Source organism: Cynocephalus volans, chromosome 2, assembly GCF_027409185.1.
Source record: "Cynocephalus volans isolate mCynVol1 chromosome 2, mCynVol1.pri, whole genome shotgun sequence".
NCBI classification, from domain to species: Eukaryota; Metazoa; Chordata; class Mammalia; order Dermoptera; family Cynocephalidae; genus Cynocephalus; species Cynocephalus volans.
The window spans coordinates 177,723,070-178,296,576 of record NC_084461.1 but is presented as its reverse complement, the minus strand read 5'-3'; the positions used below and the strand labels follow the sequence as shown (position 1 = coordinate 178,296,576).

General features: G+C 46.2%; 8 protein-coding genes, 1 non-coding gene and 1 pseudogene across 29 annotated transcripts; 9 read left to right on the top strand and 1 right to left on the bottom strand.

Moving 5' to 3' along the window:
• Positions 1-81,254: 81,254 nt before the first annotated feature.
• On the top strand, positions 81,255-162,494 carry SFSWAP (splicing factor SWAP). Of its 7 annotated transcripts, XM_063086820.1 has the most exons (21): positions 81,540-81,594; positions 82,067-82,232; positions 83,664-83,800; positions 84,216-84,338; positions 84,965-85,096; positions 89,393-89,478; positions 95,922-96,147; positions 96,986-97,098; positions 97,955-98,090; positions 118,708-118,936; positions 119,965-120,096; positions 120,873-120,966; positions 122,200-122,371; positions 129,156-129,386; positions 130,572-130,762; positions 142,170-142,435; positions 146,902-147,057; positions 148,416-148,541; positions 160,578-160,751; positions 161,608-161,680; positions 162,110-162,494. In XM_063086820.1, the coding sequence occupies exons 4-21, from the start codon at positions 84,317-84,319 to the stop codon at positions 162,173-162,175; spliced, it is 2,625 nt and encodes an 874-aa protein (XP_062942890.1). In that variant the 5' UTR covers positions 81,540-81,594; positions 82,067-82,232; positions 83,664-83,800; positions 84,216-84,316; the 3' UTR covers positions 162,176-162,494. The 7 variants fall into 7 exon arrangements, with proteins under 7 accessions (XP_062942886.1, XP_062942888.1, XP_062942887.1 ...); XM_063086821.1 differs by lacking the exon at positions 82,067-82,232 and having other exon boundaries at positions 81,544-81,594; XM_063086816.1 differs by lacking the exons at positions 82,067-82,232; positions 83,664-83,800 and having other exon boundaries at positions 81,255-81,594; positions 84,216-84,385.
• A 33,402-nt stretch (positions 162,495-195,896) lies between these two features.
• Positions 195,897-207,509, top strand: MMP17 (matrix metallopeptidase 17). The gene is made up of 9 exons (XM_063087722.1): positions 195,897-195,951; positions 196,355-196,484; positions 197,470-197,753; positions 198,785-198,961; positions 200,241-200,340; positions 202,383-202,465; positions 202,563-202,715; positions 206,295-206,552; positions 207,181-207,509. Exons 1-9 carry the CDS (start codon positions 195,912-195,914, stop codon positions 207,507-207,509), a joined length of 1,554 nt encoding a protein of 517 aa, XP_062943792.1. The 5' UTR covers positions 195,897-195,911.
• A 25,930-nt stretch (positions 207,510-233,439) lies between these two features.
• ULK1 (unc-51 like autophagy activating kinase 1) lies at positions 233,440-259,204 on the top strand. 3 transcript variants are annotated; one of them, XM_063083558.1, is made up of 28 exons: positions 233,440-233,914; positions 234,363-234,455; positions 234,544-234,585; positions 243,235-243,267; positions 243,504-243,540; positions 245,876-245,968; positions 246,196-246,369; positions 246,452-246,525; positions 246,656-246,757; positions 247,530-247,588; positions 247,673-247,755; positions 248,270-248,320; positions 248,738-248,826; positions 249,820-249,970; positions 250,911-250,971; positions 251,197-251,286; positions 251,659-251,784; positions 252,342-252,490; positions 252,630-252,716; positions 253,105-253,373; positions 253,653-253,846; positions 254,151-254,260; positions 254,342-254,485; positions 255,081-255,277; positions 255,558-255,730; positions 255,814-255,932; positions 256,374-256,531; positions 257,271-259,204. In XM_063083558.1, the coding sequence occupies exons 1-28, from the start codon at positions 233,804-233,806 to the stop codon at positions 257,460-257,462; spliced, it is 3,261 nt and encodes a 1,086-aa protein (XP_062939628.1). In that variant the 5' UTR covers positions 233,440-233,803; the 3' UTR covers positions 257,463-259,204. The 3 variants fall into 3 exon arrangements, with proteins under 3 accessions (XP_062939628.1, XP_062939643.1, XP_062939635.1); XM_063083565.1 differs by lacking the exon at positions 245,876-245,968 and having other exon boundaries at positions 233,441-233,914; XM_063083573.1 differs by lacking the exons at positions 255,814-255,932; positions 256,374-256,531; positions 257,271-259,204 and having other exon boundaries at positions 255,562-255,720.
• An 8,123-nt stretch (positions 259,205-267,327) lies between these two features.
• Positions 267,328-281,269, top strand: PUS1 (pseudouridine synthase 1). Of its 3 annotated transcripts, none has more exons than XM_063086426.1 (6): positions 267,328-267,375; positions 268,254-268,485; positions 270,768-270,905; positions 275,162-275,264; positions 278,509-279,200; positions 280,923-281,269. In XM_063086426.1, exons 2-6 carry the CDS (start codon positions 268,264-268,266, stop codon positions 280,968-280,970), a joined length of 1,203 nt encoding a protein of 400 aa, XP_062942496.1. In that variant the 5' UTR covers positions 267,328-267,375; positions 268,254-268,263; the 3' UTR covers positions 280,971-281,269. The 3 variants fall into 3 exon arrangements, with proteins under 3 accessions (XP_062942496.1, XP_062942495.1, XP_062942494.1); XM_063086425.1 differs by having other exon boundaries at positions 267,360-267,531; XM_063086424.1 differs by lacking the exon at positions 267,328-267,375 and adding an exon at positions 267,719-268,073.
• Positions 281,270-288,337: 7,068 nt separating this feature from the next.
• On the top strand, positions 288,338-406,485 carry EP400 (E1A binding protein p400). Of its 10 annotated transcripts, none has more exons than XM_063084923.1 (56): positions 288,338-288,416; positions 294,081-294,169; positions 295,024-295,076; positions 297,774-299,118; positions 300,711-300,821; positions 314,776-314,866; positions 316,663-316,770; positions 317,296-317,681; positions 320,379-320,675; positions 321,564-321,749; positions 323,557-323,697; positions 324,253-324,331; positions 325,166-325,215; positions 325,619-325,676; positions 328,803-328,892; positions 336,927-337,034; positions 337,979-338,169; positions 338,454-338,631; positions 341,157-341,293; positions 342,882-343,051; positions 343,560-343,734; positions 343,853-343,980; positions 347,417-347,603; positions 350,125-350,291; positions 351,936-352,105; positions 355,157-355,321; positions 356,712-356,939; positions 358,526-358,620; positions 359,112-359,383; positions 360,932-361,134; positions 361,223-361,392; positions 363,191-363,387; positions 367,160-367,271; positions 367,450-367,593; positions 370,066-370,224; positions 370,408-370,491; positions 370,931-371,065; positions 377,290-377,334; positions 377,420-377,573; positions 377,882-378,123; positions 378,290-378,463; positions 379,696-379,743; positions 381,148-381,284; positions 381,429-381,485; positions 383,735-383,813; positions 383,937-384,209; positions 385,402-385,447; positions 385,527-385,636; positions 390,893-391,100; positions 391,223-391,413; positions 393,250-393,468; positions 395,256-395,451; positions 395,842-395,966; positions 396,703-396,849; positions 402,242-402,319; positions 403,146-406,485. In XM_063084923.1, exons 4-56 carry the CDS (start codon positions 297,808-297,810, stop codon positions 403,416-403,418), a joined length of 9,285 nt encoding a protein of 3,094 aa, XP_062940993.1. In that variant the 5' UTR covers positions 288,338-288,416; positions 294,081-294,169; positions 295,024-295,076; positions 297,774-297,807; the 3' UTR covers positions 403,419-406,485. The 10 variants fall into 10 exon arrangements, with proteins under 10 accessions (XP_062940993.1, XP_062940991.1, XP_062940997.1 ...); XM_063084921.1 differs by having other exon boundaries at positions 343,844-343,980; positions 391,229-391,413; XM_063084927.1 differs by having other exon boundaries at positions 343,844-343,980; positions 395,277-395,451.
• LOC134371367 (small nucleolar RNA SNORA70) lies at positions 308,162-308,284 on the top strand (annotated as a pseudogene).
• On the top strand, positions 362,770-362,903 carry LOC134371401 (small nucleolar RNA SNORA49). Its single transcript, XR_010022825.1, has one exon. It is a non-coding gene; the product is annotated as a small nucleolar RNA SNORA49 (small nucleolar RNA).
• Positions 406,486-409,686: 3,201 nt separating the features above from the next.
• Positions 409,687-543,780, top strand: LOC134370707 (E1A-binding protein p400-like). Its single transcript, XM_063087720.1, is given in 53 exon segments — positions 409,687-409,774; positions 421,219-421,602; positions 421,604-422,234; positions 422,237-422,652; positions 443,421-443,471; positions 447,622-447,652; positions 448,521-448,711; positions 449,253-449,417; positions 453,460-453,645; positions 455,180-455,195; positions 455,198-455,310; positions 455,394-455,472; positions 455,663-455,676; positions 455,679-455,717; positions 457,564-457,618; positions 459,335-459,428; positions 466,183-466,289; positions 467,430-467,614; positions 467,892-468,069; positions 468,449-468,585; positions 472,470-472,560; positions 472,563-472,638; positions 474,243-474,404; positions 475,226-475,393; positions 481,154-481,343; positions 489,368-489,534; positions 496,519-496,556; positions 501,421-501,476; positions 502,966-503,246; positions 505,383-505,585; positions 505,682-505,851; positions 511,669-511,865; positions 512,250-512,361; positions 514,061-514,204; positions 514,853-514,987; positions 516,075-516,129; positions 517,988-518,070; positions 518,331-518,523; positions 519,187-519,425; positions 519,595-519,768; positions 525,879-526,015; positions 527,648-527,704; positions 527,790-527,891; positions 528,121-528,245; positions 529,815-529,924; positions 531,697-531,904; positions 532,514-532,695; positions 536,201-536,386; positions 536,505-536,521; positions 536,523-536,698; positions 537,101-537,219; positions 543,321-543,479; positions 543,646-543,780. Coding segments are annotated over 52 exon segments (7,695 nt in total). The 5' UTR covers positions 409,687-409,774; positions 421,219-421,242.
• Positions 543,781-545,518: 1,738 nt separating this feature from the next.
• On the bottom strand, positions 545,519-551,154 carry DDX51 (DEAD-box helicase 51). Its single transcript, XM_063086749.1, has 14 exons — positions 550,774-551,154; positions 549,693-549,843; positions 549,225-549,370; positions 549,064-549,135; positions 548,796-548,902; positions 548,493-548,601; positions 548,253-548,398; positions 547,776-547,974; positions 547,566-547,681; positions 547,369-547,485; positions 547,062-547,163; positions 546,839-546,902; positions 546,597-546,731; positions 545,519-546,316 (listed from the first exon to the last, which is right to left on the bottom strand). Exons 1-14 carry the CDS (start codon positions 551,143-551,145, stop codon positions 546,290-546,292), a joined length of 1,863 nt encoding a protein of 620 aa, XP_062942819.1. The 5' UTR covers positions 551,146-551,154; the 3' UTR covers positions 545,519-546,289.
• Positions 551,155-551,229: 75 nt separating this feature from the next.
• On the top strand, positions 551,230-558,340 carry NOC4L (nucleolar complex associated 4 homolog). Of its 2 annotated transcripts, none has more exons than XM_063086239.1 (15): positions 551,230-551,369; positions 551,638-551,758; positions 552,353-552,459; positions 554,249-554,356; positions 554,615-554,764; positions 554,866-554,965; positions 555,110-555,144; positions 555,744-555,794; positions 555,994-556,105; positions 556,486-556,546; positions 556,759-556,869; positions 557,018-557,178; positions 557,313-557,395; positions 557,675-557,788; positions 557,870-558,340. In XM_063086239.1, exons 1-15 carry the CDS (start codon positions 551,253-551,255, stop codon positions 557,987-557,989), a joined length of 1,551 nt encoding a protein of 516 aa, XP_062942309.1. In that variant the 5' UTR covers positions 551,230-551,252; the 3' UTR covers positions 557,990-558,340. The 2 variants fall into 2 exon arrangements, with proteins under 2 accessions (XP_062942309.1, XP_062942307.1); XM_063086237.1 differs by having other exon boundaries at positions 554,863-554,965.
• Positions 558,341-573,507: the final 15,167 nt, after the last annotated feature.

Sequence of the window (573,507 nt, the reverse complement as noted above, 5' to 3'; positions counted from 1 at the left end):
ATTTTATATAATATACATTGCAGAATGCAAATTTATATTTATAAATTTAATATATTAAATTTTTATAATTTTAAAATTTTAAAAGGAAAACTGCACTCAAGGAAATGAATTGGGGAATTTCCTGAAGTCTTATTGGGAAGACTCTCCTGCCACCTGGGGACACCCTGGGGTCTTTGTGCTCCCCCACCCGGGACAATGCACCTGAAGAGAGGCCTTCTCCACCCTCAGCTTCTCTCCCAGTGGGCCCCCCACTCTCCCACCCGCTGCCCGCCCTCCTGTACCCTTGGGGCGGGTCCTCAGCCCCCTCCCTGCCCTCCTCTGCTCTTTCTTGTGCAGATCAGCTGGCCCCAGGCCCTTTCACCTTTCTCCTCCATCCTCCACACCCTCAGGGACTTTGCACACAGGTCCTTAGCGGTGCCCGAGGGGGAGGGGAGGGGCTGCAGGTGGGTCCTTCACCCTGCTCACTCACGCTGTGGAGAGACTGAGGGAGGGGCGAGGCAGCCCCCCCCCCCCCCCCCCCCCCCCCCCCCCCGAGCCTGCGCCCACCCTGTGTGGTCAGAGAGACCCGGCCAGTCCTTTTTCCTCATTTTTTATAAATTGGGTCTTTTGCTTTGTGATTGTTGAGTCTTAAGACATTTATATGTTCTGGATACAAGTCCTTGGTCAGATATACGAATTGCAAATATTTTCTGCCAGTCTGTGGCTGGTCTTATTCTCTAAACACTGTCTTGTGCAGAGCAAACCTTCTTAATTTTGATGAAGTCAAATTTTTATGGATTGTGCTTTTGGCAGTGCCTAACCCAAGGGCACAAAATTTTCTCCACTGTTTGCTTCTAAAATTTCTGTAATTTTATGTTTTATATTTAGGTCCATGATACATTTTGAGTTAATTTTTATATAAGGTCTGAGGTATACGTTGGGGTCATTTTTTTGCATATGGATATCCATATAAGTACCGCGCGCTAACCGATTGCGCCACTGGAGCACACATATGGATATCCAATTGCTACAACACCATCTGTTGGAAAGACTATCCTGTCTCCATTTTATTGTCTTTGTGGATAATTACATTTAGAATTTTAATAAATAATACAAAAATGATCTCTGGTCAATACGTATGTATTCCATGGACAGATGAATGAATACTATGGATTGGGTGGAGCTTTGTCATCATGACAGTCATTACCCAGGGGAGGATCCTGTGTGTCTGCATGCAGGTGTTGACATCTGTGTTTCCCTCACCTCTAGGACAGCAGTCATTGACCCTGCTGTACCTCATTATCACCTGGGAGCCTGTGATATCCCAGGGCTCAACCCCATCGCTCGGGGTGGTATCCAGGTGTGAGCATTTCTGGTACTACGCAGGGTTCCAGAGTGCACCGGGATTGAGAACCCTGCTCCTCAGGAAACTAGCTGACAAGTCTGCTGGTCGGGCCACTGGCTCAGCCACAGCTCCTCCTTGCTAGGCAGCCCAGCATCCCACCCAAGCCCAGCAAGCCTGGTGGCTGCATCCCATCCACTCCTGCTTCGCTGCCTGAGCTCCAGCTGTCTCTGTGGGTCTGAGTCACACTGGTGCTCCCGCAGGTGCTATAATTAAGCTTCATGTGCATGGAATTGATGAAAATGGCATTTCACAATACTAATGAACTTTTTCTTTCTTTCCAGAGGGACTTAGTTTATTTAAAATGCAAGTTGAAATCAATAGAACATGCTCTATCTGTGTTCAATCCAGGGATGTGGCTAGTTTGTTTGCAGAGAAAGACAATGACTGTCAGACCTGTCCCTGCTGAGAGCGAGGTGAGGGACATCTCACCTGCAGAAGGACATCTCACCCAGTCCAGCACCTGCGTGGGGATAGGGGGCAGGTGGGGAGTGATCAGAGGCACACGTCCAGCCAGAGTGCACATGGCCTGAGTCATCCAGGCTCTTGAGAGGGGCTGTTTCTCATCCCAGTTTTCCAGGTTACTCATTTCTCCCCCTCTGGCCTGTGCAGGTTTGAGGGCACTGCCCACATTAGAGCTGCCTGAGCATCCACACCCTGGCCCCGGTCAGCTGACCACCTGGCTGACTTGCACTGTGATACATTCATTCTGGCTGTTTGAACAGATCAGTGCAAGTGATTGGGCTGGGAAGTGAAGAGCCACTGGGACCAGCAAGTGAAAGTAACACATCTCCATGGGCATCCCACGTGAACCTGACTGCCCTAACATTACAAGTAAGGGTTGGCTCTCAGTGATGCCATCTATGTACGTGGCCGTCTTTCTCCAAGAGCAGCTGGTCTGGGAGAGCCATGTGCTTGGTCACTGTTTCTGGCGAGCAGTCACTGTGTTCTGCTGTTGACTAAAACAACAGGTGACTAGAGCAGGTGCCATTACCAGAAATGAACCCTATGATGAGCGCCACCATCAGGGCTCCCCCTGATGCCCCATGTGATCAGTCAGGAAGTGCACGCCCCACAGCAGCTTGTAGGGCTGGAGCAACCCTCAGCCCCACTTTACACAGGAAGGAAATGAGGCACAGAGAGGTACATGACTGATCGGATATCACACAGAGCAGAGCAGGCTACACTTCCCATCCGGGCAGTCTAGAGCCTCTAGCATGCTGTGCTGCCCCTCTAAGAAAGCAGCATGACTCAGTCAACAGGGCTTCTCGCCCATCAGAGGGCTAGCAATAGGTGCAGAGCCCCAGTGTGGAGCAGGTAGATGGATAGGTGGCAAAAGGAAGGCATGGCTACTCAGGAATCAGGAAGGGGGTTGTGGGGACCTAACCCCTCCCATGGGGGAACCCAGAGAGGCAGCCAGACCCTCCTCCAGACAGCCCTGCAGCCACCATGGGGGAGTCCCTGACAGCGGACATGGGGACGGGCTGGAGAGGCTGCCTCCCTGCATGGATACCTGCCCCAAAGAATCCATCAGCAGGTGAAACCAACAGCCATAGATTTAATTTGGCTTGAACTTTTAGAGGATCAGAAATATGCATTTTGCTCAGTTTAATAGTTGGCCTATAGCCAGTGCAGCAGTTAAGCATGTAGACTCTGGATAATAGGTGTGAGAACTTACAACAAGAAAAAGATCATGAAAAGTCTCCTAAAAATGTTCTGTTTATCTTAAAGAAATATGTAGCCAGTTAAATACAAAATAATAATAGTTTAAAACAATAGTCAGTAGTGATTTAGAGTCACAGGATGCTTCTCGCCTTGAGGATAACAGCACTGATGCGCAGATTCAAGTTGTTTCGCAGATTCTTGAGGTTGGAGGTGGAACTGAACACCTAATCACAGTCACAGAGACCACCCAACTTCCAGACAGGATGACACCAAGGACAGAATTAATCAGATTTAGAGCAAACTGCTGGAGCTTGCACAAGAGTCAACCAATCAGAGATGTTCATGAGCTGTTCACAAGGCCTAGCCCCTTACCCTTAATTTTGCCTTTAAAAACCATGACTGAACGCCAGCAGGGAGGTCGGGTTTTAAGCAATAGCTTCCTGTTCCCCACGTCCCTTGTTCGGTTACACAGGCAGGGCTGTCCAGGGATGGGAGGAGATATCATGGCCCAAAACAGTGACAGTCACAGGACAAGGAAGAGCTCTGCGAATCAAAACCATGGCAGACAGAATCAAAACAAATAAACACAGTATCATAGAAGAGAAGAAATAAATCTCCCAGAAAGTAGACCATGGAGAGAAAGATGGGCCATGGGAGAAAAAAATGAAGAACAGGAGAATCAATGCAGGGTGTCAAACGTTAGAATAATAGGAGATCCACAGAGAACAGATCAAAGACAAGAGAGGAAATTACCAGGGAAATACTGTGGAAATAATTTCCTAAATCAAAGACTGAATTTCCAGATGAAACTGCACTAGCGCCCCCAAGACAACATTATTCTCAAAATTTAGGCTTAAGAAAAGATCCTAAAAAGTATCCAAAGAGAAAACACATCACATTAAAGCGAATAAGCACAAAGACAAAGAATGACATTAACCTTCTCAACAGCTACCTTGGAAGCTAGGTGAAAATGGCAACCCTTCAAAATTGTGTGGGAAAGGGATTTTCCCTGAAATTCTGGATACAGCCAAACGATCAACCCAGCGTGAGGAGAGAATAGAGACAGTTCAGCCACACTTGGTCTCCGCCACTGTGTCTCCCAACCAAGGATGTGACCCAGGATACAGACAGATCCGGAATCCAGGGAACAGGATCCTGCCTCAGGGAGAGTGGAAGGGGATCCCCTGGACCACACGGGAGCACAGATGATCACCACACGGCAGCCTGGAGAGCAGGGGACCCAGGGCTTCAGGAGAAGGAAAGGGGAATCTGCTGACTGATCGTGTCTGGTCGCTGTGCCAGGTGGGAGTGTGCATTCAGGAGCTGTTGGACCCTTTTAAAATATTTAATGATAAATACAAAGAAAACTGTAGGGGGGAAATCAGAAAACAGGAAAAACAACAAAGCAAACAAAAAGGTGGTCAACCAGGGAAAACACGCTGCAGGTCATGGAGGTGTCTCACTGAACACAAGCCCGGCTGCCTGCCCCAAATGACAACAAATGACCCCAAAGTCAAATTGTGCCAATTGGCTTTTATTCAGGAATTCCAGTGACCTGAGGAGAGATGTTGCACTAACCCATCTCTCTATAAACCTGAAGAAGTGGCCAGACTAAAGCCATGTCAAAGACTCAGATTGGCTGAGGGGTTTTTAAGCAGGAGACTGAGGGAATGGAAGGTGGGAAATGAGGGAGGGGACATGTAGGGGCCAGATGCAAATTCTCATCAAGGCTCCATCTGGCTTCTATTTCTGTCCTTGGTGCTACCTTGGGTCCTGCAGGAGGGTGGAGTCAGCACAGCTCTACTGACATCTTCCTTGGTTTCTCAGGGTCTGGACAGCACGTTTCTTGTGGCAAGTTTGCAGCTGCAGGCTGACTGGAAAATAGCTTTACATTTATGTAAATAATGTCATCTTGCCCTGTAACCAAGCTTTAAAATATCAAATAACTATGGGAAAACAGGGAATTCAGTGAAATGCTTGCCAAGAAAAAAACTGTCTTTTTTTTTTTTTTTTCCCTAAAGCCCATGTGGTTTTGGGTCCCAACATGGCTTCAGTCCTGCTCACTCCAACAACTGGGCTCAGCAGGGGGCATGTCCTAGGCTGTTGCCTCTGCTGTCCACCTGGTCCATGTCCCCAAGTCCCTCCTTCTGCATGTGGTTGGCCTCTGTCAGAGGAAGTCTGTCCTCAAATATCTGCTGCTCACGGGCTGTTGATTCGCATCTGGAGTAAAGCTCGCTGAGGCCTCCTGAAGCTCTGGGTGCACACTTGGGGCTGACCACAGGGACTTGGTGTTCCACAACCAGGCAGTGAGACACTGTCTCAGAGGGATCCCAAATGCAATTGTTGGGGGTCGTGGGGGTGCTGTTCAGTCTCTCTGCAGGGGGCCCTCGACATCTTGCTGGGGAGGGAGTGTTTCCCTGGCTGCATGATTTGGGGCTCTGCGTGGTGGGCGGGGCAGCTCATGGTCCTCGCTCCCACAGACTCTCCAGGTCTGCATCTCCCCGTCCCCCACTGGGCCTTGTTCCCAAGTCCAAACCTTGCTTCAGTCCCCCAGAGAACCCCAATTCTTGCTTCTTGGGGCTGGGGAGGTGCTCACATCTGGTTCTGTCTTGGGGGAAGGGAACTGGGCATCTGCCTTCTCCATACACAGCCCCGTTCCCAGCCCCCACCTCACCCCTTCCACAGTAGCAGCACATGCAGCTCCTGCGCCTTCCCGGGTCCACCCTCTCTGCTCAGGGGGTCCCTCTGCTGGCTCCCGGGCCCTCCTCCCCACCCGCCCTGGGCTCTGCTCCTCCATCCTTTCTATCTTCAGCCCTCAGGGCTCAGGCTGCAGATTCTCCTCATTCCCCTGAAGGCAGAATTTCTGCTTCCCTTTATCTTTATTGTTTATTCTTTGAAAAAGTAATACCTGAAAATACTAAAATTAAAAAAGAACAAAATGATATAAAATGAAATTTATTCAAACTCCTACGTCTTCCCCCAGTCCCATAACATCTATTTCCAGAAACAAAAACTATTGCCAAATTCTCATGTATCCTTCCAGGGATATAGCCTGTGCTACACACAGTATGTGCCACCTGACACCCACCCCATTAAAAATGGAGGCGTGCCTCACATCCTGTTCTGCAGGCTGCAGTTTACACCAAATTCGTACTGGACACCGTTCCACAGCAGTACATAAAGATTTTCTATTTTTCTAACTGTTGTTTAGTTTTCTTTGGTATGGACAATAGGTAATCAATCACCTATTGATAGATGTTTAGTAGTATCTAGACTTTGATAACACAAACAATATGTTAAAGAAGTTTCAGTTATGCAAGATGAGTACATTCTAAAGATCTGCTGTACAACATAGCACCTGTAGTTAGCAATACTGCACTGTGCAATTAAAAATTTGTTAAGAGTGCAAGTCACATTAAGCATTCTTACCACACACAGAAAAGGACAAAAGAAACTTTTGGAGGTGATGGATATGTCTATTACCTTGATTGTGGCCATGGTTTCACAGGAATATGCATATGTCCAAATTCATCAAATTGTATACATTTAATATGTATAATTTTTTGTGTATTATTATACATTAATAAAGCTGTTTAAAAAAGAATCAACAAAGTTTAAAAAAAGATTACATCTTTTACATAATTCTTTGAGTACATTTTGGAATATATCTGTAGAATAAATTACTAGAAGTAGATTTCCAAGGTCAAAGATTTCAAAGATGAAGAACTGTGAAATTATTTGGATATCAAATTTATTGAAAACTGACAAAATCAGGAATTTTGATTCCCTAGTTTGAGACATTTTTCAAAAATTACTGAAAATATGGGAAGCAAAGGCTTCTTTGAGTGGTCATTGAATATTTATTTAGTAATTGATCTCTTCTTTACAGGATAGATGGAAGGACAGATGGATGGATGGATGGACCATTCATTCATCTGTCCTACCGACCTTCCTTCAATATATCCCCCTTCCATCCATCATCCATAGATCTACCCCCTCACCATTCATTCCATATCCAAACATCCGTCCATCCACCCATCCATCCATCCATCCATGCTTCCCTCCATACATCCACCCGCTTATGCAATCATCCATCTATATGTCTTCCTACCCATTCATGTGTCCATTCACCCACCTTCCCAACCATCCACCCACCCACCTACTCACTAATCCATCCACCCATCAATCCATCTGTCCATCTGTCTGCCCATCCATTCACCTGAACATATACCCATCTTCCCATCCATTTTTGTTTCTTCCATTCATCCGTCCATCATCCATCCACCCACTCATCCATTTATACCCCTATCTCCAGTTTAACTAATTATCCATTTATTTGTCTGCCCCTTTGTTCCTCTGTTCAATAATTCCCCTCTCATCCATCTCTCAGTTTATCTACACATCACCTGACAGCACCAGCACTTTCCAGTGGCTTTCCTTGGAGACTTTATCAAACATTGGAAGATGATTGCTGGTCAGCAATTAGAGAGAGCTCAATGAATATATTGGTATTGGGAGCATCTGTCTGTGTGTGTCTCTGGCCCATTTCTAACCTTGACATTTCCACCAGGGGGGAAGTGAGAACCTCTTGTCCAGAACCTACTGTCCTTCAGGTTAAGAGAGTCTGAGGTGTTCATTTTATCAGATGCCACTTTGTTTAACTGTCACATTATCCCACCAGAAATACAGTTCCCACCTGGACACAACATCTGCTAACCAGGGGAGGCAATTAACCATCCAGGCAACTGATCAAAGCATGACATGCAGAGAAGAGCAGATGTGGAGCAATTTTTTTCTATATCAGAGCTGTTCATCCTGTGAAATCTGACTCTGGAGGCTTATGTCCACTAATGAGGGACTTTTCACACAACAGATGTGGCTCTTGTCCTGTCTCTGGGGCCTGTTGGTCTTTCCTGAGAGTTCTTCTGCCTCTCTCTCACATACATGTCACCTTCCCCCTGCACGTTATGTTCCTGACAGCCTGGCTGGTCTCAGATCAAGGACAACTAGGCGGTCACATGGTGGATGGCATGGCAGTCATTAGACAGTCTCTTCTCTGGAAAAATAAGCAATCTCTCCCACCTGCAGCAAAGTGCTTTGAGTTTTGCTGCTCCAGATGCCTTCCTGTGTGTCATCCAGGAGCCTCTGATGGGATGATACATTAACTCTCTGTTGGAATAGGTGCTATGGGGCTGTGCTCTGATGAGAAAGGAACACCAGAGGGCTGGGAGCGTGTCCAGGACCTTAGCGGCAGGTCTGGAATATCCAGCAGCAGCTACTCCCCTGGCAGGAGGGAGAGACTAGGGCTGGAGACCTGGGTGAGGGGCACATTTGTGGGGAGGGGCTGAGCGTGGGGCTGGGGTCCTCTTCTATTCTCCACTCTTCCCTCCAGACCCCTCAGGCCATTTCTAAGGCTCTGAACCTAGGCTGATGGGAGGATGATGGTGCCACTAGCTGAAAGAACTGAAAGGAGGTGCCTGAGCAGGAGCTGGCGGGTGGAAGATAAATGTTCCATTCAGGGTAGATGCACTTACTTGAGAAGCAGGTGCACTGGCCTCAGCTCCTGTCCTCCTGACAGCCACACTGTCCTACCAAAGCTAAGCATAAAGCATCTTTCTCTTTGCAATAAGGGGTGGGGTGTGACTTTTCTTGTAATTGTAATAACTGGCCCCCATGCACACACATACAACACACACACTAGGCTTGAGAAGAGATGGAGAATGGCCTGTGACCATCAGCACCTTCTCTCCAAGCCTCATGAGGATGGGACCAGTCAGGGAGGAGACAGTCAGGGGCTATTTGGCTGTGGGGGAGTGCAATGCTCCTGGTGAGAGGTTCCTGACACATCTGAGAACAGTGAGGGGCACCTGGGGGGGTCTTCTGAGGATATCAAGGGTCCCTACAGGAAGGAGAGACCAGCATCTTGCTCCCTGGATATGTGATGAGCAGTAGAAGCTACTGGGCTACCTGTGGCATCACACAAGGGAAGACAGTGCGGGGAACTCTGCAGAGCTAGACACTAGTCATCTGAGCTGGGGACAACTTGAGTCTTGAGCTGGGGCCGCTTCTTGTCTGCAGACTTATCAAGGAAGAGCCTGGTGCAGAAGCACACATGGCAGGACCAGAAAGGACACTCGTGTGGGTGCTGGGGAGAAAATGATGAGAGCACCCTCACCCTTGGCCTTTGGAAGGCAAAGAAGAGGATCCAGTGGTTCTTATGGGACCACTTAAAGGAGCATGGGGGAAAAGATGGGCAGGGTCATAGGGAAACTCAAGGGTCACCATGCAGCATGTATACCACTGGTGGTGACAGAGTGAGGACATCATGGGTACCTCTGAATGCAGAGGTCTGGGTGCAGTGAACACAGCCCAATGACCTCCTTCCCCCAACTAATCCTTAACAGAAGATTGAACTTGGCTCTAAGGACCTCACTCCTCCCCATCCCCCATGTCAGGGGAGATATCAGCAGATTGAGCCAGACTGAGCCAGAGGCAGAAGGGGAGGCTCCCCTCCACTGGGTGACCAGTTGTCTCTCCTGCCCTGTCCTGTGCCATCTTGCCCCAGTTTTAGGGCAGCTGGACCCTGGGGAAATAGGGCGAGGAGACTCCCTAGAATTGCTGCCTTTCCTAGGTGCTGAAATGGGAGAGAGAGTGGAAAAGCAGACACACACACACACACACACACACACACACACACACACACCCCAGGGAATGTGAAAGCTCCAAATCTGATGTGAAAAGGAGACTTTAAACTGGCCAAACCTGGGCTGGCTGGTTAGCTCTGTTGGTTAGAGGACAGCCTTGTGACACCGAGGTCTAAAGTTTCAAATCCCTGTACCAGCCAGTTAGTGTGGTACTGATAACACCAAGGTTCAGGGTTCAATCTCTGTACCAGCCAGCTGCCAAAAAATAAATAAACTGGCTGAACCAAGTTTTTCAAGTAATTGGAAATAACTGGAAAATCATGGGATCTGCCTAGGATGCTGTTACAGAATCTGCAACCCAGTAAAGCAGGAATAATTGGCAGAGGACAGTTCAAAGGAGTGACTGAAATGAAGTTCAATTAGAAGTAACAGGAAACCCCACCTAGTAGGGTCTTGGCCATATAAAGGTTTATCTCTGATGGGCAGCCAAAAAGTTGCCAGATACAGAGGATCCTCCGTACTTCTGCCCATCATCCCCACTGTGATACCTCATGGTCTGAGGAGGCTGTTGGAGCTCCAGCCCTCACACCCACATTCCTGGCAGCAGAGAGGAGGATACTGGGGAAAGACAGAAGAGCAGTTCTTCCCAGCTGAGTCACCCCTGGAACAGCCCTGCAGGAATCTCCACACTTGACCACGTCCAGCTGCAAGGGAGGTAGAGGAAGACAGACTCATCTGGGTGCACTTTTGCTGGATTAAAATGGTCTGGTACTAAGGACATTGGGGAGATGAGATGCTGAGCAGCAGCCAACAGCCCCGCCCATGTCCCAGCAGGTCCACGCCCCCAGGAAGCAGGTGGTAGTTTCCCCACTGTTCTATCCTTTCTATCTCAATGGCCAGCTTCTGGTGAATCCCTCAAATCGTCCAGCCAGCTGGGACCACCCTGTCCTTGAAGACTGAAATGTAGTCGGCTCAAGCCCCATCATAAATGTCTTCAAGGGTTCCTGGAGGGATCTTATTTCTCCTGGTGGGCTCCAGCTTGACTTCCCACCCCTGTGGAATCCCACCCCACCCTGCACCTTGGTCTCACCCCACCTGTCAGATACCGCCCTGAGTCCCATGCCACCCAAGGAACCGGTGTCACACAGGAGGCGTGTGGTGGATGAGGGGGGCGACACTTGGGGCTGCAAGGAGTCACAGGAACCACCAGCCCCTGGAGCTGCTGAGCTGTGCTCTGGACACCACGTTCTCCAGGTGCCTGGCCACACTTCGGGGCCATCCATGGTTCTTTTCCTCACCCCCACATCCAACCCCACCTCATGTCCTGCCATTTTCATCCCTGGCACGTACCCCAAATCTGTCCATCTCTGTCCCCTCCCCCACTCCTGCCTGGTCCCAGCCCTCCTTCCCTGAGTGCCCTAGAATACACAATAAAATACTACTTAGCTATCAAAAAGAATGAAATCCTGTGTTTTGCTGCACCACGAATAATCCTGGAAGTAAAATACAGTACCAGGCACCGAAAGATGGATACCATGTGATTTCACTCACTTGCAGAATCTAAAAAAGCTGATCTCATAAAAGTACAGAGTAGAATAGTCGTCACCAGAGGCTGGGGAGGGAAGAAGACATAGGGGGAGGGGAAGAGACTGGTCAACGGGTACAAAACCATGGTTGGGAAGAATAAGTTCTAGTGTTCTGTTACACAGCAGAGTAACTACAGTTCACAATGTTGTATTATAAATTTCAAAATAACTAGAAAAGAGGATTTTGAATGTTCTTATCACAAAGGAATGACAAATGTTTGAGGTGATGGATATGCTAATTACCCTGATTTGATCATCACACAATGTATACATGTGTTGAAACATCACACTGTACCTCATAAATATGTACAATTATTATGCTTCAATTAAAAATAAAACAAAAATACAAAAAGCCCCTGTGCCATTTGCTGTAATGTGGGGAAAGAGGTCTGGGTCTCTGTGGGCTGGGACATAAATTATATCAGGAGAGCATCCCCGCAGGAAGCTGGGGGACCCTGGTGCTGTCTGTCCTAGGAGGAGGCACACATGGAGCTAATAACAGAACTGAGGGGGTCAGCCAGATGCAGGGGGTGGTCTGAAAGGAGAACGGTGGTCCTAATTGCAGCAGAGGGTCTCCCCCTGGAGATGGGCCTTGCTCTACCCCAGATGCTGTACCGTGGTTGGAACAGACAGGGTTAGGGACCCTGTGTGCTCTGATGGTGAAGAATGCCAAGGTCCAAAACCCCATCTGGGAGCTGGGCTCAGCCCATCGACCACCCGTCTACAAGCCCTGCCCAGACTCTGGGGCCGGGTTCCACCCGCCATGGCACCAACCCCAGCAATGCTAAGGGGGCACAGGCCAGAGAAATCCTTCTTACTGCAATAACCCTGAGTCCTGGGCAGGTCTCACCCCGAGGGAGTGTGGGGGAGGAGAGGGTCTCTCTGGGCTCAGGTGATCCCACAAACAGGTAAGGGGTGGAGTGGGCGGAGGTCAGGCAGAAGGAAGATCTGAAGGATCTTGGCCCTGTGCCGGCCAGGCCGGGGACATCAGTCTGCCCTCCACCCCTGGGTCTCTAAGGGCTGTCAAGGCCTATGTCCACTTCTCCTGGGCCACCTTCAGTCTCTGACCTTCGTCCCTGCTGTCCTCCCCTCACCTGTGGGAGCTTCTCCACTCCCGAGCCCATCCAGGGGGAGGACTTGGGACATCTGTGCTGAGAGGATGAGCTGAGGAGCCTGAGGGTGGCGCTTCCTGGGAGAATGTTCTGGAAGCATCCCTCAGCTTGAGACTGCAGGGACATCCTGCCCTGGCACCACATACCTCCATGGGTGGGTGCCAGGAGACACTGGGGAGGAGTCTCCAGTCTGAGATGCTCCTCCATCAGCTGGAGGTTTGTCAAATTACCCCACCTCCCCCTTTGCATTTTTTTCTCCATATTTAGGATGTGTTTGGTCAAGAGTGACAGAAAACCCAACTCAAACTGTCTTACGTAAATATCGGCTCCCACAAGAGAGTCCAGGGTAGTTGCATCTTCAGGCTTGATAAAGGGCCCAGGTGCACCACCAGGACTGGCCTCTCTCTGTCTCTGACTCTGCCCCCATCTGGCTCCACACCTGGGCACACTCGCCCGTGTGGGGCCTGCACCTCTTCCTGCAGTGCCAGGCCCACCCCCTCCTGAACAGACCCGCCTCTTTCCCAACCCTCCCACCAAAGCCTGGATTTGGGTCTCTCTGGCTTCGGCTGGCTAGAGCATGTGTCCCCCAGAACCAGGTGTCCTGGCCAGTGAGGAGAAGCTCTGACTGGCCAGGCCTAGTCCATGCCCATCCCCAGAGCTAGGACAAACTGCATGATCTGAGGGGGGTCGTTTCCATGAAATATCAGTGCACTGCTTACAGAATAAGAAGGAAAGGACATTGGGGTGCCATAAAAAGTAGATGAGGTGGCTCAGTGTGTCAAGGGCTGGGGCTGACTGTAAACCCCTTCCCTGGTGGGTTTTAATTGCACACCGAGAGCCCAGGGGCAATGCTTAGCCTACAGGAGGAGCTGCAACTCTGTGCCAGGCTGCATAGGAAATATTTAGGGAGGGGCATAGGGAAGCCCCGATGCTCTCCTACAGAGCACATGGGCAGCTGACCTGCTGGGGTCTGTGGAGGGAGAGGGCCCAGGAGGTTGAGCCAGGCTGGGGAGGGCTGAGGTTCCCAGCTGCAGAGCACAGTCCAGACACATGTGCACGTCATGATTGGAAAGAAGCTTGGAAAATGAGATTGCAGAACAGGCAGCCTTCTCTCTCTGGATGCCAGCAGCCAGGGGGATTCTTCTGAAGATGGTGTGGCCCCTACTATAATAAAGAATGGGGCCACTTGGGAGGCAGGGGATTCATTTCCAGGAGCCAACACTCTATACAGATGGCTAAGCATCTGGCCCTGCAGAACCCACAAGTGCAGGAAAACTTCAGGATTTAACAGAAACATGCAATCATTCCCTCCCCTCACCTTTCCCAGCCTTTCCCTGGCTTTTTCTCCCATAGAGACAACTGAACAGGCTGGAAAGGACCGAAGGGCGCAGAATCAGTGGCTGGAATCTGACCTCTGGGGGGTGCGCTGTGGAGAGGTGATGGGGCGGAAAGATCTCCCAGCTATTCCCAACCAGTGGGATATTTCATCAGGGTAATATTCAGCAGGGCACTGGACCTTCAAAATGGGTTACCTATCAATCGGAATTGTGCATGGGCCAATCAGAATGGCTCATTGACCAAACAGAATGGAGCGTGGGCCCACCAGGATGGAGCATTTTTCAATCAGGATGAGGCATGAACCAATCAGAATGGAGCATGGACCATACAGAATGGAAGTCAGGCCAATCAAGATGGAACATGAGACATCAGAATGGAGCATGGGCCGATCACAATGTCCAAAGACCCAGTGCAGATGCATCTGTGCATCCAGCTGAGTATCTGTACTCGTGCTGCACTCCCCAGGCCACTTTCTTTTCCCTCTGCTCCAGGAGGTGGCTCAGGAGACAGAGGTACATGTTGGAGCCAAGAGCAAGCCCCATTTCTGCCTGTACGATGGAACACCACCCTGAGAGAGGACTGTGGTGGGCAGAGGGGCAGGAGCACAGGGACATGCTGTCTGTCTGTCTGTTCAGAAGCCCAGAGATCTCAGGCTGCAAACCCAGCATCTGTTCCCCTCACATCCAGGGTGGCCTCCAGGACTAGCTGATACTTGCAGACACAGAAGTGATTTAGACATCTTTCCAGGAGCTGAAAATATAACTTGGGGTGAATTTTTAATAGTCAGTTGACACTTATTGTAAAAGATGAGTACTCCTCCATGGTCCTTGTATGCCTCATCCTTGAGACTGAGAGGGAGAGCATCATTTTCATTGCAATACAATTTGTGTTTCCTGAAGACTTTACAGCTCTGTTTTTCATCTTATCATCCAGTGATAGATTTGCAGCACTGTCTGCTAGTCCTTGGATGGACTTGGCTCCTTGTCAAGCTCTGGATAAAATGGATGGGAGTGTTCCTGGGGAGCATCCTTCATGCCCCACACATCTCCTAAGCTGATTTGTGGCTCAGGGCCTGAGGCGTGCCTGGGACAGTCCAGCCAGTGGTCAGAGCCCAGGCCTGACAGGTGAGTCCAAACCCTGGTGCTGACATAAAAGCTGCATGATCCTGGGGGTTCTCCTCACTACTTGGAGCTGTGGTTTCCCCCTCTGTAAAGCAGATGGATTGTCCCTTATGGAGGGGTACCACTCAGCAGCCTTCACCCCAATTCTTGTGTCAGCTCCTTGAAGACCTGCCCTTCATCCTTGTGGTTCGGGGATGTCCCTCAGTCCAGGGCAGATCCCGTGACCAGGTCAGAGCCAACCAGCACACTGCCCTCACCTGACACGTGACTGGCTCAGGCACAGGGGTGTTTCCAACAGGACCAATCAGATATGAGATGTTGGCTGAGAGGCTCTGGCCTTTCCCACTGAGCATGGCCTAGGATGGGGTGTGGCCTGGGATGGGGCATGGACATGGGACGGTCATGTGGGAACCACAGAGGACAGACAGTCTACCTGAGCCTGGAGCCAGCCTGGAGGAGGCAGAGCCAGGGAGGGGCAAGACCCTGGTGATGAGTGGCCTGAGCCCTGGATCCAGCCAGACCTGAGGCCAGCCGCCCTCTGCTCCTCCTTAGATGTGCCAGTGTGGGTTGGGTTTTCTGTCACTGACACAAAGGAGGACAGAATAGTGCGACTTTCAGAGAATAATCAGGAATAATGGAGGGCGCTGTTGGCATCATGGTGCGCTCCTGCTTCAGGTGCCTCTTCTCTCCCCAAGACACAGCAGGTAGCATTAGATACTGTGACACACGGAAAGTACTCATTGAAGTGTGAGTCTCATCACATTGGGGCCATCATCTTCCTCACCGTTGTGAGTGCACTGTCCCGACACCAGCCTAGCATTGTCCCCAGGGGGGCGCCTCCTCCTCTGGCTCCTCGTCAAGCCCCTCTTCTTCCCTCACGTGTTGACCAGGCCCAGCCCCTGGGCCACATCATCTCCAGCCATCAGCCCTCACTGCCTAGGGGGTCATCACTGACCAGACATCTGAAGGGTCCCAGCCACAGGCCCCATCAGACCACCTCCTCCTGCTTCACTTTTCTTCACTTGTCACCACCTGACACTCGAATGTGGGCTATTTTGGTTCCTCTTTGCCTGCAGCACAAGGAAGCTCAGTGAGGGACTCTGTCTTGTTCTTGGAGCTGTTCCCCAGCTCCAGACAGTGAGTAAGTATCTGTGGAAAGGATGAACACGTGAGTGAATGAATGGGTGAATGAATGAATGAACAAGTATGAGTCTATAGAGCTCATGTTGTCCTCTCAAGTGACAGTTCTGGGTCCTTCCCTCATTCAGTAGCTCTCAGTCACCTGCCCAGTGTCCTGTCTGGTCTGTCCCCCAACCCTGTGAGGGCCCTGTGGCATGCACTGGTCAGGGAAGTCTTCATGGAAGAGAGGGCTTAGGCAGGGCCTTGGAGGAGGGGGAGCACGTGGGCTGGGGGGCACAGCCTGCAGGTCAGGGTGAAGCGTGTGCACTCCATCCCCAGGAGACGGGGGCATGGGAGTTGTCTCACAGCCTTATTCTGTTGGAACTGAGACAGCGCTGGCAGCAAACGATGCTTTTTCCCAAAAAAGTCTATAAATGGGTGATAGAAATTAGTTCAGCTTCACAGCCTGATGGGAACGAGGCCAGAAATAAAATGCAATCCAGACTAGAGCATGTGCTGCTCATTTGCATATAATTTACATGTCATTCTTATTGCTCCATTCTCACCCCGCCTCCATCACTGCCCAACCTCTCTAAGGCTTCAAGGTGGGGCTTGTCCTCACATCCTCAGATGGAGTGCAGGCTTTGCCAGGGTGGGGAGAACCTGCACTCCGAAAACTGCATAAACACGAATGGATCCCCAGTGAGGCTGGCATTGAGGAAAGGGCCGGGGAGTCCTCCCAGGGCTGTCCCTGCCTTAGGGCTGTCCCCTGATGGGCTCAGAGATGGGGAGAAGGCTCCTGGCTGGAGACAACCGGCAAGCCCCTACTGGGACCTGCCCCTGTTGGGATCTGCCTGCTGAGTCCATTGTTAGACCCATTGGAATCCTGCCTGTGAGCTGAGCTGAAGGACTCAGAGGGCCTCAGCCCTTTCAGGGCCTGTGAGAACCACTGGGGAGCTCTCAGACACCCCAGTGCCCAGGCTACACAGAGACAAGTTACATCAGAGTCTCTGGGGCAGGACCCAGACCTCAGAGTTTTAGAAACCTCCTAGGGGTTTCCAGTGTTTAGCTGAGTTTGGGAACCCATGTTGTAGACACTCACTACTCAGTCTGGTGCAGGGACCAGCAGCATCCCAGGGAAGCTTGTTAAAAACAAGGACTCCCCCTGATCACCTGACCTGCATGTCAACAATATCTCAGGGGTGCCTGTGAATTGTCCTGGAAGCTGCTGCAGAGCACGTCTGAGGCTTAGCCTGGCCCCCCTTCCCCTCTCTGATCCTTGGTGACCTTCTGGGCCTTCCCACAGGCCTCTGGTGGCCATAGGTCTGGGCCAGCCTCCCTTCCTGCCTGAGGTGCAGCAAAGTTTCTTCCTCCTGGAATCTGAGTCTGGAAGAAGAGCCAGGGACAGAGTGAGGAGGAGACAAATATCCTAGTCATAGGCCTGAGGAGGCCTCATCAGAGTCTCCCTGAGACCCCGGCTCCTACTTGCTGTGTTATGTGCTCTGGTCTGTAGATTCCTCCCTCAATTATCAGAGTTCCTCAGGAGCTTTCTGTTAAATCCACAAAGACTGAGGTGCCTCCCACGGCCTGCTGGTCAGCCCAGCCTCACCCAGACCTCAGATCAACACGCCCACAGCTAAAAGTCACCTCTCCCCAGCCCCACAGCCCCCAGTTCCCATCTCCTTCCTTCCTCTCCTCTCCCTCCCTCCTTCAGCCTCTCCCTCATGTCAATGAATGTCATTATCACCCCACAGTGTCTGAGGGCTTCAATTATCCCCACTTCCTTGTAATTAATCACTTCCATGCAGCCAATTAACCGGGAACCCCCTGGACACTTCCTCTCATCAATCCTCTAACTCAGACCACACACCTGTATGCTGTGCGCAGGCACAGGCCATGCATGTGGGGAGGTCTGAGGACAGCAGCAGGACTGGGGGGTCTGGGCCCTTCTCTTCCCTCTTCATGTTTGCTTGGTTGTGTGCAAGGGAAGACACAGGCTACCCAAGCCCTCAGCCATATAACCATGAGGCCATAACTATGTAAAGCTACTGCATGTATGAATATGTTGTGCAGAGACAGAGCCTGGCCCAGCCTCTGGGAGAGAAGACAGGGAGCCCCAGGGGCCCCTTCCTGTCCCTGAGGCTCACAGCCATTGGCCAGAACTGGTCACATGACACAATCCCCCCAGAGGATGCTGGGAACTAGGGAGGCACAGCCCTGGTGAGGACCAAGGCCTCTGCCACAGCAGTTGGGACTGCACAGGGTACATGGAGCAGGGGAGCCCTGTGGGGATGGAGCAGAGGGTGCCATGGTCTGATGTGCCAGGGACAGAACCCAGGCTGCTGCATGGGGAGCTGCCTGCAGGGCCCAGGTGGAAGCACCAGAGGGACATCCCACAGAATCCAGAGGAGACATGATGCGTCCTGATGCAGATCCGTGCAGGGCAAAGGCAATGGCTGGTGCTAAAGAGTTTCTAAAGGTAGAACCATTCAGATTTTCTGAAAGACCACATGTGGAGTGTGAGGTCAAGGTTTCGGCCTAACCAACTGGAAGGAAAGAGATGTCCTTCCCTCAGATGGCAAAGAATGTGGGTGAGGCAGGTTTTAGGTGAAATCACATCTCAGCCCATGAGCGTCGGGCAGGGCCTGGTGGTGGGAGCTCAGGGCTGGGGTGGGAGCAGAGCCCCTTCTAGAAGAGCCCTCCTGGTGCTGGGCAGCTGCTCGCATGGCTCCAGGGTGGTCTGGGAAGGACACGAAAACATCGCTGAGTCTCAGCTGCAAAGTGGGCAGAGTAGTTCCTGACCTTCCTTCCCCAGAAGGAAATGGAGATAAATGAGGAAAGAATGTAGACTGAGATGGGGGCTTCACCAATGCAGGGCAGGACATAACCCCAAGGTAAGACGATTATTATTTTAACTGAGTGTAATCACATTTAAAGTCTTATTTTTGTGATTTGGATTTGGGAATGAAATATTAATTTATGAATTGCCTGTGCAACTGTAAATAGGCCTCCCTGATGGGGACTGCCCTAATTACCTGCGACCATCTGTGGCTGATGAGTCCACAGCAGGGATGGCATCATTTAGTCACATCTTGTTAAATTATTCAGGAACTGGGGCCATGTCTCAGGGCTGGGCAGATTTACTTTGCCCAGCCTGGTGTGGGGCCCATTTGCTATCTCTGTGAGAGGCCGGAAGGAAGCTGAAAAGCAGAGCAGGACGAGCTGTGCCAGTGCCCCTGCAGCCCTGCCTGCACCCCCCCACCATCCCAGCAGGAGACTGTGTTCCTAAACAGCTAAGCCCATAGAAAGTGGGGAGCTTCCTCTCCTGCCCCCTTTTGCTGAGCTGCATGGTCATCCCAGGTAACTTCACTGTCTCCATCATTATACAATTCCCATCAGACTCAAGAGCCAGGAGATTGTAGATGGGTTTTGCTTTCAAAAGTAGTCAAAACAAGTTTATATGATGCTTGGACCAAGCCTAGCTTTCTAATTAGGAAAGACTGCAGTTGGATCTCAAACAAAACTAAATGAATAGATTGACACACTTGTGCACTCACGTGTCCAGAGAGGACAAGCAGGTAGTGAAAGGAGACATGACACAGCCGTGCTAGCCATGAGATGTGTGTGGGGCCAGGGGCACAGGCCGGAGCAGTGGACAGGCCCAAGTGGAGCTGGGCTAGCATCACTGCAGTGGCCCCGAGAAAGAGGGGATTGAAGGGGAGTGGGTCTAGAGCCATCTGGGAAGCAGATTTTTGTTTGTTGGTGTCTGGGATCCTTTGTACCCTTCAATTTGGGAGCTAATGTTTTCTCCTCCTTTTTCCCCTCCTTCCTCTAATAAAGAGTTGACCTACATCAGAGCAAACGTAGCTGACCGTGGCTCAGGACTCACTCTGGTCCAGTGCCCTGGGCCCTGCAGGACTTATCTGTGAGTGGCCACCAGGACAAGAGGACAGGAGAAAATCTGCCTGGATGTGGGTGGATCCAGGACCTCAGCCAAGTTGTCCCTCAGGGTAATCAAAGATGAGCCATCCTACATGCACATGACAGCAAGATTTTCCCCCAGTGGTGGCCTCTTCAACAATCCTCCCCCAGCCCCTTTCCACGCTCCTCCTTCACATTCCTCTCGCTCACCTGTGACTTCGTCCCTCTGTGTCCCCTCATCTTTCCAGGTGGACTGTCCCTTAGCAGCTCCCTCTAAGACTGAGCAGCAGAACAGGCCATTTGGGAACTGGCCCTGTCCAGGGTGCTGAAACCTGCTGTGATTCCTGGTAGGGGTGGTATTTCTGTCCTGGGGTGAACAGATGTGGGGATACAGCGCTGAACTCAACATTGTTTTAATACTTTCATCATTTCTTAAATCCAGCAAAACAGCTTGAACATACCTGATGCAGAATGCTCTGCCTATAGGATGCTCCTGAGCAGAAGACTGGGGAGAGAGCATCTCAAACCTGAATGTGCTCAGAGTCTTCAGAGTCCAACACACACATCTCCAGAATCGACTCAGATGTCTGCAGACTGTAAGACTGATGGCAGTGGAAATGATGCTAATGTGATTATCAGTCAACTCAGCAAATGCTTATCAAACCCTTTCTGACCCTGACACTGCTGGGCATCAGAGGCTTTAAGGAGATGTCAAGTGTCTTTCAAACTGGAGAGCTACAGCATCAGTGTGGAGATACACTCAAGTCCTCAAAAGAGAAATAATGAGTCAACATTAAGTATCAGAGTATCAAAGATGAAATAAAATGTATTAAAATAGTGCCACCATCTAGAGCCATCTCTTGCAACAGCTGATGAAGTTGGGAGTGTGGCTAAGCCAGGAACTGACTTTCTGGGCTCTCTCTGTCACTTCCTGTCTAGGCACAGCTTGCAGTTGAGACATGTTAGCAGGAGACCTTCGTGTTGGGCACAGTTTCCTATCTTGATCCAGAAACTCTGTGAAGCTTAATCTAAGATTTTCTTTTGTTGCAAGAGCTTCCTGGGGCTTTGGAAGGAGGTTATCATGAGTGGTGTGGCACCAGAAAATGAGAAAATTGTGTTAGTCAGGCTCAGTTTCAGTCTAAAGTGGCAGCAATCCAGCTTGCGCTAGCTTGGGTCAGGAACATCCAGTGAACAGAGGGAAGGATGGGGTGTAGCTGGGTCTTGATGGTGCCTGGAGCAAGGACCTGGAATCCAACCATGACAATCTTTCTTTGTTTCTAGGTGTAAACTCCATCCTCTTCTACCTCACCCCAGTTTCCCCTGGGACTGACCATGGTAAAAACTCACACCTCTTACACAGTAGATAAATAGATGGTAGATAAGGTCCTCCTGCTCCCCAACTCTGGTTCACAGGTCTCTGGGAAAGTATGTATGGGTAATGCAGCCCAGACCTCTCCCTGTGTCCAGGAAAGAGGGTCATTTGAGAATGTCACAATTTGAGGGAAGTCACAGGTTAGGAGAAGACACATTTTCCAGAACAGGATGGTCTGGTGTCTTACTATTCTGGGAAGACTGTGATGATAACGTCTGCTGTGTGGATAAACCTTCACCAAGCACCTCCATCTGTCCTGTCCCAGGAGGTTTACTTATGACATCTTCTTTGATTCTGAAAGCATCAGTGCAAAGTGCCTCGCTTTTATAGGTGAGGGAGTTGGGATTCTGAGAGGAAAGGCCAACCTCTCAACCTGATTTTTCCACTAGGTGTTGGGGCTGGGGTTTTATTTGAGGTCTGATCCCAAATGCCATCTGCCTCCTATGTCACCGATGGCCCTGGTAACAACGGTGCACTTCCTCAGCCTCTGCTGTTAACAGTCATCTTAGGACACTTGAAAGTGACTCATCATGGAACTGTTTCCTGGTTGAACTCAAAGTTCACCTTTGAGACCTGTCATCTTCCTTTAGCATGCACACCAATGGCTTGTTTAACATCATTACACATATATTTGTAAACTTCAAAGGAGTAAACACAGTGTCAACCAGCTCTAGTGAATGACAACTGCTCACCAACTGTTTCTGTCACATGAAGACACAGAGTGTGTGATTTCTTCACTTTTGAGAGGAAGGGTGATCATGCACACACACTCACACATGCACAATCATGTGCATGCACACACTCACACACAACAACCCACGCACACTTACACATGTACACATGCACACACTCACATGAGTGCATACTCACATGCATGCACACACTCACACATGCACGCACACTCACTCTCACGCACATGCAGTCAACTCTGAGAAGTCACTTCTCCATCCCTGGGTCCCCTTCCTCTGAACGTGTGTTGTCCTCTCCCCATGTCTCCTCATGGAGCCTGGGCTCAGGCACTAGCCCACCCTTTCTGCTGGAGTAAAGAAGCCATTGTGCTCTTGCACATGGAGCTGAGCCTGGCTGACTCCTTCATGTTATGAAGGAACCTGAATGGGTCAGTATTTAACTCAAAGGAATAACATTCTCAGAGTGGAAGGGCAACAACCAGGTTAGATGGAAAGGAGAAGACAACTTTAATCAGGAGAGAGGTCTTCCTTCTGCACAACATCCCACCATTTGGGTTATGACTTACTTGCTCTTCCCAAGTTTGTCCTTACATATATGACAGTAACACCTTTGGGCAACATGACATCCATGTGTGTGATCTGAGTGAAGAGGAAATTTCATATTTCAGTCAGTGCCCAGCTTTCCAGGACAATGAAGCGGCCATGGCCAAGTCTCTGGAGGGCTTTGGCACCATTCTGTTGTCTGTCCATCCATCCATTTATACTAATTGAGGTCCTACTATGTGCAAGGAAATGCTAGATTATCAGCTCTCCAATAAGAGGAGAAGGATTAGAGGTGCAATAGTCACACAAGGCTGAGCTATGCCACAGTAGCAACAGCACAATCTCAGTTGCTTAAAAGCATGAAGGTTTACTCCCAACTGTCCTGCATGTCCACCATTGGTCAGCAGGGACCTTCTCATCACAGTGGAGCAGCCGCCATCTCGGATGCTACCAGCTGCTGTGCCTGAAGGAATGGGAGTCCCAGAGGTCTCCACTGGCAATTAAGCGCTTTGACATGGATGCAGCAGGGGTCACTTCCACTCAACACTCATTGGCCAGAACAACCACAAGGGACCAGGAAGTGAAGTCCTTCTTTGGGCCTGTGAAGGCAAGAAGCAGACACATCAGGCGAACATTAGGGCTGACCCCACATCTACACAGTGACTTTATACCAGGCTGTGGTAGGTTAGAGAGGACAACAGTTGATCAACGGTGTGTGGACTCCCATTTGTCTTCCCCTTGGCTCTGGCCAGGTCTCCCCTCAGAGGCAGGTCTGAGAGCCACAGAGGCTATGGGAGCTCAAAGATCCTCCAGGGACTCTTTCAGTTCATTTGCCCAGGAGAAAAGTTCACCTCTGCCTGCCCAGAGTCAGGAATCCAGCTGGGACCCTTGGGCAGCAGCTCTGGTTGGTTTTATTCCAGCACCGTTCCCACCTGTCAGGAATTAGGTGTATGGTTTTTAAAACCTTTCTAGACACTAAGCAGGGCTATAGTCCTGGGCATGTAAATATGCAGCATTCAGAGGACTCAGAGAATCTGGTTTCCTCGTGGTAAATTATCAGAAGCATTCCCACTGAACTCAGAAACACAGTGAGGAAGCCTGATGTCACAGCCACCAACACCGTTTGAATGGAGATTCTGAATAACACAAAGGGACAAGAGAAAAAGAGATGTAAATACCAAAAAGGAAGAGACATAATCATCGGTGTTTGCAGAATATGTAATTGTCTACATAGGAAATCCAAATAAATTGGTATCACAAACCACAAAGACTTGAAGGAAAATTCAAAATACAGATCAAAATTGTCTTAATTACCAGCAATGACCAATTAGAAGATGCAATAGTAGAAGAACAATCCCATTTACAAATAGCAGCAAGATCTTTAAGACATTTGTGAGTAAGGCTAACAATGGAGATCTTCACGAGAAGACCGTAAAATTCCCCAGAAGGTGTTAACGTGCCTCAACAGAGGAGAAGACAGATTGGCTACATTCCAAAACAGGCAGTCTCACAATCGTATAGGTGTTGATTCTTCCCATTCTAATCTAAGCATTCAGTGCAACATTAATTATAATCTCAACACACATTTTTAGGGACATTGACAGATGGATTCAAAAATCCATCATGAAGACCAAGTGCAATAGTGAAGACAAGAAAGCAAGAGGAAGAGGAGGAAGAGTGTAGGTCCCCCAGTCCCCCACATTCTCTCTCTGTCCTGGTGAAGAACCAGAGTCCTGGCCACACTGTGACAGCCAAGTGCAGGCTTCTCACAGGCTTGGACCTCAGCTGGGGCCATGAACATTCCCAGGCACTGGTGAAGCTGTTTAGTTTGTTGCTGGAAACACTAAAAGATCAAATATGCTGATAAAAGTGTAGAAAATAACCCTGTGCCTGAGCTAAATTCCTTAAACACTCATATAAACTCCCTATCATGACCCCCTCATCACAGACATACCTGGGTAGAACACCTGCATTCTCACTGTCTGCCATGAGGACGCTGCAGCCCTCTGTGTGTGAGCTCCCCTCACATGCTCTGTGCTGATCAGCTGGTATTTAGAGCATCTTTCTTTGGAATCCCAGCTGGGCCCATCTCGAGATGGTTTGGAGCACTCACTTGTGGGAACCCAATGATGTCACTTTCAGGGCAACTCCAGCCGTGGGTTCACCTGGACAGAACACAGAGTAAGTGCTGATTCTCTCCCAGTTTTCAACATATAATAAACATATAGCATATAAAACAGACTGGAGGTGACGTAAGTAGAGTGAGCAGATCAATAGGACATAACAGAAAGTCCAGAAGCAGATACATTTGCATGTGTGAACTTAATCCACGACAAAGGAACTGTTTCAAATCCATTAGGAATCAGTGGCAATAAATGGTGTCCAGACAGTTGTCTATTCCTGTGGAAGAAAAAATAAAATTAAACTCCAACTTCACACTATTCCCCAAAATAATGTCGATAGATTTAAAAACTAAATATAAAATAAAACTATTAAAAACTTGGATGAAAATGTAAGAAAATGTAACCTGCAGAGACAAAAGACCTTAAACAAGACAAAAAAATGCAGAAGGCTAAAATAAGGGATAATTAAGTTTGACTACATCAAAACTTAAAATTTCTACATGACTAAAGATACTGTTAAGAGATTCTCCACAGTCTTGGAGAAAACATTCATGCAATATGTAACAAAGGATTCACACATAGAATACATAAACACTTTCATACAGTGATATGAAAAAGATAAACAACCCAATAGAAATTCAGGCAAAGGACATAAACAAGCAATTTACTGGAGAGAAATGACAAACAGCCAAGGAACATGAAAAATACCCAACTCAGTAGGAATGAATGAGGGGAAAACAAGTTAAAACAAGATGCAATTTCTCACCTACCTGATTGGCACAAAATGGGAACAATGATAATATCAGGTATTAGCAAAGATGTGTGGGAGCAGGATTCTTAGATCTTGTTCGTGAGAACATAGGTTCAGACAGCTTTTGTGGAGAACAATCTGGGTGCATCTATTAGAGCAAAGTGCACACACCCTGTGGCTCGCCAGATCCATCTCTCAGAAGCTAACTGGAGAAAATCCCACACATGGGCACAGGCGGCGAGAACTGGAATATCTATGGCAATGTGGACAGCAGCACTGAGAACTTGGAGGAAAACATAAAACTCTAAAGTCTTCCCATGGAAATTTGGTTAAATAAAGACCACGGCATATTTATACTGTGGAATTTTATTCAGCAGTTGACAAGACTTTGTAGACTTGTATTTGTGGACTTGGAAAGATTTCTAAGGCTTCTTATCCTACAAAATAAACAAGTACAAGACATTGCCCACAGTGTGATAAGGTAGGTGTAAGAGCCAGAGTAAATGAGGCAATTATTTCTATCTATCTGTAGGCATGTGTGTAAAAGCTCAGAATAGTACCTGGAAGAAGAGATGCCCGTGCTGTAGCAGGTTTCCCTGCAGGGAGGGACAGGAATGTGCTGATAAATCTGATGGGGTCAGCAAAGACTTTCACTTTAACCCTCGCACACACAAACTGATGTTTGCAATGACCTTGAATCCGTGTACTGAGAAAAAACAGTAAAAATAGTGAATGAAAACTTGTTTGCTCTAGGGGGTGGTGGACATCTGGGAAATTAAGGCAGGATCTGTGTGAGAAGAGAGGCAGGGGCAGGATCAGCCAGGGTCTGAAGGATCAGGCAGGACTGCTCACCACCTCCTTTTCAGCAGTTACTTGAGGTATAACTTACATTCAGTAAAATAACAAATCTTACAAATGCAGGTCGATGGCACTATATGTATGTATATGCCCATGAGACCTCCTCCAGATAGAGACATATAACAGCACAGTCCCCAGGAAAGTCCCTCATGCCCCTGTTCAGCCAACACGCCCCAGAGGTAACCTCTCTTATGATTTATTTCAACACAGATTAGTCTTTCCTGTTCTGAAAATTAAGTAATAGCAACCTGATAGAATTGGAATCATATGACATGTAGAATTCTGTGCCTGACATTTTTTTCTCAACAATCTCAATTTTTTGAGATTGATCCATAAAGTTGTCATTCCCAGTGCATGAATCCACTGCTATTTGTTTATCCATCCACCTAGGTTGTTTCCAGTTTTTCACTACTATGAGCAAAGCTGTTGTGACATTCTTGTGTGATCATTTTTCATGGATATATTCCCTTATTTCTCCTGAGTCTACAGCAAGGAGTGGCTTTGCTGGGCCATAGAGTAGGTATATGTGTAACTTTATTAGAAGACATTAAAGAGTTTATCAGGTGGGATGGCCCATTGTACACTCCCCTCGCCGAGCGGAGAGTTCCAGCAGCCACACGCCCTCCTGTGCTGGGCAGGACCTTTGTCCCAATCCCAGCCACTCTCGTGGGTGTGCACTGGAGTCTCATGTGTTTCAAATTCTCACCTCCCTGGTGTCCACTAATGCTGTACAACCACGCCGAGGCTTACGGGACGTCTGGAAATCCTCTTTTATGAACTGGTTAATCCAGCTCTTGCCCAATTATAGTTACCTTGTTAAGGCATCTGATAAGGTTTCAGGTCACACATTGATGATCCTAAAAGCTCAATGAATAAGAATGTGGAAAACACTTACTCCCATCTACGAGGTTATCTTTGCATAGAGCTGTGTCTGCTTAAGTCTGTGTAGGTCCCTGCCCTCTCCAAGGCCCAGGTTCCTCTCATGTAAAACAGTGCAGGTGCCTGGTGAGGTGCTGTTCCATAGAGTCTGGGGTCATGGCTCAGCTGGCTGGACCTTGGAAGCCTCTGGAGGTTCTTGGTTGATCCTGTTGCCTGTAAGACAGCACTGTGAGAGGGGTGACTGGGGGTGGGGAGGGGGCATATGCCCTTGGGGCGTGAAGGGAAGCTGCCCAACCTTATTATGATGCTGTGAGGCTGGGCCAGGGGACTCTGTGTGTCCTTCAAGGTGATGACCACAGTGTAGACTATAGAATTCCAGGAAAGCATCGCCTTTCCTTCCCTGGCTCAGCCAGAGAGCAGCCCAGGGGCAGTGACCTGAGATTTCAGTGCGTTTGCAGAGCGCTCCAACTCCATGGGATTAGGTTATGGTGGCTCTCTAGCCTTCACAGGGGGTCAGCTGACATCTGATTGCAGGTGTGAGTGGAGGGTCACGGGGCTGGAGGCTGTGCCACTGCTGCTTCTGGGACCCTTCTGAGAGAGGAGTCCTGCCCATGGGTGCTGGGACCCCGTTCATTGTGGCCCATCCCCCCCATTACTACCGTGCACTGAAGACATGCACTTCTCTGCCCAGGATGCCACATGGCCCTCTCCCCTCATTTTGGGATCCAGTGTCTTCTCATGCCCTAAGAAAGAGGAGAACTGAGATTCACTCCTTACCAACATTCAAGGCAAAGAGGAACTGGTGAGGATTACAGCCTTTTAGGTTCCCATCTCTGCACACATTTAAAATTGTAATGAGGCAGGTTTTGCAATGCACTGGGTGTGTTTGATATCAAAAGGAGAAATGTTCCCTCTTCTAAGCCAGCACTGTGCTTTCATTATGTGTATCAGCCAGGAAAACACACAGGCACCAGTCATCCCGGTGATGCGTTCTGGGGCCGAATCCACCACAGGAAATGCTGCAGCAATTAGGTGAGAAACTTCATAGGTCTGTTCTCGGGGTCAGCCAGGGGCCTCTACAGAGAGGAGCCTGAGTGAGGATGAGTTATGGGAATGAACGGGAAGCCTTGTAAGCTCATGGTGGATGGAAGTGGGGAGTGAGTCCCCTGAGCTTTGTGCTCCTGGACCAGCAGCAGCAGCCTCACTAGGAGCTTGCTAGAAATACAGACTTGCAGGCGTCCTCCCCCACATCTGCCCCTTCTGTGGATCAGAACCCTGAGTGGGATCAGGGCACATGGGCACCCAGAGCAAAGACAATGTCGCCAGCCTCTGCCGTGGCCTCGTGTGACCAAGTGACCCAGTCCTAGCCAATGCATTATTAGCAGAGGTCATGGGGACCATGTCCTGGTCTTGCCCTGTCAGGGGTGAGCCCATCCCTTCCCCTGCTCTCCTCCACTGGCTGAAAGTGGCCCATCCAGCTTGGGGGGTCTCTGCTGTTTGTCTCAGACCAGGAGGACCCGGAAGATAAAAGTGAATGTTGTGAGCTTTGAAGTCAGACACACCAGGGTTGATTGTTTGCCCTAGTAATTTAATTGACACATCACATGGGTGAGAGGTCACTTGGATTCATGACGCTTCACTTCCTCATCTGTGAAATAGGATGATGATAATGGTGATGGTGATGGTGATGGTGGTGGTGAAGATGATGATGATGGTGGTGAAGATGGTGATGAGGGAGAGGAGAGAATGTGGTAAGATCGTGGCAGGGCTCAGAAAATGGCTGGGTCCATTGCAAATGCTATATAAAATGTACCTATTATTGTTATTATTATCATCTTACCATTTGGAGATGTGGAGCTAACCCCCTCTCAATGGCCATCTCTCCTATTTGGGGCTCCCTCTTGATAAGGCAGGAGCTGAGCTCCCCTCTAGAAAAACTCCCTCCTGGGCTTCTCCTCAGTAGCAACCTATCCACAGGGCACATCAATGTCCCCCTCTGAAGGAGGCCCTGTACTGAGGGGGACACTCTGCCTAGAATCCTGAGAAAGATCATTAATGTAAGGAACATTGTTTCCCTGCAATAGGGCATGGTAAATGGCACTCACATTATGCTAGGTTAAAAGAGTAGGGAATAAACTATAGTGTCAGGCATTAGGTAGCTTTATTAAGGAAGCCACTGCCTGCACCCACATTGTGGGAAGTTTTCCACAGGAAGCTTTGGACCTACTGCTGCAAGGGAGGTGGATCTGACCTCCCTGGGCTGTTGTCTACACTCCAAAGCACATTAGTGTGATTGGGAGGACAGAAATGCCACAGACCTGCTGCATTCGATGGCTGGCTCATTATTAGTGAGGGGGAGCCTATTTTTTTATGCTTAAATGCTTTTAACATTCCTTTTCTGTGAATTTGTCTATTCATGATATCTGCCCATTTTCCTATCGAGTCTTCTCTGTGTTTATTATTGATTTGTGGAAACTCCTTAGATACTGCATATAGCAAACCTTTGCCCATTAAACATGAGGCAAACACCATTCCCCAATCTGTACTTCCTCTTTTCACTTGTTTTTGGTATTGTTTTCACAGAGAGGTCTTCAGTTAATTGCAAAGCTCTGAAGGGGATCGGGATATGCCAACAAAATATGCCACTTTGGCATAAGAACTATTTTGAGCTGAAGGCATTTGAGTTCCCCAAATCCCTTAACTGCCTGAAATCAGAGCCCCCCATCACAACCCAATTGTCTTAAATCTCTCCCAGGAGCAGCTCTAATCTTCTCTTCCAGGAGGTGAGAACTCAGTACTATACCCAGACAGACATTTTTGCAAACTGCCACATCTTCCATCTGTTCTCCTAATGCCTATTTAGCTTTAAAAAAAAAAGTCATTTGTGTTTCCATAAGCCTCCCTTTGCCCCTCCCCATCCCCTATTAAGATGAAACATAGATGCTCAAATTTCACTGCTCCTTTGGGGATTTGCTCATTTCTATGAGGCCCTCATGCACATAAAATTAAAAATTAATAAATTGGTATACCTTTTGTACTCTTAATCTGCCTTTTGTCAGTTTAATTCACAGGCGCCCAGTTACTGAACAGAAGAGGGTAAAGGAAAAGATTTTACTCCCCTACGGTTCTATGAAATTAGTTTTCTCACCTAAATCTCCACTCTGCACTCACCCAGAACCAGTGGAGATTTCTCGACTAAATTTAGTTCAGGGCAAAACTCTGTGGAAGCAAAAACCCAGAAGGTGAAAACAAGTCTAAGCAAAGTCATCTTCCCAGCAGAGCTTCTACTTAATACCTTCCGCAGGAGACTGACTTAAGCTGGAGGTGTTTGTAATCAAGTGGACTTTTGCCCAGAGGTTAGGGAGGAATCTGTCCCTGCCGGGATTCTTTGGAGTGCTTCCCAGTGTGGATCAAAGGATGGGAGGTGAAGCTTGGGGAAAAAAGTCTCCTGAGGAATCCATAGAGCACTCCAGGCTGCTTTGAAGGTCTGGGATGTGGCATTTAGAGGGGAGCGCCGTAGAAAGGAGCTGTTCCGGGCAGGGGCCTCGCAGCTCTGAGCTGCCCTCCCCGCTGAGCCCACTGCAGCGTGGTCCTGGACTGGGTAGAGCAGCTGCTGGATGCGTATGGACCTCAGGAACACTCCCCTGCTTGGGCTCCTGCAGAGCAGAGGCAACAATGCCCTTTCCTTCTCCTGCCCGGACTGCCTGCCATCTTCATCAGTTGAGTGACACATCCCTCTAAAGCCTGCCGTGAATAATAATGGCAGAGCATTTGTACTGACTGGAGAGGAGGGATTTACTCTGCCTACCTGCTTATTAGCAGCCTGGACTGAGCAGCTGTGAGGGGGCTCCCTGTGGGGCAGGGGAGGTGCATGAGGGTGAGGGGCCTCCAAGGGATCGTGGTCAGGAGGTGACTCCGTCCACTCAGTGGGCACTGTTGGATCAAGCCCCATTGTAAGACAAGCCCAGTCCTGGGCACTGTGAGGCGAGGAGGTGCAGGAGTGTGAGAGGCTTCCAGGGGTTCACGGTCAGAGAGGAGGCAGGAGGCTGTGGACACCAGAGACCTTGTGAAGCCCCTAAGAGTGTCCCTGTGCCCTGAAAGCTCCTCTATCCATGTCTGGGTCTCATGGCCAGCTCCAGGCACCCACCAGGTGGGCCACAAAATATAAACTTGTCATTTCATGATTTTCCATATGAGTTAAATGCTCTTATATTTGCTCTTACAAATGCTCTTATATTTTACAATATTAAGACAAATGATAAAATTCGTGCAAATAAGTTAAAATTTTAATTTTTATATACTCAGAATGACATTAAATAGCAAATAAAAAAAGAGCACAACCGGTTGGGAGAGATCACGGAAGAAAGAGGCTGTATATTTTAGCAACTTTAACAGCACGTTCTTCCTTATTTGTGAACAGAGCTCCGCATTTTCATTTTGCACTAGGTCCTGCCAGTCGTGCCCCGGGCTCCCAGCCTGAGAGCCTAAGGGGGGCTTGTGGCCCTGTCCCTGAGCTGGCCTCATCCCTAGACCTGTCCCAGGCTCCTGTGGGGGTCAGCCAGTCCCTACTGGAATGTGTCCTGGAGACCCAACTCTGAGGCATGCTCTGCTGGCTGTGCACAGGGGCTCCTCCAGGTTGCTGGAAAAAAGCTGTGCTGCTCAGGGCTGGGTGTGACCCTCAGGGAGGCTGACATGCCTAAGGACGAGGGTGGGGAGGTTCATGGCACTGGGGCTAGGGCACATCTCGGGGCCCTCCAGCTTCCCTCTTTCTGCTATAGGCCCCTGGGAGAGAATTTCTGCAAGTGTCAGGGTGAGGACCTTGGGGGCCCCTGACAGGCTGCCCCCTCCCCATGCCTAGGACATGCCCTCAGGGAGCCAAGGGCAGGGCTGAGCCCAGCTTGCAGACACAGGTGAGCAGAGAAGCCAGAACTCTCTGCTGCCCGGGATGGTACCTCCCTGCCCTGTTCCCATGCTGGGGCTGGGGTGCCCCTATCTGCATGGCAGTGGCAGCAGACACTCAAGGACACACTGGAATAATCCCAAATGTGACTCTCTGGAGGGGGCACTGGCCCCCACTTCCTGCCAATCATACGCTTTTTAAAAACAAATTCACAGATTAAAACATTTGACAGGCTGAGGAATGGTGCTGTGATGCCCCATGAATTAAAGAAAAAGCTTGAAAAATGTAGCCTTTATTTCATTCTGTGTCACAAAAATGAACGTGTTGCTCAGGCTTATAAATTTTTAGAAGAAGATTTTTGCTAAAAAATTTGCAAGCTTCAGAAATGTTCTCTGTTCCCACAGCTGGGAAAGAAAACACACTCTGATCAAACCCAGAGAGAGCCCCTCTCTGCCACCAGGAAACCAGGGAGTTTCACCCCAGGGGACCCTCAGCACGGGGCCATCAGGCAGTTGGTGCTGGGCCTGACTGGATTTAAGAGATTTGCTCGAATTCCATCATTAACAGGCAAACTTGCTCATTCACATAGGTGCCGTCCTGCAGGAGAATATCAGAAAGAAGTCGCTCAGGGTGGAGACAAAGGACTGAGTGGCACTCCCTCTGAGAAGCCCTCTCATGAAACCAGAAGGGGGTGGCCTGGTCCTCCTGGTGTGGGTCCCTCTCCAGCACCTCCCTGGGGGCAGGGCAGCACAGGATGGAAAGGTAGGCCTGGTCAGGTAGGAGTCAGCCTCCTTTTCCCCCAGGGCCTCCCCCTGGGCAGAAAGGCGGCACCCCCCCCCCCCCATGGATTGTAGGCTCCATGCTGGACACTGCATCAGGGTGGGCAAAAGGCCTCCACTACCTGCTCCAAATGCACCCTGGCACTGCCAACCTGGGCAAGGGTGCCCTGGTCCCCCAAGACACTGCAGGGTGATCCCAACCCTTACCCTCCCCAGCTCATGCACAGGGCCCGCTGGCAGGAGGATAAAGGTAGAATGCAACCTCCCCTGGTTCTCAGGAGCAGGTGACAGCAGGAAAGGGTAGGCAGGTGGGTCCTGGCTGGGTGTGGGAGCAGAGCAGGAAGCCAGGCTGGGGAGGGCAGGCAGCAGAAAGCAGGATCATGCAGGGTGGAGGCTCCAGGTCCCTGCACCTGCTCCTCTGCCTGTCAGACATCACTCGCAGAGCACATATTCAAAGAAAAACTATTAATAGTTTCGAGATAGCGACCGTGGAGCAGGGATCTCCAAGTTCAGGGCCTTTCTGAGTGCTGGGGCCCTGGGACCACATTTGTCACTCACCCATGAAGCTGGTCCTGCCTGGGGCCTCTCTACACCCATCCCAGGTCATCCTGAGAGTCAGCCCCAACAGAGAGCTCCCAGACATCTCACCGTACCTCTTGTGTTGGCCCCTTGGGTGTAACCTTCTCTGCTGCAGCTTCAGGACTGATGTGGACAGTTCCAGGAGGTTGGGGTGGATGGTGGGGGGCAGGACTTCCCCTTGGGGAGAGTGTGGGGGGCATGAAGATATGGCAGAGCAAAGCCCACCAAGGCATCTGGGAAGGGTAGAGGTGGACAGCGGGAGTAAGAGGAAGACAGGGCCGGGAGCACGGACGTGGGTGGAGGCCTCAGATCACAAACTCTATGGGGCATCAGTGGTTTGTGCCCAACACCATACACCTACTCCCTCCACCCTCTCTCAGTTCATCAGGTTGTGTCCACTCAACCCCCAGGTCAGGAGCAGATGTATGACTCAGATCTGGCCCATCGGAAGATCTCACCCTCTTGGACACAAGGATGGCTTCTCAAATAGGAACATGACAAATCTGAGCCCATCAGAGTCAGCCAGGACTAAATCTGACCCTGTGGAGACACCCCTGAGCTCTCTTTACCACTGAATGTGCACCTGGAGGCAGGAGCTGACGTCCTGTCATCTGTGGAGCTGACATGAACCCAACAGGGAGAGCGAGGCTGGGGATGGGGAGGGGGCTGTCTTTCAGGATCCTGTTGGTCCCTGAACCAAGCCAGGCAGAAGCCAGACTTACATCCTGGGAAGGCGAGATGTGAGAGCCAATAAATATAGCTTTGAGCTCACTCCAGTTTAGCCTGGGCTTTCTGTTCCTTTTAACTTGGAGTCTGAGCTGATAGAATGGAGTCGTCCTGGAGAGATTCCCTGACACCTCAAAGATGAAATGAAGGGATCTGAATGGAGAAATATAAGTGGAGGGATGGAGGGATGGAGGGATCTGAGCAGAGGGATCCCATTAGTGTGGTCTTCTTGGACCTTAAGTTTTCATTCTCAGGAATAGACACTCTTAGGTCCTGGTTTTAGGGGAATATTGGTCACCTGGGATACATGTTCTGAGATCTCACAGAGTGCCTGTTTCCATGCGGACCTTCCAAGGCCTCCTCTGGCCTGTCAGTTCCAAGGCAAATGTCTCAGGTGAGCAGGTCCCAGGGGCACTGACCCTCCAGTTTCCCAACATCACTCAGCATCAGGCCAGCATGAGTAGATGGCAGACTCTTTTTCTACTTGTCATTGCTTTGGCCATAAACTTACAGAAAAGGCTGCTAAAGGAGGCTGATTACATGTATTTTCACCCAAATGAAGAAGGGCCCTCATATAGACCAGAGGCCAGAAATTTGGCCCCATCCTTGTAAGCTCACAATGTCTAGGAGCTCCTGGGGGAAGGGATTTGTATTAGTCAGGATGGGCTGGGTTATGCTGCAGTAACAAATAGACCCTGAAATCTCAGGGACTTAACACAGAAAATGTTTGTTTGCCACTCAAAGTCCACTGATGGTCTGGGAGGCTCAAGGGCAGCTATGCTCCATGCTGTGACTCAGTAGTCCATGCCGTGACCCCTGTGGCTCAGCTATTTCAACATGGGCCTTCACCATCACCCTCCAGGGAGAGAGGAGGTTGAAGGCTTTACACTGGCTATCAAACTTGTGACCCCAAAAGTGATGCCCATTCTACTCATAGCCCTTTGGCCAGAACCAGCCGCAGGGCCCTCCCTAACTGCAGTGGGGGCAGGACATTTGGGGGCATGTGCACATGCCATGGGCAGAGGAAATCTCAGCAACCATATGAGGAGGCCATGGAGAGCCTGGTCTGTTGGCTTCTGCAGGATGGGGTGGATAGGACATTCTAGGACAGCAGCTGGGACCTTGGTCCTCCTGGCTCAAGAAGGAGCTTCTCTGACAAGGCAGCATTCTCAGCTCCTATCCCCAGATGGCAGGACCTGAGCAGGGACAGCTGTGGGGCAACAGGAAGCCAAGGTCCCCCAAGCCCAGCGCCACAATGAAAGATTCATCCTAGAACTCCAGTCCCTAGGCAACCAACTGTGCAGCCTTATTACAGGGCAGGGAAGCTGGAGTCGGGAGGCGTCCCCACTGCAAGCAGACTGGAGACTCCTTGGTGCTGCCCAGGCATGTTTTCCTGCCCAGGACTGACAGAGGTCAGCTCCTGTGGGGCCAAGTGGGGGTGTCTGGGCCCTGGTGGCCGCATCTGCTGAGCTCTGCTGTGGCCCCTCCAGACCTGGCTTGCTCCGTGTATTAATCTGTTTCTGCTGCTTATAACAGAAATACCTGAAGTTGGGTAATTTATAAAGAAATACAATTTATTTTTCACAATTTCGGAGGCTGAGAAGTCCAGGCCTTGTTCTTGGTGGTGGCAACAGTGATGTAGGGTCTCACGTAACCAATATGGCAGGAGCAGAGAGAGACTAACCTCCTCACTGGTTCTCCTTTTAAAGCCATCAGAACCATGCTCACGACCACCATTAAACTGTCAGTGGATTAATCCATTCACTAGGGCATGGTCCTCATAACCTAATCACCTCCTCATGGCCCCACCTTTCAATTACCACAATACAATTTCCCACCCTCTTACTGTCACAGTAGGGGCTAAGTTTCTAACACATTGAACTTTGGGAGACAGAACTCAAACCATACCATTCTGTCCCTGGCCCCCAAAGTTCATGTCCTTCTCACAGACAAATATATTCAATTCCATCCCCAAAGTCTTAACTTCTCCCAGCACCAGCTCAAAAAGTCAAAAGTCTTTGTAAAATCAAAACAGGTTATCTACTTCCAAAATACAATAGTGAGACAAACATAGGGTACATATTCCCTTCCAAAAGGGAGAAATAGACCTAAAGAAAGGTATAACAGGTCCCAAACAGGTTTGAAACCCAGCAGGGCAGACATCAAATCTTAAAGCTGGAGAATCAGGTACCTTGCCTCCATGTTTGGAATCCTCTCCACACTGGTTTGGAGGTTCAGCCTCCAAGCCTCTGGGCAGCTCCACTCTCATGGCTTTCCTGGTTTCATCCCATGCCTCAGCTCTTGCAGGCTGGCATTGCACGCTGGTAGCTCTACAATTCTGTGGTCTCCATGGTGGTTCCACTCTCATGGCTCCACCAGATATGGCCCTGGTAGGGATTATCTTCTTCATCTCTGACCCCACATTTCTATTAGGCATTGCTCTAGTGAAGACTGTATGCGGTGACTCTGCCCCTGTGATAGATCTCTTCCACGGTCCTCAGGATTTTCATACATCCTTTGCAATCAAGCTGGAAGGCTCCCAAGCCTCCACAGCTCTGGCAGTCTGTGAGCCTGCAAACTTAACATCACGTGGACATTGCCAAGATTTCCAGCTTGTATCTGTCAAAGGAGCAGGTCCAGCCACACCTGGATCCAATTTAGCCATAGCTGGAGCAGCCAGAATAGTTAGCACTTAGGGAGCAGCTTCCCAAGGTGGCCCTGGGCAGCAAGCCTGAGGAGGGTGCCTTGGACCTGTTCCCCAAATCCATTCTATCTACCTAGATCTCTGGGCCTGTGATGGAAGAGGCAGCCTCAAAGACATTTGAAATGCCTTCAAGGTCTGTTGTCCATTCTCATGGTAATCCCTTTCTTCTGCACTAATGTTCTCAGCAAATGATCGCTGGGCTACACCCTTGCTTTCTTCTCCCAAAGACACCTTTTCATGTGGCCAGGCTGAAAGTTTTCCAATATTTTGCCCTCTGCTTCTTTTGAAATATAAATTCTGCATCACACCTTTTCTCCCATAACAGCATAAGCTGTTGCAAGTAGTGTTTTAGTCTGCTTTGTGTTCCTATAAAAGAAATACCTGAGACTGGGTAATTTATAAAGGAAAGAGGTTTATTTGGCTTACGATTCTGGAACAGCTGCATCTGGCATGGGCCTCCAGCTGCTTCTACTCATGGCGGAAAGTGGCAGGCAGCCGGCAGGTACAAACAGATCACATGGCGAGAGGAAGCAAGAGAGAGAGAGAGAAGGTGCCAGGGTCTTTTTAAGCAATAAGCTCTCACGGGAACTAATAGAGTGAGAACTTACTCATTAATCCCCCCTCCCCCAGGGAGAGCATTAACCCATTCATGAGGGATCTGCCCCCATGACTCAATCAGTTTCCAACACTGCCACATTGGAGATCAAATTTCCACATGAGTTTTGGAGGGGACAACACATCCAAACTCCATCAAGTAGCCATGCAGCTTCCTGAATGCTTTGCTGCTTAGAAATTTCTTCCACCAAATACCCTGGTTCACAACTCCTAAGTTCTGCATTCCATAAAACTCTTGGGTGTGAATAGAATGCAGCCAAGTTCTTTGCCAGTTCATAACAAGGATGATCTTTGACCCAGTTTCCAAAAAGCCCTTTCTTATTTACATCTAAGACCTTCTCAGAATGGCCTTTACTGTCCATATTCCTATCACATTCTGGTCACCACCATTTAACCAGTCTCTCAGATGTTCCAAACCTTCCTTGATTTTCTTGTCTTCTAAACCAGGCTTTTTCTAGCCTGCTCCTCCAAATCGTTCCAGCCTCTGTCTAATACCCAGTTCCAAAGCTGCTTCCACATTTTCAAGTACTTGTTACTAGCAACACCTCACTTCTCTCGTGCCCATTTTCTGTATTAGTCCATTTTTGCTGCTTATAACATAAATACCTGAAACTGGGTAATTTTTAAAGAAACAATATTTTTTTCTAACAGTCTTTGAGTCTGTTAAGTCCAAAGTCTGGTGAGGGCCTTGTTGGTATGGGACCCTTGATATAGGGTCTCACATTGTGCATATGGTAGGAGCAGAGAGAGAACGAACACCTCTCACTCTCCTTTTAAAGCCACCAGAAACATGCCCATGACCTCCATTAAACCATCAATGGATTGATCCATTAGTGAATGGATGGAGAGCACAGTCCTCACAATCTAATCACCTCTTCAAGGCCCCACCCTTCAATTACCACAGTAAGATTTCCTACCCTCTTAACACTATTACAGTGGAGGTCAAACTTCTGATACATGGACTTGGGGACACAATTCCATCCATAGCATTCCATATTCATCTACACGTTTGTGTTCAGTACAGCCCATCCACCAGCACCTCCAGGCTCTGGGCCAAGGGCCAGGCTGTACACAGCAGTCCCTTCAGGGACTATTGGACAGGACTCAGGACAGAGAATGGCCCAGGGAGGAGAAAGGCAGTGGGGGACAGAGTGACCTACTGACATGCACAAATGCTTGCAGCTCAGCTGTAGAATCTGGTCCCAAGCCCCGCACTGTATGCGGATAGAGTGATGTCACACACAGATGCATGACCTCAGGGAAGGGGCACAGGGTTGAAGGACACAGGAGACCAGGTGTGGATCCAACTCTGACTCTCACCACCTATGTGAGCAGGGGCAAGTTACTTTACCTGACTGTACCTCAGTTTCCTCAACTGTAAAATAGGGTAGATAGACCTACTCAAAGAGCTGTTTGCTGATTAAATAACAGAGTGGATGTAAAGGGCTCCGTTTTTACCCAGGCCTTGGTGCTGGTCAGCTCAGAAAGCTCACTCTGATGCCTACAGATATATGCTTCAAGTTGCCTTTGTACCCGAGATATCCTTTTCCATGACACAACAACCACACAGCCACCTGTGCAAACAACCTCACGACCCCAATGACCCCCATAAAAATGAACAGGGATGTGTCCTCTGTCCTGAATAGTTCCAGCAACAGTCCTAGACTCTGTTTGGATGGGGTCACTTCAGTCCCATGTCCACCCAGAATGGTCAAGTGGATGAAGCCACCACTGGGCCCACCCCTGATCATGTAACATGGGCACATGCCTCCATCTCTCAGAGACATGTTCCCAGGTGGGACATGGAGGCGTGGTTCCCCCTACCCCCCACCCCACATGTCATGGTCTGCATGGATAAATCACGGCTTGATACATACAGATTTTATTTTACAAAACATAAATTCTCGCAGTTTTTGCCCCCACAAATGGCCCATCCTGGTGTTCATGATGCCTCCCACCTCATCACTTTTGGGCAAGTCAATGACATTTTATTTTTATAATACCATAAGGCTGAGCAATTTAAAGCCCATTGACAGATGTGGAAATAGAGATAATATCCCACCATGAGGGAGGAGGAAGGTGGCAATTTAGAATTGTGTACAATAACAAGCGTGTAAACAGACGTAATGATTTCTAACTGCAATACTGTAAGAGCACTGCTTCGTTTCTTTGCTGCGGTCTAGGCTGCACAGAAAATACCATCGAGCTGGCTGCAGCAGCGGCCCTCACAGGAGAACTGCTCCACCTGAGAACGCTCAGTCGTTCCCACAAGCTGCTGATCTGCTGCACGGCGCACGATCTGCGAGCATGAAAGCCTCTGTGCTGCCCTCGCGTTGAAGTGCAATGTACCCATCGGATACAGTCAGCCAGCTCTGTGTCACCTGCCTTGGAGGGGGGCTAATAACTTGCTGCTAAGCAGGTAAAACAGGTGTAAAAATGAGATGCCCTTTCCCCTACCCCCCCCCCCAAATCTATTGCCTCCTAAGCAGCCACTGAAGTCTTAAAATTTAAATCTGTAGCTTCAAATACACGTAGGACAAAGTCCAAACTCCTCCCCTGGACTGGAAGTCAGGGCAGCTGCCCCTCCCTCCCCAACACCTCCTTCTACTTCCCCCAACCCCCTTCCAGCCACACTGGACTCCTGTCCCTGAAGGCACCAGGTCCCTGCCTCAGGGCCTTTGCACATGCTGCTCCCTCTCCTGGAGTCCCTTCCCATCCATTGTCAGGGACTCCTCCTCACCATGCAGGTCAGCAGACCCCCCCGAGGCCACCTGGATAAAGATGCCCTCCCTGCCCCTCCCATTACTCCCTAGCACAGTGACCTGCTTTCTTCTCTTCCCAGCCCCTGACACTGTCTGGATTCACCTCATTTCTTTGTATGTTCACTTATTTATTGTCTCCCTGCCTGTCCCAGAATGGGAGTCCAAGAAGGCAGGATTTTGTCTATTTTGTTCACTGGAGGATCTGCAGAGCCTAGAACAGCACCTGACACTTAGTAGGTGCTGCAACAAGCATTTGTTGAATGAATGAATGAACAAACGAACAAACATGGGCCACACACTCAAGGAGATCATGGTTTGTGGAGATGATGGTCAGTTTTGAAGACAATGCCCAACTCAGAATCAGGGCAAGCACAGGGGGATGGTGGGAGGCTAATGACTTGCACTATGAATACAGAAAGATGATTTCAATTGACTTCTTTAACATGCCACAAATAGAGCAAGGAGATTAACTTTCAAAGTGCTTTGAGCTGAATTTACCTTTAGGCAAAGCCAGAGAAAGCAGACTTTGTAGCCACCTGTCCTTTTGTAAATTGCATTTTCATGACCATTGCAGAAGAATTAAAAGAAAGATCAGTTCATCCCACATCACAATTACAGTCACTCTGTTTCCTCCACTCCCCAAGTTTGTGAGTTTAACTCACCTGCTACCGAGCACAACACAGAGGATTGGTGAGACACGAGACTGGCTTTCTGAGACACAAGCTTAATGTACACGACTTTACTCATGAAAACTCTTCTTTATTTTATCATCGCCTCCATTCTGAGCTCTGGTGTGGAAATCCCTGCATGCACTAGCACAACCCAGTTGGGGTCACACTGACCTGTCCCTCTATGACCTGTCAGTCTCGTCATGAAGCCCCTGTGGCCTGGGTTCACCCATAGAAGCTGGACAGGCCCTTCCTGCTGGGGTGTGGTTTTGGCCTCAGCATCAGGCTTGACTTTCTGCTGGGGGTCGGGTGGAGGTTGTTCTAATGGGCCCTTCGGCGCCCAGCTGCCAGGAGAGGTGCTGCTCCTTCAGACGAATGCCGTGTGCCTGAAACCTCCTGTGTACACTCACTTTTTTCAGCAGGACATTGTTAAGGCCGAGACTCCCCCCAGTCCAGAGCAAACATCCAGGCTCTGGTGGTCGCTGAACTCTCTGAGGTCTGGCCTTTGCCAGGGGCTGCTCACAGGGCTGGGGCCAAAGCATCCCGGAGGGGTGAGTTTGGCGTCACAGTTTTCTTTAGCAAAACTGCACAGCCAACACACAGACAGTGTTTGCCCTGCACCTGGAGCATGATACCTCCTTTAACTGTCCCAACAGTCTGTGAGGCCACAGCTAGGAACTTCCCAGGACCACACAGCCAGTACCTGGCAGGGCTGAGGTCAGCTGCAAGCTGGCACAGGGGCTGGACTGCTGACAAGGAGCAGTGACTGCAATGGTGGCAGCAGGGGACAGTGACCACACATGAGTTTGGAGCCAGCACTGCACTGACCTCAAAGGAAAGCTCTGTCCATCCCCTCGCCACAGATGCAGGGGTGAGGGCCAGGGGTCAACTGCGGGGTTTAGTCCTGGATGTGCCCTTAGGGCTCACAGGGTCCTGCCTGACCCACTCCCATCCAGAGCCCCTCCCCCACCTCGTCTCCTCCCACTGCCCCCTTTGCTCACAGTGGTCCAGCCTCAGTGCCTTTCTTGGCTGTGCAACACCTGGTGGAAGGAAGCAAGGGTCCCGCACTCTGTGTCATCCTGCCAGGACCCACTCCTCTCACAGCTGCAAGCCCATGAAATGGCTTTGGACAAATTAGCAAGGGGTCCTTCCTCAGACACAGTACTGTCATCTGCTGGAAACTAGAACTGATGACTGTGATGTGAACCCTGCAGCTGGAATTGGGCAGTGCACAACCTGGACGACTGCACCTAGCAGCCCTGCCTCCTCCTCTGCCCCTTCCTGCATCTTCATGCTCCCCTAGAGTTCTAATCACCAGCCAAGGTTGTATGTTTTATTTTTAAAATATCTGTCTCTCCTACTTGAATATAACCTCCATGAAATTGAGGAGGTTTGTCTGTTTTGCCCAAGGTTGTGTTACTAGCACATAAAAGTGCCTGGAATAAAGTAGGGACTCAATACATATCTATTGAATGAAAGAATGAATAATTTCATGAATGGATGAGTGAATGAATGAACAATTTCCCCTTCCTACCATCCCCTCTGCACTGTCCGGTGTCACTAGGAGAGACCATGGGCAGAGGTCGCTGATTTATGTCCTGCCCCAACTAGACTCTGGAGTCTCGGGCTTGGTCCAGGTGGAGACCTGCACACAAGCTTTGGGTTTGATTCTTCTATCTCAAAGAAGCTGCATCTGGGCACAGCCATCAGATGCTCGATTACGCTGTTAAATGAAACCCTAAGAAAATGAGCAGAGTCATGTTATCGCACGTGCCGAGGAGCCTCTGGTTAAAACTCAAGATGAAAGCATTCTGGCTTCTGTAAAATTAAACATTTTGAGCTGGATGTTACATTTCTGAGCAGCATGGCAGGTTAGGAGCAGTGATGTCTGAGGCAGAGAGACCGGTCCTTAATTAGACGGAGGCAGGGAGCGCCTCCTCGACTTTATCCCACGGGATCGAGTCTTGATAACTTAATTTCTTTCCACGTGACCTGGGTGGATCTAAACCTCCTGAAGCAGCAGCAGCTGATCTTTCCTGATTTAAAGATCACAAAACTGAGAATGCCTCATGTAGTTGGCCGGGGGCTGCTCTGACTGCGGCATGGGTCTCCTTGTGAGGTCACTGTGGTGGGAAGTCCCTGGGGATGGAGCCGCTCACGAGCCTTCCCAGGTCAATCAGATCATCCAGCCACACAGGCTCTCCACTGGGAGTTCAGCCACATCTCCTGCATGGTGACCCGGCCCCAGGTGCTCCTGGGCTCCGACTCATGGGACCATGTGCCTCAGGGTCAGGGACCCTGCCTGCTTCACAGCTTCACTCTCCACTGTGACTGGGGTCCTACAGGGATGCCTGGGGGGACACATTTCACCCTCTGATCTGGGATTTTTATCTCAGGATGGCAACATCCTGGAAGGCAGGAAGTGGGGAACACATACTCAGGGTCTCCCTTCTGCTAGCCTGACTTGCTTTCTCTATGGGTGGGAGACCCCTGCACTCTGCCCTCCTCCCCAGCAAAGGGTCACCAGGCTCAGGGGCTGCCACCTCACGTCCAGGTTATTCCAGGTGTTCTTCACACATAATGGGGTGGTACTAGCCCCACATCCTCACGGCTTGGTCAGCTGTGAGTGTTGGAAAATCTCACCCAAACCAGCCCAGCCCTGAAGGAACCTGCTGGTCACAGGACAGAGAGCCTCAGGGGAAGGTGGAGGTCCAAACCCGGAAGCTGCAGGGCCAGAATCCAGAGACATTGTCATGACCCATCCCTCTCTGTCTCCCAGTCCCTCGTCTCCTCTCTCTCTCTCTCTCTGTCTTTATTTTAGGCAGATGCTCCCATTAACCCCTTAGGGCAGAATGTCCACCCACAGCTCGGGGCTCACCTGCTTTCTGCTGAGCACATTTCTGATTGTCCCAGATGGCCTGGAATTCCATCTCCTGAGCCCATCCCTGTTGCCTGGAGATGGAGCCAGGGACTGACCAGGCCTGGGCCCTGAGAATGCCCTTGGAGGTTGCATTTGGGGCAGGGTGTTGTGTGCACCACTGGTCCGCACATCCTGAGAGGAGAGAGGGGACTTCCCCAGGGGAAGGTGGGAGTGGACAGTGGTCACCAAGTCAGGAGATGCCAGCTCTACCCACCGCATCAGTAAGCAGAGAAGGTCCCAAGCAGGTGATAGAGCTGCTCAGGGCCGCGCAGCTGCTGGGAAGAGGAGCCAGATTCTAAGCAGGTCTCTCTGTCTATGTATCCATCAGTGTGTGTGTGTCTGTGTGTCTGTCTGTGTCTATGTGTCTGTCTGTGTCTGTGTGTGTGTCTGTGTTTGTGTCTATATGTCTGTGTCTATGTGTTTGTGTTTATGTGTGTCTGTCTGTCTTTATGTCTGCAGAGCAACTCCATCCACTGCAGGAGTGAGCAGAGAGGGTCCCAAGCAGGTGACTGAGCTATTCAGGGCCACACAGCTGCTGGGAAGAGGAGCCAGCTTCTATCTAGGACTGTCTGTCAGTGTGTCTGTCTGTATGTGTCTGTCAGTGTGTCTGTGTCTATCTGTATGTCTGTGTGTCTGCCGGTGTCTATCTGTGTGTCTATGTTCTGTCTGTGTGTATGTGTGTGTCTGTCTGTATGTATGTGTGTCTGTGTCTGTGCCTGTGTGTGTCTGTGCCTGTGTGTGTCTGTGTGTATCTGTGTTTGTTTGTGTCTGTGTGTCAGTCTGTCTGTGTGTGTCTGTGTGTCAGTCTGTCTGTGTGTGTCTGTGTGTCATCCACGTTTGTGTCTGTGTATCAGTCTGTGTCTGCTTGCCTGTGTGTATCTGTGTGTCCATCTGTGTCTATCTATCTGTGTGTCTGTGTGTGTCTGTCTGTCTGTGTGTCTGCAGAGCCCTGTCCTCACACCCAGGCTGCATTTCCAGTGGCTGCTTCCCTTCAGAGCGTCTGTGTTCCATTTACTGAGTTGGAGGTAAAAAGTCACATTGGTATTCTGTGTGCTTGTGAAGGTAAATAAAATTATAGAGACACAGGAGGAGCTGGACAGTCTGCTTCTCAGAGATAATGAGTTGATTCTGGCCACGAGTGAAGTGGATACACAGCCTCCTGGGTCAGCACAGGGACCTGCCAGGCCCCAGCTAGGCCCACGTCCCCTCCACATTTTGGGGTGCCAGGCTCTAAAGAGGACGTGGTCAAGCAGAGCCCTGGAATTGGGGGGAGCAGACAGGAGCCAGAACCACCCCGGGGGTTCCATGTAGGGAACTTAACTAGGGAAAATTGCTGCAGAGTTGCTGGGTGAGCTGCAGGGGTAACCTGGAGGGGGAAGGCAGCCCTGAGTTTGGGACCAGCAGAAAGCTGCTGCCACCCATGGTCAGAGGGACCAGGGAGGGGTTAGGCAGAGCCTCAGGGCCAGGGATGCCTAGCAGAGCCAGAAGCGGGAGCAGAGCCAGGGCTGGGCTGCAGAAGCAGGAGGGGCTGGGGAGGAGCCTGCCCGTCTCTCACCGCAGCTGACTGAGCACAGGCCCCTGAGCATGGAGCCTAGGCCCTGCCATGGTCACTGGACTTTCGTTAGGTTGCGCTGCAGCTGCTAGTGAAAGAGGAGCAGCAGGAGGCTGAGGGGTGTGGATGGAGCTTCTGCAAGGCACTCGTGACACTGCCCCACACTCATCTTCCAGTGCCCATGCCCCGTGTCTCTTGGAGCCCACCACAGGATGCAGGTCTGGCTGTCAGGTGACCCCATTCCCCTAGCCACCATGGCTGCTCCAGAGATGGTCATGTGGCTTGGCTCTAGCATGACCACCTGGAAACAGGGGGCTCCCTCTTGGGTGGCTCAGGCAAAAGGTAGAAAACTAGAAGGCGCTGTCTAGGAGTGAAATGCAAACCACACAGTGAAAAAGTGAAATGAAACAAAATCAATTTTATTAATATATTTTATTTAACCCAGTATGCCCACAATATTACTGTTTCAATGTGTAATCAATATAACTATTACTCTTCAGCTTGTCTGCATTCTTTCTTTCATTCTGTGAGCCCATGAGTTCCTCCCTCCTCTCCAGGCCACTTTGTCCCGGGCTTCCCTCACCCTCAGTCAAGGGTCCGTGGAATGCACTCAGCCTCTGCAGACCCCTAAGCAGGAGACCCAGCCCAGATCTTCCACTGGGAGCCCCTAGTGCCCTGTTGCCTCCAGCCCTCGCCTCGCAGGACCCCTAGGGCCCCTCCTGTTTGGAACACGAGGCCAGCTCTGAGGCCGGTCGAGGTGACCTCGCTGCTGCCAGGACTGATGAGGCTGATGAGGGCGGAGGGGAGCCCACCCCTCCTGCTCGTTAGCAGGCCTCATGAACCTGCACACCGTGGGATGCCATGTCTGTGAATTATCAGTAACTAATCAAAGGGAATAATTGCCAAGCCCACCCTAAACACAGCCCTGGAGGGAGAGAGGTGGGAGCCCCCCCCCCTGCACAGCTAATGGAGAGTCTCAGATGTGATTAAACACTCTCAGAGATGGGACAAATATAACTCTCCCCCTCCAGCCCAGCCTCCCAGAGACACACGCAATCAGAAATGACTGAAACTACATGGAAAATGCTGCTTTTTATTCTGCTGGAACCCATCTCATGAACCGGGGTGGGCTGGGGGAGTGATTGCTTGAAAGACAGATCTTGTCCCTTCCCAGCTCAAAGCCCTCCGGTGGTTTCCTAACGTCCTCAGAACAAAACCCGGGTTTGGGCCTGGTCTGTAAAGGTCTGCAAAGGCCCTCTCCCCTCCAGCCACACTCCCAGCTGCTCCCGTCTCCCAGGACCTGCCTACCCTGGGGCCTTGGCACCTGGCGGCCATCCTCCTGGATGCCTCCCCCACCCACCCACACACTCACCTCCCCACCTCCTTCTGGTCTGTGCTCACGTGCCACCTTCTCAGTGAGGGCTTCCCTGTTCAGAATGTAGCCCCCTCCCCAGCAGGATCCCCTTTACCCAGCTCCACCCTCTCCCATCCCATACATTTATCGATTTGCTGCTTCTATCACTCAAGAACTGTCTCTCCTGATTTAGAATCCCTGACTGATCCCCTAAGCTTCTCCTTTAACTGTTTCCTTCCAACTTTACCTTAGGGAACAGTAAGTCAGGCAGCCTAAGGACTTCCTTACCTCCAGCACTAAAAGAGGGTCATGTCCAGGTGACGATCCATCCCTGAGCATCACAGACAGGGGCCACAGCTTTGTGGGGCATGAGCTTTTCCCTGAGAGTCCACCAAGGACATCCAGCAACTTCCTCCTGCGGGAAGCAGAACGACCCTGGGCTGGTTTACTCCTTCCCATCTGTGGCTCTCAGAGACACCCCAGACTGCAGTCTCCACCTGTCCCCCTCTGTGTGAGACCATTTCTCTCATTACCAGCTCCAACACCCACCCTCATCCCACATGCATCCTTTCAGCCATCCATTGGGATTCCGGTGCCTCTCCTTCTCTGAGGATGCCACAGCATTGTGATCAACTCGTGTCCATATGGGTGCAGTGTGGCCACAGGATCCCTGGGCATCAGGGGAGAGCTTCTCTTTATCCTCTGCCGCCTCCCTCTCCTGCAGCAGTTTGAGCATCTACACAGTGGACTTAGGAACACTAAAGGGGAGCATCATTGTCATCAGGTTGGCAGACAGGCTGTATATGGGTGCGTGTCTTTGTGTGCAGGTATGTGCGTGTGTGCACACACATGCATGTGAGCACACATGGGTGCATGCTTGTGTTCGGGCATATGTGGGTGTGAGTGGGCATGTGTATGTGCCCATGTGTACATGTGTTATGTCTTATGTGTTTGAGAGGGGACCAGGTGTCTTTTCTTTATAGTCCAGGCTCAGCCAGGCTGCCGGAGGAGCCGTTTCTGGTAATTAAAATTCCCATGGAGTCCACCGGGGCCTCTTCAAGGATGGTTCCAGTGCAAGGGCCTCCCTGAGCCCCTCTGCTCAGCTGTCACCTGTTTCCTCCCCCAGGTAGACTGTGATGTCTGTATATCCTCACAGGGCCTGACTCCCAGCTAGGCTCCTAGCAGGCAATGGGCCGTTGTAGGGGGCCTGGACTCCAAATTGCTCCTGGATGCTGCGGCCTCTCTGACCCAGAGCTGTGCTGACTCCCCATGTTCCTCAGATGTCCCCCTCCCCCCACCCCTGCACACTGGAGTCTAGCCAGTGGGACACATGCAGTGGACACCTGTCACATTCCCCCATGGCGCCCTGTAGGAACCACTATCTCCTCATTCTGGTCCACAGGTCTCAGGCTCTGGCCCCACCCACTCTCAGGGGTAGGTGGGCTCACAACCCACCCGGAACATGAGACCTGGCCTGGGACTTTTGCTGGAACTTATGTGGCATGGAGGCTCCACTCCCTGCTGGACTGGAAGCTGCCAGGACGCTGGCCCAGAGCCATGGTGGCCAGTTCACCCTCACAGAAGGACTCTACAGGGGTCTCTTCATCAAATCCTCCTTTGCTGATTGCATGTGAAGAAGGTTATTCCCAGAAAACCTGCTGTTTAGATTTCTCTGAAGCATTGCATGACTTCTACATAATTGGGGCTACATCCTTCGGATGCTGAACTTACAAACCGACTTTATAACCCACTGCCAATAGGGTCGGAGCCTGTTTATTCCATTTTCCCAGCTACAGACAACCTATCAACACGTACAGCAGGACACAGCAGCTTACGTTCTCTGCCTGACCCAGGGCTGGCTAGGGACTTAAATGCTGTCTCACTGACAGTTGGGGCCAGACACTTGTACAACTCTTTTCTCTCCTTTCTGTGGTTTGGCTGAATGGCTATCAATCTTAAGTTCGCAAAAGGGTTTGTATATGTGGTTATATGTGTTTAATACTGTGTGGTGTTTTATTGTGACGTAAGGAATTTTTAAAGGCAATTTGTATTATTTACAGTATGTTCCTTTTGCATTAACTTGAGAACATGATGCCCTGACCAAGTTCTGGCTTCACACAATGACTCGTGAGCTGTTGATTTCAACTGCCTTTGAAACTGATGGTGTGTGGTTGGGCACTGACGTCCCGCTGGGGTAGGCAGCAGTGGACTGGGGGATGATGGGTACTTGACACCTGTGTGCAGAGGGGGCTGGTCTTGCCCCAGCCTTGTGGTCACCCCAAGACTTGAGAACAAGAACCCCCGTCCCAGAGTGCCCTTTGGTGTAAGGGGAACACTCCATGTGCAAACACCATGGAAGCCCTTGCTATAAAGTTCTGTACAGATATGTAAATCTTCCCTACGCATTTCTTTCTCAGTCACAGACCTTTCCCTCCCCTGAAGCCTCTACCAATAAGACAAGGCCACGGGTGTCCAGCCCTGAGAAAGGAAGGGCAGCCGCTTTCTATCCACAGAGCAGGTGCTGGGGGCAGGAGATTCAGGGGGACAGGCAGGAGAAACTGGACATCTCACATGATTGTCCTTACCATCCTCTACCTCCCATCTTCCAGGGTTTGAATCTTGAAGGAGGAGCCAAGAGAAACATCTAGATCCATGTGGAGGAAACTGACCGTGCTCTGCTGTCCCTGTCAGGGAGCCCAGCATGGGGCAGACTCCACCTCCAATATGGGGTGTCCCTAGGTGGACAACTGAGGACAGCCTTGTCATCCAGATATGTAACATGGTTCAAAGAACACAGCTGTGAGTTTCTGCCCCCCACACCCACCCCTGCAAACACACACAGAGTGTAGACTGGAGAAGACTTGGATTGGGTGAAACAGGTGACAGAGTATGGGGCCCCCAAGGCCAGCAGCAGTGGCCAGGCCCATGGTCAGCAGTGACAAATGCCAGCAGAAGGCTGAGGGGGCCCATCAGACCAGATTCCCTAAGTGGACATAACAGGACAGAGGGTGAAGCTCAGAGACCAGCGGGAAGACACACCCCTGCAGCAGCCAGTGTGGACCGATACCCATCCCCCTGCAGGATAACACACAGGCTTCCTACAGCTCCTGGGTTCCAGATTGGGAAGGTCAAGCGGGACAAGGAACTCATTCAGGGGAAGCTGTCCTGATGGTGCTAAAACTTGGGATTAATGGCCCATTTATGAAGGGAAATGGGTAAAGAGTCTAGGTGGTCTACCTGCCTTCCTGGGCCTCTCTCCAGATCACTCTGCTCTGGTGGTTCCCCTCCAATAAGCCATGCACACTCCTGCCTCAGGGCCTTTGCACATGCTGTTCTTTCTGGAGTGCTCTCCCACCAGAAACCTCTGTGGCTTCCTCTTTGGTTCCATAAAGTCTCTATTCAGCTGCCACCCACTCAGCAAAGCCCTCTGTGGCCATCCCACATAAACCACAGCTCCACTCCATATGCTCTAGCTGATTCTGCTTGGTTTTATCCATAATGCCTAACACCTGCCAATACGCTGTACAATGTGCTTGTGAATCATGGTTCACTGACTGCACCTCCACAAAAACGTTAGCCATAGGGGAGGGATTTATCTGTTTTGTTCACCAATGTATCTCCAGGTCCTGAGACAGCTCCTGGCACTTCAGAGTTCTTGCCATAAATATTTGCGGACTGAGTAAACAAGTTCATGAATTAAAGAAACTCAAAACCAGAGACACAGCAATTTCCTTTAATTGGCACATTGAAGTTTTGTTTTTCTCCATGATCAGGGAATGGAGCCACTGGTGTGGCTTCAGAAAATCTCTCTCTCTCTCATTCTCTCTCTGTGTGTCTGTGCCTTTCTGTGTGTCTGTTTCCCTGTCTCTCTCTCTTCTAACATTTCCAATCAATTCCTGCCGTGGCAGCACAGTGGGGGGCCCCAGCCTCTCAGGTGTGCACAGTTCTCAGAGGCCCAGATTTCAGGACACACCTCTTTTCTCATAGCTCCAGCCAAGGTCTTGGAATGACCCGCATTGGTCCAGCTTATGTTCACCACCGTGCTATTCACTGTGGCTGGGGAAAGGAATGTCCCCAATGACCACCGTGGCTAACTCGACCACCTAACAGGCTCAGAGGTAGGGTGTGTCCCTCCTCAAATGGATGGATTGAGAATGGGGATGTGTTTCCCCTCAGAGATGCTGGGCAGGTTTGCATGCAGACAAACATGTGCACACACACATACACACACATGCATGCATTTAATACACATATGTACACACACGACTTAGAACTAAGAATTCTCTTTCTGACCCCATCTGTTTTCCTGGGTTAGGGCTGGGGATGGACCAGGCGGGCTCTCGCCAGGTCTGACTTCCTGCATCCCATAGCCAGGCGAAGGACAGAGAGCCTTAGGAGGGCTAGGAGGACACAGGAAGTTTCCTTTTCTCTCTGCTGCCACCCATAGAAGCCCTCTATGGGGTAATGAGGGACACATGTGTGGACAGAGATGTGAGCTCACCAGGCAGTATCCCTGGGCAGGGGGACGAGTGAGCCTTTGCATTGCACACCTGGCCACTGGCCCTGGGTGCTGGCTGAGAGGTTAGGAGCTCTGGGTGTCCTAGAAGGGGGCTAAGGTGACAGACCATGGCAGAGGCTCACATCCCGTGGGCACCCAGCACACCTGGCCAATCAAGGCAGTCAACTCTTCTCCACAGATCACATTGGAGTTGAAGTCATTGGTGCCCAGGTACCATGGCGATGGGTGCCATAGCAACCACATACACAGTCTCCACACTAGCCAGGTGGGATTAAGTTTAGGCTAATTTAGTAACATAATTGCTCTGCGGAACCAAGGTCTAAGCCACTTTGAGCACGGGGCCTACCTGTCCCAGAGCAGTCATGAGAGACGGTCCCTGAGCTCTGCAGAGAAGACCCAATGGAGCCCCTGCCCCAAGCTCCATGCCCCACCTGCAGGGCCATGAGCATCAGGTGAGGACAAGGGCACAGCTCAAAAGTGCACAGCCCATGTGGCTGGCAGCTGCAGGCTGGGTGGTTCAGATGCAGAACATCAGCAGACCCAGAGCCCCTCCTGAGACATTCCCAGACTCATCACTTCCCTCCAAGGCACCGTCGTCCTTAATCCTGTATCTCACCCTGTATCTCACTCCCTGGCTTCATGTACACTTCAGTCCCCTGTCCATGCATCCTTAATACATGTTATCTCCTCTTTGCACATTTATGTGATGAAATCACACAGCCCCTGGTTGTCTGTGATTTGTTACTGTGTTCAACTTGCGATTTTGAGGACCGTCTGTGTTAACGAGGGCACTAGTTGTTCCTTCAATTATCTTCACTGCTGTGCACAATTGATCCAAGCCACACTTTACTCACCTGTTCTATTGTCATCCATTCTACAAGGTTAGGGGGTTGCTTGTTCTGTTTGTTTGTTTGTTTGAATGTTTGTTTGTTTGTTTGTTTTGAACAATGCTTCTGTAGGGAAAATATAGGAAAATGGCCAGGGCCCCTCAGATGTTCAGAATCTTGCCGAGCATTTGATGTAAATACCCACGCGTGCCCAGGTGTTCCTTGGTTATGGACTTAAGTATAAAGGACAAGTGGCTCTGATCAACGGGGCCCCTCGGGACACTCCGGAAAGCCACTAGGGCAGCTGCTCCTAACTCTGAATAAAGCCTATTAATTTTTTACCCACGGCTCCCAGGATCTTTTCCTACTACCTAGGTCATGGACCTGCATGTGAGGGGTTTGTGACCCAGTCTGTACAACGGACTTGAATGGTTTGTGAACCTGAAGCCCTAGCTTGACAGCTTCTATGAGCACTGTAAGGAGTTGAGATGATTAAATAAAACTATGTTTATCACCTATCTCTCTTCTATTCATCTATGCGTCATGTATCTGTCCATCTATCATCTACCTACCTGTCATCTATCATCTATCTATCCATCACTTATCTACCTTTCATCTATCTGTCTATCATCTATCTACCTATCTATCCATCTATCATCTGTCTGTCCATGTATCTATCCTTGGTACAAGGTCCAGCAGATAGAGCCACACAAGTGTGGGTAATTGTTATTACTAATTGCAAGATTGATGAAAATGCTTGAATTGGGTTATCATGGTGACAGTGGCACATACTACACACACACACACACACACACATTGACTGCTTACATGTGCACACACTGCCACGCACACACATGCATACACTCACATGTACTGTAAAGCTACACGACTACACCAGTTGTCAAGTTACAGCCATTCATAACTAAATCCAAAACGTTTCATTATTTTAGTTACACTAAGTTTCCATTTGTATTGTCAAGGCTAGGGCTCAGACCCTTCAAATCCATTGTACAGACTGGGTCACAGACCCTTCACATGCCAGGCTGGGTCACCAAACCCCTCGCATGCAGGTCCACAAGCTCTAGGTAATTGGGAAAGATCCTGGGAGCCATTGGCAGATGACATGAGGTCAGTCCTCAGCAGTAGCAGCTTACAGCAGCCTCCAACAGCAGCAGCAGCAGCCTCTCAGAGGGTCCCGTGGACACTGGCAGCAACAGCTTGCAGCAGTAGTAACAGCCTCCCCAGACCCCCCCCCGGGGGGGGTGCAGGGCCCTGTGGATCAGAGCCACTCGTCCTTTACATTTAAGTCCATAACCTAGGACACCTGGGTACACACGCGCAATTACATTAGACAATAACCAAGGAACATCTGTGCGCACGTGCATATTTACATCAAATACTTGGCAAGATTCTGAACATCTGAGGGGCCCTGACCATTTTCCTATATTTTCCCAACATGCATACACTCACAAACGCACATGCCCACACACTCTCATGCACACGTGCTCCTTGGCTGGATTTCGCCATGGTATCACAGACATGCAGGCTGAGGCCCCACCTGTCTTGTGGCTCTGACCTGTGATGGGCCCTGCAGAGAGACAGCTCCAAGACCTGTCCAGCCAAGCCCTCTGGGCAGACAGAGGTGCAGGGCTCTGGCCCAGGAGTGGAAGTAGGAGGCAAAGATTGAGCAAAGGCTGCCAGGGTCTGAGGGGGCTGGGCTTACCAGGGACTGAGACTAAGACTCCCAGGCATGAGTATATCCCAGACCCACAGCTGTGCCCTTCCCAGGGAATCTGAAGGCTCCTGAAGTCATGCCAGCCCCTGCTGCTCCCCTGCAGGGATTCAGGGTGAACTCTAAACCTGAGTGGGGCCCAGGGCAAGTTCCCACCAGGCTGGAGGCCACAGCTGGGGGTTCAATAGCCTATGAGAATCCTCTTGCTCTGGGGGCAGAACCTGCAGGTCACACGCACTGCTCCAGAGGAAGCTGCCCGTGGTAGGGTCCTCAGACCCTCAGCAGACATGGTCCCTCTGCCTATCTCTGAGGGGATTCAGAGGGAGAGACTGGGGATAATGGGGATGCTAAATTTCCTCTCTGCTTTCTCAGTGTTCGTAAAAGCTGTCAGAGGCACCTGGAGGTAGCTCATCGGGACGCAAGCTCTGTAAGGCTGGGTCTTCCTGTTTTCTAAAATGACGTGTTCCTACTGCTCAGATCAGTGTTGACACATGGGACATGCTCAATAAATATGCATTACGTGGTGAACTGATTACAGCTCATCCCACCTGGCTGTGAAATGCCCAGCTGGGCAGGGCCCCAGGAGCTGACTCTGGGCTGACCAGAGGGACTCTTGGGGGAAAGGCACAGCCTTGTTCTAGAGTAAGCTGAGGGTCCAGACTGGAGAAGCCAGTGCTGGGAGATGAAACGGGAAGGGGGGCTCACAGGAAGGGCAGGTGAGAAGGAGAAGTGAGGGACCCTGTCCCTGAAGAAGCTATGAGCCAGTGGCTCCCACTCCAGGAGCAGTGAGTGCCCTCACAGGACAGGGATGGTCCAGCGCATTTAGGAACACAAGGCCAGGGTGATGCTGGGATCGTGTCTGCTGTGGACGGTGCAGGGCCAGGGAGGATGGAGGGAACGTGGAGAAAGGTGGAGGCTGGTGTTGCCGGGACAGAGGCCAGGGAGGGCAGGCGAGGCCAGTCAAGTGGGAGGAAAATGACAAGAGGATGGAGACGCTAAGTCTGGACTTGCTGTCAGTGAAGAGGACATGAAGTGCATGAGAGGAGGAGGCACAGGTGCCTGTCCTGGAACACGGTCCCTCTAGTGGTGGAGCAGGGGCTTCAGGTCCATCTCCTCAGCACCCCAGCCCTTCCCCCTCCCGAATCTGTGTCTCTAGGTGCCCTTGAGGTCATGGTATAGATTTAAGACAGGGTAGAGGGTAGACGCACAGGTGGGCTTCAACATAAACAAAAACAAAAACATCACTGGTGACATTAACAACAACAGTAACTACAGTATCCATCACTCATTGAGGGCTATGCTGTGTCCATGCTATTTTAATGGGATTACCTCATTTACTCCTCACAACACATAAATATGACGATCGCCTGCATTTCACAGGAGGGTAAACTGAGTCTGAGTGCACAGCTCTGTGTGTGGAATTCCAGCTCAACCCCGGGCAGCCTCTGAGCCTAACCTCCTCTTGCCCCAGAGATAGTTCCTGCCAGCCCTTCCCAGAAGTCTCCAGCATATGGAGAACATGGGCCACCTTTCCCCGAATCCCTGCCTCTAGAGCTTTTCCTTCCTCCCCCGAAAACACAGGCCAGACCCAGGTGCAGTGGTCAGTGTTGCTGGGAGCAATGCCACCACGAACAGCATCTGGGAAATGCCTTTCCATCTCGGTCTCTCCATGTGCACTCTCAGTCACAGAAGGAAAACAGTTCCTGTATTAACCCTGGGGCAATAAATTGCAGCGAAACCCATTGCAAGAAGAATAAAAGCCTGCCACAGCTAAGCCCTGGGGATTTGGGTCCTGAGCAACAGAGCAAGCAGAAGCTCTATCAAGAATCTAGTCCAGCCGCTGAGTCATTACTCCACAGCTGAAATCCTCGTGGACCGAAAGACTTAATTTGTCACTCAGGTACAAAACAGACCAGGGCTTTCAACCCTCTTTCCGCTGCGTGTGCATGATGGATGTTGCTCAAGTGTGCGGCAGACACACCCCTGGGGGCTTATCTGGAATCTGACAAATCCAGAAAGGTTTTGCAGGGAAGTAAATATACACAACGGCTCCTGAACTCCAGATGATGAATGATCTGTAAATACACTCGTCATGACTGACATTTGTGGTTCTCCTCCCTGTACCCCTCCCCCTTCCTCCAGTGACACTCTTGGTTTCCCTGTGAGGTTGGCCCATGCCACTTCCAGTCACTGTGGCCTAGGTGGGGCCTTGCCTTTCTCCACAGGTGGAGCATGTGACCTGGGTCCACATAATACATGCACAGCATTCCCAGCCACAGCAGTATTGGGGGTATGGGCATGGGACCTAATTTGGGCCAATCACAGTGACATCAGGACTGGTGCAGAAGCTATTGGGGAAGTCGTGTGCTCTTTCCTGAGAGCATGTATGGTGGGAGGTGCTGGAGCATTGGCAAAGTCACAGCCAGAGGAGACCCTGGATATGCCAGGGACACTGCATAGGGCCCAAGATTGAAGCTAACACAGAGAATGGCAGAGCTAAGAGCCACAGAGAGAGACAGAAACAGAGAGAACTTCCTTGCGGTATCTTTAGAGACCCTGCCTCTCTGCAGCCAAGGGTGGCCGTGCACTAAGTTCTGGTGACGACCTGCAAGAGGGAAGTTTCTTACTAGGAGAGTGTGGCCTTTGGGAAGTGTCTTTAAGGGAGGATGCTCTATCTCCTCCTCTATCCTTCTGGTTATAACACAGATGCGAGTGCTAACGCCGCCCGGGAGCTCCCTCAGATGGCGATCAGGGCGCCATCACATGGGATGGGGGAGGGGACTCAGAAAGGCCTGGGTCCTTGATGACTGGGTCTTTCCAACGTCCTGTCTGTAGGTTGATTCCTGCTGTAGGTAGCCAGAGTCCATTTCTGGTTCCTCCCACCGAGAAGCCTTAACCTGCACACCTGGGTTTCATCACCTGGGGGAGGATCCCTGTGGCGCCTGCAGGTGCTTCTGGCCGAGATGTCACAGTGGACAGCAGGACGGTCAGTGGGTGAGAACCGTGGGACTGTCCAGGGTCCACAGCTGTTAAGTCTACAGATCTACCCAAACGCCGAGAGCCTCGTCATCCAACGAGGTTCGCATGGATGAGGGGGTCTCATCCCCTCCCTGGAAAGGGAGCGCGCAGATCCTCACGCTGGTGGATCCTCACGGCCGTTTTCTGTCTGTGAACGTGGAAGCCATGTTCACCTGTTTGCACTTTATTTTTTTTTTTTTTTTTTTTTTTAATTTTATTTTGTCGATATACATTGTAGCTGATAAATGCTCCCCATCACCAAAACCTCCCTCCCTCCCCCCTCCCCCCCTCCCCCCCAACAATGTCCTTTCTGTTTGTTTGTTGTATCAACTTCAAATAATTGTGGTTGTTATATCTTCTTCCTCCCCGCCCCCCGGTTTGTGTGTGTATGTGTGTATGTGTGTGTGTGAATTTATATATTAATTTTTAGCTCCCTCCAATAAGTGAGAACATGTGGTATTTCTCTTTCTGTGCCTGACTTGTTTCACTTAATATAATTCTCTCAAGGTCCATCCATGTTGTTGCAAATGGCAGTATTTCATTCGTTTTTATAGCTGAGTAGTATTCCATTGTGTAGATGTACCACATTTTCCGTATCCACTCATCTGATGATGGGCATTTGGGCTGGTTCCAACTCTTGGCTATTGTAAAGAGTGCTGCGATGAACATTGGGGAACAGGTATACCTTCGACTTGATGATTTCCATTCCTCTGGGTATATTCCCAACAGTGGGATGGCTGGGTCGTATGGTAGATCTATTTGCAATTGTTTAATTGCCTGTTTGCACTTTAAATAGGGCTTGAAATGTGCCTAGTTTAGGAAATATTGCTCATGACCAAGGAAATGTGTCAAAAAAACCATTCAGTTGCAACAAAACGGCCCTGTGCTTGGAACTGACCCCAGAGCGGAGGCAGCCCCCCCCCACCCTCGCAAGGCCGCCCCGCAGAGCCCCCGCCGCTGCCGCTCGTGAGGAGGAATCCGCTGTCCCGCCCCGAGAGTGACGCCGGCAGGGGACGCGCTTTCTTCCCTGGGACGGAATCCTCGCCCGCCCGCGTGATCACGGAGCCGTCGTTGAGGGAGGTGCTGCCCCAACCCTCCCTGAAAGGCCCTCGTTTCCCGAACGGCCGGCACCGCACCGGTGCTGACGCCGCCTGGTCTCCGCATCTCTGCCTCCAGAATCCCGTCCTCCGACCTGCAGACAGAAAAATCAACGTCCAAGTCGCTGGAAGAGAAAGCGCATTCGGTGTCAAAGCGTGTTAGGTCTTTCTCCAAACAGAGCTGAAACGGGGTCGACGCTCCCGCCTGGGACCTGCCGTCCTGAGAGCAAAGTGCCCCCCCCCCCGCGGGTGCCGCAGGATTCCAGCACTCACGTGGGGACGCGCAGGGACCCGGCCTGACCCTCGGCACCCGGGCGTGTCTGTGCCCCTCCCGGAAGGAGATGGCCCAGCCGTGTTCCTGCTTGGTCACCAGCATCTCCCTTCGAACGGGGGTGGCACGCTGGGTACGTTGGAAAGTCACCCCTGACACCCGCCCATAAGATGACCGGACTGACGCCGGTGTCAGGGATGAGATTGACGCCGGTGACTGCCGGGCTGGCGCTGCGCGGCCCGGGGGGAGCGCAGCAGAGCCCAGCAGCCGGCTCTGTACCACCTCCCCAGCGCCAGGAATGCCACGCATCCGCCGCGCCTCAGTCTCCTGCTCCGTAAAATGGACACAACAGCAGCACTGCCCTTGCTAGGTCACGCTGCGGGCCCCGCCAGCTCGGGTGGTGACGAGTGCGCTGCAGCCCCAGGAAGATCCGTGCGCACGCGGCCGGCGGCTCCCGCGCGCGCGGACGGGCCTGCAGCTGGGGATTCCTGATCCGCGGTTGCCGTCTCCAAATTCCTCACATTTTATGTTCGAATCCGTGCTGCGTAGGCGCAGTCCGATGCACCTCGCTCTGCGGGCTCGGTTCGCGCGTCCCCTTCCTGCTGCCTCCCCTCCTCCCCGGGCCACCCGTCCCTGTCCCTGGACGCTGGGCCCGAGACCCGGGCAATGATCAGGCCACGTGGGGTGGGGGCCACGTCCCAGCCTCCGTTCCCAGCAGGGTCTGGGGTCGGGTACCAAGAGGGATGGTGTCTGCTAGCAGCCCCTAAAGTCGGAGGCTCCAACCGCACCCACACTGTGGGGACTGGGGCTGGCCCCTGCATGTCCCCTAAGGACCCCTGTCACGTGTTCCTCCTCATGGAGTGGCAGGCCCTGGGCTGGGTCTGCCTGTTACCGCGTCCATTTCTCAGTCCGCTGGGCTGGGCGGGGGCAGAGGAATCTGCACAACACTGGGGAAACTCCAGGCCCCATCCCAGGTTTGCCCGACTCTCAAGTCTGCGCATTAACCACCACCAGCATCCCCCTGTCCTGCAACGTGGAAACCCCATGAGCAGGTCTGCTGCCGCACCCCCCTCCACGTTACAATCATCCCCAAACTCAGGAGGAACAGGCGCCACCAAGCACTGCCCGGGATGTCTCCTGTCCACACGCCCCCGCAGAGGGGACAAGCTGTGACCTCAGCGCCTGGAACTTGCAGGAAACCTCTTCGTATGAAATAGCCATTTCTACCAGCAGGCATGGATGGGAGGTACCAGTCTCACTGAGAATTCACGGAGGAAATCTGCTCCTAACAGATTTTCTGCTCCATATCATCTGCCCTTGGAGAACCTCATGTAAATGGGGAATGAGGGACAGAAGCGGAAAGAGAGGCTGGGTTCTGGCGACATCATTCCAAGTGGAGAGGGTGGTAAACCCCAGCTAGAGTTCAGGTGAAATACGAACCTCAGAAAAAGGGAAAATGCGATAGTGATAATGTAACCTCAGTTCAAGGTCACAGGAACGATCCTTTAGAGAAGCTAGACTGGGAACAAAGTCACCTTCCCTATTTTGCATGAATATTACAATATTACAATTCATTTCCAGACATGAAAGTTAGACTCAGATTCCAGCTGCCGAATAATACATCTTGATTCTTACTTTTCCCTCCACACAGCTAACATGTGAACAGGGGGCAGCCATCATTTCTGCCACTCTGTCCCAGGACATCTGGTGAAAGTCACTTACCACGAGCCAGGCTGCAAGTTGAGGGTGTCACAAAACTCATGCTTACGACTCAGTGTACAGCAATCTGGGCTAGTAGGGCCCAGGGGAGACACCAAAATCTGAAAAAGACCAAGAGCAATGGCCACTGAGGGGGGTGGGCCACTGGGGACAGGATCTGTAAGGAGAAGATGGTGACCTTCAGGGTGTTTGGGGGTGCGGTGCAGAGAGGCCTGGACTGCCAGGGAATGTATCTCCCTCATCTCCTCCCTCTCCTTCCCCACCTTCTCTTCGTACTATCTCTTCTTTGTAAATAGTGCAAAAAAGAAAATTTTGTATTAGTTCTGTTTCATGGATTTCCAGGTGACGGTTGGAAAAGTTAAGCATTGTTCATTAGATGCTTGCTGGGCATGGCTTCCTCCCCTCCAGGCTCTCGGGGCCTGAGTCTCCCCATGTGGAGGATGTTGGGGCTCTGAGGACTTTGCATCTGCTCCATCTTCATCATCTCAGGCAAAAATAACAACACAACCTGAGCCCCACTGAGTTGTGCACTGAATTCATGGAGTCTTGGCCAGTTTGATTTCAGACACACGGTCTGGTGAGATTTGTGTCCAGTAGCTACAGGTCCCCATCTGGGCCCCAACTCTTGAACACAGTTCTCACCCATCTGTCCATGTGACCTCCCTGGGTGCCTGCCCTCTCCTGCCCCAGAAAAGCCATCGTTCCTCAGTGCATTACAGGCCTGAGGTGATCACTAACACATCTCCACTGAGACAGGATTAGGGCTGCACATGGTGACTTTCTGCTAAAGAGCACAGGAGAGAAAGGGGGACAACACTCACTTTACAGTGCAGATGCAGACAAACGTGCCTCAGCCAGTGCTCACGGCCATCAGCAGTGACGAGTCATGCTGACATGTGACCCTCAATCCAGGATGAGAAGGGCACTGCAATTCTGCAGACCCTAACCCCAGGCTACTCGTGAGCCAGCACCAGACAAACCCCCACTACAGACCTTATACAAACCCCCAACCAGTATTCCTCATACCTGTCCAGGTCATCAAACACAGTGAATGTCTGGGAAGCTGTCACAGCCAAGAGGAGCCCAAGGAAACACACTAAATTTCATGTGGGATCCTGAATGGGATCCTGGGACAGAGAAAGGACACTAGGAGAAAACTAATGAAGTATGGATAAAGCATGGACTCTAGTTAATGACAGTGTATCAGTATAGGTTCATTAATTGTGACAAACATACCATGGCAATGTAAGATGTTAACAATGGGGACACTGGGCGTGGGAGTATGGGAACTCTGTACAACCTTCAACTTTTCAGAAAATGTAAACTATTCTAAACTATTAAAAGTTTTTCTAAAAATATAGAATATGGTGGGTGTTGTGGTTGCAGAATCAGTGGCGGAGAGCTGTGGTGCCCTAAAATTTTATTTCCCAAGTGAAGTTGGATATTAACGTGGGAGAGGATACTGTAGGGCTGGTAGAGCTGGTCATTCTCCCATAACAGCCAACATGCTTTTACCCCAGGATAATGTGTGCTCACATTGAGTTCTACGGTTGGTTTTTTGTTTTGTTTTTTGCTTTTATCACTCCAAAATAAGACAAGCCCATGGTTTAAAAGTGTAGCATATAAAATGGGGAGGAAACAAAGGTTTCTTCTTTATTACTTTAACCACAGAGTCTCTCTGTTAGCCTTTCTAAAGGCAGCTGTTGTCACCCTGTTTTTAAGGGTCATTCCAGAAATAGTCTGTACATGAATCAGTACACACATACATACACGCATACGTACATATACACACATACACACAAATGGTAGCCTACTTCCATACATTGTCCGTATTATGCTACTCCTCCAAATTGGTACATTTACAGCACCCTCATTACTTTAATGGCTTCAGAGTGTCCCATTGTACAGATGCCCCATAATTTATTTAAGCAATTCCCTGTCAACAGACATTTATCTCAGTCTTTTATGACAAATAGAACCATAATGAATATCTTTGTTCAGACATCCTTGTGCATATTACAGCACTATTTTTCATGCCTGCTCGGTATGCTAGGAGAGTGATGTACAATAATTTATATAATGCATCTCCTATTTTGAACATTTAGGTTGTCCCCAATGTTTTAAACCATTATAAACAATGCTGTTATGATATAAATCTTTGCACACACTTCTAGGACAAATTTCTAGAAGGGAAGTGTTGGGTAAAGACATTTTAACTTTAAAGCTGCTTCAAGCCCAATTCACAAGGGCTGAGGCAGGGCAGCTCTGCAAGGTGGTGCAGCTTGTACACTACTCAGGGTGCCCATAAGAGGAGGGGGCTGAGGAGGAGCACATGGTCCAATGACCAAGTATCCAGATGTCACCTGGAACAGGTCCCTAACTGAACGGTCAGAGGAAGAGTCTGAGGTCAGAGAAGCCTACATGAAGCTTCAGTGTGGTGTGTGCTTGTCAGGCAAATGAGTCGAGCTCTGTGCCTGCCTCTCCTCTTCTTACTCAGGGTGGTGAGAGGAAGGGCTGATGCCCAGGACCCTCCTGGTTGTCCTCTTACAGCCCAGTTAGGCCCAGTTTGGCATTGTTTCACTCATTTTTCAGAGTGGTGCAGAATCTAGGCTTCCTGGATCCTTGACTGATGTGAAGGAAGAAACGTCCTCAGAGGGTCCTTAAAATAGAGCCCCTGGAGTCACCTGGAAGATCACAGGTACTGCATCCCAACCCCAGCCCTGAGAGGGGAAAGGGTTTGAGCCAATCTGAAAGTTACTAAAGATTGTGGCTTCAAAGACAAATTTGACCTCAGACTTCTAGGTCAAAGTCTTTATTAGTTCTCTTTTCTTAGCAGATAGGCGTCTCACTCTCAGGTGTGTAAGAAACAGAACTTCCTTTATGCTTTGAAAGATGAATTTAATTTCTCTCTGTGCCCCCATTCTGCCAATGTGCCACATTCTGAATCTCAGCTCCATTGGAGCTCTCCACTTCCCAAGTGTTGCAGCTGAATTCCAGGGTTTTATGAAGTGCCAGAGAGTTGGAAAGGGGGACAATAAGGCCACTCGATCCCTGATATCATCTGTCCATCCAGGACAGGGAAAGGACACGCATCATCTGAGGAGCCGCAGTGACAGTGTGCTGTATGGAGTCCACTGGCACAGGCTTGTGAGGGCCCTCTGCTAAATCTTCAGGAAATCCGAGCCTGTTGTTAAGCCATCATTAAAGTCACATTATACAAACTTGCAATTAAGTGGATTATATTAAAACAAAAGCAATTGTTGCAACTTATCACTCCCTAGTTATTATGTTGCATTTTGCTGTCACCTGTGCTGTCCACTGCATCTGTGGGTGGCGACACCACACACCTGTGACCATGGCAGCCCTCCCAACTCCATACGCAGGGACATCACAGTGCAATTGAAAATGAGCCCCAGGGAGAAATTGACAAGTGCCACAAGTGAGGGCTATTTCCTTTTCCTGAAGAGCTGGCTGTTAAACATTTGCATCAATCTGGTGTTCTGCTGCATCACCCCTCCCCACCCACCACCCACCACACACACACCCCTCCCCAGAACTTTCTGGAGGGTCACTCAATGTCTCTCTGCCACTTCTGGGGCACAGGGTGACTGACTGTGCTCAGGCCTGGGGATTTGCCAGACCTTCTCTGTCCACACACTCTGAGCCTCCAGCTCTTCTGGGTCTCGCTCCCTCCTGTGGGGTCCTCTCCGAGGAGTGAGTGCAGGTCTTCATGCTCTTGAGCCCCACAAACTACATGGGGGATGTTCCCTCCCGCCTGCCTCCTCCAGGGCTCAGGCCAGGGCTGGAGACAGCCCCTCTTGCTCATCCTCCAGCAGCCTTTCTCTTATTCTGCAGCCCCAGCTCCCCATGCCCACCTGCCAGGTTTGGGGAATCCCCTGGGTCCCAAATGGTGTTGGTTCCCCAGGAGCTGAAGAAGGGCCCCATGGAGCTGAGACCCACACCCTCGGGGGCTGCACAGCAGGCTAGTATCCTCAAGTCAGGAGTTGGAAGCTGCCTCCCTTCTGGATGAAGCGCCACTGCCAGACCATGGTTGGAGGAGCAGGAAGCACCCACCAGCCTTGCCCCCACCCATCAGCCTTGCCGCCTCCCCTTGGTGCCTTAATGGCAGACCCCAAAGGTGTTTGCAGAGACCCAGCCCCAAGGTCACCAGGCCTAGCAGAGAAAGTTGGTCCTCAGCTGATACACCACAGCCTAATAACAGACACGCCTCCCTTGTGGGTCCACAGGAGAGGCCAGGGACTCACTGACCCCCTCTCCCTGCAGCAGATGCACCCCCGTGGGGCTTCTTTTTTTTTTTAACTTCTCAATATACATTGTAGTTGATTTTCGTGACCCTTTACCCGTTCCTCTTCTCCCCCCTCCCCACCCCCCCTACATCATATCTGTTCACTTGTCATAAGTTCAAGGAAATGTTGTGATTGCTGTGTCTACTTCCCTCCACACCCTTTATTTCTTTGTGTGTTTATTTATTTAATTTATTGTTAGCTCCCCCAAATAAGTGAGAACAGGTGGTATTTCTCTTTCTGTGCCTGACTTGTTTCACTTAATATAATTTTCTCTAAGTACATCCATGTTGTTGTGAATGGTAGTATTTCATTCTTTTTATAGCAGAGTAGTATTCCATTGTGTAGATAGGAGATGCACCCCCTTTGGCTTCTGATCCCAGGACTGGGAACTGAGGAGGGGGCACCTCCTGGAACCCTCTGACAAGGACAGCAGGTGAGGCAGAGCAGGACAGAGTGGGGCAGAAAGGATCCTGTAGAAGGGGAGGTGACAGTCTCCACAGCCTGCCCCCTGGAGGCCGCATCAGGGAGGCCACACATGGAGGCCGCACAAGGAAGCCACACGTGGAGGCCCCACAAGGAGGCCGCACGAGGAGGCTGCACCTGGAGGCTGCATCAGGGAGGCTACTCCAGAGAGGCCGCACCAGAGAGGCCACACCAGAGAGGCCGCACCAGAGAGGCTGCACATGGAGGCTGCACGTGGAGGCTGTGTACAGTGCTCCTGCTAGGACTTCACCCACAGCTGCAGGTGTAAGGTATCTGACAAGGTTGGGCTTAGAATCTGTTCTATGCTTTTTTTTTCTTCAAATTACAGCTTTAAAAAAATAAAGTAACACGTGTTTTAATTGAAGTTCACATACACACAGAAAAGAACACAAATCAAATGTGCCCAGCTTGATGGATTTTAACAAAGTGAGCACAACGCTGCACATAGCACCCAGATCATGAATCAAGCACAACCAGGTCCCCAGAAGTCCTGTGCCCTGTGACCTCGGTTGGTCACCACCCTCCCCTACAGGTAACTTCTGCCCTGACTATTGTCACCAGGTGAGGTTGCCTGTTTTCCAGCCCTATGTAATGGGAAGCACACTCTATATACCCTGCATGGTGCTGTGTGTTGCTGGAGTCATTCACACTGCTGTGTAGTATCCATTGGATAAATTTACGTGTTTACCCACATCAATTTATTTAACCATTCTACTGTTGATGGGTGTTCATTTCCAATTGGGGGCTATGAGGAACAGTGCTGCTATGAGCATTAACGCACATGCCTTTCGTGAGCATTTGACACACTTCTTTCGGATGAGTATGTGCAGTGGAGCCGCTGCCCAGCCACAGAAGTGCATGCGCTCAACCTTAGTAGATATGGCTGGTTTCGACAAACGTGCAAACCAGTTCCCTGACCAGCTGCATGTGCAAGGTCTGCTTGCTCAACCTCCTTGTCAAGGCTCAAGCTTATCTGCCTTTTTCCTTTTAGCCACTCGGTGGGCATGTTGTGACATTAATTGCAGTCTTCATTAGATTTCCCCATTGGCTAAAAAATTGAGCATCTTTTTATAGTTTTCTGAAACCTCTGAATATCCTCTTTTATAGAATACCTATTCACGTCTTTTAGTTTCTCTCAATAATATTTTGAAGTGTATGAGTGCTTGCATGTAGAGGTCTTTCACATTTTTTTTAGATAAATTCACTTGGTATTTTCTGGCTAATTTTGTTTATTGACATTGGATCTGGCTACTTTGCCGTATTAGCTCCTTAATCTTCCTAGTTTGGGATGTTCATGTCATTTGAAAATACAGTTGGTTTAGGGCCGAGCCCGTGGCGCACTTGGTAGAGTGCTGCGCTGGCAGCGCGGCGACGCTCCCGCCGCGGGTTCGGATCCTATATAGGACTGGCCGGTGCACTCACTGGCTGAGTGCCGGTCACGAAAAAGACAAAAAAAAAAAAAAAAGAAAATACAGTTGGTTTTATTTCTTCCTTCCCAATCCTTTCACCTTCTGTGTCTTTCACCATGCTGGATTGCACTAGCTCAGAATTCCGGTGCATGCAGAGCAGGAGGAACTGCATCCCTTACCCATTCCTGACCCCAGGGAGAGCAGCCATTATTCACTGAAGGATTTTTGTACATATTCTTTACATATAATGAAGAGAGTTATTTCTATTCCTAATTTGTAAGGAGTTTGTATTTTAAATGTGTTCAATTTTATCAAATACTTTTTCTGCATCTATTGAGATGATCACATAAGTTTTATTGATTCTCTTAATGTGGTGAGTATTTTGTCCAACTTTCTAGTGTTAACACAACCTTGCATCTTGGAAGACACTGGTGGGGTCATGATGAATGATCATGTGCATGCATTGCTGGATTCCATTCCCACAAATCTTGCTTGTGATTTTTGCATCTACATGGGTGGACATACCATTCTCCTTTCTTGTAATGTCCTTGTCCACCTGTGGTGCCAAGGTTAGGTGGTCTCATAATACTTTCTGGAAGAATTTCTGCAAGATCATTGTCAGTGTTTCTTTAAGTTAGGAAGAATTCACCTATAAAACTGTTTAGAACTGGTGTGTTCTTTGGGAGGAAGGTTTCTAATTATAGATTCTATTTCTTCTATAGATATAAGAATATTTATGTTTTTTATTTCTTCAGATCTCAGTTTCAGTAGGTTTTGTTTTCCCCTTGAAGACAAGTGCAGCAGAGTCCTCCCAGGCTAACTGCAGAAAGTTTTTTACTCTCTCAAATCTTGGCTCCTCAAGTCCTAGCAATGCTTTCAAGCAGGTTCTTTTTTTTTTTTTTTTTTTTTTTTTTTTGTAGTTTAAGTATCTTTTCTGATTGTTTTCAGACAGAAGTTTTGTCTTCTACAAGCTGGTTTACCATTACCACCAAAGCAGAATTTCCTTAAATTAACTCCTAATTATACACGCAATGCTTGAATACATTTTCCTTATATAGAAGCCCAACATTTCAGATAAGTGCAAAGTCGTTTTTGATCACCCATCTTCCCCTTCTCTGGAGGATCCCTAGAGGTAAACAACTTTTAGCTGTCTGGCTTCTGGCATCACTTTCTGTGCATTTACATGCATTTATATTTGCTCATAGATAATATTTAGAATCGACAGGTCATAAATCACAGCCCAACCCAGCACACCAGCAGTGGAGCAGAGTATGGTGTCGGGCAGATGGCCTGGGTCCCTGCCTCTATGCAGACTCTGCTCCTGTTATCTGAGGGAACTTGGGTGAGTTATTTAGCCTCTCTGTGCTTCCATTTTCTCATGTATAAAATGGAGATGATAACAATAACCCAGCGGTGTTGGGGGGTTGGATGTGTTAACATACGTAAGCAGTGGCTGCTGGCAGTAAATGTTTAATAAGACAGGCTCCTATTGTCACCAACAGCCTCACCCTCCTAAGCTTGTCAACCCACAGGATACGTTCCATTCTCACATGAGACCATTCTTGGTGATACATGCGGATCAACTACATTTTAAAAACCACTACGTATTATCCCATACTGTGACTATGTTGGAGTGAGCAAGACTGAAGCCATATTGGGACTTAAAACCACATGAGCTCTAAAAGATTTTTAAAAGACACAATTATTTTCCTGGCATACATTTCTTGTAGTTCCCTCTTTTCCCATGGTTATTTGATATTTTGAACTTTGGTTATGGGGCAAGATGACCTTATTTACATTAATGTAAAATTGTTTTCCAGCCAGCCTGGAGTTGCAGACTTGCATGTACCACCCAGACTCTGAGATAACAGCAAAAACGGGAGCAGAAACAAGATGGAGCTTTGGCGAGACCTTATACCTGGCCCCTGGCACATCACTCTTCCCCCTGCTTGTCATTTCTAATGTTCTATTCCCTCAATCCCCTCTTTGAAAACCCCTCAGTAAATCTGAGTCTTTGAGATGGCTTTAGTCTGGTCATTCTCCTTCAGGTTTACTGAAAGAGGTGGGTTGGCCCAACATCTCTCCTCAGGTCACTGGTATTACTGAACAAAGCTGACTTCCATTTTCACCAACACTTGACATTTGAGTGGTTTGTTTTGAAAGGAGGCAAGCAGCCAGATCTGTGCCTGGTAACAACTATGCCACAGTTTAATTTTACCTATTTCCTGATGAATGACTATTTTGGCTGTTTCATAGTTTTCTCCTAATTCTGGCCTCTCTGTGTTTGCTTCTCATCACAGCACACTCACAGAGGAGCCCTCCCAGCCAGAGGCAGCACCTGCTGGGGAAACCAAGGCACAGTGCTCTTCACAAGTGGGGCTGGTCCAAGCGGCAGGAGCCCATCACAGCTGGCACCTGGAGGACAGAGGCTTCTCCTGGGAGAACAGACACTTCCCAAGCTTTGTGGTCTCCAGAGAGAATGCAGTCTTCATCGTTTGGCCTTACACCAGCCAGTTTATTTGGAACATGGCAGAAGGATTGGCTATGACTTTTTGTCAAAACAAACCCACACTTCTTGTTGTGATGAGAAATTTGTTCTCAGTGATCCTTGATCTCAGCCTCTGCACATTGCATCCTAGGTGTGAAAATCCTGGTACTTGTAATGTGTCCTGGATCTCAGGGTATGGGGTGAGGGACAACCACAGGGGACAGGTGGAGGGGGCAGATGGAGGGATATGTTAGAGAACAGGTGGAGGGACAGGTTGGGGGAGAGGTGGAAGAAAAGATGAGGGAACAGGTGGGGGCCAGGTGGAAGGACAGATTGGGGACAGATGGGGAGGACAGGTGGAGGGATGGTGAAGGGACAAGTGGAGGGACAGGTGGGGGGACAGGTGGAGAGATGGGAAGGGACAGGTGGGGGGCCAGGTGGAGGGATGGGAAAGGATAGGTGGGGGGCCAGGTGGAGGGATGGGAAGGGATAGGTGGGGGGCCAGGTGGAGGGACATGTGGAGGGATGGGGGGAATATGCTTAGTCTGCAGGGGACAGCCACTCCTTGGCACCAGGACAGTTTGTCCACACCAGAATGGTGGCCCAAGGGTCCAGACATTCCAATTCTTCAAGAGAAGTTTCCAAATATTTCAATATAGGTTCTGATTTTTTAAAACCTTCTGTGGACTAAACTTGACACATCTCACACTGAATAAAGACTATGGTGGCCTGGGGGAGATGTATGCAGGTGGACTTTTTTATTCTAAAATCGAGCTATATCCATGCCCATAAAATTCTGTAAACCTTTTTCAGAGGTTTCACAGATCTCTTAAATCCATTCATTCTCACGTATTTATAGGTGGCGTATTAGTCCATTTCTGTTGCTTATAACAAAATACACAGAACTGGGTATTTTATAAAGATGATGAAATTTATTGCTTACGGTTTCTGAGGCTGAGAACTCCAAAGACAGGGAACACAACTGGTGAAAGTCTTGGTGGTGGCAACAGTGACAGCAGAGTATCACATTGCAAAATGGTGGAGCACAAAAAGAGAACAAGAGAGAGACTAACCTCATGCACTCTCCTTTTAAATCCCTCAGAACCACGCCCCTTACCACCATTTTTAATCCATTCACTATGGCATGGTCCTACAATCTAATCACCTCTTCAAGGCCCCACCTTTCTATTACCATAATAGGATCTCCCACTCTCAACAGTTACAGTTGGGATTAAGTTTTGGGGGGACATTCAGCCCAAGGCAGGTGAGGAGGACTCTGGCCCTGGAGGTGTGCTGGAGCCAGGGATCTGGGTTCCCACCCCTCCCCAACCCAACCCACCCTACCTCTCCCCACACCCAGGCACAGCTGGGCTCAGGATCACCAGCCTCAGCAACCTTGGCACAGGATCCCAATGATGTGGGCATGGCTGTGCGACCCCTCAGAGACAGTACTTACTGAGCACATTAGCAGAGCAAATGTGATTCCTGGTGCACATAGTCCAACTGTTTAGCGACAAAACATTTCTCTGAACACAGGAAACATCTTTTACATGCCATCATTAATATGCTAATCAGCCCCTTACCAGCCCACAGATGGCTCCCTGCCTTGTTAGCTGTGGGAGGAGGGGTGGTGGTCCCCAGTGACCTCCCCCCCGCTTTCCAAGCCCAGGCTCTGGGAAGTCAGAATCAGGAGGCAGAGTCCAATCATCTGTGGACCAAGCCAATATTGTGGAAATTGCTTCGTGCATGTGACAAATCCATCAGCCTCCTCTTGCTGAATGTTTGTTGGATCATTTCCAGCCCGTAAAGGGACTCAATTGTGTTCTCATGGGTCTCCTAATGGTAAAATTACATTGGCTGTGCTGGGTGAGGACAGGCAGCAATGGAGCCATCCTGACGTCCTGGCAGGTGGGAGAGGAGAGGCCTGCCTTCTGCCTGCTCTGCGTTTGGGTAAGTTTCAGGTAGACTGGAGATCTAAAGTTGGAGAGAGCCAAGGATACTGGATTCAGGCAAAAGCCTGTGGACACATTGTTCAGAGAGTGGTGCTTATTTAGGCAGGACAGTTCTCTTCCCAGAGCCCATGTGGGAGGCAGCCTGTGTTCAGGGGCAGTGGAACAATCCTCCTCCCCGTGGAAGCCCATTCCTACAAAGGGTGCCTGCTCCCAGCACACCTGCCTGGACAGCTGGAGGAGCTGATGCTCAGGCTTTTCTTGGGGCCTGAGAGGTACTGAACTCCCCAAGGTCCCCCCGCCAAAGCTCATTACTTTAAACATGATTTTGCAGGTTCAAATTGCATTTTAAAATATTTAAAACAGATTGCAACATGGTGGTCTAGCGGAAAGGTATGTTTTGTTTGGCCTGCTTATTCCAAAATAAAAATTCAGACTTTGAGCTTCCCAAGGGGTGCCCCAGTGGTGTCCCTGCAGGGTGTGGCAGGTGCCCAGGCCCCGAGACTCTGCAATTTCCTCACTTACAGGCCTGGCATCTGAAGGCAACTGACTAGCATGCCTGGTGTAGAGGAAAAGACTACTTTGGGATACTTAAAGAATTGAGTTGTTTTTCGGAGGACGTAAGAATTTTGTGGCTTAGACAAGGGGACATTGAACACAGGATAGGTCAGCGAGTTGATAAGGTGCTTACCAAGACCACCTGCTCTTGGCAGAAGGACGTCGTGATGGAGATGGGCTTGATGTCTTAGGGAAAGAAGACTTTTTGCCACTGTATTTCTGCCCCTGATTTGGAAACACATCGTGGGTGTGGGATAGGGCCATGCGAGATGTCCCCAAACAAGAAGGGCAATTTGATGCCACATTTCAGCTCATCTGACTGACTGCAAAGGATGTGGCCTGGCAACAGCAGGAAATCCTCAACGCTCTCAAACCTATTTCACAAGTCACCAGTGTGCCCGTGCATACTTGATGATTACACGTGTGCCTAACTTAAATACCCCAATATACGAGACTGGATGCTTTGCAGTGGTGCTGGGCACAGAGTAGGCACTAGTTCGTCTCTGACCCCCATCCCTGACTCTCACTCCATCCCTAGTCCTGGTCTCTGATCTTGACACTCACCTATTCTTCCACCCTTTCTTGTTTTACTAACTCACAGATGGTAATGTTGGCCACACTGATCAGCAGCAGGGATCCTGGGTGTTGTCCCCACATGTGGAAATGCCCAATGACAAAACAACCTGTTCCAAATAGGTACATGCCCTGTGGATAACCTTGCACTGTCTACTCAGACAGAACATATGCATACCTTATAACCCATCAATTCCAGCCAAGGCACATACCAGTGCAAAAATGTGTCAATTTGTGCACCAGAAGGCATACATATGCATGTTTACAGCAGCACAGCTTGTAATCATCCTGAACTGAGACTACTCACATGCCCATAAACAGTAGAATAGATAAACAAATTGTGAAATTGTCACAATGGGCTATTTATTCAGCAATGAGAATGAAAAAGCTAGAAATAATATAAGCACAATACAAATGAATCTCACTAATATAACAGTGAGTGAAAGGCAACAGATAGAGAAGTGTGTATACCACATAATTGCCTTTACATAAAGCATAAAAGCAGGCAAAACTTACCTGACCATGATAAGATAAGGGTAATAGTTACCTTTAAGAAGGAAGAAAATCAGTACATCAGGGTATATGAAAATTCCAAAATTTTTAAATTGGCAAAAGATGGTAATAGACACTTCACCGAATATTATCTGGATGTCTAATAACCACATGAAAAGATGGTGAACTTCATTACTCATCCGGGAGATGCAGACTGAAGCCACAGTGAAAGACACACCCACCAGAATGATTGTGGTCAAAAGGACTGACTATATCAAGTGTCGTGGTTTGTAAACTGTGGCAGCCATTTAGATAACAGCTTGGCAGTGTTTCAAAAAGTTAAACATTGAGTTTCCATACATGTTAGTTTCCTGTTGCTGCTGTAACAAATTACCACAAACTTAGTTGCTTAAAACAACTTAGGTTTATTTTCTTATTTTTCAGAAGGTCAGAAGTCCAAAGAGAGTCTTAAAGGGGTTAAAGTCAAGGTGTGGGCAGGGCTGGTTCTGTCTAGAGGCTCTCAGGGACAACCCGTTTCCTGCCTCTTTCTCTTTCAGCTTCTGCAGGCGCCCGTGTCACTCAACCTCTGCTTCTGTATTCACATGACCTTCTCTGACTCGGCCACTCCTGTCTCCCTCTTATGATTATATTGGGTCCACCCGAATAATCCAGATAATCTCCCCGTCTCAGGAAACCCAATTTAATTATATCTGCAAAGTCGCTTTTGCCTTATAGGGTTACTTTCAAAGTGAATGTGCACATACTGACCCGCTGGCAAGCTTAACAAGGAAAGAGGAGGTGGACATTCAAGACAGAGGAAGACAGAAGACAGTCCGTGGCCAATTGCCAATGTACTGTACAAATGTCACCATTTTTCACTTCTGAACTCTCACAGAGCACATCAGGCTTGGGTAATGCCTGATCCCAAAGGTATCCAGACAGCTTAGTTCAGGTTAAAGAGCTCATGAATGGTACTCCAGAGTTAAACCAGACTATAACACTAATTAGAGAAAAATGGTGATCGGGAAAAATTTGGTGAGAAGTAAGATATATATAGACATATTGTCAAGTGGTGCATTTGTGCCATGGATAAAAGACGGAGTGAAAAGAGAGCTTTGGGTACAACTGGCTGAGTCATCAAGACCAACTGGTCTACCAGGGTACCATAACCAGGAATGGAGATGGCCGGTTACATCTGAGTCAAGCTGTGGCCCAGCAGGAAAGAAATTTGAAGCTGTTTCCAAAGGGCTTCGTCATAGCTGTTCACAAGCTTTCACTCTGAAAACTGGATTTCAAAGAAACTTAGGAGAAATATGTTAGCTGTGAAATAGCCCAGGAAAATCGGAAAACTGGAAACAGTGTTGCAGATTCTGTCCTCATGAAAGCAAGAATCAAAGCAAGAATCATAAACAAGTTAAACACATAGAGGTTTTCATTTCACTGCTGTGTTTGAACTACATGAAGTAAGGCACGCTGCTCTTCCACTTTATGTAGCTTTTAAATGATCCCCAACACTTAACGAATTTGCTAGGTGAGTGACCTATCCTTGTCGTGATGAGAAAAGAGTGATACCCCTCCCGTGAGTATGTTACATCACACCTCATCAGACCACGTATGTGACTTCTGGACTCCCAAAGACATGTATGGTTACTTGGGGTATTCATCCATTTCTGTCTGTTGCTTATAACAGAATACCAGAAACTGGGTAATTTATAAAGAAATGGAATTCATTTCTTACAATCTTGGAGGCTGGGAAGTCTATGGTCCAAGGGGCACGTCTGGTGAGGGCCTTCTTCTGGGTGGTGACTGAAGAAGAGACACAGGGTATCACATAGTGAGAATAACAGGAGCAAGCAAACTAACTTCCTCATTTGCTCTCCTTATAAAGCTATCAGAACCATGCCCATGACAACTCATCACTCCATGAATGGTTCACTCCATTCACCAGGGCACAGTGCTCACAATCTAATCACCTCCCAAAGGCCCCACCTTTCAAATACCATAACTGGATTTCCCACCCTCTTAGCACTGTTAAAATGGGGATCAAGTTTCCAATGCATGAGCTTTTGGGGAACACATTTGACCCATAGCATTTGGGTTTACACATAAACCCAAGGTTTTGACAGAGACTTGAGAGCCTTGGCTACTCTCTGTCAGGCTCCAAGCTATTATCTGAAGACTTGCCCACCGATACCAGCTCTGCCCACTAGCATGGAGGGACCCTGCGTATTGTCATGGATCTTGGCTGTGTTAATCAAACTGTCTCTCCCAAGAACTTTTCATTGAAAAATACTCCTTGGACTTTAATTAGACTTTAGTCTTCACATCCACAGAGACCTGCTTCCTTCCTAATTGAGCAGGTAAACTTTAGTAATTCAACTTTAAACAAAATGTACCTCATCCATCAAATGTATTCTTTGTGACATCATTCTCATTATTCTCCCCCTCGTTCTTTTGTTTTAACTTTGTAAAATTTATTGGGAGCCAAATGTGAGGATCAACCCTGGAAACACCATCCAACAGAGTTAGAAGTGTTCCAAAGTCCATTACAAATAATCTGTTCCCTGACTCTGAGCACTGTGGGAGAAAAAAAGTAATCTCTTTATGTGGCAATAAGCCATGTGATTTGTGAAATCCTACTTCGACCATCTCCTTATTTTAACCATACAAAACATACTCGCAATGTTTCTCCTTAGGTCAAACTCATAGTCCTTTAACTTTAAACACCTACCAGAAATAACCAACTTATTTGACTAGTAAACCCAAGTAGAATAATGTTGTATGTCTGCACTATATTTAATGCCGACAACTCTGAAGACATGATTGTTTTAATTAAACGTGGCTTTTTTTTTTTTTACTGAAGATTATCACAGATAATGTGAACTTGAAAAACACTTTAGGTTAGTTCCTATATTTCTAAGAATTTAAGGAATACTTAACTGATATAAGCACTTGTTTTTCTTTAAGCCAATTAAATAGAGCTAATTTATAAATAAATTTTGGCAATACCATGTAAAGGTAGAAAAATATCACACGTATGTAATATAAATACAGACACATGTAAACTTACAGACAGAAGCAGATCTTATAGCTTTTATTCTAAAATTCTAGCCACATGCCAGGTACAGCAATACAAAACTCACTAGTTTATTTTTTAAATCTGGGGTTTTTTTATTTTTATTTCATTTTATTTTACTTCTCAAAATACATTGTACTTGATCTTCATGCCCCTTTACCTGTTCCTCTTCCCCCCTCCACCCCCCACTTCGTATCGGTGCACTTGGCTTAAATAGTTTGAGGAATTTTTGTGGTTATTCTGTCTTCTTCCCCCCACCCTTTATTTGTTTGCGTGTTTATTTATTTATTAATTTTTAGCTCCCACGAATAAGTGAGAACATGTGGTATTTCTCTTTCTGTGCCTGACTTGTTTCACTTAATATAATTTTCTCTAAGTCCATCCATGTTGCTGAGAATGGTAATATTTCATTCTTTTTTATAGCAGAGTAGTATTCCATTGTGTAGATGTACCACAGTTTCCTTATCCACTCATCAGATGATGGACATTTCGGCTGGTTCCAGCTCTTGGCTATTGTATACAGAGCTGCAATAAACACTGGAGTACAGGTATCCCTTCGGCATGATGATTTCCATTCCTCTGCATATATTCCCAGCAGTAGGATCGCTAGGTCATATGGTAGATCTATCTGCAATTGTTCGAGGAACCTCCATATCATTTTCCATAAAAGCTGCACCATTTTGCAGCCCCACCAACAGTGGATAAGAGTTCCTTTTTCTCCGCAACCTCTCCAGCACTTATCGTTCTCAGTCTTTTGGATATTAGCTATCTTAACTGGAGTGAGATGGTATCTTAGTGTGGTTTTGATTTGCATCTCCCCGATACTGAGTGATATTGAGCACTATTTCATGTGTCTGTTGGCCATTCATACATCTTCCTTTGAGAAATGTCTGTTCAGCTCCTTTGCCCATTTTTTAATTGGGTTATTTGTTTTTTTGTTGTAAAGTTGTTTGAGTTCCTTATATATTCTGGATATTAATCCTTTGTCAGATGTATATTTAGCAAATATTTTCTCCCCCTCTGTTGGTTGTTTTTTTACTCTGTTGATTGTTTCTTTTGCTATGTAGAAGCTTTTTAGTTTCATATAATCCCATTTGTTTATTTTACCTTTAGTTGCCTGTGCTTTTTGGGTCCTATTCATGAATTCTGTACCCACTCCTATTTCCTGGAGTGTTTCCCCAATGTTTTCTTTAAGCTATCCAGACATTTATATGGAACAACAAAAGACCACACATAGCCAAAGCAATCCTGAGCAAAAAAAAATTAAGCTGGTGGCATAACACTACCTGAGTTTAAACTATATTACAAAGCTACAATAACCAAAACAGCATGGTACTGGCATAAAAACAGACACATGGATCAATGGAACAGAATAGAGAACCCAGAAATTAACCCGTATGCCTACAGCCATCTGATCTTTGACAAAGGCAGCAAGTCTACATACTGGGGAAGAGACTGCCTTTTCAACAAATGGTGCTGGGAAAACTGGATAGTCATATGTAGGAGAATGAAACTAGACCCGTATCTTTCACCATATACCAAAATCAACTCAAAATGGATTAAAGAATTAAGTATACACCCTGAAACAATTAAATATGGTTTTGAATTGTGTTTCTAGCCAATGAAGATTACCCTCCCAGATGACTACAACTGTTTACTATTATTTGTGGGTGAAAAAAAACTTTCAAGATTTTTCACTTGCCAGTTTCCAGTAGTTCTCTTTCTCCTACTCCTCCTCTGCCACCTCCTTCTTCTTCGTCCTCCTTCACTTCTTCCTCCTTCTTTTTCATGATCTCCTCTAAATTGCATTTCCAAATGGATGGCTCTTAGGTAAGACAAGGTAAAAATTTACATCTCTTACAAAAAGTTCTCAAAATAACCAACTGAAAATAGTCCTATGCCAGAAAGGCATATTTCGAAGACTAATTCAGCTGGATAGGAGGTTTCCCAGCCCAGCTTGTGTTTTTAACTAGATTACTGAGTTCAGGGTGCATCCCAGGGCAGACAAAGCATTTTTTATGTCAGGACTCAGCATGGATATGCCAGAATGTTTTACAAATAGTACTTCTAATTTTGCCTTATAATCAGACTAGTTCATCCTTTTTCAGCTTATAAGATTGAATGACAGCCCAGTCAGGGTTTTGCGACCATCTTTTCCTGGTTATCTTGTCCTAACTGGGCCTTTACCTACACCCTTCTTTCTCTCTTTGTAAATGATGGTATTTAGGCCTGCTGTATAAGTTCTATGCCTTTGAGATGTAGAGGTTTTGTGGTGTTTTTCAGGAAATATTCTGAGGATGAATTCTAAGAGGTCATTTGCTATTTTCCTAGCCCTTTTTTAGTCAATCCCTGAAAGATTGAATGGTTATATCCTTGAAGTCTTTCACAGGTACCTCCCATTTGGCTTCAGCCACCCATTTATGGGTTTCACCAGGTCCTGGCACCATGTGAATATTGGTAAAGATCAAGAAGTCCTGGATTATTTGCTCTCATGAGAATTTTTTATTCCTCAGCAAATTTCTGAGGGTTTGGGCCGGCCCGTGGCTCACTCGGGAGAGTACGGTGCTGATAACACCAAGGCCCCGGGTTCGGATCCCATATACGGATGGCCGGTTCGCTCACTGGCTGAGCGTGGTGCTCACAACACCAAGTCAAGGGTTAAGATCCCCTTACCGGTCATCTTTAAAAAAAAAAAAATTCTGAGGGTTTTCCTTTGGGACATGGAAAACTTTCACTACTGCTCAGAACTCAAGATTTTGAAGAAGGCATCAAGGTAGTTTTAAAAGATTGATCTGAGGTCCTAGCTTTATAAGGTATTTGTCTAGCTTTATTTTTGTCTTTGGGGTGGGAAGGTAACTGAGCTAAGATGTTAGTAGATTCAGAGAAGGCAGAGAAGGATAGAGAGAACAGAAGGAGCAGCCAGAGTTAAGTCATTTAATGTACAATTTTTTTTCTCATTAATTAGTTGCCTTTTATAAGGAGTCTTTTATAGAAACAATTTTTGATTCATTTAATCTTTTAAAAGTTTCTGCATGCCAATCGAAAATACATCCCATTGTTTCTAAGGTGCTTTGGATCCTTTCTTTTCTAGTGTGCCTTACAAGTGAACAATTTTATCTAGGTTAAAACTTGCCCACTGTGGCTACCGTAACTCTAAGATACCTTTGGTAGATTCACCCATTTCTCTAAAAAAGCACAGGTTCTGAGGCAATAGTTGTTATCCATGAAATTGGCTGGAGTTCCAAATGGAGGAATTCTAGACTCCTTGGATCCAGATGAACCCATTATTCCCTGTCTTCTTTTAACCACACCTACTAGAGGCCTCCTATTAGACCCAGTCCAATTCCCATAGGCCTCTAACTGGACCCTGTATAGTTTCTGTCACAATTTCTGGACCTAGTTGAGATTAAAAAAAAATGTTCAAATAATTCAGAGAACTTGACACACACTATGGAGTTTGTATCTGAGAGGAACTTCCAGTGGTGACCTCCAAATGCACAGTGAAAAGCAGTGAGCACAAACTGCTCAGTGTATGAAGAGGATTCTCTGTGCTCTGGCTACCAACTTATTTGAATCTGCTGAGACAGAACACACTCATTCACAAGTTACACGAGGAGGATTTACTACATACAGATAGGTAGAGGGACAACAGAAGCCTAGGATTCATTGTCAGCCAGTCCCCCAAGGTTCAGAAAGCTGCTAGGGTAGATGGAGTCTCAACTAAGGAATGCCCCACTTGCACCACAGATAAGAGATCCTGAGAGGCAGCTCACCCCAAGTTATATGAGGGAACTTCAAACAGTTCATGGAAAGATTCATATTATCTATAAATTCTACTTTTCCATGAACTTTTTGGAGTACTGTCATATACCTCAGGGTTACATGACTCACTGGGCTAAAGAACTGAAGGACATCCTGTTTCTAGAGGAGGACTGGAACAGAGCCTGAGCTTTTCCAGCCAGTCCCTCCCTATCTCAGGATCTTGCATTCCCAGCACATTCTACAATTAATCTTGAGAACTACAATGACAAAGGGAGATCTGGGTCCGTCCAAGGCTACCCAGAGAGCTATTCTGCACAGCAGGGTACATATGTCTGTTGACTCATTGCTCCCAGGGCTCATCAACAAGGGAGGGGGGGAGATGCTCTTGAAGATCCCACTTCTGACACTAGAAATGTTAGAAGAAAAACTTCAGGCAAAATAAATTTAATGGAATTTATTTGAACAAAAAACTATTCATGAATTGGAAAGCATTCAGAATTGGAAGAGGTTCAGAGAGCTCAATTCTGCAGCATGAGCAGTGATCTTTCATAGATTAAACACAGAAGCAAAGTGGAGAAATTACTTGGTTGGCTACAGCTAGGCATTTGCCTTATTTCGATATAATCCAGTGGAAAGTCCCTAGTTAGAGGTTAATTGGCAGCTTCTGCTTGGTTAAGCTTAAGTTCCATTTCACCGTTTACATTGAATTTTGGTTGCTTAGGTAAAAACTCCAGTTACAGACAACCTCAGGCTAATGGCCTCCTAATTTGCTCTCACATGCTGTTCCCCGAACCCAAGGGAAAGCTTAAAGGGAGCCCAGCACCTCAACAAACCAGCCTATGCCTGGGGGTAATGAACACGGGATTAATTAAGTAACTAAGACATTGTCTGTCTTCCTCAGCCTTGTAGACCCAGATAGAAGATGATGGACTGGTCAAACCCAGCTGCAGGCCCACTCATTCTGTTGGTAGTAATCAGTATTTGGCCCACTGTGTGTCGGGAGCTATTCTAGGAACTGGGAATGTTAAGGTAAACCCAACCAAGTCCTTGCTCTCCTGAAGCTAATTCTAGTGGGGCACTGAACATATGATGTAATGTGAGGTGGTGGTAAGTGGTACCAAGACAAATTGACAGGGCCACGTGAGCAACCAGTGAGGGGAAACTCTATACAATATGGACAGATAAGGCCATGCTGAGAAAGGGAATTCTGAGTTAAAAGTGAGTGTGAAGACTGCCAGTGAAAAGACAGAAGTGTGACCCAGACAGAGGAAACCAGAAGAGCAAAGGACGTTTGCTGGGAACTGCTTGTTGCTTAATTTTCAAAAACCTGTCAACATTCATGTAGTGGATTGAATCATGTCCCCCCAAAACTCATTGAAGCTTGAATTGTATCCCCCGTTTTGTGTATTAGAAACTTAGGCCCCACTGTGACTGTGCAGTAGTGAATTAATTTATAATGGTGGTCAGGGGTGTCTTTCTCAGGGCTTTAAAAGAAGAGGAGTCTTGCTTTCTCTGCTTCCTCCATCTTGCAATGTGAGATCCCTGGGTCACTGTCACCACCACCAGATGGACTTTGGACTTCCCAGCTTTAGAAACTAAGCAGTAAATTTCATTTTTCTTGATAATTACCCAGTTCCGTGTATTTTGTTACAAGCAACACAAAACGGACTAATACAGAAAATACTCACATACATTACTTGTAGAAAGACATCATTATTTTAATGGGAGAAGGGATCGGAGACCCAGAAAGGAAAATGTCTATCTTACACTGATACAGTTTTTCAGTCACCAGGAGAAATCGGGGAATCTGGTCCCTAAGTCTGAACTCTTGCACTCCAGCCCCTGTAACCGTCTGACCTGAAGTTACTAAGCTAAAAGGACCCTAAAGATCCTAATGGAACTAGGTGGGAAAAGTCCGACCAGAAATCACACCGCCTCCAGGCCATTTGTCTCCGAGACTGGGGTCTCCCTGCCCCGCCCTAAAACCCCAACTCCTCCGAGCGTTTGACCGCAGCCCGGGAGGGCTCGGGCCGGGGTCCATTCGGACCGCAGCGTCGCCCACCCCGCGCCGTGCTTTCTCCACGTCCTCGGCGGCCGCCCAAGAAATAAATTTAAAATGCACTCTGGCCAGCACACAGCAGATCCGACCAACGCGGCGCATCTGAAAGCGAAAACTAAGACCAGCGAATTGCCCAGTGGCCCGACCTGCACCGAACCGTGGCGAATCTGCGGGCGCCGTGACGAATCTGAGGCTCGCGCCGGAAGTGCGGCCCGCGCCGGAAGTGGCGCGTCCACCATTTTGCGGCCCGCTATGGCGGCGGAGTCGGGCCTGCGGCCGGAATGCGGCGCCTGAGACTGAGGGGGTAGGCCAGGCGGAGGCACCCGGACGCCGTGCAGCCCAGAAGAGGACCGGCCTTCGCGCCGGGGACGCTGTCATGTACGGCGCGGGCGGAGGCCGCGCTAAGCCCGAAAGGAAAGGTGGCGCGAAGGAGGAGGCCGGGCCCGGCAGCACCGGCGGCGGGGGGAGCCGAGTGGAGCTGCTGGTGTTCGGCTATGCCTGCAAGCTGTTCCGGGACGACGAGCGGGCTCTGGCCCAGGAGCAGGGACAACACCTCATCCCCTGGATGGGGGACCCCAAGATCCTCATCGACAGGTCGGTTCCTCCCCCCACCCGCCGACCCTCCCCTCTCCCGCCTGATTTCGTCTATGTTGACTTGATGGCCAGGACTGAAAAGGGGAGTTCTGAGCCCGCGAGGATCCGGGGACCCCTCCCCTGGCCCCACCTCCTCCTGGCGTTCTGGGGGGAGGGGACGGTGAAACCTGCCCTAAGGCACTGGCTGGAGTCGAGCAGCGTCCACCGCCGGAGGGACCGTCTCCGTTGCCGCAGCCCTCACGACCCCTCGCCCCTGTCGCCGGCTGTGGTTGGCGACTCGGCGCAGTGGGAGTTGCCGCGCCCGGGGCCTCCTCCCCGCCAGCGCCTGGGGCCTGCCGGCGCTGCCCTGAGTGGTGTGCTGGGCGGGCGGCCGGGAGGCGCGTTTTCATTCTTCCCAAACGCCGCGCAGAGGCCGTGCTTAGAAGCCTCGGTTGGACCCCGGGAGTTAGCCTGGACCTCTTAACGCCCCCAGCGCCCTCAGCGGAGTGCTCGTACTTTGCCGGCATGACATTTGACTCCCCCAGCGGCCCCCTCCCCCGTGATAATCGGACGAATTTGACAGATTGGGGTGGTGGGTGAAGTTGCCCATCAGTTGGATGCCCGTTGACTTCGTGCGGACCCTGGCCTTGCTCTTAGAGGTAGTGTTCTTAGGGCTGGTTTCACTGTCTCTTAAAACTGAAGGGTGGAGCTGGGATACAGATTTGTTGTTTCTTTTCAAATCAAACTTGCTTTAGGTAATCCCGCTGGAGGGTGTCTAGCGATTTGCGGCAGAGGGGGCCCAGCACTGGGGATTTCTAAAAGTGTTTGATCTGAAAAGGATGACATTACATACATGATGTAGGTTGTTTGCTCCCCTGTCTCCCATTTTTTCAGTCCCCCTTTTCTTCCCCTCCTCCTTGAGTTTTGGAGTTTGCTTTTGTGGGTTTTTGTTGTGGGATTTTTTGTTGGTTTTTTTTTTTTTTTTTTTTTTTTTTTGCCGGTTTGGCAACACTACTTCTGGGTCCTGGACTGAAAAGCTAACTGTGACCTTCCATTAAACTGTGGAATAGTCTCTCCAAGTGAAGGAAGTCCATCGTGTGAGACAAAACTGGATTCTGCAAAGCCCTGGAACATGACCGTAGGGATGACCTATGTGCTGGCCAGAATGGACACAGTAATGACCAAATAGGCCTTTTTCCATCCCTGACATTTCCGTTTGGAGTTAGCTCTAGAAAACAAAGACTTGTGAAGGGAGGGTTGCCAGATCAGATCAGGTCTGGATCTGATGACTCCACATGCTGCTCAAATGTGCTGTGCCTTTAAACCATGGTTTATATTGAATGATGTTGCCTGAGTTATCAGGCTTGCTTTTCTAAAGTATTACTTGTGATATTTATTATTAAAGTTTGGTAAACGATGAAGTCTCTTTATGCAGTTTTCCATATCATTCTGTACCTAATTTGAGTTAGGTCTTCCAAAACTGGTGGGGAGCAAACACTACACATGTACATGTGTAATATTTTAAAATAATAATCTATATTTGTAAGTTAAGGAGGTTTACATCAAAGTAAAATTAATTTTGAAATTTAATAAAATGCAATAACTTAGCTACCCTGTAATTTTTGGCCTTTTTTGCTGTAAAAGTCTGGTTTGGTCTTTTTTTTTTTTTTACATTAATATTTTTAGTTCCTATTACAAAAGTCAGCATTAAGAAATTAGGCAGACTTTTGTTTGTCTCTCTGCATTTGTTTTTACAATCCTAAATCTGAGTGTTTTAAGTAAAATTCACTCACTCATTTATTATCTGACAGTCACATGTTGACAGCATCTTTATTGAATCTTGTATGTTAGTTAAAAGCATAGCAGAAAGTGCTCTTGTTCTTAATTTGGCTGAAGTACCTATTGGTCCATGCAAGAGAAACATGTGTATGTTATTTCCTGGGAGTATAAAGTTTAGAAGGAAATATTGATACTGCATCTTCTAATAGTTGTGCTCTGTTTCCAGTGAACCTCCTTAAACTGCATGTATATGTCACTGTTCCTATGTATGTGTGTCTCTCTATCACATAACCCAGCACTTATTTCCTCAGCCAAGTGGCTAGGGGGCGAGCCTAGCCAAGATTTTACCTCCAATGGACGCAAGTTTCTTTGGTGAAGATCTCTCCTGAGAGTTCGGGACTAGCAGAAAGAAGCGAGGAAATTTCGACCGTTTGGTTCTTACGGATAGGTATTTATGTATTCGGTTTGTGTGAATGTAAGCTATGATATTTAACTTTTCAGAAAAAAAAATTTTTTTTGCAAGTGGCATTGAATAGTTGACCAAACTATAAACGGTAAGAACTGCCAGTGAAGTGGATACCATTATGCTGTTGAACGATTGCTTGCCTGTAATTATAAGTTTTATCATACTGTAGAAAGGAATTCAGACTTTGATAAGATAACTTGAGTTTAAAAGTAGGTGAGAGATGACTAGCCAAATTAAATATAAATTTGAGAAGAGTTTTTATATTTGTTTTAATATATTTATTTCTTTATTTTAATTGGTAAGTATACATGTATATAAAATATCACACACACACACACACACACACACCAACCTAAACGTTAATTTCTTTCCATTGACCAACTTGTTCATATTACAGATATGATGGACGTGGTCACCTGCATGACCTTTCTGAGTATGATGCTGAGTATTCCACATGGAACAGAGATTATCAGCTGTCCGAAGAGGAGGCACGAATAGATGCCCTGTGTGATGAAGAGAGGTATTTAGCCTTGCATACGGACTTGCTTGAGGAGGAGGCAAGGCAAGGTACTGCTCAAGAAAAACTTACTTAAGCAACAAACTTTTAAAAAATTTTAAGTATTAAAAATTTACTCCCATTCATTTTTTTATACTCACTCTTTCTGATATTATCTTGACAGTACCCAGTGGATTGGAAAAACAGGAGTCTTTGCGTTCTGAGAGGACCTCAGGATAGTTTATATATAGAGCCACAAAGAATTTTCCCAGCTTTTGAGGGCAGACTGGGATTTGAAAAAAACAAAAACCAAACTCTTTAACTGTTCTTCTTTAACAGTATCGTATAAATTAAAATTGATGTTCTTGTCTTTGCTATAACAATCTTTAATACAGTTCTTAATCCCAGAGTTTTCTCAGCAGGGAGAAATTTTCCACAAAAGACGAGTATTCTGCTGTCTGTGGGTAAACGTGTACTGGCAAAAGTACATATTGATAGACATAATGTGTGAATTTTTAAAAACATTTCGCCTCAAAAAGAGGTTGAAAAGTGTGTTATATGGTTTACTGATAGCTACAACTTTAGACATATATAAAATTTTTCTTAGTAAATTTCCATTTTTGTTAATAAAATTCTCATTTTTATTCAAGAGGAAGAATACAAGCGACTGAGTGAAGCACTAGCAGAAGACGGGAGCTACAATGCCGTGGGTTTCACTTACGGTAGTGACTATTATGACCCATCAGAGCCTACAGAGGAGGAGGAGCCTTCTAAACAGAGAGGTGAGAGTGAAAAACTGCCTGAAGAGTGTTATCACCGTATGGCAGTATACCACAGTCATGCACCACATAATGACATTTGGCTAACAACCGACTGCATGTATGATGGTGGTCCCATAAGATTATAATGTCTATACTATATGGCCTATGTGTGTAGTAAGCTATACCGTCTAGGTTTTTGTGAGTGTACTCTATGATGTTCGCACAATAACAAAATCCCCTAAAGACACATTTCTCAGAACGTATCCCTGTTGTCAAGCTATCCATGACTGCATATATCACGGAAAAGTCTTCAAAATACATTTATGGGCACTGTAATGCATATAAAAGACATTAGTGGTATTCCTTCTTTTGGTAAAACAAAGCTAAAAATTAGAAAATGAATTGTTAATGGAGATGGAAAATGAATTCAGACTTTCATTAGCGGCATTGGATCGAGTTGCCTTTTATTTCTCTTTGATTCAAGTAGCAGAAAATTGCTCACTCTGGATTCTTTGTTTCTAGATTAATAAAATATTTGTTAATGTCCTCAGTGATTCATTTTTGGGGCATTAAAAGGATAAGCATTTACTAGGATAAATTAATGTCTCCTTACCCTCATACTTACCTGCCCCTGTATGTCCCCTCCACAGCTGGAATAATGACAGATGTCCAGTGGAAGGACACCTATAGAATTAGTTATTACTAAGCAGAAAACAACCCAAAGGTTCTTGATAGTTTGGTAGGTAGGATGTGGGATATATACTTATCACAATTTTTTAAAATAATATTTATATAAAACAAAAGATTTTAAATTTATGCTTTTCTGAGTTAGCTCTGGGAATTTTGAATCCAAAAAAATAGTGCTACTAAAAAATACAGGGCTCATGTAATACAGAAATAAGAGCATTATTATCACAGCACTGTGTAATGATCATTAATTATCAATAATAAAAATATGAGCCCAATACATTAAAGATGGATCACTTATATTCAGGATATTATGTTTAAAGAGAAGAAGAGCTTTAACTTTAGAAACCCATTCAAATATTTAGAATAATAAAGTGGAATCACATCCCCTGGAGATTTAATTTTAGAGCTAACTTAATCTGTTATTTGGGACTTAATTGATTTTTCCTTAAGTAACAAATCTCTAAACAAGTATGAAGTATAGCAGTTTAATCTTAAAATGATATCTGCCCTTTCATCCTGCAGCTGCCCTAGGATTTTCCCCAACCCCCTTCATCACAAGATATGCTCCTAATGGAACTGTAAGATTTAAGGGCAAACACATACATGCAGGCTTTCCTTTTTGCCCTTCCTTTAACCCTACTTATTACTTGGTGGGCAGAAAATTCACTGTTGCACAGTTCTATTTTATGAGCTGTTAAAGAGACTCTTCAAATGTAATCTTAACTATATTAAGTTAAAGGCTAGTTAAGGTATTTAACACTTTTTGCACTGACTTTTGAACCTAAACATCCCCCAGAAGTTATGATGCAATGGAAATGTTCTTGCAGGTCTAACAAGTAAACATCTGTTCATTTATCCAGAATAACTTATCCCTATTAGTGTTTTGGATTGTTCAGATTTTGTTGTCTTGTCTCTGGACTGCATACATTATTTCTTCTTTAAATCCATAGCGTTTTTCATCAGAATGAAGGAATACATACTATCACCGTTTCATAAATGAAGAACTGAAATTTCTAAAAGCCAATGTCTTTTTGAAGATCATAGTGACAATCTTTAGAAAAATCCACAATATTAATTTCCTAACATTCTAGATTAGGGATCAGTAAACGTGACTGCAAGACCTGTGGGTATGTTTTTGTAAATAAAGTTTTATTAGAACACATCCACATTCATTTGCTTACATATCATCTGTTGTGGCTTTTTTATTTCAACAGCAGAATTGAGTGGCTGAGACAGAGACCGTATGGCTCACAAAGCTGAAAATATTTATTATCTGGCATTTTGCCAAAGAGTTTGTCAACCCCTCTTCTAAATGTTAGACCACTGTTTTGGTGCAATTATTGGACTAAATGATGTTAAACTTTATTATAATTATTGAGTTTTGAGAACTTCAATGTGACTTAGTTATCTTCTGAGTCTTAACATGCTTTCCCTTTAACAGAGTTCTTTTTGGCATCTTATTGTGTTATTTCTTTTCTTTCTGTAATTATATTCTCAGAACTTTGCCTTATGAGCTGATTAATTTTTTAATGGAAGTTGGGCCCATGTGAAACTTACAGCTTGATATTTTATGTTTAACTTGCATTAATATAAACACCATACACATTTGCGTGTACACACACACTCTTAATAGAATTCAGTTTGGTACCAATACCACTAACAAATTTTACTTTAGTGTCCTATTCTTTTAAAACTTAAAATAAAATATTTTTTGTTATTCTCTTGAGCCATTAACATGTCTTAATTTTCCTGATTTTCAAAATTATTATATTTTCCTAGCATTTTTTAGTATTTCAAAATTCTGTGATATTGGCCAAAAGCATTTTGATGGTACTTCTGTTTCTGTGTAACCTAACTTTTCTTCTCTTCCTTTTCACAGCGTGCTGTTTTCAGCCGAGTCCCTGTCCTTTACATTTTCATAATTTTCTTCATCATTACATATCTATTATTTAAACAAGAAAAGATTGTTATTTGAATCTGAGTCTGTATAGCAGTGATTGGTTTTTATTTTGTGTTACTGAAGCCATTTTTCTATAAATAAAGGCGTGTGTAAGAATAGAATAAATCTATTTAACCTGTCTATTCCAAACGGTCTCTCAGAATGTCTTTTTTGTGTGTGAGCAACTTTAAGGAAAGGCTATTTGAACAGAGTTTTAATCTTTTTTTTTCATTTTAGGAAAATATGCAAGGATACTTCAAAAAGGTTATGGAAAAATAGAATTAAAAGATAATACGAGTCCTTCCGTGAAGTTTTTGAAGACCCCTCATAGTAACAGTTGTACTTTAAACACATATTCCAGGCCCCATTCCCAAAGAGAGTTCGAGAAAGCTAAGTTATTGCTTGGCATTTTGCCAGTAGAAAATCTCTGCAAACCAGAGTTTCTGATAACTTCCAGTTCCACCATGTCATTTGGTTAGTGGAGCTGAACAGTAGGGTTTGCTAATTATAGGGACTTTCGAGGAAGGAGTAGACCTCTGCTCTCCCATTCACCTCTGGTTCTCAAGCGAGAACAAGGGATGTGTAAACAGACAGGTGGGACAGTGTTGAATAACTCTTACTTCATAGGAATTTATAATCAGTTGTATCTCATGAGACTAGAATGCCTGAGTTTTTGTATATAATGAAAGCTGCTTAAAACTCCTCTTTGGTTTCACAGAAGAATTTGGTTTAATAGGATACCTTTGCAAATTGTTGATCTCTTCAAGCGGCTCACTGTACATGATAGAAACATTTATTTTAATGAAGATTTAATGTTTGTTTCTTTAATATCATCTTTTTGAAAAAAACCCTAGGTAGATGTTGTAATCCTCAAAAATTAGCTTTTTAAAGTTTTCTGTATTTTTGTACATTTCACTATATTCAGGTACCTTGGAATTCAGAAAGTTAAAATGTGTGATACTTTTGTTACATGAATCATTAATGAATAAACAGAAATAGAAAAAATGTATCTGATGATTTGTGAGAGGGAGTAGTTTGCTTGGGTAATGTTGGCAGTTATGCACAGGTATTTAACAATTTGATAATGAAAATCAATTATTGAAGAATTGATTACCATGTGTTAGACCTGATGCTATAGGGAATCCATGGAAATAGTTGGAGAGAGATCTTGGCAATATCAGTGAAATACATACATAAAAAAGAGGCTGGGAAGGAAAGAGAAAGGAACATTTATTGAAAACCTGCTAATTGTCAAACATTGTGGTAGAGATGTTCACATAGGTTAGTTATGTCACTTGCACCTCACGTGGCCCTGGGAGTAGATCCTTTTACTATATTGGAGCACATGAGGAAACTGAGGCTGAGAACAATTTCCTCATTTGTTCCAGTACATTTGCCCAGAATCCCAGAGCTAACAAGTAGCAGGACTTGAATTCAGGCTGCAATCTGACCCCTGTAAACATGCTGCTTCTGCCACACCACCCACCTCTTTGGAATTTTGCAAAGTGAGTTTACTTAGACGTGGTAGAATAGAAGAGAAAACTGGAAAATGTTTCTAGAAGTAATGATAGAGAAGTAAAGAACCGGAAAATGCCAGTCACTGCTGTTCCTTAGATTGTTGCTTATAGTTGGTGGGTGCTTTCTTTCCTGGTCATGGGTCTGAAGCTTTTTACTTTCTTTTTATACAGAAAAAACTGAGGCTGAGAACTTAGAGGAAAACGAAGAACCTTTCATTGCACCGTCAGGGCTGAATGTCCCGTCTGACGTGGAGCTGGTATGTGTGCTCCTCAGGCATGAGAATCCTTCTTTATCATTACTGCTTGTTATTAAGTACTGCTGTGTGAGCACCAATGATAATCATAGCTGCTGTTTAGGTGTATAATGCTTTAAAATTATTTGTAAGTTAATGGAGAAAAAGATAACACTCTACATACTTTCCTCAGAAAGAAAAATGAAAGAATTAGTTGCAAAATAACTAGACTGTAGCATCAGGGACCCGAGGAGTTGGATCTGTTTGAGAGATTATATAGCTGAGTGCCCAGATTTTACCTGTGTGGATAAACTAAGTCAGAATTAGTGGCAAGTGAACTATTATCCACATATAGACATAAGAACAGTCTTGCTGAAGGCAACATCGCTTTGTTCTGGGTTTTTCTAGTGTGATTTTTGTGGTCACTGTGTATATGTACATATATAGTCATGCACTACTAAACGTTTTGGTCAACAGACCACATTGATGACAATGGTCCCGTGAGATGATAGTCGAGCTGAAAAATTCCCACCACATAGTGACATTATAGCCTTCTTGACGTCGTACTATTACACATGTGTTTGTGGTGGTGCTGCTGTAAACAGACCTACTACAAAACTTGTTTAGGAGAGCAGCCTAGCTTACCCATGGGGTGACCCTCCCAAAGGTAGCTCAGACTTTCAAGATAGAAAGCCAAGCATTTGACACATTAGGTCTGACCCCAAGTGAAACGGTTGTTATCTACTTCAGAAGCCTTGCACTTTTAAATGATTCCGACCCATTCCCATAGCAAAATACTAGTTAACAAGTTAGCTAACACTCACTGAATGCTTGCTGAGTGCCAGGCACATTCCCCACCTGTAACTTAATTTTTGTAACTTTGTAGGGCTGGTAGTATTCTAATCCTGATTTAACAGGTGAGGAAAGTGAGATACAGAGAGACACAGTAACACTTAGAGGGCCCTTGTATGGGCAACTAGTGGCCATTGTGGATCACAGGAAAATTCATTGCTGTTTCCTTTTATAACACACTTCCGCATGACAACGCACTCTCCTAACAGCACATTTCTCAGACTGTTTCGCATCATTAAGTGATGCATGACTGTGCGCATATGTCTACACACACCTCTTTAACTTGAATTTTCTTGCCATTCTTACTTCAGTACAATTTTCTTCTCTGTTGTGATTAGGTCCCTGTGACATCCTCAGGCTGCCCTTGCACTGATGAGGAAAACCGAGGTGGAATTCCTGTTTGTCTGGGTGCCCTGCAGCTAGTTACTATCTTTAATTCAGCATTGATCTCATCCCGCTGTTTCAACTTCATTATGTTAAATTATGGTTGAGTTGTAATGGGTGTTAAAGCCAAAACCAAGGTTTTTCTTTTATGAACATTCATTAAGGGATTGCTACATTCCAGGCACTGGGCTATGCTGCTTTTTATGTATTATATCATTTCATGCCAACGACCCTGTAATATAATTTCTGTTACTATCCTCCTTTTACAGATGAAGAAGCTGAAAATTCAGAAAGCCAAGAATTTGGCTAATAAATGGCAGGCAGGAGCTCAAAACCATGGTCTTAGCTATTGTGCCATCTTGAGTCACCGTGCTATATGGGATTTTAATTATTAGGGATGTTTAAAATATTGTATGTGTATACTTGGGAGGGATTTTTAAGTATTCATGCTCAGTGTAAAGTGTTTTTCTTTGATGTTTTCCTAACTGGGTTGCAAGTGCTATAAACACAGGTATTCTAGATTCTGGTTTGTAACCTGCGTACTGAAGCATCAGATATATAGTAGATGCTGAAAAACAGCTTCCCAAAAGAGCATGCATACATTCCCTCCTGTCACTTGCTCCCACCCTAATTTAGTTCAGTGAGAATTCAGTGGTTCTTGCCCTTCTTTTTTTTTTTTTTCCCTTGTCCTTCATTATGTGAAAGGAGATATCAAAATAGCCTTTTAAATTCCTGCCTCCACCCATTATTTATTTACATATCCTCTCCTCTTTCTGTTTTACAAATATGGGAAAAAATTTCTTTGGATTTTGCCTAGTGTAATTACTCATTATGTTTGCTTCCCCATTTCCCCATTGATTATTTTGCTGTGATTAAACCTGAAAATATTATCTGAAGATTTGATATCTTAAGACTTGTGTTAATATATTTTCTGTGTATTGGTATGTATTGTGTTCTACCTTTTTCTGAAATAGGCTATTTGTTCTACATAAGAGACCCATTGAAATTAAGCCTTAAAAATCACAGTTGCTCTATTATCTGTATTTAATGCTAAAAACTTTTATTTAAAGTTGACTACATGGAATTTTATTTTGTTTTTTTGGTATGAAAGATTTTTTAATTTTTTTTTTTGCAAATGTAAATATAGAGGCACAGCAGAATATGGTTGCCTTGTTTAATTCTTATTTAAATATCTAATGGCTGTGTTTTCTCAGCCAAAGTAAGCATCACTAAGCTGTTTAATAGTCTGCTGGAACCAAAAATATTTACCACCCATTGGAGGGCAAGATAAGCCTTAATGTGTGGTGATGGGCTCTCTTGCTGTTAGGAGTTTCTTCCACTGTTGAGATGAAAAGGTTTCTGGAACAGAGAGTTGTTTTGATTATACAGAAACAGCATCTGAGTGTTTGATTGAGTCTCTGGTTTGCATCTTTTGTTTCCTTTATGGCAGTGTCAGTATTTCATCCTTCACAATTAATGTGAGTTTTTGGCAGTAATTCATTGTATAAATTTACAGTACAATGTCCATGTTAGTGGAGAAGATGTAGAAGACAAAAGTGTTCGCATTATAAGTTCTATTTTGGTGACTAAACATTGGAATTGCTGAGTTGTGTTAAAGTGGGCTATCACTGCCTTAGTGGGCAGGGATTGGTTTGACTCACTGACCAGGGAAGGTTGAGGCTGTTGGTAAAGAAAGCAGGTACTTAGGGGATTCTCAGTTTTTAAACTAAGCTGTTGGGTTAGAATCTAATGATTACAGAACCCCTCAGGTTTTTGAATGAAGAGTGAGGACAGTTAGAAATCATGACACTCTGGGAGGCATGTGCTCACCTCGTGCTCACCACCTGCTCCCCTCCATAATAAATCCCCCATGTCCAGCCGAGCCTCTAGACTCAAGCTTGTAAGGTGATCTTACAATGCTATTTTTAGCTTTTTGTAATTACTTTCTGTGTATATTTTTCCATTCCGTGGAAAGTAAGCACCAATTTTTTTCCCAAATATGTAACCCAGCATCATTTTTCCTGATACGGTCAGTTGTCTGTCCCTTTCCCGGGGAGCTGACCACCCGTCTTTGTCATACCTTGAGTTCCCTCCTGCTGGGCTAAAAACCCAGCTGAGCTAATGCCCTCCTGCTGGGCTGCTGAGTGCACTCCATCCCTGGTTTTGTCTCATTGTGTTGGAGTTCAGCAGGCACTGAGTGAGCAGTTGTGGGTGGGAAGATGGAGGCTGTCCCCCAGCTCCTCTCTACCCGTCTTGTCACCTCACTCTCCTGAGACACTGCAGTTCTGAGCCACAGATAATGTCTGCCTGGTGCTCGGGACTTTGTGGAACTGCCTCTTCTCTGCCACCTTGTGTTTTGCTCAGTTTCCTGGAACAAGAGCCCCTCAACCACTCTGGTCTCTCATGAAGACCAGAAATAACGGCTGCTCAGCAGGCCTCTGTTAGGGTGTTTTTCTAAGGGAAATGTGCTCCTTCCAACACATTTTATGGACAAGAGGGGGAGAAAGGATTTGATGTATGATTGCTGTTATGTGCAACATCTTCATTGTTAGAGGAATAATGAAGTAAGCATTTATTGAATAATGAAGTAAGTGAGCACGTACTGTGTACCAGGTGCTGTGCAAAGTACCTCTTTATTCATGTACTCTCTTAGTACTCAGGATAACTCTAAAATTAGATACAGTGTTACCTGTTTCCCAGCTGAGAAATGTTGAGGTTTAGAGGAGTCAGGAGTAGCTGCCTGGAGTTAGACAAGTAAGGGCCAGGCTGTAGTTTCAAGCCAAGTAGCCGACTCCAGAACCCTAAAACTGCTGAAGTTAAGTGCTGTTGAATGTTACACAGATTAGAGCATTATTTTCATCATAATTTAGGTACTGTAGTACCATGGAATGGGGTGGGGAGGAAAAAGACTGATTTACTTCTGCATTCCTATGGGTGATTTGCCTTTTTGGGGGGGATTTGTAAGGACTCTAGATGTCTAATGAACATTAAGCTTTGGTCCACTAGGTCTTCCGGATATTTTCACCTGGCATTTTGTTTTATAACTGTTTATATGACTCTTTCCATGCAGAATTTAAGTGTATTTGTGGAATCATATATGTCACTATTCCTTTATGGCTTCGGGGTTTCAAAGCTTATTTTGAAAGACCTTTCCCACCCTCAAGAGTTGGGAAAGTATTTCCTTACATTTCCTGCTAATACTTCTATAGTTTTGTTTTTACATTTGAATCGTGACTCAATCTGATATTATTTCGGGGCTGGGGTAAAGCAGGTACTTAATTTTTTCTCTCCCCTAGTCTCAGAGCTGGAGAGGGCTGGCCCAGCTCCTCCTTGAGTTCCTCACTTATTTCCCCACCTTCCATCTCATTCCCCCTGCTCAGTCTGAGCACCCACGTTTTTCACAGCTCCTAGAGAACCTTAAACATTGGTGTGTGTTTTCTGACCTGCAGATATCGTTCCCCCATTTTCTAGTTCCTGCTCTGGAGTTCAAAGCCTTGTTAATAGAATTTCTAAGGAGAGGGGAGGCGTTAGCTTCCCTTCTTGGGCTCAGTCAGCTGTCATAAACAAAGAGCTTCCCCACTGGATTTAAACTAGAAAAACATTTCCTGTTTTGTCAGGTGGTCTTTGTAACACATGCATATTTATATGTTGACTATGTCTTTAAAATCTCATTTTACAGTAGGAATGATCATGATATTCTTAAATAGAAAAGGGTTTGTCTAAAATCTGCATAAGGAGAGCAAAGAATGGTTTTTTTCAAAGCAGATATTTTTATCACATATCCACTTATTCTGATAGTAGGTCCTGAAATATGCTCGTAAGATGCTTTGTTTTTGTGTGATCATTGTTGCTTTTTAAAATCACCTACATATTGCTTTTTAACTGCTGTAATAGTAATAATATGCTATAAATAGGCCTACTTTTAAGAAGTTATAGACCAACAAGTTTGTTTGGTCAGTAGAAAGAGCCTGTACTGGGGAAATTTTATTTCTCTTTAAGGGTTATTAATCATTGATGTTTTATGGCATATACTGTTTTTTAAATGAATCTTCCTATTTAGCCAAACCCAATGAAAATCTGCATCAGGATCCTTATTTCAGTGCACAGTGGGCCTTTAACATGCAATCTAATTTATTTGGGGAATCAGTAAATAACTTTAATTGTAGACATTTATCCTTTTTAAGTGTGAAGGATGTTATTAGTTCAGAAATTAAATTTGAGAAATAAGCCATTTATCTTTTATGAAGGCTGAGGCCCTGAAATTACAATAAGCCTCTTGAATTTTTAACTGCCCATTTGTAATGAGAATAATTTCCAATTTTCTTTGCACATAATTTCCTAGTGTTGATCTCTTCGTTGATATTAAAGGTATTTTAGATGTGTGTCTTCCAGCTTTCAGTCAAAGATAAATTTGTGGGCAGGAAATGCAAGGCATGCAATGTGGTGAAAGCAACTCCTTAGCAGCACATGAAGAGGCAGGGATTGGCTAAAAGTAGTAAACTCAAAGTAAGGCAGCAGGACTTGTCACCTGGAGCACCCCGCCCTGCTCTGGCCAGGCCATGCCATGCCGAGGCTGTCTTAGTTTTTGAACACTGTGCTTTAAGTGGGAATGATGGCAGTGAGCTGGAGCCATGGGCTGCATCCTACAGGGAACAGGAATGAGGAAGGTGGTAGGAAGACCTGGTGTGAGTTTGTGGCTCTTTAGATGATCCAAAGGGCTGTTTGGTAGGAGGGAGCCCTCGAGCTGTAAGTACTAGTCTTAGCTAACAAAAAAAAAAGACTCATTCTTAGATCCTTGAGAAATGTTGAAACGTATGCCCCTCTCCCTAGAAAAATGCATGTGTGTATGCAGTATTTGCATACAACTTCAGGGAATTCACAAACCACCTGAAGTCCATCACAGAACCCAGGTTAAGGACCCCTGTTAAATAGAAAGGTGTTGATTTGGTGTAAAAACATTGTCTCTCATCAGTTCTGTACAGAGGTGGAATGGCCTGCCTCAGTGAGTGAGTTTTCTCTCCCACAAAATACTGACAAGATTCATAGGTAGACAGGTATCCTATAACCAGGTTCAGTACCAGGGTCTGCACAGACTGGGCTCTTCCAGCTGAAATGTCTCTTACCTCTTAAAGCGGACAGTAAAACCAGGTGATTTCTATGCTTTAATTAAATCATGCAGCCAACGGAAAAGGGGACAAATTGATAACATGAATGTGTGTGTTTTCTCACAGCCACCAACAGCCAAAATGCATGCCATCATTGAGCGTACAGCCAATTTCGTGTGCAAGCAGGGAGCACAGTTTGAAATAATGCTGAAAGCCAAGCAGGCACGAAACTCTCAGTTCGACTTTCTACGCTTCGATCACTACCTCAACCCTTACTACAAATTCATCCAGAAGGCTATGAAGGAAGGACGATATACAGTACTGGCAGAAAACAAAAATGAAGAGAAGAAAAGTATGTAAAACTGTTTCTGTCCCATTTGGACTTTGGGCCTGTGTTGTGGGGATAGGGGTGGCAGGCAAGGGACAGTTCTGGGAAAAGTATAAAGATACTTATTCTTTTTGGGGTTTTTTTGTCTTTTTCATGACCGGCACTCAGCCAGTGAGTGCACCAGCCATTCCTATATAGGATCCGAACCCGCGGCGGGAGCGTCGCTACGCTCCCAGCGCCGCACTCTCCCGAGTGTGCCACGGGGTCAGCCCTAAAGATACTTATTCTTAAAGAAGCATGGTTGAAATGTAGACTTTAGAATTTCTAGAACGTTGATAAAATACTGCCAGTAAAGCATGATAATTAATCCTGCTGGTGCACCCTATTAAATTCTTAAGTTAATATTTTATAGATAGGTGAAATAATTATTTTATACTTGCATTGATGCTATCAGAACATAATCATCTCGGTTAGAAATTTTTCATCTGATTTCAGGTGCTTAACATTTCATGAAGAAAACAGTGACTTTCATACTTTGTCAGATTATTCTACCAGTGTACTTGTACCAGAGTGTTTAGGGCCATAAGGTTATATTATACATGTCCACAAAAATGAAATGGTTAAATAAATTATGTTAAAAGTTATTGCCAGATGTTCAAGGCCTGGGCTCCTTTCTGTTTGACTTTCTTCTGAACAACCTGGGTAACTGTAGGGAATATTTTCCAAAAGTGATTTTTGGACAGACAACCAAGAAGCAATTATATGTAGCTCTGCCTTTGTCTGCTTCTAAGTTTTTACATAATTTTTTGTACTTTTTTTCTCTCATTTTACACCAAAACCTTCAAATGTGATTTGATTTCAGAATCAGGGGTCAGCTCTGACAATGAAGATGATGACGAAGAAGAAGATGGGAATTACCTGCACCCATCTCTCTTTGCCTCTAAGAAGTGCAGCCGCCTTGAAGAGCTGATGAAGGTTTTTATCCCTTATTGAACTATGGTTTTTTATGCCATAACAACAAATTTAATTTTGGAAACTATTAAGCGTGCCATTTCCTCTGTGTGATAGCTATATCTTATTTTATCATCTTTGAGGTGTACTGTGCATTTTTGTTTTTAGCTTGGTGGCAAATAAGTAGACTGTTGGTTAAGAGTTAGAAATTGTTTTGTCATGTAGATTTCATTATAGGATTGGATTTTATAGGTATTCAGAATATGAACTTCTTGAAGTCCTCTGTTACCTTCATAGATAGGTTTTAAATAAATGTTTTTACTTATGATCTTCCCCCATCCTTATAAAGAAATCACTCAGCATTATCTTGCAGTTAACTCACTCCACTCGCTCTGCCATTTGTAATATAAAAAACAGGAGTTCATTAGACTGAAGCATATGGTTTTCAGCAGTCATGCTGAAAATCATTTCCTTGAGGGAATGATTCCCGATTGATTAGAATATAAAAACTGTTAGTGATTTAGAATCAGAAATTTCTGAGGACAGACAAGGTGTCAAGTTTTGTGTGAGTTTAGGTGTTCACACTTTTATCAGTAGCAGTCTAGTCCTGATCCTACCTCCTTCCTTTCCTAAGTAGTTATTACAGAGATTGAAGCCATGCGTTATTCAGTTTCTCTGGAACTCATAACCAGCTGGAGACTTGGCCACACTGAGTCAGGACCTTTGTGTGTGCACGTGCATGTGTGTGCATGTGTGTGTTGAGATTTTTCTCAGGCATATACACTGTATTCTAAAGTTGACTTGAGCCTTTTTACAACGGAAGTTCTGCATGGTTCAGAATACAGAAAAGGCTAACGCCGTGTGTCTTTTCTGTCTGTAGCCCTTGAAGGTGGTGGACCCGGATCACCCCCTAGCAGCACTTGTCCGTAAAGCGCAGGCTGACAATTCTGCCCCCACACCACACACTGCAGACGGCACACCTGTGCAGCCCTCCCAGGTGGAGTACACGGCAGACTGTGAGTACTCTCTGTTTGCATCCTGACCTGTACCCAGCTGTCTGTGACAGAGCAGCTACAGGGCTCTAGCCACCCAGGGTTCTCTCCTCTTCATGCAGCCAGTGTGAAGGTGGGCCATCCAGACCTAGTATGTGGTGCCTTGAGGGAGGATGCTTTTTGCTTGACCTAATGTTGGCAAGATGGCTGCCCCATCTCCAGCATCAACTCTGCATTCCAGGAAGGAAGAAGAAGAAGGGCAAAGGCAGGAAGTGGATGCTGGCTGGTTCTTCCCCTCTAGCAGTCTTCCCAGAAGCCACACCTAGTTTCTTCCTTTAACTCTTATTGATGAGAACAGGGTCACATGCTCTTGCCTACCTGCAGTGGAGGCTGGGAAATGGGGCCTTCAGTTGGACACATTGCTGCCCTAAACAAAATCAAAGTTCTGTTAAGGAGAACAGGGAGAGTGGGTATTGTGTAGACACATGCTATTGTCTGTACCATAGACAGTTTGTGATGGTATTGTAATGCTGTACTAGTATTGGTGTATGATATTGGGTGGACCCATAGTTCTGTTAGGAAGAACAAGGAGAGTGGGTATTGGGTAGACACATGCTGTTATCTGTACTGTAGACAATTCTGTGATATTGTAATACTGTCCTAGGTTGACATATGATATTGGGTAGACACACAGTTCTGTTCAAAAGAACAGAGATAGTGGATATTGGATAGACATACTGTTGTCTATACTGTAGACAGTTTTGTGATGGTATTGTAATCCTGTGCTATTGTTGACATACAGTGTTGGGGAGACATACAGTTCATTTAATAACGGAGAGTGGGTGTTGGGTAGACACATGCTATTGTCCATACTATAGACAATTCTGTGATGACATTGTCATCCTGTGCTAGTGTTGACATATAGTGTTGGGTAGACACACAGTTCTGTTAAAAAGAACAGAGAGAGTGGGATTGGGTAGACGCAAGTGTTGTCTGCCACGATTGCTTTCTTTAAAAAGACACGCACGTAACATAAGACAGCATATGATGTGCACCACAGTTACATTTCTTTTGTAATCAATTTCTCATTGATTGCTATCCTTTTATCTTTTTAATTATGTAAAGATTATTTATTGAAGGTAAATCTTAAAGTTCTGTTCAAGAGGTCATTTGAAAGTGTTTGACCTTGGTCTCAATATCAGGTCTTTTAAATTATTTTATTCCAACGTTAAATGTTGAGTGAGAGAAGAACCTTTAGCAAAGGAATTAATCTATTCTGTCTACTTCACATTCAAATCTGATATAATGAATCCGTCTATAATGCTTGTCTCCTTCAGTACAGCCTGAGATTGATTCTGTGTTAAGTGTAAGCTGCTCTTTATTTGGAACAAGCTTTTGTTAAACATAACTGTGCCCTTTTGTACTTCCCATTTAGCGCTGGCACCCACTAATGTATCACACATTTTCATATGCTAAATTGACATTTTTAGACTTTAAAAATCAGTTACTTCAGTGAACTTTCTGCATGTGTCCCAGCAAATCTCTTACAGTTAAGAACTTAGATAATTTCTTTAGATGATTGGATCAAGTCAACTCAAATCTCTTTAAGCATGCAGATCATAGAGGAGATACTGTGTCACAGAGTTGCATTTTACTTCGTGATTAGGTTCTGTGGTCAGCATGTAAGGTAAGCATCACACTTGGGCAGGTGTTCCTGCAGCATCTGTAGGTCACTCCTAATGCCCAGCTCCCACAGTGTGGGTTTTTGGATAGATTCCTATACCTGGCCTACCTTTAAACCCTATGCCCACTCAGCACCATGCAAAGCTCACACTCAGGCGTCACAAGGACCTGGAATTAGCTACGACTGGGAGACTCTGCCTCAGCATGTACTCTGTGTGAGCACTTGCTCACTGAGAGCCAGGCCTGCAGCTTGCCTGCTTTACTTTTCAAGCCTGTCGTAGAATTTGCTTGAGTCAAATGCACGTTTGTGCACGTCTTGCTTTACCTTTCAAGCCTGTTGTTGAATTTGCTTGAGTCAAATGTTTGTGCACATCCACTAGATCTCTAAAGCCATTACACTCTGTTGCAAAGGAGAGAAATAGAAATTCAAGTGGGTGAAGAGGAGTGACCTTGATTATTTGCTCTGTTTACCACTAATGGACATACAGTTAAATACAGAGCTCAGTTGTGGTGCAGCATGTGCATAAACCCTGTAGGGCTGGGTAGGATGGGGAGCAGGTGAGAGCGGCCCCTCTGTGATGCACAGCATCCCATGGTCTTGTGCTGGATAATGGCTTGAATGAGTCGTAAACAGATTCCAGGGAGTTCACCGCAGGGCTCCCAGAGCTGTGTGCTTCATTCCATCCCACAGCCACCAGTGGCCCACAGGGGCCAGAGATGAGCCTCAACAGCCTCTGGGAGAATCCTGAGCTTGCTCTGTTCGGCCCTGCGGGCAGTGTGAGGGTGCTGTCATCATGTTCCTTCCTGATCCTTAACTCCCAGTAGGAAGTGCTCCAGCAGGGGACACCGAGGGGTAACCACTTCCTCCCCTCAGCAGTTGTTTTGAAATCAACTTTTCTGCACAGTGAAAGTGATGGACATGGTAAGAATAGGCATTTGGGATCTGGAGTTTTGGTGAGAGTAAGCGTATCTGATGAAGGTTTATAGGTTTTAGACACAGGCTCCTGCCAGCAGCCCAGAGGGTCCCTTTATGAGCAGCAGTCCTCAGGCTCACCACCACAGCTGCCTGTCCAGGATCCAAAGAGACCATAGGGTGGGAGAGGTGGCCTGGTTCTAGTTTCCAAGGAGAGCCAGGAGCTAGAACCTGGGATCTAAATTACATTAAAACCCAGCAAAAATCAATGTAAAAACCCCTGTACTCAGGTGCACGAAGTCCACTGTCCCTTTATGGAATGAGGGGGATTTGGCATGGCACCATTACCATCCTGCATGTTCCATGCGAGCCTGGGGAGAGTGGTGGCTGCTGCAGGAGGAGGGAAGCCTCTGCATCATCGGCCCCACCTTCTCCTCGCTTCTGGGCTCCTCCAGGGCCTCACTTCTTGCCATCTCTTTCTGCTGCTGTTTGGAATTTCTTGTTCTGCCTGACTCAGAACTCTGTGAGCTCTTGCAGTTCCATGGGTAGATGTCCCTGATGACCTTGTCTTTGCCTTCGTTGTTTTGCAGTGAAGGAGCTGAGGCATCTAGGATCTTGTTTGGCAGTTATCAGCCATTGGCAGGTATCATTTCTCTACCAGGGTCAGTCATAATTTGGGAACTGCCTGTAATCCACAGACTGATTTCTATTGGTTTGTAATCAGTCATCAATAAAGGCATTTATTTACAAATGCAGTTCAAACAGGAAAATTCGAAAATGGTTTTTGGTTTTAGTTTTCATATGCTAGAGTTCAATTTATATTTTTTTAAAGTTCATCTCTATAATGTTAGTTAGTCACAAAATATTAACACAGCAGGTTCTCAATTATGTTTAAAATAAAAGATAAAGAGGCCGGCCTGTGGCTCACTCGGTAGAGTGCGGTGCTGATAACACCAAGGCCACGGGTTCGGATCCTATATAGGGATGGCCGGTTTGCTCACTGGCTGAGCATGGTGCTGACAACACCAAGCCAAGGGTTGAGATCCCCTTACCGGTCATCTTTTTAAAAAATAAATAAATAAATAAATAAAAATAAATAAATAAAAGATAAAGGGCTGGCCCATGGCTCACTTGCGAGAGTGCGGTACTGATAACACCAAGGCCATGGGTTCGGATCCCTATATAGGGATGGCCAGTTAGCTCACTTGGGAGAGTGTGGTGCTGACAACACCAAGTCAAGGGTTAAGATCCCCTTACCGGTCATCTTTACAAAAAAAAATAATAATAATAATAATAATAATAATAGATAAGCTGGAGAGAACTGTGCAAAAAATAATAGTAGGCCCAGAGTTGCCTCTGAGAAATAGCATTGTGTTGACTTTTTTTCCTCTGCATACTTTTATTTTCCAAATTTTTATGAGTGTGCATTACAGTTATACTTAAGAAACAAAGTAAAACAGAGTTCATGGAATAATTCTAGTATTTGAAACACTGTGGTAATAAGGACAAGAGTAGCCCATGACTTGATCCCGTGTGTCTTGAGGCTGCATCCACACAGGCTGTTCCTGAGCTGCTTCTCATCGTGCCACAAGGATGGTGCTAAGCTGCCTGAGGAAAAGATCCTGTTCATTGGCTGTGCCTGAAGACTCTGTGAATACAGTACATGAAGCTGATAGACTATTTCAAAATCACTGCTTCAGCCAGTGCAGAGAAAGGCTCTGGGGGAGCCCTTTTCGTTCTGGGCACTGGCTGGCCCCACTTAGGAGAGCTGCAGTTGAGACAGATCTACCATTTCTGCTGCCACTGCCCACAGGCAGCACTGGGCTCACTCCTCTTCACCCTCTCATCTACCCAGTGTGGTCACTGTGTTGTTCCCATGGGATTTTGTGCAAAATCTATTATTCCTATAGTTCTAATGTGTTACTTTCCATGCTCTGGGCATGTACGCATGACCTTCCTGTTTCTTAAACAACTGGCTTCATACGGAGAAGGAATAATATTCACAGACATTTAAGTAGTTTTCAGAAGATTTGCACTTGGGAAAATACTCTAGGAAGTTATTAGAAAGCTATCTTAAAAATTACTAAAATTACTGATAACTTTTTGGGAGGGAAATTTTACAATATTAAAGGTCAGATGCTCCACCACTTATGCTGAGGTTGCATCCCAATAAACCCATCGTAATGTCAAAAAATTGTAAGTTGAACCATCATGAGTCAGCAGCTGTCTATAGAGTATACATTATGAGAACCAGACAGTGGTGCCTATAGTATTTAAGCATCTAAACATCTGTGTAAGCATTGCCTCTTCCTTGTCACTGAGTGAAGCCCAGGCCTGGCACCAGATGTGTCTTTGGCATAGAGGCTAGAGGCAGGAACTCTGCACTCTCAAGAGGTTCCTTCACTGTTTCCTGGGAGGCTCATGGTCAGGCGCTGTACACAGGAAAGAGGAAGAGGGGAGACAGGTCTGTGACATAGCCCAGAAGGACACAGGCATCCATAGCTACCTCATCAGGACAGGCCCAGAGGGACGTGGCCTGGGGTCACAGTCTAGATGAGGTGGTGGGCCAGGCAGGATGGTCCCTGAAGCCTGCCTGTTTGGGCTTGTCTCCCTGCCACAGAGCAGCAGCCCTCCTGGGGTCTGCCACCTCCCCAAGGCTGGAGCTTCGTTCCCTGAGGCCTGTCTTTCAGATGAGGAAGTCTTACGCCAAACAGACACTCAGGAGAGCTGATCTCCACCCTAGGGTGGGGCAGTGCAGCAGCTAATGGGCTGGGTGTCACTTGGGAGTGGCTTAGCACACCCTGTGGACTTGTCAGCATCATCAGGAACTTTGCTCCTGTCTGGGTGAGTGTCTGCTGCCTGGCATAGTCCTCTGAGACCTGACAGCTTGGCTGACAAGTGGTGGAACAGCAGAGGCTGGGAGGCACCAGAGCGTCGCCATCCTAGACAGTGGATGGCAGGACTCAGCACAGAGCATGCTTATGGCTTATTTCTGTCACTTTTGAGGTCACGGAGGCTGGACAGTGGGCTGGCTGCAGCACACACAGGACAGGACCTGCAGATCAGATTCGTGTCTTTGCCCCACAACTAAGAATAGTAAAATTACAGACTTTTGGTTCTCGTGAAGAGAAGAACGAATCTGTGACTAACCAAGCCCTCACCCAAGAGGCCTATAAAATGAACATGAAGGGGGAATGAGAAGACTGTGACCAAAATGAGTGACCACAGGAGGTCAGAAAGAGTGCCACCACCCCCCATGCATCCCCCTTACTAAGCCAGGGCCTGTTGTCTGTTGTTACTGTCCTTCTGCTTCAGATTTCATCGTAAGTGCAGCATATGCCGTTGTATGTATTCGAGCATGCATGGGCCCCAGCGGGGAGCCTCATCAGGGTACATGCTACGTCCTTCTCTGGCCAATGTGCCCTTTCTCATTCCACAGCCACATGGGTTCCCAGGAATGTTTACCGAGTGAATAACTTCAGAAAAATGGAAAATAAAAGTTCCAGAACCATCTGGTGTTTTATAGGAGAAAACAGGTACACAGGCACCTTGAATTCAGTGGACGCATTTCAGCATCTCTACATTGGTACATGTGTAAATGTATGTGCACGTGAGTCCCAGGGAGCAGGCGTGTGAACACAGAGATGGAGCTGCTGTACTGCTGTTACTGTAAACATCCCCTCAGCTGTCAGGAGGTGGGACATGCCAGGTCAGTGAAGGCAGGAGTGCCTGTGCCCAGAGGCAGACATGGCAGGAGGGGTGCGAGCGCTGTCTTTGAAGGTCATGCTCTTGTCTCTGAAGGTCACACTCTTACTGTAACCTGAACGATGAGCTATTCTGCCATGATCACAGAAGTGGGAGGCAGCAAGGTGGCCACCCCAGACTATACAGAGAGCTGGCTTCCCTGGCTGGAAGCAGTGACGAGTTAAGGATTTGGATTTGGAGGACAAGAGAAACTCAGAAAGTACATAAAAGCCCAAAGCAGACTGGGTCCCCATAACCTCACCATGCAGAGATAACCATTGTAACCATGGGACATCTGTCCTTCCACTCTGTGTGGATGTGTACACACTTTCTAAAAAGACAGGTCTGCTTTGTCATGCCACCTTTGGGCAGGTTACTTTACTTCTCTAGGCCTCTGTTTTCCCATTTTTACAATTAGGATGTTCATTTATTTTATTTAAAAGAAGCACTTTATCATATTCGGAATGGAAACACTGAATGTCAGTTATTTCTAGAATATCTTAAAGGCTTCACATTGGTAAGATCCAGTGTGGGGTGGTTTTTTATTATCCTAACAAAATGATTCTATGGTTTTATTAAAAATACTGAGCCAGAATTTGATAAATTTGAAAAAGAGTAAAATAAAAGGAGGCATGCCCTATCAGATAATAAAATCTGATATTACAGTGGTGGAGCAGCAGAGGCTGGGAGGCACCAGAGTCTTCTCAGTGCCTAAATAGTTGGTGGTTTAAACAAAATATGTGGTTAAGACAAGTCTTAAAATGCTATGTGTGGACCTGAAACCTCTTATAATTTGAAACAAGAATATGTGCTGTTCACCTGTCTTTTGCCATGTGTACAAGGCCGTTCCTTTGGCCTCAGGCATCCCATGGCCCTCCTCGTGAGCCACACTCGGCGTGCAGAACCCCCATGACCAGTCTGGATTTCTGAAAAGTGAGCTGAGCACGAACCACCCCAGTAGCAGAATGCTGGGTTTACGTTGTATTATTTCAAGGCCTGTGCAGTGATATCTCCCTTCTCTAGTTGCACTACAGTTTTTTTAAGCATTTGGCCTTTTATCTGATCTCTCCAAAGCATTCAGCTTCATTTTCACAGGAACAATAATTCTCTTACTGAAATTTTGTTCACATAAATTTTAATTAAATACATAATTGCAGTAAGTTTAGCAGGAAAAAGTTATTAAGAGAAAAATACTACTTCTAAAAGCAAAAAGGCCCAGCCTTCTAAACAGGAGCCTGCTCTTCCCTGGTATGTGCTGTGGCCCTGGCTCACCCAGGAAGGTGAGCTTGGCCTTGTGCTCAGGACGAGATGGTGTGAGCACAGCAATCAGGAAGCTCTGCCAGGGAAGGAACGAGTGAGCACCCTGGAGGCAGACCCAAGTGAAAACAAGTACTTTGAAGAGGAAGCAGCAAACTGACAAGGAAGGGGTGTCTTACGGAAAGAGGCATCAGGAAAAGCTATTTGGAAAACATCACATTAGAACTTCGCTTTTGTCCAACAGCAAAATCACTTCCAGATGTAGATGCCAGTTGAGAAAATTCTTGGGAAAGTGAGGATAGTTCAGCAGGATGAAGAATCATCTATTTTAAACTAACAGACTTTAATATATACAACTAATGGAAAAAATAAAACCATTGTGAAAGCAGAACGAAAATGTCTTTAATGTATAAACAGCTTTTATAATCAAATGGCAGTGGGGAGGGGAGGATGAACTGCAGTATGAATAATTCACAGAGGTAAAAATGGCCATACATTTTTTAAAGGTTTACCCTCCCTACCCACTCAAATGGTGTCATATCTTGTGACTTTAGAGCCCAACCTCCATAGAAGACGCAATTCCAAGGCTTCATTTAAACCCGACTGCACAAGTGTGTTAGGAATATGAGGGTCCGTGTTATAGCAGCAAGGGCTACACTCACAGGCACACAAGAACACTCTGCAATTACATGTCTCAGGATAGAATTGAGAATCCCAGGCTGATGAAACGTTATTTCATATATACAAGTTTGGGTATGTGAAGAATAGAGAATAAATAAAAGAAATGCAGGCGAAGCCTACGTGAAATGCCATTTTTAGGCTGTCACTTAAGCAGAGAAGAAGAAGGTTGACAGGCAGTCATGCATTATCAGTGGGAGTGCAGATTTGTACAACTGATGAGGAGGGCATACTGGCAGAATATACCAGAACTTAAAATGCACATGCTTTTGACCCAGATTTCAGCCTTAATCCACAAATATATGTGAAAAGTATGGCTACAAGAATATCATTGTAAGTAAGGTTTTTAGTAGTCACAAAGGACCAAGATGGCCTCTTGTCCTCAGAAGAGGATGTGTGGAACCAGGACTGGGCACACTCCAGTGGGATGCTGGGATGCTGGCCAGGCGTGAGGAAGCTGGCAGGGTACAGAAGAGGAGGGCCAATGTGAAGCTAGTTGTGTCCAAGTTAGAAGTGGAGGGAAACATCTGTACCTAGGCTTCTGTGTCAGTGTCTAAAAGGACAGGGACAAAACTTGCACCCTTGGTCAGCTCAGAGAGGAGGAGCTGCAAGAATCAGGTTGGACTTGAGGGGAGTGCCTGACTTCACCTGCCCGTTTGTGCTGCTCATGTTTTTTACAATGGCTTATTACCTTCTCAGAAACCATGCAGACTTATGTGATGTTTATTTTGAGACTAAACTAGTGTACTGAATTAATTCTTTACCAGTCTGTGATTTTAACATGCAGTTTCAAGAATGTTTCATCAGCTTAGTGTACTTTGTTTAGGCTGAAGCAGCCCCTGTAACACCATTTTTCCTCACAAAGACTTGCAGTACCTGGCACTGCTATGACTCATTGGGGGTGGCTGGAGTCACTGATGTTTTCCATCTCCATTTATACTACTTGTATTAATAATCACTACAGGATATACTCAGTCCATTCTTATTTACTTTCTGACAGAGATTTTCCTAGATTTTGGCAGCCTAGGAAGAAAGCATCTATTTTTATTTTAAAAGATTTTTTTCTAGAAGTTCTTTAAATATAGATGTGTAAAACTACAATATTTTTTATTTATCAGCCTGACAATGAACTGTTTTTCGTGCTCTTTGTTTTTTATTATTACTTAGTTGCCTTCTGCTATTCAGCTTTCTTTACAGAAGAGGATAATAAAATTAATTATGCAGGAGGCAATACTGAAATACTGTCCACTATTATAGCCTATGGGTTTTTTTAAATGCCAGCTCAGTTTACCTTAATGTTTTATTCTATAAATAGCTTAAGTGACGTTAAACCATGTGGCTAGACTAGATATTTTCTTCTACCCCAATTTTTTAAACATGCTTTTGCTGTTGTTTATGATGGTTTCTTTTTTCTACAAATCATCATCTTGAAGTGCTTATTTTCCAAACCTTTTTTTAAAAATGGTTTTATTGTAAGTCAAGAGAGGTAAAAGGAAGGAAGAAAAAAAATTACCCAAGATTCCACCATCCAGAAATAGCATTACTAACATTAGTGAACCTCACTGACACAGTGGGAAAGACTGAGGTAGTCGTGGTAAATACCAAGGAAAAGAAAGAAGCTCATATCTGTGGAGTACAAAGATCATCTTCACGCAGAGACGCGGATTAAACATTGTTTGTGTCTGTAGAAATACTTATGTTAAAACAGAAATAAACTTTATTTTACTTGAATTTAACAGAAGAACCTATGATCTAAAATCAAAGTGAAGTAAATGCTCAACTTCAGATATAAGTTTCTTCCATACCTCAGGAATTCAGTTCTGAAAGAACCGTTTACTGGGTTAAGAAAAAAAGATTAGGAGAACATTGAGAAATTGTGATTGTAGATTTTTTTAAAGCTGTATGTTTTTATCTTCAACATTATTTTGAAACTAGAGGAAATTAGTCCTCATAAAATACTCTCACTCCTCCCCTAATTCCTGATTTTTGTTAGAAGCATTATTTTTATGAGAGTCTATAAAGAATATTTATGTTCTGTTCTGTAACTATAATTCCCTAGTTGCTTAGTCTTAGCTCTGTGGTTGAGTGGATTAGTTTTTCCACCACAGCTTCTCCATTTGAGTTCATTTGATTCATCTCTTGGCCGTTTTTGTTTTGTTTTGTTTTGTTTAGGCAGCTGGCCAATACTTGATTGGACTCTGGACCTCGATGTTATCAGCACCGTGCTCTAACCAGCTGAGCTAACTAGCCAGTCAGTTTCTTTATTTTGGATCATCCTGTTATTCTGAGTCTGTCATTTTCCCTTTCTTGCTTTAGTCTGTGTTTCTCTTCGGCATTCAGCATGATTTTGCCCATCTTCTGTGTTGGTGACTTGATTTTTTTTTTTTAACCCTGTTTATTGTATTTCTTACAGTTTACATTTTATTGGTTCTCTAAACGTGGTATCTGGGTCCTCAGCTTATTTTCTAAGCGCTATAGCAAGGAGCTGCAGACTTTCTGTAAAGGTCCAGGTAATAACACTTTGTGGGCCGTGTGGTCTCAGTTGCAGCTGCCCAGCTCTCTCTGTGGCATGAAAGCAGCTACAGCTTACCCCTAGGCAAGCGAGCGTGGTGGGCGCCATTTAGACCTAATCTGTAGACACGAAAATTTGAGTTTCATGTAATTTTTGCATCATGAAATATTATTTTTTTGTTCGTTTTTTCCTTGACCGTTTAAAAACGCAAAAGCCATTCTGCATTATGGGCTTACAAGACAGGAGCAAGCCCATTTGCTAACCCCTGCTTGGCAGCATTCTTTTTTATCTCATTTGGTTATTTTTCCTTCTCTTTGTGCTTTATTGAATTCCTGTCATCCCAGATTCATCTGTGGCCCAGAAAGCTCAGAGGTCCCTTGGGTCATATTTCCTGCCGTTCGCGTGCCACTCTCCTTCCTTCCATTTCTTTTGCTGGAGTGCATTCCCAGAGTCGCGTGCCTCTTCATTCCCATACTGCTCCCCTCCTTCCAGCTCCTTTGTCTTCTTTACCAAGTGTGGTCTTCTGTGAAACCCTAAAAATGTCCCAGAGAGAATTTCCTTCCCCCATCAGGGCCCACATCCCCATGCCCCCTTCCCTGCACTGCCAGGGTCCCCCACAGGCTGTGGGCTTCTGCCTGCATTTCTCCATGGTGGGGCTCAGGTCCTACTTTAGCCACTTGCTGTCTTTACCCGGAACTCTCTAGCAGCTATTTTTATGTAAAAAGTCTCTAAAACCTCAATGTGATATTAAAAATTCAAAACTTTTTACTTGAGGGTCAGTGATGAAGATTTTAAGGTATGTTTACAGATGCTTTTCTGGAGGAAAATTTCATTTGCCAAAGAGAGAGTGATGACTTTTAAATACGTTGGGCTAAAATTAGAGTAGCATGTTCATATGTCTGAACCTGAGTCATTTTGGTAGTTTCCCAACTTTACAAATGTAATATTCTTGCAGCACTACAGAAACCATTCAGATTTTCCTATTCCCATTTGGTGATGTCAAAACAAGTTTCCTTTTGTGTGGGGAATTTTTTTAAGATACTGGGTTGTCTGGAGGTTACAACAAAGCAAATAAAATCCAGTGTGATTGTGGTGGACTACATGTTAAGCTTTTGTTTTCTCAAATATGCTTTGACACGTGCAAGCTCATTAACAGAACACTGATAGTCATTCTCTGTTGTGCTGGGGTGGTCTCAAGGCTTTATCTAAGTCAGAAATTGTTGAGACACAGTGTATTATGAGCCAAATAGATCACACAGTGTATGATGAGCTTTTTAAATGTTGGGGGGGGGGGTAGAAAAGGCAGTAACTTTTTTTTTACTTAAAAACTGTGGATGTCACATCTTGAGTTTTTGGTTTGACTTTATTTTTTTTCCTTACAATTCAAGATTTTATATTATAGAGCTAGTAGATAACTACCCTGCCTAAAAGAAATGATGGCCAGAAGGGATCTTTTAGGAATTCTTGAAAATTACCTGAGTCCAGGAGGTGAGGCCAGATGTCTTGAGAATGGAGATAATTGAGTGGAAAAGAGAAACTTAAAAAGAGAGAGAGAGAGAACTTCTCAGCTGTTTTCTCTAATTCTCATTCTAGAGGACTTTGAAGGCTCCTAACATCCCTTGGGATTGTTAGGCACTTTCCTCACCCTTTAAAATACAGAATTTGGTAATAATAGCAATTATTATTGAATTGTGTTGTTGGTGCCTAATATCTAAACTCATATAATTTTGATGCCTCCTGTGGTACAGGTCTTAAAAGTGAAGAAAGCATAGCTAACAGCAGGCAGAATAAAATTCTTAAATCAAGCAGGCTGCTATAGTCTGAAGGGCCCGAAAATTAATACCTGTTTCAGGGATCTGAGTCTTCAGATGTTTCAGCAAAAAGGGTAGTGTTGTAGAATTTTACATTAAATGGTAGAATTATCATGAAAATAATCCATTCTGATATTGGTCTTTCAGGCAAATAAATCTGTGGGAAGTGGCAGCTCTTGGCAGCAGATCAGGCTGTGGACCTTCAGGGTTGGCAGTTCCCAGAACTGTTTGCAATAAAGTCTGCCACTTGTTGGCTTCCTCCTAGAATCTGGCTTGAACGCTAAATAGAAATAAATGGACATAAATTGTGGTTTGGGAAATTTGCTACATATTGCGTGTTCGGTGCATAGTATTGCAGATCAGTGTATTTATTGGTTGACCATTGGCCTGCATTGGAGAGTAGGTCCCATGTGAGTATTACAGAATGTGCATATCATCCTCTCAATATAATCCACTTTGCGTCTTGAGAAATCAGTATAAATGTGGACAAGAATGGAAGGGAATACAGGAAAATCAAAATGATTGTGAGATTAAGGACAGATTTTATACTCCTATGACTTTTCCATACTTTTGGAAATATTTTTGAAATTTTCAAATACCCAAATTGTAAAAGCATTTCAAACTTTTTTTTAGAAAAAATTGACATTTAACAACAAAAACTCCAGTTTGTGGGAGGAAAAAAGGTGTTTTGACTTTGGGTTAAATAGAAAATGCCAGGCATTCTCGCTTTGTCCAGGGGGTTGATGAACTGCATGCAGTCCCATGGAAAGCCAAATCCAGCTCACTGCCCATGTCATATAACCGGTGGGGCTAAGAATGGGTTTCACAGACCAACTTTTGCAGTCAGTTAGATGACAGCGAACGCTAGTTAAGTGAAATGTTATCCCTGATAAAAGAATTCCATTCTTCTCATTAGTAAACCTATATTAACAGAAAACTGTAGTCAGTCACTTTTATTGTATTTTTAATTTCATCAAAATTTTATGGACATTTGTTTTTTTCTTATTATTTACTCCTTTTTATGTGATAGCCGTACAAACTTTAAACTTACAGCAAAGATCTGTTTTGTTAAGAACTCAGTTTTTACCAAATATTATTTGTTTTCATAGGAAACATTCATATGTCTTGTTGATACAAATCTGTGTCTCCAGCCCTGGGCACTCACTGCCTTCTTGCCATCACCCCTTGGATGTGTCATAGACATCTTAAATTTAAGGCTCCCAAAGCAGGACTCTCAACCTCACCGCTCTCCCCCATCTCAGTTATTTGGGCCAAAGCTTCAGGGGTTGCCCATATCTTCTGTGCCTCCCCCCAGGGACAGTCTAGCTGCATGTCCTTTGGGACCTTGTTTAGGACTGTCCTGAATCTGGCACATCTCACCTCTACTCCATGTCTCAGCCACCATTGGTCTGGCCTTGCCTCCTGCTACAACCTCTCAAATTCTTGGAGTCGCCCCCCTACAGCCACACTTCCTCCAGCAGCCAGCATGATCTTAAAAACTGAATCCCATCTCACATTGCTACTCTAGTGGCTTCGCATCCCATTTAAATCCCAGAGCCCTTCCTGAGGCCATTTGGCTCTGCACAGTCACTTGGAATTCACCTCCCGCTTTCCACCTCTCTCTGCTCTTCCTGTCCCAAAGTCTGCTGGGGGGATGGGGGAATGGCTCTGACCATAGGACCTTTGCATTGGCTCTTCATTTGCCTTCAGTGCTCTCCCCCTAGTCCTGTCATTGTTCAGGCCAGCCCCTCCCTGACCACACCATCTAGAAATTCTTTCCCCAAGTCCCTATGTCATTGTCTTTATAGCCATCATCAGGACTTGAGCTTGCTTGGTTTTACTAATTGGTTAACTTACCATTACTCTCACTTGCAGTTTAGAAGCCCTGGGAGGGCAGCCCTTGTCTGTTGTGTGTACTGATGGGTTCCCTGGGTCACCTTCAGACACAGGTTCATGTTTAGTAAATATTGGCTGGACAGATGAAGGGACAGACAGACCAAAAAGTAATATATTGAAAGGGAGCATGGATAATGTTTTTTCTCTTAACTCTTTTCTCTGAGCTCAAAAATATGATAAACAGGCTATCGTACTCATTGTTGATTATACTTAAGATATTTTAAATTTTTATTTTAATCATGGTAATACATATTCTTGTATATACCTTAAAAGTCAGATAATAAGTGCTTTTTAATGAAGAGTATTCATCTGACCCAACCCTCCTCACTTCTAATCTCGATTCACGGGCATTTACTTTTAACTGTTTTGTATTTGAATTTCGAGTGATGACCTCCATACCTGTAATACCTTATACCACTGTTTCTAGATTTATCAACTTTAGGTTTTCTCTGTTGTCTTCCTGTCATGATAAACTTAGTTCACCTATGTCCCCACTAGGCCACCTCTCACATCCTGAAATCTACACATACTACATGTTTAATTTCTCTTTTGATTACTTTGTAACATTAATATATTTAAACCTCTATCTTATAATCAAAATTCAAAAGAGAAAAATGCAGAAATAGCTTCTTTTTTTTTTTTTTTTTTTTTTGTCGTTTTTGTGACCGGCTGCCCATTGAGCGCACCGGCCATCCCTATATAGGATCCGAACCCATGGCTGGAACACGCTGCTGCGCTCCCAGCGCCGCACTCTCCCGAGTGCGCCACAGGGTCGGCCCAGAAATAGCTTCTTTATCAAGTTTCTGTACCAGTTTGTGTGTGAAATTTTGGACCTATCTTTCATGACCTATATGGTCAAGGAGCCCCAGAAGTCAAGGTGCTAGGGGCCATCAGCCAGATAGAACTGTTTTTAATTCCTAGCTTACTATTTGCAGCGCTATTGAATAGCGTGGACTCTTTTTAATGATGCTGGTAGTACATTATTCACTGCACTTGCGGTCTGTGTTTTAGTGACATTTGTAGTTGGATTCCTCTGTCCCCTGCCCCAGTCTGGAATGGCTGTGTTCTTAGCCTGCAGCCGAGTGTTTTCCTGCAACTTCTCTATATTGCTTTCCTGTATTTTGTTGGTGGTGGCAATGGTTGTTGGTTGGTCTTGCAATTGTGACCAGAGACCTGAGGAAGTCCGGGGTGAGCCCTGTAGTTATCACAGAGGCCTGCATGGAGTAGGGGGATGGGACAGCAGCGGGACATGAGGTGGGAGAAGCAGACAGTCAGGATCACACAGGAGGGCCTCCCGGATGAGGAACTTGTGTGGCCCTGGTTAAGAGAGGACACCCTGGGAGGTTTCAGTCATGGGAGTGATATAGCTGTGTGGGCAGGAGCAGAGCCTAGCAGAGTGGTTAGGAGGTGCTAGAGCTGTGGGGCTGGGCTCACAGGGGTGGCTGTGGGGTCCAAGTGAAAACACAGGGCTCAGGCTGACTTAGACTTTGGCCCAACGAACTGGAAGGACGAGCATCATGGCCACCTCCTAGGTGGGACTATGGGGGTTTCAGGGAGATCAGGGATTCTGCTCTGGACATGTTCAGTTGAAATATGTATGAGTTGCCCAAGTGGGAGTGTTGAGCAGGCAGTTAATGTACAAGTTCCCCTCAGGGCTGGAGGTATGAATTCTGCAATCATCAAGTGTAAATGGAATTTAAAGCTCTTGAACTTAGAAAAGTCCCAGAAAAGCAGACCAAGAGGCACAGCCATTGATGGGGGCAATCAGAGACCCTGCGCCAGGCTGCAGGCACGCAGAGGATGATGAGCTGAGAAGCCGCCTAGTAACACCCAAGCGGCCAGAACACAGCACCATCTTTTTTACGTGTTTTTATTAATAAAATAGGTGTGTCTTTTAAGAATATGCATATTTTTCTCCATATGACTCCATAAAGCTGCTTTCATTCTTAATACAAACATGTTGCTTATCTTCCCTGCATTGGCTCTTCTGAAAGGAGATTGATTGTTCACTGGGTCTCTAATCTCTAAGAACCCCTTCAATGCTAGATTTCATTCTTACAGATTAATTCTGTAAATTAATCTCACTTATACAAGATTAAGATCACACAGAAATATCAGTAAACTGGCTCTGATTTTTGCAAGAAGCCCGTTGAATAGAGGGGCTCTGAAAATAATTAGGCAGATTTCTCTGACCTTGTGTTATGTAACTCTGTATGTTTCAGAGCACTCACAGTACTGGGGAAGAAGTGCTTAAGAATAAGCCTTACGAATTTAAGCAGGTTGATTTTTCCATACCACTATACTTGCCTTTAGGAACTATAGGTATCCATTAGAATTTTTCTCTTAGATTTATTTGGAGTAGGCTTTTAGGGTACTCATGATGTTTATTTATTAGAGAAGCGTCACATTAGCATTAAACTTACTTTGAAACCCAGGCCCCTCTTAGAAAATTCTATATAAAACCCTGAGCAACAACAAACCTAATAAGGTATATTAATTATGTCATGGCAACCTGCCATTAGAACGAACAGCAGGAACCCCTTGGGATTGTGTGCACTGCCCCCATTCATGACTAGGGATGGGACAGTTTCCATGAAGCTGACATGGCTTCTGACTGCCCAGACCTCTGCTTGTAGATTTTACTTTAGTTCTTACCTTGCTCTGGTATGAGAGTCCAGCAATTTTCAAGCTTTAGTGTTTATGAGAATCGCTGCATGGTGCTATATACATAATAACTGGTATCCTGTAGTTAGTGTGCAGTCAGTTTGAAGGGTTTCATGAGCTGCAGGTCTCTTGCCATATGGGGCTCCTGTCCTCAAGGCACCCCGTAAATGAGGATAATGTCACCACTAGCATATTTAGAAGTCAGCTGGCATGGAGCTACTCACTGAGTGCATATCAAGTGCCTGCTGCATACCAGGAGCTGTACACGCTGCTGAGGTTTTGTAGTCATTGTTTTTTTGGCGTGGAGCCCTTGGGGCAGTAGCTGGGCCGGTAGCCCTCCTGTTGCAGGGAATTGCCACAGGGTTATGTGCACAGGGTCCCACTTGAGCACAGACCAAGGGCCTCCTGGTTCTGCCTGGGGGCTGGAGGCTTCTTGAGAGGTGACTGCAGGTAAACTTAATAGGGGCATCGTGCGCAGAGACACTGAGTGGCTGTGCCCAGAACAGAAACCTGAAGATAACAGAAGCAAGGAGCTCTGCCCTGCTGTCAGTGGCGGAGCCAACAGGCAGAAGCGTGTCGAGAGGCACGGCTCTGGGCTGCTCTTGGGTGCCCTATCCCTGCCACACCCCTTCTCTGGACCTTGGTGTCTGTGGGAGAAAGATGATCCAATCTCCTCCCTAAGATGTTCACATCCTGATGTTCTACCAAATGAGAATCTGGGCAAGGCAACCCGAGAGCAACGTGGAGAAACCCGTAAGCTGCTACTGGGAGCACTAGAGCATGTGGCACATGGACATGTCCACAGCAAATTAGCATTCCCATCTCACAAGCAGTGCACGCTTTGCCTCTCAGGGTCATCGTGAGATATATGGAGATTTTCAAATTTAATTAAAATCTGGTTGGAAAGAATCACAAGGTGTGTTGGTGAGAAATCACAGAAGGGCAGGGCAGCAGCAGACCACCTCGTGGGAGCTGCAGACGTCCTTTCCACTTGGCTTTGCTGTTCCTGTTGACTCTCCTGTTCTGTGAGAGTCTCCTGGTCTGGGTGTGCCCACCTGGGGCCAATTTGAGTGTAGGAACCTCCGCAGTAAAATGTGGGTCCTGCCTGGGATTTGTCTCAAGAGTTGTTTCCAGGTTTAGGGGTTTGTCTTATTTTCATACCCGGAGATGGGCTCCTTTTTCTTTTTTGCAAGCCCAGGTGTGCATTTTAAATTTTTCATTACATATTAGCCATTTTTAGATGTTCGTAGTGGGTAAGTTTTGGGGTTATGTTAGTCTGCCATCTTGCCAGCACTGCCGTTTTTTAACTCTTTGTTTTAATTTAACATGATGGGAGGTTCAGGAAGGTCATATAGACTGATAGTCTGCGTATTAGTGCTTTCAAAGGAACAGTACTCAATTTTGAAAGCAGTTTATTCACTTTTATTCTATTCAAGTGTCATTGCATTTGTATGCAGTTACATAAGGAATGCATTATTTTGCAGCTGCGTAATATATACTATTAGTTGAAACAATTCTAAACTGTTTTGTTTGTTTTTATGAATTCAAATGTCTTGTTGTGGATTCAATTTAAAATGTACTTGGGCTTCTTTTTCAGCAAGAGACTGACTGTCCAGGACAGGATGTGGGGTTTTTGTCATTCCTGCTGAGATGTGAGGCTTGGGACCCAGCGGTAGCCAGTCAGCAGAGGGGTCAGTTCAGTCTGGCTCACCCCACCCTTCCAGAGACACAGAGCACATTGTGGGTGCTCCCTGCAGGAGGCCAGAGCCACTTCCTCCACTTCAGTGGTGGCTTCGCCCAGGGCTGAAAAGGAGGATCGATAGTAGCTTGATTGTTCCAAGGGGAAGTGGTGGGAATGGTAATTCCATTCTTTCAAGGATACTGTTAGATCTTACAGAAGCATGTGCTTATATTTGAATGCCTAATTTTGATAGGAAAAGCCTGTGTTTGAGCCATAGTATCAGTTTGTCCATCAGACAAATCTGTGTACTCAGTGCTGTGCTTGCAGAGGTAGTCAGCACAGATCTCTGCCCTTAAAGGAGCCCCTCCTCCCTGCTTACATCCATCCCATGGGCTCATCTCCATTCAGCCTTTCTTCGGAAGTGATATCTGAATGTTTCTGTGTTGAAGTGATGTAGAGAGTATATTGAGGCCACTTACCTTATTTTGAAAATGTAGAATATTGCTGTTCCTGAGGCCACTTACTTTATTTTGAAATTTTAGAATATTGCTGTTCCTGTGTAACATTGAACTAGGAAATGACAATTGGGAAGCTGGTATGTGTGTAATTAATAAAAAGTAAGCCATTAGCACCTGCGAATATGCCTGCAGCACATGTGAATTACATAGTCTTTCCAGCCTTAAGATGGAAAGGGTGTAATCTAGCTGTTACTGAGAAATTTTGAATTGCTATGTCTGTGATAATTTTCACTGCGTAGCGTATGTTACTGGAAACCATAGTTAATGTAAAGTTGTCAGTGTTTGTAAATGTTATTATTTTTAAAGTGAATTAATTGAAAGTGAAAATAAAATTCCTTAATTAGAAAAATCTTTTTGTCATCCCCTAGAAAGAATTTAAATCTTTATGTAGTCAGAACCAGTTGCTTATCTAAAACCAGGATTAGAAATAAACACCCTTAATTATATCATTGAATCTTCTGTGATTTGTGCTGGTTTTGAACGTTTTACAAAAAAAAAAAAATGGATAAACCTACAGGATTTTTTAATTGTTGAAACAGTGGCTGCTATCCTACAGATATTTGCATAAGTGTACAAAATATGTAGGAAGCTATTGTACATCCCTGTTTATAATGGAGAAGTCCAGGAACAACCTCAGCGCCCATCAAGACTTTATAAATAAATTTCAGTACATTTGTGTATTGCAGGGTGGGGTGGGAGGAATGTAGTTGTTGAGAAAAGTAATGCGGTTATATAGATGAGATGGTTTCCAGGACGAATACTTAGATGAACAAGCATTGATATCACTGTGTGGAAAGAGCCAGCAGTATTCATTCACATGTGTGCTTTTATAAGCATAGATTATCTTGGCAGGCCACATAAGAAAAGAATACTTCTAGAGAGGGGACCTTTTCCCAATCTGCACATTCTGAAGTTAGGGAAAACATTAACCTGTCTAGAAAAAGTTAACGTTTGGTGGCCTTGAGTGTCCTCATGCCCATTTACCTTTCTTTTTGTCCTTGGGTATGTGTCTTGGCTTCACCCAGTTCTTCTCAATTGCGTATCACACAGTCAGCTTTTCTTGGATCAGAGAAATACAGAAAACAATGTGGTTAAAAATGGACAGAGTGTCCTTTGCTTAGAGCACAGTATTTGTAACACCAAGGTCAAGGGTTTGGATCCCCTGTACCAGCCAGCAACCAGAAAAAAATGGACAGAGTGACATTGTATTTAGTAAGGCGTAGACTGTTACAGACTAGCCTGTCATCTGCAACACTCACTCCCCAAAAATGTGTCTCTTAACAGCGACAGTGGCAGCCATGTATTACAGCTATTACATGTTACCAGATGGCACCTACTGTCTGGCACCTCCCCCTCCGGGAATCGACGTGGCCACTTACTACAGCACCCTTCCTGTGTCCAGCTCCCCTGGAGCAACGACCACTGCCCCACCACCTCCTGGGACCACGCCACCGCCTCCCCCAACCACAGCCGAATCCAGCAGCGGGGCGACCTCCACCACGACCACCACAAGGTGTGCCTGCCCGCTTGAGTTTGCTGTGCACTGCTCTGCACGAGTCACCTGGTACATTCTGTGTTCTCCAGCTGGGGGTTATGAGCTTGACTACATTACATGCAGGGGTCTCCGTTATCTGAGTAGTTATAATCCAGATCCCCAAGTTACACACTTGACAGAAAAACAGAAATTGTCATAATATAAAGATTTTTAGCAGTGAAGTCTAACCACTTTTAAAATTTAATTCTCGTTTAATGTCCCACACCTGCCCCTCAGCTCCAGCATCTCTTCTTGTGCATTGTGTCAGCATCTCAGTTGGGCTACAGTGCCAGGCAGAATCATGGGAGGCAAAACTGTGCTTGTTTGCAAAACATACAGGCTTTCATAAAGTTGGCAAAGGTGGTACTGGGGTGCTTCTGAGTCTCTCGCAAGCCCTGGGCAGATGGGGTCTGGCAGTTATACCAGATAACCAGTGGAAAAGAGAGAGCAAGAGGGCACCAGTACCCCTGAGGGTGCTCTCATCATGACGAAGACAGGATGAGCACTCTCTCCGGGACTGGAATGCCTCAAGTTTAAAAAAGGTTCTTGGGAAACTTAATGAAACACTGTAGGATATTTCTGCAAAAATGACCCAATTTCTGATCATGCTGACAAAAGTCAAACATGAGATAAAGGATATTGAATCATGCAAGCTGACTTATTTTTTCAATATAATAAAAAAATTAACACAACTTAATTCTTGGTCATTGGTAAGAATTAGCTTGTGATTGGAGGGAAATATTAATTATGAGAAAAAAGTGAACCTGCTTTTATCACTCCAAGTCTCACTTTTCAATAAAATCCCCATTTTCATTGGTAGCATGATGCTTTGGTCCCTGTTTAAATGCATTGACTTTAGTTTCTATAGCACAAGCACCTTCAGATCAAGAGCCTCCCGTATTTGTTGTTTGTATGAACCACTAAGGCAGTGAAAGGCCCCAGCAGCCAGGGCACTCGGCGCATCTGCTGATGGCAGGAGGGTGGTTTACCAGGGCTTTCCTCTGCAGTGCCCTTGCACCCGTGGCCACCATCATCCCACCACCCCCCGACATTCAGCCCGTGATTGACAAGCTGGCAGAGTACGTCGCCAGGAATGGCCTTAAATTTGAGACCAGTGTTCGTGCCAAGAACGATCAAAGGTCAGATGAATTTTATATATGTTAAGTATTTATATTTGGGATTTTAGTTTAGCCTTTTTTTTTTTTTTTTTTTTTTAATCTAGCTACTTAATACATTTTGTAACTATCATGTTAAATTGCTTAGTTGGGGTCTTTTTTTTTTTTTTTAATTACCTGTTTTTTGTTTGTTTGTTTTATCTTGTCTTTTTTTAAGTAAAAATGTTGAAGCTACTTAAAGTAAGAGGCTGAAGTTCATGCTTTTCAAGAATCTGTCTTGGGGCCGGCCCATGGCTCACTCAGGAGAGTGCGGTGCAGATAACACCAAGGCCATAGGTTCGGATCCTGTATAGGGATGGCCGGTTCGCTCATTGGCTGAGCATGGTGCTGACAATACCAAGCCAAGGGTTAAGATCCCCTTACCGGTCGTCTTTTAAAAAAAAAAAAAAAAGAATCTGCCTTGGAAATTTAGTCACAAATCTTTTTTGTCTTTATTTTTTAGATCAAATAAGGTTCCATGCCTCAGGTAGTAAAACATAAAACATTAGGTTGCATTTGCAGTGTGATCTGTGTGTCCCCAGACAAGCGATTTAACTTCCCTGTGCCTCAGTCTCCCTCATCTGTAAAATGGGTAGCTATAATGGTAGCTGCTTTAAAGTTGTTGAGGCGATTAAAGAGTTAGTCATTGTAGAGTGTTTGGAACAGTGTCTGGCTTGTAGTAAGTACCCAGTAAAAGTTAAATGTTGTTATTGAAATGTGTTTGTTGTCTTAAATGACTGGTTTTCTTTTTCTGTTTGTAGATTTGAGTTCCTACAGCCGTGGCACCAGTACAATGCCTACTATGAGTTCAAAAAGCAGTTCTTCCTCCAGAAAGAAGGGGGCGATAGCACACAGGTACATACCTCTGGAAAGCTCTGTTGACAGGGCAGTATGATTTGCAGATACAGAAATGATTTTCTGTTTATTCTCAGTATGTGCCAAAGGTCTTGTTGATTCTACACTTGTTCTTAATGTATATCTGGCATGCTGTCTTTAACTTTTCCCACCTCTCAGAGTTGAGATGTGCTTTTAAGAGCGGTTCGCTTATATTCATGGTGCTTGTTGATCATTTATTTGTCCAGTGTGTTCCAAACAGAAAACATCCTGTTTCATCAAGCATTCAGTGTTTCAGTTGGCTCCTATTTTTAACCTTTTTTGATGAAAGCCATGTATTGTACTTCTGTTGTGCTAACACATCTAACATAAATTTAAATACATAAAATATAAACATGTGCGTCACACAGGCATGCTGGAGCTTCCTGGCATTGTCCATGGTGGAAGCCCTGTGTCCTGGAGCGTGGCTGGCTACCTGCCACCTCACGGCCTTCCCTCTGCAACTGTCCCCACACATAGTTCTCATTCACCTGCTGGAAGCATTTCTTCTTGTCCTTGTCCTTTTTCTGCCTTTACTCTCCTCTTCTCAGTTATACAGACAGCCTGACTCTTTGTGTTTTTTTTTTTTTAATAAGAACATAGTTGTACATATCTGTGGGGTTCAGCATTGAATATCAATACTTGTGTGCAATATATGATGTTTAAATCATAACTAGTATAATCTTCATTATGCAATGTAATCGATTTTCGTGGCCCTTTACCAATTCCTCCCTTTTCCACCTCTGGTAACCTCAGTTCTGTTCTGTTCTGACCCTTTAAAGCCTGTTTTGGTAGAGAGATGACATAGGCCTTGCTTATCAATAGATTTCTTCAGACCTTTTATCTCCAATTGCTCAAACTGAAGAAAAGTGACTCATCTGTAGGTGGTGGATATAATTTGATATTCCAAAAGTATTCTCCGTAATCAGTCTCCAAAGAAAAAATACTGGAGATTGGTGCAGAAGACAGCATTAGAGATTAAAGAAGTGTAGTGTTCTTCCAGAGGGGAGGGTCTCCTTCCATTCTTCTCTTCTCATTCTATTATACCAGAAAAAAGTGCATCTGAAATTTGAAGGTATGTCCCTTAGTGCTACTTGAACAGTTCTGTAGAAATGCTGTTGTCCAGTGAAATACATGTATATATGTGTAATCTTTTTTGACAAATTCTGTATAATTTCTTACATAACAATTTATAATAATGTTTAATCCCCCTAGGCTGCATCAGCACCAGAAGAGGCTCCTGCAGAATCTGCTCCTGAAGAGCCGAGTGATGCTGGAGAGGATAGTGTGCCTGCAGACACTGCTGAGGCGGCAGGACGAGGAGGCTCAGGCGGGAAGAAGGAGGTTGCATCCAGTAAAACCATCCTGGACGGGAAGCTGGTAAAAGGTGCGCTGCTGCTGCAGTTACTTCTTGGCCTTGCAGGCTTCACTTTAAATTACCAAAAAAGAATTCTCAATTACTTAGGACTAGGTACCTTTAACTGTAGAACAAGACGGAATAGGCAGCTTCTTTTAAGTTGCTGTAACAAAACTTCCTCACTTGGTCCTACTTTCCTACCTCGGTCATATGGATATAAGCTAGTCTTAGATATATATTTGTTTAACAGCCTGTCCTGAGTAATTTAATGGAAATGTTTAGAAATTTTCAAATAATGTTTCATACCCCTCAGATTTCTGAAACTACATTTATATGCAAACTAGTATACCAGTGAAATTCATTTTATTTGTCAAAGCGGGTCCCATGAGAATCTCTACCAGGCAGTTCTCCACTCACTCAATTTTAGTTACCTTGTTATGTTCTTGGAAGGAGATTTTCATCTAACAACACAGACATGTAATAGCCAATATAATAAAAAGCGGGAAAAGGAAAAGTCTGGAGTAAGCACATTAGCAAAGAATAGAATGGCAGAACACATGAAGAAGTGGTCAGTTAACCTCGTAGGAATGGTTCACCCTTTCTGGAGACAGAGTGTTAAGCTGGGTGTTGAGAGATGAACCGGATTCCTAGAGGCAGAGGTCTGTGGCCCCAGGCCTTGCAGTATAAGCTGCATGGCTTGTTGAGAGACAGACAGCTGCTAGCCAGGTGACTCAGGTAGGTGTTGACATGGAACTTGATCTGGAGAAGTAGCCTTGGCCAGCTTGTCGGGGCTTTGCCTTCCACACTAGACCCTGAAACTCTGTCTAGGAAGGTGGCACACCTTACAGGTTTTAGATCAGAAGAATAACTTTATCCAAACTGGTAACTTTGTGAAGAGATTGAGGCTGAGGTTTGTGGTGTAATTGATGGCCTGGAGTGGAGCTGTAACAGAAGTAGAAGTAGAGCATGACGACTGCTCTTGAGTCAGGAGAAGCAGCAGAGCAGACACATGGCATTGAAGGAGATGGTCTGGAATGGTGAGAACACCTTCCTTTGCATAGAGATGCCTTTTTGATAGGAATGGTGGTCATTCAGCATCACCAAATTGACATGGATGAATGACTAGGAAAATTTACTATTTAGAAAGTTTAAAAGTTAAAAGGAGGTTACCTGAGCACATGAGTTTAATCTCTTACCTTTCCTGGCCACCTTCAAACTCTCATTGAAATAACCAAAGAAATATAATAAGTAGAGGATAAAAACAGTTACTGCTCTAGAAACCAGGGAGAGGAGTACTGTCCATATGTCAGAAGGGTAAGCCAACCCACCTGGAATCTAGTTCATAGGGAAGAAAAGTATACCTGGGGACTCAGTGGCAGTGACACCCAGGGGAGCTCACTTTCAACCAAAGTAGGGGGCAGATGGGAGGCTAGAGCAAGCTAGGGAGCATCTAGCAGGCAGTAGCATCCCCAGGAAGCACCCCAACTGGCCAGGTCTGCCCTCTGCCTCCACTGGTCATGGGCTGAAGGCAGCAGGCCTCCCACACCAGTTGCAGTAGCCACATTCCCCATGGCTGTCCTGTGACCTAGCAGATGAGACAGCACACACAGGTTTCCATTCTGCCTCCACCTGAGCCAGAGGTATTGACAAAATCCATTCCAGCTCTCAATTCTGGAAAAACACAGGCCTGCCTGTCTGGAAGGGTAAAGAAACAGAAAAGTTATTGTACCTATAGAGATTCAGAAGCTCAAAAGAAGACACTCGGAGCCTCCCAAGCATGTGGTGTCTCAGAAACAGACTCCCAAGTAATAGGAGAACAATTTTTAAATCTCTGATTTGTATTGCACAAAATTGAAAATACTATAAAAACAGTGCATCTGATAACCTGACATGTGGAAAAGATGGCTTAGAAGTAAATTGCTGAACTTTAAGATGTGATGAAAACACTAAAGATCAGATTGGATGAGAAGACAAGCTCAAAATTTTTCTCAAATCTCAAAGGAAGAGGATAGAGGTGGAAGAAAAAGAATTCAGGTAGAAAAAGAGGCAGGCTCTCCTATAAGGGAGAGAAGAAACAGACCAGCAGAGCACACTTCTCTGTAAAGTTAGATGCCAGTAATGAAGGCCCATCTGAAGTGTTAGATGAAAGTATCTGAATGCTGGAGGAGGAAGACTTTTGCAGCACTCTGAAATCATGAGGCAGAAAATAAAGACAGAAGGAATGTTACTCACCAAAAATTTATCAAATGTGGTAAAACTTTATTCAGAGGAAATATATAGTCTTATATGTTTATGTTGGTAAACAAAATAAAAACAAAACAAGCATCAAACTTAAGAAACTATAAAATGCATCTAAGAAAGCAGGAAAGGGGAATCAATAAAAATCAAAGCAGAAATTAGTGAGAAAATAAGAAGAAAAGACCAGTAAAGTAAGTAATCATTGTGCATGTTTAATATAGAAAAAAACAAATGCACATATACAGCATGAACGAGAAAAAAATCAGGTATTTTTTAAAGTGTGCAAGAACAATATATAGATACATAACTTTAAATTTGAATGAATTTGAAAATCACTGAAAAATATTATTTTCTAAGAAAACTGTCAAAAATTGTTTCAAGAAGAGATAAGAAATTGTCATAGATCAATAGGCTTGAAAGAATTTTTAAATTATCAGTCAGTGAAATACCTCTAAAACCAGGCAGCAGGCCAAGACAAATTAAAGGTTGAGTTAATTTACCCTCAAGAAATAGAAGCCTACGTCATTAAAGCTACTCCAGAACATTAAGAAAGATTAAAAATTATGAAGCTCTCAATGCTTTGCAGTCTATAGACCACAATCACTTAGAAGTATAGATGTTAAAATATTAAATTGAATCCAGCCATATCTTAAAACAGTAACAGGTTGTGAGCAATTGGGATTTGTTCCAGGAATCCCAGTATGGCACACCATCAGAGCTTCTGTTATAGTTTATCATGTTAACAGATGGAAGACTTTTTATGTCTTTCTCTTAGTAGATGATGAGAAAGTATCGACATTTCCTGAAACTTTTATGATAAAACTTCTTTAGTATAACAATAATTGATGTTGGGAAACAGGCTCTCCATTGTGAAAAAAAATTAAGACTCACATCACATCTCACAACAGTAATTCCAGGTAAAATTCAATATTTAAATGTAAAAAGTAAAACCAGAAAAGTAGAAGAAAATAAAGGTAATTTTTTTCTTTCTTTTTTTTTTTTTAAATAATCTTGGAGTTGCAAATAACTTTCTAAGCATTGAAGCCATAAATCATAAGGAAACACTAATAGGTGTGATGGAGGCATAGCTAAATAAAGTTGAGAGAAATTTTTTTTTAAATGGTGGTAAAGGGTTACTATTTTTACTATAGAAAGAGTTCTTCAAAATCAGTAAGAAAAGATGTTCACTACAGTAGAAAAATAGACAAAGGATATAAAAAGATAGTTCAGAAAAGAAAAATAGATGGCCAGTAAATAAATTTTTTAACATATCCTCATTAACAAGATATTGATTTTTACTTTTCAAGTTGACAAAGTTAAAAAAATAATAATAGTGATCGAGAGGCTGTGGGCAGGTGAGCATTGTTTTTGGAAGTGTGAGTTGATGCAGCCTTTCTTGGAGGAGGCAGCCAGCAACAAGGACAAGATTTTAGATGTAAACCCCCCCTCTACTCCTAGAAACATGCAGTTCACCAAGATGTCTGTACACAGTGTTCATCGTAGGGCTTGTTCATTTTTTTAAATAAATTGGAAACAGTCGTGGGAGATTATGAAATAAATTGACATGTCCATACTATAAAAAATACTATTGCCATTTTTTAAAATGATCTATATTGACATGGAAACATGTCTACACTATTTATATGGAAAAATGTTGCTTATTAAGTGAAAATAGATTATGAAACCACAGCATGATCCCATTTTTTTTAGCATATGTGTGACATGCAAGCATGCTTTCATGTGTGAGGAACGTCTGCTGATTATATTCACGTGATGAATTGTGGTTGATCTTCCACTTTGTTCATTTATGTTTCAAAGTTTCCCATAGAGAATGTGTAGTACTTTGAAGGTAGAATTTAGCAACAAAAGTTGTTGCCATAAAGTGGGAGCTTGTTTGATGTGGGAGGTGGAGGTTTCCCCCAGGGGTGCTCATGGCTCTGTGCTAGGCACCACGCTGCCTCAGTGCACACATCAGCCATGCATCAGTCCTCTCCAGGCTGCAGGCGAGCAGACTGTAAACACGGAAACACAAATTATAGCAAGTGGTGTGCGGAAGAGAGGTTGGACGGGACCTGTCTGAGGAGTATCATGTGAGCCGATCCTGGACAGGGGAAAGTGCTGGACAACACTCCAGAAAGAAGATAGCTGGGCAGCAGTTGATGCTGCATGGCCCAGGCATGTGACAGGCTGGTGTGGCCAGGACCACATAGGGCTGTGGCAGCACTGAGGAGGAAGTTGGGTTTTATTCTTAGTGCAGTGGGAAACCATTCATTGGAGGCTGTCAGAAGTGCTTCACGTGTTTTGATGTGATTTGCAAGAAAGATTATAGACAGAAACAATAGTTATGTGATTGAATAATTATACAAAAGAACTGATTCCTAATCCCCAGCTTTGCGCTGAGTTACCTTGAGAAACATTCCTTTTCTGTAAAATGGGGAGCCTAACAGATCTGTTGGGATTGTAAACGTTACATGAGGAAGGCAAGACATACATACTGTGCATGTTGGTCAGTTCTTTTATGAAATCACTTCCTGTATTGGATAACAGTGCTTTCTGGTATTGTATTTGGCAAGCATAGATGCTAGCTTTAAAATGTCTACTTTATACTACATGTTGGTAGAAAGCACTCCAGAAGCTTTTGTTTTAATATTCTATTTGCTGATTGCTTACTTTTCTAATTTGGGGGAAGAGATGGTTTAGGAATAATTGTTTTAAAATCATTTTGTGATATATTTTAGTCTAGCCCCTTGAGTGATTTTGATTAATTAACATTTTATGTGAAGTTTTCTCTGCTTTTAAACTTTTCCTTTACCCTATATTTATTAAAAAACATATATCTCAATCACTTTATTAAATCCCACTTCCAGAATATTTTGAAGCAAATCCCCATCATCATAGTTTTTCATCAATAAGTATTTTAGTATGTATTTCTAAAAAATGACTTTTTAAAATATAACCACAATAAAATGGCTAATACTGACTATCCTTACAAAACATGTTTTTAATCCCCTGTGTTATATCTTTGTTTTGAGGGGGGTGGTTATGAGTGCAAACATACACTAAACCAGTATAGAATGAAGTTGTATAAAGTTGCATAATCAATACAAGACTAATTTTACTCCTTTTAAATTTTACCTTATAAAATTCCGTACTCTCAACATTTAATATCTTGGTATGTGCTCTGTAGCTTGAGGTGATTGTTGGTGAAAGGTTATTATATTTCAAATGTCTGGGATATTTCATGCTTGACATCTACTTCCCATTACACATGGATTTGGAAACATAAGATGCTAAAGGTGGGGAGAACCTCAGGGGCCAGTTGGGTGACCCCACTCTGCACTACTGAGGAGCTGAGGCCCCCGGGGTGCCAGGGATGGGATCGCTGAATTAAGTCATAGCCCTTCTAGAACCTGCCTTTCTTAACCCAGAATCCATGTCTCTCTCAAACTTATCTGGTTTGCAGTGCACTTGTAAAATTCCCTTCATTGTGGTTTATTTGAATATCCATCATAAATAATAACTCATTTTTAAAAATAAAGCATCTTATTGCAACCAATTAGCTGTTGTTAAGAGCCATTTACTATCATCTCAGAAAGAGAAAGGTATTCAGTGTTTGTTGAGTGTGTGGGGACTGGGAAGGTTTTTTTTTTTTCTTTTTGTCTTTTGTATTTCTCTTAAATTAAATTTTCCAAATATTCTAGGGGAAACACATGGCTTTTTTGTTGTTGTTGTTAGGTTTAGATTTTTTTTTTTTTTTTTTTTTTTTTTTCCTGTCGATATACATTGTGGCTGATTATTGTTGCCCATCACCAAAACCTCCCTCCCTCCTCCCTCCCTAGAATTTCTTTTATGTTAGGTTTAGAATTTTCATATGGGTGTACAGACTGATCTAACATAATACCTGTCACAAAGTAGGTACCCAGTAAAATGTTTGCTGAATAAAGGAATGGGTTCTTTAATTTTTGCTTTAAAAGAAAAGGCTCATTTATATAGTTAGAGTTTTTTTAAAGATACTTTTTTATAGTGGAGTCGCATCATATGCCTACGAATGCAAATTCAGCTATATGCTGAGCCATGGAAGATTTTTAAAAAAGAAAAATGAAGGGCTGGCTAACCGGTTAGCTCACTTGATCAGAGCCTGGTGCTGATAACACCAAGGTCAAGGGTTCAGATCCCTGTACTGGCCAGCCGCCAATAAAAGAAAAGAAAAGAAAAATGAGAAGAATTGACTATTAAAAATTGCAGCTGATCCTGCTCTGGCACTTAGTGAGTATGTTCTTGCTGTGGCCCCAGGCGGCACCGTCACTGTGCAGTCCCATCACAGCAGGATCCACCCTTTGTGGGACTTGGTTCAGGGACTCATCCTGGCCCTCTCATTTGCAGCGGGCATTTAAGTAGGACCACTCTGACAGTATGGATGTCTCTCCCGGCCATAGAGCCCCCTTGTAAGATGTGACTCCACTCTAGATGTCACCTCTCGCCAGCTGATGCCCAAGTGGGTGGGAGGGCCTGGGGGATCTCTGCTCTGTGCTTCTAGTTACCTAAAAATGTCACAATTTTCACCTTTTCTCAATAGCTTCATTTGCTCCAATAAGCTTTGCAATCAAGGCCAAAGAAAATGATCTACTTCCCCTGGAAAAAAATCGTGTTAAGCTAGATGATGACAGTGATGATGATGAAGAAAGCAAAGAAGGCCAAGAAAGTTCTAGTAGTGCCGCAAACCCCAGCCCGGCAGTTGCCCCACCCTGTGTAGTTGTGGAGGAGAAGAAGCCTCCACTTACCCAGGAGGAGCTAGAAGCAAAGCAAGGTTTGTCAATGGCTTTTAAATTTTTTGAAAGAAAGAAAATACGTAAATATAAGATTTCCCTGCTAAGCCAAAACTACTGAGACTGCCAACTCAAATCTTGAGACTTTGGAAATCGGAACCATTTGGGAGTTGTGTAACATATGTGAGCATTTGAAAAGTTCCCTGTTAGAGTAATGAGCACCACTCTTCTGTGAGCATCAAGGCAGTGCCGCTGGCGATTTGTTTTCAAAGACTCCATGTTGGCTGTCTCAGACCTGATGCGCCCCAGCGCCCCAGTAGAGTGCATTGATGGAGTGGAGGTGCACTTTGGAGGTTCACTTCGTGCTTTGATGGCTGCCCCAGGGCAAAGTGCTCAGCCTGTGTTCCTAGCTCAGGTTAATGTTCCAAAGTAGGAGATGCCCTTTTGTGAGCTGTCTCCCAGCAGAACCATTGGACCTTTGTAGATGGTGTGTGCCCAAGCTGATTTCTCCAGGCGGGCTGTGGCCAGTCTTCGTGAGTCACCGCATAGCCTCTGCAGGGCCCTGACGTGTGGCCAGCAGCATTTGGAGGGGACATCTCACAGTCTTTCTGCCCCCACTCCAAAATAAATTATATTCTGCATGAAAGTAGTAAATTTCTGATTGCATTTGCGGCTTTTGTGTAATTAACTGATTTTCTTAAATTGGTTTTTTTGTGTACACAAACAGATCAAGCAACATTTTTAAAAGGTAATATTTTAACCCCAGTATGCTCTACTGTCAAGAACTCACCTTGTACTCAGTTCTCCCTAAGCAAATTTGTATTTGTACATGTGTATCTAGATCTGTTCTTCCTGTGTGTAAACTGAACAACTTGTTGGATCATTTGGAATAAAACTTTACATAGAGTATTCACTGCCTGGTATGAATATTTTGGATACATGTTTATGAAAGCCATTTTGACATTTCCATTATTCTAGCTTTCATTAGTTTGGAATCCCGTCAACTTTCTGACTTTGAAAGTAAAATGTCAAAAAAAAGAACAGCATTATAAACTAATTCTCTGAAAATTCAGTTTGCCTGATGTGTTTACCTATTCTGAAATTTGTATCATGTTCTTTTTTTTAAATAACTGCATTGTATTTCCCTTTGCCACCTATAGAAATTAAGATAGGAAGATAAAATACTGCCTGCTCTAAACTTCTTTTTTCTTTGTTTATTCCTTAAGCAAAGCAAAAGCTGGAGGACCGCCTTGCAGCTGCTGCCCGGGAAAAGCTGGCCCAGGCGTCTAAGGAGTCGAAGGAGAAACAGCTTCAAGCAGAACGTAAAAGGAAAGCAGCGTTATTTTTACAAACCTTAAAAAATCCTCTCCCAGAAGCAGAAGTTGGGAAAATTGAGGAGAGTCCTTTCAGTGTAGAGGTATGTTAAAGAAATTCCACATTGGCATTTGTGGGGAAGCATGATAATAAGAGCAGGTGAGCATGGGGCTCTCTCTTGCCAGAGAAAGGGATATTTGCTCACCCCACTCTGCCGACCCACAAGGGTTACAGACTTTATAGCCATGCGTCTGTAAGAATCTGATGACAGCCTCTCCATAGATGTACATATGCACATACACACCAAATACTAGCCATGATTTCAGAGAATTCTCAGACCACTGGGCCCCAGCTTAGGATCGTCTGCGTTATGACTGCCCTTCCAGGGCCCACAGGAGAGCTTTGAGTGCTCATGCGGGGCTTGCTGCTGGAGTGCTCCCTGCAGCACCACTGCGGCCCATACTGAGCTCACACTACTGCTAACATCTTTACGCCAGGGTCTATATCAATATCAGTATTTTTCATTAAAAAGAAGTAGTCAGATATGATCACCTTTGTCTTTAGTAAGAAGGAGTTGATGGTAGGTAGTCTGTACAAAGTTACAAAGTTACAGTTAGATAGGAAGAATAAGTTCTGGTGCTCTAGGGTGACTATAGCTAATAATATTGTATTGTATATTTCAAGATAGCCAGAAGAGAGGATCTTGAATACTATAACCACAAAGGAATGATAAATGTTTAGGTGATAGATATGCTAAGTATTCTAATTAGATCATTATACAATATATGCATGTATTAAAATAAACTGTACCCCATAAACACGTACAATGAAAAAAATTAATTAAAAAATTTAAAAGTTTTTAAAGAAATGGAGGATGTTGAGAGCACAGGCTCCAGGGGTAGACAGTCCCTTGCTCAGCAGTGTGACCAGGGACTTGGCCTCAGATGGGTATCATCTCATTGCTGCCTTTTGGGGTGACTGCCTTGAGTGAGGTGCCTGAGACCACCCTCTGGTAAACGCTGGTTCCTTCCACAGCAGTGGTGGGTGGGAGCAGCTAATCCTCCTCCCTGGAAACTCTGCCTTTTCCTAGTCACACCAATGTAGAATCTTTTAAGTTTTATTTTAGATTCTTTAACAGTTCTCTCTCTGAATTTTATTTTGTATTTAAAGTATTCTTCAGGAATATCTAGAGATTCTCTTGGGAGTTCAGAAACATTTTGGAGACTTTTTAAAGTAAGAAAGAATAGAGTATGACATTCACCAAGGCTTAAAGGAGGTTTGTCTTTGTATAAGTAAGTTGTGACAGAACTGAGTGTCCTAGTAGCATGTACTCCCATTTTAGATGAATTGAAAGCCTCCTTCACATTTGAACTATATTAGAATGGATTGTAGATTCACAGTTAGCAGCAGCTAAAACATTGTAGCTTTATGGTTTTTTTAGAGCAGTTAAAGACAGTCATTTGAAAAAATCTTTCTCAATCTGTCTTTTTTTTTTTAAAAAAAAAAAAAAGTAACTTGAGGAATTTTGCTTTTCGAATAGTTTCAAACCTTGAGAAAAATTGAGAGTAGTGAAATGACCACCTTGCCCACCCTCCGTCCCCCATCAGGTATGCACATCTGCACGTACACTTCTTATTTCCCAGAACAGTCTGAAGCTCATATGCAGACATGGTGACAGCCCTCCCCCAGATACTCCAGCATGTGTCCCCACAAGGAAGGACCTTCTCCTGGGGAACTGCAGCCCCGTAGGACAGACTGATCATGGCTGTCACTTTAGTTCCTGTGCAGAACACAGCCACATCTCTCCATGTGTCCCCAGATCTCTTTTGTAACTGGCTTTTCCCATAATAAAGAACAAGCCCTTTGCTTTTTTGACTTTAATTACATTGACATTTCTAAGAGTCCAGGGTCATTATTCAAAACTAATTTTCTGCATGTAGTTGCTTGCTTTGTTTTTCTGTTGAAAGCAGTATTCTGAGTTCAGATTGTTAGCATTCTGCTGAAGGCTGAATCAACTTTCTTGTGTCAGGAATCAGTCTGAAATGCTCTCAGATTTGGCAGGAGCTTCCAAAGATAGCTGGATTAGACTGGGAAGAGAAGTTAACGTAAGTTTGTGTGAGACCTTGTCAAGTATGGAGTATCACATGGTGGGCTGACTCCTGGATGTTGCCACCTGCTTAAGCATTGGGTCTGAAAGTGGTCAGTGGTCCCATCCTCTGAACCGTCCTTGACAATGCCACTCCCAGAAAATGTGCACTTTCAGGGGAGAGGGAAACCCACCAGCAGCCCCGCCAGGACAATCACCTCACTGCCATCTATACAGCTCTTTACAGACATGGGCTGCCTATCTCCTGGCCCTCACTTCAGCCAGTTTTGGCAAAAGCAAAAGGATCTGTTGTCGTTCCTTAGCTTTGGAAAGATTTCTGCAGAAATAAGGGAATGAATATGCACCAACTAAAAATGATCATTAAGGCTACTGTAACCGCATAGAAAAACACTTTTGATATAGGAAGGGGGAGAGGCAAAATTTAAAATATCTGCCTTTCATGGTTGCAGCTGTAAAAATTATGCGTGTAGCAAGGAGGGGGAGAAAATTTAAGAAAGTAAGGGAAGTGTTGTAATGGTAGGGATGTGTGTATTTATTTTAATTTCCATTATTTCGTATCATTTGTGCAGTGAATAAAGGGGTTAATTAAAAGACATCTGCAAAAATAGATACTTTAACTGATTATATTACATGATTGCATCTATATGTTCTAATAAAATTGTGTTTTAATGAAAACTCAGTGCAATCATTCATCATTAATCCACAGTTTTTCCCAGTCTACTATTTTGAATAGCTACCAGAATCCTTCCCTTGTAAACACAAGATAGGCTACAACTTATGCCTTTATCCTATTCATTTTTATATGGGGCTTCTAATTTCCTGCTTTCAAGCATTGGTTTTAAATCTGTAATACGTAGAAATGAGTGTTTAAGTCATTGGAATGATCTCCCTGGATATGTGTGTGTGTGTGTGTTGTGTATATACAGAGTATAGTTACTAAGCTATTTTAACAAAAATGTAATGGTAGCAGCAGATGGTGATAACTGTATTTAACTTCTTTGAAACAAAAATACTTGTAGTTAAATTGGCAACCATCATAACTAAGATTCAAACTTGAAAAAAATTCTAGCCTAAAGCACCTTTGGGGAAAGGTGCCCTTGGCTTTAGTAAGAGTTCTTATGTGCACTTTACTCACAGATGCTGGGATGTTTGACACAACTACGTAGGTGGGGTGTTCTTAGAGTGCAGGAGGAATTGAGACATGATGGGGTATGGCCCTCAAGCCTGGGGTGAGGAAACCCACGAGACTTAGGAGGAGTCAGCACAGTGGGAGCTCATGGCCTCCTCAATCAGAGCATGACCAGCTTGGCCCACTTTGCAAGACAAGCAGACGCATGCAGGGTGGCATAAGGACACTCTAAAAGGTGTAGTACAAAACTTGGCAGGAATTTTACTGTCTTAAGGTTCACTGAAAACAGCCGTTGTGCAGCTTATTTGCCTTAAGGACTGGCATTTTTCTATTTTTACTTTGCTTTTTTTTTTTTTTTTTTTTTTTTTTTGTCGTTTTTTCGTGACCGGCACTCAGCCCGTGAGTGCACCGGTCAGTCCTATATAGGATCCGAACCCGCGACGGGAGCGTCGCCGCGCTCCCAGCGCAGCACTCTACCGAGTGCGCCACGGGCTCGGCCCTTTACTTTGCTTTTGATAAAAGTAGTGTATACATATGATTTTAAAAGTTCAAATGCTGGAGAAAGACATAAAACGAAGAGGAAAAATCTTTTCATGCGCACGCGCGCACGCGTGTGTGTGTTAATTCCTGTAGAAGTCACAGTTTTTTAAATTTTATTTTGGGTTTTTTATTGTGGCAAAATGTTCATATGAAGCTACCATTTTAACCCTTTATTCTAGTGTCCAGTTCAGTGGCAGTAAGTACGTTCACATCGTTATGCAGTCATCCCCACCATTCATCTCCAGAACTCTCATCTTCCCAAACTGAAACTGTAACCATTAAAATGACTTCCTATACCCCTCCCCCAGCCCCTGACGACCTCTATTCCACTTTCTGTCTCTATGAGTCTGATCTAGGGACCTCCTATAAGTGGAATTATATAGTGTTTGTCCTTTTGTGACTGGCTTATTTCACTTGGAACAGTGTTCTCAGGGTTAATCCATATTGTAGCACATGTCAGAGTTTCCTTCCTTTTTAATGCTGAATAATATTCCATTGTATGGATGGACCACATATTGTTTCTTTTGTATTCTTAAGGGGGGAAAAATCTGTCGATTTATGTATAGATTTCAAATATTGTAATGGGACTCTGCCTCATACATTATTCTGACAATTTGCTGTTTTCAGTTATAGTAAAGATCTGTCCATGTCAGTGCTCAAAGTAGCACTTGGTATTATAGGCACCTGGTAAATATCTGTTGGCTGAACAACTGTAAGTCATTTATCTGTCCTTAAATCACCCTCTTAGGGTGTGCCGTCACTGGTAACTGCCCCCTGCTGTGGGAAATGTAAAACATGTGCAGGGTTTTATGCTTGTGAGTAAGGCTACTTTAACACTGTTGTCCTGTATCTTCTGCGCTTCAGTGAGTGTCCTCATGAGTTAGATCCCTGACCGTGAACTGCTGTTTTAATTTGAGGTACTGCTAAATTGGCCCCAAAAGAATGGCAGCAGTTTTGTTTACCTCCGTGGGGTATGAAAATAACTTTTCTCGTGGCCCTGTCAGCTCTAGTTGTCATCGCCCTTAATTCTCATAAGTCTGCTAGGCAGGAAAATGGCTCTGTTTTAATTTACATGTTTTAGTGATGAGTGACACTGAATAACTTCCCTGGGTTTCTTGGCATTTGGGTTTTCTGCTGCGCTGTGAACTGCCCTGGTGGCTGCTTTCCTTTTGGTTGCCTCTGACCCCGCACTTCATGTTATCACTTCCTTGTCAGCAACACACACATTTCCCCTCGCGCATCCTGATCTGGCCCCGGCATTCACTTCAGCTCGTGGAGCATGTAGGTAGACACAGCCCGTTCACTAGATCACACATCTCTTCCCCACCAATGTGCAGAGCTCGCTTTGTTCCATACTAAATTCCCATTTGTATTTGATTGATTTCTGCACGTGTGTCTGTTCAATTCCATTGATATCAGGACAGGTGATTTTACATATTCAGGTATAATTTTAAATGATGCCTTCTAGTGAGCTATTGACATGGAAAGATATTGACAATACACTAAATGTTTAAGCAGTTTATAAAATATGTAAAAGCACATGCATAAATAGTAATATAAACCTGTGTATATATATATTGTCCTCGTTCTTGGTGTATGTGTGATCTTCATTTAAAATGAAGAGAGGCTGGACGGTTAGCTCAGTTGGTTAGAGCACAACCTTGTAATACAAAGGTCACGGGTTCAGATTCCGGAACCGGCCAGCCACCAAAAAAAAAAAAATGAAAGAGAGAGATCTGTTGGGCCAGCCCGTGGCCCACTCGGGAGAGTGTAGTGCTGATAACACCAAGGCCCTGGGTTCGGATTCGATGTAGGAATGGCCGGTTAGCTCACTGGGTGAGTGAGCATGGTGCTGACAACACCAAGTCAAAGGTTAAGATCCCCTTACCGGTCGTCTTTTAAAAAAATAAATAAAACGAAGAGAAATCAGAGTCTTAACTGAACCCCTTTTGAGTTACTGTGCAGTCATTTGCATAGTAACAACAGCTTTCAGGACAGTTTTTAGATTCCAGTAATTTTTTCAAGTTATTGATCCTTCCAAGTTCAGGAATCCAACAAGAGTTTGAAAAGGAAGTAGGAACAAAAATGAACTCGTTTCCAGAGGCTTTTATGTTCAAGGTGCCAGGGCACTTTGTGGTATGAATTAGAAGTTTGTTTGTTGACCAGTGGTCATAAGATTACATTTGCGCACCTGGCGGGGCACATGCACACCTCCAGGGCAGCCTGCAGGGCACAAGGCTTAGGTGGGACCTTCAGGAGCTTTGATAATTTGGACAGGTGACACACAATAGCGAGGGCCCTCAAGGGAAAGACCCTCAAGTGGTAAAGGACAGGTAGGGCTGCTCAGGATGCGGAGTTTTGGTGGCAGTAGAGAAATGCGTGTTTTGAAAAGCTTAGGATGCTGGAATGAACAGGGGAGACTTACAAGACTAAAGCAGCTTTTCCCCATGAGTCCTGGGGAAGACTGGGTCCTCAGCCTGCATGTTGGGCAGGGGCAGCAGAAAAGGAAGCACAGAGCCATCCTAGGAGCACCGGGGGACCCAGACCAGTAGACAGAGACTAGCAAGAGGAGACTGGTGCTCCTCTTTCTGTGTCATTACTCACTTCGCAGTTGATGCAGAGTTGCTTCACAAGTAAGATTGTATCTTATTTTCAAATACATGTTAATCTGCTTTTGAGCAATCTGTTTGCCACAGCAGGAAATAATAGTTGCTCGTTCGTGTGCTAATTTGTTGCCAAATGCTTCATTGTGATAAAAAGGACTAATCAATATTATTTTCCAGTGTTTTGGAAGTAGTAGACAATAAGTTTTTAAATACTGTGCTCTCGTAAATTACTATTCTTCAGAAGTTCCTCTTTCATTTCTCCCAAACACTGCCTAAACCACTGTATGTCTATGTCTCCCCACCACCACCCCCACACCCAGTCCTGATTTAGGTTTTGACCATTTTTTCTGGAATATTAAAGTTACGTCCCAAAAGGCAGTTCTGGCTCCCTGGAAGACCCATTTGGCACTTGTCGGCATGCACAGCTGTCCCTGTGCCTCCCGCAAGTGTCTCAGACAGCATCTTAGTTGATGGCTGTGGTCAGAGTGCTTAGCCATGTGCCTTTAGAAGTCAATTGGGGGACAGGGTGGAGATGGAACTGCGGGGGGCAGGGTCTTGACTCAGACAATGACCACTAAATTTTTCTTCCAGGTTATTTGTATGTGTGCACTTTAAATTAGTGGAGCAGTTGAGAGTGTTTTTGGTGAAGCCAGAAATAACATTTACATGGAAAGTTAATTATTTTTTGAAGTATGTGCTATCCAATATGTTAGCCACTAGCCACACATGGCAATTTAAATTTAAAGTTAATTAAAATTAAATAAAATACAGAATTCCATTCCTTAGTCACCAAATGACCGGCCACATTTCAATAGCTCAGTAGTCATGTGTGGCTGAGCCAACTGCCTTGGACAGCACAGAGAGCATCTTAATCATCCCAGTGAGGTTTAAATGGTTGATCGGGTACTGATTCATATTTTAAGTTTTCCTCATGGTTTTAACGTTTTGATTACACTGTCTGTCAAGGCTTTCACTGCACATGGTACAAGCCTATCCCACCTATCCCAGATGGCTTAAGTGGAAGCAGTAACTGGGCTCACACGTTGAGGTGTGAGGGTGCACAGCCCGCTTCATCACGAAATCTGGTCAACAGAGGAGAGGACCTTGTCCTCCTGCTCAGGCAGCCATACTGGGCTTGAAGCTCCTTGACCCTGGTCTTCCTGACTTGGGTCATGTGTTTCTCCCCAAACATAGCACTACAGCCAGGGAGGCTGGAGCTTTCTGGTCCATCTCCCACTCTCCAGATGGAGTGAGTTCGTCTGAAATTCATGGATTGAGAGGTCAGAGAGGGCTGTTGCCCACACAGGCAGCACTCACACATGTGGGGGGAACAGGGGCTGGGCTCGAGAGAGAGCAGGTTTCCGCTGCTCTCATCTAAGCAGTCCTGTATGCATTTTCCTGAAACAGTTTCGTGGCTCATGTCATGAAGAGCACGTCTTGTGGTTTTGCCGCCTTCAGGGTGACTTGAATCTGCCACTGTCCTCTCTCTAGCTGTGTACTCAGAAACGCCTCCCTTAGTGTTTGGAGAGGCCAGTAATGCACTCCTGTCCTGTTAGTATTAAAAGTGGTGGACTACATATCTAAGACTGCAGGTAGTGGGATCCTGAACGTAAACACCACCATTTAGTTCTCCAGTAGACAACAGCATCCAGTTTGTATTTTGTTAATGCTTCCAAACATAAGTGTATTGCGGTGAAGCCCACTCTCCCACCCTTACCCCTGTCCTGGCAGGGAGAATATAGTTAGACCATGCACTGCTGTACACAGTGTCTGTGCTCACGCTTGCTCTCTGGACAGGAGGCTCAGGCTCTGGAGCCAGACTGTGGGCTAAAATCTCAGTTCCTCCACATGCTCCTAGTGTGACTTTGGGTACATTGCATGATCTCTAGCCTCATTTTCCTCCCCTGCACAATGAGCGTTGTCTTGGTGCCTACTGTTGTGAGAGCTGATGCCTTTGGTTGTGAGACATGTGAGGTATCTCTGAAAAAGAAGAGCACCACTGATCCTAACTGCTCAGTGGGTCAGTCATACAGCCTCTTCCCCTCAGAGGGGATCATGTGCGAGGGGTGTGCTCAGAATCCCTGAGACGTGCAGTGTGGGCAAAGCACTCAGGAGGGGCCAGCACCTGCTGTCAGCCCCACGGACCATTTATCAGGTGGCTGCTATTTGCATATCGTATTTGTTATCCTTTATCTTTTTGGTCTCAAGTCTAATTACTTAGGTTTTTTTGTTTGTTTTGGTTTTGTTTGGGAGCAGCTGGCCATTATGGGGATCCAAACCCTTGTCTTTAGTGTTATAACACTGCATTCTAACCAACTGAGCTCATCGACCAGCCCTAATTACTGGGTTTTTAAATATCCTATTAGTACTTTTTTGGTTTTTTGGTGTTTGGTTTTTTGCAGCTGGCCGGTATGGGGATCTGAACCCTTGACCTTGGTGTTACCAGCACCCCACTCTACCAAGTTATTAGTACTTTTAAGCTGAAAAAAACAGTAAGGTCAATACAGTGAATCATCTTAATTCAGCCAGGCAAAAGTCACCGTAGTTGCCAATTTTTACCTTAATTGTGAAGGTAATCATTTTACTAGAATAAATAGATCCCATGGATTACAAGTTATATTTTGAAAGTATTGATGCAGGTTATCCCCTCACTTCAAAATGGAGTACTGAAGTTTAACGGCAGTGATAAAATAAGTATTATTAATGACAGGCATAGTTAGGATAAAGGCAAAAAAAACAGTAATAAAGTTCAGAGATACAGATTATTAGATTGGCAATAAAAATATAGATAGAAACAGCTAGTGACGCAACCTCGCGCTCTGGTGTGGTTTTGGACTGCACCTTGTGCGGTGGCTCATGCCCACCTTGGTCTCGCCTCCTCTCACAGATGCTTATTAGGCCACGTTTTCCCACCTCTTCTCCCTCTCAGTGTAGCACATCATCCTCACAGCGTCCTGAGTGTGGGGGTTTTGTGAGCATGAAGACAGTAGCTAATGAGAGCTTGTTACAGGAAACAGCAGCAGTGTACTTCCCTTCGTTCCCATCACAGAATGGCCTGCTTGCTCTCCATTCTCCCTGTGACAGGCTCTGTCTCTCTGTTTTCCCTGGAAAATCCCATGCCTTGTTTCAGAAAGGATTTGTGGCAACTCCAACTTCCGTGTAACTGACGGAGGCTGTTGAGCACTAACTGGCGTGCTCAGGCCCTTGAGTTCCAATTTTGAATAGTGTCCTTCATCCCCCCGTTTAGTCTTGTTTTTTCAAGCAAATACACTTCTAATTTAGAGTGTATAGTTACTGGAACTTTTTAAATGCATGAAGCTGGTTTTTCTGGTGGCCCAGCAGCAGAGTTCTCTTGTAGCAAGCATATCTGAGCTGTTCCCACAACAGTGTGCATTGGTGCTGGGGCCACCTCTGAGCTGTCAGAGGCAGATGAGGCCTGGACTGTTATGTGCTCTCTGGTCTGCGGATCGGTAAGCCCTCTACACATATGTGGGAGAAGCATTAGCTAGAACACTGAACCAGGATTTCCCTTCTCCAGCCTCTAAAGTTTTAAAGCTCACTACATTTTATTTGTTATATTTCTAATTCAAAATCTCATTTAGTATATATGCTTATGGGCAAATCATGACTAATGCCAGAGTGGAAATAGGTGTTCTTAGATATAGAGGTTGTGTTCTTATCAGATGTTTACATTTTTTAATTATTTTAACAATAAAATACATTAAAATTTAACATGAAGAATATTATTACACTAAAAGAGTTTGAAGTTAGAAAAGCCTTTTTGGTAAGGACAGTTGCACAATGAAATGGGTTTCCTGGAGGTAATTTAGGCAGAACCTTAAAAATGAACTTGGCAGTATTCATGTAGAAGGAGGCAGTGATGTCCCAGATGAGGAATGCTAGAGCATCTCTAAACCCATCTTCTGGAGAGCCTGTTACTGAATTATGCTAATGGAAACAAGTCTCAGGAGGAAGGAGTTGCCTTCGTGAGTGATTCTTGGCCTTCCTGCTGCTCTCACACATAACTGCCTCTGAGAATCTCTGCTCAGAATGAGTGAAAGATGTTAAAGATAATGTGTTAAGAACATAAACAGCAGGATGGGCTGAAAGGAAAGACTGAGAAGTCACCATTACATCTTAAAGCAGCTAATTCAATTGGTAATCTGATTTTAAATTGATGCCTACCCCGCCAGAGCACCAGTGAATTGTTTTTTATCTCAAAGCCAAAGTAAGAAACAACCCTAGAATAATCGTTTGTGCAAAGTGTTGTTTTCCCTCATCCCCTTGGCCTTGTCAAAGTGGACCCAAGAAGAGGAAAGAAGGAAAGGAAAACCCATTAGCCGTTGCCGGTTTACAAATGCTGTCCTGTGCCAATACACTGACACTGTTCCCACGTGGCAGCAGGGTAGCAGGCTTTACTGGAGCACCCTCTCCTGTTAGCAGCTAGGGCAGCCTAGGATCCTGGAGCCCACCTAGAGCACCTGATTTTCATGTTTTCAGTAAACATTACACCCAAGTCCTCGAGGCACAAGTGATAAATTGCAGATTTCTCACTATGACTCTAGGTGTGTGGTGTTTAATGACGGTAGTTAAAAATTCACTTAAAGTGAATTGAGAAATGACCTTTCCTAGCAAAGAGGGGAAGGCTGAAGGCAGGTCTTCAGCCTAAGTATAAAACAGCTCATTACTGAAAGGAAGTGGCTGTTTCTCACGCTGGTGCTGGTGATCCACTGTGAAAAGTCATCAGTGATTTAGTTTAAACCTTTTAAAATTTTCAACAAGGTATAGAGATTCATTAAAAAACCTAATGTTGGAGGTTTGGGGAATCTCATTTTCAATGGAAAGTTAAAATTATTTAAGAGCAAACTTTAATTGTGTGCTCCTCTTATTAAATGTCACTGTCTGCAGTTGACAGGCTGGTAGCTGCGCAGGGGGAGAGCTTCATGAGTTGTTTTCCCCAGAATAGCCAGGGAGATCTTTTTAGATGGCCAACAAGGAGATGTGGGTTTTTCTAAGAGATGATTGGTGTATTGTTGGTGCAAGGGACCCAGAGTTGAAATAGTGTAAATATGCATTTAAAATGTCATATTTTCCCTGCTAACACCCAGGTGTTTCCTTTTGTTCCCAGGAAGCCAGTGCTATGCCCTGTCCTCTACTGACTGGGGGTAGACCTCTGCCCACTCTAGAAGTTAAACCGTCTGAAAGGCCTTCGAGCAAAAACAGAGACTCCCTGAGAGAAGAAGAGAAAGAAAAGAAGAAGAAGAAACACAAGAGAAGGTCTCGGTCAAGGTCGCGCTCTCCCAAGCACCATTCGTCGTCCAAGTGCAGGTCTCGGTCACACGCCAAGGCAAAGCATTCTCTCCCCAGTGCCTACCGGACAGCGCGGCGGTCCAGGTGGGTGTGCGGCACACCCTCCACCACCCTCACGACCCCTGTGGCTGGTGTGGGTGCTGGACACATCACTCACATGGAACTCTGTAGAGCTGGGTGAAGAGCTTAACATGAGTACAGCTTTTGTTAGCAGGCATGTGTGCACATGTACATTTGTCTCCTGCAATCCAAATAAGGTCTTTTAAAAAATTTTTATTTTATATTTAACTTTTCAAAGCTACTGCCAGATTTAAAATAATAGGTTCATTTAAATTTTAACAGGTCCTGGAAGCAAGCCTAGCACATTTGCTAAATCTGTGAAAAATTCACAGGGTGTGGTGTGTGAGGATCTTTTGTTTGGTTGGTCTGAGTGAACTTTTTCGTTCTAATCTCTCTTGAATGTGTGAATTTCAGAACAGAGAAAATCTTTACTCCTTGGTCCGTGTTCAGATTCTCCTGTACAGCATCCACAAGTGCGTGTACAGGATGAAACCGCAGTGCAGACCTGTTTTCCCCTTTGCCTGCCCAAGCCCCTTGAGAGTCACTGTTGAACCAAAAGCCACCTTCCTAAGGAGCCAGTTTTTGAGAAAGTGTTTTGACATTTTTGGCAACAGAAATAATAAAATGAAGACATTTAAGGGTCTCAGAATTCACTGCTTTGTAAAAGAATTTAAAAAAAAAAAAAAAGGCTGGCTTGCAGGAGGTTCAGAAAGGCACATTCTATTTAGGACTCTCATGAAGCTATTGTCTCAGTCTTGGATACTTCTCAGTTTCTCTTTGACACAGCACTTGTGTTGTTGGGATCTAGTTTTCTTTAGTAATTGATGTTAGCTTTTTCCTTTTCATAGGAAAAATGCAGATGCCCTGTATGCTTTATGTTTAAAAATATATATATAATTGTATACATTTGCCTGTCAGAATATATCCTAAAAACAATTTTTCACCCAGACCAAACCCTAAGGGCTTGGCAAGCATTTACACCTGTTTGCAGTGAAATTGGATTTACTTCCATGTGAACAAATCTGACCTTCAGCTGTTTGCATTTTTGCTAGTTCTTTAGCAGCTCCACCACTTCCAACCCTCACACACACGCAAAACACCTTGCTGGGTTTTTTTTGAAGGAACAACTTTGCTGACATATTTTCAGTTTTTGGAAACTTCTAGGAATTTGTATTATATTAAAACTATTTTTAAATTTCTCATTTGAAAAAGCTTTTTATATATTACACAACTGAAAATAAGTAACATAGCCCTAAACAAGCCCTCCTAGAAATGCCATGCCCGATAATATTTTTCCCAACTGTCCTTTGCTGTAGGGCTCAAACAGAAGAAAGTATAATTCCTTCACACATCAAAGTCCAGTAACTAACTGTAAAGGCTACTCAAGTCATTTCTTTAGTGTAAGAAATTAATTTAGCTTTAATGTTGAGTATTTAGCAAACAAGGTAGATTCTGATACCAAATATGTAAATGTATCCCGTCTATTCAATTTTTTTCCCCCCTGTAGAATTGCTTGGATTTGACCATCTATTCAGTTTTAAGGAAAGTTGATGTAATGACCGTAAACTTTTCCCCAGGTGGTTGTATTCAGAACTAAAAGTATTCATCTAACACTTGGAATTTTGAATTTCTAGGTTTTATGTCCCTTTTGTTGACTAATCCGTAATAGAGTACATCATAAGTTAAAAACTTTCTGAGTATTATATCTATTATGATAAGCTACCAATTTTACAGTTAAAATATTTTACAGTGTCAGCAGACCTGGGTATTTATGTAACTTACAAAACTTTTAATTTATTTCAATGGCTAAGGTAGTTATCTATATACTTTTAGTTGGTTTTAGTAAAATAACTGATTTTAAGTTCCTAAATAAGTCAGATCTTTGGTGATTGATTTTGCAATTTAGATAAAATATCAAGGCAAAGTGCAACTATATTATAAATTAAGAATATCAGGATTATGAAACAAAATGTTCCAGCAAATTTTGCCTGAGAGCTGGCCCCTGATGATGTGCTCCTTGGTGGCTGAGCATCAGTGAAGGGCTGTCCTGGGCCCTGAGGACATAGATGAGCCAGGCGTTTCTTGCCCTCGCACTCGCCTTGTAGAATCCTGCCTTGCTCGCCTCGCACTTCTGAGAATGGCGAGTCCTGCTGGACCGGATTGCATTTTGCCAAACTGCTTGCAGATCTGCTTCTTTAATCCAGGCCCTGCAGGCACTCATTCCCAGGGATTCTAAATGCAGCAGTTATAAGTCGGGGGGGATGGCATTCTCCTCAGTAATACGAATTATTGAAGTGTAAAAATAATAAAATTTTAAACAAAATATTGAAAGTTCTAATGATACTATCACCATTTCTTCTTTAACTAACTGTCTTTTCAGACAGGACAATTTGTTACAGACGTCACGTCTGCACAGGACATGGCGGACTTGCTTCTTGGCCTGACACAACCTAATCATTTTTAAATGACTACTGCCAGCTCAAAGTAAAATACTGCAGTTGTTAATATTTCTAATTTGTGGTAGGATACTACAGTTGAAATATATTTTCTTTTCTTTGTTAAATATAGTAAACTCTCACGTAAAATGTTTAAGATTACAAAGCTCTTCTATATCATAATGAACTTTTATTTATTATCTATACCGTTTATATGATTGAAGTCCCATTTATTCAGTTTGTCGAAATTATTAGTGACTCAGGATACAAAGGCAAATTAATCATAGAAGAATCTTTAGTTTCAGAAAAATCAGTGTGTTGCTTCTCAAAAAGCATACTGATTATGACAAGGTGGTATTTAGTGTTTTTTAAATAAGTGATGGTTAAATTATAAGTATATTCCTCTTTCACTGTTTTCTATTTTCTGTTTTTATATTGCATCAGGTTCTATACCATAATGGAATGAAGTAGTACCCAAGCAGTTTTTTTACTGCTTAAAACTAAAATTTAATTTTAATATTTTAGGTACTTTTAAACTGAACTTATAAGTCTAAAGCTTGAAACTAAGTTTGTTTTTAAGACTTTTGTTAAGATTACCTGTGGTGTTCATTTGGGTGTCTAAATGAATCTTCAGAGCTAGCCAAGCCTTTGGGAGGTGGAGAGGTGGTGTTCTAGATAGACCTTTGAATTTCATCCTTTTAAGATATCCTCCACTGTAGAGGATCAATCTGTATGACAAAGATACATTTCTTTGTAAAAATTAGCTCCCTAAATATTTTAACTAGGGGGAGGGACTGGGCATTAATATGCCTTTGTTTTGACAGTTTTATTTAACATTCAGAAAGAACTTGGGCCCACCAGTTAGCTTGGTTGGTTAGAGCACAGCCTTACAATACCAAGGTCATGGGTTCAGATTCCCTTACCAGCCAGCCGCCAAAAAAAAAATACAAACAGACAAATTGGAGTCATATTTTAGTTTGAAATTTGTGATTCCTTGCTGTCTTTTTTCCCCCATGATAAACTGTATAGCAAACCAATAAAAGTAATTAATTTAATCTCCTAATCCTGTCCCCTAAAGGAGGAAATGGTATGCTTGAAGTTTTCCATGTGGTAATGTTTAACTTGCTAAAGTGAAGACAGTGGTTTTATATGTTGTAAAGTGAATAGTATCCAAACCCAGATAAAAATGCAGGTGTAGGAAAGAGAAGAAACTATAGCAGGCAATTTACCAAGCTTAGGAAATAAGGAAGAATTTGTAAGGGAAATGTGATCCCCCGTTTTAAACTTGAGAACAACTGAAAGGTGGGAGCTGGGGTAGGTCCAGACCTTGCTGCTGGGTCAGCTGTCGGCTCATTCACTTCCTGCGACCTGTGAGTATCAAGATGAGTGGAGGAGGTGGAGTAGATGAACTGGTTAAGTCTGGGTGAAAAGACACTGTTGATAAAGATGATCACTGTCATTCAGATAGAATTTCTGGGATTTTATCATTGGAAAAATTCTCATTATGCCTTTATTTGAAAGCAAACCATTATGATTATTAAGGAAAAAATACCTGAGTTGTATTATGCTTGGAAGTTTTTAATTCAGACAGTTTCATCTTTAAAAAAATCATTCTACGGATGATTTACTTATAAAATGGAATTTCTGTTTCTTGCACTGTGTTATGGTGTCAATATTAAAAGCCTAATTAACAGAATAAAAACCATTAAAGCTTCTTTAAAGTAGAAATTACAGTTATCTAATGTTTATTTACTGCCCCAATTATGAAATGGACTATTTTCCCAGATAACTTGAAATCTACTGGTAACAGCCACTTCACTTTAAAGAAATCTAATTCTTATAGCCACTGCAAAATAGTATTGTATTTCAAAATTATGCATTCGCAGGCATTAAAAACTAATTTATCTTTCCTGACTATTGAGTTGATTATAGAATTCTACGTTTAAGCATTCCTAGGTGTGATAGTGTCGATGAAGCAAGCTTCTTTCAGGGTTGTGTAGCGCCCAGCCCCGCACATTTTATTCTGAATATGAAGTGTGTGCCTCCGTATCACAGACCCACAGCCTCCCCAGGGACACTGAGCACGGAGCCTTGTCAGAGCAGCTCGGCAGTGGCAGCAGCAGCAGAGCAAGAAAGTTATCAGGCAGCCTCCGCCGCCAACAGATTTGACTCCTGGAGCTCTTTTGAGGGAAAACCTGGTAAAATGTCAAGGTGTCTAACTGACCTCACCTTTGTAATCTGTTATATAAATCTTAGGAAAGGTCTGGAAAAAAAACCAATACCATTTTATAAGTTAAAAAGCAGCTATGCTAGAGAAGACCCTAAAGCCAATTATAGTTTATCCTGGAGCAGGTTCATTCCATGGCTATGATATTTTTCAGGAATGACTCAGGGTTTTCTCCATGACGCGAGAGGGTGGAGTATGATTATAACCTGATCTTTGGAACAACAGCGTGTGTTGTTTTGGGGTTTTATTGTAATTAAAATGATTCAATGTAGAACTTCTTTAAATGGCAAAATCAAACCGCTCTTCTTTATATTGTTTTTGAGTGGGTTGTCATGGATACAGAATGGAAAGAAATGGTGTTTTTTTTTCCAGATTTCTGTTTACTGAAGGTCTTCCTGAAACAGTAATTTTACTGAATGGACAAAGAACTAAAAAGTTCTAAACCCACTGTTTAGCGACCCTACGTTGACCTTGGCCCTCAAATGGGTGAGGGTCTCCGGGGTCTGTGTTGCGGTATGTGAATTATGTCACTGCATGGATAATATGAGCCTGTCTTCAGGCATATGAAAAGGAATGAATATTAACGGATGATTCTGCATCCATGAAATCTCATAAACTTAAATTATTTAGCCTAAACTACAATGGGAATGGCATGTTCTGAATTGGATTGAAGGTTGGAGGCTTCATGCCAGTATACCTAACAGCCGATTCTTGATTACTCCTGCTAAGAGGCCATTAAGTTCAGCTGACTGAGAGGCCATTAGTATGAACAAGAGAAATTTCCAGGAAATCCTCTAATTTCATTCCCTTTTAGTTTCTTCCTATTGCCAGTATTCAAACAAATAGAAATGACTCACTGGGATATCATTGCCTTTCCTTACTTGATGTGGATGGAAATACCAATGAGCTGAAATTTTTAGGGAGATAAAATGGACAAAGGCAAAAGGAAGGAAGAGAAACAGCAGGCCTGAGCTGGCCATAAATTGCATAATCAGACTTTGACTTGTGGAGAGGTAGTGACTATTGACCATTTGAAGCAGCAGCATGTAGCTCCAGCCTCCAAGTAAACCGTGGACTGGTTAAGAGCTTAGCCTTGGTGTGATAGGTGTGTGGAATAGGACAGAGAGACTATCTCTGCTTCCAAGATGGGTTACATTCTGTATCGATAGAGTAGTGAGGCTGGGCGGGGGACCTCTGAGGTCACAGGGTCTGCACGAGCACCGCACTATCAAGCACCCTGCAGACACAGACAGGGTCTGATCTTTGCCTCAGCAGTAGAAAGGGTGATGCTGCCTCAACGACCTGATAGCAAAGTGAAATCGCCATGTCATCTTCTGTCCAGGTCACGCTCCCGGTCCCCTCGGAGGAGAGCTCACTCCCCCGAGAGACGGAGGGAAGAAAGAAGTGTCCCCACCGCCTACCGGATGAGCAGCAGCCCTGGGGCAAGCAGGAAACGGACCCGCTCCAGGTAGGTTGATGGGTGTGCCCGCAAGCGCCAAGCACACGCCTTTGGGGTTCCCTGGGCAGAAAAGGGGTCTGGAGGTTGGATGTCCATGTTTGTGACACAGAGCTTTGGATCACTGAAGGGCAGTGCCATGTCCTTCAGTAGCACTATCATCACTGTTGGACTTAGACCAGCTGAGCGGGCTATGCCATGCTGGATTCAGGGTGCTGTCTGTCAGGGCAGGGGGTCCCCAGGGGTCTGCTGGGGGCCAGATCACCTGTGTCTACCCCCACAGGAGCTCTCGCACAGCAGTGCTTGGGTCCTCTTTTGCCATAGCATCAGTCCTGAGTGTTGCTGCCTCTGCCCTTTTCCTGTCCACAGGGAAGAGAAAGGAAGCACAGGGACACATGGAAAGGGAAATACAAACTTCCGGTCTTAAAGTTCTCCCTGGCCTTGAGTAAATTCACCTGTGTTGACTGGGTGGTACATTACTGGGACTAGGGCTAAAGCCATATCTCCCAAGAGGGGGCCACAGAGTCTTCTCTGGATCCTGCCTTGGCCCCAACAGCAGTGGACAGCTGCCTGCATTAGTGCCAGCAGCGGGCACCTTCCTCTCAACCATGGGTTGCCATCTGGGAACAGCCACATTTGGGTCTCACCAGCTGGTGTCATCACCTAATGCTTTACATCAGTTAGCCGTGTTTCCATCTTCCCGAACATGAGGGCCTCTCGGTGTCTTGTGTCCCCACAAAGGAGTTAACAGAGGTCTGAGGTCCCTGGCTATGGTGGGCAGACAGGCAGCTTTGCTGTCCAAGTGACAGAGTGGCACATAAAAGGTTAGATGGGATTATACCACAGCATGGCCTGGAATTCCATAATGCAGTGCTACTGACATGAAAAGTCAGGACACCCGGGATTCCAGAACCTTCCAGACAGCAAGCCTTGAATTACGTGTGTGCAGCACACACCTGGGATTCTGGACAAATGAACCCAGTCGCTGCCCACACTTCCAGGCAGAGACAGGAGCTGAGCAACCCTGAAGAAGTGTGCCACCTCTCCAGCAGTGCCCATAACAGGAGCAGTTCTTAAAAGTCATGTCCAATGGGAAAAATGTTGCTGTGTTCTGCCTAGTTATGGGATAGTTCCATTAAGTGACAAAATGTGACCTCTTTTTCTTGAAACAGAAAAATCAGTAAAGGAACTGTGAAGCTGATAGATGTCAGTGAAGGTTTCATGTTCAGTGAAGGTTTCATGTACAAACTCATTGTTTAATCCCATACTATTCATGACTGTTCCAGTGCTATGATGAATATTGAAATCCATGTTAGGATTTATTCTTTAAGCAGCTAATTTAACATTTGAAATTTATAATCACCTTTGGTATATGTAAATGACATAGTCTAAAATTAATTCCTTGTAGCAAAAGAGCTCTCTTAACAGAAGAGTCCTTGCTTTGCCCTCAAATTAACCTTTGCATTAAAAGAAAGATCTTGAGAGAAGATGGTGATTATATCAGGAATCAGCAGTGCCTGTACAACCAACCATCAGGCTCAGACATCAGGGAACTTGTATAATCTTCTGACATTATCACTGGAACTTTAATAAGTCATACAAAAGAAGTTAGAATTTACATTTAGTGTGGTGCCGAGCTACCTTGCCCAGTTATGTGGAATTACAACTGTGAGCCCAACTCTGGTTAATTCAATAAGAACTCAGTAGAGGTGAATGTGTGTGCAGTTACTGGTCAATTTTGTAGAAATCCAGGATTCGTTTTATTAGCAATCAAATTATATTAATCCTGTAGTCAGACTGTGTCCCCCCTCCTCCTGTCACATAGCGGGTGGGGTTCTCTTTGCATTAGCGCAGTGGCTTGTAGCTTATCCATCTATCTAGTCACCTCACTTCAATCCTGTAGCGTCACCTAGACAAAGGGGAAAGTGCCTGCTGCCCAGATTTAAAGGATTATTTCTCCAAACATTATTGCCTGTTTCTTTGACTGACTTCTTGTTTTGAAAAATATTTAACAGGAGAGTTTTTTTTTTTTTTTTTTTGTTTGTTTTTTTGTCATTTTTTTGTGACCGGCACTCAGCCAGTGAATGCACCGGTCATTCCTATATAGGATCCGAACCCGCGGCGGGAGCGTCGCTGCGCTCCCAGCGCAGCACTCTACCAAGTGCGCCACGGGCTCGGCCCAACAGGAGAGTTTTTTAAAATAGTACAATGAACATCAATATGCGTATATCTGAATCTCGATTCGGCAGGTGTTAACATTTTGCCACATATGCTTTCTCTCCTTCCCTTCCTTCCTCTGTGTATTTCATGACTCTGATGTTTTTGAAGCATCCAGACCAGTTGTACTATAGAAGGTCCCACAGTCTGTATTCATCTTATTATGTACTCATGGCTAGGTTCATGTTAAATACTTTGGCAAGAATGCTACAGGTCATGTTATGTAATTTTCCATTGCATCACATCAGGAGACACAGGAATGTCAGTTTGTCCCATTTTTTGAGGTGCTGAGTTTAATCACTTGGTTGAGGTTGCATCTGCCTTTTCCTTTGAACGAGTGAGTAACCTGTGGGGTCGCACCATGAGACAGCGCAAATGTTCCCAGCAGCTTTCCTCTCATTGATTCTAGCACCTACTGACTGATGGTCCTTTCCTGAATCAGTTCTTACATAGGTGATCACAAAGTAGCAACTTCCTGATTCTGTCCTTCTATATTTATTAGCTGTCAGTCTTCTCTAAAGAAAAGCTGCCTGCTCCCTTTGTTTTAGCGTTGCTATAGACTTGTGGGGTTTTTGTTTTCTTTTTTGTTGTGCAATAATCCATTATCATTATTATTCTATTTGATGATGACATTATCTCAAATTTGGCCAGTGGGCGCCTTTCACGCCAGCTCCTCTCATGTCCCATTGTTCTTTGAATACTTTTCTGCTTTTTGGCACAAGATATTCCATGTTTACCAGGCACTCTTCCTGCCCCAGCCCCAGGATCAGCCATTTCTCCTAGGAATCCTGGTTTTTCTTAGTGAGCATGTGGAAATCAAGAGCTGACCATCATGAATTTTTTTTAAGAGTAAAATTTGGTACAGTATTGAAACATGTAAAACAACATTCATGAAAAGTATGTTGAGTACGTTATAAAGTGTTTTCACAAGAATCTTAATCAATTCATGTCATAGCACACTTCAACAAGATGTCCTGCTTATTTTATTACCGTTAATAATGAATGATTAGTTATGGTTTTTTGCCAATGAATTCCTATTGCTTACACTGCACTTGGAAAATGGATAAATCCTTGTTCACTAAGTGAATAGGAGTATACTGTTGATGTAAGGTTCTTACATTATACATGAAGTTTTATTAATTTCAGGTAGACTTTGATAATTGAAAAATGCATATGATAATTTTGTAGAACATCCACTAAAAAAAGGTAGCTAAAAAGTGAATAGAGGATATAAAATAGAATTTAAAATACTTTATTAAATTCAAAAGAAAGCAGAAAAGGATGGGGGAGGGGGAAAGAACAAATGGGACAAATGAAAAACATGAACATTGTAGACTTAAAACCTTCCCTACAAATAATTATATTAAATGTAAGCTGACTAGAAACTGCTAAAAGGGAGAGACTTTACTTTTTTTTCCCTACAGCCAAGTTTGCAACTTTTTTTAAGGCAGAGATTTTAGACTATTAAAATGCAAGACCTAGCACTAAGCTACTTATAAGAGACACTTTAAATATAAATGCACAAATAGGTTAAAATTTAAAAGATGGAAAGATACCCAGCACCATGCTGTCTTAATATGAGACATCATAGACTCAAGAAGTGTTACTAGAGATAAAGGGGGGTATTTCATAATGATAAAAGCATCAATTTATAATTTTTTAAATGTGTACATTGAATAAAAGAGCTTTAAAATACTTGAAGCAAAAATGACAGAACTAAAGGCACAGACAGCAAAAAGTGTGGATACAGGAACATGAACAGTGCTGTGAACCCACTGAGTCCAACACCAAAGCACTGCACCCAACAGCTAAAGGATACCTCTTCTTTTGAAATGTTCCTGAAACACTGACCAAGATAGATCATACTCAGTACCATCTAAATAAATCTGTACAGATTCAGATAATACACGGTATGTTCCTTTATCACATGGCATTATGTTAAAGAGCTATAAAAAAATCTGGAAAATCTCCAAATACTTGGAAGTTAAACAACATATTTTTTAATTACCCATAGGTCAAAGAAGAAATCACAACAGAAATTAGAAAATATTTTAATGTGAATGATAGTGAAAATATAACATATTCAAATCTGTCGGGTGCAGCTGTGCTTAGAAGGAAATTGGTAGTTTAAAATGTTTATATTAGGAAAATACAATTAATCTATCTTATGAAACTGGAAAAAGAAGAACAAATTAAACCCAAAGTAAGTAGAAGCAAGGAAACAATAAAGAAAGATCAGAAATAAAATAGAAAACAAACCAACAGAGGAAAATAGTAAAACCAAAAGATGGTTCTTTAAAAATGATCAAAAACGGGCCAACCCGTGGCGCACTCGGGAGAGTGCAGCACTGGGAGCACGGCAACGCTCCCGCCGCGAGTTCGGATCCTATATAGGAATGGCCGGTGCGCTCACTGGCTGAGTGCCGGTCATGAAAAAGACAAAAAAAAAAAAAAAGATCAAAAACTTGATAAATCTTTAGGCAAATTGATCAAGAATGAAAGATCCTGCAGACATTAAAGGGATAATAAGGAAATAAATCTTACTCCAGTGAATTTGACAACTTAAATGAAATGGGCAAATTCTCTGAAAGAAACAAATTACCAAACTGACACCAGAAGAAGTAGATCGACTGAGTAGCTCCATATCTGCTAAAGAAATTGAATTTATATTTTAAAATCTTTCCACCAAACTCCAGGCACAGATGGCTTCACCAGTTAATTCTAACAAACTTTCAGGAAAGAACGGGTACCAATCTTATAGACCCTCTTTAAAGAAAATAGAGGAGGGAATACTTCCCAATTCATCTCATGAGGCCATTATAACTCTGATACCTCAAGCAGACAGGGAGTGTGTGTGTGTACATGTGCATGTGTGTATTCACAAACCAGTACCCAAGGACATAGTTGCAAAAATCCTTGACAAAATATTAGCAGACTCAGTATTATTCAGATATCTGCTCTCCCTAAAGTGATCTATAGATCCAATCCCATACCAATCAAAATTCCCACAGGCTTTTGTAGAAATTGACAGACTGCATTTCCATACAATTTTAGAGTGATAGAAGCCTAGAGTAGCCAGAACAATCATGAAAAAGAACAAAGTTGGACGACTTTTACTACAAGATTTCAAGACTTACTAGGAAGCTAAAGTTACCAGGACAGTGTGGTAGTGGCATACGGATATACAAATAGAGCAGTGGAACAGAATAGAAAGTCCAGAAAGCCCACCCTTACATTACCAAAATTATTTTTGACAAAGATGCCAAAGTCATTCAACGAGAAAAGGAAAGTCTTTGCAACAAAACTTGCTTGAACAGTTGTATATCAGAATGAAAAGAAGTGAAATGCACACCATGTGCAAAAGTTAATTCAAGATGGATCATAGATCTAAACATATAAGCTAAAATCATTGTTTTTTGAAGACAACAGAATATATTCATGAACTTGGGGGTGGCAAGAATTCCCTAGGGTATAGGAAACCCTACTATAAGAGGAAAAAATTAGATTTAATGGAAGCCAAAAACTTCTCTCAAAAGGCATAGTTAAGAAAATGAATAGGGGGCCGAGCCCGTGGCACACTCGGGAGAGTGCAGCGCTGGGAGCGCGGCGACGCTCCCACCGCGGGTTCGGATCCCATATAGGACTGGCCGGTGCACTCACTGGCTGTGTGCCAGTCACGAAAAAGACAAAAAAGAAAAAGAAAAGAAAAGAAAATGAATAGGTAAGCCCCAGACTGGCAGAAAATATTTGCAGTACATATCTTTGTGTCAAAGGCCCGTGTCAATACCATGAAGACAAACCACCCAATTACAAAGCAGGACAGATTCAGCAGCCCCTCCCCTAGCAGACTCACTCCTGGGCCACTGAGGGAAGTACAACCACTCACCTGGCCCCAAGAAGTGGCACAGTGGACTGGTCCCAGCAGACCCACACCCAACTAGCTGAGCCAAAGCATGCCCACGCCCCTGACTCTGCAACAACCTGGCTTGCATGCCCCTGGAGGACCTGCCCCTAAGTCTTTGAGCTATCATACATGCACACACCCAAGTGAGAAACAGCCTGTAGACATATACCTGGTGGGCCCACACCTAGTCAGAGAATCAGCATGGTGACCCTGCCACTGTCAGACCAGCCCTAGAATCTCTGACATGCCACACCCCCACACCCCCAGCTTGAAAAATCAGTCCAGCAACCCCATCCTCAGTGAGCCAGTTCCTGAGACCACTGGCCCTCAGTGAGCATGCGCACACTCCCAGCAAAGCCATGACACTACCACCACAAACCCCCCAAGCATAGGCCGCTGAGGCACACACATACATAGCAAAAATGACTTATAGCTGAAGAAACTATGCAAGAGTCTATGCTACTGCACCCATCCAGAACAAAGCCATTGTACTCTACCCAGCTGACACCCAGAGACACTCTTGCAGGTGAAAGTCCATTGTCATGCAAGCCACTCTACAAAGAGGTGACTGTTTCACCAGATGCACAGATTTCAATGCAAGGAAACAAGAAACATGAAAAAACAAGGAAACATGACACCACCAAAAAAAAAAAAACAGAAACTGTCAGCTTGCCAGAAAAGGGATTCAAAATAATGATCTTAAGGAAACTCACTGAGGTATGAGAGAATGCAAACAGTTAAGTCAGAAAAACAATTAATGATCTGAATGATAAATTTTATATAGAAATAGATAATATCATTTTAAAAATCAAACCAAAATCTTGGAATTTAAGAAATCATTGAATGAAATAAAAAAAAATACATCTAGGAGTCTCAACAACAGGCAAGGAAGAAGGAATTTCTGATCTTGAACACAGCTGTTTTGAAGTAACCCTGGAAGACAAAGAAAAAAGAATTTTAAAAAGTTAGCAAAGCCTACAAGATTTATGGGATGTTTACACGAGCAATCGAATTATGGACATTCCAGAGGCAGAAGAAAACAAAAAAGGCATTGAAAACATATTTAATGAAATAATAGCTGATAACTTCCCTACTGTTTGGAAAGATACATCAAACATCCAAATTCAGGAAGCTCAAAGATCCCCAAATAGAGTCAACCCAAAAATGTCCTCTCCAAGACACATTGTAGTCAAACCGTCAAAAGTTAGAGAGTGAATTTTAAATATAGCAAGAGAAAAGCATCAAGTCACTTATAAAGGAATTCCCGTTAGACTAACAGCAGACTTCTCAGCAGAAACCCTACAGGCCAGGAGAGAATGGGATGATATATTCAAAATAGTGAAAAAACACTGCCAGCCAAGAATATTATACCCAGCAAAGTTATCCTTCAGAAATGAAGGAAAAATAAAGTCATAGACAAACAAAGATTATAGGAATTCATTACCAGTAGTCCGGCCTTACAGAGAAAGATTAGGGGAGTCTTACATCTAGAAGAGAAAGAACAGTAACAACCACCATGAAAACACCTGGAAATATAAAACATACTGGTAGAATAGATACATAAAATAGAAAGAGGAAGAAGTCAAACCTTATCAATACAGAAAATCACCAAACTGCAACAATAACAATAAGAGAGGAAGAAAGGAACAAAGGATACACAATACAATCTGAAAACAACCAACAAACAAAAAAACATGACCCATCCATATGCTGCCTACAAGAAATACACCAAACCTACAAAGACACATACACTGAAAGTGAAGGGATGGAAAAATATTCCTGCAAATAGAAAACAAAAGCGAGCAGTAGTAACTATCACATAAAACAGACTTTATTTAAGATAATAAGGCTTTTATTTTTCATCCACAATATACATAAACAGTAACAAAAATAGACTTTTAATCAAAATCGGCACTAAAAGATGAGGAAAGACATTTTATAATGATAAAGGGATCACATAACAATTACAAACATATGCACCCAACACTGGAACACTCAGACATATAAAGCAAATATTTACAGATCTAAAGAGAGAGATTAATGCCAATACAATAATAGCTGGGGGACTTTGTCACACCACTCAGCATTGAACAGGTCATTGATACAGAATATCAGTCAATTCCATAGACCAGCTGGACCTAATAGACATTTACAGAACATTTCATCCAGCAGCTACAGAATACACATTCTTTTCATCAGCACTTGGAACATTCTCCAGGATTGACTATATGCTGGACCACAAAACTAGTCTCAGCAAGTTCAAAAAAATTGAAATCATATCAAGTATTTTCCTGACCATAATGAAATAAAACCAGAAATCAATAAGAGGAACTTTCAAAACTACATAAATACATGGAAATTAAACAACATGTTCCTCAATGACCAGTGGATCAAAGAATGTACTAAGAAGGAAATTCCTTGAAACAAATGAAGACAGAAACACAACATACCAAAACCTGTAGGATCAGCTGAGGCAGTACTAAACGGAAAGTTTATAGCAATAAACACCTACGTCAAAAAAATAGATTTCAAATAAACTAACAGTGCACCTCAAGAAACTGGAAAAGCAAGAACCAACCAAACCAAAATAATCAGAAGAAAAGAAATAATAAAAATCAGAGCAGAAATAAGTGAAACAGACTAAAAATATAATACTAAAGATCAACCAAACAAAAAGTTGGTTTTTTGGAAAGATAAACAAAATTGACAAACCATTAGCCAGGCTAAGAAAAAGAAGAAAAGACCCATATAAAATCAAAAATGCAAAAGGAGACATTACAACTCTACCTCTGAAATACAGAGAATCATTAGAGACTATTATGAACAACTGTATGCCAGTAAATTTGAAAACCTAGAGGAAATGGATGAATTCCTGGACACGTGACCTACCAAGACTGAACCAAGAAAAAATGGAAAAAATAAAGCAAAAAAAAGTAACGAGATTGAACCAGTAATAAAAAGTTTCCCAATAAAGAAAAGCCCAGGACCAGATGGCTTTACTGCTGAATTCTGCCACACATTTAAAGAAGAACTATTACTGGTACTTCTTAAATTATTTCAAAACATCAAAGTGGACAGACTTCTCCCAAACTCATTCTACAGGGCCAAGCGTTACCCTGATACTAAGACCAAGCAAGGATGCAACAAAAACAAACTACAGGCCAATATCCCTGATCAACATAGATGCAAAAACCCTCAATAAAATACTAGCCAACCAAATCAAATAGAGTATACACCATGATCAAGTGAGATTTATCCCAGGTGTGCAAGGATGGTTCAACATATGCAAATCAATAAATGTGATACACCACATCAACAGAATGAAAGAAAAAAAACATGATCATCTCGATCAAAATGGAAGAAGCATTTGATAAAATTCAGTATCCCTTTGTGATAAAAACTCTCAACAAATTAGTTATAGAAGGAAAGTGTCTTACTTCAAATAAAGGCTACATATGACAAACCACAGCTAACATCAGCTTTTCCCCTAAGAACTGGAATAAGACACCACTTTTATTCAACATAGTATTAGGAGTCCTAGCTAGAGCAATTAGGCAAGAGAAAGAAATAAACAGCATCCAAATTGCAAAGAGGGAAGTCAAATTGTCCTTGTTTGCAGGTGATATGATTTTATAGAGAGAGAAACCTAAAGACTACCAAAAAACTCCTAGACCTGACAAATTCTGTAAAGTTGCAGGATACCAAATCAATATACAAAACTCAGTAGCATCTCTACACCGGCAACAAACTAGCAGAAAAAGAATCAAGGAAGCTATCCAATCAACTAACAACAAGAAGAAAATAAAATACCTAGGGATAAATTTAACCAAGGAGGTGAAAGATCTCTACATGATAAACTATAAAACACTGATTAAAGACATTAAAGAAGACACAAAAAAAATGGCAAGATATCCTATGCTCATGGATTGGAAGAATCAATATTGTGAAAATGACCATGCTACCCAAGGCAATCTACAGATTCAGTGCAGTCCCTGTCAACTATCAGTGACAGAAATAGAAAAAAACAATAGAAAAAATTTATAGAGAACAGAAGACCCTTTTTTAATTGTTTCTTCCTTTGAAATCCTAGCATATATTTATAGACAAAAAATGCACAAAACTTTTTGCAATTTAGAAAACCACACTCTTGTACAGTTTCTATATCTGTGTATCTGATATTAAGAACAGCATCTCCATTTATAACCTCTTTTCCTCCTTGTTGGGCACATCAGACAGGCTTCCAGAATATGCTAGGTCACTTGCCTACAGCCTCAGCTTACCACATACACCACTTTACAGCAACTGGATTCAAGGTGCCAAACTGTCACCACCTCTGCCAAGTTCCTCCTAGTTTTTGATAATGCAGAGTTGGAAAGCCCAGGCCTTGCCATGCCAGTGTGCCAAATTACCTTGCTGGTGCCAGTGTAGTCTGCTCTTACCCACAGCAGTACAAGGATCCCACCCTGAAATGCTAATCCCCTCAGCTGCTCACTACTGTCCCCACCAGAGGATGACATGCCTGGACGCATTGTGGGCGCATCTGTCCCATGGCTGTGTCTGAGCTTTTCAGGACCTGCTGCTGGTGCTCATAGGTTCGTGACACCTCTGGGAGCCAGCACTGATGTGGCACTGGAGATGGTGATGGGCATGGCCCTGCGGTGGAGCCTGCTCTGCAGTGCAAACACAGCTTCAGTTGCGGAGTAGAAGCATTTACATCTCAGGGAAAGGGACCAAAGAAGTGCACAAAGCCAAACAGTCCTCATAGGGGCAGAGCTGGGTTTAATACCTCGGCGACAGTTAACCCAGACTTGGGGTGAGTGGGCGTGTCTCCCTGGAGGAGAGAGGGGTGCGGGTTGGATGAAGCTGGATCATAAAGGGGTGGGCCAGGTCAGGAAGAGCCTCTGTGCCACACTGAGTCCTAAGGAAACCCAGACACATCCAAGCTGTGGGAACCGCGACCCCAGCAGAGATGCAGAATCAGATGGCAGGGGGGTGCCACGTTCACGTCCTGACTTGCAGCTGAGCAGTGCGGGTGCGCTGTGACAGCAGGGTCTGGGCAAGGCAAGGAGGTGTCTGGCAGCAGGACCACACCCAGGAGGAGGGTAGGGAAGGAGACACCAGGCCTGAGAAGCTGCGGTGAGTTGTCCATGCAGAGAACTTCTGAGAAATAGTTGAAGACAGGAGAGCCAGCTCGTGGCTGTGGCATCTGTCACACGTGGTGGGGGTGGAGTCCTGACAACCTAGAGGGGCGGGCGTGAGAAAGGTTCAGGCCTGCCTGCCAGATGCGTTGCTTCACCAAGTGAATATGCTCCCCCTTGGTTTAATCTGGTTAAGGGCATGGGAAAGGTCACGTGGCACAGGTGTGGGAATGGAGCTGGGGAGGTGGGTAGACATGCTGCCAGGGTCTGGGGAGAGCTGCTGGGTGGAATCGCTGGGTGGGCATTGCCTGGCCTTTCAGACGCAGGTGTGCTCAGCAGCCACATGGTCAGCAAGAGCCACCAAACTTTTCTGTATGTAATACTTTAATAGTTTTTATGTCTTTTTGGAAATTCTCACTGAATCAGCATAAATGAAAAAGCAGCATAAACTGCATTTATTTGCTTATGGTAGGTATTTTAAATGCAGATAAACTGCTGATTGTCTCTTAAATACCACAGGCATTTTACCTAAGACCTGTAAACAGGGACAAGCTTCCTTCTGGATGACTTTTGTTAAATCTGTTGATTGTTTTGCTAAGGCCATCAGTTTTGAGTTAAATAAAATGAGCATCGCTTTTGAAAAAATTGATGTGTATAGAAAGATTCAGTTGCTGAATTGTCCCTTGAGAATCACTTATTCAAAAACTATTTCTGACCCTGAGCTTTGTCTTTCACGCTCTGCCTTTAAACCAAATGTACATTTCTCTCACAAAAACACTTTCCTTCCAGAAGTCCCCATGAGAAGAAGAAGAAGAGGCGGTCACGATCAAGGACCAAGTCTAAGGCCAGGTCTCAGTCGGTGTCCCCGAGTAAGCAGGCAGCACACCGGCCCACGGCCCACTCAGCCCACTCGGCCAGCGTCTCTCCTGTGGAGAGTCGGGGCTCCAGCCAGGAGCGTTCCAGGTGACCCCCCACCTCTGGGTGGTTCTCGCCGGGGAAGGGTGGAGGGGGCCCTTCCTCCCCAAGCTCTCATCATTTGTCCTCGGGGGAGTTTTGGGAGCCCCACCCTAGCTCCCATTGGACAGAGGAAACCACCATGTGGCCTCAACTGAGAGTCCCACCCTCAGACGTGATCACGTTGGTGGGTGGGCTTCTCTAAATTGATGATTTGCTGAGTCCTGCTACGTGCAGAAGATGTCCCTGCCATGCCCAGCAGTAGAGGGTGTTCGAGAGACAGTGTCTCAGCATGACAGCAGCCTTGCTCAGAGAAGCCATTTTAGACCACCCTGAGATGCTGCCTTTTAAATTCATCCCACACAGGGGACAGGAGACTCACTTATTTTGTCCTGGGTGAGGTGGATGAGATGGTAGCCCCAGCTGCAGAGACCACAGCGTAATCCTAATGGACCAGGCACTGGGGCTCTGCAGTGACCGGGGGACCCAGAACTCCCTCAACATGTCACCAAGCCATAGAAGCCAGAGCTAAACTAGCTTCCCAACTAAATGGGATGTGGGGACATCAACGTCCAAACTGATTATCACGTGGTATAAAGCCTGGCAGCATCACAGACACAGGTATCTGCATCCTGGGCTTGGTGGCTCAGTTGATGGTAGCCCACAGTCATAAGGAGGCTTTTCCTGTCCAGGTTCCATCTGCTCAACAGTGGACTTGGAGTCAGATACCCTCCGCCTGCCCACCCATACCCTGGCAGAGGCTTGCTCTCACCAGCATGCATAGTGGGCACGTTTGTCATATGATGCTCTGTAGTTGGCTTGAACTTTTACATGTTAAAGCCTCCACTCTCTCTGTCTGTATTAGGGGAGTTTCTCAGGAAAAAGACGCTCAGATCTCTTCAGCGATCGTCTCTTCCGTGCAGAGCAAAATAACTCAGGTGAGCAGGGCATATCTCTCCTTCCTCCCATCTTCTTATGAAAAGGCCTCGGGTCTCTGCTTATTTTCACTCCCCGTCCCTCATTTCATCAATACCATCTGTGGATGGGTCCTGCAGGGCCAGCAGCTCAAGACCCTGGAGGTGCTGTGGCCTGGCAGCCCCCAGAGCCTATGCACCCTGGACCCACATGACATCCTCCCAAGGCAGCCACCCCGGGGGCCCTGCACCCCGAGCCATGCCATGAGGGTGACTGGGCCTTGGTGTAGCCCTGCCCTGGGATGCATTCCCAAGGCCTCCTTCAGTCGTGGGAAGCGCTGTCTATTGTCCTTACCACCACCTCGTTCATACATTTCTTCAGCCGTGTGGACAGCCTGGTTCCTGGGTCTCAGCAGGCAGCTCACAGGGTCTCCTCTCTGCCTCCTTGCACAGGATCTCATGGCCAAAGTAAGAGCAATGCTTGCGGCTTCCAAAAACCTACAGACCAGTGCCTCCTGAGATAGCAGCCCCACCGGGTGGGGACAGGTGCCGTGCACAGCGACTAGTGTGGGGCTTGTGGCTCCCAGAGTCTGAGGTCACAGAAACGGGGACAGCTGAAGAGCTCGTTTCATTACAGACCCATCACAGAACATCGTCCAGATCTTCCACCCTGGGACTCCCTTGGACAATTGGTGGTTTTTGTAAATTAATTTTTGATGACATTTTCAGTTTAAGATTTTTGACCAGCAGTCTCTTACCTGTATATTTGTAAATAATATCATGTTTCTGTGGAAATGTATTATCAAATAAAATGGGAGGATAACACCTTTTCTAGCTAGCAGCTTTGGGACAGTTTCTTCTTTCTTTGGCTGCGGGTTTATTTTTACCATTTCACGTCTGTCTTGGGATTCTGCCATATGTTCATTATACAGATGTGGCGGGAGGTGTGGACAGCTGTTGGGCTCACCTGTCCAGATCCCTTCCCCTCCTAGTAGCAGGGGCTCCCTCCTCCCCTACCCCCATGCCTCCTCCTGTCCCTGGCCCCCTTCCCCTGGCTGTAGTCACAGCCAGGGGGAGGGCAGGTCCCGGCACTCTCTGCAGCCCCCTTACCGAGCAGAAGGGAACTGCTGGCTCTGCAGGTATCATCTGGGAGCCAGGATCCTCCCTCAGGTCTGGGCACCAACACGCATGGCTGTGTGCTGCCTTTGTCTCACTTGAGCGTGAGCAGCTCACTGTGCAGCTTACTCCCTGGTGATCTTCCAGGTACTCGGTGCTTTGGGCTCACCACAGGTTTTGGCCGTGTCAGTGAAAATGCAGATTGTGTGTCACTGGCCATTGGGGCATCGAGTTTTGTCATCTCCACAGTGCTCTCATGCCAGGCACATAACAGGCTGGTCCCAACACCAGAAATGAGGCTTCGCTGTCTTGTCCATGGTGTGAAGTTCAGAGTAATGCTTTCATCCGCACTAAATTCTCTAGTTCCCTTAAATGCCTTCTGGGCCAATATCAAATTTCATTCTCACTTCTGCTGATTTACCAGAACCCAAAAGTGGAATTTGTGTTTCCCTCCTTATTAAGTAGAATCCTTCCTGGACCCCGACTCTGGTCACAGCCCTTCCACTCCAGACATCTCATGCCCCCTGCAGCAGAGGAGGCAGGCTGGAGAAGGGGGCCACGACCCCGAGGTACAAGCAAGCTGTGTGTCCAGAGCAGCCCAGAAATGCCACAGACACCCAGGCCAGGCAGCACAAAAAGCCACCTCCCTGGCTCTGGCCCACAGTTCCCACATGAGCACCTACCCCATATCGTCCCACATATATCCATGTCACATCAGTGCATGTCTGAACACACCATACAGGCCTTTTCACGCAGCTGGTGGCCTGTTTCACACAGAGTTCTGTGCTTTTTTTGATGTGTTTGTTTTGAGACAGCACATTGTCAGCACTCAAGAACCTGCCCCTCCTTTCCAGTTGCTGTGACAGTCCATTCAGCACGTGCTATGGGCACCTGCTGTGTGCCCGCTTGTTGACAACATCCACACCCAGCCCCACGCTCACTCCTTCCTTCCCTGGGAGTGTGCCATGGTTTAATTCCTCAGCTTTCCAGTGGCTGCTCCTAGGGTTGTCTGTGGTCTTTGCTGCCAGACTGACACAGCAAATTGCTTCTGCCACCAAGTGCAGGTAAATGCCTAGAGGCAGAGTCCCGGGTGAGACAGTGCGTGTACTGTGAATTCTGGCACAGCAGTTGCCCTCCAGAAAGGGCTCCTAGCCAGCAAAATATGGGTGCCTTTTCTACACCTCATCTATACAGTATAATTTCAAACATTATCTTTGCTGAATCAGAAAGTTCTCATTTTAATTTCTTTTTTTTTTTTTTTTTTTTTTTTAAAGATGACCGGTAAGGGGATCTTAACCCTTGACTTGGTGTTGTCAGCACCACGCTCAGCCAGTGAGTGAACCGGCCATCCATATATGGGATCCGAACCCGGGGCCTTGGTGTTATCAGCACCGTACTCTCCCGAGTGAGCCACGGGCCGGCCCTTAATTTCTCTTTTTAATGACAAGTAAGATGGATCAGCTATAGTTTCTTTACATGGGAGAATTTGTTTTTTTATGTAGCCATTTTGTGTGTGTGATGGCTTCCAGGTGCCGTGTCTCACTGAGACAGGATCCATGCGTGCCAGGGGTGATTGTGTCTCGCTCCCCTGTGTTCACACTTCATGTTTTACTCGCAGTCGCTTGTTTAGCTGTGTTATTTTCCAGTGTGCAGCGTCTGGGATTATGAACCAGAAGTAAGAGTCTCAATGGCGGAAAGACTTCTCTGGGGCCAGAATCAGCAGGACAGTGACTTTATGTTTGCACCGTTGAGTGGATATTTACATTGGGGGACTCAGAGCACATCTGGAGTGGTCTGCTTGGAATTCCCCAGGGAGTCTGTAAGGTCCTGCCTGAACCAAGCTCATGGAACAGTACTACACCGACTCGTGGTGTGCTGATTTGGAAGTGCCTTGGGAGCATTGGGTGACAATGAAGGGCAGCTTCAAGACTTCGGATGCAATGTGAGTGTTAGATGACTTTAGCGGGTGGTGCTTCGCGAGCTCCTGAGAGCAGCTAGCTGTTTACTCACCCAGATATAGACGTCAGGGATTTTGTGTTTGGGGATCCACGAAACATGTAACCACATCACTTCGGAAAAAGGAGAGACCCCATGGTCTTGCCACTGGGTCAGTGACCTTTCATGTCCCGGGGCCTTCCATCCCGAAATTCTGTGTGGCTGGAGTGGTTGCCCAGGGAAGGGGTAGGTGCTGGCCTGGGATGCCTTGCCAGGTCACTGCAGCCCCCAACCATAGCCCTGCCTTGGGAAGACAACCCGCCCGACCCCTCTGTCTGCTCCAGTCTCCAAAATTACCATTTATGACGGCCGCAGTTTCCCAAGGAAATGAACGTGGTGGCGTCACTATACACACCTTCCCAGGTGAACTCGACAGCACACTTGCACTTTGTTATTTAAATACTGGGAAATTGGGCTTTTCACAGTGTGTGTGGTCCACGTTCCTGTGTATGTGCTACATTCCTGATTCCACGTTACTGTTGAGGACCACGTATGCTATGCCATAAGTGTCGTGCTGTATGGGCAATGGAAGAGATTTTTTTCAAGGGTGACTTTGACTATACCCCTTGCCCATGTGAGAGGCAGCCCCACCCCACATGGCCTACCTCCCATTTAGAGATTTAGACGACTTCCCAATTTTCACCATTATGAGGGATTCTGCTGTGAGCATTTTGGTAAAGAGTTTCTCTCCTTTAAAAAGATTCCTTCCTTGTGGTATATTTATAGTAGTTTTACTGGATCATTTCTAAGGCTCTTTAAATATGTTAATAAAACTGTTCTCAAAAATATTTCCCTGTTTTTAGTTAGGCTGGCTATTTTGTCAGAATTTGCTTTGTCCTTGGTTGTCAGATCAGCATGCTCTCTTCCCTCCTGGGTGTTACCTGTGTCTGGACCTTTACTCTCCGGCCCAGATGTGAGCTGAGCTTCCCAGAACAAGATGGGAGCCGCAGACGAAAGAGAGCAGGCGGGGAAGAAAATGACTGGAAAGAAAGCATTTGGCAGGAGATGGGCCAGGTGGGCCAGAGAGTGAGGTATTGCTGAGGAATTCAAAAACTTCAACCTCAGGGCTGATCTCAGCACATAGTTTTCACCAGAATTTGCGGGTTTTCTTAATTTATTTATTGTTATTGTACATGTTTATGGGGTACAGTTTGTTTTTTCAACACATGCATATATTGTATAATGAGCTAACGGGGGTTTTATTTGTCTTGAGTAAATGATGCATTCGCATGGCTAAATGTTAGTTTCTTGTGAATTCTTCCAAGTTCCTTTTTACAAATACAAGCAAATATAAAAGCATATTGTCCCTTCTCTGGCCCCCACAACACACACACACACATCTGTGCACAAGGGAGATGTATATTGTGTGCCTGCTTCCTCTTGCTGTCGCAGATACTGTTTTGGAATTATTTCCTTATCTATATGTAAAGAGCCCCCCTTTTTTTTTTTTTATGCAGCTGGCCAGAATAGGAATCCAAACCCTTGATCTCGGTGTTAAAACACCACGTTCCAACCAACTGAGCTAACCAGCCAGCCTCCTTCTTCTTTTAATAATAATTTATAATAATTTTTTAGGACAGTTTTAGATTTATTAAAAAATTACAAAGATAATACAAAAAGTTCTCATATACCAGCACCCAGTTTCCCCTCCTATTAGCATCTTACATTAGAATGGTACTTTTATTACAGCTAATGAACCAGTATTGATGCATTATTATTATTATTATTATTATTATTATTATTATTATTTATTTTATTATTATTAGCTAAAGTTCATGGGCTGGCCAGTTAGCTCCCTTTGTTAGATAATGGTGCTGACAACACCAAGGTCAAGGGTTCTGATCCCCTTACCAGCCAGCTGCCAAAACAAAACAAAAAAAGATATAACTAAAAAATAATAATAAAGTTAATACTTTCTTCAGATTTCCTTCACTTTTACCTAATGTTCATCTTCTGTCCCAGGATCCCACATTGTATCTAGTTGTCCTGTCTCCTTAGGCTCTCCTGGGCTGGGGAAGTTCCTTATTCTTTTTATAGCTATGTAATATTCCATTTTATAAATGGAACATTGCTGATTAACCATTCCTCTTCTGAGGGCCATCTGGGTTGTTTCTGATCTTGCTATTACAAATAACAAATAACATGAGAAGTTATTTCTCATGTCTGCTCAAACTTCTTTAGTATAAAACAGGATTCAGCAAACTTTCAGCAAAGGCCTTCTAGTAAATATTTCAGGATTCTCAGAGAACCATTTCTATAGCAATTACTCAGCTCTGCTGTTGTAGCAAAAAAGCAGCCACAGAATATGTAAGTAAATGGGTGTGGCTGTGTCCCTGTGAAACTTTATCTATGGACATGAATTGGAATTTCATATAATTTTTACATATCACAAAATATTCTATGTTTTTACAACTTTCTATGACAAAGTTGATTTACAACTAGAAATGTAAAAACCATCGAGCTCACTGGCCATGCGAAAACGGCCAGCAGGCTTGACTTGGCCCGTGAGATGCAGTTTGCCATCCCCAGGCATAAGTAAAGCCTCAGAAGTGAGCCACATTTGTCATCCCAAAGGGTGCAGCCGAATTGCCCCAATTGGGGGTTAGAACACCCGCCTGGGCCAAGGGGCCTCTTCTGCCCAGCCTCAGCACAGCATTTCTCTTACGAGTGAAGCTGAGCATCTTTTCTTGTGTTTAAGAGACATTTAAACCGAGACTAGCCAAAACAGTCTTGAAGAAGAGCAAAGTTAGAGGACTCGGAGTTCACAGGTTGAGATTTTACTGCAAAGCACAGTGATCAAGACCGTGTGGAACTGGCATAAGATTAGACATAGAGGTCAGTGGGATAGATTTGGGAGTCCAGATGTTCCATAAGAGTGCCAAGACAGTTCCATAAAGAGAACAGTCTTTTCAACAACTGGTGCCAGGAAAAGTGGATGTCATGTGCAAAAGAATAAAGTTGGGCCCCTACCTCACACCGTGAGTTCAAAAGTGAACTCAAAACTGGATCAAACATGACAAGCATACAGAAAGGACATTGTTGGGTGGGAGGGGGGAGAGGGAGGAGGGAGGGAGGTTTCGATAATGGGCCACAATAATCAACCACATTGTATATCGACAAAATAAAATTTAAAAAAAAAACTGGATCAAAGATGTAAGTGTAAGAGCTAAGACTATAAATCTCCTATAAAAGCTAAAACTCTTATGGGTTTATCTTCTCAATCTTGGATTAGACACTGGTTTCTTAGATATGACTTCAAAAACAGAAACAAAGGGAAAAAAAAAATTGGGCCGGACCATGGCTCACTTGGGAGAGTGTGGTGCTGATAACACAAAGGCCATGGGTTCGGATCCTATATAGGGATGGCTGATTAGCTCACTTGGGAGAGCGTGGTGCTGACAACACCAAGTCAAGGGTTAAGATCAGGGCTGGCCCGTGGCTCACTCGGTAGAGTGCAGTGCTGATAACAACAAGGCCATGGGTTCGGATCCTATATAGGGATGGACGGTTCACTCACTGGCTGAGCGTGGTGCTGGCAACACCAAGCCAAGGGTTAAGATACCCTTACCGGTCATCTTTTAAAAAAAGAAAAGAAAAGAAAGAAACAAAAGAAAAAATAGACAAAGTGGACTTCATTAAAATTAAAACCTTTTGTGTTTCAAAGGACGATATCAAGAGTGTAAGAAACAATCTAAAGAATAGCAGAAAAGCCTTACAAACCATGTATCTGATAAGGAACTTGTATCTAGACTACATAAAGAACTCTTACCACTTAATAATAAAAAGAAAATAACCAATTTTAAAATGGACAAAGGATCTGAATAGACATTTCTCCAAAGAAGATATACAGATGGCCAATCAGTACATGAAAAGATGCTCAACTTCGTTAGCCACCCGGGAAATGCAATCAAAACCACAGTGAAATACCATTTTGCATTCATTAAGATGGCCATAATCAAAAAGACAGATAATAACAGGTATTGGCAAGGATGTGGAGAAATTGGCCCTTCACACACAGCTGGTGGGGATGTAAAATGCTGCAGCTGTGCTGGAGAAACAGTCCAGCAACTCCTCAAAAGTTATTAGGATTAACAGAGGTATCACAGGACCTAGCAATTCCACTCCTAGGTATATGCCCAATATGCTATTCATAGGAAACGTCCAGAATAGGTAGATCCATAAAGATTAGTGATTGCCTAGGCTAGGGAGATTGCTAACAGGTATAGGGTTTCTTTTGGGTGTTATAAAAATGTTCTAAAATAGACTGCTGATGGTTGCACAACTCCACAAATATACTGGAGACCATTTAATTACACACTTTAAGTGGTGAATTGTATGGTATGTGAATTATATCTCAATAAAACTATTACTGAATAAATATAAATAAGTAGAAAATTTTAAAGAGACATTTGGGGCCGGCCCGTGGCTCACTCGGGAGAGTGTGGTGCTGAGAACACCAAGGCCCCGGGTTTGGATCCCATATACGGATGGCCAGTTCGCTCACTGGCTGAGCGTGGTGCTCACAACACCAAGTCAAGGGTTAAGATCCCCTTACCGGTCATCTTTAAAAAAATAAATAAATAAAAAATAAAGAGACATTTGTATTAGCTCGTCTGTGACCTGTTACCTCCTTTTTCTATTTTTTATCGAATTATTCTTTTTCTTGTTGATCTCAGAAGTTCTACATGAGTGTTGTTAGCTCTGTGCGACATGGTCAAAATGCTTTTCCCTTGCTTGTCCATGGTCTGCCTTTTCACGGTGAACTTGCATGTCCCAGGCCCCACCCCTCCCTATTGTCTTTCTTCAGTTACTTCACACTGAGAAATTGCTGCCCAAATCCTGGATAGGTTGCTTTAATTGTTTAGGGCCAGAAGTGGCCCTCAGAGTGGCATGGGTTTCAGAAACATCACTTAAGCCCAGACAGAACCCTCTCCAGGGCAAAGCCATCCTCCACCTCCCTGGGAAGTGGAGAGTGAGAAAGGCAGGGGAGTGGTCTGCCCTTGCTCAAGTCTCTTCCCATCTCAGTTTCCTCATCTGCAGGGAGCTGATTGAAGAACCAGACGTCCCCAGGTGACTCCATTTCCTGCATTATTCAGATCCGCAAGGTAGAACCTCTGGCAGGAGCAACCCACTGGCAACTGCCCAGGCACTGATGGAACAAATGAGTCCCCACCCTTCGTCTGTTTTTGATTGTTCAGGATTCAAGTTCCGGAGAATGGGCCTTCGGTGGACACAGGCATGGCCACTTGTCCCAGGCTGAGAGCAGCAGCACCCTGAAATATCCAGCAGGGACAGGTCAACCCCCAAAGGAAGTCGGGGTGTGATCACCACAGGAAGGTGCAAAGAGGCTGGGCCCCAGGAGCCAGCAGTTGGACCCCACTCCATGGACATGAGGGTCAGTCCACACATCTGCCACACCAGGCGGCCTGAGCCCCTGCACTGGGAACAGGAATGGCGTCAGACGCTGGGTCCTCTGCAGCAGGCTGGGGGCTGATCCCACCAGCTACTTGACACAATTCTCAGTGCCCACGAAGCTCAGGAAAGCCTTGGAAGTACTTCTCAGGCTGCACCAGGGTTCACCGGCACCAGCTTTCTGTGACAAGGGACTCTGAGGGAGCGCCCCTGACTCACTTCAACTATGTGAAAAGTTGCTTTAATTACAAATTCATTAACTATTCTGCGGGGGCAGCTTAGGGAAGCATGAAAGTCTAATGTTGGAACAGGATTTGAGAAAGCACTTCAGATGATTTTTTTGTGCATTCCAATTTGAAACTGCAGAACTGAGCCACCTCCGCTCTTCCTTTAGATCACGCGGTGGGTTGTTAGACTACAGCAGAAGCAAGGCCAGGGTGACGCCCTTCCAGGCTTGGAAATAACCTGCTTTCCTTTTTGGCTGCAGCAGGTTCAACCAACTCTGGAAAAATGGTGCAAAAGCAGAAACGAGCTTCTAGTAGCCAGAATCTCTTTAGACTGCCACGACCCCAGGAACCCTGGAGGCTTCTGGAGGCTCTGCGCTGTGCACCTGGGAAGGCAGGCCTGGCACGCCAGAGGGCACAGCCCACGTCCAATGAAGCCTCTGCGGGCTGAGCTCTGCACAGCCCTCTGTCTCACAGACACGTGCTGAGTGTGTCCTCTGCCCCAGCAGCTTCTGGGGAGTGAGGGGCAGGAAGAGAGAGAGAGAGAAGCCCAAGGTGACTCCCAGGGTTACAGACAAGTGAGCGCAGAGGCCAGGTGCTCCTTGTGGCGATGGATCCAGGTTGGAGACGTGGGTGTGGACTCACATCTGGCTGAATTGGCTGAATCGAGCTGCAGGGGTCTGCACATAGAGATATTTATGAGGTGTATACATCACAATAATGAGCACACCCAGTGTCCAGATCTTGGTTTCTAATTCCTTCTCTAATGAAAGGAACCCAGGCTCCTTAGAGAAAAGGCTGATTCCAGGGCTGGGGCAGGAAAGACACAAGAGGAGCCTGGAGCATCTTATAGTTGTAGAAAGTAAGACGTGCTCAAAAAACAAAACAAAACACAAAACCCCACATTGATGGAGAATGTCAAAGGGACAGGGGAGCCAGATGCAAGAGCTGCCCATGGCCAGAGTAGGTGCAAGTCGAGCCACAGACTAAATGGTACTGGGTTTATACATTGTATAAAACAAATATCCATGAGTCCATGCTGATATAAATAAATAAATGTGGGAAAAGAGACAAATTCTCATGCAGGAGAATTCCAAATAATTTATGCAGCTCCTCTACCCTTGTGGAGCAGGGAAGAACCCCCCACTGCTTAAGGGTGGGTTGTGCATAGTGTCGTCCTGCCAAAGAGCACAGGAGGGCAAGGGGGAGTGAGTAACGTCACAGTGGAGATGCGAACAAACCCGCCCCAGCCAGCACTCACAGCCAGCAGCAGCAGTGACAAGTCACGCTGACAATGTGACCCTCGATCCAGGATGAGAAGGGCACTGCAATTCTGCAGACCCTAACCCCAAGCTACTCGTGAGCCAACACCGGTGAGACAAACCCCAATTATGACCTTATAGAAACCCCCGGCCAGCATTCCTCACACCTGTCTAGGTCATCGAAAACAGGGAATGTCTGGGAAGCTGTCACAGCCAAGAGGAGCCCAAGGAGACACACTTAATGTCATGTGGGATCCTGGATGGGATCCCAGGACAGAGAAAGGACACTAGGAGAAAACTAATGAAGTACGGATAAAGCGTGGACTCTAGTTAATGGTGTATCGGCATGGGTTCATCAATTGTGACAAATGTACCATATTATAAGATTTTAATAATAGAGGACAGTGGGTATGACATGCTATTTTTGCAGTTTTTCTGTAAATCTAACTGTTCTAAATTTAGAAGTTTATTGTTAAAAAACAACAAAGAGGGCCAACCCCGTGGCGCACTCGGGAGAGTGTGGAGCTGGGAGCGCAGCGGCGCTCCTGCCGCGATTCGGATCCTATATAGGGATGGCTGGTGCGCTCACTGGCTGAGCGCGGTGCGGGTGTCACCAAGCCAAGGGTTGCGATCCCCTTACCGGTCACAAAAAAGACAAAAAAAAAAACCAAAGAAACACCCACAAACTATGCCCTTTAAAGCCGTCAGGTAGAGTCCCTGCGCTCTGTCTGCACTGTGAGCGCACCTGCGTCTCTCTCCCACTCATCCAACTTGCCCGCGAACCTCAGGCTTGCACGTCCAGTGGGAAAGAGCTGGAGCATGTCTCTGCGCAGGGGCCTGTGGCCAGCAAGAACCTCAGGAGCCGACCTCAGTTGCTCAGAGTTTCAACAATGGTTTGTGTAGCAGCATTTGCAGAATACCTGGTGGGCACCATCTCCCCACTGTCATTCTGTCATGAGGTTTCTGATAATTGGGCTTCAGGGCTAATTTTCACAAATGTCCTATGAATTGATACCAGATTATTTCCTCTGCAACAAATAGCTGAAACTAGGCAATTGAAAATTTATAAAGGCAATATTTGTTGACTTTAACAAAGTCAAAATGTAGAGATTTATGTCCTTTTCTCATTAGGTTCAGAATGAGCACTTCTGGGAAAAAGACACCTCGAGCTGTTCTAAAATAAATAAATAAATAATGATGCCCAGGTTTCTGGCTCAGGTTTCTGGATCGGGAACCAGGCAGCACAGGTGGGCGGGGAGGAGGGCAGGAGCCAGGCTCTGGACTCACCCACCAGGATGTCCAGTGAGTCTGCGATCCTGGGAGTCACACCAAGGCAAACGCTGGGGCAGGCCAGAGGAACTGGGGAGCCGGCAGCTGGAGGGATGGGGGCCAGTGGAGAGGACGCGGGCAGGGGGCAAGGGGCAGAACCAACCCCCAGGGACCTGGGAATGCAGGGGGGGAATGTGAAAGGCTGCCAAAGAGATGCCCAGAAAGGGAAGAAGCAGTGTTTGGCGGGAAGAGGCACCGCAGCACTGTCCACAGCAGCCAAGGGGTGGACGCAGCCCATGTGCCACTGACAGACGGATGAGAAAACATGGTCATCCACATGATGCAATATGACTCAGCCTTGAAAGGGAAGAAAGTTCTGACATGATACAGTGTGGATGAACCCTGGGGACACTGTACCAAGAGAAATAAGCCAGTCACAGAGGACAATTACTGTGTGATTCCACTCATAGGAGGTCCCTAGAGTCGTCAGATCCATAGAGACAGAAGGTAGAATGGTGGGTGCAGGGGCTGGGGAAGGGGCTGGGGAGTGAGTATGTAAAGGGGAGAGAGCTTCAGTCTGGGAAGATGGAAAGTTCTGGAGGTGGATGATGGTGATGGCTGTACGACAGCGTGAATGTGCTTAATGCCACTTAACTTATACACCTAAAAATGGTAAAGATGATGAATTTTATGTTATATGTATTTCACCACGATTTTTAAAAATGAATAAAAATTTTAAAAGTCAACAACAGGGGCTGAGGATCTCGATCGGGTGGTCTCACGGCAGGAACCAAAGCCGGGCAATGGTGGTTGAGGATGTGGGAAGAGGACTTTGCAGACATCCAGGCCAAGAAGGGGACAGTCCAGGGCTGGGGCTGGCATATAGCCAGGGAGGGTCAATCTCTAAAATGGGGTGACAAGAGCCAGCTGCTCCCTCTTGTCCTCAGACACCTCTCAGTTGGGTTTTCTGACCCTTGAGTGGAATTTCCTCCATGGTACATTCGGGCACAGCCCCCTCCCCACCACCTGACAAGTGAGCTGGAATGCAGGCCGGAGGGTCACAGGGCAGACTGCCTGGGGCTACATGTCAAAGCATCTGTCCAGGGGAGGGCCCTGGGATGGGCACCTCTGGCTGTCCTAGAACCTTCCATGTCACAGCCAGGAGCCCCAACCTATGCTCCACAGAGCCTCTCCCCCCACAAATAGCATCCTGCCATCATTTGCCAAACTTCGCAGTCAGTGGACGGCACTAGCAGTCTCCAGCTCCAGTGTCATGGCCCTGGTGACCCCAGTGGCCCTTCCCATGCCAAGGTCCTGGGGGTCATGGGAACTGGCAGACACACAGGTGGGCCCAGGAATGAGCAGGAGGCCTGCCCAGCTACTGACCACCAGGGTGAGTGCTGGGCTGGCCTGGCCGCAGACAGCACCCACCACCCACTCACCCTGTCCACCAGTCAAGGCTGGTGGACACTGCATGACAGAGCCCAGGAGTTTGAAATAGGACAGTGCACGGTTGCCAGGCTCTGGCCCCCATGTGCCCAGGAGGGGCAGCCTACTGCCTCAGATTAGAGCAAGGACCCCAATAGGACGCAGGCCATCTTGGGGTGCTGGTCCATCTCCAGCCCTCACCACCTTGGAGGATGGGGCCATATGCAGTGGCAGGCAGGTGGTACTCACCGAGGCCTCCCTCCACTGTGACTGGTGCTGTTCCCAGAGCATCCCACATGGGCAGGACCGCAAAGATCCCTGCCCTGGAGGAGCTGGTGCCAGCAGGAGACCGGCAGTGAACAGCTGAGAACAGAAGAGAAGGGCAGAAGGTGAAAACTGCTGGGACTCAGAACAGGTGGGGCAAGGGGTACAGTGAGCAGGCACCTCTGCAGGGGTGACACAAGGCAGAGGCCCACAGTAGGGAATGAAGCAAGAGAGCGAGCTTCAGGGCTGCAGGGCGAGGACATTCCAGGCACAGGGAAGAGGAGGTGCAAAGGTCCTGAGGCAGGAACGTGGAGGAGGTCAGGGGGCTCAGCTGATGAGGGGAGTCAGTGCGGATGAAGGTGGAAAAGAAGGCAGGGCCAGGTCAGGACCCTGCTGGCCACTGGGGGAGCTTGGATCTGTCTCCCAAATGCAATGGGACCCTCTGCAGGAGGTGAGGTGGGCAGCTTCCCCTCATCCACATTTGGGAAAGATCACCTGAGCATCGAGTTAGAGAACAGGGTGAAGCAGGGAGATCAGCTAAGAGGTGTCTTAATGTTTGGGGGCTGCCAAACCCCGTGGCTGAAAACAGCAAGGATTCCTTCTCTCACAGTTTTGGAGTCCACCAGTCCAAAATCAAGGTGTGGGCAGGGTTGTCTCCTTCCGAGGCTCAGAGGAAGAATCCATCCCAGGCCTCTCTCTGGTGTTGCCAGCAACCCTTGGTGCTCTTGGGCTATGGCCATGTCACTCCACCCTCTGCCTCCGTCTCCACATGGCCTCCTCTTCTGCATGTCTTCTCCCCTTCTCTGATTAGGACACTTGTCATTAGATGTAGCGCCCACCTGGATAATCCCAGAAGATCTCACCTCGAGATCTTTAACTTGATTACTTCTGCAAAGACCCGTGATCTAAATAAGATCATATTTACAGGTTCCAGGTTTACATGAATTTGGGGGGACACCATTGACCCCACTACAGGGGCCTTGGAAGAAACCCCAGAGACTGCTGAGAAGGATGTTTTAGCTTCCAGGAATACACGCTGGGTTGAGTGCAGTGAGAGAATCAGACTGGCTCAGCCACGTCCCCAAAGACGGCAAAGGCAAAGCCTCTGGCAGACGCACCGCATGGAGAAAGCAGAGCCCAGGAGAGGCAAGAGTCTGAGTCCAGAGCCCCTGGAGCCAGCCATGCCTGAAGCCAGCATCCCTGTTTTCCCACTTAAGCTGTGTTTCTCTGAGGTGCCTGAAATTGTTCCCTCCTGCACCGGAACGGTGCGGATGGGGAGGCCCAGAGACCTTGTTCTGGGTGGAAGATGAAGCTCCGGCTGTGCACTTCAAAGCTCAGCTCACAACAGTTCCAGCAGTTACAATGTCTTCTCTCCACATACCAAGAGGTGAATATGACTCTTCTCAGGGGGATTGATTTTTCTTTTCATGCCATCTTGGAGGTTACAGCTCTGGGACACAGGCTCCTCTAGGCCAGCTTCACAGTGGCCAGTGGGGAGGCCCAGGCAGAGGGGCTGGTGCCCCTGGGGGACAAGGTGGGACACAGAAAGCCTGAGGAAGGGGAGCTGCTCCCAGAGGGAGGCTTCAGCCAGCCGACAGGGTGGGGCCCGGGGAAGGCCAGCACCCCCACCCCCCGCCCACCTGGACATCCTGAGTGTCGAGGCCCTGTGTGCTCGGACCCACCCAGCTGACCTCTCCAGCTTCACTCCTGCCCCACATTCTCCATCTCGGTGTCTGTTATGGGCTGAATTGTGTCCCCCAACGTCCATACTTTGGAGCCCCAGCCCCCAGTGGCTCAGACTGTGGCTGTATTTGGAGATAGGGCCTTTAAAGAGGTGACTGAGGTTAAGTGAGGCCACTGAGGTGGGCCTTAATCCAATCTAGCTGTTGTCCTTATAAGAGGAGGAAACTTGGTCACACAGACACCAGGAATGCGTGTGCCAAAGACACAGCAAGCCAAGAAGGGGACCCTCACCAGAAATTGATCCCTGCCCGACATCAATCCTGGGCCTCCAGCCTCTAGAACTGTCAGAAATAAATCTTTGTTGCTTAAGCCCCCAGCCCGTGGCCCTGGGAGACTGCTACGGTATCTACTGCTGGGTAGCAAAGCATCCCAAATGTGGTGGCGTAAAACTGCTCCCACCTGTGTATGTCGTTGCCCCTGCACTGGGGACAGGGCTGGGCTGCGCAGCTCTCCTCGGGGTCTACCGCAGCTGGTGGCTGGGCCTGCCTCAAAGGCATCTTTCCCCCAGCTGGCCTGAGCTGGGGGACTCAGAGGCCTGGGCTGGGACCGCCGGGCCCTTCCACGCCTTGGGCAGCTGTGGGAGGGAGCGGGCAGAATCATGAAAGAATCCGAGGACGTGCTGTAAAACCACCACCCCACTGCAGCCTGTGCCCCCAACTCACAAAGGCCGCCTCAGGGCCTTTGCACAGCTGTCCCCTCTGCCTGGAGCACTCTTCCCACAGGCCTTAGCTAAGCAGACCATCCTATTTAATGTCACCGTCCATCTGACACTCCCAATCCTGCATCTCCACGGGGCACTGCACCATATGACACAAGTCTGTTTCCCGTGGCTGCCGTCACAAATCAGCACAAATTTAGTCCCTCACTTCCGGAGGCCACATGTCCAAACAGTCTTGCCAGGCTGAAGTCAAGGTCTGGGCAGGACTGGTCCCCTGGAGGCTCCAGGGGAGACTCTGCTCCTGCCTTTATGGCTTCTAGGGGCACCTGCATTCCCAGGCTCTCGTCTGCACCAGCCTGTATTAGTCCGTTTTGTGTTGCTATAACAGAATTACCTGAGACTAGGTAATTTATAAAGAGAGGTTTATTTGGCTTACGATTCTGGGACAGCTGCATCTGGCACAGCCCTCAAGCTGCTTCTACTCATGGCGGAAAGTGGCAAGCAGCCGGCGGGTACAAACAGATCACATGGCGAGAGGAAGCAAGAGAGAGAGAGAAGGTGCCAGGGTCTTTCTAAGTAACGAGCTCTCACGAGAACAATAGAGCGAGAACTCACTCGTTAATCCCTCCTCCCCCAGGGAGAGCATTAATCCAATCATGAGGGATCCACCCCCATGACTCGATCAGTTTCCAACACTGCCACATTGGAGATCAAATTTCCACATGAGTTTTGGTGGGGACAACACATCCAAACTCCATCATTCCGCCCCTGGCCCCCCAAAATCATGTCACTCTCACATACAAAATACAATCATTCTATCCCAACAGTCCCAAAAGTCTTAGCTTGCTCCAGCACCAACTTAAGAGTCTAAAGTCTCATCTGAGACCAAAAGCAAATGTCCTTCCAGCTGTGAACCTGCATAAGTCAAAACCAAATTTATCTACTGTCAAGATACAATGGTAGAACAGACATTGGGTACATGTTCCCATTCCAAAAAGGAGGAATAGGTCAGAAGAAAGGAAAAACAGGCCCCAAACAAGTCCGAAACACAGCAGGGCAGACATTATGTCTTAAAGCTCCAAACTCCAAGTCTTGCATCCTGGGCACAATTGGGCATCTGGGCCCCCAAAGCATCAGGCAGCGTCATTCCCACAGCTCTGCCAGCCACAGCCCAGTGGGCTACGCTGGTGCCTGTGGCTTTTCCAGACCTGCGTTGCACGTTACCAGTGACCCCGAAGTTCTGGGGTCCTGGCGGCAGCCCTGCTGCCTTGGCTGTACTAGACGTTTCCCTGGTGGGGGCTTTCTGTGGGGGCTCTGTCCCCACTTTCCTGCTTGGCATTGGTCTAGTAGATGTCCTCTGCAGTGGCTCCACCCCTGCAGCAGGTCCCTGCCTGGGCCCCCAGGCTTTTCCAGACATCCTCTGGAATGTGGGTGGAGGCTGCTGCCACACCTCCACTGCTCTCACGTCCTGCCCGCCTGCAGACTTAACACAACATGGACACCAGCGAGATTTTGAGCCTCTACTCTCCAGGGCTGCTGCATGAACCACACTTGGGGCTGCTCCAACCAGAGCAGCTGGGATGCAGGGAGCAGGATCCTGAGGGCAGCTGCATCCCAGGTCTGTCCTCCGGGATAACTCAGTCCTTCTAGGCCTCAGGGCCTGTGATGGTGGGGCAACCTTCCAGACTTCTCAAATGCCTTTAGGGCATTTTTTCCATTGTCCTGGTTCTTAGCATCTGGCTGGCTCACCGCCAAGATAATGTCTTTAGCAGTTTATCAGCTTCACCCTTGCTCTCCACTTCTCTACCGCATGGCCAGGCTGCAAATTTTCCAAAACATTACGCTCTGCTTCCCTTTTAAATTCTGGATTTACATCATGATTTTGCCACCATAAGTCAGAATAGGCTCTTAAAAGCAACCATGCAGCTTCCTTAATGCTTTGCTGCTTAGAAATTTCTTCTGCCAAATGCTCTGATTCACAACTCTTAAGTCCCACCTTCCACAAAGCCCAAGGGCATGGACACAATGCAGCCAGGTTCCTGGCTATGGTGTAGCAAGGGTGATCTTTTGTCCGATTCCCAATAAGTTCCTCATTTCTATCTAAGACCTCATCATCCACGTGGCCTTCACTGTCCACATTTCTATCTGCATTCTGCTCGCCATCACATAAGTCTCTAAGACATTCCAAACTTTCTCTCGTCTTTTTCTCTTCTTCTAAGTCCTCCCAACTCCTCCAATCTTTGTCCGTTACCCAGTACCAAAGCTGCATCCACACTTTCAGGTATCTGTTTAGCAACACCCCACTCCTTGGTACCAATTTTCTGTATTAGTCCACTTTGTGTTGCTATAACAGAATTACCTGAGACTGGGTAATTTATAAAGAAGAGAGGTTTATTTGGCTTACGATTCTGGGACAGCTGCGTCTGGCACGGGCCTCAGGCTGCTTCTACTCATGGCGGAAAGTGGCAAGCAGCCGGCAGGTACAAGCAGATCACATGGCGAGAGGAAGCAAGAGAGAGAGAGAGAAAGAAGGTGCCAGGGTCTTTCTAAGCAATGAGCTCTCACGGGAACTAATACAGTGAGAACTCACTCATTAATCCGCCCTCCCCCAGGGAGAGCATTAATCCATTCTTGAGGGATCTGCCCCCGTGACTCAATCAGTTTCCAACACTGCCACATTGGGGATCAAATTTCCACGTGAGTTTTGGTGGGGACAACACATCCAAACTCCATCACAGCCCAACATCCACTTCCATCATTATGCGGCCTCTCCCCTGCCTTTGACCCTCCTGCCCCCCTTGTGTGAGGAACTGTGATCCCATCGAGCCCACTGGGATGTTCTCCCCACCTCAGGATCTGCAGCCTAATCCCATCTACAAATCCCCCTTGCCATATGGAATGACATTCACAGGCTCCAGGGACCAGGGCCTGGATATCTTTCAGGGCCTTTGTCCCACACTGTACGTACTTGATTAATCTGTTCTGTTTACTGTCCCCCACCTGCTAAGTGCCAGCCCCACCAGGGCAGGGCTGTGGGCCCAGCATGCCTGCCTCCAGCCCACAATTGCTGACGCAGAGCAAAGAGGTCAGGCCTGACTCAGGGCCTCTGCCTGCCACCGGCCCTGTCCTGGAGGCCTCCTACTTGAGCAAGTCAACCTTCTGCATTCAATACATCCACTCAGGCCTCTCTTTCTCTAGTTTTAACTGATTTTCAGTTACACAAACAAGCCAGGAATAGCTGATCCCGGTGAGAAAGTCAAATGTCACCGAGCAGGCTAAAGGCTTCTTTGACCCCACCACAACCTGGCACCTGCAGGGCTTGGCCTGGGTCCCCTGAGCAGACCCTGAGCAGCAGATGCTGGTGACAATGACTTATGAGACGCACTCCCTGAGAACCTGGCCAAGAAGGGGACTGTTGGGGCAGGAGCCGAGGGGGCAGTGCAGGTCACGTCCAAGGACCAGGAGTATCCACACACACCCCCCCATCAGCCCCAAGCTCAGGGCTGCCAGGGGTGGAAGTTTCCTGGCACAGCAGGTGCAGGCCCATCCCCCTCGCCTGACGCCATCTCCATGCACTTTAGGTGTTTCCTTCCAGACCACATTTTCCTCTGCTTATACACCGACATGTGCACACACACCCCACACACTCACTCCCTGACATGGGCCCAGAGAAACTACAGCTGATGTCCTTCCAGCTCAGCAAGCACCTCCAGAGAGACTCAAACAGTTCAAGCCACAGTCCCAAGGCTGTCTCTTATGGGATGGTGCGGGTCTTGTGTCCATCCCTGTTCTGATCGTGTGGACAGAAGGGTGGAAATGATCCAATTGGCCCACGCTGGGTTATATGTTCCAGGGGTGGGGTTCTATCACTAAACCCCTGTGCTGAGAGGGACAAAGAGGGATTTTCTCAAGAGAATTGGAGGTGCTGAAGTCAGAGTAACAGAGGGTGAAGGGCAGGCAAGGCTGGGTCAAGGGGCTCAACAGCTAGGATGCAGGTGTGTGTGTACACATGGTAAATGTAAAAATGTATTTATTGTTTTGTGGGGTATTTTCCTGCTTTCTGCTTTTCTTTTTTTCTCATAATTTTCTTTTTCTCAACATGTCAGAGTGGCCCCATTGATGCACTTGGATCTAATACATTCTTTCTAGCCTCAGTGTTTCCATCTTTGGGGTATTTCCCAGTGTGGTTGCTTCAGGACTGCCACCAGCATATCTAGTGCCTCTGTGGGTCCCAGAAAGGATATGGCCACCCTGCAGGACACAGGGATCGGCGAGCAAGGTGCAAGCGGGACTCCAGACCCACGTACACCCCTGGCCACGGGCAGGCAGGACCATTCCTGGTTCAGCCAGTCTGCTATGGATGGACATTTTGGCAGTTTCTGAATTTTTTACTATTACAAATCATGCTGTATCATATGAGGGTACTTCAAAAAGGTCGTGGAAAAATAGAATCAAAAGGAAATAGGGATCATTCCATGAACTTTTTGAAGTACCCCCGTACATCCTCACATTAGCCTTCTGTGCAGAGATGGGAATGTGTTTCTAGTGCAGACACCGAGAATGCTGGGCCATAGAAAATGGACTTCTTGAATTTTAATAGCTGCTCCCTGGTGGCTTTCCAGAGTGGCTGTCCCAGTGGCACCAAAGTCCCCACTCCCCACATCCTCCTCGGCACATGACAATGTACGATTTTTTCACATTGCCAATCTGATGGGTGAAAAGTTGTATCTCATTGGTGCTTGGATTCTGGCCACTTTCAAATGCCAGAATCTGGCAGAGGCTTCAAGAGAACGTGGCAGCTGCACCGTGCAGCTGCCACCATGAAGGACATGTCCCCTGACATTTAGCTAAGCGTCCTGGGGTCACCAGCCACCACCAGGCCCTCTCTGAGGAGAACCGTGGCTTGCCCACAAGGGCTGTTCTCTTCTTTTTTTTTTTTTTTTTTTTTTTTTTTTGTCTTTTTTTTTTTGTGACTGGTAAGGGGATCGCAACCCTTGGCTTGGTGTCGTCTGCACCGCACTCAGCCAGTGAGCGCACTGGCCATTCCTATATAGGATCCGAACCCGCGGCGGGAGCGCTGCTGTGCTCCCAAGCGCTGCACTCTCCTGAGTGCGCCACGGGGCTGGCCCCTTTGTGCACTGCTGTCTCTCTCCACCGCCAGCAAGCCCTTTGGCAAAGCCTCTCACTGACACCGAGCTACTTAGCCACTCCACAGTGACTACGGCCCCGTTAGCCAGTGTTCCCTCTCAAAGCCTCAAATACTGTGAGAATTCTGTTACACAGTGGGGTCAACTGATGAATCATAGCTTCTGAGCCCCTTGATCCAGCCTCACCTGCCATCCACCTCCCTTACTCTGACTTCAGCACCTCCAATTTCCATTAGAAAATCCCCTTCAATGCAGGCAATTCAGCTCGTTTACATCCCCAGCCACATGATTGGATCAGACATAGACACATAACTCACACCATTCAAACACAGAAAGCCTTGGGACTCTGGTTTGAGAAAGAGAGTCTCTCTCTGGAAAAGCTTGCTGAGCTGGAAGGATGTGGCTGTACCTACTGGGGCCACATTTGCCCAGCACAGAGATGCAGAGAAAGAGACTGTGTTCTGATCTTGTTACCATGTGACTTGATCCAGCCTTGCCTGACATCAGCGTGCTCTGGGATGTCCCAGTTTAATAAGCCCATAAATTTTCTTTCCTCGATTAGAGCCAGTTTGAGTTGGGTCTCTGCTCTGGCAACCAAATTGTCCTGATGAACTTGATTGAAATTCGGGATGTGCCTGTGAAAAGTTACCACATGCCAGAGTTCCTCAGTACATGTGATCACCATCAGTGAGTACTATGGTCGTCTGGAGCAGGTGCAGAATCTCCATGTTCTAGAAGGGTCCATGAGGCTCTGAAAGAGGACAGTGAGGAGGTGGCTCTGCCTGGAACCTAGCCCTAGCATGGGTAGAGTGGCCCCCACTCCCCTCATACTGGGGGACATAGATCAGTAGAATCCTAAGCCTCAGTTTCCCTGTCCACATAATGAGACCTCAACTCTGACGGCATCAGCTGTGACTGGGGGTGGCCAAGTGAGATGGTGGCGAAGGGGTTGGGGAAGGGAAGCAGTTGGGGCCCAGCAGGGTGAGAAGAGGAACAGAGGCTGGGGAGCTGCCTTGGAACCTCACCCCCACCCCCTCTCCCAGACCCTTTGGTGCAGCCCCACCCACGCAGTTTACAATTTGCTCCATCCACACTGTTTCTGGCCAGGTTCCGGTCCTGGCTGTGCCGCTAAGGGCTCTGTGATATCCCACAAGTTACTTAATTTCTCTGGTCCTCAGTTTCTTCATTCAGAAAATGGAGACAATGGCTTCTATCTCAAAACAGGCTTGTGAGAAGTCAATGAAAATACATATGTACAGCGCTGAGCTGGCATCGGGCACATATTAAGCTCCCAACAAATGCTGGTCTCCCTTCCCGCGCTGTCCGGTTAGTTGTTGGTTAGAGCGCAGCCCTATAACACCAAGGTCAGAGTACCGGCCAGCCGCCAAAAAAGGAAAAGAAACAGTCTCCCTTCCCGAGCCTGCAGTGACCGCAGACCCTCGCCCGTGGCCCAACTCCTGCCAGGCCTCACTCGAGACTCCTGCTCTGACAGTACCCCCCCATCCCCTCCCGCGCACTCACACCACCCCGCCCCCAGCCCCCCACGCCGACTCCCACTCGGCCCCCACCCTCCTTCTCCCGCGGTGCACGGGCTCCACCAAGCGCCCGCCGGAAGCCCTGAAGCGACCGGCTCCAGGGGTCCCCCTAGTGACCTCAAGCCCGGGCCTCAGGCGCGGGTGGGCCGGTGCGCGCGGCCGGAGGCAGAAGCCGGGGTCTGCTCCCCGGGGGCCGGCCCGGACCCCCCCGGACACTGCGCCCGCCCGCGCGCCCCCGCCGCTAGGACCGTCTGGGGACACTCGGGGAAGCCCCTTCCTCCGGGCACGCAGACCCGAGTCCCGGGTGGACGGCGGCTGGGCGGGGCAGTCGGGGTCCCTGCTTCCCCGCTTCCCCGCTGGGTGCGGGCCGAGCGGGCGCTGGCCCTTTAAGGCGCGGGTGGGGCGGGGCGGGCGCGGGAGGCAATATTAGCATATATTAGCATGGCTCCGCCCCGCCGCCCGGGGGCGGGATCAGGCTGGCGGAGCCGCGGAGCGCCGAGCGGGCGCAGGGCTGGAGCCGACGCCGGGCTGCGGCGGGCGGGCTAGGCGCGGGATCCTGCACTCCGTCCGACGCGCGCCGAGAGCGGAATGGGGCGCCGAGCTGCTCGGGGGCCCGGCCCGCCGCCCCCCGCCCGTCGCCCGCCGCTGCCGCTGATGCTGCTGCTGGCTCTGGCGGCCCGCGGGGGCTGCGCCGCGCCCGCGCCCCGCGCGGAGGACCTCAGCCTGGGAGTGGTGAGTGCGCGGCGAGGGGCGCGGGGAAGGGAAGGGGCGGGAGCGAGCGCCCGGGCGGGATTTGGAGTCCCCGCGGGCCAGCGGTCGGTTGCGCGTGGTGCCGGGAACAGCCCCATCAGCGCGTCTCGTGTCGTGCGGGAACCCGGGCGCCCTGGACCCATTTCCTAGGCAGGAAAGCTGAGGCTGAGGGTGATGCGAAGGCACCGGGGTCTGGGCCCGCGCTTCCGGGTCTAGGAAGGCGCCGAGTCCCTTCTCGGCCCCGTGCGCACGGAGCGCGTCGCAGCCGCAGGAGCCCGTGGGGGAAGTGGGGGGTGGTCTAGTCGGAGCCTGAGTCGCCGGCTTGGATCAGCCCCAAAGGGGAACCCCGCAGCGGGTGGGAACAGCCGTCGCAGGTGCCTGGAGTGGTGCGCTCCGCGTGCGTTCCCTGTGGGAGTGGAGGGGGTTCGGGGCGCACATCCCGAAGCGAGGAAGGGCCGAGGCTGTGGAGTGTGGGCGCCCCGGAAAGCCTGTGGTTCCCGAGTTTGCTCCGTTGAGGGTGTTGGGGGAGCAAAGGAGCATGGATCTTGGCCCTGTCCCTCCTCCACTTCCACTACCAGAGCGGTCAGCCTTGCCCTGCCGCCCCCTTGATCCCGTCCTGAGAAGGGTGGGGACCCCCTCCCATTCCCAGGCCTGGTGCAGCCCCTCCGCCTTCCCCAACCGCCCTCTTCCCCTACTCCCCCCCAACCCTCGCACCCCCACATGTCGGCTATCCTAAGTTTGGCCTCGGAACCCCGCAAAGCCCTCTCCTGGTTCAGCCCGCCGGGGTTAGCCTCCTGTGGGTCTGGAGGATCAGACTTTATGGGTCTCCACCAACAGCCCTCGAGGCCAGGCGAAGGCGCGAGGCGCGGTGGATTAAGCCGATTCCTTCGGAGGCTCCTGCCCCTGCAGCTATCTTCAGTGCACCCAGATCCAAAGATCTCGGCCAGGGCAGCGACGGCCGCCCTGCCCCCACACAGGCGCCCGGCCATGTCCACAGGCAACCTCCCGATGGGTCCAGCCAGAGCCCCTCTCGCAGCGCCACCGGCGTTCGGGAGCTCCAAAAACCTTTGGGTCCAGGCTAGTCGCTCCAGGGGGACTTCGGGCAGGTGGAGGCATTTGGGTGGGGGCACTTGGGTGACAGAACTCGGCCACCCCCAACCAGGCAGCACCAGCCCTCGCAGCCATCTGGAAGGGTGCTGGCTACTGTCCCTGCTGCCTGAATCCAGATGCCCCCACAGCCGGCTTCCTCCCAGCCAAACCGCCTCTGAAGTAGGGGTGCCCCCACCCCTCCTCCAGACCCCCTTGTAGCTGGGGGTTTCCTGGAGCCCCCTCTGGGGCACATGCTCTGGGGATGGCCTGTCCGCAGGTCTGGTTGGGTGATAGTAGAACCCATCCCCCCCACCCACCCCCGCCTTCCAGTTCCGGGGGTGCCACAGAAAGGGCTCGGCCAGGAGGGCTGATGGGGGTGGGGTCAGAACAGTCGAGGATGGAGCTCCTGGCCCAGCCAAGTTGGCTGATCAGATCCAGTGCGGTTGGGAAGTTTCTCTCTGCCTGCCCTCCTGGAGAGAACAGGTCGGGCCCACTCATTCCAGCTTGGACCTGTGTGCCTGCTCTTGTCCCTGCTCCGGGACCTCTGGGTTCACCAGCACTCCGGGGTCACCCATCCCCCACCCTGCACCCTTTGGGCCACAGTAAGCAGGAGACTTCGCTCCCCAGCCTGACCAGAGGCAGCGGGGCTCTTGCGTCTAGCTCGTAGGTAAAGAGAGGACGGTGCTGCCCAGAGAGGTCCCCCACTTGGGGAAGGCTGGGACCCTGGCCGGGTATGGAAACAACTGTCCTGCCTCCTGCTCCCGACTGGTGGCGGAGGGCGGCCTCTGGTGGCCCTTGGGGGAATGACATGTCAGCGCTCAGGCCCAGAGGGGAGATAGATAGCAGGGATTTATGAGGGCGGGGGATTGTCTACCGCCCCTTCTCCAGACCGCCCTCTGAGGGCCGCTGACTCTGGGCGCCAGGGAGGAGAAGGGCCCCTTTGTGAGTGACCCAGCTTCTGCCAGACGGAGCTGTGCCCAGCGGGTCTGGAGCGCAGGCGGGTCGGGGAGGGCTTGCCCGGCCCAGCCCACCCCCAGCATCAGCAAGTGAACAAAGCCAGGGATTGAGCCTGCCCGACCAGCTAATGGGAGCTTTCAGGCAGTGGCACAGTGGGGACAAAAGAGCGAGCTGTGCCCCCCCGGGGCTGCCGGCTGAGCCGCAAGTCCTTGTGGTCTTGAGTTTCTCATCATTTGGTTTTTTGAGTAGGTAATCCCCACAGCAAAATATTCAAGCCATGCAGAGGGGTCTCCACAGGAAAGCGAGGCTCCTGGCTTCTGGTTTCCTGAGAATTCTTCTAGAGCCTGTCTGGGCACGTATGAGGACATGAGTATGTCAGGGCCTTATTTTTACACAGACCGGGACACGCTGCCCACGGTCTGTACCTCACTGTTTTTACTTAGCAGTCTGTCTTAGAGGACATTCCCTATCAGAATGTCTAGATCGGCCTGGCCCTTTCTGTCGCCCATCGTGTTTCACTGCACAATGCCACACCGTTAGCCAGGCCCCGGCATGGACGAGCAGTGGTCTCTAGTATTGCTGTCACTAGCACACTGCTGGAGTCCTGTGGATGCTGCTGCAGGAGGGTCTGTGGGGCCCAGCCCTGGAGAGGCGCCTGCAAGACAGTGTGAGTGTTAGTCAGATGGTGGCAGATTTGGGCAAATTGTCTTCTAAAGTCTCTACTTGGATTTCCACTTTCAGAAACAAAGTCTCTGGGTTCTCTTAGTCCCAGGCCGGGCATGGGGGCGGATGTTTGATCTTTCCTGCCCATGTGAGTGAAAATGTTTGTTGCTGAGATTGTGTGAGGGTACCTGGGGGCAAGCAGGGGTCTCAGAAGCCCAGGAGGCTACGAGGGGTTGGGGAGTGGTGGGTGGGAGCCAGTACCCTAGACCACTGGGGGAGGTGGCAGGCTGGCCTCTGTATCCCTCAGCACCAGCACCCCAGCAAGTCTGTGGCCCCAGTGTGCCCTTGATCTCTGCGTCACTGCTCTGACACCCTGCACCTGAAGCTGCACTCAGAACTTCAGCCGTATGCCCTCCGCCAAAACCAAGAGAGCCAGGAATGGTTCAGTGAACCCGTGGTTTCACCCTGAGCCAGATGAGGGGGAGCAGAGCAGAGTGTCTGCATGTTCCTTGCTCCTTGGTGCTGGTGGCCAATCCAGCAGCTCAGGAAACGTGTCCCTCTGATGTGGCCCCTTAACACAGGCAGGAGCTCTGGATCTAGGCTTCCACTCACTAGCTCTGTGACCCAACAGCGCTGGGCCTCAGTCTCCTCATCTGTAAAGTGGGCACCAGAACAGGCTGCTGTACACCCATCAGGTGGTGCTTCTGACGGTTCTGGGGTGGGTAGGGGGAGCAAGCTGGAGAGAGTTTGGGGGGCTCAGCAGGATATTCTCCAACAGAACCTTCCTGAGGGATTTCCAAGGGCACTTTGCACGCGTGTGATTTTTTACTTTGTTAACAGTGGATCTGAGCTTCTGGTGAGATGCTAGCCCCAGCTCAGTGAAGGGCTGATGCTGACACATGAAGGGTGGTGCATCTGTCACGTGTTAGCTGTGAGTCTGCTGGGTACCCACCTCTGGGATCCAGGTCCCTCCTGGCACTCTCCAGCTCACAGCAAGGATGGGATGGGGTGGTCTGGACAGAGCCTGTTACCCTCCCACTTAGAATCAAGTCCCACTCCTTACCTGGCCCTAAGGGCCCCACACGACCTGGCCCACCTACTTCTCCCATCCCTCCTTCCTGTACTCCAGTCCCACCAGCTCCTCTCTGCTGCACTTTCCAGGCTGGGTCCTGCCTCACAGCCTTTGCACATACTGTTCTACTGCCGTGAGCACTCTTCCCAGGGCTGGTCACCTGTTCAGGCCAAATGTCTCCCCCCAGGATATCTTCCCTGAGCACCCATTTAATCAGCCCCTCCATCCAGGCTCTTACCGCCCCTACTACATGTTAGTTACAGGCATAGGCCCTGAAGCCAGACAGCCTGGGTTCCAGTCCCAGCTGTGCCACTCACTGGCTGTGTCTGTGGCTAAGTGTCCCAATCTCTCTATGCCTCAGTTTCCTTGTCTGTAAAATGGAGATAGTGACAGTGTTCATTTCATAAGGTTTATTCAGCAGTTATTTATTGAGCACCTACCAAGTGCCAAATGCATTTCAGAATCTAAAACCCCTGACCTCACAGTGCATGCCTGAGGGATGTTTGAACATTAAGTAGATTAATGAATGGAAGGTGCTCAGCAATTGTTAGCTGTTGGAATCACTTACAGTAATCATTATTGTGCATGACGTAATGACCACCTAAGTCTCACTTATTAGTGTGTTCACTGGTCTTTCATTCGTCTTCCCCACAACACTGTCCACTTCAGGTAGACAGCAGCACAGGGTGGGCCTGGGTCTTCACTGTCCCCCCAGCGCCTGCCACAGCGAGTGTTAGACAGGGAGGTGTTATGTGGACGGACAGACAGACGGACTGTCAGAGGAAGATCTGGGAATATCCATGGGGAAGATTCTGGGGTGTGGGGGTCACCGCAACAGCCAGCCAGCCCCAGAGTCAGCCTCCGAGGAAGACCGGTACAGGGGACCCCACCCTACCCGAGGTCTCAGCCCGGTGCCTTTCCCTTCGAGCTTTTCAGGGGCCACATGGCTGAGTTGGTCAGACACAGACACTGGAGCTAGACTCTGTGCTGTGTGACTGTGGGCAGGTTACTCAACCTCTCTGAACCTCATTTTCCTCTATAAAATGGAACTAGTGGCACCAGCTCTCCCCTCCCATGAGGCTCCTCTAGCAAGTGAGAGGTGGGTGTGAGGGCAGGGCCTCAGCTCAGCTGTGGAGGTGCCCCGCCAGGGTCTGTGGGCCGGAGGTGCGTGGGCGCTCTGGGCAGGAGTGGACAGTTAAAATAAATCAGTACCATACAGCTCCAGGGGGTGGTGGTTGCACCATCTATAAATTTACTAAAAATCACCAAGTGGAATTTTATGCTATGTATATTATGCCTCGTTAAAGCTGTAAAAAGATACACATTGTGTCAAACAGTGATAAACTGTTTCCATGGAAAAATGAAACCCAGAAGCAAGGCTGGGTGGGCTGCAGGATGGATGCGTATCTGGGTGCATCTGGATGACAGGGGGGCTGCGGGCTCCCCTCCAGGCTTGTGCTGGCAGCAGGCTCTCTGTGGGCCTCAGTGCTCCCATCTGCAGCATGGCCCAGCTCATGCAGGGGCGGGGGAGCAGCATCCCCGGATGACCGCTGGCCTTGAGGTGACTGTTGTGGAGTCGGGGCTCCCCTCCCGCCCCCTCCCTCCTCCTGGAAGCCCCATCTCTCCCCTGTGGCTTTCTGGAAGGTTCACCCCGCCGCTGCACAGCGCCCGCCTGCCGCAGCCTCCGTTGCCCTGGAGATTGCCGTCACCGTGGCGACAGCAGGGAGGACGAGGCAGAGGTGGGCGCGGGCGGGCGGGAAGCGGGCAGCCAGACCGGATGCCCCCGGCCGTGTGCGATCGCAGGCTCCGTAGGTATTGGGGGATGGGTGGGGGTCTGTGCAGGCACAGCTGTGGTGGGGGGAGGGGCTCCAGCATCAGCCCCCGCGGGTTGGAGCGGGTTAGGGTGGGGGTGCTGGGGAGGGGGTTGCCTTTGCTAGACAGCGGGTTTTTTGCAGCTTTTGCCCCCTGCAGGGACCACAACCTCTGAGGACCATTTTTCTCAGCTTCTTAACCCATGTCCCCCTAGGCTCACACTCCCAGCCTTGTTGGACATTTCAGAATGCATTAACTACCAGGCCAGAACAGAACAATATAGACCCCCATGTATTGGGAATTTGCCTCTCTCCCAGGGACTGGGACACACACCACTCCTTCCCAGGAGGGTCAGGGGCTTCTGGACACTTCTGCCTCTCCTGAAGTGGGTAGAACAGAAGGATGCAGGTCTGGGCTGGGGGATGCCCCACGGATTCAGAAGGCCCTGCAGAGGCAGGGGACCACCTCTGCTCATATGTCCACTTGAGAGCCTGCGGCTGCCAGCACCCCTAAACCTGCCAGGGACTTGTCCTGGTGTCAGACAGCTTAGGGTCTCTCAGTCCAGCTGTGTCCATGAATTGGCACAGAAGCCTACCACAGAAGGCCTCTCCCAGGGGAGCCTTGGCCTGCAGGGGCCTTGGAATCATGGGGAGGGGTCTGAGATTGATGGCGCAGTCCCCAGTTGCAGTGAGGAGGCTGCAACCTCCAGCATTCCCAGGGGCCAAGCAGGTGACAGAGGCCGTGACCTTTGGGCCCAGTGCTGGGGACTGGGAAGGAAGGGGGGTTGCCTGTCCCAGGGCAGCACCTGCAGCTCAGCTCTGGCCCTTGTCCTGCAAGTTGAAACAGGAGACACTCAGACCTGCAGCTAGAAATACCACCTGCCTTTAACCTTGGAAAGCATTTTAAAACCACCTGTAGTGCTGCCTGCTGGGCCCCCAGGCTCATCTAGAGACGGGGAAAGCCCTGAAATGTTCCCCGCCCAGAACGGGTGTTTACCTGCTCAGCACTGCCACCTAGCTGTTCACCTAGAGGATCACCTCCCAGGCTGTCTCATCCCCCAGTTGGCCAACCCATGAAGCAGTTGGCCTGGGTGGAGGAAAGCCTGTATGGACCCTTCCCTGGTAAGGGAGGAGGTGCCATCCTCATCTGGCATCCTACGAGAGGTCTTCAAAAAATTCATGGGAAATGCATATTATGAGAAAACTATGAACGGATTGCAAATTTTTTTGCACCAAAATAAACTCATACTAACTTGTTATAATATGTCTAAACAGGATCTAGTTTGAGGCTCTAAGAAGGATAAGACATCGGCTTGAAAAGAGCCCCTATCAGAGCAACATGAAGTCTGCTAAAATTGAAGCAAGAACAAACATCAAATTTATGGTGAAGCTTGGGTGGAAGAATGGTGAAATCATGGAAGCTTTACAAAAAGTTTATGGGGACAGTGCCCCAAAGAAATCAGCAGTTTACAAATGGGTAACTCGTTTTAAGAAGGGACGAGAAGATGTTGGAGATGAAGCCCGCAGCGGTAGACCATCCACAGCAATTTGCGAGGAAAAAATTAATCTTGTCCGTGCTCTAATTGAAGAGAACCAATGCTTATCAACAGAAGCAATAGCCAACACCGTAGACATCTCAATAGGTTCAGCTTACACAATTCTGACTGAAAAATTAAAATTAAGCAAACTTTTCACTCGGTGGGTGCCAAAACTGTTGTGCCCAGATCAGCTGCAGACAAGAGCAGGGATCTCCATGGAAATTTTAAACAAGTGGGATCGAGATCCTGAAGCATTTCTTCAAAGAATTGTAACAGGAGATGAAGCATGGCTTTCCCATCCTGAAGACAAAGCACAATGAAAGCCATGGCTAACGAGAGGTGGAAGGGGTCCGGTCAAGCAGAAGTGAACCAGTCAAGAGCAAACAAAGGTCATGGCAACAGTTTTTGGGGATGCTCAACACATTTCGCTTGTTGACTTTCTGGAGGGCCAAAGAATGATAACATCTAGTTATTATGACTGTTTTGAAAAAATTAGCCAGAGCTTTAGCAGAAAAATGTCCAGGCAAGTTTCCAGCAGAGTCCTTCACCACCATAACGATGCTCCTGCTCATCCTTCTCATCAAACAGGGACAATTTGGGGAGAGTTTCCATGGGACTTAATTAGGCATCCACCTTACAGCTTCTTCTGACTTCTTTTTGGTTCCCATCCCAATCTTTAAAAATCTTTTTTTATAGGGGCGTGGTGGCTGGCTGGTATGCTAATCTTGAAAAATATTTAAAGGGCATCCATTTTCCTCCAGCTAATAATGCAAAAAAGACTACATGAACATGGTTAAATTTAAGGACCCTCAGTTCTTTAGGGATGGACTAAATGGCTGGTGTCTTCATCATCACTTACAAAAGTGTCTTCAACTTGATGAAGCTTATGTTGGAAAATAAAGTTTATACTTTTTGTTTGTATCTTTTCTGTTTTTTCCACAAACTTCTTGAAGTCCCCTTGTATATGGTCTGAGGAAACTCTGGAGGGCTTCCTGCAGGAGGGGGCATGTAACTGTGAGAGACCGTGACCATGTAGCTTGAGCCTGTGATCTTAACAAAGAACTACAAAAGTGAGGGCCGGCCCATGGATCACTTGGGAGAGTGCGGTGCTGATAACACCAAGGCCATGGGTTCAGATCCTATATAGGAATGACCAGTTTGCTCACTGGCTGAGCATGGTGCTGACAACACCAAGCCAAGGGTTAAGATCCCCTTACCAGTCATCTTTAAAAAAAAAAAAAGAACTACAAAAGTGTGTGTGTGTGTGTGTGTGTGTGTGTGTGTATGTGTGTGTGTTTGGACATTTGATAAGAAAACTGCAGATTCAAAACTTTAAAATGTTTGTAAAACTTTTTTTTTGACCAGTAAGGGGATCGCAACCCTCGGCACGGTGTGGTCTGCACTACGCTCAGCCAGTGAGTGCACCGGCCATCCCTATATAGGATCTAAACCTGAGGCTTCAGCACTACCAGCGCCACACTCTTCCTGAGTGAGCCATGGGGTCAGCCCAAAATGTTTGTAAAACTTTTTAAAGAAAAACGTATGTAGCCAGAAATGCACATATTTAATGCAGAATGCTGTCTTGGGTTTCTCCAATGCCCAGAACAGCTGTGGGATGTGCTTAGTAAATCTTGGTGACTGATGTGCGTGCATTTTAATGTGTTTGAAGTGATGTGAACAACATGGAGGTGGGGGTGTTCTCTGGAAAGAACATCCAGGGCTTGTAAAGATCCTAACACCACAGAGGGCAGAGCTCAAAGTGGGGAGGTGGCCTGTCTGGGCCAATGCCCAGGGCACAGTCACCATCCCATCTTGTGTGAGCTTAGGTTGTCACTCCCAAGGCCCCCTTGGGAGAAACTTCCCCCTCAAATCGTTAGTGTGCACTTGGAGTGTTCCTGTCCTGCCCTATAACCTTAGAGGGGGCCCCAGACCCTAGGGGGTCTCCAAGACACCCCAGTTCTGCACATGCACTCTTGGGGATCTCCCATCAGGGCTGAGAGGGGAAGGTCTGGGTCAGTAGGTTTGCAGAATGGGCAAAGTAATAGAGGGAGGACCCCAAGAAGGATACAGTGTTACCTGGAAAGGATGGTCTAACTGGGTCTCTGCAGGTTTATGTAAATTATATGCAGATCATTGAGGCTGCCCCTCCTGGTCAGTGGAGCGTGTACTGATTGAGGCCCCTGGGAATTCCAGGATGGTGGAGCCCTATGTGGGTGGGGAGGGTCTATAGGACACCACCAGCCCATAGAAAAGCTCAAGTGGGGGCTGCAAGCTCAGAAGCTTTGGGGGCCCAGCAGGTGACATAGGTTAATCAAGAGAATTCTTTAAATGCCCATCAAAAAAAAAAAAAAAAAAAATAGGGCTGCAAGCTGGGCCCCTGCTTGTCACCCCCAGTTGTGCCTTTCCTGAAGCCAGATCCAGGATAGGGGTGGGCCTCAGAGGCCCTGGAACTGTCCTTACACCCACCTGTGGGTCCCCCAGCTAGCCAACAGGGAGCCCACCCCTGGTGCTCTGTCCACAGGGCAGAATGGTTTTCGTGGATTGTCACAGCAGTCTGTGGTGGGCGTGAGTGCTGCTTGGCAGTTGAAGAAACTGTAGCTGGGAGTGGAGCAGCCCCCATGGATGGTATCAGGGCCTCCCTGTTCAGAGACCACTGTCTTAGTCTGTTTCTGTTGCTTATAACAAAATACATGGAACTGGCTATTTTTTTTTGGACCAGTAAGGGGATCGCAACCCTCGGCTTGGTGTCGTCTGCACCATGCTCAGCCAGTGAGTGCACTGGCCATCCCTATATAGGATCCGAACCCGTGGCCTCAGAGCTACCGGCGCCACACTCACCCAAGTGAGCCACAGGGCCAGCCCAAGAACTGGGTATTTTATAAAGAAAACAAAATTTATTTCTTACAGTTTCTGAGGCTGGGAAGGCCAAAGTCCATCTGGTGGTGGCAACAGTGACCCAGGGGTCTCACATTGCAAGATGGTGGAAGCACAGAGAGCAGAGAGACAGACAGACTCTTCATGCTCACCTTTTAAAGCCCTCCAAACCATGCGCCTGACCACCATTATTAATCCATTCATTGCTGCATGGTTCTACAATCTAACCATCTCTTCAAGGCTACACCTTACAATTACCATAATAGGATTTCCCACCCTTCTAACAGTCACAGTGGGACCAAGTTTCTAGTACATAAAACTTGCGGGACACAATTCAAGCTTCCGGGAGTTTTGGGGGGACATAATTCAATCCACTACACCCCCCAATGATGGCATCAGGGCCTCCCTGTCCCAGACCTCCCCCAATGATAGCATTGGGGCCTCCCTGTCCTAGGGCCCCTGTAGGGGTGGCAGAGGCGACTGGGGCTTGGAGAGGGGGCTTGATTTGTGTCCCTGGTAAAAGGTTGCCCTCCACTCCTGCTTCCTGTTTTGCATGGGGGGGGGGCTCTCCCACCCATCCCCACTGTGGCCCTTTTCAGCAGAGCAGTCCTGACAATGCCACATACACCTTATAGAGCACCTGTGTCAGGTGCTGGTGTGAGCTTTTCCCTCGTTTTGACTGATAAATCCTTACAACCACCCTGCAAAGTAAGGAATCTTATTGGCTCAACAGCTGAAGGAACAGCCCAGAGGGATTGACTAACCTGCCCCAGTCTCACAGCAAGGAAGTAGTCAAGTAGGATTTGAACCTGGGTGGCCTGGCTTGAGCCTGGGCTTTTAACTGCCTTACGATGCCGTTCCTTCATGGACGTTTAGCTCATGGCTTGATTCCTAAAACTGGAGGAGTTTGAGCCCATTTCCCCTCAGCTAGGGTTTCAGACCTCAGTCATAGACTGCCCCCTACAGGTCAGCTTAGGGCCTGCATTTAGCATTGGCTATGATTAATAACCTTTTAAATTTCACCTTCTCAAGAGTGCCCCCTGGGGATTTTGCTGCCTCAGGAGGAGTGAGATGGGGCAGGGCTACCATGAGCAGTTGTACAGGTTGTGCACTGCACGAGCTCACCCCGTCTAAGGGGCATCAAGTTTATTAGATATTTCTCCAGTAGCTTCCTGTAAAGTGACTTAAGGAAGATGCAAGAGGTCCCTTGTGAACTAATGCAGGGCTGGGGCTGGGGTGGTGTTGGTCAGGTTGGGAGAAACCTGTCTCCTGCAGCAGCAGTGGGCCTGGGGCAGGCTCCTTTGGGTGGGGCTGAGCCCTCTACTGCCACCCCTCACTCTGCTCTCTGCCCCCAGGAGTGGCTAAGCAGGTTCGGCTACCTGCCCCCGGCAGACCCTGCGACAGGGCAGCTGCAGACCCAAGAGGAGCTGTCCAAGGCCATCGCAGCCATGCAGCAGTTTGGCGGCCTGGAGGCCACTGGCATCCTGGGTCAGTTCTGCACAGGACAGCAAGAGACACTGTGGTCCCTGTCCAGGCTGCACCAACTCAACCATACCCCTTCTGATTGGTCGGGGCCCTGCCGCTGACCATTCTGATTGGCTGGGGCCTGTCACTGACTGTTCTGATTGATTGGTCAGGGCCATGCCATAAGTATAAATGTCACCTCTGTCCTGGTCCATGAACATAACCACTTCAGAAGTGGGGCTTGGCATAGCTTGAGGCCTGGGCCTTACCCCCCAGCAGACTTTGCTTGGGGAGGGGGGTGGGCAGGACCTGAGTTTGGTGCCAGTGGCCAGAGTTGGAGATTCTGACTTAGGGAGATGCTCGGAATCCCAAGTCGGGGTGGGTGAGAACCGGCCCAGGTCTGACCTCCACCCCCATGCCCCTGCAGATGAGGCCACCCTGGCACTGATGAAGACCCCACGCTGCTCCCTCCCGGACCTCCCCACAATGGTCCAGGCTCGAAGGAGGCGCCAGGCTCTGGCTCCGACCAAGTGGAATAAGAGGAACCTGTCGTGGAGGTGGGTGGAGGCTGAGGAGTGCCCGCCTGGGCCTGGCATTGCCTGTGCCTCGTTGTCCTGTGGCTGCAAAGCAAATGCCCACAAAGCAGAGCCTTAAAACCACTGGAAGGCTGGCCAACTAGGTCTATTGGTTAGAGCACAGCCTTGTAACACAAAGGTCATGGGTTCAGATCCCCACATCAGCCAGCCGCCAAAAATCATACTAACAAACAAAAGAGGACCACAGGAATTTATTCTCTGCATTCTAGAGGACGGAAGTCCAAAATCAAGGTGTGGGCAGGGTGGGTTCCCTGTGGAGGCTCCAAGGGCGAGCCCATGCAGGCCCCTCTCCAGCTCTGTGTGGCAGCAGCCCTCAGCTGTGTCTCTCTGTTCCCACCTCTGTCTTCCCACAGCCTCTCCTCTCCGTGTCTTATGCTCCCTCTTGGCTCCTATACAGATGCTCATTGGATTTAGGGTCCATCCTCATCTCCATCCTTACCTTACTTGCACCTGCAAAGACCCTACTTCTAAATCAGGTCACATTCTAAGGTTCCAGAAGGACATAAATTTGGTGGGACACTATTCGGCCAGCCACACCTGGGCTGGTTCCCTCCTGCTGTTCCCTGGGGTCAGAACTGGCTCAGAGGGGCCCTGGCCAGTGTGTGAACTGGTGACCAGAGAGGCCCTTCTGCTGGGAGCAGGTAGTGCAGGTGGGCAGGATTCAGCCTGCCAAGGGGCCTGGGGCTGATGTGTCTGGGGGTCTCAGACCACCTGTACTCTCATCTCCTTCCATCTCCGTGTGCATCCAGGAGAACTCCTGAGATCTTCGTGGGGGCATCAGACATGGGAGGGGAAAAAGGCAGAAGCTGGTGGGGTGCACCCTGGGAGGGGTAGTGACCAACCCCGGGGAGGAATGTTCCAGGGAAGACACTCAGCTTGAGGGTTGGGGGGGGCACTTGGCCTGTCCTCTGTAACCTGGGCTCTCGCTCTGACCCCTGCCCTGTAGGGTCCGGACTTTTCCCCGAGACTCGCCCCTGGGCCGCGACACAGTGCGGGCACTCATGTACTACGCCCTCAAGGTCTGGAGCGACATCACGCCGCTGAACTTCCATGAGGTGGCGGGCAGCGCCGCCGACATCCAGATCGACTTCTCCAAGGCAGACCACAACGACCGCTACCCCTTCGACGGCCCCGGTGGCACTGTGGCCCACGCCTTCTTCCCTGGCGACCACCACACCGCAGGGGACACCCACTTTGATGACGACGAGGCTTGGACCTTTCGCTCCTCAGGTATGTCCAGGGGTGGACACTGAGTCTGTGGGGCCCCATAGGCCTGGGCAGCCCCTGTGGACCCTGCTGACCCCAGGATGTGAGAAGGAACCACACCCACCCCATAAGGTCAAGAAAGTCATGACTCTGCATGACAATCCCAACCCCTCTGGCTTCAAACAGTGCACAACTGTTTGGCACATGAATCCAGCCTGGGCACAGCTGGCCAGTTCCCATTGAGGCTGATCTTGCCTGTGCATCTGCAGTCAGCTTGGCCAGCCTCGGCTGGGCTCCCTCCCACCCGCGAGCAGGGGCTCCCGCTGGCTGAGCCAGGCTTGTCCTCATCGCAGCTCAGAGTCCAAGAGAGGGAACAGAGGAAGTCTGCAGGGCCTCTGCAGCCCAGGCTGAGAATCACCCTGCTAAGTCCTGTCCTCCAAGGAAGACAGGGCCCCAGGTTGAAGGGTTGGGAATTGACTCCTCCTCTTGATGGAGGAAACAGTCACCAGGCACAGGCCATGGATGTGGGAAGGGAGATGGGGTATCGTGGAATTAGTCCACACACCGGCTCTAAAGAGACTGTGAACTGACCCAGGACCGTGGCCCTTGGGTAGCCTTCGGAGGCAGGGGTCACAGCCCAGAGGACTTGTGGGCTCTCCGTGATGATGGGAGCCCAGGCCCATCCTACGGGACACGGGCATCAGGGCCTCGGGGTCCAGTTGACACTGTAGGATGCTATATCACATGGGGGCCCAGGTGGCCTCAAAGCCTACAGTATTTATGCATGGCCTTGTACAGAGAAGTTGGTCAGCCCCCACTGTAAGTGACACAGAGACCCCCAGGGCCCGAAAAGCTCCCAAAGACCCCATAGACCTCTGTAGGAATCTAGTGAGTCCTGAGGGACCCTGCAGAGTCCACCTGACCGGGACACAGGATCCCCCCATGGGCTTCCAGCTGTGTGCATCCCAGCCCCACTGCTCAGGGGGCACCGCCAGTCCCTACCCCGCGAAGATGCTCCCCTCCTTCCTCTGCTCATGTGTCTCCCATGTCCTCAGATGCCCACGGGATGGACCTGTTCGCAGTGGCCGTGCACGAGTTTGGCCACGCTGTCGGGCTGAGCCATGTGGCTGACACGCACTCCATCATGAGGCCATATTACCAGGGCCCAGTGGGCGACCCGCTGCGCTATGGGCTCCCCTACGAGGACAGGGTGCGCATCTGGCAGCTGTACGGTGAGTGCGTCACCTGCAAGAGGGGGCAGGAACCCGAGGCCGGAGCATTGTCTGCTCTTCTCACTGCTTGTCCTCAGCACAGAACAGCGCCTGGCACACACCCAGAGCTCTCTGGATGTGGATGGAGTGAGTGAGGTCGAGGCTCATCCCTGGGATCCTCAGAGGCACCCGCAATTCCATATCTACCCCAGATGCTCTGGGAGTTATGACAGTTGGTGCTGATGGTGCCCCAGCCTGCGCAGAACACTTCACATGCATTGCGTCCCCTAATGTTAACAGCCCTGTGAGGTAGGAACTGCTGTCCCCACTTTACCGATGAGGAAACTGAGGCTCTGAGAGGTATGTAGGTTGCCCTGATAACCCAGTCATAGCCACAGAGCCAAGACTTGGATCCCAGGGGAGGCGGCATACATCCACACCTCCTCCACCCTGGTCCTGGCGCTCCTGCCCCCACCCACGCGGACCCTCCCCTCTGACACCTGCGCGTTGTTTTTATTGCAGCAAAATCCACACCCCGTAACAGTCACCATTTTATTTTATTTTATTTATTTATCTTATAACATTTGCCATTTTAAAGTGTGTGCTTCTGTGCATTTGGCACATTCACATGGTGTGCAAACACCACTTCTGTCTGGTTCCAGAACTTTTCACCCCCACTGCCACCACCAGAGACCCTGTCCCCATTAACATCTCTCCCCATCCCTCTGCCCAGCCCCCAGCCACCCTAATCCACCTCTGTCCCTAAGGGTTTGCTGTTCTGGATGTTTCATAGAAATAGAATCACACACAATGTGGCCTTTCGTGTGTGGCTTTCTCACTGAGCGTGATGTTTTCAGGGTTTGTCCATGTCAGAGCGTGGGTCAGGATTCCATTCCTCTTCGTGGCTGAGTGACTTTGTCCATTCATCCAATGATGAGCAGTGAGCACTTGGGTTGTTTCCAGCTTTGGCTGTTGTGCAGGGTGCTGTGAACCTGGGGGTGCATGTTTTTGTTGGAACACCTGCTTTCTGTTCCTCTGAGCAGATACGTGGGGGTGGCGTTGCGAGGCACTAAACACTGTGCCTAACGCCTCCGGGCATCCTGTGTACCTCCAGGCATCCTGCGTATTCTCCGGACGTGCTGGGTGGTCTGGCTCCCACCTGGACATCAGCTCTGTGGGGCGGGATCAGCCTGTCAGCTGAATGGCCTCAGCTCTGTCCTGGGATTCCCAGAAGGACCGTGGGGTTTGGAAGGGAGGCAGGTTTCCGGGCGTTCAGTGCCATCCTCCATGTCTCCCATAGGTGTGCGGGAGTCTGTGTCCCCCACAGCGCAACCAGACACTTCAGAGCCTGAGGATCACCCCCTCCTGCCGGGGCCTCCCAACAATCGGTCCAGCACCCTGTAAGCCATGGGCCCATGGTCACCACACACTGTGGTCTGTCTGTCCTCATCCGGCTGCCCCATCCTAGGTGATATCTGCCCTGTCCCAAACACAGGCTTGATCCTGGGAATAGCACAGCTTGGTGTGCTGGCTGAGCCCCAAAGGACATTGCTTTCTTTTCTTAAACTACTCTAGACAGTGGAGGGGACAACTGCTCACCCCTCCTGGGATCCCATGCAGAGATGCTGAATTTCAAATGTGATTTCCTCTTGACTTTTGTCCCTGTCACCTGCTGCTGCATAACAAGCCACCCAACCAGCACCATCAAACCACTGTTCCATTAAGCTCCTGGATTCTATGCGCCCTGGGGATGGCCGGTCTCTGCTCCATGATAGCAGAACATTCTTTGGGGGGATCATGTCTGTGCCTGGGCAGGGCTAGCTCCGGGAGTGGACATTCAGCTGCACAGACACCTCTGGCCTGTCCACGAGGCTGCTGGCTTCTGATGAGGACTGTCCTAAGAGCTGGATTGCCAGAGACCCAACACAAGCCACCTCAAGGTCACACTGTCACTTCAGCCTAGCCCTATTGGTCAGAGCATTCAGAGCCTGCTCATGCTCAAGGGGCAGGTGCAGACCCCTCCTCTCAGTGGAGTGAGCATCCAAGAATTTGCAGAGGCTGTCCCCGGCCACTCTCTTCCCTGACGCCCACACCCACACCCACCACCGCTTCAACTGCCTTGCCACCTTTCTGTGCTCACGTGTGGTTCAGTTCCTGTAGTTTTGTTTGGTTTTGGTTTTGGTTTTCCAATAGTAGAGTAGTTTTACACTTTTCTCACTTAGTCAGACATCGTGAATTTCCACTGTGGTCAAAAGATGCTGCTCCAACGTTTTTGTTTTTGTTCTTAATTTTACTTACTCACAGAACAGGCATCACACGCCAGCAGTACAGAACTCCAAAGGCACTGACGAGGGATGGCCCATGGTTCACTTGGGAGAGTGTGGTGCTGATGACACCAAGGCCACGGGTTCGGATCCCATATAGGGATGGCCGGTTAGCTTACTTGGTAGAGTGTGGTGCTGACAACACCAAGTCAAGGGTTAAGATCCCCTTACTGGTCATCTTTTAAAAAAAAGAAAAAGAAAGAAAAAGGCACTGACGGTACCTGCCGTGAAAAGTTTGTTTTTCTCCCTACTGACCCTCCACTTAATCCCTTCCATGGGAGCACACGTGTGTGTGCACGTGCCCTTCCAAAGGTATTCTCATGTGTCAGAGAATGCAAACACGCAGATGGGTGTGTTTGAGCACAGTGGTGCACGTATTACCTGCCACCCTGCCCTCTGCTTTTACATTTTTTAAATTTTTTTTAAAGATGACTGGTAAGGGGATCTTAACCCTTGACTTGGTGTGGTCAGCACCACGCTCACCCAGTGAGCGAACCGGCCATCCGTATATGGGATCCAAACCCGGGGCCTTGGTGTTATCAGCACCACACTCTCCCGAGTGAGCCACGGGCTGCCCCTGCTTTTACATTTAATGCCCCCGAGAGACCCCCTGTGTCTGTGCATGCAGACATGCCTGGTTCTCATGGAGAGCTGGTGCCCACGCTGACATGAACGTGCCTTACGGTAGACATTTAAGTTGTCCCCAGCCTTTGCCATTGCAAATAACGTTGCCATGAATACGCTGTCTGTGGGACAGAGTTCTGGAACTGGGGGCAGCATGTGTATTCAGTGTTTTGGTGGACCATGCCCAATCAACTTCTTGGGGGTCTTGCCGTTCTCCATTCCTGCCCGCAGTGTGCTTGAGTGCCCATTGCCCACACGCTCCCAACACTGCCTGCTCAGAAGCTGGCCCTTTGCCATCCTGCGAGGTGGAGGAAAGGAGCTCTCATTTAATTTGCCTTCCTCTTCCAATGCAACTGTTATGCATCACAGAACCCACGGGCAGCTGTGTGGGGCTCCCTCCATGGTTGCCTGCCCCGTGGTTTGCAAAGCCCAGCTGCCCATAGTTGCTCGGGTGGGAACCTTGCCTCCCAGCCCACCTGCTCTCTGCTCTGCAGGCCCAGGAAGGACGTGCCTCACCGGTGCAACACTCACTTTGATGCAGTGGCCCAGATCCGCGGGGAAGCCTTCTTCTTCAAAGGTAACCCCCAGGGCTCCAGCAGCTGTGGATGGAAGGCCTGGCGCACTCCAGGCCCAGATCCACCACCTGCAGTCCCACTCTCCCCTCTGTTCCCCAGGCAAGTATTTCTGGAGGCTGACACGGGACCGGCACCTGGTGTCCCTGCAGCCGGCACAAATGCACCGGTTCTGGCGGGGCCTGCCGCTGCACCTGGACAGTGTGGACGCCGTGTACGAGCGCACCAGCGACCACAAGATTGTCTTCTTCAGAGGTGGGTGGGCCTCGCCTGGCACTCTGTCAATCACACCAACGGAGGCCACAGACTGCAGACTTTGCATCTGCCAGAGCACAGAGCAGCTCGTTCATTCGTGCGCTCGATGGATACATATTGAGCACCTACTGTATGCCCCGTCCTGTGGTAGGCACCACAGGTCACATTGAGCAAAGCAGACGAAAATCCCTGCCCTTGTCCTGCTGGCGCCCACACATCATAAGGAAGTCTATTTCGGACACCGCTCAGCGTGGTGAGAAGTAATGGTGATGGGAGAGAGTCCTGAGGCCCTAAAAGCCTCTTTAGGGAGACGCCATTTGAGCAAAGACCTGGGGACAGTGTGGCAGACCATGGGGAATGCCCACAGAGGTCTAGGGGCAGGAGCAGTCATGAACATCAAAGAGGGTATCTTAGCTGGAGCCACCAGGCACCAGCAGGAGGCAGGGGACGGAGGCACAGGGTGGACATGCAGGGGTCAAGGCAGCTTGGCCACCTCTCCACCCCATGTCCCCAGCCCTGAGGAAAGCCTCGGGCCTTTGTCATTGTGTTTGCATGAGGCATTTGTCTGCATCCAAATCTCCATCTAGGGCAAGAGAAGGAGACAGAATCTGTGGGCAGGTGCATGTGAGTCTCCCAGGGCTGCCAGAACAAAGGCCATGTGCCAGGAACTAAAAACAACAGGAATTTACCCTCCCACAGCTCTGGAGGCCAAAAGTCCCAAAGGTGTGGGCAGGGTGGGCTCCCCCTGGAGGCTCAGAGCGAGGATCTGCCCCAGGTCCCTCCCACCCTGCCTCCATCCTCTGTCATTGATTTAGGCCACCCCAATCCCACGTGACTGCATCTTAACAAATTACATCTGCAAAGACCCTATTTCCAAGTAAGGCCACATTCTGAGGATCTGGGGGGATGTAAATTTGTTTGTTCTTTGTTTGTTGGCTGCTGGCGGGTCCGGGGATCTGAACCCTTGGCCTTGGCGTTACAACACATGCTCTAACCAAGTGAGCCCACCGGCAGCCTGGATGTGAATTTGGGGGGTCACTGTTGACTCTGCAGCAGCTGCTCCCACACATGGGCAAGACCCTATTTCTCTGAGGAGGTAAAGAATGTCTACGTGTTTATTATGTGAGCCACTTCCCTGGGCATTCACATCACTGCCCAGCCCTTGCAGGCGATTGGCTCAGCCCCCTGTCACTTGTAAGTTCTCAGGGTGACCGCTCAGGCCTCAGGGAAAGTGGGTGCCCAGGAGGCTGCCCACAGGGACCCCACATGGAAAAAACAAAGAACAGCACACATTGTAGCAGGTTTTGTACCCGCTGTTGGTGTGATTTCTCTGCTGTGTTCTCCTTGCTGGAGTGTCACCTTTCAGAGAGCGCGTGTGCACAGTAGCAGTACTCAGAGGTCTTCCTAATTTTTTTCTTTTTCTCTACAGACAGTCGCCTACTGGACATGCTCTTCTGGCCCTTGCCTTCTGCACTTGCCGCATCATGGAGATTGTTTCATGTCACTACACAAAGAGCCTCCTCATTTTCTTAAACCTTTATTTTGAAAAAAAAATTCTAATTTCTGGAAAAATTGCAAAAATACTGCATGCATGCCCACTCCCCGTCCTCCGGATCACCAGGCTTTCTTTTCTGTGTGTGCATCTCTGCCTTTCTTCTCCTGGCTCATTGCTCCTAAACCTCCTTGGAGCAGGGCCATGACCACAGCATGGTGACCAGACTCGGGCCGCTGAATGTTGACAGGACACCGAGAACTGGCCACTCTGCTGGGCCCCTCCCCTGTGTAGGGGTCCCCTTAGCTTCATTTGTCTCTTTTACTCTGGAACTTTCCCTCAGCCTTTCAGTGTCTTCCCTCCCCCACACATGTTAGAGGTGCCCAGCCCTCGTCCTTCCGGCAGATCTGCATATTCGGCAGGAACGTTCCAAGGCCACGTGTCTAGTGGTATTTGCTGTGGTTTCCACTGTAAAGCTCCTGTTTCCCCCATGTAAATGAATAGGTAACTTATGGTGAGAGACCTTAGACCAGGTGAGCATCTTACCCACTTTCTGTTCCCACCCACCCCATGTCCCTGGATGGAGCTCACCTGTTGCAGCCTGGAGGCAGCGGGCACATCTGTCCTTCCCGCCGAACCACTGTGGCATCTCCTTAATCCCTCCTCTACTCTCAGACATTTCGGCTGTTTCCAATCTCTGGCAAAGGGTTTTTTTTTTTTTTAACTGTGGTAGAAAAATACATATATAACAAAATTTACCATTTAAACCATTTTTAAGTGTACAGTTCAGTGTATGATGTACATTCAGTGTTGTGCACCCATCACCACCAGTCATCTCCAGAACTTTTTCGTCTTCCCAAATTGAGACTCTGTCCCCATTAAACATCAACTCCCCATCCTCCTTACCCCCAGCCCCTGGCAACCTCCCTTCTACTTTCTGTCTCTATAAATTTGACTGCTCTAGGGACCCCATATAAGTGGACTCATGCAGTATTTGTCCTTTTGTGTCTGGCTTATGTCACTTAGCACAATGTTCTCGAGGTCCACCCATGTTGTAGCACGTGTCAGAACTTCCTTCCTTTTTTAAGTCTGAACAATGTTCCATTGTATGGATGGACGACATTTCATTGATCCATGCTTCCAGTGATGGACACCTGGGCTGCTTCCACCTTTTGGCTGTTGTGAATAATGCAATATGAACATGGGTGTGCAAATATCTTTCAATTCTTTTAGATGTATACCCAGAAGTGGGATTGCTGGATCACATGGTGATTCTATTTTTAATTTTTTGAGGAACCTTGGTGCTGCTTCCACAGCGGCTGCACCATTTCACGTTCCCACCAGCAGTGCACAGGGCCTCCAGTTTCTGCACTTCCTCGCCAGCACTTACGTTCTCCTTTTTGGTAGTAGCCACCCTGTGAGTGTGAAGTGGGATCTCATGGTAGTTGCATTTCTTTCTTTTTTTTTTTTTTAAAGATGACCAGTAAGGGGATCTTAACCCTTGACTTGGTGTTGTCAGCACCACGCTCTCCCAAGTGAGCCACAGGCTGGCCTTTGAGTGGCATTTCTCTAATGATGTTCAGCATCTTTCCATGTGCCTGTTGGCCATTTGTTTATCTTTGGCAAAATGTCTATTCAAGCCCTTTATCCAACGAAGAGTCCTTAAATGTCTTGCTTCTGTGTAAATTCTTACAATGGTATAAAGGTCACATGTTTAGTTAGGCCTTTCAGCGAGTGCCTTATGTTGCCCATGAAGATGCCCCAGTCCATCCTCATACAGAAAGTAATATGGTAGAGAAGAGTAGAGTGTCGTCCCATGGGCCAGGGGCTTGTCCCCGTCTGTGAAGTGGCTGCCGTAGCAGAACTTGGGCCCACCGGCCTATGATTAGATGGAAGGACTCCACGCAGGCACATAGTAGGTGCTCAATATGTATTCATGAGGCTTCCTTGGCATTGTGATGGATGATTGTGTTGCAGCCACCGTTCCCGTCACGGGGGATGAGGGGTGGCAGATGAGGATGGGCTGGAGCCTCTGCCCCTTGGGAAGGGGCTGAGCCCCGGCCTATGGCTCTTTCTCTCGCCCCCAGGAGACAGATACTGGGTGTTTAAGGACAATAACGTAGAGGAAGGATACCCGCGGCCCATCTCCGACTTCAGCCTCCCGCCGGGTGGCATCGATGCTGCCTTCTCCTGGGCCCACAATGACAGGACTTATTTCTTTAAGGACCAGCTGTACTGGCGCTATGATGACCACACACGGCGTATGGACCCCGGCTACCCTGCCCAGAGCCCCCTGTGGAGGGGCGTCCCCAGCAGACTGGATGATGCCATGCGCTGGTCTGATGGTGAGTGCCAGGCCGGGGACAAGGCTCTGCAACCTCAGTTTCCCTACCTGTAGAATATGGGTCACACTGGGGTAATTGGGAAGCTTCCATGAGCCAACCTGAGCCCACCACTTGCTTAGGACGGCAGTCCCTGTCAGAGTGAGCTCCAAGGGGCCTGCCCCATGTGCTGTGCTGCAGACCCTCCAGCAGCTCCCACCTCCCCTATGACCTGGCCCACTGCTCTGGGCTTGTTCACCCCATACTCTCAGCCCCACCCACCTGGCCTCCTGCTGCTTCTCACACACAGCAGACACGCCTCACCCCAGGGTCAGTGTGCCAGGCAGGAGGCATCCTCTGTTCTGTTCTCAATGCCACGTCCCCAACACCCAGACCGCCTGGCACAGAGTAAGCCCTCAGTGAATGTCCAGAATGGGAAAGAAACCCTGAGAGGTCACCTGAGCCATGCCCTGCCTCCCACAGGCTCTTCCTGAGCCCTCTAGGCCTGGGTTGGCACCTACAGGCCAGACTGACCCATCTGAGGTTTCCTCTGGGCTCTCCAGGCCCTGCAGCTCCTGCTGCCCTTGGTCCTCCTGTCCCCCAGCCAGAGGCAGGCCCAGCCCGGAGCTCAGTTCACAACCCCCCTCCCCAGGTGCCTCCTACTTCTTCCGTGGCCAAGAGTACTGGAAAGTGGTGGACGGTGAGCTGGAGGCGGCGCCCGGGTACCCGAAATCCACAGCCCGGGACTGGCTGGTCTGCGGAGACTGGCAGGCAGATGGCTCTGAGGCAGCAGGCGTGGACAGGCCAGATGGGGCCCTTGCCCAGCCGGGACAACATGACCAGAGCCGCTCTGAGGACGGCTATGAGGTCTGCTCCTGCACTGCCCGTGCCTCCCCACCCCTCGGGGCCCCGTGCCCGCTGCTGGCCACCCTGCTGCCACTACTGCTGCTGTGCACAGCAGCCCAGGCCCTGGCGCTATGACGGCTGGCATTGGCCTGGGGAAGGACAGAGGAGTCAGGAGGGGCGAGGATGGTGTCCTGCCCCTCAACACCTGGAGCAAGGGGTGCATGGAAGTGGACCCAGTCTTGCTGACGGGATGGGCCACCTACCTGAAAGCAGAGGGAAGGGGCCGGGTCAGGAAGACTGTCCAGGCAGGGCTTGGGGCGGGAGCTGCCACGCCAGCTGGCAAGTGACTGGACCACTCAGAACTGCACTGGTGAGCATAGGGGGCTCTCCTGTCAGCTGCACACTGGCTTGGAAAGAGGAGCTGGAAGGAAGGCACCTCTCTGGAGCTGGCACCACCAACTCTCCCTGCGGGTGCACACTGCCACCCCTGGTGCTTCTGTCCCAGGTCCCCCATGGGCCTGCTGCTGCCTTGCTCAGCGCAGCACCCCTGACAGATGAACCCCCGAGCGGGAACCACACCCGTCTCTCCGTGACACATTTCAGACAAACATGACCTCCCCTTGCTTTGTAACATTTCCACTCTGCTCCGTAACACACTCTGGAGACTCAAGGGACCCAGCAGGCCTGCAGGTGATGGGGGGCTTCCAGGAAGGCCTGCGGGTGATCACTTCCTCCCTTGGTTCATCAACACCTTCCTGTGTAGCATCTCACCTGTACAGAGCGGAAAACCCTCATGTCTCCAGGGTGGTTATGCCCATTTCACAGATGGGATTGCTGAGGCCCTAAGTGGGGAAATGAACCTCCTTGCTATAGGCAGGGCATTCACAATCATTGACCTAACACCTTCCTGCTGCGAGCTTGATTCTGTTCTCTGGGCAGGGTGTACAAAGGGGACATGTCTCCCTTCTCGGGTGAATCATTCAGACACTGTCTGCCAGGCAGCACAGACTGCCCAGCCTGAGGTGGCCAAGCGTCAGGACCCTGCTGCACCCACCAGAAGAGCAGAGGGAGGCGTCCCCAGCTGGGCTGATTCGAGGCCCATCTTTGTCCACGTGCTCCTCTTCTTCCCAGGCTCCAGGTGCATGATGGCGGCCACTGCCCCTCCTGCCCAGAGAGGCAGAGAACAGGAAGCTATATCCCCTGTTCTCTCTGGGGGTGCTGTTGACATTGGGAGTGTTCCTTAGGGAGATACCTGACATTTTGGGGCCCCTGTCTGCTAACACCCCAGTCACTGCAGCAACACAGATGTCCTGGGTGTGGGGCCGCCTGGACTGAGAACCTCAGCTTAGACTTGCCAACATCTTCGTGGGGCTGGGGGGGCTTCTAATCCCTGAAGCAGGAGTGAGGTCCGGTTAGGACGAGGAGGACACAGGGTGGGGAGCAACAGGCCATGAGCAAGAAAGCGGCGCTCCCTGCTGTGGCCATCAGTGAACAAAGCAGTTACCTCACAGGGCTGCTGTAGAGCCAGCTTCTCGGCACCGCCCTGGAGCCCTTGGACCTGCTGAGTCTAAAGCTCTGGAGGTGAAGCCTGCCATCTGTGTCAACAACTCCACCCGCGAACGTGTGGCACATGAACAGGTCTAGGAGGGGGAGGGGAGCCAGTGGTACAGCGATCTGAGGGAGCAGGCAGACGGGGAGAAGACAGAGCGGATGCAAAGGTCCTGAGGCAGAACCCCCAGCCCCTAGGAGTTCACTCCCTGCAGGTGGGAAGGGAGGGACTGAAAGGTCCCCACTGCACAGGAGAGAAAGCACCTATACTCACGAGGTCACTGTGCTTCACACTTCCTGGTATCCACGTGGCGACAGCGAGCCCACCCAAGATGAGTGGCTGCCACAGCCAGGCAGGCTGTGGGCCAGGCCCTGCGCTAACTTCACCTAGTCCAGCTACCTCCTACATCTATCTGCCCATCTGTCCACCATCTGCTCCCTGGAACTGGGAGGGGTCTCTGCCTGTCAGACCAGACAGGACAGACTGGGGGTCTCTGGGAAAACCACCCTCCCCTCCCAGGTGGGAAAGGAAGAGGCTCCCTCCTGCCATCGGGGATGCCCTCTGCTCTGCCCTGTGTTGTCCTGCTTTGCCACCCAGCAGCCTGTAGGGAGGAACCCATCCTGCCCCCAAGGAGTTGGGGAAACAGCCAGGGAGAGTCCAAGGGACAAGAGCATGGAGAAGCAGCAGCAGCTGAGCCTCATCAGGGGACACATGCCAGGCCTGGAGCTCCAGCAAGCCCCTGGACACGCTCTGCCTGACACACCATCTTTTTATATACACATATATTCTTAAATTTTGAAATAATGTATTTACATTATTTCATACATATTTACAGAAAAGTTGCAAGTAGAGTACAAGAACCTTTTTCCCTAGATCATTTGGGAACACAATGATGACCCTGGGCCACTTTTCTGTGTGTTTCCTGCAAACCAGGATGTTCTCCCAAGGTTGGCATCAGGAAATAACATGGACACCTCAGACCATTCAATTCTCAGATGCCTTTCATTTCTCCATGTGTCCCAACAACATCCTTGGTAGGAAGGGCCCAATCCAGAGCGGAGCCAAGCCCCTTCAGCTTGGCACAGTTCCTCAGCCTCCCCTGGGCCCCCACGACCTTGCTCTTGTGAAGGTCGCAGGCCGGTGGGTCTGCAATCTGTCCCTCCACATCAGCCTGCCTGGCGCCTCCTCACGATTAAGTTCCGCAGGGGCAGCAGTGTCACAATGACACTGCACCTGCAGTCCTGCATTGTTAGGTGTGTCACCATTTAAACACCTGGGGATTTTGTGCGGAATTCCAGATTTCCAAAACCTCTCTGTGCACTCGGGATGTGCTGCCTGGACCTGGAGAAGCCGCACCCCACCCCACCCTGGGCACCACCAGCCTGCTGCTGTGGTGAAAGACCCCTCAGAAGGAGGTCAGAGGTGGGGCCAGCCCGTGGCTCACTCGGGAGAGTGTGGTGCTGATAACACCAAAGCCATAGGTTCGGATCCCATATAGGGATGGCCGGTTAGCTCACTTGGGAGAGCGTGACGCTGACAACACCAAGTCAAGGGTTAAGATCCCCTTACCAGTCATCTTTTTTAAAAAAAAGGAGGTCAGAGGACTCATGCCACACCCATGAGGGCCAAGGTCCCCCCGCAAGGTCAACTGGGAGGCCCAGGGTCCCACTGGGCCACGTGGCTGGGTGCAGTTGCTGGTTGGCCTCCTCGTGACCCAGCCTTGTGGGCAAACTCGCATACTCGCGTGTGTGTGTGTGTCAAGCTCAGAAAATGCATCTACCCAGAGACCTCAGGGATCAGAATGCATCCACTCTGGCTCCCATTTTACATGTGGGGAAACTGAGGCACAGTGTCTTCCTCAGCTTGGGCTGCTATAACAAAATAGACAGGAAGCTTAAACAACAGACATTTATTTCCCACAGTTCTGAAGGCTGGGAGTCTGAGATTGGGGTGCTGGCAGGGTCATGTTCATGGGGAGGGGCCTCTTCCTGGCTCACAGACACTACCTTCCCGCTGTGTCCTCACGTGGCTGAGAGAGCTCTGGTCCCTTCATTCCATCACAGGATACCCACCCTCATGCCATCCCATGGGGGGTCAGGGCTTCAGCATATGGATTGGGGGTGACACAAGCATTCAGTCAGCACAGCCGATGCACCGCGGAAGGGACCAGAGCCAGATTCCGGCTCCCCCTCCCTCCCTCCCTGGGCTCCTTGAGAAGCCCTGTGGGCAGCAGACCATGGGGGCTCAGGGGCCCCAGGGAACTCAGATCACCCACAGAATGATCACAATGATAGCTAGAATTCCAGTACGGCTCTATGCTTTACAAAACAAACTCCTTTGAATCCTTGCAACACCCTAAAGGCAGGGAAGGTGGCCACTTTCATTTTCCAGATGAGGAAATTAGGGCCAGGGGAGGAGCAGGGGTTTATCAAGTAATGGAGCTGGGAGCAGAACCCTGAAGGTCAAGCACCAAGGGTCATGCTTATCAGCACCGCACTCTACCGAGTGAGCCACGGGCCGGCCCACCAAGGGTCATGCTTAAAACAGTCTCCTGACTGCCCCTGCACCAGGTGAGTGAGGACACGGGGCGGCACCATACCCCACGCCGGAATCCCAAGGACACTGAGCAGGCATCCTCCATGACTCAGCCAAGCCAGGATCTGCACGCGTGACAGGAGCTGCAGCCAGGCCCACCTGCAACCACCCAGCTCCCAGGAATCTTCAGGGTGCTGTGAGCCTGCGGCAAAGTGTGCTCTCTCTGGGCCTCTTTATTCCCAGCTGTGAATTGGGCCTCTGCTGGCTCTGTGGTCCCCTGTGAGTCCATGAAGGGTGGTTACGACCCAGCTGTGTCTGGAGGAAGGAAAGAAAAGGCCCTCGCACCACTGCCTGCTGTACACGGGGACGTGCTCACAGCACCTGGTTCCTCCTACTGCGACTGCAGATCAAGTCACCCTGAAGCTTGGTGGCTCAGAGCAACAGAAATGCCCCCTTATTTCCCCTCCCCCCAAGGCTGGGGCATTCTCCTGGTGGTCTTCCTGCACTTGCAGTCAGATAAAGGTGGGGCGGGTGGCTTCTCTCTCAGGTGTGGTTGTTGATGCCAGCTCTGGGCTGAAGCTTTTGCATGGCCCAGGCTTCTTCCCAGCATGGTGGCCAGAAAAGGGGCAGGTACTTGGGTCCACCCATGGCATTTCTGTTATTCATTTACTCACTTCACAAACATTTTTTTTTTTTTTTTTTTTGTCTTTTTCATGACCAGCACTCAGCCAGTGAGTGCACCGGCCATTCCAACATGGGATCCGAACCCGCGGCGGGAGCGTCGCCGCGCTCCCAACACCGCACTCTCCCAAGTGCGCCACGGGCTCGGCCCTTCACAAACATTTACTAAGCCAGGAGCTGTTCTAGGTTCTGGGCCCACGGCCGTGAACAAAACAGACCAAACCCTTAGTCTTGTGAAACCGTCTGTAAAATCTCCTTATATTCTAGTGTATAGAATATGTATTTTGACTACAAGTTGAATCTGTAATAATGTATAAGTCACATTGTAGTAGAGCAAACAAAGCAGGGAGGGTTTTGGTGTGCTCATTGAAGACAGACCTGAAGGAGACCTATGTGTGCAAAGGCCCCGAGGCAGGGGCGTGCTTAGTGTTCTGGGGCATTGTGGGACAGCTCTGCATCATGGTGAGGACTTCGGCTTTTACTCTGAGGGTCATGGGGAGCCATTGGAGGGTTTTGAGCAGAGAGGGACCTGGTGTGATGGAGTTTCTCATAGGATCCCTCTGGATGCCGTTTGAAAACAGATCTAAGGGCCAAGGCATATGCAGGGAGACCAGCTGACAGGCTGCTGGAATATTCCAGGGAGGGAAGATGGTAGCTTGGACTAGGGGGTGGGAGTGATCACATCCTGGGAACTTTTGGAAGGCAGAGCCAACTGGATTGCTAATGGGATGGATGGGGTTTAAAAGAAAGATGTCGGGCCGACCCCGTGGCACACTTGGGAGAGTGCGGCGCTGGGAGCGCAGCAGCGCTCCCGCCACGGGTTCGGATCCTATATAGGGATGGCCAGTGCGCTCACTGGCTGAGCGCAGTGCGGCCGGTCACAAAACGAGACAAATAAATAAATAAATAAATAAATAAATAAATAAATAAAAGAAAAGAAAGATGTCAAGATTGAGTAAGACCTTTGCCTGAGCGACTGGAAGGCTGGGGCAGCGGTTTGGGGGTGGTTAGTCCTTGGTGTTCCCATGTGCACTTGGAGATGTGTAGCTGACTAGATTTCCCAAGGTGGGCACCACAGGGCCTCTACCCCAGCAGGGTTTTCTTTTTTTTTTAAAGATGACCGGTAAGGGGATCTTAACCCTTGACTTGGTGCTGTCAGCACCACGCTCACCCAGTGAGCTAACCGGCCATCCCTATATGGGATCCAAACCCATGGCCTTGGTGTTATCAGCACCACACTCTCCCGAATGAGCCATGGGCCGGCCCGCCCAGCAGGGTTTTCTGAGAATGTAACTTGATGTCCCCAGGTTGAGGGAATGGGTCTGTGTCCTTCCTACAGTTGTGGATGAGCCTGAGACTTTGGCAGAAGTGATCCTTCCAGACTTCCCAGAAGAGGCCAGAAATAACTTCCACCCAGGAATGCAGCAACAGGTGAGGAAGGAAGAAAACAGGACAGACAGATCAGGGCTGGCAAATGTCAGCCCTGGGGCCAAGTGGGGATCCCAGCAGCCTGTTTTGTAAACAGATCTTCCTGGGAACACAGCCATGCCCGTTTGTGTAGGTAATAATACATAAGGATTTGCAATGTTAATAACACAGCTACTTTCTGAAAGGTGAGTCCTCGGCCACAGAGTGGAAAAGATCGACTGGCCCTTGTCAGGAAAGGTTGACCAGCCCTGAGACAGATGACAAGGCAGCATTTATTTATTTGTTTGTTTGTTTGTTTATTATATCACTCATTTCACAAGTGCAGACAAGAAGCAACAGGTAAATATAAGAGGGCCATCTGTGGGGCTGGGGATGCATGCAGAGTTTGCAGAGGGAGTACTCAAGGACACAGGATTGGTGCCCGTGCGCTGTGAGCCAGGAGCTCCCAGGTCTGCACTGTGTGGCTGTGGTTGATGTTGGCTTGGGACCATCCAGCATGGAATCTGGAGCTCTGGGGCCACGGCCAGGGTTGCATCACCCCAGGAAGGCCCTGGGGACTCCAGGCTACTGGGCGGCATGGGCCCTGATGCAATCTGCCCCCCTCTTGCAGCACAGCATGCCCCAGTCAGCTTGGACTCTGCCCCTCCTGGGGGCTCACCTCCCCAAACTCCAGCTGTCCCACTCCTGCCAGGCTCTGTTTAGAGGTGCTGTGCAGTGCCCAGCAAGCCGCTTCATATCTCTGAGCCTTCTTTCCCTACCTGCCAACAGCCTTGCAGGTTTGGGAAAGTGGGGAGTGTACTCACTAAGAATCAGTTAGCCTCTCTGTGCCACAACTGCCTGGTCTGTAACCTGGGCATGGCAGGATCTCCCCAGTCAGCTGGACTGAATGAGCAAACACATAATATCAACGTGGAGACCTGCCTGGCACTTAGCAGGTGCAGTGCAAGAGTTTGCCATAGTTATTACCATATTTCACTGAGTCTGTGACACATATTTTTTCACATGAAATCAGAATATGTCTTAAAATTTATGGAGGGTTGAAATTCAACCAGCAGCATTTTGTTCTTTCTAGCAACACATAAGTTAATGATGGGTCTGTCTATCGATGGCATCCAGATTTGAAGGGATGCAGAAGTGCTGCTATGAAGCTCAGCTGCGCAGGGTGTGGAAAAAATCCAGTGATGCAAAGGTTGAAAGCGCTTTGTGAATCAAAACTGGCATTAAGTGATGCCTGGGTGGGCTGGCTCTGGCAAGTCAACCAATACAAGAGATTTAGAGGGTTGGGGTCACGGTGGGTGCAGGTGCACTTCAGATGGGTGGTCCGAGAGGGCCTCCTGGGGGAGGTGGCATTTGAGCTGAGATCTGCTTGATGGGAAGGAGCTGGCCATGGGCAAGCCTGAGGGAGAGCTTTCCAGGCAGAGAGAACAGCCAGGGTGAAGACCTCAGTCTGGGGAAACAGAGAGGCCAAAGTTCAGGGTAGCTGGCCCAGGTCACACAGTTACAACAGCCTGAGCTGGAATTTCAGCCCAGGGCCACCAGTCCCCAGGGTCTGGGTCCTGTGGTCTGTCACTGTGATATTGGCAGTAAGATGGAAGGGAGGATGGCAAGCATGACCATGGGGAGAGATGTTCTGGAGGCAGGTAGAAGACAGGTGGTGGGGAGGGGTCAAGCTACAGCAGAGGCACCTTACAGTGGTTCATCAAGAGCACCTTGACCATCCTTCAGAAGGTGCCACACCGGAGACCAAACAGTATCCGGCTCAAAGGGTCCAGGTGTCCCTCTAGGTGGAAACAGGTAGCTGGGCTTTAGGGGTGGCACTGGAGGGAAACCCCAGCTCGGTTTCTCAGAGGGATGAAATGTCCAACTCCAGAGGGGCCACATGCCAGCTCACACCTCGTGTGCAGGAGAGCCACCTCCCGGCTTAAATTATTCTGTCGTTTCTGTTTTTGAGAGTGCTGAGTTGACTTTGTCACTTAATCACACTTTATTTCAACTCAGATCTTTTAAAACATTTTATCATGGTGTATTAGTCCATTTTTGTTGCTTATAACAAAATACCTGCAACCAGGTGATTTATAAAGAATACAAAATTTATTGCTTACAGTTTCTGAGGCTGGGAAGTCCAAAGTCCATCTGGTGGTGGCAACAGTGACCCAGGGGTCTCACATTGCAAGATGGTGGAAGCAGAGAGAGCAGAGAGAGAGAGAACAGAGAGACAGACTCTCCTCTTCTTTTAAAGCCGTCAGAACTGCACACCTGACCACCATTTTTAATCCATCACTACTGCATGGTCCTACAATCCTATTACCTCTTCAAGGCTCCACCTTTCAATTACCAAATAGGATTTCCCATTCTTTTAAGTCACAGTGGGGGCTAAGTTTCTAACACATAAAACTTGGTGGACACAATTCGAGCTTCAGTGAGTTTTGGGGAGACATAATTCAATCCACTACACATGGCAAAATACACATAACCTAAAATGTACCATTAGTGACATTTAGTGTATTAACAGTGCTGTGCAACCATCTCCTGTCTAGTTCCAGAACATTTTCATCACCTCAGAAGGAGACCGTGTTCCCATTAAACACTAACTCCCCATTACCCTCTCTTCCCAGCCCCTGGCACCTACCATTCTTCCTGTCTCTATGGGGACCTCCTGTAAGTGGAATAGCACAGTATTTGTCCTTTTGTGTCTGGCTTACTTCACTCAGCACGTCTCTAAGGTTCATCCATGTTGTAGCACGTGTCGGTGTTTTTTAAGACTGAATTATGTTCCACTGTGTTTATCCATCCATCCATCCATTGATGAACACTTGGGTTGTTTCTACCTTTTTACTATTGTGAATAGTCCTGCTGTGAACATTCATATACATGTTTTTATTGCTAAATTAATAGACTTTATTTATTTATTTTTTTTTTGTCGTTTTTACGTGACCGGCACTCAGCCAGTGAGTGCACCGGTCAGTCCTATATAGGATCCGAACCCGCGGCGGGAGCGTCGCAGCGCTCCCAGCGCAGCACTCTACCAAGTGCGCCACGGGCTCGGCCCAATAGACTTTATTTTTTAAGCAGTTTTAGATCCATAGCAAAATTGAGCAGAAAGTACAGAGTTCCCATATATCTTCTGCCCCACCCGTACAGGCTCCCTCCCCATCAACACCCCCCACCAGAGTGGTGTGTTTGTTACAACTGATGAGCCTGCATGGACATGTCACTATCACCCAAAGTCCATCGTTCACATCAGGGTTCACTCTTGGTGCTGTACATTCTATGGGTTTGGACAGACGTGTAATGACATGTGTAATAACCATTATGGTATCATATGGAGCAGTGTCACTGCCCTGAACATCTTCTGTGCTCCTTACATTCACCCCTCCCTCCCTCAAACCCTGGCAACCCCTGATCTTTTTGTTTCCATAGTTTTGCCATTTCCAGAATGTCATGCAGGTGGAATTGTACAGTGTGTAGACTTTTCAGACCGGTTTGTCTCACTCAGTATATATGCATTTGAGGTTCCTCTGTGTCTCGTCATGGCTTGACAGCTCATTTCTTTTTAGCGTTGAGTCATATTCCACAGTCTGATGTTCCACAGTTTATCCACTCACCTACTGGAGGACATCTTGGGTGCTTTAAAGTTTGGACAATTATGAACAAAGCTGCAATAAACTGGGCTGCGTCTTTGCCCACTCAGCAATTGTGCCTGGGGGAGGGGGCAGTGGATGGGCCTGGGCCTCCCCAGCGTTCCCCAGACCTGTAGGCTGGAGCGGAGGAGTTTCAGCCCAGCAACCTGCTAGACAGGTTTGTCTCTCAGAAGCATAAATGCACATACCTGCCTTTGCCCAGGCTTGAGCATCCCAGCACTCCCCTCAGCCCTGAAGGTATTTGGGTCTGAGACCCCAAGCTTGGAGGCTGTCTGGGGGCAGGAGAGAAGAGGTTCCAAAGACCCACCAACTGGGTCCTGAAGGTGCCCCCATGTCCCCAATGAGTCCAGTGGTTGCCTGTGTAGGACTAAGGAGTGAGGCTGGGCTGGACCCAGCTCCTAGGGGTCACCAGTGGAGGCTAGGATCTGAGGAGGGGGTGTGAGAGCCCCTAAGACCACAGAGCTGAGCAGAAACCAGCTGCAGAGCTTTGGTTGCTCTGTGGCTGCAGTAATCACCCCACCTGAGCCACAGCCTTAGGTAAGTTGATTTGGCACCTGTGCTGACATTTCTAACTTGTCAACAGGGGTAAGAGAGTGTGTCAGATCAGAGTGTGTGAAAAGCCTGCTTTATGTATTTGGAAAACACAGTGTTTCCATAAGCAGCTGGCCAAGGCAGATGCCTGTTTTATTTCACATGGTCATAAAAACGTCAGGTCTCCATCAGTTGCTACAGGTGAAATTGGGGGCAGGGATCGTCTTGGGACATCTTCCCTGGGAGGCACTGATTAGAAATAACAGCAGCTCTGAGAAGCAAATGGTAAGCAGACCCACCAGGGCCTGTCGTGCAGCCCCAGCAAAGAGGTCCCATCCCCCAGGGACACAGAGCCCTGCAGGGTCAGGGTTGGTCACTGAGAAGAGGCCCCCAGACAGCCCATCTGGAGATCACCAACCTCCTGATACAGGGCACACACCAGAGGGACACTGAGAGCCACTGGTGGCTCAGCTCTGAATAAAGTAAGGACAAGGGGAGACAGAACCGATGTAGGAAGGACAGACAGAGCCTCAGGACCTGCCCAGGAACATGGGCTCACTCGGCCTCATGCTACTGGTGAGCTCTACCCTTTTGTCCACACCCCAAGGTGGAGATATCCGGTGGCCCAGGGTCCCCTCTACTTTGCTCTGCCTGTTTCAACTTATCCTGCATTCGACAGGCCCTCCTTCATGCATTCATTCACCCACAGGTATTTGTGGAGGTCCTACTATGTTCTGGGTGCTGTTCCAGGCACAGGGAAAAGGGGTGACCTTGACCCCCATGGACTGACTCCTCCCCTATCCTGGCCTCCTGTTGGGATGTGAGCAGTCACTTCACAGGAGGAAGAGCTGCTCACGGGGTGTTTTAGTCCGTTTTGTGTTGCTATAACAGAAATACCTGAGACTGGGTGATTTATAAGGAAAAGAGGTTTATTAGGCTTACGATTCTGGGACAGCTACATCTGTCATGGGCCTCAGGCTGCTTCTACTCATGCCGGAAAGTGGCAGGCAGCTGGCGGGTACAAGCAGATCACATGGCAAGAATAAGCAAGGGACAGAGAGAGAAGGTGCCAGGGTCTTTTTAAGCAACAAGCTCCTGCAGGAACTAATAGAGCGAGAACTCACTCATTAATCCCCCTTCCCCTAGGAGAGCATTAATCCATTCATGAGGGATCCGCCCCCATGACTCAATCAGTTTCCAACACTGCCACATTAGAGATCAAATTTCCACGAGTTTTGGAGGGGACAACACATCCAAACTCCATCATGGGGAAGTGTATTTAAAGACAGAGGTGGTCTTTGTCAAATACCACGTGCTCTGACAGGCCAGTGCTGGGGAGGCTGTGGGTCCAGGGGAGCTGGTGGGCAGGTAGCCCTCTGTGGCACCTTTGGAATATCATTTGGCATGATTTTGTGAAGTTGGACTTTTGCATACTTTGCTACTCTGCAATCCCACCCTAGATATGTCCCCCAGAGAGATTCTTGCAGTGTTATAATGGGAGACGTGAACAAGCAGCCTGATCCTCCCAGCAAAACTCTAGGACAACCCACATGGCCCTCATCAGAAGAATGGACAAGTAGGTTCTGGTATGGCTCTCAAAGGGCAATGTTACAGAACAGTGAGAAAAAAAGCATTGTCACTGCACAGACCCAGGCAGAAGGGATTTTATCAACACCATGTTTAATGAGAAAAGAAAAGCACAAAAGACTACACGTGCTATTGTTAAAAGATTATCAAAACGTTAAAATCATGACTCAGACGGATATAAAACTGAAGAGATGTTAGAGATTTTGCTCGATTCGTTAATCAAGAAGAGAACCAGGCAGATGTCATAAAGGTTGAAAAGAAAATAAAAACGGATGGAATATTGAAATGAATATGTAAATAGAGCAAATCTGTTTTTTTCTCTGAGGCAGGAGGGAAGATAATTTAACCTCTATGGATAAGAAAGAATCTACTTGTCTATCTGTTACCGTAATCTACAAAGAGTTGTAAAATCGCTGAGAGACAGAGAAAGTCGAGTATCTGATAGCCCTGCCTGCTGTGAGTTAACAGAGCATAGTTTTCCCTAGAAACCCAAGTTTTTTTCTACGCTATGATGGCACTTTTGCAAAACTCAAAAAACTAGCAAAACTGAAAAAATAATGTCTAGATATATGTATGTACATATATATGAGGGGTCTTCAAAAAGTTCATGGAAGCTGGCAGGTTAGCTCAATTGATTAGAATGCAGCCTTGTAACACCAAGGTCACAGGTTCGGGTCCCCTATACCAGCCAGCCACCAAAAAAAAAGTTCATGGAAAGATTCGTATTATCCTTCAATTCAATTTTTCCATGAACTTTTTGAAGTGCCCTCATAGATGCTACAATTGTTTTGTGAGAGCAAATGAGTACAGTCTCATGGTGACTCTCACAGACGGAATGTTTCCTGAAAAAAGCCAGATGTAAGGAGGAGTGAGTTCTGTGATTCCATTTATGTGAAGTTCAAGGACAAGCACCACTAATCTATGGAGATCGGGGCCAGGACAGTGACTTGCTTACCGGGAATGACAAGGGGGCACCGGCTAGCTTTCTGGGGTCTGGGCACGCCCCCCATCTAGAGTTGAGCTGTGCGTGTTTGTAACATGAATCAGGCCTGCCCTTAAGATTAGTTTGTTTAACTGCGTATCGGTTACGCATCAATTAAAAGTAACAAAAAGCAGAGGAATGATAAACATGAAACTCAGTCATGAGTAACCTCTGCTTGGGGGAGCACAGATGGAAATGGAACGTTTCCAATAAGCGCTGTTGTTTTTTTATTTCTCTTGTGCAGCATTTTGGTTGTTTTTGTTTTTGGTTTTGGTTTTTTTGGTGCAGTTATTTCTTTTTGTGAAAATTTTCAATCTTATAAAAGAAAATAGCTCTCTCTCTGCTCTGCCATTCTGCCATGTGAGACCCCTGCGTCACTGTCACCACCAACAAGGCCTTCACCAGATGTGCTCCAGTCTAGACTTTGGACTTCTCAGGCTCTGAACTCCTCCAGGCCACTGGTGAGTCTAGCTTTTATACAAGGGTTTTTCCTGCAGCAGAACCTCTACACAAGTCATACATTGTCCAAGTTGTTGGTGGCTGGGTTGACAAGAAAAATGGGGCCAACTCATGGTCAAGGAGCTTCAACTCTGTCCTTCAGCTCCTTGTGGTCAGTGTGCTTGAAAAACACAGAATAGCAAACCCAATGAGCAGCATTTCTGGAACCAGGCTGTCCCCAGAACCATGTGAATCTCATTCTGGAGGAGACACCTTGCTTTAACCTTGCTGGTCAAGATGACAGATCATTTACATTAATAGAGTAGATAGGAACACGTGAAGTCTAAGCTGGAAGTGCACTAGCACCAGGTGACTTGGGCAGCCTGGGAATGAAGACCTGAAGCCAAGTCCAAACAGCAACACACCCATCTGGAAAGCGTGAGGTTTCAAGGAATTACCTTAAAACTACACTGGGACTTGTGTGGCACCTAAGAGATGTTCAGCGATACTGAATTTTAAAAATTATCTCCATATTCTTCCCAGTTGTTCACTAATAATATACATTTGGTTCATTCACATATTCATTTAATCATCAAAAAAGAAAAATAGCTGCATAAGCAGCCATATACACAACACCTAGGTTTCATTATGCTAACATTTTGCCATGTGGCTGCATTTATTTTTGCTTTTGTGGTAGTAATTTTGAAATGAAATGCAGACCTCATGACATATTCCTCCTAAATATGTTGTATATATCTCTAAGCAGGAGGACATTTTCCTACATAACAGCAATATCACTAGCACATTTCACAAAACAATAATTTCCTAATGTCACTTCATGTCCATCCATGTTCAAATTTGCCCACTTGTGCCCCCATAATGTCTTCACAGTGCATCTCTTTAGACAGGGACCGGTCCAGAATCTTGTGCTACTTTTATAAATCTCCTAATCCTAATCTCCTATTTTCTCCTATGCCTTTCACTTAATGAACTACCAGGGCCAATTGTCCTGTTTAGGGAATTTATGTCAAGTGGACCAGGGATAGAGAAATGATAGAGAACAGTTGGACAAGAGGGGTGTGGCTTTTGTCTAGGTGGTCAGGCACAGCCTCTCCAAGAGGGGACATCTGGGCAGAATCCTGAAAGGCACAAAAAGCCAGCCATGCAAAGTTCTAGGGGGAGAGTGTGACCAGTAGGAGTGAGGAATGGGCTGGGCACGCTTGAGGAGGAACCAGTGTGAGTGGGGCTAGTGATGTAGGGGAAGGATGGCTAGGAGGTAAGTCAGAGATGCAAACATGAGCCAGACCAGAGGCAGCTGAGCAGGTGACAAACACATGCAGGTGCAGATGTCCTGGCCAGATGACTGCTCGAATCTGAGTCATTTGGTGAGCGCTTGCTACATGCTGGGCACCACTCTGAATACTTTATGTCACCAACTCATCCATTCTCACAGCAGCCTCATGATGTCCTGACTGCATCAGTCAGCACAGGTTATGTTACACAGTGGTGACAAACATCTCCAAAGAATCTCAGCACCTCAAAACCACACGGGGCTACTACATGCTCCCGGGACATGGTCACTGCAGGGCTGGCCAGGGCTCTGCTATGTGTCCTCCCAATGCAGGGGGCCAGGCCCCATGGCAGCCGACATCTCAGCACTGCCTTTCTCAGCACTGAACAGAGTGCAGCAGGAGCAGTTAGGAGCTCCAGCCTGGAAGTGACACAGATCACTTCTGCTGACCACGAATCAGCCAGAACTAACACAAGGCTCCAGCCTGAGAAGTGCAGAGAGTTCCATCCCACAGGTGCCCAGAAGCTGGAAAGCTAGAAATACCCCAGTACCTATATTCCTATTTTGCAGATGAGGAAACCAATTTTAAAAGGATAAAAGTAAATTGCCCAAGGCCTCCCAGCCGGTTATTGGAAAGGCAGGGAGAGTTGGCCCTTGGCTGGCCCATGGACAAAGGCCACAGGTATGAGGAGGCCATGTGTGATGCAGAGAGGTGTGGGGTGTGGCTGCTCAGAGGCAGGTCTTCCTGCCCCTGACACATGGCCCAGGAGCTTGGTTTTTCTGTCTCAGAAGGCTGGAATCTGCCACCAAACTCCAGTTCCCTAGCCTGGAGGCTGGCAGGTCACCCAGGCAAGAGCATGTTCGTTGAGTCCCTGGAGAGGTAGCAGGCAGGCGTGCAGGGCACACTGTCCAGGAGCCTTGCTGGCCTTGGCTTGGACCCAGCTCTGCCAGGGCCAAGGAGCTACCTCATCTCCCAGCCTCCCACTTCTCCTGGTGAAGCAGGGTGTCCCTGCCTTCTCTGTGCTCCTGCACCCCCATGATGAAAGAGCTCACTTCCACAGGGTACGGAAGGCAGAGCCTGGTGCCCAGCGAGTAAGTGTCATCGGTGTCCTTTTTTAGGCCCCACGGGGTGACCCTCCCCAAGGCAGGCCCCCCAGCCCCCTCCTCATGATTTATGAGGTGAGATTCAAATAACAAAATTACCCATTTTAAAGTGTTGAATTCACTGGCATTTAGTTCCTTCACAGTGTTGTGTGACTGCCACCTCTATCTCATTCTAGAACATTTTCATCACCCGGAAAAGAATCCCCAGACACTTAACACTCACTCCTCCCTCCCCTCTTCCCCCATGCCCTGGCAACCACTAATCTTTCCGACTGTATGAGTTTACCTATTCTAGGTATTTCATGTAAATAGAACCATACAATATGTGACATTTGACCTTCCTTTTTTTTTCTTTTTTAGATGACCGGTAAGGGGATCTCAACCCTTGGCTTGGTGTTGTCAGCACCACACTAACCCAGTGAGCTAACCGGCCATCCCTATATGGGATCCGAACCCGTGGCCTTGGTGTTATCAGCACTGCACTCTCCCAAGTAAGCCACGGGCCGTCCCTGACCTTCCATTTTTTGAGGCTGCCAGTGTACTAGAAAATTAAAATGTCTCCATGTGGTTATACAAATTGTCCTTTTTTGGGGGGAAAAAATGCAACCAAACTTCAAATGCTCTGCTTGGAAGAATTGTAAATCCAGGTTCATGGTACGCTCTCATCCTCAGCCTGGATTTATTTAATTTATAATATAATGAAAGTCCATGAATTCAATCCACTCAAGAGCTGGGCGATCAACAACAGCTTCTGTCTGCCTCTGTGCCCCCTCAGTCCCTCCCCAGAGTAGCCACTGTCCTCAGCTTGATGTCACTGTACCTTGTCTTCATTGCACGCATGTTTTAGCCACATGGGCATGCCATGTGCCTTCATCACTGACACACCACGGTGGGACACTCACTTCTCATTGTTTCTGACTTTGTAAGAAAGGTGTCATGCCTGTGCCATCCTCTGGGATTCACTTTTTCCAACTCAGCATAACGTCACTAAAAAGCATCCTTGTTGTGGCAGGAAGGTGCTGTCCACTCATTTTTCACCACTGTATAATATTCCATTGCAGAAAAATACTTTTTAAAAAATTTTTTTATTTTCTAAAAGATGACTGGTAAGGAGATCTTAACCCTTGACTTGGTGTTGTCAGCACCACGCTCACCCAGTGAGCCAACCGGCCATCTCTATATAGGGATCCGATCCCACGGCCTTGGTGTTATCAGCACCACACTCTCCCAAGTGAGCCACGGGCTAGCCCTAGAAAGATACTTTAACTGAGGGTTTTTTTTCAGAGTTCCACTTTTATACAAAGTACTGCTGTGAACATTATAAATTGTCCTTTGTGAGTGTGGATATGTGTGTTTATACTAAAATTCTATTACTTTTTCTATAGGTAATTGTGCAAAAACTGCTAGTTGTTCCCCAGCATTCATTCTCCTAGTCTTCCCTCCCTGGGTTCCCCCGTTCTGGCCGGCAGAAACAAACTAATGAACAAACAAAAAACAACCCTTTGTCATAACAAAAAATTAAACATTTGGGGGCCGGCCAGTGGCTCACTTGGGAGAGTGTGGTGCCGACACCACCAAGTCAAGGGTTAAAGATCCCTTACCGGTCATCTTTAAAAAAAAAAAAAATTAAACATAGAGTTATCATATGACGTAGCAGTCCACTTCCGGGTATATACCCAAATGAATTGAAAGCAGGGTCTCAAAGAGGTATTTGCACACCCATATTCATAGGTGCATTATTCACGATAGCCAAGAGGTGGAAGCATCTCAGTGTCCACTGACAGATGAATGAAGAAAATGTGGTCCATACATACAACAGAATATTATTCAGTCTTTTTTTCTTTTTTTTTTGAAAGATGACCGGTAAGGGGATCTTAACCCTTGACTTGGTGTTGTCAGGACCATGCTCACCCACTGAGCTAACCGGCCATCCCTATATGGGATCCGAACCCATGGCCTTGGTGTTATCAGCACCACACTCTCCCGAGTAAGCCACAGGCTGGCCCTGGACTATTATTCAGTCTTAAAGAGGAAGAAAGTTCTTTTTTATGGAAGAAAGTTCCGACACACGTTACAACATGGTGAACCTTGAGGATATTATGCTAAATGAAATAAGCCAGTCACAAAAAGACAGATATTGTATGATTCCACTCATGTGAGGTTCCTGGACTACTTATAATCCTAGAGACAGAAATTAGAATAGATGTTGCCAGGGCCTGCGGGGAGGAGGATAGGGAGTTAGTGTTCGACGGGTATGACTCTCAGTTTGGGAAGATGAAAAAGTTCTGGGGATGGATGGTGGGGATGGCTGTACTACAGTGTGAATGTACTTAATGCCCCTGAACTGTGCACTTAAAGATGATTAATGGTCAGCTTTATGTTTTATTTATTTTACCGCAATAAAAAATGCTGCAATAAACATGCTTATACATACACTTGATCTTGAACACGAATGTCTGTATTTACGGACAGACACAGGAGTGGGTCGAAGGATGTGTGTACTGGTAGTTTGGACAGGGTGGCCGAATTGCTCTTCATAGAGATTGTGCCAAATCACTCTCCCCCTAGAGCCAGATTAAAGATACATACATTTAATTTATTCTTTTTATTTCTTGGGCAGTGGCCAGTACTGGGATCCAAACCCTTGACCTTGCTGTTATAACACCATGCTCTAAACAACTGAGCTAACCAGCCAGTCTTAGATTCATATTATCTTTTTTCTATGTTTCTACAAACTGTTTGAAATGCCCTCCTTCATTGGTCCATAGGCCCCTGCTGTTGGAGAGTGACTGGGAGGGGAGTGGGCTTCTTTAGACATAATGACGGTCAGGGAAAGCCTCTGGAGGAGAAGACCCTCAAGCAGAAACCAGCATTTGATGAAGAGCCAGTCAGTGCAAAGGGCCTGTGGCTGCTAGGTGGAGGGTGATGAAGAGGGGTGATGACACTGTGCCCATCAGGAGGTCCTGGGAGTCCAGGGGAGAGATGACAGTGGCTTGGACTGGGGGGGGCATGGGGTTGAAGATGGGAGGACAGTATTGGGGGAGGGAGAGGAAAGCAGAGGGGTAGCTAAGCACGGTGTGGGGGAGGAGGGAAGGCGTGTGGGTGGAACACACCTGGTGTGTGGCTGTGGGCAGAAGTGCCACTTGCTGGGATGGAGAGCTACAGGGGAGTGGTGTGCCAGGCTGGGAGAGCAAGGATGTCATAGATCTGATGCCTGCCCCAGGCCCTCAGTGACTCAGCCCTGCAGGGGCTTCTGCCTGCCTTCAAGATGTCCTGTAAGATATGACTGTCCCATCAGCAGGGGGCTGTGCAGCTCATCTGTTTCAGGCTCAATCACTGGGCAAGCTGTGAAGGCCTTGGCACTGGGCTGAGGACTTGTGCAGGAACCTGTCTGGCCAGCTGGGGCTCCTGGCCAGCCTGGGCTCCATGAAGGAGCTGCTGAAATTCAAGGACCAGAGCCCTCTGTGGCTAGGAAGATGCTGGATAAACCCATCTTCCTCAAAAACTCCCACCCCTGCCGCCCCGTGCCACGCTGTGCCGCCCCCTGCCCTGTCCTGCCCTGCACCCCTCGGCGTGGGCAGGGGGCACCTAGACGAGTGCTCTTCTTCCATTTAGGGACTAGCAAGGGCACCCCCTCCTCCTCTCCTCTTCTCTTCCTCCCCCCCTCATCCTTTTTATCGAGGTGAGATCCACATGACGTAAAATTAACCATTATAAAGTGAACAATTCAGGGGCAAGGCACAGTGATGTTCAACCACCCCCTCCAGCTAGTTCTGAAACATCTCATCACCCTGCAAGGAGACCCTGTGCCCATCAGCAGCCATTCCCCTCCCCTCCCAGCCCTGCCCTGGCAACCACTAACCCACTTTCTGTCTCTGTGGATTGGACTGTTCTGGGCATTTCATGTAAATGGAATCACACACTATGTGTCCTTTTGTGTCTGGCTTCTCTCACTCAGCATCATGTTTTCAAGGTTCATCAACGTTGTAGTGTGTCAGTGCTTTTTTGTAAAATTGACTTTAGGCGCTGGCGGATTATCTCAGTTGGTTAGAGCGTGGTAGGGTCAGGTGTTCAGTTCCTGGGCTGCCCAGCTTCCAAAAAAAGTAAACAAATAAAATCAATTTAATCAAGGTATAATTCACATACAATTAAATGTGCACATTTTAAGAATACAGTTAAGGGGCTGGCTGATAGCTCATTTGGTTAGAGCATGGTGTTATAACATCAGGATCATGGGTTTGGATCCCTGCATCAGCCAGCTGCAAAATAGAAAAAAAAAAAGAGACTACAGCTCAGTAAGTTTTGACAAATGTATAAACCGGTGTATTCACCACCAGCTCAGTCGTTACAAAACATCTCCATCACCCCAAAGTTCTCTCCTGCCCTTTCCCAGTCAGTCCCCCAACCCCAAGCAAACAGAGGGAATCTCACGTAAATGGGATCACACACTGCAGGGTCTTTGGTAGTCTTCCTTCACCTGCGTGATGGTTTGAGGCTCAGACACCTGCTATCTGCATCAGACACTGCTGCGGCTCAATTGCTGGGTAGCATTCCAACGTGTTCACGTACCAGGATTTGTTTCTCCTTTTGCCTACTGAAGGACATTTGGGTCATTTCTATCTCTGGGCTATTATGAAGCTGTGAAGAACATTTCCCAAATACAATTTTGTGTAAATACCTATGGTAAGCTTATGTTTAGTGGTATAAAAACTAACACTTTTCCGAGCCTGGGGGGATGCAGGTGTACCCTTGCCTTCTGGGCTTGAGGCCCAGCAGGTGGGGCCCAGAGTCCAAACCAGGAATGAAGAAGCCCAGGCCTCCCTTGAGCCCCTCAGGCTGCCACCAACCCAACCCTCCAGGAGCCGTAGACAAATTCCCTTCCCACCAGACTCCAGAGCCATGGGTGGAGCCTGTGATTCACTGAGGCCCCTACCTCTCCCAACAGGAGGGGCAGGGACCCCTCCCCATCCGGTGAGCTGAGTCTTTCACCTCATTATCCCATCAGGCCCACTCCTCCTTTTGTTTATTTTTTTATTTTATTTTATTTTATTTTAAAGATGACCTCCTTTTGTTTAAACGAAGTGGCTGAATCTGCTGGGATCCAACACTAGGCTCTGAGACACTTTGCCTAAAGTCCCCTAGAGAAAGGCAAAGATCTTTCTAGAAAGAGATCATGATTCTGACTTCAGCAGCTCTCCTAGGCTGGGGATTAGAATTAGCTTGAGACCTGAGGGAAAAAAGGTGTGGTGTGTTTTTGGAAAACTCTTCCTAAAGAACCTCCCACATTGTTACTTAATCCTCTGAGACATCTTGTTATTATTGCTCCCATTTTCCAGATGGGATTACTGAGACACACAGAACCTTGCTGGAAGAGACTCAGGCAGGTGCAACCACTCTGCTCTCTGCTGATCTGCCCCTAGGATTCAACCCAGCCCATGATGGGGATAGGGACCAGGGCCCATGATCCAATCAGCAGTGAATGCATTCGAAAGCAGATCCACCTCTGCGTCAATGTGGATTGGGGTAAGGAGGAGGAATCAGAGGAATTGAGCATGACTCCCAGGGTGTTGGGTTGTATCTCTGACTGCTGTTTGGGAAAATGACCCAAAACTTATAAACAAGGAGGCAGCATGCACTTCACTGTCATATGGGAGTATCACTTAATAGGCCCACCCACATATCACTTAATCTAGGACAAGAGTTGACAAAGGTTTCCTGTAAAGGGACAGATAGTAAATATTTTTGGCCTTTGCAGGCCATACAGCCTCTGTTGCAACTACTCAACTCTGCAGGTATAGCACAGAAGCAGCCACAGACAGTAAGTAAGCGAATGAGTACGGCTGGCTTTTAATAAAACTTTATTTACAAGACAGTTAATATATAGAACATATAATGAACTCCTACAACTCAACAACAAGAAAACAAACAACCCAATTAAAAAATGGGCCAAGCACTTGAATAGATATTTCTCCACTGAAGATGTGCAAATAGCCAATAAGCACATGAAAAGATGGGCAACATCACTAGTCATTAGAGAAATGCAAATCAAAACTACAGTGAGATACCACTCCAGAAAATCACAAGTGGTGGCCGGGATGTGGAGAAACTGGAACCCGTGGATACTGCTGGCAGGAATGTAAAATGGTGCAGCTGCTATGGAAAACAGAATAAAAGGTCCTCAAAAAAATTAAACAGAATTATCATATCTGCATAAAGCAATTCCAGTGCTGGGGTCATACTCAAAAGAACTGAACAGTAGAGACTCAAACAATTATTTGTACACCCATGTTCACAGCAGCATTATTCACAACAGCCCAAAGGTGGAAGCAATCCAAGTGTCTACCTACAGATGAACAGATAAAGAACATGTGGTCCAGCCATACCATGGAATACTATTCACCTTAAAAAGGAAGGATATTCTGACACATGCTACAGCATGGGTGAACCTTGGAGACATGACGTTAAGTAAAATAAGCCAGACACAAAAGGACAAACACTGTTTGATTACACTTATACAAGGCCTCTGGAGAAGTCAAAATCCTAGAGACAGAAAGTGGAATGGTGGGTGCCAGGGGCTGGGGAGGGGTAATGGGTAGTTAGTGTTTAATAATGGCCAGCTGCCAATAAATAAATAAATAAATAAATAAAAATTTAAAAAATATAAATAAAGGGGATTAGCTTGGCCAGTTAGCTCAGTTGGTTAGAGAGTAGTGCTGATAACACCAAGGTCCAGAGTTCAATCCCTGCACCAGCCGGCCACCAAAAAACGAAAAACCAAAAACAAAAACAAAAACTTGTGTATATATATATATATAGACGCCAGCCCAGTTCTTTCTAAATTTGTATGAGAGTTGTTTTTAACATTTTGAAGATTACACTACTGAAGTCATGGTGATACCAGGGCACTCATGACAGATATCACTAATAGGTCACAGAGTTCCCAGAGTTCTCCCCTTAAGGCTCTGGGGATCCCTTTGAAATGACACCCATTTGCCATTCCTTTGGCAGAAGGTAGCAGCAGCACTGAGCCCTGTCTGAGTGGGTGTGTGGGCGGTGCCTCTGTGGAAGGTGGTGTGTTTTGAGTGTTGAGTGAGTGACAGGGGAGATTTCTTCTCTTCACCCTACTCCCTTTCAACAAGTTTCTTTACTGAAGGCCTCAGGCTGAGTGCTGGACCTCCAGAGATGAGCAAGATTCAGTCCTTGCCTTGGGAGGTCTGGAGACCTGAGGAGAGAATGGTCACAGTTCCACAGACTGCCTGGTTTAAATACTAGAGCTGTCATGTCTCAGCTGTGTAATCTTGGGCAAGTCATTCAACTTCTCTGGCCCTCAGTCTCTTTTCCCCTTAAATGGGAGTAAGGATAGAAACCTACCTGCTAGGGTTGACGTGGGCATAAGAGTTACTTCCTATAAGACTGTTGCTTGGCACATAGGAAGTACAGTCAATTTTCATAATTTGTGGTAGTTAATGTTCTACAGGGCTGCCTAGTTAGCTTGCTTGGTTAGAGTGTGGTGTTGGTAACACCAAGGTCAAGGGTTCAGATCCCAGTTCTGGCCAGCTGCCAAAAAAACCACAATTCCATGGCTCAAGTTTCTCAGTTGGCTTAAAGTGTGGACTTGTAATCCCAAGGTTGAAGGTTCAAATCACTGTACTGGCCAGCTTCCAAAAAAAAATTCTATAGGGCCGGCCCGTGGCTCACTCGGGAGAGTGCGGTGCTGATAACACCAAGGCCCCGGGTTCGGATCCCATATACGGATGGCCGGTTCGCTCACTGGGTGAGCGTGGTGCTGACCACACCAAGTCAAGGGTTAAGATCCCCTTACCGGTCATCTTTTTAAAAAAAAAAAAAAAAAAAAATTCTATAAAGTTGCCATGAGGGCCGGCCCGTGGCTCACTTGGGAGAGTGTGGTGCTGACAACACCAAGTCAAGGGTTAAGATCCCCTTACCAGTCATTTTTTAAAAGAAAAAAAAAGTTGCTCTGAGCACTGAATTAACAGATGCTGAACCATTGATCCTGGGGGAAATACATGGTTAGGTTCCTGCAACCCTCTAGTCATGTTCCCATCAATCAACCTTGTTTTTTGTGTGTTTCTTTTTGTAATTTATTATTTGTTGTAATTGACAGGTAAAAATTGTACGTCATTATATGTGTTTCCTTTTAGAGACACATTCCTCCCTCAGTGGGCCCAGTAACTCTTTCCTAATGCAAATCCCGTCTTGCTATCCTGCCCGCTCCTAAGCTTTTCCTGTCCTTTTTATCCTTAGCTGGGCCTGCAGGCCAGGTGGGGCTGGGCCAGGCTCTTGCTAGTGGCCTCTGCAAGCACCAGGCTCTGGCCCTCACTGTCTGCCCTAATCTCCTTGATTTTTACCCACCTGTTCTCCACACTGTCCTCAGTTGCAATTTCACCACTGTTTGTGCCATTTTTGTCCTTCTCGTCCCTCCACTTCTAACCACTGAACTGGAAGCTCCTGAAGGTAGGGGCTCTCTTTTTCCCACTGTGGCAACCCCAGCACTCACTCACTGAATAAACGAGTGAGTGAATGAGGATGTGAATGAATGCTGTGGCTGACCCTGGGGCACAGGGAGACCTCTCAGTTGGAAAACAAAAGTGGTGGGCCAGGATACCTCTTATCCCTTCCAGCTCTGGCAGCCTCTGGCCCCAGTCCAGGTAGGGAGCCCGTGTGTCCTGGGTCCTAGAGGACAGATTGGGTGCAGGTGGAGGTCTTCCAGGAGTTGCCAAGTGGAGTTCCTCCCAGAGCATCGGGCTGTCCAGTGGCTGGGCCGGGCTGCTCTGGGAAGGCAGCAGGGGAGGCTGTGGACTGAGATCCTCCAATCAGAGCTGCATGTTCCTGGGCTATTACTGAAGGCCGTGAGAATTGTTTAGAATTAAACATTTGCAAAAGCAATACTTGCACATGATAAAAACAATTCAGACTAGTACATGATGTATACTATGAAAAGAACTGACTCTCGCTTCCCCAGTTCTCTCTCTCAAAGCAACCACGGTTGACAGCTTCTTGTGAGTGGGGATACTGACTCTCTTGCCAGCAGTGTGACTTTGGACACATCACCTAACTTCTCTGGGCCTCAATTTTCTTATCTGCAAAAGGGGGAAATAAGAACGAGCTCCTCATAGAATGATTGGAAGGAATAAGTTAGTTAACATCTGGAAAGAACACTGCCTAGCCTATGGTAAGCGATGGGTTAGCTGTTATTATATTTATGAATTACTATATACACCTATAGGTATCATATACACCCCTGCCCCCCACCACTTTTCTTTCTTTCCTTCCTTTTTTATTGGTGGCTGGCTGGCATGGGGATTTGAACCCTTGACCTTGGTGGTATAACACCGCACCTCCAATGTCTTTCTTACAATCAGTAGCATAGTATACTGTTCTGCATTTTCCTTTCACTGAATTGTAAACCTCGGAGAACTTTACCATTGAGCACATATGATTTCACTGTGTCCTTCAGCTGCATATTATGAACAGATGCACCATTTATCTAACCTTTCCTCTCTAGTGGACTTGTGGTGTAACCTTTTTATTTATTTATTTATTTATTTATTTTTTAAAGATGACCGGTAAGGGGATCTTAACCCTTGACTTGGTGTTGTCAGCACCACGCTCTCCAAGTGAGCGAACTGGCCATCCCTATATGGGATTCGAACCCCTGGCCTTGGTGTTATCAGCACCACACTCTCCCGAGTGAGCCACGGGCCGGCCCTGGTGTAACCTTTTTAGCGTACAATTTGGCATTATGGAACGCAACTTTAAATGTCTAACCTGGCTGGCCAGTTAGCTTAGTTAGTTAGAGCTGGCGTTGTGACACCAAGGTCAAGGGTTCAGATCCCCGACTGGCCAGCTGCCAAAAACAAACAAAATAATAATAAATGCCTAGCTTCTAACGCAGCCACTCTCTTTCTTAGAATTTGTTCGAGGCTTTCCCCAGGCCTCGGTACCTGTGCCACGTCCCAGGTATTAATGAGCCTTTGGTAGAGTAGGAACCAGGCAGATAGGCGCCACCGGACTGACAAGACAAGGCACATAGGGTAAGACGGCAGCGCCAGAAGCCAGGAGCGCAGGTCGAGAAGGTCGATCCGCTTTCCTGCCAGCTCGTCTCCCCACCCCCACCTCGGGGGCGGAACCGCGTGCGCTCCCGCCCCCGCCCCGCCCCGCCCCCCACCCGCTAGGTCCGCCCCCCGCTACCGCACCACCCAGTAGGCCCCACCGCCCAACAGGCCCCGCCCCGCCGACTGGCAGGCCCCGCCCCCGGCCCGGAGCGCAGTGCGGCTGCGCGGGCGTCTCAGGTTCCGAGGCCCGGCCGCCGCGGCTCTTTTGTTTCGCCGCCGGGGCCGGAGACGGATCCCGAACCTCAGCCCGAGTGGGAGCTGGAGCCGGAGTCGGATCGCACGAGCAGCGCTGAGGAGGCCGCCGCGGCGGACGCGCAGAGGGATCGGGACCCCTGCCCGGCCCACTGGGCTGGGAGCCGGCCCCGGCCTGCCCTATGGGGCGCGCGGCCCCGTCGGTGCGCCCGTGCCCGGCCCCGCGCCCCCGGCCCTGCGCCCCCGGCCGGCCGGCCCCGACCCACGCCTCTGCCTGAACCCCGCGAGCACCAGCCCGCCGCCCCTCGCCCCACGCCTCCGGCCCGCACGCGACATGGAGCCCGGCCGCGGCGGCATCGAGGTCGTGGGCAAGTTCGAGTTCTCCCGCAAGGACCTGATCGGGCACGGCGCCTTCGCCGTGGTCTTCAAGGGCCGCCACCGCGAGGTGAGGCCCCCGGCCAGGGAGCTCCGCTAGGACCCCCAGCCCGGGCTCCCCACCCTAGAACCTCCGGCCTGGTCTCCGCACCTCGGGACCCCCAGCCCAGGGTCCCCACCCCAGGACCCCCAGCCCGCTCTCCCCACTCCAGAGCCCCATCCCAGAGTCCCCACGCCAGAATCTCCAGCCCGGCTCCCTACTTCGGGACCCCCATCCCGGATTCCCTACCTTAGCACCCCCAGCATGCTCTCCCCACCCCGGATCCCCATCCCGGTTTCCCCGCTCCAGAACCCCCAGTCCAGGCTCCGCATGCCAGGAACCCCAGCCCTAGAGCCCAGACCGGGATTTCACCCCAGCTCCCCATCCTAGGATCCCATTCTCGTACCCCTGGGGCCCAGCAGGTGGGGGGTGGCTTGCGGGGGTCGTCCGGCCCTGAAGGTCCACCTTTGGTTTTCAGAAGCACGATCTGGAGGTTGCGGTTAAATGTATTAACAAGAAGAACCTTGCCAAGTCCCAGACGCTGCTGGGGAAGGAAATCAAAATCCTCAAGGTGAGCCTGCACATTGGGAGAGAGGTGGGGGAGAGAGTGGTGGGCTAGCCCACATCTGGCTATTGAGAAACTTGGGTTTCTGTCCTAGGAACTGAAGCACGAGAACATCGTGGCCTTGTATGATTTCCAGGTAAGGCCTCTGGGCTGCTGTCTGCTGGAGATGGGGTAGGGGTTCTGTCACCCGCTCAGGCTCCAGCCTGGCCAAGTACTGGAGCCCCTGGTGGGTGGAGGACAGTTCTAGGTCAGCCTCTGGGGATGGTGGAAGGAGCTAGACGGAGTGCCTCAGACCTGCCCAGGGCTGAGGTCTCATGGGGACCGTGGACACCCCATCTTTAGCCCAGATCTGGGGCCTGGGCTGCTTCTTGTTCTATTGGGGAGTCCTGTCTTCAGCTGTCTGACTGGGGAGGGGGTGCCTGGGCTGAGTTTCCCTGACCAGTGAGACATCTGGCTACAGCATGGCCCTGTGGTGGACCCCCTGTTCCCTCACCCCTGTGTCTGACTCAGTGGCTCTGACGTGGGTCTAGTGTCCAGGCAGGCCCCGGGCAGTCCTGTGGGTCTGGCCCACCTGTCTGGGCCGTGATTGTTTGTTGACATTGCTCCTTTGGCCAGACATTGGTCAGTCTCTCCCTGCGTCAGCCTCGCGGGAGGGGGAGGGGCTGCAGCCGCAGGAGATTCCTTCTTGCTGGCAGTTGGGGCTGGGCCTGCCAAGCACGGAGGCAGCCGCTGGCTGGCTCAGGAGGCTGCCTCAGGCCTGGCTGGCCCCAGAAGGCAGGCAGGCAGATCAGCCAGCTTCTCACACTGCCCTCCAGGCCCCTGGGCCCAGCAGCGGGCAGGGCTTGGGGATCCTGGATGCCCAGCTTGGGGACCAGAAGCCTGAGGCGGCTGAAGTGCTGACTAATGATTTTGAAACCTGTTTACTGAGGAAGTTCCCAGTGTGGCCGTCTGTGTTTTGGTGGCCTCCTCCCTCTTCTGCTGTCAGCTTTGCTGTGGCCTTTGGAGCTGTGGCATGTCACGAGGTGACTGTGGGGAGGGCCCAGGTCCAGTGTGTGATAGTGTGTACCTGGAAACCCAGCAGGAGACATGATGTTCTGGGTCCAGGAGGGCTGCCCCTCCCCCCTTCTCCACCCCGCCTTTCCTTTTTCTTTTCCTTTTCCTCACTCTCTGTCCTCTTCCCACCCTTTTCTTTCTGTCCTTCCCTCCCTTCCCCCAGCCTCCTCTTTCTCCCTCCTCTACATATTCTGAAGCCTCTGGTCAGAGCCACATGGGCCGTGGCGCAGCCCGTGCATCATGCTTGTGAGGGCCAGAGGAGAGTGGACAGCCTGTCCCTGCACAGGGACAGACCCAGTGTGAGCTACCCCTCCACCTCTGGCCACACCCCCTGGTGCTCCCCTCCAGGGTACCTCCAGGGCAGGCCTCTGAGAACGGGCAGACCATGAGTGGGAATCTAGGTGGTCATCTGCACACCCAGGGCCTGCAGCCCTCTTGCCATCCTCCAGTTCCTGCTCCATCCCAGTTGGGCCACATGCACCTGGTTGTGGGCATCTGCCACTTCCCGTGGTGTTGGCAATGCTGTGGCTTCCTCTCTGCTCAGAGGAAGTGCTTAGAAATGCTGGCCGCAGCCTCTCCTTGGCTCCAGCACAGGGGCTTCTCGGCTGGGGCTCTCCCCACTCTCAGGGGTGTTGGGATTGTTTCCCTGCATCCTTAAGACTTTTAGGAGACAGAAACCAGGGCTCAGGAAAAAATGATTTGATTTTAAAAGTAGATAAAAAATGATTTGGCGAAGAAAAGACGTTACAGAAGGGCATGCGCTGAAAGGTAACTCTCCCATCCCTGTTCAGCTGGAATACCCCCCCTCCCCAGCACTTCGTAGGTTCCTGGCCTGTGGGGATGGCCTCATCACAGTGGATGTGACCTGTGTCTTTCCCCGCCACAGCACACCCACTGTTCTGCACTGCAATTTTTTTCACTTCAGAGTATATCTTGGAAGGGCTGGCCCGTGGCTCATTCAGCAGTCTGGTGCTGATAACACCAAGGCCATGGGTTCGGATCCTATATAGGGATGGCCGGTTAGCTTACTGGCTGAACGTGGTGCTGACAACACCAAGTCAAGGGTTAAGAGCCCCTTACCGCTCATCTTTTTAAAAAAATAAAAGAGTATATCTTGGAGAAGGTTCTGTGTTATTGCACATAACTGTCTCAATCCACATCAGAAAGGTCACACCCCTCCATTCCTTTCTGGAGGAGCCACCTGTAAGCCCAGTCCTGGCTCTGCCACCTACACAGCTGTTTCCTTATGCAAGTGTCCTGACCCCTCTGCCCCTGGTTTTCCCCCTGTGAAGGAGAGACCATGGAGATGTGAGGACAGAGAGAAAGTGCACGCCCTCTCTGGTTGTATGGACCACATGGAGGTGTTGGAGGTGTTAGCCTCCATCACAGTTGTGGCTGTGGTGGTTATTTACAGCCGTGTGGTACCCACTGCCTGATATTCCAAAATCCATGTCACCAGCCCCCCTGCTGACGGGGCATGAGGCTATTCTGGGATTCTGGCACATCAAGTGGTGTGGGAGCAATTATCCTTGGACTCTTTTTTGCCGTGTGTATCTGGATCCCTGGAAGTGCACTCCTGTTTAAGAGGGATGTGTGGTTTTAATTTGGATACCTGTTGTCAAATTGTCTTCCGGAGAGGCAATACCAGTGGTCCCTCAGCAGCCTGTCTCCTGACAGGGCAGCTTCAGGCTTTCTCATCTTGGCTGTGTGAGAAGTGGAACATGGCATCTCTTAGGGTTTTGTTTCAATTTATGATGAGGGAGGTTCAGTATCTCTTGACATGCATGTGTATGTTAGAAATACCTCCTGTCCTCAGCATGTATTTATTTATTTTTATTTTTTGCAGCCAGTATGGGGATCTGAACCCTTGGCCTTGCTGTTACAAGGCCATGCTTTAACCAACTGAGAAACTTGAGATAGGGATTTTTTTTTTTTTTTTTTTATTGGTGGCTGTCTGGTACCAGGGTACAAACCCTTGACCTTGGTGTTATAACACTGTGCTCCAACCAACTGAGCTAACCGGCCAGCCTGACACATATTTCTAATAGGCAGTTGGTCCTTTTCTTACTGAGACTGGATGGTACTGTAGTTAATGACATTTGCCCTGAGCCATGCCTTACTCTGAGTCCTGCTTCCACCATTAATTTACCTGTGTGACCTTGGGCAGGTAACCTCTTATAGCTTCAGTTTTCTTACCCATAAAATTGTGATGACAACTCAAGTATAAGTGCTTAGAACTGTGCTTGCCATATAGTGAGTGATGTGTAAATATTGTTATTGACTTGTAGGAGCTTTTTACATATTAAGGAAAGTAGCCCTTTTGTGATAGTTTGCAAATATTCCCCCCATGTTGTTTCTTGTCTGAGATTATTTTTGTTTGTGTGGGGTTGTCGTGGTGGTTGATTTTAACTATACAAAATGGTAACATTTATCAGGCTACTGAGTGCTTAGGAGGAAGGTCCCTTGCTCTTTTCTGAGTCTACCAAAGCTGTGGGAGGCAGCTGGAGCACCTGGCCTTCTTATTGAGGGTAGAGTGGTGAGCGCTGGTCTCATCCCATGCTGTGTCCAGACTTATTCTCACCTTGGGAGAGCAGCCACCATTGTAATCAGGGTATAGGATTGTGGAGCCAGGCCCAGTCCTTGCCCAGTACGTCCTTGGAGGGGGAATGATGGCCACAGGCCTTGCTTCGAGGAACCTCTAGAAGCTAGTACACCATCTGGCCGGTTCCCTGCAGCCAGACACCTTGCTAGGCCTCCTAGCAGTGACTCACCTGGGTCCTGCAGACAGACCAGCTCCCAGTGAGTTACCTGCTGGGAGGCCCACGCTCACAATTGGGGCCTTTCAGGAACCACACTAGCCACATGCCCTGAGTGATGGCCTGTGAGCCCGGGAAGGTGAGCCTGGGACTTGGCTGTGATTCCCCTTCCCAGAGAGTGGGGAGGGGGCTGCCAGGCCAGACTGGGATGGTCTTTCCTGCAGCTTGAGTAGGGGCGGGTACATGCAGCGGGAAGCCCTTGGTGCCAGGCTCCAGCAGTGACCTGTGAATAGGGCCCCGGGCCTGGGCAGTTCTGGAAGTTGTCTACAAAGTTGTGTTTTCTGTTTGTCTCTGTTTGCTTTATCTAGTTTTTAAAACTTAAAATTGTAAGATCAAGTAAACATACAGGAAAGTGCAAAACATAGATGATGAAATGCCTGACGCAGCAGGCACCTGCATGAGATAGAACATGCCGCACCCAGGAACCTGGCCTAAGCCCTCCCTGGTTGCTCTTCCCTTCCCAGGGGGCCCTCGGTCTATGCTGTGGTCGCTCCTCCTGTTCCTCACCTAACACCCAAGTTGCGTCTCACCTGTATTGGACTTACTGGAGCGAGACACTCGGCCCTGTACCAGAGGCCACTCTGTTTTCTGTGGATGGTAGGGGTTGCCTTTTTGGTGCTGTGTGGTATCCTGACTGTTCCCTGGTGTATGTACCCATCCCTGGACAGTGTGGGGGGGGTGTGTCTCAGCTCAGCCGATAGACAGAGCTGCTGCCACAAGTTTCGGTGGGGTTTGCGCCAACTAGGGATGGTTCGATCTTGGGAGGAATGTGTAGAGATTGTGACTTCCTGAGGGGTCTCAACAGCTCATGCTGTCCTGCACTGGAAGTGTCCCCACTTTTGGGGTCAGTCCCCGCTCCCCCCCCCCCCCCCCCCAGTCAGCACTGGATTCAGTGCCCTGCAGCAGATGCCTAGACCAGGGAATGAGGGGACTAGGAAGGGCAGCCCCCAGGGAACCAACACACATGAGCAGATGCAGGGGGTCCTGCCTTCTCAGGGTGGGGCCAGGCATCCCTTCTCTTTTGGAAGCTATGCAGAAGAATCTAGCCTGTGGGGGCAGAGCAGCTCTGTCCAGGCCACAGCTGTGGCTTTTGCCACCATCTGGAGCCAAGAAGGCCGGCTCTGGAGGAGTTAACTAGGTCAGCGCCTGCCGCCCGCCCACCAGGCCCAGCCCAGATCACCAGACAGGAGCAGAGTTGACAGAGGGTGGGAGCTGGGATCCTATTAAGCAAAGCACCTTAGCGCCCCAGGGGCCGGTGGCTCCTACGTGCCTGGATGCCCGTGCCAGGCAACCCGGGACACCTGGCCTCAGTGCCAGCCATGCATGTGTGATGGGGGGAGCAGCAGGCCCTGCTCAATTGGGCCAGCCCCACCCCCCAGGCCCTTCTGTAAAAAGCCACAGCTGAGAAGGGTACTGGGGTACTGGTTTTGTTCTCCCCTTTTACAGGTTTTGTTTTGTGGTCAGGAGCCTCAGGGGCGCAAGGTTGGAGTCAGTCATCTGGAGGGGATAGCCCAGTGGAATGGTCAGAAGTCTGGGTTCCAAGCCCAGCTTCCCCTCATTTCCTCCCAGACCGTGAGGTGGGACCTGCTTCCTGGGGTTGAGTGACTAGTGTAGGGTGCCAGGCTTGTTCACTGTTAGGATACGGGTGTGTACAGGCCTGCGCTTGCCACGACTGTATGCGTGTGTTGTAGTGTAGTGGGCTCCCCAAAACCTGCCGCCTGAGAGTGACGTGTGGCCAGCAGCTCCTGTCTGCCCCCATGGAGTCCCCACTCCCCAGGGGAGCTGGTATAAACCAAATTTAGTCAGGCCAGGGCTGGTGGAGGTGGGACCCAATGCCCTATCTGGGTTCTGAGTGGGCTGATGGCCCAAGAGAGCCACTTCCCATGGGTAGGGATGGGAAGACCCAGCAGGCAGGGCAGGGTGGCCCCAGGTGGATGATGGGCTGGGCGGGGCCTAGGCTTCCTTGGAAAAGCTCCCCACCAGTGTGCCCAGGGCACTGCCAGCTTCCTGGGTTGGCCCACCTTCTTCTAGTCCCTACCAGAGCTGGAGGCCACCCCTCCCAACTCTTCCAGGCAGGTGGGCAGTCACAGGTGGCTACTGGCTTGGTGTTGGCCTGGGCAAGGGAGGCTGAGGCCGGGGCATGCCTCCTGACCTGTGGAGACCTCAGTGTGCCCCCGTTTGGTGGGCTGGTGACTGTACCTGTTGCTTGGGCCAGTGCGGGGCTGATAGAGCCTCGTGCCCTGAAGGTTCGATGAGGGCCTAGCCCACAGACGCCTGCCTGAAGCTGTCATCTGTTCCATGGCTGCCTAGGTCTCCCAAGGCCTGAATGCTGTGTGGTGAGGTTGAAGCCCCCACCCCGCTAACTCTCTGTGTCCAGTGCCTGGAAGGACCTTCTGGGAGAAGCTGAGCACAGGCTTGGGGGTGGGGGGGTGCCGTGGTCTCTGCTGAACAACCAACCTGGGTGGAACTGCCCAGCAAAGTATAATGTGGGGGGCAGAGGAGGCTGGGGGTGCTGGGATCCCCACAGCCCCATGCCCACCAAGGGTCTGTGTCCCCTCCTGGGAGGCAGTGCCCACCAAGGTTTTTGGGAGCTGTGAGGGCAGGCAGCACAGCGGGGTAGTGTGGGAGCAGGCAGAGGTATCTCAGGGGTGACATCTGTGGGCCCTATGGGGCAAGGCCAGGGGCCTGGGGGTGTCAGGGAGCAAGGAGGGTTCTAGCACCAGGGAGCAGCCAGGATGGCTGGAGGGGGTTTGGAGAGGTAGTTTTCTGTGGAGGGGTGGGCAAGGCCAGATGACTCATGGGGGGTTCTTGGAAGGGCCCTGGCTAGACTGGGCAGGAGATAGGGGTGGGAGCAGGGGCCAGAGCCTCATTGCCAGGGTCCCGTGGGTCTTCAGGTGTGAAGAGGACTTTGTTGTCACTTGAACCACACGGATCCCCCTGAGCCTTTGACTGTCTGGGGGAGAAGGAGGTTGCCCTGGGGGAGGCAGGACACTGGGCCCCACTCTGCACATGCCTGTGTCTGTCTCCCCAGCTTACCCTTGTCATCTTGTCCCTTGTCACCATGTCCCTTCTTGTTGTGGCCCTGTGCAAGTCAGGCCTGAGTCCCAGCTCTGCAGGCCAGGTTCTGGTCCTCCCCCTCTGCTCTCAGGAGAGCAGGGGCTTGGGGGCTGGCGCCTGCTCACTGGGGCAGGGAATGGGTGTTGCTGTATCTGAAGCTATTTCTGGTCCCTATCTCGGTCACCTCTACCCTCATCACATTCTTTCCACTTGATTGCCTGTCCTGTGGGGTTGCTGGAGCCTCTGTCCCCCTCTATCCCTCTCTGACTGGGGGCTCCCACCTGCCCAGCCGCTATCTCTCCCTGCAGCTGGTGGCCGCCCAGCTAGCCTGGAAGGCTGGGTGGGAGGTGGGGCTGAGGCTTCTCTCACTTGGGGTGGGGCACCTGAGGCCAGTCAGGGACCCCAGGCGGGGCCCCATGGGCCCTGGGTGGGACAGCCCAAGGCCTGTCTTTGTGAACGTCCGTCCCCTTTCTCTGTGAGGTGCCTGAAGGTTCTCAGTCCCCTACTGGGCCACAACCTGTCTGTGGAGTCTCAGATGGCAGGGGTGGGGGCTTGTGGGAGCACCCTCCCCTCCCCTCCCCTACCTGCTGGACTGCTGCTCCAGCTCTGGGGGTGGGGGTGGGGAGCTGCTTCTCACGTTTTATAGGGACTGGTATTCACAGCATCTGGTCACCAGCAGCTTTGTGCTGCTCCCCACTAAGGAGTTCTAGATGCATGTCTGGCCCTCGGGGGGCTGAGCAGGGGTTGGGACCCCTGCCAGGTTGGGACTTGAGGGCCAGCAGCTGGGGAGGGGCCTGCCTGTGTCTGACAGGTGGGGGAGGTAGTGGCTGGCAGCTGGGGGAGTGAGCTGTGAGTGCCTCCTCCAGCTGCTAAGAAATGTTCCTCCTGCAGCCCCTCCCTCAGGACAGGCAGCCCCTCCCTCCTTTGAGAGGGCTTTTCAGCAGCTCACAGACCTGCCCACATCCTCTTTGCGTCTCCCCTCAAGTCTTGGGGGTAGTAGATTGGGGTTGCCTAGAGCAGAATGTGGAGGGGTTGGAGGGGAGGGGGCTTCCTCCTCCTGTTCCCAAGGCCCTGCAGTGTGCTTAGCATTTATGGGGTGGGTGTGGGTGGGACCTTGCTCTTCTGTCTGACAGAGCCACTCCCCTCAGTTAGGGAAAACACCCCAACTGGACACAGGATAGCAGGTGGTTATGACCCATTCCACCTGGTGTGATTTGGCTTCTGGGCCTCAGTTTCCTTGTCCTTGATGTGGGGTGTGGATGGCTCATCCTACTGTGGGTATACAGGTGCAGGTCACGTGCACGCTGCTCTTGGGGGTCTGGGTTCACATGGGCACCAGGATGGGCTGCCCTAAGTGTCTCTTTCTGTTTCATGGGGGCAGCTGCAAGAGAATGCGGTTGGCCCCCAGCACAGGTCTGTGTCTGAGGGGAGGGCCCAGGAGAAACCGGGACCCAGCCTGAGTGCATGCCAGCTGGGTAGTGCAGCTGGATGCCTCTGGGCCTCTGACTCAGCCTGGCAGGGCCACCCTGTAACCTATGGCATTGATTCCAGAGCCAGGAGCTGGGCAGTTTCCTCAGCCTGAAGGTCAGGCCAGCCCACCCACTGGCCTTGAACCCTCCCACTGGCTGGGTCCCCTCAGCCAGGAGTCACCGCTTGTAGGTTGACAAGCTGAGACCCGTGAACACAAGGGAGATACTGGAGGCTGAAGCCCATGCCCCACCTGCAGGCCTCCCTCACTGGCCACTACTTCTGTCACTCAAACCCAGCAGACTCCCACTGCAGGGCCCACTCGGCCTAGCTGCATCCACACTCCCTGCAGCACATCCTCCCGCCTCTCATGATCCCTTCTTTGTTTGCAGGAAATGGCCAATTCCGTCTACCTGGTCATGGAGGTGAGTGCTCTGCAGGGCTGGCTGGGAGGATGGGCCAGGGCAGGCAGAGGCCACGTGGTCCCAGGTGTCTGTGTACCTGTGGGCTGAAGGCCACAGCGCTGGGAGCCACAGAGGGAGGGATGTGGCTGGAGGGGGTGACAGGTACCACCACTGATGTTTTCCAGCAGAGAATGGGGGGAGGCTCTGCCCCAGGGTTACTGGCAACTGCCTGATGGCATGTCACTGGTCTTTTGCAGTACTGTAACGGTGGGGACCTGGCCGACTACCTGCACAGTGAGTGGACACGCCATACTGGGCGGGGCTGCGAACGGGGCCCATGGATCCCCATACCCAGGTCAGCCTAGTCCAAACATGAGATGGCCTGGCTTTAATGTGCCCTCCAGCGCCTACCAGGGTAGATGGAAAGGGGACCTGAGCTGTTTCGGGCCTTAAGGACACTGTCCATCCATTCATCCACTCAGCAGCTGTTTACGGAGTGCTTCTGCCACAAGTGGAGAGACAGCCATGACCACAGAACCTCTGCTCTCTCAAAGGACAATGTTCTGGTGGGCGGGGGGGGGCATCCCTGAACAAGACAAGTGAGTGAGCGCCTGGTGGGCAGGGGATTGCAGGGAGGGAGGGGGAGCTGCAGCTCTCATGTCATGGCTGGGCAGGTAGCTTTTGGCTGGAGCAGAGTTGAGCTGAGTGGCTGCAGGGGCAGCATGAGGGCTCGAGGGGCAGGTGTTGGCAGGACCCCTGTGCTGGGGGTTCTCAATAACTGTCTGAGCTGTAGGCCCCAGTAGGGGTGGGGGCGAGTGGTGCTTTCAGGCGGTCTTTGGTGCAGGGTGTCCTGCTGAGTTGGAGGTGGGAGAGAGCTGGTCACGATGATTCCAGGGACTCATCCTGTGAATCCAGAAGGATGGCATTGTGGTCTGTCGTAGTCCATTGGTGCTGCCGTAACAAAATACCTTTGACTGGGTAGTGGATAAACAGCAGAAATGTATTTCTCACAGTCTGGAGGCTGGAAGTCCAGGATCCAGGCACCAGCAGATTCGGGGTCTGGTAAGGGCCTGTCTGTTCCTCACAGATGGCACCTTCTGTGTGTCCTTATGTGGTGGAAGGGGCCAGGGTCTCTCTGGAGCCAATTTTATAAGAGCACTAATCCCATTCATGAGGGCTCCACCTTAATACCATCACTTTGGGAGTGAGGATTTCAACCTGTGGATTTGGGGGGACTCAAGGCCACAGGGTCCGGCCATCAGGTGCTCTGTTGCTGGGTCTGTGGACTGTGTTGAGGTTCAAGGGAGGCAGAGGCCCCAAGGCAGCCCTGGGCTCCTGCTCTAGGATGTGGAGGGCAGCCCTCTGTGGCAGGGAGCGGGGAGGACACGCAGCTGGGAGTGGGTGGGCTATGTGGGGCAGCTCTCTCTGTTCCGAGGGGCGCTTTCCTCAGTGTGTGCGTGCTCTGTGCTGGGGGCTCTGGATGCCTCCCCAGGTTGGGGACACTGGCTTGCTGTGGCTGAGCTGTCAGGGTCCCTCACAACGTGGCCTGTGTTGTACAGGGCCCTCTGAGTGATGGTGGCTGGCCAAAGCCCAGGGCTGCTGGCCTTCAGGCCCCTGGCCCTGGGCGCTCTGGGCTGGCCACCTCAGCCTGGCTTTCCACGTGGCCAGGATGTGCCTGGTGTCTGTTCCTGTTCTGTGTGGCTGCCACGCTGTGTGCTGGGTCCATGACCTTCAGTGGCTGGGTGGTAACTGGCTGCATTTCAGGCTCCACAGGTGTCAGGTCAGTCCCAGGCCAGCCTCAGGGAGGAGGGTGGGAGGTGCAGGGAGACCAGGGGTGCTCGTCTGGAGAGCTGGGGAGTCTTGGGGCTGATGGTAAGGATGTTACGGGGTGCTCACACATCCCCGCGTGCATCTGGGAGTCCATTTGGGCCTCCCTGTGTCTGAGGAGAGGCTTTAGAAAGATGGAGGAAGGGCAGCGTGGCTCTGCCCAACTTTCTTTGAGGTATCAGGCTGAGGTGAGCCTGGCTTTGTGCACAGAGGGGTTTTAGGATCTGAGATCTAGATTTTAGTATGAGGTAAATACATGGTCTCTCTTGGGGGGGGGGTGTCTCCGATGTGTGTTTCTGTGCTGTATGTCTGTGTATCTCTCTCTGTGCTGTGTGGATGAGTGTGTCTGTGTATCTCTGTGCTGTGTGTGGATGTGTGGGGATTCCCTGCCTGGTTGCCTCTGGTTTCCCTGCTTGGGAGCCTCAGGAGAGAGCCACTGTTTGTTCCTGCTCCCCTCTAACGGGTGGGTGCCTCTGCTCAGCTAGATCCTCCACACCTCGCCCTAAACGGCCTGGTGGACCAGCTGGGGCCACTTGAGCTGCCCTGGACACGGCAGCTCTGCCGCTGGCCCCAAGCTCATTGCTGGCAGAGGGTGGGGCCTCTGTGACCCTATTTAACCCTGGGTGCAGATGGGCACAGGGGCCTTGCTCAGGGCTACGTGCCTAGTTGTTCTCTCATGGACAGCCACAGTAGGCTGGGACCCCTGGGGTTCCATCCTAGAACTGTTGGCTATAGCTGGTGCTTGCCTTAGCGGGAGAGGAAGATATTAGGAAGCATAACTAGATCATTATAATCTGAGGAGGAGGAGCAGGCTGTTTAGAGAACATCAAGAGCTGGCAGTTGGGTGTGGAGAAGAAGGTTCCAGACAGAGTCAGCAGAGGATGGATGGCCCAAGGTGAATGGCAGGGCTGAGACCAGGAAGGGCCGTGGGGGAGTTTGGAATTGGCCTCTGTTGGGGTGGAAGCCCTGGTATGTTTTAAGCAGGAGAATGGCGTCCGATTCCCAGTTTGTGGGGATGGTCTGCCTATTACCTGCTGGGCAGGGGGCCCCTGCAGAGGGAGGAGCAGCCGGTGGGTGGCTGGCGCTGCCCTGGGTGCCCCCCTGAGTGCTGTCTCCTGGCAGCCATGCGGACACTAAGCGAGGACACCATCAGGCTCTTCCTGCAGCAGATCGCTGGCGCCATGCGGCTGCTGCACAGCAAGGGCATCATCCACCGCGACCTGAAGCCCCAGAACATTCTGCTATCCAACCCTGGAGGACGACGTGCCAATCCCAATAACATTCGCGTCAAGATCGGTGAGGCCCGTTGAGGGGGGTGTGACCCCGGGCTGCAGGTGACTCCAGGCTATAGCCATCCTGATGCACCTCTCTCCTGCAGCTGACTTTGGGTTCGCCCGATACCTCCAGAGCAACATGATGGCGGCCACACTCTGCGGCTCTCCCATGTACATGGTGCGTGTGTGCTTGGGGCTCCTGCTCTGTCTGCTCTGATTTGCAGGCACCTGGCTGGCATCTGTTACCGGCCAGTGTGCTCTGGGCCCATTCTGCACTGTAGCACTGATCTACATTTCTGACTCCACAGGCCCCTGAAGTCATCATGTCCCAGCATTACGATGGGAAGGCAGATCTGTGGAGCATCGGCACCATCGTTTACCAGTGCCTGACGGGGAAGGCGCCCTTCCAGGTGAGTGAGCCAGCAGCCTGGGGGTAGTCAGTGTCAGGGAAGGGCTGGCCGGTGGCCGCAGCGCTCCCTCAGATGGCCTCACCTAGAGCCCTGCAGACCCCACTCCCTGCCACATCCTGCTCATGGCTGAGGCTGGTCTCCCAGGATGGGCCAGTGAGATGGACCTGATGCTTCAGCCCACATTTGTGCACACGCCTCTGCCTGCTGCCTCCCGCATGCTGGCTGTGTCCCATTAATGGGGTCATGACCCCAAGCACGAGGGCCCAGAGCTGTATGCAGCCTGCAGGGCAGGGGTGCAGCACCCAGTACCTGCTCCCTGCTCTGCATGTCAGCCTTATGAGGCTTTCTGCTGTGTCCTTGCTTCCTAGAGCAGCGCCTAGCACACAGCAGGTGCTCGGTGAGGGAATGTGTGCGTGAGTTCCACTTAGGGCCCAAAAAGAGGGGCAAGCCCCTACTCTGGGGCTGCTTTCTGGGGTGGGGTGGTGGACTACTCTTTAATTTCAAGGGGCAAACAGCCAGTGGCACCAAACCCGCGGCACCCAGGCCAGCTGCCGCTTGGGCTGAAGCGGGGCACTCTCACCCCTGAAGTTCCACAGCCTGGATGGGGGCAGGGAGGGAGGTTCAAACGTATTCTGGGCTGGCAGTCCTGGTTGCAGGCTGGCTGGGGACGAAGGCTCCGAGACCAGACAGTGACCACCCGGCTTGGCCTGAGCAGCAGCCAGAGGCAGGGCCTAGCCGGGAGCAGGCACTTATGCTGTCGCTGCCCCACTAGGCCAGCAGCCCCCAGGACCTCCGACTGTTCTACGAGAAGAACAAGACACTGATCCCCACGTAAGCACCCCTCCTGCGCTCCCCTCGACAGGCTCCCTCCCGCCAGACCCCCTAGTCAGCCCCATCTCCTTTTCGTCCCACCAGCATCCCCCGGGAGACCTCGGCCCCCTTGAGGCAGCTGCTCCTGGCCCTGCTGCAGCGCAACCACAAAGACCGCATGGACTTTGGTGAGTGGCTGGCTGGACTCCCAGCTATGCGACAGGCATTGGGGGACAGGCACCTTCAAGAGCCCCCCTCCCCACTCACCCACCCATGCAGCATTGGCTTGTTGGGGCAGGGGCCCATCTAGCTTCATGCCCTGTACCTCCACACCCTACATGGACACTGGCCCCTCTGTAAGCCTAGTTTAGGTGTCAGCCTCGGCCTGGGCCACCCTCAGATGGCTGGCCTGAGGCTGGGCTCCTGGGGGTCCCGTAACAGCTGTTTCTGGCTTCTGGGGAGCACCAGTGAGTTTTGCAAGGGAAATACTGAGAAGACCACCCTCTGCGGGGTGTAGAGGGTGGAGGTGCTGGCCAGGGCTGAGGCAGGGCGGCCAGGTGTGTGCAGGGGCTGCCAGCTGGGGCTCCATCTCCGCACCCAGGGGAGGCTGGGAGGGCCAGTCTTTCACCCCAAACCCCTGCCCATTGCCCCCATACCCTCCCAGAGTCCCCCCTGAGGCCTAGCTCCACCTCCCTTCTGCAGATGAGTTTTTCCATCACCCATTCCTGGATGCCAGTGCCTCCATCAGGAAGTGTGAGTTTTCTGCAATCCTGGGGCTCCTGCAGTGCCGGCACATCTTCCTCTCCCCAGGGCTGGTTAGGGCCCTCGAGCTGGACTGGGGAGTGGGAGCATAGGGAAGAGGCCTTGACCTGCATCCCCCACCAGGGAATGGTTACTCAGGTCCCCAGCCCTCTCCAGCCTGGGCCCTAAAGCTGGGGAGGTGGGTGCGCTGCCGAGTGTTTGCACAGACTGCAGTCATGGGGGTGCCTGGGAGGTCCTCCCCTAACCTCCCCATCCTGCTGGTCAGAGTGGGGGCAGGCAGCATGGGGCGGGGGCACAGTAGTGCTCATCCAGTCCCTGGGTTGGTTCTGCTATGAGCATCTGTCCCCAGCACGGGTGGGATGGGGCCAGGGAGGAGGTTCTGCAGACTGACCTGCACCCCTCTCCCAGCCCCGCCTGTGCCCGTACCCTCATACCCAAGCTCAGGGTCTGGCAGCAGCTCCAGCAGCAGTTCCACTTCCCACCTGGCCTCCCCGCCGGTAAGTCTCTGCCCCTGGGGCCAGGCCATGGCCACTCGTCAGCTGGCCCCGGCCCCTCCCAGGGCACCTGCCTTGATTTCTGTCATCTGTGTGAGTCATGAAAGACACAGATGAACATGTTCTGCTTGAAAGTGTTGAGCTTTAGAAACAGGCAAAAACCGTTTTCAGCAGCCACCACCACCTCCACCCCCACCCCCCGTCAGTGGCTGCTTGGTCTGGTCTTGAGATCCTTTTCTGCACTGCTGTGCACACCTGTGCCCAGGACAAACACAGGTGTAGAGAGGGGATAGTTGCCTTGGCTGTGTGTGGGGGCTGTGTTCTGGGACCTCCCCTGTTGGCACTGTACCCTGCACTGCATGTGACTACAGAGTGTTCACTGAACCCACCCCTGCCCCAGTCTGCTTGTCCATCTTTCCGTCTCCCCAAACACCTAGGAGTATGGTGTTAGTGGTGGGCAATGATGAGTCAGTGTCTGGGTTCTCCTGGCCTGGCCCTGTGACTAGGGATGGGTTCTCTGACCTCAACTGCCTCCTCCGTAAGGTGGGCAGGGGGCTAAGGCTGAGGGGAGCCATGACTGCTCATCCAGGGTGCAATGTGACCCAGGGGATGAGCCTCCATCAGCTGTGTGTTGTGTGCTGGCCACAGAGCAGTGCCCGCCAGCAGCTACTTCCCTACTGGACACAGCCCCCATGCCACCTCCTTCGTGGACACATGGAGAAGTCAGGTGCAGAGGAGCTGGTGGCAAACACCTCGTAAAACAGGGCCTCCTGTGAGCTCGTGGCAGCCAAGGGCTCCCACCTGGCTGGTGTAGTGGGCGCAGCTCTGTTAGGGTGGCTGTTCCCTTACAGGGTGGCACACAGAAAGAAGAACACACTGAGCCCCCTTTGCTCTGTACTCTGAGGCCCTGGGCCATCCCAGAAGAGCTGGGATTGCCTTCCCAGAATCTCGGGGGTCCCCCGGCCCCAGCTCACCAGCCCCTCCCTCTGGCTGCAGTCCCTGGGGGAGATGCCACAGCTGCAAAAGACACTGACCTCCCCAGCCCACACTGCTGGCTTCCTGCATGGCTCCCGGGACTCAGGTGGCAGCAGCAAGGACTCATCCTGTGACACAGACGACTTTGTCATGGTCCCGGCCCAGTTTCCAGGTCAGGGGGCTCACTGGCTAAGTCACGGCCCCCAAGGTGTTTGTGGGAGGGGGGAGTACAGTGGACATGACAGATGGACCCCAGTTGTGCATGGTCTGGACCCATCTGCACCCTAGCCAGTCAGAAGGGTCTCTGGTCACTTGTGGCAACAGCACTGCTTAGCCAGTAAGGTTGTTTCTGCTAAAACCACTCCTCGTGGTCAGCAGGCGGTCTGTGGCCTGAGGCCCCATACCCAGGTGCCCCTGGCTCCTCCAGGCCCTTCTGCACCCGCCCTGGCAGGCGCCCCCATACTTGGCCATGTCTCTCTGTGGCTCTTACCCACACCACACACGGACTTGTGTATTTCCTTCTTGGAAGCCTCCGCAGAGTGGCTCGGGCTACCCATGTGGCGCTTGCTGAGTGAAGGTGCTTGGACCTCTTGGGGCAGGCCAGGGGTGCATGGCTCCTCTCACAGACCTGTACCCTGTCACTTCCTGACTCTGTCCCTGGCTACCTGAGTCTCCAGCACCAGTGCTAGGTGGGCCCTGGCCCTGGCATCCTGGGAATACAGTGGCTTGTGGAAGCCCCTCAGCACCTCCAGGCATCTCAGATCTGCGAGATGGCGAGGGCCAAGCCAAGCCTCAGATACTCCCAGGGAGGGGCCTGGCCCCTTGCCAGCCATCAGGGCTACAGGAAGATGGACCAGTGACAGGACAGACCCTCCCGGGGGTGGGAACCTGGGTGCTCCTGAGGGGGCTTCAGCTCCCTGGCCTCACCCTCCTCACCTGCTTTTCCTGGAGTTGGCCTGAGGCTGGGGGGCAGGAGACCCACGGTGTCAGGACACTGGAGAAGGGCAGCCCGCCATCCTGGTGGGGAGCTGTCAGGGAGTCACAGTGCGCTGAGGTGGGCCTGGAGGGCAGAGAGGACACCCAGACCCAGTTTTGCTGTCTCTCACCCGCAGGTGACCTGGTGGCTGAGGCGGCGTGTGCCAAGCCCCTGCCAGACAGCCTGATGTGCAGCGGGTGAGCCCCCAACCCTGAGCCCTCTGTTTTGGGAGAGACAAAGGGTGGTCTTCAAAGTGGACAATGTTATGTCCACCCAGTTCACACTCCGCCTGGGATCAGGCGATCAGCAAGGACCAAGACTGTAGTATCCGTTGCGGGCTGGGGATGTTAGGGAGGGCCTGGGGTTTGTGTACCACTTTGGTCTGAGGGTGCTACCCTGTCTTGTCCCTTCTGCCCCACCAGGAGCTCGTTGGTGGCTTCCGCTGGCCTGGAGAGCCATGGTCAGACCCCATCTCCATCACCCCCCTGCAGCAGCTCCCCTAGCCCCTCAGGGTGAGCAGGAGCGCCCTGGCAGTGGGGCCATGACACCACCACCTTTGTTCAGGCTTGGCCGGATACCACGCTCCACTTGGACCGTCCAGTGGAAGGGACTGTCGTGGGAAGGGCATTGCCCAGGGGTGGGCTTGTCAGCCAAGGGCCCTGCAAGACTCCAGGGCCAGCAACTGCACAGCACCACCACTACCCTGAGCCTGCAGGGATGGAGGAGCTGCTTGGCTGCAGTGCTGGAGTGTACGGGGGTGTGAAAGCCTGATTTTTGCAAGTCTGGCAGGTGGCCCAGGGGGGCCTCTGCCCGAGGATGTCTGGGCTTGGGCTCCATCCCAGCACCCGTCTCTAGTGACCCTGACCTCTCTCTCCCCACCACAGCCGGGCTGGTGCCTTCTCCAGCAGCAGGTACGGCGCCTCTGTCCCCATTCCAGTCCCCACTCAGGTGCAGAACTATCAGCGCATTGAGCAAAATCTGCAGTCGCCCACCCAGTATCAGACAGCTCCGTGAGTACAGGGGCCCTCTAGTGTCCAGGCATATCACAGGAGCATGTGGTGAGAGCCCTGCCATTGTCCCCTTAGAGAGGGGCAGGGCCATTGTGCATGCACAGCTGTGCAGGCTGCGCACTGCATAACTTGGCACCACCATTCTCTTTGTGGATGTCATGGGATTCTAGTTATTTTGATGGTTTTCCGGTAGATGTCAGTAAAGTGTCTTGAATTTACAAACCAATGTTGATTTTGGCAAATTTCAGCAGATGGAAGTAAACATTGGAGGGAAGGATAAATTTTGTAATTCATGGAAGGCTGCATGGGCTAGTAGTTGTCCTTACGGGGATTGTGACCCCAGGGTGAGGGTGCCTGGGGGAAACACTGGGGCCCTCTAGCTCCCAGTTTTAACTCTGGGCAAGAAGCCTGAGCCCGACCCCTCCCACATACTCACTAGTGACGGCTTCTGTTTGGACAGAGTGCAGCGAGAGGAGCCACCTGGCATTGCTAGGGGAGTTTCAGGATTAAGGGCCCTGGGGTTAAGGGCCTCACCACGCACCCTGCAATGTCCACAGGTCGTCCGCCATCCGCAGGTCAGGCAGTACCAGCCCCCTGGGATTTGCACGGGCCAGCCCGTCACCCCCATCCCATGCTGAACATGGAGCTGCCCTGGCCAGGAAGTTGTCCCTGGGTGGGGGCCGGCCTTACACTCCTTCTCCACAAGGTGAGTCTCTGGGATGGGACTGGTGGGTGCAGCCTCCTGCCTGGGAATGGGCATCTCCCAGGGTGGGGGTGGGGCAGGGCAAGGAGACACTGCTGTTTCTGTCCCACCTTGACTCTGGTGGATCCTTCTTTTTCCCAAGTCGGAACCATCCCGGAGCGGCCGGGCTGGAGCAGGGCACCCTCCCCACAAGGAGCCGAGATGCGGGGTGGCAGGTCCCCTCGTCCAGGTAGGTACAGCCCAGGCAGGTGGAGGACAGAGGAGCCACCACCCTCCCTCACATGGGGCCACAGTCCTATTCTTGTAGCAGGTGAAACAGTTTTAACAAGCACAAGGCTTGAGGTATAGAGGACAATGTCCTCATCCACTCTGGCTGTGTGACCTTGGGCAGGTTTCTCAGCCCCTCTGTGCCTGCTTTCTCAGGCGCAAGATGGAGAATAGGGCATTACCTCCTAGGGTGGCCATGAGGGTGAGATGATGAAGAGAGTGAGGGATCTGAGATGCGTCTGCTGCCCTGAGGCCTCCATGCACGGTTGTGGTGGGAGTGGTATCTGCAGTATTTTTTGTTCATTAGCTGGCTGGGCTAGGCACTGACGAGGCCCATGTCCTGCCCCTAGGCTCCTCCCTGCCCGAGCACTCCACCCGCACCACCGGGCTGGGCTGCCGCCTGCACAGCGCCCCCAACCTGTCTGACCTGCACGTCATCTGCCCCAAGCTGCCCAAACCCCCCACGGACCCACTGGGAGCTGCATTCGGGCCCCCACAGGCCAGCCCTCCCCAGCCGTCCCATGGATTACAGTCCTGCCGGCCCCTGCGCGGCTCGCCCAAGCTGCCTGACTTCCTGCAGCGGAACCCCCTGCCCCCCATCCTGGGCTCCCCCACTAAGGTAACAGGGCCCCCACAGCCTAGCTTTCAGGGAGAACAGAGCTGGGGGAGGAGGTGGGGTGGGAGCAGCTGGTCCTGGGGAAGGACAAGGAGGGCAAGTTCACACTGAGGTCGCTTCTCCCCATTCTCTTGCCTGGGCTCAGCTCGGGCCACACTTTTCTGTGAAGAGCCAGATCAGCCCTGAAGTCATGGCCCCACCTTCCTGCCATGCCGTCCTGTGTTGTGGAGGGGGGCTGCCAGGCAGAGTGGGAGTTCTCAGCACCTTCCCTGCCCCTCCTAGGCCATGCCCTCCTTCGACTTCCCCAAGACCCCAAGCTCCCAGAATCTGCTGACCCTCCTGGCCCGGCAGGGCGTGATGGTGACGCCCCCTCGGAACCGGACACTACCCGACCTCTCAGAGGTGGGGCCCTTCCAGGGACATCAACTGGGCCCTGGCCTGCGGCCTGCTGAGGACTCTAGGGGCCCCTTTGGCAGGTGAGTGGGGGAGGGAAGGCTGTGGCTGTGGGGCTTCCGATGGGGCTCCCCCACCCCACCCCTGGCCTTGTCTTGCTGTGAGCTCCTGGGGGCTTCTGGGGATGCCTTGCCTGGCAGGGCAGTAGAGAGCCTGGGTTTCACCTGGCTTGCTCTGCGGCCCCATGTGGGCTCTCCCCTCCCTGAACCTTTGTCCATCTGTGAGGTGGGGGACAGCAGCATCCACCTCAAGGGGTGTGTGAGGGCCAGTTATGAGGTGGGGCCCAGCCTCTTCCACCTTGCCTGCCCACTTGTGCCCGTCCCACAGGTCCTTCAGCACCAGCCGCCTCACCGACCTGCTCCTTAAGGCTGCATTTGGGACGCAGACCCAGGACTCGGGCAGCACAGATAGCCTGCAGGAGAAGCCCATGGAGATAGGTGTGGGAGGGGCTCCCAAGTAGGGGGTTTGGGGGGCATTGGCTGGCAGGTCAGGCCCTGAGCCCCTCTTTGCTCTCCTAGCGCCCTCTGCAGGCTTTGGAGGGAACCTGCACCCAGGAGCCCGTGCTGGGGGGGCTAGCAGCCCATCCCCAGTGGTGTTCACTGTGGGCTCTCCCCCCAGTGGGACCACGCCGCCCCAGGGCCCCCGCACCAGGATGTTCTCAGGTAAGGCCCATTCGGAGCTGGCACTTTGTCCCTTCTGGGGGCTGTGGCAGTGCCTTGGGGGTGGGGGGTCCTTTAACTCGGGGTCATTGGACCACAGCCCCCTGGGACCCAGGGACTGGCCGAGGAAGTGGCATATACACCCCTTAGAAATCCATACTCAGTCTCCTCACCTGTAAGATGGACTCAGTCATGGTGCCCCCTGTACGGGGCACCCATATGAATCAGTCAGTGAGCGTAAGGGACCATGCTGCCAGTCCTCAAAACACAGGTCAAGCAGGGATGGGTGCCCAGGGACTGGCTGGATCCCTGTGGGTTCTGCTTGGGAAGGGACAGGGGTGGGAGGGTCTGGCCATAGCCAGCAGCTGCCACTGGAGGGGGTCCTGACACCTCTGCAGTGAGGGTGGTGTGCTTCGCGTCCCCGACTCTTCTGGCCTGCAGTGTCTCTCCTGGGGTGGCTTCTGGATGTAGTAAGATATTCAGTGAGGCACATCTGGGTCTAAGGGGTGAAGAGTCAGGAGGGGGTGGGAATGGGGTCTTTGTTCTGTAGAGTGGGAGAGGAGCATGCCTGGGACCCTCACTAGCCATCTCTCTGCAGTGGGCTCCTCCAGCTCCCTTGGCTCCACCAGCTCCTCCTCTGCCCGCCACCTGCTGCCCGGGGCCTGCAGTGAGGCCACCACCACCGAGCTACCTGCCCCAGGTCACTGCTGCAGCTTTGCCGACCCAATTGCTGCCAACCTGGAGGGAGCTGTGACCTTCGAGGCCCCTGACCTCCCTGAGGAGACTCTCATGGAGGTGAGGCTGGGAGAGGTGGGCTTGAGGAGGCCTTTCCGTTCTCCTACTTGGAACCTCTGTGCCTCATGCTGCTGCTGCTGTGGGTGCCGCATGTCCCAAGGTGATGGGGCTGCAGCAGGGGAGGGGATGTGGGTAGCTGTGGCAGGTCATGGCCCACCCACTCCCCTCAGCAGACTCCCCCCACAGTCCCTCTTTCTGGGGCCTCCACCAAGGAGCCTCCATCGAGACAGGCCTCTTCCCACCATGGGCACATGCCACGCTGACCTCTGCTTCTCCCCAGCAAGAGCACACAGAGATCCTGCACAGCCTGCGCTTCACACTCATGTTCGTCCAGCACGTCCTGGAGATTGCAGCTCTGAAGGGCAATGCCAGCGAGACAGCCAGTGGCACCGAGCACCAGCTGCAGGAGAGCGTGGTGGCTGACCAGATCAGCCTGCTGAGCCGCGAGTGGGGGTGGGTGCCAGCCGGGGACAGGTTGGGGGGGCAGCCTGGAGGACCAGGCCTCACTCATCTCTGACCCACTGGCCACCCTCCAGCTTTGCAGAGCAGCTGGTGCTGTACCTGAAGGTGGCTGAGCTGCTGTCCTCAGGCTTGCAGACTGCCATCGACCAGATCCGGGCTGGCAAGCTCTGCCTGTCGTCCACTGTGAAACAAGGTGAGATGGTGGCTGTGGGAGAGGAGGCAGGACATGCTAACTGGGGAGAGGGTGACAACAAGGCCCTGAGCAGGCCCAGGCTGGATGGAGAGCAGCGGGGAAGGGTGGGTGTACAGGCCCTGGGGTACAGCCAGCATGCAGAGGACAGAGGAGATGGGGTTAGAGGACACCACAGGACGTGCTAAGGGCTGGCCTCACATGGAGAGCCATGGACGTGTGCATGCTTCCCCCCCAACACACACAGTCACACCCCATCACAAATGCTCTCCATGCTGGGCTGCCAGAACAGATCCTGAGCCACCTTCTCTCTGTTGGCTGTGGCAGTCTCCCACCCTGAGTCCCCGTGGTTGCACAGTCTCCCTCCTTTGCCTGTCGGCTCTGCTTGTCCCCTGCCGAGGGAGGGCCTGAGCTGACTGCAGCCACACATACCCTGCCCCACAGTGGTGCGAAAGCTGAATGAGCTATACAAGGCCAGTGTGGTGTCCTGCCAGGGCCTGAGCCTGAGGCTGCAGCGCTTCTTTGTGGACAAGCAGCGGCTCCTGGATCGTATCCACAGCATCACCGCGGAGAAGCTCATCTTCAGCCACGCCGTGCAGACGGTATGGGACACAGGGACTCCTACATGGCTCTGTCTGCACTGGGATGGGGCAGTGTTGGCATAGCTTGGGAATTTGGCAGTGTCACTCCTGGGTTGATGCTGGCCCAGTGAACATCTTTGGAAATTACAGTACAATGTCCCCAACCCCCGCCAGCCAGTTAATAAAAGAAGGGCCTCCTTGAGAACGTCCCTGAAGGGCACTTGGAGTTGGGCCTGGCACTCGGCCCTGCACTTTAGTCCATTGCCATAGCCCAGGGGACATCCTGGCCATGCCCCCAGACTTAGTTTCCCCAACTGTAAAACAAGAGAACTGGCTTTCACACTTCTTAGGCAAGATCTGTCCCAGGCAGCCAGACTGGAAGTATGCAGCATGTGGCCTCCCTGCCTGGGGATGATGTGAGGCAGGGCCTCCTTTTTAAAGATAATTCATATATTTAGAAAAAATTCACAGTCTAAACAGATGGATAGGGAAAGTCTGCCTCCCCCACCCCCCAATTCCCCTCTCAGGCAGGAGTGCTGCTGGCCACTGCCCTAGTGACATCATCGCCAGCCGTGGCAATGACCACACTGACTATCCTGGGCTTCACACAATGGCCTGCACGCTGAGCTGCATTGTCACTTGTCCACCACCACCCACCCCTCCCATCTGCTGCATGGGGTGTGCTGCGTGGTGTGGCTGCCCCTGCAGCCAGCACGTCGCGGTTGTGGCCTGCACTCAGCCCCTTTGCCCTTGGCCGCAGGTGCAGTCAGCTGCCCTGGATGAGATGTTCCAGCACCGGGAGGGCTGCGTGCCGCGCTACCACAAGGCACTGCTGCTGCTGGAGGGGCTGCAGCACATGCTCACGGACCAGGCTGATGTGGAGAACGTGGCCAGGTGCAAGCTATGCATCGAGCGCAGGCTCTCAGCCCTACTGACTGGCCTCTGTGCCTGACCTCCCAGGCCCAGCCCGCTGTGCCCAGGCAGCTGGACCTTCTCTGCCAAGCTCCACGGCCTCCCTGCAGGGACGCTGGGTGGAGCCAGGTGTCTGCAACCATGCAGTTTGGCACTGCTGCTGCTTCTGTAGGACACGGATCAGTGCTGTGGTTCCATGCTGGCTGACCCTCAGAGCTTCTCTCCAAGGCTGCCTCACACACAGGACTGGCACCTGCCACCCCGTGAGACCTGAGGACAGAAGGGCCCTGAGACTGCATTGCCGATGTGAGCTCTTCCTCTGGCCAGAGCCTTCCCTGCACTTGCCCAGTATAGGGCATGTGGCCTCCTGGCTTTCCGTTCTCTCCAGGAACGTCTCCCTCTGAGACTACCCACCCAGCTTTGTAAATCACCCAAGCACTTTATGCAGATAGAGACTTGAGAGCCTCAACTTCTGCGGTCCGACAGCGTGACCGCAGGAACCTGTTCCTGGCGGTTGCCCTTGAGGCGTGTGTACATACCATATACATACATACATATATAAATAGCCCCATGAGCGTGTGTGAGCGTGTGCGCCGGGCATGGCTGCTGCCTGTGTCTGGTCCTGGAGAGGAGGGCAGGCTCTGCTGCAAGTCCTCTCATTTAAATGTTCTCCAGAGACAGACAATGTGGAGCATCTTGCTTTCCAAATGCAGAACAGACGTTGTAATCTTTCACACTTTACTCCTAAAAAGTGTCTTACTTTAATGCAGCTCATTTTTCCTTTAAAGTAGAAAATGTGTAGGTGTTTAAGGAATTATTTTGGCAGGATGGGGGCAGGACAGGGTCAGGCCTCCACATCACTGTGGGTGCTGAGCCACGGAAGCAGATGGTGCTGGGGTACGTGTGGCTGGGGTGTGACAGGCCACTTCCCCAGCTGCCTGGTGCAGCCATATGTGCGTCTATGTGTGGCTGTGTGTCCCCGACCTGAACATGGAGGACAGGCGAGGGTGAACTGTTAGTGCAACAGAAAAAAAAATATGCAAAACTTTTCCCCATCAAGCTTTAAGAGTCAGTTTTGGTGGCAAGGCCCCTCCTCGGTAGGCAGGCCCCGTGACAGCCCTGTCCCTGCCACACCTGGACAGCCATCAAGGGGGTCTGCAGAGAGGCCTGCCTTGCAGGGTCCAGATGTGACCCAGGCTGGAGACCCTTCCCTGGTCTGCCCAGCCCTCGGCCCTGCTCTACCTAAATTTACTTGAATGTATCCCTGAAAGTCCACAGGAGGCATGTGTGGGTCCACAGCACCCACAGCGAGGGGTTCAAAGGTCATACGCCACGTACACAGACAAAGATACACACACACGTTTTTCTTTGCAATACTTGAAATATTGCCACTGTGCTTGGACTTACAAGAAGAAAAAAAAAAGATCTCCACAAATCTTTTCTCACTACCCTGAGGACTTTCCTTGTACCTTGCTGCGTGTGACATGTTAGTATTTATTGCTCTGTGGCTGCTGGGGAAGCCGGCACCATGGGAGGGCCGTGCCTGGCTTCCTGGTCCTTGCTTCATCTGTTGTGGCCACCTGTGCGTGTGTCCGGAGCGGGATCTAGGTGCCCAGCCTCAGGAACACTGCCTCCAGTTGTGTGTCTCAAGTGTGTCCTGTTCACAGGATAGTGCTCCACTCTTTGTCTATTTTAAAACAAATTTTGTGTAATTCCTCCCCTTTTGCGTTATATTGTGTAATATCAATTTAAGGAAATAAACCTTTGGAATTGTTGAGCTGGCGTGACTGTCTTGGTCCGTTTGTCACTATCTCCAGTGTTGTGTCCCGTCCTTATCAGATTCAGAGCTGTCCCTGTTCATGCCCAGCCACAGGGTGCTTTGGGAACAAGCCCCAGGGCAAAAGCTGGGGATGTTCAGGGGTAACCGGGTGGACTCATCCCTGGGTCCTTTCCCCTGACCCCATGTCCCAGCAGAAGATAGCTCAGCAGGCTGAGGGGAGTGCAGGGGCCCTTTAAAAGGTGAGCAGGCCAGGGTGGGGCACCCCCCTGGCAGGGCTGGGCTGGGCCGGGGCTGTCTGAGGACACCTGCTTCCATTCTCTTGGGGATACGTGGAGGAGGGGATCTCCAGGGAACCAGACTGTTCTTGGAGGCTGCACCGTTGTCCCCTCCCCCCAGCAGGGCTTGAGATTCCAGCTCCTTCACCTCCAGTCCACCCTCGTGGGTATGCGGGTGGCCCCACGGTGGCTAATGATGCTGAGCATCCCCCATGTATCTGTTGGCCATTTGTAGGTCTTCCTTGGAAACCCTTTGCCCATTTCTGAATTGGGTTTTTTGCCTTTTTATTGTTGGGCTATAGCGTTTGCATTTTTAAAACTATGTATTGTTTTGCTTTTGGTTTTTTTTTTTTTTTTGGCCACTGGCCAGTAAGGGGATCCAAACCCTTGACCTCACTGCGCTCTAACCAACCACATATTGTTTTTATACAGTAAAAATAACTCACTGAATTAACAAAACCTCTAACCGCAATGGTAAACGAAAGTTCATCGAGAGGTGGCATTTTAGAGGAAGTGGACGATGGAGACCTTGAAAGTCTGAGTCCCAGGAGGGGCCGGTTCCAAATTGAGCTGAAAGACACGAAAGCATGTTCCTCTCAGCAGAGCCCAGTGCCAAATGGGGGCATACAGAGAAGCCGCCGCCCAGCCGTGGGGGCAGCTGCCCTCCTGTTACATCATTAACATAAATGCCAAAACAAGGTTACCACCAGTGTGGCATTTTGATAGTGTTAAATTAATCAACTGGTTTTTATTGGCGGCTAATAGGTACAGGGATTGAACTCTGGACCTTGGTGTTATCAACACCACACTCTAAGCAGCTGAGCTAACTGGCCAGCCCAAATTAACAGACTTTTTTATTTTTTATTTTTATTTTAATTTTTTTAAAAGATGACCAGTAAGGGGATCTTAACCCTTGACTTGGTGTTATCAGCACCACACTCTCCCAAGTGAGTCACAGGCCAGCCCCAGACTTTATTTTTTAGAGCAGATTCAGGTTTGTAGAAAAATTGAGCGGGGAATTGAGTGCAGTCCCACATACCCCATCTCCCTGCTTTCCCTCAGTTTCCCCTGTTATTAACATGTTACATTATGTGGCACATTTGTTGCAGTTATTGAACCAATATTGATACTTTGTCATCACCCAAAGTCCATAACTCACATCAGGGCTCACTCTTGTGTTGTGTATTCTCTGAGTTTGGATAGACGTGTAATGACACATGTGATAACCATTACAGCATCATGCAGAGCAGTCACTGCCCTGAACATCTTCTGTGCTCCCTCTGTGTACCCCTCCTTCCCTCAACCCCTGGCAACCCCTGATCTTTTTATTGTCTCCATAGTTTCGCCATTTCCAGAATGTCAGGCTGGTGGAATCGTACAGTGTGTAGCCTTTTCAGATCAGCTTCTCTCATTCAGTGATAACGCATTTGAGGTTCCTCCATGTCTTGTCATGGGTTGACAGCTCATTTCCTTTTAGTGCTGAGTCATATTCCACAGTCTGGATGTTCCACAGTTTATCCACTCACCTACTGGAGGACATCTCAGGTGCTTCCAAGTTTAGGCAATAATGAACAAAAAAAGCTGCTATAAATATCCATGTGCAGGAGCCTAATGACAACAGGTGGGTCTTGGGAGGCTGTGACCATGCAGGAGGAACCAGCCCCTGCTTTTTGAGAAACTCATCCCTGTATATCTGGGCACACGTCATGGAGGTGCATCTCAGCCAGGAGGGCCAGGCTTGCCACAGAAATGGGGCCTCCTGGGCACCTGTCCCAGCCCCCACAGGCCTCAGTTTACCTTCCACAGAACTGAGATAAGAGCTTGGAGCCACCGGCAGTGTGTAGAGAGGGCTGCAGGTATGGTCAGCCCCCAGGCATGGCAAGTTGGCAGGGAGCCCCTGCTCTTTTCCTTTCATCTTCCTCTTCCCTGACACCTGCCTACTGGGTGGTTAGCTTTCTGCCCTCCCCACTCCTAACCGGAGCTGGAGGTGGTAGGGGCAGTAGAGGCGGGCAGTTAGGGGCAGGGCACGCCTTCCATCCTCCCCTGGATTGCCCCTATCAGGGGCAGGGACACTGAGCACAGCACAAGGTCTTGGGCCTGCTGTGTAGACAGACCTCCACCTGACCCGGGTTTCTGCCCCAGCACTATGAATTTCCTGGTTCACATGGGGTGGTGAGTATGGAGACTGACTGTTTTCCCAGTAGCACAATGAGTATCTCAGAATCAAGTCTCCTTGGCTCTGATTGGCTGGTTTAGGTCATCTGCCCAGTGCAGAACTGTCACAGTTGCCCACGTAGTGCACTCACAGATGGGATTGGCCTGGATCCTGGTCACAGCCACTGTGGGACAGACACACACCTCCAGAGCTGCAGAGACTGAGAGCGGGAAAGGGACGTTTCCCTACAAAGAGTTTCCTTGGGAAGAAGGGTGTAGGGACGCTGGGGTCATAGCCCACATGGAGTGGCTCTCTGAAGGTGGCCCCATGCATCCTCCTCCCAGTGTCCTGAGCTTGGCTGCCACACGACTTTCCCTCACTTCCAGAACCCAGGTAGGGGAGCTGTCCTAGGGGGCCATTTAGCAGGGGTGGGCTGCCCCTTCCACCTGGACTGTCACGTCACTCTCCTGTCTCTCTTCCTGTCTCAGCCACCTGCTCGTCCCATGCCCTGCCTGGGGTTCCCTGTCTCTCGGAGCTGCAGCTGAGTCCTTTCTGTGGCTACAAGGCCTGACATCTCTGACCTCATTTCCACCGCCTCCTCCTGTTACCATGCATCCTTATGGTTTCCCTACCTGCAGACATCAGGTGGGCATGTCTCTCCCTGCCCTGATGACTGCTCACCTGTAGGAGGGGGCATGCCCAGGGAAGGCCAGAGTGGAGCCCATGATAGCCTGGCATACGCCTGCCTCAGGGCCTTCCCATTGGCCATTTTCTCTGCCAGGAACACTCACTCCTGCCCCAAGTTCAAGTCTGTGGTCAGCTGAATCATGCCCCCAGAGATGTCCAGGCCCTAATCCCTGGAATCTGTGAACATGCTGCCTTTCAGGGCAGAAGGTGGAATAGGTGGGAAAGGATTCTCCCCTGGGGCCTCTGGAAGGAACCAGCCCTGCAGACACCTTGGTTTTATTTTTTAATTTATTTTTTATTTTTTAATTTTTTTAAAGATGACCGGTAAGGGGATCTTAACCCTTGGTTTGGTGTTGTTAGCACCATGCTCAGCCAGTGAGCGAACCGGCCATCCCCATATAGGATCTGAACCCATGGCCTTGGTGTTATCAGCACTCTCCTGAGTGAGCCACGGGCCTGCCCCTGACACCTTGGTTTTAGACCAGTGAAGCTGATTTGGGGCTCCAGAAACTGAGAAAGTACACTTGTGTTTCTGAGTCACTATGTCCATGGCCATTTGTTATAGGAGCCACAAGAAATGAGTAAAAGCCATAGCTCAAATCTCAGTGAGGCTTCTGATGACTAGTACCACCCCCAGACCTGGGCGAGAGGCATCTGTCCTGGACCCCATGTTTTAGTGGGTCCAACTCCAGCATTCTGTTGTCCATGCCCTTTCCTATACGTGAGGGGTCAGCAGGGCCAAGTGACATGCCTATCTGGGGTCTGCAACCCCCCTTCTGGACTATCCTCTGGGTACTCAGAACCCTGGACCTGCATGGCCACCTCCTCGAGTCTATTCTCCAGGGCTGACAATGGTGGGGGGCTGACAGCAGAGCTGGGATGTGGGGATTGGGTGCCCACTGTGTCCATGGGGGCACCTTACAGTGCGATGGAGCTGGGGTAGGAAGAGGGAAGACTTCCAGGTGAGGTGAGGAAACTGCTCTCCCGCCAGCCACCTGTTCTGGAACTCCAAGAAGCCTGAGAGTACCTCGCCTCCCCATATAAAAACACCGTTCTCAAGGTAGGAGGATTCAACTCATAGTTTGTTAAACAGTTTGTTACCATGATTAACAACAATTCTTTTTTTAAAAAAATTTTTATTGAATCATAATTGAATATATTTTGGGGGTTCAACATCAACATATGTTGATGAAATCAATATTACTAGCATATATATTGTTACAAATTATACTTATTCTTTATGCCCCTTGACCAATCTCTCCCCATCCCCCTGTCTCTCCCCCCTGTCCCCCTCTAATTACCCTAGATTTCTTCTCTCCTTCTGAAAGAGTAATGGCTATTCTGTTGATTTGTTGCCTAGATGATCTGTCCAATGCTGAGGGGTATGTTCAGGTCCCCCAATATTATCATAGATGTTTCTTCTGTCACTCTGGAATGAGTTTTGTGGAGAGAGACATCCTTTTCTTGCCTTTGGTCTCTGCTTGTGTCAATGCACTCCAGTGGCTGGCAGACCATCTGCATGGTGGTTGTGGTGTCTAGCCGCTTTTGCAGCAGCCGTGGTTATTGTGGTGGCTGTGGTGGGCCACCCATATGGTTGTGTTTTTCATGCACCTTACCTAGTTGTTGGTGGTGACGGTGGTGTGCCTGGTTATGGGTGGAGGGTCTAGTCCCCTGCCCGATGCCTCAGGACCCTGGGTGGGCCCCATGGTGCTGGCAGTGTGCCTGGTTGTGGGCAGAGGGTCTGGACCCTGACCCCACACCTCTGGACCCCAAGCAGGCCCTGTGGCACTGGTTGTCCCCCCTTTCTGGCTTGGTAGCCCAGGGGACTTCTGGCCCTTCTAGGTGTTAGGTGTTCTTTGGTGAAATGAGACCTTCACTAGTTAATATGAAACTTTGTCTGGTTGTGGGTACTCTGTTTTTTCTTTCAGTTCTGTGTTGGATTATTTGCTGTTTCCAGCACTTACAAACCCTGTGCTGGAACTAAGTTATTGTCCTTTGCTTACTTCTAAAGTGGGGGGACTTCCTGTGGGGACAAGTACTTGAGCTCTGTGGTTGAGCTAAAGTGCTGCTTTGCTGTTGATTCCCTGGGGAAGGCTTTTTGTGCAGCTCAGGTTTTAGTGGTTGACTTTACAGGACTTCCGGGTTTAATGAAATCCAATGCACCTGGGTGTGTAGAGACAGTGGTCTGGATCTGAGTCTTTTCATCAAACTGCACCCCAAGCACTTCTATATTCCTGGCCGGTATCCTCTGAGTGGTCCTACGCTGATTGGGGGGCAGATCAGCTGTCCTTGCTGTGTCCCAGTGTTCTCCTGGTGAGCCCGCTTCCCACACTGCCCATGCTGCAAACACTTCCCATGCTGCAAACACTTCCCGTGCTGCAAACACTTCCCACGGGATGGACTGTATGCTGATCTCTTGTGATGACTCACCAGCCTCTGAGTGGCTCCTTTTTGTCAGTTGTTCTGGCTCCTCGCTCCTATGTGGATCCACAGGAACCCTATTAGTGGTCTTGCTGGCCTGGGGGCCACCAAGGCCCTCTTCTCCCCTGCAGTCTCCATGCAACTTCATCTGAAGGGCACAGCTGTGCCCTTTGCCAGCTCCTGCTCCATGTGCTCAGCAGCTCCAGCCTGGAAGCAGCTGGAGGGGTTTTTTCTTTCTCCATCCTGGCTTCTCCCGCCTTCATGCACTCCATAGGTCTTTCCTCCTCTTCCCCTGAGCTCTAGTGGCCCCAGCTTGGCTGTCATTGCTTTAAAAGATGACCGGTAAGGGTATCTTAACCCTTGACTTGGTGTTATCAGCACCACACTCTCCCAAGTGAGCTACGAGCCAGCCCTTGTCATTGCTTTTTTTTTTTTAAAGATGACCGGTAAGGGGATCTCAACCCTTGGCTTGGTGTTGTCAGCACCACGCTCAGCCAGTGAGCAAACTGGCCATCCCTATATAGGATCCGAACCCGTGGCCTTGGTATTATCAGCACCACATTCTACCGAGTGAGCCACGGGCCGGCCTATCATTGCTTTCTAATAGTTGTAAATTAGTTGATTTGTGGGAGAGAGTGACACTGGGGACTGTCTGTTTTGCCATCTTGACCAGAAGTCAGCTGATTTATAATTTCTAAATATTTAGACATTGATATGTGGGCTCCTCTTTGTACTCATGTCCCCCACCCCCTGCCCACTGCCCTGCCTGAACGCTGGGGTGGCTTGTTTCTCTCGCCCTCTGAATCGCAACCTTCCCTTACCTGGTACCCTACCCACTTCCTGATCCATTTGTCCTGCATTTAATAGTTGATAACGCACTACTTCCTGTTTCCCTGCTGTACAGGTTTGTTATCATTCTCCATCTCCCCAACTGGAACATGAGCTCCCTGCGGGCAAGGGCTGCTGTCCATGTGTTCACGACTCCAGGCCCAGCGTCTGGTAGAGTGCTCCGCTGCTATTCCCAGCCACGTGGCCTCCACATGCTTCCTTCTAGCCTCAGCATGCTCTCTGATGCTCACCTTCTCCCAGGCTGCGGTGACCCGATGTCAGCACCAGCAGGACCCTTACTGTCCCTGGTATGTCTGCAGCCATTCTGACATGATCCCTCACACACATAGGTCTGCCCTGCACACTGGACTGTTTACCAGAACTTGCCATAGTGGATGACATGCAGGACGACATGTGGCCAGCACCCCTCACACTGAGCAAACCCAGTGAGGTGTGTGAGGGCCCATTGGTGACAGTTCACAGGCCACAAGCCAATGGAGGCATGGTCCGTCCTTTAGGGGCCACTAGCGTGTGGCCATTAAGGACTGCATCTGTAGTTCTGTGCCCAGGACCCCTGACCCCACCACAGTGAACCTCTCTAGACATGTGACTTCTGTCTTTTTCAATCCCACAGTTCTCCCAGGTGAATTTGCAACCCCATCCCACCCCAGGCCATCTCTGGGTGAGCTTTCTTGATTTGCCCAGGACCTGAAGTTGGTCTCTGCAGCTTTGCCCAGCCTAGGAGAATGTGTGCTTGCTGAGTGTCACACTGGGCTACACTGCTTTTCTCTCTAAGTAAAAGGAGTTGGAAGAGGGATGCTGAGGGTGCTCAGAGTGAATATCAGTGGAGGGGCCCAGCCACAGAAGAGGAATTTGGGACACCACACCAGTGACTGTGAACGCTTCCCTGTCCAGGGGTTACAACGGGCTGCAAAAAAGTTACGTTAGTCGTTGGCAAAATGAGAAAAGAACAATATAGTGAATTTCCCATGAGATTAAACATTTGCCATTTAAAGGAAATGATGGTGATGGTAGTTACTTTGTTTTGTTTTTGTTTATTTATTTTTGGTGGATGTCTGGTAGAGGGATCAGAACCCGGGTGACCTTGGTGTTAGAAAGCAGCACACTAACCAACTGAGCTAACCCACCAGCAAGAGGCAGTACCTGTGGTTGTTCAGAGCAAAGCTTACACTCCTGGGTCTGAACCCTGGCTGTGTTACTCTGGACATCTCACTGCACCTCTCTGTGCTATAGCAAAGGCTTTATTATTACCGATATATAAAATAAGGCTGGCCAGGAGCTGGGTCGCCCAGTGCCGAGCCGCGGTGGAAAATGGGAAAAGGAGCTCTGTTTTCCAAATGCCAGGGCTGGTGCTGTGTGTCTTCAGCAAGAGCTTAATTTCCCTGTTCTTTAGTTGCCTTTTCCGTTACACGGGGATTACAATCGTGCTTGCTTCCTAGGGTGGATGAAGAGATTTCATGTGTTAATATATGTGTTGGCTGTTACAATTGTTTATTCTAAAAATTCGCTCATAGGTGCATTCATAACCAGCACATTTTAATAGTATGGTTTCTCTTTTCTAGACACAGCGGGACCAAGCCTCGCCCCTCCCTGGGTTTTGGCCGGGGACCTCCTGCAGTCAGAACCGGCCGGGACCAGCCTGGAACCTCGTTGCGGAAACTCCGCTTCTCCCTAACCCCGCCCCCTCTCCGCCCTGAAGACATTTGTCCGCGCTCGGCCGCCATCCAGCGCTTGCTCCACTTCCGCCTTCGTCCACGTGGTCCGGCTTCTCTCAGTCAGCGGCGCCGTGAGTGGGGCCGGGCGTGGGGCGCGCCCTTCTGGTGCCGATTCGGGTGGCCCGGGTCTTCCCGGTTCCCGAGGAAAGCCTACCGGGCGGGGAGGGAGAAGGAGGGACTGAGGAGGTCAGAGGTCAGCCAGGGGGTCTTGGTTAGCCAAGTCGGAGGTTAGCCGCGGGCCTTGGAGTCGGGAAGGGGCATTGGGGGTCCCGGGGGAGGTCTGGGGTCAGGAGAAACGGGTCAGGGGCGGCGGGGGTCTTGAGGGGTCGGAGGTCACCAGGGGTGGGACCGGGGCGTCGGGGATCCGAGGGGAGGTCAGGAGAGGCGGGGCCGGGGCGTCAGGGTCCCGGGAGAGGCCAGGGGTCAGGAGAAGCGGGGCAGAGGCAGCGGGGGTCCCAGGAGGTCGAGGTTCAGAATTAGCTGGGCCAGGTCGTCGGAGGTCTAGGGGAGATCAGGAGAGGCGGGCAGGGGCGGCCGGGGTCCTTAGGGGTCGAGAGTCAGCAGGGGCAGGACCGGGACGTCAGAGGTTCAGGGGGCGGTCAGGGGTCAGGAGAAGAGGAGCAGGGCCGTCGAGGGTCCCAAGAGGTCGGGGCTGGGCGCGCCCCGCCAGCCCACCCTGCATGGGCGCCCCCAGCCTGCGAGCGGCGGCCGGGGCGCTGTGGAGAGCCTGCGGACTGTGGACCCCGCGCCTAGGACCGCGCCCCCTCTGGTAATGACAGCGAGCCTTGGCGACCGCAGGCGCCGCTGAGCCCTAATCGTGCCCCGTTTCCCAGACGGGAGCCCCAGCTCCACGCTGCACTCTGGGCGAGGCCGCCAGCAGATGCGGGGAATTTGCGTCCGTCCACGCGCCCACCCGCCTTCCCTGCTCACGCCGCCCCTGTCTCTTCAGCTCGTCCCCCATGGCTGGGAACGGGAGGGCCCCCTCGCCCGGGGGGGCCCAGCGCCTGCAGGACCAGAAGGCCCGAAGCGGCTTGCCGGGCGCAGCGCGCTTCTGGGAGGAGGCTGAGCCTCAGGCCAAGAGGCTCCGGAGCAGCGAGGCCGAGGAGCGGCAGGGCAAGCTGCCCAAGCGCAAGATCGTGCTGCTTATGGCCTACTCAGGGAAGGGTTACCATGGCATGCAGGTAAGGGGGCCTCTCAGGTGAGGGCAGTGCACAGGTGAGGGCAGGGACAGCTATGCCCCGCCCTTGCTCAGCCCTTACTTCTCTCATGACTGTTGTGAGGTTGCCTCAGGATACAGCAGAAAAATGGGGACCCTCTTCACCCACTTTTCAAAGTTGTCCTGTGGGCCCCGTCAAGCAAGATTTAAGTTGGAACCCAAGCAGCTCTGGTTGAGTCCTGCTCCAGGCAAGATTCTGGGCAAGGGGCCTCTCAGGTCTTCAGTGACAAGGTGGTTAAGGTCCAGTTTGACTGCTGAGCCAGCTTTGTGATCCTGGGCCAGTGATGGAACCTCTCTTCCTTAGTGTCCTCATCTTTAGAATGGGGATGCTCACAGTACCTACCTAATAGCATGTGAAAATGGGCAGGGCTTGCTGTTATTCTTTGTCATAAGGTTAATGTGCAAAGCTTAGTGCTCAAATCAGACATGTGAAATCCATGGGCAGGAGGCTCCCCTTGAGTTCTCCACTCAGCCCACCAATTGGACCCTTTTCTGAAGGGCAGAAGGCTGCAAGTTCCCGATGAGTCAGGTTGACTTTCTTTTTGTTCCTTCTTGTGGCCAACTCTGTGGCTCTCACTTTGTTTCTGTGTTGTTTTAACTATAAGCATGACACACAGTAAGAAGTTCAGCACTGTGTGATGAGTACCCATCTGAGACAAGCTCAAGAAAGTGGTGCTTAGTCTCACCAGAGTTACAATAGCTTTTACTATGAACAATGTTAGTAATGAAATACTTTGTGTCCTATTGTATTTTACTTTATTTTGTTTTGTTTTATTTTTTTTTTTTTGAAAACTGGCTGGACCTTGGTGTTATCAGCACCATACTCTAAACCAGCTGAACTAACCAGCCAGCCCTGTATCCTATTTTATTTTTTAAGAAAGTACAGGTTGCACCCATGGAACTGGTGTCATGACAACGGTTGTGACAATAGGTTGGAAGACGTTGCTTTAGTCTAACTATTTTATTTTTTAAGAAAGTACAGGTTGCACCCATGGAACTGGTGTCATGACAACTAGTTGTGACAATTGGTTGGAAGACGTTGCTTTAGTCTAACTTAGCTTCAAGCGTTAGGAACAGACAGACCACATCTGCTCCTCTTTATGGGTGATTTAAATGCTTTTGTGAGACTGATTTTGATTATGTAAGGTTTTTGCCTCAGGTGCTATCTTGAGAACTTTGCCTGTGTCTCATCATCTTCTGCTTGCCTAGGTTTCCCCATTAGAGAAAGGAGAGGTGGAAAGTGACAGTAGCTCGCATGGCGGAGTGAAGGGTTGTCTTCCTTGCTTGTTAATGTTCATTGTCATTAAGTGAGGGGTGTTTACGATTTTTTATTTTATTTTATTTTATTATTTATTTATTTATTTATTTAAAAGATGACCGGTAAGGGGATCTTAACCCTTGACTTGGTGGTGTTAGCACCATGCTCTCCAAGTGAGCTAACTGGCCATCCCTATATGGGATCCGAATCCGTGGCCTTAGCGTTATCAGTACTGTACTCTCCCGAGTGAGCCACAGGCCAGCCCCGAGGCGTTTACAATTTTATGCTGAGTAAAGGGATTGGACTTAAATTGCAGCGGGAAACCATAAGGCAGACTTGGGAAGAAGAACCCATGGTGAGTCTTGGCAGTGCTGACAGGCCCTTGTGTCCCTGCATCGGAAAGGGTTTTTGTGAGAACAGTGGATGCGGCTCTCTCTATTTTGGGGATCAGCAGGTTGTGGATCTCACAGATGTTATGGGACCCTGCAGACCCTGGATTTTTATCAGGATGAGTGAAAGGTACAGCATTAGAGATGGTTCTGGAAGCAGTGGTATCTATCTTTGGCATGCATTCATCCTGAGAGGTTGTATAAGCTGATCATGAGAACTGAAGGGTTTAGGAAGAGCCAGGGATACCCAGCCCAGCCCTGGCTGGCAGTGTCACCTGGCAGAGGATGGTGGTGAGGGAGGGGTCGCCCCTGTGGAGCCTGGGTGCCACAGACTGAGATGGTCCTGAGCAGGAGGTAGTGCTGGCCTGTCTGGGGGCTGGTTTCAGGTCTGACTGGGTGGGAGGTGATGCCACTTTTGCCATTTCACCTGGCCGCCCAGAGTGGGGACTCTGTAGAGACTAGGTCAGCTCAGGTGGCTTTCCTGCTTCCCATGTCTCCCCGTGGCCACGGTGCCGTGCTCTTGCATGTGGGCATGTAGAGCAGCCCAGACCCTGGAGGGTTAACTGAATGAAAGACAATCTGTCCTCATCTTTTTTCCAGAGGAACGTTGGGTCCTCGCAGTTCAAGACAATCGAGGATGACTTGGTGTCTGCCCTCGTCCGGTCTGGCTGCATCCCTGAAAATCATGGCGAAGACATGAGGAAGATGTCCTTCCAGAGGTGCGCCCGCACAGACAAGGTAGGTAGCAACTGTCTCTGTCCCTCCCTCTGCAGCTACAACCAGCACCTGGCCCACTTTCATCTTAGTGTCTCTTTATTGGTCAGGACTTTTTTGGGTACATATGACAGAGGCACAAATCAAGCTAACCTAATTGGAAAACATTTTGCCTGGTGTAGCTAAGGAGTCCAGGAGCATTGTCAGCTCAGGTGTGGCTGGATCTAGGCGCTCACTGCCGGCAGGATTTTGTGTCCTCTCTGGTCTTTGCTTTCTCCTATGTCAACTCTGTCTTCAGGCAGGCTCTCCCTGCAGGTGGCACTGTGGCCAGGACATCGGCCTTCTATCTGTCCACATCAGGCTCACCCACACAAATGTTACATTTTCTAGTAGCCGCATTCAAGGGGGAAAAGGAAATAGGTGAAATTTGTTTTAATGGTCAACTTTATTTCACTCAGTATATGTAAGATATTCTCATCTCATCATGTAGTCAGTATAGAAATCTATTGATGGGATATATTTTACGTTGTGAGTGTGCTAAGTCTTTGAAATCCAGTGTGTATTCCACCCTTGCAGCACATCTCACACCTGGACCCGTTATGTGGACTTATAAGCATGTGTGGCTGGTGGCCCAGTGCTATCCACTCAGAATCACAAGAATAAGTCCTGCTGTTTCTGATTGGCTTGCATGTCTGTCCTGGACTCAGTCACTGGCGAGTGGGGCCGCACATGCTGATTGTTCACACTACAGCATGTTCCTGTGCCTGAGACTGAGCCACAGGGATTCAGAGTGGGCAGGGTGGCTTCTGACGGGAGAACAGAGGTTTGTCACCAGAGAGGGACCTGGGGCTGGGCAGGTAGGGACAGTATGGCCTGAGAAAACACAAAGCTCTTCTACAATATGTACAAAACATGAAGTAAATGTGATTCCTTTCATCATTGCTGTTCTGAAACCCTGGCCTCATAATGCATCCCAGGTCACCTGAGGGTATCGGGGGCCTATCATAGACATAATGTTTTGCAGGTCAGGGTCCCCCTGGAAATCTGAATAAAGCTATGGATCTTGTTCCCAGAAATATCTAGTTTCAAAGGTCCACAGATCCCCTGGGATCCACAGGCCCAGGTCAGAACCCAGAACTGGAGCCATTGTATAGATAGGTAAGAGAAAAAGTGGGAACCCAGAGCTCACTTCTAGCAGGGGATGACAATAATATATTTGGTGGCCAAAGGTGAAGAATTGGTTCCATGGTTCTTTATGTGTTTCATTTTCTTTTTCATTTTTTCATTTACAGCTAGAGAGGTTGCTGTAGCCAGAGGGTTATTTTCTTTTTTCTTTCTTTTTTTTTTTTTAAAAGATGACCGGTAAGGGGATCTTAACCCTTGACTTGGTGTTATCAGCACCACGCTCACCCAGTGAGCAAACCGGCCATCCCTATATGGGATCCAAACCTGTGGCCTTGGTGTTATCAGCATCGCACTCTCCCGAGTGAGCCACAGGCCGGCCCCAGAGGGTTATTTTCAAGGCAGAAGGAAAGTAACCATTTGCCTGAGCTGATGAACAGAGCATTTCAGAATATGGTCCTTGCATTTATTTTATTTTTATTTTCACTGTTATTAACAATGGTTTCATTCCAATATGTTTTCTTTCTTAATTTTTTTTTTCTGGTGGCTGGCCAGTATTGGAATCCAAACCCTTGACTTCTTTCTTACAATTTGGAAAACCTAAAGAAGTAGAAAACCTTTGAGACTAATATTATAACACCTGTGGATCCAGCTTCTTGGATGAACAAATGGTAACATTTTGTTAGTTTTTGTTTCAGATTTTGGTTTTTCTTAAATAGCTTTTTTTTTTTTTTTTTTTTAAAAGATGACCGGTAAGGGGATCTTAACCCTTGACTTGGTGTTGTCAGCACCACGCTCACCCAGTGAGCAAACCGGCCATCCCTATATGGGATCCGAACCCGCGGCCTCGGCGCTCCCAGCGCCACACTCTCCCGAGTGAGCCACGAGCTCGGCCCCATTTCTTAAATAGCTTTATTGAGATATAATTCACTCCCATACAATTCACCCATTAAAAGTGTTCAATTCAGGGCCGGTCCGTGGCTCACTTGGGAGAGTGTGGTGCTGATAATACCACGGCCATGGGTTCAGATTCCTATATAGGGATGGCCGGGTTAGCTCAGTTGGGAGAGCATGGTGCTGACAACACCAAGCCAAGGGTTAAGATCCCCTTACTTGTCATCATTTAAAAAAAAAAAAAAAGTGTTCAGTGATTTCTAGTATTCAGTTCAGTGATTTCTAGTATATTCACAGAGTTGTGCAACCATCACCACAGCCGATCTTAGGACATTATCGTCATCCCCAGAAGCAACCCTGTTCCCTTTAGCTGTCACCCCCATTCCTCCAGTATATCTAAAGTGTTTTCATTTCAACATGTAATCAATACAAAAAGAATATCAGTGAAATATATTTTCCTTTCCTTTTTTTTTGTGCCAAGGCTGAAATCCATTGTGTATTGCCCAGTAAAGGTGCGTTGTTTCAGAATGGCTTGTTCACGCACTCAGTGGACACACGTGGCCTGATGCTTCTGTCTGGGAGGGTGTGGGTATAGGGCAAAGTGGATTTGGCTGGTGGAACATCTCAATAGTTCAATTTTTTGTCTTTCTTTTTTAACCCAACTTTTTATTTTATAAACTTCAGACCTTCAGAAAAGTCTCAAGAATAGTGTGGGTAGCACCCACGTGGTCTCCCCCTAGATTCACTCACCAGGGTTAAGTTTTTGCCATCATTGTTTTCCTTCTCTTTATTTATCTAACTCCTTTTTTCCCCCCTTTTAAAAAAGAATTATTTATTTATTTATTTTTGTGGCTGGCCGTCACGGGGATCCCAACCCTTACCCTTGGTGTTACAACACTGCACTCTAACCAACTGAGCTAACCTAAAAAAAGGGCCATCACTTTTTTCCTCTTTAAACAGAACAATTTGAGGGGCTGGCTGGTTAGCTCAGCTGGTTAGAGTGCAGCTTTATGACACCAGGGTCATGGGTTTGGATTCCCATACCTGCCAGCTGCCAAAAAATAAATAAAATAAAATAAATGGAACCATTCGAGAGAAAGTTGCAGACATCTCCACCCTTCACCCCAAAATATGTCAGCATGAGTCTCCTAGGGACAGCAACATGTGCCAGCAACCCCACCACATAAATCATCACCCTTGGGAGATTCAGCATTGGTAGAATACCATTGTCTGATATATTTTCTGGAGTGTGGAGCTGCCTTTGGTATTTGTTAACTGATCCAGTACCTAATCTGGGATCATGTGTTGCATTCAGTTGTCATGTTTCTTGAGTTTCCTTTAATCTGAAACTATTTCTTTGCCTCCTTTCTGTTCTTCATGATTTAACATTTTTGGACAGTTCAGGCCAGTTTTGTTTTGTTTTGTTTTTTTGTGGCAGCTGGCCAAAGGCCATTTGTTTTGAAGAATGTCCTCAACCTGGATTTCTCTGTTCCTTGTGACTAGATTCAGATAAAACATTTTTTTGGTAGTAGTACTATATGTGTTATGCTGTATTTTCTTTGCATATATTTTTTAAACCTTGTTAGAAATTGTGACTGTAATACAGGGAAAAGTGCATGTAACACCAGGGTGAGGTAGTACAGATGACTCTGAAGTGAATGCTTAGGTTGTCACCAGATCAACTCGGCCAGCATCCCAGCACCTCTTCCCTCTGCCTGGAAGTTACTGCCATACCAACTTGCTTAAAACTTGCTTTAAAAAAATGTACAATATACAAACAGTGAAATGTGCTAATCAAAAGTGTAGAGCTTGGTCAGTTTTCATCTGTGTACCCAGCACCTGTCCCCAGATGGCACTTCCCTTTCTCCCATGAAATCACTCCTGCTGTGACTCGGGTAGGAACCTCTTCTTTATTTTGCTCATAGTTCTGTCATCTAGTTTGTGTTTTCTTTTTTCCTAAATTGTTGGAGTCATATCTTATGTGGGATTTTGTTTCCTGTCTGCACGAGTGTTATGTTTATGTTTCCTAATTTAGTGTTTTGTTGGGCTTTGAAGTCATTTGTAATATTTTATTTTATAAGTTGTGCTACACTCACCCCAGTGGTATATAGAAAATTGGTATATATAAAAGCAGAATTCCTTTGTGAAAAGATGTAACACTTAGATAGTTGTTCTGTTTCAGAGGACCAATATGTAAAGTGTGTGCCGAGGAGCAAGGCCCAGCTGGACCCACTTTCCCTCTGCCCCTTTTGCTTTCTTTACAGGGCGTGTCTGCAGCTGGCCAGGTAGTGTCCCTGAAGGTGTGGATGATTGATGACATTTTAGAAAAGATCAACAGCCACCTTCCGTCTCACATTCGGATTTTGGGTAAGGCTCGCAATGCAGGCAGCTACACACCTGGTTGTAGATGGTCTTGCAGAGTGCATGAAGCTACACATGCCCCTGCCTTCTTTTACTGAATATCTCTGGTGCAGAAGTGGAATAAGAATGGTGGTAGTATGGTTGTAAATCTCCAAGAGTTCAGTATTCCACCTCCTTCAGAAACAGGAACAGCTAAGGTGGACAGAATTATAAGGCCCCTCAGTTGCAGTGCCTTATTGCTTTGGGTGCCTTGTTTTAAGAAAACAGTGGGGATGAACATTCGAATTCATGGTTTAAACGGGCCATTTTACCCTTTTTTAACAGGACTGATACAATGGGTGTTTAAGCTCTTTTTTAAGAAAAAATTAAATCTATCTTTGCCTTTTAAGCAGCATGCACAGGCCACTTACATTTAATATAATTATTGGGATGGCTGGGTGTAAATCTGCCATCCTATGTGTTTTTTTTTTTCTTTTTTATTTCTTTTTTCTTTTTCGTGACCGGCACTCAGCCAGTGAGTGCACCGGCCATTCCTATATAGGATCCGAACCCGCGGCCGCTGGGAGCGTCGCCGCGCTCCCAGCGCCGCACCCTCCTGAGTGCGCCACAGGCTCGGCCCATCCTATGTGTTTTCTATATGTCATATCTTTTCTTTGTTCCCATTTTTGTTTCTTCCTTCTTTTGGATTAATTGATATTCCTTATAATTCCATTTAATTATAACCCTTTTTTGTAACTTTTTGTGTTTTTTTTTAGTGATTGCTTTGGGGTTCAAATGAAGGGTTGATAAACTTTTTCTGTGAAGGGTCAGATAGTAAATGTTTTAGGTTTTTATTATTATTATTATTATTATTATTTTTTTGTCTTTTTCGTGACCAGCACTCAGCCAGTGAGTGCACTGGCCATTCCTATATGGGATCCGAACCCGCGGCGGGAGAGTCGCCGCGCTCCCAGCGCAGCACTCTACCAAGTACGCCACGGGCTCGGCCCCTAAATGTTTTAGGTTTTACCGGCCATATAGATTACTGTCTCTGATGCTTTTTTTTTTTTTTTTTTTTTAAACTACCCTTTCAATCTTATATCACAGTCTGTACAAAAACAGGCTGTGGTATTGGGCCGTACTATGCCAGTCCCTGGTTTGAAGCTTACTCTAACTTACTGCAGTCCCACTTCCTGTGGGATCACAGTGCTTCACAAGTAGTCTAGGAACTTGACCAGTGTTCTGCTCATGTTCTTCCCTCTCGGCCTCCGTGCTGTTGTTGATATGTATTTCACTTCTTCATATGTAATAAGTCCCACAGTATGTGGCTGTTTTTTCTTTAAGCAGCCAGTATGTTTTAATTTTTAAATGCTTTTTTGTTGAAGTACAATTGTCATAAAATCAGCTGTGCATTTAAGTGTATAATTAGGTAGTTTTGATGTATGTGTGCACCTGTGAAACCATCATCACCCCCCCCCCACCAGGAGGCTCTAACCCCTCCCTCTGTCCCACCCCACCTGCTTTCTCCCCAGGTGACCACTGACCTGCTTTCTGTCACTAGAGATTAGTTCATGTGTTTAGAGTGTGATGTAAATGGAATCTGTAATACGTACTCTTTTTTTGTCTGGCTTCTTTTACTCAGTCTAATTATTTTAAGATGCACCGCTGTTGTTGCATATATCAGTCGTCTGCCTCTTTTTATTGCTCGTGGTATAACATTACATAGTTATACCACAAAATGTTCGTCCATATACCTGCTGATGGATGTTGGGTAGTTTCCAGTTTTGGGCTTTTACAAATAAAGCAGCTATAATTATTTGCATACAAGTCATAAATAGGATTCAGTGACCCTTATTGATAATCACAATTAAGTTTATTTTTAATATAGGTTTATTTTTAATATAGGTTTATTTTTATTTTGCTATGGTCTTTCTCTGCCTTGTGAGGAAAATTCCCTACTGAAAAACTCCTCATAGAGTAGATCCTCTGAAAGTCACTTTCGATGCCTCTTGCCACTCATTTCCATGGAAAATATCTTAATGAATCCCACAGATTAATCCGCAGTTATGCTAAAAGAATTACCAATGGTAGCATTCCCTGTAAAACATGGGGGGGCCAGGCAGTGGCCTTCCTTCATGGCCTGGCAGTGGGGCCTCATGCCAGCACTTGTCAGTCTTCTCATAGCAGTTAGGTCCTGAACAACTAAAATTATGTTCACAAAGCATCCTTGTGGTGTTCAGTGTTTGTGAAATTGGATCTTTAAATGTAAGACAAAAATTCAAGAATAAAGTCACCCAGAAACAGGGCTGTGGAGACAGAACAGGGAGCACAGGGCAGAAGCTCATGGATCCCCCTGAACCAGCACCAGGGCTGGGGACAGGCTGCTTCGAGGCATTGGCTGCTTGTCAGATTGGGAGGCCCCTGTTGCTCCTCGTAAATGTGAAACCAAAGTCGGGTGTTAAATCCAGCTCTTTTGAGGTGGGACCCTAGTAACTGGGTGGAACTACCTTTCTAGTCATGACTGAAGTCCCCACAGGAGATGCGCAGCTCAGGGGGGTGTCCAGAGACAGGAGAAGGCATCTCTGTCCACAGCCCAAGCTTGTCACTGGTTCTTACTCTCCCAGGGATTTTCTGTGCCGACACAGACGTACACAGCAGATGGGACTGCAGAGAGGTCTTCATTTTGCCTTTTTCATTTGATTTTTTACTTAGTGTTCACCAGGTATTTACTGAGCAGTTCCTAGGGCCAGTAGTGCTCAAGGCACTGCAGCATCTCAGAGGAGGCCGGGCCTCAGTGCCTGAGATTTATTCCTGATCTTCCGGGGCTGCATCCTATTTATTCTGTGAATATTCTGGAATTTATTTGATCAGTCTTCTACTGCTGGACTTTTAAGGTTGCTTCCAATTTTTTTTTTCTGTTAAAAACAGTGCTGCCAGTGTGGCCTTATGTGTAAAATTCTAACAAACGAGTTCTGTGTCACAGCTGCACTTTTCAGACATTTTGCCTTTTAATCTGTGGGGAAAGGCTGCTCTGGCTCACGCTCAGCGAAGTGTGTGAGGGTTTACTTCCCCACACCTTTGCCAACAGACCCTTACATTTTTGTTGTTTGGATTTGTGTTCAATTCTGAGATTAAGCATCATGTGGGTTTAGAACTTAACACAGAGCCCAGTCCTTGCTAGAGCCTTGCGTGTGTTCTGGGTGAGGGGACTCTGGTCCTCAGTATGCTCAGGACGTCCCGTGGCCTTTCTCCTTTGCCTCCTCTCCCCCAGGACTGAAGAGGGTCACGGGTGGGTTTAACTCCAAGAACAAGTGTGATGCTAGGACCTACTTCTACATGCTGCCCACCTTTGCCTTTGCCCACAAGGACCGGGATGCACAGGATGAGACCTACCGCCTGAGCACTGAGACCCTGCAGCAGGTCAACAGGCTACTGGCCTGTTACAAGGGCACCCACAACTTCCACAACTTCACCTCACAGAAGGGGCCGTGGGAGCCCAGTGCCAGGCGATACATCCTGGAGATGTACTGCGAGGAGCCCTTTGTGCGAGAAGGCCTGGAGTTTGCTGTGATCAAGGTGAAGGGCCAAAGCTTCATGATGCACCAGATAAGGAAGATGGTGGGCTTGGTGGTGGCCATAGTCAAGGGCTACGCCCCTGAGAGTGTGCTGGAGCGCAGCTGGGGGGAGGAGAAGGTGGACATACCCAAGGCACCAGGGCTTGGCCTCGTCCTGGAGAGAGTGCACTTCGAGAAGTATAACCAACGCTTTGGCAATGATGGGCTGCATGAGCCACTGGATTGGGCACAGGAGGAGGGGAAGGTGGCAGCCTTCAAGGAGCAGTATATCTACCCCACCATCATCAGCACCGAGCGGGACGAGCGGTCCATGGCCCAGTGGCTGAGCACCCTGCCCGTCCATGACTTCAGCGCCACTGCCCTCGTGGCAGCCGGCATAGGAGCCAAGGTAGGGCTGGGTCACGGCAGTGCTGACCCAGAGGCATGCCCATGCGGATGCTGGGCTGCGTGCTTGTCATTGCTCCCATTGCTCAGAGTTGCAAGCTGAGGCACAGAGCGGTGCATCACTTCCCCTGAGGTCACTTAGCAGCGGGACGTACAGGGCCAGGCAGTGGCTCAGTCAGCACCCTCAAGACGTGCCTTGCTGCCCACCTGTTTTGCCTCTTGCTCACTTTCCCCCCACAGTGCTTTGTGACCCTGGTGCATGGTGAGGCTGCTGGGCACACGTGCTCACTCATGGGGTTGTGCCAATGCTGCTAAACAGCCCACATGTCTGTGGCTGACCCACTGCAGATGCAAAGCTGGTCCTCGCTCCTCTTACAGTACCCCTGTCTGTCCTGGTGGTGCTTCCCGTCCTGGAAGGTGTTTGGGTGCAGGGTATGCCTTCCACTTAGCATGAGCACTTGTGCCATGCCAGGGGTGCCCCTGACCCCCTCAGAGGACAAATGCCCTTTAGAACAACAATATATACATGATTTGAAGAGCTGGAGCTAAAAGCAGTCTAAAGTTGAAGTTCTACTTTAGTTCTTAGTTCTTTGCTCTGGGTGAGCGATGTCCCCAGAGCCCCTATTTTGTCATGGTGGTCCATCAGGTTTTCTTTTCTTTCTTTTTGTTTTTTTGGTGGCTGACTGGCATGGGAATCCGAATCCTTGACCTTGGTGTTACAACACTGTGCCAGCGGGTTCTCAAAGGCTAAAATTCCCACTTGGAGCTCAGGAGATTTCTTCCCACTGTCTAGATGCTCACAAAAACGTGTCCTGCTTGCACACCTGGGGTTACAAACTCTTGTGCATACAGGACCCAGGGAAGTAGTGTAAGCTATTGAAGTGGGCCAGGTGTAAGAAAGCAGCCATGAAGGGCTGGCTGGTTAGCTCCCTAGGTTAGAGCGTGGTGTTATAACACAAAGGTCAAGGGTTCAGAGCTCTGTACTGGTCAGTCTTAAAAAAAAAAAAGAAAAGAAAAGAAAAGCAGTCATGCAGATCAGGTGGTAAGTGGCAACCATTGTTGGGGGGCAACAGAGAGTGGTGGAAATTGGTGACCGGGAGACCTCTTATGCCATCTATAGGGGTTGTCACAGCCCAGTGCCAGCCAGTGGTGGCTACAATGGAACATGGCCCCATGGTTGGCAGAGCTTAAATTTTGTCAAGAGAAACTGGCATTCCATAATTCTATGTGATTTTTCCAAGCACTGTGTAAGCTAAAGAAAGCAAATGTGCTGATCTTTCTTGGGGCCAGACTGACCTCTACTTGAGTCACACTTGACAGAGGCCTTTGACCACTTGCTGTCTTTAGATACTGCTGGAGTGTCTACACCTGTCAAGTTTTGGAATAGCCCACTTTTATGTCCTTCTGCAGTCATTGCAGCCTGTGGGGATTTGAAGGAATCCATCAAATACTGGCCCCAGCCCTGAGCTTTCCCTGTGCAGATTCTTGAAACCTGTTCAGAGAGCGACTGAGAACAGATGTTCACCTGTGCTCCCAATGAGGGCAGGGTTGGGGGACATGGCAGCTCTGGGCATGCAGGAGTAGATGCCTGAGAGGGGCCCGCCCGCAGGACTCCAGGAGGGGGAGGGAGGCCACCGCGGGGTGGGCAGGGTCCCTTGCAGGCAGGAGCACACTGTCAGCAGGGTGATGGTGCACCATCATTTTCCCATCTGTTCCTCTTCTGCAGGTCCCCAGTCCCCCAGAAGGTAGAGAAGGGGATGGAGACACCGACTGAGGCCAAAGCATCAAGGAGGTGGCCCTTGGCATGGGCAGAGGATCTGCCACTGCTGCGGGTGGTGAGAGGCTGGGGTCGCTGCTCACCATGGCAGGAGTGCTGGGAGCTCTGCGCCTGCCTGCCAGCTGTGGCCAGGCTCTGTAAACTCAGGGTCTCGAGATCTTGTGTCATTTTGAGTTTTCATCCCAGGAATCACCTGCCTCAAATCTATTTTCAGCTCATGTACGTATGTGCATCTTGGCATGTAAAGACTATTTTTTTAAAGAAATAATTTTCCTATTAAATAAGTATAAATTTTGCTTAGTGAATCTTTTTGCCTTTTTCTTGGTCTTTTACATTTCCTTTTATCAGCAGCGGTGAATGGAGCACTGTCCCATGCTAGGGTACACATGGTTGACTGGAACAGCCGCGGCCCATGCTCCGCAGTGGGGGACATAAGGGATGTGCAGTGGCAGCAGTTGTGGCTGGGGTGGGCTGAGGCTGTGGTGTAGGCGAGGCTGGAGCAGGGGCAGCCTGTGGAGGCTTCTAGAAGCCCCGGTGAGAAGTTGGAGTTGTGCAGCCGTCAGGGTAAGAGCTCGGCAAGGAGCGGGAACAGGAGAGAAAGGTGGCCGACAGGGCTGGGGCAGCCTCCAGGGTGCCAGCGGGCATGGCTCCTGTCCCCACTTGGCCCTCCTGTGCTTGTGGCCAGCACTGTCCACATTCTGGGCGGGGTGGCGAGGGTGGGAGAAAGGGGCAGGTGGGGAGTATGCCCGTTTGAGAGCTTTCTCGGGAGACCCACTGGCAGCCTCTTCACCTCGTTGGCCACAGCTGACTCCATGGGAGGCTGGGACGTGCTACTTATGAAGTGGCATTTGGTGCTGTTCAGACAGAATGGAAGTTCTGTGAGGAAGAGGGGGGCTAGGCGGTGGGCGGGCAGCCAGCATGGCTGCTGCAGGAGAGCCAGGGGAGGGCTCCAGGTGGGGAAGTGGCATGCCTGTGTGACGTGACGTGATGCCCGTGCCTGTGACATGTCCACACATGCACGTGTGCACACTGGGGATGGATGGCTGTCTGTGGTGGCTGTGCCCCATGTGGAGAACCAGGAAGGCCATTCAGGAGATTGCAGTGTGAGGTGGGTGGGAGGCTGTTTGGTGTCTGAGAGCAGTCCAGCGGGGTGTGATGGGTCTGGGCCAGAAAAGCAGGAGGATCACTGATGCTGGGGAGGATGGGGGGAGAGGGGATTTTAGTCTGACTGGGCTTTGGGTTTGAGGCATTAATGAGTTGTGCTGTTAACTGAAATGGGGAGACTGGGAAAGGAATGGGTTTGGAGGAGAAATATCAAGAGGTTGGTCTGAAGCATGTTAATTTTACCTGTGACAGGACGTTTAAAATCAATTTACAGGGCAGAAAGCCTAATCACTGCGATCTTGGGGTTCTCCTGTGAAAGGCTATGTAGTTTTGGTCTGAGGGTCAAATCAAGCCACCTCTCAATTTGAACTCCAGGTAATTAATGTGTGATCCATTTAAGTCACCTTTGACTATCCCAAGGTATGTGATATTTTAAAATAATACACATACATGGAAAAAAAAAAAGTATAATAAGGGAAGTTGCCTCCGGGACCTCTGTCCACAGGGTGTCGTGCTTACCAGTTTCTTGTGGCTTACATGGCACATCTGACCCTCCTTCTCTTTACAAGGGTGGTAGCTGACAATGCACGTTGACTCCTGCGTTTTCTACTTACTGTATCTTTGTGATCGTGGGTGTCTGCCTTATGCTCGCTGATGGCTCTTGGTGCGGGGCCTCCCTACTGTTCAGCTGCCTGGTGGGCATGTACCTCCTGTCTTTTGACCATCCCTGTACAATACATCCTGTTTGCACACGTGAGTATTTGTACAAGTAGAATTGTTGATCTGATGTTTTTCTAAGGGCTACCTAGTTCTGGTAGCTCTTGCCCTCCATAAAGGCTGTGGCCCAGGGGTGGGGGGTTTAGGTCAAGAAGCCACCACTATCCTTGCTCTGAGTTGATGGCCACCCAACACTGGACCTCCATTGCAGGGAGACCCTGCTTGCTGGCAGCAAGTGCAGTGGAGAGCACCAGAAACGTGGGGGCTGCCTCCCTTCCAGCCTTCAATCTTGCACAGATATATCAAGCCTTGAGCAATCTAAATCTCAGCTGGAACTCTGATTGCAAGGAAGTCTGATAAGTGTGGTTTTTAACTTTCCAACTTCACCAAACATGAGGGTGGGATTAAGGTAAAGAGCCAGTCCACACAAAGACAATTCCATGGGGGGGGGGAGGGGGAGACAATTCTTTAAAAAATGGTGCTAAAGCAACTGGTTAATTCAGGGTGGATCACAAACCTAAGCAGAAAAGCTAAAACTATAAAGCTGTGAAGATCAAACACAGAATATCTTCACCACCTGAAGTAGGCAAAGATTTCTTCAGATGTAAAAAGCACTAAATGTCAAAGAAAAACATGATAAATTGCTTTTCACCAAAATTAAAACCTCTCGTTGAAACAACTAGTCCAAAGAATTCATAAAATCCATCATTTCACTTACATAAACTAAGTAGTCCGTGTATGGGAATTAAGTAGGGACTCATAAGTTGGGAATCTGCAGTCATATTTTTGTTCATTCAAACTACCCGACTGGAACTGCCCATCCTGGTTGTGATGCTTGGTATTGCCTGTTATGAGAGTGCTTCAGAAAGTTCACGGACAGATTCATCTTTTTGGTCTACTTTTCCATGAACTTCTGGAGTTCCCCTGTACTGTGTCTGATGCTGCTGCACTGCTGGTTGATGGCTCCGCTTTCTTCTCCTTTGGCTACTTCATCCTGGCCTCCAGCTTAGAGTCCACAGTCCAACCCTTCAGGGACTCTGGGCCTCTTTGGTGTGGCAAAGCTCCTCGTGTTGCTTCATACAACTGCCTCCTTGCACACTTGCTCCTGAACTGTGAGGTAAAACCCTTGAATAGCCCCATGGTCTCCAATGCTGAGCAGTCCCCTGGGGTCCCCTAGATTGATGCATGCTTCAGATCATCTCACAGTGACCTTTTCCTCTCAGCAGATGGCTCCCCGTGAAATGGAGCCTGCACTCCTGTCCTCTCCCCTTTCCTGCTGCCGCGGTGACCTCCCTTTCCAGGGCCAGTGCCTTCAACCTCCAGCATCACTCTCCTGCCTGCTTAGATCCTGTGCTTTGTTTGCCTTTATTTGTAACTTCAGCATCTCTCTACTGCTTCCTTCTCATCAGCTCTTAAAAATGTGAAATTGCTCCCTTCTTTTATCTAACTAATTTTATCCCCTTCCAACTGTCCCTGTCTCCTACCTTTCATAGCCAAGTTTTTCTTCCTCTTTTTTTTGGTGGCTGGCCAGCATGGGGACCTGAACCCTTGACCTTGGTGTTACACCATACTCTAACCAATTGAGCTCACTGGCCAGTCTTTTCTTCCTCTTTAAAATGTTCAGTGTGTTAAAGGTCAGTGAGGGCTTTTGTGCTTGCATTGATCACCTCACAGCCTCTGTTTTTAAAAAATCAACTAATTTTATTCAGATGTAATTTATGTCATGCCATATAACTCACCCTTTTAAGGTGTACAATTCAGTGGCTTTTAGTAAATTCACGAAGGTGTCCAACCATAGGCACTATCTAATTTCACATTTTCATCAACTCCAAAAGGAAACCCCACATCCATTTGTCATCGGTCTCTATCCCCTCACCCCAGCCCCTGGCAACCAGTAATCAACCTTCCATTTATGGATTTACCTATTCTGTATATTTCATGTATATGGAATCATAAAATATGTGGCCTTTTGTGTCTGGCTTCCTTCACTTAGCATAATGTTTTCAAGGTTCCCCTATGTTGTAGCATGTATCAGTGCTTCATTCCTCCCACCCCCCGACCTTGGCCTTTTTTTTTGGCTGAATACTATTCTATTTTATGGCTATACCACATTTTGTTTATCCATTCATCACTTAATGGATATTTGCGTTGTTTCCACTTTCTGGCTATTATAAATAATGCTAAGGACATTTTGTGTATTTTTGTGGGTTTATGTGTGTATATGTTTTTCAAACTTGTGAATTTTTGTGTTTTTTGAGCTAATGATTAAAATTAATTTTGCAGAGCCAGATACTTTTAAATGTCTTACACTTATTAAATAGTTTAATATTCATAACAACCCTATCAGTTATGCATTAATATCTTTTCTTATAATAACAGATGAGGACACTAAAATTTGGGTGGTTTAGTAACTAGGCTAGTGTTAAGTAATTTGGCAGAGTGAGGATTAGAACAAATCTAAGTATTAGGGACGATGGTCTGGCCTAGTAAAATCTATATTCAATGTTCCTGTAACTTAAATTGTTGAAATACTCTTTAAGGGCGAGGCTGTATCTTCTTGTTTTTGAAGGTACAATAACAACATACGATTAATTTCATTTTTTATATCTACTCCCAAATATTTATTTTCTGGGACTATTTATGACTTTGATAACTATTGCAATATAATTTTATGTGTAGAATTCTTACTACTTAAGTTTATTCATATTAACAGATTATTTTTTATTCTGTGTGGGAACTGCACAAAAGTTCATATTGCAAACCAATAGAACATTTTTAATGGAGACTGATAATTCCTACTAGAAATTGCCTCAAAGTTTTATTTTTGATAACTTCACAATAAACTGACTTAAAGAACTGTAAGAATAATTACCTTAAAGCACTTGTTTCCAAAGTCACTTTTTAATTGTCATCATTTTCAAGTGTGATCAGCCTGTCATCCACATTTAAAACTATTGAGATATCATTGTGAAATGAAGCAAAAGCGATTAATCAAAATAGAAAAAGAACTAGATCTGTTCTCAACCTCAAAACTTCTTTTTTGTTTCCTCTTCAAGGTGAAAGCCTCCCTGTTTGCTGCTGGCAGTGGATGTAGTGGCTTTTTAATAGTTTTGGAGGCTGGAAAGTACAGTCTGGGGAACACATCGGAGAGGGTGTGGGTGGTGGCTCCTCTATAGCAATGAAGAGTTATCACATGTCAAGAATGGGCTGAGCAAGAGAGCTGTGAATTTGTTTTTACTGGGGTATAAGACATGGTCTAGGAAATGTCACCTTGGGATATCCTCCCTGCCCCCTGGGAATGTGCATTCTAATCTTCCTGGGATGGTTTCTGGAACTTTTTCTTTTTCTTGGAGCTGCTCTTGCTGCCAGCAGCCTCTTCAGGTCCACTGCTCACTGGCTCCTCCTTGGAAGAGAATTTCCTTTTTCTTGGGGACACTCCTGTAGCCTGCCTCTTCAGGAACACTGTTTCTTCCTTGGGAGGATTTCTTCCTCTTGCAAACACTGTGCTGCCAGCTCTCTCTTCAAGATCACTACTAACCAGCTCCTGTGGGGAAAAAATATTTCTTTTTCTTGTGTTTGGAGAAAGAGATAAGTAAGTGGGTCTAACTTTCCATTCTGAGGAACCTCCTGGGGCTTTGGCTTTTTTTCCTTTTTGGATTTTTCACACATCTCCTCTCACTCCAGAATACTGCTACTGTTTTCTGAAGATGCGAGGGCAAGTGCAGCCAGCTGTTTATTTCCATCAAGAGTTTCTCCTGTTTCTCCAGCTTCCTTGCAATGTGTCTGCAGCTGCTTCCTCTGCCTGAACTGTTGTTTCCTTCTTGACATCCAGATTCTTCTGTGGAATCTCTTCATTCTCATAGGACAGCTGATACTCAACTTGTTCTTGAAGCTTCTCTCTAAATACACTTGTGGGCACCTCAGAGAAGCAATTGATTAGTGAGGCAATACTGCATTCGTTTGCCAGGTATTGGGAGATGTGGTCTTTGTTCTCAGCAGCTGCTCACCCAGTGAAGGTGGAGTGGACTATGAGTCCGTATTTTGGTATGTTACTCCTTGACTTCAGGGCTCTGGAAACTTGGTCCCTTTGCTGGGCCCTGGGAATCACTAAGATACCAGGACTGGCTATAGGACATGTGTTTTTGATTTTCTTGGGTATATGCCTGGGAGAGGACTGGCTGGGCCATATTAACTCCATGTTTAAATTTTTGAGGAACCTGCCAACTGTTTTCCAAAGTGGCTGCATCATTTTAAATTAAATTACCACCAGCAGTGTATGAGGGTTCCAGTTTCTACATATCCTCACCAACACTTACTGTTATCTGAGTTTTTGATTCTAGCCATCCTAGTGGGTGAAGTGGATTTTGTGGTAGTTTTAATCTGTATTTCTCTGATGCCTAATGATGCTGAACATCTTTTCATGTGCTTACTGGCCATTTGTACATCTTCTCTGGAAGCATATCTATTCAAGTCCTTTGCCCAATTTTAAATTAAATTATTTGTCTTTTAATTGTCCAGTAGTTCTTTATTCCGGAAACGAGTTCCTTACCAGATGTATGAGTTAAAAAGAATTTCTCCCATTTGGTGTGTTGTCTTCTTTTAATGGTGTCATTTGCAGCACAAAAGTTAAAAAAAAAATTTTTTTTAAAAGATAAATGGTAAGGGGATCTTAACCCCTGACTTGGTGTCGTCAGCACCACGTTCTCCCAAGTGAGCAAACCGACCATCCCTATATAGAGATCCGAACCCGTGGCCTTGGTGTTACCAGCACCGCACTCTCCCAAGTGAGCCACGGGCCAGCCCTAAAAAAGTTTTTAATTTTGATGACGTGCAACGCATGTATTTTTCTTTTGTTACTTGTGTTTTTGATATTATATCTTAGAAACCCTTTCCTCATCCAAGGTAGTGAAGATTTACACCTATGTCTTCTTTAAGTGTTTTCTAGTTTTCGCACTTACATTCAGGTCTCTGATCCACTTTGAGATAATTTTCGCACGGGGTTAGTGGTCCAGCTTCATTCTTTCACAGGTTGACATGCAATTTCCAGCACTCTTTGCTCAAAAGCCAAGTTGTTGCTGAGAAAGACGACTTCATTGGCTCCATCTCCCCATTTATCACCCGCTCTTCACTTCACAGCCCAAGGAGGCCAGTCGGGCCCACTCTGCTGGGCTCTAAGGGCCCTCGCCAAGGTCTGCGTTCCTCCAGACGCCCGGACACCACCTCCTGTTCCCCGCGGCCGTCCTCCGCGGTGCCTTCCGGGCCGGCCTCCCACCGGAGGAGCGCTTCCAGCCTCGCAGCCGGCCTCCTCTCTTCGCTCGACGTGCGCTTCCCACGCAACGCGCTCTCCTCAGCCTGGACGCCCGGAGTCCACCCCGGCTCCTCCATTAGCCCGCGCCGTCTCCACGTCTCCGGCCCCGGCGGTGTCCCACGCTCCTTAGTTCTCCGGCGCCCTCGCGCGGCCGCGAACGCGCAGCGGCGGTCGACGGCATGCGTCCCTGCCGGCTTGCCGTAGCGGCTGCGCCGCCGTTTCCTCAGCCCGTGGCCCCGGATGTGCCGAGCGGCTGCGGCGCCGCCTCAAGCCTCCCGCCTTCCGACGCGGCCGGTGCGCGGCCCGAGCCCAGGGTGAGTGGAGGCGGTGCGGGGGTGCGGGGGGTGACGGCGCAGGCCCCGCTTCCCCGCCGCGGCCCGCCCGCCTCGCCGGTCCGGAGCGCGTCGGGACCAGGCCGCGGGGCCGCTTTGTGCGCGGGCTGGGACGTGGGGCTCGGCAGGGACGCGGGGCCGGGGCGGGCGACCTCCAGCTGTCGGCTCGCCCCGCGCGGTTGTCGCACTTTTCTTCTGCTGTGCTGTGTGTGGGTGTCGGTTTGTTGGGCCTTTCATTGACCGGTGCCTTCGCAACGCGAGAGTCGCCGCCGCGTCCGGCCGTCCGTGGGAGGCTTCCTGCCGCGCACACGGGCTGCGGTGTGACGGGCCCGGGTGCCAGCCCCAGTGCTTGGCGAGGGCGGCTGCGACGGGTTCCCTCCCGGCGGCTTGTCTTCTGCGACTCCACGCCGGCACCCTTCGCGGCAGGGCAGGTGCAGAGCGAGCAGAGTCGGCGCCTGAGCCTGCTGCCGCCCGCGTCAGCGGGTTCCACTCGTGCCCCCTCCGGACCCTTGTGCGTGCCGTTCCCCCTGCCCGGAGCGCCCTTCCCCCAGGCCTCTGCTTACATGCCACCTTATCCGAGGGGAAACTACGTATCAGAATGTTTTAGGGCCTATCCCTGCGAGTGTAGGTGAGTGTTATTCTGTTTATTTGTATCTTCTGATGTGTTTAAAGGATATGTTTGGAGTGAAACGATTTTTGTAATTTTTATGTGGTATGCACACACGAACTCTGAATGGCTGAAAAAAATAACAAAACCGTATTTTAAGATATCTAAATCATTCTACTATCCAGAGATAAGCACAATTAACGGTTTCCTTATGGCCTCTTGTTCTAGCCATGTAATTTTTTTTAAGCAATTGGGATTATATGATGTGATTTTATGTGGTTTAAAAACGTACAGTTAGCATGAGCACATGCCATTGAAACCTCTACACTGACATTTGTTGGTGCTGTTGTATTTGTGAAGCGTTATTTGTTTAACCTCTTGGTTGGACTCACTTTCTGCCTACTCAAGGTCTTTAACCTCGTCTTCAGTTTGTCTTCTTTTCAGTCTTCCCACCAACTTGCAAACTCTTCCTCTATTCTACACCCTCTGCAGCTGCCCTTTTGAGGTCTTACTTCCTTTTATACCAGGATCAGAAAGGATTGTGTGTAGTCCCTGGCACCGTTTTCTCTTCGCCTTTTTTCTTGAACCAACTTTGGTTAAGCTTTTGGTCCCCACCTTTCCATTGAAACGGCTCCTTTTGGGGTTACCGGTGTCCACCTGGTCCGGCTGCTCATTGCTTCCTTTAAAATCCAGACCCCCCACCACGAGGCACCACTCTGTCTATTTTTCCTTCATCTCACTGGCTGCTGTCCCCAGTCTTCTTGCCGGTTCCTCCTCATCTCCTGTACCTGTTGGTACAGTAATGCCTTGGTGGTCCTCAGACATCCTCTCTGGTCTGTAAGTCCCAGGTCGTAGCACCCTCTGTCAGGACCGTGTGCATCGATATATCCTGCATGTACATCTCCTGGCTGGGTCTTCCCATCCCAAACCACCACCTCTACTCAGTTCCATCTCAGTCAAAGCCAGCTCCATTCTTTTAGTTGCTCTGGCCAGAACTCCTCGTAATGAACTACGTGTTTCTTTCACATCCTACATCTGGTCTGTCAGCACTTTCCAAGTAACTCTCAGATCTGACTGCTCTGTGGTTTATTCTGAACACAGCATTGGGTGATGTTTTTAAGATGGAAATCAGAAATGAGGTACTGCTCTGCTCAAAATCTTCCACATTTTCTCGTCTGCCTCGGAAAAAAAGCCAAAGTCCTGAAGGCAGTTTGCGAAGCCATTGGTGACCAGGCCCGTTCTTCCTCTGTGATCTCCTGTCCCGGCACCCCACTCCTTGTCCCCTTTTTCCAGCCACCCCAGCTCAGGCACACCTCGCTTTTGTCTGGAACCTTGGGTCACTTGTAGCCATGGGTCTGGCTCTCACCCCATGAATTCTCTCCCAGAAGTCTGCTCTGCAGAGAGGCCTCCCTGGTTGCTTTTGCCCACCTGCACTCAATAGCTCCCTCCCTTCATCCTGCTTAAATTTTTTCCACTGAGCTTGTTATGTGCATGCACTGCTGTGGTTTTTGCCTGACTTCTCCCTCTGCTGTAGTCCCCCGTTATCCAAAGGGATATGTCCCGTGAACCCCAGTGTATGCCTGAAACCATAGGTCATACTGAATTCTATATGTACTGTGTTTTTTTCCTATACATATGTATCTATGATAAAGTTTAACTTATAAATTAGGCACAGTAAGAGATTAACAACAAAATAATAATTATTATTGGTAAAGTATTATTAAGTAAACTAAGGGTTACTTGAGCACAGTACTGTATACTGCTATAGTTGATCTGTTAATTGAGGTGGCTTCTAAGTGACTGACTAGTGGTCAGCATATACGTTGTGGATGCTCTGGACAAAGGGATGACTCATGTCCCTGGTCGGGATGGAGTGGGGGGACAGTGCAAAATTTCATCACGCTACTCAGAATTTAAAATTTATGAGTTATTTACTTCTGGAATTTTCTGTTTAATATTTTTGGACCACGGTTGACCTTGGGTACCTGAAACCGCAGAAAGTGAAATTGTGGAAAAGGAATTACTGTATGTTTTGTTCACTTTTGTATCCCTGGTGTGTCAAATAGTGCCTGACATAGTACGTGCTCAATAAATATTTGTTGGCTAAGTAAATTAATGAAAAAATTCTTTTCTAAAGCAGGGGAGTTGGTAGGGACCTAGGCATACAGATGTAATTAATAGTTAAAGTTGATGCTGTAGTATAGGCTTAATATGCCAGTGAGTTAGAGGATGGAATTTGGCTCTTTGAGTAGGTGAGGTCTCCTGTAGATCTCTGATTTTCGTAGGTAGAGATGAAAGAAAAGGAGCGTCTTGAGCCAAGTTAAAGGTGGAAGTTTTTGAGGCTGTTCAAGGAAGGATTTAGTGACTGAGCCTTGTGTTCTCTTTGTGCCCAGGGATGGCTGTGTGAATTTTGGCATCCACAGGCAGCATGGTGTCTCTTCACGCGGACCTTCAACAAGGCTTGTCCCTCATTCTGGTTCTCCTTGCATGTAGATTCTCCTGTTTTCTCCCCCTGTTCCCTCACCTCTTAATGTTTTAGGGCTTATCTTGCATGGGCATTAATCTTTTCCTCTCTGTCCCGGTTCAGCTGTTGGGGTCCACAACTAGAAACAGGTCATCTTATTCCCACTGAGGCTGCACAGACCGTTCCTCTTCTTGGGACAGTGTGTGCTTGTCTACTTGGTTGCTAGGGTGAACCTGCTGTGTGGCAAGTGGCTGGCTGTGGCAGGCTGGTGGAGCCATTAGCCTCTTCTTTAGGTGGGGGAACCATGACTCTGTACTTGGCTTCATGTGGGAAGCTAGCTTGGCCTGCTTTGCAGCCACATATACAGGGACTGTGTCCCATTGCCTTGAGGAGGTGAAATCCTGGGTCTTAGTGTTTTCTTCCGGACCCGGCATCTTTGGGGCCTGTGATCTCAGCCCTGCCACCCTCTGTGGCTTCTGCTTTCTTTCTAGTCAGTGGAAATTTTTATCTCGTTTTGGTGCATTGTTGTAGAAATAAAATTTAAAATCATTTATTTTCTGAGTGGAAGGCAGGGTCTTTGCACATCACTTTGCCATCTCATTTAGCTTTTTAAAAATTTATACATAGTAGGGTTCACTTCTTTAGTGTAGAGTTCTGTGAATTTTGACAAATATGTAATCACATCACCCTCTGGATACAAAACAGTTCCTTTACCCCTCAAAATTCCCTCATGCTGCCACTCTGTAGTTAACTCCTCCCTCTGGCCCTTGGCAACTGCTGACCTGTGGTCCTATGTTTCTGTCTTTTCCGGATGGTGGAACCTTTGAGTCTGGCATCTTTCACTGAGCCTGATGCCCTTGAGACTCATCCAAGTTGTTGCATGTACTGGTATTTTGTTCCTTTATTATTGCTTAGTAGTATTCCGTGGTGTGGATGCACCACAGTTTGTTTATCTATTCACCCATCGACAGACATGTGGGTTGTTTCCATGTGTTCTTTGTTTGCCAGCCTTTGCTGTTAATACAAGCAGTACTTGAATAAGTCACATGGGAGGACAAAGAGTACAGAAATATACAGAGGACATTGGAATTCCTCTTTGCTCTTGACCTCCTCCCCAGAACAAACCAGTCTGTTATTCATTTTTCCAGCTTTCCTTCTCAACATCAGAACATGGCTTTCTGATGAGTGCAATATCTCCAACAAGGAGGTAAAAATTGGTTCTTAGTAAAGGGGTGAAAAAAATTAGATATTGAAGTGGTTTGTGGTTTCCCAAAGGAAACAGATATACAGTATAGCTGTGGTATTAAAATTTCAGGGGGGTGTGTTTAGGAGAAAAACTGCTAAAAATGTTCCTTAGGGGGGCAATGAAAAAAAAAACATTGAGAAATAGCAGTAGAATGATGAATTGGGGATTTGTAGCTACTAGTTGGTGCTTGATGGAGCACTTCTATTTTTCTTGAGCTTCTCTCTTCAGCTGAAATATATCCCACGTGATTTAGTATAGGAGGCTTTGGTCCATAAGGTTAAGGACCCTCCATCACTGCCAAGATTTAAAGCTCTTGGAACCATAGCCTATTAAATTAGAAGGGACTTGGGAGACCTTGAGTTCTGGCTTTCCTGCTGACCCACTTAGCACCCCTCCACACCAGTGTTCTCTGTTATAACACATATTGTGATAAACCTGTACAATTTCAGATTCAATTTAACTGAGTTTGTATCATTTGGAACTAATTACAGGAACTGGTACAGAAGTTCATAATCTGTCTTGGGGAAGGAGAAGAATGAGCATTTGTTTAGCATATAGGTCTTTTGTTAATAGCTTCTTATTTGTTACATGACATCTGGTATTACAATCTTATATAGAAAGTGCTTTTTCCTGTAATGTTTTATTGTGAAAAATTTCAAAGATACACAGAGATTGAAAGACTTTTACAGTGAACACGTACACCCACCACCTAGTTTCTTACCCCATTTTTTTTGTTGTTGTTGGCTGGCTGGTGTGGGGATTCGAACTGTGACCTTGGTGTTATCGGTACCATGCTGCTCTAACCAATAGCTAACTGGCCAGCCTGTGGAAACACTGTTTTAGATAAACAGTTTCTTTACATTGTAGTTGATTGTTTGTCTAGCTTGACTATAACTCACTGAGGATAGGGACCATTTTTTAAAAAAATTGAGGTAGGGGCCAGCCTGTGGTTCACTCGGTAGACTGCGGTGCTGATAACATCAAGGCCACGGGTTCGGATCCCTATTATATAGGGATGGCCGGTTAGCTCACTTGGGAGAGCGTGGTGCTAACAACACCAAGTCAAGGGTTAAGATCCCCTTACCAGTCATCTTTAAAAAATAAAAATAAAAAATAAAATTAAAAAATTGAGGTATAATTTCCACATAGTAAAGGTTAACACTTTTTGGTGTATAGTTATGTTAATTTTTTGACAAATACATTAAGTCTTGTACCAACATCACAAATCAATCTATACAGTTCTTCACCCCAATTCCCTCATGCATCTTTCTAGTCTGCCCATGTCAAGTTCTGATTTAATCTCTGTCCCCATGGTTTTGCTTTTTCCAGAAAGTCATGTCAGTGACGCACACAGATCATAGTCCTTGAGTCTGGCTTCCTTTGCGTGGCATCTTGCACCTGAGATTCGTCTGTGTGGGGTATGTCCGTAGCTCCTGTTCATTGTATGGCTGTACCACAGTTTGTTGTGTCTGTTCATCAGGTGAAGGTCAGTATTAATATTTCGGTATGTTTCTGTGGATCATCTTTTTATTTATATTTTTAAAATAGTAGTGATTATGTTGTATATTTGTATCCTGCTTTTTTTCAGTTAATATATCTGAACACTCTTCTCTTTTTATTACATATTCTCTATCTAGAACTTCAGCGTTGGGAATTTCTGGTTACACTTTTTGCTTTTGTCATATTACTCTACAATGATTATTTTTCATGCACAATTTTTAAAATTGGTAGGTTACTTTCCTTAGGATAGATTTCTATAAGTAGGATTACTAGGTCAAAGGTTATGGGGTGTAATGGGTCCCCTCCACTTTCCTACTGCTATCTGTAGTCTCTTGCTAGGTAATGTTTTGCTTATGAACCCTTTTGAAATCTTTCTACATCTTTTCAAATTGCTTCCCAAATTCCCTTTAGCAGTGTTAGTAGAGTACCAGTTGTCTTATTTAATGTCTTGGCTAAGTAGATCTGGGGAAATATTTATTTTAGTCTGTGTTACTTTTATTAGTAGCAAGATTGGACATTTTCCTGTAAGTTGGTTAAGTAGATGTTTTTCTCCCTTTATGAACTGTCTTTTCTTGTCTTGAAGTCATTTGTGTATTGAGATTTTAGTGTTTTTCTTATTGATTTGTATGAGGGCTTTTTATAGTACTTGTAGTAGTCTTCTGTTGTGATTACTTCAAATATTCGTTCCAAGACTTTTGGTTTTAAACTTTGATGATTTTTGAGTCTTAAACATTTTAATATTGTGTGTCTTCAAATTCTTCTATCTTTTCAGATACAACTCTATTATTTTTAAGTTTAGGAAATTGAATTCCCTTCAGAGACTTAGTAAGTATTCAGTTTTGTGTTCAAATTTTTCTATGTTTTGATTTTTTTTACATTTAACATAAAACTTGGAAAGTTAGCTTGTAAAAATGCTTAATTCATTTTGATCTATGACTTGTGATGAGAGTTTAGGTTGAATTTCTCCCTGTATCAATCTGTTCTCATAACTTTTTGTTCCTAATTCTTACCTTCCCCCTGGTTTTATGAATTATTATATATGAAAGAGTTTCTTTGTGGCTCTTTGTTCTCTTTTATTGATCATCTTTGACATTCTGGGAATATATTCTAAGGGAATAATCCTAAATATAACCTTTGTGTGTTAATTCTGTTTTTGTGCCAGGTCCACGCTAATATCCATTCATAATGCTTGTTTAAAAAGATCAGGAACAAAAGCTTGTTTTAAAAGTAATGAATGTACCTAAGGCCCCCCACCTTGTGCCCCACAGTGCGTCACTCACTCTTCTAGGCTCTCTACTGGGTGTGTGTGCTCATGGGTTGTAATTAAGGCTAATCTTCTCTGGAATATCAAAGTTACCTTAAGCGGGAATATTAAGGATGTGTCGTTGTCGTCCCCCCTCCCTCCCGCTTAAGATATCTGCTGTGGCTTGGCCACTGCCTTCTGACTCCATCTTCAGAGACCACCATCTAATCAGAACACTCCCTTCTCCTGCTAGTTTAAATGTGCATTTACTTTTTATGTTTGCTGGGAATATACTTGTGCATTCAGAAATTCTGTAGCTTTTGATTTCATGCATACGTGCATTTCTGCAAGGGAACTGGGACTGTAAGTGCCCTGTAAGTTTTTTTGTAACTTATATAGGGTCATGATTTTTTTTCTCTTGTCGTTTTTCTCATAGAGATAACCAGTGATGCTCTTAAGATGAAAAGTGCTCCCATTTGTCTTGGAGGGAGCAAGAAGAAGCTCTTTGATCACTGTCTAGCCAGGCTTGGGGTGGAAGGAACCTCAAGAAGTCAGGGGAGTTGGGGGTGTCAGATAGGATTTTAGAAAACTAGGGAAGCAACCCAGGTCAGACTGGCTTCCACAGTGGGACTCAGTGGGAACTGGAATGTTGGGGTGGTGGCTTCACACCTACTGGCTCAGTGCCAAGTTATGCCATCAAGATTCAGTTTTTTTCCATCTGCTTCTCTTGAAAACTTGAATGGGGTTTATGCTCCTTTATGGCAGAAATCAGCTGGGACCAAGCAGCAGCTGCCCCTTTAATGGGGGACATCGTCCCACCTCTCCTTTTGCAGCCCTGGCACTGAGCTAGACACCAGCTGCTGTGGGTCATTGCATTTGCACCATTGTTTCTGTTTGGGGAGAAAGATGTTTCTGTGTCGGTGACTCAGCCATAGCAGGGAGCACACAGGACCCAGGTGGCTGCAGTGGGGGTCCTCGTTTACTTTCAGCTCCCGCCCCTGACGTTTGAGTGTGTAGCCTGGGTCTGACCCTGTCGCATCTCAGAATTGCCCTCAGTGGGTGCTGAGAGCCAGCTGTCCTCAGTGGGTCCCTTCCACTCTCCTGCCACTGTTTCTAGTTGCTTGCACCAAGCACTTTTTAGGGTGTGAGTCTGTGGTACAACCTCCCAGAGAGTTTGTAGACCTCCTGAAGGGGACTCCCCCAGAGTGAGCCAGGCCCTGGTGTTCCCTTCTCTCCTTTGAGACCTCTTCCTTTTTTCTTTCTTTTTTTTGTTTGGGGGCTGGCTGGTATGGGTTTCTGAATCCTTGACCTTGGTGTTACAACACTGTGCTCTAACCAACTGAGCTAACTGGCCAGCCCTGAGACTTCTTGAAGCTTCTGCTCTTTGCATGTGCTTATAGAGAGGATTGAGGTCTGAGGCTGTTTGCTGCTTTTTCCTCACGACTTCTTTTCGTGATTTAGCTTAGCTCCCGGAATAGGCTGTACACCCCCTCAGGGCAGGTACTGTCTTTTCTTGGCTGTCTCTGCTCTCCTGCAGCTAGCACAGGCTCTGAGGTGGAGCTGGGCTCAGTGTTTTTGAACTGGACTTAATAGGGGAGTGTCCGCAGTAGAGGTGGCTTGAAGTTGGTCAGAATGGGCTGCTGAGTGTTGGATGTTCTTCTCTGGTGATGGCGCTGCATGCCTTTGTCTGGCTACAGGTACTGTAGGCCCTGCAAGTGGGAGGCGGGTGGAGGTTCTGCTGCAGAGGGAGCTGGAGGCAGGGTCAGAGCAGCTCACAGTCCTCCCTGTAGCTTAGTCCCCTCAAATGGGGCAGGAACAGTGCCCACCTCATGGGGTAGCCGTGCGGATCTGGGGCACGGGCAGTTTTGCACTTTCTCCATACAGGTTAGCTGTCGTCCTCAGTGATGCTAGTTAATGTTCCATGTAACTGGTTTGGATCACCAGCCCGCTTCTGCCAGGCCATGTCCTGGGCCCTGGGCATAGCAGTGACTACAAAGGACACTTTTCTATACTATATTCATAAGTTCTGTAAATTCTATATAAATTCATGACATGTACTGACAGAGCATACCATCTCTGCTGAAGGAGGTGGTCTCCACTGTTGTCTCTCTGCATGGCTTGATGTGAGTTAATACAATGCACTGTTGTTTGAATCAGATTCCAGGGGAATAGATCTTCAGAGTATATTTTCAGTGTGGTTATGTGGTAATCATACTCAGTGGTAATCAAATGATTATATCTGCCTTCAAGTAACTTGATTTAAATTTCGATTTTTTAAGGAGAACATTACATTGGATAAAAAGGGAGGTGATAATGCACCATGGCAGCAGCTCTCAGAACGTCCAGCATCAGCTGCAGAGGCCCAGGTCCTTCGCCGGCAGCGAAGGAGAGGAACAGCAGGCCCACCCAGCCCTGCCCCAGTCCCCTGCCACACCCTTCGCTCCCTCAGTGAGCCCATCTGCACCCCAGTCCCCCGGTTACCAGATACAGCAGCTGATGAGCCGGAGTCCTGTGGCTGGACAGAATGTGAACATCACCCTGCAGAACGTTGGCTCTGTCGTGGGAGGAAACCAGCAGATCACGCTGGCCCCTCTGCCACTCCCCAGCCCCACCTCTCCAGGTTTCCAGTTCAGTGCTCAGCCGAGGCGGTTTGAGCATGGGTCTCCATCATACATCCAGGTTACTTCGCCCCTGTCCCAACAAGTCCAGACTCAAAGCCCCACGCAGCCCAGCCCTGGGCCAGGGCAGGCCCTGCAGAGTGTGCGTGCTGGCACCCCCGGGCCTGGGCTGGGCATCTGTAGTGGCAGCCCCACCGGAGGGTTTGTGGATGCCAGTGTGCTCGTCCGACAGATCAGCTTGTTTCAGGAGAGCTCAGGACTCACTCAGATTGCTCAGGGAGCCCAGGTTCAGCTCCAGCATGCGGGGACTCCCATCACAGTCCGAGAACGCAGACTATCACAACCTCACACGCAGCCTGGAGGCACCATCCACCATCTGGGACCCCAGAGCCCTGCAGCCACGGGCGGGGCCAGCCTGCAGCCTCTGGCCAGCCCGAGCCACATCGCCACAGCGAGTTTGCCCCCCCAGATCAGCAGCATCATCCAGGGCCAGCTGATCCAGCAGCAGCAGGTGCTGCAGGGGCCGCCACTGACCAGGCCCCTGGGGTTCGAGAGGACTTCGGGTGTGTTACTCCCTGGGGTTGGGGGTTCTTCGGCATTTGGGATGACATCCCCACCCCCACCCACCAGCCCTTCCAGGACGCCCATGCCCCTAGGCCTTTCCAGCCTTCCCCTCCCATCTGCGGGGTGTGCAGGAGTGAAGAAGGCTCCCAGGAAGTTGGAGACGATCCCCCCAGCTTCCCAGGAGACGGCGCAGATGAGAAAGCAGTGCTTGGACTATCACTACAAGGAGATGGAGGCACTGAGGGAGGTCTTCAAGGAGTACCTGATTGAGCTGTTCTTCTTGCAGCACCTTCAGGGGAATATGATGGACTTCTTAGCTTTCAAGAAGAAACATTATGCCCCATTGCAAGCATATCTTAGGCAGAATGATTTGGATCTTGAGGAAGAAGAGGAGGAGGAGGAGGAAGAGGAGGAAGAAAAATCTGAGGTTATCAATGATGAGGTAAGAAACAGTAGTTTAATAATGTAGAAGACCTGATAAGAGTCTGTGGAACAGTAAATTGAAAAATAACTGGGCCTGGGATTTTTCTGAGATTTTGGTTTCATAAGGATTTGATCCATGAGTAAAATTGAAGAATGTATTTTGCTTTTTTTCTTCTTGGAAAGGAAAGGCTATTCCAGTACAGCATTGTGTTGGGAGAAAGATGCAGAATGGTGCTGTGATTAATGCTCATTCATTGAGAACCAGGGCTTCATCTCAGGTTTGGAGAACTCAGCTGGCACGACCTGGATGTGTGGTCATTGGCTGACACTGACAGCTGTTGCCAGCCCTGCTGCTGCAGGCAGAGAAAGTGCTGCTGAAGCCAGAGGTGTGAAGCTTAGCACCTCGGCTTGTTTTCCAAGTTTCATGTTTTACTCATATAGGTTTATTCTTAAAATCACTGTCAACATGGTTTTTAAACAAGGGATTTAGATCACCAGCTTTTTATAATATGTCAGCCATAATTATAAATTATTAGATATTTATTTTTAACTTCATGATTGAAATATAGTTATATGGCAAAAACTATGTTTGAGCTTTTTTTTGCGTTTTAGATGTAGCCTTAGATTTGGGGTCATATTTTAAATTCACACTTTTGCAAATACCTGTTGAGTGGTATTTAAGGTAAAATCTTTTTTAGACAGTATACTTTTTGGATGCCTGGAAGGGGGGTGCATAATAAATCCCTAATTGAGATTTCTCAGTACCGCAGTGATTCCTAAGATCCTTTTATTTGTGCTTACTAAAAACCAGGGTGATAGTGAATTGTACTGTAATGCACTGTATTCTGTGCCTCTGTGTTGTGTAGTGTACACTACGAGTATGTCGGTGGAGGTTATTTTGTTTTATGATATAGCTAAAATAATTAAAATCTTTGTCAGCTCTTCTGCAAAGAAATCAGCTTTTGGTGAACAAAAGCTAGTCTCTTTGCTCAAGCAGTCCTCATTGATATTTATGGATGTATCTGTGTGGCTTTGCCATTTTGTGTTTTCTTTAACACCCTTTCCAGGATGGACCTTTTTGTTTTTCGAAAGGTTTTTATGATCATTTTGAGGATTTCACTTCTATTGCCATGAAATAGTGAAATCCAGTTCTCTTTATGTTTGTATACCAATGTTGTCTGTAAGCTCAGTCCCCCTTATCTGTGCTTAAAAGAAAAATCCCTTTTTATAACTTCCTGCTGAAACAGACCTTTGCCATTCTGACCCTATGTATAGTAGGTAACAGAGTGGTTATTGTGAAAATTGCCTGTGAAGTTTTTAGGACTTTGTTACTTAAAGTTTGTCTGCCATTCCCATTTTTAAGCTTTGAAGTTGCAGAATCTTAGGATATTGCACTTGTGACTTAAATTGGAATTCCTGCAAGATTTGCAGTTGAGTTAGGTTATTATGTTATAAATCTGCCAGTTCATTGTCCTTTTACAGGATCTTGTGCAAAAACATCCCAGTTTTAAACACCAAACATCAGTGAGCTATCAGCAGTAAAACGCTAACAAAATTTTGAGCAGTCTTAAAAATTATGTTGCCTTTTTTTCTCAAAATATTTCCTCTCAGGTAAAGGTTGTGACAGGAAAGGATGGGCAGACTGGTACTCCTGTTGCTATAGCAACCCAGCTTCCTCCAAGTGTTTCTGCTGCTTTTCCATCCCAGCAGCAGCCACTTCAGGTACTTTTCGATGGTTCTAAGATGTAGCCTCATCCCAAACTTATCCTTCATCCAGATATTTTAACGTTCAATTTACTTATTTGCTCTTCAGCATTATTTTTCCAGAGCCCATTCCTTATTTTTAAAAAGTAAAAAAGTCTTCTTGCATATAAAATTATAAAATTAAATTGCATGAGTAAATGACAACACAAATCTTACTGCATTTTTTTTTTTCATGTACCTGTAATGCCATAGTAGCTTTTAGTATGCATGTCATCAAGTACTTAAAGTCCTGTTGAATGTATGCTCAGGATTCTTGTGTGCTGTGTTTTAAATGTTGGTTCTTTCTTGTGTCTTTTATCTGTATTTTGAGAACAGTGCAAAACAGAACAAGAAAAAGAAATATTTAAGCAGATGATAACTTGGTATTTCCATAGCTAGAGAAATACTGAGGTGACATATACCTCTGAAATCATCCGGATCATAGGCTTCTAGATGGATGTGAAGTGAATGCAAACTGATTACTTTCAATTTTTTGAGAATCACCCAGTGTTACGTCAGTGATGTAAATAATTTTAAAATACAGGTCAAATTCTAGTAGTTTTGGAATAAATTGTGCTGGGTTCTAAAAGCACTTTCATCCTTGGCGATTTTTTTATTGTTATTTTTAATTTTGGTGTAATTTTAAACATACGTAAAAGTTGTAATAATTATACAAAAACTCCCATTATACCCTTTACCCAAATTCACCAACCATTTGCTTTATTTTATTCTCTTTCATCATATTGTACCACTTTATTCCTAAATACTTCAACATATCTTAGGTGAGGGGTTCTTACCTATTCATAGCACAAGAATCAAAATCAGAACATCTTATAGTAATACCATACCATTATCTAATCCTCAATTCATATTCAAATTTTGTCTCTTGTCCCAGTGATGCCTTTTAAAGTTTATTCCCCCAGTCTGGGATCACCCACTGTGTTTAGTTGTCATGCCTCTCTGGGCTGGTTTCTCAGACTTTCATGACCTTGACATTTTCGAAGAGTGCAGACCATTTATTTTGTAGAATGTTCTTCAGTATGGGATTATCCGATGTTCCCTTATGTCACATTTGGGTCATGTATTTTTAAGAAGAATACCACAGAAGTGGTGGTGTGTGCATCTCAGTGTGTCATACCAGGAGGCCATGGGGTTACTTTGTCCCATAACTGGTGATATGGTTAAGGTGGTGAAATATTGTGGATATGTTGCCTGCCCCCCAAGTCTCATGTTGAAGTCTGATTCCCAATTTGGCAGTGTTGGGAGCTGTTTGGGTCATGGGGGTGGATCCCTCATGAATAGATTAATGCCCTTCCTTGGGGAGGTAGTGAGTTCTTACTCTGTTAGTTCCCACCAGAGGTGGTTTTTTAAAGGAGCGTGGCACCTCCCTCTGTCTCTCTTGCTTTCCTCTCACCATGTGATCCTACACCAGCTGCCTGACCTGCCTTTTTCTGTCATGGGTAGAAGCAGCCTGAGGTCTGTGCCCGATGCAGCTATCCCAGAATTGTTAGGTAAATAAACCTCTTTTCTTTATAAATTACCCAGTCTCAGGTACTCTGTTATAGCAACACAAACACAACATATAGGTGGTGTCCACCAGGCTTGTGCAGTGGGAAGTTTCTTACTTTTCCTTTTGTAAATGATGAGTAATTTGGGGAAGATGCTTTGAACTATGTAAATATCCTGTATTTCATTAAATTTTTACCCACTAATTCCAGCATCAATTGATGAGTCTTGTGTGAATCAATTATTACAGTAAAGATACCTAAGTCCATTGTTCCTTCTGCATTTGTTAGTTGGCATCTACTGTAATGATGAGCTTTCCTTTTTTCCTCAATTTTTATATTCATTAATATATGGATGCTTATTTTAATCAGTGGGTTATAATATGTCACTATCAGTATTTGTTTGCATTTGCTTATTTAAATTAATTTGCATTCAGTAAAATTCACTCTTTTTTGTTCTGTTCTATGAGTTTTGACAGATCCGTAGAGATGTGTAACCACCACCACCACCACAGCCAAGAAACAAAACAGTCTGTCAGCTCCCAAAAAGTTCCCTCTCGCTACCTGGTCATAGGCAAACCCTCACCCTTCCCTTAACCTTTGTTTTCTATTTCTGTGATTTTGCCTTTTCCAGAATGATGTATAAATGAAATCACAGTGTGTGTTGCCTTTCCAGTCTGGCTTGGCTCATTGAGCGTAGTGCATTTGAGATTCATCCACTTTGCTGCATTTATCGGTAGTTCTCATTGTCGACTGGTACCCCACTGTAAAATGCAGCCTACTTTGTCTTTTCACCCTTTGGAAGGTATTTGGGTTGTTTGCAGTTTTTGGAGCTTATTGAATAAAGCTGCTGTAAATGTTCACATATGGTTTTGTTGTGTGTGTGAACATAGGCATTTAGTTCAGTTGAGTAAATACTTAGGAGTCAGGTTGCTAGAATGTATGTTAGGTTTATGTTCACCTTTATAAGCAACTGCCAAACTTTTCTGAAGTACCTGTGCCCTTATGTCCCCGCAGCTGTGTGAGAGCTGTTCTGCTTCCTCGCCAGTATCGTGGTTATCAGTTTTTTTCAGTCGTGCCAATAGATATGCAGTGGTTTTTATGTGTACAAGGATATTTCAAAAAGTTTGTGGAAAAGTAAAATTAAAAGGTAATACGAACCTTTCCATGAACTTTCTGAAGTACCCTTGTATATTGCTAAAGACTGATGTTGAGCATTTTTCCATTTGCTGTTTGGAGATCTCCTCTGGTGAAGTATCTATCTGTTCATGTCTTACCCAGTTTTTTGTTGAGTTTTTTTACTGTTCCTGGCATTTGAAAGTTTTTTATAGAATATGAATGTAAGTTTTTTGTCTGATATGCAATTTGCAAACATTTTTTTCCTGGTCTGTGGTTTGGTCTTTCTTTTAACACTGTCTTTTACAGAGCAAAAGTTTTAAATTTTGATGAAATATAGTTTATCAGTTTTTTTCTTTTATGAATTATACTTTTGATATATCTAAAAACTTTTTCCTCAATCCGAGGTCACAAAGATTGTCTTCTATGTTTTCTTCCAGAAGTTTATGGTTTTGCCTTGAGGTCTGATCCATTTTGAGTAAGGTTTTGCATAACGTGGCAAACATAGGAATACTCATTTGTATAAGAAAATTCAATTATTCTAGCACCATTTCTCGGAAAGACTCTTCTATATGAGGGCACTACAAAAAGTTCATGGAAAGATTTGCATTATATTTCAATTCTATTTTTCCATGAACTTTTTTTTTTTTTTTTTAAAATATGACCGGTAAGGGGATCTTAACCCTTGACTTGAGGTTGTCAGCACCATGCTCTATCCAAGTAAGCTAACTGGCCATCCCTATATAGGGATCTGAACCCGTGGCCTTGGTGTTATCAGCACCACACTCTCCCAAGTGAGCCATGGGCCAGCCCTTTCCATGAACTTTTTGAAGTACTCTCGTATATGTTGAGTTAATTTTTCATCTTTGCCAAAAATCAATTGATCCTGTTCATGTGGTTCTATTTCCGGACTCTCTTCCATTGATTTATGTGTCTTTCTGCCAGTGCCACACTATCCTTTATGTAGATTCCATGGTGTATTCTACATAGAGAATCATGTCTGCAAATAGAGCAAGATTTTTACCCCCATTCTATGTGCTTTTATGTCTTTTTCTTGGCTTTATTGCATTGAGAAGGGCTTCCAGTACAATGTTGAATAGGAGTGGTGAGAACAGACATCCTTGCTTCTTCCTGACCTTAGGGAGAAAGTATTTAGTCTTTCACTATTAAGCATGTTACCTGTAGGTTTTGTAGATATTCTTTATCAGGTTAAGGAAATTTTTTTTTTTTTTTTTTTGTCTTTTTCGTGACCGGCACTCAGCCAGTGAGTGCACCGGTCATTCCTATATAGGATCCGAACCCACAGCGCGAGCGTCGCCGCGCTCCCAGCGCGGCACTCTCCTGAGTGCGCCACGGGCTCGGCCCATTAAGGAAATTTTTTTTAGTAGTATTTATCATGAATAGATGTTGAATTTTGTCAAATGCTATTTTTGTATCTGTTGACATGATATGTTATTTTTCTTCTTTAGTCTGTAAAAATGGTGAATTACATTAAATTGAGGTACGCTTTATAAACAGGGAATGCACAGATCTTCAGTGCTAGTTTGCTGAGTTTTGACAAATGCATTCACCTGTGTAACCCATACGATGTCTATGATATCATGTCCATCACTTCATACAGATTCCTGGTGCTCCTTGCCAGACCCCCTCCCCATTGTTCTGTGATTTATTTTGATGCTCAGGTTATGTGTAATTGCCCAACTATAGCCCCTTCAAGCTGGCTAGAGTATGCTGTTGACATATCCCTATCAATTTCTGAGCACTTACTTTCAGGCACACAATGTTTAAGGTTCATCTTGTATATTCCTTGATCCAGCCTTTGAATCAGCCATTTCTTCAAGGAGGCTGGTTCCTTTTAGTGAGGAATAATACTTTAATATTTCTGTGTACACACTCATAATGAGATAGATTCATCTGAAGATAAATCTTAAATAGGAGATTGTCAGAAAATTTATTAGTGGGGCATCTTTCCTGTTAATGCTTGGAGGAATGTAATATGTTAATGTATTTATAGGCCACATTGATAAATGTCTGCATAAGAGCAGTGGGACAATGGCAGGCCAGGAGTGCCTACAAACACTTGAAAAAGAGGCTCAGTCTCCACAGTGATTGCAAATTCAACCACTCCGGCTTACTGTTACACTCACCAGATTGCCAGAAAGTAAATTGGGCGGGTTGTGTTGATGTAGATCCGTGGTTCTCATCCACATTGATGGAAGTATAGCTTGTTTCAGTCATTTGGCAACATTTTGCATCATCTGGAAAAGATGAGCAGTGAGCATCCTCTTTGACCCAGCAGTATGCTCTAGAGATACTCTCATATTTGTGCACCAGAGCACATGTGTAGGTAGTAATGTTCCTAGCAGCATTTTTTTTAAGAGCCCAAACCTGGAAAGAACCGAACTGTCCACTGACAGTAGAATGGATCCGTGCCTTGTGAATGTTCACATAGGGGAGCACTCATCAGGGTAATCAGTGAAAATGGGTGAACCATGGCCACAGCAGGCATCCGTGTGGGTGAACCTTAGCAACATCACGCTGAAGAACAGAAGTTACAGAAGAACACAAATGTAGAATTCCTTTGATTTAAAATTCAGTAGTAAGCAAAACCAAAGTCTGTTTAGAGAAATTCATAGGTGATGACAGGTAGGAAATGTTTTTTTTTCCAGCTTTATTGAGAAATAAAATTGTGTATATTTAAAGCATGCAAAGTGATGATTTGGTATACATATAGTGAAATGATCACAGTTAAGTTAATACATCCATCATTACCTCATGGTTACCTGTTTTTTTTTTTTGGAAAACACTTAGGATCTACTCTATTTATTTCTTCTTTTTTTCAGCAGCTGGCTGATATGGGGAAATGAACCCCTGACTTTGATGTTATAACACTGTGCTCTAACCACCTGAGCTAACCAGCCAGCCCCTAAGATCTAGTTTCTTAGCACATTTCAGGTATACAACGCATTATTAACTATAGTTACCGACCTTTAAATTCTGTCTCTAGATATTATTCACCTTTTAACTGAAAGTTTGTAAATTTTGACCAACATCTCATTTCTCCCACTACCCAGTCCCTGGCAACCACCATTTGTGTGACTTTTTTTTTTTGGTGGCTGACCGGTACAGGGATTGAACCCTGGCCCGTGGTGTTATCAGCACTGCTCTAATAACTGAGATAACTGGCCAGCCCGAATGTGACTTTCTTATTTTTAGTTTTTAAGATTCCACATATAAGTGAGATAGTACTACAGCATTGTCTTTCTCTTGTTTATTTCACTTAGCATGATGCCCTCTGGGTTCCTCCCTGTTGTCACAGTGGCAGGATTTCCTTCCTTTATATGGCTTAATAATATTGCATTGCATATGTATGTACATTTTCTTCATCCATTCATCCATTGATGGACACGTGTTTTTCCCACGTCTTAGCACTTGTTAAGAATGCTGCAGTGACTTGGGCATGTAGACACCTTTTGATATGCTGATTTTGTTTCTTTTGGATATATACACAGGAGGGGATCGCTGTTTGATGAGGTCGTTCTATTTTTCATTTTTTGAGGAGCCTCTATACTGTTTTCCAAAACGGTTGTACTAGCTTACATTCCCACCAACGGTGCAAAGTGTTCTATAGGGAAATATTTAACACACAATTCTGGTAGTGTGTACCTTGGTGGGTGTATTAGTCCATTTTTGTGTTGCTATAACAGAATACCTGAGACTAGGTAATTTATAAAGAAAAGAGATTTATTAGGCTCACAATTCTGGGACACCTGCATCTGGCATGGGCCTCAGGCTTCTTCTACTCATGGTGAAAAGTGGCAGGCAGCCAGCAGGTGCAATTCACATGGTGAGAGGAAGCAAGAGAGAGAGGGAAGGAGCCAGACTCCTTTAAACAACTAGCTCTTGTGGGAACTAACAGAGCAAAAACTCACTCACAGTGCCTCCCTTCCCTCACCAACTAGGGTGGTCATTGATCTATTCATGAGGGATCCATCCCCATGACCCAAACACCTCCCAGCCCTGCCATGTTGTGGATCAGATTTCAACATGAACTTTGGGGAGAAAAACATATCCAAACTATATCAGTGAGGGTGTGTGTGGAGTTTTTAAGGCATGGGTAATATTTTATTGCTTAAGCCGTGTGATGGGTACATGGTGATTGCATCATGATTACTCTTTTAAATTGTATGTATGTGTTTTTCCACTTCTCAATATTGTATTATGGAAATTTTCAAACATACGGAAAAGTTGAATGGATCTTGCTATTTAAATTCTGTGATTAATTTTACTCTGCTTTTAAAGTCACACACGTTTTATAATTTCTTTTGTATGTATGATAAACTTTAAAATAAAAAACTGTTTGAAATACAGAAAGAGGAAGACCAAGAAGTCTCTATTTTGAGTTATAGATCTTTGAGGCAAACACTAGTGAATGTCTAAGGAAGGAAATAGAAAAGAGTTGAAATGAAAAACATCCTTCCTGTTCTTTGGGGAGAAAAAATCTCAGTGTGAGTTTTGTTATTTACAGTCAGTTGTAGAATTTTTATATCAACTCATGAAACTGTAGAAATAAATTTAGTATTAATTTCTATTTCCAAAATAATTTTGTTAAAAGAGCAAGTAGTAGTGTTGAATGCAGAAGTGTTGTGTATAAAATAATACAGAAAGACACTTATTTATAAAAAGAAGCATCCTATTCTGCAGCCAATTAAGCCGACCATGCTCCTTTCTTCATGGGGGCCCGGTATGCCATGGCTGCCACCAGCAGCCTCCTTGTTCATGTGTATAGCCTGCTGCTTGTGTGGGACCTTGGAGATAGCCCTTTCCAGTGGATGTTTGTGTCTCTGACCTAGCGTTGTCCCCAGTCTAGGCTCCAGACAGGTATGTGGGATGCTTTTGGAAAGCCCCAGGGCACAGTGGCCAGAATTCACGTTGACCAAGTCATCATGTCCATCTGCACCAGGCTGCAGAACAAGGAGCATGTGATTGTTCATATTCCCTGGCCTCCAGAAGATCCACATCTCAAAGAAGCAGGGCTTTACCAGATTTAATGCAGATGAATTTAAAGACATAGGGGCTGAGAAGCAGATCATCTCGGATGGTTGTGGGGTTAAATACATCCCCACTTGTGGCCCCCTGGGTGGGTGAGTGCCCTGCACTCGTGAGGGCATGCACTGTGTTGCCCCTTCCTTACTCATGCCCGCTAGTCCTACTTTCTGTCAAAAAAAAAAAAAAAAAAAAAAAGAACCATCCTAAATAGTATCTTTTAGTTGTTTTCCTGTTAGAGAAAATGAATAATTGTCTGTAACTCCATTATCCTAACACAATTATTTTTATATATATACCAGTTGAAACAAGTGTACTTAACACTTTTTTGTTTTATTTCATTTAACAAATAACTTTTTATGTTTTATTAACAATAAAATAACAATTTTATGAATAATTCTTAGTTTAGCAGCTGCTAATACTCCATCATTTTGAAAAACTAATTCATGTAACCATTTTTTCATTTAACCATTTTTCTAATTTTAAGTTATATATAATCTATTTAGAAATAATTCTTAGGTGTAGCATTAGTGAAACAAGAGAGTGTAAGTGTCTTTATGGTGCTTGCTGTATAATTCACTTCTTTTCTTTTTTTTTTTGGTGGCTGGCCAGTACAGGGATCTGAACCCTTGACCTTGGTGTTACAACACCGTGCTCTAACCTACTGAGCCAACTGGCCACTGGTTACTCACTTTGATTTTAGCTCAAATCACAGCTAGACATATGTAAGTGGTCCCAGTTTTATTGGTATAGTCTAGCTAGTCCTGTTAAGCATTCTGAAAAGTTTAAGACATAGTTTCAGGATGAGTTTTGTTATTTGCAACCAACTGTAGGATTTTTATAACAAACTAATCTATGCTAATTAAACTCTAGAAATCCAAAGTTCTCAGTATTGCATGTGTATTACTTTCTGTTTCCAAAAGGTTTTGAGTTGGTATTATTGAGTGTAGTTATTGTATACAAAATAATACTGGAATTATAGTTACTTACATTTTGTAAAACTGTCCTGATTGGAGAGTTTTTTCCAGTGATTATAATGTTACAGAAAATGAATAATTATTTGTGTTTGTGTGATTCTATCCTAACTGTTGTTACTTATATTACCTTACATATGTGTTAATGTTTTTATGTGTATAGTTAAAAGCTTATAGGCATAAAGTGGTATCTCAACTTGCTTTAATATGCATACCTTTAAGAAAGAAAGCAAGAGTGGTTTTTCTCTTTGTGCTTTCTTCAGTTGTTCTTACCTGAGGTTAAGCGTGGGGAGGCTTCTTTTAGAAGCTTGAATTAAGGGAGACCTAGGTTCCTGAGTCCCCTCAACTTGCAAGTATGTCCTTTTTTTTTCGTCCAAGTGTGGCCTTTTATGGTCTCAGAAGAGTCATTGTCTCCTTCCATGATTCCATTCTGTCTCTTCAGTCATTGAGCACTCAGTCTTACAAAGGGCATAGTTCCAGTTAATTCACAGTTTATTTATGTTCCAGTTAGTTTACAGTTTATTTAATTATTTGTTTATTTAAATTGGGCAGAAATTTACCTGGTAGTAATTAATCACCAACTACTACCGCTCTTAACTTCCTTAACGTTAAGTCCGTTCCTCTTTTAGGGGCAAACATTCTGTGTTGTCTTTTCTGTGAGCTACATATCTCTAGTTCCTTCAATTATTCTTTGTCTTTGTCTACTTTCTAGGCTTCCTGTAAATCATATGGAATCTTCTATAGATATACTGTTCTGGAGTTGTCTGTCTTAAAATGAGCACCCAGAATTAAATTTCCATCAGAGTATCCCTTTAATCTGTAGGAATTTTTCATTCATTCATTCATTTTTTTTTTTTTTTTTTTTTAGTTCTAATGGTTTTTATTTCAAATCAAGTTTGTATTTTAAAGACAATGGTATCTTTATCTATAAAATGTTCACAAAGAATAAGATAAAACTTAAGAATAATTCTTTTTTTTTTTTTTTGTATTAGTAAGCTTTTTTATTCTGATTATAAAAATTTTCCAACACACACAACAGTATAGAGAAGAATATCATGGACCCACATGCACCCAACATCCATCTGTAAGAATTAACTCATGGCCCCTCTTATATCAGTTCTCAACTTATTCACATCCTAATCTACCCCCTAGATTATTTGGAAGGAAATTCCATATGTATCACTTTCTCCATAAATACTTCATAATGTATCTCTGAAGGATAAGACTCATTTGTAAACAAAACCATTGTCACACCTAAAAATTAATCTATTACTACTAATTCTTTAATATTAACAAGTAGCCAGTCTATTTAAATTTGTCACACTGGTTTCCAACTTTTTCAGACAGTTGGTTGATTTCATCAGGATGCATGTGAAGTTACATACTGCATTTGCTTGATATATCTTTTGAATCTCTTTTAATCTATAACCTCATTATTTTTTGTTTCCTTGCAATTTATTTTTTTGAAGAAACCACATTGTTTGTCCAGTAGAAGTTCTCATATTCTGCATTTTGTTAATTGTCCTCCTGTAGTGCTGTTTATGTGTTCCTCTGCTACTGTCTTCCCTGAAAACTGAGAGCTTCCTTTAGAGACTAGCACTGGTTCATGTTCTTTTCTTTGGCACTACCACTTTCTGGATGTGCTTCCATCACACTGCAGATAATGTCTGGGTGTCTTTCTTTTGGGGATTTTAGTGTCCATTGATAAATATTAGTGGCCATAGACCCATCATTTCCATAGGAGCTCCTTCTTAGTAAAATGAAGCATACTGTGTACTATAGCAATTTATTCCAGGTTGCTTTTTAAAAATTCATTAAATGATATATCTCTCCATTTATCGCTTTTCCTCTTAGGCTTTTCTTGCTTGTTAAATTTCTTCCAAATCAACTTTGTAATCAACTTGTCCAGCAGTCCATTCATGTTAGTTTCTTCTCCATTGTGATCAATCAGAACTCAAGAGACATTTTATTTTTATGTAAAACCAAGGTGGTGTCTTATGTGATGCCAAACATCTGGGTGAAAAGTTTCAGAGACTGGGAAGTCCGAAGTCCAGGGAACACATCTGGCGAAGGCCTTATTGGTGGTGATAGTGACACAGGGGTCTCACATGGCAGAATGGCAGAACAGAAAGCAAGAATAATTCTGAAAAGCGAGAATTAGTGTGTGCTTGAAGGAGTTTGTGTATCCTCTGCCGAGCACAATGTCTCTGCCACCTGTGTGTCCCAAGTCCTCTGGAAACCTGAGAGTCAGCAATAATTGGGATGTAGCAGGGAGATCCTGGCCCTCCCTGCCAGTGCCTTTTGATGACCAGAAGTTTCTGATTTTAGTGAAGTCCTATTGATCAGCTTTTTTCATGTGGATTTCATTGTCTTCAGCGCTATTTGCTGAAAAGGCTCTTCATTTCCCCTGGATTGCTTTGGAGGCTTTGGAAAATGATGTGATTGTATAAATGGGGGTCTGTTTCTTGTTGCTGTGTTTGGTTCTTTTTGTCTATTGGTTGGTCCTTATGCCAGCACCATGCTGTCCTGATTACCGGAGCCTCCTGCACATGATTCTGCCCCAGAATCTGATGAATGAATCTGATCCCAGGGTCACTGACTCTTCTGCGTTTCCACACACCGTTAAGCCTCTCCAATGAACTTTTTATTTCACAGGTTGCATCTTTTAGTTCTAAAGTCTCTATTTGGCTCACTTTTTTAGTAGTTTTTGTTTTTCTGTCAGGATTTCCTCTCCTTGTCACAGTGTATTTTTCTTCATGTCTTAGGCACACATATTGACGCCACTCTGAGCTACTTGTCTGCTAGTTCAGGCACGTGGATCATCTTGAGGGTATGTCCATTGACTTTTGAGTATAGCACATGTTTTCCATGTTTATTTTTATTTTGGAGTAATTTCGAACTGGAATTTTTTTTTTTTTTGGCGACTGGCCAGTCTGGGGATCCAAATCCTCGACCTTGGTGTTGAGAGCACCACGCTCTGCGTGAGCTAATTGGCCAGCCCTGAATTGAACTTTTTTTTTTTTTTTTTAAAGATGACCGGTAAGGGGATCTCAACCCTTGGCTTGGTGTTGTCAGCACCACAGTCACCCAGTGAGCTAACCGGCCATCCCTATATGGGATCCGAACCTGTGGCCTTAGTGTTATCAGCACCACACTCTCTCGAGTGAGCCATGGGCCGGCCCCTGAATTGAACTTTGGATACTGGTGAAGTATATAGAACCCATGAGTTATGTTACATTCTTCTGAACAGTGTGGATTGTTTTGCTTCCACACTTAGAATTGAAACTGCAAACTGCCTCCTCTGTGGTAGGTGACACCTGCAGTCTCAGATTAGTGTTTGGCCTTTGCATGGAGTCCGTGTGGGCATGTGTGGCTTAGGAGCTGTCTCCAGCTCTCACTCCTGCTGTTCTTTAGGCCACTGAGACTTGGTGTGTCTGGGTTGGAGCTCTCCTGAGAGCACAGACTGGAGTTGCTCTGGTGCCAAATGCCTGAAACTGTAACCTTGTCATCACCTTCCTGTGCCACCTGCCTACCTTGTCATATTTTCATAGTTTATCTGTAGTTTATGGCTGTCTGGAATATGTTCAGCCCAGTAGGAAGTACATGGCCATTAGTAGATTTAGAACCCTTTTTCAGTCTTTTATTAAAAAGTGACTCTTTTGATTATATAAGTAACATATATTGTCTTTTCAAATTATTCTTTTCTTTCCTTCCTCCCTCTCTGTCCCCTTCTCTCTTCCTTCCTACCCGCATCATTGTTAAGTGTAAATGGGAGTGCTGTCATGCTAAATGTATTGTTGCTTATTTTTCCTTTTAATAATTCTTACTAAGCCTTTCCCTATGAGAGTAAATCTGCAGTGTGGTTAGCATGGCCGTGTACTGTCTCTTTCTGTGGCTGCAGGGCAGTTGGTTCAAATAGTCCCCTCTCATTGAACAGTTACTTTTTTTAGGCATCTGTAGCTTTTGCATTTAAAATGCCTCACTAAGTAGAATGTTTATAACTTAATCATTTAAAGACTAATTTAGCAACTAGCAATTGTTAAGAAGTACCATCCTTAGCACTTACTATAATTGCAAGGATGGTGCCCAGATGAAAAAGGGTTAGGAACAAGTCTGTATTGACCAAGACCTGGCTAGTTTCTGTCTTTGTAAAATAACATGCCAGGAGCTTTTCATGTAAACTTTTTTTTTTTTTTTTAAGATTTTGTTTTTTTAGAGCAGTTTTAGGTTCACAGCAGGATTAAGAGGAATATACAGAGATTTCCCATATCCCCCTGGCTCCACACATGTACCGCCTTCCCCATTGTCAGCATATCCCGCTAGATGGCTTATTTGTTACACTTGATGAACTCACATTGACACTTCGTTATCACCCAGCGTCCACAGTTTACATCAGGGTTCACTCTTGATGTTGTACATTGTGTGGATTTTTACAAATGTCTAATGACATGTATCCACCATTATAGCATCGAGTGAAATAGTTTCACTGCCCTAAAAATCCTCTGAACTCTGCCTAATCATCCTTCCCTCCCTCCCTCCCATCCAACCCTTATCAACCACTGATCTATGTACTGTCTCCATAGTTTTGCCTTTTCTAGAATGTCCTAGAGTTGGAATCATACAATATGTAGCTTTTTAAGACTAGCTTCTTTTATTTTATTTAAACATTTAAAATAACATATATGTATGTATATATAGGTATGTATATACCATATGCATATATGTGTATATTTCACATATCTATATATCAGGTAGGGTTCTAAGTGTAAAAATATAATTTTGAAGATCCAAGTTAATTGGATTGTTATTAACTGGGGCTTTAGTGTCATTTTCTAGTCAGAAGGCAACACCATTCTTTTCTTGCTCAGGCTTTGGATATGGGGTGGTGCCAGGCAGTGTGTCTGACTAGTTGGTCTAAGCTGTAGTCTCAGAATTGAAACTCCTGTTTCCCAGAATCTGCCCTTGTGTTGTTATTTTGTATGCAAAGCCACTTAGTTTCTGAATGACAGATTTGTATCAATTTGAAATTCCATTTAAAACCAGGGATATATACCTTTTAGAAGTCTTTTTTTCCTCCAGAGGTAAGTTAGAAATTTAAAGTATTTATTATACATAAATATACATTATATATATATTTAAAGACATTGGGTAGATAACATTTCTCTTATTAAAAAGGAATGAGGTCAATGTTTGGGATAATTATGATAGTTTTAGTTTATGTTCATTCTTATAATGACCTTCAGTAATTAAAATCTCATTGTTTTCATTTTTTTTTTTTTTTTTTTTTTTTAGCAGCAAGCCCTTGCAGGAAGCCTGGTGGCAGGGGCAGGAAGTACGATTGAGGCAGACCCATTTAAGAGGCAGCAGGCAGTACCAACTACAGGTATGTTACCAGCATAGGCTGAAGGGCCTCAGGAGGAGTTTGTTTCCTAACAGGGCTGTTGCGGTGGACTTGCCATGTGTTTCTAAAGAGTGAATGCTAGAGAACTTAGTTTCCTTCTACTTTGAAAATTAATTTTTCTTTTGGTGATTATCAACTGAACAAAATATTTATGTGAATGTATATTCAGAAGTTATAAATTTTTCAATTGAACTGGGATTCCATTTTGATTTTCTGTGTGCATTTGTAGGCTCTTTAGTGATTATGATATGATTAAATGTAAAATCATCTCCTTTTTTGCAGTTGGCATTTTTTTTTTTGAAGTTGTCTTTTTTAAAACTAATTTTTGGGCCGGCCTGTGGCTCACTTGGAAGAGTGCAGTGCTGGTAACACCAAGGCCATGGGTTCGGATCCCTATGTAGGGATGGCCAGTTTGCTCACTTTGGAGAGCGTGGTGCTGACAACACCAAGTCAAGGGTTAAGATCCCCTTACTGGTCATCTTTTCAAACAAACAAACAAACAAACAAATAAATAAATAAATAAAAACTTTTTTCTTCAAATTATACATTTAATAATACATTTTTATGTAAAAGATTCAGATGGTTCAGAAGGGTGTAATTTAAATCTTCTTCTGGTTTGGTATCTGCCTACACCCTAGCTGCTATTAATGTTTTGTGTATTCTCAACAAGTGCTGTTACATTTGTTTTGAAAAAAATTCAAATGTGGGGCCGGCCCGTGGCTCACTTGGGAGAGCAAGGTGCTGATAACACCAAGGCCATGGGTTCGGATCCTATATAGGGATGGCTGGTTCGCTCCCTGGCTGAGCGTGGTGCTGACAACACCAAGCCAAGGGTTAAGATCCCCTTACCGGTCATCTTTTAAAAAAAAAAAAAAAAAAAAAAAAATTCAAATGTGATTATATCTACACTGTTACATCTTGTTAAAAATATTAACTAAAATAGGCCATCTTTCCAAGTCAAATACCTCATTCTTTTTCATGGCTGCATAGCATTCCATCAACTGGATGATTGATTCTTTATCAATCAAATCCTTATTAATGTTCATTTGTTATCACCACCTTTTTTCTGTTACAATGCAGAGAGCATTGAATGTCTAGTCTCATGTATTTCTTCTATGTTTGTTAACATATCTAAAGGAAAAACTCCTAGAAATGAAATTGCCAGATCAAAGTGTATATGCGATTAGGAATCGATGGTGCTAAATTGCTACCCCAAAGGACAAAGCCAGTTTTCACTACCAACAGCAATTTCTGGTTTTCTCACATCTTGGCCCTTTATTAAGTATGATAAATCTCTTAATCTTTGTTGATCTGATAGGTGAAAAGTTATCTTTTGTTTTGATGTGGATTTCTTTAATTTTGAGTAAGGTCTCACAATATTTTTTCATGTTTGTTATCCGTTTGTGAATCTGCTCCTCTGCTAGCTGTTCATGTTCTTTACCCATTTTGTGTCTCGGGTTGTTGATACCTTTCATATTCATTTGTAAGCACTTTCTAAATGTTGAATAAATCAGCCTCTGTTTGTCATGTGATATCTCTCAGATTGTTGCTTGTCCTTTGCCTTTTTATAGTCCTTTTTCTTGGGTAACATTGGCAATTTTTTAATGAAAAGAAATTAAATTGATCAACCTTATGTCCTTTATGGCTTCTGGATTTTGGTTCATGCATAAAAAGGCTTCCGTGTTCAAGGATTATAAAAACACTTACACATGTTTTTTCTACTACTTTTGTGGTTTTATTTTTACATCAAACTGCACCTTTTTTGAAAATTATTCTAGAGCAGTCTAAGAGACCTCGACTTGAAGTGGGTCATCAAGGGGTAGTTTTCCAGCCTCCAGGGGTGAATACAGGAGTTCCTCTTCAGCAGTTAATGCCGACGGCACAAGGTAAGACCTAGTAGAACTAGTTCATTTAGCTCATAAAAGGGGAGTGTGTAGAGATCTTAGAAAACTAACATCAAACTAAAACTGGTGTAGTCGAGGTAGTATATTTATAGTGGAGTTTCTGAAATTGGGATGTTTCTCTGAGTCCTATAAGGACAGTATGAAAAACCCCTGGAGACACGTTCTTGTATGGGAGCCACACATTGCCATGTGATTGTGCTTTTCAACAGTTTTTCCTCCTGTGTTTTTCTTAATTGCTGCTCTTGTAGGGGTACCCTGTGGTTATTTGATCCTTGTTTTGCTTGATGCTAACTTGCAGAGGTCAGGCACCTTTCTTTCCTTCTTTATGTGCTCATTTGTGACGTTAGAGCTAGCAGAACACTGATTTCCCATGTGAGTGTGTGATGGTTTTCAAATGACGGGTTCTTAGTGAGCCTCTGGATGTAAAACTCGTTTCCTTGTGACTCACTTGGGGAGAAACTGCCACACTCTGAAATCAGTGCTGTGGGGGTTTTTCTTATTTTGCAGGAGGAATGCCCCCCACCCCTCAGGCTGCGCAGCTCCCTGGACAGAAGCAGACTCAGCAGCAGTACGACCCCTCCATGGGGCCCCCCGTGCAGAATGCCGCCAGCCTGCACACCCCACCACCGCAGCTGCCTGGGAGGCTGCCCCCAGCCAGTGTCCCTGCTGCAGCCCTCCCCTCCACGCTGCAGTTTGCTCAGCAGCCGCAGGTGGTAGAAGCTCAGACACAGCTCCAGATCCTGGGGAAGACTCAGCAGCCAAATGTCCCCACCCCCACCCCCCAACCGAGCCAGCTCCCCGTTCCTCCTCCACAGCCTGCACAGTCAGCCCTCCACACCCCGATGTCCGGAAAGGCACAGGTGCAGGCCTCTCAGCTTTCGTCCCAGCCGCAGGTACTCTGTGGACATTTGTTGTTTTGTTGAATATAGAAAAAAACAAAAAGTGGTTTGCAGAATTGGCTTGCCATCTGTGTATTTGATAAGGTGCTGTACTACACTATAATTTGTACATTTTCTCTTAGCAGTGTACTCTCCCACTTTAGAACAATTAGTTAATTCAGTAGTTGTAACATAAGTTTATTTGGCTCTGTAATAATAGTTCTCATTATTAAAATAATAGAAAACTACTATGGTTGCTGTTAGAACGAGGAGCCTCCACTTATTGATTCATGCTCTGTGCAAAGGGCATTGGGTATCTCAACCCATTTGATCTGCCCGGTAACTCTCAACTAGGTGGTGGTGACCGATTTTGTCAATGTGGAGACAAAGGCTAAGAGATTATGGGACTGGCCCCAGGTTACAAGACAGTGAAGCCAGGGCTTGACCCTTGCTCTGTCTGAATGCAAAACCATGCTTCTAACCATCTACCAGATTCTCCATGCTGCCTTCTTTTCTTTCTTTTTTTTTTTTAAGATACTGTATAATCCACAAATGTGTGTAAGGCATTACTCGTCAGGCTTGATGCACATTTCAATTATTTAAAATGCCCCTCGTCCTCCAGTGATTAATTTTACCCAGATGCATTTTTGGAATAGATGCAGTAAAATGGTTTCAGTTCCTAAAGTGAAATACTGAAGCCTGGGCACGAACCCTGTGTAGAGCACTGAGGGGGATGGCAGGAAGGGCTTTCAGAGAATTATCTTGGTTCTTAGTTTTTGATTCATGTCAGTGTCTGGTAGAGCCTGATGAAAATCTCCCTTTCCTCCCACCCTCTCCCTCACTAACAAGGGATTTCCTAGGTGGGCTGTATGTTCAAGTTTTGTATGATTGAGATTTATGGCAAAGTCTGCAATATATGATATAATAATAATAATAATAATAATAATAATAATAATAATAATAGTAGTAGTAGTTACTCCTTATTCGTCACCTATGAGGGGAGGTGTCAGGAACTGTGATAAGGCTTCCATTGGCACTCTTTTCTCTATCAAGCAACCTTAGGAAGTAGAATCCTTATCATCCCCTTTTTACAGATGGAAAAAATGAGACCAGAAAGGCTAAATGACTTGGCAAGATCACAGAGCAGGAGGTGGGGAGCTATGATTGGCAGGCAGGCAATACCAGAGCCCTGGCGTGGGCCCTTGCAGAAGCCTCACCAGCACTTGCAGTGCCGCTGCTGGGCAGCTGAGCTCCTCTAGGCTTGGCTGTCTTTAGGTTTTCATGGAAACAATTCTTTACACTTTGAACACTTTCTCTCATTGAGCCACGGACCAATTTAAAGCAGTTCTGTAGTTTATCTTACATAAATTTACTGCCTGTGTCATTGCAGGGAACAGCTGTGGAAAGTGATTTTAAAGAAGCTTTTCATGGGCCGAGCCCGTGGCGCACTTGGTAGAGTGCTGCGCTGGCAGCGCGGCGACGCTCCCGCCGCGGGTTCGGATCCTATATAGGACTGACCGGTGTACTCACTGGCTGAGTGCCGGTCACGAAAAAACGACAAAAAAAAAAAAAAAAAAAAAAAGAAGCTTTTCATGAGCTCTGTCGGAACCTCTTGATCTAGGTTGGGTGGGCGTAGGCAGACTTTCTCTGTGAAGAGCTGGGTGTATATGTGCCGGCCTTGCAGGCAGTTACATTTCTGTTGCAGTCGCTCAGCTCTGCTGTTGAAGTGAAACTGCAGCCATAGGACACAAGTGGGTGCATGCGCATGGAGTGTGCCACTCTGACACTTTAGTTTCAGGAGTAGACGATTGGCTGACGTTTCCCACCCCCTGAGGTGGGGGGCAGTTATTTTAGATACAAAGAAAGAAACCCCATGCCATAGAGGCAGTTCCTTGGCTATTGAGAGAGTGTTTTTATCAATGTCTCCGCTGTACTCTCCAGGTTATAATAAATGTGCTCATTGGCCAGTTTGTGTTTTAGCCCCTTACTGTCATCGAACCTGCCCTGCTATCTGCCCCCACCTCCTCTCTGTCCTCACCTCCTCCCCAAAAGTCTAGTTTTTAGTCAGGGTGGTAGGAGATTCCTTTAGCTTAACCAGCTTCGCTCCCTGGAAAGCACAGACGAGGATTTTTAACCTTTATAGCTGCCTGTCACAAGAGAGGCATATGGAATTTGTATGTGCTTTTCAGAAAGGTGTAAGATGAGCAATGCATATTTTTCAATTAGGAAAAAACTTATACAATTAAAAAAAAATTTTTTTTAATTATTTAAAAAAAAAAAATAGAGGAGAGGGCCGGGCCCGTGGCACACTCAGGAGAGTGAGGCGCTGGGAGCGCGGATCCTATATAGGACTGGCCGGTGCACTCACTGGCTGAGTGCTGGTCACGAAAAAGACAAAAAAAAAAAAAAAAAAAAAAAGGAGAAAAAGAAAAAAAAAGCTTACATGAGCTTAAAGACATTATGTGAAGGCACAGTTTATAACAAGAGCTATTATTTGGTTTTGTGGAAGTAAAACGATTTATTTTTTATAGACATAGTGTATGTAGTGTATGGTTTTTTGTTGTGATTTTTGGAGGTAATTAATTTCGTTCTTGTATATTGCTGTGGGGAGGAAGGTAGGTTGCACTTGTCTCTGGGGTGAGTGCCTCAGTGTTTGGGTGCTGTGGACCATCCTGAAGTCTTGACCCTGCTTTGCTGTCCTCTGCCCACTAGGCGGTGGCATCCACAAGGCCATCCGTGGACACTTCCCAGTCCTGTCCGCGGTCTCTGCCTACTTCCTCTTCTACCTCGTCCCTTGCACCTGTGAGTGGCTCAGGCCCGGGACCCTTGCCTGCACGGTCCTCACCAGTAAGCAGACCCTCCTCAGCAGCCCACAAGGCACTGTCTCCAGTCACTTCCCGGTCTCCAGGGGTGGTGGTATCGGCTCCCCTCAAGCCACAGAGCCCTGCTCAGAATGCCACTGCATCCCAAGACAGTTCTCAGGATAAGCTGGCAGAACAGATAACACTGGTAAGCGTTCTTAAGGAAATCGTAAAATGTATTCTGATTTCTGAAGTGAAGTGCATTTGATTTTAATTTTTAAGGATGTGATAGTTTAAAACTGAACATCTGACGGTAAAGTCAATCCGACATGGTTTGTGATCAGTAGAAACAGGATGTAAAACCATGTGGTTTATTTAACCTTTTCTCACAGAAGCAGACTCGTGGAGAAAGTCTTTTTTTCTTGTGATAAAGTCATCAGTCTTGGGCTGCTTTCATAGCAGACCACAGATTATGCATAGGAAAGGCAGGGGTACATAGTGGTTGGCAGGGAGTGTCAGAGTGGCGGCTGGGACTATCATGGCCTTGCCCTCGAGGGTCACTGCCCAGCTGTTAGCACTTAATTTTTGCTGGATGACTAAACATTTATTTTGTTCAACTTCATTAAAAGAATTAAAGGAAATATACCAAAATAGATAAAATGTCACAAAGCCAATGTTCCCCATTATCCAGTTTTAACACGGCAATCAATATGTCGCCAGGCTTATTTCATCTATTCCTCCCTCTTCTGATCATTTTGAAGCAGATTCCAGGCATCATGTTGTTTCCCTTGTAAATGCTTTGCTGTAAACATTGGATCTTTGAGCTTGTTCTCTTCTTTAGAGATGGGGCAGGACTGTTTGTTGCTGGGGCCTCTTCTGAGTCACGGGCTTATCCCGCTGCACTCTCCGAGAGCCACTAGTCATTGTGTCCTTGTCTTATCTTTGTCATTTAACCCTGATCCTTGAAGGCTCTCTCCTTTCAGTACCTAACCGAGCCTTTCCCATAACAGGGTTTCAAATGTTTGGGGTCTGAATTAGCAGAACACGCTTAAATGATCGCATGTTGACCCCCCGCTTCCCCCATACACCCTTGCAGGAAAACCAGATCCATCAGCGAATAGCAGATTTAAGGAAAGAAGGTTTGTGGTCCCTAAGGCGGCTGCCGAAGCTGCAGGAGGCACCGCGCCCCAAATCTCACTGGGACTATCTGCTGGAGGAGATGCAGTGGATGGCCACAGACTTCGCCCAGGAGAGGAGGTGGAAGTTGGCTGCTGCCAAGAAGGTAGGCTTGAAATGCAGGTAACCACTGTTCTGTGTCCATTGGTGGAGGTTGGAATTTAAAGTGCTATGAATGATGGATGGGCCTTCTGGACTGACTTGCTGAAGCCTTTTTCTGTTGTTTGGAGAGTAGTAGTCTTGTGTAATTCATTGCTGAGGCCGTGTATTTGGAGTACCAGTGTGGGCTGTTAAGGAGCAAGAACGTCCTCCTCTGCTGCCATTCTGGCGCAGAATTTAGGTTCTTTTTTGTGCCATCTTACCTGGCATTTGGAAATAGGATGCCTTTAGTGCTCCACACCCAGGTAGTGTCCAGGCTGATCAGGGAGCTGAGGAGCTGAGTGTTAGAAGGGACAGGATCGGTTGACACAGTAGGCAAGATGTCATCCTGGCTTCATGCCTGTCTGCTGCCCTCCTTCTCGTCCCTGCCTGGGCTTCTGATCTAGCTTTCTCTTGAGTAATGGTTGAGAATTTATTTGCTTCTGAGTGTTCACAAAGCGGGAACTCAGTCCTTGGAGACTCTCTGGAGGTGCTAGTGCTGATCTTAGAGAAGTGGAAACAGGTGACAGATTTCTAAAAGGCTTAGGCCCAGAGGGGGAAGCAGCTGTCCTTTCATTGTGTGAGTAGCTGCAGGCCCTGCTCTTCTCCCTGTCTCTGTGCCACGGTCTTTATATCTAGGGCGTGGACTCTTTCTTTATATTTCCTATGCTCTTAAGGTTGGGGTTGATTCTTTGTCCCCTGTCCTGTCCACTCGCTTCCCTGAGTTCTCCTCCTCACTTTCCTTATTTGGGTTAGGTAGAGAAAAGCTGAGACCACATGGGGAGGCAGTGGGCTTCTGAATAGAAAGAGTCTTTGGTCAGATAGTTGGGTATTTCAACAAAAAGCACACATTGTTCAATAAGCACTTCCTTGTTTACAAAGGAAGATGGTCCTGGACATGTGGACACCAGGATGGACAGGGCAGGAGTGGTAGATGGGGGATAGAAAGGAGCTGGTGGGATTGGGGCTAGAGCAGTGCAGAACCTAGGACGTGGATGGGGCCTGCTCTGACTGCATGAGTGATGCCTGGTGGCAGGACCTGCATCATGCTTCCCTCCTGTCACTGGGATAGACAGGAGAGACTGCATGGGTGGCTGACCCCTGATTAGGGCTTGTGTTGACCAGGATGAGGTCCACAAGAGGATTATTGGGAGCAATAATAAGTCTCTGTGCAGTTGAATGCGTTTTGACTCCTAGAATGCAGTGGGGGCGACAGTTATTGCATGCCCAGTGCTCTGGATATGTTCCCATTTTAATTTACTTCTCACCACTGTTTTAAGGTACTGCTGGTGGGAACGTAAAGAGTATAAACTTCTGGAAAGCAGTTTGGCGATTTAAAGCAAAAGCCTTAAAATTGTAAATTATCCCAACCCAGCAATTTTCATACCTAAGAATTAAATAAATTTTGCTGCATTCATGCTGTGGAATACTGTACAGTCCACTAAAAATGATGTTGATTTACATTTATTGAGTGGGAAGATGTTAATCATACATTAGAAGGGGACAGAGGATTGTAATATAGTATAGTGTTCCTTTTTTGAGAAAAATATGTGTATTTAGTAAAATAACACTTTCTTGAAAAGTTGTGAGCAAACTGGTGATGGTTTTTGCTCATTTCAGCATTTCTCCTAGTGCGTCTTAAGAGGCTGTGAAGACATATCTGACATAAATTATGTGTAATTTTAGGCTGAGGAGGTTTTCAAAAACTTTATGTATCCTTTTTTTTCTAGCACGACACAGAGTACAACTTAAGGTTCTTGAACTTTTTTTTCTAGCTCGTCAGAACTGTGGCACGCCACCATGAAGAAAAGAAGCTCCGTGAAGAACGAGGAAGAAGGGAGGAACAGAACAGATTGAGACGTATAGCTGCCTCTACAGCCCGAGAAATAGAGTATTTTTGGTCAAATATTGAACAGGTAAACTCTGAAATTTTAATGGGGTCATAAAAATCAGACTGTCTGCGAGCTGGCGAGGCTGCCTGTCCAAGGGAGGAGGTGGCGCATCCCATCCTTCAGGGAGGACCTTGAGCCCTGCTGGCACCCTTCTGGGATGTTGGCTTAGTAGAGGGTTTTGGACAAGCCCGTCCTTGCCTCTGTTTGTCTTTGTGCCTGAAATACGCAGTCAGCTGTGACCCACGTGCTTTGAGGTATATGAAAGCCACAGTGAGGGCCCTTAAGATAGTTCTTTTTAGTATTTGTGCAAGTCCCTAAAGGCAGCTTACTTCCAGAATGGCTGCTTACTCTCTCTTCTTTTGTTAAGTTTTCATCTCACCACCTGTAGAATTTGGGTAGGATGTAGTTAGACAAAATAATGAAAAAGCATCAAACTGAAGATTTCTTTCTGAAGTAATTTGCAATAAGTTTGGATGACTGTAATTTTAGACTGTTATCTGTGAGTTTTAATGTTTTTATATGCAGGACTTCTATAATTTACATCCTTGATAACTTGCTTATTTAACTCCTTGTATTTAGGTTGTGGAAATAAAACTACAAGTAGAATTGGAAGAAAAAAGAAAAAAGGCCTTAAATTTACAGAAGGTGTCCAGGAAAGGTATGATACTTTAAGAAAAGCCTTGACATCTTCCAGATTGTGCATTGTTTAGTGTCTCTGCTCACCAGGCAGCTTCCTGGCATTGTGGTTCTTATGGAGCCAGCCCAGGGAGGCATGTGCTCACCAGCCATCTGGGACCATCTGGTGTGCCTGTTTGTTATGTCACTCTTTGTGTAGCCATTGTAGTGTTATACAAGAGCACTTCAGGAAATTCATTGAAAAATGGAATTAACAGATAATGCAGTCTTTCCATGAACTTTCTGAAGATGCCTCATACTTCATTTCTTTTGAGATGTGCTGGTGTGAGGCAGCACCCCACAGTGATTGACCTTGGGTTGCTCACAGAACTGAGTTTCTGAGTCTGTACCCTGTGGTCAGCCTCTGCACAGTGAGGTGCTGGGCACACATGCTGGGGTTCCTCTGGGTGTCTGGCTGGTGCAGTGGCTCTGTGTCCCTCTGCCTTTAGCTGTTCCTGTGGTAGCTCCCTGTACCCATTGTTGGACACTATGGAACATGCCAGGCACCAGTGCAGGCATTCACTGCCTCATTTGAGAATGTCCTTGGGAGTGGTGGGCATAATACCTCTCACGTTACTTATGAGGAAACTGAGGCTGAGAGGTGGCCACTGCTGAAAGTCACGGAACTGTAAGATGGTAAAAATCACTGCCTTGGTTACTAGAGGCAAGGAGGCAGTTCTTGTGCTTCCTGTCCCTGCCCTGCAGAAGGCACTGGCAGTGGGGCACAGCCAGGACAGGAGGGCTGCCCTACTGAAGGCGAGCAGTATCTCTCCTCCACAGCTGTGGGGAAAACCAATCATGTTCCTCATCTCTTTAGGAAAAGAGTGGAGACCTAAGGGATTTGATGTGTTGCCAGAAAACCTTCTGGTAAGTTCAGGATTGTTACTGTGCTCTGTAAGAAAGAATGGAAGTGATGTGAGTGGAATGCAGTGCTCTGATGAAACAGAGCTGTTCGTTTTCATCCAGAGAATTTGTAGGTTATGAATATTATTCCCTTTCATTAGAAGATCAGTCTACTTTGAGAACAAACTGATACTTTATAGCTTTAGTCTCTCATGGGTGTTAATTTGGCAATTTGGGAAGATACAGCTGAATGGGTGATTGCAGATTTACATCCTTGCTTCTCACCCACCTGAGGCTGAGGACAGCCCAGCTGCTTGCCTCAGGTCTCCCCGCTGTCCTTAGAGTACATACCAAGTAGATGTTCTGCCTTGGTTTCCCATTCTGTGTTTTTAGATCTCATGTTTGTGATTTCTATTCTGTGTTTCAGGATTTAGGAATACCTGGAAGAAAGAGAAAAGCTAGCACATCTTTAACTGATGATGAAGGTCTGTCCCCTTCCCGTTGCTGCTGTCTTTATGGCCTGCAGGGCTCTCAGTGAAATCATATGTGGAGTGCTCACTCAGTGCTGCTGAACAACAGAGCTGGGATGACTTTGGCTTTGTTCTTACTGTTTTAAACCAGTTGGAAAGTTTGACCCTTGTGTTTATTTGGATATCTTGGTGTATGGTGTGTTTTTTGGTGTCTCTGGAGGACTTGTGTTTTCTGCAGCAGTGTGGTGGTGTCTACTTTTGTGAAGTTTGGAAACTCAGGTGCATCTTGGAGAGTACTGGGGCCACACGCTCATATGGTACAGGACCAAGTCCCTTCCTGTCTTCGGTTTGGGGACATGCCAGGCTGGAGTCAGGTGCAGCCTTGCTGCCTGTCACTCAAAGGGACGCAGACCCATGGTCGCCAGGCAGGGCTCTCAGGAGAGGCTCTTGTGACTTTTAGGTGTTGGCACCTTATTTAGATCAGAACATTTGACCGCTGGGTGTGAGTGAGCTGGGGACAGCCCATGGCCATCAGCTTATGACCAGTGCCCAAACCTATGTGGACTGTGGTAGAGAAGTCCTTAGGACTGAAGTCTGGTCTCAGGACAGAGGAAGGGAGCAGGAATAGAGAGTGTGAGGAAGACTGACTGACAGTGTGGCAATTCCTGTCAGTGTCTGGCAAGGCCTGCAATGTTGCTGGCAGTGCTTTGCTCAGCATCAGTGTGGTTTTATTAAGGGCTTGATTTGGCAGTTGATTAACTTTTCCAGATTTTAAAAGATTGATATTTTGGTATGTCTTGATTCTTATTTGGAAGTTGGCAGGGAGAGTTTGGCCAGATTATTGATATAGTGATTCTATCAGTTATGCTTCAGTTCTGCTGTGTATGACAGAAACAAAGTAACAGTGGCTCAGGAGAGCTGGGAAGCTGAGGGTATGTGGTCCAGCCTGTTACAGAGTTTTGGTGGTGTTCTTAGGGGCCCCTGCTTCTGTCTGCCTGCTGTCCCGGTGCTGAATCTCCCCTTTACCTACTCTCCTGGGTCAGGTGATTCCTGCAGCTCCAGACACTCTCCTGAGGTGGCTGGCTCCTATAGCTTGAGCTACTCTTCTGAGGTGGGTGGATCTTACAGCTCCAGCTGCTCTCCTGGGTCAGGTGGCTCCTGCAGCTTCAGCTACTCTCCTGTGTCAGGTGGCTCCTGCGGCTTTAGTATTCTTTTGTGTGAATGTCTTCTGGAACTCTTGTTAGCGTTATTGAAGCTGGAGGAAGGGGGAAGTCAGAGGAGCAGAACGTCTCCAGCCCAGTTGCTGTGTTGCAGTATCCTCCTGGAAGGTCCTAAGCAGTGCTCTTGCCTACACATTACCGACCGACTTGTTGCCGTTGGGCTTCTGAGACGTTTGTCTCTGCAGGTAGCGGTGTACTTGGAGAAAAAGTGGAGCTGGTTGCTGGGGAAGGATTGGAATGTAAATGCAACTTGCAGTCTTTACACACAGCGGTTTAAAATTATTTTCTTTGTAGGTGTTTGACTGATGAGGGGCATTTGATGGGAGATGGATTAGTTTGGGGAGATTGGAAAGGCTCAGTATACCTACTTTGCGTAATGTGCATGGATAATATTGTCAGCTTAAACTTTGTCTTAAAGTCTCTTAGAGAGATACTATCTGTTTCTTTTCTGACACTGTTGGAGTTATATTCTGTTTATCTCTGGGTGTTATAACTAACAGTAAGTTTCTAGCTTTAAGCTGTAAAGCTGTGCAGTCATGTCTCCTTCTTCATCTTTGCCCCCTGAACACGTTATCCAGTACAAGATTAGCCGTGATATTAACAAATAACATGCCAAACACAGAACAGTTCAGAGTTAAGACTGAAATGAGAGTCAGAAATGTGTTTATTCTGTGCTTGCTGTGTGGCAGGGTGCTGCTCCCTGAGGGCTAGTGCCAAGACCCAGGCAACATTATCCTGTACTGTAGATAAATTTAACTCTTGACCTTTTAGGCAGTAAGAGAAACCCCGTAGAGTATAGTAGGTGTGTGCATTTCTTGTCATCTGGAAAACGGATCATTTCTTCACAAGGAACACGTTTTCCCTGACTTAGACTCTAGTAGCCATTTAGGTTTGTGTAAATTCACTTCTCCACTTTTATTGTTTTCTCACGTTCTTAGGAGAAAATTTATATATTGAAACAGACTTTTATTTGACTAGAGTTAGTTAAGCCCTAAAGATGTCTTGGTGTAACTTGGAAAAAAACAAATTAACCACCCCTGACTCTTCACTTTTTTTCCTCCAAAGCTCTTGGCTCTGGCAACCAAGCGATCAGAGGGGCAGAGGGATTTCTAAGAGGAAGGGATGGCTTTACCTGTCAGGTGCTGCCAGGGTGTCAGGTGCTGCCAGGGTGTCAGGCACAGTCAGGACTCAAAGCATCTGGGTTCCAGGGACTTGTGTGGTTGGGGTTGGGTGCCTTGGCCACCTTAGTGAGTGGTGGGGTTTGTAGGGAAGAAATGAGTTTGTGGGCAGTAGGGAGAGGTGTTGGGTTGTTCGTGTGGGCGTTTTGTTTGTCAGAGAAGAGAGACAGGGACATGCATGAGTGTTGGTGGGCTGAGAGGGGACTGCTGCTGAGGGAGTTTGCTGCTGGGATGTTGGTAGATACTCTTCTGCCAAGAACCAAGACTTCTGTTGGGAGGAAGGCTGAAGTTTGGGGCTGGAGTCTGAGCAAAGCGGAGCTGGTTTGAGCTGGTGGCTGTGGAGGACAGGAGAAGAGCTGAAGAAAGTACTGGATGGGTGCTGGCCTGGCGAAGATGAGGTCATGGTGAACCCAGATAGCATGCTGTGGGTTTTTCTGCAGGGAGACTCAGCAGGAGATGGAAAGTTTAGCATCTCTCCATGTATTGGACTGAATCAGGTCTGTTGTGTGTTGCAAAACCAGGGCTGTGATTCACAGGTGAAATGAAAGGGATGATAGGGTTCCCAGCTTTCTGCTTATTTAATAAACTGTCAGTTCCAAATTGAACCTGAGATATTAGAAAGCTCAGTTTTAATGTCTTTAATAGCTGTACAAAACAACTTTGAAGCCTTACAGTGTGTAATGAGCAACTGAAGCAGCTCCAGGCAAGTCTTGCAGCTCAGTGACATTTGCTCATAATTTCAGTGGAAGATGAAGAGGAGACCATTGAAGAGGAAGAAGCTCATGAGGGGGCTGTGGACCACCAGATGGAGCTTTCTAACTTAGCCAAAGAAGGTATGCTGTTGCCACCTTACTGAAGAATGCCTTTATGAAATGTCAGATAGGTACAAAACAACATTTACAAAATGTGTGTCAGATATAAATAATAACAAGATGTTGAGCCCCGGTGCCACCACATTGCTGTCCAGCTTGAGAAGAGCAGCGCCTGTGTCCCTTCCTGTTGCTTGCTGCCCTCTGTCCCAAGGTCATGCCCGTTCTGGATTTTATGTTGATTACACCTTTGACTCTTCCCTCTGTCACCTACACATGTCTCCCTGGCCATACTGTTCAGCTCACACGTGGAACAGCTTCATGTGGACGGAGTCACACTGGAGTGCTTGGGCGTGCTCTCCTCACGCTGCCACTGGGCTCCTGAGCTGCATCCATGTTGTTGTGTGTGGCTGAGTGCACTCATTTTCACTGCCCAACAGCATTCCGTGTGTAGATGTGTCACCAGTTATTTTTTGTGCTATCAGTGGACTTTGGGCTTGTTCTGTGTTGTGCCTTTGTGGATGGTTCTGCTGCGAGTGTTCCCTGTTCCCAAGCATATGCACGTCCATGTGTGCCAGAAGGTGGAGAGCAGGCTGGAGGGCGGCTCAGCTTCAAGAAACGATGCCGGCTTTGTTCTGCTTTGTTCTGTGGGGCTGCGCTGAGCTCCACAACTCAGGGATGCTTGGTGCTGTCCTCCCTGAATGTTTGAAGTGGTGTCCCCTTGTGATTTCAGGTTGCATTTCTTTGGTAACTAACGAGGCAGAGTATCTTTTCATGTGTTTCTTCTTCTGCCTGTCTTTTGTCCATTTTGGTATTGGGTTTTCTTTTCCTTATCAACTCGTAGGTGTTTTTATGTGTTCTGGACGTGGATTCTTTGTCAGGTATGCGTTGCAGTGACCTCTTCCCAGTTTGTGGTGTATCTTTTCATTCTCTTTACGGTACCTTTTGATAAAAGGTGTTCTTGATTTTAGAGTAGTTGAATTTATCAATTTTGTTCTTAAAAAACTCTTTTACTTAAAGATCACAAGGATGTCCTTTCTTATCATCTAAAAACTTTTGTTTTTACTCTCATATTGATGTCTTTGATCCATCAAGAATTACTTTAGTCTATAGTGTGAAATGAGCGTACAATTTCTTTTTTTTCCAAAATATGTAACCAATTGTCCCAGCACGAGTTTGAAAAGCCTGTCTTTTCCCCACTGATCTTCAATGTGAGCTCAGACATAAATCAAGTTTCCTTATATGCACGGCTTACTCTGGGATCTTTGTTGTTTTATTGGCCAGTTTGTACTAATTTCTGTAGTACTACCACACTACCTTAATTATTATAGTTTTATAATAATTTTTGATAGCTGATTAGGTAAATTACTCTATCTTGCTCTTTTTTGGGACGGTCCTCACCATTTTGGGACTATTTCGGATAGATGTTAGACTCAATTCCTCAGGTTTTACAGAAAAACCTGTTGGAAATTTTGATTAGAAATTAATTGCATTAATGAGCATTTGATAAGAATTGCCATCTCTATAAAGTTGAGTCTTTCCAATCTATGGTCAAAATTCAGTTCTTCATTTACTTAGGTCTTCTTAAATAGCTTTTAATGAAATTTTATGACGTGTATATCTTTTGTTAATTTCTAGGTGCTGTATATTTTTTGAAGTTGTATTAAATTGTTTATTTTTTAAAATTACATTTTAAGTTTGTTTTTGGTACATAGAAATGCAGTTGGTTTTATTTACTGATTCTGTATGTGGCTACTTTGCTAAACTCTGGATTAATTATTATTATTATTATTATTTTGGTGGCACAGGGATCAGCACCACGCTCTAACCAACTGAGCTAACCAGCTAGCCCCAGCATTAATTCTGTGTATACCATCACTTTCTGAAGAATGACAGTTTTGCTTTATAATTCTTGTTTCCTTTATTACTTTTCCTTGCTGTATTATGCTGGGTAGGACTTTCAGTAAAATGTTGAATTAGAAGATGCTGATGGTGGGCAACTTTGGCTTGTGCTTGATTTGAAAGGGAACATTTTCAGTCAGAAAAGCAGTATATTGTAGTGGCTGAGACATAAATGCTTGGTTCAGATATACTGTTTGCCACCCACTAACCCAGTGACCTTGGTTGGGTTGTCTAAACTGACATTTTCCTTAGGTGTAGAAAGGGGACGATAGTTCCTACTTCACAGTGTTGTTCTGAGAATGTAGTGTGTGTAAGACTTGTCCTGGCAGGTACTGAGTGCTCTTTACTCCTGCTGTTGGGATGGTTATGATGATATTTTCAGTGTTTCACTGTTGGGCATGGTGTGAAGGTTTTCTTGTAGATATTTTTTATCGTGTTAATGAAGCTCATGTCTATTCTTCAGTTAGCATTTCTGTTGTAATTGGGTGTTGCATTTTTATAGGGTGCTTTTTCTTACTGAGCCTTGGTTATGGTATTTTTGCTTTGAGTCAATTCCTGTGAATTACATTTACCAATGCTGTATTTGATTTGCTCAGATTTTGTTTATGCTCATGAGTGAGACCGGATGAGAATTTCCATTTATCATACTATCCACGGAGGTTTTAGCATTAAGGTTATCCTAATCTCACGCATTAAATTGAGGCGTATATTTTCATAGATGGTTGTAGGACAGCTCAGGATTTTTTTTCTTCATAGCCAAGTTTGATAGTTACATTTTCTAAGAATTTTTTCATTTCATCTAAATTTTGTAATTTTTTTGTACGTTGTCAGTAATATCTCCTTATGCTGTTTCAGTCTTGGCTGTATTTGAACTTTTGTTTCCTTTTCCTGATACTGCTTGTTTATGTCTTTGTTTTCTTGATTAGTCTTGCCATAAGGTTGTCAGTTTCATTCTTTGTACCGGGAGCCTGTATATTGTTTTCTGTTTTTATTTTCTGCTCTTAGTATTTCTTTCTTTCTTTCTTTCTTTTTTTTCTATACAGTTGTCTTTTTCTAATTTCTTAAATTGGATGACTAATTCATTAATTTTCAATAGCTCATTAATTTTCATTAGCTCATTAATATAAACTCAGTACTAGCTGAATATCATGTTTTTATTTGAAATAAGCTTCAAATATTTTCTAATTTCCCCTATGTTTTTTATTGACCCATGAGTATATAGAATAGTATGTTCCTTTATTTCCAAACAATACAGAAGTTTTGATATAAATTTTTATCATTATTCTGCGTAAGTTGCATTTTGATCAGACAGTGGATTTCTATGATTCTCACTCATCTGAATTTTGTTGAAGCAGGTTTTGGATGGCCCAGTTCATAGACATTTCATCTGTACTTTAAAATGCATACCTTCAGCAGTTCATGTTGCAGTTTTCTCTCTGTCCAGTTGCTAAAACTTGTTGATTGTGTTGCCCAGTTCTTCTGTATCCTCACTGTGAATTTTTGTCATCTTGGTCAGTTACTGAGAGAGGTATGTTAAAATTTCCCATCATGATAGTGGCACTTATTTCTCTTTCTATTTCTGTGAACTTTTATATATTTTGAGACTATGTTATATAGATTTATGATTGTTATGCTATTACTTTATCATTTTTACTGTATTGTAGATAATTTTATCAGATTCATTTTCTATTTTATGAATTCTTGTTTAAGTTGTTCCTAATGTGATAACCCATCCATTGAGTTTAAATTTTAGTTACCATTACCAGTTTGTTTATATTCTTTATGGTTTTAAAACTGCTTTGAATGTTAAAATTATCTCTTGCACTTTATTCACATTTCCAGTTATCTCTTTTATTTCTTTGAATATAGTAAGTGTTTTATCGTTTGTTCCTGGTAATTCCGTATGTGGAGTTTTTGCAAGCCTATTCTGCTTGATGTGTGTGAACCCTGGTTTTTGCTGAGGGTGCGTTTTTTCCCTAGCGTCAATAAAAATTGATTTTTTGACAATTTATTGGAACTTTGTGACACTTCTGTTAGGCCTGACACTAAAGTAGTTTTCTCCAGAGAGGGTTTCTTTTAACTTCTGTCTGTGTTCTATTATTTAATGTGTGTTTCTTGTAAACAGCATATAGTTGTGGCCCCTCCCCCACCTCATTCTGACAATCTTTGTCTTTCAAATGGAGCTCTAGTAGATTTGTATTAAATTTAAGTTTGTTCTAGTTTGGCTTAGATCTGTCATAAATTTTAAATTTGTTTTCTATTTATCTCATCTGTTCTTTATCACTTTATGCTTACTTCAAGCATTAATCAAGTATCTTAAAAATGATTCCATTTTTTCCTTCTCTGTTAGCTTTCCAGTTACCCTTTTTCATAGTCTCTTAGTAGTGGCTGTCTGATTGTTGTTTGCACCCTTGACTCAGTAGAGTCCGTTGTCGCCTCTCCTAGGGTGATGGAGACACAAAGGATTACTCAAAGCCCATTTTTCCAGAGCAGTGAGAGGCCCAGAAGGGGTTAACCCCAGGAGCAATTCCTTCAGGAGAGAAGGATTCCTAGGAGTAACACAGAATCAGGTTTTCTCTGTTTTTATTGTCCAGGCAAGAAAATTACAGAAAAAGAACACAGGTGGTTACAGAAAGAACAATGAGATAATCATTATGGCAATACTTAGTTCCCCAAGAAACTTAAAGAAACACCCAGAGGCGAGGTGTGGAACATCCCCCAAACCATCAACCTTGAAGCTTTTAGCTCACACACTTTCTCATCATTAGGTTTAGCTGCACCAAGGACGACTGCCCTTAGAGCAAGCATTTTTGCTGTGTTACAATTTTTTTTATCTACAGCAGAGACTTCAGTCCTGGGAAAGTTTTCTGTTTTTCCCAAGCTTAGCATTACTATGTGCAGTACTAAAAAGTTAGGCTATTCCTTAAACTACAAGGCTTTGGCCCTGCTAAAACTAAGGACTGTGGTCCTACTAAGCTATGTTAGGCCCTGTGGAATGCATGTGCTTTATTAATGTTAGTATCCTCCACAGTCCATGATAAATTAGCACTTTAGTTCTTTTATCACTTTCCGGTCAGGAATTGGGAGCAGCTGGGTGCTGGTGTCTCAGGGCTCCTGTGAAGATGCTGTCTTCAGCTGGTTTGGCTTGGCCAGGCTCACTCTGCCAGCTGGCAGATTCTTGCTGGATGTTTGGGGCTGTTGCATGTCTGTGTGACATGGTGCTGGTTTTCCCAGAGCAAGTGTCCATGAGAGGGTGGGATGGGCACTGCAGGGTCTTTCACAGACAAGCCTCAGAAGTCACGCAGGCCAGCCCTAGTTGGTGTGGGAGGTGCCAGGGTGGACACGAGGAGGTGTTGAGTCAAATCCATGAATAGGGGATGCCTCTCATTGGGTCAGGGATTCTTTCATGGTCCTCAGGAACCTGTTAGAGCTTTCTTCATGGAGATGTGGTACATTTTTGAAAGTTTAATTGGAAGTATTTAATTTTCTATCTAACTGAGATCTTTTCTTCCATTATATCTTCTGACTAATTTATATATGTGGAGGCTGTTGATTTCTAAGTATTAAGTTTGTTTTAAGAAACCTTACTGAATTATCTTATTATTGTAATGTTTTTCAGTTATTTTTCCTGTGTGTTTTTCCTTCTTACATAACCATTATATAATGTATATATACATTTCCCAGCATTTTGTTATGAAAACATTCAGACATTGAGAAAAGTTGGAAGAACCTTATTATGAACACCATAAACCCACCACCTAGATTCTACAATTAAGATTTAGTTTTACTTGACTTAATCACATATCTATCCATTAGTACAATATGATGAATATTTTAAATCATGAGCAAATGAATTCAGAGGGATTTTTGCTGGTCTTAAATAGTGCCTTTAGTATTGTTCTGTAAGGGTACTTGTACTTGTATGTGACATTTGTTATTTTTTTTCTCTATAACCTTTATTGACATATACACATGCAGAAAAACTTACATATCACAGGTAAACAGCTCAGTTAAAGTGTTTTCTCCCCCATTATATGTAACACTGTGTGGAACTTCTCTGAACATGAATGTGGGTCCAGTTTCTGATCATTCCTCTAGATAGACTCATTAAAGTGGGGAGTAAGGAGGTGAGGGCATTAAATTTTAAAGCTCTTCAGCTTTCCATATCGGTTTATGGAAAAGTTAAGCCAGTTTATACCATTACCAATAGTGTTTGAGAGTATCTGATACATTATATTTTTCCAATATTATGATTTTTGAGATGGTTGCTAATTTGATAGGGGACAAATTGTGCACTATATGATTACTAGAGACACTCAATTAAATATTTTATTAGCCCTTTAGACTAATTTTTTGTGTGAAATAGCTTGACATCTTTTTGCCTGTTTTGATTGGGGCTTTACTGTGGCTTTTTTTTTTTTTTTAAAGCAATTAGGGTGAGTGCTTTAAACAAAAAGCTTAAAAATCTTCTATCATACTTTCTGAACCTTTTTTCTGTCTCATTTTTGTTTGACTTTTTAAAACATTTTGTGTTTTTATGTATCATGTATCAGTTATTGTTGATCAGTTATTTTCTATAAATGGTATTCTTTTTTTTTTTAAAAATTTTATTTTGTCGATATACATTGTGGTTGATTATTGTTGCCTCTTACCAAAACCTCCCTCCCTCCTCCCTCTCCTCCCTACCCCCCAACAATGTCCTTTCTGTTTGCTTGTCGTATCAACTTCAAGTAATTGTAGTTGTTATATCTTCTTCGCCGCCACCCCCTCCGGTTTTCTTTTTGTGTGTGTGTGTGTGTGTGTGAATTTATATATTAATTTTTAGCTCCCACCAATAAATGAGAACATGTGGTATTTCTCTTTCTGTGCCTGACTCGTTTCACTTAATATAATTCTCTCAAGGTCCATCCATGTTGTTGCAAATGGCAGTATTTCATTCATTTTTATAGCTGAGTAGTATTCCATTGTGTAGATATACCACATTTTCCATATCCACTCATCTGATGATGGACATTTGGGCTGGTTCCAACTCTTGGCTATTGTAAAGAGTGCTGCAATGAACATTGGGGAACAGGTATACCTTCGACTTGATGATTTCCATTCCTCTGGGTATATTCCCAGCAGTGGAATAGCTGGGTCATATGGCAGATCTATCTGCAATTGTTTGAGGAACCTCCATACCATTTTCCGTAGAGGCTGCACCATTTTGCAGTCCCACCAACAATGTATGAGAGTTCCTTTTTCTCCGCAACCTCGCCAGCATTTATCGTTCAGAGTCTTTTAGATTTTAGCCATCCTAACTGGGGTTAGATGATATCTCAGTGTGGTTTTGATTTGCATTTCCCGGATGCTGAGTGATGTTGAGCATTTTTTCATATGTCTGTTGGCCATTTGTATATCTTTCTTAGAGAAATGCCTACTTAGCTCTTTTGCCCATTTTTAAATGGGGTTGCTTGTTTTTTTCTTGTAAAGTTGTTTGAGTTCCTTGTATATTCTGGATATTAATCCTTTGTCAGATGTATATTTTGCAAATATTTTCTCCCACTCTGTTGGTTGTCTTTTAACTCTGTTAATTGTTTCTTTTGCTGTGCAGAAGCTTTTTAGTTTGATATAATCCCATTTGTTTATTTTTCCTTTGGTTGCCCGTGCTTTTGGGGTCGTATTCATGAAGTCTGTGTCCAGTCCTATTTCCTGAAGTGTTTCTCCTATGTTTTCTTTAAGAAGTTTTATTGTTTCGAAATGGTATTCATTTTTAACTTAGTCTGTAGGTGTTACTATACATTTATTAGATGATTTCAGAAATATTTTTGTTCTTTTATGAATAAAACTTGAGTTTCTTCATTTCACTTGATCTTAGCCAAAAGGCCGAGAAGTGATGAGTTTCTTCATTTCATTTCAAAGATTCTCATCTTACTTTATGTAAAGAATATTTTAGATTTTATATCAGTAATGGGCAGCTATCTTAGTTTTTAGAAAATAAATGTGCTTTTAATAAACATATACTTTTTCCAAGGAATTATCTAAAGCCAGGAGAAGCAGTGTATGTGAAAAGGAGCCCCTTTGTCTTCTTTGCTCTGGTTCTCCTGGCTCCTCTCTTTCCCTATTAGATGACACTTGTTGTAGAATAATCGCCTTTCTTCCTGATGTCTTTTCCAGCTGAACTGCCCTTAATTGACTTGATGAAGTTGTATGAAGGTGCCTTTCTGCCAGGTTTCCAGTGGCCCCAACCTAACCCTGATAGTCAAGAGACAAGTGAAGAAGAAGGTATGTTTCAGCATTTTTAAATTCAGGTTTAAAAAAACGAAAATCCAGGCCAGCCGTCAAGAAAAAATAAAAAGCCAAAATACTAACAGATGAAGGCATAAAACAAGATTTAAAAAATTACTTTTAGTTTGATGAAATAAAAAATTGGAAATCTATTTAATATGTAATGTCATACTGAACGGAGTTTTACTAAGTTCTATGCTTTTTATTTATTGACTTGGTACAGTTATCAGAGCACTCGATCAAGATGTGAAGGATGTGGAAATATTTTTCTCTAGATTTATAAAAGTTATCGTTTTATGGACCTAGACTTTTATTATATTTACTCAGGCTGTGCTATGTTTATTTAACACAGTAGTTTTTAAGTAGTTTATTTTTTATCAGGCATTTCACACAGATGCACAGAACACACCAGAAATATATGCCTTTGCTCAGTCCACTTGCTCTGATTATTAGATGAGTGTGCATGTGAGGGGGTGCTGGCCCAGGGCAGAGGTGGGCTATGGAGGGTCCCACTCTAGCAGCAGGACCAAGAGCTGGGAGCGGCTAGCTGCCACCTTGCTTCTCATATTTGGGAGACAGTTCTAATTTTTCCTTTCTCGGTAGTGGTAGAGGATCACTAATCCCTGATATACCTATAAATCTATTAGCTTCTAATCACCAGAGACATTTTCCAAATACCAGGCTACTTTGGGCAGTTTATACTCTGAGTCTTTCCAGAATGGTCTTAAGTTTGCTAGTTTCATAAGAGTTCTTGCCCATTTATTGAGATAGCATTGTTAGATATATAAAATGGATTACAAATAAAAAAAAATTCACTCCCTAATTCTGTATTTGAAGTATTTGGATTCTATAAACTTTTGTCTTTTTTTTTTTTTTTAACATTTAGGCTTATAAAACTATCACAGCAGCCACAAATTCCATTTGTCTCATTGTTGTTATAGATGCAGAAGACAGTCCAAGTGACAGGGAGAGTCGGAAGGACTTGGTTCTCATAGACTCGCTATTTATTATGGATCAGTTTAAAGCTGCTGAGAGAATGAATATTGGGAAACCGAACACTAAGGACATCGCAGAGGTGACCGCCGTGGCCGAAGCCATTCTACCCAAGGGCAGTGCTCGGGTCACGACAACGGTGAGGTGCTGGGCTTCCCTGGGAGGGGTGGGTCTTTGTGAGGAAGCACATGTATCTTAGTGAGTCATGAGAAAAGCTTCTCCTGCTTCCAAATAAGCTCTTTATCCCAACTGCAGAAGTTGTCAGAAAAAGCAATTCTTGATCTCCCTTTTCTTGTTTTCTATAGGTCATTTTTGTGGCTTTCCAATAAGTGTATCATGTGACGGTTTAGATTTCAGTTTTGAGAAAGGGTTTTGGTAATTACTTGACAAGCAGTCACTCTTTCGCTGGCCTTGTAACTACAGGTGAAGTTTAATGCTCCGTCTCTATTGTATGGGGCTCTGAGAGAGTATCAGAAGATTGGCCTGGACTGGCTGGCCAAACTCTACCGGAAGAATCTCAATGGCATATTGGCAGATGAAGCTGGGCTCGGTAAAACAGTGCAGATCATTGCCTTTTTTGCCCACCTGGCTTGTAATGAAGGTAAGAGTATGTTGTGCTTTATTTTGAACAATACGTATTTGCGAAGACTTACCAGTATGCCAGTGTATCTGATGTAAGGGTGGGGACTTGGCCTTCTTACCCAGTTTTTTCTCCTGTCCTTTATCCTGAGCAGAGTACTTATGTCCAGAAATACTCATTGCATGAACAAAAAAGAAACTCATTCACAGTAACATTAGATCGAGTAGCTCACTGTCGTTTGAACTCTAATGTGAGACAGAAACCCAGTGGGCCATGACCGAGCTTTGTGACTTCAGGTGTGGCACTGCATTGTGGGCAGTAGAGTGGTGGTGTGGCTTCTTGTGCTGTCTCTGGATTGGTGAGAACCAATGCTATTGGGCTCTCACCCATGTGCTGTGGTTCCCATCCCAGCTCACTGTGCCTTCGTCATGTTATAATGTACACGTTCCTCTCTTGTCTCCTGCTGGATTTCTCCTTTCTGGGGCATTGTTTCTGATCTGCTGCTCAGGTTCCTTAGGGCACAGGCCTGGGTGCCCTGGGTGGGCTTGGCACAGGCCTGGGTTCCCTGAGTGGGCTTGGCAGCTGAACAGTGTGAGCCCTCTATAGCCCTTACTGGTTTCTCTTCCAACTGGCATACAACTCGTACAGGCCCTCTGGCCTCCTGTCAGATCTTAGGGTCAGCCACCTTTCACTCCCTTCCTCTCTCAGCCTTCGAGTCAGGTGCCTACCCTGTCCCCTGCTCTGTGCCTGGAGGGGCCGGCTGCTGTACGAGCTGGATGCAGAAGGGGGTGGTTTGTGTCTCTGTCACAGCACAGGGTCTCTTACTGTTTTTCCTCCTGCAAAAAATGTGTCCCATAGATGTCACGGAATGAATGTTCTGCCTTATGTGTCAGCTGCCAACTGAAAGTAGGCTCCCACTGTAGCTGTGGGGAAAACTGGGCATGGCATCATCCTCTGCACTTTTGAGTCTTACAAGCAAGGGTGGGAGTGTTTGGATGAGGAGAAGCCATGTAGGGCAGCAGCTCTGGGTATCCTATCTGCCTGTTGGGCAGGACGATGGGATTCAGGGGACTACAGAGGTTGAAGCATAGTGAGGGGATGAATACTCACCTGGCTCATTATTCCTTCCATTTGGGAGTTGCTTCTTCTAAACATTTTCCTCAAATTCTTACACAGTTTAGCACAGCATCATTGTTAAATAATTCTTCCTTGGCCTTTGTTTTGAAAAGTTTATTCAATCTCATAATCAGTTTTTATATACAAGTGGATCAACTTCTGGGCTCCTTCTTTTCTTCCACTAATTTGTTTCTGTTTTTGACCCAGTATTGTGATTTTTTTTTTTTTAAAGATGACCAGTAAAGGGATCTTAACCCTTGACTTGGTGTTATTGGCACCACGCTCTCCCAAGTGAGCCACAGGCCGGCCCTAGTATTGTGATATTTTAAACGTAATACTTCAAAACAGATTTAATATAGTTACTTCAAGGTGGAAAAGCCACCTTGCCTTACTATTTTATTATTTAAGTGAAAAAAGTGATTTAAGTGAAAGAAGTGTTTATTAGTATGTATACAATAGTAAAAAATGGAATTAGCCTCTTGTAAAGATAGGGAATTTTATTTCATTAATTGGACAAGAGAACGAATGAGTCAGTCGTTCATTCCTCAGGTCTTTATCTGGGGACTGCCCTGACCAGGCATGTTTCTAGGCCCTGCATGTGCAGCAGGCCCTCAGGATACCTGCACCAGCACAGAGGACGGGTACACCTGCAGCCTGGAAAGGGGGAGCAGCATGGTTAATGACGCACCTCACATAACCTGATGGAGTGGGAGGGCCGGGGACAACTGGAGGGGAGGGTCTCAAGGAGATGGGGCAGTGGGTGTGGGGACTGCAGGTGCCACTGGCATGTCGAGGATGTGTCTTTGCCTTGGCGCGAGGTGGTTGTTAGTGCAGGTCTCTGGGGGGCTGGGGGAGTGCTCGATCTGACTCTGCACTGGGAAAGACTGGAGAGGCCGGAGGGAACATGGCTCCATTAGCCATCCAGTGAGAGAAGTGATGGTTGTACTCCAGGGGAGCAGACCTGCACACACTGGGAAAGAAGCTGGCAGAGTGTGCTGGACGCTGAGGCTCAGGTCCTCTGGAGTGAGTGTGTGCGTTCCGTCTGCATACTGTCTTCGGTTTCTGACAGTTGCTTGTTGTTCTTCCCCAGGCTCCCAGTGGGGCCTACTCTGGTTTTGAATAAAAACGGATGTTATTCAGTGGCCAGTCATTCAACAGGTGTTGGTGGAGTGCCTCTTCTGGGCCAGGCAGCACACCCCTGTGGCAGAGCAGCAGGAGCTGGAGAAACCTGTCCCAACTCTGGGCAGTTGGGGGATGCACTGCACATCTGAGTCTTACAAGCAAGCTTCCCCACAACCCCTGCCCGCCACCATCTCCTTAACTGTGCGTCTGTCCACTTGTCATACGTGTCTGGTCAAATGCACTGCTAGATGCCTGGGCTTGAGAGATTATTTTAAAGTGGAAAATTAATGTGTCTTTTTTCTTTGTAGGTAATTGGGGCCCCCATCTTGTTGTTGTGAGAAGTTGTAACATACTCAAGTGGGAACTTGAATTGAAACGTTGGTGTCCTGGGCTCAAAACCCTCTCGTATGTTGGCAGCCACAGAGAACTCAAAGCAAAGAGACAGGTATTTTTTTAAACATAAAATGAAACTAAACAGAAAACCTTCTTAATTTTTACAGAAGACAAATTTCAAAATGTGGGGACATGCTTATTAATGTAATTATTAGGAATCACTTATTCGTGAGATATCATCATGTTGTTCCTAGACTTTTAATCTGTTGAAAGCATAGATGACACTCAGTCAGCCTGGTTGTTCCTGGCAATCAGGGCCACAGGCCCACCTGTATGGAGGGCTCAATTTCACTTCCCAGAAAGTGAGGGAATTTCTTTCCAGAGCTAAAGTATTCTCTGGAGACCCTACAGTCCTTTTACCTACAGGCCCCATTGATTTTCACAAGCATAAACAAGAAATTCTGAATTATAAATTCATGAAATAATTTCCATTCACACATTTATAGTTTGGTTCCAGGACCTGCCACCCATTCCATGGATACCAAGTCCCACAGTTGGCCCTACATAACCTTCTATATTAAAACTTGGCCCTCCATATTTACAGGTTCTGCATCCTGGAAATACTGCATTTTGATCTGCAGTTGGTGTAATCCACACATGCAGAACCTGCAGATGTGGAGGGCCGACTGTATTAAGAATATTTGTAACATATAGATAGGTTTCTGGAACAAATTTGGACTTTTTTTTTCTTTTAGTCATCTGATAATTTCTAGTGTTAGGTCCTAAGTAAATGTATATTGATCACAATTTTTCATCGAATATAATATTTGGCTCATCATTAGGTATCATTGTGTGGAGTAGTATCTAGTGAAAAAGTAAGTACCTTGAGATATGTTTTCCTTTTTATTTTCTGTCTTAGTCTGTTTGTGCTGCTGTAACAAAATACCACAGACTGAGTAATTTACAAACAGTGGAAATTTATTTCTCATGGTCCCAGAGGCTGGAAGTCCAGGTCAAGGCACCGACAGGTTCGGTGTCTGGTGAGGGCCCAGTATCTACTTCCAAGATGGGCCTTGTTGCTGCATCCATGGAAGGAAGGAATGCTGCATTTTCATGTGGTGGAGAAGGAATGGAAGAGGAAAAGGGCCTATGCTATTATTGCCTCTAGTCTTCTCATAAGGCACTCACCGTTTCATGAGAGAAGAGAAATCCCCACCTCTTATTATTACCATAAAGCTGATTAGGTTTCAACATGAATTTTGGAGGGGTCACATTCTAACCATAGCACTATCTCTAGTATTAATTTGTTTTTAAAAAGCTTATCATGCAGTTAGTGTCAACTTACTCACATTTCTTATCATCTTTTGAGTATATTTTTCTCTTGTTCTGATTATATACTGTAAAAGCTTGTCCCAATTCAGAATCCTCTATGATAATCTCTTTCCAAAATGATGGTTGTTGATGCCTTTAAAGCAGCTTCTTAATTTGTCAGCAAAAGTGCTTTTGACTCCTAGAGGAAAAGATAAAAATACAAAGTTGGCTATTTTCTGTGCAGTACTAGAAAGCTGTTAAGAAAAATGAGTAAAGTTATGGGTGGGCAGTTTGACTTGGTGGTGAAAGCTTTGGGAAGTATTCTAAAGATGACTGGTTGCAAAAGACAAAGAATAGGAAGACAATGGCATCCCCTTTCTCTGCTGCAGGAATGGGCTGAGCCCAACAGCTGCCACATCTGCATCACGTCCTACAAGCAGTTCTTCCGGGGCTATGCCTCCTTCTCTCGGGTGCGCTGGAAATGCCTGGTCATTGATGAGATGCAGCGTGTAAAGGGCCTGACCGAGCGGCACTGGGAGGCAGTTTTCACCCTGCAGAGGTCTGACCTGTCCCTCAAGTACTGTGTGCTGTCCCCTCCTCACTGAGTGTTCTTTGTTGTTATTGATATAAAGGATGGATTTTTTTGAAGAAGTTTAGATACTTGCAGACACACAGAAATTGCCTTTTAGCTACAAAGAATTTACCCTTCACCTTTATCATAGCAGGAAGGGCTAAAGACCCAAGAAGTTGATTCAGTTGGTCCATTCCTTCAGGGCAGATGTACATTTATGTTAACTGCATAAAATCCTTGTCATCCCTTTTCTGAAACGTGGTCAGGAAAACAATTCTTTTTTTTTTTTTTTGTCGTTTTTTTTCGTGACCGGCACTCAGCCAGTGAGTGCACTGGTCATTCCTATATAGGATCCGAACCCGCGGCGGGAGCGTCGCCGCGCTCCCAGCGCAGCACTCTACCGAGTGCGCCACAGGCTCGGCCCTCAGGAAAACAATTCTGCATCCAGCTTTATGTACTTTAGAATGTCAGGTGTTCTCTCTCATCGTCGTTGCAGCCAGCAGCGTCTGCTTCTGATCGATGCGCCACTGCACAACACCTTCCTGGAGCTCTGGACCATGGTGCATTTTCTCATTCCGGGGATTTCCAGGCCCTACCTGAGCTTCCCGCTGAAAGCCCCCAGTGATGAAAACCAGGACTACTATCATAAAGTGGTCATAAGATTGCATAGGGTGCGTTTGGTTTTATCATTTTAGCTAATTAATTAAAAATGCATATGCCTTACTGTAAATGTGTGTGGTAACATTTTTGGAAAGGAAATGATAGTTATGTTTGTTTTAGGTGACACAGCCATTTATTTTGAGGAGAACTAAACGAGATGTGGAAAAGCAGCTGACAAAGAAATATGAGCATGTTTTGAAGTGTCGCCTTTCTAATCGACAGAAAGCTTTATATGAGGATGTTATTCTGCAACCTGGGTGAGTGTTGGGTCCTGGCATGGGCCTTGTTCACCGTCTGTGGCTATTAGGAGTGGAGACCCTCTCTGTGACCTCAGTAGAAAGTTCCTTTCTGTAGATTTGGAGCTGGAGGCTGAGGTGCTGTCCATGCCCTGTGGACCCTGCATTCTCTTGGATGTTCCCATTTCTCTCTGGCTCCTTCTGCCCCTCCCTCTCCTGGACTGTCCTTCTGGCCCCTCCCCCCTCTGAACCCCTCCTTTTGTCATGTCCCCACTCTGGATTCATGCTTCTGGCCCCTCCCTCTTTAAACCTCCTCCACTTGCTGTCTCAGGAGGTCTGCACTATGTAGCATGATGTTTGTTCCTGCTATCTTTATTGTCTGGATTAGTCTTGCGGTATTTTAGTTTAGATACATCCAGGAGAGATTAGCATTGGACAGCTTGTCTTTTCACAGCCAATCAGAGGACCTGGTATTTGCGGTCAGCTTGGCCTGGGCAGGAGGGTGGTTTGCTGTGTGTCTGTGAGCAGGAACAAGTGCTCAGTGAGAAGGTCATAGAGCCAAATGCTCCACACCCTGCAGTCGCCTTTCTCCAGGACTCCCCTCTGGCCAGGGCCATGCTGGTGGGTAGTAGCCGTGCCTGTGTGCAGACACAAGTGTTGGGTTCACCTTGAAACTCTCTGTGGTCCGTCCTCTCACATGGTTGTTTTAGTTCTTTCTATCAGGCTCTCTATTTTCCTGATTTTAGATTAGAGAAAACAAACACAGAAAATGTGAAGATGAAGTTTTGAAGTATTTTAAATTTATTTGTACTCAGTAATCACACCCCACTCGTGTCTACTCGTAGGTAGGTGAGAATACATAGTGTGTTTACTGGTCTGACCCCAGATGTCACCTCAGCAGCCTTCACTGGTCCCTGTGTGTCTGTGTCAGAGACTGCCACACTCCTTGCCTGGCTCTCCTGTGCCCACACCTGTGGGAAAAGACGGAGGCACATGGCAGAACAGATCTGAGGTGGTGGTGTGAGCACTTGCCTCCACCAGGGGGGAGGGATGGACCCTCCATCACCCGCGGTGTGACCTGGTCGGTCTGGCCTCGCTGTACTTTATTACTTGGCTGCAGCCTAGGGGTTACATGGGCATGCATGTAAAGTTCTCTCAGCAGCTCCTACATCCAGGAAGGCTTCAAGAAATGGTTTTGCTCTCAGTGCAGCATGCTTTAAAGGCTTATGATTGGAAAATCTAGGATGCAACGTAAGTGAGCATGACTACTCACTTGTAGGATTTCTCAGATAGTCCTCGACAAACTGCATTGATAACTCAACAATCAACATGTTTGATCAAGAAAAGGAGGAGTTGAAAACCACATTTTCTCACAGCATGAGCAAGGGCAAAGCCTCCTGAACGTTGTGGAAACTGTGCGTGGACAGAAAAGGTTCTGCCATATGGCTGAAGCCCCAGTGTCAGATTTCTCAGTAGAATATTGAAATTGTTCTTTGTCACCTCTGGTAACACACTAATACTAGTTTATGTGGAGTATGTGTGAGTGGACGCAAATTGTGGCTTCTCTGCAGGTTTGGTTCCAGCCTAGCATGAAAGGGGAGCATCATGTAGATCATGGTCACCCGCCCGCTCTCAGGGGATCTGACTGTAACTTTTCTATGGTTTTTGTGCTTATGGGATGCAGTTGAGTGCATTGACTTGCATCCCCAAGGTGTGAGCGGCTGTGGCACTGGAACTGTTATTCTGCGAGTCTTAGGCTGGCTCTGTGGTGTTTGCTCCGTGGTTGGAATAGCAGGAAGAGACTCTTGCTCTTTATGAGCTTTCCTCTTTCCCCTGAGCCTGGAAACCCAACTGTCATTGTGTCAGGTGTGCACATGCCTCAAACCGCTGTAGCACCTGGTAGCTGATTCTCTAGGTGCTGTGGGGCACACGGACTGGAAGACTGAAGCCTGCAGCCCATGGCCTCAGGGTCCTGGGGTGGCTTCTGAGTGCCCTGTCTTGGTCAGTACCTCTCTGCCCTTTCCAGTGACTGTCCTCCAGAGCTTGTCTCCTCCCTGAGAACATGGCAGACACCAGACCAGTCTCCCAGGCCACACCGTGCATCTGCACCAGCTCCTCTTGGGTTCCTGTTCGGCAGAGAGCAGTTTTTCTGTTGTCAGTCTCTCCCCATGGGCTCTGAGTCCCATTCCTTACCTGGAACATTTCATTTTCAGTGTCCTTTTGTCTTCCTGGTATTTTTAACCTTTCTGAAGCATGACCTTTACACCAGCACTTGTTTTTTTTTTTTTTTTTTGTCTTTTTGTGACCGGTAAGGGGATCGCAACCCTTGGCTTGGTGTCGCCCGAACTGCGCTCAGCCAGTGAGCGCACCGGCCATTCCTATATAGGATCCGAACCCGCGGCGGGAACGCCACTGCGCTCCCAAGCGCTGGACTCACCCGAGTGCGCCACGGGGCCGGCCCCCAGCACTTGTTTTTAAAAGCTGTCCCTTGCCCCTCTTCCATTGCCTTTCTGCCTGCAGAGCCAGGCTTGTAGGGGCCATCTTTCTGCGTCTCTGCACTTCAGTCTTCGCAGCCCCCACGCCATGTGGCTTACTTTGTGCAGCTGGGAGCTGGCTGTGCTGAGGTCTACTGTGACTCCTGGGTGTGAATCCACAGCCAAGTCCTGTTCTCAGCTCCCCTCCTTGTAGCCCCTGTCCCAGTGGCCTCCTCCTTCTGTGGATCGTGTGGCTGCTTCCGTTGTCTGCACTTCCTGAGTCTTTCTAGGCCAGCCATCCCTTGTGACTTCTGCCTGCGTTTCCTGCCTCCACATGAGCTGTGCTCTGCCCAGGGCGGCCACCTCCTCACCCTCGAGGTCTACTACACGTGCATTGCTTCTGGTTCTTGCATAGACCTGGCCTCAGTGTGCACTGTAGGTCTGTCTGCCCCTTCCCTGGGCAGTAGGCTGCAGCAGAACACAGACCTTGGCCCTTGTTCATCACCATACCCTCCATCTGCAGGACCAAGGGCCTGGAACTCTCCCCTGAGTGTGCGCCTAAGGGACATCGCTCTTTGTCTGCTGTGCTGTCATCCTGCCCCTTCACTTAGCTCATTCCTTTCATCCTTTAGATGTCTCCACTCCTCCCTCAGAGTGCTCATTGCTCTTGCAATTGGAATGTGTCATTCCTGTCCCTGTAGCATGACCATCTACCCTTGGGAAGGGGAAGCACCTGAGAGCTGGGTTTACATCTGGCTGCCGCCGCCTCATTTTACACATGGATGATGAATGAATCGTGGGTATATGGAGAGCTCTGAGGAATCTGGAGTTGAGTGTTCTACATCACTAATTTATTAACTGTATTTAGAGAAAGTATGGTGGTTATTGTGTCTCTGGAATTAGGAACACAGGTTGCAAGGACTCTGAATCTATGCATTTACCATTCAGGTTGAAATGTCTCACATTTCTTCCCCCATGAGCAGAACTCAGGAAGCTCTGAAGAGTGGGCACTTCATCAACGTCCTGAGCATCCTGATGCGGCTGCAGCGTATCTGCAACCACCCTGGGCTGGTAGAGCCACGGATCCCGGATTCCTCTTATGTGGCAGGGTCTCTTGTGTATAGGTCTGCATCTCTGATTCTAAAAGCACTGGAGAGAGATTTTTGGAAGGTAAGTGGAGTGTTCAGAAAGCTCAGTAACTGTGTGAGGTCTTTTCTGGGCATATTATAGATAAAATGGTTCTTGGAAGTTGGTTTCCGACAAACTCTGTCCTGCATTTTAAAATTGCCTGGTACTTGGCAATACTTGGGAATGTTTATGGTATGCTGCCCCTTGACATAGCATTCAACTTCTGGAAATTTACACAAGGGAGTTAAGCTCACAGGCGAAGAGATGCAAAGGGAGGATTTTCCTGGCCTTACGGATGAGAAGCAACCTCAGTGTGCACGGTATGTAAAGTCGCTTCACTGAGGGCCGGAGCGATGCCTGTGTATTGGCACAGAGAAACTTGTGGAGTGCCAAGAGGCTGTCCCAGAGGGCATGTCCAGATGCTGCCTGAGAGTCAGTGAGCTGCAGTGATTATGTGCTGTGGACCCAGAGTGCACGTTAGGGCCACCCTGTACCTGCCACACACCAACTGGGTGGTTTTGTGCGAGATTGCCTCTCTAGGCTGTAATATGGGGATAATTACTCACTTTCTGTTGCTTGTGTATTGACTTGATAATTCGTGGAAAGAACCTTACAGAGTAGTCCCCCCTTATCTAAGATCCCCAGTGGATACCTGAAGCCATGGATAGTATCAAACCCTATATATACTTTGTCTTTTCCTATATGTACATACCTATGATAAAGTTTCATTTATAAATCAGGCACAGTGAGAGATTAACAACTAATAAAAAAATAGAACAATTATACCAATGTACTGTAATCAAAGTTATGTGAACCTGTGCTCATGCTCATGTGAGCTCTCTTCCTCTCTTTCAGAATATCTTCTTGTACTGTACTGCAGGTAACTGAAACTGCAGATAGTGGGGGACTACTGTATTGTACCTAGCACCTGAGAGCTCAGTATATGATATTTCTGTTGTTTTCATTCATTTATTCAGCAAATACTTATCGAATGCCTACCAGGTGCCAGCCATTTTTCTAGGCATTGGAACTAACAAAACAATGAGCAGGACAGCCAGCAATCCTTGCTCTTCTGGGGTCTCCTTCCTTCTTTCTGTTTATCTGTCTAATATCTCAGGGTATTAGAGCAGAGATATTACATATGTAGTAGTTTTTATGATGTACTTTCATTTTAAAAACAACTTTATTGAGATAATTCATGTACTGTAAGACTCAACTTTCCAAAGTGTACAATTCGCTGGTTTTATTGTATTCACAGAGTTTTATATCCATCACCACTAGTTCTAGAACATTCCATTACCCCAAGAAGAAATCCCATACACATGAGCTTTCAATTCCCATTCTTCTTCCTTCCAGCCCTGTCAACCACTAATTTACTTCTGTCTCTATGGATTTGCCTGCTCTAGACATTTCATATAAATGGAATCATATGTGGCCTTTTGGATCTGGGTTCTTGGCGTAATATTTTCAAGTTTCATCCACGTTGTAATATGTGTCAGAATTTCATTTCTTTTTAAGACTGAATAATGTTATGTTGCATGGGATAGACCACATTTTGTTTATCTATTGATTGGTTAATGGATATTTGGTGTTTCCACTTTTTGACTGTTATAAATAACGCTGCTGTGAATGTTTCTCTACATAGTTTCGTGTGGACATAGATATGTACCTGAGAGTAGTGAAAACCTAAGAGTGGAATAGCTGGGTTGTGTGGTTGCTCTTGTTTAGCCTTCTCAGAGGCTACACCATTTTACATCCTCACCAGCTGTGTGCGAGGGTTTCACTTTCTCCATACCCTCACCAACACCTTCTATTTTTTTTTTTTTACTTTTTAAAAAATTTTTAACTTTTCTTTTTTTCTTTTTCATTTTTCCCCCCATATTTCTTTGTTTTTGTAATTGTTTTTCATTTTTTTGTCTTTTTAACATCTTTTTTTTGATTCTCACCATCCTAGTGGGTGTGATGTTGTGCTTTCATTCTTTAATGTCCTAAGAGAAACACAGGTGAGTGGTGCAGGGATGGGCGCTTGCTCCTGCTGTGGACTCAGGCAGTGCATCTTCCTGTGTCCTTCCTGACTGCTGAGTGCTGTTGGACTAGCACCATGACTGGGCTGCAGTATCACTCCCCGCCCCATGTGGCTGTTTGTCACTGAGACCCCAAGAAGGCTGCCTCCAGTCTTGTCTGGAGTAAATCATACAGGGATCACCAATTAGAGGTGTGCAGTGTCTCCCACCGGCATGCATGCACCAATGCACTCAGGTCTTTCCTGAGCCCCCCTCCTTCTCAGAGAGGCTCGTCCTCTCCAGGTGTCCAGACCAGCAGTGTCCTAGATTCTGCCCTTTCGCTCCTGCTGCATCTGGCTTGTCTGTCAGTGCTGCCTTGTCCATTTCCACTGCTATGAGAGAGTCCCAAGTGCCATCATTTCCAATTTAAAGATGGGGATACCGGAACCATGAGATCTGGGGCCTGGTCTTTCCATTTTGTAGTAGGTTTTGATTTTTGTCAAGCGCTTTTTCTACCACCTCATGTAGCAAGATTTTTTTTTTTTTCTTTTTCAACTTAGGAAACCGATCTTTCTATATTTGATCTCATTGGGTTAGAAAATAAAATCACTCGCCATGAGGCAGAATTGCTGTCTAAGAAGAAGGTAACGAGGAAACTCATGGAGGAGCTGCTCACCTTGCCACCCCCACCAGCCCGGCCGGTGGCCGTGAAGCTGAAGGCCAGCAGGTGTGTGTACCCACTGGCTGCTGTGAGGAGTGGGGGATACTTGGGGATCGGCTTGCAGGGCTGTGGGGTTAGGGCACCTTCCTCAGCTGTCCCTGGGCTATCAATGGTGAAAAGAAAGGCTGTTAATCTAATTTAGTCATTTGCTTTTCCTGGGAATTTCCCAGATATCTTTGGTTTCTATGAGCGTAGTTGGTTACAGACGTCTCTTGGGCAGCGCAGTGTGGCTACTCACCTGCCCTGAAGAATGACCTTGTTGGTCGTTGTTAAGCAAACTTTAGGATTTGGGGGTGCTGTTGGGGCTGAATTTAATCTGGTGCCTGGTAGCAGGTGTCACGGCCAGACCAGACATCCGGTTGTGAGAGCAAAGGGCATGCCCTTAGCGTGTGGCATGGACAGGTAGAAGCTCCAGCCCTGACAATGCAGAGCATTGTTCTTATAGATGACGTCAGTTAGACATCTAAAATGAGGGTGTTGTAGGTGTCACAAGGCCGGGAGGGCCAGATATATCAGGTTAAATCAAAATATAAGTGATTTAAGACAGGCTACATCCAGCAATTGGAAACATGGAAAATCCCATACTTGGGTTAAAAAAAGAGAAAGAGAATAGGGGTTTTGGAGATAAGGAGGCTGATTCTGTAGATTGGTTACCCGCTCTTCTTGCTACTCCTCTACTTGGCCCCGTCAGAGATTTTGAACAAATCATCCTTACCTCACCAACACCAGGCAGTTTCTGCATAGCCTGAGGACATGCAGACCCAGTAGACTGCTTTTCAGGGAGCCTGAAGCCTTTAGTTAAATAAACGATGGAGTCCGTTCCATTTGCTGGTGCTAGTTGGACTTCATTTAATGGCTTTTGATGGCCTGTTACTTTGTACAGGGGTTTTGAAAACTGCCATTGTGGCTTTCCAAGTGATGGAAGAGAACATGTTCCATTACACTAAAATTCAAGAAAGACAGCCTGATTCGGACCCTTTTTGAGTTTTCCTCACTGTTACTGTGAGCACCATTACTGTTCCTGTCATTTCTTGTCTGTTACCTGAACTGCCGTGTTATCAAATCATTTTGTCAAGTTGACTTTTCCTCCCATTTCACTGTTATTCTCAACAGTGTTACCATAGCTCTTATGTGCTGCATGTATTTTTTTCTGATCCACATTGATGTGAGCTTAAGATAACGTTCTCCCTATACCACCAAGAGTCAGGGTGGATGTACCACTTTTGTTTAACTAGGTCTTGTCAGCAACTTCCGCTGGGCTTGAAGTGAGCTTTTTAGAGCAGTTCAGTTCCCTCAGCTGAAATACTTGGGACTGAAAGTGTTTCGGATTTTGGATTTTTTAAAAAAACTTTGGAATATTTATAGAATACATACCAATTGAGCATTCCTAATCAGAAAATCCAAAATGCTCCAGTGAACATTTCCTTTGAGTGTTATGCTGGTGCTCACAAAGTTTTAGATTTTCAGATTAGGAATCCTCAACCTGTATTTAGAATTCTTTCACCTGTCCCTCTTTAACTGCACTCCTGGGGCTGGGGACCTTCTTCTGGTCTCCCAGGGTGTCCTGTACCCCTCGGCTCCTGTAGGCGGCCTGTCATCTCTGCAGCTTGGTGATGCTGTGTATCTTCTTGTCTGGACTGTGTCGTCTAGGTTGTTCCAGCCTGTGCAATATGGCCAGAAGCCTGAGGGTCGCACCGTGGTTTTCCCCAGCACACACCCGCCCCGGACAGCGGCCTCCACCACAGCCACTGCTGCTCCACAGGGCCAAGTGCGAGGACGGCCACCAATTGCTACATTCTCTGCAAACCCAGATGCAAAAGGTATACTTCGTGTGGTCATCTACTCTCAGTATTACAGAAGGTTTTTGTGGAGTAAGTTATTGCCCCTTTGAATGTCATAATCATTCCAGTGGATGGAATAGGAACCGTCCACTGGCTCTCTGAAGATGCCATGTATAGTTCTCAATGAGTTTTAGACTTTTAAATCTCTTATAGTGGATTTTTTTCCTTAAACAAGAAATTTTCCTTAGTTGAGTAATTGTTGGTCTGATGATGATGTGCGCTTTGGCAGAACAGTTTCCTTTATGTGAGTGCATGTGTGTGAGAACCACTCAGGAAGCTTCTGAGAAAGGCTGTTCTTCTTTTTTTTGTGCCATCATCTCAACTGGTGATTGCTTTGAGGATGGACAGGGTTAAATGGCAGAAAAGGTAATAAAAATAGTATTATAACCTACAGTCAAAGGAGTCCTCAGTATTATGTTCATTGTGTTTTTCTGAGATATAAATAAATGTTTAGAGCTGCATTGTTGCAAGAGTTCTTTGTAAAGATAAGAATGGAGACTCTGCGTATGCGTTTTTGTGTGTTTAGGAAAAAGTTTCCGATTGATATTAATGTTTGATTGGGCTGACTTCTAATACTTTCCTGTTTACTGTGTGAGAAATGTACTGTGTAGTGTACTGATTAGCTCAAAGTGAAAATAATTAACAGCAGATATAAAATTATATTTCTCTAACCCTATAAGCTATATAGGCCCCCCGCCCTATTTTTTTTTTAAAGAGAGGGCTTCTTATTTGAGAGATAGTGTGAATAATGTTTATTTTATTTCTTTAAAATTCGGGTTTAAAATATTGCATTTTATTAAGAACCTCTAACAGCTTTGCACAAACAAACCTTATCGATTGCAGCGGCAGCAGCCCCGTTTCAGACCTCTCAGGCTTCCACCAGTGCTCCACGACACCAGCCTGCCTCGACCTTCAGCACCGCAGCTAGCCCAGCCCATCCTGCGAAGCTGCGGGCTCAGACCACTGTGCAGGCCTCCATCCCAGGCCAGCCCCCGCCCCAGCCCCAGGCCCCCTCGCACGCGGCCGGGCAGAGCGCGCTGCCTCAGAGGCTGGTGCTCACCTCGCAGGCCCAGGCCCGCTTGCCCAGTAAGTGGCCTCGCCTCTCCGGATTCTGCCATCTCTTTACCCCAGAGGAGTTATGTTAAGAACACAGGGATATAGGAAGAGCCTTTACTGTCAACCTCCTTTGTCTTTCCCCTAATCCCACACCCTAGTGCTGCCTTTAGCCAGTGCTGCCATTCCTGGCCCTGAAGTGTATAGCAGGGAGGGCCTCTGTGGAGATCATTGCCAGGCCTTCCTCTCCTTCCCACTGTCCTCTCTCCTTGTTCCCTCCATCCACTCTGTTCTTCTGCTGCCTTCGCTGCACAGCTCTGGTGGGCTGTTTGTAGCCCCTCTCTTTACTGTTAGCCAAGCTGGCGGTCCGTCACCACATGGGTCAGCTCCTGGGGAGCAAGTGCCAATAAAATGACAGTGAATGCTTTAGAAAGTGACTCCCTTACCAGCTCTGTGAATTAGCTTTAGGTTCCTAAAAATCATTAGGTCTTTTTAGTCTTTTATTTATTACCATATTTAAACTTAGAATGGGTAATTGCTCAACCAAGACATTTTGTAATAATTTCTTGACAAAAAACATCGCAACGTTTTTCTTCTTAATACAGACCTTTTTACTATGGCCAGTGGGATTAGTGTGTTTTCAAATCTTACATATACCCTTATTCTGTTGTTGAAATTATCCTAATTTAAAGTATTGTGGGTTATGCTGTTTTTCAGATGCCACCTTAAGTACTTTATTTGTTAGTATAACAAAATTGTGTCGAGGCCTTTCTGGAAGGAGGGAAAAGGGGGAAGAGGTGGTGTGAGGAGACAGAGTTCAAACTAATTTTCTCTCATCGTGAGTCTCTCTCTTCCGTTGCCAACAAGTAAAGAGTAATTGTCCTGGTTAATTGCCCTGAGGGAGAAAGCACTTGCCTAGTTTGCCCTTGTCTAGGCTGGACACGGGCTTGCGTGCTGCGCTCAAGGGAATCTACAGCATGAGCAGAGGGCTTTTCACGTTGGTCGATCTTCACTTGTGGATGGGCCAAGAAGGACTCATGGGAGATTTCTACGCACAAATCTCTGTGTCTCCTCTTTTCATTTTCCCCTCCTTGTTCATGGTTATTCTGTGGGCAAGATATCTTTAGATATGTTTCTAGTCTTCTACTAACTATTCTCTTTATAGTATCACTAATAATTCTGGCATGGATTTTCTTGGGATGAGCATTTAGACTCGAATATCAACCATTGGGTAAAGCTCCTTTAAGCCTGTTGTTCAATTATAGCCTGAAGGTAGCATATTTTTGAGTCAGGGGCATATGATTACATCTGAGTTATGTTTTAAAAAAAAATCTTTTAGGTAATGTTAAATTTCACATTTTTCTCATGGTAAATGTTATAGATGGAATCCTATGATCTAATTCAAATTAGTGTGAAACTTTATATCTTAAAGCCTTGTTTATTTATGTGATTTATTCATGTATTTAAATACATTTCCAGATTTTGAAAAATGTTGGGTGGAATTGGAGCCAGTTATTTATTCTTCTGTATCTGTAGTAATATTTACCTCTGAGCTAAATTGAACATGTACTTTTTTAAATTTTGGAAGTTTTCTGAAGTTAAGAGGTTGATATGTGAGTTTCCAAGTGTATTACAAATAGATTTTTTCTATTTTTGATGTTTGCTGCTTTTACATTGTTTGGGGAGAAAAGTAAAATGCTCTATAATAATTTGGGTAATAATATTAATATCCGATATCTAAAATCCCTATCAGTTATAGTTAAATAAGCTAACCATTGAAATCTGTTATTTTAATTGTTTTATCATCTTTTGTGTTAAAATAACTATTTTCTTAAAGTGGTAGAAAGCAATACTTAATAAATATTCCTGTGACACTTCAGTTAGACGGTCATTATATACAACAAATGATCTTCAGTATAACAATTCCAAACTTGCCCCAAATGGTGTGAATTTACCTTTTCCTCTGCATTTCAACAGGTGGAGAGGTAGTAAAAATTGCTCAGTTAGCGTCCATTGCGGGACCACAGAGTCGAGTTGCTCAGCCCGAGGCACCTGTGACACTGCAGTTCCAGGGGAACAAGTTCACCTTGTCACACAGCCAGCTCCGGCAGCTCACGGCGGGCCAGCCCCTGCAGCTGCAAGGTAAGGGATAACTAACTGATCGACAGAAGAAGCACTTTACCATTGGCATGGGCTGTGGACCTGTCATGGCAGCGGGGTGACTGGGCAAGTTATGTGGCCTTTTCAAGCTTCAGGTTCTTCACCTGTAAGTGACATTAATGAGTCTAACCTCATAGGGGTTTCAGAGGATCAGTGAGATAACATTTGTAACACACCTGGTTGCCTACTACTTGATACATGCTAAGTAAATGATAGTCATTTTTATTAATAGTGTCTGCCTTTTGAAAAGTTTGTTTTATAAATCAAAATAGAAATATTTGCTGCTTCATAATGTACGTGTGAGACAAATTGTCCTAAAAACACCAAAGAATTAGCAATTTATATAAGAGGAATTATTTTCTTTTATATACAGATTTTAAAATTTAATTTATTTCTTTTAGGTGGCTGGCCTGTAGAGGGATCCCAACCCTTGACCCCACTCTGGCCAACTGAGCTAACCAGCCAGCTGAGTTTTTAATTTTAACGCCTAGACCAAAACCTTCCAGACCATTGGCTAAAAGCAATATATTTATCTAGTAACTGCTTTTAAAAAAATGAGGGAATGAAATTTGAGTAGCTCCTTGGTTAATCTTAAAGGACTACATGGCAACAATTCAGTCAGTTCAGTTTCTCTTAGCAATAGATAACTTGCTTCTCATATTTTAGATTATAATTCAGAAGTAGTATCCATAGCAGCCTCAGAGCCATCTTTCCCAAGCAGTTTTGCCATGAGGTGCTGCCAAGGTGGTTGTCGGGGTGAGAGGTTCTGTTGTCAGCTGGGGAGAAGCACATACATCTTAGCAGAGTAAGGCCTTGAGAGGCCTGCAGCAGAGAAGCCATTTAATTTGGTTTAATTCATATTTCTCTAATTTTGGGGCAGCAAGGGCAGGGCCTTCCATTAACGTCTCCAGAGGTCACTAATTTTCATAGAGCACAGCTTGGGAAATATTCCTCCAGAGTGAGAGAAGTTAGAAAGGTTCAGTCACAAAAGATTGAAAGTAGCAGACTCCTTAAAAAGCAGCAATAAAGCCACAGGCATCTGGGCTAAAAATGGTTTTCTTCATCCTACCCGACAGCAGTTGGAAGGTGCCCATGTGGCGATCTGGGAGCTGGGATGTCTCCTGTGACTGGCACAGCGCGACTGCCTTTAGCAGACGCTTGTTATGGTGACTTAAATGAGCAACTGAGTGGCAGAGATGAGCTTTTTCTTGAGATGAGGCAAAGTATACATTGTTCCTTAGATGTTTCATTCATTGCGGGTAAAATATTTCCATTGTTCTTAAAGTAACTGGAACTTGCATTGATTCATTTGCATAAAATTGGCTTTTGGTTTTCAGTTTATTGACCTATTTATTTTTGTACCATTTGGAAGTGACTATAGCATGTGGCTGTGACACACACATGCCCGTGACTGATGCACCTGGCGGACATGTGATTGCAGGCAGCGTTCTCCAGATTGTGTCTGCCCCTGGGCAGCCCTACCTGCGAACCCCCGGCCCCATGGTGATGCAGACTGTGTCTCAGGCGGGAGCTGTGCATGGCACCCTGGGAAGCAAGCCCCCAACTGGCGGCCCCAGCCCGGCACCCTTGACCCCACAAGGTAGGGTGCTCTGAGCAGGAGGGAGATGTGGCTTGGAAGCTTCTTTCCACCTTTCTTTTCCATCTAAGACTATTGGAAGGCATTAGTGTCTCTCTGATTGTGATACATCAGAACATCAAAGTCTGGCTGGGACTGTCTGGCTTCCACAGACATGTCCTGGTGTCAGCTTGATTTGTTTTCTGTCTGTTACTTTCAAAGGTACTGGTTGAATACAACCAGCCTCACTATCCTTAGATTTTTGTTATGATTTTGCTCTAACAAGGGATTTTTGAATCATGAGAAATTTTGCTTGTTAGTATGTCACAAATGCATTTAGTGAACATGCTTAGAGGTTTTCTGGAACATGGTGCATATAACTGCACTTGAAAGATTTGGGCCCTTCTCTATTAGCCCTGGAGCTGCTTGTTCCCAGCTCCTTGTCCCGTTGCCTCCTTCACCTTGAAGCCCTTGCTGTCCTCCTGCCTTGGTCCCAGCTCTCCCTGGACATGCTCAGTCGTGGTGTGTGTGGTGCGTCCTTAGGAATGCACAGACCTGTGGAGGCCTCAGGGAGCCCGGCAAGGCAAGGCACACCTCTCCTTGGGACCTGAGGCCCTTGGCCCCATGTGCTGAGTGTTACTCAGTTTTACTCATTTCTAGTCCCACCTGTGCATTATCGTGGTGATGCTGGTGTACGGATTCTGCAACCCATGTTAGTCTCTGCCACGGTGTGCGAGAGGAGGCTACACAGCTGGTGTGGGGAAGTGTACATGGTTTGTCCCCAATTCCTGTCAGCATTGCCCAGCAACAGTCTGTACAACAGCCGCGGTATTTGGTTCCACTTGCCAGGTTTCCCCTACACTTCCTGAACCAGCTTACCTTGCCCTCTAGGGAATGCCGGAACCAGCTGCTGCACCCAGCCTCAGAGGTCAATAAGTCCAGCTCTGTGGAGCTCCTCCTTTGAGCTCTGGAGGCACCAGATGGCAGCCCGAGCCCCCGCCTCGGGCCCCCCAGCTGCTAGGTTCTCATAACCCCACCCCTTCCCTGTGTTCTCCTAAGGTGACTGTCTTACCCTAAGGTCCCTTGTCAGTCTTCAGATTCCTTTCTGACCAGTTCCCTGTGTGAAAGTCTTTGTCACTTTAAGTGGCATGGCTTCTGTCTTTCTGACCAACCCTGGCTGATTGAGGGCATGGTGTCAATCCTGGGGTGATTCTGTCATGGTCTTCAGGGCTGCATGGACAGCAGGGGCAGCGCAGTCCTCAGGTGATCTCCTGGGGTTGGCTGTGATAATGTGCCCAGGGCCATGTGGTGGCTGCACTGGACTTGTTATGGTCATGAGGTTGACTATAGGTCTGAGGTTTGCTGCAGACACTTCTGAGCACGCTGCAGTTCTTATGAAAGGAAGATGACGAGCCCTGGGCTCCACACTCAGCTCAGATTGTGGCCAGAGAAGCAGAGGGCTTCACAGGCAGTTCTAAATAATTTAAGTTTGAATTATACACATTCCAGGAATGTGCTAGTGAAGGCTGAGGTTTCTGTAGTGTGCTAATAGCAGACTAAGTCCTGTGGACTTGGCTTTCCTTTTCAGCTCTTCATTTTTGTATTTGTAGTAGGTGTTCCTGGTCGGGTAGTGGTCAATGCCATGGCTGCAGGAGAACCTGGAGTGGGCTCCAAACCGGCCTCTCCCACTGCAGGGCCAACCCAGGTAAGACATGTGTTGAAGATGTGTGTTCCCAGATTGTTGACCCCATTACCGTTGGACAAGTTATTTTTCAGAAGCTGCTTATTCCTGTATAGTTGTGGTATTTAAAGGCTTCTGTGAATCCTTGTTATGTGACTGCAGAAACAGATTTTCTCTCTAAGTTGTAGAATTTTGATTTTAAAACACTTTTAATAAAAGAAATGAAACTGGGCTTTATGATTGCAAAAATCTTCTTTCACGTTTTCATATTCTTCTACCAGTCTTCATAGGCACTATAGAAATGCTTACTGTGTCTTGAGAAATGCTTCTCATGTTGGCGAGGGAAAGAACAGAGGCTTGCTTTCTTGGCTTCATTTCTGTCACTGTTTCCTACAGAATAAGGACCCTGGGTGTTGAAGTGTGCTCTGTACCCATGGATCCCACAGTGTTTGGTGAAGAGATAACTTGTCATGTTATTTCTCAAGTGACCATTTTTCATCACTGTTTTGATAAAGGAGGAAAAGACCAGACTTTTGAAAGAGCGGCTGGATCAGATTTATTTCATCAATGAACGGCGCTGTTCCCAAGCTCCAGTCTATGGCAGAGATTTGTTAGGGATTTGTTCCCTGCCCGGCAGAGAAAGGACACCATGCTTCAGGTCTTTTGGCAGCAGCCTCAGGCAGGGGGCTGGCTCAGTGAGCTGTTACACTTCACCCTCAGAAAGCAAGAGTGATCTGATTCTGACTGTGAGTCAGCGTCACGCATCTCTCCAGGACATTATGGACAGGTCAGTCAGCCTGCTTGTGGGTAGATATTTTGGCTTTTTTTTGTGTTTCCTCAGTTTGTAGCATCCCAACAATTTTTGTTATTGTTTTGCGGACGTTCGTCTTATTCCCATAAGCGTCTCCTTGACTTGTCCCTTAGAAGTCTGTGTTGAAATCACTTTTCAAGGTCTCCAGCTTTGGAGCCAGATGGTCACATGCTCTGGGTCTGTGTCCATGGGTGGCCTCTGGATAGGTGTGGGCAGTCCCACTGCGAGGTTGTAGCACCTGAACTCATGCTGTATGCAGAGAGCAGATCATGTGTTGCCGATGGTTTTCTCCATCCTGCTTTTTCAAAAAAAACCTGTTTTATTAAAATAACCACATAGGGCTGGCTGGTTAGCTCAGCCGGTTACAGTGCAGCCTTGTAACATCAAGGTCAAGGGTTTACTTTCCCATACTACACAGCTGCCATAATAAAATAAAATAAAATAAAATAAAATAACCACATGAAGGAGTGAATGTTGCATGATGAGGAATGTGTGCAGGAGTTGAACTCAGAACAAGCTTTGACAGAGAAAAAGTCCCAGATGTCGATGGGGTGCTCTGGCCACTGTCAGTTCCTGCTCCTGCTGTGGCTCAGTGTTTGCTTTCTCCTCAGAGCACTGACCCTGTTTGCAGTTTTGCTCACTGCCTGGGCCTGCCCTCTAGGCTTGGCTCCAGAACGTATTTTCTTCCCTTCTTTATGATGGTTGCATTTCTCATAGTTAGTTCCTGCTTAGAAAGGGAAACCTCTTGGCTCCCTTGCAGCTTGACTCAGCTTTCAGGATCTACCCATTTCAGGTCATTCAGATCAGGAATAAAATCAATGGAGAAAAACGAAAAGGGGGAGTGTTTTTGTGAGATTGAGCCAGCCCACCCCAGCCTTTCCCATCTGTGTGGTTAAGTTGGTGGCCTCTTGTGCCCCTTCCCTTGTTGTTCCTTCAGAGGTTGATATGTCCTTGCATCGTCCTTTCTCCGTGAACATAACAGGCTCACTTCAGCTGGTGTCTTAGGAAGGGCTTTTCTGGGAAGATGCCTACTGCAGGTTGGGAGGTGGTTGTCCTCCTGTCTGCAGGGTCCTTTTATTCTCCATATAGTCCCCTTCCTGGTAATACAGTGGCTGTAGCAGTTCTAGGGTTCACGTCTAGAAGCCCGGGCCTCTGTCCCAAAATTCTTGCAGAAGACATGAGCTTTAAGTGCAATGGGCCACCTCCGAGCCATTCCTGTGGTCTGGGAAATGCCCCACGCTGATTGCTTAGACCTGGGCTGTCTGAGTTGGTCACTGGGATGGCCACCATTGGCCAGGACTAGTTAGGATCTGCCCCATGGGGTCTCCCCGACCTGTGGTTGCGTGAAGGATGATGTGTGCCGACAGTCATGTCTCCCCATGGTGATGAGAGCCAGATGCCCTTGCCTGCCCCTCTGGGGACTCAGTTATCAGGGGGTTCTGCCTTTGTCCTTTTGGAGTCCCCACCACCTGGCAGAGGTGCTGTGGCACCACCTGGTGACTGAGCATGTTTTCTGCTCCTCAGGGTGGCCTGTGTGATTCCTTCTGTGGTGGCAGCACCTCCGTTACTGTGGGTGGCAAGGCCACCCTCCCTGTACAGTCAGAGGATGAGGGTGTTCAGGCAGTGCCTGAGGGAGCACACTGCTCCCTACTGCCAGCAGCTGCGACAGCTGACTGCTCTGCGTTCTCTGCAGTTCCCGGAGCTCAGGCTGGTGCAGTTCGATTCAGGTATGAGGGGAGCTCTGTGGCACCATTTATCCTGGGGGGCTTATCTGCTTTGGATGATGAGATGCTCTTGGTGTTATTCCTTTCCTAGGAAAGTTAGAAGCTTTAGCTATCTTACTGCAGAAGCTGAAATCTGAAGGACGTCGGGTGCTGATCTTATCACAGATGGTTCTTATGTTAGACATTTTAGAAGTGTTCTTGAACTTCCATTATCTCACCTATGTAAGGATTGATGAAAATGCCAACAGTGAACAGCGGCAGGTAAGAAGTAGTTTACCTTGTTATAATTTACAATTCAGTTGCGTTAACTTTAATCACCAGTTTTTAAACCTGATTTCTAAGTGTTGTGGAAATTCAATGATATCATGAGCCTTCTAAACAAAAGGGGAAGAACTTTTTCATGTATTTGAGTAAGTCTTTACTCCATCCTTTGATAGTTTTCATCATAAGCCATGTGGTGAATGCACAGTCAGCTGGATATCTCAGGATACAAATTGGTGACCTGCAATCATTGTAAGACAATATTGATATACTTTAGAAGGCAGCTGTGGGGTAAAAACATGAAAACTGTTGAGATAAACTTATAATTAAAGAAATGCAAGTTAAAATATATGCTCAATTTTTACTTATTGAACTTGCTCGGGGTGTTTTGTTTCCATCAGGCACAGTGAAATGCACTCTCATACACTGAGGCTGAAGCCATAAATTAGTACCACTTTCCTGATGGCAGCTTGGTGCTGTGGATTGTGGACCTTAAAAATGGAAATACATTTGACCTACAATTCTGTATCTAAGACTCTTTGCTTACACACAAGAACAACATGCTACTGAAAGATATATATACACAGCAGTTCATTGTAGAAATGCTTATGATAATCTGCAATCAGGAACAAAATAAATGTTCAGTAGTAGAAGAGTGAATAAATAAAGAATTGTTGTGGGACATATGACTTGGCAGTATCATAGCAAAAACTATTTCCTGGTACCCCCACATGATGAGCTAAGAAGTCCTTGTCAGCAACATTTTATTTTTTTATTTTATTTATTTATTTATTTATTTTTTAATTTTATTTTGTCGATATACATTGTAGCTGATTATTGCTCCCCATCACCAAAACCTCCCTCCCTTCTCCCTCCCCCTCCCCCCCAACAATGTCCTTTCTGTTTGCTTGTCGTATCAACTTCAAATAATTGTGGTTGTTATATCTTCCCCCCCCCCCCCGGTTTGTGTGTGTGTGTGTGTGTGTGTGTGAATTTATATATTAATTTTTAGCTCCCACCAATAAGTGAGAACATGTCAGCAACATTTTAGAACAGATTTTAGTGGCATGGTAAAAAATCTGTCCAAGTACAAAAAGCAAGATGCTGAACTGTAGATCATATTACCCACTATGTGTTCTACAGCGTATGCAGGATTTTCAAACACATGCACATACATACACCAGGGTGTGAATTAACAAATTTTCTTGGTAACAGTGTAAGAAAGTATATATAGAGTTTTTTGAAGGAAGAGAGTTGGTCAACTTGCAGGTTCTGTGTTGGTACAGAGATAATTATAGAAGAGAATTATTCAAATCAAGTCATTTTAATTGATGGTCATAAGTGAAGTCAGGTCTTTTCATTGCTTCATTTTCCCTACTTCCTCAGCCTTACTCCAGGGGCTTTTTTGCCTGTAAAGTGCCCTGGCATTGCCTGAGGATAGATGAGAAAGCTCACCTCCCTCCCCAGCAAGACTCTGTGTTCTTTTGGGGCCTACAAATTGAGCTGACAGTAAATATAAGATGGGATCTAACATTTGCTTTTTGTAACCAATGACAGTGTTATTTAAACAGTGTGCAGAGATGTGTGTGATCAGTGGGTGAGAGATGGTACATTTGCGTGGAAAAGGCAGAGGAAAATGCTAAAACTCTGGTGTAACTTTAACACGGATTGCACATCAGATGGAACACAAATTAGACAGTTGTTACAGAACAATTTCTAACTGAAGAATATTAGGAAGTGTCAAAGGTTTCCTAGCATTTTTCAGAAATACTAACTTGAGTGTTTTGCTTTATCTTAGGAGCTGATGAGGAGTTTCAACAGAGACAGGCGGATTTTTTGTGCCATTCTCTCTACTCATAGCCGCGCCACAGGTATCAATCTCGTGGAGGCAGACACTGTCGTGTTCTATGACAATGATCTGAATCCGGTGATGGATGCCAAGGCCCAGGAGTGGTGTGACCGAATCGGGAGATGCAAGGACATCCATGTGTACAGGTGATGCCTGCAGTGGGATGTGTGCAAAGGTGCATGTCGTGAGCAGCTTGGTAGAAGGTGTTGGTACAGAAGGCATGGGTGCAGAAGTAAGAGGGAGAACTAGAGATAGTATGCTGCAGCTCAGTTTTAGAAGTTTCTGCTACATTTTGTTTATTTTCCCATCAGAGAAATTGATATGCCTGCTGTGTTATCTGTACTTTATACTTAACATTTGCTTGAAGTTTTAAGTTAGTTATGCTGCTCAGGTGTGTTACGTTGTTGTCATCTCAGTATTTACATGTTGAACCTCTTCTAGAGTACCTCGACCTGAAAAGGATGATTTATATTCTGGGCTGTTTCAAGGAAAATGGCCATTGAAATAATTTAAATCTGTTATTGTTTATGCCCTGTGTGCACTGAGCACGGTCATGTTCTGATGCATGTGATCCTGCCACTTCTGTGAGATGTTGGTAGAGCCATCCTTTCACAGGTGGAGACCTGAGGCTGAGATATGTGTGTTCACTGGGGTGATGTCTCAGGGAGTGGCCGACCCGGAACCGACACCCTGATCTGTGTTCTTAACCACTTCTTGTTGTTCAGCAGGATGGTTGATGCCATGGTAATACAGACGCTGTATTTAAACAGCTTTGTTAATATTTTTCTGATTATACATGCATTACATGTTCGTTGAAGGAAAAAAGAAAAGCATGCAAAGAAAAGTAGGGAACCTGCAGAGATAGCAATTATTAACATTTTGATGTATACCTTTCCAGGCATTTTTCTAATTCTTTTAGAAGGCTGGTACTATGTCAGTCTTATTTTGTAATCCCTTTTTCTTTTAACAGTATGTTTTGAATGTATTTCCATGCTAACAAGCATAATTTGGTACATCATTTATATTGAATGAATGTTTCATTGTGCAATGCTTTCCTTATTGTTGGCCCTTTAGCAGTTATTAGCTAAAAATGTGAAAATATTTTATTCTCAGTAGCCACGAAATCTCTGAAATACTCAAACATGACCTTAGCATGGACGCATACAAATTAAGTATAAGACTGTGTTGACGGATGTAGATGAGATGTGGTAAATGGAAACACACACTGTGTTAATAAAAACGTGAAGTTTTCCCCCAAGGTAATATTAATAAAATTTAACATTTTAATGAAAATCCTAATTGTAGGTTTTAGTGTATGTGTGCGTGCACATATACACACAGTGGGATGAAATAATTTTCTTTTCTTCTTTTTTTTTAAAGATGACTGGTAAGGATATCTTAACTGTTGACTTGGTGGTGTCACCACCACGCTCTCCCAAGTGAGCTAACCAGCCATCCCTATATAGGGATCCGAACCTGTGGCTTCGGTGTTATCAACACCACACTCTCCCAAATGAGCCACGGGCTGGCCTCTAGGATGAAATAATTTTCAAATGTAGTTGGAGTGGAAAAGAACTGATGACAGTCACAACAGATGATGAACAGGGTTTTGGGAGGGAGCCGTGCCCTTTGTGTAGCAGGACAGAACACAGGCTTCTCCATGTGGACCTTCCCGTGAACCCCTGGTCTGTAGCCGAGCACTGTTGGCATCGGAGTGTTTGGACAGTTCAGGGGATGGAGAGCCCAGCAGCAGTGGGGACTAAATGTGTTGTGAAGGTTGAGTTGCACTGTGGCTGGAGGTGGTTCGTGTGATGGATTCTGTTGTGCACTTTGTTGTTCGTGAGTGCGAATGGGGCTGCAGCACTGCTTCCCACGTAAGAGTGTAACACAGTATAGATGGATCGAAGATTTAAATGTAAAAAGTAAAGCAACAATCTTAGAGCAGTCTTTGAGAGACTGTCCAGAGCTTGAAGGGATCACTTTAACCAAACAGAAAACTCAGCAGTAAGGAGGGATAGCTGTATTTGACTATAGTAAAGTAATAATTTAAGTATAGCAAAAAGAGGCTATGAGCAAAGTAAGTAGGTAAATAATAGATTGGAATAATTATTTGCAATTCTCATAGATAAAGGGTTAAATAGCTCTTGCAAATTGAGAAGAAAGATCAAAGACCCCCTTTTTTAAAAGGGGAGGAAACCTGTGTATGTGAATAGTCAATTCCAAGTGGCCAAAAAGCATGAGATCCTCCAACCCGCTGGTAGAAGGATGTGCGAGTTTAATGCACGATGAAACGTCTGTTCGTACGTAGCAGATAGGTCACATAGTAAAGGGAACCGTGCCTGCTGACCGGGGCCAGTGAATGGGAACTTCCACACATTAATGGGGGGTGGGGATTGTTTCAGCCTTTTTGAAAGTAATTTGGCAAGGTCTGTTGAAATGACGCAGTCCTTTGCCCTCAGCGTAACTGTGCCACACAGAGTCTGTCCCATGTGTAAGGGTGTTCAGTGCAGCTTTGTCCACGTGGCACAAAACAGGAACCAGGGAATGTCTGCCACCAGGGTACTGCCAAACCACAGGTGGGGAGCAGCCAGTAGGAAAACGAGTTCATGTAGGGGTTTCTGTAATACAGTGTTCAGTGAGGAAAGCCAGGTGCAGATGAGTATATAGGGAGGCAGGTAATGCCCCACACTATTGTGCGTGAAAGCAATTGCAAACAAACATGGGAATGTCGTGGAGGTATGCATACCAGGCTGCTGACATGGACTTGTGCTAGCTGGGGAGACGGGACAGGCAAGGCAAGCTGCCCCCCTCCGTGAAATAGCAATGAAAGTATGTGTGCTGGAGAAAAGACACCCACTTAATGTCTGCTGTCACACAGGTGAAGTGGCATCTTTTTGTCATGTATATGTGAACTAAGGTGGATAGAAACACCATCACATTTCAGTGGTTATCTTAAGGTGATCAGAATCCAGGTGACTTTTTTTTTTTTCTTCCTTATAGTTTTATATCATCAAATTATTTACAATGAGCACATAGTAATATACTCAAGGAAAGACTTCCCAGGGTTGTTACACATTTGTTGGCTGTCCATCCTTTCTTTATTATGCTGTCATTTCACTTTATTATGTATTTAAGTTTTTTTTTAATCCAGCTGGGCTCATTACTTTCTATTCTGTTCCCCTTGATTGTCTATTTCTATTTAGTTTTTTAAATTTGGAATTTTCTAGAAAATTCCTTCTGTCTTTTCATTTATGTGAAAATCTTGCAGTTAAAAGTGTTCAATTTGAGCTTTCTTGGGCATTAGCATTTAGCATTATGTAAGCAGACATACATCAAGGGAAGGTACTAGACTGGATGGGGCCTGTTTTTGCTCCTGAGATGTGGTCTTATGAAGTCACACGCCTTTGCACCTCACTTCTGCTGTCTGTCAAATGAGGTCACACTCACAGTTCACAGTCTTAACCCAGCACCCACTGTGGGCCTGGCAGTGTACAGGGGGTAAAAAGAAGAAAATGTCCATGATTACATGAGAACAAGATGCCCCGCAAGCATCTCAGCAAGCAGCAGTCAGTGGAGCATCAGCTGGGTCGTCAGAGGCAGGGAAGGTGTCAAAGACAGCTAGAGAGGTAGAGGGGTCAGGAAGGACTGAGTGGGAGAAAAATGGGGTGGCAGACAGAAGGGTGAGGTGGGGACACTGTGGGGGCTGTGGGCTGCCTGCTGTGGTTTCTGGGAGGTGGCGGCAGTGTAGGGGAAGGGGGAGGGTGGGAGGTTGGCTGACAGAGGGTGTGAGCAGGTGCCCGGCCTGAGCAGGGAGTAGGTACATTTGGCCATCATTATCGCCTGCTGTGCCCTGGTTTGTATCTTCTCTGTGTTTCCAGATGACTTCATTGTCATTCTGTGTCTGTGTTTTGTTTGTAGGTTGGTGAGTGGCAATTCTATCGAAGAGAAATTGTTGAAAAATGGAACTAAAGATTTGATCCGAGAAGTAGCCGCTCAGGGAAATGACTACTCCATGGCGTTCTTAACTCAGGTACTGCTTATCTGTTGAGGACACTCGGGAGGCATGCCATACTGGGAACAGAATCATGTTGTTTTAATATACATTTATGAGAAGTGATCGCCTGACCTTGGTGCTTAGGTCTCAAGTTCAGGTCAGGCATACAATTGTATCTTTGTTAGTGAAGAATAATATGCATTTTTGTGTTCAGCGAACTATCCAGGAGCTGTTTGAGGTTTATTCTCCCATGGATGATGCTGGTTTCCCAGTAAAAGCTGAGGAGTTCGTAGTTCTTTCTCAGGAACCTTCTGTCATGGAAACCATTGCACCCAAAATTGCAAGACCTTTCATAGAGGTAAGAATAAATCTAGTCTATCCCCAATACCCTGTTTTTGTCCTGACCTCTTATACTCTCCCGTGCAACTGTGCTCACTCTCCCTGAGCCTGTGGCTATCCGGTCTTAACTTCTTCCCTGGCCTGTTAGTCCCCTCTTCCTCCTGTTCCCTATAGCCTCCTCTCTTCCTTCTTTCTATCATGGGGATTTTCAACTCTTAAAAAATGTAAAGGGGATTGTAGAGAAAAGAGCGGGTCTCATGCCCATGCTACCCAGTTCCAATGGTTGTCACTGTGATCATTAGCTCTTTCCCCTCCAGCCTGAGCTGCCTGCACCCTCCCGCAGATGTCTGACTGTGGCCTGCCCCTTGCAGCTCTGTCCCCACCACTGTGGCTGCTGAGCCCTAGGAATGTGGCTAGCCTGCATTGTGGTGTGCTATATCAAACACACCACTGATTTCGGAGACTTAGTCCAAAAAAAATAATACAAAAAACCTCATTAGTACTTTTCTGTGTTGATTACATGGTGATGTGAGGATATTTTGGATATTGGGTTACATAAAATAAGATTTTAGGTGCGGATGTGGGTTGTGTGATATCCCTGTGGTATGGTGCTGCTCTATGGACACGTTGCTGGCTCACTACCTTGCCGCTTCTCTCATTTCCTCCCCATTCTCCCTGGCTCCCTGCAAGCCTCTCACACTTGCAGGAGGGGCCTTCCCATCCTTGGGGGGTGGGGGGCCCCAGCTGCAGGGCTGCAGCCTTATCTTTCCTTCACTTTCTGAATTCCTTTCTCTGTCCTATGGTCCAGTGTCCAGGGAAGGGGTTTCCTTCTTCCCCAGACCTTGGTTTTTGGGGCCTGTGTCTGTGCCTCTTACCTTGGAAGGGCTTGGTGTCCCTGTGCCTCTGTTACCCCTCTGTGTTTGGCTGCAGAGTTTGCGTGTGTTGGCATCTCTACTTGCTTCACTTTTCTGTGAAAGCTGTAAGGAGCAGACTGCAGGCCAGAACCTGGCTTTCTATCAGGTGGCCTGTTCTCTGGGTTGGTGGCTGACGCCTTGCTTGTTCTTGTGGACTGTTGGGCTGACTAGCTGCTGCTTCTTCCCTTTCTGAAAGTGAACTATTCAGTTATTGAAAAAGTACTAAATGTGTGAGGAGGGTCCAGCCTCTGAGAATGTGTGATGAAAAGCCAATCTGCCACACTGGATCCTTGCTTCCCCACTCAGAGACAGTGCTGCCAGCACTTTCTCATGTTGCTTTCCAGAAGTTTCTGTGTCTGATTTCCCTTGCACAGAAATATCTTACAGATTGTTCTATATCAGGAGGTGTAGATCTAACTCATTGTGTTTAAAAAGTAGGTAATGTGTGCCTGAGGTTGAAAAAGAAATTCAGAAAACACAAAAGGATAGAAGGGAAGTTATCCGAGAGGTGACCATTTAGTCATTGTTGAAATTTCACGTGTCCTTGAAGAAAGATGCAGGGCGTGAAGAGCGTGTGTGTGCACGCACACTAGTACACACAATATGAGCTTGTTATACACACTTGCTGCTTTTTCATAACAATGCATCTTGGACATTTTTCCATATTGGCTTTGCTGTTTCAAAGCAGCATAGGATTTCACCATACAGACTCTTTGGAAACATTTATTGAATGTCATACTGTGTGTCAGGCACGATTCTAGGCAGTTGGGGACATAGCATTGGAAAAAAGACAAAAACTTTACCTTTTATGAGGCTTATATTCTTGTAAGAAGAGAGACAACAGCAAACAAGTAGATGAAGTGTATGATTTACTCACTTGAGAAGCTGATGTGGAGGCGGGGTGCAGGGGACGATGTCCAGGGGAGAATGTTGTAGGTACAGGGCCAGCGTGGGCTAAGGTCACTACAGCAGAGAAGTCAGTGTGGCTGAGAAGACCAGGGGCCAGGTGAGGGGTGGTGGTGAGGGAGGGAAGGCCCAATCATGGAAGGAGCTGCTGGGAGGATTTGAGTCGAGCTGCAGCATGGTCTGAGGTTACTTATAACAGTCATTCTGGCTCTTGTATTGAGACTAGATTATAGCAGGGTATGGTTAAGATGCCAAAAGAAGCAGTAATGTAAGTGAGTGAGGGTGGCAGATGGGAGCAGAGGGGGCCTTGGGAAGGCGGGGTCAGTAGGACTCGTTGCTGTGGGTATGGGAGAGGAGAGGTTGCTCCTCTCTGGCCTGACCAGCCCCCGTGAGTGGAGAATTGAATTAGTGTTGGTCTTTTGCTGTTATGGACAGTTCTGTAAAGTTTTAGAAGGCCCAGAAGGTTTCCTGCACTCATTTCATATATACCCTGAGTGCCCTGTTGTATTCCACACATAAGAGGGCCTCGAGGAATGAATGAATTATTTTCATAGAAGCTCAGTGATTTTTTACAATGTAGGTGTCTATGTTAACTTTATGCAGGTGGCTCTTTTGCAAAAGTCCTTCAGTTAAAAAGTCTACAAAAGTAATCTAAGTATGGAATATTTCAGGCTCTCAAGAGTATTGAATATCTGGAGGACGATACGCAGAAATCCACAGAAGAAGCGGTGCCCAGCTCAAACACTGGTGTTTTGTCATCAGACTTAGACAATTCAAGGTGTAATGAAGAACCATCACAGTTGGAAGAGCTAGCTGACTTTATGGAACAGGTTTGGGCATTTTTTTTTCTTTATAACTAAATATTTTAAACATTTGACCCTTTGTAAAATACTTCTTGTTTCAACCAAGAACAATTTTTTAAAATTCTAATCTTGGTGAGAGGTTGTGTAAGGAACTTAACCTTTATTAACTTACTATTAACCCTATTTTAAAAATATGTATTTTTGATACAGCTTACACCAATTGAAAAATATGCTTTGAATTACCTGGAATTATTCCATACTTCCATTGAACAAGAAAAAGAGAGAAATAGTGAGGTAAGAGAATCAACTTTTGATCAGTTTAACTTGAAGAATCTCATTTTCAGTATTGTTTGATTTGAATTAAAAGTGACTTCATTAAATTAAAGAAATAAAAAATAAAACCTAGCGATATAGAAACTAATAGAAAATGAGAGAGCTTTGGAAAACCCTATGTAGTCAACTATGAAGCTTATTTTTTACCTTAATGTCTTTTAATTGGATTTGTAGCAGCTTGGTGATTGGTAGAGAGTTATATGTTGTGGTTGGGGGGCGCATCAGAAAATGTGTGGTGTGGGGCACCAGACTCCTGGAGGACAGGGACCAGGGGTTTTTAACTTGTGTTTGGGGGCTGGTGCCTGAGGGGAGAAGACAGCAAGCACAGAAGTTTAAAGGGTGGGAACCGCCCTTTCTGATTTTGAAAGTGTTTCTGATTTTCTGGTAATTTTCCTGTCAGGATGTAGTGATGACTTCCTTGAGAGAGTGGGAATTCCGGAACATGAAGGCCCTGCAGGAACAGGAGGCCTGGCTGCGGCTAGAACAGGATGAGGCAGAGCTTCTCACCTACACGAGAGAGGACGCTTACAGCATGGTATGGGCTGGCCTGGCTGACCCTCCTCCCTCCTACACAAAGGGCCAGTTGTTCAGCTGTGTTTGATTTGTCTAAAGTCTCTGCACATTTTCATAAGAAAATGCCCTAGAAGTTTTCACTTGTCATATCTAATTTTTTTGGCAGCTGGCCAGTATGGGAATCTGAACCTGTGACTTTAGGGTTATAACACTACACTCTAACCAAGTGAGCTAACCAGCCAGCCCTATGTGTCATATCTAAAAAACCTAATTCATGTTCTTTTTTTTATTTTTTACTTTTTATTTTTTATTTTATTTTATTTTATTTTACTTTTAAAGATGACCGGTAAGGGGATCTTAACCCTTGACTTGGTGTTGTCAGCACCACACTCTCCCAAGTGAGCCACGGGCTGCACTATTTTGCAGTCCCACCAACAATGTATGAGAGTTCCTTTTTCTCCGCAACTTCGCCAGCATTTATCATTCAGAGTCTTTTGGGTTTTAGCCATCCTAACTGGGGTGAGATGGTATCTCAGTGTAGTTTTAATTTGCATTTCCCGGATGCTGAGTGATGTTGAGCATTTTTTCATATGTCTGTTGGCCATTTGTATATCTTCCTTAGAGAAATGCCTACTTAGCTCTTTTGCCCATTTTTTAATTGGGTTGCTTGTTTTTTTCTTGTAAAGTTGTTTGAGTTCCTTGTATATTCTGGATATTAATCCTTTGTCGGATGTACATTTTGCAAATATTTTCTCCCACTCTGTTGGTTGTTTTTTAACTCTGTTAATTGTTTCTTTTGCTGTGCAGAAGCTTTTTAGTTTGATATAATCCCATTTGTTTATTTTTCCTTTGGTTGCCCATGCTTTTGGGGTCGTATTCATGAAGTCTGTGTCCAGTCCTATTTCCTGAAGTGTCTCTCCTATGTTTTCTTTAAGAAGTTTTATTGTTTCAGGTTGTATATTTAATTCTTTAATCCATTTTGAGTTGACTTTAGTGTATGGTGAAAGGTGTGGGTCTAGTTTCATTCTCCTGCATATTGATATCCAGTTCTCCCAGCACCATTTGCTAAAGAGGCAGTCTCTTCCCCAGTGTATAGGCTTGGTGCCTTTGTCAAAGATCACATGGCTGTAGGTGTGTGGGTTGATTTCTGTATTCTCTATTCTATTCCATTGATCAGTGTGTCTGTTTTTATGCCAATACCATACTGTTTTGATTATTATAGCTTTGTAGTGTAGTGTTATGCCTCCAGCTTTATTTTTTTTGCTCAGCGTTGCTTTGGCTATGCGTGGTCTTTTGTTATTCCATATAAATGTCTGGATAGTTCTTTCCATTTCTGAGAAAAATGTCATTGGAATTTTGATGGGGATTGCATTGAATTTGTATATCACTTTGGGTAGTATGGACATTTTCACTATGTTGATTCTTCCAATCCAAGAGCATGGGATATCTTTCCATCTTCTTGTATCCTCTCTGATTTCTCTCAGCAGTGGTTTGTAGTTCTCATTATAGAGATTTTTCACCTCCTTGGTTAACTCAATTCCTAAGTATTTTATTTTTTTTGGTGGCTATTGTAAATGGGCAGGCTTTCTTGATTTCTCTTTCTGCATGTTCACTATTGGAGAATAGAAATGCTACTGATTTTTGTGTGTTGATTTTGTATCCTGCTACTGTGCTGAAATCATTTATCACCTCCAAGAGTTTTTTTGTAGAGGCTTTAGGCTGTTTGATATATAGGATCATGTCATCTGCAAACAGGGATAGTTTGACTTCATCTTTTCCAATCTGGATGCCCTTTATTTCCTTCTCTTCTCTGATTGCTCTGGCTAGTACTTCCAACACTATGTTGAATAGGAGTGGTGAGAGTGGGCATCCTTGTCTAGTTCCTGTTATTAAAGGAAAAGCTTTCAGCTTTTCCCCATTCAGGATGATATTGGCAGTGGGTTTGGCATATATGGCTTTAATTATGTTGAGATACTTTCCCTCTATACCTAACTTATAGAGGGTCTTTGTCATGAATGAATGCTGAATTTTATCAAATGCTTTTTCAGCATCTATAGAGATGATCATATGGTCCTTGTGTTTGAGTTTATTAATATGGTGTATCACATTTATTGATTTGCGTATGTTGAACCAACCTTGCATCCCTGGGATGAATCCCACTTGATCGTAGTGAATAATTTTACATATGTGTTGCTGTATTCTGTTTGCTAGTATTTTAGTGAGGATTTTTGCATCTATATTCATCAAGGATATCGGCCTGTAGTTTTCTTTTTTGGTTATATCTTTACCTGGTTTTGGTATCAGGATGATGTTTGCTTCATAGGAAGAGTTCGGGAGATTTGCGTCTGTTTCAGTCTTTTGGAATAGTTTGTAAAGAATCGGTGTCAATTCCTCTTTGAATGTTTGGTAAAATTCTGCTGTGAATCCATCTGGTCCTGGGCTTTTCTTTGTTGGGAGCCTTCTGATAACAGCTTCAATCTCCTTTATTGTTATTGGTCTGTTCAGATTTTCTACGTCTTCATGGCTCAGTTTTGGGAGCTTGTGTGTGTGTCCAGAAATTTATCCATTTCCTCCAGATTTTCAAATTTGTTGGTGTATAGTTGTTTATAGTAGTCTCGAATGATTCCTTGTATTTCAGATGAATCAGTTGTAATATTACCTTTTTCATTTCTAATTTTTGTTATTTGAATCTTCTCTCTCTTTTTTTTTTTTGTTAGCCATGCTAATGGTTTGTCAATTTTATTTATCTTTTCAAAAAACCAACTTTTTGATTCATTGATCTTTTGTATTGCTTTTTGTGTTTCAATATCATTCAGTTCTGCTCTGATCTTAATGATTTCTTTCCGTCTGCTAACTTTAGGTTTGGATTGTTCTTGTTTTTCTAGTTCTTTAAGGTGAAGTGTTAGGTTGTTCACTTGCCATCTTTCCATTCTTCTGAGGTGAGCATTTAATGCAATAAATTTCCCCCTTAATACTGCTTTTGCAGTATCCCACAGGTTTTGGTATGATGTATCATTATTTTCATTAGTTTCAATAAATTTTTTGATTTCCTGCTTGATTTCTTCTTGGACCCATATGTCATTAAGTAGAATGCTGTTTAATTTCCATGTGTTTGTGTAGTTTCCAGAGTTTCATTTGTTATTAATTTCTAGTTTTAATCCATTGTGGTCTGAGAAGATACATGGGATAATTCCAATTTTTTTGAATTTATTGAGACTTGATTTGTGACCTAATATGTGATCTATCCTGGAGAATGATCCATGTGCTGATGAGAAGAATGAATATTCTGAGGTTGTTGGATGGAATGTTCTGTAGATATCTTCCAAGTCCAATTGGTCTAGAGTATTGTTTAGATCTTGTGTTTCTCTGCTGATTCTTTGCCTAGATGATCTGTCCAATATTGACAGTGGGGTGTTCAGGTCCCCTGCTATTATGGTATTAGTGTCTATTTCCTTCTTTAGGTCTAATAGAGTTTGTTTTATAAATCTGGCTGTTCCAACATTGGATGTGTATATATTTATGATTGTTATGTCTTCTTGATGGATCAATCCTTTTATCATTAAGTAGTGTCCCTCATTGTCTCTTTTTATGGTTTTTAGTTTAAAGTCTATTTTGTCAGATATAAGAATAGCTACTCCAGCTCGTTTTTCTTTTCTGTTTGCATGGTAAATCTTTTTCCATCCTTTCACTCTTAGTCTATGTGAGTCTTTATGGGTGAGCTGAGTCTCTTGAAGGCAGCATATAGTTGGGTCCTCCTTTTTGATCCAGTCAGCCAGTCTGTGTCTTTTGATTGGGGAATTTAAGCCTTTTACATTAAGAGTTGTTATTGAATAGTGTTGATTTATTCCTAGCATTTTGTTGATTGTTGTTTGGTTGTCTTAGGTGTCTTTTGTTCCTTGCTTTCTGATTTACTGTTTGTTTTCTGTGTTTGTTGGTTCCTTACGTTGTAGATAGCCTTTTTGTTTGTTTGTTTTCTCTTCATGAATGCCATTTTTATTATACTAGTGGGTTTAGATTTTTCTTGGGTTTTTATGGCAGTGGTAGTTATTTTTCAGGAACCAAACCCAGTACTCCCTTGAGAATTTCTTGTAAGGGTGGTCGTGTGGTGTTGAACTCCCGCGGTTTTTGTTTGTCTGAGAAATATACTATTTGCCCTTCATTTCGGAAGGATAGCCTTGCAGGGTAGAGTATTCTTGGCTGACAATCTCTGTCTTTTAGTATTTTGAATATATCATCCCATTCCTTTCTAGCTTTTAGGGTTTGTGATGAAAAGTCTGATGTTAGCCTGATTGGGGCTCCCTTATAGGTGATTTGACGCTTCTCTCTTGCAGCTTTTAAGAGTCTCTCTTTGTCTTTGAGTTTTGCCAATTTGACTATAACATGTCTTGGAGAAGACCTTTTTGGGTTGAATACATTTGGAGATCGTTGAGCTTCCTGGATCTGAAGATCTGTGATTTTTCCTATACCTGGGAAGTTTTCTGCCACTATTTTGTTGAATATGTTTTCAATGCAATCTCTTTTTTCCTCCCCTTTTGGAATACCCATGACTTGGATATTTGAGCGCTTAAGGTTGTCTGAAATCTCTCTCAGATTTTCTTCAATGCCTTTGATTCTTTTTTCTTTTTTTTTGTCTGCTTGTGTTATTTCAAACAGCCCATCTTCAAGTTCAGAGGTTCTCTCTTCATCTTGGACAAGCCTGCTGGTTAAACTCTCCGTTGTGTTTTTTATTTCGCTGAATAACTTCTTCAGTTCGGCAAGTTCTGCTACATTTTTTTCAGGGCATTGATTTCCTTGTACATTTCCTCTTTCAGGTCCTGTATACTTTTCCTCGTTTCATCATGATGTCTAGCTGAGTTTTCTTGTATCTCATTCAGTTTCCTTAGAATTATCACTTGAAATTCCTTGTCAGTCATTTCAAGGGCTTCTTCTAGAGGATCTAGAGCTTGAGATTTATTATCTTTGGGTGGTGTACTTTCTTGATTTTTCGTATTTCTGGTATCTTTTTTTTGGTGTTTATTCATTGTGACAGGGGGTTTCACAGTCCACAGGTTTTACACTATTGACTGACTAAGATGTTGCTGTGGTTGCCAATTTGGTATGGCTACCTCAGTGACTCCCTGTTCGCTGCGCTCTGGCCCGGGCTGCTGGGATGCACGGAGGCACCGCAGACCGTGTGGTCTCTGCAGAGCTTCCCCTTCCCCTGCAGGATATCTCCCTGCTCTGTGCACACTAGGCTGGGCTTGGGATGGAGCTGGGTGGCAGCGGTGAAGCCTACCTGCTGCTGGATTGTGCGGCAGCAGCGTGGATCCTGTGGAGTTCCCGCCTCCCCTGCAGGACGACTCTGCTCTGTGTGCACTGGGCTGGGCTGGGAATGAAGCCGGGTGGCGGCAGTGAAGCCTACCTGTTGGATCAGGCAGTGGCGGCCCGCGTGTGGTCTCTGTGGAGCTTCTGCCTCTCCCGCTGGACGTCTCCCTGTCTCGGCTGCCGGTTCATTCGCTTCTAGCTCCAGGGATGGCGGGTGGGGGCGGGGGGTCAGAAGCCGCGGTCAGCCGCGGTCACCGTAGCAGCCCGGGGTGACACGCCGGCTCAGGCCTCCATGTTTCCACGTCTGCAGCTGCGGCTGGGACGCGGGCCAGGGCGCACCGGCGGGTTGCGTGCGCAGGTTGGGGGAAGATTCCTGGTTCTCGGCAGGGTAAAGACACCCTTTCGAAGCCGTTCCTTTGCGCCGATTCTGGTACAGCTGCATGTGGTGCGGGCCTCAGGCTGCTTCTACACGTGGCGGAAACGCAGCAGGCAGCTCTCCTCTTCCGCCATCTTGACCTCCCGAAATTTAAAAATATTTTTAACTGCCAATTGACGCTGGCCCGGGTTCCACTTGTTTCTTTGGTAATGTCGCAGGTGGAAATAAACTTGCCTTTCTTAAACGAACTCCCAGGGCAGAACATGAAGACACAGCGACGTCCGCACAAAAGCACACGCCCGTTGCCTAGCCTCACGCGTGTGCACACTCCTAATTCATGTTCTAAAAGCATAATTTTCTTAATAATTGACAAGTTGTTAGAGATTTTCAGTTAGATATTGGCTTTTCCCTGAATTGTATTGCCAGATGGGATTTTATGTCTTATAATAGTTATGTTGATCAGACTTATTTGGAAGACTTCCTAAGTACAGAGGTAAGTAATTTGTGGCTTAGAGCATGAAACTGTTAATTTGTCGAATTTTAAAACTTGCGCATATTCCCTGTAGGAATATGTCTACGAAGATGCTGATGGTCAGACCGAAGTTATGCCGGTGAGTACCTTCTGCTCATCTTGTGTCTGAGCGAGCTAGCTTCCTGTCAGTTCCACATCTCATGGGACTTTTCCTCTCCATGCAGCTCTGGACCCCGCCCACGCCCCCGCAGGATGACAATGACATCTACATAGACTCAGTTATGTGTCTCCTGTATGAGCCTATGCCCATCCCTGAGGCGAAGTTGCCTCCTGTGTATGTAAGGAAGGAGCGCCGGCGGCACAAAACAGATCCCTCAGGTGTGCATCCATGTGGGCACCATGTAGCCCCAAGGTGTCCCTGTGTGTGGTGCAGGGTCAAGATGTCAGCTGCACTGCTGAGTCCATTACTTTATACCGCATTCATGGGTTCCGTTTCAGTGAGGAAATCTTCATGTTTATAGTTCCATTTAACAGTAAAAGCAAGAAAATGGTTTCCTCTTTAGCAGATGCTTTCCAAGGCCTCCTTGTTCTTGTGCCTCTTAACTCACCCTTGTTTCCGTTCTTATTCGCCTGGGATGTGAAGCCTCCCAGTTCTGTGTCTTGTTGAAGATGGCCTCTTCGTGCAGTTGCAGGGAGGAAGAAGAAGCAGCGTCATGGGGAGGCAGTCATCCCACCTCGGTCCCTGTTTGACCGGGCGACACCCGGCCTGCTGAAGATGCGCCGTGAGGGCAAGGAGCAGAAAAAGAACCTCCTGCTGAAGCAGCAGGCGCAGTTCGCCAAGCCTCTGCCGACGTTTGCCAAGCCAGCAGCGGAGTCCGGGCAAGACCACCCTGAATGGCTCATCAGCGAGGACTGGGCCTTGCTGCAGGTCAGCGGCACTGCTGGCTCGTGGCATGCGCATTCACATGTGGTTCTTTTTCTTCCCGTGTTTATGCATGTTTGTTACTGTGATCACTCTATGGGGTTTCTGGCAGGAGGGGAGGCCTCTGACTTGCAGCACATTGACCTGTTCTACCTGAAACCTTGTCCTCTAGGCCGTAAAGCAGTTACTTGAGCTGCCTTTGAACCTCACCATTGTGTCACCTGCTCACACGCCGAATTGGGATCTTGTCAGTGATGTCGTTAACTCCTGCAGCCGAATCTACCGCTCTTCCAAACAATGCCGGAATCGCTACGAGAACGTCATCATTCCCAGAGAGGAAGGGAAGGTGAGCTCCGTCTCCTTTGTGTTCCCACAGCACTGGCTTGAGCCTGCTATTCCCGGCCATGAGTCTGTAGGGAAGCCAGCTTCCCAGGGCTGCTGGAGCTTTCAGTGAGGTTGGGTGTCTGTGCTGAGCCTGGCACGAGACACAGCAATGCTGACAGTCTTCACATGGTTCTTGTCAGGATCGTGCTCAGTGTTAGCAGCAGGCCTCATACCTGGTATTTTATCTGATCCCAAAATCTGTGCTGCCACTGTCATCTGGAAAACAGTGTCATTTGAGTAGTTGGTCATATCTTCTTTTTTATTAAGAAAGATTTGGATGAATAAAAAAGAAGACAAGAACTTTTACTTTGTTGTATTTGTTAGTTTACTTAAAGAAAAGTCTGTTAGTGTTTCCTCTGCTGTTTTGGGGCTGAATCACTGGGTGGCTGCCATGGTCTGACAAGCATGGATACTCAGTTTCAGGGGTGACAGAGTGTGGCAGTGTTTGTTTTACATGTAGCGCAGCCAGATCCCTGGTGTGTCTCGTTTACGAGGCCAGCTGCTGTTTGTGGCCCAAGCCCAGCAGAGCCCTGCACATGGGCTAGCGCTTGGCTTGCCTCTCCCTCTGGAGCTGAATTTCTCTCTTTCCGCTTCTCCCTGGCTTTCTTCTTGCAGCTTTCTCTGTCTTGCCCCTTGGTGGCTTGTCTGTGCTCAGCACAGTGTCCAGGGTCTCCACACACAGGACATTCATATGCTCTGTCATGTCAGCATTTGCAGATGTCCTGTGTCCTCTCATGGATGCTGTGGCTGGCCACCTCATGGTGGTCCTGCCAGGACAGCAGCTGTGGCCACAGCTTCCTGCATGTACCAGTGTGGGGCAGATGCAGTAGAGGCAGACTTGCAGTCCTTTCATTAAATTTGTTATTTTGCCTCTTATTTGTGAAAATTACGTCCTCTACTATGAGCCAGATCTATCCTCAGGATGAGAGCGTGCCACAACTAATTTATTTCTATAACAACCTTTTGATCATTTCAGTTTTCATTTTTCTAAATACACTTGTTTAAAAACAGAGCTTTTGTTTGCTTTTTTGTTTAAAATAAAAAGCAAGCTTTCCTCATGATACTGTTTTGTAGTGCCTTCATCAGTAAGACTTCCTGAAGTCTTTAGGCTTTTATGTTTGCGAGGCATTTATAATAGTAACCATTACCTTAATATGGAAAAAAGTAAAGCTAAAATTTTTTCTTCTCTTATAGCTGATTTATGAAGCTAATCCAAAGAAAAAGGCAAAAAGTATTTATAAGGTATGATGGTGATGTTCTCAATAAGTTGGAAAACTTTTAAGAGTCTATGCAAAGGAGCATGAAATGAGATTCAGTATTAACCTGTACTTTACTAATCACCAGAGATTTGAAACGTAGAATTTTCTCAAGTGCCTTTCATTCCTATACGTAGAGGATTTGCTTCTTTTCACTAGAAGTCCACACAGTGACTTGCTGAGCCCCCGTAGGGCACAGCCTGCACTTCCAAGCTGCTCACAGCCTGCAATGATGGCAGCAGTCAGATGTGTGCACAGATAGGATAGCTGCACCTCCTGAAGCTGGCCGGGCTCCAGGGCGCCAGTGTAGTCATTCACACTTGACAGAACCTAAATAGGAATTCCTTGACTGTACACAGTCTTTCTTGCTTTTGGCCTGGGCTCAGTGTAACTGTCTGGTTTGTGTGACTCTTCCTCATCCTTTCTCCCTGCTTCCCTTTGCTTGATTTTATTAAGATGTGAGAAACCTTCCACATATGGTACAGGAAATGGACCAGTGTACCTTTGCACAGTGATTTTCCTGTTCTGATTTTCCTAGGTATTGCCCTGGGATTTGAGGTATTCCTCCAGCAGTAGACCATGTGCGTGCACACATATATGAGTATGTGCATATGTGCAGCTGTGCCCGCACCATGACCTTGTGGCTGTGTTGGCCCAGGAGTCTGGGTTTCTGCCTTGGCGCACTCTGATGCCTGGTGGTGGGAAGGTTCGCAGTTTAGACCTGAGAGAAGGCACCCTGAGCTCTGATCGTGACCGTCACAGACACCTCCATGACCTTGTACAGACAGCCTCCCTGGGCAGTGGTTTTCTCCACAGGATGAGGAGTTTCTCTGAAATCCATGGAATGCTTAGGTGTCTTGGGTACAAGTGGGTGACAGTTAGGTGGCTCATTATTCAGCTGTAGGATTTATGGAGAAAGATTACCAGGCACAAATACTGCCAAAGCCTCCTAAGGATATGCTTTTGGACATCACTGAAGGTTTGTTGCCCACACCGTCCACTGTGGGTAGAAAAAAGTGGTGGTCGTGGGGGGCGGCACTGCCCTGAGGCACCACAGTGTGACCTTGGGCACTTGGCATAACTTTTGTTTCTTCAACTGAGGGTGGGGAGCTGCTGCTGGGTAATTGTGAGGCCCCGTGAGATAACGTTCGGGAAGGATTAGCTGGACGGGAGAATGTCACTAGCAGTCAGCAGATGACGGCCGCTTAGTGCTGCTGCTGCTGCTCTGTTGTGTTGTGTCTCAGGATGAAAGGGATAGGAAGGAGGAAATTTGTGTTTGGCCATCTGGGTTTAGCTTTAGGCTTCAAATTCAGTGAGCCCTGCTTTTAGGGTAAACGTCTGTCAGTGCTGACTGTCTGATTTGGATGCGCACTCATCAATTTTGTTTCAGAGTAAAAACAACCGTCCTCTCCGTACGAGCCAGATCTATGCCCAGGATGAGAATGCCACACACACCCAGTTGTACACAAACCACTTTGACTTGATGAAAATGACTGCCGGCAAAAGAAGCCCCCCGATCAAACCTCTGTATGTTTCCTAAGTTCTTATTTTACATTAATTATGACTGAGTGAACTGTGTGAAGCTGGTTTCTGACATTTATTTTTAACATCTCCTTCCTCATTATATTTTTCCTTTGTTTAGTAATTGCTGTCTCATTTTCTGTACTGCAGGCTTGGCATGAATCCTTTTCAGAAAAACCCCAAGCATGCCTCTGTGTTGGCAGAAAGGTATTTCTGTATTTGTGACACATTTTTTACTGTTTGAAATAATTTCACTTCAATGTTCACTTAAATTCAGTATGTTTTGTGAATTACTGTGCAGATAGTATGTTCCGGGTGTCAGCTGGGGAAGGTACAGTGGCTGAGCCTGAGAAGGGTGCTCAGTCTCCTGCCATTGGGCGTGGTGTTTAGGACAGGGTGTTGTGACCACACTTCGGCAGGGGAGACTGTCACACACAATGAATGTGCTCTTGCAGGGGGCTTTCCTCCTTTCACCTGCCTCTCTTCAAGCACACATTTTGCTGACCATGCTTTAAAAATATAGAGTTTAGGTGAGTATACTTGCTTTGAAATTCAGCAAAAGGTAAAAAAAAGACGTGTTGATGGACGGGTAGAGAATAGGCAGGTTTGAGAGAATGTGGAATCTGCGTGCTGGGCGTGTGAACGTTGGCGGCGTTTCTGTGTGTTTGACTCTTTGTAGTAAAATGTCAGGAAGGAGGTCTGCTCAAATGAAACAGGTGCCACCTCCGATGGGGTATTGCTATCACCCAGGAGCAGTTTGGGGGTTCCTTCCTGGCTTGTTGCTGCTTTCTTCTTGGTCCCTCTGTGGTCTCCTTTTCCGCATCTGTGGAGTAGTCTTGTCACAGTGAGTTGGCTCCAGGTGCTGCTGAGAGCCTTTGATGGCCTCCCCCCTGCCCATGCTGCATATGGCCGAGCCCTGGCTTCTGACCTGACCTGCTGCCGGCAGCCTTCGCCAGACTGGGCTTTCTGATCCCACCTACCCCAGGCCCCACTTACTCACTGCCTGCATTGTGAGGCCTTTCCAGACCATCCCCTTGAAACTGCCCACTCTGCCCTGGTCATTTTCAGATGTGCTGCCTGTTTACTTGTTTGTTGTCTATCACTGAGCTTGGGGGTAGAGGGATCCTGGTGCTGAGAGGAAATAGCAGGTGTTTGACCTATGCTTGTCAACTAAGTGAATGGATAAATTCATTCAGTTGATATGTATTGACACGCTCCGTGCAAGATGGGCACAATCCTATCCTCTTTTTATCTAGCACGAGGGACAAGCATGCACAAGTCCTACCTGAGATAGCAGGTGATGGTTTCCTGAGTACTGTGAAATGCGGCTAAGAGATAGGCTTTGGGTTTAGGGCTGAGGAGCCTTAGGTATTCTAGGGGGTGTCAGAGATACTTCTCTAGGAAAGTGGGGTGTGAGCTTGGCACTGCAGAGAAGAGGACTTGGCGGCCCAGCTGAGAGCAGTGAGGAAGCCAGGCCTGGGGGCCTAAGCAGGGGCTCACACAGCTGCACGTTGGAGTTGGGGTTTTCACTTTTACCCACCTGGGAGAGAGGGCTCACCAGGATAGGGGAGGAGCAGGGAGGTAACATTTCTCTTTGGAACTTGCCACAAGGTCTAGCAGGGTGAAGACAGGGGAAGGGGGCCATGTGTTCAGGGTGTGTCCTTGGGGATATGGGGCTGGGGTGTGCATCCAGGGGCCTCATTGGTGGGCTGGGATCTTGTTAGAGTGTGTCCAGGGCGTATCCACAGAGTTCATGGGAGGATGCTTGAGGGGCAGCAAGTCCAGGGGTCCATGGGCATGCCAGAAGAGGTGACTGAGAGTCTTAGCAGGAGGTTTGGGGTGGAACCTGATGTGTAGACCTGGAGTCTATGGGCTGGGGCAGCAGGTCTGAGGTTTTGTTTTGTTTTTGTGTGTTGGGCTAAGGTAGGGGAGACTCGATCCTGTTTACATGCTGGTGGGACAGGACTAATTGGGGGAGAGGTGAGGCTGAGAGGAGGTGGAGAGCAGGGGCCTGGGTGGGCCAGTGGGGCTGAGGCTCAGCTGCAAAGGGATGGAAGGCTGGGGGGAGGCATCGGAGGGAAAGAGGGTCTCTGGCACAGTGGTGGAGGGGTGTCCTTGTCAGTGAGAAGCCCTGCCCTGACAGTTGTCTAGCCCACAGACATTGTGGAGTCTCTAATCTTCTTGACCATGTGTAGGTACTGCAGAAGTAGAACAGACTCATCTGCCTTCTAGAGCACTCTTTCTTAGAAGGGGAGGAGGAGAGAGGTGGTCTTGGACTTCTCTTCTTTCTGGGGCCCCTCCCACTTATAGAGACCCCCCGAGCTTTTATACCCATGCCTTTGGGGCTGGGTTGGAGCCGCTCTGACACCTGGCAGCTTGGGGTTTCTAGAGTATTTGTCTCTTTTAGAACATGCCTACTTATTTTTAACTTTTGCTTTTTTTTTTTTCCCCCCCAGTGGAATCAACTATGACAAGCCCCTGCCTCCCATCCAGGTTGCATCTCTTCGTGCAGAGAGAATCGCAAAGGAGAAGAAGGTGTGGCTGGTCTTGTGCTTGTGTGGGGAAACATAGTTGCCATGGTTTCCTGTCAGACTGGGAGAGCCTGTGTGGGCCACGTCCACTCTTCCAATGGCCTCTCTTCTTTCCTGACCCTTTCAGGCTTTGGCTGATCAACAGAAGGCCCAGCAGCCCTCCGTGTCACAGCCGCCTCCGCAGCAGCAGCAGCAGCAGCAGCCACCACCCCCACCACCCCCGCAACAGCCACCGCCACTGCCACAGCCACAGCCACAGGCCCCAGGCAGCCAACCGCCAGCGGGGCCACCAGCTGTCCCGCCCCAGTCTCAGCCTGCGCCCCCGCCACAGCCGCAGCCTGTGCAGGCCCCACCAAAGGGACAACCCGCAATAACGACCGTGGGCAGTGCCGCAGTTCTGGTGAGGCCTCCTTCCCAGCTTGGGGCCTGCTTCTCAGAGGGTAGCCCCCTCCACACTTGGGTTTGGTTCAAGCGTTTTCTGTTAAAATGAACACTAGTTGCCAGTTTTAGCAATTTCCAGCCTGCAAACCTTCCTCTTTGAGGAAATAGGCTCTGTCTTTCCCTGTAGGAAGTTTGTGTTTTCACCCAAACTCTGCCATCTCTCTCCTCCAGAGCTTTTGTGAGCTTGGTGATTTTACTCGATTTGGGAGGTTGAGGCAGCTCTTGTTAGCAGAGGTGATTGGGAAGTTGGAAATTACCTAGATTTTATAAAACATAATTGTGATGAATTCATCTCCTTTGCTCCCTGCAAACTTGCAGAGCAGACACGTTGTGTACCAACATGCATGCAGGGCCCCAGTAAGCTGCCTTGTCCTGAGAACACTCTCTCACGTGCTCACCTGTGTGCATAAGTCTCAAGTACCCACGTGGAAAAGCTGCAGATGTGCAGAGTGTAGAGAAAAGAATGATGGAGTTATGACTGGCAGACTGTAGTTGCTGATAGTCATGGTCTGTGTGTGGCATAGACACATGGAAATCTCATGCACTGACTCACTGGCCAAGAGCACATTCTGTGCTGAATTGGCGTGTCAGCTAGGCGTGGAAACAATTTTGTTACTTAGAGCCATTTCCTATACATTCTTTTTAAAAACTGTATTTGCTGTAGTGGGATTTTTATATGCACTTGGACAACTTTGTTCTTCACTCATTCAAAAGATATATTTATTATGCACCTGCTTAGTGCTAGGACTGTCACAGCGAGCAAGATGGGCAGTTTCTCTGCTCACTGGAGCTTAGGCCATCAGACAGGTGTGGGTCACCGCAAGTATGGACGGGAAGGAATCAAGGCTGAGCAGCAATGCGTTGGTGAGGAGCTGACGTTTGAACCAAGACCTGTGCGGCAAAGGCTTGGTCGTGACAAGAATGAAAAGCAGCAAGTGTAGAGGCCCAGAGCTTAGCCGATGTGAGCGCCAGAAAGGCCTGCATAGCCGGAGTTGGGATGAGAGGTAGTGGTGGAGGACGGGGCTGGAGCCAGCCAGTGTGGCTGCAGAAACGTGGCCAAGAGTGGATCTGATGCTGGTGTGTGAAGCCTTGGAAGGTTGATGCAGAGAGAGCTTGCAGTGAACTTGAATTGAGTTTTCTTTTTTAAATAGGCGGGGACCATTAAAACACCAGTTACTGGGACAAGCATACCAACTGGTAAGGAGAATACGGAAATGTTGAAATAAGTAATTACTTTTTTCTGGTCCTCTTGCCTCACACGCCTCTTCCTCTGCAGGCACCGTGAGTGGAAATGTGATTGTGAACACCATTGCGGGTGTCCCGGCCGCTACTTTCCAGTCCATTAACAAGCGTCTTGCTTCGCCAGTGGCTCCTGCAGCCTTGACTGTGAGTTGTCCCTACCCTTGGCGAGCACACTGTGACTTTGTATCGTAGGGAAATTATTATTATTTAAAAAAAATAGTCCATCAGTGAAAAAAGTGCTGATCTAGTTTGAATTTCATAAAATAAGTAACTGGTCAGTATGGTGGTTTCAGAAACACTAAGATGTTTAGGGGATGGTTTCTATTTTGTACTTCATGGGAACGAGCATATGAGTTGCAAGTGTGTGTGATGAAAATTTTTGCCCACAGTATGATTTTTATTGAGGTGGGTGGGACATGAGGACATATGGTGAATTTCGTTGTGCCTGTGTGGGGCACCAGAGAGGGGGACAGTAACCGTCTGGGGGTGTTGCACTGGAGGAGGGCATGTGACTCGTTGCTGGGGTGTGTGCAAGGGCCAGGTGGGGCACCGGAGAGAGTGGTCAGCTTCTGTAGGAATGTCTGGACCTCAGGTGTGGGAGGCAGGTTTGGGCCCGCCTGGGCAGAGAAAACACTGAGGAAAGATTCCGAGCTGTGGGATCCCCGAGCACAGAACCGGAGGACATATTCTAGTGTCCAGCCACCTGCTTTTCTTTGATATTTCACCATAAAAACAAAACAGAACTGACATTAAAGAGTTTAAATTTATATACTGATTTCCTGTTTAGTCACAGGCCCAAAGGCAACATGTACCCTGAATAGAACAAACACTGCTTCAAAGTCAGTAGTGCTTTGGCAAGTAGAAAAGTTGGTTTGGAAAAGTGTCACTCCTGTGAAGATGTTGCTATAATATCTAGATGGTGTTGTGTCGGCAAAAGGATAGACACTTAGACAGATGGAATCAGATAGAGATCCAGAAGTATATGGTCCCCCTTTTCTCTCTCTCTCTTAATCTATATATATACTCAGTTGAATTTGTTGAAAGTCCAAAGGAGTTCGATGGAGAAATGATAGTCAACAAATGGTGCTGGAACAATTGGGTAGCCTGTGTTAGCATATGCAAAATAATGAACCTTGACGTGTAACTTACACTGTATATAGTCACTCAAGATGGATCTGAGACCTAAGTGTAAAAGCAAAAACTATAAACTTCAAACCAAAATAACATTTCTAGAAGAAAACATAGGAGAAAATCTTGCTACCTTGGTTTAGACAAAGATTTCTTAGGATACCAAAAGTCTGAATTATGAAAGAAAATAAGTTAGGCTTCCTCTAAGTTAAGAACTTCTGCTCCTCGAAAAATATTAAGAAAATAAAAAAAGCAGAGACTGGGAAAAATATTTACAAAAATATTTGTAAAATATATCTGATAAAAAAGGACTGGTATTCAGATTATATAAAGATCCTTCAACTCAGTAATAAGAAAACAACTTAAATACATGGATTTAAATACAAATGTTTGTAGTGGCTTTATTCATAATTGCTAAAAGGGGAAGCAACCCCAGTGTCCTCCATGGTGAATGGACTAATAAATTGTGACCTACTGATACAGCCACACGGAGGAATCTTGGATGTATCCTGCTGCTAAGTAAACAGAGTTTCAAAAGCTATATGCGCTGCATGATTTCATTTAAATAGCATAAAAGAGGCAACACTATAGAACAGATAAATGATTGTCAGGTGCTGGAGGTGAGGGAGGAGTTTGACTTCAAAGAAGTACATGAGAACTTTCAGGAGTGGTGGAATGTTCTGTATCAGGATTGTGGTGGTACTTAAATGACTATATGCATTTGTCAAAATTCATAAAACCGTATACCTAAAACAAGTGGAATTGTGTAGGTAAGATATACTTCAATAAATATGACTTGAAAAAACAGTCTCTAAGCAGTAGAATATGTATATATAAAGTTTTTCCAGTATGTGACAAGATTATTTCATATATTTTTCTTCTGCTTTACAGTAAACTACTTTAGGTTCAGTTATTTCAATACATAGCAAGTTATTGATTAGGTTTATCACATGATTAGGTTTATCACATTGGGAACATTCTATATGATGAGTACCATTATTTCTATGAGATTAAGAAGCTAAAATCATTGCATTTAGTGTTTTATTTTGAAAAAGACCTATTTCTTTGTGATACTTTAAAATATAAAGTAATTAATTCATTACATATTTTTTGAGCAGCTCTTAATGTACAAGATACTCTTCCTGGTGCTGTGGGCATAGGAACAGGAATCAAAGACATGGCATACTTTCACAGGCCCCTCGTAATTTTGTAGCTGGAACATGAAAGTGGTAAAGATACCATGTTGTGGACAGTCGGTTATCTCACTTTGGGGAGTCAGGGAAGGCTTTCTGGAGAAGGTAGCATTGGGCTTCACAGGGACCGGAAGTGTATCATCCACAGAAATGACTCCTTAGAAGGCAGGGCAAGAGCATGAGCAGAGGCTCAGAGGTGGGAGGGGAGTGGCACATGTGGAGAATAGCAGGAGGTTCTGTTCGGATGGAGCACAAAGTATACTAACAGAGCATTGGTGGCTCCCTCGTCCTTTAAAATGAAAGGTTTTTTTATTGAGTGGCTACTTTGTGCTTGGTGTAACATTGAGGCTGTATTGTGTTGGGGTTTGGATACTGGAGTAAAAATACAGATTTTGTTCATCAGGTGGTGGGGATCCCATGAAGGTTTTTGAGCAGAGGTATGTTCTAGGAAAACTAATGTGATTTTATGTGTGTAGAACTGGTTAGGGTAGAACAGGCTAAGGAGAAAACTATTTCGATAGTCCAGAAAAGGACTTCTATTTCTTGTAGTAAAGTGAGTTGTTATTTTTAACACCACTCTCTTAATGAAAAGAACTAAAGATGAATTGGATAAAAATTTTACAAATTTTTTTTTTTTAAAAGATGACCGGTAAGGGGATCTCAGTCCTTGGCTTGGTGTTGTCAGCACCATGCTCAGCCAGTGAGCCAACCCAGCCATCCTTATATAGGATCCGAACCCGTGGCCTTGTTGTTATCAGCACCACACTCTCCCAAGTGATCCACGGGCCGGCCCTAAAATTTTAAAAATATTCTTAATGGCTTCAAGGAGCTGACAAAAGAATAAATAATTATCAGGCTAAAGTCTAAGGGAAAGAAGATACCCAGAGAGATAAGCAGGATGCATTGAAGTTATGTTTGCCTTGAGAATAAATTTCAACTTGTGGGCTGGCTGGTTAGCTCACCTGGTTAGAGCATGGTGCTAATAACCTCAAGGTAAAGGGTTTAGATCCGTATACTGGCCAGCCTCAAAAAAAAAAAAAAAAAAATCGACTTGGGACAAGGGGACTCATGTTGAAGTCAGAGACTTGCCAGGGGTGGAGGGTCTAAAAGGAGGCCACTGACACCATCAGCTGGAATCTTGGATGGCTAAACCCTTAGGGTGGGAGTGAGCTGGCAGTTAGAATATCTGCCGTGACCCCCAGGGGTCAGATGGAGAGCTGCCCTTTTGTTGAAGAGAGGGTTAGGAGGGGACTGTCCCTGAGAAGTGGTGATCACAAGCTAGCTCTTCTGTCATTTGGCAGCTCAAGTGAAAATTGTCTAAAAAGGGCCCAAAAAACTGCTGAAGTCAAGTGAAGTAGACTTGGATTGAGAGTGCCCTGGATGGTGACCCAAAGCAAATGCACATGCTCTCTGCAGGATCATGGCTTCATCTTTGACTTTTTAGAATTTCCACAAATAATTTCCAAGTAGAATGAACAGCATAATTGAAAAGTGACCAAGTACACAGGAAAACAAGGCACCAACTAAAGCCATCAAGGAGGATGACAAGGAACCCACCACTGCAGCAACAAGGAGACCTTAGAGGCTCCAGAGGCAGGTTCCTTAGAGGTGGAGCCAGGAGCTGGGGAGTGCTGTTCTTACTGTGATGAAAGTGGATAACTGCCAATCCTGGAGTCCTGTACCTTTTGAAAATATCTCAAAGAACAGGATAAAGTAAAGACATTTTCAGACAAAAACTGAGAGAATTAATTAGCAGTAGATCATCACTAGATGATATACGTTAAGCAGAAGGAAGGTGTTCCCAAGCTGGAGGGTCTGAGAGACCAAAGGAAGGTAGAGCACAGGAAATGATAACTGTGTGGACTAACATAGATGAAAATGACTTTACATAAAGTAGCAACTCACCGTGGGATTAACAAAGATAAAATTAGTATACATTATAATAACATGTAAGTTGGGAAAGGAGTAAAAGTGTTAAAATGTTCTTAAGTCTCCTTATTGTTCAGAAAGAGCGTGAAATTATTAACTTTAGACTTTGATAAGGATTCATGATATAATTTTTAGATGAGCCACCAAAGGAGTAAAAATAGAGTATATAACTTTTAAACTTTGGTAAGGAAAAGTTGGATGAAAAAAAATAAGAAAAGGAGGCAACAAAGGAGATTTGAAAGAAATATACAGGGAGCGGGGAAGAGGAACGGGTAAAGGGTCACGAAAATCAACTAAAATGTATATTGAGAAGTTAAAATAAAAAAGAAAAGAAAAGAAACATACAACAGCTGGGTTGAATAGAAAGCATAGAATAACATGCTAGATTTAAATCTAAATAAGTAAGTAACGAAATGTGAAAGGATCAAAAACAAACTGAATAGTCCATGAAACTATAATGAATGTCAGAACCAAGAGAGCTGCGGAAGCAAATGACACATTCAGGGGAGATTTCAGAGGTGTAGTTAGGGTTTGTCTTCTAGTTCATTGGGGGCTAGGGAAGGGCACTAGAAGTGCGACCAGGGTTTGAGCTTGGCCACTCTGACTGATGCTCCTCCCCCACTGGCCAGAGAGTGAGCTTGGGAAGCAAAGGGATGCTCTGAATTTTAGGCAAGACGAAGTTAAGATGCCACATGACTTTAAGCAGGTGGAAGGAGATTCGGGGCTGTCGCTTCTGTGCAGACTGGGGACAGTGGTGGAGAGTTAGCCTGTGGGCTGTATATTTTGGGGAAGAGGTGCCTGCAGGAGAGTCAGGAATTTCATACTGCTCCTTGGGACCAGAGGCATTTGAGTGGAGAGAGGCACAGCAGGTGTTTTCAGCATGCGGATGGGAACGTGGTCACCTGAAACTGTTGTGTCTGTCCATCGCAATCTGATCTGCTGTGAGAAAACATTACTCAAGGCATGTGCTTTTGAATTTACACATGAAACCCATACTCTGTCAGTACTTTGTGAAAAGACTGAAAGCTAAGATGTATTTCACAGCCTGGGGTTCTGGAGTTTGGTGCACTTTTCTTTCCTGCTCTCAGTGTGGAAAACCCTGGAGTGTAGGGCAAAGTGATTTGATAAGGTCCCTGTTTGCCTTTTCTAGACGTCTGGAGGCTCTACTCCTGCCCAGGTGGTTCACACCCAGCCACGAGCGGCCGGCTCCCCAGCCACTGCGACCACTGACCTGGTGTCCATGCCAACGACTCAGGGTGTTCGAGCGGTCACTTCTGTGACAGCCTCCGCCGTGGTCACCACCAACCTGACCCCAGTGCAGACCCCGGCACGGTCTTTGGTGACCCAAGTGTCACAAGGTAAAGGCAGGCTTGGTGCTAGAGCACGTTAGAGCTTGAGCTTCTGCCTGTCGTCTGAGAAGTGAGCATCTGGAGGCAGGTGTGTGTCGGTGTCCAGACCTAAGGAGCAAACCTTTTCCCAGCCACAGGGGTTCAGCTTCCTGGAAAAACCATCACACCTGCCCATTTCCAGCTTCTCAGGCAGCAGCAGCAGCAGCAACAGCAGCAGCAGCAGCAGCAGCAGCAGCAGCAAACCTCTCAGGTACAAGTTCCACAGATCCAGGGCCAGGCCCAGTCCCCTGCGCAGATCAAAGCTGTGGGCAAGTTGACACCGGTAAGCATTTCCCAGAAAGTCACAAACGTGTGTGTCTTACAGGTAGTTGGCACAGGTTTGCAAGCTGGTGCCATGCTGCATGATGCAATTCAAAGTGTATTTTGCAAAAATTTAACATTGTCTTTTTTATAGGAAGCGAGTTTATTATATTTCAGTGAAACGTAGCACACAACACTTTGATTATGCTTTTGAGAAGTGTCTCACAGCTTGTTCATGGCACTTTGGAGACTTTATTTCCCCATCTGCAAGCGCATCTTCTTGCTTAGCTTTCTCATGCATTGTACGCCCTGGTCCAGTCTCCAGAGAGGGCTGGAAGGCCCACTTGGTACCATCCTCGACCAGAGAAGGTGCTGGTGAGAAAGTATTCCTCAGCAGTTTTGGGAGACCAGGTGGTGGAAACTTGTTTTAAGAATAGTTCATTTGCAGTATTGTTTCTCAAAGATTGGTCATTTGTGATGTTCCTAGTTTTTGCCAATCTGTGTACCACCTTTGCTGTTATTTATGTGTGTGTGTGTGTATTCATTTTAAAAGGAAATCTTATATCTCTGCCATCGATGGAAAATCAGTAATACTTGTCATAGCAAGTAACCAGAAAAACACACTTAGTAAAAACAAAATAGTGCTTTGAGGTTCCAGTTGGTTGTTGGGCCTGCCACAGCACCTGAACTTGGGTCTGCTGCCCCTCAGCTACACAGGGAGGAGAGGACTTGTTACAGGGTGTTAGCAACATGCATGTGCTGAGCGGAGGCTCATCCCAGAGGTGGGGCAGCCAGGCTTGCGTTGCCTCCAAGGTCAGTGTTGCTCAGCACCCCATCTGTGCCTCCTGAGTGGTCTTATGGCTGCCAGTGGTATGTGGCTATTAAATGAGATTTAAATTAATTGAAATGCAGTGAGACAAAACGTTGGATTCTTCAGTCATACCAGCCATATTTCAAGGGCTCAGTGGCCACACATGGCTGCCGACTTGGACAGCCCAGGTGGAGCCTGTTTCTGCCACTGTAGCAATTTCCCCTGGACAGCACTAAACCAGAGAGCTACTGTGCCCAGGTACTCCCAGGTCCAACAGAGATCAATGGATGGAGTTAGGTTTGACTACCTCATGCCCACACAGGTGCCCACTTACCATCCCAGATTTAACCAGTGAGACATCAGTGCCTTCACGTGCCGTTTCTCACCCATTTCAGCTGCCAGGAGCCCCACTTACCCACTCATTTGTGTGGTTCCTTTATTCCTCACTTTATCCTCTCCTAAATGAGTTTCAGAGTCATTTTCATTTCCAGCCTGTCAAAAGAGATCTGATAGTCATGAACAGCTCAATATAGATTTTCCTGGAAAAAAAAAAAAAAACAACCCCATTTATTTCTTAAAATATTTTCTGTACTACTGTGTTGATATCTTGATGTTTTTACTTCTTTTAAAGACATGGGACTTATTAAATTACCATTTTTTACTCATAGTTATCTAACTTATTTTCTATTAATATTAAATAAGTTTGATGGTACTACAGGTTTAAATTCACTTCTTTCTGAGAGGTAAGAACCTAGAAATTTTGCTGTGAACTTACTAATCTGTCAGAATCACTGTTTCTAGTTTTCATTGATGCAATAGTTTTTTTTTTAAACTCGGAGCCATGGTCAGATGAAATTCTAATTTTTAATAAGTGAATACTTAAAAAGTGTTGGTAAGACCCTGGAGGATGGTTTACCCTCTGCATATTAGCAGCTGTTTACTTTGGTATTTGATGGATAGTAGAGGAGTAACTTAAAATCAAGATATCTAATTTAAAGAATGGAAGACAGTTAATGTTGAAGAGAAGATACTTTATTTGGGTTTTAGGAACACCTCATCAAAATGCAGAAGCAGAAACTGCAGCTGCCCCCTCAGCCTCCACCGCCGCAGGCCCAGCCAGGGCCCCCACAGCAGACGGCACAAGTGCAGGTGCAGCCCCCGCAGCCCCCGCAGCAGCAGAGCCCCCAGCTCACCACCGTCACAGCCCCACGGCCCGGAGCCCTGCTCACGGGCACCACCGTGGCCAACCTCCAGGTGGCCCGGCTTGTAAGTTCCAGTTTATACATTTATTTTCCAAAAAGTGCCTTTTTACATTTTGCTTGAACTGTTATTGCTTGCCCAGGAGCATGTTAGGTATTATGACAGACTCACAAGTGGATCATGAGATGTGATCATTGCTTCCAGACCCAAGTCCTCCTTGGAGAGGACGAGGTACCTCACAGGTAGCGGTACTTCCCAGAACTGATTATGTGTCACCAAGCTTCTCAGGGACTGAATGGTTGGGGCGATAGAATGAGAGACAAGGAGGACAGTCACGGCATGTAGGGGCATCCCAGTGCCTCAGAGGTAGAGGGTAGGGCTGAGGCCAGTGTGGCTGCTGTCAAGAGAGTTGGCCAGGCCCCAAGCCAGTCACAGGTGGACACTCCGTAGGCAGCAAGAGAATTTGGAGGTTTTCGAAGGAGGGTATAACAGCAAGATGTGTGTGGTGTCTGGGAAGGTCGGTGTCAATGAGTCTCAGTGTCCTGTGGACCTGGCACTGTCACAGCAGTGTTGGTGTTTCCCTATTAACTCCATATTACAAGAAACTGAGGCACAGGCTAAGTAGCTGCCCAAACCCTGCAACTAGTCAACTACTACTTGAGCTGGGGGGCCCAGGTGCTCAGGTTCAGCTGTATGGGGGCTAGGCCCCCACTTTAGGCCCAGCCTAAAGGCACAGCCCCCGACAAGAGAGGGGGTAGAATCATGAGAAGCAGCTTGGTTTCACCTGTGTGCACAAAAAATGCAAATTCAAATGGGGAGAGTGGTAGCACCCAGTAATGGCCAGGAATGAGGGACCTTCTGAACTGTGGTCAGTGACCTTTTTTGGAGAGGATTTTGGTGATTAATCTGTAATAATGTGCACACTATTTAACTCATCAATCCTTCTTGTCATATCCTAAAGAAATAATAGAACAATTACAAAGTGCTGAATGTTCAAGCTTGTTTCAGTAATGTTAAGGGAAAATTAAATGTCCGTTCCTAAGGAGTTCACTCAAATTATAGAGCATTCCAAACAATGGAATATTAAGCAACTTTGAAAAGTGATTGTTGTAAAGGGTAGAGAAACAAGTTACAAAATATCTACAGTTCATCCCATTTTTTATTTTCACAGCAAGCCACATAGATAAGGACAGTGCCTACAAGGCTAAATACCAGTTTTAACATTTATTTATAGGTAGCTCTGGGAGTATGGGTGATTTTTACTTTCTTCTTTATATTAGGTAATCCCAGTTTCTGTACATAGAAAAATAGACTTATTTCCATTTTCCTTTTTAAAAATGTAATTTATGAAAAAGAGTGCTTGGTAGCAGTGTGGCAGGTGAGTAGGAGAAGGTGGCAGGCACTGCTGGACTGTCAGATGGGAGGTGATGGCAATGATCTTGGAGTGCGGGGCAGTGGTTGATACTTTAGTGGGAGCCGAAGGAACAGGAGATGAGAGCTCCTGTAGGAAGTGTGGTGCGAGGGTTACTGGTGAAATACAGGAGATGGAGGGGCAGAGGTGAATGTCATATGACATCATTCATGTCTGAGCTGTGGTTGTGTGACTGACTAGCCTGTGGATTGTACTCAGACTCCACCTGCGTATCTGCTCGTAACAAGGTTAGCAGGGTGCCCGGCCTCCTGATCCGGTATTCCTATATCATGTAGCCATGAAGTCTTCTTTCAGGGTCGCTGCCATGTTTCAACTGCTTATCTTTGTGTTTTCTCATGGCTTGACTCCTTGTGGAGAAATGTTTGAAAAGACACTCAATATCTTGAATTTCTCTGGACTCTCCATTATTTCTACTGTTTAGACCCGGGTTCCCACTTCTCAGCTGCAGGCGCAAGGGCAGATGCAAACCCAGACACCCCAGCCGGCTCAGGTGGCCTTGGCGAAGCCTCCGGTGGTTTCCGTCCCGGCGGCAGTGGTCTCTTCGCCGGGGGTCACAACCCTGCCCATGAACGTCGCGGGGATCAGCGTGGCCATTGGGCAGCCACAGAAAGCAGCAGGTGCCTGCCCCACCCCTGCCCCCTGCCGCTGCTCCTTGCCGTGCTTGAGCACTGTGGGATGGGCACCAGCTCTGCCACATCCTTCACTTAACACCCCTTAGCCATGTTGTTGCATGTTTTAGTTTAAATGCCTCTTGGAGATTTCCAAGGACAAGTTTTGGCTCTCAATTCAACTGTTAATATTCTCAAATTTCCATATTTTTATTTAAATGTGATTTATGAACCCAAAAACATTTTAAATGTATTTAAGGGCTACCTTTATCTGTCTCGATATAGTTTCATAGTTTATAATTTTCTGTGCAGAAATGAGTCAGTCTGAACAGAACTTCATGTGAGCATAAAACTCTATTCACAACCTGGAATTGATGATGGATTGCATTGTGTTTGCAGGACAGACTGTCGTGGCCCAGCCTGTGCATGTGCAGCAGCTGCTGAAGCTCAAGCAGCAAGCTGTCCAGCAGCAGAAAGCCATCCAGCCCCAGGTTGCCCAGGGCCAGGCAGCTGTCCAGCAGAAGGTACTGGCTCCCTGTTTGGATTTTCCACTTGGTGTGTCTCTGAGCTGAGTTGGGCCTACCCGGACAGGATCCTGGCATCATGCACTTGGGTTTCAGAGGGCAGCTTCAGGGATAGAGCTGCTAGTGTGGTTGTAGACATTTGGGTTTTCTTTTCTTCCTTTATGAAATTAGTGCTGCAGGTGATGTGACCATAGTCTGAGAACAAGGCCTGGAGGGAGGCCAGGGGTGCCTGAGGATGGGTAGGTTACCTTTAGGGGCCTGCGTGGAGCTGTGATGGATGCAGGGCATGGGATTGCATTGCTGGGATGGAGAAGGGCTCAGGGAGGCAAGTGGAGCTCACAGTGTGTGGCCTGCCTGGACTCCTGGTCGAGTCTAGATCCAGGCGCGAAGTACGTGGTGGGCAGTGGGAGAACATGCACGAAGGGCCTGATGAGGCACAGGATGCTGCTTAGAGAGACATCTGAGAGCCTGGAGCCCCTTCCCAGCTCAGTCAGGTCCCTGAGGTGAGCTGGCCTGGATAGGGCTGGAGGAGGTCACTGTAGGAATAGACAGAGGGGTAGGGTTGCTGAGAGCCAGGTGTGGCCTTGCCGTGGTGATTGTCTAGGAGGGAGACATGTTGTAAAGGTGTGGGGTCCTCCAGTGAAGGCCCCTGAGGGACTGAGGTGGTCACTGGAGGTTTTGACTAGGGAGCATAGTCCTTACCTGGCTCTGATCCTCCCTAGTCTCTTTTCTTCAGATAACTGCACAGCAGATTGCTGCTCAAGGCCCACAGCAGAAGGTCACTTATGCTGCCCAGCCAGCCCTGAAGACCCAGTTCCTTACCACACCCATCTCCCAGGCCCAGAAACTGGCTGGGACCCAGCAGGTGCAGACCCAGATCCAGGTGAGCCCCACATGGTTGGAGCAAGGGTGCCAGTGTTGTGCTGTGAGATGCAGTACGTGCTCAGGAGGGGTGTGGTGTGCAGAATGATGACAGCCGAGGAGGAGCTGTGCGCCCCATCTCTGCCGTAGGGGCTGCGGTTCCCTCCACTGCTTTGTGGCTTTGCCTTCACTGTGTCACCCAGTGGCCGGCATCCGGCTGAGCTGTGTGCGATTGAATAACACATGAGTGAAGTCTCAGCTTCGTGTTGTGATTCGCCTTTCACTGTGCATGTTTGTGAGCCCCTCCCGGACTTCACACACACAACTCCACTGTGTGAGTGTGCATGGTTGGCCCGCTGAGCAGTGCCATACCTCTCCTGAGCATGTGTGGGAGTGCGTGGAGTGGATGTGCTAGCTGCAGCCTGTGCATCCCCAGCCACACCCCACCTGCAGTGCAGGCGCTTGAGAGCTGGTTGTGTGCAAAGGAGGTGGTATCTCTTTCTAGTGTTTATGTTTCTCTGGAAACGAATGCGATTCCATCTTTTCACCTGTTTACTGACTATAAGTCTCTTTTGTGAAGTGCCTGTTCAAGTTTGTTAATAATTTTGCTTTTATGTTTTGGATGTTAGTCTTCAGTTCTGTGTGTTGCAGCAATTTTCTCCCAGTTTATGGTTGTCTTCTCAGTTACTTTATGGTGTCTTTTGATGAGTGGAAGTTCTTAATTTTCAGGTACTGGAATGTATCGGTCTTTTCATTTCAGGATAGAGCTTTTCATTTCTTGCTTAAGAAATTCCTCCCAAAGGCCATGGAGTTATTTCCTGTATCTTCTTGTAAAAGCATTATAATTTTGTTTTCTCATTTGGGTCTTTTATTCTCCTGGCATTGAATTTTGTATATGATGTAAAAATAGGAGTTCAGTTTAACTTTTCCCCCTGAATACACTTATTTTCAGCACTGTTTATTACAGTTGCATTCTTTCCTTCCTCTATCCATAGTGCCACTTCCATCCCAAACCCTGCATGGTTCTTTTTGGGGGCTTTGTCCCATTCCACTGTCTCATTTATTCTGACTTGACAGTAAGACTTGCTGTGAGGAAGGCGCATCCTTCTGCCAAGTCTTTCCTCAGGGAGATCTTGGCTCTTCTTGGCTTTTTTCACTTCCTTGTTAACTTTAGAGTCAGCTTACTAAGTTATACAGTCAAAACTGTTGGAGTTTTTATTAGAATTGCATTGATTCTTTTCTTTTTCTGAATGAACAGTACAGGGATCAGTGGAACTGGGAATCCCTGACCTTGGTGTTATCAGCACTGAATTGCATTGATTCTGTAGATCAGTTTGGGGGAGAGTTGACATCTTTACAATCTTGCCTTCAGATTCACCAACATAATATATCTTTTGTTACTTAAGTCTTCTTTAATGCTTTTTAATTAAGTTTTCTAACTTTTTCCATAAAGGTTTTACAGATTGTGTTAGATTTGTTCTCAAGTAATCAGTATTTTCTGATGTTTTTGTAACTAGTATGTTTTTACATTTCCATTTTCTGTCTGTGGCTATTGTGCATTTTTGAACATTGATTTCTAAATCTAGCCATCTTGCTAGATTCTTGCTATTTGAATAGTTTATCTGTAGGGTTTTTTTACATTTTCAACTTTAGCAATCAGTGGGTAACATGTCTCAACCGGGTCACTCTCACATCTTTTTCTTGCATTTTCTTTGTGTGCAGTCATGTTACCTGTGAAGAGTGACAGTCCGTGTCTTTCACTTGCTCCCATCCCTTTTCTTGTTCTTGCCATGCTGTGCTGGCCAGTCTCGTGGTATAGTGCGGTGGGTGGAAGCGGTCCAGCAGAATGCTTAGTTATGTCACTGGGAAGGGTGATGTTTGCTGTTTGGGTTTTCGTATCACCCTGGGTTAGGGTAAGATAATTCTGTACTTTTCTAGTTTGCTAGAAGTTTTCATCCTTTTTGTTAAGATGTTTTTGTCTTTTTTTTTTTTTTTTTTTTTTTTGGCAATCAGCTGGTAGAGGAATCCGAACACTTGACCTTACAACACCACATTCTAACCAACTGAGCTAACCAGCCATCCCTGTTTTTTGTCTTTTTAAAAACCATCTGACAAAGCTCCCTCCCTGGTCTGTCTCCTCCTGCCTCAAGGCTTTCATTACTTACTCTCTGCGCTGATGACGCCTAGACTCTCCACTGCAGCAATTGTCCCTATTCCACGTTCCTAATCGTATAGGCCTTTGTCTTTTGACAATTCCTCACAGATGTCTGATCCTGCAATACCTCCATCCTCACATGATTTTCTCTGCATATGCTAATGCAGTGGATTGTATTAATCATTCTGGGTAACTTAACTGGTTCTGTGGTATTTATCCTACTGTGCATTGGTGAATTCACTTTGCTGGTATTTTCAGTATGTTTGCCTCGTGGTTTCTGGGCTATACTGTCTCTCATTATCCTATATTAGACTTTCTCATCAGGGTCTTTGTTTCCTTCCTTCTACTTCTTTTGGGTTTACTTTGCTATTCTTGTTTTGAACTTGTTGAGATGGAGTACCACTTGGGATTATTTCACATATTTTATCATTTGGTTTTCTTTTAGTCTTAAATAGTTGTGACTTTTCATTTTGATTTCTTCTTTGCTGCCTGGGTTCTTCTTAGAAGTGTTAAATTTCCAGATGACATTTTCTAGTTATCTTTTATTGTTAACTTTTTAAAAATCTTTGTTGTATTGCTGTCAGAGAATGAGGTCTGAATGATTTCAGTCTTTGAAATTTGTTGAAACTTGCTGTATGGTCCAAGATACGATCAGTTTCTTAAACTATTCTGTGTCCATATGGGTGGTTTTTTTTTTTTTGTCCTATTTTTGCTCCTCTTCTAGTTTGAAAATTATGTATTCTCTTTTTCTTCTTTAAGTGGTTACCCTAAAATTTCCACATGCACACTTACCTTTTTGAAACGTAAGGTGAACTGTTGTCTGTCCTGTTTTTCAACAACGGTCTCATCACATCATATCTCCATTTATCTTTCACAACTGAAATGCTGCTATTTTCATGCATTTTAATTTTATCTTTTTTCATCTTGGACTTTTTATGTGATATTATTTTTCTTCCATTTGACGTATATCCTTTGGAATTTCCTTTAGTGTTTGAAAATGCTTGTATTTTACTTTTGTTCCTGAAAGATAGTTTTGCTTTGTACAGAATTCTAGATTGACGTTTATTTTCTTAGTACATTAACAGTACTATTCCCTGGCTTCGGCTGTCTTTTGTCATTGATGAGAAGCAGATGTCCATTTGGCAAGTCACTGCTCTGGTGGTAATCTACCTTTCTCACCTCTCTGGAGACTTTGGTGTTTTGAGTGTCATGACAACACTCTAGCAGGGATTTATTGAGCTTCTTGAATCTGGGGTTTAGGAGATGACCAGCTCTTTGTTGCAGATGTTACATCTGCCTCGTTTTCTCCTCCCTCCCATCCTCTCAGCGTCTTCTGCATTTTCTGTCTTTTGTCTCGCTGTGCTGCATTCTGACGAAAGTCCTCCACTGTCTCTCACTTCACTCACTTTCCCTCAGTTAGTTTTGATTTGCTCTTAAGCTTGTCCATTGCATTTTTATTTTGATTATCTTATATTTTTTATTTTTAGAAGGTCCCAAATGTGCTTGGTTTTTGTTTTCAGGCTTCAAAGAGTGAACATAGTTATTTTGTCAGTGTCTGAGAGTGCCTCTGTCTGAAGACATGCTGCATCTGATTTTATTGTGGCCTTAGGTAGTCTGTTCCTTTGTCTTATAGTAATTTTTTTCTTGTGAGCCAGTTTTCCTTGAAGTTGTAGTTGTGGGAATGCTTTGTGACCTGGGGTGAGGATGCTCTGTTGCTGCTGCTGGGCTCCTGTGGACTGTGGGTATGTGCTGCACAGCTTGTGACTGCAGGGTTTTGTATCTCTCAGGTGGTGTCCACATGGTCTCTAAACATGTGTCTCCTTCCCCACACCCTGGTATCAAAGCTTAAGGCAGGTGATTTCCTTACAAGACCCCTTTGGAGGGAAGGGGGTATATTCTTTGAAGCTTTTAGGTATATTAGTGTGGCAATGTCTTCCTTTAGGAGGCAGCTGTGGGGCATTGGTGGCTCTCCTGCTAGCTGCTTACTGAGGGCGGGGTCTGGCCCTTTTGTCTGGTCTCTGTGCTCTGTGAGACCCCGAAGGCTGCAGCGAGAGGTCTCCTGCATCTGCTCATTGCTGAAGTTTTGGAACTGGCAGTTCCTTACTTTTTCCAAGTTTGTTGGTGCACTTAAGATGTGTGGTATTTTAAGACATTTCAGTATTTTCAGTGGCTGGCCTACTGTGGCTCTGAAACAGCCCTGCGTAGCTGGCTGTGTCTTTGTTTCCCGTCAGTTCTGCGGTGGCACGAGCAGGGGCAGTTCTGATAATAGTGAAATCCTACTTACAGTTTTTTATTTTAAGTTATAATAAATTAGTGCCTTCTTAGAAATTTTAATTTTAATAATGAGGATTGACATTTATTTGGAGCTTTGTCATTGACAAGTACATCATATAATTTCAGTTTCCCCAGAATTATTTTGGGTAAGAAGTATTTTCATCCTTTATCTGTAAATAAGAGAGCCACACAAGGGTTGGAAGTCCATGAGGGGCTTCTGCTTTTCTGAGCTGGCATCCCAGATAGCCCTGATGGGACACAAATGGCCCCAACCCTCCTAATATGTCAGAGTGCAGGAGATGCCTACAATGACCATCTACAGAAAGTGACACTGGGCAGAAAGTTTTGTTTTAGAAATAGTAAGATCTTAACATGATTTTAAGAAAAATGGAGAAAGATGATAAAATAACCACTCTCCAGACTAAGGCTAATCCTTGGTGTTCTGACCCCAGACGTCTGTACTCCCGCTTCAGCTTGCTATCTGAACACAAGTGTGGCTGCTCCAGAACATCGTCCAGACTGTCACGCAGCAGGAAGTGCTGAGATATTTAATTTCATTCTCAGTCTAATTCTTGCATGTAAACTTGGAGCAGTTTTTATTAAAAGAACAAATTTAGCCAGCTGGTTATCTCAGTTGGTAAGAGTGCAGTGTTGATATCACCAAGGTCCAGGATTCAGTCCCTGTTACTGGCCAGCCACCTAAGACGAAGAAAGAACAAATTTATCTGAAATACAAGACCAAAAATAAGCTTAAATTACTGGAGATTACAAATCAGGGAGGCAGTCGTTCGTTACTCACTGTCAAGGTGAAATAGTTTGTTCTCTCAGTATTTCAGGTGAGCACACTTTGACCTGGTGACCCAAAAGAACAATTCTCATTGTGGTGTTTTTGTTTTTGCATGAAGAGCCAAGAAAGAAAGAGAAAATTCTTTTTGTATGCACATTCTTTTGAATTGTCTATTTGGCTTTTTTTGTTTTGTCAAAGGTTGCAAAACTCCCTCAAGTTGTTCAGCAGCAAACACCTGTGGCCAGTATCCAGCAGGTCGCCTCTGCTTCTCAACAGGTAGGACACGGAGACACATGGTGGTTCTGAAGGGCTCACGTCTTGTTGATAAACTTCACATTCCTTGTGTTGAGAGAATTTGTGGTTTTCATCCCGAGGAAGTAGAATTTTAGTGATTATAGAATCACTTTTGATTTTTGCAGGACATGCAAAAACATTAACTTGGGGGAAAAACTTAATACCCTTAATAGTAGGGAAAAACTGAAGAAACATGTTTAAACTTAGTGTCAGCTGTACTGAAAGAACCTTACCTTGTGTTCATTTCTAGGATCATTCATTCAGTAATCTTAGGTGTGTCCTAGAAGGTAAAGGCACTTTACGCACTTTTTAGAGAAGTGCAGACCTAAAGGAAACAGATTTGCTCTCAGTGATCCTGGGCCCAGGAGCAGAAGTGCTGGGAGACAGTGATGACTTTACCTTCCTGACAAAGAGCCTTCGGGCTCATTTACTGTTTTTATTTGTTTCTACAAGATGTGGCTATATGGCACAAAGCTTTAAATTTAAAGCAATGTTTAAAATGCTTTTATTTTGTTCAGAGTCACCCTGGCATATAGATTTCAAGAAGCCAAATGGTATTAAAAGCTTTACAACAGCAACAAAATCAGAGGCATCTGATCTTAGTCTAAAAGCAAAGACATTTTAATTTTCTGTTTTGTTCAGTAGGAACAGAGGTCGTATTTAGGTGTGTCTGCCAGTTCTCACGTCATAAAAGCATACTTACCAGTGAAGCTTCTTGAACTCCCTCCCCATCCCAAAGAACATCTGCCGTCTTGTTCTTGGGCTGAGTTTTCTGGGTGACTTGTGTTTTCTGACTCTCTTGGCTCAGGCTTCTCCACAGACTGTGACACTCACGCAGGCTACAGCGGCAGGGCCGCAGGTGCAGATGATTCCCGCAGTGACTGCTACAGCCCAGGTGGTCCAGCAGAAACTCATACAGCAGCAGGTGGTGACTGCGGCGCCGGCCCCACTTCAGACCCCAGGCACTTCACATCCACCGCAGGCGCCAGCCAGCTCTGACAGCCCCAGCCAGCAGCCCAAGTTACAGATGAGGGTCCCTGCTGTCAGGCTAAAGACACCCACCAAGCCTCCATGCCAGTAATCAGGAAAGCAGAGGCTGTCTCATGGCGAAGGCACAGACTACCTTTCTCACAGAAAACACTTCATTTAATTTTGAACCTTGGGACAATGTCATGTAAGATATTCAGCACTCGGAAATGCTGTAATTGAAACAATGTAGTGTTATCATTTTATTAAAATGCATTCTACACTGCAGGAAAAGTGATTCTTACTGAATGCCCCCTTTTCTGTATTATGTGACTAATTGAAAAGTATCAGTGACAGTCTTTTCTAAATCATTTTTACCTTTTGGTTTTTCCTCCAGAGCGATAGTGCTGGATTTTGAAAGCCATTTAGAATTTCTCTGTTAGTGTATAGTATTTCGTACATCCAAAAGCCATTTGGAATGTGCAGTGAGTCATAAAATAGAATTTCTAAAGCTCAAATATGTCTTCGGTGGTGTCTGCCGTAGTTTAGTTCTTTATACCTAACTGAAAAAACATATCATCATCATTATAGAGGAGGAAGCCTTTGTAAAGTAAGTTGTCTGAGACTGGTTTTTCATTCCAAAGAAAGCCAATATGTTTTTTTCCTTCCCTCCTAAAATATGATTTGTTTAAACTTTTAAGGGAGTTATTTAGTACTTGTACCTGTTTAAATACACATGATAACATCCCCAGATTATGTTTAAGGAAAATGATTTGTGATTCAATTTACATTCCAAAGAGTAGCTAGTGTGCTCTCCCCCTGAGCCTGACACCCCCCGTCCCCCCCCAGTGAGATTTGCTTTCATTTAAAGGAAACTTTTGGGACAGATACCAATCTCAGTGCATTCATGATGGGTTCCCAGCTTTCCCATAAAGCTCACATTTGGACTTGGTGTGGTGGACAGCTCCAGGGAACCTTGGTCATGCTCTTGTCCTGCACTGGTATGAAGCCCAGAATGCCGGGCAGGTGCTGTCAAGGTGCAGATTTATGGATGCGTGTTTGTCAAGGCAGGCAGCTCCACAAGGACCAGGTGGATGTCATAGACATGCCCTTGCCACCATCCGTGACTAGCCCAGGCTTTACTGGAAGCTGAGAAACCTCTGTGTATCAGGTGGTGTGTTTATGACTCTGGGTGTGTTAACCACAGCAGTGGGCCTTGCAGCTCCTCATCGCAGACTTGGAGCATCAGCTTTTCTGTCTGACAGATAAGCTCACTGTGGTTTTGCCTGTCAAGGGGAGAACCACCTGCACTGTTTGTGAAAGGTGCACAGTTGAGGGGAAAAGACGAAGCCCAGGATTTGCTGTTGTTTTTATCTTTTATTATGGCAAGATAATAAATGCAATTTTAGTGGGCTTGAGTGGCTGCTGATGTCTCCTGACCTTGAAGTTGTCACCAAATCAAAAAGACACACATCCAGTAACACCCTCTAAGCTGCAGACCTATTTTTGTCTGTTTAATGTTATTTGGTCCAGGAAATTAGGTTATATTAGGTTTTTGTATACTAAGTATCAGTTATGGCATCCGTAAAGATTTTTAATTTTGTATTATATCTAATCCATTTCCTCCTCATTGTGTCACTTAAAGTGACATTAAAGAAGGGGTTCTGTCCTACAGTGTGTTTCCCATCCATCTGCAGGTTCACGTAAACAGCAACATAGCAATATTTAGTGAAGCCAACCTGGGACTCATTTCTGAGCTCTTGAGGAGAAACTTGGATAAAAGTAAAAATCAAGTGTTGAAAAAACAAGGGATTTAACATTTTAGTTAATTGAACATATCAAAACAGAGTACTATAATCTATTTTCTTATAACCAAACCCATTCATTCTGGTTTGTCCTGTGCTGTAGCGAGAGAGCACAGCTCTCAGGAAGGTTCTTGTGCATACTTTGTATCGGGTTTCCAGTGAAAGTTTCTGCTCCTTTTTATCCTCAAATGTGCAGGTCTGAATATATAGGAGTTCTCTTTGGTCACCTTATTTTAATTTGTACACCCTGTTCATTTTCTTTTGTCCTTCGTAAAAAACGAGTAGTCTCCTTTTAGGTAATGGTGAAATTTTGAGTGTACTTATTTTAGAATATCCTAGCCATAACTGCCTAAATAAAAGTTATCTATTAATCCAGAACACTAGAAGAGACTTTAGAAACATCTCTCACAAGCTTTTTAAGAGAGCAGAACAGGGATCTGAATATTTGTGGTGTGGAATTCCCATTCCGATCTTACTATATGACTGAAAGAGTCTCGTCTCTGAACTGTTTTCTTCAGCAATTCCCTAATATGAAATATGGACAGAAGATATTTTTACTTGTATCACTGATGTGGTAACATCTAGATGCTGCCACTGACCTGAGTAGTACAGGTTGAATTTGAACATCCCTAATCTGAAGATTCAAAATTTGAAAGTCTCCAAAATCTGAAACTTTTTGAGCACCAAAATGACGCTCCGAGATCATGCTTAAGAAGAATGCTCATTGGAACATTTTGGATGTGGGACTTCAGATTTTCAGATTGTGGATGCTTAACAAGTAAGTATATATATATAATACAAATATTCTGAAATCCAAAGAAAAATACAAAACCCCAAACACTTCTGGTCCCAAGCATCCTGAATAAGAGATACTCAGCCTGTATTCGAAATAGTCATTTAAATAAAAATTCTTCCAGTATATAGTTGTCCAGGCCTTCCTCTTGCAGATCAGGTTCATAAAAATACAGTATGTGATGACTCAAAGAAATTTCCATAACATAAAATATAAAGGCAGCAACCAGAGCAGCCAGAACACTGTAATACTCTAATTGACTACTGTGGAGAACAGTTAACCCAGTTATTCTTTCAGTAAGAGTCATGTATTCTAATGGAGGCCAGGTTGTTCTTGAAGTGTCCAGTGGGAAGCAGAAGCTTGGATCCAAGCACTTGCTCAGATTGGTGGCTGATGAGGCAGTTCTCCTTTTTGCAATCTTTATTATTTTTGTTAACTATCGTAACCAGATAGCTGTTATGTTTTCAAATATAAAACTGAATAAGAACAAGACTGAAATTGTAAATACTTTGTAAACATGATCATTTGTACTTGAATAGTAGGATTTTAAAGGGCACTGATATCCTACCAAACAATAGGTATAATAAAATGACATTTTTGTATACTTTTTTGTTTTGTCTTTCATAGAAAATTAGTTTTTAATTTAAAATGATGCTAGTTGTGCTTTTCATTTGTGTGAAGAAAAAGCAAGTCATGTGGGAGACAGGTTTCTCCTCGCCCACTCCCCCAGTGGCTATAAAACGAACTAGAAGGAATGGAGTATGCTTGGGTGTGAAAATCACATTTACCTCTGCAAGGGCAGGGTCCACTTATCAGCTGCTTCCCAAAGCTGCACATGGAGGAAAGAACCGCTACCCCCTGCTCCTTGTGTGACCTGCTACCGCATGGGTCCCCACGTCTGTCCTTGAGGGTCACGTTGGCACCAAGTGTGGTTTCACACGCAATCTACCTGTCCAAGGGCAGGCAGGTGGGTGGGTCACCTGCTCTTTGGTGCTCTCTGCCGGAAACAACTGTAACCAAGGGGCCTGGGAGTCATTTCTTTCCTTTTTCTCCTCTTTTGCTTTTGGACTTCTCTTTTATTTAAAAAAAAAAAAAGCTGACTACAAAAAATAATGCATACTCTTAATAAAGAGTGCACACACACATTACACAAAGTACAGAAGCACCCGGAAGCCCATGGTTAGTTTTGGTATCTTTTCTTCTACCACAGAAATAGGGTGCATGGGGTGCACTGCCCTGCAGCTCCAGGCTTCCACTTTGTGTCCTCCAAGACGTGAAAGCCTACAGACTCTTGTGTGTACACTTGTATCTGCAGGTGACAGTGCAGACCATGGGAGGTGGATTGCGTGCACAGTGAAGTATGGGTCTGTACTTTACTCAGCACCTTGCAGGGGCTCCCTGGCTCCTGAGGGTCTGGACTCAGGTCCTGGTACACGTGCAGCTCCATTCCTTACCAGCCGTGTGACCATGGTCCAGTGACTTCCCTCAGGGCCTGTTTCCCCTCTCCTAGGGAGGTTGCGAGGATCCAGTCATGGGACACCTGCAAAGCACTCAACATCTGGTACCAGCACTAAGTGATGATTTCTTTGATCATGATTATTCTCAACAGAGAAGAACATGTGAGTTTTGCAGAGCCCACTGTTTCTGACTTTCTGACCCTACTATTAAGTCTTTGCCAAGTGTGCTTGTGGCAACAGGCCCCAGGGCATGCTTCCTTGGCCGCAAGGCTGTATTTCTGTGTGCATTCCAGTGAGAGTGGGGCCCGAGGAGCAGAGTGATAGTGGTGGAAGCCGCTGTCAGAGCTGAGGACTGGCACCTGTGAGCCCACGGGCACTTTCATGGTCACCAACACCAACATATCTTCATGTCTCCTATGCAGATGTCAGATCACGTGATGGCGCTGCCTCCATCCTTTTGCCTCTCGCACTCAGACTTGGGGATTGTGATTCTGGGCAGTGGGGAGAGGAAGGGAATCCCCTTTATCATGGGGTTCTGGGTAACAGTTCTGGGCTATGCTGTTGCCAGCCCATATCGTCTAACCCTATGCTAAATTAAATGTTTCAAATGTCCCATTTTACTGGATAAATGATGGTACATACATTCCAGTGGAATAGAGTGCAGCCACTACAAATGAGAAAGTAGAACTGTATATTCTAGTATGGAATGGTCTGTAAGATGTGGTAAGCAAAGTGCAGACTTGTCTGTGTAGAATTGTCTGCTGGATGAGCACAGGCTGTCCTGGAAGTTTGTGTTAGCTGCCTCTGGGAGGGAGACTGGGGGACAGGGATCAAGGGGTGCTTAGTACTGTTTTGCATACCCTTAATTGTTTGAGCAGTTTGCCTTGTGCATGAATTGTTAATTTCTTGAATAAGGCTCTGTAAATAGCCTTTTCATTACAGCTCCTCTGCTGGAGAAGCTCTATTGTTTATGGGAGCAGGAACAGGTTCTGACTTCTGTACTGATCCTATATAGCTACCTCAGCTCTTACCAGTCCCCAGCGTACCTGTTATTTTGCTCCCTTCTGCTCCCTGTGCAGCCTTAATTGTCTCCCCGACTTTTATTGCTCTCTTTTGTTCTTTGTTACAAAGTATTTCTCCTTTTTCCCTTTGAGGACCAGCCCACATAGCAAAGTGTGCATTCATTCATTCATATTCTTCATAATGTTCGTGTTCTCCAGTAGTGTCTTGTACTGAACAGTAGTATTTGTCTTACTTTCTCAGCTGCGCTGGAGTTCTCTTTTATCCCTATTTGATATTTATTGAGATATATTCCATGCCAACTTTATCACTAGTGGTGGGGGGTGGGAGGGGGAGATCAATACTTGGTGCTTGCTTCCAGAAAATCAAAGCTAGTGAGCGAAATGGATACATTACTGGTTTATTCAGCTGATGTTTATTGAGTGCATACTGTGTGGCAGTTCATTGTCTAGACTATAGCTGTGAGGAAAATAGAAAAGGAGGTTACATCCTAACAGGCCGGACAGATGAGAAAGTAATTCAGAAGATCGTAAGTACTATGATAAGCCATCTGGATTTCATTCCAAATAGATGGGAAGGTTTGAAGCAAGGGCAAACGACCTGATGTACCATTGGAAAGTTCACCCTGTCTACAGTGGACACCTGATTCAAGGCAGCAAGAGTAAAACTAGGGAAATGTTAGACCATTTCAGTGGTCATAGGCAAGAAAGAACTGTGCTTGTGGGTCCTCAGATTCCAGCTTACAACTCATTTTCTCAGGCATTTCTTGACTCCCCTACCCAATTTAAAGTAGGCACAAACCACCACATTTTTCTCAGCTGCTCTGCCTCATTTTCTTCTATTAGCATATTTATTTACCCCTCCTCCCAGACTAGGTTCTGTGAAAGCAGGGACTACATGGCCTTGGTCAATGAAATAGATAGCGTCTAGAAGGTGGGTGGATGGGTGGAGGGATGGATGAGGGGATGGGTGGTAAAGGAATGGATGGGAAGGTGGGTGAATGGATGTGTGGATAGATGGTTGGGTGGGTGGGTATGTGGATGGATGGGTGGGTGGATAGATGAGTACATGTACGTATGAATGTATGTGTGCACTTTTGTACATACGTAAGAACAAATGAATGAACGAACACACCAGAGAGCTTGAGAAGAGGGCTGGAAGGGTGCGCACGCGCGGACTGTGTCTCGCCCCTCCGCCCCCCGGTCCTGTCCCCCTCCCCCGTCCTCTGCCCTCGTCTCGCGTCACTCTAGCCCAGCGCAGATTGGCTCGCGCTGCGCCTGCGCAGTGCGCCGGACCTGCCGCCGCGCCTGCGCACTGGGCCGGCCCGGCCGGCGGGCTGTGTCGTGAGGTGGGTACCCGTCGACCCCCTCGGCCGTAGCAGCGTCCCTCAGCTGCGGTGAGTGACGGACCTGCCCCGGTCCCGGCCGTTGCCCCGGAGCTCCTGGCTGCACCCCTCCCACTCCGTGGGTGTTGCCGCCCCGCTGCCGCCCCCACACTCCCCGTGACCACTTCTCAATGACCGCCCTGGTTACCGCTCTCACCCTCCCGCGACCGCTCCTACACCGCCCATGACCACCCCCCAGCGACCCTCCCCTGTACATCCCGTGATTGCTCCCTACGCCCCCCATGACCGCTTCCCACACCCTTGCCCCCGAGACCCACCCCATCACCGCCCCCCGGGGACCGCTCCCCGTGACCGCTCCCACGCCCCCCGTGACCGTTCCCCTCACCCCCCGTGACTGTCTCGGTGACCGCTCTTCTCACCCCGGTAACGGCTCCCCTCAGCCCCCGTGACCGCTCACTTCACCCTCCGTGACCGATCTCCACGGCCTCCGTGACCGTTCCCTGCACGCTAGTGACTGCTCAGCTCATCCTCCGTGATCTCTACTCCACCCTCCGTGATAGCTGTACACATCCCGATGGCCGCTCCCCACATCCCCCCCTTGTCTCCCCTGTGACCACGCTTCAGTGACTGTCCCCCACACCCCCTGTCCCCGTGACCGCCCCCCGTGACCACCTCCCCCGTGACCATCCCCATACCTCCCGTGCCCGTCCCCATCTCCTCGTGCCTGTCCCCCACATCCCCCCGTGACTGTCCTCCACACCTCCCGTGACTGTCCTCCATATCCCCTGTGACCGTCCCCATACCTCTCGTGCCCGTACTCCCGCACTCCCGTGACCGCCCCCCTCCAGAGTCCCCCCCCACACACCCTTCGTCTTCCCATCCCTGCCCCCCGGCGGCGTGGGGCGGCTGCTGTCTGAGGTGCGGGTGGGCGCAGCCAAGTCCGCCCTGGCATGCCCAGCTGGCATGTTCGGGCGCCCTGGGCTGAGGCTCTCCTGAATTGGTGCTTTCTGATAGCAGAAGGAAAGAAACTGGGAATGACACCGCTGCACGTTGAGAACTGTGAATTGTGCGTCTCTTGTAAAACACTTAATCTTGCCCAAGAACTGAGTAAATATTTCTTCCTTACCAAATAGTGGTTTTACCTGCAGTTAACTGGCGTAAGAACGCCCGAGAGTTTCAGTCACACTTACTCCTACAGCTTTGGTGCCCAGCCTATCAGACTGGGCAAGGAAAGCCACCTGCTTCACAGGGCAGACTGTATTGTCAGAGAAGGAACGTGAGTGCCTCAGCGGCTGACACACATATGACAGCTCCGTACACATAGCTTACTTTCCAGCTAAGGTATTGAGACTGAAAAACTTACTGGATGCTTGTTGGAGTTACCCCAGGCCTGCAGAATGACAGCTGTAAACGCAAAGGTGTTAACTTCATGATCACATAACGGTAATAGACAAATAGAACCCCCTCCTTTAACAGTACGTGACAGGCACAGGAAATAGGTTTACAGAGAAAGAGTGTGATACAGAGTACCTCTGGGCATGATTTTATGCAAGCTTCTGCCCAAATCTTTCCATTTGGCTATGGATATGTTGTCATCTGACATTATAACAGTTATTAAAACTGCTAAAAAATGGTTATGTTTTAATATTTTAGCGTTGGTGATGATGGAATGAAGGGCCTGGCGGGTAATGGGATGCGCACTCATTTGTTGGGTGATATTACTTATTTGGAAAGCATTAAAAATACATGATTTGGGGGGATGACCCTGAGAAATATGGAGCATGACACATTTTGAATAGGAGAACAAAATGTTTTAAAATGATTCTTGGTCCCTTAAAAGTTTTGGTGACACCCACTGCATAGAGGAAGAGTGAAGTAGTGTGTTCTGTCCTAAGTCAGGCATTGAAGCCATTCCCAGAAGGGAAAGCGATTTCTGCTGTTTTACTGTGGTTTCATTCCAACTGCTACAGACACAAATATTATATATTTCCTTTTGGCTTATTTCTTGATTTCTTAGAATCTCAAAAAACCTTGGAAACTTTGATTTGCCAAAGTAATTTTTTTGTACCTTGGAATGAGGCATATTTTTAAGTTAGTTTTCTTATATTACAAAATATATCCTCATAAGATTCAAACAAGGGCCAGCCCGTGGCTCACTTGGGAGAGTGTGGTGCTGATAACACCAAGGCCATGGGTTCGGATCCCATATAGGGATGGCCGGTTAGCTCACTGGGTGAACATGGTGCTGACAACACCAAGTCAAGGGTTAAGATCCCCTCACTGGTCATCTTTAAAAAAAAAAAAAAAAAAAAAAGAATTCAAACAATATAGAAAAACAAGAGTTCCTTTCTGTCCTCCTCCATCCTATTTATTCCCCACAGTCCTGCCCTTTTTTCTTTGTTTTTTGTTTGTTTGTTTGTTTGTTTGTTTGCTTTTTCTCTTAGTAGTATGTCTTCAACATCTGTTTAAGTCAGGAAATCGATAAACTTATTGTTTTTATGTTTTCGTAATAGTCCATAGTGAGGACATACTGTATTTTTTCAATCATTCCCCATTGATGGATTTTCATCTTGTGCCTGTCTTGCCAGGTTATACTGAGATAAGTATTCTTATACATAGGTCCTGGTATTTTTTTCTATTTTTATAGGCTAGATTCCCATTAATGGGAACTAAATGGTGTTAATGTGTCAAAAAATATGTATATTTAAAATTTAAGTTTTAATAGGTATTAACAGATTATTTCCCAGAAAGTTACAGCAATTTGCATTCCTGTAAGCCACACAGGAGAGGACCTTTTCCTTCATATCTAAAATTTTTGCCCGTTGAATGGGTAAGACAGCATCCTGCTGGTGCTTTATGCTGCATTTCCTTGACTAGTGAGGAGCCTGAGAGACTCTTCTTGTGGCTGCTACCTGCTGGCACTGCCTCTCTGGAGACTGCCTGTTGTGTTTTTCCCCATTTCATTCCTAATTTATAGGAGCTCTTTGTATAGTAGGAATATTTATCCTTTGTAGCCATAAAACATTGCATATATTTTTCTCCTGATTATTTTTTGTCTTTTGACCTTGTTTAGAACATCTTTTATATAGTCATTTTTTTTTTCCTTTATGGCATCTGGGTTTCCTGCTTTGCTTTTTATGAAGGTGTTCACCATCTCAAGGTTGTAAAAATATTCTCCTAAATTTTATTCCAATAAAGACCAACCTTCCTTCCTTCCTTCCTTCCTAACATTTAGCTCTTTATTCCACCTGAAGTGGTGTGTGGTAGGGGACTAGCTTCTTTTTTTTTTTTTTCCCTAGATGCCACTACCATTTTTAAAAATTTTATTTTAAATTGACAAATAATAATTGTATGTATTATATATTTAAGAAGTACAGTGTGATGTTTTGATACATGTTTACATCATGGAATGATTAAATCATGCTAATTAAATCCATCACCTCACATACTTACCATTTTTTTGTGGGGACGTTTAAAATCTACTCTTTTAGCAATTTTGATATATACAATGCATTATTATAGTCACCATTCTGTGCAATAGATCACTAAAATGTGTTCCTTCTGTCTAACTGAAACTTTATAACCTTTGATCAACATCTTCCCTTTTCCCATTCCCTCTCTTCCCCCACCCCCCTTCTCTGGTAACCACCATTCTACTCTCTGCTTCTATGAGTTCAATTTTTTTAGTTTCCATGTGTAAGTGAGATCATGCAATATTTGTCTTTCTGTGCCTACCTTATTTCACTTAGCAAAGCATCCTTCAGATTCATCTGTGTTGTCACAAATGACAGAATTTCATTCTTTTTTTAAGGCTGAATACTATTCCATTGTGTATATATACGTTTTCCTTATCCATTTATCTGATGATGGACACCTAGGTTGATTTCATATCTTGGCTATTGTGAATAATGCTGCATTGAACATGGATGTGCAGACATCTCTTTGACATACTAATTTCATTTCCTTCGGATATGTACCTGGAAGTGGGATTGCTGGATTGTATGGTAGTTGTAATTTTTATTTTGTGAGGAACCTTCATACTGTTTTCCATGATGGCTAAGTATAATTTACATTCCCACCAGTAGTGCACAAGGGTTCCCTTTTCCCCACATCCTCACCTGCACTTGTAATTGCTCATCTTGTTGATAATAGTCAATCTAACAGGAATGAAGTGATAACTAATTGTGATTTTAATTTGCATTTCCCTGGTGATTAATGATGTTGAGTATTTTTTTTTATATATCTGTGAGACGTTTGTCTTCTTTTGAGAAATGTCCATTTAGGTTCTTTGCCTATTTAAAAATTTTTTTCTTGCTATTGAGTTGTTTGAGTTCCTTATAATGCATCTCTTTCCATGAACTTTTTGAAGTACCCTAGTATTTTGGATATTAGCCCCTTATCAGATGTATGGTTTGCTAATGTTTTTTCCCAATGCCACTACCATTTCTTAAATAAAACATTATTTTTTCATTTAAAGTAAATGCCACCATCTCTATATTTTTGGATCTATTTTCAGGACTCTGTATTCTCCTTCCTCCTGTTCTTTTTCTGTGCCAGGGGCACACTGATTTTTATTATAGAAGCTCTAGAATAAGTATGTAAGTCAATAATCCCTTCAATATGTTTTTGTTATTTTTTTCAATAAAGTGTTGCCACTTTTCAGGCATATGTTCTTTAATATATTTTTTTGTCTATTTCTAAAGAAAAACAAGCAAAATTCATTGTGATTCCCTTTGGAATTGCGTCACATGTTGGGAGTATAGCTCAGTGGTAGAGCATTTGATTATGGAATTCCATGTTCATTTTTGAATGTGTTTTTGAATGTGTGACATTTAATAATATTAAATCTTATTAAGGAACATGGTATGTTACTTCATTTATATATATTTTTTAATGTCCTTTAATAAGATTGTATTGTTTTCTTCAGATTGTGCTCTACTTATTAAATATATTCACTGGTATTTTATACTTTTTGTGGCCTTTATGAATGGGACATTTCTTTCATTTCCATTTCAGTTGTGTATTGCTAATATAGAAAAAAATTGATTTTTGCATATTTATCTTGATTGCAGGTACTTCACCAAATTGTTATTCTTGTAATTTTTGGTCTCTTAAACGTCCCAGGCATACAATCATATTTTCTTTTTTTGATTGTTTGTTAATTAGTTTGGCTTTTTTTGGTGGCTGGCCAGTAGGGGGATCCGAATCTTTGACCTTGGTATTATCAAGTCATACCATATAGTCATATGTATACACAAATAAAGACAATTTCCTTCCGTTTCCCCATTACTTAGTTTTCTTTTCTTTTTTTTTTTTTTAACTGCTAAAACCTCTATTAAAGTGCTGAATAGAAGTGGTGATATTTGGCATTCTTGTTATGTTCCTGATTTGGAATTAGCTTCTGTATGTCAAAATTTAATATATTTGCTATTGAGTTTTGGGAGCTACTTTTTAAAAACATCATGTTCAAGTTGTTTCCTTTGATATGCATTTTACTTTGAATCTTTATTAGGAATGGCTGCTAAATTTTATAAAATATTATTTTGCCATTTAGCTTTAAAATTTATGACAAAGTTAGTAAGTTTCCTATTTTCTTTGTCTTCCCCCCCCTTCATATCTATACCTTCAGAAATTTCTTGATATTTGTTCACTCTCTTGAATTCCTGTACTAACTCTCCTTTAACAGTGTGTTATTCTTTGAGTATATGCTAGGCTCTCTTTACTAATTTTTATAATTTTTATATCCATTCATATGCAAAATTTTTGTAAGTTTATCATTTTTTTGTACCTTTTCATGCATTTTTTCATGTGTATATTTCTTACCCATACATTTTTCTTTGAAGATGCTTCTGTTAAAATCTTTTGCCTGTTTAAAAATTTTTTTTCAACCTTAATTGGAGAATTCTGAGTAGAAGTTATGTATCAGATATATGATTTGAAAATATTTTCTCCTAGTCTGCAGCTTGTATTTTCATTATCTTAATAGTCTTTTCAAGAGTCTTAATTTTGATGAAGTCCAATTTATCTATTTTTTCTTTTATGAATCATGCTGTTTGTTGTTACATCTAAGAAATCTTTGCCTAACGCAGTCACAAAGATCACAAAGATCTTCTTCTATAATTTCTTCTAGCAAGTTTTTAGTTTTAGATTTTATATTTAGGTCTACGATTCATTTTGAAATTTATTTTTTGTCTGTTGTACAAAGGATGGATCAAGATTCATTTTTTTTGCATATGGATATCCAACTATTTTGGCATCATTTTTGAAAAGATTATCCTTTCTCCAGTGATTATCTTTGCACCTTAGTTGAAAATTGATTAACCACGTATGTGTCAGTCTATCTCTGGTGTCTGTGTTCCGTACCATAGTTCTATTTCCACACTGTCTTGATTGCTTTAGCTTTATAGAAAGTGTTAAAGTCAGGAAGTTCAAATCTTCCTATGTGTTTTTCATAATTTTGTCTCTTCTAGGTCCTTTGTATTTCCTTTTGTATTTTAGAATTAGCTTCTCAATTCTATAAAAAGCCTACTGGGGTTTTGCTTGACATCACATCCAATTTTTGGATTAATTTTGGGAGAATTGACATGTTAACAATATTGAATCTTCTGATTCATGAACATTTATTTATGTCTTTTTAGATTTCTTTCCACAATGTTTTGTAGTTTTAGTGTCTGGCACAGATTTATCTCTGAGTATTTCATATTTTTTGATCTATCGTGATTTAATTTAAAAATTTTAACTTTTGATTGTTGTTAGTGTGTAGAAATATAGGTTTTGTATATTGAGCTTGTATCTTGCTAAACTCCCTTATTAGATCTAGTAATCTTTTTTTGTGTGTGTGTGGGTTCCATAGAATTTAATTATAGATGATTATTTTGTCTGAGAATGAAGAGTTTTAATTCTTTCTTTACAGTCTGTATGCTTTTTATTTTTCTTGACTGAGTGTGCTGGCTGGAATCTCTCTTGCATTACTGAATAGGAGAATTGAGAGAGGACAGCCTTTTCTTATTCCCAGTCTTAGAGTAAAAGCATTTATTTTTTTATTATTGTGTATGATGTTAGCTGTTGGTTATCTGTAGATGCCCTTTATCAGATTGAAGAAGTTTTCTTCTGTTCCAGTTTTTCTGTGGCGAACCAGATTTCCATCTTGGATCTGTTTCCTTATTCCTAAAGTACATCCTTTAACATTTCTTTTACTGCAAGTCTGTTAGTAGTGAATTCTTTTGGCTCTGTACCTCTGAAAAAGTCTTTATTTTGTCTTTGTGTTTGAAAGATGTCTCAGCTGGGTATAGAATTCTTGATTGACAGTTGATTGTTTATTTTTCTTTTTTAGCAGCTGGCTGGTATGCAGATCTGAACCTTTGACCTTGGTGTTACCAACGCCGTGCTCTAACTGACTGAGCTATCTGGCCAGCCCCTATTTTTTTCAGTACCTTAAAGAAGTTGCTTTTTGCTTGCATTATATCTGATGAGAAATCCTTGTCTTTGTTCCTCTGTACTTCATATGTCTTTTTTTTCTCTGATTGTTTAAAGATTTTCTCTTTATTACAAATTTTGAGCAATTTCCTTATGATGTATCTTGGTGTTGATTTTTCATATTTTTTGTGTTTTTGGTTTGTTGAGAGTTGGATCTGTGGTCTTACAGTTTTTATCAAGTTTGGAAAAATGTTGACCATTAACTCTTCAAAAAAATTTTTTTGTGTCCCATCTCTCTTATTTCCATCAGGGATCCAATGACATGTATGTTAGGCTGCTTGAAGTTGTACCACAGATCAGTGATACTCTCTTTATTGTCTTTTTTCTCTGTTTCACTTTACATGGTTTCTATAATTTGTATTTAAACTCATTAATCTTTTTTTCTGCAGCATCTAATCTGCTGTTAATCCCATCCAGTGTATTTTTCATCTCAGTTGTATTTTTCTTGTAAGGATTCTTTAATTCAGGACTTTATACAGGTAACAAAATGATTTTAAAGAAAGGCCAAATCCACACCATAAAATGAGATATTTATACATTTTACTGTATGACTTGAACATAAATTTAGACAACTACTCAGAAGAATATTATGAGTTTCTGGAAAAACTGTTATTTCTCTTCACTAAGCCGTTGGTGAGAGCTTTTAGTTCAGGGTAACTGAGAGACTGGTCTCTCTTTTGGTTTGGCCTGGATTCCTCTTGTAAACTCTGCTATTGCCTTTCTGTGTCCCACACTGTTCTTGTCCCACACTAGTTGGCTCTGAGATGTCTGTTTGTTCAAGATTTCCTTCTTGTCTCTACTTATGGATGTGCCCAGAGTTTGTTTTGCTTCCTCCAGTGTAGATGCTGAATATTTTTTTTTTTTTTTTTTTTTGTCATTTTTTCGTGACCGGCACTCAGCCAGTGAGTGCACCGGTCATTCCTATATAGGATCCGAACCCGCGGCGGGAGCGTTGCCGCGCTCCCAGCGCAGCACTCTACCGAGTGCGCCACGGGCTTGGCCCGATGCTGAATATTTTTGGCCAACTTCACTGTCCCGGGAAGGGTGCTCTCTGTGTTTTTTCCTTGATGCAGCTCTGTTATTTCATCTGAGTCTTCTGGGTCCCTTTTCTGTGATTAAGGTCTGTGTTTCTGTGTGGTGACAGAAAGATTTTTCTGTTGCATTCCTTTGAGAAGAAGCATAGTATCTAGAGGAGAGTCTGAACTGAGAAGGAAGCGCTTTTGAGCAGCATGGGGGCTCCTGGGAATGTCTGCTGTGTAAAGCCTGCAGAAGCTTGTGGTGGGGTGGAAAGTTCCAGTTTAACCACATGTTGACCACTCTCATGTAGGCTCTACCAGCGGCCGGGGAGACACCTGTGGACAGGTGATTGTGTGTTTGCCTCCAGCAGGTGGGTAGTAGAGGTGCTGCCAGCCTATGTGTTGTGACCCAGCGCTGGCAAGACAGACAGGTGTGTTGACCTCATCTTGACCATTTATGGGGCAGGGGTCCTATCACCTGCGTGTGAGGAAAAAGGAAGTTGCTCTGGTCCCCATCTGGCCTCCCCAGCATCCAGGTTCTTCCTCCAACCACAAGTCCTCTATGGCCACTCTGGAGTCTTGCCTACCTTGGTCCAGCTGGCAGGCCAGTCCTGGGCTGAGGTTTCTTGCGGTGGCTTCTGCCCCTCAGGAGTCACTGCTCCCTGGGCATCATTCCTTCACTGGTAGGTGAGGGTCTTGTTCTGGGAGTGCACAGGTAGCTTCAGGGGCCATTACCCTTGTATATAAACGTGTAAGCCACATGGCTGTGGGCCCTTCACTGCTACCAGACTCTCAGAAGTGTCATGGCCCCTCCCTGCCAGCAGGCTTGAGACCCTTGGTCTTACTGGTGGTTGCTCAGACCTTTGCTGCCTCTCACGTAATAGCACATCCTGACAGATTGCAGGGGCAGAGGGGCAGGATCCTGCCTCACTGAGGAGAGATGGCACTTGTTCAGTCTCCTAGGAAGGCTGAGGGTGGTGTTTCAAGTCAGCCACAGAGGGCCCTGATCTGTCTCAGTGGTTCTCAGCCTCAGCTGATCACATTTGGGCTGATGATACCTCACTGACGATTCCTTGTTGTGGGGCCGTCCTGTGCATGGTAGGGTGGCTGCCAGCATACATGCCTGTACTGACCAGATGCCCACAGCACTCATATTCCGCATGTTAAGCAATGAATGACTGTAATGTACAAATTTTTGCATTTTGTCTTTTTTGTATCTTCTAATGAATTATTATTTTACCAGTTCAGAATGAGTTACTATTCTTCAAGTGCAAATTTTTGCCTGCCTGGAAAAGAGTTAACTTAGTAGGGAAAAGCAGTTTTTAAAAAGATGTTTATTATTTTTCCTGAATACCACAAACTAATTATAGAACATTTAGAAAGTGTAAAAAAGTGTAAAAAGGGAAAAAAATCTTTACAATTTAACCCAGAGACAATCACCTGTTGATACATTTTGAATCTTTTTATTAAATCTATAAAATGACATAATTTTGTATTTTGAATTTTTCTATTTGAAATCTAACATTTTATTTATTAAACGCTCTTTATAATAATTTCATTGGCTGCATAATATTTCATCCCATCACTGACCCCACCAATTCCTTTTATTTGTATGTTTAGCTTATATCCATTTTTCAGAGAAAATGCTGTCATAAACATATCTGAGCATCAAGCTTTAGGAAAGGCAGCTATAGTAGTTGGCAGTGCTATCGCAACTTCTTAAATGTTTCCCCTGAATTTACATGATGTGTTATGATGGGAAAAACATTAGGTCTGAGCTGTCTTATAAAATACATGCATGTATAATATATGTACTTCATTAAATAATATATGGCACCAGCCTGTGGCTCACTTGGGAGAGTGTGGTGCTGACAAGGCCACACGGGTTTGGATCCCTATATAGGGATGGCCGGTTAGCTCACTTGGGAAAGCGTGGTGCTGACAACACCAGGTCAAGAGTTAAGATCCCCTTACCGGTCATCTTTAAAAAAAAAAAAAAAAAAAAAAAAATATATATATATATATATATATATATATATATATATATATGGCACTAGGGTCTCCTGCTGTGATAGGATGTGGGAGCTGGACTTCCACTTCATGTCCTGGGGTGTCGGACCACACCTCCGCTCCTGAGTCCCCTCTGTTCCAGCCTTTCCAGTCTGTCTCTGTAACAACTGCTTCAGAAACTGCCTGCCTCATTCTGTTTACTCTTTTCTAGCAGCCAGCCAGCCACTAAGGAGCCAGTGCGGAGCCCTTCAGGACTCAGTTGCACAGGTTAAAGGTTGAAAGCTGTCAGTATGGTGTGCAGTCTTCATGCAGGATCAGATCCATGGAACTGGCACAGTTCCAGCACTGTGTTTGGTTGATATATCTGAATCTCGAGTTCAGGGGCATGTTTAGGACCTGTCCAGATTGCTTGGCTTTTGGTGAGCCAGCATGCCTGGGGCCACCTCTTCTTAGCTTGGGCCAGTTAGTTTATCTCTGGTTGCCTCAATTTCCCTCTGTGTAAAATGGGATAATGACAGAAGTGACTTCATAGCATGATTATGAAAACTAAATGAGATAAATATAGAGAAGTCTGGAGTGTAGAGGACTAGCTTCCATAAATGTCAGCTGCTGCATGTCTGCTTGTTGAAGGTAACACCGCTGTATGGTCCTCTCCTTTTTGTTGTCTTCATTACCATCAGCTTTCAAACCACTAGCTAGGAGAAGTGAATTAAGCAGGTACTTTAGTTCATGAAAAATTTGATATAAGAAAGTTACTGAACATCTCCAGATAAGCAGTTATTTCCATTTGAAGTTATTACATCTTACCTAGTTATTTTATGCCTAACTTATTTGCCACAGCAGCTGGTGTGCCTACTCCTAAAGCAGGTAATGAAGGTATTATGTCTTTAGATGCAGTAGTCAAACTTTCTAAATGCCCACGTACAACACTCAGAAAGACTATGAGAAATAAAACTTGCCTCACTGAATTTTAACTTTTCTGCATTTGTTTAGAAATCATTTCACAAAGAAGTGATAATGCACCATGGCAGCAGCTCTCAGAGCACCCAGCACCACATCCAGAGGCCCAGGTCCTTCCCTGGCAACGAAGGAGAGGAGCAGCAGGCCCACCCAGCTCTGCCCCAGTCCCCCACCGTGCTCTTCATTTCCTCGGCAAGCCCACCTACACCCCAGTCCCCCAGTTACCAGATACAGCAGCTGATGAGCAGGAGTCCTGTGGTGGGGCAGAACGTGAACATCACCCTGCAGAACATTGGCCCCTTTGTGGGAGGAAACCAGCAGATCACTCTGGCCCCTTTACCGCTCCCTAGCCCCACCTCTCCTGGTTTCCAGTTCAGTGCTTAGCTGAAGTGGTTTGAGCATGGGTCTCCATCCGGTCTACAGCCAGGTTACTTCGCCCCTTTCCCAACAGGTCCAGACTCAAAGCCCCATGCAGCTCAGTCCTGGGCCAGGGCAGGCCCTGCAGAGTGTGTGTGCTGGTGCCCCTGGGCCTGGGCTGGGCATCTGCAGTGGCAGCCCCACCGGAGGTTTTGTGGATGCCAGCGTGCTCGTCAGACAGATCAGCTTGTTTCAGGAGGGCTCAGGACTCACCAAGATTGCTCAGGGAGCCCAGGTTCAGCTCCAGCATGTGGGGACTCCCATCACAGTCCAATGAAGGCTGTCACAACCTCACGTGCAGCCCAGAGGCACCATCCACTACCTGGGACCCCAGAACCTTGTGCCCGTGGATGGGGCCAGCATGCAGCCTCTGGCCAGCCCAAGCCACATCACCACAGTGAGCTTGTCCCCCCAGAACAGCAGCATCATCCAGGGCCAGCTGATTCAGCAGCAGCATGTGCCACAGGGGCTGCCACTGACCAGGCCTCTGGGGTTTGAGAGCACTCCGGGCATGCTGTTCCCTGGGGTCAGGGGGTCTTTGACGTTTGGGATGACATCTCCATCCCCACCTACCAGCCCTTCCAGGATGCCCATGCCCCTAGGCCTTTCCAGCCTTCCCCTCCCATCTGCGGGTGTGCAGGAGTGAAGAAGGCTCTTAGGAAGTTGGAGGTGATCCCCCTGGCTTCCCAGGAGATGGCGTAGATGAGAAAGCAGTGCCTGGACTATCTCTACAAGGAAATGGAGGCACTGAGGGAGGTCTTCAAGGAGTACCTGATCAAGCTGTTCTTGCAGCACCTTCAGGGGAATGTGATGGACTTCTTAGCTTTCAAGAAGAAAGATTATGCTCCATTGCAAGCATATCTTAGGCAGAATGATTTGGATCTTGAGGAAGAAGAGGAGAAGGAACAGTCTGGAGTTATTAATGATGTAACAATTCTCGAGTTTAATTATTTGTCATGGGAAATGGATCTCAGGGCTTATATGGGCACACAAGTGAAATTCAGAGTTTATCATCTTTTTTTTGGTTTTGTTTTTCTTTTAATTTTTTATTGAAACATGATTGATTATGTGTATTTGTATGGTAGAGAGTTGAATATCAATACCTATGTACAATATGTGATGATCAAATCAAGATAATTTAGTATATTCATCATTACAAAATGTAATCATTCTTTGTGACCCTTTACTAATTTCTTGAGAAGTATGTATGTATTTAATTTTAAAATTTTTGGCCACAAAACAAGTTTTAATACATTTAAAAAGACTAAGATTATGGAAAATATGTTCTCTGATAACAATAACAGAAGGAAATTTAGAAAATTCACAAATGCGTGGAAGTTAAATGACACTCTCCTAAATAAACATTGGGTAAAAAGAAAAATCACAGGGAAATTAGAGAGTACTTTGAAATAAAAATCGAAGTACAACATATCAAAATGGAGGGCTCATTCATTGCTTAGAGGAAAATTTATACTTGTAAACACCTATATTAAAAATAAGAAAAATCTTAAGTTAGAATGTAAACTTCTACTTTAAGAAAATAGTAAAGGAGGAGCGAACTAAACCAAAAGCAAATATAAGTAGAAAATAACAAAGATTACAAGAGAAATATATGAAATAAGGAATTAAAAAACAGTAGAGAAAATCAACAAAACCAAAAGTTGGGTTTTGTTCTTTCTTGTGTGCCAGTGGTAGTGATTATCATTTTTCAGATTCTAGATGCAGAACTTCCTTGAGGTTTTCTTGTAGGGCTGGTTGTGTGGTGGTGAACTCCCACAGTTTTTGTTTGTCTGGAAAATATACGAATTCTCCTTCATTTCTGAAGGATAGCCTTGCTGGATATTCTTGGCTAGCAGTTTTTTTCTTTTAGTATTGTGCATATATCATCCCATTTTCTTTTGGCCTGTAGAGTTTCTGTTAAGAAGTCTGCTGTTAGTCTGATAGGGGCTCTCTTATAGGTGACTTAAACTTTTCTCTTTCTTCTTTTAAGATTCTCTCTTTGTCTTTGAGCTTTGCCAGTTTGACTATAAGGTGTCTTGGAGAGGATCTTTTTGGGTTGAATCTGTTTGGGAATCTTTGAACCTCCTGGATCTGAAGATCCATGTCTCTCCCTATAACTGGGAAATTTTCCATTATTACTTCATTGAATAGGTTTTTCATGCCTTTTCCTTCTCCTCCCCTTCTGGAACACCCATGATTTGAATGTTTGTGCACTTGAGGTTGTCTGCTAGCTCTCTTAGATTTTCTTCATTTTTTAAAATTCTTTTTTCCCTTTTTTGTCCCCCTGGGTTATTTTGAAAAGATCCTCAAGATCAGAAATTCTTTCTTCTGCTTGTTCTAGTATTCTGCTTAAGCTATCAGTTGTGTTTTTTATTTCACTGAGTGAATCTTTCAGTTCCATGAGTTCTGCTACATTTTTAAGGTATTAATCTCTGTAAATTTCCTCCTTCATATCCTAGATTTTTTTTCTTGTTTCATTATATTGTCTGAGTCTTCTTGTATCTCAGTGAGTTTCCTTAAGATTGTTGCTTGGAGGGAGTTTTGGTCAAGATGGTGGAATAGATGGTTCCCAGCATCACTCTCTCCCACAAATCATGTAATTTACAACTATAAAAATGTAACATCAGCCAAACTGGGGCCGCTGGAGCACAGGGGAAGAGGAGGAGAGACCTATGGAGTTCATGAAGGTGGGAGAAACCACGATGAGAGAAAGGAAAAAACGCTCTGAGCGTTTCGGGCTGCAGCCACTTTAAGGCTGGAGCTAATGAGCACGTGGAGCAGGAGCCAGCAGAAGCCACAGCTGTGCCCTTCAGATGGAGTTACTTGGAGGAAGCAGGGGAGAAGAGGGCCCTGGCAGCCTCCAGGACAGCAAGACCACTAATAGAGTTCCCATGGACCCACGCAGGAGCAAGGAGCCAGAACAAGTGAAAAAAGGGAGCCATTCAGAGGCCTGTGAGTCATCGCAAGGGACTAGCACAGGGCCCATCCCATGGGAAGTGTTTGGAGCACGGGCAGTGGGGGAGAAGGGCCCACTGGGAGAACACTGGGACACAACAAGGACAGCTGACTCACTCCCCAAGCAGTGCACGACCACTCAGAGGAGACTGGTCGGGAATACAGAATTGCATGGGGTGCTGTTTGATGAAAAAACTCTGGCCCAGGTCAGAGTTTCTACACAACCCAGATCCACTGGGTCTCTGGAGAGCCGGAAGTTCCTATAAGGTCAATCGTTAAACCCTTAGCTGCACAAAAGCCTTCCCTAGGGAAATAGCAATACACAGCTCAAGTACTGGTTCCCACAGGAAGTTCCCCCGTTTTAGAAGTAAGCAAAGGACAAAAAATTAGTTCTGGCCCAGGCACACCATCAGTGCCTTGGGGCCTGCTTGGGAACTGGAGGCTTGGAGCCAGGGACTGGACCCCACTCCCACATCCAGGCATACCACGCCAGTGCCTCGGGACCTGTCTGGTGACCCAGGACATGGAGAAGGGGACCGGACTCCCCTCCCACAACCAGGCACACCACGCCAGCACCTTGGGGTCTGCCTAGGGACCTGAGGTATGGAGCCAGGGACCAGACACACCCCACAACCAGGCACACCACCAGTGCCAAGGAGCATGCCAAAAACATCACCTCCATGTGGGTGACCCACCACAACCACCACGATAACCATGGCTGCTGTGAAAGTGGCTAGATGCCACAACCATCTTGCAGATGGTCTGCCAACCACTGGAGTGCATTGACACATGGAGAGTCGCCAGCAGAGATAAAGAAAAGAGGAGGATGTCTTTCTCTGCAAAGCCCATTTCAGAGTGACTGAAGAAGCATCTGCTCCATGGTAATATTGCGGGACTTGATAACACCTCTCAGCATTGGACAGATCATCTAGGCAACAAATCAACAGAGTAACTATTATTCTTTCAGAAGGAGAGAAGAAATCTAGGATAATTAGAGGGGGGAAGGGGGTGGTGTGATGGGGAGAGATTGGACAAGGGGCATAAAGAATACAATTTGTAACAATATATATGCTAGTAATATTGATTTGATCAATATATCTCAGTGTTGAACCCAGAAATATGTATAATCAATTTTGATTCAATAAATAAAATGAATTAAAAAAAAATAAAGATTGTTGCTTGGAATTCCTTTTCAGTCATTTCCAGGGTTTCTTGCTCTATAGGGTCTGGTATTTGAAAATTACTGTATTTTGGTTGTGTCATATTTTTTTGGATTTTCATATTTCTAGTGTCACTGCATTGTTGTTTGGTCATCTGGTAGAGTAATTGCTTCTTCTATTACTCTGGAATGGGCTTTGAGGAGAGATACTTCCTCTACTTTTTCCAGTCTCTGCTGATGACTCTCCTTGTGTCAGTGCAGTCTAGTGGGATAGTTGCATGGTGGCTGTGGCTGCTGCTGTTGCATCAAGCTGCTCTTTTTTCCCCCAAATTTATTTATTTATTTATTTTTTTACGATCCCATTTATACTTTTTATTTTTTTTTAAATTTTATTTTGTTGATATACAATGTGGTGGATTATTGTGGCCCATTACTGAAAACTCCCTCCCTCCTCCCTCTTCCCCCTCCAATCCAACAATGTCCTTTCTGTATGCTTGTCATGTCAACTTCAAGGAATTGTTATTGTTATGTCTTCTTTTTCCCCCCAGTTTCTTTTGTGTGTGTGTGTGTGTGTGTGTGTGTGTGTGTGTGTGTGTGTGTGTGTGAATTTATTCATTTATTTTTATCTCCCACCAATAAGTGAGAACATGTGGTATTTCTCTTTCTGTGCCTGACTTGTTTCACTTAATATAATTCTCTCAACGTCCATCCATGTTGTTGCAAATGGCAGTATTTCATTCTTTTTTATAGATGAGTAGTATTCCATTGTGTAGATATACCACATTTTCCATATCCACTCATCCGATGATGGACATTTGGGCTGGTTCCAACTCTAGGCTATTGTAAAGAGTGCTGCGATGAACATTGGGGAACAGGTATACCTTCAACTTGATGATTTCTATTCCTCTGGGTATATTCCCAGCAGTTGGATAGCTGGGTCATATGGCAGATCTATCTGCAATTGTTTGAGGAACCTCCATACCATTTTCCATAGAGGCTGCACCATTTTTCAGTCCCACCAACAATGTATGAGAGTTCCTTTTTCTCCGCAACCTCGCCAGCATTTATCGTTCAGAGTCTTTTGGATTTTAGCCATCATAACTGGGGTGAGATGGTGTCTCAGTGTAGTTTTGATTTGCATTTCCCGGATGCTGAGTGATGTTGAGCATTTTTTCATGTGTCTGTTAGCCATTTGTATATCTTCCTTAGAGAAATGCCTACTTAGCTCTTTTGCCCATTTTTTAATTGGGTTGCTTGTTTTTTTTTTTTTTTTTTGTAAAGTTGTTTGAGTTCCTTGTATATTCTGGATATTAATCCTTTGTCAGATGTATATTTTGCAAATATTTTCTCCCACTCTGTTGGTTGTCTTTTAACTCTGTTAATTGTTTCTTTTGCTGTGCAGAAGCTTTTTAGTTTGATATAATCCCATTTGTTTATTTTTCCTTTGGTTGCCTGTGCTTTTGGGGTTGTATTCATGAAGTCTGTGTCCAGTCCTATTTCCTGAAGTGTCTCTCCTATGTTTTCTTTAAGAAGTTTTATTGTTTCAGGTTGTATATTTAATTCTTTAATCCATTTTGAGTTGACTTTAGTGTATGGTGAAAGGTATGGGTCTAGTTTCGTTCTCCTGCATATTGATATCCAATTCTCCCAGCACCATTTGCTAAAGAGGCAGTCTCTTCCCCAGTGTATGGGCTTGGTGCCTTTGTCAAAGATCACAAGGCTGTAGGTGTGTGGGTTGATTTCTGGATTCTCTATTCTATTCCATTGATCAGTGTGTCTGTTTTTATGCCAGTACCATACTGTTTTGGTTATTATAGCTTTGTAGTATAGCTTAAAGTCAGGTAGTGTTATGTCTCCAGCTTTATTTTTTTTGCTTAGCGTTGCTTTGGCTATGCGTGGTCTTTGGTTATTCTACATAAGTGTCTGGATAGTTCTTTCCATTTCTGAGAAAAATGTCATTGGAATTTTGATGGGGATTGCATTGAATTTGTATATCACTTTGGGTAGTATGGACATTTTCACTATTTTGATTCTTCCAATCCAAGAGCATGGGATATCTTTCCATCTTCTTGTATCCTCTCTAATTTCTCTCAGGAGTGGTTTGTAGTTCTCATTATAGAGAATTTTCACCTCCTTGGTTAACTCAATTCCTAAGTATTTTATTTTTTTGGTGGCTATTGTAAATGGGCAAGCTGCCTTGATTTCCCTTTCTGCATTTCACTATTGGAGAATAGAAATGCTACTGATTTTTGTGTGTTGATTTTATATTCTGCTGTTGTGCTGAAATCATTTATCACCTCCAAGAGGTTTTTTGTAGAGGCTTTAGGCTGTTTGATATATACGATCATGTCATCTGCAAACAGGGACAGTTTGACTTCATCTTTTCCAATCTGGATGCCCTTTATTTCCTTCTCTTCTCTGATTGCTCTGGCTAGTACTTCCAACACTATGTTGAATCGGAGTGGTGAGAGTGGACATCCTTGTCTAATTCCTGTTATTAAAGGAAAAGCTTTCAGCTTTTCCCCATTCAGGATGATATTGGCAGTGGGTTTGTCATATATGGCTTTAATTATGTTGAGATACTTTCCCTCTATACCTAACTTATAGAGGGTCTTTGTCATGAATGAGTGCTGAACTTTATCACATGCTTTTTCAGCATCTATAGAGATGATCATATGGTCCTTGTGTTTGAGTTTATTAATATGGTGTATCACATTTATTGATTTGCGTATGTTGAACCAACCTTGCATCCCTGGGATGAATCCCACTTGATTGTGGTGAATAATTTTACGTATGTGTTGCTGTATTCTGTTTGCTAGTATTTTAGTGAGGATTTTTGCATCTATATTCATCAAGGATATCGGCCTGTAGTTTTCTTTTTTGGTTATATCTTTACCTGGTTTTGGTATCAGGATGATGTTTGCTTCATAGAATGAGTTTGGGAGGTTTGCGTCCGTTTCAATCTTTTGGAATAGTTTGTAAAGAATCGGTGTCAATTCCTGTTTGAATGTTTGGTAAAATTCTGTTGTGAATCCATCTGGTCCTGGGCTTTTCTTTGTTGGGAGCCTTCTGATAACAGCTTCAATCTCCTTTATTGTTATTGGTCTGTTCAAATTTTCTACGTCTTCATGGTTCTGTTTTGGGAGCTTGTGTGTGTGCAGAAATTTATCCATTTCCTCCAGATTTTCAAATTTGTTGGCGTATAGTTGTTTATAGTAGTCTCGAATGATTCCTTGTATTTCAGATGAATCAGTTGTAATATCGCCTTTTTCATTTCTAATTTTTGTTATTTGAGTCTTCTCTCTTCTTTTTTTTGTTAGCCATGCTAATTGTTTGTCAATTTTATTTATCTTTTCAAAAAACCAACTTTTTGATTTGTTGATCTTTTGAATTGTTTTTTGGTTTCCAATTTCATTCAGTTCTGCTCTGATCTTAATGATTTCTTTCCATCTGCTAACTTTAGGTTTGGATTGTTCTTGTTTTTCTAGTTCTTTAAGGTGAAGTGTTAGGTTTTTCACTTGCCATCTTTCTATTCTTCTGAAGTGAGCGTTTAATGCAATAAATTTCCCCCTGAATACTACTTTTGCAGTATCCCACAGGTTTTGGTATGATGTATCATTATTTTCATTAGTTTCAATAAATTTTTTGATTTCCTGCTTGATTTCTTCTTGGACCCATATGTCATTAAGTAGAATGCTGTTTAATTTCCATGTGTTTGTATAGTTTCCAGAGTTTTGTTTGTTATTAATTTCTAGTTTTAATCCACTGTGGTCTGAGAAGATACATGCGATAATTCCAATTTTTTTGAATTTGTTGAGACTTGATTTGTGACCTAATATGTGATCTATCCTGGAGAATGATCCATGTGCTGATGAGAAGAATGAATATTCTGAGGTTGTTGGGTGGAATGTTCTGTAGATATCTGCCAATTCCAATTGGCTAGAGTCTTGTTTAGATCTTGTGTTTCTCTACTGATTCTTTGCCTAGATGATCTGTCTAATATTGACAGTGGGGTGTTCAGGTCCCCTGCTATTATGGTATTAGTGTCTATTTCCTTCTTTAGGTCTAATAGATTTTGTTTTATAAATCAGGCTGCTCCAACATTGGGTGCGTACATATTTATGATTGTTATGTCTTCTTGATGGATCAGTCCTTTTATCATTAAGTAGTGTCCCTCATTGTCTCTTTTTATGGTTTTTAGTTTAAAGTCTATTTTGTCAGATATAAGAATAGCTACTCCAGCTCGTTTTTCTTTTCTGTTTGCATGGTAAATCTTTTTCCATCCTTTCACTCTTAGTCTGTGTGAATCTTTATGGGTGAGGTGGGTCTCTTGTAGGCAGCATATAGTTGGGTCCTGCTTTTTGATCCAGTCAGCCAGTCTGTGTCTTTTGATTGGGGAGTTTAAGCCTTTTACATTAAGAGTTGTTATTGAAAGGTGGTGATTTATTCCTAGCATTTTATTGGTTGTTTGGTTGTCTTAGGTGTCTTTTGTTCCTTGCTTTCTGATTTACTGTTTGGTTTCTGTGTTTGTTGGTTCCTTAGGTTGTAGATAGTGTTTTTCTTTGCTTGTTTTCTCTTCATGAATGCCATTTTTATTATACTAGTGGGTATTGATTTTTCTTGGGTTTTTATGGCAGTGGTAGTTATTTTTCAGGAACCAAACCCAATACTCTCTTAAGGATTTCTTGTAAGGGTGGTCGTGTGGTAGTGAACTCCCGCAGTTTTTGTTTGTCTGAGAAATAAACTATTTGCCCTTCATTTTGGAAGGATAGCCTTGCAGGGTAGAGTATTCTTGGCTGGCAATCTTTGTCTTTTAGTATTTTGAAAATATCATCCCATTCCTTTCTAGCTTTTAGGGTTTGTGATGAAAAGTCTGAGGTTAGCCTGATTGGGGCTCCCTTATAGGTGATTTGACGCTCCTCTGTCTTGCAGCTTTTAAGATTCTCTCTTTGTCTCTGAGTTTTGCCAATTTGACTATGACATGTCTTGGAGAAGGCCTTTTTGGGTTTAATATGTTTGGAGATCGTTGAGCTTCCTGGATCTGAAGATCTGTGACTTTTCCTATACCTGGGAAGTTTTCTGCCACTATTTTTTTGAATATGTTTTCAATGGAATCTCCATTTTCCTCCCCTTCTGGAATACCCATGACTCGGATATTTGAGCGCTTAAGGTTGTCTGATATCTCTCTCAGATTTTCTTCAATGTCCTTGATTTTTTTTCTTTCTTTTTGTCTGCTTGCGTTATTTCAAACAGCCCATCTTCAAGTTCCGAGGTTCTCTCTCCAACTTCGACAAGCCTGCTGGTTAAACTCTCCATTGTGTTTTTTATTTCGCTGAATAACTTCTTCAGTTCAGCAAGTTCTACTACATTTTTTTTCAGGACATTGATTTCTTTGTACATTTCCTCTTTCAGATCCTGTATACTTTTCCTCATTTTGTCATGATGTCTAGCTGAGTTTTCTTGTATCTCATTCAGTTTCCTTAGAATTATCACTCGAAATTCCTTGTCAGTCATTTCAAGGGCTTCTTTTTCTATAGGATCTAGAGTTTGAGATTTATTAACTTTTGGTGGTGTACTTTCTTGATTTTTTGTATTTCTGGTATCTTTTTTTTGATGTTTATTCATTGTGGCAGGGGGTTTCACAGTCCACCGGTTTGAGACTAATGACTAACTAGGATGTTGCTGTGGTTGCCAATTTCGTATGGCTCCCTCCGTGACTGCTCAGTTGGCCTCTAGTGCCTTGTGTGTGTGGTTGCCTCGGGTCTTGGGCTTCTCCGGGGAGCCACCTTTCTGGTCAACTTGGACTCTGCTGGGCTGGTGGATCACGTACCACAGGGTGTGTGATCGCTGTTGAGCTTTCACTTCCTGTGCAGGACTTCTCCCTGTTCTGTGTGCTCTGGCCCAGGCTGTTGGATCGTGCAGTGTCGACCCCACAGGGTGTGTGGTTTCTGTCAAGTCTCCGCCTCCCTGGCCGCACGTCTCCCCACTCTGTGCGCACTGTGCTGGGCTTGGGCGTGTCTTCTGCAACCCTCGTCTATCAGCTGGGCGTTCAAGACCCTGCTTGGCACCGCCTCGCCCAGGAAGTCTACCAGGTTTCTGGTAGGCACAGACGACCGGTCGCTCTGGGTGCCTTTGTAGCACTGTGTAGATCTTTCTCGGGACTTGTTCACCTTTGTATTCCCCCGGTATAAACCGAGTCTAGCACCCGCCTGCAGCCAGCTCTCCAGCAGGTTCAAGCGGACCTGGGAACTCTCCTACCACACTATTCCCAACTAGAAATTGGTTAGGCTTTTTTCTGAACTGGTGGCCACAGAGATGGTAACTGCCTCCCAGTAACAGGAAGTTTACCGGGGGCCGGAGTCCAGGGTGTGGTGGAGTGACAGTTGGCCTGCCCGTACTTCCTTGCCCTCCCGACACTGGCCGGAGATGGCCCATGCCACCAACCCACCAGAGAACCACAGAGGGAGTGGGAGGGGAGGCCGGCCCACAGGCTCTGGAAAGCCCTGCGCCGGGCCAAGCAAGTGGGAAGGCTCAGTGATGGCTGAGCCGGGCGGAGCTGCAAGCACCTGGGAAAATGGAGGCAGCCCCGGGGCGGTGAGTAACCCGGTGATGCAGGCAGGAGCCGGGTGGGCGTCAGCCCCCCAAACAGGGCTGGTCCAGGGGTCACTCACAGGGTTGTGCCAGGTCAGGTGCTCACTCTCTGCCTCTGGTTTGCCGCCTTCCCTGTTCTCGGCCGCTGCCGCCTCGGGCTGTTCAGTCACGGCACGGCTCAGGTGCTCCCAGGAATCTTCTTTAATGCCGGCCTGAATTCTCGAATCCTGAATAGGGCAGCTGGCCGCCTTCAGCGCGGCCCCGGCCTACGGGTTCCTCATTGATCTTTTGTATTGTTTTTTGTGTTTCAATTCCATTCAGTTCTGCTCTGATCTTAATGATTTTTTTTCTGTCTGCTAACTTTAGGTTTGGATTGTTCTTGTTTTTCTAGTTCTTTAAGGTGAAGTGTTAGGTTGTTCACTTGCCATCTTTCCATTCTTCTGAGGTGGGCCTTTAATGCAATAAATTTCCCCCTTAGTACTGCTTTTGCAGTATCCCACAGGTTTTGGTATGATGTATCATTATTTTCATTAGTTTCAATAAATTTTTTGATTTCCTGCTTGATTTCTTCTTGGACCCATATGTCATTAAGTAGAATGCTGTTTAATTTCCATGTGTTGGTATAGTTTCCAGAATTTCATTTGTTATTGATTTCGAATTTTAATCCATTGTGGTCTGAGAAAATACATGGGATAATTCCAATTTTTTTTGAATTTGTTGAGACTTGATTTGTGACCTAATATGTGATCTATCCTGGAGAATGATCCATGTGCTGATGAGAAGAATGAATATTCTGAGGTTGTTGGGTGGAATGTTCTGTAGATATCTGCCAATTCCAATTGGCTAGAGTCTTGTTTAGATCTTGTGTTTCTCTACTGATTCTTTGCCTAGATGATCTGTCTAATATTGACAGTGGGGTGTTCAGGTCCCCTGCTATTATGGTATTAGTGTCTATTTCCTTCTTTAGGTCTAATAGATTTTGTTTTATAAATCAGGCTGCTCCAACATTGGGTGCGTACATATTTATGATTGTTATGTCTTCTTGATGGATCAATCCTTTTATCATTAAGTAGTGTCCCTCATTGTCTCTTTTTATGGTTTTTAGTTTAAAGTCTATTTTGTCAGATATAAGAATAGCTACTCCAGCTTGTTTTTCTTTTCTGTTTGCATGGTAAATCTTTTTCCATCTTTTCACTCTTAGTCTGTGTGAATCTTTATGGGTGAGGTGGGTCTCTTGTAGGCAGCATATAGTTGGGTCCTGCTTTTTGATCCAGTCAGCCAGTCTGTGTCTTTTGATTGGGGAATTTAAGCCTTTTACATTAAGAGTTGTTATTGAAAGGTGTTGATTTATTCCTAGCATTTTATTGGTTGTTTGGTTGTCTTAGGTGTCTTTTGTTCCTTGCTTTCTGATTTACTGTTTGGTTTCTGTGTTTGTTGGTTCCTTGGGTTGTAGATAGCCTTTGTGTTTGTTTTCTCTTCATGAATGCCATTTTTATTATACCAGAGGGTTTAGATTTTTCTTGGGTTTTTATGGCAGTGGTAGTTATTTTTCAGGAACCAAACCCAGTACTCCCTTGAGAATTTCTTGTAAGGGTGGTCCTGTGGTGGTGAACTCCCACAGTTTTTGTTTGTCTGCGAAATATACTATTTGCCCTTCATTTCCAAAGGTTAGCCTTGCAGGGTAGAGTATTCTTGGCTGGCAGTCTCTGTCTTTTAGTATTTTGAATATATCATCCCATTCCTTTCTAGCTTTTAGAGTTTGTGATGAAAAGTCTGATGTTAGCCTGATTGGGGCTCCCTTATAGGTGATTTGACGCTCCTCTGTCTTGCAGCTTTTAAGATTCTCTCTTTGTCTCTGAGTTTTGCCAATTTGACTATGACATGTCTTGGAGAAGGCCTTTTTGGGTTTAATATGTTTGGAGATCATTGAGCTTCCTAGATCTGAAGGTCTGTGATTTTTCCTATACTTGGGAAGTTTTCTGCCACTATTTTGTTGAATATGTTTTCAGTGCAATCTCCATTTTCCTCCCCTTCTGGAATACCCATGACTCGGATATTTGAGCGCTTAAGGTTGTCTGATACCTCTCTCCGATTTTCTTCAATGCCTTTCATTCTTTTTTCTTTTTCTTTTGTCTGCTGTGTTATTTCAAACAGCCCATCTTCAAGTTCAGAGGTTCTCTCTTCAATTTCTGCAAGCCTGCTGGTTAAACTCTCCATTGTGTTTTTTATTTCACTGAATAAATTCTTCAGTTTGGCAAGTTCTGTTACATTTTTTTTCACGGCATTGATTTCCTTGTACATTTCTTCTTTCAGGTCCTGTATATTTTTCCTCGTTTCATCGTGATGTCTAGCTGAGTTTTCTTGTATCTCATTCAGTTTCCTTAGAATTATCACTCGAAATTCCTTGTCAGTCATTTCAAGGGCTTCTTTTTCTATAGGATCTAGAGCTTGAGATTTATTACCCTTTGGTGGTGTACTTTCTTGATTTTTCGTATTTCTGGTATCTTTTCTTTGATGTTTATTCATTGTGACTGGGGGTTTCACAGTCCACAGTTTTGACACTATTGTCTGACTAAGATGTTGGTGTGGTTGCCAATTTGGTATGGCTACCTCAGTGACTGCTCAGTTGGCCACTAGTGCCTTGTGTGTGTGGTTGCCTCAGGTCTTGGGCCTCTCTGGGGAGCCACCTCTCTGGTCAGCTTGTACTCGGCTGGGCTGCTGGGTCACGGGGCGGTACCGCAGGGTGTGTGGTCTCTGCTGAGATTCCACCTCCCGTGCTGGACTTCTCCCTGTTCCGTGCACTCTGGGCCAGGCTGCTGGGATGCACAGAGGCACCACAGAGCTTGTGGTCTCTGCAGAGCTTCCCCTTCCCTTGCTGGATGTCCCCCTGCTCCATGTGCGCTAGCCTGGGCTTGGGATGGTGCTGGGTGGCGGCAGTGAAGCCTACCTGCTGCCGGATTGCACAGCGGCGGCACCCCCACAGGGTGTGTGGACTCTTTGGAGCTTCTACCTCCCCTGCTGGCTCTCTCTGTGCTCCATACGCACCGGGCTGGGCTGTTGGATCATGTGGCAGTGGTGTGGTCCCCATGGAGTTCCCGCCTCCCCTGCCGGATGTCTCCCTGCTCCATGCGCACTAGGCCAGGCTGGGAGTGGAGCCGGGTGCCTGCAGTGAAGCCTACCTGTTGGATCATGCAGTGGCAGCCCCACAGGGTGTGTGGTTTCTGCGGAGCCTCCGCCTCCCCCTGCCGGACATCTCCCCACTCTGTGCACACTGGGCCAGGCTGGGAATGGAGCCAGGTGGCGGCGGTGAAGCCTATCTGCTGGATTGTGTAACGGCGGCCCTGCAGGGCATGTGGTCTCCGCGGAGCTTCTGCCTCCCCCGCTGGACGTCTCCCCATTCCGTATGCACTTGATGTTATGTTTTTATAGTTTAAATCAGTTGATTTGTGGGAGAAAGTGACGCTAGGGACTGTCTATTTCACCATCTTGACCGGAAGTCCTACAAACCACTTCTTACTAGTTGATTAAACTTCTGAAGCAATGTTTCTTCAGGTGGCTTTTGAAGGTCAGGAAGTTGGGTATTTATAGTCCTATGGTGCTGGTCATTTAAATCTGTTAGTTTCTGAGGCTGGGAAGTCCAAAGTCCATCTGGGTAGCAACAGTGACCAGGAGTCTCACATTGCAAGATGGTGGAAGCAGAGAGAGCAGAGAAAGAGCTATTTATTATTATTATTTTTTTTTTTTTACACTGTAAGATGTTGCAGAGTAGTTGGGGGAGGGGTAGAGGGGACAGGGGAGGGAGACAGGGTGGAAGAGGAGAAAGGGAAGGTGGGGCATGGTCGAGACACATGGCACCCCTCTCATTCTGTCACGGGACCCCAGGGGGCTTCCAGCAGTGGTTTGGTAGTCATTGCTAGACTGGATGTAGACATTGACGGGATGTGGCTGAGGCCCTCAGGCCCCACCACCCCAGCTCAGGAGCCCGGGGTGCTTCTGGTGTTGCCTTGGTAGTTGTTGCTGGGCTGGATGCAGACCCTCGGGGGGCGGGTGCACAGCTGAGGCCCTTGGCCCCCTACTGCCCCAGTTCAGGAGCCCGGGGCACTTCTGACAGCAGCCTGGTGGTTGTCACTGGGCTGGATGCTGACATCGGAGGGGTTTGGCTGAAGCCCTTGGCCCTCCCCTCACCCTGGCTTGGGTACTTGGGGGGCTTCTAGTCTTTCTAGGTTTTATAGGTGTTCTTTGGTGGTGTTAGACCTTTACTGGTTAATATCAGAACTTTGTCTCTGGTCTGTGAGTATTTGTTTTTTCTTTCACTTCTATGTTAGATTATTTGCTGTTCCCACCACTTAAATCTGCACGGGAGCTAATTTGTTGTCCTTTACTTACTTCTAAAATGAGAGAACTTCCTGTGGGTCTAGCACTTGAGCCTTGTGGTTCAGCTAAATTGCTGCTTTGCTGCTGATTCTCTGTGGATGGCTTTTTGTACAGCTCAGGGTTTAACTCTTGACCTTGTATATACTTCTGGATCTTGTGAGGTCTGGTACATCTGGGTTGCGTGGAAACCTGGTCTGGGCCTGAGTCTTTTCAGCAAACTGCACCCCCTGCACTTCTATGTTTCTGACCGGTCTCCACTGAGTGGTCCTGTGCTGCTTGGAGGGCAGATCAGCTGTCTATGCTGTGCACCAGTGATCCCCCTTTGGGCCTATCTCCCCCACCCCCTGCACTCCAAACACTTCCCATAGGGCAGGTCATGCTGGTCTCTTGCGATGACTCACTGGCTTCTGAGTGGCTCCTTTTTTCATTTCTATGTGGCCCCTCACTCCTGTGTGGGTCCACGGGAACCTGTTAGTGGTCCTCTTCTCCACTGCAGTCTCCAAGCACTTCATGCAGAGGGCACAGCAGTGGCTTTTGCCATCTCTTGCTCTGTGTGCTCAGCAGGGCCAGCCCTGAAGTGGTTGGGGCTTGAAATGGTTGGAGTGGTCCTTTCTTTCTCATTGTGTTTTCTCCTGCCTTCATAAACTCTGTAGGTCTCTCCTCCTCTTCACCTGAGCTCTAGTGGCCCCAGCTTGGCAGTTGTTGCTTTTTAATAGTTGTAAATTGGTTGATTGTGGGAGAGGGTGATGCTGGGTACCGTCTATTTTGACATCTTGATTGGAGTCCTCGAGCCATTTTTGCAGCAGCTGTGACAGTGGTGGTGGCTGTGTGGGGCCACTGGTGCAGAAGTGGTGTTTTTGGCATACTCTCTTGCCTGCTTTCCCAGAGTTTATCATCTTTACGCAGCATCCTAGACATTTTACTCTTAAGTCAAAATCACTGTCATTGTGACCTGATAGCTGTTTTAAAGATGTGTTCAGCTTCCTACCATTTACGGAGGTGGTTCTGGGGCCCCCATATGGAGCTAGGGCCTCTAGCAGCTCCCTCTTTCACAGCCCTCTATTCTCCCAGTGCTGTTTCACACATGAGCCTCTGCAAAGTGCCACCATGTTCACCTTCCCCAGCGGCTGTGCCATGCAGAGTACTGGCACCCACAGCTCACCCTTGTAGCTGCTGCAGTCCGAGCTGCCAGGATCTCCATGTCAGTGTTTTTGCATACATTACAGGTGTAAGTTACACTCAGGATATAGAGAGCAAAAATTTACTTAATTTCAAGAGGGGAATTCTTAAATCCACAGGAGATTTTAGCATTTCTCTCAGCAAATAATAAATCGAGTAAATAAAATAATTGTAAAGATGTAGAACATGTGAACAACACAAAGTAACAACACAAATGGTCCTGTTTGACTGTATATAACATTCATGTGTACATTTATACATGTGAGTATGTGTAAAAACTTTCAACAAAAAGAATAATTTTTAAAAAATATACAAGGACATTTTTTGTAAATTGACACCCCCATTGGAAACCTCAATAAAATCTAAAAAATCTATCACAGATGAACCATCCTTTGCCCATAATGCAATACAATTGGAAAACAATTATTTTAAAAATCTGCTACATTTGGAAATAAGAAACTCACTTCTAAGGAATTCGTGGGTCGATGAGAATAATATCTTCATGGAAATTATGAACTGTTTTGAACTAAGTGGCCACTAGAGTACCGCATCCTTCAGATCTCATGGGATAAGCAGAAGCTCTACTCAGAAAGTCAAGTATGACTTTCTTTTTTGAGAAAAAAGAAATACTGAAGATAAACATTATGAGAGCTTTGATAGACATACTAATAGTAAGTTAGTTCTTGTATTAAAGTTTACTTCTAAATAATAGCAACAAATTTTTAAAGAACCTGACTAGCATCTTAGGGGTTCATATTTTACCATTGTTTTACAGGACAATGTTTGAAGTTTACTAACATTCATATTTCTAAATGACTATTTTCTTCTACATAATGTTATTCTCCTTCCTAGTTCCTGTTGTCTATTTTAAGTCTATTGATATCATCTCTGTTATCAAACTTCATTAGAGTTGTAAAATACTTGGGGGCTATTAATTATTGATTTCAACCAAATTATTTAAACTAAATTAGGTAAATTTGCCTATGAGTTATTTACTTGGGGAATTGGTGCAAGTAAAAAACACACTTTTTAAACCATTGAACAAATTATGTTTATATATATTTGAAACATTAAAAATCATTAAATTGAGTTTTCAGGAAATTTTCAACAGTGTTCTAGAAGTTAGTGTGTAGACCTTCATTAATGTGTTAAATCTTATTCTCATGTCTTCAGTATGTTTTCCTAATTTTGCTTCTCAATATAGTAGAATTTTCCCATTGATACCTTTGAGTGATATATTTGTAGTTAGTGTACCAGAAATTGTAAGTATCAGGAGAGTGGTGCCTTTAAATCTCTTTTAAACTTTTTAATAATAGTAAACTATTCTGTAATATTTATTTATTTATTTGGTGGCTGGCCAGTACTCCATATTTAATTTCGGTATTTTAAATTTCTATGAGAAGACTTATATTTTGAAGGAGAGAACTCTGCTAACAGTTTATCTTCCGTTTTGGGTGACTTGGCCCCACCCGTGCCCTTCAGGCAGAAACTTGTCCACGCTCACATGTGGGTGTCCATGGTGGCGTCCAAAGCTCACAATCTCCTTCCACTCCAGCACTGCTGCATTACCCCCCAGACTGCTGAATGCCAAAAAATTCCCATTTTTACAGTAGTGTTCTCTCCTTTTGGATTAAGGTTAAAGGCTTCAGTACCTCCTATTTGAACTGAAGTTCCTACTAAAATTAAGACATTTAGCCAATGTCAGCCGTTTTAGACATATTGATTAGCAATTATATTGCAGGTTCCTGAAAGAATGACAAATGTTTGAGCATTGTATTCAAGCACACTTAATTACAGAGTTAACTTACTTGATTTCTTAAAAATTAATTGTAAATTACACAGAACATAAAATTTACCATCTTCTTTATTTGATTACTTTTAGAATGTAAATTCCTTTCAAGAGACCGATAAATATTGAAGTTTGGATTTTATTATTTATGATGATGTGTGTTTGTTTACAGTTAGCCTTCTAGACATATTTAGCCGGAAGAACTATTTTTTTGTGTTTCCATCTGTGAACTTTCAAGATGTAAAGTGCTGTTTGACTTTGAGTTCATTCAATTTCAAGGGTATGTTCTCTTTGAATGCCTGGACTGAAAGCAGTTAATTTCTCTTGAAAGATTCTTTCATTTTTTTTACTCTAACACATGTGTTAATGTGTATGCAGATTAACTTGTCATTCTGCTTTATCCAAGTATGTTTTTGTCATTCTCTCCTGTCCCCTCCTCCCTCCGCATGTCCTCCCCAGTCCCTTGCAGACCCTGCTCCCTCAGGGCTGATTGCTCTGAGCTGTGGCCCATTGCTTGTAACCGTACAGTCTTTCATTTGTAAAGACGGTCTGTTGTGCTGAGCTGTTGTTATCTGCCAGCCACAACCCGAAGATTTAAACTGGATTTAAGAGAAAGCTCTCAGTGCCCAGGACTAGATCGACTCCTTCTAGCCCCCATGTGAGTCATTTACTGCAGCAAATAGCGTGTTCCCCTGTGCTCAGCTGTGGTGACACGGCGGCCACTGCATGAGGCACTCTCTTCAGTGAGGTGTCCCACGTTGAAGTGAAAGGCGGGTTATCAATCGACTGTGAAAAAGTTTAAAAATTATCTTCTCTTTTCCTGCCTTCCCTCCAACTGTTTCCTCTCAGGTGAAGATCATGACGGGAAAGGATGGGCAGAGCTGGACTCCCATTGCTATAGCAACCCAGCTTCTGCCAAGCTTTTCTGCAGCTTTTCCATCCCTGCAGCAGCCAGTTTGGGTACTTCTCAGTGGTTCTACGATATGGCCTTATCCCAAACTTTTCCTCACTCAGATCCAGGGATTTGGTATTCTCTGAAGAATCCAGAAATTTTCCTAGAGTCCATCCTCTGTAGTTAAAAAATGCATATTGAGAAGACTTTGTGAAGTCTTTTAGCTTTAATGCATGAATTGTGTTACATTTTTCCCTACTGTTGCTGAAATTTAAAAGTGTTTGTCTCTGATCATTGGTTCTTTTAACTTTTCTGCTTGAATGTTTTTTATTTGTATTTACTTTTCTGATATATTTCCTTTTAAAAATTTTTATATGATTGTGGCCTCTTTGTGATAGACTTTTCTCCTTTCTCTTCCCTCTTCTTTGTTTGCTTTTAAAAAAAGCGCATTTTCTAAATTATTTTCTTGTTAATGTGAGTTTGTACTTTAAATATATTTTAGGGGTGATGTAGCAAAAAATGATGATTTTAGATTTCAGAATATGAGTAAGTACCTGGAAACTGCAACTCAGTTATCACATTCTTATATATTTAAACAATTTTTTAAAAGATTGTGGTAAAATATACATAACATAAAATTTACTATGTTAGCCATTTTAAAGTATACAATCCAGTGGCAGTAAGCACATTCACACTGTTGTGCAGCCGTCCCCACCATCCATCTCCAGAACTCCATCTTCACAAACCGAAACCCTGTCCCCATTAAACAATGACTCCCCATTCCCCTCCCCCAGCCACCATTCCACTTTCTGTCTCTATGGGTCTCATGACTCTAGGGACCTCCTGGAAGTGGAAACATACAGCACTTGTCCTTTTCTGTCTATTCACTTAGCATAAAGTTTTCAAGGTTTATCCATGTTTTAGCAGGTGTCAGAATTTCCTTCCCTTTTAAGGCTGAATAATATTTTGTGGTATGTATAGACTACGTTGTGGTTATTTATTCATCTCTCGATAGTCACTTGCGCTGCTTCCATGTTTTAGTTATTGTGAGTAATGCTTCTGTGAACATGGATGTACAAATACCTCTTTGAGTCCCTGCTTTCAGTTATTTTAGGTATATACCCAGAAGTGGAATTGCTGGATCATATGGTAATTCTGTTTAATTTTTTGAGGAACCTCCGCACTGTTTCCACAGCAACTGCACCATTTCCTTCCCACAAACAGTGCACATGGGTTCCAATTTCTCCTCTTCTTCACTAACACTTGTTATTTTTTATCTTTTGATAGTAGCTATCCTAATAGGTATGCTGTATACTTTATAGTGTAATAGAAAAATATGTCCTGAGTACATATGTACATATAGGTGGAGACATTCAAAGTTTTAACATTCAGTCAATCAGCTGGCACTGTTTATGGTACAAAATTGACTGGTGGGGGAAGAAGCATTTAAAAAAAATACAACTTTAATTCAAAGTAGTAAGCAAGGCTCTGACAACACAAGCAGAATCCCACAGGCGGGGCTGGGCCATCAGGTGGCCTGGGGAGGGTGTGGACTCAACACACGTTCATGTTCTTCATGTTGAGAACTCAAGTCAAGTTTGATGTGATTCTCTAAACCCACTAGTGATGGGAAAGGTGAATTTTCTTTAATTTTTGTAAATTGATTATTATCTATATTAAGGAAGCATTTAGGTAGCCCCAGTTTTCAGTTTATTCACTTTTTTCCAGCACTTCTTCAGTGATCTACATTGTAGCAGATACAAAAGAAATTACATTCCAGAGTTTCTGCTCTTGAGTCTTCTTAGAACATAACTTAGAAAATATTAGAAATAACATGAGGTGTTGCATAATACATCTCTAAACTGCTTTCAGCAAAGTGCCAAGATGTGTGGAATACTCATTAGGTGCTTAAATTGTCCAGGAGTGTTAAATATAATTCATGTTTGTAGTGATCTCTTTATGAAATGTGTCTAAAAATATTATAGGAAGGTGTGAAACACAATTTTAATTTATTTACACGTGTTTATATGTATACAGATTTTTTTGTAGAAAACACTTATAAGATTTTTATTTCAACTTTAAATTGATAGAGTATATTTTGAAGTCAAACTTTCTATAACTGTTTCTTTTCATATACTAGAGCATTATGAGTATTTTCCCCAATTTGTTACTTTGAAAAATTTCAAATGTATAGGAATTGTTAAAAGAATAGTACAGCAAATGCTAGAGTCAGTAGTTGTTAGTATTTTTCAGTATTCATGTTTTCTATCTATCTACACACTCTTTCTCCTGCACCATTTTAAAGTTGTAGACGTCACGATGGTTCACTTCTGAGTATTATGCATCTCCTGTAACAGCAAGCCTGCTCTCCTGCTGTTACCACACCTGTCAAACTGATACAGCGATATTCAAAATTTCCAGCTGTCTCACAATGCCCTGGGTAGGTGTACGTATTTTCCATGCAAGTCACAGAGTGCTGTGCCCAGTGTGCGGTGGCCACCTCCAGCAGGGCTGCCCACTGGTATGGCTGTGTCTCTTGCACAACACTGATGCTTCTGAAGAGCTGGTCCAGTTGCTCTTTATAGTTGTCACAACATGGATTTTTCTGACTGTTTCCTCATTGTCAGATTCAGGTTAGACGTTGTTGGCAAGAAGACGGTGTAGTTGATACTGTGCAAGGGTGCTCTTCAGCCAGTCTGGGGCAGGCTGGTAGGAAGGAGCAGGAACAGTTGGCTCTAGACGAATGCACACCTTTTGTTACTTGCTTGGGCTTGGGCCCAAACCCGAGGCTAAATTATTGTCCAGTTATTTACAATCCCTTGCTCCTTCTGTGAAGAATTCCTCTTGCCAGGGCGGTCTGTTTTGCTCTTGGCTCCCAGAGCCAGCAGCAGGGACTGGAGACCAAGCTTCGAGCGCTCACACAAGGTCACGTGAGTGGTGCCAGAGCTGCTGTCTTAGTTCGTTTTCTGTTGCTTATAACAGAATACCAGAAACTGGGTAATTTATAAAGAAATGGAATTTATTTCTTACAGTTTTGGAGGCTGGGAAGTCCAAGGTTGAGGGGTGTATCTGGTGAGGCCCTTCTTCCTAGTGGGGACTCTGCAGAGTCTTCAGGCGGCCAGGGCATCACATGGTGAGAGGGCAAGAGTGTGCCCATGTGCTCCTTCCTCTTTTCGTAGTGCCACCATTCTGCACCCTGGTAACCCATTAATCTATGAATGGATTAATCCATTTACCTCTTAAAGGCCCCACCTTTTAAATACCACATTAGGGATTAAGCTTCAACATGAGCTTTGGTTGGGACACACCTTCAGCCACCACAGCCACAGTGGGCCCAACACCTGCACTGTCACCTCTGGACGAGCAGCAGTGGGGCTGTGACCTGCCCTTCTCATTGAGAGGGTGGATCTGGCCCAGGTGCCCAATTTGGCCCAGCATCTCAGTGATATGTTCACATACTGGACTCAACAATTTCCTTTAGCACCTAAATGAGTTAAAGAAACATAGTTATCTAATTTTATAGGCAAAGTATTTTTTTTTTCACTATCTTTTCCAGGAATTTTGCTGTTTCTGAAAGTCAGCCCATTGCAGTGCTCTGACATGTCACTGAAATAGCCAGGCTGGTTTTCACTGTGAACATGTGTGAATCTCCATTCTCTATCAGTCTCTGAAACTTAATGTTCTGCTTGAGGAAGGGCCTCAAATATAGGGATATTGAAACAAATAATGCCTAAGGATCAATACACATTTCACATCTCAAAAATAATGACCAGTATATTTATAAATGCCCGGATTGCTTTGATGCAGGTGATTATGAATCAGCCTCTTCATAGATATGTCTGAGGGAACGTGTCCGAGAAGTGACCATTGCAGCATGCAGAATGCAGCCCCCCACAGACGAGGCTGCACTTTGCAAGGAAAGGTTTACTCTGCCTCATCTCAAGCACACAGAAGTGAAATACCTTCAGAACATTTCAGATTCTCCTGTCACGCCCTTTGTGGTGTTCTGCATTGTTTTGTTCTATTTCAGTCAAGAGTTGGTTTTATAAAAAATGTCTTCACATATGGTAAACTTTACAAAACCCAAATCTCTTTGCTTTCTACTCAGTAAACATTTATGTTCCTAGTTTTTCTTTTCACATTGTTCACTGATTACTAAGACTTTGTTTGAAAGTGAAGAGGGGCTTGATTTTGCCATCCAGAACACCTGAGCTTTCTTTTAAGTTCTTTGTTAAAGTTACATTATGAGCTTAAAGCTTTGTTTTTTTTCAAGAAATATTTTAACATCATTTTTACATTAGTTTATACAACTGTTTTTCTAAGCTCTGGATTTAGTTTTAACATTAATATCTCTGATGTTTTGATTCTTACACTTTTTGTTGGTTGCGATAACTTACATTTCTTATCCAGGTATTACTTCTGAAGCCTAATTCTATTGTACTGTCTTTAGCAAATGATAAACAGAAAAGTGCTAAACAAATGATAATAGTTGTTTTTCCTTTCTGTCAAATTCAAAGGCTAACCTGGAGTTTTTCGGGATTTATAATCATTGGCTGATAGCTCTAAGCTGTGATACCTTATTCTTTGTTCTAGAAATTGAAGACATAGTGGAGAGATACTCTTTTAAAATCAGTGTGACCTAAGTTGATGCACATTTACACTTGTGTAATTTTTGTTTTCTAATTGCAAATACACACAGGGACTCCAGTACCTGGAAATGTGAATTCCATGGAAATAGAAGCATTTTTTTTTTTTTTTTTTGTCTTTTTGTGACCGGTAAGGGGATCGCAACCCTTGGCTTCGTGGTGGCACTGCGCTCAGCCAATGAGCGAACGGGCCATTCCTATATAGGATCTGAACCCACGGCGGGAGAGCCGCTGTGCTCCCAAGTGCTGCACTCTCCCGAGTGCGCCACGGGCTGGCCCCAAATAGAAGCATTTAAGAGGCAGAAGATGCTGGCACCAGCAGTTACTTGGGAATAAACCAGCATTAAGCGAGCAAATAAAGTAAAGCTCTGTAGGCCCTTGTAGCCTTATATTTCCCAACTTTGCTTTAAGTCAATCAACAAGTGTGTGGTAAATAGCTCTATGGCTCAGGAGGGTCTTGCTTACAATGAGTGATTGCACCAGCTGCTGGGGGCATGGGTGGTTGGCACACTGCAGGCTTGGGGCAGCAACACTAGCTGTGGGGCACCCCACAGCTCTGCTCTCAGGGTACTTCCCTGTCGAGCCAGCATGTAGAAGACTGGCCAGAATATTAGTGTGCTCACGCCAGCTGTCCTGATCAGCAGTCACCATTTGATATCAGGGTCCTCGGGGAGTGTGTAATCCCACAGTGGGTGGTCTCGAGAGCTTTAGTTTATCCAGCCCATGAATAGCCCAGTGGCCCTCCCCAACCCCTGTGGCTGCCTCCCTCCCCCATGGTAGTCTTAGACTTGTGTGTTCAGTGACACAATAGTGTCCTGCATGTCTAGTGAAAACAGGGCTAGCTTGGCGTGACGACAGAGTCTGGCTCACTATCTTGTGCTGTGCTTAGAATTTGCTGTCATAGATTCTCCTAAGAGACCTTGACTAGATGCGAGCTGTCCTGGGGTGCATGACCAGCAGCCAGGTGCGATGTCGGGAGTTCCTCTCCAGCTAATGCCAACAGCACAAGGTACCTGCACACTGAAGCACCTGCCAGTGTGGTGCAGGAGTTGTGGCCTGGGGGCCATCTGGGCCTTGGGGACACTATAGACTCTGTCCAGTGTCCATTGTCTTCTGGAAAATTGAGCCTTTGTGCCTATTTTGTCCACCCAGCCATGTGGACAGGCCAATGGTGTTTGTGCGGGCTTAGAATTTATCCTACAATTGATATAAAACCAAACCATTGAGAATTTAATGTATTTTCCTAATTTCTAAGTAGAACATTCTTATTTTCTCTATAATGGTAATTTCTGAAACTATTTCTATAGTTATTTTTAAACAGTTGCAGAGTGTTTTTATGGGACGCTATTTCATTTGTTCTGTAGGCAGCATGCTATAATGCTTCAAAGTGTGGGCTCCAGAGTAAACTGTTCTACCCCTTGCTACATGCCACACCAGCCTCACTTGTCAGATCTGTAAAATTGGAACAACAATAGCATGCACTTCTTAAGTTTGTTATGAGGATTAAATGCTATTATATCTGCAAAGTGCTTAGCACAGTATTATGTTGTAAGTATCATACTAAGAAATGAACATATCCGACAAATTTAATAGCAAACTTTAAAGTTTTAGAAGTTTGCCTTGCTAATAGAATGTACTGCAATTTTAAGGAAAGCATGTATCAGAAAATACTTAAATTGGAATATATACACATACATGTAAATCTGTGCCTAGAGACCCATGGAAACTGGTCTATGATAAAACACCATAACAAACAAACAAGTGTCTGTGCTCATTTGGGGAAGTAGTTGATGATGTCTGTGGATCCATTTGACAAATGTGGAGCACTTGCTGATGCCAAGGACTGAGAAGGCAGAGATGGTGAACAGATGTTCTTTGCATTTTCCCCAATTGCCCCATGACTGGTTCTTTGTCTTCATTCAGTTCTTGGCTCCACTGTCCCCTCCTCAGGGAGGCCTTTGCTGACCCAAAGCCCTGACTGAGAGCAGAGTGGCTCTCTTTTGTGGTCTACAGAGCACTTGTGCCTGTCCTTCCCCCTGAGAGCAGGACCTTGCATGTCCTGTGCCCCACCCTGCCCCATGTAGGACAGAAGGTGGGGCTTGGGGAACTTGTCCACATGTCACTCCCTGGTAGTGGAGACATGCAGTAGGTGACTAGCAGTCCATGCTGGAAGTGGAGGCACCCAAGCTGCTGCCGGGACAGAGAGCAGGCATTTCTTAAGTGGACCCTGTAGAGAAGGTGCTCATGCAGAGGGGCTCCTGTGAGAGGCCCCGAGGCAGGAAGGTTCAGAGCTGCCTTAGTGTGGGCTCCACATGGGAGTGGGGCTAGTGGCAGCGGAGGGGCAGGTGGGTGGCAGAGCTGGGTCCCTTGGGCCTGGTAGCATCTTCTCTCAAGGTGGAGTGGCCTATGGGCTGGGCATGCCCCCTCTCCACAGAGATACTTGGGCTTCCCAGTCGTGGAGAGTGGTGGGCTGAACTTGTGACTCATGACCATTAAAGTGTGACTGTGTGTTATTGCAGAGCGCCCTCCCTCACCTTCTGGGCCGTTTTCTTGAGTGGGAGGAGAGAGAGGAAACTCCGGACAATGGGCTTGAGAAGGAAAGATGGGACCAAATTGAAAGAGTTGAGCCACTGCTTGGATTCTAGAAATTACCAGTTTGGGGTTGTAAAAGACAAAATAAAATCTTTTATATTAGCTACTCTTACAACTTTTAGAGCTGGCATAACTATGGTAGAACTGATTGAAAAAAACCTATCTGTGATCATGTGTTATAACTCTGTTTCCCCCTCAAGATAATTCAAGTGTTAGTCCTTCAAGTTTTTTGTTTATTTTTTGTTTTACATTTAAGTATGCACTTCAGTGTATTCAGTGCATTCACATGGTTGTACAGGCATTATCACCGTCCATCTCCAGAACTTTCTCATCTTCCTAAACTGAAACCCTGTCCCTATTAGACATAACTCCCCATTCTCCTCCTCAGCCCCTGGCAACCTCTCTTCTACTTTCTGTCTCTAGAATTTTGACTACTTTTTGGCTCGTATAAGGGGAATCATGCAGTACTTGTCTTTTTGTGTGTGGCTTCTTCCATTCAGCATCATGTTTCCAAGGCTTATCCATGCTATAACATGTGTCAGAATTGCCTTCCTTTTTAAGGCTGAATCATATTCCATTGTATGGCTGGACCACATTTTGTTTATCCATTCATCTGCCAATGGACACTGGGAAAGTAATTCCATTTTGGGGAGCAGTGAAATCCCTCATCTCATCAGGTCACTTTCTTTTACTCTTGGAAATATTGGAAGGGCTGGGTTTGATTTTTCTGTGTGTTTGCAGGAGGAATGTCCCCCACTGCTCAGGCCGTGCAGCACACGGGACAGAAGCAGACTCAGCAGCAGAACAACCCGTCCACAGGGTCCCCTGTGCAGAGCACTACCAGCTTGCACACCCTGCTGCCACAGCTGCTTGGGAGGCTGCCCCCGGCCAGCGTCTCTGCCACAACACCTCTGCAGGCCTCCCAGCAGCAGGTGACAGAGTCGCAAGCACAGCCTCCAGCCTGAGGAAACCCCCAGCAGCCACTGGCAGCCCTCCCACCTGTCCTGCCTGGCTGGCTCCATGTGCACCCCTGCAGGCTGTGTAGCCAGCCCCCCACTTCCTGCCCAGGTCTCCTCCCGAAACAGAGTTCCCGCCAGACCCACAGTGCTGTCCTGCCACAGTGTTCTCAGTGGTTTGTGCTTTTTAACGATTTATGCATTTCCAGTAAACTTAAAGGGCTAGACTAATTTATTACAGGTTTTTCACCTATTAAGCACTTAAACTTCAGCAGTTAGGGCCGTAAGTCACTATCTTAGAGGCAGGATTTAGTGGATAGAGAATGCAGTGAGTTATAGGTGGGTTGCTCAGCTTGTGAGTAACCATTTGTTTCCTGGACAGGCCGTGGTGCTGATGTGGCTATCAGTGGATCCCACCCAAGCTTCCCAGAACGTTCCAGCAAATTCTCCACTAGCCTTGTCTCCCCCTGCCTTGGCTCCTGCAGGCACAGCACCCCTTTCTGTCTGTCCTGTGAAGGCAAGCAGCACCCCTCCCACAAGCAACAAATCGGCGTCTCCTGTTGCACCCAGACCTGCGGGGTTGGCTGTGGCCATGGTCCCCAGAGCCCAGAACACAGCCCACGCTTCAGCAGTCCAGCCACATCAGAGCTGCCAGGACAAAGCTGCAGAGCAGATAAAGCTAGTAAGCTCGCTGTCAACGGGTTGGGTCATCTGCCATCCAGCTGTGTAGATACGTGGGAAATGGAAACGTCTACATATACTTCTTAGTATGGCAGACTGTAATTAAAGACATCTTTTGAAAATGAGCATCATCCGCCTCTCCAGTGCTTCTTTGGCGCCAGCCTGCTCGGATTCAAGAGCAAGGGCATCTGAAGTATGTAAAGAGTCTGAGGTGAGGCCCTCACTCTTTCCTCTCTTCCTGTCCTCAGCCCCTCTCGTTTTGCATTCCTGCCTTTCTTCCCTTGAGCCTCTCCCTCTCATTTTATTCCTTGTTCTATCTGGTGCTGGCCCCTCCTGGCACTTGCTGTCCTTTTTAGCTTGGGGCAGGGGTGGGCATAGTGCTTCAGGGGCTGGTTCTTATGGTGCTTGGCCAGAACAGATGTTACTAGTTTTACCCTTTAATAAGACCCTTACCTTTTAGTATAAATACTAGTTGTAGAAGTATGTACAGTTGTTTAGAAAATGGTGGATCACATAGAGTAATTAGTATGCTTTGGATGGGAGAGCATGCATGCTAGGCGGTTGGGAGGTAGATAGTAAAGACTCAGTCCTTAAGAGAAATAATAAGAAAAGTCAGCAGGCACAAGCATAGTGATGCATAAGATGGGAAGTAATCCCAGGGCACTGCACAGGAAAACAGCCCCAATGGCAGTTTTACAAGGTCAGAGAAAGAGTAGAATTATCTAATAGAGTTTATCGGAAAAACATCATAAATTGTGTAGTTAGAATCATAAAATTTATGATTTTTGAATCATCTTATTTTATAAATTGAGCTAACAGCAATAGAGAAAGCTTAGGGGACTTACCCAGGTAACAGATAATTTGAGGCAAAGCCAGGATCTTACCCTAAATATCACCTACAGTCAGGATCTCACCCCAAATGTCACCCATAGTCAGATCTCACTATATATATCATCACAGTCAGGATCTCACCCTACATATCACCTACAATCAGGATGTGACTTTACATATCAGTGTGGTCAGGGCGTGACCCTAAATATCACCAGGGTCCAGTGCTCTGCTGGTGTATTATAATCTTGGTTTCTTTTGATACCTAAGGGTGCAGGTTATGCAACTATTTGCTTTATTTTTAAAGAATTCTTAAACCAAAGCTTAAATTCTTATTGCCCTATCTGGAAAAATTTACATAACCTCATATATTTTTTAACTTTGAAATAGCTATACACACTTTTTATAATGTTCTAAGCAATGCTAAGGGATAAGATTTTGTAATTCTTCTGAAGTAATACTGCAGCATTTATATATATATTATATAACTTTATGTTTACTAGCTTGGTTGGGTAGCACTGAATAGAAATTTCATTTATTAATATTCAATATTAGAAAAATATATTTGGCATAATAATCTGGGAATTTACATTGTAGGAGGCTTTATATTTCTTGAAGTTGCTGAATATAACCTTGTCATTCATTTTTAATGATATTTTAGATGTAGTTTATTTTTATAATTTAGTTTATAAATATGTTTGTTATTCTTGCTAAAAAATTTTGCTTGCTTTAAGTGTTTTATTTAATGTTTATTTTCCAAATATTTGAGGTTTTCCAGATATTTTTCCATTATGGTCAAAACGTAATTTGTATGATTTCAATTTTTAAAAATTTGCCATTTTTTTTTATGACCTAGAGTATAATCTGTCTTGGTGACATATTCCATGTACACGTTAAAAGAATGTATATTCTCCTGTTGTTGGGTAAAGTGTGCTATAAATATTAATTAGGTTAAGTTGGTGGGTTGTATTGTAGGGGTCTTCTTTAGAAGCATTTCACTAGTTTTCTGTCAGCATCTTCTATTGATTACTGAGAGGAAAGTTGAAGCTTCCAGCTACAATCATGGACTAATCTATTTCTCCTTTCACTTCTACTGGTTTTTGCTTAATATGCATTGAAGCTCTGTGATTAGGTACATGCACCTTCACGATTGTTACGTCTTCTTGTGAATTGACCCTTTTATCATTATGGGTAATATTCCCTGATCTGGAGTCTTTCTCTGATAATTCTATAGCCACTCCAGCTTTCTGTTGGTTATTGTTTGAATGGTATATCTTGTCCATCCCTTTACTTAACATATATAGATCCATATAGAGAAAGTGGGTTTCTTTTAGACAGCATATAGTTGTCCAGTCTGACAGTCTCTTTTAATTAGTATATTTAGACTGTTTACAGTTGCTCTAGGGATTACAGTACATACTTAATTGTTCACAGTCTACTTAGAGTTAGTATTTAACAAGACAAAACACAGAAGCCCTAGAATCACATAGAGCCCTTTCACTTTCTCTACTGAGTCTGTGTTATAGTTGTGACTGGAAACCCCACCAGACAATGTTATCATTGTCATTTTCTCCTGTCTGCTATTCAGTCAGTGAATCTTTTATTTCAGATATTGTATTTTCAGTTCTACAAACTTTTTATAAATGTTTTCTTTACATTATTTCTTTTTCCTGGCTGAAAATGTTTCTTTTCCTGTTGAAGTGTTCACAGATGTAATTCATAATTACAGCTATTTTAGAGTCTCATCATTCCAGCATCTGGGTCATCTTGGGATGCTATCTACTGATTACCTTTTTTCTTGGGAATGGGTTACATTTTCCTGGTTCTTTATATGTCAAGTAATTTAGAATTGTATTGTTCCATATTGTACAGACTCTGCATCCTGTTATAATCCTCTGGAGAATATCAGGTGTCTTGTTTATTTTAGCAGACAGTCAACCCACTTAGGTTAGAAGACAAGTTCTGTCTCTTCTTGTATGGGTGGCGGTTCCAATCTAAGTGCAGTTTCACAGCTTCTGCTGTGCTGCTCTGGGTATTATGTAGACTTCCCCACAGTGGCCCCTGTAATTCCTGCCTCCGATATTGTGCGCTCAGGTAGCCTAGTCCCTTCCGTGTTGTACAGGGCTGGCATGTGGCCATTGAGTACAGTGGACATGGTGGTGTGTCACTTCTGGGGTTAGGGTCTAGACGATATTGCCACTTCCATCTTGGTCCCATTCATGCAGTGTGTGAGGCTTATTCTGAGATGTGGCGGTTGTTTAGATCTTAGTTCAGTTCTCAGAGCTTTTGCCTTACTGCTTGAGGGCTCTCCATGTGTGCTGTTCAGGCGTGACTCCAGGATGTGTGTGCAAGTTCCTCCACAGAGTTTAGGAACCCCTTTCTCCACATCTCCTCCCATACTCTTGGCCCACAGGGACCCCTCCTCTAGCCACTGTGTCCATCATTTAGCAGCCTGCACTGTAGCAGGGCCCACCCTTGGGGCAAAGCATAAAAGAAAACAGGGCAGAAAAGTTAGAAACCCACCTCTGTGTGGTTTGCTTCTCTACAATTGCCTTACCTTTGTTTATTTTTCAGAGTCTCAGGTATTTGCTTTTTGTGTTTTAGCTAGAGTTTTTAGTTGAAATTAGTGGGAAAGGGAGCCTATTATGGGCTTATTCCATCTTGGCCTGAGTTAGTGTTGACTACTAGATTAGAGAACATCTTATTTTTCTGTAAATCTAAAGATAATTAAAAAGAATTAGAGATGTATTATGTTCTGAAGTCAAGCAGGTTAAAAATAATTGTATTTAGTTATCACTACTAGATAACAGGGTTTGTTAGAAGCCATACTAGGCTGGGAGTCAGGATGACTAACTATCATTTAAAACTTTTTACTAACTAGTGATGAGATATTAGATAAGTTATAGCTTTTCTTCTCTGTCACAGAGATGATAGTAACTTCTTAATTTAAGTTATAAAACTCTGTGAAGGTAAATTATTAGTGTGTGAAGTACACTCGGTAGGTGGGGGGTAGCACAGACAAGAGGGTCTTGACAGTTGGTGGTGACAGGCTTTGCAGACAGCCATTGGAGGGTCTGTTTGGGGCTTTTCCCCCATCATGCCCTTGTTTCTGTGCAGGAAGTCAGTCACTTGCCTTCTTGTGTTTGGTTTCATACTGTAAACAAGCAATGACAGGTGGGACTGTGTGACTTCACCGGATTGCTTCTGTCTTGCAGGAAAACAAGATCCATCACTGTATAGGGGAGTTGTGGAAAGCAGGTCTGTGGTCCCTAAGGCGGCTGCCAAAGCTGCAGGAGGTGCCGTGCCCCAGGGCTCATTCAGACTGTCTTCTGGAGGAGATGCAGTGGATGGCCACAGACTTTGCCCAGGAGAGGAGGTGGAAGGCAGCTGCTGCCAAGACGGTAGGCTGGGGAGTGAGTCTGGGGAAGCCACAGCAGTGAGGAGAACTGAAGAGTTAATTACTTCTCTACTCATATGAGGTGAAAGAAGATTTCTAAGTGTAAAAGACCAACTTAATATTTAAATTTTTATTATAAGTCTAAGACTTTACCTGACTATACAATTTTTATATCCTTTTATTTACTCAGCAACACTTACTAGGCATCTGCTTGGAGCAAGTCTCTGTACCTAGAGGCATGTAAGGTGCACAGACACACAAATAAGCTACAGTCCCTGCCTGCCATCTGCTCAGAGTCCATCAGGGGAGAGAGGCATATGTGATACACTCATAACTTGATACATACTGGAAAAAAGAAGTGCATAGCACAGAAGTGGTAGAAACCTGCTGAGTGAGAGACCAAGGGGCAAGGTATCCTGAGGGCTAAAACCATGACTTTTGACTCGGGGTTTGAAGAATTTCTAGGAGAAATAGTAGAACATCCTATATGGTATGAAAGAAGACCTGTTTTTCCAAAGCCCCAAGTGTATTTGAAAGGAAGTTACCCATTTTGGCAGGAGCAAGGAGCCTGTCCAGACAAGCTGGGTCAGGATGTGGAAGACCTGGAGGGCTGGTAGAAGAATGTGAACTTTATTTGATATTCACCGGACCTTCTGATCACAAGCTGAGCTGGAAGATGCCAGTCGAGGGACAAAGTCAGAGGAAGTGACTGAGTGAGGTTCATCATGCTCCAGGGTGGCTAGAGACCGACTGACTTCTGAGGAGACTCTAGAGCAGACTGATTCTTTTAGCAGTGTTATAGAGTGATGACAGCAGGACTGGGAGGGCAATCCTCTAGGAGCCGAAGGTTTTGCTGGGGACAGATTGGGTAAGAGGGTTTGGTGCTGCTTTTGTAGACGGGAAGGTCATGTGTGAGCTGCTGCAGGTGGGTGCAGTGAATGTCACTGGAATGTAGGAGACAGGTGGAGCCACGCACAGGTGGACCCCCTTGGTGTATCTGTCGAGGTCAAGAGTGGTGGGATTACCTGCGGAGTAAGGAAAGAACTGGGTGGGCAGAGGCTCTGGGCTTTACCACGCAGGAGGGAGGGGCCTCCCTCAGCCTCCCCTGTATCTCCTGTGACAGCCCAGTGTCTGGTTCAGCTGCTTCTGCGTGTGGACACTTTCAGCCAGTCAGCATTCACATCGGGCCATGGCCTACTCTAAACTGAGAAGGATTGTCTTTGAGTTAACTTTTGAATGGAAGGCCCTGTGACAGTTGTGGTTCATATTCTATTTGGACTTTATTGGCCATTAACATAGTGTCTTTGGCTGATTATAAAGGGATATCCTCTAGGAAAATATTCACTTCACTTTTAATATTGAATATTATTAGGATTGTTGACTGAAGCAGTATAATAAATGGATACTAAAAATGGAAATAATATACTTTCTTTGGAATTCTCCCCAAGTAAATATGTGTATCTAGTAAAAAATTAGAAGTTTTCATATTATTATGTGCTTCTAGAGAACCTTTCTGATAATGCAATGATTATTTCTAGATGGTCAGAACAGTAGCTTGGAAAGGAAGCGCCATGAAGTGAGATCCAGAAAGGAGGCTCAGAGCAAGCTGAGGCAGATCGCTGCCTCCACTGCCAGAGAAATAGAGTTTTTCTGGTCTAATATCGAGCAGGTAATCAACATTTTCTTTAAAATTTGCCCTCAGGTTTTCACTTGGGAAGTAGTATATTTTAATTCATGGTTTTATTCCTTTAGGTAGTAGAAATTAAACTGCAAATTGAATTTCAAGAGAAACGAAAACAGGCATTAAATTTGAATAAATATTCCAAAAGAGGTAACCAATTAAGTTAATTAAAATATCATGTACTTATTCAAAAAAGTATTCTATGTGATTTTTATATAGTTGGTCGTAACCCACTTTCCAGAATTCATCATTATATTAAGTGTAATAAACTGTTACATGCCTTGTGGCATGACATAATGAAACTGAAGCCGTATAAACATTATAAATTGTGCCTTTGCAGGCAAGGAGTCCGGGTATTTGAAGTGAGTGCTCCCCTGGAAAGCAGAGGTGAGATGGTAAGTGTTCTGTTACACTTTTGGTTTCAAAGGGAAGTTATCCTTGCCGCTCTACTCTACCAACCCATCTCCCACCAACTCTAGGGTCTTTGGAACTACCCAGAAAGAGTCGATTTTAAAAATACATTTTTTCTTAGGGTTACTTTAAATCAAAACAAAAATGTGTGCCTTGCCTGGATCTGCTGTTTGGCTTTGCCATTTTCAGCCAAGCAGTCTGTCTTCTGAATCATTTTTTCTGCCCGTAATTTGTCTGTGACCTCTGAAGGTGTGACAGCATAGCTGGTGTTGGGTCTAGTCCCTGTGACAGTGTTGAGTGGGTTCACACCCCTTCTGCAGCTTGATGTTGCAGAGACTCATTGTGTAGCAAAACCTGACCTGAGCTGGGGTGAGACTAGTTTCATTTATCCCAATTAGTGTGTACATTGATTGCTATAGAAGGTTCAATGTATGTGGTTACGGATGCTTCCCAGGTTCCATTAGGGGGTCTTATGAATATTTTTTAAATGCTTACTTTACTTTATTATCTGAAATAGACTGAATTTCAAACCCTGTGTTGCCTTAATGATTTTGGATAAGGGATTGTGTACCTTTAATGTAAATAAGCCATGTTACTTACATTTATGAATTTTGGAATTTTCACTTTTAATTATGGGTATGTACTCTAGAGGCGACATCCTTATGGGGCTCTATTTGTTGAAGTTCTGTCAGTTGAAATATGAACTTATATCTATTGCTGGAGCAGTAAAAGGCTGTAATACAATGAATGATTATTGTGAAAGCTATGAATTTTATGCACGCAAATAATTGTCAGGAACTTTCCAATAATAAAATATAGAAATGGATTAACAGTTGATACCAAAAGGAAGAGACTAGCATGGTAGAATACTTAGGGAAGAACATTTTACCTTTTTTGAACCAACACGTTTTTTTCTAAGCAAGAAAATAATAATGCAAAGCATAGAAGAAAGATTAGATTATATGGTAATTCTGATCTCTGGAATTGTTAGGTGTACCAGCCTTATAGCATTAAACAAAAAATCTTCAAGGACAGTGTTTAATTCTGTTGAGGACAAGATTTTTAAGAAAAAGTCCTAGTTTGGTAATTTTTCACAGATACAAAGATACTTGACCCCTAAATTAAAAATATTATTTTAAAAATAAAATGTCAAATTTATTCATTTATCAGAGAAGTTTATTCTGTTTATGGAGGTGTCGGCTTTGGCTGATCAGAAATTTTGACACTCAGGTGTTCAGCTAAAATATGATTTGGTGCACCTCTGAGATGTGAGTTTGTATTGTGTTTAAGAGAAGGATTTTAAACATCCATTTTCTGCCATTTGTCTTCCACATTTAGTGGCTGTTTAAAATATTTGTACTTAAGTAGAACTAAATACTGTCATTAAAGGTTATTTGGTCATTTCCATCTGTTCAAAAATAAGCTTTGTTGAAATTCTGATGCAAATATGAAAAACTGCATTTCACTGTTTTGTAATTATATAAAGATACGAGTGGTCCCAAACTGGGGAGCAGGTGAAGATTCTCCTTTCAAATGGTATTTTTCAAGTTAGTTTTGAACAAGTGGAACATTTGCACAGTCCTCCTCCCCTCAGCTTCCCCCAGCAGTTGCTGTTGCTAGTTTCTCGTGAGTCTATCCAAGAATGGTTTATGTGTCTACTGGCAAATTCAGGATACTTCTTAATCCTGTACTAGATGTTTTCTGCATATACTATGTAAAAAATTATATGCTGTAATGGATCTTTCAAATTTGAAAATGTATATTCTTAACTATCAAGTATATCTTATGCTTTCATAGTAATAACATTGGGTCCTACATTTTAAACTGTAGGATTCTCCTTCCCAAAAGAAAAACAAAGTGAGCACATCTCTGACTGATGATGAAGGTTAGTCACTGTCTAGATTGTGTTTTAGAGACTGCTGGCTTTGTCTGTCCTACTGCATGCTACTCCTGCCTCCGTAAGTGACAGAAAGAATGTCTAAAGTTCAATTCCAACTATTCTTGAAGAGCTGTGGTAAGTGTTTTAGGGAGTTAATCTGCCAGTGATATGCAGGGCAAGTCTGAGAGTGGCGCTTGCAGGGGAGGTCAACCAGGTGTCCAGCAGAGAGAGTTGGTGGGGAGGATGTTCATCATGGTGAGGAGGGTGGAGCGTTGAAGTCAAATGACTTTTAAAAGGAAGAACGGAAAGATTTGGTGGCAGGTGGAATATTGGTGGTGATAACTAGTGACAAAAAAATGCTTTTAAACTTACGTTTTCTATAGAATTTTATTGATAACATTGTTTCTTGATGCAGGGGAGAAGGAATTCTAGTTTATTAAAAAATCTTTTTTAAACTTGAAATCATTCTATTTTCTGAAAAGATGTTTTATTTCCATTTGTTTTTTAAAATGCATTTGAAACTCTGCTTTTGAGTAAGAGGTGTCAATCTCTTTAAATAACAATTTTTTCAAATTATTCCAAAGGCTTCCAGCCTTAAGATAGAACCATATACAGTTGGCCCTCCATATCTGTGGTTCCACATCTGTGGATTCATCCAACCACAGATTGAAAATATCCGAAAAAATTATTGCGTCTGTATTAAACATGTACAGACTTTTTTCCTTGTCATTTTTCCCTGAACAATACAGTGAGCAATTATTTACATAGCATTTACATTGTATTAAGTATAAGTAATCTAGAGATGATTTAAAGTATATGGTGGGATGTGCGTAGGTTATATGCAAATACTACACCATTTTATAACAGGACTTGAGCATCCTCAGATTTTAGTATCTGTGGAGGGTCCTGAAACCAATCCCCTGTGGATACTGAGAGTCTACAGTAGTCCTGCTTTATCCATGGGGGCTAAGTTCTAGGACCTCAAGTGGATGTCTGAAACCGTGGATAGTATCGAACCCTATATATATTGTTTTCTCCTTTATATACATACTGATGATAAAGTTTAATTTATAAGTTAGCATAGTAAGAGATTAACAACAATAACTAATAATAAAACAGAACAGTTACAACAATATGCCAGCATCATTACTCTTGCACGTTAGGACCATTATGAAGAAAAATAAGAGTGACTTGAACACAAATCCTGTAATACCATGACAGTTGATCTGATAAGTGAGATGGCTGAATGACTAATGATCAGGGAGCATATCAGCATGGATATGCTGGACAAAGGGACGATTCACATCCAAGGTGGGACGGAGTGGGGCAGTGTGGGATTTCATCACACCACTAAGAACAGCGTGCAATTTAAAACTTATAAATTGTTTATTTCTGGAATTTTCCATTTAATATTTTTGGACTACGGTTGCACAGGTAACTGAAACCATGAGAACTGAAACCACAGATAAGGGAGGACTACTGTACTCTCAAGATATGACTTTCTTTTTAAAGTAAGGAATAGCAATGTGAAAACAATGTTTTAGAGAATAAATTGACTGAACTTCCACAGCAGTGTGGATTCCTCTATGTTTTTTACGCTGCAAAGTATTTTTCATTGTTAAGCTTTATTTCTGATTTCCAGAATACCTTATTTGAGAATTATTAGGAAAAATTCCTTTTAAGCATAGAATTTGTATATTTTGGATGTGATTTTGATTTCAGTGGAAGATGAGGAGGAAACAATTGAAGAACAAGAAACAAAAGAAGGAAACATCAATCATCAAGCCGAGCTGGCTGCCTTGGTCAGGGAAGGTAAGTGGGGAGCTGGTTCGACCTTTACGTTTCATGTTGAGTTTGTCATGAGCACTTGCTGCTCACAATCACTTGAACTGAAGTTATCTTGTTACAAAACCCATGTCATGTCAGCAGGAGGTTCACACCACAGGAGAAAAGGGTGGTTAAATGTATAACACATCATAGCCCTTAACAAAGAGTTTTAAATTTCAAATTCTTATTCTTTTTAGTAGAAGAAACAAATTTCTTAGCATTAGCTTGAAAAATGGCAATTTGAATGAAAGAAATAGTTCAAAGCATGCTCAGAGTCCCTCAAGGACAGGCAGGGACTATGGAGGTCTTGTTCACTACTGTGCCCCCTGCGCCCCCGTGTCCTCTCCTGCCTCTCTCTGCTCCCTTCTCAGCTGGCGATCCTTCCCCATCTCTAGCGGGGAAGACAGACTGATCCGCCTGCTCCACGTCAGCTGCTAGGGTGCAGCGTCCTTGCTTTGGCTCTAGCCCAGTCCCCTCTCATGGGTTCAGAACTTGGACCCTCTTGACTTCACACTGCTGCTCTTCTGTAATTCTGCTTTTTCTCTCTGCACTGGGTCGTGCCCACCAGCATCCACCAGGTTTTGCATATTCTGTGGAAGAAGGAGGCCCACCCTTGACTTCCACATTCTCCTCCAGCTGCATCTCATTTTCTTCCTCCCCTTGGAAGCATAACTTCTTAATCTGCTACATGTTTCTTTCTTTCCCTGAGCCCCTTCAGTGTCACTCAGTCCTGTTGTCACATGGCGGCTGCTCCTGTCCGGGTGAAAGTGGCCCCAGGTGGCCCTCGGCTTCTTTCTACACAGTTAATAGCTCCTCAGCCTTGAGATCTCTTTGCTTCTGGCTGGCGGGCTTTCCTCTTGTTTTACTGACCAGTCCTGCTAAGTGTCCTGCCTGGCTCCCACACATCTATTGGATGTCTAAATGCCAAAAAGTCCTGGGATTGGGTCCTGGTTCCTGTAGTTTCCTCATACTCTCACTTCTAGGTGAGCTCATCTACCTCGTCTGCAAAAGGCATCTGTGTCATGACTCCCCAAATTCTCTTTCTAACCTTCACCTCTCCATTTCATTCTCAAGTGATGTGTGCCATCAACTCCTGACACTTCCAGCTGGATGCCTCCTAGCCTCTCAGGTGTAACGTACCCACACCCCAGCCTGCTCCTCCCAGGCTTTCATGTGCAGTAAGCGGCTTCTTCATCTAGCACTGCAGTGCAGGAGCCATGCCTGGGTGCCCTCTCAGCCATCTGCCTCATCTACCTCTGACTGTCCACTCCCCATTTGTACTGCTGTACCCCTGCTCAGGCCAGCATGATCTCTCCCTGGAGCGCACACAGGCCTCCTCATGGGCCTCCTCTCAGTCTCTGTCCCTCCATGCAGTGGTCAGGGATTTGATCGCATTGTCCAGACCAGGCTCAGATGGAAGCCTCCGGGGCCAAGTCCTCCTGCCGTGACCTCGTCTCCTCTGCTCTCTGCCTTACTGCACTTAAGCTGTGCTGGCCTGACTGCTTGTCATTTAGGTCTCAGATCACATGTGCCTTCCTTCCTGAGGCCTCCCTGGCCACTGTCTTGCCCCTCCCCTCCACTGCTTTGTGCCCACAGTCCTCTGATGTCAGCCTGGCAGCTTCTCTCTGTGCCACTGAAGTGCTGGCTCTGGGGCAGCGCTGCTCAGTGCAGATCCTATGCTCAGGAAGTTTGCTGAGAGGGCGAATGAACACATGGCCCCAGGGAAGACGGTCAGCAGCAGGATGGGGTGTGGGAGCTAGGTGTGCACAACGGACGCTGCTAGAGTGGCACTTCTCCAAGCTGTGACCTTGGCACGTTGTGGACCTCAGGAGCCTTTGTTTACATTGGTGGTAGCTACTCATGTTTCCCACATGAGAACTTAAAACTGTCAAATTAAAAACCATTTACTAATTCACTAGATAGTAAATAATGTATCAGTTATGTGTTGACATATATAACATTGTAATGAAAAATAACTACTCTCTAGAAATGTATTGAAAGTGGCATTGTTGCAGATTTTTCAAGTCCTGTTAATGCCTAGTGTAAAGCTACCCAACTACGCCAGTTGTCGAGTAAGGCAAATCATAACTAAAGCCAAAATGTTTCATTATCTTAGTTATACTAAGTTTCCATTTATATTGTCAGAGCTAGGGCTCAGACCCTTCAAACCCATTGTACAGACTGGGTCACCAGACTCCTCACACGCCAGGCTGTATCACCAGACCCTTCACAAGCCAGGCGGGGTCACCAGACACCTCACACACAGGTCCATGCTAGGTAATTGGGAAAGATCCCAGGAGCCATTGGCAGACTACAAAAGCTCAGTCTATAGCAGCAGCAGCAGCAGCAGCAATGGTGGCCTCTTGGAGGGTCTCTGGGACACTGGCAGCAGCAGTAACAGCCTCCAGCAGCTTAGTGGCCTCCCCATGCCCCTCCCCCCTGGGGGCATCCCGGGGGTGGGGGGCCCACGGATCAGAGCCACTCATCCTTTATACTTAAGTCCATAACCCAGGACACCTGGGTGCACATGCGCAATTACAGTAGACAATAACCAAGGAACAACTGGGCGCACGTGCATATTTACATCAAATGCTTGGCAAGATTCTGAACATCTGAGGGGCCATTTTCCTTCACTTTCCCAACACCTAGCTTAACAGAAGATGGCTGGGCTCTCGTCCTGCTTCTGTTACTTGTCTGTTACCCTGTGCCCTTTTAGTTGAGGTCTGAAGAAAGTCTGACCTCTCACTGATAAGTAGCTGGAGAAGGGAAGAAAGTTTTAATAGTCTTTTCATTTAATTATGGAAAATGCTTTTTTGATTCCATACCAAAACTTGACAAGTGATAGATTCCCTTTTTTAATATAACAGCTTTGTTGAGATATAACTCATATATGATAAAATCCTTCTAAAGTACAAGATTCAGTGGTTTTTAGTAAATTCTGACTTGTGCGTCCATCACCACTATCAAATTCTAGAAGATTTTTGTCACTCCCCAAAGAATCCCCGTGCCCATTACTTGTCACTCCCCATTCCTCCGAGGCCACCTGTCCCTGGAAACTGCTAACCCACTTTCTGTCTCTATGGTTTTAATTATTGTGGATATTTCCTATAAATGGATTCATACAACATGTGGCCGCTTTTGTATGGCTGCTTTCACTTAGCATCATGTTTTCCAGGTTCATACATGTAGCAGCATGCGTCAGTACTTTGTTCCTTTTTGTGATGAAATAATATTTCACCGTATGCATAGACCACATTTTGTGTATCCATTCATTAGTTGATGGACATTTAGGTTTTGGGTTTTTTTTACCTTTTGCTGTTATGAATACTGCTGCTATGAACGTTCATGTACAAATTTTTGTGTGGACATATGTCTTGAATTATCTTGGGAATATACCTAGGAGTAGAGTTGCTGAACCATATGGTAGTTCTATGTTTAACTTTTCAAAGATCTGACAAACTGTTTTCCACAGCAGCTGTATCATTTTATATTCCCACCAGCAACATATGAGAATTAGAATTTCTTCACATTCTCACCAACACTTGTCATTACTTGTCTTTTTTTTTTGACTGGTAAGGGGATTGCAACCCTCGGCTTGGTATCGTCCGCACCACGCTCAGCCAGTGAGCATACCGGCCATTCCTATATAGGATCCGAATCCGTGGCCTCAGCGCTAACAGCACCGCAGTCACCTGAGTGAGCCACGGGGCCAGCCCACTACCTGTCTTTTTGATGATAGCCGTCCTGTGGGTTTGAAGTGGTATCTCATGGTGGCTTTGATTTGCACTTCCCTAATGGCTAATGATGTTGAGCATCTTTTCTTGTGCTTGTTAGCCATTTGTACATCTTCTTGGAAAAAAATCAGGTCCTTATTTTAATTGTTATTGTCTTTTTTAAAACTATTGAGTTATAAGAGTTCTTTATGTATTTTGGATACAAGTTCCTTATCAGTTTTAGGATTTAAAACATTATCTCCCATTCTGTGGGTTGTGTTTTCGCTTTTTTGATAGTGTTCTTAGAAGCACAAAAGTTTTTAATTTTGAAGTCCAATTTATCTATTTTTATTTTTTGTCACTGTACTTTTGGTGTCATATCTAGAAACTATTGCCTAATCCAAGGTCACAAAGATTTACTCCTTTGTTTTCTTATGAATGTGTTACATTTCTAGCTCTTACATTTAGGTCTTTGATCTACATGGAGTTAACTTTTTGCGTGGTGTGAGGTAGGGGTCCTACTGCATTCTTTCATATATGGCTCTCCAGCTGTACCATTGGTTGAAGAGACTGTTCTAACCCCACTGAATTTTCTCAGCACCCTTGTCAAAATCAGTTGGCCATAAATGTAATGTATTTTAGGAATTCTCAATTCTATTTCATTGATCTTTATGTGTGTTCTATGTCAGTACCACACTGTCCTGGTTACTACAGGTTAAAAGTAGGTTTTGAAGGTCAGACGTGTGAATTCTCCAACTTAGGCCCCCTACTTGTCAAGATTGTTTGGGGTATTCTCTGGTTTCTTTGCATTTCCATATGAATTTTAGGTCCAGTGTGTCAATTTCTGCAAAAATGGCAGCTGGAATTTTGATGGGAATTAAGTGATAGTATAGTGACTTCTGACACCAACTATCCAGAGTTGGTCTAAATTTAAAAGGACCCAGTTGCCACAAGATAGCCCTCACTTCAGACCAGCTGGCTACAACCCCCTCAGGTTTGAAAGCTCACTGGAATGACTCATAGAACTCAGGAAAGTGCTGTTCTTATGATTACAGTTTTTTCACAGGAAAAGGATGCAAATCAGGACCAGCTACAGGGAGAGACAGATGAGGCAAGGTCTGACCACCCCCCCATGCTAAGCTCCCACTGTCCTCAGGGCTGCCTTGTCCTAGCGCATGTGATATGCGGCTGCACAGAGCACTGCCCACAGGGAGGTTCTCTTGAGCATTGGTGTCCAGGCTGCACTGATGGGATCAGTGCCCGGTGCTGCTCCAGCCCCTCTGCTTGCAGAGATGGGCTGTGCCAGCCTGCTCATCACAGGCTCAGCTCCACCCTGAGCCACCTCATCAGTATAAACTAGTAGGTGTGGGCTGATCCCCACCCCATAACAAATGCTCCCTACTCTCCTGTGACTCAAGAAATTTCAAGGGATTACAAGTACCTCCCACCAACTGGGACAGAAGCCAGCCAGATTTTTAGTTATACAGGTAGATTCTTGAATTTTAGTTGTAATGTGGAGGCTGAAACTATACCAGTTTTTGCCCTCTGTTACATTAAAATCAGTCTGTTGTACTTAATACCACTGAACTGTACACTTAAAAATGATTAAGATGGTAAATTTTATATGTATATTTTAACACAATAAAAGTTGAAAAAATTCAACCCGTGTTGTGCTTTGAATGGATCTTTTATTCATGTATAACTTGCAGCATTATGCCTTGGCGACTTGGAACATGCTGATCCAGTGAGATATGCAGATCTTCCACATTATCATGTTTTATTATATAGAGTATCCAAAGTTACATTTGTTAATATCACTGCCAAGTTCATCAGAAAATTCTTTAAGTCTAGGAAATCTGTCAAGTTCACAGTGGCGATATAAGTTTTCCAAATTCTGATTTTCCTGAGAGCTCAGTATTTACAGTTGGCAACAAATGCTGTCAGTTGTTCTCCTTGAGATAACAGCTTTGTTCTGTTTCTGAGAAATGTCTGCCACATGTCTAAGTCCAAATTACTACGGTTGGACTGCAGTTGTTACACGTGGTGTTCCATGAAAAGAGTGGCCAGGTCAGCTCGCCACTCAGTTGTGAAATGTTCCTCTGGAGCGCCGCAAGGGGATGTGTGCACGCCTCCCCTTTTCTCGTGGAGTGTTAAAGAGAAGTGCTCTCAGGGTCAAGATGTAATGCAGTCATTATTTTTACTGCTTTCTCAAGGACATTGTTAAGGGAAAAGTGCTTTTCCCTGTGCGTGCAGGGCCCTGGGTGCCCTTGCTTTGACCTTTGCCCAGGGCAAATGTCATTGGGATGAAGAAGGCACACAATGTCTGGGTTTTCTTATGAAAACAGTTTGACCCTGTGCACCTCCTGAAAGGTCCTGGGGATTCTCAGAGGTTTGACAACCTGTGTGCTAAAGTAGGTTTTGTTAGTAATGGAAATAATACAGTGGAGAAGAGAAAGAAGTGAATAATTATGGGGAGAAAGGGAATAAAAGGAGATCTTAAGAAGGGAATAAAAAGTAGGATCTGGAGCAAGTCTGGAGCAAGCCGATCACTGATGCTCTCGTAGTGATGGCAAGCTGACAGCATGTGTGCCGCTGCATGGACTCTCTGGCCATGCCAGGTGTGTGGTAGGATGGTTGCATGTTGATGTTCTGTCCAGGTGTGCATAGCGGGGGTGAGGTCTTCACCAGTGTGCTCCCTCCCATTCTGAAGCTTCGCCACTGCCATTTGCCTGACTGTATCTCTAGGTCCTCAGGGAGGGGTGCCCATGCAGGGGCCTCCACCTCCTCTGCAGCAGCCATGCTCACTGCTCCACCACCTGTGGGCGGCAGCCTCCTGAGGCTGGCACCATGGCTCCTTCAACATCACCTTTCCAAATCCTAGCTCACACTAAGACATCTTTGTGGAATAAGTAAATCAGTACAAAGTGCCTTGTTCCATAATAACAACTGTGCCTGGTACAGAAAAGGTTTACAGTGAAGTCTGTGATAGACAAAAAAGCCTAAACAATTTCTCTTTGTTACCATCCCCAGCTGACTTGCCCTGGATGACTTACTGAAGTTGTATGAAGGGGCACTTGTAGAGAACTTCAGATGGCACCAGCTGGTCCTTGGGAACAAAGAATCAACCAAGGAGGAAGGTGTTTGTGACAATGGCTTTTCAGTGTAGTGTTCAGACTGAAATAAAAAAAAAAGATTAATAGTTGTTAGTTCTAAATGTGGAATAGTAGGTATTTTTACTTTTTTCTTTATACCCATCTGTAATTTCCAAATTTTCTGCGTTAAGCCCATATGTTTTATAATCAGAAAGTAGTATGCTATTTTATAATTTTATGTTTTAGAAAACTACAATATTTTTGCATAAGTCAAATCACAAGATACTAAAATGGACCACTTATGCCTTTAGCAGATTATTTACACTATTGTGTACATATTGCAACTCTAGCCTTGTAGTTTTAAAATCTAAGTTTAGATAAAGTTTCAAATAAGATTTCAGGAAACTAAACTGGAAATATATATGTTGCGCACTGTGGATTTTACTTTATCCTTACAATTACATTCTGTACTTTGTGGTATTGCATGGCTTCTCAAGGACTGAAAGGTTGAGAGAGAATCCAGTAAGCACAAAATCTCTTTTTAACTAAGATAGTAAAATTTCTTATGTATGCCCAACCACAATTTCACTATAAAGGTGATTTTTTTGAAAGACCACAATAACACATTTTCCAACTTGATTTAACAATTCAGTTTATAAATTAAAAATTGAAGGTATAATTTATTTTGCATTCTAGGAAGAGTATTTAATTTTTTGAGTCCCTGAACAATGTTGAAAGTGTTTATGATGAAAGCAAACATTGAAAATGTCAGTTCCTGAATATGTAGAGACGAGCTTGGTATAGGGCCAGACCCTAGGAAAGGTCTTCAGAGCAGATTCTCAGAAGCAGGTTTGCACCACCACCCATGCAGACCCCAGATGACCTCTTCTCACTTGGACTAGAAGAAACTGAGCAGATTGTCAGGTTTTGGATATTTTTAGCAAGATTTTACACCTCACAAGGGTTCTCTTCTGCGGATGGTTTTACTTAATTTCAAACTTTCTAAATTTAAAAAATTCAGAGTATTTCTTCAAACTAATAGGCACTTAATTTAATAATCACTTAAATATGGTTAGTATTAAGTAATTTTATTTTTTAAAATGTTATATGTGTTTACTTCTAGAAAATTTTTGACATTAACAATCCTCATATAGTAACACTCTTCTAATTCTGTGCATCCCCTAGAAACGGAACAGATTCTGAGTGACAGAGAGAAGGAAGTGGTCATCATAGATTCACTCCTCAGCTCTGACCAGTGTAAAGGAGCAGAGAGGACAGGTGTGGCCATGGAGAACACAAGGGACATTGCAGAAGTGGCCGCAGCTGCAGAGATCTTGCTGCCCAAAGGCAGTGCTCGGATCACAATAGCAGTACAGAGTTTTTCTTTTTAATGGTATAGATGCCTAGAGGACTTTTCAAATGTATTGCTAAGCTCTTATGAAATATCCAGATTTTACCAAAAATGGTATAGTTTTCATTCTGCCTGTTGCTTGACAACTTGTGTTAGTTTAAGAAGTGCCTTTGCTAGTAAATAAAGCATATCTACCTGAACAAAAACCTGTCTGTACTGTTCCTTAATCAAAGGGGAAAAAAATCTACCTTTGTTTTGGGCTTTTTGTTTTGTTTTATTTTTGTTTTTACAAACAGGTAAAATATAATACTCCATCTCTGTTATACAAAGCTCTGCGAGAATATCAGAAGATTGGGCTGGACTGGTTGGCAAAACTGTACAAGAAGAAGCTGAATGGCATCCTGGCCGATGACGCCGGCCTTGGGAAGATGGTACAGGTCATTGTGCTCTTTGCATACCTGGCCTGTAATGAAGGTGAGAGTTCTCAGGGCTGGCCCATGACCCATGCTTGGCCTGTATTTTCATGATGGCCTTTGGGCATGCTGCATGTTTAGAAACCACCTAACAGTCTTGTTTTGGATGAAAGGATACCAGTTGATTTTATTAGCATTGTATTTCAAAGAAAAGCTATTTCAACTGTATTCAATTTCAACTTTGTTGAAAATGTGAATTTCTTAGAATTCTGATTGTTTGAAAGTTGATTTCCTTTTTATTTCATTTATTCAGTAAATATTTATAAAATAGCTCTACTGAAGCATGTATTAGTGACCATGTCAGTATTTATAATTTTTGTTTTATCCTGCTGCTTTTCCAAATGAACATCCATTCCATTGTGTTTCTGTCTTTGCTGCAGGTAACTGGGGCCCCCACCTCATCATGGTAAGAAGTTGTAACATACTGAAGTGGGAGCTTGAGATAAAACGCTGGTGCCCTGGTTTGAAGGTCCTTTTGTATCTTGGTCACCAAAGAGAGTGCAGAGCAAAGACACAGGTACAGCATTCTCACTTGCACATCTGAGACATTCCTACTCTGTGTTTTTTTGGGGGGTGGGGGTTGTAATTATCTTTTTCCTCTTCCTCTGTCTTCTGCTGCTGTTATTGTGACCACAGTGTGCTGTCTGTAGAGGCAAGGACAGAGGAAGAAAAGTGGGTTTAGGCTTAAGTACCAAGTGTTTGGATTAACGATGGGGAGAGTTATTTGCCAGTGAATGTTCTTGAAGAAATATACCTTGGAGGGGTTTCCAATGGAGATTGTGGATTCTCTTTCCCAAGAGTTTGCAGAACAAGAAAGAGCGAGTGGGCACAGATGGTATTGTTCAAAAGAATAGTGACTGTATTGCTTCATAAAATATACAGTGCTGATGTTACCGGACTCAGATCTGGCTGACCTGCCCCCTTGAAAAGGAAAGGAAAAAAAACTCAGAAGTCAAACGGTTGGTGTTAGAAAAGCAGATGCATTCAGCTGGAGGAGATGGTAGGCTATCCCATCTCAAAGATTTACATTTACTGAGGGGTTTTTAAAGGAAGGCTTGAGGGAATGGAATGTGGGAGGTGGGAAGCAGGAGAGCAGGAGATGTGATTTACGAGGGGTCCATGTCTGTGAGTCAGGTACAAGGTCTCGCCAAGGCCTCACCTGGTTTCTGTTCTCATCTTCACTGTTATCTCAGGACCCTGCAAGATTTTGATTTGCACTGGTGTACTTGGCTAGTGCCCAAGATCAGCTTCAGTCATTTGGCCTTGATCATTTCTCAAAACTCTACAAGTCTCAAAGAAAGAACTGTTAGCTTTGCAAAGTACTAATTAGCTTCTCAGCCTTGTTTTCCTACTTAGCAAGCGAGATAAGAAAGTCAGGGGATGGGAAGAAAGAGTGGAGAGAAAAAAACTGTCCTTTTGAAAATCCTCCCCCTGCTCCATAGCCCGGGCAGCTTTAGGTCCCATCATGACTTCAGTCCTGCTCACTCCAACACTGAGAGGTATCATCTAGAAATAACTTATTAATACTACTTGTTAGATGCCTAACATCTTTTTTTGGATTTATTTATTTTACTTGGAATGCTCATTTATTTCAAATAACATCATTCTAGCTATCTTTCAGTGTATGTATACATACAGAAGAGTGATATAAAGAGATGGGAAAAGATAATCATAGAAAAATAGGACAGTCATTTATGAGTGGAGTCAATGTCTTCTGTAGGTTTTTCTCATAGCACCTAAAAATGGACATGTGTATATATACATATATAGATAAATATATGAATATATATGTATATATAATAAAATGGACGTGTATGTATAATAAAAAGGACATATATATATATATACATTGTGTATATATATAAACATTGATGGGTTTCTTGTAGATATTATATTTCTGTATGATTTATGTTCTTCATTTTTAAAATAAGCTCTTGTTCTTTTAAAAAAATTTTTTAAATTTACTTTTTATTTTTGTTGTTTTATTTTAACTTCTCAGTATACATTGTAGTTGGTTTTCATGTCCTTTTACCTGTTCCTCTTTCTCCCTCCTTCTCTCCCCCCACACTACATCATATCTGTTCACTTGTCTTAACATAGTTTTCTGATAAGAGAGGCACACTGTAATGTTATCCAACCCGGCCAGTTGGCTCACCATGACCTCAGGACCATGGCAGAAGAGGCTCCCTCTGTCCCATCCCAGGCCGTTTCTTATACCTGGACTCCATTTTACCCCCTCTGTCTTTTTGAGAACTGTTCACACCTTCCTTTCTGCTGTCTTCAATCTTTCTTTCACATCAGCTTTTAATCACGCTTAAGTTTATTTTACAAATGACAAGATGGAAAGAATACTGCAGTGTATAAAATAAATAATGGCTTTAATTTTCTTAATTATGAAGTATTCTTACAAATCAGTAAGAAATAGTGAGTAACTCTGAAGGGTAAATGGGTGAAAGATAAAAACAAGCATTGCCAGAGAAATAAGTAAATTCAAGAACAGATTGTTGGCTGCATGCAGAAGTAAAGAAATGGGGGCTGGCTAGTTAGCTTACTTGGGAGAGTATGGTGCTGGTAACACCGAGGTCAAGGGTTCAGATCCCCTTACTGGCCAGCTGCCAAAATAAAATAAAATAAAATAAAATAAAATAAAATAAAAACAGCAGTAAAGAAATGCAAATCAAAACAAATGGTAACTTTTTTTTGCAGGGTGGGGGAGATGCCCAGTGTTGATTCAGATTCAGACATGGGAATTGGGGTCCTCAGCTGCAGCTGGTGCCGTGTGGACTGCTGTGCAGAGGGCAGTTTGGAATTGTCTGGAGGAGTTCAAGTGCACATGCTCTTTGCTGCAGCATTTCCACCCTAAGAGTCTGCTTAGTAAATATAGCCATAAAAGAAGTCCAGGGTACGAAGGTGCTCACTACAGCATGGATTATCCCAGTACACAAGTGGCTGTGGCTACCATGTGTGTTCCATGAGGAGTGGCCCCATGAAGATCAGTAGTTGTGGATGGGCTACTCTGGCATGGTGTGCAGGTCAGAAAGGAGCTAAGAGTGTGTGGAGTGCCATCAGAGTCCTGCAGGGTGTGATGGGCGCCCAGATTGAGTCACTTGAGGAGAGCATGCAGGGTATAAGCACACCACTGGGCATGCAGGTCAAGGGCTAATGGTGCCTGGGGAGGTGCAGTGGGGTGGGGTCTTGGGGAGAGGAATGGATACTGGTGTCCTGACCTGGTGTCTACGGCTAAGCTCCCAGAGCTAGTGAGAGTCAGCAGTGTGTCCACTGAGGACACAGTGCAGGATGGAGCAGGGCGGGAAGGGCACTGGGTGCACATAGGGACCCCGGAGCCTTGCTCTGTCTGTGGATTGCAGGGTCTGTGGGGCTGTGGGGTTTCAGGGTCTGCATGTGTATCCGTCAACCTCCTTGACCCCACGCGCTCTTCACATTGCTGTGTCTCCTCAGTGGTCTGGGCCAGCTCCACCTGTGGCTCAAGCCTTTGGTCCTCACCTTGTCCAGCAATTCCGCCTCCCTCACCTGGAATGCAGCAGAACCTTCCTCCTTGATCTCTCCCTTCTCTTCTTGCCCATCCTGAGTCCACTCTAGGGACAAGGGCCAGAGGGTCACCACTGCTTCAGTGACTTCCCGCTGCCCAGTTTCCCAAGCCCTGGACTCCTACTGCCTCATCCGTTCTGCTTTCCCTTCCCCAATGCCCCACTCCACCCACGCAGGCCTCTTCTAGCACCTCGAAAGGACTCAATTGTTTCCTGCTCTGGGACTTTTGCAGGTGTTTTCTCAGCCTGAAAGAAATCTAGCCCCAACTTCCAGCCAGGCTACCCTGCTTCTTATCGTTCAGGTCTCAGCTTAAAATGCCTTACATAGAGAGGCATTCCCTGAGCCCCCTGCCATTCCCTGTCATACTTCCTGAGCTTCTTGGCCTTTCTGTGTGCTGCCGCCACACTCAGTTCTCACGCCTGCCTGTCACCTCTAGGAGCCATGCTGTGTTGGTTTTTCTCGCTGCTGTTTTCCTCAGCCTCACACTCCTCCCCACCTAAGGCGCCTTGCTGGCTTGTTACAGCAATGATAGGGACCTCCTACCCTCTTGCTCAGCCCTGACCACTGGCCGCTGGCTTGCAGCTTTGTGGCTTTCTTTTCACACCCATGTGCTGCCATGGCGGTGCTCTCCCCTCTACCCACTGCACTGCAGACTGGCTCAAAGCCCCGACCATGCAACTCACAGCCATATAATGACATACCGCCTTTCCTCTCTGATGGGGATGGAGGGGACTGTGGCTGCCTCTTCACCGATACGCCCTGGACTGAGGATTGTAGGCAGCATGTGCCAAAAAACACTGGCATGATCCTATTCCTTGCAGAATTGGTAACAAGCTCATTTCTTTTTGAAAGGAATGGATGGAACCCAACAACTTCCACATCTGTATAACCTCCTACAAGCAGTTCTTCAGAGGCCACCACACCTTGGCCAGAGTGTGGTGGAGTACCTTGTTGTTGATGAGATGCAACAAGTGAGGAACATGACCGAGAGGCACTGGGATGTGCTCTTCCTCCTGCGCAGGTTGGCAGTACACAGCATATATGTTCTTGATATGCTGGACCTCCTGGTATTCTTGTCACTGTCCAACAATAGCAACAACAGAAGCCATCTGAAAATGAAGGCTGGGGATTATTATGACACACACATCTGTATGTGTATATATGTAAAACCTACTAAGCAGTTGTCCCTACTACCCAGCTGAGTAATTTGGGGCAGGTATCAGGAGCATTCTCTCATGGTTCTGTTAGGTCTTTGGTGTTTTTTCAGAACCTTTCATTTAATCATTTGTATGGAAATTGGCTCTTACCTTTCTTAAGAATTTATAATCTTAGGTAGAAATAAAATATGCTTTAGAAGATTACTCCAGCACAAAGGAGACAACGTTTCTAAAATAAAGTTACACATTTACTTTGTATTTAATTTCTTAGGTCATCATTCAGGGATATACCAGATAATTGTTCATTAAATGACATTTTGATAGTTAAAAGAAGTTAAACTCATTGGAAGAATGCATGAAATTATTAAAGAGGTTAGTTTAGGTGCTTTCTGGGAGAACCTGGCCCAGAGAGAGTGTTAATGACTATGGATTTAGTGACAGGAAATAGATATTGGACAAATCCTGGATGAACCAAGGAAATGTTCAAATTATGAGATTTTTAGAATTGGTTATATCAAGTATTGTGTAAAAATATGAGCCAGCAGCAGAAGGTTAGATATGTTTATGATATTCAGACTTTAATTTAACAGTGTTTGTTGTCATAGGATCTGACATGCATTATCAAAGGATTTTAAAATTTAATTGATGAAACAAATTTGAAAAAATGTTTGACAGAAGGAAAATTTACATATATTGGGATTAAGGAAGGTACAAGTAAGAAAGTAAATAAAATAAAAATATTCTTTAGGTGAGTAATAGATTTGTTAAACCCAAAGGAAATTATTTTAAGACTCAGTGTTAAAAAAAAAATCCAGAATCCAGTAGTATTTTTTGCTTCAGTGGACACCATAAAGCAATCCATAGAGTGGGAGAAAAGTTTTGCAAATTTATATATGCCAGGAGTAAGAGAATACCTTTCAATAACAACTGTAAATATAAATGGATTAAATTCCCTATTCAAAAGAAATAGGCTTGCTAATATATTAAAAAACAAGACCCAATTATATGGTGTCTATAAGAAACCCACCTCATCCACAAAGGCTCATGCAGGCTCATAGTGAAGGGATGGAAAAAGCTACATTAAAAAAAAATTCCAGTAGCCTGTATAAATATTTCTACTTTTGTGAATTTATGATCTAAAAATGTTGGTGCTAGTGGGTAGAAATGAAGTAATTTTTGAAGATATACCTTGAAATTATTTTAGGAAAACTTTTCTTCTGAGTGTTTGTTTAATGTTTGTTGCAATATTAGTACAAAGGTTAATTAGAGGAAATCCTTGTATAGAGTACCTAAGTCCAAGAAGTTGTATTTCCTATGAACATTCAAGTAGTATTAGAACATGATATTTTTCAGTAATATAGTAGTTCCCACAAATGTGAATCTGCATGGATAAGTAATCTCTTGCAACAAAATCTACTGAGTGGGACTGAATTGCGGAGAAATTGAGAAATGTTCTTGTCTCTCACAGCCAGCACCGTCTACTCCTGATAGACAGTCCTCTGCATAACACCCTCATGGAGCTGTGGACCATGGTGCATTTTCTCATCCCAGGCATCTCCAGGCCCTACTTGGACTTCCCAGTGAAAGCCACTGAGGAGAACCAGGATTACACCAGGATTCCATTGCCCATGTCGGTAGATCCTGAGGTCCTGCCAGGACTTGAGACTACCTGCTCTTGCCAAGTCCCATGCTCACTATACACATGGAGACATATGCTGATTTCCCAAAGTTTACCAGTATTTATCTGACTTCTCCCCCATTATTATTTGGTCGTAGATGAAATAAGTAGAGGAGAAAGGAAGGTTTTCCCTCTCTTTACACCTTACTTGCTGGCACTGCAGTTCCCTGAGCTAGGTGTGAGCCAACTGTGGTGTCTGCACCTGGGGTGCTGGAGAAGCCCCACAGCCTGCCTGAGGCCTCCCACATAGGAGCCCACAGGAGGCTCACCAGGTAGAGCGTTTGTACATGGAGACCTCAGCTCTTGTAGTGGCCTGTCTTTACTCACTTCCTGCATTTCCTTCAGGGGAATGTGAGGGGAAGATGTGAGTCTTGAAGAAGAGAAAGAGCAGTGGATTGTATGTTCTGGCTGGACAGTTTTTCTGGCCCAGGGGACAGCCCACAATAAGGGAGGTGTGGCTAAGGAGGTTCCTGCACAGGAGCGACCCTGTCCATCTGCAGCCCAGTGAGTGAAAAGGAAAGAGAGAGAAGTGAGAAGGTATGTAGACCAAGGAGATGGGTAACGTTTTGAAGTCTGCAGCAAAATGACAACCAAGAAATGATAGCAGTGACTGATCGTCCACATAAGTCACTCATACATTTAACCCCATGGTGTATCAAGGGCTGAACTGGGAATTCAAGCTTTTTCATACGTGTAGTTTAAAAAAAGAAAGAAAAGAAAAGAAATAAATAAATCTGTTATTATTACATTACCTGAAAAGTAGTTGGTGCCAGATTAATTGTAATGAAAATTTATGCTGTCTTTTAGATGATTCAACCATTTATTTTATGAAGATCTAAATGAGATATTGAAAAGCAACTGACTAAGAAATATGAACATATATTAAAATGTTGTCTTTCCAATCGTCAGAAGGCCTTATATGAAGATGTTATACTACAACCACAATAAGGCTTGAGAAGAATATATAGAAACGGTGTAATGTGATCTCTGTTTCTCAGTTTGGAAAATACTAATATATTCATTCATATTCATTATCCTTCAACAGTATTTATTAAGATTGCATTTGCACTTTCAGAAGGAGAGAAGAAATCTAGAGTAAATAGAGGGAGGAGGAAGAGGGAGAGGGGGGATGGGGAGAGACTGGACCAGGAGTATAAAGAATAAGTGTGATTTGTAACAATATATATGCTATTAATGTTGATTTGATCAATGTATGTCAACATTGAACCCCAAAAATATGTATAATCAATTATGATTCAATAAAAATTAAAAAAAAAAAGATTGCATTTGCAGCGTGCCTTTTCAGGTTACATTCAAACTAAGGATAAGTGTAAGTGATTTTTGCCATCTAGTAAGTAGGTTATTTAAAAAAAAATGAAAAAGCATAAAATAGCTCCAGTCTATTATAATAGCTATGTAATTCAATCTCTTTTGAAGAGTATTAACATTAGAAATTAGATATACAAACATAATTGTATCAATGCACTTATATCATTATCTACTAATTACTTATATCTATGAGTTTAGTAAGAACCAAGTGTTTTATCTTTTCTTCTTATCTGATATCTTAATATTCTATCAAGTTATTATATGTAAATGATGTAAAAATGATAAATATAAAAAACAGATAGTAAGCTCTAACATCGTTGTACAAAGAAAGGGAAATATTGCCAGTATTCGCTAAAGGCTCCCGGGAGAGGATGAACAACAGAATCTCCTAGTCATAGCCTGGCTTCGATGTCCCAGAGAGTTTACAAGGACTCTTGCTAGGACATCAGTGGGCACATCCTTGAAGGAGTTCTGAGGCGTGACAGGAATGTGGTCATGGAAACTGGGCTGCTCTGTGCTTTCTGCTTCCAAGGTCATGGAGGCTTCCCTCCATCTCTCAGGAGCAGGTCAAAGCAAAACCCTTCTGAGGGGGGGAAATGAGTGTCCTCAGTTGATCCGTGCATCAGGGACATTCATGAGCATGTGGCAGAGATCATTCGGTGCCACTTGAATTCAACACTCTGCCCTCGCTCCTGTCCAGACTGGTTCTCCCCATGCCTGGAGTGAAGCTAGCGTCCTGGTGTCTGACTGTGATCCTGAGCGTTCCCTTGACTTTTTCCTGGGTTAGGTCACCTGTTTCCTGGGCCCCATGTTTTCTTTTATTGTTGTTGTTTGTTATTTGTTTTTGTTTATTCTCTCAATAAATAGCAACTTCTTAAGAAAGAGTATAGGAGATATGCTTTTTTTTGACCACGCATTTTTAGAAAGTCTTTATTCTAGCCTCACACTTGATTGACAGTCTGGCTAGGTAAAGACTTCTACTTTGGAAATCATTTTGCTTCTGAATTTTTAAGTCTTTGCTCCATTGTTTTCTAGCTTCCATAGTTGCTGTTGAAAAGTATGTCTGTTTCTAATATTTCTGATCTTATGTCTGTGATCTATGTTTTTCTCTTTGGAAGCTTGTAGAATATTCTCGTTTCCCATGGCGTTTGTTTGTTTGCTTTGTTTTTTGTTGACTGGTCGGTATGGGGATCCAAACCCTTGACCTTGGTGTTATAAACCTTGACCATGCTTTAACCAACTGAGTTAACTAGCCAGCCCCTCCTCTGCTGTTTGAAATATTAAAATAATGCACTTTATTTGTGTCTATTTTAAACTCTTAGGCTGGGTACTTGCTAAGCCACAGTGACCTAGAAATGTCTTCCGTCCTGGAAAATTATATTGAATTAATTTCTTTGATGATTTCCTTCCCTTATTTTTCATTCCTCCTCCTCCTCCTCCTCCCTCTACCCCTTCTTCTCCCTCTGTCTCTACAACTTCAGTTATTCAGATATTGTGTTATCTAAGGAGCTAGTTGTCTTATGTTCTTATCTTTTCTCTCTTATTCTCCATCACGTTATCATTTTGGTTTACTTATGGTGAGAATTCCTTAATTTTATTTTTGAACACTTCTTTCATGACTTAAAAAAAAAACAAGAATCAACATAGTGAAAATGTCCATACTACCCAAAGTGATATACAAATTCAATGCAATCCCCATCAAAATTCCAATGACATTTTTCTCAGAAATGGAAAGAACTATCCAGACATTTATATGGAATAACAAAAGACCACGCATAGCCAAAGCAACGCTGAGCAAAAAAAATAAAGCTGGAGGCATAACACTACACTACAAAGCTATAATAACCAAAACAGTATGGTACTGGCATAAAAACAGACACACTGATCAATGGAATAGAATAGAGAATACAGAAATCAACCCACACACCTACAGCCATGTGATCTTTGACAAAGGCACCAAGCCTATACACTGGGGAAGAGACTGCCTCTTTAGCAAATGGTGCTGGGAGAATTGGATATCAATATGCAGGAGAATGAAACTAGACCCACACCTTTCACCATACACTAAAGTCAACTCAAAATGGATTAAAGAATTAAATATACACCCTGAAACAATAAAACTTCTTAAAGAAAACATAGGAGAGACATTTCAGGAAATAGGACTGGGCACAGACTTCATGAATACGACCCCAAAAGCACGGGCAACCAAAGGAAAAATAAACAAATGGAATTATATCAAACTAAAGAGCTTCTGCACAGCAAAAGAAACAACAGAATTAAAAGACAACCAACAGAGTGGGAGAAAATATTTGCAAAATATACATCCGACAAAGGATTAATATCCAGAATATACAAGGAATTCAAACAACTTTACAAGAAAAAAACAAGCAACCCAATTAAAAAATGGGCAAAAGAGCTAAGTAGGCATTTCTCTAAGGAAGATATACAAATGGCCAACAGACATATGAAAAACTGCTCAACATCACTCAGCATCCGGGAAATGCAAATCAAAACTACACTGAGACACCATCTCACCCCAGTTAGGATGGCTAAAATCCAAAAGACTCTGAACGATAAACGCTGGCGAGGTTGCGAAGAAAAAGGAACTCTCATACATTGTTGGTGGGACTGCAAAATGGTGCAGCCTCTATGGAAAATGGTATGGAGGTTCCTCAAACAATTGCAGATAGATCTGCCATATGACCCAGCTATCCCATTGCTGGGAATATACCCAGAGGAATGGAAATCATCAAGTCGAAGGTATACCTGTTCCCCAATGTTCATTGCAGCACTCTTTACAATAGCCAAGAGTTGGAACCAGCCCAAATGTCCATCATCGGATGAGTGGATATGGAAAATATGGTATATCTACACAATGGAATACTACTCAGCTATAAAAACGAATGAAATACTGCCATTTGCAACAACATGGATGGACCTTGAGAGAATTATATTAAGTGAAACAAGTCAGGCACAGAAAGAGAAATACCACATGTTCTCACTTATTGGTGGGAGCTAAAAATAAATAAATAAATTCACACACACACACACACACACACACACACACACACACAAAAACCAGGGGCGGGGGGGAAGAAGACATAACAACTACAATTCCTTGAAGTTGATACGACAAGCAAACAGAAAGGACATTGTTGGGTGGGAGAGGGGAGAGGGAAGAGAGAGGGAGGTTTCGGTAATGGACCACAATAATCAACCACATTGTATATCGACAAAATAAAATTAAGAAAAAAAAAATCATAACCCAGTATGAGGGCACTTCAAAAAGTTCCTGGAAAAGTAGAATTGAAAGGTAATAAGAATCCATGAACTTTTGAAGTACCCTTGTATACTCATATGAATTAAAGTTATATCATGCAGCATAGGTATCTTCAGTTCACAATGAGACAGCACTACTTTCCCCAAATAAATGATTGGGAAAATAAACAAGGAAAAAGGCAGCCCACTCCACAACTATCACCACCTCAAACACTGACACCACAGGAGATAACGCACGTTCTGAGAAATCTTTCTCATTATGAAAGTTTAGCATGTGAAAGAATAGCTTGAAGATTATTCTGGAATTTTTTTTCAGGTGTTTCTTGTTTGGTTGTTTGCTTGCTTTTTAAATATCTGTAGACTACTGAGGTTTTCTTTTGAGAATGGCAGTGAGAGGAGCCTCTCTTCAGTCTTCAGCCATTTTATTTCAAGAGTTCACATGATGTCATTTTGATTACGCTTCTTCCCTCATATGAGATTAGCCTATAAAAAAGTGATTGGTCAATCATCTGAGAAGCACCTAAGTGGGAGGAGGAAACGAGCCAAAGACAGACAGAAGAGGCAGCCACATGAGAAGACTCAATCGAACAGGCCTTTCCAAACTGCTCTCTTTTCCTGGCCCTCCTAGGAGGCTCTTCTCTGGGAATTATCTGATAACTGAACTAGGACAAGGAACAAAGACAGCTCACAGCCCCCTTCTCAATCTTTTCGGAGCCAGTCTGTCAACTGGAGGCATGCATTTCTTTATTGTCCTCAGTGTCTGTGACACCCCTTTTAAGTCCCCACCCCCAATCCCCACAAACACAGAGTAAAATCACACAGTAAAGCAAGGACTTTGTCTCTTTTGTCCACTGCTGTATTTCCAGCATCTCAAACAATGCCTAGCACACACTGAGTGCTCAATAAATACATTTTTTTTTGAAGAAATGAAAAAAAAAACCAAACAAACCTAGAACTTTAAAAATAACATTCTGCTTTTGTTTCCTGGATGGATTCTCTCTCATCTCCCTGAGGATATTAATGACAGTGTAAATTTTTTCTTCCTGTATAGTCTTTCTTCCCTCCAAGTTGTTTTTGTTTGTTCTGGTCTCTATCTTTATTTTAGAAACTTTTCTTAGATATTGGGTAAGCCTCAATTATCTGCTCAGGTTTAAAATGAAGGACTAATGATAGGAAATTCTGTGAGTCTTATCAATGGTTGGGCTTATCAGTGAGAACTTCAGTAGAGAGTGATTTGGCTGGCCTCTTTGTGAGAGGACCTTAGAAGGCTTTTCACTGGGGCCCTGTGAGGTTCTCCGAAGAGGAGCCCATTCCTTTGCCTGGAGAGGGAAGACTGGGTGCCTGTGTCTACACTTCGGGTCAGGAAGGGGGTTGGGAGTTCTCAGCATTTGTGATATGTAAGCTCACCTAGCACCTTGTGATCTGCTCTCATTCCTGCAATCATGCTCCAGAGTGTATCCAAGGTGGTGGAGGGGCATCTCCTGTCCCTGGGGGCCGGGAGCTGGGGAGGCTGAAAATGCACCTGCTTCTCCAGCAGGTCTCCTTATTTCCATGTCCCCATTCTCCCTGCTCCTGGAAGAACCTGCTGGTCAATTACCAGCCCAATTTTGGGGCTGGTGGTGCACGCCGGCTTGTTCTGTGCTTTCCCCACCGTTGTAAGATGTGGCTCTTTTAGAGCTTAGTGGCTGCTGAAATTCCCTTACTGTGTTTTCCACACCCATTTCCTTATCTTTGCAGGTTAATATCTTTTTTTTTTTGTCTTTTGTCTTTTTTCGTGACCGGCACTCAGCCAGTGAGTGCACTGGCCATTCCTATATAGGATCCGAACCCGTGGCGGGAGCGTCGCCGTGCTCCCAGCGCCACACTCTCCCGAGTGCGCCACGGGCTCGGCCCCAGTTAATGTCTTTTAAAAGGCTCTCTTCTGAAGCTTCCTTGGGGCTTGGGGAAGGAGCCACATTGGCGCATGTGCCAAGTTCTCCTTTCTTAGCTGGAAGCCTCTGTCCTTTTTTGGTGATGACCCAGAGAATTAAAATCTGTTAAAAGTTTTTGAATGAGCCTAAAACTAATGTGGTTTTATTCCTTATAATTCCTAGCAGAACTCAAGAAGCTCTGAAAAGTGGGGAGTTTGTCAGTATCCTTCATGTTCTGATGAAATTGCAGAGAATTTGTAACCATCCTGATCTCATCACTCCCAGACTTTCAGGCTCTTCCTATGTATGGAAAACCTTGGAATTTAGAACAGCTTCTCAGATACTTCAGGCATTGGAGCACGAAGTGTGGAAGGTGACCGGAAAAGGGAAATGGAAAAATGTTAGTGTTTGGGAGAGTATTTCTGTTTATTTTTCCACTTAATGGTTCCTTATGTTTCAGCAGTAAGATACTAAGTTATAACTGAGGAGTATTACATGACTTATGCTATTTAAAGCAACATTGTGGGCTTTTCAAGATGGCGGCGGCTGCGGTGGCTGGCGCGGAGTAGCTGAGGTGGAAAAGGCGGCCACGGGGCCTCAGGCAGCCGGGAAACTTGTGGACCTTCCTCTCGCCATCTCTTAAGGGAGGACTGCTGCTGCTGGCCGGTCGTGGGGGGTGAACGCCACTTTGCCCCCGGCAGGAGAGGCTGCCTCATTTACAGGCAACAGCTTTGAAGTGTGGAGCAGGAAAAGAACTGTTTCTTAGCTGCAAAAGCGAGTCTCGAAACAGGGAACACGGCGCCAGGGCTGCTGTGGATGCAGCCAGGATCCCGGAGGCCGGGGCCGCGCTGAAGGCGGCCAGCTGCCCTATTCAGGATTCGAGGTTTCAGGCCGGCATTAAAGAAGATTCCTGGGAGCGCCTGAGCCGCGCCGCAACTGAACAGCCCGAGGCGGCAGCGGCCGAGAACTGGGAAAGGCGGCAAACCAGAGACAGAGAGCGAGCACCCAACCTGGCACAGCACTGTGAGTGATCCCTGGCACAGCTCTGTTCTGGGGGTGGATGCCCACGCGGCTCCCGCCTGCACCACCAGGCCACTCACTGCCCGGTGCTGCCTCCATTTTCCCAGGTGCGGGCAGCTCCGCCCTGCTCGGCCATCACTGAGCCCTCCCACTTGCTTGGCCTGGCGCCGGGCTTTCCGGAGCCTGTGGACCGGCCTCCGCTCCCACTCCCTCCGCGGTTCTCTGGCGAGGCTGGTGGCGGGGGGCATCCCCGGCCAGTGTCGGGAGGGCAAGGAAGTACGGGCGGGCCAACTGTCACTCCACCATACCCTGGACTCTGGCCCCAGGTAAACTCCCTGTTACTGGGAGGCAGATACCATCTCTGCGGCCACCAGTTTGGAAAAAAGCCTAACGAATTTCTGGTTGGGAATAGTGTGGTAGGAGAGTTCCCAGGTCCGCTTGAACCTGCCGGAGACCAGGCTGCAGGTGGGCGCTAGACTCGGTTTTTACTGGGGGGATACAAAGGTGAACAAGACCCGAGAAAGATCTACATAGTGCTACAAAGGCACCCAGAGAGACCGGTCGTCTGTGCCCAGCAGAAACCTGGTAGACTTCCTGGGCGAGGCGGTACCGAGCAGGGTCTTGAGGCCCAGTTGATAGACGAGGGGTGCAGAAGACACGCCCAAGCCCAGCACAGTGCACACAGAGTGGGGGGACGTGCGGCCAAGGAGGCGGAGACTCGACAGAAACCACACACCCTGTGGGGTCGCCACTGCACGATCTAACAGCCTGGGCCAGAGCACACGGAACAAGGAGAAGTCCTGCACAGGAAGTGAAAGCTCAACAGAGATCACACACCCTGTGGTACGTGATCCACCAGCCCAGCAGAGTCCAAGGTGACCAGAAAGGTGGCTCCCCGGAGAAGCCCAAGACCCGAGGCAACCACACACACAAGGCACTAGAGGCCAACTGAGCAGTCACGGAGGGAGCCATACGAAATTGGCAACCACAGCAACATCCTAGTTAGTCATTAGTCTCAAACCGGTGGACTGTGAAACCCCCGGCCACAATGAATAAACACCAAAAAAAAGATACCAGAAATACAAAAAATCAAGAAAGTACACCACCAAAAGTTAATAAATCTCAAACTCTAGATCCTATAGAACAAGAAGCCCTTGAAATGACTGACAAGGAATTTCGAGTGATAATTCTAAGGAAACTGAATGAGATACAAGAAAACTCAGCTAGACATCATGACAAAATGAGGAAAAGTATACAGGATCTGAAAGAGGAAATGTACAAGGAAGTCAATGTCCTGAAAAAAAATGTAGCAGAACTTGCTGAACTGAAGAAGTTATTCAACGAAATAAAAAACACAACAGAGAGTTTAACCAGCAGGCTTGTCGAAGTTGAAGAGAGAACCTCTGAACTTGAAGATGGGCTGTTTGAAATAACACAAGCAGACAAAAAGAAAGAAAGAAGAATCAAGGACATTGAAGAAAATCTGAGAGAGATATCAGACAACCATAAGCGATCAAATATCCGAGTCATGGGTATTCCAGAAGGGGAGGAAAATGGAGATTCCATTGAAAACATATTCAAAAAAATAGTGGCAGAAAACTTCCCAGGTATAGGAAAAATCACAGATCTTCAGATCCAGGAAGCTCAACGATCTCCAAATGTATTCAACCCAAAAAGACCTTCACCAAGACATGTCATAGTCAAATTGGCAAAACTCAGAGATAAAGAGAGAATCTTAAAAGCTGCAAGAGAGAGAAGCGTCAAATCACCTATAAGGGAGCCCCAATCAGGTTAACATCAGACTTTTCATCACAAACCCTAAAAGCTAGAAAGGAATGGGATGATATTTTCAAAATACTAAAAGACAAAGATTGCCAGCCAAGAATACTCTACCCTGCAAGGCTATCCTTCCGAAATGAGGGCAAATAGTATATTTCTCAGACAAACAAAAACTGCAGGAGTTCACTACCACAAGACCACCCTTACAAGAAATCCTCAAGGGAGTACTGGGTTTGGTTCCTGAAAAATAACTACCACTGCCATAAAAACCTAAGAAAAATCTAAACCCGCTAGTACAATAAAAATGGCATTCATGAAGAGAAAACAAGCTAACAAAAACACTATCTACAACCTAAGGAACCAACAAACACAGAAAACAAACAGTAAATCAGAAAGCAAGGAACAAAAGACACCTAAGACAACCAAACAACCAATAAAATGCTAGGAATAAATCAACACTTTTCAATAACAACTCTTAATGTAAAAGGCTTAAATTCCCCAATCAAAAGACACAGACTGGCTGACTGGATCAAAAAGCAGGACCCAACTATATGCTGCCTACAAGAGACCCACCTCACCCATAAAGATTCACACAGACTAAGAGTGAAAGGATGGAAAAAGATTTACCATGCAAACAGAAAAGAAAAACGAGCTGGAGTAGCTATTCTTATATCTGACAAAATAGACTTTAAACTAAAAACCATAAAAAGAGACAATGAGGGACACTACTTAATGATAAAAGGACTGATCCATCAAGAAGACAGAACAATCATAAATATGTACGCACCCAATGTTGGAGCAGCCAGATTTATAAAACAAACTCTATTAGACCTAAAGAAGGAAATAGACACTAACACCATAATGGCAGGGGACCTGAACACCCCACTGTCAATATTAGACAGATCATCTAGGCAAAGAATCAGTAGAGAAACACAAGATCTAAACAAGACTCTAGACCAATTGGAATTGGAAGATATCTACAGAACATTCCACCCAACAACCTCAAAGTATTCATTCTTCTCATCAGCCCATGGATCATTCTCCAGGATAGATCACATATTAGGTCACAAATCAAGTCTCAATAAATTCAAAAAAATTGCAATTATCCCATGTATCTTCTCAGACCACAATGGATTAAAACTAGAAATTAATAACAAACGAACCTCTGGAAACTATACAAACACATGGAAATTAAACAGCATTCTACTTAATGACATATGGGTCCAAGAAGAAATCAAGCAGGAAATCAAAAAATTTATTGAAACTAATGAAAATAATGATACATCATACCAAAACCTGTGGGATACTGCAAAAGCAGTATTGAGGGGAAAATTTATTGCATTAAACGCTCACTTCAGAAGAATAGAAAGATGGCAAGTGAACAAACTAACACTTCACCTTAAAGAACTAGAAAAACAAGAACAATCCAAACCTAAAGTTAGCAGATGGAAAGAAATCATTAAGATCAGAGCAGAACTGAATGAAATTGAAAACCAAAAAACAATTCAAAAGATCAACGAATCGAAAAGTTGGTTTTTTGAAAAGATAAATAAAATTGACAAACCATTAGCATGGCTAACAAAAAAAAGAAGAGAGAAGACTCAAATAACAAAAATTAGAAATGAAAAAGGCGATATTACAACTGATTCATCTGAAATACAAGGAATCATTCGAGACTACTATAAACAACTATACACCAACAAATTTGAAAATCTGGAGGAAATGGATAAATTTCTGCACACACACAAGCTCCCAAAACTGAACCGTGAAGACGTAGAAAATTTGAACAGACCAATAACAATAAAGGAGATTGAAGCTGTTATCAGAAGGCTCCCAACAAAGAAAAGCCCAGGACCAGATGGATTCACAGCAGAATTTTACCAAACATTCAAAGAGGAATTGACACCGATTCTTTACAAACTATTCCAAAAGATTGAAACGGACGCAAATCTCCCAAACTCATTCTATGAAGCAAACATCATCCTGATACCAAAACCAGGTAAAGATATAACCAAAAAAGAAAACTACAGGCCAATATCCTTGATGAATATAGATGCAAAAATCCTCACTAAATTACTAGCAAACAGAATACAGCAACACATACGTAAAATTATTCATCACGATCAAGTGGGATTCATCCCAGGGATGCAAGGTTGGTTCAACATACGCAAATCAATAAATGTGATACACCATATTAATAAACTCAAACACAAGGACCATAGGATCATCTCTATAGATGCTGAAAAAGCATTTGATAAAGTTCAGCACTCATTCATGACAAAGACTCTCTATAAGTTAGGTATAGAGGGAAAGTATCTCAACATAATTAAAGCCATATATGCCAAACCCACAGCCAATATCATCCTGAATGGGGAAAAGCTGAAAGCTTTTCCTTTAAGAACAGGAACTAGACAAGGATGCCCACTCTCACCACTCCGATTCAACATAGTGTTGGAAGTACTAGCCAGAGCAATCAGAGAAGAGAAGGAAATATAGGGCATTCAGATTGGAAAGGATGAAGTCAAACTGTCCCTGTTTGCAGATGACATGATCCTATATATCGAACAGCCTAAAACCTCTACAAAAAAACTGCTGGAATTGATAAATGATTTCAGCACAGTAGCAGGATACAATATCAACACACAAAAATCAGTAGCATTTCTATTCTCCAATAGTGAACATGCAGAAAGAGAAATCAAGAAAGCCTGCCCATTTACAATAGCCACCAAAAAAATAAAATACTTAGGAATTGAGTTAACCAAGGAGGTGAAAATCTCTATAATGAGAACTACAAACCACTGCTGAGAGAAATTAGAGAGGATACAAGAAGATGGAAAGATATCCCATGCTCTTGGATTGGAAGAATCAACATAGTGAAAATGTCCATACTACCCAAAGTGATATACAAATTCAATGCAATCCCCATCAAAATTCCAAAGACATTTTTCTCAGAAATGGAAAAAACTCTCCAGACATTTATATGGAACAATAAAAGACCACGCATAGCCAACGCAATGCTGAGGAAAAAAAAAAAAGCTGGAGGCATAACACTACCTGACTTTAAGCTATACTACAAAGCTATAATAACCAAAACAGTATGGTACTGGCATAAAAACAGACACACTGACCAACGGAATAGAATAGAGAATCCAGAAATCAACCCACACACTTACTGTCAGCTGATCTTTGACAAAGGCACCAAGCCTATTCAGTGGCGAAGGGACTGCCTCTTCAGCAAATGGTGCTGGGACAACTGGATATCCATATGCAGGAGAATGAAACTAGATCCATACCTCTCGCCGTATACTAAAATCAACTCAAAATGGATTAAGGATTTAAATATACATCCTGAAACAATAAAACTTCTTAAGGAAAACATAGGAGAAACACTTCAGGAAATAGGACTGGGCACAGACTTCATGAATACGACCCCAAAAGCACGGGCAACCAAAGGAAAAATAAACAAATGGGATTATATCAAACTAAAAAGCTTCTGCACAGCAAAAGAAACAATTAAAAGAGTTAAAAGACAACCAACAGAGTGGGAGAAAATATTTGCAAAATATATATCTGACAAAGGATTAATATCCAGAATATATAAGGAACTCAAACAACTGTACAAGAAGAAAACAAGCAACCCAATTAAAAAATGGGCAAAAGAGCAAAGTAGGCATTTCTCTAAGGAAGATATACAAATGGCCAACAGATATATGAAAAAATGCTCAACATCACTCAGCATCCGGGAAATGCAAATCAAAACTACATTGAGATACCATCTAACCCCAGTTAGGATGGCTAAAATCCAAAAGACTATGAACGATAAATGCTGGCGAGGCTGCGGAGAAAAAGGAACTCTCATACATTGTTGGTGGGACTGCAAAATGGTGCAGCCTCTATGGAAAATGGTATGGAGGTTCCTCAAACAATTGCAGATAGATCTACCATACGACCCAGCTATTCCACTGTTGGGAATATACCCAGAGGAATGGAAATCATCAAGTCGAAGGTATACCTGTTTCCCAATGTTTATTGCAGCACTCTTTACAATAGCCAAGAGTTGGAACCAGCCCAAATGCCCATCATCGGATGAGTGGATACGGAAAATGTGGTACATCTACACAATGGAATACTACTCAGCTATAAAAACGAATGAAATACTGCCATTTGCAACAACATGGATGGACCTTGAGAGAATTATATTAAGTGAAACAAGTCAGGCACAGAAAGAGAAATACCACATGTTCTCACTTATTGGTGGGAGCTAAAAATTAATATATAAATTCACACACACACAGAGACACACACACACACACACAAACCGGGGGGGGGGGGAAGAAGATATAACAACCACAATTATTTGAAGTTGATACGACAAGCAAACAGAAAGGACATTGTTGGGGGGGAGGGGGGGAGGGAGAAGGGAGGGAGGTTTTGGTGATGGGGAGCAATAATCAGCCACAATGTATATCGATAAAATAAAATTAAAAAAAAAAAAAGAAAATCTCAATCGATGGTAAACAATTCTTTGAATAGACTGTTTAAATTTTCTGGGTTGCTTGATTATTTTCAAAGAAATAAAGCAAATAATCTGATTATCCTGCTTTAATTTTAATGTTTTGAATATTTACTTTTAAAATAAAAATGACTAAATATATAAATTCACACACACACATACACACACACACAAACCGGGGGGGGGGGGGAAGAAGATATAACAACCACAATTATTTGAAGTTGATACAACAAGCAAACAGAAAGGACATTGTTGGGGGGGAGGGGGGGAGGGAGAAGGGAGGGAGGTTTTGGTGATGAGGAGCAATAATCAGCTACAATGTATATCGACAAAATAAAATTAAAAAAATAAATAAATAAAATAAAAATGACTATATATTTGTACCTAAAAAAAAAAAATAAATAAAAATAAAGCAACATTGTGAATGCTAGTCTTCCCAATACACAGTATATATTAAAAGTAAGGAATGAGGATCTTCTTTTTAAAGAAAAAGAGTGATGAAGGAGTAGCTTTTTCTTGTCTTTTATGTGGTGAGTCCTTTGCCTTTGGCCTTTTATGAAACAGCTCTCCTTTCATTCCTGCTGCTGCCCTGCATGCTCCTGTCCGTTCTTCTTTCTTCCCTCTTTCCCACATTTTCCTCCCTCTTTTGTCTGGCTTTTTCTTCCTGATGTGTATGTTTTCCTCCTTGGTTATGTGTCTGGTCACTGAATTCCTTTCAGTATCCATCTGTTGTATTTAATGATGTGCTTCTCCTAACAGACTAAGTGTGAGGCTTGGGTCATAGTTCTACTGTTCTGACTTATTCTTAGTTATAACAGATTTCAGTGGATTTTCAGTTCTTCAGTGTACTTTCTGAGTGGTAACTTACCGTGGAAGCTGTATTCTCTGAAAGCTGCTCAGGATAAAGTGGTGTCAGAAGTGGGGTCATTTTTTGAACTTGCCACCACCCTCAGCCTGCTGAGGAGTTGAAGCGTGTCATTCTCTGCACTCTAAGGCAGTTTTCAAAGGGACGTAGCCTTCTAGTTTGTGGGAAGACATTCTAGGAAAGTTTGAATGTGTAACATATTGAATTCTTTTCAAACCAGGATACTGACATGTCAATATTTGATCTGATTGGGGTAGAAAATAAAATGACATATTATGAAGCACAGGTGCTGCCCAGACAGAAGGTAACAAGGAAGCTGATTGAAGAAATCTACAGCTCAACCCCTCCTCAGTCAAGACCTAACTCTGTAAAAATCAAGGCAAGGAGGTATGCAATGTGGGAAGGAAAAAGGTACGTTGATCTGCTAGATGTTGAGTGTAGATCTTGTGGTTGCAGTTTAACTGGAATGTGCAGGGTTAGATACGATGAATGTTATGAGTAGGCTATTGGACGGTTTCTTACTGCTTCATGGTGGGCCTGGGGACCCAACAGGAAGCAGGGGGTGACTTTGCCGTGAACTGAGGACTAGAGTGTGGTAATGTAAACCGTTGGCACTAAGCATGTTGACACTGTACTTAGTGAAACATGGGGTGCTGATACTGAGCTTCAGGCAAGGGTGGGCTGTGGACACAACTAAGAGGTGTCTGTCTGTCCTTGAACACTCTAATAGATAAAGCATTCATTTCCAGAGAATGAGTTTAGTGATGAGATGCCTGAAAGGACGAGTCGACACCAGTTGACGATCCACCGGAGAGAGCTCGTTTATTAGGCAGCACACACACACATATATATAGGGCTTTAAGGGAAAGCTGATTGGTTTAAAATATAATCCCTATTTAGCATACCGCATGGGGCTTGGGGGGGAGCTGATTGGCGTGCGATTCGCGCCGGCGGGAAGGAGAATGCGGAAGAGAAGGGCAACCAGCGCCATGATGGGGTGCGGAGAAGGGCTTATGTGATCAGGGTGTGATCCCTTGGGGCATTTGGGTTCTTACATTCCTCCCTTTTTCTTGTTTTAGGAAAGGGGACGTTGAAGTCATCGAGCTACTTCCTGCTGAACTGGGGCGTTGTGGGGGGGGGCAAAGGGAGGAAGGTACATAAATACCCATTATGAAATCCCAAAGGAGGGTGGAGAAACAAGTAATTTCAAAAGGGTAGAAGTGCATAAACGTTCCTTGAAGCCACAAGTCACACATGCACTGGTTCCATTGTTTGTAGTCGGAGACTGGAGGGGGCAACCAGGCGTCGGTGGCGAGGGCATGTAGGAATGCGTTTCCTCTGTAAGGTGGTACCTCTTCAGCATTGGCTGAGGCGCTCATGAGATGAGGCGAGGGGTTCATCAGTATCTAGGAGCTGGTAGTTTCTAAGTAAAAGCTGGTTAAAGGCCTGATTAGAAATTTTTCCCACTTGGGCTTGAAGAATGATGCAGGGCAAGAAAAGGCAGGTTATGAGGAATAACAGCATTCTTCTCCAAGGAAGATGCAAGTACCTCCTTTTTCTGCAGTGAGGAGGTCTAGTGCTCTACGGTTTTCGAGGGTGACCTGAGCTTGATTTGTCTCTGTAGAGAGGAAAGAGATTTGGCAGTGGAAGTTAGAGCCCCTTCAAGTTTAGTATTGATGTCTCTGACCACCCATAAACTGTGTCCTAAGGCTCCTCCCGACAGGCCGGCTCTGACAGCTGCTGTTGTTAGGGAAATACCAACCATGATTGGGAGGAAGGCGGCCCATTTTTGTTTTGAGGGTGGATGAAGAAGATAGAACAGTTCTGAATTGGAGTACAGAGTGAGTTGAGGGACGATGGTGACAAGAAGGCATGGGACAGTAAGATTAGACTGGATGGAGGTAGAGAGGGTTCCATTGCACCAGAAGAAAGAGCCTGGTGGGGCGAAGGTGTGGTTATAAATGGTTGAGGAAGGGAAGCGTTTAAGGGGACGGCCGCCAGGAGCGGTCGCATGAGAGAAAACAATTTCAGAAATGATCTGTTGCCAGGTGTAAATGGGTGACCCTGGGGAGCTAGCAGAGGGGCCTGAAAGCTCCCTGGGTGAAATGAAAAGAACAGGAGAAGGCCAAGGAGAAGGTTCATATCTCCGGAGTTGGGGGTAAGGCTGAGGTCCGGGATAGGCGGAGTTTGAAAGGGTCAGTAGGATGAGGGATACACTTAAAAGAATGGTGTGTTAAGTTCTTTTGCAGCTTGTTATTGGAGTTCTCGGTGGCCGAGGGCAGATCCTGAGTGTAAGGCTTCAGCCTGGAAATATGAATCCATGGAGTAACATGATTACCTGGCAGGGCAAGTTTAGCAGCAGTTGGAGTGCAAAGGATGCCAGGACATGGGCCTTCCCACTTAGGGGTTAGGGGGGTTTTGGGTTCCGGGGAAGTGTAGAATACTAATTGGCCTGGGCTGAGTGAAAGGTTATTTTTGGAAAGTGACGGATCTGGAAGTAGCCAGTCCTGGTACTTCCATAATTCGGTGTGAAGGTGGGAGAGCAAGGGTAAGGCCATGGTGGGTGGTATGGGTCCTTCAGTTGCTGTGATCCCCGGGGGTAGGAGGGGCCTACCATACATGACTTCAAAAGGGGAAAGTTTGGAGGGCCTTTTTGGGAGAGCTCTGGTCTTGAGTAGAGCGAGAGGTAGAAGACGGACCCAATCAAGGTGTAATTCCAGAGACAATTTAGTTAGTATGTCCTTTAAGGTTCTGTTGGTTCTCTCTACCTTTCCAGATGCCTGAGGTCGGTAAGGGCAATGTAGGTGCCAGGGGAGAGAGAGTGACTGGGAGAGTTTTTGTATTATTTGGGCGGTAAATTCAGGTCCATTGTCAGATTGAATGGAAGTGGGCATCCCAAATCGTGGGATGATTTGGGAAAGGAGAGTCTGGGCTACGGTGGAGGCCTTTTTATTGGATGTTGGGAATGCCTCTACCCATCCTGAAAAGGTATCAACAAACACCAAGAGGTATTTGAGGCGCCGGACAGAAGACATGCGCATGAAATCGACTTTCCAGTCGGCCGCGGGTGTGAGACCTCTGGCCTGGTGGGAGGGGTATGGCCCAGGTTTGAGAGGGGTGTTAGGATTGGTACGCTGGCAGATTGTGCATGAGGAGGAAATTTTTTGCAAGAGGGCTTTGTCAGATGGGGTGATTGAGAAGAAGGCTTGTAAAAACTGGAATAAAGCTTGGGGGCTAGAGTGAAACAGGTCATGGAGCAAGCGAAAGAGAGAGGACTTATCATCATTAGGCGGTTGAGGCTGAGAGGGTGTCTGTGAACCTTGGGAGCCGTATGGAAGAATGGGAAGTTGGTTTTGTGCCTGTGGGTGCATTGCCACAGTGCGTGCGGCAAGGTCAGCCTTACAATTCCCGCGAGTGATTGGGGAATCGTCCCTCTGGTGGGCTCTGCAATGAATGACTCCTAATTCACAAGGTAAATGGGATGCCTCAATTAATGTGGAGATTAAAGCTGAGTTGGTGATTGTGTTACCCTTGGTGTTAAGCGGACTGCGTTCTTTCCATATGGCGGCATGAGAGAGAAGTATATGAAAGACATATTTGGAGTCAGTGTATAAGTTAAGAGTTCTTCTAGAACGCAGGCTCGTGTGGCGGTGTAAGATCGGCCTGCTGGTTGGTAGTCCCCTTGGGTAAAGGTTGGGCCTCTATAACCGAATCAAGGGAGACTATGGCATACCCTGCGTAAAGAGTGTTTCCTTCCTTGAATGAGGACCCATCCGTGAACCATGTGAAATCAGCGTGAGATAGGGGTCCCTCAATGATGGAAGAGCGGTAAGGTATAAAATTTTGAAGGCTTTCTACGCAGCTGTGCAAAGGGGTGTTGGGGGAATCTGGTATAGGCAGTAGGGTGGCCAGATTTAGGGGTGGGCAGGTAGAGAAGGGCCTGCTGAAGCTTGAGAAAAGGGCGCTGAGGTGAGGAGAGTAAAGGTTCTTCAGGAGGACCCTTACTCATATTATAGAGAGGTTGGGCTAGCAAAGAGAAATTGGGGATCCATGCTCTGAAATATCCGGCTAGACCCAGGAAATATAGGATCTCTGTTTTGGTTTTGGGGATGGGCAGGTCAGTAAGAAACTGTTTTCTGTCCAGGGTGATTTCCTTCTTCCCTGGGGAGAGGAGAAAACCAAGGTAGGTTACAGACGGAAAGGAGATTTGGGCCTTGGCAGGGGACACTCGATATCCCCTACCCGCTAGGAAGTTAAGCAAATGAGCAGTGTCAGCTTGGGATTGTTCCCATGAAGGACTGACAGGGGAACAGTGGGCCAGAGCATTTGGGAAATGCAAATCAAAACCACACTGAGATACCATCTCACTCCAGTTAGGATGGCTAATATCCAAAAGACTGTGAATGATAAATGCTGGCAAGGTTGCGGAGAAAAAGGAACTCTCATACATTGTTGGTGGGACTGCAAAATGGTGCAGCCTCTATGGAAAATGGTATGGAGGTTCCTCAAACAATTGCAGATAGATCTACCATATGACCCAGGTATCCCACTGCTGGGAATATACCCAGAAGAATGGAAATCATCAAGTCAAAGGTATACCTTTTCTCCAATGTTCATTGCAGCACTCTTTACAATAGCTAAGAGTTGGAATCAGCCCAAATGTCCATCATCGGATGAGTGGATACGGAAAATGTGGTATATCTACACAATGGAATACTACTCATCTATAAAAAAGAATGAAATACTGCCATTTGCAATGACATGGATGGACCCAGAGAGAATTATATTAAGTGAAACGAGTCAGGCATAGAAAGAGAAATATCACATGTTCTCACTTACTTATTTGTGGGAGCTAAAAATAAATAAATAAATACACAAAAAACTGGGTAGGGGGGGAGGGAAGAAGACACAACAATTACAATTCCTTGAAGTTGATAGACAAGCAAACAGAAAGGACATTGTTGGGAGGGAGGAGGGAAAGGGAGAAGGGAGGGAGGTTTGGGTAATGGGCCACAGTAATCAACCACATTGTATATTGACAAAAATTTTGTTTTAAAAAAGTGTGTTGTTTAATTTCCAAATATTTGAGGATTTTCTAGATATCTTTCTGTTATTAATTTCTAATTTGATTACATTGTGGTCAGAAAACATTCTTTGTATGATTTCAGTTGTTTCAAATTTGTTGAGGTTTGTTTTCTAGACCAGAATATGGCTTGTTTTGCTAAGTGTTCTATGTGTATTTTAAGAGAAGTGAATAGTTTGGTGTGATGGTCTATAAATATCATTTAGATCAAGTTGGTTGACAGTGTTGTAGGAGTCTTCTATATTCTTATTTTCTATCTGTTTTCTATTGATTACTGAGAGAGGAGTGTTGATATTCCATCTACACTTGTAGATTTGTGTATTTCTCCTTTCAGTTCTATCAGTTTTTCTTCATGTATTTTGAAGGTTTAGTTGTTAAGTGCTTACTCATTTAGGATTTTATGTCTCCTTGGTGACTTGGTCCCTTTATCAGCTCTTCTTTATCTCTGGTAACATTCAAATCTGTGTTTGACATTCATATAGTTACTCCAGGTTTCTTTTTGGTTACTATTTTCAAGGTATGTCTTCATTCATCCTTTTTACCTTATCTTTGTCTTTAGATGTAAAGTGATTTTCTTTTAGATAACATCGAGTTAGTTCTTGCTTTATTATCTAGCAGTCTCTGTCTTTTCATTGGTGTATTTAATCAATTTATATTAATGTAATTATTGATATTATTGGATTAAAATTTACCATTTGCTAGTTATTTTCAACTTGTTTCATCTCTTCTTTGGTCCTTCTTTCCTCTTTTCCTACCTGCTTTTGGACTGAATATTTTTTTAATGTTTCCATGTTATATCTACTATTGGCCTGTTACTATTACCTCTTTTAAAATTTTGTTAGTAGTCACCCTAGGGTTTATAGTATATGTCTGTAATTAATCACAGTCTACCTAGAAATAATGAAATGTTGCTTAACATGTGTAAGAGCCTTACAAAAACTCAACCTCGGTTCCTCCCTTTCATCTTTCATCCTGTTGCCGTCTTAACATTTTACCTCTATGTATGCTAAAAACACAGAATTCACTGCTTCTGTTTTTGCTGCAGACCAGGGTTTGGTAAATGACTGCTCCTCTGCCAAGTCCAGCAGTCCCTGTTTTCATTTGGCCCACCAGCTGAGAAATGTTTTTACATTTTAAATTGTTTGAGAAAAAAAAATCAAAACAAGAGTAATATTCATGATGTGTAAAAATTGTATGAAACTGAAATTTTAGTGTTCATTTAAAGTTTTCCTAGAAGACGGCCTTGCCTGTTGTCTGTGAATTGTCTGTTGCGGCATTTGTGCTACACGACAGAGCTGAAGGTTAGGATGGAGACCATGTGACCCATACAGCTGAGGACATTACTACCTGGCCTGTGACAAGAGCTTGCCAGCCCCTGGTGTGGAAAGATATTGACCAAATGTGAATAGTAGATCTCTTTAATGGGGGAAATGTGGTGGCTTGATCATTTTTTCCTGTGCTTCCTTAGCATTTTGTACTTGTTTTTTGTACAATTCTCAAGGCCCCTGAAGTTGTTAGTTTGTAGCTCTCCCCTCTCTGACTCAGCAGTGAGCCCCTCTGGGGAAGGAGATGCACCTGCCTTCAGCATCCCCAGACGCAGCACTATCTGCCTCCCAGCCTCAGATGGAGATGACAGCGTTGTAAATCCAGTCCCCTGTCCTTTGCTGCATTAATTCTGGGGTGTATGAATTTCAGGGGAGGATTTTAGATGAATGATCAGTTATAAACTGTGTATTTCATGGTCAGTTTATGCAACTGATTCTAAGAGATTTTGCAGCCAGGCTCATCAGTGCATCTCTTCATGCTTCTGTTTTTCAGTTCGGTCTCAGAGTTTTATTGTGACTTCCAGGCATTGTGACCTGACAGGCCGTCTGTCTTTCCAACCCATGGCCCTTTCAGGAGACAGCTGCAGCTCTGTAGAACCATCTTGAAGAAAAGTACCAAATTCTTTTCATCTCGGCCCAGCTCAGTATATAATGAGACACTCACAACATGCATTTGAACTTTTCCTTTAGTGTAGTATGCATATGTACGTGACTGAAACCATTAAGGACCTGTCTTCCTGTCCTGGGGCCCTCTTTCGATGTCTGTTGTACACTTTCAATTGTGTCAGTGGTTTTGGTCATGAGAAGCACTAATAGGCATCTGTCTTCTCTTCCCAGGACTAGGAGTTCGGCTGTTTAATGCTTTCCCTGTGCGCACAGAAATTCTCCTTATACGTCCTCCCTGTGAATGTCATTGTACTGGTACACATTTAAGGTGTTTCTTGTATTGAAACTGATTTTTAGATTGTTCCAGCCTGTGCCATATGGACAAAAGCCAGAGGGTAAGATGGTAGTTTTTCTAAGTGGTCAGGGACCTCGTCCTGTGACCGCAGCCACAGTGACCCAACCAGGACAGATGAGGAGAAGACGCCACTGTCTTGGCAAACCAAGGTAGGTGGGCTTACAGTGAGCAGCCATCTATAGCACAGTGTTGATTACCGGCCAAAGTGTACAGTCCAGCTGCACATGTCAAAATCATTACCTTGGTAGGTGCATAAAATTGTGCCACTGTCTTTTATTAGCCCTGATGGTATTTAATTTTAGTGCTACTTTTTGAATTTGTGGTGTTTTGATTTTTCATTTATGTAGTTGATTGCTTTATGCTTGTATAGAAAGTTTATTTCTAAAGTGAAAATGCCAAGGACATGATCTTGGTATAATTTTGGAAGGTTTCTTTTAAATTGGGACTGTTTAAAATAACAATTATAGTAACTTAAACCTCTAACAGCTTTGCAGAAACAAACCTTATTGATTGCAGTGGCAGCAGCCCTGTTTCAGACCTCCCAGGCTTCCACCAGTGCTCCACGACACCAGCCAATCTCGACCTTCAGCACCACAGCTATCCCAGCCCATCCTGTGAAGCTGTGGGCTCAGATCACTGTCTAGGCCTCTGCCCCTGGCCAGCCCCCGCCCCAGCCTCAAGTCCTGTTGCCTTAACTGGGCAGAGCACACTGCCTCGGAGGCTGGTGCTCACCTCGCAGGCCCAGGCCTGTTTGCCCAGTTAGTGGCTTTGCCTCTCTGAGTTCTGCTGTCTGTGTTGACAGTGAGGCCGGTTACAGAGCCCCAGGAACTGGCTTGGCCAGCACTTCCACCTGCTCTGCAGCCTGCTCACAAGGCTTCTGATCTTGGAAAATCAAAATCTGAGTAGGAAACAATAGGATTGCTGTGGAAATGTGTTACTGATGCCGATTGACTCTCCTGTTTCTGTGCCTTGTCTGTTGCCTGGACATTCTTCACATCACATATGTAGTTTGTTCCGATTGGTGGTTTCATGTTACACTCTTGCTGGGTTTGCATAAGTTTTCCTTTTTCTTTTTTGGCGGCTGGCTGGTATGGGGATCCGATTGCAGAGGTTTCTTAAAACACAGGCTGCAAATATTAGGCTATGAAAAGTTCTACAAGGCCTTGCTTCAAGGTTGGGTGTGTGCTCCTCACAGTCTCTGAGAGATGGCCTGCCTTTACCAAAGTCCACAGTGTTGTATTGTTTCATTTGCAGTTAGGTGTTGAGACATCTTACACAGTTTTTCTGTTTCTGTTTTAGAAAGTGTCCTACAGGTTGTATAAAATACTGCTGCTTAATTTGGCTTGTGTATCACAGTTACATATCTTACTGGCAAAGGGTAAGTTTAGCCATTGTATTAGTCCACTCTGCAGCCCTAACAAAGAACCACAGGCTGGGCAGCTGGAACAAAAGAGATGTTTTCCCACAGTCATGGAGGCTGGAAGTCTGAGATCCAGGGGCTGGCAGTGTTGGGCCCTTCTGAGGCCTCTCTCATTGGCTTGCAGATGGCTGTCTTCACTCTGTGTCCTCACATGGCCTTTCCTCTACAACGTCTCTGCATCCCAATCTCTTCTTTTTATGAGGCTGCCAGTTCAGTGGGATTGGGATCCCACACTTATGAAATTATTTAACTGTAATTACCTCCCCCAAAGTCCCATCTCCAAATACAGTCACATTATGGGTTAGGGCTTCAATATATGAATTGACAGGGAGAGGATGTGGTTTAGATCATAATAGCCATATGTTTTAGTGTTTTTTTTTTTTCCCCTCCTCAAAAGGCAGAGTTATTTAGTGTGCTGTCTGTGGCATAAAGTGTCACATGGCTTTTCAGACATACCTGCCTAAATAAAAATTATGGGGTAATGTCTCTAAAATGTTTGCATTCTTTGTTTTCCATGTAATGAAAATGTCAGGCAGAGCCTTCCTCTGTTGCTCTTCAGGTGCCTGATTGTGGTTTTGTGCAGAGGGTGTATTTCACCAGTTCACTCTCCAAACTCAGCGCTCTTGTCAGTAGAGAATGTGGTTGCTGCTGCTTTTTTCAGCAGGTGAAGAGGTAGTAAAAATTGCTCAGTTGACATCCATCGTGGGACCGCAGAGTTGAGTTGCTCAGCCCAAGTCACCTGTGATGCTGCAGTTCCAGGGCAACAAGTTCACTTTGTCGCATAGCCAGCTCCGGTAGATCACGGCGGGACAGCCCCTGCAGCTGCAAGGTACTGTTTGGCTGTGTGTGCCCCATGTGTGATGGGCTTATTTCCGAGATGTTAAGAGGCAAAACACAAAAATAATAATAGTTGTACATCTTAGAATCTATAGAATGCAATTATTTAAGCACCATCAATGTTGTAATTGTCAGAGAAAGCCTTTTGGTTTTTATGTTGAGTCACTAAGGGGAGTTCTTCAAATGATGTTATTTATCTTATAGTCGTGCTGTGTGTTTATGGATCCTACAGGTAGCTTGAATGATTTCTAGGTTTAATGCAAACATTTGGTTGTAGGCAGTGTTTTAATTTGAAGATAATGGCCCAGTAGAATCATTTCAGAGTTGCAAGGTATTCCGGACTTTTCCACAACCTGCATTTAGAGAGCCCCAGGTGGTGTTGATGAGGGAGGTGGAGAGGCTGTGAGGGGCCATCCTCTCATCTTATGTGTTCTGTGTGGTAGAGTGTTTGCATTGGGCAGGGTGGGAGGGTATGTGGAACACGAGTGTTTTGTAAGAATGTAGGTAACAGTAAAGAACCCTGTTGATCTTTCTTCCTTTATGCCTCTTACTGTGTCTTGCAAATATGTCTACTTGGTAAATGCCACCTGGCTGAGGGCTCAGGTGAGCAGCGGCATTTTATACTTACCTGTCTGTCTCTCATGGCTTTTGGTTTACCTTGCCCCTGTAGGTGGAGCTGCCTAAAGGAATGTGAACATATGTCATGTTTTTAAGTTATAACCAAAACTCTTCTTTGGTTTGACAACATGGTCAGTAGTGATCAAATCCCAATGAGCAAGTTATTGAGAAGTAGGTTTTAGATATTGTACAGGATCATGATAATTGGACATTGTTAATTTCCTTCTAGTTTTGAACACTCTTTTATATGCTATATATGTCTCTTAGCAGAGGTTTTAGGGGAGAACCATCAAAAAACATTGGCATGGATTTTTTAAAATTTTATTTCTAATTTAAATAAAAATTGTATTTATGGGGTACAATGTAATGTTTTGATATGTGTATACATTGTGGAATGATTAAATCAAGCTAATAAACTTATCCATTATCTCATGTACTTATCATTTTTTTGTGGTGAGAACATTTATAATCTACTCTCTTAGCAGTTTTCAAATACACAATACATTGTTAATAACTATAGTCACCAGGGTGTGCAGTAGATCTCCAGAACTTACTCCTCCTGTCAACACTGATTTCTTCTATGAATTCAATATGATGAAGGCATGAAATGGCATAATTTAATTTTCTATATTATTTTTATAGTGCTTAGTATGTGATTGCTGAGGTTAATTTTTTTTCTTTTTAAAAAATTTATTTTAATTAGCACATTTTCATTGTACATACTGAGGGATACAGTCTGATGTTTTGACAAATATATATGTTGTATAACGATGGGTCAGGGTAGATAATGTATTTATTATTTATCATTTTATCATCCTTTCTTCGTGGCAAAAACATTTAAAACATTCAAAAGCCTCTCCTCTAGCTATTATGTAATATCCAAAACTTCACTGTTACCCACAGTCATCCTACTGTGCCATAGGACACCAGAACTTATTTCTCCTATCTAATCGAATTTCGTGCCCATTGGCCAGCTTCTCCCTGTTCCCACTCCACCACCCGCCCCCCGCCCAATCACTTGTAACCACTGTTTTACTCTCTGCCTCTATAATATCACTTTTCTTTTTTTCTTTTTTTTTTTAGATTCCACATATGAGTGAGGTCATGTGGTATTTGTCTTTCTGTGTCTGGCTTACTTCAGTTAACATGATATCCTCTATGTCATCCACATTGCTAAAAATGACAGGATTTCATTCCTTTTTATGGCCGAATAGTACTCTATTGTGTATATATACCACTTTTTTTTTCATCACTAAGGTCAATTTGACATTTTTTATCTCCATTTGGAAAAACAAAAAATAATCAACTTTATTGAGTGATAATTTAAATACCCAAAGTATCCACTTCAATGGTTTTGAAAATTTTACACGTATGTAACCACCACCACGATCAAGATCTAGAACATCTGTTACCCCAAAAGTCACCTGTGCCTCTTCTTAGTCTGTGCTCCCCAGCCTCCAGCACTTCTGATCTGCTTTCTGTTACTAGTGATTAAGTTAATCTTTTCTAGAATTTCATATAAATGGAATCATATTGAAATTATTTTTAATATATTCTTTTATTTTTTATTTTTATTTCCAATCTGAATATTCAGATATATATTCCTTTAAATGGATATGGTGATGATGCCGTATCTACAGTTATTTTTTAAAAGGGACACTTAGAATGTTATTCTGACAGTAAAAACATTATTAAATGTTTTTAGTTAATACATTGATGTTTGATATTCTAAATCTTTACCACCAAATTGTTCAAAAACAAATGATGTCTCTTCCTTCATAGGAAGTATCCTTCAGATTTTTTCCACCCCAGGACAGCAGTATTTGCACCCCTCGGGGTCCACGGGGCCTGCACAGTCTGCCACAGCTGGTTGCAGTCCACAGTGCTGCATTTGGAAACCCTCAGACACACATGCTAGCGTCTGCAGCTGCAGCCCAGCCAGGTCAGTCACTGTAGTCCAGCCCCCTCCTGAAGTGGAACAGTGCTCCAGGAGCCTTCCCTGATTGACCCATTTAACCCTCATTTGTAGGTGAGGAAACTGAGGCACAGAGTGGTTTAAGTCTGCTGCCCAAGCATGGAGAGCCAGTAGGCAGCAGAGCCGGGTTCAGGACTGGCTGTTTGGTTCTGTTTCAGCCAGCTAGGCTGCCATAGCAAATGCCACAGGCTGAGCATCCTGGACAACACAGATTTATTTATCACGGTTCAGGAGGTTGAAAGTCCAAGATCAAGGCACTGGTAGTTTAGGTTTCTGGTGAGGCCTCTCCTCCTGGCTTGAAGATGCCCCTTTGTTACTGTGTCCTCACATGGCGGGGCAGAAAGAAGGAGATACCTCTGATGTCTCTTCCTCTTCTTACATGGCCACAGTCTTACTGGATTGGGGCCCACCCTTATGACCTCTTTTAACCCTAATTATCTCTAGATACAGTCACACTGGGGGCTAGGGTGTCAACACTTGAATTCTGGGTGGCAGGGGGACATAGTTCAGTCCACAGCAGATTCCAAAGTCTGTGTTCTTTATCCCTTCCCATGCTCCCCAATTCTGTACTGACTACTGTATATTAACAATAGCTGCCATTTATTAAGTCACTGTTGTGTGCCAGGCGCAGTCCTGGATGCTGTGGCCACATTGGATCATCTAATTCCAACCTTATCTGTTTGGGATTTAAGGAATAGTAGTTTTTTAAAAGGTTATTTACATACTCTGGGATAGTAGGTGAAATCAGTAATATATTAATATTCTCAATTTGATTTTGAAAACTCTAGGGAGCAGATAGATTCCCTTTTTCAGAAAGGTAAACAGAGGCATGGTAGGGTGATATGAATCGATGTAAGTCTCCTCCTGAGACAGTTTTGGAGTGAAAATGACAACAATGATAGGACCCAGCATAATGGCTGACCTTGCAGCTCTCCTGGCCAGGCCTGTCAGGTGTCTTCACATGTGATTCGCCAGCAACTCCGTGAGACAGCGATAGCTCCTAGCAGCAGTCACTGTGTCAACACAGCCATTGATGGTACAAGTTTCAGGAAAACGTGTTCCCTATTATTTTGAAGGTACAACATCTCCTTACTTCACACCTCTAAATGTTTATCTGATTTTACCTGTCTTACCATGTTGAGATTGTACGTACCTAGAGTGCAGAACGCACTGCACTCTGCATGGTGCATCCTGCCCCAGCACTGCCACAGCACACTGTCACAAAGCTGGCTTCTAGCACGCTTGTTTGAAGTGTCCAAAATGGTTCTGTTCTTCAACTGGCATCCCAAGCAGACTTGGAGTGGCAAACCTGTCACCCAGTGAACAAGGAGTGCTGCCAAACCCTGCAGGGAGCCTTGCACAGGTGACTGCTGGTGCAGACCCGGGCCCACCCTGAAGCAGAAGTTAGGAGGGTAGGAGCTGCCATCCTTGACAGTCCTCCCATTCCTCGTGCTTTTGTTTTGGCGTGAAGTTATTTGCAGGTCTTAACTGTAGCTTTAACAGGTGAAGCTACTTATGTGCTTGTTATTGTAACATCCTGTTACAGAGAGGCATCCTCTCTCTGCCTCTGGCTTTGCGTTATGGAAGGAATGATTGGAGGAAAAGACGAGGCTTTTCAAGGAGCATTTGGACAGAATATTTTCTGGTAATGAGCAGCGATGTTCCAGAGCTCCAGTGTACGGCAGAGATTTATTGGGAATTTATTCATTTCTTGGGGAAAGGAAGGTCCCCCAACATTCTTTCTCTGGAGATAAGTGGAGGTGGACAGGCTCCTGGAACTGCTGTCCTTACTCAGATTTGCCTGAGCCGTCTGCAGGTCTGCTCAAGTATTTGATGTTGATCTTGTGCGAGAATGACTCCCTGCAGGACACTGTTAAAAGGTGGCCTTTCTAAGTCTTGTTCTCTACTGTCAATGACATGCAAAATAGCAGTGTTTCAGTTGATTTTATTCTTATTTTGCTCTAAAACCTGAATGCTTATTTCTAGAAATAACGTATTAATTTTTTCTTGTGTTTCTGGAGGTTTTAAAAGTGATTCCAGGATTTATCAGCCTTTTATATGGTTTTAATATTCTGTTTTAACTAAATTGTTCAAGACAATTTCTAGAAATTACCTTTTCTAGTTTTGAATTTTTTTTCTGTGATTCTATTCAGGAAATAATAATTATGTATTTTTGTGATGTTATTTCTTTTTAAAATAATCATAGTTCAGATTCATAGAAGAATTAGAAATTATAGGTTTTCAAAAAGAAGTTTAACTAATTTGGGTTTAGTTGATTTTTTTAGCTGGTTTGAAATTATAGGCTACATTTTAAATTATTGTCCCCAAAATACATTTATGATACTTTGTTTTTAATCTCTTAAAATTTTAATCAGAAAATCATAGAATAAGATTGTGGAAATTGTTTAGAAAATAATGTAAGCCTCTTCTCCTGTTCCCTTACCTATCTACTTAGGGATCTCTAAAAAATGTAGGTGCAGTTTTCTTTTATGTCCTATTGCATACTTTTGAAACTCAAAGTTAGCTTTTACTGTTTACTTCTTCAGTAACTGATGTTTAATTGGAATTCATTCCTTATGTGTTGACAATTGTGGCATCATAGAAGGGGTATCAGACTTAGAATTAGGCCTGAGTTCTATTACTTTTTCTGCTGTAGAGTAAGCTGTGCTGTCTTTAGGAAACACTTCAACCCTCTGGGGTCAGATTTCTTAAATTCTTGGAAGGGTAATACCCACCTCTGTGTTCCATATGATACAAGAGAAGTACAAAACTTTTTGCTTTTTTATTGTTTTTAAAAAGTATATGAATAATACATGAATATGTTCTCATTGTGAAAGAAAAATTCAGGAATATTGGACTATACAGAGTAAAGGGTAAAGGAGTCCTAACTGGGTTTCCTTCAAGTTGTCCAGTAAGTCCGCATGTTCCCTGCAGGCTAGGGCATACAGGTAACACACCCAGCAGCAGGTGTTGGAGACCCTGTGTGGGCATGAGGAATGCCGAAAAGTAGACATGGGCGAGATGAAGGCTAGTGCCACGGCTCAGACAGACCATGAGCAGACAAGAGCCAGGCTGGGATACGAGAGCCAGAAAAGAACACCTTAGCACAAGGACATCGTGCCAGATGCAGTGCCACAGAGCAGATGCCGGGCTCTCCAGGGCTGAGCGTCAAGTTCCAGACAAGGCTGGGAAGCAGGGTCTCAGTCTGTTCTGCTATCACCTAATAGATACCTGTATTTGAAGTTGCCCATGAATATGCTTCAAAGTGACTTAGCAGCTGTTGTGGTTGCTCAGAAGGATCCTTAGCTGTTGGTTATCTAAGTGGATGCCGCTGAGCTTACTGTGGGGAGACCTCAGAGTGGGACATCAGGAGTGACTCAATGGCAGTTCAGAGCCTCAGGGGCTGGTCCAGGGCTGGACTCCTGTTTACCCTCAGCATTTGTTTTCCCATCCATGCTCATTTATCAGCAGGCCTCCAGACCCATGTTGGCCCTCACTTTCAGGTATCCCAGCCCTTCCAAAGTGAATTTTGCTCAGGTCACTGTTTTTCAGGGAAACAGCATTTTTGATATGATGCAGAAACGTTACCCAACAAAGCCTTATACCATGCAGGATTGTGTTCAATTAGGTTGATGATGTTGATGAGGTACAGCCAGAATAATCTCAAAACACGCACGCACGCACGCACTCGCACACACACTCACACACACTCACACACATCCGAGGCAGGAAATGGCCTGTGAGGGGTTGCACTAGTGTCCATGAGCCCCAGCCACCAGGAGCCACCTGGCAGTGGATAGAGACCAGAGGACCTGTAAGGCCACTTTCAGATCCCAAGCTCTGGGTGAGTGAGTGATTGTACCATAGGCCAAACATAGATGAATAGTTCACCCACATGGACACGATACTGAATATTGTGAGATTTCAGAAAGTCAGAGACATGGCCTGCCTCTTGCCTTATGGTGCTGTACCCCTCATGCTGTTTTTGTTGGCTGAAACATGCATTTCTGTTCCAGGGTGCTCTGCGTGCTGCCTGCAGTGGTCACTGCTCCTCCGAGTCTGTACATGGCCAACCGTCCTCCATCTTAGAGCTGCAAGATGAAAGTCTTCAAGCATAATCTCAGGGAGGAGTTGGCCCCATATTTACAGCAGCTGCAGCAGATGTCGGCCCTGCATGTGCTGCAGTTCCCTGACCTCAGGCTGGTGCAGTATGATTCGGGTGAGGGTAGGGACCAGGTGTGTACCCAAGACTTGACTTTTTTTGGTCAGTAGCGCACACACTCACTCACGTGTGTGTCTTGTTTTATTAACATAGGCAAGTTAGAAGCACTGGCTGTCTTGTTGCAGAAACTGAAATCTGAAGGCCATTAGGTGCTCATTTTATCTCAGATGATTTTAATGTTGGATATCTTAGAGCTGTTTTTGAACTTCCACTTTCTGACTTTCATCAGGATTGATGAATATGCCAACTATGAGTAGCGCCAAGTAAGTTAAACTTCACCTCTTAGCTATTTGTGGAGGATTAGGTGAGATATTGTATGAAAAATATCATAAATGATAAAGAACTACAGTTCTAAATTGTTCTTGATAGAGACTTAACTACAAATTAAGTTGGAAAGTGTTTATAAACAAATGTACATTAAGATCAACTTAAGAGTTATACCAGACAAGCATATTAAATTAGAAATGTTCTAGGTGATTTCACTCTTCACTGTTCAACAATTAGGGAGGATTATTATCCACATGATGCATTGTCTTATATCTTTCACTTTCAGAAATGAATTTGACTTCAGCAAACATCACATTTTGAAAAAAACTTGCTAAACTTATTGCTAATTCTTTCACATCTAATATAATTTTAACATCATCAAAAACTTTTATATTAACCATTATTTTATGACTTACAAAATTTTCTAAACAGTATTTCAAAAGCAGTTGAAATAACATTTATCTACTGTTATTCGGTTTATGACTTTTATATGATATTTATAAATTGTACCACTTATCATTGCATAATGTCCCTCTTTATCCCTGATTTCCACCTTGTCTGATACTGATATTGGTGAGGACCTCTGCTTTTTTTCTATTTGCATCTGCCTATTGCTCTTTGCCATGACTTTGTTGTCAGCTTTTCTTTACTTAGGCTTATGTGAGTTTCTCATATGTATTATATAGCAGGCATTGAGTGATGATTTTGAAAATGATAAAATCATTACTCTCATATAAAATGTCAAAGGTTTTTATTTAACTCATTAATTGATGAGGAGACCAATAAAATGTCAAAACCAGTGTAAAGGAGAATCTGATGGTGTACATGCACAGCAGCAGGGGGTGGGAAGATGGACCTGCCAGCAGAGGCAGACTGTGTAGTGTCCGTGGTCCAGGAGGAAGTACAGCCTAGATTGTTCTTCACAGAGACTTATCCTCAGGGTGGAATTTGGAACCCTTTCTTCCCTGGGTGGGAATGAACCAGACAAGACTCATTTGTCCAGCAGTGTACTGGAGGGGCAATCAGTAAGCTTTTTGTTCATTTCCAAGTTGCTTTCTATACTTTATTGAGATATAATTCACATATGATAAAATTCACCCATTTTAAAGTATGCAGTTCTTTGGTTTTTAGTATATTTACAGAATTGTGCAGCTATCACCATACATATTTTAGAGCATTTCATTAACCCGCAGAAAGCCATCCATGTTAGTAGTTGGTCTGCATCCCCCACCCCCATCATGGAAACTCCTAATGTACTTTCTCTCTCTGTAGATTTGCCTATTCTGGTATGTTGTGTTTTTATTTTTATTAATCTGGAAGTGTTTTTATTTAACGTGGATTGATTCTTTGACCCATTAGTTATCTGTGAATATTGTTTCATTTCTACATATTTTTGATTTTCTGAAATTTTCTTCTGTTGTTGCTTTTTAATCCTGTTTTGGTTGGGATAACAGTATATTGTGTGGTGTCAATCTTCCAAATGTCTTGAGGCTTCTTTTATGGCCTGGTATTCAGTGTATTCTGGACAATGTTTATGTATGCTTGAGAAGAATGTATATTCTATTCATGTTGGGTGGAGTGTTCTGTGATGTGTGTTATGTCTAGTTGGTTTATAGTGTCCTTCAAGAGTTCTGTATCCTTGTTGATTTCCTATTCATTATTGAATGTGGGGTATTGAAATCTTCAACTGGTATTGTTGAAATGTCTTTTTCTCTCTTCCATTTTGTCAGTTTTGCTTCAGGTAATTTGGGGTTCTGTTGTTAGGTGCATATATATTTATAATTGTTATATCTTCCTAAAGGACTGAATCTTTTGTCATTACAAAAAAATATCCTTCTATGTCTAGTAACAATTTTTGTCTTTAAGTCTATTTAGTTTGATATTAGTATGGCCACTCCAACTCTCTTGTGGTTGCTGTTTGTATGAGATATCTTTTCCCATCTTTTTTCTGTGTCTTTATATTTGAAGTAGATTTCTTGTAGACAGTATATAGTTAGATCTGGTTTTTTCATTGAGCTGTACAATCTATGCCTTTTGATTGAATTGTTTAATCCATTCAAATTTGATGTTATTTACTGATATAGTTGGAGTTACAACTGCCATTTTGTTTTTGTTTTCTATATGTCTCATGTCCCTTTTGATCTTCTTTTTCTCCTTTTCTGCTTTCAGCTATTCAAGGGTACTTCAAAAAGTTTATGGAAAAATGGAATTAAAAGATAATATGAATCTTTCCATGAACTTTTCAAAAACCACTTGTATTTTTTGAGCTATTTTGTTAATGGTTGCTCTATGGCAACCATTCAGATTTATAATAATAATATTTCAGTAATTCAGATTTATAATAACTCTATTTCAGTAAAGTATGGAAACTTTATACAACTAGCTTCTTTTCCTGCTCCCTTTTTTGTGCTATTATTGTTATACATACTACATCTACAAGGAGTATTCAAAAAGTTCATGGAAAGATTTGTATGATCTTTTAATTTCATTTTCCATCTACTTTTTGAAGTACCCTCATATATGTTACAAACCCAACAAGTTTTTACAATTATTACTTTATATGATGTTTAGAGAACCTAAGAGAATAAAAGAGAGCAGATGTATCTTTATAGAGATTTTTATATTAACCTGCTTATTTATCATTTCTGTTTCTTTTTATTTCTTTGTGTCAATTCAAGTTGCCATTTAGAGTCATTTTTTAATTCCAGTACAGATTTGTTTCTGTCCACTCCTTTGTGTTATTATCATTAAATATGTTACATTTCTAGATGTTATTGGTCCAAGGACACAATTTTATAGATAGTGTTCTATGTATTTGCTTTTTAAATTAATTAAGAGAAGAAAGGAGAAGAAATAGGCAATTATACTGTCTCTTATAATCACCTACATAATGACTTTTTCCTGCTTTCTTTATTTCTTTGTGTGGAAGTGAATTACCATTTGAGCTTATTTCCTTTTAGCCTGAAGAATTTCCTTCAGTATTTCTTCTTAGGTGAGTCTGTTAGTAGTAAATTCTCTCAGTTTTTGTCTACCTGGGAATGTTTTTATTTCCTTTTTATTTTTTTAAAGGTAGTTTTGCTGGGTATAGGATTCTTGGTTGGCAGTTTTCCCAAAGCATTTTGAATATGGCTTCCATTGTTTCTGATGAGAAGTCAGATGTTAATCTTATTGAGGTTCACTTTTATATGATGAGTCATTTTTTTCTTTCTGCTTTCAAGATTTTCTCTATTTATATTTGGTTTTTAGCATTTTGACTCTCATATGTCTGGGTGTGAATCTCTGCATTTTCCCTATTTGAGCATCTAAAATGTGTAGATTGATGCTTTTCATTAAATTTGGAGGTTTTCAATTATTATATGTTTGAATAAGTTTTTCTCTCTCCTTGCCTTCTGGTTATCCCATTTTACATATGTTGGTGTACTTAATAGTGTCCCATATTACTCTGAGATTCTTCATTTTTTTCATTCTTTTTTCTTACTGTTCTTCAAATAGCATAATCTTTATCAATTTACCATCGTTTGCTGATTTTCTTCTGCCAGCTTAAATCCATTGTTGAGTCCTTGTGGTAAATTTTTTATTTGGTTATTGTATTCCATTAGTTCTTTGACCATATTTAGAATTGCTGCTTGAAGTCTTTTTTTCTGATAAATGTGACATCTGGGCCTCCTCAAACACAGTTGCTATTGCCTGCTTTTTTTTTTTTTCTTTCTTTTTCCTGTTTATGGGTCTTAGTCTCCTATTTCTTTGCATGTCTTATAATTTTTCTTTGTTGAAAAATTTCTTTGAGCGTTCTGCATAATACAGTGTACCAACTCTGGTTACTGTTTTCTGTCCCTCTTCAGGGCTTTTTGTTGTTTATTTCTTTAGTTACTTGGCTGGGCTAATTCACTGAAGTCTGTTTCCCCCTCAGTGTGTAGTGATGTTCCTGCTCAGATTATTTCCCTTGTTTTTATCTTTTGTTTGTTTGTTTTTTGGCAGCTGGACAGTGCGGGGATCTGAACCCTTGACCTTGGTGTTACAAGGCAGCACTCTAACCAACTGAGTTAAGTGGCTAGCCCCCTTGTTTTATCTTTAAGGCTCTCTTCCTAGGGATCTCCCCTGTTTTGGCACACTTAGCCAGCCTCTGACTGGTCAGGCATTGTGCTTAAGCTCCCTGAGCCAGTAAGGTTTCTATCCTTTCCTACCAGGTCTGTGTGCAGTTAAAGGAGTTTACAGTTTTGCCCACATACACCCAGGGATTGTAGCTCTGAGCTTTAGTGTGTTGGAAGCTTGGTCCCCACTGTAACACCCGAGACAGCTGGCAGTCAGAAGCGAGAAAGGCTGTTTGGAGTGAGTGGCTTAATTAAACGCTCTTCCTTCTGCGGGGAAGAGCAGGACAGTGGTATCAGCACCTGTCACCCTAAATGTTCCTGAGAGGAAGTGATGCACTCAGTTCCCCCCAACTGTACACTCCCAGCTTACTCTGAAACCAGATATGGGGGGATCTCTCCTCACCAGATAACAATCAGCTCTGCAGCAGACACGGGCTGGGTGTACTCCAGTTCAGCTCAATTCTCATATTATCTGCCTAGAGACAGCATCAGATTGAGGGCTCAGTCCCACAAGACTGCCCCACTTCAGATGCCAGACATAAGCCCCAGGTTGGGACCTGTGCTTCTGACTGACTGGCTATAAATTGGGGTGCTCATGACTCCCTTCTCCCTCTTTAGGTTTGATTAATTTGCTGAGTGGCTTACAGAACTCAGGAAAGCACATTTACCAGTTTATTATAAAGGATATTATGAAGGATACAGATGAAGAGATGTGTAAGATGAGGTATGGGGAAGGGGCGCGGAGCTTTCTTTCCCTCCCCAGACCCCTCCAGGAACCTCCTTGTATGCAGCTGTCTAGAAGCTCCCTGAACCCCATCCTCTTGGACCTTTATGGAGACTCCATTGGATAGGCATGACTGAAGCCTGGACAGCTGCGTATGAATGTGATTATATGATCTAACACTAGCAGACTAGGTGGGGAGACCCAGCAAGGCCTGTCTGTTCAGATTCTTCTTGGCCTCTCTGTGCAGCACTCCTTCCTTTCTGGTGTGGGTCAGGATGCCCTTCTTGAATGGGGGTCTTATGACCTACAATTAGACAAGGTAGGTCAGAGAATTTCTTTATAGCCAGCTCCAAGACAGAAATGTGGGGGAAGATTGGCATACATTTTTAGTTTCTACAGCCTGCCTTGGGGAGAACAAGGAGCAGGTAAAAGGAGGACAGGAGAAGTTCAGAGAGAGAGAGACTCTGTTCTGGGACCTGCTTCTGCAGCCTAAAGCGCCCCAACATTATAACAAATGATTGTCTTTCACCTTTATTGCTCTGAAGCTGTTCTGAAGCTGCTTCAGGTACCAAGGGCAAAAGGCCAAATGCTTGAACAAAAGATAGACTTATTGTTTTGGTCACTTAGGAAATAACAGGGTTATGGGAGTTATGAGCCAGGAACTATGGACAAAAACCAATATGTGCGCATATATATCACGTACCACAGTTCCACACAAAAAAGTAGGAGTAAAGTTTCATGTCTGTTTTCACCATTTTGCCACCATGACTTCCTCCGAATTGTACAGGATCTTCAAGGGAGGGTGATGTTCATTTTTAAAAGAGAGAATAGGTTGTTTACCCATTTGGGAACAGTCTGTATTTCACTGACTATGTTTTAAGATCTGTTTGAAATTATTGACTTTAGAGGGACTTTTATTGATAATTTCGACACCTAATTTAATTTTAAACTTGTGATTATCATCCAACTTTTATTTTACTGAATTTTTCATTGCTTAGGAGTTAATGAGGAGTTTCAACAGAGACAAGCGGATATTTTGTGCCATTCTGTCAACTCACAGTCGCTCAGCAGGCATGAACCTCGTGGAGGTAGACACGGTGGTGTTCTATGACAATGATCTGAACCCAGCGTTGGATGTAAAGGCTCAGGAGTGGTGTGACAGGATTGGCAGATGCAAGGACATCCATGTCTACAGGTTGCACAAAGCACCTTTTTCTCTGTTTCTGCATATGAGGAATATCTGATTTTAGGTTATTTATCCAGTAATTTACACTAGGAGTTCTTTTAGTATTTTAGCACCCTGTCACATCCTGTTCATTTTTTTCTAGTTTAATTGATGCTTATGTAGCTTTTAATTACAGAAAAAATTAATGTTGTGATCTAATAAAAGAAAGAACAAAGTACAAAAATCAGAAGGTATTTTTAAAAGCCTGAATTGAATCATATCTGTCATTAGTAGGTGAAACTTAATGTGTAAGCTTTGTCCAGAAGTAGCTTCAAACACCGTGAGTTCTGAGTTTAAAATGTTTTGTTGACATGAAGATACTAATGTTTACTTGCCTAAATGGTATTTTTCCAGGCTTATAAGTGGTAATTCTGTGGGAGAAAAGCTCCTGAAGAGCGGCACCAAAGACCTGATCCGAGAAGTAGCTGCCCAGGGGAATTACTACACCACAGCATTCTTAACTCAGGTACTTGCCCCCCTGCCCTTAAGCTGTGCAGTTTCCACCTAATTTTTCCTTCCCTTGTTTATTGTATACTCAAAATAATGAATTTTTTTCTTTTAAAGAATAAATTAAATTATGCATCTTGGGGAGGGAAAGAAATGAAATAGTGTGTGTGCACAGGTGCTCCCATGTGGGAAAAAGTACCTCATTTCTCCCATTTTCAAGGATTTGAAAGAGAGTATCTGCCTAAGTAAGTTTCTTTTTTTTTTTCATTTTTTTTATTGAAAGATAATTGATTATATATATTTGTGGAGTACAGAATTGAATATCAATACATGTATACAATATGTGGTGATCAAATCAGGATAGTTAGTATACTCACGTTTACCAGATGTAATCAATCTTTGTGGCCCTTAACTATTTCTTGCTAACCCCTCTCCCTCTCCCCCTCCCTCTTTCTCACCTCTAATAACCACAGTTCTGTTCTTTTTTTTGAAAGTTTGATGTCTTATTGTGATTGTTTCTTTCTTTCTTTTAGCTCCCACTTATGAGTGAGGACATATGATATTTCTCTTTCTGTGCCTGGTTTATTTCACTTAACATAATTTTCTCTGAGTTCATTCATGTTGCTGAAAGTGGCAGAATTTCAGTCTTTTTATGGCAGAGTAGTATTCCATTGAGTATATGTACCACATTTTTCTTATCCAGTCATCTGTCGATGGACATTTAGGTTTATTCCAACTCTTGGCTATTGTAAATAGAGCTGCAGTAACCATGGGAGTGCAAGTATCCCTTCACCATCATGAATTTCATTCCTTTGGGTGTATACCCAGCAGTGGAATTGCTGGACCGTATGGCAGTTCTATCTGTAGTTGTTTGAGGAACCTCCATACTATTCTCCATAATGGCTGCACTAATATACATTCCCACCAACAGTGTAGGAGTGTTCCCCTTTCTCCACATCCTCACTAGCATTTGTTATTCTCTGTCTTTTTGATAATAGCCAGTCTAACTGGGGTGAGATGGGATCTCAGTGTGGTTTTGATTGGCATTTCCCCAATGCTGACTGATGTTGAGCATTTTTTCATGTGTCTATTGGCCATTTGTGTATCTTCATATGAGAAATATCTTTTTCAATTCCTCTGCCCATTTTTAAATTGGATTACTTGTTTTCTTACTGTTGAGTTGTTTGAGTTCTTTGTATATTCTGGATATTAATCTCTTGTTGCATACATAGTTTGCAAATATATTCTCTCATTCTGTAGGTTGTCTTTTCACTCTGTTTCTTTTGCTGTGCAGAAGTTTTTTAATTTGATATAATCCCATTTGTTTATGTTTTCTTTTGTTGCCTCTGCTTTTGGGGTCTTATTTATAAAGTCTTTGCCCAGTCCTATAGCCTTAAGTGTTTCCCCTATGTTTTATTTTAGGAGTTTTATAGTTTCAGGTCTTATATTTAAGTCTTTACTCCATTTTGAGTTGATTTTGGTGTCTGGCAAAAGGTATAGGTCTAGTTTCATTTTTCTACATATGGATGTCCCATTTTCCCAGTACCATCTATCGAAGAGGCAGTCTTTTCCCCAATGTATGTTCTTGTTGCCTTTGTCAAAGATCAGTTGGCTGTAAGTATGTGGGTTGATTTCTGGGTTTCCTATTCTATTCCATCGGTCTTTGCAAGTAAAATTTGTCCTATTGGTATATTATGTTTTTCATTTTTTCTCCTCAGCAAACTATTCAGGAGCTTTTTGGGTTCCATGCTTCTGTGGATGATTCTGGCTTCAGAGTCAAAGCTGAGGAGTTGGTTGTGCTATGCCAGGAGTCACCTGTGGCAGACACCATCATACCCAAGCTAGCGAGACCTTTTATAGAGGTGAGAGGTGTCCACTGCAGGAAGTGAGTGGATATGGCAGTGGGGTTAATCAAGGTTGTGCTATTGATAGTATCTTTTAAAAAAATTTGGTTCTGTTTACTACTTCCTCTCTGCACCATCAAAAGCATATTTTTTCTGTAAAATGACCAAATTTGTATTATTGTGATTGGGGTATTTTTGATTCCAAGTAATGGAATTTCAAATTAAAGTTTTTTGACTTTTCGTTGCTTATGTTTTCAGAATAAATTAAGGTATGATTTTTTTTAACCGAATAGAAGCATCAATGTATTATAGATCATTTAGAATAACTGCATTTCGCCAGGGTGATTTTCTTTCATCAATATGCATGCATTTAATAATACTAAGTTTTAATGGAATCTCAAAGAATATAAAGAAACAAATTTATTATATGTTAGCCCCATATTTAATCTAGGATGCAAAAAAAATCTCACCATACTGCACTGTGATTGAATCTGACGATCTTTGTATTGTAGGAACAGTTTTAGAAAGGGAAATTTCGCAAAGCAAATAATAATTAATTTTGCTCACTTGGGTGGTAAATTTCAAGGATAACTTTGAAATCAGGCTTTAGACTTCAGTCTTAGTTTATAAGTGGTTGACTTTCTTAATAACCCTTTATTTTCAAAGGCTTTGAATAGCATCAAGCAGGAGGACGAGCAGACCCCGAAGGAGGAAGCAGCCACACTGGTCTCAGAGGCCCAGGACCTGAGCTGTGAGGTGGAGCCTTCTCAGCTGGACAAGCTGTTTGCAGTGGTGGATCAAGTACATATATATATATATATATATATATATATATATATATATATATATATATATATATGTTTCTTCTCTTTTCGTAAACATTACCTCATGACAACTATGAGTGTATTAGTCTGTTTCTGTTGGCTTATAACAGAATACCTGAAAGTGCGTAATCTGTGAATAAACAAAATTTATTTCGTACAGTTTTGGAGGCTGGGAAGTCCAAGATTCAGGGCTGCATCTAGTGAGGGCCTTCTTCTTGGGGGGACTCTCTGCAGAGTCCTGAGGTGGCACAGGAGATCACATGATGAGGGCTGAGCAAGAGCATTTCCACGTGCTTCTTCCTGTCCTGCTAAAGCCCCCTGTCCACTACCTGATTAAATTATTAACCCATTAACCCATGGATGGTCTCCACAATCCAGGTACCTCCTAAAGGCCCCATCTTTCAAATACCATACTGGGGGTTAAACTACAACACGGGCTTTGCAGGGGACAAACATTCAACCCACAGCAGAGAGCAGTGATCGTTGGTAGAATAATTAGTAAATTGCATTTGCCAGAATCATTAAAAAAGATGAGAACTGTTATTTGAATTAAATACTCATCATGCATACACTCATCCCCTCACTCATTTAACACGTTTTATTGATCGCCTACTGTGTACCAGTAAATGCTCTTGATGCAGGGCAGGAGGATGAGTGAGCAGAGACTTCAGTCTTGCAGGGCAGATGGGAGAGGGAGGAGGGACAAGGTCCTATGGCCTGAGCTCGCGAGGTGGGCAGGGGAGCCTCACAGGCCTGCTTGTTGCAGAGGTCATGCCAGAGAGGAGTTTTCCCAACTCTTAAGTCCCACCTAGAGGAGTTGACAATTTAAAAATGAACCTCTATTTCTCAGGGAAAAAACAAACTAGTGTATGCACGTGAAAGGCTGAGGTGGTGTAGAACAAGTGGAAGTACCTTTGTCCCTTCTCCCCCTGCTCCGTTCCACCTCGCAGATGTGACTACCGCTAGTAGGAAAAAAGCTGCTCTTTAAAATCTTGATGACTTTTGCTTAATTAAAAAATTTAAAGACTTGTACTAATTTAATTTACAAATATTTTCTTAAATAGCTCACTCCTATTGAGAAATATGCATTGAATTACTTGGAATTTTTCCACATTTCTGGTAGTGAAAATGGACCAAGAATTACAGAGATAAGACTTTCTTATGAATCATTTTCAAATCATCAGAAATGCTTCTTCATGCACAAAAGTGTAAGAATGCTGGATGTATGTAAACCATGTATCTGTGGATTTTTGCTGGAATTTATATATGGTTGCAGTAACACAAAATTAAAATAATGAGTAGTAGAAATTGTTTTACTTTTGTGAAAGGATCTAACAAATTTCTAGGGTTGTAATAGTTGAGCTGATAATATGATTAATGTATATACCATGACTGAGAATTACTGAGGGATGAGTAATAACAGTATGAGTATTGTTGGAGTTTGTACAGGTTGTCAGTGTAGAGAGCACATTACCTCTAGGTTTTAGGGGAAAAATGGTGAAAACATATAAAGTTTGTGTATCTCATTATTTTGCAGTCATATCTCAAATAGTTTGTAGTGACCATGGGGAGAAGTTACAGAAAAAGATGCTGAAGTGACGCTGGGAAGCAGGGTCTCTAATTCTTGTCTTCAGTCTTGTCTCTGCCTCTCCTCCACTGAATGGCTTTGGCCAAATGTCTTTCCCTGTGTTTGCCTTAGAGATGTCACCTCTAAATCGAGGGTACCAAGTAGGCTCCTATGGAGGCTCTTCCTTGGCTCTAAAATTCTGTGATTCTCGGAGGGTGTGAATAAACAGTTACTTCAATATTCATTAACTAAAACTTCTAATTGATAGATGCTTAGAAGCTTTTTATGTTATTGTATTTGAAAGGAGGAAATGAAAGACGTGAGGGTCGTGTGGGAATTCCACAGCATGAGAGAATCTGAGGGAGGGTCAGGAAGCACACCGTGTGAGGAAGAGGAGCTGCTGACGTACGCAAGGGAAGATGCCTACAACAAGGTGGGTGTTCTCTGGACTGTGGCATCCTCCATCTGCCACCTACTGTGAAGAGATGGAAAGTCTGTTCCTAACATTCATAGAACTGGATCCCGCCCCGCAGATGTGGACGTCCTGCTCACTGTTCTGTCTGTCTGGGTTACGTGAGGAGCCGCTGAGGGCTCACGGCAGAAAGCCCTGATTTGTCCAACCCTGACTTGCTTGCATAAGCAAACCCCAGAGGGGCTGGTAGGAAATTGAATTTCTAGTCCAATTTTTACTGCTGTCTTGAGTGACCACCTTGTTAGAACGACTAAGGAGGCACCACCTAAAGAAAATACTCTTTTAATGCAAAGTGTTATGAAGGTGAATCTCATAAGTTTTATGAACCTCAGGAAAGCAGTTCAATTAGTAGTGATTATAAAGGCCTAGAAAATACTATGAATTCTTCTTAGGTAAGTCCCAGAACATCAAAATGAACTTGTCAGGAGTGTTATTTCCTTTGGAAATTTCTGAAGCTTTAGCTGTACTCCTAGCAATGGAAGATAATTTGGATTTTGCAGACTTGGTAGTGTGTGAACAACTTGTACACGGATAGAGTTAATACCACAGAAATTATCCAGTGACACAGCGTGTTTCTTGATAATATATCGAGGGTGGCTCAGAAACATCTGTGTGTAAGGAGTATTTTTTTTTAAATTCTTTAACACAGGAATATGTTTATGAAGGTGAAGATGTACAGACTGAAGTCATGTCCATGAGTTAACAACTTTTCTTGTGTAAACTCGACTCTGTCCCCTCTTCTTCTCTTCTGTCTTCCGTTCAACACATGCTGGCTGCCTGTGGGGTTCAGGCTCTGTGCCCGCCATGATGGTGGAGGGGCTGAGGTCTCATTAAGTTGTGTGGCAGGTGTCAGAGATGCCTGTGCAGGAAAGGCCCTGTTTCCAGTGCATGTCATCTCTGCTCTGTCCCAGGCGCCCCTGGCTGCCTTCTTGTCCCAGGAGTCTGGTCCTTGAGTGACAGGGTCATGCTGGGCATGTGGCTGTGGGCACCACTGGTCGGCTACATCCTGCTGCTGAGTCATGTTGGCTGACAGGTGCCATGGCCCATGGAGCTGTGGGTAAGTGATTTCCCCTTTTGCCAGCGTGAATGAAGGTGCTGTGAACACTTGCATGTGCTGTCTGCATGGATGTGAATTTTCATCTCTCTGGGGCTCATAGCTTGGTGGCAGGGTAGATACGTGCTTGGCTGTTAAGAAGCTGCCACATAGCCTTCTGGGGCTTGCACCATTTTGCCTTTGCACCATCATTGTCACAATGATTCTCCATGCCTGTCTGTGCATAGGGCCATGGCTCTCTGTGCGACAGCATCTATGCCTTGCAGCTCTGGACCCCACCCACGCCCCCGCAGGATGATGGTGACCTTTACATGGACCCAGTGCTGTGTCTCCTGTACGAGCCCATGCCAATCCCTGAGGCGAAGCTGCCACCCATGCACATGAGGAAAGAGCACAGGCGGCACCGAGCCAACCTCTCTGGTAATTGCTTTATCCAGAAAATGTCCAAGGATGAGGATCAGATGGGCTTCTTCACCTTGCGCATTCTTCCATCCATCCCATGATTTATTTTCTCAGGGTACAGACAGCACTGCCAGTCGCTGTCTTCTGTGTCTCTTATGCCCCCGCCCCTCCTCAGCATGTGGGGGTGTTCACAGCCCTGCTGTGACTGGCAGGGTGATCAAGGTGATGGTAAATGCAGTTTGTAGGGCATTCTGGATGTGTGTGGTGAGCGTGGCTTCGCGGGAGCCCGAGGCCCTCGTTGGTGGCATGGACTCGCTGTCTGAGCACTTTGCAGGGGTGTTGGCTCATGCATTAACACTCAGCTGTGAGTTAATATGAGGGAAAGCTATGGCTGTTCGGACCCTTAGGAAATGCAGGGTTATCATCTGTGTTGTTTATCCTTCAGGTTTGCCATTGTTATGGTTTTGAGGTAATGTTCACCCAATAACCTGGACAGCAGTAACTTTTAAAAAGACTGTGGCTTCCCTTTCCTGGGTGTCTGTCATAACTGGGGGTTTTCAGTGTGAAATGTCATCCAGTCCTCCCTCTGCCCATGAAGGAGTTGTGTTCTCCCACTTTAGCAGATGGGGGGGGCTGCAGGAAGGTGAGCTACCTGCCTCCCTGAGCATGTCCCCTGTGCAGCTACCGGGAGGAAGAAGAAGCAGCATTATGGGGAAGAAGTCATCCTTCCTCAGTCCCTGTTTGACCGGGTGACACCTGGCCTGATGAAGACACGCCATGAGGGGAAAGAGAAGAACCTCCTGCTGAAGCAGTAGGTGCAGTTTGCCAAGCCTCTACCAGCAGCATCCATCAAGTTTACGGGCGAGTCTGCCCCAGATCTCCCTGAGTGGCTCATCGGTGAGAACTGGGTCCTGCTGCAGGTAGGCGGTGCAGGCCTGCCCACGCTCCCCTGCAAAGGGGGCCAACTTCAGAAAAATGACTTTCATGTGAGTTTCATTTTTGTTTCTTAATTGGGTAGACTTTCTAGTCCTGCGCTGTTTGCTATAGATTTGAAACCTGAAATATCCATATATTTTTTTTTCCTTCTAGGCTGTGAAATGGTTACTGGAGCTTCCTCTGAATCTTGCTGCTGTGTCCCTTGCTCACACACCTAACTGGGATCTTGTCAGTGACATCGTTAACTCCTGCAGCCGAATCTACCGCTTTCCTAAGCAGTGCAGGAATTGGTATGAAAATGTTATTTTTCCAAGAGAGGAAGGAAAGGTAAGCTTTTTATTAAATTACCAATAAAACTAGGAGTTTGTTTCCACTCTTAATGTATAATGTACATTTTACATTAAATAAATGTTTTTAGAAAAACATTTTGTTCTAATATAAATATGAAATATATATTTTATAATATATTTTGAAAAGAGAAATATTGACAGAACCTGGATTACAGAACAAAAATTATAGAAATATTATAGAACTAAACAATTGTAAAATGTTTAACATTTCTTAGTAACATCTTACATTTCAGAAAGAAAGAATTACTTGGCTAAAATTCATTGTTTTCCATGATCTTTTTCCATGATCTTGACTTGAGAAGAGTAGGGTGCTTCTTGTGCGGCTGGTGCAAGATCTAAGGAGGATCACATGATCATAGACACCCCTGAAACGTCACTGTCATGAGGCAACTTTTAACAGAAAATAGCCTCTGAGATTTATTGTCACTTTAAAAAAAAAAAAAAAAAAGATCGGTAAGGGGATCCCAAACCTTGACTTGGTGTTGTCAGCACCACGCTCCCCCAAGTAAGCCAACTGGCCGTCCCTACATAGGGATCTGAACCTGTGGCCTTGGTGTCATCAGCATCGCACTCTCCCAAGTGAGCCACGAGCCAGCCCTATTAAGTCACTTTTCTAAATTGTTTGTTGAGAAGTTTGTTTTTAGGTCTTTTTCTACTCCTAGACTCTGCATATCAAAATCCTTAGCTTTTACTTGTTTGGTTGGCTTAATACATAACCATACTTCGGCTTTTGTTTTTAAAGAACATTGTCTGGATGCAGTAGTCACATTTATGGTTTACTTTTGTCAAATGAAAAAATTATGACTATAGTTTATAGGATCAGCAGGGTTGTTAATAGAGTATGACAAACTGCATAAAGCTTTTGTTTATTTCTTTTTTTTTTTTAAAGATGACCGGTAAGGGGATCTTAACCCTTGGCTTGGTGTTGTTAGCACCACGCTCAGCCAGTGAGCGAACCGGCCATCCCTATATAGGATCCGAACCCGTGGCCTTGGTGTTACCAGCACCGCACTCTCCCGAGTGAGCCACGGGCTGTCCCGAGCTTTTGTTTATTTATAAATCGCATTTAAGACGTTTATAACACTGGAGAAACAGATGCAGATAAAGTAAGTTTTTTTCTGTTTTTTGTTTTTGCTGATTAAGATACAGACAAAGTCTGGTTCTTTTTGTGATAAAAGCTTTTTTCCTGTTTCATAGCTAGTGATTGATGCTAACTCTAAAAAGAAGACCAAAAGCATCTATGAGGTATTAATCAACACATGTACTTTTTAAAAGTTGTCATTAGACTAGTTATTCATAACACTTAAAGTGGAATTTTTTTTAATTACTCAAATTTCCCATGTAACATGACCTAGTTTTTTGTTAAAATCTGCTTTTAACTTTTTTTCCATTACCTTTGACTCCTTTAACATTTATTTTTCCTCTTTGACATGCAATTCATTTACCTTTTGGCAAATCTTTCTGGATGACATTCTGTTTGTGTGTTTTATTCATCAAATAGTTATATACAAGGCAGTGTGCTAATTGAGGTGACACAAGGGATGGGGGAAGAAGAAATAAGTTTTAGACATGGTCTTTGCCCTTAAGAAGAAGGTAAATATGTATTTCTAGTTGTATACACAGTGCATATTCCATGTTTAAAATAACTAGCAATTCAAGGCAGTCTGTGCTAAGTGCCAGGATTGTGGCGTGATAGGAATCGCAGTAACCTCAGGGCTTTTTAGAGGGACTGAGAGTGAAACTGGGTTTCAACTTGAAGACAGAAATTGAGGGAATATATTCTTGGTGTGCAGATGGGGGGGTTAAGGGCATGGAGGTGGAAATTCATGAGATGTATTTAGGAATTAATATGAGGACATGTATTAGGTTTGGGCTTTGGTGGTCACTGTAAGGAATTGGTACTTTATTTATTTATTTATTTTGTCCTTTTTCGTGACCAGTAAGGGGATTGCAACCCTTGGCTGGTGTCCGCACCACGCTCAGCCAGTGAGCGCACCGGCCATCCCTATATAGGATCTGAACCCGCGGCGGAGCGCCACTGTGCTACCAGCGACACACTCTCCTGAGTGAGCCACGGGGTCGGCCCAGGAATTGGTACTTTATTCTGTAGACAGTGGTAAGCCCCTGGAGGTTTTAGAGCATCAGAATGATATATTCAAGATACTATTTTATGTTTATAAATTTGCTATTTCTGGTATTCTTTATTCCTTTGTGTAAATCCAGATTTCATATTCTGGTATCATTTTTCTTCTGCCTGAAGGACTTTAACATTCTTATGGTGCTGATCTGCAAATTTTTTTTTCAGCTTTTGTATGTCCGAAAAATCGTGTATTTCAATTTTGTTTCTTATATTTTCACTGGATATAGAATCCTAATTTTTTTTTTCTTTCAAAACTTTAAAGATATGTCCCACTGACTTCTTGTTTGCATTGTTTATGATCAGAAATCTGTTGTCATTCCTATCTTTGTTCCTGTGTATGTAATTTTTTAAGTTGCTGTAAATTTTTTTTCCTTATCACTACTCTAAGGATATTTACTTATATTGATTGGGCCTTGGTATAGTTTTCTTCATATTTCTTCTGCTTGAGGTTTACTGGGCTTCTTAAATCTGTGAGTTTATAGTACTCATCAAATCTGGAAAAATGTCAGCCATTACTTCTTCAAATATTTTTTCCATTTACCTCCCTCCTTTCCTTCTGGGATTCCATTTATGCATATATTAGGCTGCTTGACTTTGTCCCACAGCTGACTGCTATTCTCATTTTTTCCAGTCTCTTCTCTCTCTGTGTTTCATTTGTGATAGTTTCTATTGCTAGCTCTGGTGAGATCTGAGAGTTGCTCTGCCTGCTCCTTTCTGATTATTCTTTCCTCCGCCTCAGTGATTCCTTCCTGTGCATGAGCTGTTTCATTCCATCTGCAGACTTGAGGGTCTCCAGAACTCATGCCCCTCTCACCAGTGCAGCTGCCATTCTCAGTGCTCTGCCCTAAACTTAAGCTGCCTCAGCCCTCTTCCCCCAGCTCCATCCCCATGCAAAGGGACTGCTGGGTTCCACCTGGGTTCCTTGCCCTACACCACATTCTGAAACCTGTTCCAGGCAGCAGCTCTCCCAAGGATCACTTTCTGTGCTGCTTGTTTTTTAGTATCTAAAAACCATCGTACCATATGTTTTGCTCACTTTTTTAAGGTGCAAGAGTAAATTCGTCCTTGCTGCTCCATCTTGGCCCAAAGTGGAAGTAAAGTTTCAAGTTAGATGGATTTATTTGGGCTGGATAGAGTCAGTGGTGACAGGCAAAAAATTTTTCCCAATATATTGGGTACAGGATCCTGAAAAATAGCCCACATATCAATACTTAGATGGAATTTTCTGTAATGTATGCTAGTCTGACTCAGCGCAGCTCTCAATGTTGACAGCGTAATGGACTTGTGTTGTCTTCTGTTTGAGGGATGCTCTGGGTTGCCCATTTGCAATGGCATGCTTTTGAGTGCTGCTCTGCTACGTGAAGAGAGACTCCGAGGTCATGCGTTAAATCTCTTTCCATACAAGGTCAGCTCTTTAGCTCTTAATTGTCATTTAAAAAATTATTTCATTTTTTCCCTAAGACAAAGTAATAATGTTCATTGTAGAATATTTAGAAAAGAGAGTAAACATAAAGAATAACCCCCCCCAGTTAGCCCTTCAGCAGGAGATAACCACTGTTAATATTTTAGTAGAAATCAAAAAAAGATTATAGTATAAATCTTTTCTTTTTCCATGTGTGGATATGGTGTGTGTATGTGTGTATGGTTTGTTTTTAGTACTCAAAGTATATTTTTATGATCTTGTTTTTGTATATTGGAGAATACCTTAAGGTTTTGGAATTTCTCCTTGGAATAGTCACTCGTTCACTCTGTAAGTATTGCCAGGTGGTGCTGTGGTGAGAATCACAGACTTAATCAGCCCTCCTGGGCATGCTGGTGGAGCCAAACATTTGGCCACCTGATCAGACTGAGAAGGGGACCTATGACTGTGAGAGCCCGTAACAGAGGTGGTTTCCCACAGCCACATGTCTCGCCATGGCTGCAAGGACTCAGAGGAAGAAGAGCCAGTGACTGGTGCCTTCTAGGCTGGGAAACGAGCTGCTTGCTAGGCCTCAGATGTCTGGTGCCAGCAGAGCAGGAGCTCGTGGTGCAGCCCTCGGCCTGGGAGCTCTCACAGGTGCAGCCAGCCCAGCTGTGAGCCAAGCTTGGCTCAGTGGGAGGTGCAACGAACAAACACCTGATCCTGGCTGTGAAGACAGGTGCGCACGTCCCTTCTCCTGGGCTTTATGCACGGGAGCTGGCAGTGTGTGTTCATCCAGGCAGGGTTCTTGATGTGCCTTTGATGCTTCTCCTTCTATGTCTCATCGGTGAGTGAAAAGGTAGAGCAGTGGGCCCAGGAGGTATGCAGAGGACGTCAAGAGGGCCCCATACTGCCCCTGCAGGGAGTGCAGGTAGAGTGGAGCAGAGCTAGTGCATGCCAAGCATGAATGCTGGGTGTGCAGGGTGCAGGGGGCACAAGCACCAGGAAGCTGGTTAATGGGTCAGTGTAGGAGGAGGGTGTAGTGAGACTGAGTTATTCTGGCCACAGATGGAAATGTGTTGGAGGGATGGGGGGTGGTCAGGGGACACTTTGGCCAGGCATCATGGTGGCAGTGGAGAGAGGCACAGGGATGGGCTAGCATGGCCAGAGCCAGACAGGACTCAGGGCTATTGGACTTGGGATAGGTAGTGCCTGAGCTCCTGCCAGTGGTGGGGCCAGCTTCCAGTAGCAGCTGTGTTCAGGGATGATGGATGAGTCATGCAAGTATGGTAGTGTCTTCTCATCTAGAATAGAGCAGATGGAACATGGTGGCCATGCAGAGAAAAGTCATGTGGCTCAGTCTTACAGTCCCCGGCCAGTTCTTTAGGCTCCCTTTTGAGCTCCTGCTTCTGGCTGCCTTCACGGTCCTGTTAGCTGAACTCTCAGAGCTTCAGACTCAAGTCCAGACAAGCTCCTCCTGCTAATTTCCCTGATGCTATGCTGCTCCTTTCAGCATGGTCCTGTTGCTGGTAATTCCGCTGCTCCTGTGAACGGCATGTTTTCTTTCCAGTCCACCACCAGTGGCTGTTGTGGTGGCTGTTGCTTCTCCTGTGGATTATGGACACAGAGCCTTTGGGCAGTGTGCCCTCTCCCGCTCATTCTTCGAGGCTGATCCTCCTGATAAGCTTCCCGAGGCATCTCTCACTTGTCAGCTCCTGATTGGAAAGCCTTCAGAATGATCATGGCTCCCTCCTCTGGAGTTCTGCTCCTCCTTGCTCGCTTGCCAGCATCTCAAAGCCTCTCTGGTTCCCAGGGCTGCTCCTGCACCTCTCTCCAGGTGCAGGAGCACCTGTCTCCAGCCCTGTGCTATGTCCTGCCCCTGGGGTGTTCCGCCCCCATTACCTATTGCCTGGGATGTGTGACCCTGAAGTGCAGTGGCTGACAGAGAGCCCTTGTGGCCATGGATTGGGATGGGCAGGTCCCCTCAGTGGGTGGTGCTGTGTGTACATGGCCCACAGGTGGCTTTTGAGGTGGTTCTTCCAGCATGCCTGGTCCTTGGGGAGTGACTGTGTGCCACCTGGCCAGCAGGGCCTTCTCCAGGTACTTGGAGTCCTCATGGGTGCTGGGCATCTGGCACACGGGGTGGGAGCCACCCGTCCCTTAGGCCACACAGACTTGAGGCAGGAGATGCACCAAGGGTCTCGGTGCTTGTCCAGGCTGTTGTGTTGCACCCTCCCTGGATTCTCCCAGAATTTGTCTCTTCCTGTGGTACTTATATCACTTATGCCTGCATTGTAGTATTTTACACATGTTTTATTCTCTTATGATTTATAAGCTCTCTCAGGGTAAAAGCACTACCTGCCTTGAACCTAAGTGTCTCAACAAACGTCTGTTGATGTGACTTAGTCTCTTGGCTTCAGGCAGAGACCCAGGTGCAGACAGGGGTCTGAAGTCTGGGCTGTTGAGAGTGAGATGCCCCCAGTCCTGAGGGCCTCCCTGCGCCGTTGTGTGCATGGACCGGATGCACCCGTGTGTTCTCCCTCTGCAGACCAAGAGTGGCTGACCACTGTGCACCCACCATATCTACGCCCAAGACAAAGGTGCCGTACAGACGCAGCTGCACATCAGTCACTTTCAGGGGATGACCGTGATCGCAGGGAAGAGAAGCCCACCCATTAAACCTCTGTAAGTCGAATGGGCGTTATTTCCTCTCAATTACTTACATAAGCACCTGCATTTTGAGAAGATCAGCTGGCATGTCAGTTTTCAAAACTAGTTCGTGCTTTTTTTCCTAATCATCACATCTTGATCTAGACTATATCAAGGTCTCATTTTAGAATGGCTAAATGGTTTGGTTTCCTGCCCAAGGGCTTTGCCTCCTCTGTCAGGGGAGTATTGGGATGGGGCCTTGGACAGAATGCAGATAGAAGACTCTTTCCACAGGGGATATTGTGCTTTAGAACCAGTGGTTCTCAAAGTGTGATCTGGGGCTCTCTGAGATCCCCCCAGGTGGTGGCAAGATAAAAACATTGTTCATAATGTTGCTAAGATGCTGTTTGCTTTCTATCACTCTCCTTCTTTTGTGAGAGCATGATGGACTTTTCCAGAGGGTGCTTGGCATCTTGTAATGTTGTAGAATGAAGGAGGGTTTGCTAACCCATTGGACCAGAGTCTGCCAGCTGACCACTGCAGGGTGTTCTGGAACCGTGTGTGGGTAAAAGCCGCACCTGCGATACAGGTAGACCAGTGGATCCAGTGTAAGAGCACGGAACCTCACTGGTGTGGATTCAGATGCCATGTCACAACTATTTTTTAAGAAAAGTTTGGTGTAATATCAAAGAAGAATATCCACAGTCACTGAAAAGTTCGTCAATGCTCCTCCCATTTCCACCTGCATAGCTGTGGGAATTGGGCTTTTCTTCATATACTTCCTTCAAAGGAACAAATCACTGCAGGTTGAATGTAGAAGCAGATTAGAGAATCCAGCTGTCTTCTGTCAGATCAGGTATTAGAGAGCACTCTAGTATACCATTCACCAGTGTTTTTTGGTTTGGAAAATATTATGTTTTTTCACTAAAAATGTGCTATTTAAGTAAATTTGTGATAGATCTATTATTGCTATTTTAAAAAATAATGTTTTGAATTTTCTCATCTTTGATTTCTAATATGGTAATGTTAATAAATATAAACCAGGTAGACAGAAATTCATTGGGGTTCTCAATTTCTTAGAATGTAAAGGGATCCTGAGACCAAACTTTGAGAACCACTGCTTTAATCAAACCTGATATATGCAAGTGTAGTTTTTTTTACTCAATAAATTAAGTAGTAAGTTTAAATGATTCTTTTTAATGATTTCATTCCTTCTAATTATTTAACATTAAATTGAATTATAATTATTTTATTTATACTAGGCAACTTTTTTGGCTATTCATCCTTTGAATATATTACTTAGAAAGGCTTGAATTCTTGGGTGTTGAGAGCTGGTTTCATTGTGTATGTCTTTATGAAAACCTCAGTCAGTGTTTCTTTAGTAGCTGGCACTGAACGTCATAATTGCTTACCTGGGAGACACTTGTGCTTAAGAAGAATGCTGGGCTGGGAGTACAGGAGCTCCAGGACTGAATGATCTAAAATGTTGCTTAGAGCGAGTCTTTGGAGAGTTGTCTGTAGCCACACCAGGTGGGGGGTGGCCTTGCTAATCTAGAGGCGCTCCTGCATGTGGGCTCAGGGAGAGTGTGGATGGGAAGGTGTTTTCAGGGTCAAATTGTGGAGTCATGTATAACACCAGCAGTGGTGAATCAATGTGCTTAATTCCAGGCTTGGCATGAATCCCTTCCAGAAGAATCCAAAGCATGCCTCTGTGCTAGCAGAAAGGTAGGTGTGGGATTCTTAGCGCCTCTTCACCATGGGGAAGAGAGCCTCCTTTGAGACTAACTGAAGTTGCTCCTCCTGTTTGTAGCACGATCAACTACAATAAGCCTTTGCATCTGATTCAAGTCGCCTCTCTCCGTGCAGAGCGTATCACTAAGGAGAAGAAGATAGTTCAGTCCATGTGTCGGTCGTGAGTCCACAGCAAGTGGCAGAATGGAAATGGCACTGCAGCCCTTTAGTCCTGTGTTGTGCTGCCAACACTCTTGACTTCACGATATTTACATCCAGCATTACGTTTTTATCTAACTCAAGAGAAAAATGCATTGTGGTATGGAGGAAAATGTGCCAGTAATCTCTGTGTAAAAGTGTGGTTTTCTTCTAGGTGCTGGCTGAACATCAGAGACTCCAACTGCAGCCAGGGGCGCCACAGACCAGTCAGCAGCAGCCAAGCCAGACTCTGCTGCAGACAGCGATGCAGGCAGGCCAGCAGCCTTCTGTGAGGGGGCAGCCTTCAGTGACCACTACGGCCAGCACGGCTGTCCTAGTGAGTCCTCCTACTCCTCCCGAGTCCCCTCCATGGGGGGCTGTGTGCTCATGTGCTCAGCGTAGCTTTGTAGGGTGGGAGGCCCAGGACATGGAATAGGACAGGTGGCAGGCCAGTCATGGGCCAAGTCTTGGGCAAACTGTGATTGGGGGCTCTTTGTGAGTGTGAGAGTGTGTGAGTGTGGGGGGAAGAGTGAGTGGAGGGGGGTGGCAGTGGTCTGTGCTGCGGAGAACACCTCCTTACATTGGCTGACCACCCTGTGTGGGCATTGTGGAATCTTAGTAGCAGCTCTACATGAGCCTTGTACTGGCCCACTTTACAGGTGAGAAAACAGAGTGCAGTAACTTGCCCAAATCACACAGCTAGTGAGAGCAAGTGAGCTGCAATTCAGCCCAAACTAACATTGTTAATAGCCACAGTACAAATCCGCTTCAACTGAGTTAATTGTCAGAGTGACTTTCTGTAGACAAAGAACAAACACAGTGCAAAATGTACTGATGATGTTGTATTTACAGTTTTATTACTTTGGAGGAAACCAAAATATGATGTCCTTACTTCAGGACATGCCATTTTCAGGAAAAGTTGGCTTCTGACCCTATTTGGTGAATTTCTCCATGCTGGAAAACAGCCCACTTCACGCCTTTTGCTCCTGCTCTCCCCAATTCTGCTCGTCCAAATCAGATGCCCATTCACCTACCCACCACCAGTCTGTCCCTTTGCTCTTCCTGTTTTCTGGTGGCTGGAGAAAGTTCTTCACAGCACAGGTCTGTGAATGTGCCTCTTGCTCAGAACCTTCCCTGATGCACATGGGACAAGCCCAATGCCCTTCACATGGTCTTGGCACCTGCCCACTTGCTGGCCTCACCTCACCTCGCCTCATGGCCCTTCCTTGATTCCTCAAATGTCCCTTCTTCCCTTTTGCCACAGGGTCTCTGCATTTGCCCTTTCCTTGGCCGGAATGACTGCACCTGTCCTCCGACCTGGCCACCTCACCTTCTGAGCCCTCCACAACCTTCTGATCTCACCTCAGAACCCCCTCCCGGGAAACCGCCCCTGACCAAGAGCATGTCAGCACACAGACTTTCTCAGCACCATGGTGCTTTTGGAAGCGAGGGACTTACACACTGACTTGTGGAGACTAATCTCTGTCTCCTCCTTCGCACAGCAAGGACCATAGAGAAAGAAGCTTCCTTATTTGTGCTCCCAGTGCCGGCACACAGTAGGCACTTGAAAAGTATCTATTGAATGAATGAGTGAATGAGTGTGAATCTGCTTTATTGTTGAGTTCCCTGCAGTGCCCAGCAGAGTCTCCCTGGACACCAGTGGTACTAAGGAAATGTGAAATGCATTAGATTAGAAACCAACAGAAGTAACAGGAGTATGCTTCTCATTCTGGTGTCTGATGTGAAATTAACTATCTCCTGAACAGGCTGGAACAGTCAAGACTGTGGTCACTGAGGCAGGCATCCAGACTGGTAATGTATTTGGACATGGCTTTTGTGACTATAAGAAAAGCAGAAAGAGCTCCTGACTGCCTGACAGCTCCCCTGGTGTCCATTTGGTTTTCAGCCTCTGTGAGTGGGAATATCGTCATGAGCACATTCCCTGCCACTTCAGCCACTGCATTCCCACCTCTGAGCAAGTGCTCGGCCTCGCCAGGGCTACTGGGGACACTAGCAGTAAGTGACCAGGGAGGCCCTTCCCCTGCACCAGCCATATGTGCAGTTGGGGCTCAGGGGATAGGCCATGCCACAAAGCCACAGTGACCCCAGGGGAGTTGCTGGGCATGTCATAAACAGCACGTCTGCTGGGCTTTTCCTGTGCTCTAGATTGTATAAGAAAAAACGACTTCTTAAAAAATAAATATTTGATTTCTACATAACTCTTCTTTTTTTATTGAATCATAATTGATTATACATATTTTTGGAATTCAATGTTGACATATGTTGATCAAATCAATATTATTAGTATGTATATTGTAACAAATTGTACTTATTCTTTATGCCCCTTGTCCAATCTCTCCCTATCTCCCTCTCTCTCCCCTATCCCACCACTGATAACCCTAGATTATTTCTCTCCCTCTGAAAGAGTAATGGTTACTCTGTTGATTTGTTGCCTAGATGATCTGTCCAATGCTGAAAAATGTGTTCAGGTCCCCCAATATTATCATAGAGCTTTGTGGAAAGAGACATGCTCTTCTTTTCTTTGGTCTCTGCTGGTGACTCTCCTTGTGTCAGTGCACACCAGTGGCTGGCAGACCATCTGCATGGTAGTTGTGACATCTAGCCACTTTCGTGGCATCCGTGGTTACTGTGGTGGGCCACCCACATGGAGGTGATGTTTTTGGCATACTCCTTGGCGCTGGTGGTGTACCTAGTTGTGGGGAGGGCGGTGTGCCTGGTTGTGGGCTAGGGGTCTGGTCCCTGGATCCATGCCCTGGGCCCCTGGGTGGGCCCCAAGGTGCTGGTGGTTTACCTGGATGTGGGAGTGGAGTCTGGTCCGGCCATACCTCAGGTCCCCTGGTGAGCCCCGAGGCACTGGTGGTGGGCCTGGGCTAGAACTAATTTTTTGTCCTTTGCTTACTTCTAAAATGGGGGCACTTCCTGTGGGAACCAGTACTTGAGCTGTGTGGTTGAGCTAAATTGCTGCTTTGCTGCTATTTCCTTAGGGAAGACTTTTTGTGCAGCTCAGCATTTAATAGTTGACCTTATATATAGGTACTTTCGGCTCTCCAGAGACCCGGTACACCTGGGTTGTGTAGAAACTGATCTGGGCCTGAATCTTTTCATCAAACTGCACTCCATACAATTCTGCATTCTTGATCAGTCTCCTCTGAGTGGTTTTGCACTGATTGGGGGGCAGATTGGCTGTCCTTGCTGTGTCCCCATGTTCTCCCGGTGGGCCTGTCTCCCCCACTGCCCATGCTCCAAATACTTCCCATGGGTCGGGCTCTGCGCCAGTTCCTTGTGATGACTCACTGACCTCTGAATGGCTCCCCTTTTTCAGCTGTTCTGGCTCCTCACTCCTGCGTGGGTCGACAGGTAACCTAATAGTGGTCTTGCTGTCCTGGGGGCCACCAAGGCCCTCTTCTCCCCTGCCACCTCCAAGCAACTCTATCCGAAGAGCACAGCTGTGGCTTCTGCCAGCTCCTGCTCCATGTGCTCAGGAGTCCCAGCCTTAAAGCAGCTGTGGCCTGAAACACTCTAAGCAGTTTTTTCTTTCTCTCATTGTGGCTTCTCCTACCTTCATGAACTCTGTAGGTCTCTCCTCCTCTTCCCCTGAGCTCCAGCAGCCCAGCTTGGCTGTTGTTACATTTTTATAGATGTAAATTGATTGATTTGTGGAAGAGAGTGATACTGGGGACTATCTATTCCACCATCTTGACTGGAACTGTGATTTCTACATAACTCTCAAAAGCAGAATCTACCTCTCATATCCTTTTGTTTTACAGGCCTCAGGGGTTGTGGCTCCTGCCCAGGCCATTCAGGCCCAGACCCGAGCGGGCAGTTCACCTGTGGAGCCCTTGAATGAGTTGGCCATTGCAGCCTCTGCCCAGGTGGGGCTAACAGTCACTGCTGGCCCAACATCATCTGTGGCCACTGCCAGTTTAGCTCCAGTGCAGACCCAGATGCGGGCCTTAACGAGCCAGGGGATTGCAGGTGACAGTGGTGTTTTTCTTGTGTGATGGATGTGGAAGGGCAGAAGTGAGGGTGCTGCTGTTGAGGCAGATGGTCCCTAAAATTGTTGACCCTACAGCACTGAGTAGAGCAAATTGAGCTCTCTGTGCCTGTGCCTCTCTCACAGCACTGCTGTCCCCGTAGGCGAGTGCTAGTGCATGTTGGGCTGCTGTCCTCAACAGTGCAGCCCAGGCCACTTTAACCAGATGCTGTCACCACCTTCTTTGCAGACCCCAGAACATGACCCCTAGGTTATGTGCAGAAACATGTTAAGACCTGTTAAGGACAGGGATTTGATCAGACTTATTTATTGTTACTGCTGTATCCACTAGAATAATGGATTAAAGGAAATCTAGAAATAGCTTTCTTTTTCTGCTTAGCAGAATCCTTTTCCATTTTGATCTATATTTCTTATAGATACCAACTTAACTTATTTAAAAACCTGTCCCTGATAACCCAAACTTTAAGACCAACTTTTTCAAAGAAGGAACTTTATAGCATCATCTAGAATATTCCCTGTGAATTGGTGAATTTATTTTCCCATAAAGCCATATTAGAGAGATTATAAAACTCTGTCCCTCTCTATCTCAGGCTCACTGGCCACCACAGCACAGCTTCCCAGCAAGGCGCTCACCCCTGCCCACTGCCAGCTGCTCTGGTGGCAGCACCAGCAGCAGCAGCAGCAAGTGGCCCAGATGCAAGTTCCACAGGTCCAGGGCATGGCACAAACCCAGTCTCCAGGCCAAATAAAAGCTGTAGAGAAATTATCCCAGGTCAAGAAAACAAATTGTGAAGTTGTATAAATGGCATTGGCAAAAACCAGTGACAGTTATTCTGATTGTTTTAAAATTCCAGAAGACGATGAAGATTTGTAATCTTTTATCACATAGGCCAAGATGACCATCAGCAAATAGCAAAGAACGGGGTTTCTCTGGTCATCTATGTAGGGCCCAGTGTGATGCTCACCTTCGGGAGAGATGAGGCAGCTGGCGGCAGGTGGCCTCTTATTGTCAGGTGCACAGGCTGGCACCGCCCACCCTCCCCCAGATGGGGGTTGTGCTCCATCTGGGACTGCCCCTCTATCCCCACTGGCTAGATGCTCTCACTAGGATTTGTGTTTATTTCTTTGAATGCTCAAGCGTGGGGAATCCTCATTCCTGATCTCAAGCTGTTCTTTGCAGAATGCATCAGAGGCTGTTGCACTTTCTATACCTATGTAAACTGCAGCAGCAGTTTTGCCTTCATTTGTTTCCTATGTTAGGCTCTGCATAAGATTTTGTTAGTAAACAGGTATTTCTAGTTAAAATGCACTTTTGTTTTTTTTTAAATAATTATTGAATCAAAATCGATTATACATATTTTTGGGGTTGAACATTAAGATATGTTGATTAAATCAGTATTACTAACATATACATTGTTACAAATCGTAATTATTATTTATGCCCCTTGTCCAACCTCTCCCCTTCCCCCATTCCCTCCCCCTCTCCTCTCTAATTACCCTAGATTTCTTCTCTCCTTCTGAAAGAATAATGGTTACTCTGTTAACTTGTTGCCTAAATGATCTGTCCAATGCTGAGAGATGTGATCAGGTCCCCCAATATTATCATAGAGCAGATGCTTCTGTCACTGTGAAATGGGTTTTGTGTAAAGAGACATCCTCTTCTTTTCTTTGTCTCTGCTGGTGACTCTTGTGTGAATGCACTCCAGTGGTTGGTGGACCATCTGCGTGGTGGCTGCGGTGTGTAGCCGCTTTTGTGGCAGCCATGGTTATTGTGGTGGTTGTGCTGGGCCACCCACATGGGGTTGCTGTTTTTGGCATGCTCCTTGGCACTGGTGGTATGCCTGGTTGTAGGGTGTGTTTGGTCCCCTTCTCCATGCCTCTGGACCCTGGACAGAGCCCCAGGTACAGGCACAGTGTGCCTGGTTGTGGGAGAGAGGTCCATTCCCCTTCTCCTTGCCTCGGGTCCCAGGGCAGGCCCCAAGGTGCTGGCTTGGTGTGCCTGGTTGTGGGAGGGTGGTCCAGTCCCCTTCTCCATGCCCCAGGACCATGGGTGGGCCCCGAGGTGCTGGCTTTTTGTGCCTGGTTGTGGGAGAGAGGTCCAGTCCCCTTCTCCATGCCTCAGGTCCCCATAAAATGCACTTTTGAAAACAATTTCCTGAGCCTAATGCAAATGAATCAAATATTATTTAGTAGTAAGATTTCCTTGTTTACTGATTATTTTAAAATTATATATGTCAGTTTGTTCTTGTTCTTATAGTTGTTGTTACCAAGATTATTCTAACATAAAGAGAATTGGTCAAGTGCACACACTCATCCTTCTACTTATTCACCCATCCACCCATTTATCCACTCATTCATCCACCCATCTACTCTTTCATCCATCCATTCAGCCATCTGTCCACTCACCCATCCACCTGTTCACCTATCCATCCATCCATCCATCCATCCATCCATCCATCCATCCATCCATCCATCCATCCATCCATCCAACCAACCATCCATCCATCCATCCATCCATCCATCCATCCATCCATCCATCCATCCATCCAGCCAGCCAGCCAGCCAGCCAGCCAGCCATCCATTCATCCATCTATCCATTTATCCTTCCATCCACCCATCCATCCACTCACCCATCCATCCACTCACCCACCCATCCACTCACCCATCCATCCACTCACCCACCTATCCACTTACCCATCCATCCATTCATCTATCCACCCACCCATCCGTCCATCTGTGCATTCATCCATCTGTCCATCCATCCATCCTTCCATTCACCCACCCATCCATCCACCCACCAATTCATCCATCCACCCATCCATCTATCCACCCATTTGTTGATTTATCTATCCATCCATCCATCAACCCATTCATTCATCCATCTATCCTCCCATCAATCTACCCACCCATCCATACACTTACCCATCATGCATTCACCCATCCATCCACTCATCTATCCATTTGTCTATCCATCCTTCCAACTACTGACCCATATCCGCCCATCCATACATCCACCTGTCCATCCTTTTGTCCATCCATCCATCCATCCATCCATCCATCCATCCATCCACCCACCCACTCAGTCACCCATCCATTTGCCCATTGATCCATCCATCCATCCTTCCATCCATCTGTCCATCCATTGGTGCATCCACTTTTTAATCACCTACTCAGAGTGGAAAGCCAATATATGCCCTCAAGGAACTCATAGAGGCCTGGTGTTAAGTATTAAAAAGTGTAAGGGAAGGTGCTCTGGGCACAGAGGAAGGGGTGCCTGATTCTGGGAGAACGGAAGTGCAACCTGGGCTGACTGAGGTGTAGGTGCTGACAATGCTCAAGCATGGGGAAACCTCACTCCTGATTTCAAGCTGTTCTTTGCAGAATGCATCAGAGGCTGAGCTAGCTGTTAGCTGAGCTCTTCAGGACAAAGAAGAATATTCCAGATGGTTACAGGGAGGAGGGAGAGTGGAGGCAGAAGGAAAGCACACACATGCACGGTTAATAGAAGACTGCACAGTGCATTCTGGGAGGCTCGGGCTATGTCGTTGGGCTCAGAGTTGAGAAGAAGACACAGGTCCAGACTGTGAAGGGCCTTGGCTCACAGCATGGCAGGCACCCTCCTCAAACCCAAGCCCTCAGAGGCCAGATGAGGACCTGCTTACATGCAGGCCTCTCTGAGGATGGTTTCTCAGGCCTGTGGGGTGAGCCCTCTCTGCATGGGCCTTGTGTGTCCCATGAATGAGCTTATGTTGCATCCTGTGAAGGGATGGTGCTGCCAAAGGATCATTCAGTGGAAAGGTGGCCTGATCCTGTCTGTGCCATGGAAGGAGAGGGACCAAGGGGCTGGGCAGTGCTCAAGGCACAGGCTTTGGAGGCACATATCTTACCAGTCAGAACATGTGATTATAACTCACATGGCTGGGCCGACCCCGTGGTGCACTCGGGAGAGTGCGGCACTGGGAGCGCAGCAGTGCTCCAGCCGCGGGTTTGGATCCTATATAAGGATGGCCGGTGCGCTCACTGGCTGAGCGCGGTGCGGCCGGTCACAAAAAGACAAAAAAAAGAACTCACATGGCTTCTTCAGCAAGCCTATTATAAATGCTTCTAAACTAGCCAGCAGTGATATCTGCATCTAGATGTATATCTTTTTGACAGTCTTGTTAAAAACATGTGAGCTAGCCATGTCTTAAAGACATGAATCAGAAAGACATAAACTTGCATATTTGCATAAATAACTGCCAACCAAGAAAGCAAACAGGTGTTATCTGTATCTTCAGGAGCACTTGATTAGACTCCAGAAGCAGAAACTGCAGCTGCCCCCTGTTCTCCCGCTGCTACAGGCCCAGGCAGGGCCCCCACAACCCCTGCAGCTGCAGAATCCCCAGCTCACCATGGTCACGGCCCCATGGCCCGGAGCCCTGCTCATGGGCACCATCATGGCCAACCTCCAGGTGGCCCGGCTTGTAAGTTTTCTGTCATCATTGTTTTTAATATTTGAGGTGGATTGATGATTCTAGCCACTCAGGAAGGACAACCTGGTGATGTAGCAGTTTCATGTGACCCTTGTTTCTTGTTATTTAGACTCGAGTCTCCACCTCCACTGCAAGGCCCAGAACAGATCTCAGTGCCTACACCTCAGTCAGCCCAGGTTGTTCAGGCCAAGCCTCCCGTGGTGTCCATCCCGGCAGCTGCAGTGTCACCGACTGGGGTCACGGCACTTCCCGTCAGCATGGCAGGAATTAGTGTCACCACTGGGCAGCCACAGAAGGCTACAGGTACGTGGCCACATTTGACTCCTAAAATGGAAACCACTTCTTTGAATGATTTACATTAAACCTGTTTGAATTTTTCGTGACTACAAATTGTTTTGTTGTCTTCCAATGTGTTAATTTTTAAAGAAAGCTTAATTAGAATTTCATTCCTTGTACACCTCTCTTTCTCTAAACAAATGAAGTACAGACCCTTTAGCAAAAGATGCTTATCTCGATGGAAGATGCAAGATGGGGGCATTTCTATTTCTAAGGCTGGAAGTGTTTCCATTATGCTCAATAACTGCTAGGAAGTTCACTTTTCTGGTCAGATTAGCAACATGGTGACTATGAAATGTGCCTGGAAGCTCAGTATCAGTAAGTTCTCAACATGTCCCATGCCCCATTTCTTTCCCATCACCTCAGGAGGACAAACTGTGGTCACATAGCCTCTGCACTTGCAGCAGCTTCTGAAGCTCAAATACCACCAGCAGCAGAAAGCTGTGCAGCCCCTGGCTGTCCTGGGCCCCGCTGCCGTGCAACAGAAGGTAAGTGGGTCCAGCAGGCCTCGGCTTTCTTGGAATGGAGGACTCCTTAGGCCAGAGGGGGCTGTGCTCATCCTCTCCCTGCAGAACAGCCCTGTGGGGTGTTCGGGAAGAGGTGCTGGCACATTCCTGGAGAGCTGTGTGCGACTTGATCCAATAATTCCTGCAGGTATGTGCTCTCTAAGGGATAGCTTGCTTTTAAAATAGAGATATAAGTACAAAAAGCAAGAAAAAGGTTGGATTTTGCCTTTTCTGTATAGTATAACATTTAGAAGAATTTTTTTTTGTCTTTTTGTGACCGGCTGCACCGCGCTCAGCCAGTGAGCGCACCGGCCATCCTTATATAGGATCCGAACCCGTGGTGGGAGCACTGCTGCGCTCCCAGCGCCGCACTCTCCCGAGTGCGCGACGGGATCGGCCCTAGAATATTTTAAATGATTTCTATGAAAAATCACTGAGACGAGGACTTCTGTTTTTAATAATATGGTAGATTAGAGACCTTGAAAACCTGTCTCAACAAAAGATCTGAAAATGCCAAACTTAAAAAAAAAAAGCCGGATAAAATACATAAAATCATAAATGAATCTGCAGGATAGTGAGTGAGTCCAGGAACCCAGTGGGAGCAAAAGTCCCAGGAGGTGAGTCTGTGCTAGAGCCTCTGTTGACCCTGGGTACACGTGGACCCAGGTGGCCTAGAGCTCTGGGATGGGGTTTGGGGAGTGGTCTGGAGAAGCCTTGGGCCCATGCAGGTGCAGAACCAAGTTGGAGGCCACCACAGAGAGCTGGGCTCATGAAGGGACACAGCAAACACTTCCAGGGAAAGGTGAAGTGGGAAGGAGCCTCCCTCCAAGATGCACTACAGGAATTGTGTCTTTCTCGGCCATGGCTCTGGATGGGACTTCTATAAATGTTTCTCCTATGAACTTATGGCCACTGGCCAGTACCCTCCACCACAGGTTTAGGGCCTAAATTTATACTATTTACATGTTCAAAAGAATTACAAACTGGGAATTTTAATTGCAAATACATCTGGAGCTGTAGTGCTCCCAGGCCCCTGGCAGAAAGAAATATAAATTTTTGCTAGAGGAACCCTCAACGCTAGTCCTCAAGGAATTCCAACCAGCAGAATCCCCAGAATATAAGCTCATAGTAGAAAATCACAGCACATACAGGGAAAGGGCCTCAGGAGTAACAGCCAGAAGAATGACACCTGCAAAGAGTCAGACTGAGAAGAAGAAATACAGAGTATACTTAATGTGTTTGAAGGAACAAAGGAGGGAGTAAAAAGCATGAATAACAGCAAGGGATTATCACAGACCAAGCAGATAAAAAAATGAACCAAATAAACTTCCAGAAATGAAAAATGTAATAATTGAAGTTCAAAATCTAATAGAAGTAATCTTTATTCCTATTTCACACCACATACAAAAATTAACTGTAAATGGACCGTAAACATAAATGTAAAATGCAAAACTATAAGACATGGGGAAAAATTTTTGTGACCTTGGGTTAAGTAAAAATTTCTTAGATACAACAGGAAAAGTACAGTCTATAAGAGAAAAAAATTAACAAGTTAAGCTTTAATAAAAGTAAGCATTTTTGCTGTGTGAAAACCATTGTTAAGAAAATGAAAAGACAAGTCAGTGGGATAATACCTTTGCCAATCACATCACTGAGTAAGGATGTATACCTGACATGTATAGAGCACTGTCAGTGCTCAGTAATAAGAAAACAACCCATTTTGTAAAGTGGACACAAGATTTGAACAGACACTTTACCAGGGCAGCTCCATAGGTGGCTGATAGGCCCATGAAGAAATGCTTGTCATCACTGTCACCAGGAGATACAAGTAAACATCACAGTGAGACATTGCCACATACCTCCGAGAATGGATGAAAGCAGAATATGACCAAGAGCAAGTGAGGGGGTTGAGCAGCAGAAATGCTCATGCTTTGTTGACAGGGTGCCCCAGAGCAGTTTCTCATGAGAAATAAAGACATATGTCCACACAATAACCAAATGTTATAACCACAATAAACAAATGCACGCAAATGTTCATAGCAGCTTTGTTAATTTATGCAAAACTGGAAGCAACTCAGACATCCTTTCCCTTGCAGACGGGTAAACTGTGGTACATCTGTACAATAAACTAGCACCTAGTACTGAAAAGAATGGACTGCTGATAGTACAGCATGGGTGAGTCTTGAATGTGTTCTGTGGAACGCAAGAAGCCACACCCACAGTCTGCATACTGTAGGAGTTCATTTATATGACATTCTGGAAAAGGAAAGACTGTGGGGACAGAGGACAGATTGGTGGTCTCCAAGGGTTGGGAGCAGTGAAGGATTGACTCTCAAAGGGGCAAGAAGGAATTTTGGGGGTGAGGGAAATATTCTGCATCTTGATTGTGACAGAGGTTACATGGCAGTATGCATTTGTCATAGAAGTATACATCAAAAAGGGTGACTTTTACTGTATGTAAATTATTCCACGGTTTTAAAAAATTTAGTGTAAGTGTGAAATAATACATTAGAGAATTCCCAAACTGCAGAGAGATCTGGAGAAAATAATTATATAACCTCAAAAGAATAGGAAACAAGAAAGACACATTGAGAGACAAAGATGACAGAGGAAGGGGTGAGACGGTCCAACATGGAACTGAGTTCCAGAAGAGAATGGGAAGAAGAGAACATTGAAAGAGTTAATGGCTGCGAGTTTTTCAGAACTGGTTTAAGGTGCCAATCCAAAGATTGAGGAAACCCAAGAAGTCCTCAACAGGATAAAGGCAAAGATGTTCATACCTAGGCACATTTAGGAAAACTGTAAAGCTCAAAGATGATGGGAAGGTCATAAAAGAATCCAGGCTGAAAACACAGACTGCCTTCAAAGGAGTGACAATCAGACTGTACACTAACCTCTCAGCAGTAACTATGGAAACCAGGAATACTGCCAAAGTTCTGGAGTAAATCTGTCTTTCAAGGATCAGAGTGAGATAAAGATATTCTTAGACAATTACAGAGAACATGAGCCACCAAGATGGAAGATGGCCCTCGATGCAAGAAGGAAAGCAAATGTGATGTGCTAGAAGCTTCCACCACAGGAAAGAGGCCAGGCTTGCTGTGGAGTGACACCCACACTGGGCACACTACACATCCACCTGAACCAGGGATGGGGATGGCAGAGGCGCCCGCAGGGTCCCTGCCATCCAGACATGGGTCTCAAACTACGCTGCATATGGACAGAGACTCCACAAGGATCCAACCACAGAGGCCAGCAGAGCCTGTGCCCAGAGCTGCTGCTCTCACCTGTTTGCCCTGCCAGCCACTGCCGGGTGCAGAAACAATGCTGGAGGGCTCTGAACGAGGGCACAGCTCCAGGTCTGGAGTCAGGGCTGAGGAGGCATCTCTCACATCCAGCCAGCAAATCCTTTATGAGTCAGGCAGCTTCACTCTTGGCTTTCAGCAAAATCGGAAGAGAACCCATCCATCTACCAGCCGATAAAGCATTCAAAGTAACTTTGATGATGGACACCATGTAGTTTTTCATATAGCACAGAAAGGGTTCAAAGTTGAGCAACATTTTGTGACAAAACTCTTCCTGATGGCATCTGCTAATTTATGGGAAGGGGTTTTTCTCAGTGGTGTGATCTGTAAATATGAAAAATAGGAGTGGAGTTGGTGCTGGATCTTATGTGGTCCCATGGGCATATGAACTAATTTTAAAAAACTAGCCCCACCCATCTCATTGGTGTTAAATTTTACTTTTTGTATTTAGTAATTGTTTTGCATAGATTGTAATATACTTATGTTATTTTGACTACTTACATGGCAATAATAATTGTAATCATTTCTCTGTTCAGAAGATTATTGTTTTTGAATGCCTAGAGCCTTGTGATCAGTTTTTGTACACATTTCTGTCACAGAGAAGCATGATCTGGGATCTATCAAAGAATTTCAGTCATAACATACAGTAGGATTAAATCTGTGGGAGAATGGAATGGAAATACAAATTCAGAGAGAATAAGGAATGTATAACTTTCCATCATTAAAGAACAATTTAATCATGTATAGTTTATTATGGATGATGGTGAGTATCAAAGCGTAGAATATTAGATTCAATGGAATGAATTCTCTTATTTGCATTTTAATACCCGAGAGGCTCGAGCATGGTGCTGGTAATACCAAGGTCACAGATTCAGAACCTCGTACTGACCAGCTGCCAAAAAGAATACATGTAGAGGCTCTGTTGTAATATTCTGAGGGTAGATATGCAGTTTTAAAAAACATGAACATAAGTGTCTGGAGACCAATGACTCAGAACATTCATAGAGCTCTTGCCTCCTGCCAAAGCTGTCACCAAGTCTACCCGGGATGCCAGAGTGGGTAATTCTTTTTTCCTTCCCTTCATACCAGGTGTTGTGCACCTGGAAATGCCAGTTGTAAACTACAGCAGAGAGAAGTTGCAGTCTATGCTGTGTACACAGAGCTGTTACTCCCAAGCACCAGTGCATTTCACACTGCTGCCAGGGAGAGCTCCTGAGAGTACCCGCAGGCACATTCTAGATAGTTCCTCAGGCAGGAGAAAGTCTTAGTGTTTTTTCCATATAGTCTTTTGTAGGAAGAGTAGTCTCCCATGATGAACAGAGAAAGGCCATGCAGAATCTGCACCTTCAGGCAGTGAGGTCAGGGGAGCTGCCTGCCCAGCTATGGCTTTTCTGGGGGTGTGTTACCTGTTGTTGCCTCCCACCCCCAGCCTACCGCAGTTCTCCTTGAGAGCAGGAACCAGGAGGGGAGAAAGGGGCAGTGGTGGAGGGAGAGACATGGGCAGGGCCGGCCCAGTGACGCCTCATGGGAGTTTGCCGAGCAGTTGCACAGGCCGGTGCTCATGGCCTGGCCTAGCCCAAGGTATCCAGCAAGGCAAGGCACGCAGCCCAGCCAGAGAGGTCAGACCAAAGCCAGTGACAGTTGCTGGGTGGGGTGGGGAAGTTTAGGGAGGGTGCGGGACAGGGGACATCCACCCCTCCTGCCTGCCCAGGCCTCATGTCTTTTCCAGAGCAGCCTTAAGGCTGTAGGCTGTGTTAGGGGCAGCCTGGAATGTGCCTAGTTCCTAAACTGCAGGAAGCATGGCACAGGAGCAGAGCATGGTGTTGTAACAGAGTGGCTTTTGACGTCAGAGAGTGTATACTAAGCTACAGAGTTAATGCCCTTTACCTCATGTCATAATGTGGACGTCAGTGGTGTCACTGGCAAGGGAGGGTCTATCCTTCAGGGTGTGCTTCTCCAGAAACTGAGAAGAATCATTCTTTGAAAGGCCCAAGAGGCTGATGGCATCCCCTACCTCACATTCATTAAGGTCAGGAAGTGCCCCAAGGGAGCTGTGACAATCAAACCATCCTATCAAAGGACAAGCAGAGTTCACAGTTCATTCAGTCTCTGAATGCCCTTCATCTGGCCCAGGTCTGTGGCAGACCATGCAGGGGCATCTGGGTGGAGGCCTGTCTCCCTCCCACGGCTGGGGTCTGGGCTGGCAAAGCTGGGAGATGCCCTCTGTAATCCTGTCCTGTTACAGCAGCTTTGAGGGCTGCTCTACTGCCTGAGAGCTCCCTACCTGCAAGTGGCATTGCTGCCATCCTGATCTGGACAGGAACTTGTGGTGAATGAGGCTTGGATGGAGAGTTTCCCTTGCTGGGATGACACCGAGTACACCTGTTGGGAGTCCATCTCTCATGTGCCTGAGAGTTTGCTTCCATCTGGAGTGATGAGGACAATTTCTTTGGAACTCAGAGCTGAGAGAACCTGGGTTTGTAGAAAGTATGTGGCTGACTTCCTTGGTGGGGCTGGCTGGGGACATCCCAATCCTGGGACCCCATCAGCACCCTGGCAGGCGGGTGAGCTCTGCCTTCCTGATAATGCTTGTGAAATTCCATGAAAGACAAGCCCGTCTGACTCATCTTGGGATCTCTCGGGTCCAGGCACAGGCAGTGTCTGGCAGGGCTGGTGTGTGAAAACTTGCTTCATTGAAAGTGAAGAAAGGATTGCGGCCAGCAGTGGCTCTACCATGTCTTTCCCTCTCCCTCTTTTCTAAAGTCTCTCTGTATTTTCCAGATGAATGACCAGCAGGTTACTGTTCAAACCCAGCAGCAGGCAGGCCAACAGCCAAAAGTGACGTTCATACCTCAGCCCACCATGAAGGCACCATTTCTGATATCCTCCGTGTCTCAGGCCAAGGCCATGAGGGCCCCGCAGGTGCAGGGCCAGATACCGGTGGGCTCTTGTGCCCCACCCCAGCCAAAGCCAGAGTGGCGGCCACACTGGCCCAGGCTGGGTGGCAGATGCCTTCTGTCCTGGGAGCCACTCTCCTCAGAAGGAAGGAGGCAGGAATGTGTGGGTAGGGACTGTGACTGTGTTGCTTGTTTTGTGTTTTGTGAAGATTGCAAAGACCCCTCAAGTTGCTCAGCAGCAAACACTTGCAGCAAGCCTTCAGCAGATGGCGTCTGTTGCCCAGCAGGTGAGCTTGGACAGTGACCTGGAGCTGCTGGCCACTCTCAGTTCCTCCATCTGGTAAACCACTTCTCCCCCTTCATCACTTAAACCTCTTCCTAAAATTTCTGGGAAGGCTTCCCATCCCCCACTTCCCACACCTCTGCAGGCGGCCATGGCCTGTTCTGCATCCTCATCCTGCCTGAGAAGGCCACGGTCAGGCCACCCTGTGTGTCTCTGTGCGCCCAGTGGCATCTAGCCATGGTCAGTACTCAATGAGTGGCAGTAATCTAGTTTTTTAAAAAGTCAAAAGGTTCAGCTGTTGTCTTCAGTCACCAGCTTAGTACCCTTCCCATTCTTTTGAATACAAACTTATATCTAAATTATAAAGAAAAAGGCCAAACTGATGGCCTTTCCAGTTTTCCTCACAGCTCAGGTGAGTCAAGTGTGTGGCTCTGTCGTGTGCTTCCCCGATGGCCAGGGCTTGCGGGCATCTTCCTGTGGCATGGCAACCGGGCTCTGGACTGAGCTGCCGTCCTGTCAAGCTGTGGGTGGGCAGGGAGGAGGGCGTGGCTCAGACGCAGGACTCCTGCTCTGAGGTTTACTTTCTTGAATAAATGCTTCTCTGTTTGCTTTCTACGGACATTAAATGCTTGTTTTTTTGGTCATTGTTACCAGTTATAATTGTTTCTCTGGGGGGGTCTGAGGAGCTCCTCCCTCCACCATTTTGTATATTCCATGACCAAAAACCAGACCTAGTCAGTGGTGGCATTTAATGTCAAACGGAATTTTCATATTTCTGGTATGTTGTTTTCTAGTAAATAACTGAAACGGACATGAGTCACTGTTACTCAGAGGTAGTAGCCCTTATTTGCATACTGACCACTCTCCGATTTTGCTTTTCAGCCCCTTCACGGTCTAACTCATCCTCAGGAAGATGGGAACAGTATGTAGAATTCTTTACTAACACAAAGCCTTCTATTCGTCATGTCCTCTCGAACATACAGGTTCAGGCACAGCCACAAGTGACGTGTCAGACCACAGTTGGCCAAGAGCAAGCTCAGGTGCTTACTGTACCAGTGGCAGCAGCACAACTGGCTCAAAAGTTGGTACAGCAGCAGATCCTGACAACCATCTCAGCACAGACGCAAGCCCAGGGGCAGGTTCCAGCCACCAGCGAGGCCCAGAGTCAGCAGCCAAAAGTCTAGATGCAAGCCCCTACTGTCAGGTTCAAGGCTCCTAGCAAGCCCAGCTGAGACGGGCAGGACATGGGAAGGTGGTAGGGAACACGCTTCCTGTTCACATCCCATCTGCTGCATGTGGGCACCTTCCATGCTGTGGCCGTCGACACAGCTTTCACATGTCACAAGGTCCGGAACAAGACCTGCCAGCCCAGGCTGGAGGCCTATGGACACTGAAGAGAAGCTTCTTCCCAGATGTGTGCGGCATAGCCAGGTGGGCAGAAAGCTTCCGGGCCCAGGCCTTGTGCTCACCTGAGGCCTCCTGTTCCCAGCATGTAGGTGTGCCCTGTGCAGCTTGTGCTAAAGCATCAACTTGTTAGGTGTACAAATGTGTTCATACCCCCTGAGAAGTTTTTACCTGTTTAATTCAAGACGTCCAGTTTAAGTATTTTTCCCATAAGTTTCATTTCTGCCCTTGTGGTGGGTAATTGTTCCCATGAATTTCCTTGGCCTGTGGCCACAAGACAGCCACCATCAAAGTGTCAAGACTGTGTTTTCATATCGTTATTTTACTGAAGTGGGTAAGTATCTTCAGGCAGGGATAAAGAAGTACAGTTCTCTCCTATTTTTTAAAAAGTTTGCTTTAATTTTAGCACATAAAATATTCATTACAAGGCATTCTTACAAATAGTAATCAGTGCGTCTAAAGCTTGTTTCCAGTACATTTGTAACAAAGACTTTCTCATGCTGTGCATTTATTTTATACATGGGTAATAATCACAAAGTAAAATACTATTGACTACACAGCTGCTTTCTCTGGTTTATGGCACTTGTAGTGCTGGACACATTTTCTCAGGAACACCTCTCCTTCCTGGGGTTGCAAATGGTGGGGGCCAGGGAAAAGTCTACCCATGTTCTAAATATTTTTGATAAAAGCAAGACTGTGCTGGCACAGCCACCTCACACCCAGGGACCTGAGCAAGGGACGCTTAGGGCAACTTTTCCCACGCAAAATGGTGAAGATGCTGAAATTTCTAGAAGAGCTAAATCTGTAAAATCAGCTCTAGGCTAACCCTAGATGACACTCCACCAGTTCTGCGGTAGTCTTCACAGTTACACTAAAATAAAGCTTTATTTTCAAAAAGACTGACCCAATCTCAGGCCCAACTTCTGCTGCCTCAAGCTATACAAGTGACAGTTCATTAAGTCTCAGGACTGGGCCTAAGCTTCTAGAACACACCTCTGTACTGGGCTCTGACTGCAGGCTGCTTCCTCACAAACCCCGAGGAATATCTTTTGCTCACATGCAGCACCCAGTGCTCAGGGTTTTTCCAGAAGGAGGGTAAAGATGGTGACTGCTATCCAGCAGGAGGGAACAAAAGGCTCGATCCTTCTGGTCCTCCAAGCCCCAGGCTAGGCCACCTTCTGCTTTCGCTCTTCCTGCAGGAGAAGAAGAGGGCTCAGCCCTGTATGTGCAACCAATCCCCATAGTGACCCTGGACCCCAGCCATTGGATCCCTGAGAAGAAGGAAACCTGGTGCTCCCTCAAAAAGCACCGTCCCGGTCCTGGCAGCTGACGGCCCTCCCCTTCCATCCATCCTCCAGCCTGAAGCTTTAGGATAAACTTGTTGTGACCCTTTTATTTTCTTCTCACTTCTCTCTGTTTTCTCAACATATTATAACATCATGTCCAGGGACACCCAAGGCTGGGGTCCCTTACCTTGATGGTCTTCTCCAGTTGGGACAGGGCCTCCTCATACTGAGGCACCAGCGGTTGCAGGAGCTCACTGGAGACCTCGTGTCGCTCCAGCTCGGGCACCCCAGCCTCTGTCAGCATCTGCAGGAATCTCCTCTCCTGGAGGGAAGCCCATTCGTGGGAAAGGGTTCTTGGACCAACCCTCCACTGTCCCCAGCAGGTAGCAGAAGCCCCCCAGCATCCCGCTGAAACCCACATGACCCCACCTGCACTTTCAGAAGCAGTGTGAAGGCCTGTCCAGTTTTCCCAGCTCGGGCTGTTCTCCCAACCCTGAAATCAAACACAACTACCTCCAGACTGTAGTCTCCGACCCTTCAGGGAGCTAACAAAACCTCCCACCCAAAACCATGCAGGATGGTCCCGCATATGATGCCTGGGAGCTCATGACATCCCCAAGCCCCCCAACAGCCGCTATTGGCCAGCCCTCACCGGTGCACGTAGATCCTCAGGTACTGGGGAGCGTCGTAATTGACCACCAGCTCCACACCCCGCACGTCGATGCCTCGGGCAGTGGCGTCGGTGCTGATGAGGCTGGCAGGACAAGGACTCTGTGGGCCCCACCAGGGAGAGGGATGCCCACACCTGCACCTGCCCCATGGGGCAGCTCTAGGATTTTCTGCAACTGGCTGCCAGAATTAGGGGTGCAGAAAGCCACTTTCTGGACAGAGGCACCCTTCAGAGGACCCTCAGGCTGACCTCACAGAGCAGGTCCTGGCCCCCCTTCCCAAGTACTCACAGCTGGATCTTTCCCTGTTCAAACTGTTTCAAGACTGTCTTCCTCTGGCCGGGCCCGTACCGGGAGGAGAACTCAGCCACGCTCACACCCCCGAAAGCTTGCACTAGCAGGAAGAGCCTGGGCAGAAAAGAAGCTGGAACCAGGTGGTGCTGGGGCCAGAGCATGTCTCAGCCGCACCTGCCCTGGCCCAGCCTCACCTGTGGGAGTTCTCTCGGGAGTTGGTGAAGCAGAGGACCCGCGAGAAATTCATTTCCAGGATCAGGTGCAGGATGGCCAGTGGCTTGGAGCTGAGGCTGCAGGGCACGTAGTGGTGCTGTGCAAGACAGCAGGGGATTGGCCAGAAGCCCCAGGCACCTGGGCACTGCCCCCTCCTGTACCACTCCTCCCCATCCCCGAGCCCAGCTCACCGTGAGTCCTACAGGGAAGGTGTACTTCCCACCTGAATCCCCATCCATGTCGATGTCTGTGTCCCTGGGTCCCTTCTGTGCCAGCCCCGTGGAGAAAAGCCGAGGCTGGTAAAGGCCAAGCTGCTGCAGCTTTTCAGGGTTCTGGGTCAGAGTGGCCGAAAAGAGTAGCTTCTGCAGAGGCATCTGGGGATAGCAGGTACTGAAAGAGAAGGAAGAGTGTGGCGCACTGGGATGGGCCATGAGTGGCCCTGCCTGTGACCCTCAGCTCCCAGGAACACAATTCCTCACGGCTACTCCGTGCACAAAAGAGACTGAGCCAGACCAGGGATCAGGTGGTCTGGCTCACATGCTTGCAATGATGGGGTGGCTCTGTGTGACAGAGCTTACTTCACTCTCAGCTAAGAGTACCGAAAAAGGAGAACAACAAGGGATAGCCTCTACTCAAGGACAGTGGCTCCCAAGCACGGTGCTGGATACCTAGCAGTGGTTACTGCCAGGGGCTGCTTTCTCTGGAGTAGGGCACAGGGGTCTGCAGGGCACTCGCTCTGGAAGGCTGCCGCCACCACCCGTGGCAGCCAGGACTGGTGCATGCTGTCTATCATGCGGTCAGCCTCGTCAATAACCTGTAGAAGACAGGAAGCCAGCATGGGTGGAGGAGAGGTTCCCTGCCAAGATCAGCCCCTAGCGTAGCGCAGGCTTCCAGGGCTCGAGACCTACCAGGAAGCGGAGCTGCTGGAGGCTGAATCCTGGAGTCTGGTCGATGTGGTCTACCAGGCGGCCAGGGGTGGCCACCACAATATCAGCCAGGCAGCGGTAGCCATCTGCTCTGCAAACCAGAGAATGATTCAACAGGAGGAAGCTCCTTCCATGGCCTTCTGAATGCAAGGGGCTACCTGTTTCCCCTCACACAGCACTGATCCCCACCTGCCAGCCCTACGGCTCTGCTCCTGCCAGACGAGCCTTTGTCCAACTGAGGAGCTGAACAGTGGCTCTCCTGAAGAGCCACAACTCAGAACCTACGTTTTCTGGATGAGGCTCTCCTGCTCCTTGGCCAATGATTTCTGTCCAGTAACCAGAGCAACCCGCAGAGGTGTAGCATCTGTATAGATGTTGAATACTTTGCTCACCTGGCAAAGGAGTCTGTCATCAGACTGGGCATAGCTGCTATCCCCCCACTGCAGGGAAAAGGACTCCAGATATGGTCTGGCCCATCCAGGGGCCAAGCAGCACACATGTCCAGTGGGCAGCTGAGGCTGGTATGCTACCTCCAGGTGCAGGGTCCACATACCTGCTGGGCCAGCTCCTTGGTGGGCAGCACGACCAGGGCACGGATGTGGCATACTGCTCGCTGCAGCAGTGCCTGCAGGGGAGAAAGGACCACCTGCGTCAGTAGAGTTGTTCCCTACCTGCTAAGCCTGGCCAGAAGAGGAGAGGGAGCCTTACGCCTACCTGCACCACAGGGATGACAAAGGCCAGCGTCTTCCCACTGCCTGTTGGGGCCGAAACACAGAGATCACTGGGCTGGTAGCCACCCCTGCCCACTAAAAACCCATTGGCCGCACTCTCCAGGAGGGCAGGAATCACAGCTGCCTGGACTGGACAAGAAAGATGAAAAGCAAGTTATGTTTATGCTAAGACTAGCCACTTACCCATCTGGAATCTCCAGGCTGGGCTACTCTGCCAGAGACCTAGGGGACCTCCACTCAAGGATGGCATCAGGTCCCTGAGGAGCATCAGGCTCAGGTGGCCCCAGTACTCATCAGGAACCACAAGCCTGAGGACACTGGACTGCATGTGATGCTGGATGTGGTAGGGATCCCGGGGTGTGGTAGGGATCCTGAGCTGTGGCCTTGCACAGACCTGGGTGAGGATACTCTGGGAGGTGTCTACCCGTCTGCCTGCCTGGGGCTGGGGCACCTGGAAAGTAGGATAAGATGCCCTGTGCCCGCAGCTGCTTCTGCAGGTCAGGGTGAACCTCCGGGATGTCCTCGATGGGAACAAGATCTTCAGTGACATTTTTCCTGACACAGCTTGGCTCAGCCAACCACGTTGGAAGAAAAGGCTGGACCTGCCACAAAAGGTAAAAGAAAGGGACCAGGTGAATACCCCAGAACCCTCCAGGCTGGGGGAGCAAAGCATGCAGAAACCAAAAACTCAAGCTGATGGGAGGAAGGAGGCCCTGAGAAACCTAATTAGTCTCTGGCTTCTCCTTAACCTCCCACAACTCACTTTCCACATATTCTTCAAAGAATTAAAAAAAAAAAAAAAAAAAAAAACACCAGCAGATACTACTGGTCTCCCATCACAGAGTGATGACACCCACACCCGGTACTGCACCTACAAGGTCCTCCGGAACTTGCCTGCTCTGATCTCATTTCCTCTCACTCACTGTGCCCCAGCCACACCAACCCGTTGTCACACATCAAGCTCACCCCGGCCCTGAGGCTATGGCCCAACTCTGTCCTCTGCCTGCTATACCTCCCCCAGGCCTTAACCTGGTTGGGGCTCAATGCTTTCGGTTCACAGCTCAGAAAGGACTTCCACACACCCTTCCCTAACGGTGGCCCATGCACTCTGCCAAGCCTCTCCCTTTCTTCGCAGACACCGTGGTCACCTAAGCCTCTCTTCTCCTCCTGTTCACTGAAAACCTCTCCGCTAAGACAAAACCACAGCAGGGAAAGAAGCTATGAAAGCTGCCCTGCATTCTTGTTTTCCTCCTGAGATTGATAAGCATGCAGAAACTGCTCACACACGTACACGCGCGCAAGAAAGCAGGCTGATGAGCCAGGTTAGAGAAGGGAGTGAGCAAAGATAAAAACGCTGTTTTGGAGAGAGTTCTGGCAACAAAAAAATCGAAGCTACAAGGTCGCTGCGGAGGCGCGGCCGGTATGGGCCCGAGGAGCTACTCGCTTAGCGAAAAGGCGCCGTTCTCCCTGCCGCTCCGCGGGCTTGCGAGGACGCCCGCGGCCTCCCCTCCAAGGCGGCTGCCACCGCTCACCTTTGGCGCCTTCCTCCTCGCAAAGCCCCCCAGCACCAGCGCGGGGGCCGCGAGCCCGGCCGCTGCCTCTGGGGACTGTCCGTCTGGGGCCGCCTCGCTGCTTCCTGAGCCCTCGCCGTCCGCTTTCCGCTGCTTCCCCCGCCGCGCGGCCGGGCTCCCCGGCGCCGCGCCGCCCGCCCGCCGCCGCCGGGGTCGCCGCCGCCTCCCCGCCGCTTGCGCGGCCGCTTCGGGGGGCGCGGGCTCTTGCTGCTGCCGCTGCCGCTCGCGGGCCCGACGCTGCAGCCTCTCGAGCAGCGCGTGGGCCCGACCCTCCGCCCCCGCCTCCGCCGTCTCCTCGGGGCCCGGGTACCGCGCGACGTGGAACAGCGCCATTGCAGGACGGCCGCTAGGCGCGCGGGGCGGTGGCGCCGGGTGGTGACGTCACGGAACCGCCTGAAAGGGGCGCCGGGATGTGACGTCACGGGCGGCGCGGCGGCGGCATGGCACGGGAGTCGGGGGCCGAGGGCCTGCGCCGGTTCCTGGGCGGCCGGCTAGAGGCGGTGCTGGCGAGCCGCGGCGAGGCCAACGCCGTATTCGACATCCTGGCCGTGCTGCAGGTGGGCCGGCGGGGCGCGCTGGAGGCAGGATTGGTGGGGGTCGGCTCCGGCTTGGTGGGCCGGGCGAGCTCCGAGGCTGTGGCGTCCCGGGGAGGTTCAAAGACGGGGTCGGTGGGTCAGGATAGGAGGCATGGGAGGTCACGCCGCGGTCAAGGGTGGGGGGCGATGCGGCAGCTGTCCGGTTGGGGAAAGGGGGCAGGGATGGGGGCCTGCCTGGGCGGGGTCCGAGTTACCGGCTGGGCATCCTGCCTCCGGCCTCTCCTCGCAGTCCAAGGACCAGGAGGAGATCCAGGAAGCAGTCCACACGTGCAGCCGTCTTTTTGGAGCCTTGCTGGAGCGGGGAGAGGTCTTTGTGGGCCAGCTGCCCTCTGAGGATATGGTCATGGCTGGTGAGTGTCCTGGGGGGGCTCGGGGCTGCTCACTGGGCCCAGGGTCTCTTCCACTCACAGTGAGTTGAAGAGAGGCTTAGTCAACATGGGGTGAGCGCCCCAAAACCCCATTACAGGTTTTTGCAGGTGTGCAGGCTGGCAGGAGGGCACACTAGTGGGGGACATGAATAATTTTGTTGGGGGCGGGTGTGTGAGATGAATATGTCTAATCAAGCTTAAATGTATGGGGAACAAGGCATAACTCTTTCCATTTGTTTTGTATTTCTTGTGTAACTTGATGTTGTCTAACGCTGACAATAAGTGTCACTTAAAACTGGGCTACGTGTCCCAATCCTTGGGACATCCAGGTCTTGGGGTAAAGTGAGGGGATGGGGATACTGTCCCTGGGAGCAATCCCAGGGTAAGAGGTGCTTTCCCTGTTTGCAAAGCTCAGGGAATGGGCTGGTCCCAACCCAGGTCTGAGGTGGGGGGAACCACGGTGACCTGTTTCCACTTGTAGAGGGCAATGGAGGATGGGGCTGGGTTCAGGACCTTGAGGTGGGCCCAGCCTGGCATATGTGGGCATCAGTGTGGGCTGACTAACCCCGTCTGCAGGGTCCCGGGGAGCCATGCGCAAGTACAGAGTGTGGATGAGACATCGCTATCACGGCTGCTGCAACTGCCTGGGGGAGCTCCTTACCCACCCCTCCTTTCAGGTCAAGGTGAGTCTTGGGTCGGGTTTGTTTCCTCTCTGTCCATTCTCTGCAGCCACTTCTCCTAGGGTCTCCACAAAGCAGAGGCCCGGGGCTATGTGTGTAGGCACCTAATTCCACACTTGTCTGGGTAAGGATGTTTCCTCCCTTTGGCTGATTTTCTGGTGGGCGGCCTTGTTCTGTCTCCTGACTCAAAGGAGAGTCATCTTGCGAGTATTCAGGTGTTGTTTTTTTTTAAAGATGACTGGTAAGGGGATTTTTAACTCTTGATTTGGTGTTGCCAGCACCACACTCTTCCCTGAGAGCTAACTGGCCATCCCTATATAGGGATCCAAACCTGTGGCCTTGGCGTTATCAGCACCACACTCTCCAACGGGCGAGTGAGCCACGGGCCGGCCCTGCGAGTATTCAGGTCTTAAGTGTAGAAATGTGGCTATCATGTGCCCATCTAGCCTGCAGATGCATTTGCCCAACAGCTTTTCTGAGATATAATTCGTATGTTGTTTAGCTCTTCACTGAAAGCATAAAACAGCATTTTCTACTACATTCAAAAAGTTGTGCAACCATCGCCACAATTTAATTTCAGAACATTTTCATCAGCTCCAGATGAAGTCCTATACGTGTTAGCAGTCACACCCCATATTCAATTTTATACCCCAGCTTTGGGCAGCCAGTACCAGTAAATTACTTTCTGTTTCAGTGGGTTTGCTTTTTCTAGATGTTTCACGTAAGTGGAATTATATGATCTATGGCCTTTTGTGTCTGGTTTCTTTCAGCATGACATGTTCAAGGTTTATCCACGTTGTACTGTGTGTCAGTGCTATCTATGTTCTTTTACACGGCTAAATAACATCTCATTGTGTGGCACGGCACATTTTGTTTATCCGTTCACATGTTGATGGATATTTGGGTCATTTCCATCTTTTGGATGTTACGAACAGTGGAGTTGTGAACACTTGTGTATAAATTTTTGTGTGAACATTTTCATTTTGCCTGGGTACATCCGATGAGTGGAATTGCGGGATTATGCAGTAACTCCACATTGAACATTTTGAGGGATTGCTAGACTGTCTTCACAGCAGCTGCACTGTTTACATTTCTGCTGGCAGCACATATGAGGGTTCTGTGTTCTCTACGTCTTTGCTAACCCCTTGACTATAGCCAAGTTACCAACTTGTAAAAGTTGGGGAGATGTCACATGAAAAACAAGTTCCTGGTTTTTCACAAGGAAATCAGTGGCTCTGTTGACACTGGGCCCACATTTGTTCATAGCAGTGGTTGGCTTGAGGGAGAATCAGGAATCCCTTTTAGACAGACACATGCTCCAGTTTGCCATAGTCCTCACTACTCCCAGTTTCTCACACGTGTCTGTTTCACTTTATGGTGTTTCTGTTTGGGCCCTGAAGGTATTGAGCTTGCAACCCTGGTACTGGAGCTTTTGATCCCTGCCTGTGTTGGGGGCCATGCTGGCTTCTTGTGCTGTTTTCACAAGTGTCCTCAAGGTTTGCAGCATCATTCTCACGATACAGATGAGAGCAATCAAGTGGCCCCAGTGCAGATCCAGTCTGTAGACGCTCCCCAGGCCAGATCCCATTCTGAGACCCGTAACTCGTTAACTCACGGGTGGGACATGGAGGCTGGCGGTAAGTGGGGCAAGAGGAAGCAGGGTGGCTTTGCTCTCTGCGCCTCCCCCCCAGCCCTGGGCCTGGTTGTGAGCGGTTCCCCAGCTGGAGTGAGCTCTATGGGCCTGTCTGCAGGGTGGGGGCATCACAGCCACTGTGCCCCCAACGCTTCCCAGGAGCTGGCCCTTAGCACGCTCATGAAGTTTGTGCAGCTTGAAGGAATGCACCCTCTGGAGAAGCCTAAGTGGGAAGGCAACTACCTGTTCCCCCGTGAGCTCTTCAAGGTGAGGGCTTTGGTGGGGGCTCCTGAAGGACCTTGTTGGATGGAGCCTGGGATGGGCCCCCAGCCGGGACTGCTGGATGTGATGCTCCTGCTCATTTTCCCCTGGGGGGGGGGAACCAACTGCTCAGGTGCTCCCTGGGGTGGTCCTTCGGTTGTGGGGAGGAGTTTGGGTGGGATGGCCGGCCATCTGGTGTAGGCTCGCCTGCCTGGATGCTGCCGGGACCAACTGAGTGGTGCTTGCTCCTGTCCCCGCACCCAGCTGGTGGTGGAAGGCCTGCTGTCGTCTGAGGAGGACCACAGCCTGCTCCTCTCCCAGTTCCGGGAGTACCTGGAATATGACGACATACGGTACCACACAATGCAGACAGCTGTGGACATTGTGGCCCGGGTCACTAGCCAGCACCCCAAAGTGAGCCGCTGGCTCCTGTTACTGGGATCTCCTGGTACTCCCTGGGAGGCAGTTGGGTGGTGCAGGTGTGGCGTTTGGGTGCTCAGGCTGGGCTTCAGCAGGTACCCCTCACTTTCTGGAACAATGCCTTCATGCTTCTGTCTGCCGTGAGCCTGCCCTGCCAGGAGCCTGACAGCTCCCACTTCTATGTGAAGCGCACAGGTGAGTGTCCTGGGTGCTCGGGGAGTTTCGTTGGCCCATGCCCTGGCAGGAGGGGCTCTGGCACAGGTCTGCGTCCTGTCAGCCTGGCAAGCCCCCCTCCCTCCTGTGTGTCGGGTGACTCTACACCCCTCGCCTTCCTTGCAGAGCTGTCGGACAAGTGGAAGGTCACTCATCTGAAGGTGAGGTGCTTCCTGGAGATGGATGGCCTTCCCTGGGGTGCAGCCTCTCCCCTCTAGATTGGCAGAACCCAGCTGGGATGTGGGTGGTGCATGTGTGTTCGTGGGTGTGGGGCCCATTGGAGGCCCAGCTGTCACCTTCTGTCTCACCAAAGAAAGCTCCCAGGACAGGGGTGGCAGTTTGCACAGCTACCAGGGTTGTTCCCGAGTGAGTGCGAGAGGGATGGGCCTGCACACAGGGTTACTCAGAGGTCAGAGGCCACTCGTGGGCCTCACCGGGCCTGGAGACTCTTCGTTGCCACAGTCACTCCTGTGGACAGCAATAGATGTTGCATGCTCTCTGCCCATCTGTGCTTGCGAGGTATCGTTTTCTTCTTGTCTTGCTGACGTTTCTTTCAATAGCAGTTCAGAGGCCTAGAGCTTCGAGGCCCAGCCTGGGATTCTTGAGCTCCAGGACACAAGACACTCCTGACTTAGATGTGGACAGGGAGAGGGTGGGACGCGGCCAGAGACGTGGAAGCAGCGTGTGTGGGTTCTCCTCTCCCAGGCTTGAAGGTTTGGGGTGGAGAGGGCAGTGTGTGCAGCCTCGGTCCCTGTTGCAGGAGCACAGGAGAATGTTCCAGGCCATGTGGCTCAGCTTCCTCAGGCACAAGGTAGGGTCCAGCAGGGGGGAGGAGAGAGGTGGCCCAGATCTTCACGGGGGATTGGGGGCTAGGTGGCCCAGGATTTCATGGCGGGGGTGGGGACAGGTTGGCTAGGTCTTAATGGGAGTAGTTGGGGGAGGGCAAGCAGCCCAGGACTTCTGATGGGGTGGGGCAGGCTGCACGCTGACCTGCCTGCGGCCGCCCCCAGCTACCCCTTGGCCTGTACAAGAAGGTGCTTGTGATCATGCACGAGTCCATCCTACCACACCTGGCCCAACCCACCCTCATGATCGACTTCCTCACCAGTGCCTACGACGTGGGTGAGTGGGTGCCCAGCTGGTGGGTGGGGTTTGGCGGCCGCAAGCGCGTGGATCCATGAGCAGCTGGTGGTGACGGGCCCAGTTTCTTACTAAGTGCTGAGTGAAGCTCATTGCCTCAAGCGTGGCCTCAGCAGTGGCCCAATGGGTGAGGGGCCCTGCCATCCCCCTGTGTGGTCTCTAGCTTTGTCTGTGGAGGCTGCTCACATTGCTGCCCCTTCCCAGCCAGTGTGCAGGGGAGAGAGGACAGTGGGTGTGGGCACCTGCCGGACAGCAATGTCCCGTGGACTCCTGCCCAGTGTGGGGTGATGGCTTGGCAGCCACAGACCCTGGGAGTAGGGGTGCTACTCAGGCCGGGGCTCCCCATCTTTGTGTGTCTGCAGGGGGTGCCGTCAGCCTCTTAGCATTGAATGGACTCTTCGTCTTGATCCATGAGCACAACCTGTGAGTGTCCCCCTGGGGACACTGAGAGTACTGGCCTTGCCCTGTCTGTCCTTCCTGTCTCTTCCTTGCCACGGGTGGAGGTCCCTGCTCTGCTCATAGGTCAGGATGTTGAGGGAGGCCACTGGGCCTGCCCAGGGGAAGTTTGGGCTGAAGAGGAGGGATGGGAGGAGGGGGGCTAGGTCTGTCCTAGCATGCCATCCCCCCACACCCAGGGAGTACCCTGACTTCTACCGGAAGCTCTACGGCCTCCTGGACCCGTCCATCTTCCATGTCAAGTACCGAGCCCGGTTTTTCCACCTGGCTGACCTCTTCTTGTCATCTTCGTGAGTGTCAGGGAACCACCTAGCTTGGCCTTAGAGCAGCTGGGGGGCCCAGGGCTGCCTGGAGCTGGGTACAAGGGATCCAGTTGGTTGGGGAGTTAGGGGATGGCCTCTGGAGCCATACGGTCTCATGCCATACTTCCCTGTCTAGCCATCTCCCTGCCTACCTGGTGGCTGCCTTCGCCAAGCGCCTGTCACGCCTGGCCCTGACAGCGCCTCCCGAGGCCCTGCTCATGGTCCTGCCCTTCATCTGCAACCTACTGCGCAGACACCCTGCTTGCCGGGTCCTCACGCACCGCCCACAAGGCCCTGGTGAGTGTGGTAGGCAGACAAAAGCTGAGCCAGAGTCAGGTGGGGACACCTGGCGTGGGCCCTCCCCAGCTCCTGTGGCCCAGGGCCTGGCCCCAGAGACTAGACAGCAATGACAGCCTGGATCTTGTCCCTAGAGCTGGATGTTGACCCCTACAACCCCGAAGAGGAGGACCCTGCTAAGAGCCGGGCCCTGGAGAGCTCCCTGTGGGAGCTGCGGGTGAGTGTGCTGGGACCTCCCAACCTCTCCTGGGCCCCCATGTGAGCCCTTTCCCCCATCTGGCCATACCAGAAAGCTTTCCCAACCCCCCACAGACCTGCATAGCTGGGGTCCCATGGTGTCCTGCTTCCTTGGAGCTCTTCCCCATAAGAAGCTGCCTCTGTCCCTGAGTCTGTCCCTAGTGTGGCATCCCTCTGCCCAGGGTTCCACGCTCCTCCCCCACCTGTGGTTAGGCACATACCTGCATCGTGGTGGCTGATGGTTCCATGTCTCTTCCAGACCCTCCAGCAGCACTACCACCCTGAGGTGTCCAGAGCTGCCAGTGCCATCAACCAGGTGCTATCCATGCCTGAGGTCAGCATTGCGCCACTATTGGAGCTCACTGCATACGAGGTGAGGGACATGGGGCATGGGGAAGCTGGAGCCGTGGGGTCCACATAGAGTGGACTGAGAGCTGCCATCTGTCATTTACAGATCTTCGAGCGGGATCTGAAGAAGAAAAAGCCTGAGCCAGTGCCACTGGAGTTCATCCCAGTCCAGGGCCTGCTAGGCCGGAGGGAGGACCTCTGTTCCCAGTACTTCACGCTCTGCTGACCCTGGCTCCCTCCTACTCCAGCAAATATATGGTTTTCCGGGAGAGTGTTTCCAGGTGGATATGGGCCTGGGAGGGCCTGGGCTGCTCCGTGGGGGCTGTGCCTGAAGGACCGGAATTTGCAGCTCTGCTGGGCTGGAAGGCGCCCGACTGCAGGGCGGGGAGGTACTGTCCAGATCTCTGTCTGCCAGGGGAGCATTGAGGTGGGGGAGCCTAAACACCACCCTGAGCTTGTGTTGGTGGTTGCGGCTTCTGCCCTGGGGGCTCTGGACAGCTGTGTCACAGGTGTGCTGGGCCAGGCACATCCCCCCCCGCCATCCTCTCAGGCCAATGACCTGGTGTCCCCACTGGTGCAGCATCACAGGGCCTTTTCTGCTGCAGTTGGACTTTTCTGTGAAGTGACAGGAGGGGCTTTCTCTGCCCTGGTTGGGTGTGGTGGGGAGGGCTGGGTGTGTGCATCCTGCCCTGGCCGAGCCCCCAGGAGGAAGCTTTTGTTCCAGGAACCACCTGAGGTCACAGGTTTGTGGTGGCCTCATGTAGAGTTCCAGGGGCAAATGTCCGGCCTTATTGGAGGGAGTCACTCTGAACCATTCACACCTGCTGAGGCTGGCCCATTCAATGGGCAGCAGGGAGCTGACAGCCTTGTCCTATGGCAATGTGCTCATCTCCAGGGTCCCCGTGTACCATCCACAGTAGGGACCCCACGTTTCCATGTTTTAAACTTCCTTTGTTCAAGGTTGGAGGAGGGGAACAAGTGGTACCAGAACATGTGGATTTGTCAGGGCCTTGCTGAGGGTGCAGGAGGGGTGAATGCTGGGACAGCTGGCATCGCTTCTGCTGCCTAAGGGGAGAGGGAGAGACTTGAGCTGCTCTCTGGGGCCTGCCTCTTGGGCACCCTCCTGTCCAGGCAAAGTTCCTTGCACATGTCCTCTCTATACATCCACACCGGAGGAATGCAGGCACCATTTTGGTGACCTTGGTCTTGGGGGAGCTGCTGCATTGGCTGAGACTCAACTGAGGGACCTGCGTGTGTGCTGAGCTGCACTGCTCACCCCTTGGTACAAGCTGGTCCTGCCACGGGGTCCTTGCACCAGTCACATGTGCTGCCTCTGCAGCTTTCCCTCAGTTGTCCCATCATTCAGGCCCCAGTTTGAACATGGGCACTGTTTACAGTTGTGCACATGCCACATGCCACAGGAAACTCCTTCACCTTCATGACACACCCCCATCTAAGCTGCGTCCTGCTCTCCTTCGTGCTCCATCCCATCCTCGGCCCCATGAGCAATGGGGCTGCACAGGGGGAGACAGGAGGGGCTCATGCATGTCTGTGGACCCTTGATGGCTAGGGGCCCTGGGTGTGAGACTGGGTAGGCAGGGCTGGTGTCCTGAGATCCTGTGGCCACCAGGGGCCGCTGCAGCCTCACTTGAGCCTCTGGGGACTCTGGGATGCAATGCTGGTCAGGGCAACGCATCAGGTTTTCCTGAGAAATACTAGTAAGAAAAAGTATTTACAAATCATGAAACACTTAGAACGTTGTCAGTACGTGGTTTCTTTGATTTTGTCTGAATTTAGCATCATGTGTCCATTCACAGGAGACTTTCTCACTGGGCACAGATTCACAGACCCCAGCTCCACCCAGACATTCCCGCCCTGGCCAGCACCAACACTCCAGAGCCGGGTGCTGGGCAGGGCAAGGGCAGTGACATCCAGTAGAGGTAGGTAGAGATGGTCCTTCTAGAGAGAACGACAACCAGCCCAGACAGCATGCCTGTGGCACATTGATGTTGGGCAGGGTTTGCTCCATTATCTCTGGTCTCAGTCTCCCCCTCCGGGAATGGGCTGTCATGCCCCTCCTAAAGTGGCTGTGAGGTTGGCTGACTGGGTGATGCTCCTAGCCTGGCCCTGCACAAGATTCCTCACACAGGGTGGGCACATCCTCCGGGGAGTCCCAGGTGTGGCTTCTGGGGCCAGTCTGGGGAGGCGTCACACCAACGGGTGCACACGGCCAGGCTCTGCAGCTATTTCCTCTCTGGACTTGGGCCACAGCCACATTTCCCGACGTCATTGAAGTCTTAGGCTGGGCCGTGTGACCATCGCAAGATCGGGGGTGGAACGGAGCTGCGAGGAGTGAAAGGCCCCTTGCAGGAGTCATGCACTGTTGGGTCACAGTGCCCAGAACTGGCCACTTAGTGCTGTGGGTTTGTGTTCCCCCAAAAGAAAAGCTAGAGTCCCAACCCCCAAGACCTCAGAATGGGATGTCACTTGGAGGCAGTCGAGTTAAAGTGAGATTATCAAGGGCAGGGTCATGATCCAGTGCAGCTGGTGTCATCCAGGTAAAGGAAGATTTGGACAGACACGGAGAATGATGTGGGGACAAAGATGGTCGTCCACAGGCTGAGGGGAGAGGCCTCAGAAGGAGCCAACCGTGCTGACCTCACACCTCAGACTGCAGCCTCCACAGCTGAGGTGACAAACCTCTGTTGCTTGAGACACCCAGTTTGTGATACTGTGCTGCAGCTGATGCTCTCAGGTCCAGGATGGAGGCAGGGACTCACGTCCAGATAGACGCTGTATCTCACCTACCCCAACCCAGCTGGGGTGCTCCCGTCCTTCAGGGCTTCACTCACAGACTCGCAGGTCACCATTTAAGTATGTTCTGGTAGAAGCGATGAAACAGCTCAAGCAGGCTGAAGTGGAAGGGCTTCACTGGCAGGGGTCACAAGAGCTTCAGGCATAGCTGGATCCAGGCACCAGAGCCCTCCAACTTGTTCTTCATCACTCAGCTCTGTCTTCAGATGAGGTACCTTGGAGCCTGCTCTTGTAGGAGTGTAGGGTCAGCCTGGCTTTGCTGGGGCCGCACTAGTGGTAGGGAGCTCAACAGGGATGGAGGGGAAGTGGGGAGATGTAAAGACTGGCAGGCATTGGACTCCCCAACCCAAACTTCCACAGGAGCAGGCAGATGACACAAGCAAGTGAACTGGGTTAACCCTGGGGGTACAAAAGAGTGGGGTGACTGCAGCAAACCGGAGTTCTGCTGAACAGGGCCACCACCCACCTGGCAGCAGCTCCTGACATAGCCCCGGGGGAGCAGGTGCCTGGGGCAAAGGCTGCAGCTGAGAGGCCTTGGAGACATGTCCACATCACTGGCCTGCTGGCTTGTGTCATGGATGTTCCTGACCTCTGGGTGCATGTGCTGGGGCTAGGGCAGGCCAGGGCATTCCAGTGTGAAGTTTATGGTTGTCAGGCCACTGTGCTGTGACGAGGGCCAGTCCAGGAAGATGCCACAGGCCTGTAGGCATGCCCTTGGGGGCCTGGACTCAAGGCGAGAGGCCTGGGTGGCCTGTCCACAGAGCCCCACCACCCTAGTGGGGCCATCCCCCCAGTCCCGTCCTCTGCAGATGGATGCTGCCTCCTTGCAGGGCCTAATGGAGCCGAGTGGTCCAAGAGAAGCCAGGCCTCTGTAGGGACCTCTTGGTTCACGGGACTCTGATGACATTTTGTGGTGGAGAGAGGGGCACCTTGGGGATGGACACAGGTGTCGGGGGCTCCCTGGGCCTCATCCTGCTCTTGTCTAGCCCCATTTCTGCTCTCTAACCCTCCTCAGGGCCCCTTCCCACCCCACCTCCATCGTTGCTCCTCAAGCAGCTCTTCTGGTGGCCTTCCATCTTCCGTCCTTTGGGAGGCTACCACGACAACCTTGGGCACATCTATTAGAGCCAGGGCCTGGCTGGCTTGGAGGCACCTGGTCCAGGACAGATGAAGGCTCAGACTTGTGTGTGCTCTGGAACCACCCGGGGTCTGACTGAAAGTGCAGATTCAGGCACAGCAGGTCTGGGGTGGAGCCTGGGATTCTGCCTTTCCAAAAGCCCACGGTGATGTCGATGCTGCTGGCACCAGAGCAGGTGGTCATGGTGTTGGGGAGGCCTATGCAGTGGTCCTCCCCGTCTGCTTGTTGGGGTAGCACTACCATCAGGCTGAGGACCTCTGCAAGGCCCCTCTCTGCCTCCTGCCTCCCAAGCCTGTGGCTGCAGCAGCCCCAGGGCCTCTATGCTGCTACTTCCTCTCCTGGAACACCTCCCAGGTCTCTTTGTGGTGCCCCTTCTCCCACAGATCTTGTCCCCAGCAGGCCCCATTCCCGCCCTAGCCACCCTCTGTCACGTTGTCTTGTTATAGTCCTTACTAATGGGGACATGGTATTCAGTTTTTGTTTAGTGATCCCAGCCCTGTCTGTGTCCCCAGGACAGCGCCAGCTCCATGAGGACAGGAGGGAGAAGAATTCGGTGGGTGGAAATTTACAAAGAGGAACTTGGTCAGTTGTCAAAGGTGGGAGGCTGAGGCTAAGGCCTAGTTGGAGAGCAGACTCCCTCCGCCAGCCTTGGCCCCTCTTGGCCCTTAGGCCGGATGCCCCAGGCAGGAGGGGGTGGGGGTTTGGGTCGCAGTGAGGAGGCCCTTCTTCACCCCGGGGAGCCCCATGGGAGACCCCGCATTTCCCAGAGGTCAGGAACGTCAGCAGCTCCTGCAGAATGAAGGACTTTGGAATGAGTAAGACGCCTCCAGGGAAAAGGCAGAGAGTGATTCCAGCCTCTCCCACGGCCCACAGCCCTCTCCAGGTCAGTGGGGGACTTCTGGCTCAGTTTGAGGGTATTGCAGAGGGTCTTAAACAATACTGGCCTTGAATGTTTAGTAACAGCCCGGGATGGGCCCCAGAGGCCTATGGCTCCCTGGCGGGCCCGGGAGGTGGAGCTGCCCCTTTCTGGTTGCACCTGCCTTCTTTTGGCAGCTTCACCCCCACAGTGCTCTCTTGAGCAAGAGAGTGAAATAGTGATTTTCTTTTGCATAAACCAACTGCCTTTTCTCTAATTAAAACACAGTTCCAGTTTTATTTATTTATCATTTTTAGATTACAAAAACAATTTGAACCTGATTATAAAAATTCAAATAAAACACCATATAGGGGAAGCTGTAGAAGTTCCCCATGGTCCTCCCTCCACCCTGTAAACAGCCCTTTTCCCTCTTGGGCAGGAACCATGGTTTGAAGCTTTGGTACATATTTTTTTATAAAGACCATAAGCTATATATTTCTCTTGAATATTAGTGTTCTCATCACAAGAATCTGTGAAATGGGCCGGTAACTTGCAGGCAGGCTGCCTGGAGGAGCAGCTAAGCCCTCCGCAGAGCCTGGCCTCAGCACCACCCAAGGCAAGGGCCTCTCGCTGTTGGACTGGTGTTTCTTGAGGTTTTCTGGCCACTCTGTCCTGCCTTTCTGTGTTCTGGAGTGACCTCACCTTGTTCCTGGTCACCACAGGCCCTTCCCCCATCCCCGGAGGCAGCCCATCACACCTCCAGTCCTCGCTGGGCCCATTGTGTTTATAACAGCGGGGATGTTGCTGCCTCATCGTTTGAATTAGTTTTTGAAACTATTTAAAAAAAAAAAAAAGGTAAGTGACAAAAACATTCTAATATAAGCATGTCATGTGCAATATTTGGTATCTACTTACACTGAGTTTAAAAAATAGAGGTAAAACTTACATGACAAAATTATTTTCTTTTTTTAAAACCTAACAGTATGAACATAAAAGTTAACCATTTTAAAGTAAACAATCCAGTGACGTTTAGTACATTCACAGTGTTGTGCATCCATCACCTCTGCCTAGTTCTAGAACTTTCCACAGCTGTTGGGCAGAGGCCCTGGCCTGTGGCTCTGTGGGAAGAAGTCCACAGTCCACATACCCTGGGCTGCTGCACCTGTAGTGCCCCCAGAGCTGTCTGGTGTGCAGCAGAGGATTTCCTGGGAGGAACCTCCAGGCCTTGGAACGTCCTGTCTGGTAGGAGGGTGTTAGCCTGGGAGCCGTGGTTATATAGCAAGGAAATTTAATGTGGGGCTCTGGGCGATGCAGTATCAACCCCTCCTCCAAAGCGCTGGAGGCTGAGCTCAGCCATGAACAGCCCTAGAGCCCATGACAGATGACATTGAGCTGTGTGGCTACCCTGGTTGTTGGTACCCTGTGCATGCTGTCACGTGTCGATCTGGGGGAGTTAGCGCTATCCATGCTCTATGGGGACAGCTGAAAGCTCTGTATTTGGAAATCTGCCTGCCCAGGTGTCTCCTCTCTTGCTGATGGTAAACTGCATCCTTTCCCATAATAAACCACAACCGTGTGAATAGCAGACTCCCATGAGCTCCCACGTGCATCCTTCTAGCAAATGGTCTCGGGGACCCTGTGCTGCAGTTGGAGTCAGAAGTGAGGGTGGTCTGGGGACTGCACTCCCTTTACTTCACATTGGTTTTTCTGTAATCCCTGTGGGCTCCTGTCAGTAAATCTGGGAAGACACCTCGCTGGCTGCAGAAAGCAGAGACTGAAGAGAGGTCTCATTCTGACTTGGCTTCAGAAGCCCTGGGGGTCTAACGGGTCCTTCGTGGGCGGTAGATGGTGAGCAGGCAGCAAGGGTAACACATAGATGCCCCTGCCTGCTGGACTCTGGGGAGGGGGTATGCTGGATGTTGGAGAAAGGAGGTTCCTAAACCTGCTCACCCAACCAGGAAGGGTTTTCAGGGCAGTGGGGCTGGGCCCAGTTGGCGGAGCAGGGTGGGATGTGGCTCTGGTGGGCAAACATCATGGGCCATCTTGAGACCATGTGAAGACTCCTTCACCCTGGGTGGGGTACAGAGGGGAGAAAATGGCTGGACCAGGAGGAGCCTTGCGGAGTGTAAGGAGAACCAGGGACCGTCTGGATGGTCTGGCCATAAGGACCAATTGGGAGGATGATCCTCTCGGGGGTACCAGCGAGGATGGATAATGCGGCCAGCGATACGGTCAGGACTGTGTGCTCTGCCCTCCAGCCAGGGCTCACCACTCCTGGACTGCCCTGTCCTCTAGTGGCTGCCCAGGGAAGGCATTGGGGGTGCAGGTGGGAGGCCAGGGGAGAGCCGAGGCATTTCCTTCCTGTTTGCCTTGGGATGGTCCCCACCGTGGTTGCAGCTCCCATGGGCAGCCTGGTGCCTGAGCCAAGGGCCCCTCCTCCTCCCTCTGTTACTCCAGCATGGGTGGGATGGTGGCTTCCTGCTGTTGCCAATCTCTGGCTGCCTCACCTCTCCTGTGTGGCTTGTCAGCCCCCCATCCCCTGTGCAGCCACCCCCTGTATTAAATGCCAAGTGTCAGACATCTGGAGACACTCCTCTTCCTGGCTTAACCCTTACTCGTGTCTGTGTCTCCACGTAACCACCCATAATTTAGGTGCAATCCCAGGGGAAAGCAGGACCCTGCACTGACAAGATTCTGTTTCTGCATTTGTGGCAGGACGGGAGCTCAAAGTGGAGCAGGAACATGGGAATTCTGTGTTTATTTCCTGCCCTCATGAGGATGTGCTTTGAGAACTTTACCCTCTGCTTTTTTCTGTTACGCTGGCAAGACTTGGATTCTGTTGTCAAAGGTCCTTTTCCTGGTGCAACCTCCACATAACCACGTCCAATGTTCACTTAGTACAGACTCGAGTGAACCAAGGATGGAGGGGAACCTCCTGCAGGTGCCAGGAGCTTCTCTCCTGTCTGGCTGTCCCTGCTCTCCTGAGGACACAGGGGCTAGAGGGCCTGCTGCTGTGGTTTGAATGTGTCCCCTCCAAAACTCAGGTGTTGGCATGTGATGGCATGAAGAGGCAGGGCCTTGGAGAGGTGATTAGGCCATGAGGGCGCCTCCCTTGTTTACAGAAGAGGTTTTGTGCAGCCTTGGGCTTGCTGTGCTCCTGTTCTTCCACCTTCTGCTTGTGAGGACCCAGCATGATGGCCCTCACCAGACACCAGATGCCAGCACCACGATCTGGGCTTCCCAGCCTCCAGAACTGGGAGAAATAAATTTCTGTTCTTTAAAAATTACCCAGACTCAGTTATTCTATTCTAGCAGCACAAATGGACAGATACCTTCGGTTCCAGGATGTTAGAGAAATTTAAGGTGCCTACTCAATCACTTTTTAAGCCAATATTTACTGAGCTCCTACTATGTGCCAGAGAGGTCCCTCTTCTAGGTCCTCACTGTGCACACAGGACAAAACCTCACAAATGGGGTCTCTTGCTGTGCCTCTCACTCATTTTCTATCTTGCTGTCTCTTGCTCTCTCTCCCCACCTCTTGTGCTGTGTTTCCCTCCAGGAGATGAACCTGACTCCTGGGCAATTAAGTCACAGTTACATAAGAAATGAAGAATGGCAGATGAGATGTGGAGAATACATTCCAGTGATAAGGAATGTTCAAGCATTTAATTGGCATTCAGCAAATTAGCTGCAGAAAATTAGATATCAGTTGGCGTATTTCCCGAGATATCAGCCTGTGTCTGGAGCTGCGGCGAATGCTCCTGGTGGCAAACGATCCTGCTGGCCGGTGGGGACAGGCGCTCGCCCTGTGGCGCCCAGCTGTACCCACTGGAGAGACTGGCTGTTTGCCAAGGCTCTGGGCCTCCCTCCTGGCCTTGGGGTCCAGCAGCCTGGCCTCCACCCCTAGCTTGGGAGTGTGGCACAGCCCTGTGTGCCCCAGTTGTCCCATCTGCAAAGTGTTCTAGGCACTATGCCACGTAGAAAGTCACTTCAAAACATAGTGGCCTGAAACCATGACAGCCCTGAGTTGGCTCATAAATCTGCAGTGTGGGCAGGAGCTGGCATTGGATGTTGGGGGCTGAGGTCTTCTGGGGGCTCACGCATTTGGTGGCCGAGACACGTCCTGTGTGTGTCCTGTGGCTGGCACCTGGCTGACAAGGGGAGCATGCTGTTCTAGGGACAGAGCTGGGGCCTCTCGGAGTCAGAAGAGGCCAGGACCACTTCCCATTTTTGAGGTTCCTGGCGTATTAAGGAATGAAGACGTGTTGACAAATGCCAAAATATGGTGGGATATTTTTTTACTACACATTTACTTCATGCTTTTTATAAAATCTTTAGGTACTACAAAAATACATAAAGTAGGAACCAAAGGCCCAGCAGGAATTACTTGTGGGATCTTGAAATGGATCTAAAAGATCCATCTTCCACAGAACATGGCATCATCCAGCACCAGGGTCATCAGCAAACATTTTCTGTAAAGGACAGGACAGTGAATGTTTCTGGCTTTGTGGCTCACAAAGTCCCTGCCATAGCGACTTGGTGCTGCCATTGCAGTAAGAAAGCTGCCATGGCCAATAAGAAAACGGCTGTGTTCCAACAAAACTTTAGGAAATCAGGTGGGTCAGATTTGGCCTGAGGCTGTGGTTGGCTGGCCTGGCCCTGCCACCTTTCTGGGTGGTCTCCTCCTCGAGGGACCTGGATCTGTCCTTGCCTTGGAGCTGTTTGCAGCTCTCTGTGCTGTGGAGGCTGCAGAGGGTGAGTGGCCCTTGCCCACGGCCCACACTGAGCCTGGCTCTGCAGGAGGGCAGCCATGGACGTGGCCAGGGCCACACTCCCGGGGACTCACTTCAGCATTCCTGGTGCTTATGGTCTGCTCTCTGTGTTCTCCTGTGCATTGTTTGAATGTCTTGCCAGGTTCCTCATTAATCAATGAGTTAAATAGGATCTCTGATGAGTGTTCATTTACATTGGCATGAGTTACAATTTAATCTTTTTATGGGATTATCCTTTGGAAATGTCCATGATCTCAATCCCAGGTGTGACCATAGGTCCAGGCTGGTGGATGTCTGCCCTGCCCCGCCCCCAGCATTCTTTTCAATTAAAAAAATCCCAGAATCACACCACACGCATCTTTCAGCCTCACTGCTCCCCTCTCCTTTGACTGAACACCGTGGCGTTGCACATGCCATTCTCCTCTCATTGACTGTGGCATGTTGCTGCCCTGCCCGAATGCTGGGTTGTGATATATGCTATTGTGTTGTCTTCGAATGTCTGTCATCGCTGTATTGATTTCTTTCTCTTTTAACTCAGTGAGAGTATTTGTTTATATTTCAAAGAGGCTATGTTATTACCTTCTGGTATGATTGGATGTGACATATCCTCAGAAACTGGGTTAGATATTGAGAGCGTAGCAAGGTGTTTGCTACCAGGAGAAGGTGAGAGTGCCTCGCATCCCACAGGCAGGACCCATTCTCATTGGCTGCCTGTTGGTGACAACGCCCATCTTCTCGCTCCTCCTTCCCTGCCCCTCCATGGCCTGCGGGAACTGGCTCAGGTCTGGGAGTTGGGTGTTCTCTGGAGAGAGACCAGGAGTTTTGAGGATCGAAGATGGGTGACGACTTGCCCTGCACGCCCTTTCTGTAAGGCTTGTGGACCTGGCACTGTCTAGAAACTTTCTGAACGTGGTTTTTGTGCGTGATGGCAACTCTGCACGCACTGGCTCAAGCAGAGAGGGGCCTGTAGGGAGGAAAAAATAACTTTCCCTTCACTCTTCATGGGTTCTTAGCTGGGATTCCCTGTAACAAAAGACAGATAACAAGAGAAAAACAAACAGAAGTTAATAACGTGTGTCCCTCCTGCATACAGGGGCCCTGGGTGCACCAGAGGCCTGGCTTTGTCCTCCTGTGTTGGGCTGCTGAGGCTGCCCACCCTCGCGGTGGCGGGTAGGCTGCTGGGAGCCCAGGCTCCATGCTCCCAGCCTGTACCCGCCTCTTTCCACCCCTGGGCACGCATCTGATGGATTTGCAAGGCACTGGCCAAGACCAAGACAAGGTCACAAGCCTCATGCCTGTGGCTGCACTGCCCTGAGCAGGTGAACAGGAGCCTGGAGAAGGGAGCCGGAGGTGCACGGCAAGGAAGTTGGTCAAAAATGCATCTCCAGTGACCTCACCCAGGCTATGAGTTGGCCTTGCAGATCTGCCTCCTGTCCATTCTGCCGAGGATAGGGCCAGGCAGTGTCTGTGCCTCTGACGATGACCGCCTTCCACCCGGGAGCACGCTGTGACCCAGGCGGATGCTGGTTCCCACCCACCTGAACGACTGTCCTGGTGTCAGTACGTGCCCACCGGGGGCTGAGACCTCAGGAGTAGGACAGAGGGTGGGTGGAAAAATAGTCTTCTGTGAACTGGGCAACACGCCACTGGGTGTGAAGATGTTTGCACCATTTCCCAGGACAGGAGCAAGAAGGCACAGTCACACCCGAGAGACTTTCATAAACCTGCTGGCAGGAGCGTGTGTATGTGGTGTGTGTGGTGTGTATGTGGCATGTGTGTCTGTGTGGTGTGAGTGTAGCACGTGTGGCATGTGTGGTGGTGTGTGGCATGTGTGGCATGTATATGGCATGTGTGGTGTGTATGGCCTGTGTGTGGTGTGTGGTATGTGTGTGGCATGTGGTGACTGTGTCTGGTGTGAAGTGTGTGTGTGTGTTTGGGCCAAATGTCCCTCCTTCTTAGCCAGTTTCCTGTTGGACTGAGTTTGGGCAGTTGATGAGTTTCCTTTTAAAAATTATGTTGTGGTGACATTCACATAACTTAAGATTAGCACAATCAGTGGCATTTAGCACATTCTCAGTACTGTGTAGCCACCTCCTCGGTCCTGTTCCAGAACCTTTCCATGCTGCACAGTGAGGCCCCTTCTCCAGCAGCATCAGGCCCCTCCCTCCTCCTCCAGCCCCTGGCAACCACCAATCCACTTTCTGTCTCTGTGGATTTCCCATTTTGTTCATTTTATGTAAATGGAATCACATACCACGTGGCCTTTGTGCCTGACGTCTTTCATTCAGCATCATGTGTTCGAGGTTCTTGCATGTGGTAGTGTGTCAGTGCTTCATTCCTTTTGTGGCTGAATAATGCTCCATTGTGTGGACGTATGACATTGTGCTTATCCATTTCGTGTGCAGCCAACACTGGCGTGCGGGTGCCTGCATGAGTCTGTGCTTTCCTGTCCTTTGGGAGCCCACCTAGCAGAACTGCAGGTCATGTGTTAGTTTTGTTTCATTTTTGGAAGCACTGCTGGACCACAAAAGGTTTTAGCCAATAGCCAGAGGCCTTGAAGGGAGATTATGGAATAGCACAGTGCAGGCAAGCAGTTGGAGGTGGAAACTGGTCACCTGTTGCCAGGCCACACCAGGAATTTGTCTGTGGCTTAGGCCTTGGCTCTTTTTTGACTCTCCATCCTGTCAGAGCCTGTCCTGCTGTTCGAATTTGTCCCTTTCTCCACAAAAGCAGTTTAGCTCCTCTCTTCCTGTCTCAGTGAGTTTTGCCAATCTCAAACTGCATTTACATGCTGTGCTGTGGAAAAGCCCGACCATCCCCAGCCTCCCCTCAACACTACAGAGACCTTGAGGCATCTCTGGCCTGAGAAAGAGGCATCCATCTCTTTGCCTGCAGTACCTGGTTAAAGTTCCTAGGCAGGGTTCCTATACCTCCGTCTCGGATACTGCTACTGTGACAACCATTTTACTATGGTCCCAAACTCTGCGGGTCCTGAATCAGATGGCAACACCATGTCTGGGGCCTTAGCCAGGTGACTCAAAGGTCAAGGTCACTCGGCAGCAGGGCTGGGATCATTGGAGGCTTCTCCATGCCTACACTAAGCAGTGCTTGGCTGTGGCTGCATCCTCAATCTCCGCCTCTGTTGACACATGGCCTTCTCCTCTCTGTGTCTTCATTTTTTTTTTTTTTTTTTGGTGGCTGGTGAGTACAGGGACCCAAAGCCTTGACCTTGGTGTTATAACACTGTGCTCTAACGGATGAGCTAACCAGCCAGCCCTCTCTGTCTTCCGATAAGGACACCAGCCATTGGGTTCAGGACCCACCCTACTCTAGCATCACCTCATCATAAATAATTACATCTGCAAAGACCCTATTTCCAAATAAGGCCACGTTCCCAGGTTCTGGGTGGACATGAATTCCTGGGGGACCCTGTTAACCCAGCACAGAGTGTAGACACTTTGAGGCCATCTTGCCCTGGCCAGCATTGCTAGGTGGCATCATACTGGGGGATTAGAGCCATGGTGGGCCAGAAGCTTCGCACTGGGTCTGGTCAGGGGGATGTGGACCTGCTGGGGCAACCTGGTGCTGGTCACACTGGGTGAACAGAGAGTAGAGTGTGGGCCTGGCCTCTGGGTCCTGCTTGGACACTGCAGGTGAATTCCCTCTGCCCCTGAGTGCCCAGGAGGCTCTGGTCTGCCCACCTCCTCCCGGGAGCAGCCTCAGCATGGGCCTGGATTGTAGACCTTGGACCCTTGAGGAATCCAGTTGAATTAAGTTTCCATTGACTTCCTAGGCTCTGGCATCAACGGAAGGTTCGTAGGCTGTGGGTTAATTAGAATTTGAAATAGATCCTGGTCAATAAGCTTCAAAGGTTGCAGCTGGGCGCCTGCCTCCTTGTGGTGGGCTGGGGTCTGTGGGGTGCCCAACCCCCCAGTTCCTGCCATCTGCTCTGACTGGGCAGTGGGGTGAGTTTTAGGTGAACTTGCAGGCCCTGCAGGAGAGGGGGCCTAGGGGCTGCATTGTGATCTTTCCCCAGGGGACCATAGCTCTAGGGCAGGGAGCTGGGGGGCTCCCTGGCAGGGCAGTGGTCTGGAAGGTACTCTGACTTTCTGGGGGATGGGGTGGGACAGAGAGGTGCCTGGACCCTAGGGCCCATGTTGGCTGAGAAAACGACGGGAGCTTTAACTTCAAGTTGGGAGTGAGGTCAGCCATGAGGTGGGATTGCAGAGGGCATGGTACCCACCTGCCAGCCAGCCCTGCAGGTGTGATTTGGTGGGCACCAAAATGCTGCTACCTCCTGCCCGGTCTTCCAAAATGTTCTTCACTTGGTCTGTGGCTGGTGTCTTCAGGGTTCAGGCTCAAGCGTGCCTACTCATGTGCAAATTCCCCTTGCAGAATTGTGCTCCCCAAGAGATATGTCAGCCTCCTCATTCCAGAATCTGTGAATGTGACTTTATTTGGAAATAGGGCCTTTGCTCAGGCAATTAGTTTAGTATCTCGAGATAAAATCATCCTGGATTTAGGGTGGACCCTTACCCAAGTGAGGCAAGTAGTCAAAGAAATCAACACAATAACAGAAGCAGAGTTTGGGGGATGCATTCGGAGAGTGGAGGAAGGTCTGATCCCAGCGATCGTTTCCAGGAGCTGGGACAGGTGGCAACGGAGTCTCCCTTGGGGCCTCCAGAGGAACCTGCCCTGGGACACCTTGAGTTGGGCCCAGGGAGGCTTGTGTCCAACTTCTGGCCCCAGGACTTGAGCGGCTGCCACCTGCCTGGGCTCACGGCCCCTCTTTGCCTCGCTCCAATCTCAGCTTCTGTCGTCACATCTCCTCTGTCTCTGAGCCTCCTGCCTCCCTCTTACCAGTACCCTTCTGATTAACTGGGCCCACCTGGATAATCCAGGATAATCCCACATCTCAAGATCCTTAACTAATCACATCTGCAAAGTCTCTTTTGCCCTGTGGGGAACATACTCACAGGTTCCAGAGACTTGGATGTGGACAGATGGGGCTTGTGGCAGGTACAGCTGGATCCAGGGGCTGGAACAGCATTCCTCACTGCCTGGCCTACCCTCAGCCCCTTCTTCCTCATCCTTCCCCCTGACCTTGGATATCAACCACATTGGTGTCCAGGGAAGCCCCTCAGTCCCAGCAGTGACCTGAGATATCCTCAGCCCCAGCTGGGGGAGGGCTCTGCTGGGCCAACCTGCCAAGTGTTTGCCCAGCTCCTACCTCTGCATGGCAGGCCTGGGCCAAGTGTCTGGGTCTGTTACAGGTCGGTGACAGTGCTGGGGGAATGAGCTGCTGGTCCCCACAGCCCTAGGTTGGGCTTTGCTGCCTTGGCTGATTGGCTGGGGCCCTGCTCTGGCTGGTTGGCAAAGGGGGAGGTGGCAGGAATGTTGGCTGATTCCAACGTCATTGGAGTTCAACGATTCTGGGCTGCAGAGGAGAACGAAAACTCTAGCGGGCAGATAAGGGAGAAAAGTAATTAAGAGATAAGGGTGTGGAGGTCACCAGGGACAGTCACTTGCATTCTCATCTCTGGATCTGCAGATCCCCGAGGCTCCACAGAGCCGGCATGAGGTGCTGGGGGGCAGGGGATGGTGGGCGTCCTGCCCCCGGGAATGCAGCGTCCTCAGGGAGGGCAGGCAGCTTCTTCACAGAGGTGGCAGGGTGGGGCTGGGAGCCCTCTTCCCTTCCTCTGTCCCCCTCAGCCCCCTGTGACTCAGGCAGCGCTTCCTTCCCCACCCCGCACAGCCACCTGAGTGTAAAACCGCGAGGAAACTGCAAGCCCTGCCGTTGCCTGCCTGTCCTTGTAAAACCTTTATAAGACGCCATTAAACAGGAGTGTTGTGCTGCTCAGAGGGACCTCGGTTCTCCCCACACCACTCCAGCCTGTCCCGAAGGCCAGTCTCCCACAGGGGCAAGGGAGAGCCTGCCTGGGACATGGCCAAACCAGGTTGATTGTACCAGCCTCACAGAGTGGCTGGGCAGAAGCCAGGGGAGGATGGATGGCACCAGGACACCACAGCCAGAGCCATCCTTATGACAAGTGGGTGGCCCTGTGGCCCTTCTCTTCTTCAAACCCACCAGTAGCCCCACCTCCCTCTGACAGCAGCCAGGTCCTCCCACAGCAGGCCGCGTGGTCCTGCACAATCTGTTCCCT

Excerpts from the sequence above, each read along its gene's own strand:
- DDX51 (XM_063086749.1), bottom strand. The coding sequence starts at position 551,145 with ATGGCGCTGTTCCACGTCGCGCGGTACCCGGGCCCCGAGGAGACGGCG. Across the intron at positions 549,844-550,773 it reads CGAGGAGGAAGGCGCCAAAG|GTCCAGCCTTTTCTTCCAAC; the intron begins GTGAGCGGTGGC and ends CTTTTGTGGCAG. Across the intron at positions 547,164-547,368 it reads GAACAGGGAAAGATCCAGCT|CCTCATCAGCACCGACGCCA; the intron begins GTGAGTACTTGG and ends TTGTCCTGCCAG.
- ULK1 (XM_063083558.1), top strand. The coding sequence starts at position 233,804 with ATGGAGCCCGGCCGCGGCGGCATCGAGGTCGTGGGCAAGTTCGAGTTC. Across the intron at positions 249,971-250,910 it reads GGTCCCGGCCCAGTTTCCAG|GTGACCTGGTGGCTGAGGCG; the intron begins GTCAGGGGGCTC and ends TCTCACCCGCAG. Across the intron at positions 254,261-254,341 it reads GGAGAAGCCCATGGAGATAG|CGCCCTCTGCAGGCTTTGGA; the intron begins GTGTGGGAGGGG and ends TTGCTCTCCTAG.
- EP400 (XM_063084903.1), top strand. The coding sequence starts at position 297,808 with ATGCACCATGGCAGCAGCTCTCAGAACGTCCAGCATCAGCTGCAGAGG. Across the intron at positions 395,967-396,702 it reads AGGCAGCTGTCCAGCAGAAG|ATAACTGCACAGCAGATTGC; the intron begins GTACTGGCTCCC and ends TCTTTTCTTCAG. Across the intron at positions 402,320-403,145 it reads TCGCCTCTGCTTCTCAACAG|GCTTCTCCACAGACTGTGAC; the intron begins GTAGGACACGGA and ends CTCTTGGCTCAG.
- MMP17 (XM_063087722.1), top strand. The coding sequence starts at position 195,912 with ATGCAGCAGTTTGGCGGCCTGGAGGCCACTGGCATCCTGG. Across the intron at positions 195,952-196,354 it reads GGAGGCCACTGGCATCCTGG|ATGAGGCCACCCTGGCACTG; the intron begins GTCAGTTCTGCA and ends ATGCCCCTGCAG. Across the intron at positions 202,466-202,562 it reads GGAAGCCTTCTTCTTCAAAG|GCAAGTATTTCTGGAGGCTG; the intron begins GTAACCCCCAGG and ends TCTGTTCCCCAG.
- NOC4L (XM_063086237.1), top strand. The coding sequence starts at position 551,253 with ATGGCACGGGAGTCGGGGGCCGAGGGCCTGCGCCGGTTCCTGGGCGGC. Across the intron at positions 551,370-551,637 it reads ACATCCTGGCCGTGCTGCAG|TCCAAGGACCAGGAGGAGAT; the intron begins GTGGGCCGGCGG and ends CTCTCCTCGCAG. Across the intron at positions 557,396-557,674 it reads GCTCCCTGTGGGAGCTGCGG|ACCCTCCAGCAGCACTACCA; the intron begins GTGAGTGTGCTG and ends TGTCTCTTCCAG.
- SFSWAP (XM_063086816.1), top strand. The coding sequence starts at position 81,377 with ATGTACGGCGCGGGCGGAGGCCGCGCTAAGCCCGAAAGGAAAGGTGGC. Across the intron at positions 85,097-89,392 it reads GGAGCCTTCTAAACAGAGAG|AAAAAACTGAGGCTGAGAAC; the intron begins GTGAGAGTGAAA and ends CTTTTTATACAG. Across the intron at positions 147,058-148,415 it reads AAACCTGGTAAAATGTCAAG|GTCACGCTCCCGGTCCCCTC; the intron begins GTGTCTAACTGA and ends TCTTCTGTCCAG.
- PUS1 (XM_063086424.1), top strand. The coding sequence starts at position 267,985 with ATGGGCGCCCCCAGCCTGCGAGCGGCGGCCGGGGCGCTGTGGAGAGCC. Across the intron at positions 268,074-268,253 it reads CTAGGACCGCGCCCCCTCTG|CTCGTCCCCCATGGCTGGGA; the intron begins GTAATGACAGCG and ends CTGTCTCTTCAG. Across the intron at positions 275,265-278,508 it reads GTCTCACATTCGGATTTTGG|GACTGAAGAGGGTCACGGGT; the intron begins GTAAGGCTCGCA and ends CCTCTCCCCCAG.